Source organism: Struthio camelus, chromosome 1 (assembly GCF_040807025.1).
Source record: "Struthio camelus isolate bStrCam1 chromosome 1, bStrCam1.hap1, whole genome shotgun sequence".
In the NCBI taxonomy this organism is placed as follows: Eukaryota; Metazoa; Chordata; class Aves; order Struthioniformes; family Struthionidae; genus Struthio; species Struthio camelus.
In genome coordinates this window covers 164,837,932-165,381,759 of record NC_090942.1, presented here as the reverse complement: position 1 = coordinate 165,381,759, position 543,828 = coordinate 164,837,932, and the positions used below count along the sequence as shown (strand labels likewise).

The 543,828-nt window shown below is 40.7% G+C and overlaps 4 protein-coding genes and 3 long non-coding RNA genes across 15 annotated transcripts; 2 read left to right on the top strand and 5 right to left on the bottom strand.

The window, feature by feature from the left end:
* Positions 1-19,716: 19,716 nt before the first annotated feature.
* LOC138065812 (uncharacterized) lies at positions 19,717-21,861 on the bottom strand. Its single transcript, XR_011138880.1, has 3 exons — positions 21,421-21,861; positions 20,715-20,820; positions 19,717-19,944 (listed from the first exon to the last, which is right to left on the bottom strand). It is a non-coding gene; the product is annotated as an uncharacterized lncRNA (long non-coding RNA).
* A 104,113-nt stretch (positions 21,862-125,974) lies between these two features.
* Positions 125,975-169,959, top strand: IPO5 (importin 5). The gene is made up of 26 exons (XM_068928568.1): positions 125,975-126,412; positions 131,063-131,143; positions 137,174-137,366; positions 137,894-137,996; positions 138,241-138,337; positions 139,411-139,515; positions 142,436-142,558; positions 142,678-142,798; positions 146,709-146,796; positions 151,233-151,339; positions 152,452-152,576; positions 152,666-152,755; positions 152,849-153,022; positions 153,258-153,476; positions 154,801-154,884; positions 155,686-155,818; positions 155,908-156,029; positions 156,571-156,667; positions 157,157-157,329; positions 157,780-157,891; positions 158,497-158,552; positions 160,721-160,843; positions 161,478-161,697; positions 165,078-165,306; positions 166,866-167,007; positions 169,812-169,959. Exons 1-26 carry the CDS (start codon positions 126,317-126,319, stop codon positions 169,896-169,898), a joined length of 3,300 nt encoding a protein of 1,099 aa, XP_068784669.1. The 5' UTR covers positions 125,975-126,316; the 3' UTR covers positions 169,899-169,959.
* On the bottom strand, positions 163,155-187,661 carry LOC104153857 (uncharacterized). Its single transcript, XR_011138020.1, has 4 exons — positions 187,482-187,661; positions 181,875-181,925; positions 180,601-180,734; positions 163,155-166,522 (listed from the first exon to the last, which is right to left on the bottom strand). It is a non-coding gene; the product is annotated as an uncharacterized lncRNA (long non-coding RNA).
* FARP1 (FERM, ARH/RhoGEF and pleckstrin domain protein 1) lies at positions 186,477-402,591 on the top strand. 8 transcript variants are annotated; one of them, XM_009689920.2, is made up of 28 exons: positions 229,032-229,176; positions 229,263-229,337; positions 229,541-229,736; positions 329,978-330,082; positions 334,619-334,661; positions 335,870-335,948; positions 339,467-339,564; positions 344,329-344,443; positions 345,651-345,798; positions 348,649-348,744; positions 349,276-349,439; positions 351,340-351,408; positions 352,145-352,220; positions 354,494-354,734; positions 368,899-369,089; positions 370,866-370,955; positions 372,946-373,079; positions 384,622-384,703; positions 387,491-387,728; positions 389,575-389,705; positions 392,728-392,796; positions 394,675-394,764; positions 395,933-396,015; positions 396,381-396,493; positions 397,058-397,221; positions 399,812-399,919; positions 400,307-400,458; positions 401,594-402,591. In XM_009689920.2, the coding sequence occupies exons 3-28, from the start codon at positions 229,566-229,568 to the stop codon at positions 401,673-401,675; spliced, it is 3,132 nt and encodes a 1,043-aa protein (XP_009688215.1). In that variant the 5' UTR covers positions 229,032-229,176; positions 229,263-229,337; positions 229,541-229,565; the 3' UTR covers positions 401,676-402,591. The 8 variants fall into 8 exon arrangements, with proteins under 8 accessions (XP_068784700.1, XP_068784710.1, XP_068784703.1 ...); XM_068928599.1 differs by lacking the exons at positions 229,032-229,176; positions 229,263-229,337 and adding an exon at positions 186,477-186,882 and having other exon boundaries at positions 368,902-369,089; XM_068928609.1 differs by lacking the exons at positions 229,032-229,176; positions 229,263-229,337 and adding an exon at positions 186,484-186,882 and having other exon boundaries at positions 352,145-352,208; positions 368,902-369,089.
* LOC138064765 (uncharacterized) lies at positions 271,302-280,669 on the bottom strand. Its single transcript, XR_011138025.1, has 3 exons — positions 280,497-280,669; positions 274,495-274,627; positions 271,302-273,259 (listed from the first exon to the last, which is right to left on the bottom strand). It is a non-coding gene; the product is annotated as an uncharacterized lncRNA (long non-coding RNA).
* A 4,889-nt stretch (positions 402,592-407,480) lies between the features above and the next one.
* Positions 407,481-472,248, bottom strand: STK24 (serine/threonine kinase 24). Its single transcript, XM_068928634.1, has 11 exons — positions 471,915-472,248; positions 452,500-452,730; positions 428,215-428,271; positions 424,896-425,004; positions 424,621-424,778; positions 420,661-420,846; positions 419,417-419,562; positions 417,048-417,171; positions 416,321-416,389; positions 414,006-414,142; positions 407,481-410,367 (listed from the first exon to the last, which is right to left on the bottom strand). The coding sequence occupies exons 1-11, from the start codon at positions 471,954-471,956 to the stop codon at positions 410,331-410,333; spliced, it is 1,296 nt and encodes a 431-aa protein (XP_068784735.1). The 5' UTR covers positions 471,957-472,248; the 3' UTR covers positions 407,481-410,330.
* Positions 472,249-496,976: 24,728 nt separating this feature from the next.
* Positions 496,977-525,912, bottom strand: SLC15A1 (solute carrier family 15 member 1). Of its 2 annotated transcripts, none has more exons than XM_068928554.1 (23): positions 525,817-525,912; positions 521,155-521,183; positions 517,159-517,243; positions 516,922-517,063; positions 515,528-515,647; positions 514,771-514,870; positions 514,420-514,510; positions 512,778-512,861; positions 510,798-510,880; positions 509,490-509,576; positions 508,589-508,678; positions 507,162-507,206; positions 507,027-507,059; positions 506,765-506,853; positions 505,226-505,307; positions 503,686-503,811; positions 502,191-502,340; positions 501,743-501,792; positions 501,009-501,116; positions 500,777-500,870; positions 500,165-500,311; positions 499,174-499,281; positions 496,977-497,835 (listed from the first exon to the last, which is right to left on the bottom strand). In XM_068928554.1, the coding sequence occupies exons 1-23, from the start codon at positions 525,818-525,820 to the stop codon at positions 497,647-497,649; spliced, it is 2,136 nt and encodes a 711-aa protein (XP_068784655.1). In that variant the 5' UTR covers positions 525,821-525,912; the 3' UTR covers positions 496,977-497,646. The 2 variants fall into 2 exon arrangements, with proteins under 2 accessions (XP_068784655.1, XP_068784659.1); XM_068928558.1 differs by having other exon boundaries at positions 521,155-521,186; positions 525,817-525,854.
* Positions 525,913-543,828: the final 17,916 nt, after the last annotated feature.

The window sequence follows — 543,828 nt, the reverse complement described above, 5'->3', positions numbered from 1 at the left end:
CACTGAGAATTTTTTTTTTCCTCCCAAACTTTTCATGGTACAGTGACCACAGGCAAAGACAAGTGGATAGCATGCCCACCTGCTCTTGTAAGGAGTGTTTGCAAGGCCAGACAGCCACGCAGGAATCTCACTGAAGAATGGAAAAGTGAGGCAGTTAACAGGCAGGAGTGGAGAGGAAGGGAGACGGATCCAGGTAAAGGGGTGAAAATTTGAAATTGGAAGATTATTGAAGAAAAATATGGAGATATACTGGGAAAGTATTATGTAAATTGGGAGAAATGCAGCATTTATCATTGACCAAGGTTAATGGTATTCCTAAATCAAAGCACACCTTATCTCCAAATTAGTAGGTAAATCAGAGCACTTAAAAGTAGCCTTATACAGGAGAATCCTTTAGTCCAAAGGAAAGAAGTATAAAGATGCTTCTTGAAATGTTGAAGGGAAAAATTCTAAATATTGGTTTTTTTCTTCTTTCAGAATCCTTGTACAGTTTAATAACCACGTGTTACTAAACCAAATGTTTGAGGCATGACTCCTCATCTTTCCAGTTTTACAGCACAGTTTAGAAAAACAAAACATGCTTGCACCCTGCAATTGAGTTTATAGATTTGATTAGAGCCATTTTGCTTATTACATAAACTTATTTTTACTATTCACTATCCATTCTTGCAGGTAGAATAGATAATTGACCTGAATAAAGGTTATCTGATGCTTTCTATTGCAAGACAAGGCTTTCAGTTATTTATCGTTCTCCAAACTCTTAACAGAGCTCAGATTCTCAGTGGCGTGCATCTGTCCCACACTTGAGGGGTTACGTATGGAGGGGGTTGTTTGTTTGTTTTAATATTAAGTTAAATGGTTCAGCTAGGGTAAAACAAAGGAAGATGTATCATTTTGCAAGTATTAAACTCTTGAGAACATTCTCTTTAGATTTGGCACCTTTCTGGTTTGAACCATAGGGAAATTGCCCTAATAAACACCTTCTCAGAACACATGCCTAAACAGGGCCAAGTTGCAAGCCAGCGAAAAGGTGGTTTAGCCAGTCTGAAAAGAGCTAGAAGTTGGCATCCAAGTTCTTCAGTTGCCACTAGATATGCTTTTGGCCTTTTATATTTCGTCTGTAGTAACTCCTGAGTGCAAAGCACTGTCCTCACATGTGCATAGGAGCATTCATCCTGGAACGGTAACAGCTAAGATGAGCAACTTTTTCCTGTTCTCTTCCTTCAGGGCTTGAGGCAAGCAAAGTAGAAAGCCTCTCCTGTGGTCTCAGTGCTCCTGCTGCTGCCAGCAGGAAGCTGATTGACCTTGGAGAGGAAAAATGAGGGAAAGCGATTCAAGGTAGGGTACAGGAGGCCTTTTACTGGAGGTGAAGAATCTCTGCAGAGAAGCAGCTGGAGGGCAATATCTCTCTATACCTAGTAGGTAGGAGTTGAGAAATGGGGTGGGAAAGAGCAGGATGAGACTGCTCAGCAGGGAGGATTCCCAGTGGTAGATTTTAATGCATCTTGGTCAAGAAATGGAAATGGTTTGACTGAGAATCAGTCAGTCCTGTAGGAACTGTTTCAGGGGAAGATTTCGTCAACACCAGTGTTAGAGGACTGGTCTGAACACATGAGCATCATAACCTGCCTGATGGCTCATGACCAACATGGTGACACTTGAAAAGCTTTCAAAAAATGTTAGCATAATTTTACTTTGAAGTCTTGTCTTGCTCTCTAAGTAAAGAAATGATTAAGTTAAACCTTTACAATGTTTGCTGTGAGAGATTTTAATTACAGGAACACATGTAAATAATCCAAAGAAGATGGGCTTCTGCAAAGCAAAAGTAATGACACATCAATGTCCTATTGATAAAAAGTTGAGGATGAGAACTCTCAATGCGATGTGAATTAACACACTTCTCAAACTCTCCATAAAGCCTCAAGAAGAGTTGTCCCTGACACTGCTATAATGAAGTAGGATTCTGTGCAGACCTGTGTGCTTCTCTGATCAGTTTATAGCTAAAATTTACCGTTTCCCTGTATGCCTTTATTGTAAAATTGTTTTGGGGAAGGCAACCCACGAAGTGAGTGAGATGCAATTTTGAATTTGATTTGATGGTGAGTTTTGCCTTCTAAAACTCCCCTAGTTCTGCCTAATTTAGGGCAAAATGCTCTTGTGAAGATTCAAGGCCTCCTGGAAGTCCGTAAGAGGTAGTGCCTCTGAATAAGGTAGACTGGAGTACTCTTTCTCAGTGAAGGTGGTATACGTGGATATTCCTAAGAACTTGCTTGCACAAGCAGTTAGAGGCCATCAAATGTGGGTGTACGTTTACAACATGTCTGTTCACTCCGCTTTTGAACAGGGGAGTGCTATATGTGAACTGCGTGATAGTTTATTCAGATTATTCCGAATCTCTGCTTATGAAGTCTGTTAACCCTTTAGGTGGATATCCTTAATTCAGTAGAGCTAATGCCCTTCTGTTCTCACCTGAGTGGGCAACATCTGAACAACAAAATGTGTAATAAAACAGAGGGGGTTGTCACCTCTTCTTCAGGTCTAAAGCAAAATCCTCATTCTCTGAATCACTTTCCACGGCTATGTCATCACAAGAAATCTGAAGAGTGATATATATTGTTTTCTCCATCCTGGGAGACAGCAGTTCCAGTTTCAAAGAATGATTCACCCAGCGAAATATTTTGGCAAAAAACTTCATAGTATATTGTCAGTATGGAGAAGGGATAGTAACAGGGAAAATTTCTTTTACTATAACCAAGGCACACAGTTCTTCACCCTAGACGGGCTCTCTCTACCATTGGATGATCACCCTGTTCCCGTTTTTGGCTCTTTTCTGGACAGACAACTTATTTTCCTTAGTCTCTCTTGCCCTATCTTTTTTTTTTTAAATCATCTTGTTCTTGCTTTGCACTTAACAGCTGCTATTTGTGAAATTATGTTTTGGAATCAATAGTTCATGGTAGGAGTTGCTAATCCTGAACTGTACAGACCGCCTATCTACCACTAAGACTAAACCCAATTTGGTTGTTTATCTGGAAAACTTAGCCATTTATAATGAAGAAGACCACACATAGATAAGTTTGTAATGTTGCCTTCTCACTAAAGTTTTCCATTTGTTCCAAATTTGGGCACATTGATCTGAACTTTGGAAAAGCAACAGTAAAAACCAAGTAAACAAACAAACAAAAATCCAAGCCCTATTCAGGTTTCTTTACCTTAGTAACGTCAAAGGATAAAGTTTCAGCCACCATTTTGTCATCTATATGTATCAAGAAATCTATGCATGCAAATAAAAAGGAGGGAAAGGGGGAGACTTAAGGAAAAAACCTGAGCATGGATGGCATTATCTAAATGAACCATAACGATCTCTGATCAAGTACAAAAAGAGGATTATGGAAGCAGGTGATCTCTCTCTGGTCTCAGTCTTAATAATAATAAGGAAAAGAAAACAGCAGTTCACTGTTCTGCACACACAATTGTCCCTTTGGGGAGGCGCGTGAATGAACAATGCCTGCCCCACGCTGAGGGTGCGGGGTGCTGCCGAGCAGCGCGCACCCACGATGGTGCTGTGATGGCCGAGAGAGGTGTTGTGGCAGCTGCCGGTTTCACCTTTTTTAGAGCAGCTGCCCTGCAGGCCGCAGCAGTGACGTGGTGCGTTTGGGCATACGCAGCTACTGTAGTTGCTTATGGAATGGCTCTTAAACCTCCTTAAAGCTGTCTTGCAGGTGCTCTCCATCAGCAAGGAAGGAGGTGATGCAGCCTGCGCTCTTAAAGGTATTGATCAATAAATACCAAGGTGCCGCATGCTGAATGATCATTCTGCCTTGGGTGACGAGGACTGAGCATGTTTCCAGTCCAGACAGGTCTAATCGGGCTGCAGTGATTTCAGGGGTTACGGTGCTCCCACCCCTTGTGGGAGAGGCAGCAGGTCAAAGCCCCTGGCTACATCTGACTGGCTGCATCTCAGCATGGTCCTAAACTACTCCTGTGACCAGTTTTCTTCTGGAGGGAAGATCTGAACCAGTGCTGACTCTGTCATGCATGTTTTTTTGCACTTATGCATGTGCACAGTTTTATGCACATGTGCAGTTACTGCACATACATACTCTGAGTATGAATGTGCAGTAATTACATATACTCTGTCCAAGTATGCATGTGCAGTAATCGACTGTTTCAAAGATCACCCTCTTTTCACTCTGTGTAAAAAACAATCTTTGAGATCAGCTTTCTTAGACTAATTAAGCAGAGATTCCCACTAATCCCCTCAGAAGAGAGCTCCCGTTGCCCTGGCTTTTGCACAGACAGGCTCTTTAAAATTTCGATGTTTTACCCGATTGATGGAGCAAGCTCGTATGGGCTGAGATGAGCGCACTGCCAAAGGCATACCCATGCGATCACGCAGCATCCATCCTGCCAAATGTATTGGGATACTTGATGCATTAGTTTTGCTGAGTTGGCCTTATGTCGGGGTGGTATGCAGGAGGTTTTCCCCGTTCCCTGAATTTCCCTCTACCAGTGTATCTCAGGCTCTTCAAAGCATGGGGTATCTCCTACCCCTGCTCTCTGATGCTATTCCCATTTTATTGCCATCGCTTCCAGCATGCTCAATTTTGGCAATTCTAAGCCTGACTGAAGCCATGAGCTCAGAGGGCAGGGCAGGGAGTTCTTCTGCAGGTAACTGAGACAGAGGGTTTTCTGAGGCTCCTACAGAAGAGCCAAATTAAAATTGAGTGAAACTTGGCAAGGCTCCTCATCTAGTGATTGCAGAGCAACAGTGTTTAAAGTGTTCTGCCAGGACCAGTGAACTGCTGGTGGTTTAAAAAAAAAAAAAAAAAGGCTTGTGAAGGTCTGTATCAAAATTCTGTAAAAATAAAATACCCTAGTAATGTCTGATGAATGTTTTTTGGAAGGTAATATTTGAGCTTCAGTTAAAGAGAAGTTAGTTTCCAACTAGGAAGGCTGATTTTTCAGATTTCTTTCTTTTGTACAACTACTGTAAAAAGACTTTGAAAAAGACAAGCATTTCTTTCCTATCAACTGAGCAACTGAGTGCCTTGAAGGTAAGTCAGACTCAGGACCTGAAAACCGAAGTACCTCAAATGACTTCTCCTCTCAAGCTTTATTTCTGTTATGGCGGTACAACACCTTCGCAGGCTTGTCCTGCTCGAGTTTGGGAATCAGAAATGTTCTTTTGACTGATACTTTACAGACCGTTTATGGATCCATTGGTAACTTTTCTAGACATGCATGCACCCTTTATCCACCAGCCTTTTGTTTTAATAGCATAACAATATCTTTAAAATAAATTTATTTAAAAGGCCATAATTTTCACATGACTCTCTACTGAATTTATGTTCAATGTTTACATCATATTTTAGGTAATGATCCTCAACCTTCAATAGAATGGATGTGTTGTATCCGCATTTCACATTTATTGAAAGCAAGTCTTAGAGACAGTTATTTGCCCAAAGGAGCAGTCCACAGCACAGTGGATCTCCCAACTGCAATTTCTGAGTGAAATACCCTCTTGCGATGGGTAGAGATGCAGTAGAAGTAAAGAAAACAAAAATTAAATGCTAAAACTAAGGGAACTTAAAAAAACATTAGTTTTAGAACTACCCTGCTTCTAAGCCTATTAACATGTGGATATATGACAACAAGGGAGGAAATGAACTTTTTATTATTTTTATTTGTTATAAAAACTGGGAGCTTCAATCTTTCTTCTTCCCTTGTTCAAAAATCCTTATGAAATCAGAAGAATCTCTGCAGATCTTGTACTTACAAAAATAGTCTGGGAAATCAAACTATGTTCCAGTTTTTTTAGCGCTTTATGTGGAGAAGGACACAAAAAGCATTTTAAGTGGTCAGATGGGGAATCTCCTGGAAAGGGTCAGGCTGAGCACAGCCACCCATTATGATTCCTGGAAAAGCAGAGGTCAGGCTTAATAAATTGGCTAGAATTATTCAAAAAGGGCTACTGCAAACCGAGGAGGGTGTGTTTGTGTTTAACAGTACATTTCTGCTCACAACCATAATGGCTGGGTGGAAGATAAGACTCTTTCTTTTTATTATTTTCATGTACTGGCTTGGTGAGTTTGAAAAGAGAAAGCAAGGACGTTGAAGACGTTTCTTAACCCACATATATATTTTGGTTCTGCACACTGGGTGCATAAGATCCAGATGGCCTTTTCTGATCCTTAAGCGATGGGGAGAAATTAAGAATGGAGCAAAGCTCTGAGACCCTCATCTTTGAGGCTACATATGTAAAAGTCAGCCAGTCTGTTTGGCAGCTCGGTGCTGAGCAGAGACTCCCATTTGAGTACCTTCCAGTCCTTACACAGGGAGGCCTATCTTCCTCCCGGCAATTATTTAAGCTATAAGTATGAGGCCCTCTGGCTTAGGAGCGCACAAAACTCCTTGAATGTCATGGAAACCGAGGAAAGAGTAACTCTGAGGACAGTCATAGACTTTGTACGTCATTGGGAAAAACAGAGGAAACTTTCCTAGTAATAGTAACTACTTTATTGATGGAGAAATTAGCAATTGGAAAGGGAGCAATAGGAGAATTGCTACGAGGGGAGGTGCCAGTGTGTGAACTTTCCCTGCAGAAACAACAGCAACCAAAAAGTGCTCTAAAAAGGAAAAAAAAAGGCAATAGCCAAAATGTCTGTCCCCCCATCAAAATTTCCTGATATTGAGAGCTTCTATGAGGGGTCCTAAAGAGATGATTCAAGTAGGCAGTTTTTGCTGACATGTCTATATAGGGAAATGCTTCTTAGAGCTTCTAAAAACAAGTTTTGCAAAAAGAAAAAAGAAAAAAGAAAAAAAATCAGGCTGAGGCCAGCTGACACCTTCTAGTAAAATCATTTTTCCTGAAATGGCCTGCAAGAAAAAGCAAAATTCCCTCTCATCTCCATCCAGTGTGCCTTTGTGTGAGACGAGGCAGGACAGGTGGCTCAACACCCCGACCACTCTCTTCCTTGGCCACAAAAATGGGTTCCCAACGGGTAGCTGGGACGCTGGGGAGCCGTGCCTGGGGCGGCAGGGCCGGCCCTGTGGAGGAACAATTTGACTCCAATTTGAGGGCAAAAGATGGCAAGGAGCTGGGTTTTAAGTAGTATTTTTCCGTCACAGCTCACATGGAGTTAGCGGGGTGTGAGATGAAGAGAGGAAAAAAAATGAAGTGGCTGAAAATTGCAATTTGGCCATCAGCAACGAGCCCCACGGTGAGCCTGAATAAGTGGTTAAAAGAAAACCTTGCTGTAGCCTGCCTCGTACCCCAAAGCGTTGCTGGGGCTGCAGCTATTGCCTGCGGAGAAAGGGCTGTTTGAGATTAAATTTGGCAATTTAATAAAGCGGTTACTTTCTTAAAAAAAATGATGCCTTCTCTTGCTTTCAAAAAGAAAATATAGCAGCGGGTTATTCAAAGGGCTTTGTTATGAAAAAGGGGGAAGTTTTTGTTTGTGTCAGCTCTCTCAAGATGGCTCTCTGGGGATGTCCCACTGGTTAAGATTAGCTTGGAGGAATCCTCCGTCCGGACAATATCCTTCCAGCCATTTTACTCGGTTGCATTTTCCCACACTTTTGTGAGGAGTTCATCAGAAAAAAAAAAAGGAAACCCTAAAAGCTGGGAGCAGGAACGCCTTTCTGCTGCATGGTCACACAAGGTCCAGCAAGGGCTTTGGGTGGCCTCTGCTCGGCAGCACGTAGAGAGACAGAGCCATAGTGATGCCGCTCCCGGCACGGGACTGCTGATCTGCCGTGCAATAGCGAGGAGACCATTCCTTTCCGTTTGTGGAAGATCAGCAATCGTGCCCCTCATCCTCAGCATCTCTCACTGAGCCTTCTGGGCAAAAAATCTATTTTGTATCTTGACTTTTTAGGTGAGAGACTGTACACCAGATCCTCTGAGGCAATATGCAAAACCTGGTCTCACCATCCCGGCAATAATTATTAGAAATTGGAAGGAGCAAAACAAGGCCTCCCCGTTGACTGAATATTCCCTTCCAGTGGAGCCAACAGAGTCGTTCTTAAGTTGACAACAGGAGCTTGGCTTTGCACTTTACTGTGTTGTCTTTCTTGAAATATTTTCAAGTTGAAAGCAGCCTTTATAGAAGCCTGCATGGCTTCTGTCACTCTCTCCCCTTTGGACTCACAGTAAGTTGTAGTGACAGTGTGCTGTCTCCACGCTACCGGTTTTGTATGCATACTGTTGTATTTCAGCCTGTGCAACTTGTGTTTAACGTTTGCTGCGAGCGTTGCTGATGCTAATTGAGATTCACATCACTTAAGCTACATTGATGGGATGGAAGGTCATAGGGTGCAGCCAGTCCCTGCCTGAGCATTGCTTTTTGAAACAACTTTCTCATGCCAATCCTTGATCTGAATTTGCAATTCACTTTCCATGCATATACTGCAGTCATCTAAAATGTGCTCTTTTATGAGCTCTCCCGCTGGTTATCTTTCTGGACAGACAATGTTTCAGGTAGCAAATGCTCCATCTGCCTTCACAAACCGCCTTCATCTTGATGGGTCAGGAGCATCTTCCAGGGACGCAGGGAGGGAGGTGTCCAGCATCTGTCACCTACAGTTAGCCTTGAAATTTGTGACTGCACATAAAGCGATCACCAGATCCTCAAGGTTGGCGGTTGAATTATTTGCCCTGCTGTAAACATAGGAAATACTAGTGCTGAATGGGGAATATGTTCAAGTGCCTCCAGTAAGTGCCGTACTACTTCCATCACGGAAACCTACTGAGCGGGTTCTCTTCCTGCCAGCCCTGCTGTGCATCAGGGCAGGCTACGTGCCCTGCTGGGCCCTCCTCAGGCCCGACAACCTGGTGACTTAGTCAGCAAAATCCACCAGCCAGAAGAGCTAGCTGGCACCAGCAAAGCTATCGGTCCCTCTTGCTCAGTGAAGGTACTCCAAGCGCAGTAAATGCAAGAGCAGGGCAAAGATATTCCTGATTATCAACAAAAACAGGCAGGAGACAAAGGAGGAGAAATAACCGAATCATTTTCATGCCGCAAGAGGTGAAGAAAGGAGCACGCTTGGCTTCCAGACTGGCACCGCTGATTTAATAGAGTTGTTAATGATCTGCAATAGAGCAGTGCCAAGCAAAACTTGCTGATAACAAAATATATAGTTAGCTTAATAAGTCCTGAGGAAGTCTAAGGGGCTTTGGTGCTGAGTGGCAGGCTAGATAAATAGCACAACAACAGATGGAACTGCTTTGCGAAATGCACATTGAGAGGAATGATTGTAACATATGCATTGTATACAGACTTTATGTCCTAAACTAATTCAAGTCACTTTGATCCAGCTGTCATTGTGCTTCACTGTGTTCAATAATGTAGCCTCAGAAAGACTGCAAATCTGAAAACTGACAAACTGCTGAGCTTCGTTATAAGTATATTGCACCCCTTCACTTGCAATCTTATGTGAAATTATTTCGTAGCAGGTATCATCAGAAACAGTGAAGTGAGTCAGAAACAAGTGGAAAAGGATTGCAAGATGCAAAAACTTCAGTATGTCATGAGTGAAAAAATTAGTATTCAAGTTAGAGGTGAGTGATAAAATGAGATTAGTAAGTGAAGACATTGACAGGGGCGAGCTGCAGAGCAAAGGTAGCTCTAGCAGTCCATTCACCTTCTCATAGTAACACACAAGGCAAAAAACATTTGAAGACCACATAAATACAAGGAAGGATGGGCTACACATTTAACTTGTGGGGTTTCTTCCATATGGTAACTACAGTCAAGAAACTGGTAGCACTAAAATGGATATAACATTTGGATGGATAAAGAGAATGCACACTTTTGGTAAAATACATAATCTAGTGCTTCAGAGCATATTTCAATTCAGAAAGTCTGGGGGGGAAAAAAACCAGAGGCAGTCAAAGGCATTTTACTTGTTGGAGACAGGGTCTTGGGCAGCCAGGCACCCAGGCCTCTGCTTTCATGTCCTTCTTATGGCGCTTCCCTCTTGCCAATGAGTTTTCCTGGGCACCAACCCTCTTTTGCGCAAGGGGTCGGAGCCAGCTGACTACCTACCTTTGGTATTTTCGGAGGAGATTGGGACCCTGAAGCACATAGCAATGCAAAGGGAAGAAAGGCACAGAAAAATGGAGGCAAACTGTTGAATCACAGAAATGTTCGGGGTCCATGAGTCTGTCTTGCTGAACAAAACGTGCATTTTTCATGGTAAGAAACCACCATGTAGCATTCGCTGCATGAGTGGGAAAGGAGGGCAGCCGGCCACATAGCACGCTGGAAATCTGCTGGGCTTTTCTAGGGTGCACGTCCCTCATCTTGTACCATTAAAGTCAATGGGAAATTTGTGACTGGATTTGGCATGTAGCAACGAGCCTTAGAGCAACAAAAGTAAAATGAATATTTTAAAAACTCATCTAAAAATGTTAAAGCCTTTGCACACATCAGCCTGAAAGGCTCACTGCTGGCACATGCTGTAAACTAATATCTGACAAGAGCAGCGAAATGCATCTAAGCTTTAAAAACAGCCTCTTGGTGAAGAGACACTGTGCCTGGCTGGGACTTACTCTAATGTATGTTGCATGCAAAAGGCAACACCGGCCTTATGTGCCAAAAAAGGAGATTCATTTGAGCCTCACATTATGATACTGTGCTCACAGGCAAAAAAGAAATAATTTCACCGGCTTGTTACTATTTGCTTTACCAGCTGTCCCTCAGAGTGCTGTGGTAGATCATCTGAATAGTTTGAGAGCAATTGCGTTGCAAAAGTAATACTCCACCACCACGCAGGCAGCTGTGTTTAACAGCAAGCAAACATTGGTCTTGCTGGAGGTGAGCTGACCCAAATCTCCAGCCTTCCAGGTACCCCAGCCCAGGTGGGCTGTGCAAGGGCTCACGGCTGCTGCGGCCCCCGTGGCAGCTACAGCTCCACTTGCAGAAATGGGAGCTTCTTCCCCGACACTGCTAACTTAAGTGCCACCATCCTACATGATGCTGCATTTGGGGCTGCAGCCAATGTCAGCTGGCTCTGCCCTGCAGGGAGCAGAATTGCAAGGGTATGGCATGATGGTACCCCCATAAAGCAGCTTTGCTAATTATGTTTTCACTTGAGTTCCCACCAGGTTCCACTCAAGCCTGAAAGCGATGCTGGGTTAAAAAGGCCACCACATCCAGCCTACAACGAATGGGCGAAGCAGCAGGTTTAGCACATGTGACATGCCAATGGAGGGGCATCGGGGATTCTTTCTGGTTATGGGGCTAGTCGTGCTGAGCTCGAGAGATCATCATTTGACAAGTGTGAGAATTTATTAGAGTTAAGTGGTTCTATGCGTGTAATGGACACTGGACAGCACTAAACAGTTAACACCTGGCAATTTACAAGTAAAACAAAGCTAAAAAGTATAGTAAAGCTAGAACTATAACAGAACTAAAAATAGAATACACATATCAGTGGTCTGTGGCTAAGCCACGGATGCACAGTACAATGACCACTCTCGCCCTTGTCCTTGTGGGTCACCCCTCCGGTGTAGTTTTCCCCAGATTGTTCTCACCGCGCTCAAGCTGCGCTTGGATGATTCAGGATGATTCAGGTTCTCTCTGGTAGTTGGCATTAGGGTGTTCCCGCTGATGGATGCGTTGTCGGATCCGCAGGCCGGCTGACGGTGAGTTCGAGTCCACAGAGGTATACATAGGGCTTACCTTCTTTTATCCTTCCTGGGCTTAGTTTGTTATCCAGTCGAACAATGCCAGACCACAGTTCAACAATAGAACAAATGGCCTCAGCCAATAACAGTATGGTCAACAGGACGGTCAACAGATATCACTACAGATGTTCAGCAGATAACCCAGTGCAGAGTTCCACAGCACCTAGATGCCTACGACGTGAGCCTGCAGCGTCACTTCCCCTTTGCTGACTAGGTTTGCTCAGCACTCATGGGGTCATTTGAGGGCTGCAGCAACCCCATAGCATGGTGACTCCAGCCGTGGTGCACCCAGGGTTCCTTACCTCTTGGGGAGCCCCCAAAGCAAACACCTCTTCCATGAGCTGCACCATCCCGAGCCCCACGCTTGCCTTTTTGGTGCCTATCAGCAGAATACACTGCTTTTGCTCCTGCGAGGATAGAATCATTATATTCAGTAACTTGGTAAGAAAGTTGAGTTTGACAAACCACTTGAGCATCCTCCCTCTGGACCTGCTCTCTCTCCCCTCCCATTCTCATTTCCAAAATACTTTTAAAAGAAGTAATTTTTCAGGAACAGGAAATCAAGTCTGAATGAAAAATAAAAATAACACACTATCGCTTCTGCTATTCAAGCACAACAGGGTGACTTAACCAATGTTCTAGCAACTTATGTAACTAAAGCAAAACCTAATTATTTCCTTCCACCTCTAATTTCAGCTACATATCTTAGAGTTTAAATAGGCAAAATGAACCATTTTTAATAAGCGAACTTTGTACCACTGGAAGAAAGTGCCTGGCAGTCTCCCCAAAATCCTCATCATTTTTATTACAACATTCATGTTTGTTTTCACTTTCCCCTTTGTTAACATTTTAGGCAACTCAAATGAAGCCCTCACCATCAAACGAGCCTTTTAACAGTAATGACATAAATTACATTGTTCTCAAGAGCCTGCAACACCCAGCTATTAAATCTGACTATGGGAGCTTGGCAAATCTTTTCATAAGCAAGGCAGCTGGCTCCTTTCTCCTCTGCCTCCAGCCCACCCCCTTTTCGCCTTGCACGCATGTGATGTGCGCTCGGAGAGAGATAATGCACCCAAAACACCTCTGTCTGAGGCGCTCTGCACTGAGCCACGTTTTCTTAAAATTCCTAGCACCTACAGCAGCATGGCAGATTGGACCGCACCAGGGGTGCGGACCACATGCCCACATGCCCGCAACCTTGTGTTTGCTCTGTGCAGTTGCCTGCACTGGATGAGCTACCCTGGGCAAGCCATCACCTTGCAAACGACATCGTTGCGCATAACCTGCTCCAAAGGGCAATTTTCTTCTTTCTTAAATTGCCCTGCCATCGATAGCAATTTTCAGGCTGTGCACAGTTATTTAATGAAAATACTCTAATGCAGGCTGAACGATTGTTAATTTGCAATCAGTGCAGTTTAATGTACACATGAAAATGGGAACGTGCCAGTCATGTCCTTCCTCTCGGGCTGGATGTCTCCCAGAGGCACATGGTTCCCAGGCTGTACACAGACCAGCACAAAAATCTGGCCAGTTCATGGGCCACTCCTGGCCATCCTTATCTCAGTGCGGTCTCAGGGCCAAGTACGACCCACAGGATGTGGAAACGCTGCCAGGGGCTCGGACCTACTCCCCACTGCCAGCTGGCTGGGGAGGGGACAAGCTTGCACCCGCCAGGCATGGATGGGAGCAGAGAGTCTTTTTTCCCGATGAACTTATTTTTTCTGCAGCCATAGCTGAAATGAAAAGCACAGTACTTAAATGGGATTTGTTAGAAGGCAAACAAAGTTAAACGGGTTAAGGTGTGGAAGGAAAAGCTTCTGTGCTTGTATCTTCAAGCAAACAGATGTCTGAATGTCAGATTCAGGGAAAAATGTTCCTGTGAGACTTACTTCAGGGAGCCAGGAAAAAGAAAAACCCACGTGTTGACCCTCATGTCAGCAGGGCATGCACTTAATATTGCCAAAATTTTGCTGAAAGAATAGGCATTTCCAGGAATGGGACTCCTCTTGGCAGATGGCCTCCACCCAAATACCAGAGCTACTGCTCTGGGGATGAATGGGTGGGATAAATGCTGGCAGGCCTGGAAACACAAAAGTTTTCATAGAAATAGAAGAAGGTTAGGTGAGACTTAGGCAATTCACACGCCTAATTTTAACACACAAGAAGAGAAAAGTCTTCTAAATGAGGAGATATCAATGGACAAAGGAACATGAAAAGATAGGAATGAGAGGAGGAAGGACAGAGAAAATTCTGTTATTGAAAAAAACCTTAGTGTGGTCAACAACGCAGAAGGTGAAGATCTAGGCCCGCTACAGGTAGGGAGCTGGCCAGATTGGGGGAAATAACAGCAACGTTTGCACACTCATTCCGTGAGCCGTTCAGCAGGGCAACAGAAGGAAAAATATGAGGCTATCGTATAGATAACAGTGGAACAGCAACAATGGCCAGAAGAGATAGACAGACAGATAGATGGACAGATAGATATAAAGAACAAGTAAGCGACCTGTGAGATGTTTAGGAATCAGAGAAACCAAAGTAAGAAGAGGAGTGTGGTGCTATCTGCTAATTCTACAAGAGATTAACGAAATCGGGATTGTGAAAGAGGTTTGATGACTTGGTACTAGACCTCTGCCATGCACATCTAGTATTGGATTTAGATGTGGGCAAGAGGTCTGCAGCTTCACCGAAAGAGAAATTTTGGGGAATCATATTATCATAGAAGACTTTAAGTTCACAATTATAAACTGGAAAATAATCCTACTAATAACAAGCCACCCCAGGTACTGTCAGATGCAACAGCTCTGTGTTGTTGAGCCAGTCAAGGGTGGCGCTACTTTAACCTATTTTGCAAGCCATACAGCTGATGATAGAAAAGCTCATAGTAGAAGACAACCTTGGACCAAGTTGTCATGAGATGATTTGGTTCAAGCTAGTAGAAAGACACCAAGGTAAACTATGAGAAGATGGCTTATTTTAAAATAGAATACTTTCAAAAGTTTAGGGAACAATTTAATAAAGCAAACTGGATTGAAACCTCCACCACTGAAATGCATGAAATGGGGCTTTGACTGTCTGAGGTCATGGTTAGGCTGTGTTTTAACCTGTCCCGGTTCCTACTCCTGTCCCACACCACCACTGTCCTTGTATGGACCTTTGTGTCTGCACAGTCACACGGTGGCCCACGTCCAAGGGGCTGCATGGTGAATAAGAGCATCAAGCGGAAGGTAGGAAGTTAGTACTCCAGGAAGAGGGAAAATGGGCACGAAAAGCCTCCTCCAGTCTTAGCAGGAACATGACTGTCTCATAAAGGCTGTTGGGAGTAGAGAACAAGAAAAAAAAAAAGAGAAAAAGAAGGATTATAAACAAGTCACACGTTTGAGGTCAGCCTGTCTATAGATAATGTGAAAAATGATGAAAGTCAGGCCTGGTGAGACCTTGCAAAGAAACAAAAAGAAATAGCAGCACTCTCTACAGCTGTCCCATCCCAGTAGAAGTGTTAAACAATGCTAAAATGCTGCGCACAACTGGGGCAAGAAGAAGTGAGCGGCTCTGCAGCAAGGAAGGGTTCAGATGAAAGCTAAGGTTATAGGATTGCCAAAGCCAAGTTGAAACTAGGAGCTTAACTCTCACCTTTCATTTAAGGAGCTTGAAAGAGGATGCTCATAAGCACATTTCCTTAAAGACAAATTAAAAGTTGTGCAGAAGCCTGAGCTGGAGACGTTGTGGGTGGCTGTTGTTAGAGAAGGAGGTATGACTGAAGGACACATATGACTGGAAGGCCACCAAGATGGGAAAGGTGCAGCACATGGACTGAGCAGCAGTGGAGTGGGGTGGCTGGAGTGACAGCAGCTCCCAGCTCTGCAAGAAGCCGAGCCTGGGCCCATCAGGTCAGGTGCCAGCCATTCAAGGGCTGGACCATGAGCCAGGAACCTGCCAGAGCATTTCGTTCTGTTTTTTTGTACATTCCTGTAAGCAAGCAAGCAAGCAAAGTTGTACCAAAGCCACTTGATTCCTGCTGTTGATTTGCCCTCCCAAATGAAATTATCTATGAGATCCTAACATTCAGCTTCCTGCTCCGGTCAAAAGGAGGAACAATTTATTTAGGTCTCAAAAAAAAAGTGACTAGCTTGCCTCTGCAATTCAATAAGAACAATTATCTAGAATGTGCAGACAGAGCCAGGATGACTAATGGAAATGTGTAGATAAATGGAAATCACCCCATCACAGATTGAAGCAAAACTCAGAGTTTAATATATTTTGGTTAGAAGGTCCAGATAATCTCCTTCCCCAATGCTGTGAGAACTGGCCCATGAAATTACCAGTCTGATAGTAAGGCTTTCTGATCTATCAAATCAGAGGCAGATACCATAACACTGGAATCTAGCACTTGTCAGAAATGGGATGGAGAGTGATCCAAGCTGTTTACGTGCTCATTAATCCAACTGCAGCGGTTTACAACTCTGTAAAACAAATTCTGAGTGAATGAATAGTTGAAGACATGGCATAAAGTGGGGCTAAAATGTAGCATGTGCTAATCAAGAGCTGGCCAGATGACAATCTTACTGGCTGCAAAGCTCAGTGTCCGTAGATCTGCTGGATAACTAGAGGTTACTTGGAAATGTTGAAGCAAATATGTTGCCCATCCGGGACTTGCTGGCAGGGCAGAGGGGTAAAGGTGGCACACGCTTTCCTCCAGTGAGGCAGTCCAGCATTGCCAGAGGCCAGTAACTGAGGGACACGAGAGAGGCCAGTTCAATCACCTTTCGTGTGGTCCCATTGTGTCACCTTTGTACAAACGAATGGCATCCTTATTCTAGTAAATCTGGGCTTGGAGAAAATAGCATCCAAAAATGAAGCAACTCATTCAGAAAGCCCACAGGCATTTTAAGCTAGTGGGTCAGTACAAAGGCACTGTTGCAACCTTTCAAAAAAGGCCCAGCTCAAAGGAATTTTTTTCTGAAAGTGCAAAGATACTGAAACCTGGTCCTGCATTTATAATGAACAAGCAACCATATAATCTCAGGCTTATGGAGGAAGGGCCAAGCCCTGCTCTACAGTCAGAGACCTTTTTTTATTTTTGGTGCTCAGCAACTCAACTTTAAACAGCTTTGTTGACATGCACAGTCTTGGTGTTTGACTCAATAAAAATTTACTTCTCAATATAGAAATACAAATTTTGTATGTAAGCCTTGCATAGATATAAGCAACACTTTCCTTCCTTTACTGTAGCTTATAAAGAACCATGTTTCTTGTCTTTCATGTTAAGAGGCCATTGGCAAGGTTTATTGTTTGCAATATGGAAATTTTGCTTAGTGGGACTATTGTATCCTTATAAATGCTTCCCATGGTTAGTCTTCTGGTCTGAGAGATAAATGTCGCTGCACAGCCACATAAATATCTGTGCGGGCAGGTGGCAGGCAGGAGTGATAGGAAAAGGTGAGGTTGTGCAGTAGCATGACCTGCATTGGTCCTGCATCAGGCTGGTTGCCCCAGATCACGCAGCTCCGACAAGGTCACCAGGTGCTGTGCAGAGCCCTAAGTGGCATTTTCAGGTTTTTTGACCTTCTAATACTCGTCATCCAAGACGATCTGAACGGAAGATTGTTCAGGTGTGACAACTGCTCACCAAAAAGCCTCACCTAGAAATGGTAATTACAGCCTGATGTGGCTGCATAGAGACTATCTGCAGGTCATCGTGATTCCACAGGCTCATCGTCCAGGCAGTCACACGTCTCGCTGCACATTACTGCTGAAACACTTTGGCATTTTTCCAACAAAGAGCAGGCAAAAATGAACTCCAGGATCTTCTAGTGCTATGTTAGTCAATTATTTCTGAGCTCCCTCCTAGCCCTGCAGTAATTTCTCCATGGACAGCATTACTATAGCCTATAGGTATGTAAAGAATTAAGTTTTTAGTCTTGCATTAATTGTACTAATAAGGATGAGCTAATGTCAGATCAAGGAAAAAGCACTAGGAAAAAAAAAAGTTAGAAAGTATTGCTGTGGTTTCTCCAAAACCCCTTTTTTTCTGACCTGAGCTATGACCTCAGAACAAAAAAACGGTGCAGACCTCTCCAACTCTATCTCCATAAACACAAACAACAATTCCTTGCTTAGAGCTGAACAGCCGGAAAAAGGTTCTCTAAGGGACAGCTTTCCCATATACCCTCATTTCCTTTCCTAGCTCCAGATGTAGCATTCCTCAGAATCACTGCCCTTGTTCTTAAAGGCTTTTTGTACTTTTGCTACTTTAATTAAATAGCAGAACCTTTGTTGTCTCCAAGTGCAAGGAGCTCAAGGGAGCACGTGTGAGCACAGCGGAGTTGTGTGTCAAAGCAAGGGCACCATTCGTCAAGGTGACTGCAGCAAAAGAACATTTCTATTAGCTCATGACCTGGGAAAGTTGTCTCTCGGCTGCACACTGGGCCAGCCCCAGTATCTGAGAGAGGGTACTGCTTCCCAGCATTTATTTCCCTTGCAACTGCAAGAGCAGCTGGAGTTTGAGCTGGGACTTGGTTGAGAATCTGCTATTCCTTCTTCCTTGTGGATGCTTCTTCTGCCCAGAGCAGCACGAGAAAGCAGTGGTGGCTACTGTGGGACCGCCAGAGTGCTTCCGAAGGAGCAAGCCCCTAAGGAACCCCCTAGAAAGCAAAATCAGACAACGGTCATTCCATTCAGGTATTTTTCTCTCTCAAAGTGTTTTGATAAATATACAATGTCCTGTTGAAACACATTCATTTTTTTGGTAATTTTTTTTTTCGGGAAAAAATAAAACCTTTTGAGAAACTGGAAATGTTCCATCTTAACATACTTTCTTTTAGTATGGCGAAGCATACATTTTCTGATATGTGTTTGCAAAAGAACTGTTCCAAAATTATTTTCCTATGAAAAAGATGCTAGCTTAATGAATTCTTTTCTGACCCTAAAGAGATTTTTTTTTTTTTTAAACCGGGAACATGGTCTATGGAGAAATTTCAGGCTCGCTTCAATTTGAAGTGAAAACAATGTCAGAAATCTCAGAATCTCTCACAAGCTAGAAATTTGGGCTTGCTCTGAAGGAGTTCAGAGGCTTTTGTCCCATGTGAGCATGCTGGGTAAAGGATGGCTACTCCCACACTTCAGGAGGCAGAAACCAGCCCAAGCTCCTGTTTGGTGGGTGCTGTGCTGCACTTGCCAACATCTCCTGATAATGTGACCTGGGGGCATCAGATTTCCTTGGGATAGTTAGTCCCTAGCAAGCATTGGCCATGAGCCCGCCCTATCCTGCCTGATGTATTAATGAGAGATTGATGTCTGAGATTTCCAAGCCGGATGAGGTTTCCTGTAGTCCCCTCCCACCCCACTAAAGGCAATTTCAGCCTTGGACTTCACTGGAGAAGGCTCTCAGCTTCCTCTTGCCACCTCCAAAGTACAAAGGGAGATGAACAGGGCACAGATGAGGTTTCCCAGGGGCCTATCTGTCCTTCAGAAACAACATTTTCAGGTGCTGAAGTCTGAATTCAGCTGAGCCAGGCACCCTGGACACCAGGTCTCCTGCGCAAGCGTACTCAGGCGCTTAATGACCAGTGCCTACTGGTCATTAAGCAGCTCCAAACCATCTCCTGTGGTATTTGACACAAGTCATCAGAGCATCCCCCTAGCATGCATTTTTGACTTACCCTTTTAGTTAGACAAAGCAGGAATTTTCTTAATTCAGCAGCTATGTGCACGCACGAAAAGCTAACCAATAGCCAACCTACTTATAACACCAGCAGACAGCAACACATATCTTTCCTGGAGCGTTGTTCAGGCGGTCTGAGCCACTGCACAGGAACAAAACCAGACACGTGCTGAACAAGTGGAAAACATCCGGGTATGCAGATATCAGCACCATCAGCCATCGCAGAAAACACTTGAGCTCCCTTCACCTTTTCATCCCCGCCTGCACAGCACTGATCAGGCCGTGCCTCCGTGGCGGCAGTGCCCTCGCAGCGCTTTGCTGGGACCTCACTTACACAAACATTTAGGTGATTGCTCAGGCTCTCTTGAGCAGCAAGCCAGGCGTTTAATGGCACAATTATGCAGATGTTTAATATGCACATGAATGAGCCCGGGTCTGAACCTTGACATAAAATGGTGCTTTTAAAACACTTGTCTATCATCCGGAACGGCTTCTTCCTTCTCAAAGAGGGTAGCTGGCGCTCAGTGCGGCTTCAAAGCAGGACTGCCAAAGAGTCTTTCAGCGTTTCTTTCCCATTGTTGGATGATGGCTGAGGAGCAGGAAAACAATTTTGTGACTAAGTGACTGGCTCATGGAAAAGGAAGTCATTAAAATCCCGTGAATTTCCCCGAGTGAGGCTGACATGAGACTCTTACACACACTTACTTTCTTTTTGACCTTGAAGCAATATATGTGTAATGTACTTATCCCTAGTGAAGTGGGAGCTCCAAGCATGCCTGAGCATATATGGCTTCCTTTTACGCGTCACCAGGTTTGAGGAAGCAAGCAGGATGGGTTTATAGATAAACCCTAATAAAAATATTTCTTGATTTTTAATCCCTTCTTCTCTTTATGTTTACTTGATAGTCTAGTTTCTCTTCTGTGTACTTTTATGCCTATTTCTTGGTGCTCCAGAAAGGCCTTGAATATTTGTGTTTTCAAACTACTTTTGTTTCATTCTCTTTTACCGAAGGTTTATTTCTCCAACTGCAAAGCTTGAAAGACAACAAAGATCAAAGAAAAGTTCCTCAAGTTGTGAACTCACTAAATAGTTTCTATAAGTGATCTTTTGTCCAAAACACTCGGAGGAACTCAGCTGTTTTGGGTCCTGTGGTCAGCTGACAGCAAACACTGCCAAGCAGTGCAGAGCGAGGCAGCACAGGCCATTTTACATTGCATGATCCCATTTCAGACCAAGGGAAACTTGTTCTACCCTCTTCATTATATTAGTAGGGTGTAAGCTTATACCCATAAGCTATCAAAAGTTTTCAAATGTTGCCATATTTTTCTGCTCACAAGCCTGCAAATACTTACACTTACATTTAGCTGAACGCACGGAGAAATCCCCCTGGCTTCAGTGAAACTGCTCACGGTGCCAGCAGTTGAGTGCAGCAACAGGCAGGGTATCAAAGTGATTTGAGCCTCCCTTCGTGAAGAAAGGTGACAAAACACAACAGAAATAAAGCTTAAGCAACGACAATGCTACCAACAGAAAGATTTTTGTTTTCATAAACCCAGATTTGGGGCACTGGGAAGAGAAGTGATCTCACTTATTAAAAGTAGACCCTGAAAATAGCTCCAAGATGATGAACGAGGGACAAATAACTGCACAGGAGAAGAGATTTCCATAGCAGAAAGGATACAAATACTCTGTGAAAGACTGTGGGCATGATGCACAAAGGGAGGAGAGGAATAAAAGATAGGAAAGATGATCTGGGAAAACCATTAAAATATTGCAATGGGGATTTTAAAGCTGGTGTTAAACTGCAAGTTAGGCTGATGAAGCAAAAGAAAAATGTGAACTGCAAAGGAAAACAGGAACTCAAGTGGAACAGAAGAAGGGAGTTTCTGTAGGCCCAGCATAGACAGTTTTGCCGAGTCTAGCCAGAAAACAGAGCTGAATTTTTTAGTTGTCTTTCCCAAAAGCAATTTCAAGATTAACCAGGCTTGCCAGAAACTCCCTGCAGCTGGGCTGGTGCCTGCTCTCTGGAGGAGCCTGACCCTCGGGGAGGAGACGGCCACTTACCTTCAGCTCTTCAGTCACCCCCGGGCACCTGCAAACAGACCCGTCACCTCCTGACTTGTCAGAAAGCTCCCTGGCTTCCTGCCCTTCCCTCTGGGCAGGAGATCTTGGGAAAAATCTTCCTGCTCCTGCTGCAGGTATTAATGCATGGCCAAGTCTGGAAGACGCTTGGTTCAGCAGGGTGGGCAGGGGCTCCCGGGATGCTGCAGAGCCTGCGCACCCCAGGGACCCCGTAGGGCAGCCCAGAGAACCCCCCAGGGCCTGCACACTGCAGCACGGCACTGCCCCAGTGGCGACAGCGAAGCAATCTGAAGGATTTGAAGGATCCTTGATCTGAAGGATCATTGCACCAAGCAGAAGCAGAGAGAGGCTGGAGCAGGGCACGTGTGAGGGCAACGTCCGACCTGCGCAGTCAGCTCCAGCTCCCCTGCCTGGATCAGGAGTAAGGTCAGTTGGAGAGCTGTACACAGGAAGTAGCTGCAGGGTATGGGGGAAGGAGGGGAGAAGGAAGAGGGTGAAGGCTCGGGATTTATGCCAAGCAGCTATCTGGAGGGTACCAAAAGGTGCAGCCTCCCACAGCAAGGGAAAATAGCACCATCAGTGCAGGATCAGGAGATCCCTGCTGAAGCCGGCAGCACCCCCGGCCTGCAGCAGCCTGACACAGGGCGCTTCAGAGGTCCTGCGAAAAAATTGCCTCCTCTGCAGCAAAGTGCAGTATGCTTTGCTGGAAAATAAAGTGGCATGCCACATATTTAACAACAAAATGAAACTAGTGGACAGTGCAAGAGAAAGCGATCTCCTGGGTGCCCACCTGGATTTTAGTGTTGCTGCTTGACACATCGTGGACAGCAGCATGTGTGGAAATGAAATGAGGTGACTATGGGACTTGGCGTGTGGTAACTAGCCCCCACAGCTCCTGCAGAGACTGTGAACATGGCGCCAGCCGAGTGGAGAGGAAGTGCAAGGTTGGGGGTCTAGAGGGGACATGGGACTGAGGGCCTTGCCGCAGAGCTCAGGCAGGGCATGGGGGGGGAGGGAGGACAGTGACTACTCTTGTGACAGGTACATCAGAGAGAGTTTCTGCTGGGATGCTCTTCTCATCTCGGTGTATCTGCAAATGTCTATCAGCAAGGCCAGGGCCACAGGTGCCCCCAAGCAGTCTCCCATACTACCCTACCCAGGGTGCTCCTACCTTCACAGAAAGCCTTGGCCCAGGCAGCAGCACTGCCCCCACACTCGGTGCTTCAGCCCCGCTGCCTACTCTAAGAAAGCCCATTGCTCTGAGCATGGGTGCTCCTCACCCCGCACGCACACCTCCTTGTCCTGTCGCGCTCCCTGCCCACGGCCGCCGGTCACTGGTGTGACTTGCAGTCCACCTTGGTGGAAATTAATGCCAGAAAATAAGCTTCAAATTGAAATAAGATAGAGCTATAACTGGCAGGGTGTCTGTGAAAAGAACGCCCTTGAGGCATGCACAGCAAAGCTCTAGAAAGCATCTGGGCACCACAAACAGCCTTTTTGGTGCTGGGTCCTCAGAGTCCAGGCAAGGAAGAGTCGATGTGGAAGGGCCTTCCTTCCAAGGGGCTGGTGGCTTTGGCACGGGCTCTGGTGAAAAACATGAAATAAAACTTCCTGACCACCAGTGCTCACTCCGTCCTTTCCATCTTCACTGCCCAGTAAGTGGGTCCCTACCCTTGAGCCTCATAGCACAACTCATATGTTAAGTAGCTTCTGTGCTCTTTCGTTCCTTCTATTGAGACTGTGATGATAAGACATGAGAAAGAGAAGAAGGAGGCTGGACAGTGTGACTATGAAGAAAGAAACTCAGAAAAACCATTGGTAGTTGCTCTGGTAAGGAAAGAGTTTGGCTTTTTTGCAGTGGTTTCTGTCAGCAGTGAGGACAGGAAATGGTCTAAGCAGATAAGGAGCAAGCATCTAAGGCTGAGCGCAAGGAGGGACAGCAACACCAAGTTTACATCTGAAGAGGATTTCCAGACCTGCAGGTTTGCAGGCTGGGAGTCACAACTCATGCTGCTGCCCCGGCTGTGCTATGATGAGTCACAAGGACCAAGACATTGATACACCCACTCACATAAAACAAAGAATAGCCTAGTACTCTTCAACAAATATTGAGTGAAAGCAGCATTTCCTGGCAACAACAGATGCTTAAAGGTTGCAGAAATTAGAAAGTTTTCTAAATGCTTTAGTTCTTACCCAGATAAAAACTCCAAGCCTTAGTGTCATGTTTTGGGAAGAACAGGAGAGTAAAGGTCTGGTTTGTGTGGGCGCAATTTTTTGATACAAATTTGGAAGAGGATGTCAAGCCAGCTCTATTCTGGTAATGATCCACTCTTCTCACAGGTATGTTTTTTATTAAAATGCTGCCATTAGCAACTGGTAAAATAAGGAACTCAGCTAGTGAGTCCACTAGGTGAGCCAGCCTCTGTGCTAGCATCTTACACCATTGGTGAACCCCAGGTGCACCCTAGTTGAACTAAAAGAGCTGGTGGTTAGGAAACTCCTATTCTCCATCTGCTTCTGTTGGAGGGGAAGGGGACATCCATCACAAGAATGTTGCAAGCAGGCACCTCTGCTACAGACCTGGGAAACACTCGCTGAGCTTCCTGGCCTCCATGCAAATCCCTTGAAAGAAAGATCTCTCCTTCCAACAGATCTGTCAGACATTAATCGTGGGACTGTCAGTATTGACCTGCTCTCACCATGTGAGTTGAGGAAGTAGGTTCACAAGCTAACATTCACAAAGCCACTAACTTTTCTGCTATTAAAGCAGCTGTGAAAGAGGATAGCGACGCATGACACTAGGCACCAGAGCCAGGTGCATGTGAAAATGCTGGAGAGAGATTTTGTTTCAAACCATGTTGTTGAGGTGGCAACAGCTCACAGGGTTGAAGTTGCATGATATTTCTTCAGGATTTCTGTTTGGCTGAGACTAATTCAGGGAACACAGGAGCTATTTTGTCTTAACCAGTGCGTATTATCTTATATATAGCAACAAATCTCTTAGTCAGATAATTTCCTCCGTCTGAGCACCTACGCTGCTGATGGCAGCCTAGGAGTAAGCTCAGACCACAGGCTGTGATCACAATTGCTGCTTACGTGTTAAATCACAGCCTGGCTCTGTCTCAGACCCCTCCAACTAGCCCTCCTCCAAACGAAGCTTGGACTTAGTCCCAGGGACAATTCCCTCTCCCAAAAGATAGGATGGAGAAGGCTGCGAGAGGCTTAGGTCCTTCCACCTTACGTGAGTGTCCAGGAATTTCTCCCCTTCGCTTCTGCATGTCCTCAGGCACCCTGCAGTGTGTGCAACGCAGGTACCTGCAGTTTCAGGCTCCTCTCTGCTGGGCTGCCAGACCAGAGACTCTCAACTTAAAAAAAAAAAAAAACACAGACACACACATACAAAATAATTACTCCCTCGTCACTAGCTTAGTGGAGACCCATGGCCATGTAGCTTTGCTGTACAGGCAAGAACAGGTCTGTTCCAGTAGTCCTTGGGGTCAGGTGTCCCTCCTTCATTTAGCAGCTTAAACTGAGGTGGTATTTGTAAAGACAGAAAAAGATCCTTGAAAGGATCAGCCTCGCTGACTTTTGAAAACGGGAGTGGGAGAACCAGCGACTGCAGGGACTTGGCAGATGGAGGTAGTTTGGGTAAGTGGCCAGTGCTCCACAGACGCATGGAAAGAAGTTGTTTGTTTGCTTGTTTCTTTTTTCCTTGCTTGAACTTCAGAAATTTCCATGTTATCATTTTGCTCTGTGCTCACTGGGGCAACCATTTTATTCCAAGCAACTCTTTTATTCCAGAGGAGCAGAGCAAGCTGCGTGAGCCACTGTGCTAGGTTTTGCGGAGTTTAAGCATTTTTTTCCCATGGCTCTGTGACTAGGTTACAAATTCATTTAGGCTAAGAGGCACCAGGGCTGGGCAGGACAAATGTGGCCAGGCCTGCCCATTTCATGGTGTAAAGTGCTCACAGTAAAACTGTAAGGAAGAAGAGGAGGTTTTTGTAACCAAAATACCTCTGTGAACATGCCAACCTTATTTTTATGAGCTGAATGTTGCCGTAGCCTGCTGCACCTCTAAATTAACGCTTACAAATCATACAGAGACGCTCACAGGCAGCTGGATCCCTTTCTCTTGCACTGTCCACTAGTTTCATTTTGTTGTTAAATATGTGGCATGCCACTTTATTTTCCAGCAAAGCATACTGCACTTTGCTGCAGAGGAGGCAATTTTTTCGCAGGACCTCTGAAGCGCCCTGTGTCAGGCTGCTGCAGGCCGGGGGTGCTGCCGGCTGAGGCTGGTGCCCAGCGCGGGGCCGGGGGGCCGCAGGGGAGAGCTGCCTCACACCCCAGCTTTCTCTGCCGTCGGTGTCTTTGGGGCAGGAGGTTTCCCTTCCGTGCTTAGGTTCAATACCAAAAATAAATAAATAAATAACATCTCTGAACAGAGGTTGTAAGGGCTACAGACTGAGGATGGACTGTTCTGTCTTATGCGCCCTCACTTTTAATGCCATTTAAAAATATTTCCAGTGCTTTAATACTCTGGCTCCATTTCATTAGACAGAATATAAAGGTGTGTAAGTAGGAAAGGGGAAACGAGGCTTCTTTGTCCAGGACCTTGTACAACTGATGCTCAAAGAGAAGTGGTTTGGCATGAAAGGAATTGTGCTTTTTTTTCTTGTTTTTTTTTTCCCTGTGGCTAATATACTTGTTGCTCAAGGTTTATTTTTAGCTAAAAGAGGAATCATTGTTATGCCATGGCAACCAGAATGGGGAGGTAAGTTAGAGCAAGCTGGTTTAACTAAAATATATCTGAAACCATCCAAATTGATTAAATATCCTAAAAATAAAGATGATGGCTGTTAGCATAACATGGTGCTGTTGTTTGTGATTTAGAAACACAAACCATTTCCGTTACGGTATAATTTTTTCCCCTAGTTACTGGCTGTGAAGGGAGGCCTGGAAAAGCAGCGCTGATATTCATAAATGACTAATACCGCCAAAGGATTTGCAAAACTGGTGGGATGTTCTGTTGGAAACGCAAGGAAACCAGACTTTATCTGTTGAGACGCAATAAAAGCCTCCCCGTGACCCGTGCTTGAATAATCAGCAGTACCGAGCGAGAGGGCTTGTGGGCGGCCGTGGCCCTGACAGTCAGGGTGCGGGATGGGGTGAGCGGACAGGAGGCTTTGCCCCCTTCTCAGGGGGAACGGGGCTGCGTGGGGAGCAGAGCAGCACCCATGGGAACCGGCTATCCCAGCCCATCAGCCTCCCTGCTGGGACCTGCTAATTATTCCTCCCTCCCAGAGCAGGCAGAAGTGGAGCAGGGTCCACGCTGCGCTCCCAGCCTTGAAGAAAAGTTGTTGCGAGCTTATTTAACGCCTACCAAGCCAGGTCCTGACTGCAGCAATGTGGCAAGAGGTTCCGATTTGCACTTTCAGGGATCATGCAGGGACAGCCCTGATTAGCGCAGAGTCTTCCTCAGCGCAGCACGCTGCAGAGGAGGCAGGTGAAGAGGTCAACTTTCAGGTTGACAGGTGGCACAGGTCGCTGCAAAAGCAGTGAAAATGCAAATTAGTTTGTTGCTGCTCTGCACAGATGGCTCTGGGTGACGAGATCAATGGGGACATCATGCTTGTTCCTCTAGCTAGCCAGGGCATTGCAGCATCTCCAGATCCAGGCACCCAGCGGGTCTCCCAGGCTTTCATGTGTGGAGAAGGCCTCCCAGGTGTTCATGTGTGTAGAGGAGCATCAGAGTTGCTCTGGATCTGAACAGAGCCCATCCAGCCCCAAACCCTGTCTCCAGCTGTAGCTGAGGGATGTTCGGTGGAGAGAATCAAGGACAGAAGTATAATGTAGTACTTCCCCTGAGGCTCCTCCCAGTGACCGGGGCTTTCAGGCTGCAGGATATAAGGTAACCTCTACTCTTTCTGGCTCGTGTGATGGAGAGGAACGGGAATGAAACTCCATGAATGAAATTTTCCTGCTGTTGGTCTGAGCTGCAGGTGGCACTGGGATGACCAGGCTTGGCCAGCTCTCAGCTGGCATCAGTCGGGATTGGGGTTTTTCACACTGAGGCCACTTCCACTTTAGTTTGTGGTTGACCTATGGTAGATCACCAAATCACTCAGGTGGGAAGGGACCTCAGGAGGCCCCTAGTCCAAACCCTGCTCAGAGCAGGGTCACCACTGAATTCAGACTGGGTCACTTTGTGCAGTCAGCTGTTGGAAACCTCCTAGGATGGAGACTGCACAACCTCTCAGGACAACGCATTCCAGTGCTTAATTATCCTCAGAGTGATTTTTTTTTTCCTTATCCCCAGTCATCCTCTGTTTCAATCTAGCTTCAGACTCTTTCCCCCTCAAGATTCTCCAGTGACAAATGTATTTAAAGTCTTCCTCTTTATTCCCTCCTCTAATCCATTAATCGAGCTCTGAAAGTCCTCCCTCACTGGCCCTGATCCTAGAACTGAAAGCATTCAGCCAAAATTACAGTAAAGGCCCTCGAATTAGGCCTTCTTTCCCAGCAATTCAAAATTTGGCACTGCATAATTTTTACCACTCTGATCCTACTTGTTCGAAGCAAAAATACCTGCTGAATATCACCATGGTTCAGACAATAGTTTAAACCATACTCTTTTGGTTCTGCTTGCAGAAGACTATCTAGTCAAGAATAACTTTTTGACAACTGATGGCAGTATTCATGAATAATTTGCCATTTTTAAAAAGCGTCTGACATGCTCTAGTATGTTTTAAATGACATGCGTAACACAATCCTTACATTTTAAACTATGAAATCTTAGCATTTCATTAGTTGTAGTTAACACAAAAATTAATAAGCACCGTGGGTTTTTTTATTTAAAAATATAACCCCTAAATGATAAATGAATCTCTTTCAAAATAGGCCCTATAATTATGCTTCTCTTGACCTGTTCTTCAAAAAGGTATTGGTACACCTTTCATGCACATTAATTTGGTTGACCCTCTGTTCTGATGTGCATTTAGTTGTTGCCTTGCTTTGACACCAGCCAGGAAATACTCTTAATGAATATGTTAATAACTCTGCACTTAGAGAAGCTGCATCAGGCTGTTGAAATAGATGGAGAACATCATAACAGAGGCAACAGAGTTTTCACATGAAGATTTTAAAGCCAGAATTACTTACTCTGCCAACAACTACAAGCCTGTGAAGCGTTTTATGAAAGAAGACAAAGCCTTTGGCTCAAACAGGTCACAAAGAAAGGCCTTGTTCTTGCAAGTGGCTTTGAACAGATTTCTGCTGTAGTGTGGAGTCAATTGTGGCAGCACGAAGGAAGGGCCGAGCCATGACTTAGTGCCTTGAATTGCCCTAATTTGAAGGCTGTAAATTTAGATGTGAACCTGCATCTTCATGCCAGGAGAACCAACCTCTTCCTCGTTCCAGGTGGGTGTCTTAGCCTTTCCAGCCCCTCTGTACACACCGGTGTCCACGCAAAGGAAGCTGACAGTGCTGCTTAATGTTGCAGCTGATCAAATACTAGAGGGCACTGCTAGGGACAATCATGGTCCTCCTTGGCCCCAGCATCACATTTGCACCCTCAGCCATGCTGAGGGTGACCCCACTCCTATTGCACTCATGATAAGAGCCACAGCATGCACTGAACATGGCCTGGACTGGACATCCAGGGTCTGAGGGCACAGGTAGTCCTCTCAAAATATAGATATTGACCCAGCTAAGGATATCCTAAGCTTGGAGTGAAACTATACCTAGCGGGTTTTGCTGCCAAGCATCTCTCAGAGGGGTTTTTCCCAGGGTTACAGACATGTGTGTAGGGTAGCAGGTCCAGGGGGAGCATTTGTGGTGCCCCTTTCCCTCAGAGCTACTGGCTGCTAGGCCCAGCAGAGCACCCGTATCGGGGGCAGGTGACAAAACCCACAGCCTTTATCATCCCTATCCTACCAAACGTGATAAAAACCACACGGTCTTCATCATTGCCATCCCACTGTGTGCACAGCTCAGGTGCCTCCTCCCTCCGCATGTCCCCTCCTTGGCCGTGACAAGAGCCATCTCCTCCACGGACAAAAGTCCACTGGGATCGCAGTGACAAAGACCCCTCCCTTCACCCAGGTTCCCCACAGCGCTGCCTCACCGTCTGGCCCCAAACACGTTGGCACCGCAACACCTGACCTGGCATCAAGACTTAAATGATGTGTCCGGGGCTGAGTCTTTGCTCTCCACTTGCGGAGCTCCTGTTACTGCCTGAACTCGCAGATGCTGTGATAATGAAGATAAGATGTAACAGCGCTTGGTTCATTCGGTGAATTTCTACACTATAAAACTGATTTTTAATTTTTCGTAGGTTGACTCACCACTCGTGGGCTTTGCAGACAGTAGTTAAAAACTGTTTTGCACTGGAGTCATAAAATCAGAACTAATTAAAAAATATGTCCACAAAAGCCCTGCTAACAGACTAAGGGAAGACCTTAATTAGAAATTTGGGCAGTAGTAACCCTTCTGTTAATAATACTTAAACAACATTTGGGAGCAATGCAAAATAAGTAAACAGCTCCTCTATGCCTAACTATGGTCAAGGACAAGAAGACACTAAAAGAAAAATCTCAGTAGGGTCTGAATGCTGCCACTCCAGAGCTAAAACTAACCTCTCTTTAAAACAGTCTTCAGTTTTGTTCTCCACTTAGTACCAAACAGCACTGCAGCACTTAAAAAGAAATCTGTAGAGGAAGGCAGCAAGGTGACTTCAAGGACTACAAGGCATGAGCAATGGTATGCAGAAGCTAGGACACCTCAGCCCACAGAATATGACTTTACTCTGCTCTTAAAACAAAGATCCAAATGCATCTTTGGTTATCATCTGACATACATACACAGCCAGTCGAGACTCAGGAGAAACGTAACTGGAACAAACATTTTAAGCACGTAAATGATGATGCAATAAATAGGTAATGCTCGCTGCTGGAAGAATAACCATGATCGGCAAAATGCAGTGCTTCATGAAATTTCATTTCTATTCAGAAGAGAAATATTGCAACGTGTCCACCAACGCAAGGGCACAGCCTGAAACACTTGTACTAATACGTTAACAAACTTTGACAATACCGTAACTTAAAAGGTGCGCTCCTGCAGCCTGCCGTGATTGACACCAATGTGAATAGCTTGCTCCTCTAGATTACCTTCCTCACTTGTCGGCAAAACATATTGATCCCCCCACCCGCACGCAGCCAGCCAGTACGATAGCATCATCTTAGGGTGCAGAACCTGCTGTCGCAGCCTGTCAAAAGCTTCATTTCTCTCCCTGCTCCAACCCGTATACATGACTGCAGCGCTCGGGCTAATGCAGCGCCAGCATTGAGAAGTGCCGTGCACATGCTTGGGGCTCGCTCTGCCGTCTGTGCCCCGGCATCGGGGCTGCTCGGGGTGCTGAGCTCCCTGCCAGGTTAACCTTTTGACGAGCATTATGTCAGCCGAGACATTAAAAGTAACAATTGACATGTCGAGGAACCATATCTATTTTGTAAAATAAGTACTTTGAATTGCTCAGCACCTTTTGTGTTGTGACTGCCAGTACAGAAATCTACCTAAATTATCATACCGTTTGAACAAAAAACACTGTGTCATTTTAAATCGCAATAAAATAATTCAAATGAACGCTTTCACTTGGTTTTAGCACATTACTTGAGCAACTAGAGCTGTTCCCTTTCACTTCTCATCCATGGAGCAGCAGTAGTTTGAGGCCTGAGGTGCTCCATGGACTCTGGAGGGAGTGGGCTAGCTGAGTACAAAACGTTATTAAAACGCTGGTACATCTGGTCGTTGATGCCTGACAGTTTTATAGCGCCCTTTCCTAGGCACTCCTTGCTGCTAGGCATAAATATACTATATCAGATTTAAAAATGGAAAATTTTATCAAGGTCACAGTGCTCGCATTTCTCTGATTTTCATTAGCAAGTGAGTTTTATTTTAATTTCATGAAACTTTAAAATACTCATCTAAAAGCTACAAAGTATGGGTAATTACATGGCAGGGCATGCTAAGAAGTTTTCCATGCGTCTCCACCTGGAGCAATCTTACGTGCTTTGCAAATTCAGAAGCTGCTGCTTCCACTTCCCCAAAGCAGCGACGCCTGAAGGTGGACAGCAGCACCTGTGACAGCACCTGGCACACTTTAGGCAAAGGAAGGATGACCAGTGATCTCTAACCAAAACTCAGGCACTTGGACTGGGGCGTCTTCAGAAGAAAAGATGTTGTGCCACCATACCACGTGCCCTGCAAGATCTCTGCCGTCATCATGAGCCTCCAAGGTGGGCTATCTCCGGAGGTCGGAGTCCCCCTTTTGGCTGTGTTAGGGCCATGGAGCCCGGAGAGAGCCTGCAGTGTGCCTAGTTTTACCTTTATCTGAGGTAAATCGAAGGTCGGTTGGCTTTGAGATATGGATGGAGAGCAGCCCCAGCTGTCTGAGCACAGCACTGGGTTAAATCTCATACAGTTCAAATCCCTCTTTGTGAAGTCTTGTGTCAGCGAGCTAGCGAAGAAGAGCAGGTTGCATTTATCTAGCTTCCTCGGTCATGAAATGCTTCGTTGCGTATTTGTGCCTCCTTGTTATCTTTAAAAAAAAAGAAAAGAAAAGAAAAAAAGAAAGGATAACTCTAAGCACATGCCATTACTGCTACTCGACAGTGATGAAAAAACCCCAAGCTACAACTGTAAAGCAACTTTGCATCAGCATTCACCTTTTTTTAGCAAGGGGAGGCCTCTTGTCACTCTACATCTTTCAAAGAAGAGCTAATGTCGTAGTGTATCCATATGTGCTGCGTCACTGTCCCTGAATACTGAACAGTAGAAATGTTATCTAAATTACCGGCAGGGAATATGATTTTAAATTGCTGTCCAAAACAATTATTTGAAATCTACGTTACTGTAAAATACAACGTGTTTAATTTGTGTTAAAGCTCCTCTCTCATGCCCAAATGTCCCACAGCAAAAATAAGATAGAAATCAGCAGAGAACCTGGCATCTCATCATCAAGTAAAGGAGATAGCTGAGGATAATCTCCCATGCATGTGTCCTTGCTTCATTACACAAAGGCTTGCAAGAGAAGAAATGAAAGAAAATCCAGAAGGCTGGTATTAACCAGCCTCAGCCACTCAGATACTCAGCAGAATTGTCAACTTAGTCTGAAAAAGAGAAGAATCCAGCAACAGACCGTTGATGGTAATTAACAACTGCACTTCATGGGCTTTCAGTCTAATGAATACACAAAAGAAAAATCGATGGAGGTGGCTTCCAAAAAAGAACATGGCAACACTCTTAATATTAGAGCTGGCTAAAAGACAGCTCACAAACTCACAAACCAGCTCGAAGGCTGTATTCTTACTATGCATTTCTATTATTTCATTTTACAGCTTGCTTTCTGAGGAACTCATTAGTCCTTATATTGACAAAACAAATACAAATTTAATTTTCAAATTAAAAAAGCATTAAAATAATTACATCTCCAAAGCCTTAGTTCAAAAATGATAAAAAATTGAATCTGTCAAATGCAGAAAATGATTCCTAGTCTTCTGAGGGTCACTTGGTAAATTTGCTCAGAATGAAGCAGCCACGTTGAATAAAACTTTAAATGAGGAGAATTAAGCTCTGCAAACCACCAAACTCAGCTGAGGCTGCAATTCAACATTATAAATTGCCAGCTTCATCTCTTTTTAGTTGGAGAAATACAATATACATTTGTCTTTGTTACAAAGGGGTTCTGCAGTTTTGAGATGAATACACTATAGGATATAACAACGGCTAATCACATCCAGAGGGTGGGGGAAGTCATAAATAGCATTGCATGGTCTTTTCACCCTGTGGTCATTATACATGCTCTATTACCGCTTTATGGCACAATCTGGCAGAGTTCTGCTTTATATCGAGTATCGTTTCTGAATTATGTCTTGCCTGGAACAAGATTTTGGCAATGAAAAATTCAATTTCAGCCAGACTGAATTATCTGTGAATTCTGGGAAATACTCGCTGCTTGAGAGAAAATTCGAGATGTCTAACTGCCAGTCAGAAAACTGAGTAGGATGAGGAGGCACTCCCAGTGGTCAGGGCAGGCTACTGAGATGTGACGTGACTGAAATTTCCTTCTTTAATTCATTTCTGAGCCCAGATTAGAACCTCAGGCTATCTGCATCCTCCTATATTCTCCTCACTGCTGGAGACACACACGCTATACCAATGTTGCAAGCCCAGCCCGTTGTTCTAATTTAAAAAAATATATTAAAAGAATCATTGGGGGGTTGAATGTAATGTTTAATTTGAGTCAAGAAGTACTTTAAATTTCAGAATTCAGAAATATTTTGATGTGGGGTGTATTTAAAATGAAATTGTGCATTTGGTATAGTCACAATATTGTAAAAGCAGTGGTTCCCACAGCCTCTCCCCCTCTGACAGAAATTGAATCTGATCTTACATAGCACATTTTGTGCTGCTGCTGCCTTCACTGATTAAATTTTTCTGCAACCAAGAAGTTGCATCCGTATGCACATAAAAGGAAAACTTGGCATAATCTTTTTAGGTTCTTTGGGTCAAGTGATAACTTGGCTCCCAACAGCTCAGAGGCAAATACACCTGCCATTATCCACTCAGCAGCAGTTCATCTGCATCAGCTTTCCAGTCATAGACAAATTTTTGTAATTAGGAGGCCTTGGGAGAGAGATAAGTGATTGGATGCAGACTCAGACAGGCATTTTTCAATATATTGGTTGTTTATGCCAGTATGTGGTTCTTGGTTTCATCCCACTCAAAAGTGATGGAGAGCAGAGTAGCAGAGCTCCACCAACTCCAGCATGGATGCAAACAGCCATGTTTGGACAATTCCAGTTCTTTCTTGGCATTTTAAACCTGACTCAAACTCTTACTCTTAAGTTTATGCGATTTTATCACCACACAAACGTCATTTACGGTTGGTTAGTCGCTGCAGCAAGCTAAGGACTTCTTACGCATTGGTTGGTGTTCAGCATCAGTTTTTCACCTGGTGCAAGTGGTGCACTCAGGTGGTTTCTCCCAGTGCAGCCTGAGCAGGACCTGTGGCTCATCATCGAAATCAAGCTCAGCGCCTCCCCACATGTGAGGGCTGGACCACTATTTCAAAAGATTGTCTAAAAGTGGAAAATATAGGCCCACTGGAAAGCAAAGGCAGAAACTCTTCATGCCTGCTTTAAGCTATGGGGGAAATAAGGCAATTGTGTGAGCCTAGTAGCTCAGCAAAAGTTCAAGTTCCATGCTGTGGCATTTCAGTGAAGATACACGCATTAAAATCATTCTTTCTTTGTTTTAACTCCCGCTAATTCACAATGTCTTATTTCCATGACCGCTGAAAGAACTGAGCCTCAGAAAACAGTTACCGTGACCTTAGGTCCCAGTTTCTTCCAGCCAGCGCCAAGCTCAAAATCTCTTTTTGCCTAGGCTGCTTTTTCACCAGGATTCCTCTGTTTCTGTGCAACATGCTGATACCTCTCTTTTCACTTTTTTGGGTAAGCTATTTTTCCTTGTCTTCCAAAACACCTAACAGTAAAACGGTCCCCCCTCCCACTCAGGTAGCTCAGGTTTTGAGGGACTTGGCAAGGACGTGGCATTTTTGGGTTGTCACAAGCTCCTAAGACTTGGTTTGGAGCTTTCAGTCATTTAATAGCAGTGATCAACTGTTTCTTTACAACGGTCTTTTGTAAATTGTAACATAAATTGTGGTTGTTACCCATACTCTTTCAGTGATGTTTTGTCCTGACAGCCTCAATACAAGTACAGAATGAAGCCTTCTCATTTGCAATAGCCGGGTATTGCTGGGTTAGGCTTACAACTTTAACTGTATTTATTTCATTTCGGCTTAACTGCTCTGGATTCATTGTTCCCTGCCAATCCTGGAGGTACCAAAGAAGCAGGTTTCATTTATTGGGTCTGGTCTGAATCCACACGCTGGCTCACTGCACGCATGCCTGCCTTGCACATTTGAAGAAGCAAGAAAGAAGTATGGTCTGACTAAATGGGAAGCACACTTATCAAATGCTTGCATTACTCTTGGCCCTCATTGGAAATAGGTTGCTGAGACCAGCCATGTGAGAATAAATTAGAAATGGTCTGAAGCATACTAAAGCTGGAGAGTCTATGTGGGTACTTAGCCAGCGGGGAGAAGTTCTCGACTCTCAGTTCTATGAAGCAGAGAAGTATAGTTTATCCAGATAAAAGGACTCTCCTCTGAGAACATGAATTAACAAGCAAGTCATAACTGGTGCCTGACCTTGAGTCTGTTCTTCTAACATAATCATCTAGAATTGCCCTTCTTTTAGATTTCTGAAGCCATGAAAGCCACCACTCTGGTGAGCCCTGCATGCCAGCCGCAGCTGGAAAGTATTGCGCCCCCACAGCACCCACCTGTGCCCCAACAGTCTAATGTCTTTTCAGGTACAACGTAGAAAAAAACCCCACAGAATTGCAACCCCCTTCTGTGGGAAAGATGGGCGGAGAGCTATTATGGAAATACAAAAGTTCTGCATTATAATAAATCCTTGCTCTTGGAGACGCGAATAAAAGAGATTGCATGATTTTTTATTCCAGGAAGACCGTACAGTAATTAAAGCTTATTAGGCTCTCGATGTTTCAAAGTAGTTGTATGATGAGATCACCTTTCTTCAAACAGCCATGTTTGGGCATGGTTCAGTAGAAGATGCTGCTAGCACTGAGCTTTGCTCGGGTCCCACTGAGGTCACCGAGCCGTTGCTGTTAAGTGCACCAGGACTAGAGCAATCATATCTATTCACTGTTGACAGCGCTGTGCCTGGTGAAGGCAAAATAGTTTTTCTCTGTGTAACTTGCTGCTTGCAATGAGTAATAGTCTTATGGAAAGTAGCTGCTATCTAAGATCATTAGCCACTTTCAGACCTAATATTTCACCAACAGTTGCGTGGCGCACTCAGAAACTGAGTGTGCTCTTCACTTCCGCCACAAAGATGCACAGAATGGTTTGACAGGAGTGGGGCTCTGCTGCACACATCCTGTATGTGACCATTAAGAACTCATAATCTAAAAAGATAAGGGACACAAATGGTGAGAGGGAAGAAGAACAGCAGTCAGGCACAGGGAGATGAAGGCTGGGACTCTTTCCACCTTGTTTTAACTCTCTGAAAGTTGGGCATTTGTTCTAAAGCAGTCCCCTAGGCTCCTTCAGCATCAATGGGAAGAGATAGGCTGTCTTACAGGGCCTTAAAAGAGCAACTCATCCTGTCTTAGGTGTCCACTCCAGGGTGAAATAAATCCCCTCTTGGAAGAGGCTAGCTATCTCCACTAGCTTAGGAAGGTCCGACATGGCTAGCTTAGACTAGAAGACTAGTCTTAAGTCTAGAGGTAATGTGAAACAAAATATGTGCCAAGTGATTCACACAACAAAGTCTGCGGCAGAGCGTGGAACTGACCCCAGGTATTCTCAGACTCCATTTAGTGCCTTAATCATGCAATCAATATAGACAAACGATGCACTAGATTAGCTTTACTTGAAATAATATTTGAGTATCATAAAGCAAAATCAAGCATGGACTATTTCAGTAGTACCATTATATAATGACTTCAAATTGATCTATTCAACTCTTTTAGATGCTTCATTTGAAAGAACTCACTTCCCAACAGCTTGTTTTCCAGTAAAATACAACTGCAGCATAAATGTTTATGGTTGTTTTGCACATCTCCAAAAATAAGCTAATAAAGGAAAAATCTCACCCTATGTTTTTTACAGTTTGATGACCGACTTGGAAGGTGGTGCTAGACGCTAGGGTGGGCAATGCTGAGCTTTGCAGCACTGAGGCTGCCAGGTCAGCCTCAGCCAAGGTGAGTGCAAAGGAAAACTGTGGCCATCTGCCGCACAGTTGGATGACCCGTCTGGAATTAATCTGTTCTCAAGAGGGCTTGCAAAGGAAAGGTGTCAGTGCCCTCCAACCTACCACCACTAATTAACTGGCATCTTTGTTGATATTAATTGATACCCTTGCTATTGCCGGAGAGAAGCCAGGAGCTGAACACGAACGCATCTGACTTTTCTGTCCTCAAACAAGCTGCTTGCAGCATGGGCTGAGGCATGCTAGCAAAAAGGTGAGAAGAAGCCAGGCCCAGCCTCTGCCCAGATGCTGCCTGCTGCATGGCATGCACAGAAGATGCCAGCGCCGGAGCAGGTGCTCACCAGAAGCACTGAAGAGTCCGAAAATTAGTACCTCATGCTGATTTCATTAAAGCCCACTAAGGCAAGTCAGTAAATCTTTAGTGTTATTTCAAATCAAGGTAAATGAAGAGATTTGATCTATCTGACTTTACACCCACAGAGGAGAGCCAGGCATTGTTGCTGTGCATGTCTGTCTCTCAAAGACAAGTATCCAATTTTGTAGGAATCACAGCTTGGCTTTAGGAGTTAGTGATTCAGACACAACTTGTCCAAGCTGATTGAGAATTTCTGAGTAAAAAAAAAAGATTGTCTTTATCACTGATCAGCAGTTAAAGTAGTGATGATATTAAGAAAGCCTGGCATAGGAAACAGGTCATGCTCCCCTTTGGAAACCAAGTCCTGGCTGATGTTAAACTTTCTGAAACAACTGAGCAACTTTCCATGTAAAGAGATGTTGGAGAATGAGGCTGTGGATGAACGTTGTTGTGCAGATGTGGCTGAGCCAGCTGTGGTTGCCCACTTGGCACATGCTCCCTAGTCTGCCTCAGGTTACCCAGGCTGGGCTGGGCAACCAGTCAGGAGGAGGCGACTTGGGCTCGCAAGGAGCGCGTGAAGAAGGGTTTTTGCTGTCCTTTTGCTGGCAGAAGCAAGGGGGGGGAGGTGGTGGCTTCCCTTGGAGAAGTTGTGACATTCGGTGTGAGGCAGCGTGATTTTCAGCCAGCTCATCTGGTGGCAAAATGCATGCTTGTCTGTGGGCTAGGAGGAGCAGGCTGGTCAGGGTGAGAGAGGGGAGAAAGACGTCGAGAGGGACTGATCCATCCCACTGCCTTCCTGGTGCCGGTTTCCCTGCAGTCAGCCTTTCAGCACAGCCTCCTCCTGTCCTCTGGCTCCAAAAGCCTGCAGAAGTCCAGCCTACATTCACTGCATGCAGCACAAAAATGAATCAGTCATTAGGGGCTTTTAAAGATGACGCAAGCACGACTGACACATGCATCCAGTGCGTGGGATAGGTGAGTGGCAGAAAAACATGGTAGAAATGAGTGATGTGCCAAATTTGTTTTTACTTGCTGGAAAAAATAATTTTGTCCACTACAGAGGAGCAAGAGGCTTTTTTTTTTCTTTTGGGAGCTGCAATTCTGTAGAAATCTGTTCCACAAATGAGCCACACTGTGTTCTTACATAGGAAAGAGCAAGGATATTTTTATTTTTTGGAAAGATCAAGAGAAACTGGGCATGTTCAGCTACGCCATTGCATGCATTTGATTTTGCTGTCTTTCCTGAAAGTGGGCATTAGACGGGGTACTTCCTTCATTGCTCCCCTGAAATCTAGAAGAGGTTAGTCTTCTCTCCTGAAATTATTGCTCTGTGCCCTGATCAATAGCTGTCAGTCTTACAGCTGCGAAATTAAGATACGTGATCTCAGATAGTGATTTGGATGACAAAGAAAAGAGCTCCTTAAATTTCACCCGTCTATGTCTAGCTATTGAATTTTACATGCAATGCAGTTTGACTGCGTTTTGTACATTTGTTTTCAAGAAGTTTACAGTGCTTCCGTATTCTCCGTTCTCAGGGAAAATCTGTGAGTTTTTGTGTGTAAAAAGTCCGTGAATTTTTATGCTTCAAGGTAGGAATTGTTCTCAAAATTCACAGCTAGATCCTCCTGGACAGAGAGAGACACATTCATCCACATAAACAGTTTTAGAGTCACTGAGTTCATTCTCAGGCTAGGTTTATAGACCTGCAGGCTGCTTCCACTTATTAGTGTTTCCTCCCACAAAAATTTGCCTGTTTTAGCAAATAGAGCCTCAGACACAATATTTAAGGGCTGAAGAGTCTGTGAGAACCAGCTTTTCTTCATTTTTCCTCTTATCCCAGACTGCGGTTGAGGCTAAGCCAGCCATGCATTACAGGGTATCATCTGACAACACTAAGAAATCCCAGAGCAGCGCTGCAAAGGGACCTGTGCTGGAAGAGCTGGTGCCCCCCAAAGCGCCTCCCTCTGCCCCTGCCTGAGCTCTGCGTGGAAACTTCTGTCTTGGGTCCTGCCTGCTTCTCTCCTACCTCCAGTTCACGTCTTGTCATCTTTTACGCAGGGAGGTGGCACACAGAGCTGCTGATATGTTGCCTCAAACTGAAGGGAGGTTTTCTTTCTTAAAAAAAGGTGCCTGTTTCACCCACTGTACAGAGTTCTCTGCTGACTGAAAAACGATGCTCTCTGGAGCGCATCCTAGTTGTTTCCAAAGAGCAAAAAGTCCAGTGTTGGAATAGCTCAGAATACACAAAGTGTCCCATACTCTGAAAACAAAACCTCTTTGCAGAAAATATTTGGTAATTCTTCTCCCCCAAAACCTGTTTACTAGGGCACAAATTGAGATCTACGAAAAATCTCAGCCCATTTTCTAGGAGTAGACTATAACTGTTTTCATTACATCCGAAATGAGTTTCTCTGCCATGTGGTCCTTCTCTTGTATTGCGGGAAAGCATTTTAAGAAGTTAAAACAGATTAACAGATTCCATAGCCCTTTTCCTATCCTTTTTACAAACACAGCACCCCCATCAATTTAGATTTATCACACCAAGCTGGGAACATTTTATGGGACCTCTGACTTAAAATGTTGGCAACACATCACCAGAGAGGCCTGCCTTTCGATTTCAAAAGACCATGGAAATATTAAGCTGGAACAGGCTGAGATGACCAGCCAGCTGTCTGCTATTTGAATTCTATGAAAACTCAAATACAGCTGCAGATTCAACTTTGTTCTGGTCAAATACAGCAGTCCTGGAATGGGCCTTGAATAGTGTCAAAATTAATGCTGTTCTCTTAGCAGTATGGATTAAAAGCTGTTTGACTGTTCTCACAAAGATCAATTCTTGACTCTTTTTCTACCGAACATTTTAATCAGTGATTTGGAGAAAAACAGAAATCATGATCGAGAAACTTCAAGGTGGCACAAAATCATTCAGTAGCACGGACACAAGTGACCCGTGGGCGTTTGAACAAACCTGTGAATGTAGGACTTCAACATGTAGGCTGCATTTTCAGGGTCAGAACTTAATCCTGCAGGTATGCTGAGACTCTGAAAATGATGTGAAGATCCTAAAATACGTCAGTAACTGTTTGTCAGTAGCTGCTCATCGGCACCCGCTGCAACGAGCTGTGATCGGACGCTGTAGAGCCAAGATACTCTCCAGGAGGAGGAGAAGGGTGTTTCCATCACCTCTGAATCAAGCATGACCATCACCAAAATACATTGTGCATTAGCTGCATTCACTGGTTAGGAAGGACACCGAAAACATGAGAAGAATTAAAAAAAGAGCCACAAAATAATGAATATGATTGGAAAAACATGCTAACTGAAGTGAAAAGCTTCAGCAGCTCTTTCAGTTTTACTTAACCTGGAGGGAAAAATACAATCCCAGTCTATAACTTACTGACCCAGGGAACAGAAGTTTCAAGGCTCTTTGTTCTGCAAAGAAAAGCGTAATGACAGTTAGTGGCTTGGTGTTGAAAATAGAAAATTTCAGATGAAAAATAGGGCACAAATCATTAAGTGTGTGGGTTATCTGAGTCTGCTTAGCTGTTGGTTCTACAGTACTGGAAATTTTTAAATCAGTTGAATTTTTTCTAGAACAGATGTTCTTACCCCAATTAATTTGAAGAAAACTTATGGTCTGCAATATGCAGACAGTCAGATAGATGGTCATTAGTGGTTCTCCTTTTATAATTCATGAGAATAAAAACCCAGTTATTACACATGCTCGATATGCATTTGATGCAATACAGAACTGTCACCTACATGTGAGCTACTGATTTGTAGCTGCTACAGCAGGGGCTGGCCGGCTTGCCTGCTTAGAACGAGACACCTAAATTCTGCTTACAGCCTATTTTGGGCACTACTGATATGCTGGCAGCACTGTTTGCGGAGAGGCACGGGTCTTGTCCTTCCACTCCAGCTGTCTGGAGCTGGTGCAGGGTAAGGCTGGCTGAGGGCCTGTGTGCAGAGCTTCCTTGGGTCTGCTTGCCAGGAACTGTGGAGACACCCCAGATTTCATGTGATTTCTCACTAGGATTTGAGAACAACAGAGGTTTGCTTTGCAGTACATGGCCTTCATGTTCTCCCAAGTGCCAGAAATAATTCTAGCGACATGCATAAGGCATTGAACGGACAAAATAAAAAATCTGTGAAAAGCTCCTGAGCTAGCCTGCTGCAAAGAATGACAAGTAAAGATACAGGAAAGGATGAGGCAGTAAGATTTTTGTGGTTAAATCAGTTGGTAACGCTGACATCCTGGAAGCACTGCACTGTTTTTCTTTTAGTCTTTTTTTTTTTTGAGATTCCTGTGTCCTTGGTCGGAAGGAAATGCTACCCCGGAGTGAGACTATAGGAAGCATACAATGGATTTTATTCATACTGACAACCTCAAACCACTGCAATGCTAACAAATTGAAAAAAATGAAACGAGGAAGCCGATAGATGTGCAAGGCACATTGTGAATGACATACTGTTAATAAAACTAATTCCCTCTCTGAACAACTGCAGATCTCACAAAAGCGTCTTTCCTTTGAATAGAAGAGCCTGAATGAACTAAAAAAGTGCACCTCTCATATAACCTTTTTTGTGTGAATGAATCATAGCTCTGGACAGAAAGTTAAAAAAAAAGGTCTTTTAAATAAAAATTTACAGCAAGGTAATTGTAAAATTTCTATGTAAAGCATACAATGAGTTCTTTTATAAATCTTTATCTTGCAGATCGACCAGTATTATTCCCTCCCGTTTTGATCTCATTTTATTTCCTGTCTAAAGCCAAAAGGCTGCAATTCCAGGGATGCTTTAATGTATGCCCTGAGTGCTATGGTATTTGCATAACAGTGGCTTTCAGGGAGGCTCTTGTTGTTCACAAACTACACTGCTTGCTTGCGCTGTATGAAAATCTTGATTGGATTTATGGTCGATTGAGATTCTGTTCATTAGGCACCCGACCCTGCAGACGCCACAGCGTATCTTCAGTTTCATCAATAGCCCCACTGAAGTAAACACCACAAATAAAAGGTACACAGTTGGACACAAGCATGCCAAGCATCAGGTTTCTTGGATTGGAGTAGCCATTCAAAGCTGAGAGAGACAGCCGATGGAAAGATGGGGTGATGGGGATGCTGCTTGCACCAGCTCCCTGCAATGGCTCTCAGCCATTAACCTAGTCCCTGTTGGAGAAATATTGTGGGGACCTCAAGGCAGGTGATGATCTGCTCTGTGATTTGATCCTCAGGCAATGCAGACCCTGGCAATTGTCCAGCTAGACTGAAAACTAGCCTATAATGCTATATTTGACTAGCACATTTTTGAAAGTGGGTATACTTACTATGACAAGATGGTTTATTCCTAAACATTAATGTTCTTCACTAGTTATTTTTGACAATAGATTGAGATCTAGTAATGGATAATGACAAACTGTTACTGGGAATTGATACTGAGGAATTCCTATGCATTTCATATTGATTAAATTGTAGTACATTTAGAAATAACTAGTACTTCAATTATTAGCATATTCAACTGAAAAAATCTCTAAGTCATCATGACACTGTTATTATATGCCAAAAATAAAGATTTCATTGAACTCAATAGGAAAATTGTTTACCTGTATAGGAAAAACTACGAGTGAACATAGAGCGTGATTGATGAACCGTAAAGCAGTGGCTTCTATTAACTGAGGAATTCAAAGCAGATATTTTATTTCATAATTGACACATCAGGATATCTTTGTTAAGCCATTGTACAATATTAAAGCATTTTTGGTTTATAAACGTCTGTAGGAGAAATCCTTACTCTCCTGAAGCTGAGGGCAAAACTCACTGGAATGCCTGCAAACAAGGGACTGCCTTTCTGAAATCATTTTGCACTTTGGAATTCAAACCTCACCGTTTGCCTTTCACCTTCCCTTGATGTGGGAAAACCAACAGGCCCACTGCAGAGCCTTTTTTGCCTTTTTCCTTGAACGAGATAACTTGCCTTTGTCCCACTAGCAGCATGCAATGACTGTCAGCAACTTGTCAAGGGTGGTGTGCCAAGGCCCATTTCCCTTTTCCGTACCGAGGATGAAGTGTGCTGGCCATGCCTAGCAGATGCCACAGATGCTAACACTCCAGGTAGAAAGATACCCCATCACCTTGCTACCTGGAACTTGCCTCTCTGCGATGCACTGAGCATATACTGTAAGCTAGGCAAAATCTGCCTGCATGCCATCGTTGGCCATCTTTCACTAGTCCCTTGATTTATAATACACAGCACAAGATCTTGACTCTTTTATTGTGCCCATTCCCCATTAAGCAAACCACATATTATCATGACAAACAACCCCTCCAGCCATCATTGTTCCAGCTATTAAGACTTCTCCTTCAGCCTATTCATTATTCAGTCACACACGTTTGCCTTATGACTACATTTATTTCTCCTATTTTGACACGTAGACACGCAGTATGTGATGATGACTCATTCATCATTATCCCTAAAATGATTTTGTCTTTAAATATATGGAATTTTTCAGCATCCAATACAGTCCTCACTCTGTATTGTGCTTTTCTGCAACAATTTTTGCAAGCTGGTCTTTCCATTTCCTAAGTACACATTTCTTGTATTAAATGCAAGCAAAGTTAATAATCCTGAAAATGTTCTAAATTAAAAAAAATTACAGTTTTAGAGCAGTAAAAATGTTTTAAAAAACTTTTTTAAAAGTGTATATTAATCTCCGTTTGCATACCCGCTGAACTTCAGCACTTTCTTATGTTTCCATTAAGGCAAAATTAGCTGCTGATCGTAAAACTTGCAGTCAGTTGAATATATGTGGTACCTGAAGATTCTTGGCACTTAGACAAATTGGGCCACCACAGTCTTTTCTCACGGTTCTTGCTGGTCTTTGCCTGTGACTCTTGCTATCTTTTCTTACGTTGCTACAGCAGGTGCCCAAAGGAAAAGAGGAGGTGGATTGAAACGGGGGCCTGCTGGGCCACTCACCCTACTCAGACTCGGAGCCAGGGCACCTGCCCACAGCCTCGCAGGCCCAGGAGCAGCCACGTGTTCTTGGAGCTCTTGTTCTTTCTCTTCTTCATCTCTACTAAGAGCCAGCCTTCTCCCCTTACCTTTCTCCTCGCTTCTCCTTGCTGCTTGATTCTTCTTTCTATAATTCTGCAGAAACAAATTACTAGAAGCCATTTTCTTTTCAATTGCAGAACGGGCTTCCAAGCACACTTGGTATCAGCCTTTCCTACTAGGAAGCCATTCACGTTGTCTTGGTGTGAATTGTACCATGTTCCCAACAAGTGATGGTCCTGTTTTCATGCGATTCAGTGGTATCACGAATAGGTAACGTGCTGCAGTCGGATCACTTCTCTCAGCTGTGCATGCCCTTGATAAAGTGAGTTTCTCCTCGCAGCGCTGGTGTCCTGTGGCACTCACTCAGGACTCAGTAGACTCTTGTTTGTCTTTGGTTTTACAGCTGTGATTTCAGAAGGCCCCAGTCAGAAAGATATAGCCTAGCACCCTGGGCCAGCACAGCAGAACATTTAAGAGGGTATTTGGCAAAAGTCCCACTGAGCGAGGTTACTTGTATGTTCTGTTGTAGGTGGATGGGGAGCAGGCAGCTGCAGGTCTCCCAGGCTCAAACCGTCTCTCCTTCCCTATGTCTCCTGTATTAATGCTTCATACCTTCTTCTCCTTCACCACCTTCCTTCTGCATTGTCACACACTGACTGGGCTTATATATTTGTGTTCCAAGTTTGATTTTTAGGAGGATAAACTTTTTCTTCCTTTATGGCTTTGCAAAGTGTCCTGGTCACAGGTGTTTTTATATATAAAATAACCCAATTTAAATTAAGCAAATGATACTAGTAGGCTGTTCTTGCTTTTGTTCTTTCTAATTTTGGTTAGAAGTGTCTTTCAACGTAATATAGATACACTCTGACCAAATAAAAGAGTTCCACGAGACAGCGGGTGCTTACAACAGGAAAGAGAAAAATGGTAGCAAACATCTTTTTTTTTAGACAGATTTAGAAGCTGTCACAGGGATTTTCATGTGTGTATGGACTTGAAAAGGATTATTTTAAACTTAAACTTTGTGGTTTGAAGACAAAAGTTAAGTGTATTCTCTTAAGATGAATTATACAAGTGGAGAAGAGGCAGTAAGCATTTCACAGATTGTAGTCCTCAGCCCATTCTTCAATAGCAGAGCTCAGGGAATGGGCTACCAATGGATTGAAATCAAGCGTCCTTCCATAACGTATCTAAATGGGCATCAAAAGCATGGCCCATTCTTCACATTTGGTTTACCCAGCATTTTCACTGAATTTATGTACATAACAGAAAATATTGGTATAAAACCATTCATTCCACTTCAAGAAGCCCATAGTCCTTAAACCTCCATCGAAAAGAATTGCCTGGACAGGCAGCACATAGAAACAAAACTCTTTTCCCTTCTCTTTTTTCCTTGTATGGCCTCTTTCAGGTTCTCCACTCTTTTTGACTGGTCCTTTCCAGAAGCTTTTCTGAATCATATGCTATTTCATTTGACGTTTTGGGTCTTGCACTGCATCATCGCTCACATACAGAGGAATACAGTAGCCTAGTCTCCAGGCCTGGTCACTACCTGAGATATCACTGCAGATTGAAACAAGTGTATCTTTATTTTTATGTATTTGAACTGCGTAATTCCATCTCAAGCAAGTATGTAGAACGGAAGGTTTAACAATATACATCCAGCAATATCCTTCAGCATCCCAGTCGAATGTGTATTTTGGCCTCGAAGTTCACCCTTGATTTCTAAAGGCTTTCCAGAAATTCTTGTGTATTTCTGGGGATGCACAGGAGGGACTGTGGATTTATGTTTTTTCAGTAGGGTTTTCATGTATAATTATTGCTAAAAATAAATCCAAGAAGGTGTTGGCATTTCTACTGCGATATAAACTTGGGCTAGTTTTTCTCTGATGTGGACTGATTTACTTCTCTTTCCCTCTTTGAAATCCTGATTTACAGTTAAACTGGGGATCATGACAAAAGCTGGTTAGTAGGAAACACGCTTCCTGCTTTCAGGTAGACATTTATTTCCCTTTTTTCTTTAGTTCAGTGACAGCCACTGTTCTTTTTATGAACAACCTGGGTAGATTGTGCTTTAATATTCTGACAGCCCAGTGTAGATCTCAAGCAGCAAGGAAAATGTCATTTGTGGTTTTGGTTTTAATATTTATTTGGGGATATATCAATTAGAAAATCTATGGTTAAAGTCTGCAGAGATTTCTGGTGGTTTTACTTTGGAATGTCACCTTAGATTTCCTGAGAAATCTGTAGTAGTTATTTAGTGGCTTGCTGTTATTTATCTTGCAACCAATTTAGTACAAAGTGGCCTAAGGGGAAATACAGCTACTATTCTGTTTGGCTTAGTCTGAAGTTTGCAGTGTTTCAGTCTAGGAATGGTATATCTTCTATAATTTTCTCAAGAGCCTATTGAATTCAACAAGAATGCTTTTCCAACATAAGATCTTGGTACTGAGCTTTCAAGGAATGCATCAGCCTAATGTTACTCTTCAATGTATAATGGATATTGCAAATAACATCAATGTTAGAAGAATTGCTGCACTTACTTCAGCATGCTAACAGTTTGCATTTTTGCTAACTGCTAGAATTAGACCTTTGTTAGTGTTGTGCACCTACAGGTGCGAAGGATCCACAAAGAAGAGAGCATTGTCAGGCCAGTGAATCAAACTTGGTAACACAGAAGAACAATCTTTCAGTGTCACCATCAAACTCAGCTGTTCACTCTATGAAGCTGAAATCTATGACATAGTTCATTTTTCAGCTGCTGAGCACATTCACATAATGTAGCTCATTCACTATGTGTTGCCTACTTCACATACGAATGTGCATTCACTTGAAAAGCCCATGAATACCCTTAGGTTTACAACACAGATATTGTAGTGTGGTACATTCAGCTTATCTGCATAGCTCTAGGACTCACATGGCAGTATGAATTAATCAGAAGTAGAATGGTTTTGTACTTGAAAACATACCAAAATACTATTAAGAAGATTTAGTCAGTTTGTAAAATTCAGAAAAAAAGAATAGAGTTATTGTATGGAGTCTGGGTTGTTGTAAATTTCCTCCAAACTGAGGCTGAAGAAGAATCCCCTTTTTTCTACATCTAGAAAACACACACAAAATAAGTCCTCAAAAAATGTATAGTAATGTATGTTACTATTAGTATATTAGAATATTAGAGGAGGAGTTGCAGGTTCTGTATCTCTGTATGTCTGAGGATATAGGGAAGGCAAGGTTGGCAAGTAGAGTGAACAGTAATAGAAGTATGACATCTACCTACAAAGGTTACCTTGACACTATTTTCCGTTTTGCTTCATCATTGACTTCTAACACACATTTATATCGAGAGTAAAAAGGTGCCTGCCATCTGAAATGAAATCTTGCAACTTTGTGGGCAAAATGCAAGAACACTATAATCCTATCCATATTTTGTAACTAGATAGGCCTACTATTTTTTCAAATCTGTTCTCACGTTGTAATTATATTTAATCAATGTATTAAGTGCTGGGAGGGCAGACTTAGCACTTAACTGGTCTTCACAGAGGGCAAAGGGAAGGCCTTTTGCATTTTCCGTGACTGATACCTCTGCATTTAGCGTCAAGGTCCAGAGCTGATTGGTTTCAGATACGGAGAAGTCCCTCTGGTCTGTGCTCTGGCCAGGTCGGTAGCTGCTCTGAAGCCAAAAAAACTGAAATGCTCCCTATGGGACTCTGGACCTTACTTTCTCCACAACCCAGTATGATGTCTGCACTGACCAAACCCGCCTCTTCTGCCTCCATCTCTAACAGAGAATAACCAAGGCAAGAAAAACCAACCCTTGCCAGCAGGCTGCAAGAGTCTCCACTTTCTCTAGGAGGAGAATAGGATGCGCTACCACAATTTATTACCAGAGTCCTGGTAGAGCTGAGCTTCTTTTTGGAACCAGAATATATATTTGTGAAAACCTGAAGGCTGTTTAATCCATGGTATATCATTTTCCTTCTACAAATTTCTCTTATTCTGATGTGACCAAAGAATGATGCAGAAATCTGTATAAAAATCTAGGATAAAAACAAATTGTAAAAATCAAAAAATGAAGGGAATCATGAACTGTGGAACATAAGGAAAACACAGTTATGCTCTACTAGCTATATTTCAGGACCTCTCTTTATTTCATCATTCTGTGATGCCCTATGGGTGGGAGATGTAAGTGCAGATGAAGCAGGGATCCTAAGCATCTAAGTGGCCAGAAGTGTAGTGTCCTGGCAGGGGTTTCTTGGTAACAGAAGTAAATATATAAGCCTATTGTAACATGGCTGTGTGGAGGCATCATGAACCATTCATATTCCCTGAGACAGCCTGAAAAATCATGTGGGACCCGACCAGGTACAGGAATAATCACCTGCAGGCTTACAAAAAAAAAAAGATTGTGGAGAAGAAAGGTGGAAAGTTCATTTTATTTGTTAATATAAATTTTAATATTTTGGATACTTTCTCCATGTTTACTCCTTTCTCCTGCTGCTTTTCCTCTGAATTTTGCAGCATCTGTCATAGTTCAATAATATTTACTACTGAACTAGATCAGTAGTTTGGAGGCTGGGTGGGACACCCTGGGCATCTTAGAATGTCATTATCGACCAGCTCTCCACTGTTTTCCACAGGATGCAGACATCAGCGTTTTGCCACTTAAATTGAGCTGTCCAAAGATGGCCAAAATCAGTCTGTTGCTGAATCTGCAAGCTGGAATCAGGACAGCGGGGCTGTGTGAATCCACTCCTCTCACAACATGAAAAGGGGTCTGCTCTATTTAGGAATTGCTAAATAAAAGTATTAAACATGGGAAAACGCAAACGATTTATCTGGGAAGAGATAATATGTATTAAGAATAATGCCTGGGGCTATCTGACAGCCTCTGTGGAGAAATTTAACACTTTATCTGTGGGCTGGGGGAACCGCAGACAGCGCATGACTCAGTGCAAGATTACGAATGTATCCAAAGTATGAAAAAACCTCAAGAGTTAGTGTCCTCTCCAGTAATGTGGTCTTGAAATCCAGGAATCCAAGTCCCACAGGCAGCTTGAGCTGCCCATGGGTATTGATTGTTACTGTTCAGCTGGAGGAGGAGGGAATGGGCAGGAGTCTAAGATAATATCCGTACCTTGCACAACCTCAGGGACTGTTTTCCTTGTATTTTCAACAATGAGGAAGACATGAAACATAGAGGTAAAGGCCTCTGTGACCTTTTAAAATGACCTCTGCAGCCAGTTAAAATGAGAGTGTTGCAACAACGACAAGAAAAACAAAACTCAGAGAAAAGAAGGTGCTCAGGTCAAAAAGGACAGACAGACCCTAGCCCATCATTCACAAAGAACAAGCATGTGCAACTGGAGACACAAGGGTCTTCAGGACATTTTCAAGTTTGGAGGTGGTGCTATCTGAGTACAGAGTAGTATGTGGGGCCTTTTACTCCACATTTCCTGTGAAAATAGTAAAACAGTCTGTGCTTTGGTCTCAGGAGCTCTGGTGGATCATCCTTGTGGTCTCACTGGCACACAAGACTTCAGAACGGATTTTAAAGGTAAGAATAATGAAAATTATAGAGGAGAATGAAAAATGAGATAAAAATAACATGGATTTTCCAAAGATAGATTATACCTGCTGTCTTTCCTTGATAGGATTGATTTTTCGGACAAAGAAAATCTATTGTTCTATCTATTGTTCCATAAAGCCTTTGGTACTGTGTAGCATTGGAAGCGATCAGTAAAGATGGAATCTGGGTTTGAAATGTAAGATAGAAGAGAACAGATAAACAGAAGATGAGAGCAAACTATTGAAATGAGAACTGTTGGCAGGAGAGAGGTTATGAGTAGAGTTCTTCAGGGTTCAGTCTTGGGACCAATCTTATTTAATGTTTTCGCTAATAATCGTGACATAAAGTCAGACTGCCCTAATGAAATGTGCTAAAGACACTTAGGTGCCAGGTTTTAAATACCATACAGGAAAAAACTGAATGCTAAATGACTTTGCAGACTGCCATAATAGAAAGGGAATGAAACGTAAAGGCACAAAAGGCGGGAGTCAGGTACATCCACACTAATAACAGGAATTTCTGCTCTAAATGGGGGTGGAGAGGGAGGCTATCATGTAAAGAAGGCAAAGGAAGAAAAAGATCTGGTGTTATTAGTTGTCCTCTTGATTATGATGAGTTACGAATTTGATGAGCCTGTGAAAAAGGCAAATGCAATCCCAACCATTGGAATATCTAGCAGAAATTGAGAAGTATTAATGTTACAGTATTAGACACCAGTGAGACATTGTCTATACTACTGTGTACAGCAGGAGCTAATAAGTTCAAGAAAGACGAATGTGAGCTGAAAGAAAAGTTTTGGGGAAGATAAAAGAAATAAAGCATATATTATAAGAGGACCCTTTAAGACCACAGTTTGCTCAGCCTAAATAAGGGAAGGCTGAGAGGGGATACGCAGGAGCAGTAAACTGAGGCAGAGAGAGTACAAAAAATTATATTGATACAATAAAAAGTGTGGCTAAACTGGTAAGGAAAAAAATCAGGTTAGAAATCAGGAGGTGGTTTCTGACTCTCAAAAGCAGCAAATTTCTAGAGCAACCTTCCAATAGGAGATTTAAAGTGGACCTAGTAGGATTATGAGAGGGAACATAAAACAGGGACCTATGATAAGTGAAGACTGGACCTGATGATTTCGGAGTTCCTTTTGTGCTATGCACTGCAAATTGTATTTTATTTTGACCTACTGTGCCAGCTGCATATGTTCAGTGGAGTTGTGCTGCGTAATCTACCCTATAAAGGATTAAAACAGTTCTTCCAAACTCAGAGAAATCAGACATTGCAAAAACAATAAGAACAGCATTAGTGCACGTGGTTCACTAAGAAATCAATGGTGTTTTCAGGGGAAATACTGACAAACAGATATGCCTGCTATCCGCTGAGGAGGCTGGGAACAGGAGACTCTCTGTAGATGGGCTGGGGACTGAAAGAAATCTCATGAGAGAGATCCAGCATGAGATAACAGCCAAGAGATACTGAGCTGATTTCAAGGCATCTTGTGATCTCACCAGTGGTCCTACATAGCAATAAACAGACTTCTTCGCTTACAGAGCTGTGAAGAATCAATTTCAAAGGCCAGCGCCGCACTGGAGCTTATATGAGCGGTTGCTGCCAGCTGTCGAAAGGCAAGGCAAGGCAAGGTAAAGCAGGACAAGTCAGGAAAATCCAACTCTGCAGTGTGGTCCAGACCTTGAGGGATGATGTTTATAGGTGGTGTTTGCAATCAACTATGTTTGAGGCTGGGAATACATACACACCCACACATGCACACACACACACACACACGAATATATATGTGGGTATGTATATATGTGTACATACATATACAGCTCTTATTTGAAAGCATCAGAAGAAAAGTTCTTTTATCTTAGTACATGTGTTGGGTAACCACACAAATTGGCACTAATGTTATCGATCATCTTAATGTGAAAGCAGCTCAATATATGGAGAACTACCTGAATGAATTAGTCAAAAAAATTGGGGGCTGTTGAGGCTATTTGCAATCACTCTGAGCAGGGAGCTCTCAGCCCTGCTTCTTCCTCCCATCAGCACTTCCCTGCATGCTTGCTTGAATGCTATTTGCTGTATGGATATTTTCCTCCATCAGTACCCTGAGATACTAGTGACTCTGCAATATAGCAGGACATGCAAAGGGCTTGGCAAGGCTAGAAACCCTGGGACTATGCAGCCCTTGATGCTAGCCAAGCATGATAGCATCCAGCATCTGTGGAGCAAATCCAGTAAAATTGCCCCAAAGTTTCAACTCCCAGAGCTAAAGGGAGCCCAGAGCTCCCAAAGCTTGCTTGGGATCTCACGGCCACTGAAAGCTGCCACTGAGAACAACCAAAACGCTGTGTCTGACAGGCGTTAGGGAGCTCAATTCATGCTGAGCCCAAGGCAGTTCTTAACTATCGCCCCTCTTTGGGTCACATCCTGGCTGTATTTGCTTCTTTCTTTCATATTTATATGCTCTACACAGAATTGGTGGCTAGAGAACAGTCTGTCTTTGTGCTGTCTTTTCTACAGAATAGGACTGTATTGCTTCCTCCTGCAAGGAGCAGAAAAGATGTGAACTGCAGTGCAAAGGCATAAGGTGAAATATGGAGGGGACTACTTCGGGATGTTTATCCATTACTAGCCAATCAAAGAAATGGAGAAATAAAAGGCAAATCAAGTAGGTAGCCTGCTACCATATATATCCTAAAATTGTCTTGTTTTAGGAAACATGCAAAAAGAAAAAAAAATAAGTTGAGGTCCTAACAGAAGGAGTAATTTCTAGTTCTTTGATTGCATTTGTCAGTGCTACCCCACATTGCCTGGTTCTGCACTTTTATGACTGCTGGGAAAAATCCCGCTGACTTCACCAGAGCTTGTCCAACACCGAATACTGTTGAACGCTCAGACTCTGATTGCTCAACCTATTCTGATATATAACTGCTTCTCAGTGTATTATATTGCATACCACAGGCCTATAAGACAACTTCTGGTGTGCTGACAAAGACCAATCTGATAAGTAAGTAAAATAGTGAGTTTCTGAATATAAAATACGAGAACAAATCAAGTGGAGAAAAGTAAATTTGAGTGGGAACAAATGGCAGGAAAAGGCAGCTGGAGTGGATTTTAAATCCAGAACACTTTAATGTGTATAATCATGTCATGTAATCCACATGGGACAAATCTTGCAGTGATCATTCAGGGAAAATTCCCACTTACATCACATACTCTATGTCTATAAGGTCAAGGGTCCATTGCCTTCCCAGAGTTCCCAAGTTTCATATATATTTTCCCTCTCTCTTTCCACATACATACATATAAATATATATTTTTTTATAATGTGTATTTATGTATGTATAGGACGACGCTTCCCAGGGGATGGCACCTAGAGGTGATGGGAAAGCTTATATATTTCAGTGACCCTGAGAGCTCTGCAGGTGAGGGGGGTTTAACTCTTGACAGGGCTACCCAGGCCTGACCCGATTAAATAAAAGCTCCAGACAGGAAACTAATTTACAGAAATACAGGAAAGCAGCCACTCCTTTAAACTAAATAATAAGTAGGGAGGGCAAAGGCCTTGCTCGCGCAACAGGGCTCAGGTTATTGCATGTAATAACACATTGGAAAGAAACTTTCTGTTAGAACTAAAACAACAGGGAGAGAGATAATGTGTCCAAGCATCCCTTTTCTTGATAATGAGTGTCAGTACATTCAGCAAACTGGGACTGAATCCCACTTTCTTTTCCAGCCATAGTGTATGATGAAGTCTCTGGAACAGGGCATGGTTTCCTTTTTCTTTCTTTCTGGTGATGTCTAAAACTTTACTATATAGACTGGATCTGAAACTTCCACACACAAACACACACATCGGTATGAAGTTTGTATAAATTCCTCATTTGTTAATTACCTCTGGAGGCGTATTTTTATTTGACATATCATTGCATAGCTCTAGCTTTGCAACTTTTCTATTTCCCAACACAGCGCATCTGAGCATGTACAAAACTATGGAAGATTTTTGTCAGTGGAAAGTCATTATGAAAGCTTGATTGATGTCTCTTGAGGCTTTTCATAATCAAAAGCAAACAGCCGAGTGCACTGTGTCATCACACCACAGAGTCATTCAGGATGAGATCTGTGCCCTAAACTAAACTATGAAGTATTAAATCAGGAGAGGACTTTTGGGGTCCAAATTATTCTCCCTATATCCTAGAAGCACTTCCTGTGTTCTGTGTACCCTGTCTGTACTTATACATATACTCATATATATACATATACTCACGCATATACATATACTCATACATATAAATACAAACATGTATATGCTGTAGGGTTTATAAATAGCACAGTGGCATAGACAGGGTTACCAGACATTATGTTAACCCTTATGGCTGACTGTGAAGCCCATCAAATAGGTAACTGAGGCAATGGTACAGCTGTTAGATAAGTGAATGGCCAGAACACTACTTTGAGGCCAGTGGGCAAGAAGTCATTTAAGTAACTTTTGGCTTGTTTGGGAGTATTCTGCAGTCTTGCTGGGGAACTCCAGGGAGAAGCCTTACGGAAAGGAGCAAAACTGAAAAGTGAGCTGGTGTGGAGGAAAGCTCCACAGTGTCTGGGACATTCCTGCGGAAAGATAAGGATGCTGAAATCCAGGAAAATTGAGACAAAATGTGAGCTGACTATCAGGGTGAGCCTGCGAAGGGGTTGACCGCCAGAAGCGCTGCAGAGCAGTACTCTGCTGTGCCCCATGTGCAGCACCCCACGGGACGGAGCCCAGAGACAGGAAGAGTCCCTCAGCGTGTGATTACCCTGCGGGCCCAAGAAACTCTGAGTTCAAAACTGTTGCTGCAGTCAGCCATGGTCACGTCTTTTGGATTAAAATCTAGCCAATGTTCTCTTCCACCCACAGATCCAATTTGATGCAAGGGTTTGTAAAGGAAGCATCTATGGACTCGTTTTGGGCTCATGCCAGTTTGTTACACAGTAGTATGCTAGGGCTATCATTATCTCTCTTGCAGACCTCCCCCAGTAAAGGGGTGAACTGTCTCGGGAAGGTCTGCGGGATGTGGTTCACTGTCATCAAGACCATATCAGTATAAATTACTGTCATATCCTCAGAACAACATGACAAATCACATACACTGGCTGAGTCACTCTGAGACTCTCCAAGGATTCCAGCTTCATTTTCAGGGTTGAATATACAACGCTTATTATAACAGTGCTGCTCAAAAAATGCATGCAAGAGGTCTGCGTGTGTGTTGGTTTAGTTAACGACAAGTGAGAATTCCACCTTTGGGGGTGCATCGCTGCCTAACATCCTTGCACTTCTCTGTTTAGTAAGGAGGTTGTTGCAGCAGAGACAATTAACCTGAAGTGGGCATTCAATTAAGTTTGGTAGTCAGCTGGCTGAGCAGATAATCTCCTGATGTTCATAGTTCAGGGGAGATCCTCTGGTACTAAGGGTCTGACTGCAAAGCCCAGTACGGTCTCAAAATACCTGTGCAACCTCAGGCACATTCTGTGCAATCAGTCTGGCCACATTACCGCATGTTTCTTCTGCCCAGGCTAATTTATAAATCCTTCTGTACATTTTATGGTACTCTCCCACTCCAAGGAGTTATGGGAAACAGATCTTGCAGCAAAACAAAGGAAATTTTGAATCTGCCTTTTACAGGTGGAAAAATAAAGACAGTCTATGTCAAAAGTCGAGATTGCTACAGAGGCTCAAGATCAAATCACAGGCTATAATTTTATTCTCTGCCTTTAAAAACGCATCCAAATTTCTACAGGCATATAAAAGGGGGAGGGTAGTTTAGACTGAGTAGGGATCAAGTGCTATTTCAAAAGGTATATAGTCTGAGATGATTACTGCCACAGAAGCAAAAGAAGAGAGATGGAAAAAATAGCTTGCCAAAGTTTGCAATAAGCAGCAGAAAGAAATTCCCTGTCAGAAAGACGCGCAGTGCTTAAGCCTGGGTACGTGCACGTGTTGGATGTGCGTGTGTCTGTGGAGGTGCACGCAGCGTCTTAGCCCTTTACAAAACAGGAGCCTTCCGCTATACGTCTCGAAAGAAAAGAGCAGATTCCCCTCCCCCAAAAGCAGTGTAGCTGATGGAAGTGACCTGCTAGATCTTTTGAATAACGAACAATACTGACTAGGAGCTTGCTGGTTTTACTGTTTGTTTACCACAGCGAAGACAAGCTCTGTGGGTTCCTATATGATTTTGGACTCTTGGCTTTTGTACTCCCTCCATTGTGTATAATTGCGCCATTGTATAAAGCAGCCTCCTGCGGAGTAGAGAAAATGTATAAGGACAGTATTTACTTACAGATCCCACACAGACAATGAGCTAAGGGAAGAATTGAACTCAGTTTGCAAAGACAGAGGAACTACTGAGAGGCACTGTATGTGTACCAGGACACGTGTACTAGAGGGCTGATAACTTACGGGGCTCCCGAGCGCGGCCTGCCATTGCCAAATCCATATGCAGTCCCTTCCCAAAGGTCTGCAAAAGGTCCAAAGGTGTGTTAGGTCTATAAACAGGCCATGAACTCAAGTCAGCTCTCCATTTTGCAGGTGGGAAAATAAAGACAGTCTATGTCAAAAGTCGAGATTGCTACAGAGGCTCAAGATCCGATCACAGGCTATAATTTTATTCTCTGCCTTTAAAAACGCATCCAAATTTCTACAGGCGTATAAAAGGGGGAGGGTAGTTTAGACTGAGCAGTAAAATGCAGATTCAAAATTTCCTGTGCAAAATCTCCCATCAACCTGCCTCTTGCAGCCTCGAATAGACCTTACAGAAACTACCCAGCCCTTCACTCCCACTTCTAGATGAGTCTGGGGCCTCACTGTGCTCCTCATACAGACTCCATGAAGATTGTCCAACTGGCTTTCATTATCCCTTTAGGAAAGTTTATGGAGTAGATATCCATCCATGCAGTTATTTGGCAATGAGCACACGGCCAGTAAAACACTCATATACTTGTCCTGTTTACAACCCCTCTTTTTCACTTCCCTTCCTATTTAATGTTCCCAGCTGCCAAGCATTCCTGTTTTTTGGCCTCTCAGCTGTTTTTTAGGATTGTTGCCCATACTGCTGTTCTTCATAACACTGTGGCATCATATCCTGAAGCAATATTGGTGCAAGATAGTTTCCCATCTGAGTAAGTGTTTTGTTCAGCCAGGAAGGATGATTCCTTCCCACCAGCCCTCCAGGCTCTCATCCAGTGATAAACCTGGAATTTTATAGTATTTGTTATAATGATGAATTTTCAAGCAGAGCTCCTCAAGTAATGTAAATCAATATGTCTTTGCTGGCTTCAGAGGAGCCATGCTGATTTACTTCAACCAATGATGTATCCCTCACTGTCTCCCGTAACAGAACACTTCTCTCAGAAGTAAATTAAATACAATAGGATTTCAGATGGTTGGGTGACTCCTTGGATTACATCTTTTATTTCTCTATTATTTTTATCATTATCCCTACATTCTCTACAAGGTTTTTGCCTGATCGAGTGCAGTCATGATTCAGGCTTGGCAAAAACTGTTTTAACTTTGACACACAACACATGTCCTAGCTGTGACTTCTGCACTTCTATTAGTCAGGCAGGAAAATTAGCTTTAGAGTTGGTGGTTTCCCACTGACGCTCCCTGAGGAGTCTGGAGATGAGGCTTCCTCTCCCGTTCCACCCACTGGGAAATCATTAGTGCAGCTTCCTTACAGACATGAATTCCCTTTAACATGCTGTTCCCAGGCACTCATTCTCCTCCTGGATAGCCTCAGTATCGTGGAAATGTGACTTTTTTTTCCTCCATTAGTATTTCATTCTCAGATGAGCTTGTTGCGGTATACTAGAATAGCACATCCTAGTCCAAGACTCTGGAGACCACAGTGGACATACTTTAATCTGTATCAAGCCTGTGATTCTTTAATCCTTTCTCAACGGTTTAAATTGTGCATTACTACTGTGTCTCCCATCTGGTGAACATGGTCCTGAGAAACATTAGGGAGTTGGAAAACTTATTTGTCCTTAACCAGTTGTTTCCTTTTTGAACATTGGTGATAAAATTCCACATGTCAATGTTGGTCCATTTTTATTTTTCAGGTCAATTAAGTGCATGAGAAAAACTACCCAAAGTTGCTGCCCACCAGGCCCTTGTTGAAAGAATTGGCCACAGGAGCCATTCAGGTAAGCAAAGGGCAGAAGTTTCAGTCCCCTAAACGTTTTTCTTATTTTTCCTCCACAGTCCTGAGACACCTGTTGCTTGTTTTTTATTCTTAGAGTTGTTTCCTGGCTTCTGCTAACATTTTCAAATCCTCCCCTTCCCCAAGCCGAGGTTTCAATCATCACTCTGCGGGAAAGCCTTCCTCACCTTTCCCAACCTCCGCCTGCCTCCTCCTCAGCTGCTCTCCTGCTCACTGGGTCTCGCCACACACAGAGACCAACGCAGCCTAAATAGTTTATATCAGGTTAAGTATTCAGTGCTGGATTTAAAAACTGTGGGTCTTGGTGGAAGAGCGAAGGAGTTATTCCACATCTTGAGGTTTTAATTGTTTTAAATAGCTGCAAAATAAACGATTTGTGGCAGTGACCCACCAACTCCACAGCCTCGCACAAGCCAGGAGTCCGCCCCTGGCTTCGCAGCAAGGGTGATGATTTTCAAGGGTGCCAAGCATCTGATCTCCGCAGATCTACCTTAAAATGGAGCCAACCCAAATTTCCATGCTTAAACATGTTATTCACACCTACCTACAGCTCTAAACAGATTAATAATTAATTGGCAATAGACAGGCAGTAATGATCTGCAGAAAGCTTCGCAGGCATGTTTATTTAAAAAAAAAAAAAAAGGCATTTCTTCTCTTCCCTGAGGGGTCCTCCTGTCTGTAGACGCAGTGGAGAACAACTGTCCTATAAGGACGAACGAGGTCAGGAAACTGACCATAGGCACAAGAGGAGCAAGATGCAACAAAGAAGTGATTCCCAAAGGTAGGCTGTACATCTCCTGTGACATACCAGATATGTGACTGTAAACTCACCCTATACGTACCACACAGCGGTTCCTGCTATGCGACTTGTGCTTGCTACAGTGCAGTATCATGGTCTCTTGTCTGCAGCAGGACATGAATCCCTATGTCCTCTGGACAAACCCTATTGCTGAACAGTGACCCACATGACCATCCGAGAGGAAAAGTATATTCTGGAAACACTGGAACAAAAAAATAAGAGGTCAGTGAAAGGACAAAGGGACTTTCACACAGAGTAAACTGTTTGGAGATCTCATCTCCACTGTGCTACCGAATGTAAGGCTTAGTCATCTACTTTTCTTTTAAAGCAAACTTCCATATCTGGCATTCAGCTGTGGAAGTACAGACAATGAATTTACATGAGAAGAGCTCCTAGCAGCTTCTACAGTTCTCTGGCAGATTTGCACAAACTAGATGTGACATTACCAGCAGCCAGCCACAGCTTGCTCCAATGAACACCATTATTTATTGTTAAACCAAAGGAGAGTTGCTCAGCAAAGGCTAGAGCACTGAAGACTTTCAGCTAATGTGTGGAGCAAGCAAGGGCTCTCCAAGTGTGGAAGTTTTACTCAGATCTGGGCTATGACAATGGTAGGTCAAAGATAGAAAAAGACACAACAGGGAGATCTTCCTTCAGTTCAGCAAGCTGGATTTTGGGGAAACACTCCCAAAAGCATAATTACTCCCATCCTGCACCTTATACTTGAACAAACTCTACAAACGAGATTATGCTCTACAAGCCTCTTCCATGATGTTTCTATTTCCTCCCTCAGAAACTGAATGTCCACTGTGCTAACCTTCTTGCTTCTGTTTCCCAGTTTCCCAAAGCACACTTCAAGTTTGTTCCTAACTTCTGCTTCATGTTTCTAACTTTGAATTAGATAAGAAAAGGCCCAAACCTCAGTGTTAGCAAGTAGGTACGGGACTCTTCCATTCTGAAGAGGAGGGGTGGTCTGCTTGACTCAGACATCATGTCAGGAAACACCCTCCCAAAGTCCTTCCTGTAATACTACATGGCTTTTCCAGTTGCCTAACATTGGATTCGAGTTTCCAATATCCCCATTCAAGTTTCCTGCACCCCAGGGACTTCTTCAGAGTGGCCGTTTGGTTTCTGGGTAGAAACCCAGCACCTCTGTAGTTCTCCCGGAGGTGATGGGGATGAGGATCTGGCTATACCCAGGCCTGAGGAATGGAGAAGCTCTAGGGGGGTAGGAAGAGTATCCCAGGGAACGAGATCTCAAAGAAGCCAAGAAGATGAGCCATGAGGTTTCCAGACACATGATCCAAAGGGTGCTTCTTGAGGAGGGGTCAGATAGGGCCGAGTCCAACAGCTTAGGGCTTTGAGGTAGGGCTCAGCAAGGAGCACTCACAAGCAACAGGAAAGGTATCCTTGGAAAGTGACTGCAGGCTCACTTTTGGGCACGCAAGGTGCCAGGGACAGTCTGTCCTGTGGTGCTATACACTGTTACTGTGCCTCATTGAAGCCTACATTTCATGCCAGCCTTGCTGAAAGTGAAGCAAGGTCCAGAGAAATGGAGACTATGTGGGTTTTGGGGGCCTTATCATGAAACAAGGGACCACTCTGCACGTTCTCCTGGGTGCTGGGGACTGGAATAGGGCCACTGGGAAGGAGCCCACAGCACCAAGTGAGTGAAACAGCCATTTGGCTTCCCAGGGAGAAATTTGTGGGACTTATTCTCCAAGGCTACAGCTAAGTTGATTGCAGGTTGAGGTTTGAGAAAAGTCTCCAAGTGCAGCAGGGCACAGCAGTGGCAAGGTGACAGCAAGCCAATCTTGGACCATACGCATTGGGCTGCTGAGAGAGAGGATGGAATGTCATATCATGGGATACCAGGAAGTTGAGGGCAATCCAAAGGACTGCCTTGAGGTTACGAAGCAGATGCAATGGATGGTGGGCCATGTATCCCTGGAAAGCCGACCCCAGGGGAAGTTTAGCCTCATTAAATGAGGCAAGGTGCTCCCATGGGTCTCAGACGTCCATGCCTAAGCCTGGGATGGGGGCTCAGGCAACAAGGGGGTAGGGCGGCATTATCTGGCAGCAGCTAAGGCAGGACAGTTCCCACACCCTTGGAAAGAGGAGCCCAGCATATGGCCTTCACATAGCTTTACATTATCCCAAAGGTGCTTCTTTCTGAAAGGGAAAGTTCTGACAATATGCAGTAGTGCTATTATTCCCAATCTTTAACTTTCCGTATTAAAATCATAATCCTTTCCACAGTTTCACCCTTAGCTCCAACAAGCCATGTGAAAAGGTATTTTTAACTATGTCCCTATGAAATCTCAAGACTATTGTCCAAAAATTTACCTCACATCTGCTTTTCAGTGCAGTGGATATTGATGTGCCTGACAGGCAATGGTTTTATCACACAAGCAAGCTTACTATAAATAATATTTTCAGCAGCAGCAGGACAGAGCATTCTGAGGGGTGAGATGATAGCAAATTGGGTAGCTGTGACACGTGATTCTCAAGCTCATGCTGAATTTCATCATTCCATGTACAATTGGAGAGCAGATTTAAAGAAAAGCAGGTTAAGGAAGTAAAGAGGCGGACGGCGGGGGGAATTGGCAGAGGGGGATTGACTGGCTCACATGGACCACAGAGCTCCTCAAGTCATGCTTCCATCTGGGAGCCTGCTCTCCTCTACCACTCACGCCCCTGTAGAGCCATGTTCTGGCAAACCTGCTCTTATGCCATTGAAGCCTCCCTTTCTGACCTACTTTTCTGCCTACCAGTAACATCTCCTAGTTATCTCCTTCTCTGTTTCCCTGGGCAAGTCCCAGTGACTTAGCATAGATCTGCAGGGAACTTACCCTGCTCTGAGGGCTATCCACCCACAAACCCCACAAAGATGCTTTTCTTGAAAATGTTCTGCATGGAAGGTAGGAGGCTTGCACCACAGGCCAAGGGGAGGGAGACTAATGCTTTGATACTGTATGAGAGATATGTCAAGTGAGGATAGGCCTTGAAGGGCCTTAAAAAAAAGACGTTTTCTTCATTATGTGATACACTGAAAATAGGAAGCTAATGAAGAAACACATAGACTTCCAACATCAAAGCGTCAGACTAGGAAATTATCTTTTCAACACCAGACACAACTGATTTAGGCTCTCTGACAGCCCCTCCTAAAGAATATGGCTAAAAAAAATACAGATGTAGTAAGTCCTGGAAAAGAAACAATAAAAAGCCTATATCTATGCTATCCTATCTAGCCTATCTGAGTTCCTTGCAAAGAAAAAGAATAAGAGGGGAGTTAAAGCTGATCTGGAATTTCTTCCCAAAGAAAATGAGCACTGTCGAAATGCAAAGATTGAGAGTGTGAGCCTCTTCCATCCTCCTGGGAGCATGTGATCAAAAGCAATCAAGCACTATGTCCTTATGAGATACCAGCCGGCAACTTGTTGTTGATCTAAAGCAAATGACCATTCATATGCGCTTTAGCCCACACTAAATGCAAAGTAAAGCACATTCACTTAAACCATCAGGAAAGAAAGCTACTTATGATAGAGGTTTAAGTGATGTGTAGTTTGGCTGGCAACTGAGAGGTGGTAACTCCGCCACTAGTTTTGATTATGCGCCTACACCTTTTCCTCTCTCCCTGGCAAACACATTTCATTTAGAAAGCTTCTACGCCTCTAGAAACACTCAAAGCTTGCAAGTCACCTGCTTAGATTTTTACCGTCACTGTTCTTCTCTCTTACTTCTCTTTTCCTGCCTAAATATCCTCAGGCTCTTGAATGATTGAGACCCACAAAAAAGACAGATGGTCTTTTGATAATTTCTAATGGAATGTGTAATCTGGGATTCCCTCCCATGCTGAACTCTGTGACCCAGAATGAATATGTGCAGATTTCAGAATTCTAATTCAATAATTAAATAGAAATATAATAACCTAATTGAGTCATTCTATTGCAAGCTTGCCCAGATAGCTACTAGTGTTGGAGTAAAACTGAAGACTCTACATGGGCAACGACTTCTAGTACAGAATCACGTATAGAATGTATGAAAAATATATTCTAGGCTTTAACACAAAACTACATGTAAGGTAGTCTCCTTTCCAAAATAGTTAACTAATTGCATAGATTAGCAGGGTCATCAGGATACTCAAATGCATTATGGTCTATTCTTTCAAATGCAATTAAGAGCATTCAGTTTAAGAACCAGTCTAAATGGGCTCATTTTACTCCATTATTTCAATCTAGCTAAGAGTAAATCAGTGAATAAATCAACATTTCACTATTAGCTGATTGTTATGGGATTAACAGGAAGCTGATATTACCAAGCAGTTCTTTATAAGATCAGCACTCTACTGTAACAAGCCATGTTCTGATTATGCTGCTGGTATGCTTATACACTATTTTGTGTTTCCGTGTGTTCTTTATTTGCTTTTAAAAAGTGAAAGTGACTAAAGAGGATGTAGTATATAGTCCAGATAAACCCACTTATGCTTCTTGCTGTTCTGTGCAAGATGTTGGTTGGCTTCTTCAAGTTCCTCATTACAGTGTTTCTACTATGCATGACAAACAGGGCTTACTGGCTCTGTTTCCACATCTTACAGGTCTTGCAGTGCTCGATACCTGACTAGGAGGAGTTAAGCACAAAAAAAGCCTAAAACCCCAAACACTGACTTCCTGAGCTAGAAAAATCTGCTAAGAGTAATAACCCCTTTCCTTTTACGTAGATCGGCTCATGGAAGGAGACATGAAGCACTTACCCAGCACGTTCCACATGTGTAAGCATCTGACAGCACGCTGTGGGCAGGCTCCGACCTGTCACATACAATACCGGAAAGCAGCATTCAAGTACAGTCACAGGAATTCTTATGGAAGTCTTAATACCCACTTAATGCTTTCAAAGCATTTGAAACTTCAGCAAAGAGGACTCTCACACAGGGGCTGGCTGAATTAGCAAGAGTTCGAACAGCAGAGAGCATTATTTGCTCTTCTGGACTTTTTTTTATTATTATTATTATTTTGCCTCAACTTCCCCCCCAAAAGTTGCTGTGTACACATGAGGTGTATCTATACAAACAGGATCAGATTATGTAAAAAGTCAGGGGGAAATTGTTAGCAGAACCACAAGATGAGCTGCTCAAAATTATTTCAGTCCACAGCTGACGGGACAATTAAAAGTAATGAATAGACTACTAAACATTAACAGCTGTCTTAAGTTTCAGGAAGACATCACCACATTTACTCCCTAAACAAATCAGATGTCAGCTGAGACTTTACAGTAAGAATATGTTCTAGGTGTGCAACATTAATAGGGCAAAGGCAAATAGACAGAGTTTTCCTGGACAGAACAGGATTTGTTCAGAGCAGCAAATGTAAAACCTGCCAATGTGATTTCAGAATCACCAGTAAATAAATGTCCCTTACAACAGAGCCATCCCAATCCCAGGGCCACACACATCTCAGAATGTAAACATGTGCCATCTAATGCCCCTAGAAATATGTGAGTGAAGCCAAACAAACCCTGTAAAATAGGATGAATTCACACACACAAGAACAGGACTATCCAACCGCCAATAGCAATTTTTCAAAAAGCAGCCAACCCATCTTCAAATTCACAGTCTTCATCCTTAAGAAGCATCTACAAAATCCCTTCAAAAAACAGCCCTGGAAACCACCATTCATGACTCAGATGAGCGCTAGAAATTGTAGACTCAAGAAGGATATTGCTTTTACAACACTTCAAACTTTGGTTAATCTTTCCACAGAAGCTTGCTGACAGGATTATTTCTGTATTTTACACTGATGCGGATGGGCAGCTCACCACTACTACCAATCTGAAAAGTGAGCAACTGTTTCAATTGCATTTTCGGCAGACCCAGATTGTGGGGTGAGGGACTGGCCTGGGACTGGGACTACAGGAAGGAGAACACTATTACAGAGGTCAAACATTTGGGACTTACGTTAACAATAGTTAGCTGAAGTAAATGATACAGCGATTCAAATATACTGGGGAGAGATGTTCGAACTAAACTGACCAAGTGCACTGCCTTGCCTGCTCTGTTCTGCATAATTAACTATCTTATTAACTAGACAATTGATTCACTACCTTATTGATTGATTGTTGCATTCATTGTCTGCTTCTGCTTTTTGTTTTGCTGCCAAATTTATCAGTTTAATTGCACAACTTTTTTCCTAAGTGATTCATTCCCTAATCAACTCCCTAACTCACTGACAAGCCAGTTTTTCACCCGGTTCACTGCTCCGCTGAATCGTTAAGCCTTCACCTGCCTGATCTTGGCGTGTGTGACAAGCTGGGGGACCCCTTGGGGTTCAGCCTGCGGAGTCTGTTTGATGTTTTGGACATTAGGAGATCCTAGTCTAACGGACAATTGATTACTATCATCTGTCCAAGGTAAAACTGCTTTTTAAACCTTAATTCCAGAAGATAGGTAAATATGCTTATTGCAAGCACAGTGGAGGACACTTTGACTATCTGACCAGCCTGTCTAAGTGGCCACCTAACAAGGGCAGGGCAAGTTACTTCAAAGTTAAATCAAGTTGCTCATGGCCTTGACGCGTATGTTTAATATCTCCACAGAGTAAAGGTCCATGACCGCTCTGGGCACTGTTTCAGTACTTGACCATCCTCATTAGAACTTTTTTCTTGTCTCCAGGCATTATTTTTTTTGGTGCAGCTCATGACTGTTGCCTGCCGTCCTTTTGCTATGCACCTGTGCCATTTCAACCGAATTTGAGGTGACCAAGGATGGCTGAATTCTTGCAGGTTCCGAGGAATTCCACAGTCAAGTCAAAGAGATACCTAAATCTGTGCTCACTGGCAGAGAAGAAGGCCGAATTCACACATTATATATTGTTTGGAGCTCCTGGCAGGCACACAGCTCCAGACTGGCTACAGTGCCTGCTGATTCTTGCCTAGCAGGAGTATCATCGAGACATAGGGAGAGGTGGAATAATTGCAAAGAGACAGGTTAGATGAGAAGGAACACAAGTCTGCAGGAAATTCTGCTGCACAGAGAATGACTTGGCTCTTAAATCCTTGACATGCTGCAAAAAATGATTCAGTTACATGAAATATCCCAGTGTTAAAGCTATTTTCAGGGTTTTACAGATGTCAGATTGGAACTTTTACTTAAAATCAAACTTACGCTGTTTCAAACCCACAGTAGAGGGTTTTTTAAATTTAATTAAAAATGAACTTTAAAATCACTTAAAGCAATGCTATTGCTGATCATATGCCTTATCTGAATTTAAGAAAATAGCTACAGGCAAAAACACAACTTAGTAATGCATACATATCTTTACCCGGATAATATTCTCACTGAGGTCAGTGACATTATGTTTAGCGTTAAAGTGAAGCATGTAAAAATGAGTATGCATCAGCAAGGACTAATATTTTATCTTTATTTTAAAAACTCTTTTAGTGGTAAAAACTTAACAAGGATGCAGTTTTGCTTTGAAGTGACGAGAAACAAAAACTGCTCAGATTTCAATACACTAAATTAGTGCAGATTATTTTGTTTCAAAAAGGCTGCCAAGATCCAAATCGAGAACGAGTTTCCTACACTCATATCTAGGCACCCTAGGGAAGGCATCTCGAAGGCACCTGGATGACTCAAGTGCAGCAGCTAGGGCTCCTGGAGGAGCCTCTGCACTGCTGGGCTTCACTTCTCAGTCTTCCTGGTGGGAGGAAATGTGACACACTGGAAGTTGTCTTTGCAAAGACCTGCCTTCCTTTTTTTGTACAAACGTATGGCTTTTTTATAGAAAGGATGCTGGTGAAATCCTGGCACGGACCCAGGATCTCTCTTTTTACAGCATATGTGAGCATTTTCAGCTGGGGATTTCTGAAAGCAAAGTCATTTCTCTATGAAATGTGAAATTCTAGGAGAAAATAAACTGAAAACAGACCACAGGTCTTCAACCTTTGAAAGTTAAGATGACAGAGTGTGAACATTTATGTACATCTCAACTTCCAAAAAGCTAATCAATAAATCAAAATTACTTCTTTCACAAATGATTTTTTCTGCTCTCACTATGCACATCCCTTAACCTCCCAGCCTTTTCTGAGCTTTCTGCCTCCACCTCCTTCCTTACTCCCAGCAGAACTCCCCAGATCTCCTCCTCAAGCCTTTTCTGACCATGTAGCTTCTTCTCTAGCTCCCTCTACTGACTTTATCTTTCAGAAGACGTGGAATGAAAGCTTTTTGAATTAACTCAAAAAAAAAGATTATGCATCTGAAATAGCAACTTGGTCTATAAGACCAAAGCAGACCGTGACGCTTGCTGTGCAGCAGCCACCTCTATTCACTAGCTACCCATGGGTTTGCCTCCAGGCACAAATCGATAATTCCTTCCTGGTCCCATCAGAATCCCTGAAAATAGTATTCATTTCTCCCACCTGTGACCTGAGGACCTGGATTCATTAACGCGTCCGCAGATCCAGCACACCTAAGTGGCGTCAGACCCTTCCCAACGATGGCAGTCAACGCTCCTTAAAATGGGCTGCTGGAGGAGAGGAAGGAAAGGGGAATTTCTTTCACACAATGGCCTGCCTGTACCCAGTGTTTGCAGCTCAGGAACTGCAAGTGAAGACCTTCACAGGGCCAGGATTCTCAGGGCGTGTATTTTGGAGAGTGCGAGGGAAGGTGTTGGTGACTGAATGAATTATTTTGGCCTAAGCCAGGCCCAGCTATTGCAGGTAACCATGTCTTACAACCTTTTCTATCACAGAGCCGCCAGCTGCAGACATGGAAAATAACAGGGCCAGCATTTCTCCTCCAGCTCAAGGAAATCAGTGGGCTTTAAGAAAATGGATATTTTGTCTCTGTTAATTTATCATCCGCATTTTAAGCCTACGATTATATCTGCAGCCACATCTCCACATCTGTGTCTAAAAGCCTTACCATGAATATGATTTGCACAAATCGCAAGACGCCAGGAGCTCAGCATTGAAATCAAACAGCAAATGCCATGAAACTCATAATAAAAATAGGAGAAAGAGTACAACTGGTTTTGGCTTCTGCACAGAAATGATTATGCCACCCTCTTTTTTTTTAGTCTTCTTTGTTATATAAAATATATTTTCATGTCCTAGAGAAACACCTGAGATCCAGCCACTTCTGCACATTTTCCTTCCCGTGGGGATTTGCCTGCTTCCACCCCATGCAGGAGAAGACCTACCATGGGAAGGCCTTCCCAGGTCAGCACGTCTGTCCCCAGCAGGTTCCAGCCCTCCTGCCCCCCAATAACCACAGTCCCCAGCCTAGAGAGACATGGAAAATATAACGCAGCTCTGGATTTTGTTAATCCAGGGCAAAAAGGGGTAAGGAGCTAACCATTCAAAAGACTCTCTCTCTCTGGCGTATCTAATCCTTTTGTGAATACGTATCAGCCACTACTCAGAAGAGATGTTTAAAAGCTTTAGCACATTGCAATCCATGCAACTTTTGTGGAAAAACTGAGTACATACATATGTAACTAATTTTTCATGTTCCTTGGGACTAACTAACTACTGGAACAAATAATAATAAGAAAAAAGCATCATTTGGGAGCCAAGCAATTTTATTTGGTATATTTTGTTTTCCAAACAGAAAAAGTATTGTTTCTCTAAAATTAAGGACAGATTGAATGTTGTATGAGGTCTAAAGAGGATTGAATGTTAGATCAGCTGTGGTTAGCAACAGGGAGTAACAGGCCTTTCCTTTTCTGACTAAGGTATGTGGGACCTTTTTTTTTTTTTTAATCTCTAGCTCTTCACAGAATGTGTCTGCATTCAGGAAGAGATGTTTTCATAAGCAAGCTTTTGTGTACAGCAGTGCTTCAGCTGTATTTCAAAAATTAAGTGTCATCCGTCTGAGATCTGCTTTAATGACTAATTTCCCTACCATAGAGTTTAAAGTACAAAGAACGGCAACTAAATTGCAGAACCAAGCTTTCAGTTGCTACGCAACACCACTGTAGCATGTTTCCCTTCATCTTTCAGTGCTTTTACTCCCGGTCTGTTCTTCATGGATGAAAGTTATGCAATGCTTTCTAGATACTTAACAGCAGATGTATTAAATTTCTAATCTGATATAAACCAGACTGCAATTTTGTACTGAAAAAGTCACATCAATGAATTCAATAATGTTTTAAATTATAGTCTTTGATAGCAGAGTATCTAGTTTTCAAATTTACATTGTGCTGATTTTCCTAGAATATGAATCAGCGATACTCCCTTTTTGTCTATGTCTTCTTTTAAGTGCATGTGGGATTTTGCCAATATTTTGTGGGGGGAAAGAAAGGGAGGGAAAGATCTCCTCTGAGACTTTGTACACTGCCTGTTGATGCACTGCTTGGAGGTGATGGCAGGGCATTTGCTGGTGAGGAGGCAGAGATGAGCACAATGCCTTCTGCAATGATAAGTAGGTGCTGGTCCTCCTGTCCCTCTTCACTTGAGTCACCGTCCTGATTGGGAGCAATGGGTTTGGGTCACTATCAGCTTGGATTCAATTTGGAGCAGTGAGGTAGACATAAATGGCTTGACATTTTTCAACGAATCTCTGAGTCAGAGTTGTCTGTGCCGCTGCACAGAGACAGAATATTTTCCTATTTTGGAAAAGAGTAATTTCGCATTATTAGTGAAATGGAACCAAAACCTAGAGTAATCTAGATATACTAACACAGCTAGGCATTCACACATGCTCCAGAGCAGCTTTGAATCAGCATAGGCAGCCATTTCTAAGCACAACAGGCACCACTCAGCCATGAAAGCAGTGCTGTCACATACATAAAGATGATTTTCCTTTCTTTTCCCTATATGGACGGTTGCACAGTGTTCCTGAAATCTGTTTTGAAAGCATAAGAATCTAATTCTATAAATTAGCAGAATAGCTTAAATTTCACACAGAGTGAAACTGGTGCTAACTTTTGTCTCTTTATCATGACGATGAATATTCATAACTTTTATTCTGCTAGTTGGGTAATAGAATATTACCCATACTACACCATACTAGTGTTTTTATAACAAAATACATTTTAAAAAATTACCATTTACAATATTTAAATTATGTTCAGAAATAGCCTATATGTATGCTGCCTACTACTTATTTTCTTCAGTCACTGACCTGAAATCTATGACAAGTTTTAGTATGTGATGCATTTGCAAGGGATCAATGACTCTCTTACAAAACCTGCAAATGTTAGGCTTTGTAAGGCATAAAGCTTAATAGGCTAAGGCCTTTTTTAAGGGCAATAACACTTCAATAAGTTAGCATTTTATAAAGTGGGAATTGCTTTTCCCCACTGAAAGCTTCATTCTGCGGCAGAGGAAAGTGCAGATGAGTCAAGAAAACAGAATAATTTTCACCGCATCCAGAGTCTTTCAGTGAAAGCTAATGTGTTCCCTTGGTTCTTAAAAACAGCATGTAAATCTTCTCCTGAGCAAACTTTTGTATGAGCCCTTCTGGCTTCTTACAAGCAGTTTCTCATGCTTCTCCCTGTCGTTGGTTGGCTGAAGCTGGGTCAGCCCCATCCGTGGCGCTGGGAGCTCTAGTTGCCCAGCGATCCCGTGCGTTTACCCTCCTTGCCTTTGGGTTCCTATGGAAAATAAGTATATGTGGGTCCAAAAGGAGCCCTGCTCTGGCAAGCACCATGTACAGGGCAGAGTACACCTAGCCCTCACTTCAGACTCACCTCAGTTGACATCAGAAGCCAAGCAGACTACTTCTAAAGCAATCCAAATCAAGCTGGTCTTCCTAGTGTTTTGTATCCTTTTTTCTTCCTCACAATTGTTCCTATTCTTTGCATCTTTTTTTTTTTACATAGCAAAGCTTTGTAAAAAATTGTGGCCTTTATCCAGCACACAGTAAAGGTTTTCTTTTGTCGCTGTGTCGTTGTTGCTTTGCTGAGCGATAGTACTAACTCCGAGCATTATATATTCTTGATGTAAGTTTGGGGAAGTGCAATCTGTATTTACCTGATAAAGTCAGTAAGTCTGCATGTAAAAACTTCAGAGAACCTGACTGCAGTTTGGGCTGATAAAATATAGCAGTTAAACATATTTGACAAGACAGGCTGAGGACAATACCCAAGGGAGAGTATAATACATGGGCTTTTGTTAAGGAGTGTTCTAATTTAACAAAAACCACCCATTAGCAGATATTTTCTCTTGCTCTGCAGAAAATCTTTACCCTTACTCTTTTCTTAATGTTGTTTCATAAGCTTAGGATCTGCTCTTACAATAACTAGCCTGTTAGGTGGTTCTTAAGCTTTCCAGTGTCTGGAGGGCAGCACGGGATGTCTTAATTCACCATTTCACAAAACAGAGTTTTTCCCTGTTGCTGTTCTCCTTATTCATACAACCTGTGGCCTCCTAGGCTCTGACAGTAGTGGGACCTCTCCACACAAACAAGGTCTTCATTCTTCCTACACAGGAAAAGCAAGGTCAGATGTTCCCTGTGTAGCGTTCCCCTCATGTCACCGACCTGGCAGAGGGCCCCTATCATGAGCAGGGAGGTGATATATACATTACATTTGTGATTCCAGCTGGCCATCGCGGATGGGGGACAAGTAGCAAAGCACAGCCCCAGGGCCAGTTCCACTAGGCTCCCTCAGCAGGATGTACGTTAGCAATAAAGGGCAGTTCTGGGAGCAACAGAGGCTACGTTAACCCTTAAAGGAGAAATCCAGAGCATATTTTGCAGTGAGCAACCCACTTCCTTCAGCCTCGCCAAGCTACATTGCAGTGGGCCAAATTTGATAACTCTTGGCCCCAGTTTTCCTATGCTAGTAAAAAATTATGGTCAAGGCAGGGCTTCAGTACTGACTTTCAATCATCTGTACTGTTTGTTAGTGCGCTTTCCACCTCTGTTTTGGCCTGTGCCAACCAGCAGTTTCCCAGATGATACCCAGGTACAGGCACGGGCATGTCGTGGAGGGTTTCCATCAGTAGTACAGACATAAAGTGTGTCATGCCTCCTGGCCAGCATTTGGGCCCTGGTCTGCCTTGTTCATGGGTGCAAACAGAACCTGTGAGCCTACTGCCGGCTTTGCATGGAGCTACCGGATTCAGAAATATGCAGCTGCCAAGGTCTGCTGTTTCCAGGATGCTAATCTTAACTCACAAGCTGGCCACGTTCCAGCAATGCACAAAATCTGTCCTTTAAGTGTAACAATGCAATGAACTGCTGGGCTTTACTATGTAAAAGGTGCTATTGTATATGAGTGTGTCCCCCCCATCAGAAACAGCAGTAAGATAAAGCAAATCACTGAGAGCTGAACATGCAGAAAATATGTGCAGTAACCTAGCAGCTATAGTGTGCTTCGCATCTGTTAGTGATGAAGAAGCTGTACACAAAACAATGCATCGAGGATATTTGGCCATTAGTACGTATGTATGCGGAAATATGCACCTGCCTACATGCCCATGTGTTAAAGGAAAAGGACACAGTATTCTGATGGGTGTTGTTACACATAGTCTTGCAAGTCCTGCTATATTTTAGCAGCTGCTTTCCACTATTTCTTTCTGGGGGAACCTTAGCAAGAAGTGGAACCTCTTTCTCTCTGCTTAATGTCTACCTAGAGCTGGGAAACATGTATTAGGGTTTTTGGTGAAAATCCTGGAAAAGAGAATTGCCTATGCATCATTTTAAAATAGACATGTCCATTTAAACACTTATGGTAAGAAACCAAATCACAAATGTCTCTTCCAAAGATGAAACCAACAGCTAAGCTTGGTTAATCTGCTGTCGCTCAGGTGAGACTGATGCTGAATAGACAGGCAAGCCCATCTTTGCAGTCAATGAGATAAGTACATGAATGTAATAAAACGTGCAGTTTGTGAAGAGTTGTAGTGTATGTAGCCTATGATGAAGGATAGAATAAAGAAGATATGTAGGTACAACACAGAGAAATATAGGAATACAATACACAGAGAAATACAGGATAATTGACAGTTCAGAGTCACAGGCAATATTTATACTTTTGTAAATTAAGATGTGTAAGTTAGGAAATTATTTCCTGAGCACTTTCCAGAGAACTTACTGGGACACTGCCAAAAGTATCCCAAAACCCTGTGAGTTTGAACAGTATATTTGCTTGAAGTCTAGTTCAAAGCACCAGTTTTTAATTTTGTTCATATTAATAATAAAAAACAAGAAGAAATCAGGATTGATGTGACTAGAATTCCAATTTTATTTGCTTTAATATAGACAAGTGAAAATTTAGTTTCTACCTTGGGCACCAAATCAACGCTTCAGTTAAGCTATGGTAATTGTGGTGCTCCGTTTTGTAAGAATTTTAAAATTTTTGCAGGTGACATATATTTGGCAGCTTTCAATAGTGGCACTGTAACTGAGACAACATAAATATTTAATAATGTATTTAACACGGGCAATAAAAAGAAAGGGAAGAAATTCTGATTTTTCTAGAATGTCTAACAGCACGAAAAGTCCTGAGCAAAATAGATTTTCCTTAAAAAAAAAAAAAAATTTCTTTTTTGGTAATTCCTCTCATTTGTTTCAGCTATAAACACCAAGTTCCAGAATACACTGCATGTCAGTCAAACTATTGTTCATGTGAGTTATATAAATAAATGTTGCAATGTATTGCTTCAAACTGTGTATACATATATAACCTTATATGAAATATATTTAGAATGACAGCCATAATTTGACCCTTATCAGTGACAGAGCAGAACACAAACTGGACATGGGATTGTAGTGCGATGTTTTGATTTGCATATGCAGAAATGTGTCCTTTTTTGCAGAGGTGCTAATGCCTAGCACCCCAGGAATATTATACTTCACTGGGAAGGAAACAGTGCCTGGAACTGCCTGACAAACCACAGAAGTCTCATAAATTCCCAGATACGTGCTTTCCCTAGCATATTTTTTCTTCTACAAATAGATATATAGCTCTGGATGTATATGGCCTTCCGATATGGGCCTAAACGTACAAAACTTGCAGTTTGCAGAATCCTGACAGCAGACTCCTCCTGCCTTGCTGACTGCAGCACCCTTCTGTCCTGTTTGCCGATACATGTTTTGCCTGTCATGCTGAGCTTATTTCTAAGGTTCAAAGTAAGAAACTAATGTGCCATGGCTAGCTCTTCTCAGTTTATCCATATTATTTTGCAGTAGGAAGCCACAGCAGCTATTTATCATGAGTGACTTATTACTTAAAATGTACAAAAAGAAAAGTCTTGACTATTCCACAGCTTTGGTGCAGACTGAAATAGTCTTTTCCTGAAGCAGCATCAGAGCCTTCACTGCATTTAATCACTGTAGTACCCAGGCTGTCTTGTTCTGGGTCACAATTATTGTGTTCTCTTTTTGTCTGCTCTAAGGCCAAAGAGTTAAAAATAAACTCCTGCCTGACGTGGTCAAAAGGGAGAAATAGAAAGTGTCTCCTGACAGCATCAGCAAGATTTGTTCAACATTTGCCCTGTGCCCCTAATGCAGCCAAAGGACCAGTTTCTCCTGTTCCTGGAAAACGGCCACAAGGGTCTCAAAACTGCAGAAGTGGGTAGTGAGGGCTGCTCACGACGCTCCCCCTTTTCTGCAAAAGTGTACAAGTCCCATTGCGCACGTGCTGCCGGATATAGTCGGGGGAGCGGGAGGCAGAGACACTTTGGAGCAGCTGAGGGACAAGAGCAGAGCAGCCCTTCTGTGCAATATGACTATCTGGCACTGCTTCAGCAGACTCCTGTACGGCAACTGATGCTGCTTTTCAGCACAATGTGGGTGTCCTGCTAGATCCCAGGCTGTTCCTGCTGCAGAAGTAGCCAAGAACCTTCATCTCCCAGTAGATACTGGGGGCATTTTCAGAAAAAGATAATGCAAATCCAGCCCCTTTACCACGGGCCAGTATTGCAGTCTCCATAGGGATCACACTCATGCTGACGCTGTTGCAGAAATGTGCAAAAAGTCACTGTCTTCTCAATAAATAGCCCACCGGGCAGCAACCGTATCGTTCTGTTGTTAGGCAGCATGATACAAATGTCAGTTAATTCCCGGAATGAGTTAAGGATGTCAAGCTACCCATATAATCCTAAATAGTTTGGAATTTGTAATCTGCCCAGCTTCGTGTACATGGGAATGCCACTGGCAGGAAAAGAAACCCAGAGTGGGTCATCTCAGGAGATCAGCTGGCCATGGAGATTGGTTATCGACTTCGAAACATGCTGTCTCATCTTCTGTACCTCGACCTCCCTCTGCCCCTCCATGCCTTTTAAGCTCCCAAGCATTTTAACCTCCCTCCTGAGTATTTCATTTTTTGTTTTGTTTAATCAGCACTTCACGAGGGGAGTGAAACTTGGCTGCCTAAGAACAGCCAGTTGGATAAGTCTCTATGTTTATGTCACAAACACACTAATGTTTATCACTCCCTAAAGAGGGAAGGAAACAAGTGTTGGGCAAGTAGAAGGGAGCTGGAGGTGCTGGAGTTGTGGAGCCACCTTGTCTCTCTGAGGACATGAGAGGTATTGACTTTAAATTGAAGATGGTATTATTCTGCTTGGTAGATAGTCATGCTGCTAGGGCTATTGCAGGGCACCCCTAAATGAAATATGTTTCAAGCTGTCTTCATTTTCTAAAGCCCAACTTATGTTATAGCATAGCTCCCAGCCTGTGGGCTCCCTTGCTAAGTGGCTCACATAAGAAAGAACTTTGAGAGCCTCCAGTCTAGAGGCTGGGCCAAGAATCCCCTCTCTGCCACGCTGGTTTTGGGAAGCATTTTTCCTATCTGACCAAGAGCAAAGTCTGTTTTACCTTGCTCATAGCCTACAAATACTAGATAGAAGAACCTAAATGAGAATGCTTTGATTAGTACTCAGGGCTATGGTCTATGGCAAGTAAGCTCAAGGTTTCTTTGCAGTATAGTCCTGACTGATTTTTGCCCCCGAAATGCTGCTCCTGCTTTCAGTGTCTTCCCAAGCTCTCTAGGCTGCTCATTGTGTACATGCAAAGAAAAGGAAATGAGAGTTGTGATCTCAGCTGCCAGTAGGGGCAGCTTCTCCTCCCCTGGAGCATTCCCCCCTGGGGACCCCCTCCACCCCCCTTGCAGGTCTTGGTCTCCATGGCTTTGCAGCACCAAAGGGGGTAACCGAGCCACAGCTGCACCTTGCTGCCCTGCATAGTCTGCTGCCCCACCCAGCTTCTGGCTAAAGCTGGCTTTGAACGGATGCAATAGGCGGGCAATCGCAAGCTTTTCGGGCTGCTGCTGAGCTTTAAACACCTGAATCATCTGCTTTGAACCAAACATCTCTGAAGATGTTCTCCAGGCTAGAAATGATGCTTCGGCAGTTCACTCTACCCTGAACATCACTCAACCGTCCTACCCAGCAATGACTCCCCATCCTCCTGAAGTTCTTCTGAAGAGAAACTTGCTGCCTGTAAATGGGCCAATTTGTCCTCAGCTGCAAGCATGGCTTCAAAAAAACAAATGCAGTGACAGAGGAAGAGATGAATGCAGGCCTCAGCCCTTCTGAAAAGGGGTTTAAGTATGTCTGCCCAATCAAGCCACTTGATTCCAGTGCAAAAGCTGAGGAAACATTTCCCATCGCCCTATGTCTCCTCTCAGGGAATAGATAGCCTTGGGCTCTCAGCTTTTGTCACCAGCTGACGGCATTGGAAAAGTTGTAAGAATATCCTAATAAAATATTGGCAGCAGCTCATGGAGGACATGGACTAAGGCAATTATGCCAATTATTAGACCAATAGCCACAGTGGGCTCTGACAGGCGTTAAAAGCTGTCACTGACCCATTACTAGACTTTGCCCCCGCAAGGTGGAGGCATCTGATCCTCTATGTCCCACCTCCAGAACTGCTTCAGTTTTTAATCCAGAATTAAGTTAAATTGCTTCATTTTTTCTTATCATTTCTCCTAGATTTGTGATGTTCCCCTGTGGGTATGTTTCTTTTTCCTCATATTTGTAACTTGTAGTCTCTAAGGCTTTTGATGAAATCAAGGGACTTTTGATTGAGGACCAAGATTGTTGATCTCTGTCCTGCTCTGTCTAAATTGCTATCAGTCCTTGAGTTATCTAACTGAAAATTAGCTTTGATATTTCTATATTTGATATTTCTGTACGACATGAGTATAATGGTCATGTACCCTGAATAATGAGTTCAGGAGCACCTGACGTGAGTAAGCAGCTCAAGACTGAGTTTTGTGAATGGCGGTTCTCAGGTGGTTCTCCTCTTCCCAATACAACAAAATCTAACAGCATTTTGCTCCAAATGGCTGATTAGTCCTCTCCTATTAGGTGCCGTTGTTCCTATGTTGAGTACTTTGCTTGTTGTATTTGGTCTTATTTATAACAAATTTAAGGGGCTGCATCACATTATTCCTACATTCAAAAAAGTCAGCAGTACTAATTAGAGGATAGTTATCCCAGCTGGTAACCTTTTATCTTTGCTGGATACTTCCATTTACCAGCAAGGCAAAAAAATAGATTACTGCCGTCACTAACATTATGGCAATCAAATGTTGTAGGCTGCCAAATACAATTTTTTCCCCAGATAAAACTTATTTCTTTTAATGAGAATAAATCTTTCCAAAGCACATTTTCTTTCAGATGTGAATAAGTAGTTTGAAATAGAAGCACACACATGCCTATATGACGTCCTTTTAACATCAGACTTCTGGACTCCAAGGAAACCAAGCATGTACACAATACACAGAACTGCAGAGGACAAGGTGTTTTTTTTTTTTAATGTGCTACAGAGACACTCTTTTATCTACTCCGTGCTGTTGGATACCATTTTGAGGTACCCACTGGTGGCAATATCTTCAGACTGGCCTAATTTTAGTGAAAACCGTTTCACTGCTAGGAGATTTGGTTTGTGAGGTGTCTCAAGGGAGGAAAGCTTATGACGAGTGCTTCTTCCCATTTGTCATGCCATCAGAATAGGAGGAGGTTAAGAATGGGATCTGCTTGGGAAGTGTTGCAAATCGTGGAGCGCTGCAGCAATTCAGAGCACCCCTAGTCAACTCAGTGCTTCTGGTCCATTGCATTTCACAGAAAAATGGGCTGCTGCTTAAATCTTCAGGAAAAAAAGCTCATTCCTGATTCAGAAATGCTCCTCAGGCAGTTCTCTCTCAGGTGGGATGCCTGGGCCCTCGCCTCAGCAGGATCCCAGTGCACACCGCTACAGGGCTTCTGCCTCCCCCAGGACAAGGCAGCCCTATGCCTCCTCGCTCAGGGGGGCTGCCGACCCTGCAACACAAAACCTTGCCCTCCTCAAAGCCCCCAGTTGCTGCTATATTCAGCACCAGACTGCAGCACTCAGCTCGCGAGCGTTACATCAGTTTTCCTCAATAGCTGCACTGTGAATGTGTCTTCTCTGAGTAAGAATGATATGCTTGGTGTATCTAGATATAGACTAGCATGGGATTTCACGTCTCAGGAACTGGCAGGCTTTTGCTTTATTTTTTAGCTTTGTTTTCTGATCTGGGTGAAGAAAAATCCTGAACTCCTGAATATTCTTGTGGAGCCAAAATTGTTTTCCCTCTGGTTCCACCCATATGAAAATGGACGTTTTTAACCAAGCAACAGGCATAAGCAGGTCAGCCGCTCAGAAATGCCCCTTCCAGCAAGCAGCTGCCCAGGATTGAACAAAAGCTTTCTTGGAACTAAAATTCTTATTGATAGAGAAGAACTGAATGAGAATGTAAAACAGGGGGTTTTAAATGAATACTTGAACTTGGCCCTACAGCTCCCCTGCTAAAGGAGGACAGAGATTCGTTAATGTGCAATGCAGATAGCTGCCCAGAGGTTACCTTTAGCCATGAGTTTAAAGGAAAAAGCTGTAATAGAAATGAAGGGGGGAAAAAGCAACAAATCTAGAATGTGCAGAGTCAGTCATCAGTAAGCCAGGGAAAAGAGAGCTAGAAAATGCCAGATTACTTCTATCCAAAGGAGTGAAGGGAAACAGAAAGGGCATTTACAAGTATCAGGAGAAAGGGGTTTCTCAATAAATCGGCGGGGGAGACATTATGGGGATTATGAAATGCAGTAATATTAATTTGCATATTGGGCTTCTTTTCATCAAGAAAAATAGACATTGAATGCCTTGGCTTAAATGATTTATGAACAATAAATGAATACACAAATCATATATTCATTCTCTGACAATAAGGTCAGAGAAGAACAATCTCATCACAGCTCTCCAATCTGACTTCCCATTTAACACAGTCTGTTAATCCTTGCTGGAATTAGAGCAGATCTTTAGGTGCCCGGTTATGGATTTAGGTGTCCGATTCCTAGAGCTTTCTCAGTGTACATCTGGAAAAAAACTTTCCCTTTGCTGGAGCCCAGTGGCTGGTAACAGAATATGCAAACCATCCACATTTTCCCAAGAAACATGGTCCAGCAAGTGTTTGCTGTGTGAACCATACTCTTCTCTGCATCCACATTGCTGTTTGCAGGACCCCTGTAACTCAGTGCAGCTTGGCTCCAAAATGAGGTGGGGTCTTCTTGTCCCAAAAGCCTAAGAGAAACTCTCCCTGTAATGCTCCCTCACGTTCAAAGGGAGCATGGCGGGAGCTGGTCCCTCTGCAGCACATCCTTCTGAAAAGTAAATGTTTTCCTATAAAAATCCAAGTAAGAGTAAACATCACTCAAAGATTCTTCTTAGACTTTTCAAAACCCTGCGTGCATTGCTGTATGTTCAGTACGCTCACTTCTCCCCACCCCCTGCTTCCATGACTTGTCTGTAATCTCAAGAGTTCTGGGTAAACCGGCATTTTTTTGACAAGAAACATATTAGCAGCTACTACCTCATATTTGATCAGTCAGCTCATGTTACGTATTTGCAGCTGAAGCCTCTTCTTCTAACCCTTCTACATAAGTTCCTATTTTAATAAGAACAGAAAAGTCCCACTTTTTCCTGCAAGTCTTTGGCCTGAATCTCTGTTGACTGAAGTGGAATATGTTCCCTCACAATAACTCCAATATGGCAGGAAAATGAAGCCCTCTGGTTGGAGTGAAAATCTGTACAAAGTTCAAAAATAGCTAATACTTCTTCACCGACATAAGAGCAGCAGAGCAGGAAGGGGTGTCCTGCTAAGAGGAACCCAGCCACCAGCCAAGCCTGGTCCTGCCCCTACCTCCAGGAACCACTCCATACCCTGCTAGTAGCACACCTACTCTGAAATTTCTTTGTATTGCAACGGAGCCAAAATCACATAGCAGTTTTGTAAATCTAGGAAGGGAAGTAGAGGGGGACAAAATCAAAATTTTAGAAGTACTTGTATAGTTCCAAAGGAAAACAAATCTCCCTAAGGGAGTCCTTTAATACCAATCAATACCAACATAAATGTTGTATTCAGATATTGCTGGGGCATCTTGCTGTATTTTTCACATGTATTTCCTACTCTCTTTCTCCTCGATTTTGAGAACTTTCACACTAATAGAATTCAGAAAGACTGCCACATTGAAAAAAGACACATGCAGACTTATTTTCATAGCACAGTGAGGTACAAAGGAGGAACAGTAAATTATTTAACATGGACAGTAATGCCTGCCTGAGACTTACTTTTTTGAACTGCTTATTGTAGGGAAAATGTCAATTAATTGGGTGTTTCAAGGGAATAGGCAGGCCTCCAGGAAGCCCTCAGATTTGTCTGACACTAGCTCAGACTTTAGAAGCCAACGTTTGTTATCAGCAACAATCACAAATACATTTTTATAGTGGAGTTCCTTCTGTGCATTAAGTGGATTGTGTTTAATCCCCTGATGACATGCAAAATGACATTAATCACTATCACTCATATAATGAATCACAAACATATCAATACAGAGTCAGCCTCCATGAGCACAGACTCTGGCAATAAAGCACAACATGCCAGTCTAAATAAAGGGACATAAACTGCTGTGATAGAGAAGAGATGAGAGTTTCACCCTCTTTCTTACTGTTCTGTCTACAAAAGAGTTTTCTCAAGGCAACCAGCGTCCTTCAGGACCTTCTGCCCTTGAAATTCACTCCTAAAGTTTTTGTTTCAAGGCAGATTGTCCCTTTGACCTGTCACACGCATCATCTCCACCTTGCAAAGCCTGTGCTATAGACAGTCCATGGGAACGAGAGCGGCCATATATAACCTTCCAGACCTACACAAACCACCATGTTGATGTTGCCACTCTTACTGACACCAACAGGTTTGCTGGAATTAAGATGTTGGTTTGGGAAGGAGATTGGGAGGTCTTTTTCACGTTTCCAGGTGGCCCACAGGCATGCCAGCACAACTTTGTTCCTTACATGCCAGATGCTCTGGCTTTCAAGAGCTCTCATCTTAAAGCGTTCCTGCCTCAGTGTTCCTGAGTGACTTCATCCCAATGTATATGAAAGGCAGACTCCACCTTACTAAGATAAACATCAAAGAAATTAGCACTTCCATTAACTGTCTGGCTACTACCAGCACAACAGCTCCATCTCACAGATATATCAACAGCTATAAAATGAATGTAGACAGCTCCCATATTCTTCAAACCTACCCAGTGCTCAGTACTTTCCCAGCTCACCAGAACACCTCAGAAATAATTTAGTGATTCAATAAGTCCATGAACTACTTTCATTTACAATTTAGGATGCTATAATCTGGTCTTGCTGATTTGCAAAAATTAAGTCTTTCTGACTCATATGATACCTGTTTCTTTTAACCTAGGTCTTTACTTGGAAGGTGTACATTACTTCCTAATTGTACATACTTAATTTTTTTATTAAAGACAGGTTTTTCTTGAAATATTAGAGTAATTTTAAAGATATGCTTTCTTTTTCTCATTAATGGGCCAATGTCTTCCTTTTCCCTATTTCTAAGATATATTTTTAAAGGAGACTAAAAATTGTTTTCATTGCCTTTAATTAAAGCTATTGTTGCTGTTGCACTTGCACTGTTGTTCACTGCTAGCAGTTCTGTGCAAGGCACCTTCCATCAAATATGATCTCTGCTCTGAAAGGCTCAAACCTAAGGGCAGACAAAGAAATAAACTGAGGTTAAAATGAGGAAAACAAAAATACAGTCAACACAGGAAGCAATTTATTTTACTGTAGCCAGGAGGTTGCTTCTGACAAGGCATCAGTTCCAAAATTCCTTCGTATTCAACAAAGCTCTCAAGCACAGGATGTATCTTAGCACAGGGTGAGATTTTTATTAAATAGGAATGAACTTATGCTCATGCTTGCCTTATTTGCTGAGCTCAGGCTTGCCACTGTTCAGATGGAAGTCAGTGAGAGAACTTCTCCTTAAACAAAGCATGCAGGATACAGCACTTGGAGACTTCAGATACAGAGTTTCCAAATCACAGAATTGAAGATTTGAAGTCTTCACGCAGAAACAGGTGAATCCCCACCACCTTTAGAAAAATGGACAAAAGAAGTTTGTCATGATGATGAAAAAAAGCTAGAAAACTTAAGATACATATTAATTGAGAATATGTGTGCCGTGGGCTTACGTGCTCTGAGATCACAGTGTAGACCTTGACCATAACGCTTAAAGACCAAAAGTTAAATGCATTATTTTAAAGATTTGGGGATTTTTAAAGTGCTTTTGAGATTGGAAAAGCTTGAGTTAAGAAGATAGCTGATCTGTGATGGGCAGGGTGGTAGGACAAAGAGTGTATAGACGTGATGGATGAGCCTTGGAAGACTGAACCGTGTTTTATGGTTGCGCAAGAGCAGGTGAAGCTGGGACTGTGCAAGAAACCATACAGCCCACTGGGGAGACCCCTGAAAGCTGCAGGAGGAGGTGAGTGGCTAGAAGGGCTCACTGGGGCCCCCCTTGGGCCTGGCAATAGCAAAAACGAGGCCCTCTTTTCTCACTATCTTGGGCCATGCCATGACGTATACCTGCACATGGGAAGAAAAAAAGGCAATTCCCCTGAGGAAAGTAGGCTGTGGACTGCAGAGGCTTCTCCCTCAGCTTCTGTGGTTTTGGGGAGAGGATATGCTCCAAATGTGTCCTGAGCCATAAATCCCTCCTTCTTTGTGCAAGCCTTTTACAGAGCTGAAGTGTCCGTCATGTGCCCCCACTGCCTCTTCTGCTCTGGACTGGACGGCACCATTTCACATTTTCTGAAATCCCGATCATGCCTGTTCTTTGCCTCTTCTCCTCTGTCTCTGCTAGCTCCATATAAAACCATGATCCTTCCAGACCTACAATTCCCAGATATCCCATGTATCCCATAAGCTGGACATTTCTGAGGCTTTTCCCGTCCTGAGTAGAGAACTAGTTCACGTATCTTGCAGGCTATGCTCCTATTTAGACATTCTGGCAGGACATTCACCCTTTAGCAGCATTACATGGTTGCCTAATATTCAGCTTGCTATCTCCAGCCACCCCAAATCTTTTCCTGTGGGATCGTTAACCTCTGTTATCTCCTTGTTTAAATCTTTGTTACTGAAGTCCTGATGATAGGTAACGCTTGCAGCACCCTGCCTCATTTGCTTTTATTTCATCATTATATTAAAAATAAGCTTATATGCTTATATAATATTCAAGGCTTCAAGAAACAATTTCATATTTTCTAGAGCTCTTGTATGACCTTTCTTTTTAATTTCTCTCCACAATTTGAATTCAGAAGATTAAATTTGGTGTACAAAGAGCCTTTCTGTCATAAAGAACAAATGCAGTCCCCATGAAGGGTTTATTGTTTACTTTTCAGTTCAAGTTCTTTCTAAAATGCCAAAGAAACAGCAAATTAGCATAAGGGTGTGCTTGCTGATATAATGGACCCAAATAGCAAATCCACTTTGTGCTATAAGAACTATAGAGTGTGTTTTGTTTTTCTATCACCCTTTTTTATACTGAATTTCACTACCTTAGGGTGGAATCACATCATTAAATGGAGCCTTACATAAGAAGCATGTGGCAGAGCATGTTACCAGTTCCTGCAAGGACGCTAAAACGAGTGAATCCCTGTGTGAGTAAAGCAGTCTGACTGGAAGACCTAATACAGAGACAAAAGGTGAGCTTTCAGATGCCTCCTCCTGAGCATGTTGATAATATGTTCACTTTTTGAAACAAAGGTTACCGGCAGTGTCAGACACCCATAAAGACAAAGGACAGATAAGTTCCACTGGAGAAGAAGAGCATAGTTTTGCTGAAGCTAGTCAGAAATAAAATGAACAAGCAACATAAACTTGAAGTATGTCATGCATATATCTTTTGTACTCTCTAGCCCTAAAACAAATAATGAAAAGCAACTCTAGTTATGAGTCATGATATTTCTTTAACAATGAGAATGTATTCTTGATGTCTGCAATGACATTATTTAGTTAGGTACTGGGCAGTCTTTAATCTGTGAGACTTTCTGTGTCTTTTTTGTAAAAATGAAGTTACAGGAAAGCACTGAAGGGTATTTAAATCCCTTTAATTCGACATCCACCCGTAAGCCCACATAAGTTGTGCTGTATTAAAATATCTAAATATTTTAATAAAATAATTTGTCAGATGCAGTAGAGAGTCATCAGTGCAGTGTTGCTTTCTGTGCAGTTTTTTAGCTGGGCCAAGTGACGCTCAGTGAAGTTGAAGGACTTGCTGTTGACTGCATAGTGCCTTGAATGCATGACTCAGCTGTTTTTGATCTTTTTTCCAGCACTAGTTGCAATATCACGAAGCTACTTCAAGGTAGAACACGGAAACATTGGGCGGATCTAAATGGCATGACTGAAGAAGGATAAAACAGTAGGATGCCTACACATCTGACTGCTTTTAGGCAGCCCTCAGAGGATTTTGGTGAGCTTGTTCACGTCAGAAAAATACTGACACAGAATGGGTCTTGGCTGCGCAGCAGCAGATGGTGAGAAGAGTGGAAATAAGGTTACCAAGAAAATGGAAAAGTTTAGTTGGCGGTAAAGGAGGATTTAATTTTTGTGACATCTCGCAGTTCAACCCATAGATAATGCGTCTTCTCTACAGTACATAGCAATGGCTAACTGGTTAATTAGCCAGCTAGTTTATGTAGTTTATCAGAGACAGCTATGTAAGTCATTCACATGTGTGCCGTCTGCCTTCCCACCCTTTTTGGCCGCCTTAAAAGCTTAGCAAACATATATCACTCACTGCTTTGCTGCTTGTGGCAATAGCGATGAAGTCTGGACAGCAGTGCTACAGGCTTCTCCCTTCTGCCCTACCAGTGTGCCTCAAACCTGTCCAGATGAGAAAGCACGATTTAGTTTAGCTCCAGCGTTCAGTGTCTCCCCGTGGAAGCAATACCCTACCATGCTGTGCCACAGCCAGCCTAGATGAGCTATTTCAGGGTGCTGATGAGTTACCAAGTAGTAGGGACTTTGGGACACCAAGACCTTTCTACAAACGCGTGGCTGCATGTACTCTGCTATCGAATAACCTCCTCAGACATACCCCTGGATTACATCTTCCTGTGGTTTACAAGTCTTTCCCTGATTGGGAAAGAAAAAAGTTACATTATACCTTACAAGATTTATAGGCGCAAAGGCCTGAAGCTGTTGCACCACTGCGCAGTAGTTAACCCAAAAAGAGTTCCTGTGCGGCAGGATGAGGTTTTCCTTCCTGCTTTTATGTATGAGAGAGACACCCACAGCAGACGTGGCTGCCTGCAAGACAGGCTGGCCCTGAGCAGAGGTAAGCGGTCGCTTAGGATAGAACTGTGCCAGGAGTGCAAAAACAGCTAGATCCAGCTACCTGCATGGTATAGGAATAGCTGTACAGTGCCCTGGAAAGCCAGTTTCTGCTGTTGCTGGTCTCTGGGCCCACAGCATCCATTCCCTCCATCGCTGTGTGCCCACTGCCTCTGTCCCCTCCATCACCCCAAGCCCACAGCACCCATCCCCTCCATTGCCCTGGGCCACCATGAGTGGTGACTGCAGCAAGCTGACCTACCTGTTACAGCTCACCTTGTCCCCTCCTTCTGTCAGAAAATAATAAAGCCACAGCATGATTTCAGCCCCCTAATTTGGGAGAAGTAAAATTCCCTTGTTTCTACGCTGCTGAGAAGCCCTGAGCTGACAACGCTAAAGGTTTAGAAATAGTTTCCACAGGTTTCCCCTGAAATAGTGAGCCATTTGTGCCAGGGAGGTGACCTTCTCTGGACATAAAGCACAATGCACATTCACGGTATGGCATTTGAAAGAAGTCTGCTCAATATTTTTTATGACCTCCGCAAGCGATGAATCTTTTTCTGAACAGTCCGCAAAATGACTGTAAAAGGCACTATACACACATGGTTTGGGCCACCCTTCTCTCAGCTTTTGCCATCCAGAAGACTATGCTGGCCTATGACTATTCTGTGATCTGCAACTACTCCTGTCAAATGCTCTTATCACTTAACTGTACATTAATCAGTTGTCACCCAGTTATGTGCTTATGGCATACACATTATACCGTTTTAGAGATAAGAAATGATTACTGACACACACACCTTCATTAATTCACTGACAGGGGAGTATAGTGAGTACAACTGTCAAGGTAAAATGACAGAATATATCAGCATTAGGGTGATCAAACAATGCAGACAAATACAGTCTATAAACATAAACCTGTTACAACAGCAGTACTTTATGGCTTTTGGCAGCCACAAAGTCATCAATAAGATCCTAAAAGCTCCAGTGACATGTGAACTCACTCTCAATAGATATGTTGTCAGAGCAATTTAATTTGCTTTGTGGTGGTGTCACTCTTTGTTGGAGAAGGACCTTTCTCACCCTCAGAGTTCATTAATGGCAGTGTCAAAAACAGTCTTATTGCCATGACAACAATGAAGAAAGTTGAAGGGAGACTACTGGGTAGCAGAAAGCAGATATTTCACGTGGATGTACTTGGCAGACATGTTCATACCAAGCCAACTGCTACCACTTCCAAAAAATACCGAGGTGAGTTCGAATTAAATGTGCACAAACAGCTTCTGAATCTTTGCAATCTCTCTCTCTCTGTATATGAATTTTTACCAAACACTAGTTTTTTATAATCTTTGTATCAGAAAATTAGGAAAAACTATTTAAAGATTTAGGTCTAAAAACCTGCTCAGTTTCATCATTTGTAGATGAAAGTGTCACTAGGATCCTTTTAATCTATCTGATCCTTTCCTTCACAGCAATGATGACCTTGTTTATATTGTTGGGTAGTGATTACGACTCCTCTTTTACTTTGCCATGTAGTCACACAATCAACGTTTGATAGAGTATTAACAGTAAACACAACTCTGGTTTCATCATGTTTACAGTCTAATTATTCTGTGACAACAAGATTCCTTCCTATCACTTTGTAATTATTTTCTCTGCTGGACTCATTGACTGTCCCCCAGTAATGTAACACAAAATTAAAAAGTGGGTAAACACAGACATGTTGTGTCCCAGGTTGAGGAATGAAAGCTAGGAATGAAGCTGTATTACCCAAATTAGATGTGAGCTAATCCCAATTAGCTGCATTTGTCTTTATCTATACCACTGACTTTCTCATATTCTTGTGTTATAAGAAAGTTTAAGCAGAAGTTCCATAGCTCATTTCTCTAGATCATCTGCTGTTTTATATTTTGCCATCACACTCCCACCTCTCCTTTGTTTCAAAGGAAAATGATCTTGGTCTTTTAAAACATGATTTCCACTGAATATTTTTACATGCTCCTAATCATTCCCATCACCTAATGCTGCAGCTGACATAGTTCTGTGTTGTCATTAAGAGGCCGAGTAACCAGCCCTATATGTGGTCTTCCAGACAGGGCCACACCACTGACCAGATGCAAGCATTGCCACTTTTTTCTGTGCTATTCTCCACGTTATATCACTACAGGCCATAGCCTGTAGCATCTTACTTCCTTTTTGACTGTGACTATACATACACAGCTGTCCACTACCATATCAAGGTCCCTTTCCTCATTTGCTACTGCCAGAACTGGGTAAGGTTAAGCAGCAAATCATGTTTTCCTCTCCAATTAATATCATTTTGCATGTGTTGACACTCAGCTTAAGCTGTGATTTGGTTCACCTTTGTTCAGTGTGTGGAGTTCCAGACAACCTTCCCCACTCATGACGCACTCAAAGAATATTACTCAACAGATCAGTACATGAGTACTCTGCTCTTAATCTTTGGCTATGTTTGAAATGGATTAATTTGATTCTCCATTTCCTATTTCTTGGCTTTTGGCCCCAGACAATACACTGCTTCTCCAAACAGAAACAAGCTGCATCTTTACAGCTTCTTCTAGGGAACCATTTCAGTCACCTTTTAAGACTTAAAATAAGTTATTTTTACATTTTTTCACACTGCTTTACATCTTTACATTGCTTTACTGACAGATTCAAAGAATTCTGTCAGTATAAGTGAGACACAATTTCCCACTGCAGAAATGGATGGACTGCCTTTTCCCCTTAATACTTCCCTTTTAATGTGTTTTTTTAACACTTCCTTTTCTAGAGGTGTAAGATGTGGTTACAAAAGCTCTTATTGTAATTGTCAACAGGAGAAGCCTGAGAGTATCAAGAAAAAGAAGAGGCAATTCTAGGCCAGTCCTTGGCATCTCACTGAGATATTATTCTGGCTTTCTTCGCTGGATTCATCTGCTGACTGCAAGTTGATTAATCAAAGTCTTAAAATATTAAACTGCAAGGCAACCCAATTTTGCTAAGGTATCATCAATTCAAACTACAGATTTTAGTCCCGAAAAGTGCATAACACACATACGAAATATTTTGAACATAAAATGTGAAATAAAAAGCAAGGAGAAAAATAAGAAAGGAAAACATTGCTATTGAAAGTGGGGTCACAAGATTACTTCCTAGAAGCAGAAGGCGAGACTGAGCAGTGCAGATATATTTACATTCACCCTCTTCCACCTCAGGTGCAAATTCTCCAGTCATACTTCATCCTTTTTTCTTTTCTTTATCAAAAAAAAGGGAAACGGGTGTGCAAGGTACACAGCTCAGTATGGACCTCTGCCTGTCTCCTCAGAGGTTTTCCACCCATCCAGACTTTGCCATGGAAATGCCTCGCAGTATATCTTGGGGCCTGGTCCCTTGGGCTGGAAACCCACTGAAATATGCCGTAGGGGTCTGAACTTAAGTGTTTGTCTTTACTTCTACCAAAAGCAGCTCCCGATCCGTGAAAGCCCTGGGACGGACCAGCCTCCTTCTGCTCACTTGTTGGTCAAGCACCCGAAAGAAACCTGTGGTCCTCACTGACCACATTAGTTCATACTCTGTCAATATCCTGCCTTTCCAAGTCAGGAGTATGATTTTTCACTGAGCATTAATTGGCTTGGCTAGTGGGGGTCTAAAAATGCAATAAAGTATTCAGCTGGCTCTTCAGCCACATTTACTACTGAAGTGAGGATGCCAAACACTGCCATTCAAAAAATGGCAGAAGAATCGAGCGCTCACTCGCGGTGTATCTGCAGAGCAAGGCAGGTGTGTGGGTCTGTGGTAAAGGGATGTTTCTGCCTGATGTATTTGTATGGAATGAAAAATGAAATACTGCTATATTTGTTTTCCTTTAACAACAAATCACTAATAACAGCAAAAACTGTCTAATTAGCTTAATGAAACTTCTTTGCTATAGTTAGTTACTTATTTTATGTTACTGCTGATAGGAAATAATTAAGAACTTTCCTTATGCTCTGAAATGACTGTGTTCAAGCCACAAAACCATTGTGTTTCTTGCTTCACTGCAGCCAGTCGTTGTAACCATGCCCTGTTCAGGGGAAAATACTCTGGGTGATTTGCTTAGGTACAAATGAATATCTCAAAGAGAAATAAAAGACCAGTCACAAAAGACCTTGTGATTAATGCTAAGGCTTTGCCAGTGAAAGGTTTCAAGTTAAATAGATTAATAAAAAGAAATCAGCATAAACCCTCTATACAAGGATTGTGTCTCTTAAAATCGAGCTTCCACTATCAGCACAACTTGCACCCACATTCTGTTGCAGTAAGTGAAAGCTTTTATCACGGTTTCAGTGCTTGATTAAATTTGTCCCTCAGTGAATGACAGTGCACCCGTGGTTCGAGCATCGTGCAGCCTCTGTACGCCTATGAGGGGAAGGATGCCTCCCTGAGCACCCTAGTATTTAATTTACTTTAGGACAGTCCCAGAAGGCCACAATCAAGTTTGTCCAAGTAGTTAAGAGGGCTCTGTGCAGATGTGTGGGATCTAAATCGAGCTATTTCAGTTTTCCATTAGCAAAGGAGGCCCTATTTCCTATTTCCTATGTGTAGACCTACCTGCCCGCTACGGCCATCACTTACGCACGTTCCTGCACTGAGGCCACTTGTCAAGGTAGGCTATTTCTAGGCTGTGGAGGTGCATCCCATGAGTGTGGTCCTCCGTCTTCAACCTTTTTCCTCCAGCTGCAGAATGACAACAGCACCATAACTGGGGATGTCTGGGTCCATGAAGATGATAACTTTGCTTTTTTAACAGGTGTGTTGGAGTGACAAGAGCCCTGGTGCAAGCCCTCTGCATATTCAGTTCTCCATGCAGTGGCACATTTTGCTCCAAGTCTTCTGTTTGCATATACCAAAACAAAAGACATAAAGAGAGTAAGAAGCATGAAATGTGATAAATGGATGTATGAATGGAGATGCTTCAATAAGGCAAATGCATATCAGGCATTTCATTGGGCTTATTTTTAATAAATGCAAGTCATTTGGCTTGAAAAAGCCTACTGTCATCGTCATATTACAATGATACTCATGTAATCATTGACATGAGGTTCAAGCCTATAATAGATCGTGAATACAACTCTCTTTTTTCTGTCTTAAAAGAATGAACTTAATTCCAAAGAGTTATTAGAGATGGCACTATATACTACCTGTACTGAGGGAATGGCAAGGTAGGTTTCTCCCCTCTGCCTAGCCAACGCACCTACAAGTCACCACCTCTTATACCTGAGAAACTAAATAGGATTCACACTCTACGCCTCTTCAGGCTCTGATCCAGCAAATGCACACCACTTAACGTTGGTGTCTATGTGTAGACATCTACATGAGAGCTAGTTGTCTATGGTCCTGTTATAGTCAGTCAATATACTTAGGGGAACCTGGAGTTATTCAGCTAAGGAAATATAGGTGAATTTAGCATGAGCTGAATAGCTCTCTTTGTATTGACTAAGGGCTTGACTGAGTTGTCTAAAGAAAGGCATCTAGTGCCGTTGAAGGTTTCCTGAAGTATCCTGAATGACCTCCAAATGCTCGTCTGGAAGGGAACAGGTCCTATGTCACATCTATCATCCCAATTCAGATGTCTCAAAGGGCAAGGATGGCAAGATGTACCAAAGGGCATCCTAAATGGCACCAGAAGCCTATATGCGGGCAGCTGAATCTAGCTCTAGATCTTGACTGACTATAAGGGCACTTACACTCCTGATTCACATACAGACACACATACACAGTAAGCAACTAAATGGAGGTATCTTGAGCCCTCTCCTCATGATAAAAACCTGAGTAGTTTCATTATGTCTGTAGGCATTTAATTGTATTAGTTCAACATTTTTTTTTTTTGATAAAGTAACCAGTTTCTTAGGTAAAGGTAATGTACTAGATTTAACCTGTTTAGATTTAAGCAATGCATGTAAGATAGAGATGGTAGGGGAAAATATAGCAATTGCAAAGGCTCTAAAAGGAGATTACATGACTATTTGTTGAAAGGGTAAATTTGCATGCTTTTTACACTGTCTTTAATTAGATTGTTTCTTCAGGGTTTCTACTAGTCATTCACAATGGGCAGGAAGGTTGTTTTCGTCTTGATAATATGTACCTTGATTTCTTAGTTTTTTTCTCCTCACTTGAGAGCTGGAGACATCGGCTAGCTCTGGAAATGGGAGGATGAGCACACTGGCATTGAGAGCAGTATTGAAGATCTCTAGCAGAGTGGTTTATGCATCTTGATCACAGGCTCAGGATTGAACTGATGGCCAGATTTGGGGGTAGGAAGTAATTTCCTCCCCATGTCAAAGTGACAACACTGCTGGAGAAAAGGATCATTGCTTTTCTCTGCACAGTGGACACGATTCAGTTCGAGCACCTTTTGGTCCTTCATTCCTTTCAAATCACCTGCCACTGTAGCAGTCCAAGTCATTGGCTCTAGATCCTTCCTTGCTGTTTTCTGTGACACCTCATTGATTTTCCGGTGTTTCAGCTTTTGTACTAAAGTTATTAGGTTCCTCTGTGAGGAGCAAAAGAGATGTTTTGTTGCTTGTGGTATCTAATCTGCCTGGAACAGAGGCTCTGCAGACCCTCACAGGTTAAACATCTACTACAAAGTGTCTTCTGATGTCAAGATCCTGGACTGGTAATTTAGGCGGCCCCTCCTAGTCCTCTGTCCTAGTGAAGTCCTACAAAACAGCAAAGTCTCTGTGTCTACAGATGCTGAGAATGAGGATTTGTACCATGATAACCACAGAGCCGAGCTTCTCTTCCTAGTAGAAACTAGACAATTAGCTCAGGGTAGATATTTTCCAAAGCTATTCATTAAAATATTTTCTAAAAAGTATATCCCTGTAGAAGCATGTTAGGGGGAACAGTCAGAGATTTCTCGGCATTTTGACTGAAAAAAAAGTAGGTTTGCCCCACGCCAAATTTCCTTCCTGCAAAGGAGTCATTGCAGCGTTACATTTACGCTCATTCATGTGCCTGGCAAACCATGCTGGTGATCCCCAGCTTGTTCCTTGCGATCCCTCGTTGGCGTCACGGGGCCAGGGCATCGCATGCTCTCCACTCACAAAGTCTGTGTCACCAAATTACTGGAGTTTGAGACTAGCAGGAGAGAACTGCAGAGTGCACTTGTTCAGTATTTGTAGCCATCAAAATCGAGGTATCTACCTACGGGTGGGGTGCCTGATTAGCAGCAACCTCGGCAGCACAGTCAGTGGAGGGTGAAGGGAATTTGGGCTGACAGGCACCTGTGCTAGGGCAAGGTGTGCAGCTCCATTGCCTCTGTTGACCAGACTTCTGTTGCATGTGATGAGAGCACAGGTCTGTGCTCCACACAGTCCAGCACCACCCGAGATGCCCAGAGGTAGCCAGATGAGGCTGGGCAGATATAAACCCTGCCTGTCCGGAGCAGCTCATGGGCATGATGTGGGATCCCTTATGGCACCCCAAACGGCACCACGTGCCTATAATAAAGCAGTTGAACAGTGCGACAAACTCATCCGCCCACGTACGTTCTCAACGTAATATGTTATACCGTATTGGCCTAAATCCCACCCTAGCCACCTATGTCATGTTTGGCTTTCACCAAAGATATCACCTTAAATTGCTTCTTGAGTACAACCATTCTCAGCCTGTTCTTTAAATAAATGGGGTGCTTCAGTGCAGCTACAGTGCAGAGAAGATAGATATAAAGAGAAGGAATAAGGTAGTTAAAAGGTGCTCTGTCCTCCTTGTTTTCTAGACAGGGAGCGCTGGGATATTTTTGTCTCCTTCGTCAGCAAGGATCCATATGGATGCACCAGTTGCTTCAAAAATAATTGTCAGCTTTCACCAGCATTCAAATGGGCCCTATTTCAGGCCACGGGCACCCAGCAAACAAAAGGTGCCATCTAGTGTCTCTGAGCAGCATCCTAAACCAAAAAGGGAAATCATTCAAACAGTGGATTTAATGTCTGCATTTTCCTTGACAGGCACAAAACTGATCTTCAAAATGAAGAAACATTTCATTTCAGGGAAATTTAAGCAAGCCAGGATTCAATCCTCTCTCTGTGCCTCTCTGCACTGGCTTTCTCCAAGGTCTGTGCCTGAACTTGCTTAGTTCAAGATAGGGATGTCCAGGAGCTGGACCTATCAGTTCCTTTGCATTAAACAATTCAAAATTATTCTAAACAATAATGATTCTTTTCTTAAGAAGCCAGTGCTTGAAATAGAGTTCTGCATCCTACTAACAACTTTCTGTCCCAAGATGCTTAGTCTTAGGCTGAAACAAGGCCTGAGAGGATGGTTTCCCATCGGAACATCTGGGAACTCACATCAGCTCTCATCACAGCGGAGCCTGAGTACGACGACAACTGCAATAAAACAAAAGAAAATGAAAAAGCCTGCAACATATATATTTCTGCCTTCCCTCCAATATATTTCTGCTTTCCCTCCATGCAGGATTAACTCCCATTTAACATCTCTGTCTGTTCTATATTGTTTGTTGCATAGGCTATATTCTTAAAGCGAAGTAATCAAGCATTATTCTGTGAGAAACAAACGCTGTAAATTATACTGCATTTTTTTCAGAAAGCTTCATCTTTTAATTTAAACAAAATCTGAGCTACTGGGAGCACTTATGTGGTAGTTATAGCTCTTTTGCCAAAAGCAAATTATATATAAAGTATTTTACAACACATTTTACTCTGCAAATCTTTTCCTTGATTACTAAGCTATCTATATGTATAAATAGAAGCTGCTGTTTTGCGTGCCTGATTCATTCAGCAATGCCACCATCCAGTGTTCGTGATGCTTCATTGTCATTGCAATGATTATAAAACCCTAAATGTTGAACTGGAACATCCCCAATTTATTTCAGAAGAGGGCAGACGCTGATATAATAAAGGTTTGGGAAAGAATGCACAGGAAAGTGCATTAAGAGGAGGGAAGGGTGAGTTTGCACAGTATTGTCAGTCACATTTGCTTGTTTTATGCACAAGCCTAACCCCATAGCGGGACTCCTGCGGGCTTAGAGCATTCAGCTGTCTACTTTCAGGAACCAAAGGCGATACGCACGTAAGATTCCTAGAAGGGACTTTCCAGATCCTTGAGCTGAGTCCTCAGCATCACCAAAAAACAGGCAGCATATCTCCTTAAACTGATCATATTCCAGCTTAAAACTAGTCAGATTTCATTTCATATGGAACACTGTCCCCGAATGGTTAGAAACTTTCTTCTAATTTCTGGAGTAATTTGTGTAGAGCCTGAATTCACAGGCTCTTTTGTCAATGTTGTTCTTAACTAATTCACCTTTTCTATTCATTTATAGAGCACAAACATGGAGTCTTAGAATAATAAACCTGGAGGAAATTCAAAAGCCTTGTAAGCCGTTCCCTTGCACCAAGGTAGGATCAACTACATGTATTTATATCATTCTTGGCAAATGTTTGCCCTATCAGAAACTAAAAGCCTGCAGTAATGGTGAGTACAAAAACTACTTCGGCAGCCTATTCCAGACTCCACTAGGAGATTTTTTTTTCCAAATGTCTAATCTGCATCTTTCCTCATGAAAAATTAGGTCCATTTCTTCTTGTCCTATCCGCTATGGACATGGAAATATTCATGGAAAACTTCCTTTTACAAATAGCCTTTGAAAACTGTTAGCATGCTAGCCCTCTTTTCTCTAGAGCAAGTCATATCTTTCAGTCTTTTCTCATAAATCACACTTTCTAGACATCTACTCTTCCTGGGCTGTTTCTATTGGTCCGCACTATTATGAATTGGGGTGTCTAAGCGTGGATGAGGTATTATAACCAGGACCTCACCATGCTGAATAGCTTAAAAGACTGTATTCCTTCTTCTATAAATACTAATATGATGTTTGAATGTTTGAATCTTGATTACCTTGGGACTCATTTAGCTCCCGTATCGTTTTCTAGAGAGCTGCTACACAGCGACTCTTCTCTTTCTCACTTAGAGAGTTACAGTAAATTGAGCTGCATGCTGTTTTCCACCTGATTCCTAAGAAAACAAAACATATACATTCAGGCAGTTGCCTCATCCGTTTACTTGATACCTTTCCTCATTTCCTTCAATTTTCTTGGAATGCATTTGTCCCTCTGTCTGATTGAGTTGCAGAGCTGTAAAGCTGGTAAGTCCTTCCAAGTGCTATGAAAATAGATGGCTCAGCAGGGGAGAAAGGTCAAGATTACAGCCCCTATAGAGGGAAGGGCTGCAGTGCAAGTTCACTTATTTTATCTGGACTGTCAGCTGTCGGTGGTAGCTCAAGGCTAGCTGCATCATGGGCTGCCTCTTGCCCAGCTCAGAAGTAGGGACCATGAGGGAGATGTATCCATAAGGCAGCGTGGAGCTGTGAGAGGACACATGGGGAGGGGAAAAGGGATCCAGAGGGGAGGACATAGGGGACAAGGGAAAGGGTGGTTTTCTGTCCACCTAATGTGCAGGGCAGTACAGATATAGGAAATAAATCCATAGCTCCACAGATTGGCTTGTTTTCAGTCATCTCTCCAATTACCAACATGGCACTTTCACTCAGGTTTCGGTCATCTGCAAATGCAAGGAGCATATCCTATTTCACCAACCAAGTCATTAATAAAAACTTTGAGTCAAAAGGCACTAAGGACAGGCACCTGGTTAAGCTTCAGCACTGCTTTGAGCTTTGTTTGTGAGAAGCTGAGTAGCACCTACCTGCGTTCACCATCTTAACATTCTTTTCTTTCCACGACAAACAATGCAGAATAGAAATGCATTCTCTTATATGCTGTTTTGAAAATAACAGTTCTAAAAGCGGCTACAGGAAACCGGGAAGGACACATGCTGTTGCTGTTGTTCCCACCTTAGGGTAAATTATTACACCTCTTCACCTGCAGATAAATTCTGCCCTTTTGATAAAATAGAAGTTTCAGACCGAGGAAAAACAACATTCAGGTCTTCTTCCTAGGACTCCAGGAGAAGGTTTGGAGGTTTCTGACCAGGAGTGTGCCCCTGTGCCAAGGTGTTCAGCTGCCATGGTGCAGAGGGGTGATGGTGTTGTGTGGAGCTTGGATCTGAGACACAAACAAGAATGGATGGAAATGACCTTCCTATAGACCCGTCAGTAAATCTTCTCCTGAAAGCAGATCTTGAATCTGGAAACTACTGTTACGGCTGTGAAGCACAACAACCCCTGGTACAGCAGACTTTTCACAGAAAACCTTTGTGCTCTCAGACTCTCAAGCTTAGGAAAGGACATAGAGAAACAATTTGCCCCCTAAGGTGCTGCTGCATGAAATGAATTTCTAAGGGAGAACTCACAGCTTCTACAATTCACTTTCCTAAAGTGGACTGACTTGCCTTTTCTCTTTAAAGATCTACTGATACCCTATGAAAAAATTTCAGCCAATACTCAAGTGGAGATAGTCCTACTGACAGAATATAGTCAGTTTTTCCAAAAAGAATCTTTTTCTTTCTTTTTTTTAATCTTTTTTCTTATTTCTCTTTTACTTTGTCTGGTTAAGGATAATTGGATACTTGGACTCCAAAGTTCATCTGCTTTTCCTTCTTGTTCTTCTCTTAATGAAATAGATTGTAATCCTTCATAGGTGATATCAATGTTCACTATAGATAAGCATGATGTCAAGAAGAATATAACTTCATGGGAGGAATACTCTGTGGGAAGTGAAGGCTTTTTAAGCATTAAAGATCAGGCTTTCACATCTTCAGTAATTAGAAAAGCAGGAACATCAGTACACATCTAAATGATCAGAAGTATTTGTAAACAGAATATACAGGGCTTAACTCTCTCCATACGCTGCTGGAGGGAGTATAGATCTCCCTTCTGTTTACTGAACAGCTTGCCTATTAAAATACAAGAAAGGTAATGCCTCCAAGCAAAAACTTAGATGCTATCCTCAGTTGCACTGATTCTACATCTAGCTGCATACCCAAATGACTATTCAGGAATGCCTTGCCCTATCTTTTTTGAGAGCTGATATCTGAATTGAACTGAAGCTTTAAATATTATGAATAATTGAATTACCCAAGAAAACAAAAGATCATCATTTAAGGAAAGCTAAAAATTCCATCCACCCATCCAACATGGTAACTTTCCCTCTCACCTCACTACCCAAATATTTCAAAGTGAAATGTCAGTGTAATGTTTTAAAAAGGGAACTGAATATAATTTTTAAAGGTATCTTTGAAGATGTTGCTTGCTTGAGTGGTCCTGTCTGTAATGTGTTGCCAATGCGTATGTTGGGAACATAAGCTGGATAAAATAAACTATAACCAGTCTCTGTGTCCTCTGTGGCAAAATCACCTTAAGCTGTACATCAAAGCATCTGGACCCTCAGAAGTCTGGTGCAATAGATTTGAGATCCTTCTGCATTCAATGAACAGAGGAACAGATGATTTACTCCATAAAATACAGCTATGAATAGTGTTATTATGGTCCTCTCCATTTTATTTATCCTCGATATTACTTTCAATTAATGGCATGATGTCCTTAACATTTTGATCAATGTGCTGAAGAATCTTGGATAGAAAACTGAACTGTAGAATGTGGGAACTGGTAAAGCTACACTTTAAGTGCTTTAAAAACTATTGACTTGGCCTACCTGTAGTCTCATTCACACTTAGAGTGGTTCATCCTCACTAGTATGGCACGGTTATACCACGATATGCTTCCCACAAGTGAAGGAAAATAAGTATCACCAGTCAAAGGAACTGTCATATCACTGCAATTATCCCTGGTAATGGGATTGGCCGATATTATCATCCATGATTAGATTTACGGAATAATTCAGATGCTCAGATGCCTGAAATATTAAGTGTAGCTTTTTTAGAAAAAAGAGAGAAAGCATTGATTTGTGTATCACTCATGCTCATAGTCCAAACTGCTGAGGGAGAAAGACTCCTTCAAAACCATTAGTGACAAGCAATGGGATTTGGTGACAAGCAATGGGAAGAGGAATGTGATCTAATATTGTGAGTAAGGTGACTCTAAGTTAACAAAACTAGATGTAATTTTCTGTGAACAACTGCCAGTTACTTGCAACTTTTCAAGTCTCAGTGCTAGTGAAGGTGTTCAAATAACCAAAAATTGTTAGAAAAAGAATGTAGCAGCACAGAGCTCCTGAGAAATCTTGGGGGGGGGGGGGGTTGTTTTGTTTTGTTTATTAACAGAAGGTACAAGAAGCAGCTAGAGAAAGGGATTTTATCCAGACCAGAGGCAGCAAGTAGTTGAGAATGCAAGACTACGTGTGTAAAGACAATACTCACATTCCTTAAGGAAGGAAGTGGCAGAGTAGCATAATAAAACACTGGATTTCAAGAAGGCAAACTTCAATATACACAGAAAATTCACAGGTAAAATCTCACAGGTCACAAATAGAAAAAAAAAAAAAGCAGTTAAGGGTTCTTTGGAAACATTGTTAGGGTATAGATACTAGTTTGCAAGTGATAGTTTTCCCAAGGCAGAGGAAGGATAGAAAGTGTGATGAGAAACCAGTTTGGCTAACTTACGGGCTTCCTGATGATTTCAAATACAGGAAGTAAGCATACAGTAATGGAAACTAGGTCAGATGATTGCTTAGGGTGTATAAGAATAATAGCATAACAAATTAGGGGAAAAATCAAAAATGCCCAGGCAAAAAAAAAAAAAGAGGAGATTCAAGGAGATAAGGTAAGAAGAAGTCTTTCTGTGGGGATATTAAGTAACAAGATGACCAAGAACAATGTTAATCATCTGTTGCTTGATTGAAGAGAAAAGCTATTGACAGATTACACCAGGAAGAACCAAATCTCTTTCTGTATTTGTCTTTGCACACAAAAAGAGAACAGTCAGCTAATACAGCAAAAAGCAGTGACAGAGGGGTAAGATAACAGAATAGGGAACAGGGAAAACACATGTTTAGAACAGGGAAAAGACACGTTAGAAAGCACTTAAATAAGCTAAGTGTTCTTTTCAAATCAGCTAGGCCTTATGAATATCATCCTAGTAATTTTAAAAAAACTGGTAATAGCAATCTTTGAGAACACTTGGAAGACAGACAAGTTACTTTAAAACTTAAAAAGGGACACTGTGGTACTTAGCTTTAAAAGGAGACCAAAAAAAAGTAAATATGGAATGATAGATAGTTATCTTCAGTCCCCACCCCCCAAAATGCTGAAACAATTAATCAAATATATTTAAGCATCTATAAAACAAGGAGATAAGTAACAGCCAATGTGGATTTGTCAAGGGTAAATCATCTTAGGCTGACATAACTTCCTTCTGTGCATAGAGGAGAAACAGTCCATGTCACGTACCTAGACTTGGAAAATGCTGACATTGACACACACAGAATTCTCATAAGTAAACTACACACAATCGAGATGAAATCACAGAATCACAGAATGCCTACAGTTGGAAGGAATCTCTCTTGTCCTGCTGGCAATGCTCTTCTTAATGCACCCCAGGATACCATTGGCCTTCTTGGCCACAAGGACACGCTGCTGGCTCATGGTCAACTTGTTGTCCACCAGCACTCCCAGGACCTTCTCCGCAGAGCCGCTTTCCAGCAGGTCAACCCCAGCTGGAACCCCAACCCCTGTCCTTGGGGCATGGGGTTATTCCTCCCTAGGTGCAGGATTCTGCACTTGCCTTTGTTGAACTTCATGAGGTTCCTCCCTGCCCGTCTCTCCAGCCTGTCCAGGTCCCTCTGAAGGGCAGCACAGCCTTCTGGTGTGTCAGCTGCTCCTCCCAGCTTTAGATCATCAACAAACTTGATGAGAGTGCACTCTGTCCCTTCATCCAGGTCATTGACAAATAAGTGGGATGAGATTGGACCCCCTATTGATCCCTGGGGGACAACACTAGCTACAGGCCTTCAGCTAGACTTTGTGCCACTGATCTCCCCCTGAGCTCTGCCGCACAGCTAGTTTTCAGTCCACTTCAGTCTATTCATCTAGCCCATACTTCATCAGCAGGCCTATGAGGATGTGATGGGAGACAGTGTCAAAAACCTTACTAAAATCAAGGCAGATAACAGCCACCATTCTCCCTTCGTCTGTGCAGCCAGTCATTTGGTCATAGAAGTATAGAAGGCAATCAGGTTGGTTAAGCATGATTTCCCCTTTGTAACTCCATGCTGACTACTCCTGATCACCTTCTTACCCTTCATACGCTTGTAGATAGCATCCAGGATGAGCTGTTCCATTAGCTTTCCAGGGATGGAGGTAAGGCTGACTGGCTTGTAGTTCCCTGGGTCTTTCTTCTTGCCTTTTTTGAAATTACAATAGGATAAGAGCAAAAGTATCTGGAAAACTATTCAAAAAGGAACTATCATGGACTTATAGTGAAAGTGATTGGAAATATGTTTCTGCCGGGCTCTCCTGGACCTAGTACTGTCCAATACTGGGTGATGGAAAAGAGAATATTCCTACTAAACCTGCAAATAATGAAAAAAAGTAAGTAAGCTTTAGGACAGAGTTAGAGTTCAAAGTAATGGACAAACAGGAGAAATAGTTAGAAAAAGTAGCATAGGATTCAGCAAGGACAAATATCAGATTCTCACCTCGGTAGAAGCAATCAGTAGGATGAATAAGGGAATGAAAATAATGGACTAGGTTGCAGGTCTGCAGAAAAAGATCTGGAGTTTCAGTGGGTCATGAGCAGAACAGGAGTCAACAATATATTTTTATTGTCAAAAGTCAGGTATCCCAGTGGGTATAGCCCATAAAAACATTAAATGATCCATTTGGTCTACCCACCCTGGTTAGTTCTCAGCAGAGGTAGTGTTCTATTTTCAACTCTGCTTTTCAGGAAAAATATTGAAGAAAGTCCAGAGAGGGCAATCTGAATGAGTAAACGTCTAGAAAACATGACTATGAGGGAAGACTGAACAAATGGAGGTTGTTCAGTCTGGGGAGAAGAATGGGGAAGACCATGTGCACCCAGGAATATTCCAAGCTGATAACAGGGCTATCTACAAAGAATACAAGAAAAAAATGGCCTTTAGATGCAACAAATAAGACTGAGATCAGATATTAGGGGAAAAAAATCCAGCACTGAGGATACAGAAGCCTGGAAAGAGCTGTAGCAGGAATGTGGAAGATCAAACTTTTGTGATATTTAAGAACAGGCTGTATTAATGCTTGTCAAGGAATGTTGCTGACATAGGTCATGCTGCCTTTGGGCACAGAAATAAGCTACACGACCTTTTGGAGCCTCTCCCAGCCATGTAATTTTAGGATGATGTGCTTCCAAGATGATGTAGCTAATCAAACAAGCTAATTAACATGTCTTTATACTTCTTCATTCTGATCTCAGAGTTGCATCAGGCTCTTTCTAGAAAACCAGCTCCAGTAGATTTGCTTTGCAACCATAATAACCTTTAATGAAAGCTGATTCTGCAGCACTATTCTCTGCCAATTCTGCAGGCAAATGGCAAGATTATAGACTCCTACACCGAGGCATCTTAATCCTGAACTAAATCACATCCACAGCATCTTCAGGGCTGTGCCAACCCCATCCAAGCTGTGGTTGAATTTAGTCCCATGGTATCTGGCAAGCCCCAGAGACAGGGACCTGAACTGTACCCAACTGCTGAGCAAGGACCAGACAGCTACTGGCAGCTCTGGCCAGGTTGGGATCCTGCAAGGTGCTGCTAGTATGATACTCTCCACATGGGCGATTTTAAAGGCAGAAAAAAAGCCAGTGTACGGAAAGCTCACATTTTTTTGTGTACACGGCCTGTCATCTTACAGTCTGATCCTACTATTAGCTGCGTACATACAAAAATGAAAAATAAATCTAAGATGTAAAATCCTGGCCTAAATTTGTCTTAATTTTCTTTTCTTCAGTAAAAGTCTAGTTGTAGATACAGAAATATATATTTGTTTCTAGTCTTTAATGACTCAGATAGATTTACTTTAATTCAGAAGTTGTTTATATTTAATTTTTAAGCTCTTCAGAGCTGATCTCTCAGCAAGCACAGCATGAGTAAAACCAGTCCCTCTACATAGTCATTGTCTAAGAAAGGCAGCACAAATTCATCTAGTCCTAAAAAAAAATAAAATACTGTGTGATTATAGTGTGTATATTTTGTTGGCCACTAGGTGGGAGTGGAACATAATCTTTTAGTTAATCTTTATAGTAACAACAGAAAGTGAAAGTAAGAAAAACTGTAGTTTCTTAGTCGGTTACTTTAGAAAAATCTTTCTGTCAATAGAGAATTATTTAAGTCATGCTTAAGGAGTCTGTAGCTACAAGCAAGGTTGAACTCATCTTTAATCTTTTCATGATGAATTTGTAACTCAGAAGATAGCACTTTGCTTCCTGCTCAGAGTGCAACATTTTTGTTTCAATGTTTTTAAATCAGTTTAGCCAATGGGAAGACTTACTTCTTCTGAAAGTTTTAATGTATCCAGCTGATGCATTTTCCAGGAGGTGGCCTTGACTAATATAACATTGTTCAGCTCTATTACGCATTCTTTGCTCTTTTTGTCTGTGCTGAGAACACTGCATACCTATACAAACATCCTTCAGACGCATTTCAGGACTATTTTTATACATTTAGTGACCATGCATTTCTTTTTATCACACAAGGCCCACTCCTGTTTTCTCATGACCTATGACATTTAGGCTCAGTTTTGAAAGCCTCCACATTGTGAAAGGGGAAGAGAATCCAAGAAAGACAGAACGACAGATGGAAGAACAGGAAGAAAGGAAGAAAAAGAGAGTGAGAGAAAGAAAGAGAAAAAGAAAGAGAAAGAGAAAGAGAGAGAAAGAAAGAGAAAAGAAAGAAAGAAAGAGAAAAAGAGAAAGAATGAAAGAGAGAAAGAAAGAAAGAAAAGTAGCTAGTTGTTTAGTTTTGTTCCTTACAATAAAATATCTTGCCCAACAAACCTTCTACAAGTGTCTGCATCTGCATCTTGAAATTGGTTTCTCTTTCTTAAGTGCAATATCTTGGTTTCTCATTCGTAGCTACCAGTAGTTATCATATCAAACTACACATAGATCATCAAGAAAAGAAATAAGCAGAATCATGAGGTGATTCAGTCTTTCTTTCTTCTTTACAGAGTGTGATATTACAAAGATACAACTTTTATAAATTTTTACTACTACATGGAAAAATAAAGTTAAGGCACATGCTAGAAGGCCGACACTGGAGGGTTGTCATATCCTGAATGGAATAAAGGAGGTGAAGGCAGACAGTTTTTGCACTGCCTCCCTCAGTGCAAGAGTTGTGGAGTATTCCAGTGAAGTTATTGGGTAGCTGATTTAAACAAACCAGAGCAAGCACCTTCTCATGCCACCTGTCATTTAACGGTGGAACTCGGTGCTAAGGATTGTTACAAAGGCCAAAATAAAACGAATTCAAAAAGTGAGAAGGGATGTGACTACTGAAAACAAATTCCTGACGGAATACATCTCTCATTTTTGAGGGTTTGTGGATTTTTTAAATGTTCATCACTATTAAAAGTAATAGTCAAGATGGAAACAATGGCAGCCTATAAACCGGAACCGCTACAAGACAGAAGAGCATATTCGTTCATTTGTGACGCTCTTCTCCCTTGGCTTTAAGAGCATCTCAGTTCTTGTGCTCTTAACTGTGTCTTGAAAGTCCAGCTGTACTTTGGGGACAGTTCGCCCATGGCACGAAGAGCACTGTGCCGTTTTAGAAAATGTTGTCTGTGCTTTCCTCTGAGGCTAATCAAGTCCAAGGCTGCTGGAGAGGACAGGCTTGTATCTCACTCTGCATTAGCCTTCATGCTCACCTGAGAGCCTCAGGCATGCAAAAGTATTTCTGGTTTCACGTGTATTTGGGAATCTGTTTGTCATCTTTGGGGTACAACCATCTCTCCCTAGGTCATTTTATTCAGCCAGCATTTACCACACGCAAAGAGGCTCTGCAAGCAAGATACACACAGCTTGGCTGTGCATACATAAAGCAGACATTTCTTGGCTAAGACACACACAAAATAGCTGGGATTTAATGAGTTACCAGGCTAGGCATTAGTATACCCACCACCCTGATAAAGCACCTAAAGAGCCTTTGCTGTCAGGCACGTGGGGAAGGGTCAGCCTCTGCTGCTCCCTGAAATGAACCCCCCACTTTCTCCTTCTCTGGTTTTCCTTTAGGATTTCCTATCTTTCCACATCTGCCTTTTTCCTTTTGAACTGCTAACGAGCTCTGTCCCAACAATCCTACCTCCGCCTGCAATTCTGGCTTTCTTATCTCGCCCGCTTTTCCTCTGCAGACTTTCCCACAGCTCCTTCTCACAGCCTAGCAATTTCCTTGGATGCCCAAGCCAAGGTTATGTAGTTGGGCTGGATCAGGGCTGAGCCCCGGACGCCCGAACCCCCGGCGGGGGGAAGGCAAGGGGGCCCCTCAGCTAAATAAAACACCGTGGTGGTTGAACCGAACGCCATCTCCAGGTGGCTCTAACGTAAATTTAGCCACGCTGGGCCACCAGCAGTCCCTCTGTGGTAGGGATGACGCACACCCGGCTGCTCCTCACCTCCCTGATTGCATACCTGTGATAGCAGCCCTGTGACAGGGGAAGATAAAGTTGTTCTGCTCACTCCAAGTCAAAAGGAGGGTCTCTTTATGATATGGAAAACTCTCTTTATGATAAGGACATTCTTCTGTGACTGTTTCCTCCTAGTTTTGATTGCATTCTGCTGCAACGCCGCACAAAATGAGGTACAATAGAACTGTTCCAGGTATAAGTTTCATTTTTGACTGGGAGTCGCTAGCAGGATGCCATCGAAAGGGTTTGAGCCCTTAAAATCAGATAAAGACTCCACTTACATCCGAAAACCATTTATCCTGAGTTCAAGACAGGGCCTGCAGTGAAAATGCTAAAATACCTCCTTTCAACTCAGCTGACATCTAGTTCCCTGCATAATGTTTTGGCTACTAAATATTTGGGCCAAAAATATAGTTACCTATAATGAAATCAGAAGAGGAAGAGTTGTGAAGCGTACCCTTGAGTGATTCAGTGGATGCACTCGCTAGGTCATGCTTTTCCTGATGGCATCTGTTACCTCACCCATCACTCCTGAGTGATTAGGGACACTCAATCCCTATGCACCCTGCATGCAAGACCAAGCTGTGCAGGTAACCTGGGACCCTCAGCACTACTTCTTTTCTTCCTTTCAAGCGATGCAGGTCTTCCCTCATCTCCTTTCCTTTCCCTCTGGTATCATCAGGATCCAGCATCCCCTCCTCTGCTTTATATTTTAGCCTAATTTTTTGTGCTTTCTGCTTGCAGCTGTGAGCTAATGGGAAAAGGGATGCTTCCATAATTAGCAAGTTTTAAGAGCAGGAACGGCTGCTTCTGGGACATTGTGGCTTCTGTGCAACAGAGTTCAAAATTATAATCAGAGTGATTGACAGAGACACAGGTGTGTTTGGGGACTGTGGAGGACAGTTAGTAGGACAGAGACTGCAGCGTATACTGGTATCATCCCAGAGGAAGCCTGTTCACTGAGGATGTGTTTTACTAGGGAGGCAATGTTACTTTGGTAACAAAAAGTGCAGGTTTTGCCAGCATGGAACAGACATACGGAGCTTCACTGAGAAAAGGGAAAAGGCAATTTTCAGTACAAAAGTTGGAAATACTCTTGTCGGTTTATAAATTTTTTTTTCTGTTCCAGACCAAGAGACCTGTTTCAACCATCCTAAGGCTAATTCTCCATTGACCCACGTATTTTGTAGCCACTTACCCATACTTCTTATATCCATATTTACCCAAATATCAGCAACCTGATGTAACTTTGAAGTTAATCTTGCTTTGAGCAGGCTGTTGGACTAGGTGATCTTCAGAGATCCCTTCCAATCTCAGTTATTTCATCATTCTGTATTTTAAATAGTTAGAAAGTGCTATCATATCTGACCAGTTTGCTTCTAACATTCACTTTGCGCTCCTCATCTCTCTGTACAAATGACTCACATGTAACACAAAGCAGTCAAAAAGCATGCTTTGGGCATTTCATCAGTTTGTAGGCTTTGACATCTCGGATCACACCCCAGTGGTTATTCTGGCTGCGTCTGTCTAATCAGAGCAAAGGGCAGGGCTGGGGTCTAAGTCATCTCTATAGGGATGACGGCTGCCTCTCATTTGACCTGTCTTCCTTTTTTAACAACGGAGAGCAGCTGGAACCGTATTTCATCTCACAGATACTTGCTCTCAGCTACTTCAACTGAAAAGCAAACAAATGATCTTAACACCTAGCTAAAATACTCTGTTTATGGGTTTAATTTTTGTGCAGTGAGACATCATTCATTTGTAATATTCACTACTTTTTTTAAACTTTAACTGAGTTTGGTAAGTAATTCCATTTCAGCATTCAGAGGAAATGCCTCTGGTGATGATTCAACAACTATTAAATGAAGAAGGCAAAGGATTTTGAATATCATAACTCCAGCCAACGAAACGCTGATACACATTAGTTTGAAAATGATGTGGTCAATTGTACAATAATTCTCATGAAGAATAAGCAGAAATTCCAATTAAAAGGCAAAATGCAAAATACATCCAATCAAATGATCCAAATGACAGGAAAATATATGTTTTATCTCAGAGAGTCACTGCTATAGCTAAAGTGATAAAATACCTTTTCTCTTGATATTTGGAAATAGCTCTGGAGAGAAAAACTTCAAAGGCTTATTATTTAAAAAACTTTTCAGAAGAGAAGTGTTTCTAGTGACTAGTTGTGAGAATTTCAGTTACAGCAATAAGCAGAGATACGTTACAAAAAATATTTTAAATTTTATGCTTGCCCGTCAAATAGGTTTACTCAAAGACCAGATTAGGACAAAAAGAGCAAGAGGATATCAATGAATTTGGTGGATATGTACATTTCATTTTTATGTCAAAGAAGTGGTTTTTACAAGTACAATAAAACACAACAAGAGAAAATTTTCTTTTGTTATTGAACAGAATAATGGAAAACTTAGGGGAACTGGTTGATCTGAAAGTCTGTCGAAAGGACTTGCTAATTTCCACATAAGTTTGTACTACTTTTTAAGCGCTGTTGGAGGGTAACCCTTTATATTTACTTTTAGATTGCAAACAAAGTCTCTAATCCTGCAATAAGCTGCACCTCCGCATTCACAGGGGTCTGTGACTTCAGTGGCACTCATGACCTACAGGGTCAACACCAGCAAGGGGCATGGCACAGTAATCTGTAAATATCAGCTTACTTTCAGGAAAAAGACAATACTTTTGTAAACATAAAACTTCCTAATATTACCAGTAGGAATTCTTTAGAAAGTAGAATTCAGTATCAAAGTTTCTCACAGACTTTACTGATGTTGCACTTATACAACACGGCAATGTGAAACTAAAGAAAAAATATTTTATTTAGAATTTGATGTTTGAGAATAATTGTAAAACTATAATGAATATAATGGGATATAGCGTACACCATAGACAGGGTAATACCTCTTCCTCCTGCTATTTTCTGCATGAGCCAAAACAATCTTAATGGCAACATGGTTTGTAGGGTTGCCAACCAGAAGGTAGTCTTGAGGTAGGAATACTCTTCTCAATAGAAAAGAGAAACTCCCACAAATCAGAGACATGAAAAGATGGATCTACACACCTGTAAGGTTACAGAAGGAAGTAAGCAAAGACAAAAGAAAGAGAGAAATATAACTCTTTGTAAGCGCTCTTGGATCAGCTAAGACGACAATGATGCATTGGCAGAACAAGTTAGATTAGCCGTGCCAGTGTGTACAAAAGACATACCTTGCTGTCAGAAGTGACTGAAGTCTGGCCCTATTGATTCTTCTGTGAGACCTGCCTACTCAGAGGAAATGGCAAGGGACAACGGTGAGCACAGCCCACCTAGAATAAAGCCTTACCCTGCTGCTGAGAGTGCTCTTAGCCTGCTTACCTGCCGCTGATGCAGCCACGTGTTGGTACTTCATGGGATGTCCTCTGTGTTGTTGCCTCTTTCTCCCAGAATTTAATAAAACTTCGGGAGATGACAGTGTTTTTTCCATCACTGAAAAGGGATTTGCAATCCTTGATATCTGAGAAAGCATCTTTCTCCCCTTTTCATGCCTTACCTGCCTCTTGGTGAGGCCACATCTGGAGTACTGTGTCCAGTTCTGGGCTCCCCAGTACAAGAGAGACATGGCACTACTGCAGAGAGTCCAGCAGAGGGCTCCAAAGATGATGAGGGGACTGGAGCATCTCTCCTCTGAAGAAAGGCTGCGAGAGCTGGAACTGTTCAGCCTGGAGAAGAGAAGACTGAGAGGGGATCTCATCAACGTGTACAAGTATCTGGAGGGAGGGTGTCAAGAGGATGGGGCCAGACTCTTCTCTGTGGTGCCCAGTGACAGGACAAGGGGCAACAGGCACAAACCGAACCACAGGCAGCTCCATCTGAACGTGAGGAAAAACTTCTTTCCTGTGAGGGTGACAGAGCATTGGAACAGGCTGCCCAGAGAGGTAGTGGAGTCTCCTTCCCTGGAGATATTCAAAACCCACCTGGACATGATCCTGGGACACATGTTCTAGGTGACCCTGCTGGAGCAGGGGGGTTGGACTAGATGATCTCCAGAGGTCCCTGCCAAGCTTGGCTATTCTGTGATTCTGTGAGAAGGAAGTGTCTTTATGACTAAAATCCTTTCATCTCATGCAGATATACAGAAAGGGTAAGGACATAAAATGTGGATTTATTAATGACCGCTCTTCCTCTTGTCCTTTGCCCAGAGAAGCTCTAAATACTGAACCCGCTGGCTTCTATGATGATGCTTCTTCTAGGAGGCCTGCTTCTGGTGAAGAAAAAGGTACAGGAGATTTATGCAGAACGTTCTTGGTGTGCAACCATAATTACTGCATCTCAATCCACAGCGAATCCAGAAGAGCCTGTTCAGCAAGACATCTTTCTCCCATTCTAGGAAGTGACTCTGAAAACTGCTGTTGTGTAGGCAGAGTACTTGGCTTTTAATTTAGTTATTTCAATAGACCTAACTTTACCAGTTTACTTCTCAAACCAATGTCTGAACAGGCTCCGCTGCAGGATCTCAGAGACAGGCACCCATGATAGATCCGGCAAGCTATGCCTATGTGAAGTCTATGCATTGATTTCTGCAGCACTGACAGTAATCTCTTTACAAGATTTCTGTAGAGTAACTTCTAGCATAGAGACAATTGCATATGACTTCAGCATACTCCTTCTCCAGCTGCCTAGCCAGATTAAGGAGCTTCTCAAAACCTTAATGTTCAGTGTTTCCCAATCCACCAACTGTTCAAAATACAGAATAGCCAACAGTTCTCTGGGGGCTGGGTAGTGCTAGCAAGCATGAGGGGAAACAGTCTTCTTTCTCTTGGCTCCCATGGAATACGAGAAAGGATCATCTAGGTTCATCCCACCTAAATGACGTCCCTTATGTTGGAAACTTAGTCACTCTAGGCTTCATCTACAGAGGAAGAGAAAGAGGAACTCCAGGTGATGATGCCAGAGCCAGAATTGCCCTTGGCTGGTAGCCACTTCTCTTCTTTGAATGAACAGGGAGCCTACAGCAACTAAATACCAAATAGATGCCTCATAGGAAGATCTGTAGCAGTAAGTACAGAAAGAAATAAAAAAGGAAGGGAAATAAAATGGGCACTGCTTTGATAGTTTATACAGCTAATTTCCTTTTCCTTAACAACCAGCACGTTCCAGTTCATTACTAAATTAGTCTTAGTGCATATATGTGGGTTTAATGACACTCCGTTCATTTAACCACGTGCTGTTGTCCATTTAATTGCAAAGAAATAAGAAGTGGTGGTCATACCCAAGAGTTTACCTAAAGCATAATAAAGCAGCAAACAAGCCACACGAGCCAATAAAATCATGCCCAATACACTCAAACTGCCAACCAGAGAGAACTACATATTATATTTGGCAAATAAAACTGATATTTTGTTTGGCAAATAAATCAGCTATCAGTCAATGCAATACAAAAAGTGAATTTGGCACAATGTATTTATGTAGAATAACAGTCCGCACCCCAGGAGCTTTAAACACTTGGCACGCTGTCACTTCACCAGCACCACCACCGCCACAAGAGACCCACACATGTATTTCATGTTCGGTTAATCCCAAAGCAGCACATACATTGGTAATCAACTGCTCATTTGCTGGGACTGTTTAGCCTGGAAAAGAGAAGACTGAGGGGGGTCTCATCAATATGTGCAAGTATCTGAAGGGAGGGCGTTAAGAGGACAGGGCGAGACTCTTCTCAGTGGTGCCCAGTGACAGGACAAGAGGCTTTGGGCACAAACTGAAACACAGGAAGTTCTGTCTCAACATGAGGAAAAACTTCTTCGCTGTGAGGGTGACTGAACACCGGAACAGGTTGCCCAGAGAGGCTGTGGAGTCTCCTTCCTTGCAGATGTCCAAAAGCCGTCTGGACTCGATCCTGTGCAACGTGCTCTAGAGGACCCTGTTTGAGCAGAGGGGTTGGACTAGATGATCTTTAGAAGTCCCTTCCAACCTCAATTATTCTGTGATTTTCACATGTGGCATGGATATGTGCACAGGCTACAGCGTTTACTAGAAGTTTCTCCAGTTGTGCATAGACTTTCTCTAGGATTCGTTCCATAGCAAAATGTTTACCTCTGGCTTCAGAGAGGTTCCCTGGATAATTTGGCTAATCTGAAAAGCAGTTCTCGAGGTGAAAGCTCTTTTTCAACAAGCAACCATTACATGAGAAAAATCTTTAGTCAAACTTGTTCATAATGTAGAAATCCAACCCAAACCCCATCATCTGACTCAACTTTGCATTGTTTTGTAACACTCTTGCAAGAAAACCCTTTTTTTCTCCTTGTGCACACCTACCCGGGCTATTTTTCTCTCTGGGAGTACTCAGGCATTCCCCGAGTTAGGTGAAGAAGTGGATTTCGGCATTCCTGAGCACCACTGAGCCCCGGTCTCCTGGGTAATCTCCAGACACTGCCATTCTTGATGCCTCCACTCTGCTGCATGACTCCTCCAAGGCCACAAAGGCAAGAGGTCCAACCCAGTTGTTGCTCCATGTTTGTTCCGCGTCTCCTACAAGGACATGTCCCTTTTTTCCCAGAGCCTTGTTATTGCCCCTTTCTCTTAGTAGGAAAGTTTTGTGCTGTAGACCTAACTGTGCAAGGTATAGCATCCTCCAACAACATCATTAACCCTCAGCAGGCAGAGATGCTGGGAACTTCCAGGACGATGCAGAATTATTCTGTACGAGCTCCAAAAGCCTACTGTGAATGCTGAAGGCGGTCAGCTGCCATCAGTCCAGCCATGCACCACAGACAACTGGCTGGCAGATTGCTGCTAATCACATACACTTCAAGGAAGGTGGTGAAATTGCTGGAGGGAAGAGCGAGCCTGCCATATGGGTTCTGTGCAGCTTTGACACGGAAATAAATCTGCCTTAGCACAGATATCTAGAAGTGGAGATGAATCAAGCCAAATTATAGCGCCAAAGCTGTGACTGCTGTGTGCGCCACGTGGGTAAGAGAGGCAATACTGATGTCCTTCGGAGCCTGATCATCTGAATCCAGATGGGTGGCGGTTTTAGATGTTGTGAATGCTTCTTAAAAGTGGGCTAATCCTCAAGATGAATCACTGCCAAGCATTATGATGCCTAGATCAACAGGCATATACTTTTAGTCAAAGTAACCACAACTTGCCTGTCATGTCTTCAAAGCTGCTTGCTGCTATTAAAGGAATTAGACTGAGTTGTACCTGGGAAATCAAACTTTTATCTGTCACAAAAATCTTGGCAGTCCTAGATTTAGCAGAAAAATAATTTCCTCTTGCTGGCTCCTCACCCCTTCCTAGATCTAGCAATTTAAAAAGTTCTTGAAAAACATACTTCACAAATAGATGCTTTAATGGGACTTGCAGCACTTGCACCGCAGCATATGGAAATGACTTTTGGGAGATGTCAGAGCACCGCTCAGTATAACTAAGGCAGAGTTTCTCATTGCCTGGAGAATGTTACATGCTAAGCAGGACGTCTTTGTGTCAGCAGGATAGTTTCTTGCCCAACAAAACTGAGGATAAGCAGGTAAAAGTAAGCATAAAATCTAAACATACAAACACGGGTTAATGTTAACAATGTCTATTTGAATTCTTAACCTGTTGTGGGGAAAGAGTGTTTTTTTCTGGAAAATAACCTCAAGATGCCCTCTGGGTGATATTTTTTATAATTCAGAAACAATCAACTCATTATGCCAAATATTTCTGCTTCTGCCCTGAACACAGAAATTGTCATATTGGATTGGCTTAAAATCCTTCTAACCTGGTATCCTCTCCATAATGGGAAGCAACAGCAACTATCTCACAGCAAGCTCTAAGAGCTCCACAGGAGAAAGAAGCTCTTTCTCTTCCCCTTTTTAATAGTTGAAGAAAGGTTTGAGCCCTAATGCCTACAGTTTAATATCTCTTTTAAAATGCTTCGTCATCACTCCTTCATAGATATTCCAGAGAGGCAGGTGCTTGATATTCGAGGAGGATCTGCTCTGAGTAAGGAGGCATGTATTGCACACAGGAGCAAAGCATGCAGGAGAGAAGGCAGGAGTGAGTCTTTGGCCTCCAGAAGGAATCTTAATACAATTACAAGCTTTCATTCTCCATCCCTGCCACTGAATCTGCCCAGGAGTACCTTATTGTTGTTTTCTTCTGGATCTTTGTTTTTATCTGAATGCTCTAGGATTTTCAAGAACAGAATTTTGCCTGAGTATTCTCTCCCAAGGAAAGCACCTTTATTTATGGCCATGGCTCCAAAGGAAGCCCAATACAGCAAGAGTCTCGGAAATGACTCTGCTTCTGTCTCGCTTCCTGGTCAAACCACTCACTTTTCAAGCTGAACATGGATTGCCCAGAAAGACTTGTACCATAACAACGCATCCAGGACCGGCAACTTGGACAGTACCAGAAGAAAAAGGTGATTATAACATGCCCAGCATCCAAATAACCAAGCACACAAAGCACAGAGGTAAAAAATCACACATCCACGTTTTCCATAGATTTTCACTTTATATCACGTGATATGCCTAAGGGGTAAAGTCTGGGGCAGAGTTTTCCGCTGGTCTAGTGTGTTATTGATTGTCTTTGAGGATTTTTCATAAGAACAATAGGATGTGTCTGGGTTTATTTTTGGATTTGTCCTGATTTTCCTGTATTTATTAAGTATTTGTTTCATCCAGTTAGACAAAAAAATCTGAGGAAATTTTGAAGAAAAACAAGGAAAAGCTAGGAAAAACCCTGCAGATAGGAGGCTTTTCTGCAAACTTACTTTGCTGTACTGCATATAACTTTTATTCCATTTTCCTTCGTTAATCATAAGGAAAAAAACATACTCATTCAATTTTTCCCACCATTTTAATCCACCATTGCAAAGGTTGGATTTTAAGAACAACAGGAACGCAGGAAAACAATCTAATTTTCAACTTTATTCACTAAAATCAAAATTTAAATACTCTGTCCTATGAAAACTTTCATTAAATAAACACGAGCTTCCCAGAAAGACCTTTTTTTACCCCTAACGAGACTCTGTCAAAGGCAAGCAAGTATTGCTCTGTTAAGGTTAACCAAAACTGTGGTGATTTCTGAACCCTTGTGTTTAGGTGACCGTCACAGTTTGTCACTATTTATTACTTGCAATATAGCTTACCTGAAACAGATAAACTATCTATCAATAGGGCATGTAAGACCAGCTTTATCGACTGTTCTGAGCATCATTCTTCTTCATTAGCTGTTTCATCAAGCACCTGTCGTTCTTTCATCTTCTTATTATAAAAAAGCCACACATTAAACCACCACTGATATATCACCCCTTTACAAAGGATGTTATTGCGTAAGTTTTTTAGTTTGCTTTCTCCTTTTCAAAACTCCCTCACGAAAAGAAGGCAGGAAAAAGGTAAGACGTTTTACCAAACCATCTGAAAAAAATTCCAACAGCAGGCACTCAGCCCTTCAGCTCGTAGGTAAAAAAAATCTTTGTGCTGCCAGAGAGAAAAAATTAGCTGTATTGCTGGCTGTGTATATTCTCCTCCATTTTTATCAAAAAAAAAAGCTTAGCTAGGAAGCTATTTATAAATAAACATATGAAACTATACAGCATTATTTACATATTATATTAAAATAAACATTATTACCAATGGCTCACATAACAAGAGAAGACTATTAGAAACACACTCCTGTTGCTGTAGAAACTGAGCTAGATTTTTTTCTACTATTACTAGCAAGGAGCAATTGATACGCAAACTAAAATTTTGGCATCCTGATGTTGTAGGCTGATGACAGTGTAAGACAAAATTAAGAGATATTTGAAATGCTTTTTTCAAAAATATAGTCATGAATGCTTTCAGGCAGAGCTGGAGGAGGAGGAGTTGTTAGAAGCTATAAGGGACAGAAACAATTGTTAGCACAGAGAGAACAGATACTGTACATTTCTCCCCAAATAGCATGCTTGATCCAACAATACATTGCTCAGATTCTGATATTGTCTTTTCAGTTTGACTGAAAGGATAAATATTGTAAATATTTTTACCATAAAAAAACATAAACTCCGAACAAAGAAATTAAATGAGAGAAGAATATAGAGACCTAAGCTAGAGATGGCATACATGAGATTTATTTGATTAAAGTGAGCTAAAGAAATGTAATGACAAGAATCTAAAAGAGACATGAAGAAAAACAAAGTTCTAGACTTGCAAGATAAGTTTGGTATTCAGGGCAATTAAAACTAAATTAAATCTAAACTAGATTAAACTGAAACTCTTTGGAGCTCAATACGTCTTGCAGACTGTTCCAAGTTTCTATCCCTATTTAAAAAAAAAAAATCTTGTTTTAATTAAACAATTTGACCTTCATTCTTCTTTGGGAACAACTTTCAATTTCTAAGGGAAAATGAAAAATAAGTGACTGGAACCAGTGCTACTTCAAGTTCTATGTCTAAGAGACCCTAAGAAACACAGGCAAGAATGGAATTTAATCGGTGGAAGAGGACAGAATTATAAGATGACTGATATAACTATGTATCTTATAAATGAAAAGGTAATTAAAGCATGATACAAGCTGGTACTCCTACTTGATTTTTAATATTATTAGATTCTACAACTTGAACTGAAATTTTCTATATTTGCATCTACCTTTTTATTTTGATTTCATCCAGAAGCTTTTGGGCATTTCCAACAATGGGACAAAAAGGACAATATATTTTTTTGATCACATTAATAAATCTTTATGATTTTTTTTTTTTTGAGACATGTCCGTTTGGAATACTGTGAAATTTGAGCTGGAGGATGTCTTTATGCAGTGATATGACATAAACTGTCCCTGAGAAAAAAATTTAGTTTGCCACACTTTTAAGATATTGGTCAACCTTCAAAAAAAGTCACAATTCATACACGTTCAACAGGTATTTGTTATGAGTTTCTCAGATAAATTTCTCAAAGATGCTGATTACAGTGAGAATCCTGCAGCCTACTGTTGAACAGGATTTTTACTCTGCAATAACCGATCTGAGCTGCCTTTGACCAGACTAGTAGCTGGGACTAATCTGTAGCACCCAGAGAGTACAGAGGGACAGGTTCAAATTCACCCTCACTAGAAAGCCAAGCCAGAGAGAAGACCACACCTTTACGATGTTTGGTCTGAATGTCAACATAACATCGGAACATAGATTTGCTACATGTTCTTTTTTTAATAGGCTAGAAAAAGGTTGCAAAAGCAAGAACTGAGGAAAATACTAAAATAAAGGTTGCCTCTGCAACCTTTCATCAGACCTTTCATCCATCTGACTGCACAGTTCCTTACATACATGACCTCATATGAACGAGGAAGCTCAAGAGAGTTTTTCCAAAAATATAGCCAAAGTTCTTTTTTCTCTTTTAATGTAACCCATGTTTAAAGATATGTAACACTTAATAATTCTTAGCTGTATAGTTCTTGTTTGTTATGCTATTGAATATATTATAGTAATTAGTGATTATCTTTTTTAGCTTTTGCTTTTAAATGCATCCCTTCAGTCTACTAATTCTAGGTTAGAGTCTCTACTGTGATAAGCGCATGCAAATTTCATCAAAGGAAATGGAAATGCCGTATACAGAACTTGCAATCTGTGCTGAGCTTTGCTACTTTCCTCTGATCACACTAGATGATGCTTCTGTAGCAACTATCATCTCTCTACTCAGATGCCATGCTTCTGTTACAGCAATTCAAATTTACACTGGTGGTTTCACCACTGTTTCACATCAAAAAACACACCTAACTTGCTATCCATATTGTGTGAATACATCTTTCCACTTGCTTACCAAAGATTTTGACAAACTGATTGAATTTCAGGTCTTCTTTTTCCAGATAGTTTCCAGATAGATTTAATAGCTCCTACACAATGAATCATAATTTCTTGTTTTTCTTAATCCCTTATTAATATTGGCAGTTATGAACTTACAATTAATGTCTTCTTAAATCTAAAGATCTGCAAATATTCTTTCAGAGCTAGTTAAAACAGGTTAACAGTAGAGAAACTTTTATAAAGGTGTGACAAATGCAATAAATGATATATACAAAAAATTAGCAAGAGATTTAAGACCTAAATCATAGAGTAGATGAAATTTGACTTTCTGGTCATGTTTTTTAAATCTTAGTAATTTGGAAATGCACTGTGTAATAATTACGCACTTACAGAATATGCTTCCTGCCAATGGATTTCTCAATCCTAAGTCAATAGATCAGCCAAATCAATTAACTTTCTGCCTAATGCACAAGCAATTGCAAACTTGATCCCTGCTAGAAGGTTTATTTTTCTATCCGTATAGCAGAATGGGTTGAATTCCGACTGTGCAGCAATCTGTTTTTTCCAGGCATAGGGAAGCTGGAAAAGAGAAGAGTTACGCAACAGGAAGTCAGAATCAGCTTTGGGGGAGAAGGAACTACAACTGAATCTTGAATTCTGGCAAGTCAATTCAAATATAGTAGTAGTGCATTTTCACCATTTTCCATGATTTTTCCTGATTTCTGAAGAATACCTGACGAAACGTCAAACCTAAAGTACATTTGACAGCAAGAAGTTTGTTAAGCAGTCTTGATACAGTAGGCAGCTTTCAGCTTTTTCAGTAGGAAGAAGCTCAGCAGGTAATCTTATTCTACAATATTTTGTTAGTTATCTCAAAAAAAAATCTGTTTACTCTCTTTCTGTGTAATTATAGAATATGCAAGAGAATAACAAGAAAAGAATAGTGGGTAACTAATAGAAATGCACAAAAATGGCTGTGAATCTGTCTCTTCCTGTGCAACTTCACAAGATGCTTTAAGCACAGAGGTTTGCTAAAAAAATATGTAATCAGACCTGGCAACATTCACTCATTCAAAATGTTATTCTTCCACGCTGGATTACTGTTAAGGTTGTCAAGCTTTTCCTCCTAGGGGTAAAGGACATTTAAATGTGGGTATTGTGAAACATTGGCAAAATTCTCACTGTTACTCATTCCCTGGGGATCCTCAGTTTGAGACTGAGAAAATAACATTTCAGCTGTCTAATAACCCACCTAATAGCAATGTACTCCTTTTGGAGTACTTCTGCTCACGGTCTTTTCTTATTCCCTTTCCACGCCAGAAAAAGTATCAGCCGTAGAACGGCATCTGAAGCACTGGCATGTGGTTCCTGTATTTTACTGTAGTCTGGGCTAACACAGGCAGGGTCAGAAAGTTTCTTTAACCTGCTTAAAGCTTCTGTGACAAGGAGCTGTTCAGATTAACTTCTCAAGCTGGTATTTTCTGCCTGCTGCCCTAATAAGGGCAACAATACAACTGAAGTTATCTGTGGTCACTGAAGACCACAAGTCTTCAATGATAATCGAATTCTATGATATTTAATACAATTCTAAGAACTGAATTCTATGAATGACTGATTTTTTGTTTGTTTTTGGTACAAGGTCATCCCCAGAGTCTTTATCTTGACCTCTCGGAGAATAATTACTTCTCACCTTACCATCCCCTGCCATTACCCAGTAAAATTGGATGTTCCACTTCTATATTTACACTTTAATACCTAATCTAATTTTTTCAGTACAAACTCCACGTGTTTCGCGTTCTTCCCAACCCCTATGTTGTCAATACATCGAATCATGCAGCCCTATAAACGCTTGGCTCATAAGGCTTGGAAAGGTGACTCCTGAATTAATCAAATCAGATGACCTTCTCTTGAACTCAAAGGCCTACATTCATGCTTGAATATAACCTTCTACTTTTCCAGTGGGATTTGCAAATGAAGTTCAGCAGATTGTAGTAGTTGGTACTGCTCAAGTTGTTCAGTAAATTATCCATCTTGGTTATGATACACCAGGCACAACGTCAGTGTAGAATTTTCTGTAAACCACACAAAAACCTTATTTTCCCCTTCTTCCACTTTGTCGTTCTTAAGTACAATGATAATTAGGAAAAAACCCTGTTCCGCTAGTCACTTATCTCTGCTTATCTCCCAACCCAGTGTACTTCATTCCATACTGTCTGACACCTCTTCAGTAAAGTTAAGCTGAACCGTTTTATCAGTTATATCTGCTCTGTCATAAAATACTCCTTGACATTTACAGAAATCCGAATGAGTTCTGCTTTCTGGGTGGATCTGAATTCCCACTGACCGATTTTCTTTAAGGCAAATTTGACTTTCAGTGAGTAAATCTGGCAGGGAAGTCTGAGACACTTCTTCCCAGCTATATACAATGTTCAAAGTTTCCTTATGGATACAACAGCTTTTTAAAATTTTAACGTGTAGGGTCTGCAATATAACATGCTTATGAAGTTTCCTTATCTTGTCATTCAGCTCATTGACCATCCCAATGACCTCAGAAGGTTCCCACTCAATAATTTTGGATCTCACTAGTGATTGACAGCAATTCTCCAAACTCCCAAAACGCTCACCACCCTCATACTCCTCTGAGCTCTTGGGTAGGCCCTGTTTCATCATCTCCACCAAACTCAGTTCTGCCTTCCCACACAGAAAACCAGCAGGAGGCCACAGGTCAGGGCTGCTTGGAGCATCTTACAATAGTCAAAGAGTAAAAAGAGTCACATCTCTGTCAGCACCCTTTTTAGTACTATGTATCTGCAAGATAGCCTGAAGCATTACATTGAGCCTTTTCAGCAAGTCAGTTAGTGATAGGGGACAGAAGTCACATGCTTTACATTATCTCTGTAACTTTAAAAAAATGACACCATAAAAACAATGACTGGCACTGCCAGTTTAGCGCTCACAATAGCTCTTATAATAGTATATGCAGTGCCCAAAAGCCAAGTCAATTACCATGGATAGGAATTTGTCGCATACCCCATGCTTTGGGCATGGTAGCTGAGCAAGCTTGTCTTGAGCTCTGATTACAAGCAAGAGATGAATGAAGAATTTGTGAAATCTGTAGTCCACTACTGATGGGCATTACAGATAGGATTGTAGCCCCTTACTTTATCCTGCATGTTCACCAGAACAACTATGAGATATTGTGTCCTGTTTGCAGATAGCTTGTTCTGCCAAGATAGACTTTGGCCACCCCCCCCCACACTAGAACATGGCTTGCCACTGGCACCGACTTACTCCATTTCATGTCCTCCAGCTGGGAATCTGTCTGGATGCACTTTTCTAACTCCTCTTTGGCCCTTCAGGCTATCATGGCTGCATTTGTTGCAGAGGATTTTGGTCCATCCATATGGACCATCAACAAGGGCTTTAAATGTTTGGCAGATTGCTGCATATGGCAGAGCTAACTTGTTAAGGACTCTGGATACAGTTAGCCTACAACTATGCTTAGAAACTCGGTTTGGTTTTAGGGTTCAGTAAGGCTTATTTTCCTGTATCTTCTTCTCAGAAACATACCTACTTCCCCTTCAGTTTATTCTTTGCCTCTGAAGGCTGTAATATATACATGTCGAACCCTTCACAGGCAAGTCAGCATCAGCAAATATTATACGGGAGTCTGAGACACTTTTCATCAGATTGTCTGTTATCTCACACTCCCTATTACTCTGACACAAACTTCACAGCACTCTTCGGTTATAATAAAATCATTGACTGCATTGCCTCCCAGCTCCCCCTCCCATTAATTAGCAGAGTTGTGAAGTTTAACAGATAATTTCATAAAGCCTTTACTTTTTGAAGATTTGAATTTCTACCAGTCTGTCTCACGAGTTTTAAAAGGTCCATAAAGATGCATTGCGTAAAGTACTATTCAACGTACTTCTTTCGGTCTAGACTGCTAAAAGTGGTCAAGGTAGCCTCCATTCTGTAGAGAACAAAATGAGCGTTTTGTGATCTTCTGCTATTTAATGAATATCTTCCTATCTTTCAAAACATAATTGGGATCAATGAATGTAGCATATTGTTTACTCTTGTTCAGACATAACTTTGACCAAAACATCTCATGAAAATACATACAGGGGTGATACCTTTTTCCTCGTCTTTCAGGCATACTATGACTCATTTGAAACAGACCTACATGAGGACCTATATAGATGTAAAGAAAGCAGGCTAATATACTGGATCCTACATCTTTATGCCTGTGACTCATATTTGCATCTGCAGTTTGCAGTACTTTGTATTGTTGTCTTTGTAATCAAGACAGACTGCAAAAGTCGGGCATTGCCCAGCAGCACAAGTGCTGCTGCCAACTGTTTTGTTTCTGTATCTGTTTGAGCTCTCATCCCTCAGGTACTTGTTCAAACCACTTTTGGTGCTGACAGCTGCTTCTTTAGCACAGTTTCTGTCTGCTTCCCACCCTTCAGCCTTAAATATGTCCCAGGCGATAATGGAGCACCTGACTCAGCATACTCTCTGATTACATTGCATTAGTGACATTTTTCATTGAGACTTTTTCCTATAGTTTAACTACTTTTTGCCTAAGCAAAGTTTTCGGTATGCTTTCACCAGACTGTGTTAGTATTTTAAGTTGAGTTTCACTGATCTGCTGGGTTTACAGGCAGCCAGGTTCTCCTCAATCTCCTGTGAAGATGCCCCCTTCTACTCTTTGAATACAATGAAGTATTCAAATGCATTCCTACAGCATTCTACTACTTGGCTTTAATGATCATCACACACACTGGGATGGTCACACACACACACATGCGCACGCACAAACACACACAGAGCCAGATCGTCTCACTAGGCTTCCTCTCACAAATTGCAGAGTGGTTTCTACCTTCCCCTTCTAAGGGAGCTCTGACTCACTCTGACTTTCAACCCTGGCACTCCAAAGACGATCGAGCAAGCGGTGTTTAACTCTTAGGCAAAGTACCATTTTCACTTGCCTGTTTCTCAAAGACTTAGGCAGGTTTTAGGTACAATCAAGGCCCTACATCTACAGAGATGGAAAAAACAGAATAGACAAGACATAAGTGTCTTCCATGCTGTGCATTTTACATTCACTCCCCAATCCCTATCAGATACAGCTTTCTTTAGCTAAACATCCTATCACAGATATCTGCTGAAAAACCAATTAAGAAAACTTAAGATGAAAGCAAATGTGTTTATTTACATATGGAAAGAAGAAAGCAGGGTTACCAAAGTTTATAAAAAATACAGGTGACAGAGAGGCAGGAAAACCATACTTATTTCAAGATCAAATCCAAAAGGCCCTTCAGAATTTGTGACAAGCTGTGAACATCTAACACACATAGTTAGGATCTGAGGATATTTACAGAAGAGCTCTTCATATTAGAAACTAGGCGTGCTTTTATAATTCACTTTTTATAATTTTATAATCACTTTTGGTCCTTCTGAGCTTTCATTCAGCTTACCATTATTCTCTAGCTTTGCCCACAATTATTTCTTAATTCAGTCAAGAAGACATTTCTGTCTTTTTCCCACCAGATCGCTGGCTGCTTCCTTTTGCTTTGAAAGTCTTTGTATCCCTTGGGCATAACCCAGTTGCAACGCCTATCCAGATGGTACCAGATTCAGCTAGCAATTGCTTCATTGCTTGGCTAAGCCCTTTACTAGTAAATCAGGCAGTGTTCATATCTTCTAATGATACACATTATGAACTTACATTCCACACGAACATAGGGCTTGCTAATTATGTTTTAATCAATCACATAACTGGGATCAATGAATGTAGTATATTATTTACTCTTGTTCAGACATAACTTTGACCAAAACATCTCATGAAAATACATACAGGGGTGATACCTTTTTCCTCGTCTTTCAGGCATACTATGACTCATTTGAAACAGACCTACATGAGGACCTATATAGATGTATAGAAAGCAGGCTAATATACTGGATCCTACATCTTTATGCCTGTGACTCATATTTGCATCTGCAGTGCAAACTGCATCAGTATCAGTGAAAACTCTTAATGTATACATACTCTACAAGCGTGCAGTTGGTATAATGGTTTCTGTCATACTGTGTTCATGACCAAAAGAAATGTTGTTAACCCATCTTAGCAAATATGGTTCAGCAGCTAAGATCTGACTAAGTAATTTCTGCAATGCCTTCACCTAGCCTAATTACCTGATGGGATGTGCCCAAGAGCGCTGAGGGAGCTGGCCAATGTCATTGCAAGGCAGCTCTCGATTATCTTTGACAGGTTATGGTGCATGGGAGAGGTTCCTGAGGACTGGAAGAAAGAAAATGTCCTTCCAGGCTTCAAAAGGGGCAAGAAGGAATACCCAGAGAACTACAGACTGGTCAGCCTCACCTCAGTCCCTACAAAGGTGATGGAGCAACTAATCCTGGATACCATTTCCAAACACAAGAAAGACAAGAAGGTGATCGGGAGCAGTCAGCATGGATTTACAAAGAGATCATCACGCCTAACCAACCTGATTGCCTTCTGTGATGGAATGACTGGCTGGGTAGATGAGGGTGGAGCAGTGGATGTTGTCTGTGGTGACTTTAGTAGGGCTTTTCACACCATCTCCCATAACACCCTTATAGGCAAGCTGATGAAGTATGGGCTAGATGAACAGAGGCAGACTGAAAACTGGCTCAGCTGCCAGGCTCAGAGGGTTGTGATCAGTGGCATGAAGTCCAGCTGGAGGCCAGTCACTACCGGTGAACCCTGGCGATCAATAGCGGGTCCAGTACTGTTTAACCTCTTCATTAATAACCTGGATGGGACCACAGCCACTTTCAGCAAGATAACACACTGGGAGCGACTGATACACCAGAGGGTTGCATGGCCACTCAGGAGGACCTCAACAGGCTGAAATGGGCAGAGAGGAACCTCATGAAGCTCAGCAAAGGCAAGTGCAGAGTCCTGCCCCTGAGGAGGAATAACCCTCTGCACCAGTTCAGGCTGGGGGCTGACCTGCTGGAAAGCAGCTCTGCGGAGAAGGACCTGGGGGTCCCGGAGGGCAACAAGTTGACCACAAGCCAGTAATGTGCCCTTTTGGCCAAGAAGGCCAATGGGATCCTGGGGTGCATTAGGAACAGCGTTGCCAGCAGGTCGAGGGAGGTGATCCTCCCCCTCTACTCAGCCCAGCTAAGGCCACAGTTGGAGTGCTGGGTCCAGCACTGGGCTCCCTAGTAAAAGACCTACTGGAGTGAGTCCAGTGAAGGGCCACAGAGATTATTAAGGGATTGGAGCATCCATCACACAAGTAGAGGCTGAGAGAGCTGGGCCTGTTTAGCCTGGAGAAGAGAAGGCTCAGGAGGGATATTATCAGTGTGTATGAATGGAACAGAGTAAAGAAAGTGGAGCCCGGCTCTTCTCAGAGGTGTCCAGTGACAGGATGATGGGCAGCGGGCACAAATTAATTTAAACACAGGAAATTCCTTCTCACCATAAAAAAACCCACTTCATCATTGTGAGGGTGGTTGAACATTGGAATAGGTTGTCCACGTAGTGGAGTCTCCATCCTTGGAGATATTCAAAACCCAACTGCACATGGTCTTGGGCAGCAGGGCGGTTGAACCAGATGATCTGCAGAGGTCCCTTCCAACACAACTATTCTGTGATTCTGTAATTGTGATGTAAAATGCTCAACCTTAAATTCTGCAAAGAATGCCTGCAGAAGAACTTTCTCAAGTGAAATGTTTTTATTTTATTATTTTTGGGAAGTGGCTTTAATCAAATGATCTAATTGCCATTTCACTCAGAAATATAGGTCTGAATACATTGCTTTCTTACTTAGAACTAGGGAAAATGCAATGCTCTGTTTTGTTATGCCACTGATTCTAGCCATACTCATATCTACTCTTGCAATAGCACTTTAGTGATTTAGGAATTACCGCCCCTTAGCTATGAGTTTTGAGATGCCAAAAGTCGATGACAAAAGCACATGATGAGGCCCTGATTTTCAGAAGCAGACATACAGATAGACGACCTTGTACAGAGAAATACTCATTCTTTCAGTGTAATGTACAGCATGGTGGGATTGAGATGGACAGAAGGGTAACCCCTAACATGCCCTCAGCATCATACAGAGCAGAGATGCAGCAGACCCGTGTCACTTCTTGTCTGCTACAACCCAGACGGAGCAAAGCAGAAGGTCAGATCACAGATGCGGGCAGATGTCATGCTCCCCTTACTGCCACGAAGAGCAGGAAAGGGCATGAGATGAAAAGTTGCTTTCCCCTGCCTATTGCTGAAGAAAGGAGGCTGCATCTTCTCTTGCTTTTCACTGGAGGTAAGAACACAGCAGCAGGGCCGCTCGCCAAGGGAATGCACCGTGATTCCCCCCGTCAGCGGGTCAGACCGGGAAGGGCCTCGGACCGGCGAGGGCCAGCCCCCGGAGGCGAGCACACCGGGGCGCCCAGGCGGCACCCCCGTCCCCGCGCCGCGCCCGCCCCGTCCCGCCGCCCCGCGCCGCGCCACCTGCCTTCCCGCGCGCGCGCCCCGCGGGCCGGGGGCGGGGCCGCGGCGCGTCACTGAGCGCGGAGGGGGGGGGGCCGGGGCGCCGCGCGAGGAGGCGCCTTACAATCTCCCGCGCTTTCCCTGCCTCCCTCCCCTCCCCCACCCGCTCTCCAAGCTCGCTGTCCCGGCACGGCACGGCCCCGCTCCTGCCTCACCGCCCCACCGCCCCTCTGACCAATCCCGCGGAGACTGTCCGAGCTGCTCGGAGCCAATGAGAGCCTCGTTGGCCGCGTTTCCCCGCCTCCTCCTCCCACTTCCAGCCTGGAGGAGGACCAATGAGAAAAGAGGAGACAGGCTCCCATTCAGAGACGCTTTTTCAGTCTCTCTCTCCGCTCACCCCTCCACCCCCCGGCACTGAAACATCAGCACGTCATAATGAAAGCAGGCCAATGAGGGGCGAGGCCCCGCGCGTTTGAGCCAATGGGAGCCCCCGAAAGCGCAGCAGCCGCGGCCGGCCCCGGGGGGGGGGGGGAGCCGGGAGGAGAGCGCGGTGGCGCCGGCTCCGGCTCCGCCTCCTTTTTTCTCTCTCGCTCGCTGCCAGGCCGGCTTCCCCTCTCCCCTCCCCTCTCCTCCTCCGCCGCCCTTTCCCCGCCCGGCCGGCCTCGCTCTCTTTCCCTTTCGCAGCAATGGCGGCGGCGACGGCGGAGCAGGAGCAGCAGCAGTTCTACCTTCTCCTGGGCAACCTGCTCAGCCCAGACAATGCGGTCCGCAAGCAGGCCGAGGTAACGGGTCCGCCTCGCCCCGGCCCTCGGCGCCGGGCCGGCCTGTCAGCCCTCCCGCTCCTTGCCGGAGAGAGAGGGAGAGGGAGGGACGGGGAGGGGGGGGCAGGGAGGCATTGGGGCCGGCCAAGCCCCACGTGTGAAGCCGCGGCACCAGCTGCTGCCCAGCCGGCCCGGGCCTCGCCCCGGCGGGCGCTGTCCCTCCGCGGGGGAGCCGGGCGGTTGCGGCCGTTCCCCCCCCCCCCCCCGCCCCCAACCACACACACACACAGAGGGCCGTTTCGGCCGTTAGCTCGGGCGCCGGCCGCTCGCGCGCGCGTGTGAGAGCCGGGGGGGGGGGAGTGTTCCCTCCGCCCTCCCGCCCCCCGCCGCCCTGTGTGTCCGGCACCGCCTCGGGGCTCGGCCTGGCGGGGGCCGCTCTGCCCGTTGCCAGACGGGGGCCTGAACTGGCTCCGCCCGGGCCGGGCCGGCGTGACGGAGGGCGCCCCCGGCCCCGCCGTGCCGGCCGCGGCGCTTGCAGGGGCGGGATGGACGGTCCGTGAGGAGCGGCGGCGCGGCGGCGGAGGGTCTGGGCTGGGTCTCAGCCGAGGACTGCCTCAGCTACCGCCGAGCAGTTAGGTTTATCGCCTCGGCGTGTCCCGGGTGCTCGAGTAGTGGGTTTTTTTTTTTTTTTTTTTTGGTCAGCTAGGGAATATTTCGCTAAAGAGAAGCGTTTCCAATGCGTCGAGTTTCTCTCTTATCAGCAAAAACTTTCTGGATGTGTCATTTCAGCTAAAATTCTTTGTGATGGCTAAGCCACGTTAATGCTTCCTCTCTGTCATGCTTAAGACTCCATTGTCAAGCCTGGTGGGGAATCTCTTCCCATTGAATTAAATGCCAGCGTCTAGGTCTAGCATGAATTCCCACTGCATGGCTGCGTTGGGTCTTTTATCACTCGCATCACTTCAGCGGTCAGCAGAGTTCATCACGCTGTCTGACAAAGAATAAAAAGAATTGTGGTCCACAATGCTGTAGTGAAAAGTCTGAAAATATAATTTGGGAATGAGGAGGAGGGGCGAGGTGCGTTTTATGAAGCCAGTGGACTTCAGTATTGATTACTACAAACAGTTTCTTAGAGAAGCAGCACGTACTGATTTGATAATACTGGACGTGGGGATGAAGTGGAGGCCATTCCGTGGGATCTGAATTTCTTTTAAGTGCCTGTGGGTAACATTAAAAAAAAATTATCACAGGTTTTTGAACTTTATTTAAAAACATGACAACTGCTAGCATATGATTCATTAGATAAAGCAAAGCTGAAGTAGCAGAAAACTATGTCATAATGCCTGTGAAATGAAATATATTTTTAGCAAGTAAGTCTAAAACTTAGATTGGAAGGACTAGCATATTCTGTTTAAAAAATTTGCTTGGAACTAAGTTGGAAATTATTAAGTGTTCATAGATTCATGTGCTGTTTAGTCAACCAAAATAAGGAATCTTTGTTGTCTTGATAGAATACCAAGCTTTTCAAGTCCATTAGTCTTGTACACAAATACAATTTTTACTTAAATACCCTGAATCTGAGATTGGTTTCTGCATGTTCCTCAGGCATATTGGAAGTATTGTCATGGCTTAGGATCGTTCAGATTGGAAGGGACCACAGGAGGTCTCTAGTCCAATCTGTTGATGAAAGCAGAGTCAGCACTGAGGTCAAACCAGGTTGTTCAGGGCTTTATACAGTCTGGTCCTGAAAACCTCCAAAGATAGAGACTGCACAATCTCCCTGGGCAACCTGTTTCACTGCTTGACTGTCTGCTCTGTGAGAGAGTTTCTGCTTATATCCAGTCTGAACCTTCACTTTATGCTTGTTCTTTCATTCTCCCCCCGTGCACTGCTGTAAAGAGCCCAGCTTCATCTGATGTTCTTGTACCTAGAAACACAAATCTATCTCTCTACAGTGTAGGTAGATTGATTTTTTTTTTTTTAAACTACTTTAAAATTAGCCTGTTTCTCGAAATAGGACTTTCTTAGGACAAAAGGAAGTATCTTTACCCTTTAGAATATCTACTTACTAAAATCGTACAGGACTGTTCTTACAATGTTTGACCTTAAATGTCTCCATAGTTCAAGCTTTTTTTTTTTTTAAGTATGCTTATTGTTGGAAAGCAATATGTAATGCTTTAGGGATTCACATAACTGATGCAAAACTGAATAGCAAGTTTTCATTCTTGTCCAGTGAACAACAGCAAGAATGAGAAATAGATGGAATGGGAACTGAAGGAAATGGATTGTTTCTGATAGGTCCGTTCTTTGAATTTAGGATGAGGGGTGTGTGTGAGAGACTCGACTTGAGTTGGAGATGTGAAGTCACTTTTTTTTTTTTTTTTGAGAGGGGGTGGGCTAAAAAAGGTGGCAAATTGATCACCTCAAAAAAACTTATTTTTATTTAAATATTTATGTATATATATCCATGTATGTGCTAGTACTCTCATAACTGATTCTGACCAGCTTGCTGAAATCTGGTTTGTTCATTTCATCTCTTATTAACAATTACTGGAATGTTATCCATTGACTATAAACCAAACCCCATATCTCACTTATTTGTATCTTTGTCTTTAGATGGAAATAATTGCTTCTATTTGCTTTGTTTTTGTTGAATTTATGCTTCCTGTATGTATGTATGTATGTCCCTGCTTTTGGAGAGGGTGAGTACATGCATTCTGAAAGACAGTAATACCGTGTAATAAATTTGTGCCTACAAACATGGTAGCTGCTGTTGAGCAGCTTTAGTTTCTGATTTAGGAACCTGTCTAGAAGAGTGCCATGAGAACATTGCAGTATCCAGGATATGGGGTTAGGGTCTAGCCAAGGCTTATGGTAAGATGGGTGGAGCCAGCAGAGGAGTCCACCACCAGCACAAGGGGAAGGTTCTGCTTTTGGCCATGTGTTCTTCTAGCCCACCTTGCACCAGTGCCCTGGTGCTCTTCAGCCTCCTCTGAATCTAGTTTACTGAATCGACAGAATTATCCCATTGAAAAACTAGATAGCATGCTACCGTTTCTACTGGGTTAAAATAGCTCAGAAAGGATTTTGTGATTATTAGAATTCGCATGAGAGAAGCTACCTGCGACAGTGATTCAGCTGTCTGTGAAAGCACAGCTTCAGCTCTACACCGGACCTGTGTTCAGGGAATCTTCTTTTTTTCTGTACTTCTCTTTAGATTATACTTGTAAGTAATAATAACGCAATATAAATAAATAAATTCATTGAAACGGTTGATTTATGTAGACTCTTCGTTCTGAGCCTAAACCTCATTTAATTTTTCAAACTCTGCATTAAATACAAGCGTTCAGAGTCATTAATTGTGATGGTATATTAGCATCTAGAGAGAGTATGAAGTGAGAAGTGACTCCAGGAATGAAGCTTACTAGGAAATACATAAAGAAAGGGGAAGAACATGATGTCTATAAACATGTGTGATGAAGAAACTGTACTTCATACAAAAATAGCATCATGTCAGTGTGTCGTAAGGTTGACTGTAAGGAACTTGCTGGAGTGCTTAATAAGAGCTGGTCCAAAGCAAAGTAAGCAGACAGGGAACTGAAGGAAATGACCCTGGACAGTGTGTAGTAGGTTTACGCATTGAGTTCAGGATGGTGGAGTGAATGTTTGGAAAGGGTTGGGTAATTAATCTTAAGGATAAATTTGTCTATACAAAATAATTCTTTTAGAATTAATAGGTAGAGGATTCTTTCTGAATATTTGGGTGGTTGCTTTTTAGCATGTAATTCTCCTGCTCTTACCTACATAGACTGAGTATGTTCAAAATAATAATTTCTATTCTCTGAAATTATTTAAAGATACTCATGTATACTGTATTTCTGATGATAAAAGTTATCTTGTGGTGGGCTCAATCTAATTTCTAACTAGTGATCTAACTAAAAAAACTATAGTGTATACGAAGTGCATACCAGAAGCGCGTAAGACTATTTAACTACACTTTTCATGAAACCTTACTTTTTATTAGTAGGAGTTCCCAACAGGGGAGATGAAACGGTCTCTTTCTGACAAAGATACTTTAAGAAAAGTGTTAGAAAATCTGTGAAGTAAGAAGTAGGCAATAGAGTACGTAACTGAAACTTAAGTAGGAGTTTTAAAAGGAAAAGTACTTATTCAAAATATGTAATTAAGTTGTGTAAGTGCCTGCTGTATAGCATTGTAAAGGCCAAAAATATGAATTGGTTCAAAAAAAAAGACCTGAACAAATTTGTGGACTATAGATTTGTCAATTGTTATTACCTATTGGTCATAGTTCAGTCTCGGGCCTCGAAAGTTCTCAATACTTTGATGCACTAAAAGCTGGGTTGGATCCCCAGAGGAGTGTGTGTTCTGTATGTGTTGTATTAGTTAGCTCACCTCCTAAGAGGCTAATAGTAATATTGGAATAATCCACATATGGCAGGTCTTGCTATGTAACTAAGACTTTGTTCATGTTTTTAAAATGGGTTAGAAAATTTTATTTTGTTAGGTGTAAATGTTTTTGCAAATCTATTTTCTATTAACTGCATTGATACTGAGGTTAGGCTGTTTAAAAAGAAAAGGTACTTTATATTAATGCTTAAAACATGCTTTTTAGTAATTGTTTTCAATAACTTGCATCCTTTTTTTATGTAGGAGACATATGAAAATATTCCCGGTCAATCTAAGATCACGTTCCTCCTACAAGCAATCAGGAATACTGCTGCTGCTGAGGAGGTATGTCTCAGGCATCTTGTAATTCTGCAGACTTTCAAGGAAACTTGGAGGAAGGGGGAAGAAGTTAGTGCTCATCGTTTTGGGAGAAATGGATGAATTGGGCATTAAGTGTATCATCTTAATTTACTGTATGCTAGTAGAGGGGCCAGTTATCTACTTTTTTGCATATCAAGTTCACTTGAGCAGACTTTTTGTTGTGGGATATTTAGTTTCAAAAGCGATCTTTCATAAGTGACTGGTTAGACCTGCATGGTTTTCCAGTTGTATACTTTGTTTAATGAATGGATTCTTTCCTCAAAATGTGTAATTAGTGCATGAGTGTTATGTGATGTTCCTTGAAGTTACAGTTAGGAAATGCCTTCCATTTTGAGGTCCTGTGCCTAAATGTTTTAAACTTTGCTCATGTATTATCTGAAATGTCTTGTGATTTTTAAATCAGAAGTAAAGTTTTTGAAAGCTTGATACATTTTAATCTAATTACTTCCAGGGTGACTATAGGGACTGGGGAGACGTAGGCCTTGTTTTACGTGTTTTATTCAAATGTTTTTTATTTTGTCTTATTTGTGGGAGGGTACGTTCATCAGATCAGCTAGCGCTGTTGTAGATTGAATGGATAGCAGTCCCAGCACTATGTAGAAATTTTCTGTTGCAGTATGGAAACCATGCCTTTTAGGTGTTCCTCAATTGATGTAAAGGCTTGCATGCTTTAGTGATTCAAATTCAATATTGTTTTAGATTCACTTGGATTTTCAGGTTGAAGAACTCTAAAGTTTGTGATGTTTTGAAAGCTTAATAGTCAAAGGTTTTTACTTTTCAAATCTAGAGTATTACTGAGCAACAGAAGGATGTCACATTTAGAATTTTTGAAGAATATCATAAGGAGAGAATAACAGCATTACTTCTCTCTGGATAGATTGCGTTCACATTAGAGGTAGACACTATCTGTGCTTTTTAATGCTTAGTAAGTATCAGCTTAATATTTATGCTTATCTACCTACAGAACCATGTTCTTCTGACAGAATCCTTCAACACTATACTAGTAACTGGTTACATAAGAGCTGAGGGTTAGTCTTCCCTCCTACTGCTCTGGAATGTTTCTAATGATAAAAAGCTGTAGACAGTCTCTTAAATTTAAATTTAGCCCCCCAAAAAATCTTTTGGTGCCCCTTTTTCTTCAGAAGGTAATATTGTGCCCTTAGAAGTCATGCTTGCATGCATATGCTTCTGTTTTGTTTTGAACGCGTTTCATAAATCTGAGCTGACAATGACAAAGTCATCCTTATGTTCTCCATGCTTTTATTGTTTTTTTTTTTTTAACTGTCTTTACACCAGTAAGGCAAATAGCGCAGAATCTGAATTTTTTCAGAACCTTTCTGATGACTCGAACTGTGATTTGCTCAGTTGCACAGAAACTTCTCTCACCTGTACAAGTTAAGTTACTCTTTCAGAAGTTGTCGAAGATTAACATTTGTACAATGCTTTGCCAATTTAACTCCACCAGTAGGTGATTCAAAGAAAGGCTTAAATGGTAGCTGACAACTTAAGTAGATGTTAGGTGCTGAACTCCCCCTCCCCCCCCCCCAAAAAAAAAAGTCCTAATTAAAAAAGATCCGCAGACATCCTCTCTTTGCCAAAAATTCAGCAAATACCCAGTGGCCCAGTTGTGGAGACATTAGCAAGCTTGATCTAAACATTTCTTATAAATGTACAGGGAAGCATTCTGTGCGTGCTTAGAAGGATTCTGGTCTGAACAGCTAGGCACTTAATTTCTGAATATGTTTTGTATACATCCAAGAGTTGGGCAGAACGGTGCGTACATCACCAGTGGGCCTGGCTTTGGGCCTGGCATATGTCCTCTGAGCACATCTAATGCACTGCTACCACTGAATTCAGGCTGCAGGAAGAGGTCTTAGAGCTGCCTGCTACTTAAGGATCACTTGCCCAGGTTTTGGGAGAATGGGGTTCAAAGCCCTGTTCAGCCTGAAGCCTACGTATTCCTTTGAAGGAACTGCATTACAGACTAGGCTGAAGAAAATATTTCATCCTGTTTCCTGGAACTGTGCTGCTATATAGTAGAGAATACAAGATTTGTAGGACTAATTGGACAGCAGTTGAGAGGAATCCTGACTGCAGTGCAGGAATTTTAGCATTTAAATTGAGAAACAGGGATTCAAGTCCTGCTGCCAGGACTACTTGCGTTTGATGCTAAAGGGTCATCAAGTCAGAAAATAAATGACTCTCTCAAAAACTAGCTGTATAACTTAGGTTTTCTCATAACCACTTGACTAAACTGTCGAAATAATCACCTCTTCCCTCTATTTTGGCTTCATACTTTCCTGATAGAAGAGTGACACAGTTCCTAGAGAAGTGGAGGGAAGCGCCCATCTTAGCAGTTAGAACACTTCTCTGCCAGATGAGATGCGAGTTTGTACATCTCGGGCTAAGGAGGGATTTGAACCCAGGTCTCCCACCTTCTGAGCAAGTACTTTGTTACGTAATTAGGACTCTACGTCTTCCTCTGTAACTACATTTTAAAGAGTTAGACAGAAAGGTGATGCATATTCAAGGTTTATTTGATGGTGTTTATTTTCAGGATAGGTTTGGGGCTCAATCCTAATGGCTTAAAGGCTGTTCCTTTGCAGTTCTGCTTAACTGCCTAAATCTTAGAGAGGAACGGAAGTTCTGCATATTCTTCTCTTTTGTTTTTTTCTTTTTTCTTTTTTAATTTTGTTGTTGTTGTTTTGTTTTCTTGCTAGTTAACTTTAGAATGACAATTTTCCATTGTGCCCTAATTTACAGTTGAATAATTTCAAGCACTATGAAATATAACAAACTCTGGATCAAACTGGATTTCTGTCCTTGCAACCACTTAGAGTTCCTATGACCTTTCTCCTCTCCTTATCACACCACGTGGTTACATTTTTTTTTTTGTCTGAAAACTACTGCTCTGCTCTTACAGCTCCCCATTCAGTGTTTGGAGGGGAACTGATGCACCTCCCTTTGTGTTGTATGGTGGTGACCTTAGGCACTGTGTGCTTTGAATTCCATGTGGGTCTGGGTCCTCAAATGATGTTGGGCAGGTCCATCTTTAGACCAGGTCCTAAATATTGATCATTTCCATCCATGTGCGTTTTCCTTCTCAAGGGCTTAAAAGGAACAGTAAAATGAAAGTAAAAATCCCGGGGACAGTGCTGCACAAAATAGGATGTGGGTTTTTGTTTTTTAATAAAAAGTTTAGGTAATCCTTATGTTTCCCAACACTTTGAATGTCAATGTAGAACATAGGTATCCCAGATCTCTGTCCATAATTATTCTGCTTCCATGCTCAACAAGTTGCTTTGCTTCTTTTGCCTTCATTCTACAATTGGTTAAAATCTTAGAACATCTTTGTTAAAGTACTTTAAATTCTATTAATGGAAAGCAATGCATTTAAAAATTGAGTATTTTATGTTAATACCTTTGACATTCCCATTGTTATAATGTGCACAGCTTGGTAATTTAGATAAGCAGAAGAATCCAATTCCAGGAGAGAATTCTGCTCTTTCCTTCATTGGTAGATAGAGATTCTCCTTTTGAGGTGTGCAGTTTAGTATATTGTTTCTATTCTTATTGAAAACTATAGCTGATAAGTTGCTGGATTTTAAAATACTTGTCTGGGTTCATATCTTGTAATACTTTATATAAAAAGGAGCCTTTGGTGTACATGAAAAACACTTACTTCCTTAAATCAGAAGAAGCTGATTCCCAGAGTGGTCATTAACTCAGCCATATTCATCATAATTAATTTGACAATAGTAATTTTCATCTACAGATAGATATTTGCTGAGGCAAATCTGCCGTTTATGATCCAAAGTCAGTTGCTGCTTTGACTCCTTTGGATATTTGAATTTGCTTTAGGAGGTTTTGTAAATTTTTTCCAACCTAGCAATAATGACCAGGAACCAATTCATTTAGTCCAGATCTTGAGTTCTTCTGTATGTCCTGCTGCTTGTGTTTTACTTTGCAATCAGTCTATATTTGTCCGTTTTCTAATATTTTAAACTGAATTCTAGAGAGGTGGAAATTGTTATCTTTGAGAGTACATGTTTTACAAAAATGAGCTCTACTCCCTATCTAGCCACCTGTTAGTATTCCAGTAAAGGAACAAATATAATGTGAGCTCAGTAATTATCAGGAATCAGAGAATATGCTCAGAAATATTATGATGCCCTGAGTATGGAAAAACATTGAATTGGAGCTTGTGCCTTTTTTTTAATCCCAGCAGATTCACTCCTCAGCCCAGGCTTCCGCTATATAAATTCACCCTACTGATGTGTAGAATTTAATCTTTAACAGTTTTGGTGTTTCTAGGGAGGAGAAAAGCAGAAGTATTGTTATATTGTAGTAGTACTGTTAAATGATTTTGGATGAGCTGTTAGTGGGATTCCCAGCAGTAGCGGGAAATCAATCTTAACCGTGTTAACTCTTGTTCCCTAGTTGAACTATTGCTGGAGAACCCTGTCTTACGATGGGAGCTGCAGCATAGATAGATGCTGTGACCCTCTGTTCATCTTCTGACCATCTCAGTTCTTCTAAACCTATATGTGTGGTGGCTTCAGTCTGCACTGGAGCTGATGATGAGGAGAGGAGATGAGGAAGGATGTAGTGTAAAGTCCAAGTCTAATGCTAATGTAGAGACACTTTGTGTGCAGTACCCTTATAGCTATATTGAAGACAGATAGGTGGATTGGATAAAAGCACAATGAGTCTAGAGACTGCAGAACAGCAAGAATAGTATCTTGGATGATGTTTTACCAATGCCTAATTTTTACAGGGCACTTCTGAAGATGTGGCATCGCTGCAATGTCAGGATCTGTTGTCTTTAGGTTATACTGTAGTGGTATAGTTGAGGGAGGCCTTTTGGAAATCAGGTGGCATTTGTTCTGCTGCTCATTGAACAACCTATTTTCTCAAGTTATTCAGTGTGCTTGATGTCTCTTTGCATTCACTACAGAACTTGTTTGTATTCATTTTGAGTTACTGAGCTGCGCTTTTTGCTTCTAGGGCTTGTATAATTATAAATAAATAAAAATAAGTCATGTTCTCATAGAATTGCTGCATGCAAGCAGAGATTATAGAAGACTAGTATTTGAGGTTCCTATGCCCAACTTAAACTTAAAGGAAAAATGCTTCATCATATGTCTCCAGAAGGCTGAAAGTTGTGTGTGTGGTGGTGGTGTTGTCTTTATTTGTTTTCTAAATTCACAGTACAGTGTTTTTTTTTTTTTTCCCCCCTAAAATCTTAACTCTAGAATTTGGAACAGAGAGATTAAATCTGGTTGTCTGAGAACGGTTTACTGTTTAATTGTTTGGCAAAATTTTCTCATTAAGTCACTTGTTAATCCAAAAAAATTGTTTGGATTTTAGTTAACTTAGCAGGCCCTTCAAAATAGCCAAAAAGTGTGTTTTAAGCATCTTTCAATAATGTGGCTAAGTCCTTAACTACCCATAAAATATTGCATCCAAGGTTCAGCTCTAGAAAAAACATGATACCTCAGTGAATTTATGATTATTTCTTTGAATGTTTTAATAGGTGTGATATTAAAGAAACATCAACTTAAAATCATGTTTCTGACAGTGTTTTTACCTACTATCAAACTTGTCATCTATTACTTGATGTATTTATTCACTTACCGAAAAAGCCAACACAGTAAAAATTGAGCGTTTGGAAGCATGATGTCAGTCATCTATTGTGTTCATAAGAGCATGGTTATTCTTTTTCAATTGCAGTTTAGAGGCAGACATTACAGGATACAGAAAAAGATTTGAAGCAGAACATGCACAGGAACTCTCAAAGCAGAATAGGTAGCAAACACATGGTGCTTTTATTTAATGTGGTTGTTGAAGAGAACGCTATCTGAATGGCATTGTTCCTTTTTTAAAATCAAGTGGTCTGTAGATTTTTACAGTTACCCATAGAAATAGGAGTTATCTCTTGTTTCTTGCAGTTTTCCACCAAAACACTTTAACATATGATATCTTATTCAATAGGCTAGACAAATGGCAGCTGTCCTTCTACGACGTCTTTTGTCTTCTGCTTTTGAAGAAGTTTATCCAGCTCTTTCACCTGATGATCAGACCTCTATCAAAAGTGGACTGCTGTTGATTATTCAGTTGGAAACACAGTCCAGTATGAGGAAGAAAATCTGTGACATTGTTGCTGAGTTGGCCAGGAACTTAATAGGTACTTTATATATGCTGATATCATGGCACAAAGTTTATGTATTGATATAATTGTATTTTTATCTCTTGCTCTCTAGTCTTGCGTAGACTTTTTTCATATACATGACCTGATGTCAGCTATCAGGGTATAAAATGAAATTTTGTATTTGCTTACATTATCCTTGGTAAGATAAGATTCTTTAACGCTGATTTTTAAATTGTTTGACTTTAAGTGAGATTGTATTAAAGTTCTAGAAATCCAATTTTATTTAATTTCTAGTAAAAGTTATGCTGAACGTCTGTGTCAGTTACTACTTTGAGTGCTGTTACATGACAGTAAATAGTGGTCTTGTATTCATGATTAGTTCCTCAGTGCCTTTAGATTTACTCTTCTAAAATCTCAGGCGTATCTTACACTGTGACCTGGACCCATCTTCAGATTAGTTGCTTGGAAATTTAAGAAGTAGAGATGACTGGCTGCCCTGCATAATTAAGAACTAAACACCCTAAAGTCTGTTTATCCTAAAAACTTTGTTATATTTAATCTAGACGAAGATGGCAACAACCAGTGGCCAGAAGTTCTGAAATTCTTATTCGACTCCGTCAGCTCTCAGAATGTGGGACTACGTGAGGCAGCTCTACATATTTTCTGGTAAGCTTCCAGATTTTGCCATGTTTTCACAGGTTAGCCAAATCATATCTGTAAAAATGTAAGAAACACTGTCACAACTTACTTAGGTAATCATAATTTCATTTAATATGTTTTGTTGTGGTTTACTTGACTCCTACATGTGTGATTACTATCTCTAGCTAAAACAATGGATAAGTAAAAACTCATACCTTAACCTTAAGCTTATGTGAATTTATATTCATCTTTTGATCTTTCTTATCCTTAGGAATTTTCCTGGGATTTTTGGGAATCAGCAGCAACATTATTTGGAGGTCATTAAACGGATGTTGGTTCAGTGTATGCAAGATCAAGAGCATCCATCGGTAAGGCATTTATTTTCTTCTCTTTCTTTTCCCCTCTTGAGGAGAGGAACAGTGCAGTAGCCTCAAACATAAAGGTTGCACCATAAATACTAACCGGAGAATTGTCTGTTGCCTGGAACCTGAAACTGTTGTATAGCAGGGGGGGGGGGGGGGGGGTGGAAATTTGGACTATGCCTACTGCAAAATAAAAGGGTCAAACCTCTTTGTGGTCCCAAGGCTATTTCCTGGCTCAGATCTGCACTGCTTAGGCCCAGCCTTCTCCCAAGCAGTCCTACTAGGAGAAACCTAGTTGTAGTGGTTCAAAGCAGAGCCAGGGGTTTAGCCAGCAGTGTGGGAGGACAGGAACTCCATGCTTAAGCTCACTTTCTGGCCCTCTCGTTTAACAGTATAGATATGTTCTGTATGTCTCAAAAGTCTGAATCTATGACAGCCCCTTGAACTACTGTGCACGCATACTTTACTGTGTAGACATGTTGTAAGCCTTGCTTTTCTGAAGGGTTTCTGGATCATTGCCTTGTGCAGAGAATTGTACTTTGAAAGTGTGTGTCTTGTTCTGGAGAATGCTGACCAAGAATGGGAAACCTGCTCTGGTATATGGGGTTCAGTTTGCTGCTCCTCCAGGGATTACCTTTTTTGACCTTTGAAAGTCAACTGAGTAACACTTTCAAAAGTACTGCATAGTCATGCTTTTAAAGAAGCACATTTTAAATACTTAGATCACACTTTTTGAAAAATGAGACTTTGCTACTTGCATACACATTTGAAATTGAAATGGGAAGCTAAGGACACAATAGCTTTTCCTTTGTAAAACTACATAATAAGAAGAATAATATGATAAATTTTTTTTTGTATCGTGGAGGGCATAGATAGAGAGGGCCTTCATTTCCACTTAACCTTAGTTTGAAGGAAGATATAAAAGCCCATGTTAAAAACTCTCACTATATCTATTAGGGAAACGTAAAAGGAAAAATCATAATCCAAAATATAGTTTCATAGAGGTCCTAATGTGAAAACAAATGAATGTTTCACTAGCAATTCTGTATACTTCTTTTTCTGTCCTGCCTTTCTTGTAGATCAAGACACTCTCTGCTAGAGCTGCAGCTGCATTTGTACTTGCTAATGAACACAATATTCCCCTTCTTAAACATTTTGCAGACTTGCTACCTGGAATCTTACAGGTAAGAAACTGCACAGGTAAGCCTTTATGTGTTGTTGCCATCTGTATTGACTGTATCTGAGTTTACAGACCAGTAATTTATACTTCCATAGCATATGAATTTTTGCCAAGACCTGGGTTAACTATGTATTGGTTTGTCTAACCAGTCACCAGCAAGATATGGAAAGACTAATAAGGAATTTTGCAAACAAAAGCTAAGAATACATTGCTAATTGATAGGGTTTTCAGGAAGACAGTTCAGTGCTGATTAATTGCAGTGCAATTAAGTGCAGTGTTACGTAGATACATGAGTTAGGATTCTTTATAAGGTATTTAACTGAAAATCACATAGCTCTTAATTAACCACCACATTGAAATGTATTTTAAATATGGCCTAACCTGAGATTTTGTGCAGTTATCAGTAACTGGAAAAATCATTGGCCCATGCTATGCAGTATCTCTTTGGCTTCTTTAGAAGGAAGTGTAGATTTACTGTTTACAGAGATCCTCAGGGTGAGAACAACAGTCTGGACAAAATGATTTTGATTTCTTGATGAACTAGGTACTTTTTATGCTTTTATATGATCTCTGAGGCTGGATTAGATTCCTTTTAGGAGGGCTGGAGTGGGGAGGAAGTTGGAGTTTAATATAAGGTTGTTTACTTTCTTGGGAAGCCTATTGTAAACGAGACCAGAGGCAGAAATTACTTGAGTTCTGAAGGACTACTATTTCACAGTACAAGTTCTTTTTTCTATTAAGAAAAAGTGGAAACAGTTTGTTGAAGTACCTGTGAGAACAGCCGTAGTGAAATTTTTGGCAATTTTGAATTAGATAATATACTTTAGGTTAAAGACAAACTTCTTGCTTCAGTTCAGCAGGTTCTTGCTGATGGTGTAAGCTCTGAACCTTGTCTGTGTGTGCTTTGTGGCAAGCTGAAGAAAACCTGTGCCGAGTTTACTGGCTTCTGCAATTGATGGAAATCAGCTTGATCTTACTTAACAGAAATTGAGGGGAATTTTTCAATAGAATGAACTGGGTTTGAAAATGTGTACTCGTCTGTACAGGATATGTATTTTGGTATTTTATTTGGTGGTTAGTGTTTGTCTATGACTTTGGCAATGAAAATGGCATTGTTCAAAAAACTGTAACTTGTTGAGAGGACCTTGGCTACTGAATGCTGTATGAGTGGGAGCGAGGCAAGATTTGGGGTGGGCATGCCATTTGTTATGATACTCAGCAATTAAATAGTATGCTGTTTTTAGGCTTCAGACTTAACAGCCCACTCTGAATGTTTGATACAAGTCTCAAAGCTACTATTTTAGGCTGTAAAAACATATGATAAACACTGCATTATTGGTATTTTCAAGCTTCATTTTGCAGCTGTAGGGTACAGAATTATGCTATAAAATTTATCTCAAAAATATTTATTGCAGGAAGGACTAGATTATCTGGATGTGGTAACACAAGATGGATATGTAGATGTGAGTTTATAAATAGGAGATGGGATGTGTTAGAATAGTGAGTGACCTTTGGAGTCAGTTGGATATTTTTTGTTGTTGCTGTTGAAGTTCATTTTGTTGATGTATTGGAGAGGTAAAAAAGCTAAAGTTAAAATTCTGACGTAGCAATTCAGTCTTTTCAGTCAAATTTCTTTAACAGTTATGCTAGTAGTTCTACTTTCAGAATTCCTAGTAGAACACTTGCATCCAAGACATTTAACTTGCAGTGGAGGTAAAAGCACTTCAGCTGACTTTTGTTACTGTCTGTGTTCACTACAACTTAAAACTGCCACTGCCTCTTGAGGCTCACTGCTCATTCGGAATCTGTTGCTTCAGAAACGTAGACTAAAAATAGCAGTGTCTTGCTTTAATACACTGTCAAAGTTATAATCAGTATAAAATACGGAATTTTAAAGAAACTTCCAGTAAATATTACATTATGCTTTGCCAGGGTTAGAGCAAGAATGGTAACAATTAAGCAAGAAGAGAGTAACAAAAATACAAGAGAGAGTCAGAACAGTTCTGATATTAGAAGGTGCTTCTGTTCTAGAAGTGAAAGTGTGGGCCATTTGAGTGGCATTATCAAAAGTGCTGGATTCCAGAATAAAGTGTTAAAAGCAACTTGTTCACTTTTAAATTCACTTTTAAAATGATTCTACGTTAGGAGAATGTGAGATATTTTGCTAATAACATTTCCTTTTGAAACCCCAAAGGTGTTTTTTAAGGACTGTTTGGGGGGGGGGGGGGGAGTTCCTTTCTGGTTTTGGGTTTTCCTGTCCTACTTCTAGAAGAATTTTAATATCACTTGAATAACTTTGTAATATTTTAGTATTAGAGTATCAATCTGGTCAGTTAAAAATAAGTTTTAAATTACTTCTCAGAATGTGGCTATGGATTAGGAAAGATATTAACAAAAATATTGATTTCTTTTCTCTCCTGTGTCCTGTGACTGAAAGCTGAGAAATCTGCTTTAATTCAGTGGTTCTCCAGAGTTGTCTGGAAGAAATGAGAACGATTAAAACTTAATGTTCCTGGTGTTTTTAAGCTTAAGCCATTCAAAGCTGTTCTCGCATAACAGTGAGAAAGGAGTTAGGCTGATTTTTTTCTTTCTCTTTGGCAGATTTATTTTGAGTTGTTCTTTACTGAAAATAAAGTACAGCTTTTTTGAAGCTATACTTGTCAAAACATAGTGGTTTTTTTTTTTTTTTTTTTTGCGTGTTAATGCCTCTAATTTGTGACCTTAATTTTTACTGAGTGCTGGTCTACTGTGTTAGGTTTCAATTAATACTGACCAGAGTTAAAGCATGTAACAGTATGAGCATAAAACTTACTTCCAGAAAACTTAATTATGTTTTGGACCCTATGTATTATCTCTTTGTAGTTCCATTCATAGCATTATTTGCTTTTTTTATTTAATCTTATCTTCATCATATCTCTTTATAGGCTGTAAATGATTCCTGCTACCAAAATGATGACTCTGTCCTGAAGTCCCTTGTAGAAATTGCAGATTCTGTTCCCAAGTATTTACGACCACATTTAGAACCTACATTGCAACTAAGTCTGAAGGTAAACCTATGAACTTTAAAAAAAAATCACAGCATTTTTTTCTTTTCTCTTCTTTTTTTTTTTTTTTTCTCCCCCCGAAACTTCTATTCTAACCATTTTGCTCTAATCTTCTGGATTAGTTGTGTGCAGATGCCAGTCTCAGTAACATGCAGCGTCAATTGGCACTTGAAGTAATTGTGACCCTGTCAGAAACTGCTGCTGCTATGCTAAGGAGACACACAAACATTGTTGCACAAGCCAGTAAGTATTGTGCTCATTTTCTTTGTTTAAATATTTTGTTTTCCTTTACAGTGTTAAACTGATTTTGCAGGTGTTAAGTAGCAAAACCATGTCTAACTTTGAATCTGCTGTCGCTGATAACTTTTAGCAACATCCTGAATTGGGTTTTCTCATGGAGAAGGCCTTTTCTTATTATGACTCTTCATAAATTAATCTGTGCTTATGTAGCCACCAGCAATTTGCATAAAATTACAGTGGACTCTTCAGTAGGTGTTTCCAAGGAAAATACTAGTTTCATGCTTTTCTGCTGGCTTTGGAAATTTGGACTGTAAAGAAAAGTTGGTGCATTTAGTGCTGAAGTCCTACGTTTAAAGTTTGGTATGTAGGCCAGATATTCTGTGGTGCTGGCAACTCTGAAGACTGAAGGAATTCAGCACGCATGTTGAGCTTCAGTGTTGAGTTAAAGCTGTGAGTTTAAAAAATCAGACACTTACATAAATACTCAGACTAGTTAGTCTTATTTAAAATGTGGTCTGTAAATCCTTTGAAGAGCCTTCTTTTGTTTTAATCATGCGATATCCTTTAAGATACTAAAAATAGCTTTGTCTTCTGGACAGCCCCAGCAGCAGGGCTTTTTAAATGGCACATACACATCTATTTTTCTCTCGCGCTCTCTCACTCTTTTTTTAATCCCTTTTTTTAAGAGCAGATCAGGGCACTGACCCAGCAGTGTGGCCTGCCCTGTGGAAGGATTCCCTTCGCTTCGCTCTTGCTCCCTGGCCACGTTTGTGTTTGTTTATATATTTGCTTGTTTTCTGAAACGTGCGCAAAGGCAACCTTGTTTTGTGCTCCTGCAGTTTTGAAAACTTTAACTTAGCTGAATGTTTGAAAGCATACTGACCATTTTGTATATACGTTAAAAATCAATCAAAAGGCTGATTAATTTTACTTATATGTTTGGGTGGGAGAAAGTTGTAGATAGGCAGGTCTCTGATAAAGTAATTGTTAAAACTCCTGGAAACTGTTGTAAGTTTAAGCCATTCAAAGCCATTCTCACATAACAGTGAGAAAGGAGTTAGGCTGATTTTTCTTTCTTTCTGGCAGTGTTATTTTGAGTTGTTCTTTATTAAAAATGTCAGAATTGGCTCTTTGACTTGAATGTGTTTAAACTATTGATGAGACATTTTGTGTATGTGTAGAATACATGTTGCTTTTAAATAAGTTAGTTTACAATACTTTACATTCACCTGCAGTTTGTCATGAATATTAACACCTATTACTTGTTAACTGTCCCTCACATTCTTCATTACAAGCTTCTTATCTGGTCAGGCAGCATAGTAGAGAAGTACCTTACTGTCTGTTTAGACTGTATTACTTTTATATTGGGCTGCTAGTTGCTGTTTGGGAACGGAATATTTGTATTGAGATAACATATTAGGATAAGGCCCTGAGTGAGAATGAGATGCCTTCAGTTTGAAACCCGTCTTAAAATGACTCTTGATATTAAACAAACACTAAGGTAAAAGAAGCTTATTTTGCAGAGTTCTTAAAGCAGTTATGTTTGGAGAAAAATACAAAGGTAGCCAAAAAGGATGGCGCTTGTTTTGTTTTTGTGCTTATATTTGAAGGGTTTTCTGTTTTAAAAGCTGTTAGATCGCTTAATTTTCATGGTTAGAATCAGGTCTTAAGCAAAAATGTCATCTGAGGTTGTTTTTGCTAAACCTGATGCTGATCTAGGAGCCAGTCTGTATCTTGTGTATACCTGTTCTCTCCCCAGAAATTCTATTTGGGTTCAAACTTCCGTAGCCGTGAGCTCAGTATTTAAGATATCAAGGGTTTTTATTGTTCTGTCCCTAGAAGTCAGAATGGCAGCCCAGCTTTGGCTATTGTTTTGTTCTCTCTCCAGAAAATGGCTGGTCATGACATGTTCAGACAGTAAGCAAAGGTTAGTGGCCTTGTCCTTAACTTGGTTATAAACAAATCTATATGTTGTTACTAGTGAAATTGTTTCAGGAGGCCTTCACAATGTCAAAACTTTAACACACAACTCGTTTATAAACAAAACTTCTCTGAAAAACTGTAGTTATTGACAACTGTGTTAGTATTAAACATAAAGAAGAAACAAATGTTTAGAAGCTCTTGCAGGTTCTAGATGCAACAGTAGCCAAATAGCTTTGGATGACAGTGTGTTTCCAGCCTGACTTGTTGGCAGTAATGAATGCTATGACGTGAGGTTTTGGAATCTTGTAGCATTTGTGGCAGACTATGGTTGATTTGCTATCTCTTGTATGTGTGATAATATACTAGTATCACATGGGTGTTTGTAAGTTTACTGTGTTTGAAAAGAGCTTCTGGCTCTTTTTTTTTTTTTTTAAATTATTTTCAGTGACAATTATATGGTATTCAGACATCTGGGTATCACACTAAACACTTGATAGTATCCATAAAGTTATCTTGATATGTAAATAAAAGCACTTGGAGGTTGTTGCAGCCACGGTATAGTCTCTGGCTGAAAATACATAGCCATATCAAGCAATTCAATCCATAATTTGATTTTCTTTTCTTCATACTTATCACATAGTGCTGTCAGTGAGTAGTATTTTCTTCCATCATCAATTGATAAGGAGTTTCTCACCTGTCTAGAGGAATGGTGATGTTGAGTTTGCTTAAGGCTGTGCCTTTTTGTAGATTATAGTAGTGCAAGTGATCACTTGCACTACTCTCTAACCAGTTGCAGTAAATCTCAGCAGCAGCACAGACTACTGCATGCATACTGGTTTTTGAGGTAGGTTTCTGAACACTTAATTATAATGCCTGTTTTCAAGGTATGCTGTAGACTGTGTCCTAAACAATGCTTAAAGTTCAAAGATTGAATATTGGACCGAAAACTTTTCTTTGTAGGGTAAAGTGAACTTTTTGCATGAATGATGTTGACCTCAAGAGAATGCTCTGAGCAGCTAGTGTAATATGAAGTGTAATATGAAGTAAAGACGGCTTCACAACACCTCTACTCCACACTGAAAGTGCAAGGGATGCTTTTCACCTTTTGGCTTCTGAAATACACAGGAACGGGCACCTGCCTGTTCCTAAAGTAGACACCAGTACTAAATCACTGCAGTCGTTTTTACTAGGAACAAGTCAGAAAAATAGATGTTGCTTATTGCATGGTACTTGGATATTGTGATAGACGGTAAAAAGCCTATAGAAAGATTTATATAGAGAAGAGCAGACAGAGTCAATCTGCAGATGTAGAAGAATGATGGTTTGTGTGCAAGGTGGCTTGAGGGTTTTTTGTTTGTTTTGATTTTAGTTAATGAGAATATTACAGTATATGAAGTGAGCGGGGAAGTGTCTCAAGTTATAAGCTATTACCTTTTAAAGGTAAAACTTTATGCCAAGTGATCGCTGTACAGCCAGCAGTAAAGTTCATCATGTTAGGAAAACTGAGGGGCAAGTATTATTCCTTCATAGTGGATATGTTCTCTCTCATCAGTAAATGTTCAAAGGATGATGTCAGAGCCTCAGGGGAATAGATGAAGTAAATCTGAGTTGTTAAAGCATATATTACTTCTTTAATTTTCAGGTAACTTACAGACTTTATCAGTGGAATTCATTTCTCAAATCCTTACTTTAAAAAAGACTCTCAGGTTGCAATGAGTCTTAATAGGAATAACACTCACGATTTTTTGTTATTAGGTTGTTTGTTTTTAAGGGATTTGAATGTTCAGAAAATAATCTTCTGAATACCTATCCTGAATTATTGTATGATGTGATTTGACAGGTAAGTATCAGAAAGACTTAGCTATCTGCTATTGGAAGAAGTTTTTTTTTTCTTTTTTTTTTTTTTTGAAAAGGAGAAGAACTTGACATTTAGGCATGCTGTTTGAGAATCTAACTAACCTGATTTTTTTTTTTTTTTTTTTTTTTTTAGTTCCTCAAATGTTAGCAATGATGGTTGACTTAGAAGAAGATGAAGATTGGGCAAATGCAGATGAGCTTGAAGATGATGATTTTGACAGGTAATTGTGAAACTTTTGTTAGTTCAGAAGTCATTGCTCCTCACATTCTAAATACAGGGCATATCCTGAAGTAGCTGGAACCAAAGCTGAAGGATACTGACCTTTTCAGTCATCTCCAACCACTCTCTTCATATTTTTCTAGATATATGCCCTAAAAAGGGTGCCTACCTTTGAAAGAACATCAGAATGCAGAGTGGAATTGTTCGCTGGTTATCTAACTCATAAAATGGTTGATTTTGCTGTTATTTTAAATCCCTTTGTATGGCTACTGGTAGTTAATCTTGTTGCATCTTAGGTGAGAAACATCTATTAAAGATCTTTTTGCTTTGTTCATCCCTGCCTGCTTTGTAGCTTGCCCCAGGTTTTCATTAGCATGACAGTGGTTTGTCTGCAGCATCCTCTTATGTCTGCTTTTGTCCAAATAAAGATAGCATGAAACACGAAATAATGAGATAGTTATCCTGATGCTTTTGTAAAGACACTGATTGTCATTTCACAGAATCACAGAATGGTCGAGGTTGGAAGGGACCTCTGGAGATCATCTAGTCCAACCCCCCTGCTCCAGCAGGGTCACCTAGAACATGTGTCCCAGGATCACGTCCAGGCGGGTTTTGAATATCTCCAGGGAAGGAGACTCCACTACCTCTCTGGGCAACTTGTTCCAGTGCTCCATCACCCTCACAGTCAAAAAGTTTTCCCTTATGTTCAGACAGAACTTTGTGTTTCAGTTTGTGCCTGTTGCCTCTCGTGCTGTCACTGGGCACCAGTAAGAAGAGTCTGGCCCCCGTCCTCTTGACACCCTCCCTTCAGATACTTATACACATTGATCAGGTCCCCCCAAGCCTTCCCTTCTCCAAGCTGAACAGTCCCAGCTCCCTCAGCCTTTCCTCAGGTGAGAGATGTTTCAGTCCCTTAATCACCTTTGTAGCCCTCCACTGGACTCGCTCCAGTAGCTCCATGTCTTTCTCATACTGGGGAGCCCAGAACTGGACACAGTACTCCAGGCGAGGCCTCTCCAGGGCTGAGGAGAGTGGGAGGATCCCCTCCATCAACCTGCTGGCAACACTCTTCCTGATGCACCCCAGGATACCATTGGCCTTCTTGGGCATGCATTGCTGGCTCACGGTCAACGTATTGTCCGCCAGAACTCCCAGGTCCTTCTCCATAGAGTTACTTTCCAGCAGGTCAGCCCCCAACTTGTCCTGGGACATCGGGTTATTCCTCCCTAGGTGCAAGGCCCTGCACTTGCCTTTGAATTTCATGAGGTTCCTCCCTGCCTGCCTCTCCAGCTTGTTGAGGTCCCTCTGCAGTACAGCCTTCTGGTGTATCCCCCCAGTTTAGTATCATCAACAAACTTGCTGAGGAGGTGCTCTGTCCCTTCGTCCAGGTCACTGATGAAGTTAAACAATACTGGACCTAGTATTGATCTCTGGGGGACAATGCTAGCTACAGACCCCCAACTGCACTTTGTGCCACAGATCACAGCCCTCTGAGCTCTGCCGCGTGGCCAGTTTTCAATGCACCTCGCTGTCTGTTCATCCAGCCCATACTTTATCAGCATGCCTATGAGGATGTGATGGGAGACAGTGTCAAAAGCCTTACCAAAGTCCAGGTAGACAACATCCACTGCTCTCCCCTCATCTACCCAGCCAGTCATTCCATCATAGAAGGCAATCAGGTTGGTTAAGCATGATTTCCCCTTTGTGATTCCATGCTGACTACGCCTGATCACCTTCTTATGCTTCGTGTACTTGGAGATGGCCTCCAGGATGAGCTGTTCCATTAGTTTTCCAGGGATGGAGGTGAGGCTGACTGGCTTGTAGTTCGTTTACCAATCTGGATTTTTTGGGCACATTTGGGGTGTCCTTCAATACTCAGATTTAATTAGTATTTCAGAACAGCTTGTCACAGAGGGCACTAGAATTTTACCAAGTGAATGAAGGAGAAGAGAATACTGAAGGAAGAATATTGAGGGAAAAATAAACTTCTTACTGATGTTTTCTTAATAGTGAGTGATCAAAACAAGTATTAGTTGTGCAACTCTTCCTTCTCCGAAGCAGCTTCCCAAGCTTGTTCTTGCATGCTTTTATGTGTGTTTGTCTGGAAGCATCTCCTGCTCTGTCTTGCAAGTCCTTCCACCCTCTCATTACTTAAAAATTTCAAATCAGATTGCTAATTTATAGGAAGACAGGCTATGGAGAAGTTCTTAATTTACCACTGCCTGTATAGTAACTTTTATTAGATATCAGGCATGTATAGCCACATCGCATAGGAATTTATGGAAGAACATGTTTAATCTCTACTTTACATGGAATAAATTTTTTTATTCCTCTTGATTATGGAATTCAAAGAAAACTTTTTTCCCCTCTATCTCATCATAGACTGGAACCTTTCAACCTGTTTTCTTTTCTTAGCTTTGTTTTGTTGACATAGGTAGAACTGTTGGGCCACTGCATTCAGGTTTGTCAGGTGTTTGAATCTTTTCAGCTAAATGTCAAGGGGAAATAGCATATTTTTGAGTTAAGGGTAAAAGATGTTTAAATTTTTATCAGTCTTTCAGGGTGTGGAAGTTTATGCAGATGACCTGTTTTAGGCAGCTTAGTAAGTACTCCACGTCATCTCCATGATGCCAATTGCTCATTATTGTCAGCATAGTAACTTTGTTCCTCTAAACAGAAATTAGCTCCCTATGTTTTTCCCTATGAAGATTGTCTTTTTTTGTTACAAATTGCAAGTAGAGTGAGCAAAGACCAGAAAGCAGGTTGTGCTTAGCCGACTTAGCCTGAAGGAGAAACTTAACTTCTCTGACCCTATTAATAATTGGAGAGATTGAGGCTCAGACACAAATACTGTATACCAGCTAGTCTCTGCTGACTGTGCTTACGGTCTTTTATTCTTTCAGCAGATATACAGATGTTACTAGTTGTTTCTCACAACTGCAGATCATCTTTGTGGAGAGGTGTTGATTAGCTCATGTGCATGCTAACCTTTTCTTGTGCTTGCATCTTCGCAGCTATGGAAGAAGTTTTGAGGTTTTGTGCAGTCACAGAAACAGGCTAATGGTTATCAAACTGCAACCTAGTTAGGATGTTCTTGGTCTGAGCAAAGGGGATGTGAGTCAGCCTACACAAAAAAAACCCAGAAAGTTTTAGTGTTTCCAGTTTCTTGCTATTCTGACTTCATAGAGCAGTGAAATCCTAAAGCAGGAAGAGATTAATCCAACTTCCTCTTCCCCTGGCAAAGTCAAGAAAATGTTGCAGGGAGGTATGTGGTCACTCTCATAAGATCTTTATTTCCTCAAATTGAATGTGTGCGTTAATGATGAAAGGAAAGAGCTCAAGGAACGTCAGTGCAGATGAGAGCTGCTGTTATTTTTTGTAAGTTTGCTTCAGTGAAAGACTTCTGTGCACGTGCTCTGTTTTCTTGCTGGTGATGGTTCTGTTTGTTTGAACACGATTAATCTGTATCTCTGAAGAACAAATATAATATCGTGGATATATTTATGCAAACACCTTTGTACACAGCAAGTGAATTTCTAGACTGCGTATGGCTTGTAATGAGACTTGAGGACTCAGGCATGATAGTTTGAAGACCTCTGCATTTCTGACCGTGTTGACTGATGCTTGAAAGAAGAGGGAGAGTCATCCTTTTCTGAAACCAGTTACTTGTTTTTTCCATTAGCATGGGTATTCAGGATGTACTGTAACAACCTTAAGCTATTACACTGTTAATCATATCCAGACTGTAACAGTAGTTAGCTGTGTCCTGGAAACTTTTTTTTCCCCTTTTCTACAGGGAACAATTCTATTGGGTGGAGTAAATCACTTTACACAGATAATGTTTGGCTATTCTCAGTTCTGGAACTGGCTGCAAGTCACAGATTCCTTACCTAGATTGAATGTTTTTTATCTGAGTCACTGGCAAGGGGAACATGCTAGAGTACTGATAGTGCTGCCTCACAAAAAAAGTCTCTTAAATGCTAAAGCTTGAATCCTGCTGGTTCACTTGATTTATAGCAACTCTGAACTGAGTCTTTGTGTGTTCCCTCTTCTTGTACAGAAAGATGCTGGCCAGAATTATTGCTTAACTCACTGCAATTTTAATTTATTGCTTTCTTGTAATCATTGTAAAATTCTTTCTATACCTTCAGTGCTAGTTATGCCCAAGTTCCTCTGGTATTAGGCTTAAGCATTTATTTGTAGCCCATTGAATAAGTGGAGCCTTGAGTGCAAATAAATATTTTGTAACTGAAGCATTCCTGATATAAGTGTGTGTTTTAGATTTGGGCATGCTTTATTTACTTATGGAGGATCATATATATTCAGATATTAAAAGTTTGAAGGAGTAGAACTGCAGAAAAGGCACTTCGGTACTCTGCTGAATTGTTCGATTTATGTAGATATCACACCATTGACGTTTTTCTAACTAATATTTAGCAACGCAGTTGCTGGTGAGAGTGCATTGGACAGAATGGCATGTGGCCTTGGAGGAAAACTTGTTTTACCTATGATTAAAGAACATATTATGCAAATGCTTCAGAATCGTAAGTAATTGTAAATTTTTACAATTCTAGCCTTTCTAAAAATGTCGTTACCTCTTAAAGCTTTCCATTTAGTTAAGTAACGTTTTTTGATGCTTCATTGTTTGATTTCAGTAACAAAAACTGTAGATCCTGTAAACTTGGAAGTGTAGACCTTTTAGACAGAAATTTATCAAACTTATGTGCAGTGCATAAAACTTTTTTCTATACCGTGTTTTTTCTATGCTCTTTCTCCTTCTGATCAAACAGAAGCTCGAGTGTGAGGATTCTCATACTGTGAACTGTGGTGTTTTACGTTCTAGGGATATAATACATTACCAGCAAATAATGAAATCTTGCATTATTTTGGAGAAGTTCAGTTACCCGTTTTTCCCACAGGGTATTTGATAAGCCTGTTTTTTTTTCCCTTCTGTTTTCCTGTTCTGTAATCCCCATGGTTCTAGCACAGAGGAAGACTTTGTTACAAATCACAGGTATTCACATGCTTCCTTGGCCTAAAGAAAAGGAGAAAAAGGAGAAGGGCATGAAAGAATGTCAATAATACCGACTAGTCTGATTAGATTAGATTTAATAGGACTACAAAAACAAAAAAACCTTGCATCCCCTAAATGAGATATTATTGTTCCTAAATACATGACACTTCTGGAAAGCTTAGTCCTGATTAATTTAATGCTTTAAATTTATATATTGTTTCCTTACCTAGATTTCTCCCCTTGTCCCCCCTCAAAACAGGGAGGTTTGCTGTTCTGATTACCATTCTGCTGGTCTGATACCACTTTAAAAAAAAAAAAAAAAAGGAAAAAATAATTATCTTGATGTTCCCTGGTTAGTTCATTTAATTAAAATGCAATTCCCAGACGTTAGTACCAGATGCATATTTGTGTCAGCAGTGTAGAATTTCCATTTAGGTCTTGATTTGGCCTGGATTAGGTGACTAAATTTTTATGTGCACCACTGGAATTATGCATGAGGAAAAGCGAAAAGTATCTAACAAATCAAGTAGATCAATCAATTCTCCTTCTCTTCCCCACCCCCCACCCCAAAATAGGTGATTTGTGTGTATTGTGCTTTGTAGTTTCCAAAATTATTAATTTTTGCTATTTTATATTCTGTAGCTGACTGGAAGTACAGGCATGCTGGCTTGATGGCTCTCTCAGCCATTGGAGAAGGTTGCCACCAACAGATGGAAGGAATTTTGAATGAGATAGTTAATTTTGTTTTGCTATTCCTTCAGGATCCTGTGAGTCTAATTCAGTTAATTATATCAAAATGTTTTCACTTCTGCTATCTTAACTACTTGTTAACTATTTGAGGGAATTATTTTTTCAGCATCCGAGGGTAAGATATGCAGCTTGTAATGCTATTGGACAAATGGCAACAGACTTCGCACCTGGTTTCCAAAAGAAATTTCATGAGAAGGCAAGTTGTAGATCATAGGAAAAAGTGATAAAACTGTGTCCCATGCAGAGATTTGGGGTTTTTTTTATATGAAAATAAACTTTTGTATTGCAGGTAATAGCAGCTCTTCTGCAAACCATGGAAGACCAAGGCAACCAGCGTGTTCAAGCCCATGCAGCTGCAGCACTCATAAACTTCACTGAAGATTGTCCCAAGTCGCTGCTTATTCCATATTTGGATAATCTAGTGAAGCATCTTCATTCCACTATGGTGATAAAATTACAAGAGGTATAATATACTGAATGAGTCACTGTGGAGGGTGATCTGTCACATACAAAATCTCTGTAGCTGAACATAACATCTGATATAAACCAGTAGGCATATCTGCTGATACTGTTATAAACTGATAAGAATTAAGACACATACAAGAGCAGAATTTTAAGTGTGGTTTACTTTTGAGTAAGACTTGTGCTTTAGAAATATAATCTTTTTTTTCCCCCCCCCCCCCTTCCCTCTCTCCAAGTTGATACAGAAAGGTACTAAACTAGTTTTGGAGCAAGTTGTGACTTCAATTGCATCAGTTGCAGATACAGCAGAGGAGAAGTTTGTTCCCTACTATGACTTATTTATGCCCTCTTTAAAACACATTGTTGAGAATGCTGTTCAGAAGGAACTAAGACTTTTACGAGGAAAAACTATTGAATGCATTAGCCTAATTGGTCTTGCTGTTGGTAAAGAAAAGGTAAGCTGAGGTGTCATCTGACTGCATAAATATTTTTTTTAAAATAGCTTTGTTTTCTTCTGTGATCATGTTGAATTATTGTTGCATTCACCTGTTAAACATCTAGATGTGTTGTCACTGATTGCCACGTTTGTATTCCCCTTTTTTATTTTTGAGATAACTGTCTTATTTTTTAGATTCAAATTCAGAATAAAAGCCTGTTACTAAAACCAAACAAACAAACCAAAAAACAGTTTTAAGTTACTCTTGTCATATTGGACAGCTGTTGAAAGTGAGGCTGAACTTTTAACAAAAAAAAGAAATACTGAAGTGTCTCATTTAGACTGTCATGTCAGAATAGGGGGGCTAAAATATATGTAGCTAAAAAGAAGCTTAATATAGTTTCTAGAAGCAGATGCTTGAAAAAGTTTGAATGTGCTTTCGGTAGTATTGCCAGTTCTTGTTTGTCATGAGATTTGATATATTTGGTGTTTTCTTTTTTCCTGTTGATAGTATGTTTGTTAAAATGCATATCCATAAAGAAGCCAAGGAACAACTGTAATGGGCTATGTAGGAGCCTGAGTGGTGTTCTGATAACAAGTTGGAATCGTGGTTTGTAGACTTCAATTTTACTGAGTGATGAAGACAGAAAAATGACAGTTTTAAGTAAAATAGTATGACATAGATATTGGGAAGACGGTAACAGAGGAAGAAAACTTCTGCCTTTTCTTTTGATTTAGAATGTGGTCTGTCAGCAAACTTAGCCATTTATGTAGCTAAATTTAAAACATATTAAGCAGAAGTTACCTTCATAAATTCTTCCTGGAGGACTACTGGAAACCTTTCTAGTGTCAGATCTCAGAAGTGGACTCTAATATTTAGGATGAGGAAAGGAGTGAAAAGAGCGTAGGTACGTAACATTACTGGGGCATCCGACATGACCTAAAATATTACTAGCTCATGAGTAGTGCGCTCATGCTGTTGGCTTATCCCAATTCCACAGAGAAGTCAAAATAGTAGGGAGGATATCTGGGGAAGATAGAATTGTAAGATTCTTTTTTATGAACACTAATATTCATGTAGTGCCTTTTAAAATAGTTGCCCATTTGCTTTCATGTATGTGAATAGAAGTACAATGTAGTTAAGTCCACAATGACTTTATGGCACAGCCAAGGAAAGAACTTGTGTTTTCGCTTGTAACCTCATTTCAATTTATTTGCAACTTTAGCTTGTGTCTTGATAGTGTGTTGGACATTAATGCTCACTTAAATTGTTTGGTTCTGAGTCTCAGAAGAGTACCCTTCTAATTTGCCTTTGAAAACATATGGTTGTTTCCTATTTCTAGTTTATGCAGGATGCCTCAGATGTCATGCAGCTGCTGTTGAAGACACAGACAGACTTCAGTGATCTAGAAGACGATGATCCACAGGTATGTTAAAAAGTGTCTCTTACAGCACATCATTTGATTAGTATTTAAAGTGCGCTTTGTACATATGACGTTCTCCAAAAATGTAATTATACCATCAAAATAACCGTTCAGCCCATCTTACAAAAATTAAGACTCAGTGCCTTAATATGTCCTAGAACCTGGTTAGCAAACACCATAGTTCTCAAATGTTTTTTCAGAGAAGTGCATTTAACGGATCAGTCTTCCGGGATCTATATTTACTGAAGAAATTTTAGCATGTGGGCAATCGTTCCTTGTCTATTAGTAACTACTTCATTTGACATTGTATGATCTATTCACTTGCTGTCACCTTTTATAAATAGTTCCACTAGTTTCATTAGACAGCTGTTCTGATGAGCGGACAGCTATTTTGACACATGCATCTGAAAACACAGTAGCACAGTAGCCGTCTGATGTTTTCAGAACTGAGGCTCAGTATTATCATTTCAGGAAATTATTTTGTAAGGAACTTTTACTTTTGAAGACAGTCATGGCTGCATTACAAGTGCATCTTATACTATCACATTTTTACCTATAAAGCAACTTCTGTAAGAGATACTGTCAATGCGCTGTTACAAATAACAGTTTGGGAGATGTTTGGAAGATGCATTTTTATATAGCTTGCATGCAGAATTAGGTTTTTCTTCTCTTTGAAGTACGTTGTATGCACTGCTGACTGAAAAAAATAGTTCTGTTGTATAATGTTTTTCTTTACACTTTTCTTTGAAATATGCATTAAATTAAAATGCAGAACGTAAATTCTGACTGCACTCTCGTTTATAGATTTCTTACATGATCTCAGCATGGGCAAGAATGTGTAAAATTCTTGGAAAGGAATTTCAGCAGTATCTTCCTGTTGTCATGGGACCTTTAATGAAGACTGCATCCATTAAACCTGAAGTAGCTCTTTTAGACAGTAGGTTTAAGATAATGTTCTGCTAGAAAAATACTGAAATAAAACGTTGTGTAGCATTTTTAGAATTCTTCTTTTGCTTTGCATAACAGCACAAGATATGGAGAATATGAGTGATGATGATGGTTGGGAATTTGTAAACCTAGGAGATCAGCAAAGTTTTGGAATTAAAACTGCAGGCCTTGAAGAAAAAGCAACTGCATGCCAGATGCTGGTGAGTAATAGAACAGTGTTAGTGATCTACTTATTGCTGGACTAGCAAGTCTGAAGCCAGAATCTGTAATAAAAACATTCGTTATGGTATCCAATTAAGTCAGCCTGTGTTTCTTAGCATGATACTGTTGCACTCTAGATTTCAGATTCTTTACTAAGCTGTTTGAATTTTTGAATTTTTAAGATGAGCAGATTTTTTTTCTTTACTTCAGCAGAACTCTTAAAGAATTGGAGCAGACAAAGAATAAATAGTTTATTTTTACAAATATTGAGGTTTCTTAGTTTAAAAAAAAATGGATTAATAGTGAGAACTCATGTTGCTATCTGGGTATAGGTAAATGCATTACTGCATTTATTGCTCAATTATTATTGCTCAGTGCTGTTGAGGGGTAGGTAAATGCATTATTGCGTATTTGTTAAAAGGCTTCTGTTTTGTTTTTAAAGAAATCTCCTTGCTCAGCTTTCACTAATTGTTCCATAATTTAAAAATGTTAAGAACAGTATTTCCCCTTAATGCTGGCACTTCTGTGTTTTGGTTTCAGGTTTGCTATGCAAAAGAGCTAAAAGAAGGATTCGTGGAATACACAGAGCAAGTTGTAAAGCTGATGGTTCCCTTGTTGAAGTTCTATTTCCATGATGATATCCTTTTAATGAATTCTACTGTGAAATTGCAAATGTGGTTTGGAAGAAACAAAAAGTTGTGCATACTCCTCTCCTAAATGAATTGAAAGTGTAAGCTAACGCTGTTAGGTAGTATATTATATTCTTTCATAGCAGAATATTTGTTTCCAAGAACCTTATTTTACACACAGTATTTTAAGGAGTGAATCCTAGTCCCTCCAAATTTCTCTTAAAAATAAGCTTGCCTGTAGTGTTGAAAGCAAACAGTACAGAAAGTATTGCTTGAGTCAACAAAGTGAGACAGACCTTGAATAGCTTTTCTGTCATGGCCTGAAACGGTTTAAATTTGCTATGATCTTGACTGCATTTGGTTTCTGAATTAGATACACATCGAGTGTAATAAATCAGTTTCGGGTAGGAAACCAATAACTTCATAATAGTAATTGATGCTTAAATTCTAAGCACTTTGTGTTGACTTTGATCATTTTATTTCCTTAATAATAAAACGTGTTCGAGTGGCAGCAGCAGAGTCAATGCCCCTCCTTCTTGAATGTGCTAGAGTTCGTGGGCCAGAGTACCTCACACAGATGTGGCACTTCATGTGTGATGCACTCATCAAAGCCATCGGGACGGAACCAGATTCAGATGTTCTCTCAGAAATAATGCATTCTTTTGCAAAGGTATTGTACTTTTTCTTCTTATAAATAGTGATGATACTTTTGGTAGCTTTTTACAGTAAGAAAGAACATGCATTTGATGTTAATTTAAATGGCTAGCAGAAATGCCAAGCCACCTTTAGATGTATACTGGTTCTGATTTTGTGTGTATGTGTAGCTTGACTATAAACATTGTCAAAGCTGATCAAAAAACTTAGTGCTACACTCATATTTTTAAGCAGTGTAACCAGTTTAACCACAAACTACTTTAAGTCATATGGGTGAAATGGATAGTCGTTCTATGCCTTATTTCTGTAACTGGAGAATTGTTTGCAGTATAAATGTTCTATTCATGTTATTTCTGCTAATGATCACTTAAAGCAAAACTTGTATTAATATCCTCTGCATGTTTTGATTTCATTGTGGCTGCTCATTTAACGTAACACTGAAAAAGTAAAAATTTTATTTTGCTAGTGCATTGAGGTAATGGGAGATGGATGCCTTAACAACGAACACTTTGAAGAACTTGGGGGAATATTAAAAGGAAAATTAGAAGAGCACTTTAAAAATCAAGAATTAAGACAGGGTAAGTTATCATGAATTCATGTTAATGTATGATAGAGGCAGTTCTTAAAAGCAGAATTTGTAATCATTTCTGAACACAAAAAAGCTTACCTTCAGGTTTCTTTAGTTTGTGCATTTATGCAAGGTAGTTGGGCTTCGAAAAAGCGAAATACATGGCATCATTTTTATAAGCTCTGGAAGGATGAAGATGGCATCACTTGCTGAAATACCATAGCTTAATTAAAAGTTGATAAACAGATTACTTAGTGAAGACAGTACACGTGTATGGCATTGTGGCATTTTTTTAAATCTGAATTCTTTGCAAAGTTCTTAAGCAACAGGAGTATCCTATATTTATATGCACTTCCCTTGTCCTTGTGGTGTGTTTACTTCTATTGCTGGTTTCTCATGCTGTTTTATACGTTCTCAGTCTGAAATATGTCATTTTATTTTGTTTTTTTCTGTAAGAGCTCTTTAAAGCGTATTAAAGACAGCAAACCCAGTTGCATCTTCAGATACTAGGCGTCCTCTTTTCTAAATTTGTTTCAGCATCTTTTTTTCCTTTCACAGGCTTCTTGTATACTTGTAGCAATGTTGCAATGGTTTAATATTTGTTTTTTAATTCAGTGAAAAGACAAGATGAAGACTATGATGAACAAGTTGAAGAGTCATTACAAGATGAAGTAAGTTGATTTGGGGATTTTTTTTCCCCATCAGGATGGAAATAACACCTATGACATGCTACTCAAAGCACAGTGCATCTTCTCAGAGTTATTTTCAACAGGGAGAGTGCACTGTTGGTATATTACTTCAAAACTTCCAGTAAGAATTGTCCATTAGGGTCATACTCACATGTGTGAACTGGAACATGTAAAAGGAATCCTTGTCCGGTATGCTGAAAGAAAGTTCAGAATACAGCTTTTCATTTTCTTCCTTCCCTCAAACAATTCTTTTTAGGTAGCTTTTTTTTAAAAGCAATCTGCTGTCAAATTCTGTTTCAACAGCATTTCTAATGCTATTGGTCATCCAAGGCCCACACTGCAGACTTTTTTTCTGCGTTTTTATAGACCTGGGTTGCTTTTATACTTTGAGTGTACCTCTGATACCTGCGTCTGACATGTTAGGTCAGGAGCCTATCGCAAAAAAAAGATAGACCTAAAACAGCAACAGAGAAGGAGAGAAGGACAGCAGGATGAATGCCTGGTGCAGGTGCATAATGTTTTTCCTTGTGAGAGGCTCCCAAGTGACATGCCTGCTAAGATACTCAAGTGATCTCTTAATTTGAGGTAGAGCTGACTGAAGAGGAGATAGGATAGTTCTATTAAATCTTCACTGTTATGGTGAACTTGATAAAAAATGATAATTCACTGCTGCTTATAAGAAATGGAGGCTACACAGGAAAAATTTAGTAGGAAGAATTTTTGCTACATGATGCATAATAAAGTTGTGAAGCTTGTTTACATGAGTTTGACCTGTTCTCAGACTCCAGAATGCATCTTAACAGATCGTGCATCCATATGTAAATATTTTCCTAAAAATACAGTTCTTGTGTCCCTCTCCTTTAGGAATATTTGGCCAGCATTCAAAAGGGTAAAATTCTGGCATCTGCATACCGCTTGTGAGCAAGCGATAACAAAACTCAAGTCTTGAACAAGAGCCCCTCCTGATTTTCTGCCTCGTGAATGAATAAAACGAACAGCAGAAACTGTTCAATATTCTTGCAGAGAGTGAGTTAGGCAGTTTGTAAATAATCCTTTTTATGTACCACTCTGCACTGATAAGGAGTGAAAAAGCTAGCAAATAGAACAGTTCCACAGAAGCTGGATCTATGCTCTGCAAGAGTTTCAAGGCATTTCCTTAAATGCTTTAAGTTGTATTTGATCTCGCTGATTTCAATAAGTTACCAGACAGAGCCCTGGCTTAGGCAGATACTAAACTGTTGCTAATTGATGCAGGGTGGGAGAAGATATGTGCTGTGCAAGTGTTGTTCCCTCTCCCTAAGCACCTGTTACTGGCTATTAGTAGAAATTGCATACCAAGCCAGGAGGACCACCTTGTCTAATACAGCAGGGTAGGGTTCCCCCTCCCCCCCCCCCCCATTTTCATTTGTGTGTATGTTTCAGAGGTAGTTGCTTGAATTATGCCTTGGCAGTGCAGAATTTGTCTAAACAGCAAGGGTTTAAATCTCCTGTTGTGGTATACTGTCTTTTGCATGAGAAATACTTTCTAGTTTCTCAGCAGATACCAGAAACTAACTGCATTGGGTTTTCCCTGCCCATTAAAGTGTAAACTCATTAAAGAAATCATACCAAGTACAACAGAACTTGCTTTAAAACAAAGTCAGTTTTTTCCTGACACAAGCAGGTCTGGGGAACAAGTATAATGTGAGTTGGTAGCTGAATCTGAGCTAGAGATCTTTACTTCACCAACTTAATGCATCAATTGTGCAAGCTGAGGGAAAGAGGAGACAATATTTCTTATTTTTGCCACGATCTTCTATCACAAAGCAGTATCTACTTACTTTTCAATAAAAGCTTGTTATAGTATCTGTAAGCTCCAGGGAAGGGCCTTCTGTCTTCTGTCAAGGGGATCCATTGAAGCAGTGAACTTGCACAAGACAATGTCATAATAAAATGTGCCCCGCAAACAATTTTTTGAGGTTAACATGATTGAACATTCTAATAGCAATCAACTTGAACGTAATACCAAGAGTGAACTTAAGATTGTTTTTTATAAAACCAAATCAATAAATAGCTTTATTTCATTAGTTTAGAGACCTTAGCATTTCATGTGATTTCTGGTATTTTAAAGATTGTTAGTCTTAAAATGAGTTGCATTCTTTTCCCATCAGGATGATAGTGACGTTTATATTTTGACTAAAGTGTCAGACATTTTGCACTCAATATTCAGCAGTTATAAGGAGAAGGTGCTGCCATGGTTTGAAAGGCTACTACCACTAATTGTCAACCTAATTGTAAGTACTTTGGATTCTTTTAATCTGATTTGGATTTGTTCTGATATGTGATAGGGCTTCCATGCTTGCTTCTCAGAGAACTTGGTAGACAAAATGTAGCAATCATTGTTTTACAAAATAAGAGGTATTTCAAAGTTTATTCTGGATCCAGCATGAATCATGAAAGTCATTACCTGATGTTTTAAACAACTGCAGTGCTGTGCTAAGTATGAGTTTTGTGATGCAAAAAACTATTGACACAAACAATGATTCTGAGAAATGTAATTTGCCTAGGAGTATCTGGTCCTCTCTAGAAGGGATTTCAAGAAAAGGGCCCAAAAAAGTGGGACAGGTTAGTGGGAACAATTGCACATGAATTAGGTAACTGAGCATGAAGTGGAGGTAAGAGATCTAGCCTAAAATCATTACTCTTTTAATTAGCTCAGATATTCACCCTGATTTTATTTTGTTTATGATGGTACTGCTGCTAGTATCATTATAAAAACTGATGTGTCTGTAAGACTAAATTTAATCTGTGAAGAACTTGATAAAAATTCTAGACTACTGTTACAATGAATGCTTTTTTGACAGAATCATTGACTGTACAAAAATACCAAATTTAAGATGGTTTACATGTTGTTTGTTTTTGATGCAGTGTCCACATAGGCCATGGCCAGATAGGCAGTGGGGTTTATGCATTTTTGATGACATTGTAGAGCACTGCAGTCCCTCCTCATTCAAATATGCTGAATACTTCCTGAGGCCAATGCTACAGTCAATATGTGACAACAGCCCAGAGGTTAGGCAAGCAGCTGCTTATGGTGTTGGAGTTATGGCACAATTTGGTGGGGACAGCTATCGTCCTTTTTGCACAGGTACGTACGTTCACCTGGTAAGACTCTTTAAATGACTCTGCCGAAAAATGCTCGTTTCTGGTAAACGAGGTCACGGTCTCATCTCTTCTCTTCAGCAATGAAATAGATCCCCAATATGACTTTTGGGGCACACTGGTGATTATTATTAAAATACCTGAATTTCCTGGATGTTTAATAACCTGCTTGGGAGCATTTTTATTTGTTGCGCTTATTTCTTGGTAAACTAGGTTTACCTACTTCTTGAAAAACATGGTCTGAAGTGCAAATGTTCATTTCATGAAAATAGCTTACTTGTACATAGTAGCTGCCTCAGTAGTTGCTTTTTATTGATACTAACATATGGTTACATCTTAAAGCAAAATCCTTTGGTTTAGCTGTCTAGAAAAATTTTACAGATGCACTCTAGTAAGTAGGAGGCTAGAATACAATTAATCTGGCTCTGCTTTCCCTTTATGTAAAGGAGGCTTGACTTCTACGATTAAGACAAGCATTATTTTACTTGTTTCGGAACAAAGTCTACTTTCTTTCTGAATGGCTCTGATTTCTCTAAAACTTCAGATTCACCTTGAATTTAAATAAATTATCTGCTGGCGCTCTTCTCACTAGTCAGCAAAGTTGCTTCTGAACATGCCACACTGCATCCTTATTAGAGGGGATTTTTCCTTTTTTATATTTAGTCAACAGTTTCAAATATATATATTTTTTATATGAATCATGAAGGAAAGTTGAATTAAATTATTTTAGAGGGCGAGAACCATGTGATACGGATAAATTAGTACTTTAACACAAGTGTTACCTCAAATAGAGGTTGTAACTTTCACTGTTAATGTAAATATGACTGTGTCACAGGGTGACAATCAAGACCAAACATCTGTTTGGAGAAAAAAAAAAAAAAAGTGGGCAAGGGGGCTGGACAAGGTGGGGAAGGCCTTGAAGTGAAACATTAAGAACATTAAAATTGTCTAGAGAAATGTTTCATGAAAGTTTTTATGTAAATACCAGATCAAAATCTCTGTTCCAAGACTAGAGAAGTAGGGACTGACACAGTTTTCTGAGTTTGGAGTTGGTCTTCTGCAGTTGTTGAAGTGCAGTTTTGTGTCAGTCTTTAGGCTTTACCTTGGACTACTTAAACTTTGTAACAACTTTGATCCTTTTCCTTGTATTTGGATAAGTGATCCTTGACGCGGTAACCTTCCAGCTACTTAGTTTCTCCTTTAGTTTGATATTTAGGTAAAAATAACCTTTTTACTTTGCAGCATACAGCCTATTAGGAGGCCACCCATTAGCAGTGCTTTAAGTACTGTTGATAGATATATATATATATATATATATAGTAATCTATTTTAATAGATGATGTGCTGTAATTAGAAACAATCTAAATCCATGGCATGAGATGCTATCTACCTCATAGGTTTTACTACCTTCTCTGAAAACATCATACTTGTGAGCTTTTATTTGCAATTTAATTTCTTTATTGATTAATGTTTAGCCACAGCATATTGTTCTATTGTAGCTTTGTAGCAGTATGTAAAGACTTCAAGAGACTATTCAGAAGCAGCAGATGGTTTAACATGAGCAATTCTGAGGTCAGCTGAACAGAGATAAGAATATAGGGAGAACTTGTAAATGGCGTAGGAGCTACAGTACGGTGAAACAAAAAGAATTAAAGGTAGAATTAGGAAAAACAAATGAATTTGAAGGAAAAACTGCAACAAATTTATAAATGGGGAAAGAAGTTTTCAAGATTCCACAGTTATAGGACTGTCAACATTACATCTATTTTTTGTTCCGTTGGTTGGAGAATATAATCAGCTATTTTCTGTGAATAACATATTAATCAACCACATGTGTTTATTCCTAAATCTTACCAGTGGTAAGCTGGTATTGGAAGATGTTATACAGACACTAGTAGTAAGATGATCATCTTTTATAGTCAAAAGCTGTTTTTTCAAGGTCTGTCTACTGCAACATCTCTATAAGAATAGATCTGTTTTCCTCGGCAAGAAAAAACTCTAAACTGATTCATTCTGATGCGCTTCTAATTTCACAGCTGCCAGGACACGTGTACCTACACGCTTATTCATTAGTATTAAGCTGTATAAGGAAATGAAGGTGAGATTTAGCTTCGGTAATCATGGTGGCCTGAGCATAAAATGCAGACCCAACTTGGACGGACGTTGTGGTCTGCTCTGTGAAACAAACTGCTTTACAGAGAAGTTTAGCATTATTCAGTTTCCATTCAGAGTGCAGGCGAGTGGTTCTGATGACCCATGTTCATGCTGTTCTGTAATGCTTACCAGCCACATAAAACTATCCCCTCCCAGCTCAGGGTTAATCACATTTTTCCATAACTGCTAAATTCTCAAAAACCTAATTCAGTAAAGCTAATGTACTAAGCATTGATATGTACTGCTTAATTGCAAAGCTGCTGCTTACTCATCAAATGTAGTAGTGTGAGATCTCACACTTCCTCATTAACTAAAGTTTTGAAGTGTGCTTTCTTTATGACTTCACAACCTGTCCTCTGTGCTGCTCTACAAATTTTACAGCTTTAGGATCATATTTTAGCAAAATAATACAGGGGCCATTGTTTCCACATCTAGAGTGCTCCAGAACTCTCCATGGATGCTAGTAACGAAAAGCGTGATATTAATGTTCATTAAAAGTGTACGTGTGATTGCCTGCGTGACCTTAAAAATCGTTACTAATCTAGCAAGAAAATGGATACTTTTCCTAACTGTTTCTACTTTTGCCATCTAAACCATGCCAGGTGGAGTGATCAGATGAGATGACTCCTATGAGTTTTTCCTAGCACATCTAAATAGTGCGCGCTTGTGCATTTGTGTATTATATAGCGTGTGTGTGTACGCAAGTAATAGATATACAGCAGGCATACACACTATAGGCAAGCATTGCAGTCAGAATTTGTGAAAGTTGCTATATTCCTGCTTTTCATCGTCCATGTTTATAGATCTTATGAGATTACAAAGATAATGCTTTTTAATCTACATTTTTACTATAAATTACAATGCGTCTTCTATTTTATAGATTGCATAAGTCCAGTGGAGAGATACAGGAAGTTCCCCCCCACACACACACATTTATAAAGCAAACTCAGACTTCAGCAGTAGCCATTTTCTTGTGTTACTTTGTATAGCTGTTTACATCTGTGTGTCTTTCATATGATGACTGTTCACTGGGGAAAAACCTAACCCATCTGGGCCAGATGGATTACTGGATTTTGGTGCTCAGGTGACAGAGAAACCTAACTTGATTCTGTAACTATCTTTAATACAGGTAATATTCTCATGTAGAATTTGTGGTGCTAATATAATTTTGGTTGCACATTAAACTCTATTCCTGTCTTGTTTTCCAATTAGAGGCGCTTCCATTGCTGGTGAGAGTTATTCAGTCACCAGATGCCAAAACCAAAGAGAATGTCAACGCGACAGAGAACTGCATTTCTGCTGTAGGAAAGATAATGAAATTCAAGCCTGATTGTGTAAATGTTGAGGAAGTCCTGCCACACTGGTTATCCTGGCTTCCACTTCATGAAGATAAAGAAGAAGCTGTTCATACTTTCAATTATCTGTGTGATTTAATTGAGAGGTAAGGTAAAGTCTTGATATTAATGCAGAAAGTAAGCCTGTTTGCAGGCTGCTGGTTTTTTCCCTTGCATTCATTTTCCAAAATTGAGAAACTTTCAGGTTAATCTGCCTGTGCTTTGGAGAAGAAAATTCAGAGCACCAAAATTGAACCTTCAACAATGTTATTGCTGTCCTAAAATAGTCAGTATTCTTGTCCAAACTAATATCTGTATGACTTGAACAAATTCCTCGCAGCTTTTTATGTATATGATGGGAGAGGATCAGCCAGGAACTTCTAAAGAAAAATTTTCATACAGTGCTTACATCTCAGCATTGATAACTGATCAGGTATTTTATTTAAAAGCCACACACGTACACTTACAGCCTTGCTTTCATAACCTTTGCTCCTTGTTGCTTTCCAAAAGCCGGAATGTGAACAAAATGAAAGTATGAAGTAGAGTATTAAAAAATACAGATAATTTCATGGAATTTCCCTTAATAAGCTTGTAATAATAATTTCACTTATTGTTAACAACCTGCGGGACAAGATACTTTTCTTTAGATTCATACTCCCTCTCATAGGTCAATGGAAAAAATAATGCTGCTGGAGGTTGCACCTCTTAACTGAGAGAATGTCAGCTTCTTCTGAATCATTATGTAGCAGTCATACCCTAACTACTGGCCAATACCATGTATTAATGCTTAGTAGAAAAGTAGAAAGAAGAGAATGTAGTAGAAGAGACTGTAAAAAAGAAAAGACTGAAAGGACTATGAATACTTCGTATCTGCTGGTGTTTCGTTAAGGCAAGGATTTGAACTGAATGGTAGCAATTGAGGTCTCTATATTGGTAATATTCCAGTACAGTTGTATAGAGACACCATACTGGTAGTGACATGTATGCGTGCACACACATACAGAAATCCCGAATCATAGTAGCAGTAGTTTGTTTTTTGTACCCAGCTTTGTGCAGATAGCCCAGCCTTGCTGCGTACTTCTTTAGAGCTCTGTTGGTACTACAGTCACAGCCTCTGTGTTCCAGCAAGGGGAGATGGCAGGGCTAGAAGTAGATCATGTTTTCCATCCAGATCCCTGGTTGCCAGCACTCCTCTACTCCAACGCTTGGCTGGAAAGAGGAAGCCGAACTACTTACTTCTGGTGTCGATAAGAGTGCTGGCAGAGCGATGTAGTCATTAATGCTCTCTGAAGCTAGTAAGACAGCCTTCTTCCCCGTATAGCGCTGAAGGAGAGAGAAGTCAGTCATTTTAGGCAGGGCATTTCCATCACAATATTTACAGTTCCATCTGCATGGAACTTGGTAATTCTGCTAAGTACAGAACTTCCTTCTGATAAAGTACAGCCTGATGGAATAATTGGCTGGTTAAATATTAACGGGAAAGGGATGTTCTTCCAGCAGACAACAAAGCTATGGATACTTACGGGGCTAAATGGAACTTGAAGGTAAATAAACAACTTGAGAATAAGATACTTCAAAATCACTCAACCTACATGTAAAATACTTGTTTTTTTTTTTTTTTGGTTAAACAATTGTTTACTTGTAATATATATTTTGATTATGACAGCAACAACCCAGTTGTCCTTGGTCCCAACAACTCTAATCTTCCCAGAATATTCAGTATAATTGCGGATGGTGAAATTCATGAAGCTATTAAACATGAAGATCCATGTACCAAGCGGCTGGCTAATGTTGTTCGCCAAGTGCAGGTAAATACATGCTTACATAGCTGCAAAGGGAACAGTTAGAAGTAACTGAATTGTTAAAGCAATTTTGAGAACCTTGTCTCCATAAAGAAGAATGCTTCAGCCAGTGATGTATTTCCTAGAGATGTTGGGCGCACATCGAACTATCACTGATAAAACTTCGTAATGCTTACACTTGAATAAAGCCTGTCTCTTTTGATAAACTTCTCAAAGCTTATCAATCAAAAAATGCTTTAAGGTATATGCAGCTAAATGGTTAACATGCTAGCCAGTGTCAGTCTTTTTTTTTTTTTTTTTGAGTTTACCTTTGTGAAATGGTAAATTCTGACTTCTGAATTTTGGGCAGCAGTACTGCTTTGGCAAAACCATCAAATAAGGATGTCCTTCAGAAATTAAAATCTGGAGAAAAAGCTGCCTGCCTTTCCATCAGTGAACTCTACTGCAGGATTTGATCTAATATGAGGTTCCTATAATGGTCTCCAGCACCCACTGGTGACGTACTAATACAACAGAGGCTTGGGGCGCTTGCTAGAGGATGGGTCCAAACCCTGAGTAATTTTACTACTGCCATCTTTAATCCAGTGTAAACGGAGGTCGTTGCTCAAGGGAGCAGTGTTTTCCCTGTCTTTGGGGGAGATGCTGGAAGGTTCACTTCCTTTGTGGCATAATGAGGACTTGGGCTGGGTAATAAGGATACCCAAGAAGTACTAAAGCTGCACCTCTCCACAGTAACAAGAGGTCATGCTAATAGGAGAGATCTGATCCAAAATCCAGGGCCAGATGTCATAAGGCAGACTTGCTTGACAGTTGTAACACCTAATGATAGAACCTGCTTGCCTGGCAAGCATAGAACTTTTTAAAATATTTATATAGGATTTGGAGTTTGGTTTATAGGGTTGGGAGCAGCAGCTGTTCAATCATGGTCCATTCTATCTGGCATGCTTTCCCAAAACTCAAGTTCAAAAGTGTTAGAAATCCTCGATTTTTGGAAATGATTCACTGGATGAGAGTGTCAGCCTGCAAAATGTGTTGTCTTGTACAAAAATGACATTGTTATTATTAAAACTTTTAAAGCATAAAAGGAAATTGAATCAAGCAACATTTCTAAGTGAAACAGGAATCCTCTGCTGTTTGTTCCTACAGTTTAAAATCTAGGTATGAATCATATATTAGTCTGTGCTAATACCTTTGTATTAACACATCTTGAATGCTCAAAGGGAGTTGCTTTTGACCAGTACAATGGCACTATGTACGTCTATAGATCAGATGTGGATAGAGAAAAAGGTCTTGTTTTAGCCAGGGATGGTAGATACATTTAAGACTGAAGCAATACTGCTGCCTTGGTTAATTTTACTTTTCAGACTGTAGAAAAATCTTAAAGGTCTTTTTTTTTTTTTTTTTTTTTTTAAAGAGGAATTTTACATTACCTTTACTGATCTTAACTTTCTCCACACATAGTAATAATTTGACTTCAGTAAAGCATTTTAAGTGTACTGTGGAAGGAGCTCTGAAGGATCTGTAGTTGCTAAGAGTCTCCTGGAATCTGGGAAGAAGCAGTGAACAGAAGGAAAGACATTTTTTTGCAATGATCTGAGCTGTTCCACTGCCAGCATCTAGCATGAGTAACGCTATGGCCATAGTTGGAATTAAATATGAACTTTCTCTTTTCCTCATGCTTAACATGAGAGCAGAAACAGTATTCAGTGGCAATACCAGCTTAAACATGTTTCAGAAATACTGGAATTCTTTAATTCTGCAGTATTCCATTATCTATTGACAATCTAAAATGCCTAATCTTATTTTAAAAAATTTATCAAATTCTTGCTAATTTTGTGAATCTATTTTTCTTTGATGTAATTACTCTTAAAAATGTGTGAAAAGTGACAGGCATTACAATTGAGCTGAAGATAGAATATATCAACCTTAAATAAAGCTAAACAATATTTTAAAATGTACTTAAAGTACATACTCCTCACAAAGGCAAATCTAATGACTTAAAGCCAGTCATGTGTAATACTTTTCTATCACTGTCATTCTAAGGCAAGATGCCAACTGCTCCCTAATTTTATTGACAACCAAATAAATACTTTTTTCCCAATGTTTTTTAATTTTCAGAATATTTTGGTAGTATTAGAACCAGTGTATTCTGATGGTGAGTTTAAAAGTTAGCGTCTCGGCAGAGGACTCACAAATAAGGAATAGTGAGGCAAAGGAGAGTGTAGATTTTACGTTTCCCAAGATAAATGCTATATACATTTTCATCTCTTTGGGTGGTAATTTACCGTCTTCTCACTGAAGAATAATTGTACCTTGCATTTGCAGCAGAATTTCGCACATAAGACACTTTGTGTAGTTTGCATGCTATAATCACTGCTTGCTTCCTCTGAATGAATTGCTGGTCTACCAGTGCCCAGGAGATATTCCTGTATTTCAGTATTCTAGCAGAACAGAATCATACTTATCTTTTACCTTCAGTGCAAAAGAGTACACATGGTTGTGCTATGACTAATTTCAGAATGAAGATTACATTTATTCTCATTTGACTCATTTAGGTATAGAGAGTTCCCGGGAATTTCAAATCAATTATTTTAGTTCGGTCTAACCACAACTTGCTTGTATTTAGCGTTTCAGAGCATCTTTAACTGAACTTAAGCAGGGCTGTGTATAGCTGAAGACTTTTCTCTTCTGTATATATACTGCCGGAGTGTGCCTTGTGGATGCTGAGCTTTGAAAAACACGTGAAAATTTAGTATGTGCCTTAGAAGCTTGTCAGCCTATATAAACAAAACTTCTCATTTGTTTTCTAGACATCTGGAGGACTGTGGACAGAATGCATATCACAGCTCAATGCAGATCAACAGGCAGCCATACAGGAGCTTCTGAACTCTGCTTGAAGGGCCTTAATTATCATCTGCAAGAAAACTAACTCCAAATAAACGTTTACCCTATTGTTTAGGTTTCTTTGTTTCTTTCTTGAGTAAAACAGAACTGTAGCGCGTGTAGGCCGTTCTTCTGCAACCTACAGGCAGTGGCAGCAGGAAGAAGCATTCTCTGAGAATGGTGGTTAAATCTGTTTCTACCCCACAACACTGAAGAAGTTTCCTCTAAACCCTACAATAGCACTGAAGAATATTTTTCTAACGGTATAAGCCATCCATATGATGGTGAAAGGGAAACAAGTTGAATTTTCTCATTAGACATAATGAATTAAGAAACAGCTTTAAGACCTTGTATTCAGCAGTAGATGTATGTTATAACAGATTAAAAAAAAAATTTCTCTACATCTAGTGTTAATTGTATTAATTGGAGTGTGAGTCTTTGTAGGGTAGAAAGCGTCCTTCTGCCCAGCAAGTTAGTAGATCAAAAGATGAAAAACTGAAGACAAAAACATCAAGCATGAAGACCTCATTGATCGCACTTTGATTCCCAAAAACAACTTGTACAGTGACTCAATGAGGAAAGCTGTTCAGCTTCCAGCCCTTGAATGTGAAGTCTCTTTGGCATGTCTGACAGTATCTCATTCACTCCTCAATAAATGACATTGAAACACAAGAAGCTTGTGTAGAAGTTCAGTGATGTGTGGTTCTTTTAATTTCCTCTTGTGAAAAGATGCAAGTAACAAACTATACAAGTCATAATTTTATATTTGAAACTTTGTATATTGTTGCCTATTACAGATTTTATGCATTTTTGTTTCTTGATTTTTTTTTCTAACAAATTTTTCACCCAAGTGTGTACAATTGAAACTTAATGGCATTCCTCTTATGACAGTAAATTTACATATCTGACTTAAAACTGTTTTTCATATTCAGATGCAATTGCATTTCATAACGTATAAAATGTAGTGTTGCTCCAGCTGCAAGCATGCAATAGGTCTGGCAGCCAGTGATAACGTTATAGCAGTATGCATTTTATTTAAAACAATTGAATATAATGGATAGCTTGAGACGAAATAATCAAAAAAACTGTTTCAGGTTTTGGGGGTTTTTTGGTATTCCAAGAGCAATACACCATTTACCAGCTAACAAAGCTTTTCTAGTGTACCTGATTTCTAACAAAGTTCAATGTGAAGTTTTCACATTTATATTACTCTGAAGATGTTAATATAGGAACTGATGTTGAAAAATACTTTAGTAAAGAACTGAAGACTTAGTCTCTTGAAACACAGAAATCTTTTGAAAGTTTGAATTTTTCACTTTATAACAAGAAAAGATAGAACTTCACATGTAATAAATTCCTCACCTACTCGAAAGTAATCTTAATTTGGTTTTTAAAAAATGTTCAAATAAAACAATACAAAATGGGTTGTATCCAAGTAAAAACATTCCCCAACAACATAACCAAGTTTCCCTAACTTAAAAGGCCTTAATCATATGCAATAACAATGCAGTTTGTTTAGAAGCAGCTGAAACTGTCAGCGTAACAAAGCTTCTACTGCTCCAGCTCCCACTTTGTTAAATATTTTTTTAATCCTGTATTTGCACAAGTTTGAGCATTCATACTTGTGGAAAATGAATTTCTAAGGATTAGCTATCAGTACTGTGAGAGAATTAAAGTCAGGTCGGTTACGTAAAGCAGATACCTGCCTACAAAAATAGTTAGGTTATTTCATGTCCTTGGCCCTTCCTGTATTTTTGAAGTATTTACTTCTTATATTCCTTTATTTCCCCTCAGTTTATAACACACGTATGTCTCCTTGCAGCTTGCTTTTTGTACTTTTCCTGGAAACTCTGGGCCTGGATTTTTTTTTTATTTTCTGTTGGACTACTACTCTGTGGAGAAAATAATAGCACATTTGGTATTACCAGTTTCAGGGCAACTCGAATGCTGCTCTCTTGTGCTAAAGAGAGCCAAAGTCAATACAGTTTCAGTGGTAATACCAAATGTGCTACTATCTTCTCCACAGCGACCTTAGTCTTCTTCCCTCCAGTCCAGGTAAAGGAGACCAAACAGGACCAGGAGCCAGGATTGCTCTATGTACCAGAGCCAGTGAAGGGCAACTTTGGACAGTTGCTTCTGCCTTGTTAACTATCATTTTGTCAAGAAAAGGGCATTGAATTAGTCAATATGCCAGACAGAGGGGTCTGCTCCGCCGAGTACCTAGATTTCACATCTTGTCTGTCTTCTCTGAACTTGTTAGGGTTAATTCAAAAGTTTCTGTAGCATTCTTTTTAACTCGCACAAATTTTAAAAACTCTAGACTCCCTTTCCCTCTCTTTACAAAAGTTATCTGAATCACTAATTTTAGCTGTTCAAGATCCTTGTTTGATGTTTATGGGAGTAGAAAACTATTGAAGCCTTAAAACATTCTTGATCATTCGCAAGTACTGGAGTGCTATTGCCCAAAGAATCTTACAACTGAGTGGCTTTATCTTTTTATCAAATGCTACAAAGCCATCCTTGGAGAGGACTTGAAGGACTCTACCTATAGAGCAAAGGATTACAAATAGGGGAAGGGTGATGATAAATTTTTCCCAACTTTTCTTCAGTGTAGTGCTCTAAATCCTGTTTTATCAAAATATCTAGCCATTGCATTCAGTAAGAGAGCATAACATCTCTTAATGTAACATAAAGAGCATTGCAAATAATAGCAGAAATCTGCTTCAGCAGAGCCAGAGTGTTATCTACCTGTATTACCTAGCAAAAGTGCTCAAAGTCGTATTCAGTAGCAAAAAACTGGGAGCCCCATAAACTTTAGGTGTTATAACGTTCCCACATTCTAGTTTCATTAGCTTATAACCATGAAGTAGTAATGAGCCTTTGTTAGCGTCGTTTTCAAAACCAGATTATCTCCTGAAGCTTAGGTGTGCTCCCATTTAAACTCTCATCTGTGACTATGAAACTACAAACTCTGCATTTGCAGTTTGAGAATGTTTTCAAAAAAAACAACGCAGATAACTGTCTAGTTACCTTTGCCTGGCTTTGTTTAACAGAAATCTGAGAATCCTGTGCAAGCTCTATGTAAAAAAATGACTTGTAGACTTGACTTCATATTTTTATCACAGGGTTTGTGTACTGCAATGACATTCTGTCTTTACCTTTTCTCTGCACATACTTCAAAGTAATGCTGAGAGCGAGGGCTGGTATTCTCCAGTGTAGAACAGATATATTATTATGCCAAATATTGTCTATTATTCTCTACAAATCTAGATCTTTTAGTCTCATGTATGGAGTACCTGCATGAGAATAAGATGTGTTGCACAGCTGGAATTTTTGATGAAATAAAGAATGAAGGAAGGTGACTTTCCTAGTTACTGTGTGTATGCATGTATGTACTGGGTGTGCCTCTGCCTAGGCTCTTGAATCAGAATTTTATTTTTGCCTTAGTGGTATCCATAGGGGTGCGTCTTCCAAAACACAATGCTGGTGGTATTAAAAATAATAAAAAAGTCAAGTATTCCCCACACCATATTTTTTTAACTCTTGATTTGAAGCATTTTACTAAGCATCTTCATGCAGCAACCTTAGTCCTTCTTATTTTATCATTTAGTCCACTCTTAATTTTATTTATTTGCTACTTGACTAAAGTTTAGTGACTTGTTCTGGGCATGAAGATCCCTTATTCCAGGTAATGCATTTTTTGGCTTCAGGAAAGTAGTAAGCAGGAATTAAACTTTTATCTAGTAGAGATCCCGTTTCCTTCTTGTCATCATTGTTTTGTATTGCTTCTAGAAAGAACATATTTCAGGACAGTTGAGATCCAGTTTGACATCTGCTGAGATTTCAAAGGTCTGGATTCAATATTGGATAAGATGCATGGGATTCATTTATCTGATTTTTGTTATCTATAACAAGGTTTGTACACAAATAGTTGTCTGCAGCACTATTCAATGAAGGGAAGTAGGTGCATCTAAATTATGATGTATTTCATCATAAGGAAATGTTTGACACCAAAGGCGACTACCACCTTAGGGCTGTCTACTGCGGATTGACAAACAGTTGTTAGTATTTCAGGTGTTCCTTCAAATAGTGTTTATTATTACCTATACAATGGCTCACTGAATAGCCTCAGTAGTTATACTACAGTGCAGCTACTTGAAAAACACTTTAATTTCCTGGAATCTTTTTTCCCATTTCTAGAATCAAATAAATATAATACCTTTCTCCAGTAGTTGCACAGTCCCCCTGCTGCATCATCACAGAATTGCTGAGGGTGCACTCTGTCCCTTCATCCAGGTCATTGACAAATAAGTAAGTTGGACGGAACTGGACCCACTATTGGGACACTACTAGCTACAGGCCTCCAGCCAGACTTTGTGCCACTGATCATAGCCTGACAGCTGAGCCAGTTTTCAGTCCACCTCGCGATCTGTTCATCTAGCCCATACTTCATCAGCATGCCTATGAGGATGTGATGGGAGACAGTGTCCAAAGCCTTACCGAAGTCCAGGTAGACAACATCCACTGCTCTCCCCTCATCTACCCAGCCAGTCATTCCATCATAGAAGGCAATCAGGTTGGTTAAGCATGATTTCCCCTTTGTGACTCCATGCTGACTACGCCTGATCACCTTCTTATGCTTCGTGTACTTGGAGATGGCCTCCAGGATGAGCTGTTCCATTAGTTTTCCAGGGATGGAGATGAGGCTGACTGGCCTGTAGCTACCTGGGTCCCACCTTCTTGTCCTCTTGAAGACTGGAGTGACATTTGCTTTCTTCCAGTCCTCAGGAACCTCTCCCAATTGCCATGACCTTTCCAAGATGATTGTGAGTGGCTTTCCAACGACATTGGCCAGCTCCCTCAGCACTCCTGGGTGCATCCCATCAGGGCCCGTGCACTTGTATATGTCCGGTTTGCTTAAGCGATCCCTAACCGAGTGGTCCTCCGCCAAGGGAAAGTCTTCCTTTCTCCCTGATCTCTGTGGCCTGAGACTCTTGAGGCCTCAGTCTTACCAGAAGAGGCTGAGGGTAAGAAGGCATTCAGTATCGGAGCCTTTTCCGTGTCCTTTGTCACCAGGGCCGTGCCCCATTCAGCAGTGGACTCACGTTTCCCCTGGTCTTCCTTTTGCTACGGATGTGTTTAACAGAAGCCCTTCTTGCTGTCCTTGATATCCTTCGCCAGATTAAACTCCAAATGGGCTTCCAAACCTTATCCCACCATATTCAGACAATGTGTGAATATCATTTCAGCTCTCAACAAGATTTTGCATACTATTTAGGTGTTTCGTGTTGGGTCCATCAAAAACTGTCTACTGCCTAATCCTTATTCAACTGTGTGGTTTAGAAGATCTTCCTGTTTCCAGAGGGGTGTAATCTACCTCCACCTGTATCGCCCTTTGTCATTTGATTAGCGAGATTTCTCTCTGACCTCAGACTTTTGGATACTATTAACACGTACAATACTAAGTTTTTGCCTCTGCCACTACTGAATCCACTTTTCTGTCTCACAAGAGCTTTCATCATCAGACATTAAGTCTACTAGTAAGCCCTACGAAGCTCTACTAAGCCCTAGCATAAAGTCAGTTTGCTCTTATTACAGGAAGAGTTTTTTTACAGAATCTCTTTTTACCTCAAAAGAGGTATGGGGACTGGAAAATCATTAATGTCTGGAGAAAGCTGTGGGTTTTTTATATATATTTAAATACAAAATGCTAACCTCAGTAATAATATCATTATTCCAGTAAGAAAACTAGGTTTTGTCTCTTAAATTTTAAATCATTTTTCAGTATTCAGTTTTCACAGGTGATGTCTTGATTCTTCTTGAATCATGAGGCCTAAATGTTTGGTCTTTACCCTTGTTATGTGTTCCCAGAAGAGGTGGGAAAAGAGGAGTAATATTTTTTCTACTTATTATTTCTGTATTCAACATCAAAATATCACTGAAGTATAGTATTTCATGTAATATCTGCTACTAACCAAAAGTTGTTCTTTAATAGATGCATGATCCTATCTTGAGGTGATAGGATTGATGTAAATTAACAAAAATATTTAACATTCAGTTCATATACTATTTTAAAAACCAATAGTAATTTTCCTTCAGACCTGTGAAAATTTCCTTCAGACTTGTGAAAAATGTGACCGCAAAACAGTATCTTGAATTGGGGAAGCTAATTTTGCCTCAGTTACTCAATTCACTTTAATTAAAGTCACTATTATTGAATATCTATTGATAATAAAATATCAAGAGATGTTTTTAGTGCGGATTTTTGTAGTGATAATTATATTTGTATGTGAATTATCATGCAAAAATTGTCTGCTTAGGAGTTGATATTTCTGAAAAAGTCTAAAATGGGGCCAAATCAACAGTTAGCTTAAAGTGTATGGATATAACAGTTATACTTCACCAGTTCTATGCTTCAAGTAAAGCTGCTTCTGGCCAGTAGATGGAGTTGATACAATTGAACACTAGAATGCCATGTATTTGCATTAGAGAAGGCTGTTTATTTTATAGTCCACAGATTCTTTCCATTCAAAATGGTAACATCAAAAGCCTTAAGGAAGGATTTTTTCTTAGGCGTTTCTAAATAAGACCATTTTATAGTAAAGTTGTAAAACTGTAACTTCTGTTTACTGACAAAAGTGCATGTACGGGACAGCTAGTTTGTCTTAAGAACTGCTTACTGCAGCCATAGAGGATGAAAACAAAAGAGAGTGCTGTAATGTTTTAACCAGGTCTTCTCCCTATCCCTATTTCTCCCATCATCAGAAAGTCTGAATCAAATATTTTCTGGTCCATAAAAAAATGTCTCATCGTAGAATGAGACAGTTCTAACAATTTTCTTCTTGCCACTGAGAAGGCCAATACTGTCTCTGAAACCTGCTACCTTTCCTCATCTATAGGGGAAGGAGGAAATGAATTTCATTCTAGGTTGCTTGTCAATCTCTGGCAGCAAGTAATAAGGAACAGCAGCTATGTCGATGAGCTCCTGAGGCTCTAAATTAACAACAAAAAGTGTGGATTCCTGTCCTTAAAATGAACGAAAGCTTGATGAAGACATTGCTGGAGGTGGCAGAATGGAGATAAGAAAATACATTTAAAATGGAAAGATAAAAACGGGTAACTGGAAAGAAAATGGATACGAAATCTGAGAAGATGAAGTCCCTTGTTTGACCTCCCGGCTATTAAATAAAATCTTTTAACAGAATATTTTTAGCCTGAAAAAAAAAAAAAAACATAGAAAATGGCCCAGCCCAGATCCCTGGGAATCAGATTCATCCTCTCACCACTCTTATGCTTGAATATAAAATAGAACCCTAAGTAATTGCCCACTGTAACTGTTTTTTTCTAAGATAAACATTTAAGACAAATAAAGTTTTATAGGTCCCAATATAAAGGCAGTAGATAATTTTTATCCTGGCTCATTATTCAGTAATCTGGCTTGTAGTGTTTGGTCTGTGGAATCTGAGTCTCTTATTAGTCCTATGGAAAAGACAGTCTGTTTCCAGTTGTGTGTTCTGAGTTTGTTTTTCCCTTCTTCAACACAACTGCCAACTTTTTTCCTTATGAGAAGGGCACTAAAAATTCAAACAACTTAAAAATGAACTTCATAACAACAAATATCTGGGCTTCCTTTCTCAACTATGAAACTTGGACACTTAAAGATTTTCTCTTGTCGTTATTTTGAAATACCACCACTAACTTCCTAACACAACCAAGCTCTTGTCAGCTAAATCAGATCAGATCATCTAAAAAAGAGTTGTGATTAATCTTCCCCTAAATCCTAGACTACTCTGGTAATCCTGCAATTATGGTGGAAAAGAATGATTGCTTTGGATGGAAAAAGGGCAATGCTGAATGACTTCAGGCTGGTTTTACTTGTTAGAATTCCTGTTCCTATTCCTTTCTAAGGTGGGAGCTGAGTCTGCTGCTGCCTACTAAAGGGGGCACTGCAGTTGCGATCGCTACGGCTGTTCTGCTGAAAGACACGCACTTCTACCGCAGTTACTGTACACAGTCCTGATGTTGGTACCTGAAAAGGTGTAGCGCAGAACTAGGGAAGGCTGAGAAAGAGTTAAGAAGTTTAAGAAGTCATATGAGCCATATGAGGTAAAACAAAAAAGGCTAGGACTGTTCAGATTGGAAAAAGGTGACAACTCCAAGGAGATATAACAGGTATCTACACAATTATGAATGTAGGGGAGTAGGTGAATAGGGAACAGTTCGCTACTATTTCTCCTACCACAGGAGTAAATAGGTACCCAATAAAGTATTTCACAGGATGCGTAAAATCATCAGGAAGTACTTCTTCACACACTGCAGTTAAAGCAAGAAACTCATTTCTGATGGGCACTGTGGAAGCCAAAAAAGAATGAGACCAACTCCTTACAGATAGAGTTGTTAATGGTTATTGAGTACAGTGCTCCTGATGAAATTTCTTGCTCAAGAAGTCCACAAATCACTGGTTGTCAGAAGCTGGGAGACTACACTAGGAGAAGGATCGCAGTACATTTGTCCTGTTCCTTGCGTCCTTTCCCTCAAACTCCCTTTACCTATTTCCTGTTAGACACCCAATTCTGTGATCAGACTTAATATGGCTATTTGTACACATCCTTCATTATACCATTCCTGTTGTCACTTTTTTCCCACCATTTTGTTTATATAGATCAGAGTCTCTTTAGACATAGGTTATCTTTTTAATGTCTGTGCTGTGCTTCGTGAGATAGGAATACTTTTCCATTTAAGTTGCATAAGACCAACAAGAATACGAATCTTATTTATATAAAACATATCTCATTGCTAATATTCACGCAGGCACTAGCTCTGTGGCCACCAAAGGAAAAAATATATTCTTATCTTGACAGTGCTGAGCATCACATGGATTCTACTCAAAAGACAAAGGAGAAATATATAATCCAATAAAAATATAATAAAATGTTCTGTCCTTTTTGTCTGCACTGTTTTCAAGGAGCTAATGGATTTTCCAGGTATTCAAAGGTGGCAAATCTTAATGGTTACTTTTAGTAAATAACTTACTTTCTACCGCACTTTGATCTTTTGTGTAAGGCATGTAGTGAGGCACTCTGGCTTTCCCTAGTAGAAGATTAAACCATTTTAATATTACTGTAGTTTTATGAGAACTGCAGCTCCTTTGTTACTCGTCTGCCTCTTTAGGAGGAGATATTACAGCAGGAAATAGGGATTAAGATTTCCTCTCCAGTGCCAGAGGGAGATATGGCACAGTACAGATGTGCAAAATTCAGTGTTGTTAACAACTATAGAGAGATTGTGGACGGAACAAACTTAAACAGGCAGTGATGAAGCAATTAGAACTATCAAAGAATGCACTTCAGAATTTAAAAGCATGAGATGTTAGGCATCTTTATTATGAAGAACTGGATAAATTTAGTAACAACTATTATTAAAAATCCTGGCACATTAAAACATTTCCTGGGAACTATTCTGGCTAAGCCTGCTCTGTTTGAGCGCAGTGAATTAAATCCAGCTATCTATTAAGCTCATGTTCATTTTGAAACCTAATATTTAAAAAATGAGATTATTTTTCTTTCTATCTGCTTTTTTCTGCTTCCTGAAAACAGCAAAGGATCACCACAGAAAATTAAGAAATTTTTAGAGGATAAACATATCCTAAAGACTACTTGTAAACCAAAATGATTGCTTTCTGTGCTTCATTGCCAGAGCAAACAGTGGAAAACGTACAACTAATTAATTGAAAGGCTGTGGGACTGTTCCCTTCACATTAAAGGGAATAAGGAGATACATATGGTATGCAGCCCACTAGCTGAGGAAACAGAAAACAAGTGCTCGTAACAACAGACCAGGGATTTTTTTCTCTTAAATATAGAAGAAAGATTATCTAAGTGGAAGCAGTGATAATAAATTATGGAAATGTTTGTATGATTATATTAGGTGAAGAAGTTGGACATGGAAAAAATTCATATCATCTTCACCTATACCCTGCATTTCAGAAAACTGAAAGACTCATCTCATCTGTAAACAAATACTATTCCCTGTGCATCCTTCAGCATCAGAACCTAAAAAATCGGACAGCATTCATCATTCACATTTAAAAATAACAGGAAAAGCCCAAGTTGTTACAGGCAAACAACAGGTTAGATAGGATCTTTGGACAGACTAGCTAACATATTTATACAGGGAAGAACCGGATTAACAACTCTGTATGTGATCATCGGCAGGTTGATGAGAGCTGATGGGAGAAAAAGCATAGACAAAAGCTTCCTGATCCTTAATGAAACTTTTTCTTCCTAATTTGAAAGTAGACTACAGTAGAAAGTAGACTATGAAAATGATTTTTCTTCTCTGTAAAATGGCAATGATGTTTCCCATTATTTTTAATTCCACTTTATAGAAGTGTTCTTGTGTCTTCATCCATTGGAATTCTAATTCTGGAAAAAATGATTGCAGTAGGCAGAAGACAAAAAACAGGAAAATAAACACTCTTCAAGTCTCTAATTACTTGATTATTTGATTTATTAAAAATAAATTATGTGGTTCTTGCTAAGCTATCCACAGTGAAATATTATTTCGGTAAATTCTTGAATACCTTTCACTTTCTGAACAGAAAGTTTCACAGATCCCCTCTGAAGATGAATTTCATTAACTGTATAAAACCTAAACAGAAAATAGATGGCTTTGTTTCTCTGCACTCTGATAACATGTGAGAAACAAATAAATTACCTGGTCGCTGGTCTGACCTTTAGAAGAATTGGCTGATTTCAGAGACTGCACTCTGAGACACCAAGATCACAGCCTAAATTGATGTTTGTCTTGACAGCTTTTACAGTTGCTCCCTCCAGCCAGATTTAGACAGTCTAAAAATTAAAAAAAGAATATGACAATGGATAAGACTGTAATTAAGTCATCTGCTGTAACTACCCACTGCAAAAATAAACTATCATCCAATACGAAGTTAGAAAGAAGCCAGGAGAGATCCTGGGTGTGACAGAGCATTAGATAAGGTTGCCCCCACCACCACTTATAAATGACGATTATCCCAGAAGGATTTACACAGACACACCGATATGTTCCAGATGCCTTGCCAAAAGTAACAGCAAAAATATCGCTTCAGGGGAAGGGCAAGGGGGCTATTACTTTCACAGGAACCTTCTGTCTGATTATGCTAAAAGCCATATTTAACGTTCTATATTGTTCTGACTTTTGTAACTGCAAGAGAAGTCTATTTGGCTGTGTTTAGTCATGGCATAAATTCTGAGAGGCTGTAAAAACAGCATTTTTTCCTCTATTTTAGAACCATAGCTGCATTTTTTCTCTATTTTAGAACCATAGCTGCTTATGTCAGTTCAGGTACTTAAATGGTTCTTCTTCATTAACTACCTTAAATCACCTCTGAAAAACTTAATGAATTTTGTTGCACCACCCTTCTGGAAAGTATTGCCCTTCTTTTACAGACAATAGTTTGCTCTGTCCAAAATGACACAAGCACTGCAAGAAAATGAACTACGATGCTTGAAATTCTACGCTAAATTCTGAATTCTATGGACCTATTTCAAACAACAGATTTATTGAAACAGCAGTATTGAAAGATTAATGTGGTTGTTTGGTTGTTTCTTTTTAAAGCCACATTCAATGGGGAGATTCTAGGCTTTTATTCCTGTCAAACACATTGCATTATGCATGACGGGCTTAACAGTACTTGATGGCAGCTCTTCTTTAGCATTACTTTTATCTGCTCCTCAAAATGTGAAATCATTTCATATCTGCAAATATTTTCTCCATTGCCACTTCTTCTCTTCCCTCACCATGATGTAAGAGATGCATTGCTTCTAATGGGAATATTGGCATGGAAGGAAAAAATATTTTGTCCTCATATCCAGTGTTCTCTTTCCCTTCATTCAGGAGGAAAGGTGAAAATGGATTACAGGAGAGGAAACTTGAATAGCAGGGGGATGTTTGGTGGTTTTTTTTTTTTTTTTTTTTTTTTTTTTACAAACCTCCATATTTTTCCTTGATTTCAATTTTCTTGAAGTTTCAGATATCTGTAACTTGAAAAAAAAAGATAAATTATTCTATAGCTAATGCTAATAAATTATCTTGTTTTCTTACGTTTTTATTCACAATTCAATAACTGCGATTTTTGTCCATTAATGAATGCTTCAGAAACCTCAGCATAATTAAAAAAAAAGCCTGTCTTTTCTTCTTGGATGTGCAGAAGGGAAGAATAAAGTACAAAGCAAGTATAAGCTGATGCAATCCATGTAGTTTTGAGGAATCTAAATTGTTAATTAATTTCAAGTGAAAGCTTTAACTCTAAAGCTTCAGGGATAATTCATCTATTAACTATTAAACTGGAGATCATCTTAGCACAAATATACAGCTAACATAACTGTACTAATCTTGAAACAGACAAATATGTTCAAAAATACAATGCAAATATGACACAATGCAGGTAATGTTGTATTGTATTAATACTGGGGAGAGGGAGACAGTCTTGTCTAATAAGATATGCAAAAGCTCCATTTATATAAATTCTTCAGTACTATGGAAACTTTTGCATGTCCCATTATAAAGCCTCTCTTTCGATTTATAGTATTATACACTTTAAATAGTCAGTAAACAACAAAATCTGTTCATTAGCTAGCTGTGCTTAAATAGCTTCTTTTCAATGGTTATTTCTTTCAAATGAAATTCCTGAAAATTGAGAATGTAAATGTACTCACTTGCCAACTGGGTGACTTTTAATTTGCTTTTTTCTTTATTTTTCCCTCAAAAGATTAGACATGGTCTACACTTAGTATTATATAGTATAATGAAAATTGTTAATCACCACTGCTTCTAGCTATAATTTGATGTTACATACTGATTCAGAAACAAGAACAATCAATCCAACATTAGTAGCCTCAGCAAAAAACTAGTAGTATGATACCCTTAATACCTGATGACTGTAATATATTGGGCAGATATGGAAAAAAATAAATTGCAAGCCAAACTCTCTGAAGTGGGGCAAAGCATGTACGCTAGGAAACGTGTGCTAAAAATAACAGTGAAATGATCCTGAGAGAACTGGATGGAGAACTCGGTCACACTCTTGTAACTGAACTAGCAAAGACATATAGGAGTTAACACGAGTTAACATAAAGACGTATGAGAGAGAGAGAGAGACAGTCTAAAACCGACTAATCGAATGCCTTAGGTTTGCAAGATTGAGCCCCAAACCACATTTATGCAAGAATACACTGATAATTCCAGCACAAAAGTATTTGCTGAAAGGGTCTTTGAAACAAAATTTCAGGCTCCCAGGAAAACATCTGTGGAATGTTTTATGAAAAAGAATTACTAAACAAAAGTTGTAGCTGAAATCACAGATTACTCAGCTTCTCTCTTTGATAAAACAGAAAACATTTGAACTCAACACATTTTAATGTGATTTACAAAAGAGGCATAGATTTTAAGGCCAGAAGGACCATTTAAGAATCTAGTTTGACCTTAGTGTAAACCAGACCATAGAATTTAATCCACACACTTGGGCTTTGAGTGCAATCATTTAGTTTAACTAAGCACAGATGGAGAGACAAGCAGCTGAAAATGTAAATTTACCAGTACTCCGCCATAACGGCCTGTGTGCATCCACACCTTCTAGAACCTTACAATAAATATGAGGAAGCTTCAGTGAAAAAATAATCACAAATCATCACAGCATAACAGTGAGTTCTAAAAAGTGAAGGCTTTCCAAAGATTGGTACTTGCATCCACACTAGCTGTTGCTATTTCTTTTCCTAACAGGGAAAGAGGCAGAAGGGACAGAGAGGCAATCTCTCAAGACAGCAGAACCCTTTTACATGTCTTTCTCCTTTCCTTCCCTTCCATTCCCTTGGGTTCTCCCTTATCAGGAAAGGTAGAAGTGAACAATGGCGCCAGCTTGGTCTGAAACTCAGTTCCAGCTCTTCTCTTCTGTTAGCAGATGCAGACACAGCTTATTTTTTCTTCTTTCAGAAATATAAATTAATTAGAACTATTTTTCAAATTTCAGACACTTTTCAAAAACAACTACTGTCTCTCTCAAATTCTGATGTTTACTTGCTGTCCCAGCAAATTCTGCATGTCATTCAACAGGGAAAAAATGTGACCCTATGTACTACAGGAACCTAACAGCAACAGTGAATGCTCTTCTTAGCATTCACATCCAAAGAGTGCTGCCATGTGTAATTCACAAGAGAGAAATCCTTTCCAGAGAAAAATTGCTGCTTAGTACTGTAAAAAGAGTCAATGGGATGGATGAGGGAAAGAAGACTTTATGACTGACTGGATAAATGCCATGCAGGACAGATAGTAAAGTCTGTTTAGATGTCAGTTCCTGGTTGTGCTTGATACTTGCGAAAGATCTATAAGAAGCAAGGGTCAAATAAATAAAACACATACAAGCACATACAAACATATGGTTCCTAGAGAAATGAACAACATGTTGCCGTCTTTGATGTTTCAGTAAGGACACCATTCAGGACAATACTTCACTGTTGCTTTTCGCAGCACAGTAATAAACGTACAGTAGCTGCAGGGCAATCTGTTACTTCTGGTATTGAGAAAAGTTTCAAGGCACTCAGACTTGGAAGACACTGAAGATGATCTCACTCATTTGATGCAGATTACAACAACTCTTTGTTAGGTGTGAATGAAGCATTAGTGATTTGGAAGTGTACATAAAATGCACCAGGAAATTCCAAGCGCTACTGTTGACCCTTGCTGTGCTGCTCTTACCCTAACTGTACCTTAATCAACAGTAAAAGCTGTTGACAGAAGAGGCTGGAAAAAGGTAAACCTTTTATTACTTCACTGTTTCTTAATCACAGCTCATATTGTTAAAATGTGACTGTTAAGTGCTCTTTTTTACAGACAGACCATGGATTTTGCAGGGAACAGGTCTGGGGGAAATAACAATGGTTACTATCTTATCAAATAACGACACCTAAGGATGATTCCCAGCCTTTCAGTCAGTAATCTATGTACTTTGGTTAAGGTTTCAGAACTGACTGAAGAAATGAAGCTCTCCACTTGATCTCACAAAGTTGGCTGGCACATGCATCGAGGTATCTGTAGTGAGGCGTTTGTGCACAGAGGCATTACTGTCAACAGCAGAGGAATTTCTCTTTTGGGATTAAGCAAGTGCAAGGCTTAGAGAAGAAAATATTTATAGCATTCACACATCTTTTCTCTTTCCTCCAGGGATGGAAAACCAGAGATAGCTGGGCTCCTCAAATGGTCTATAAACACTAGGTGCTCAGAAGGGAAGCATGGGTCTCGACTGCTTTACAAAAATGGTCTATAAATGCTAGGTGCTTGAACGGGAAGCACAGGTCTCGACTACTTTACAAACACTCTCCTACTTCACTGCTTCCCTGCTGGGTCACTGAGAGAACTTCAGAGACTTCAAGTCTTTCCTCGGTATCACTCATACACGTGCACCGTTCAGTCATCTTCCAGATGAATTTTGGGTAGGATCTAGAGAAAGGCCTAAAGAGATACACATCCTAATGCTGAAGCTCTGTAAACAGGTAGGGTGTTGTCAGAGCAAATAGTCAGCCAAACCTAGCTGTGTCTGAGAGCCTTTTCATCATAGCGCCAGGTCTCCTCTGAGGGAACGTACAGCACCTCTGAAAAAGATGTACTCCCAGCCCCAGTTTTTGCCTGCTGTTCTCCTTTCAACTCGCAGGCTGGGGACTTTTATGAGAGAGCCCTTGAAGCGCAGACTGCTACTGCTTGTTTAGCTTTTCAGCGCTGTGGTCATTTAAAAAGGGAGAAAAAAACAGGTTACTGAGCAGTAATCAGAAAATGTGAATATGCTGCCTAGCCCTTAGGTTTCTCTAGTGGCTAAGAGTATGGAGCCTTGGGGCATGGCTGAAGGTGAAGGTCTGCCTCTCAGTAAACCAAGCCTTTATCTGTTCTCTGTTGATTCCTGAAACCACCTCCCAACACGGAAAAGCAGTGGCATAAATGGGTTCCTGGATGTGCGCAAACCCATTTAGGCAAAGTCTTTGCAGCACCCTCCTCCCTGCTGAATGAACTACCGAGTTTAGCAGCCTCGAAGATGTGCTGTGGAACCGGTGATCAAGCTTCCCCTCTAAGGACAGCAAGGCACAACCTTTCTGCCAGGCACCCTCACCCCCGCTTCGCACACTCCTACCAAAAGCACCTGCGTTAGATGACCCCGACTCTGGAAGCTACCCTTAAATCCACTAAAAAAGGCAGCACGACCCACACAGGCCACCTGCTGCCCCTTGCTCCGAGTGCGCACCGGCGGGCGGGAAGCCGGGCACCATGTGGCATGGCTGCCTTGCCCCCCACAGCCCCCTCAGCCCGCCCAAGGCGGCAGCTCATCCGGGCTGCACCCTTCCCTCCCGCCGCTGCCCACCCCTTCTGGAGCGGCAGGAGGAGGAGGAGGAAGAAGGGTACGTGCCCGCCGGCACCGCACCTGGCGCAGGGCGGTGGTCGTTCCTCGTCCTCCTCCTCCGCCGACGAGCTGCCCGCGTACCTGCGGCCGCCCCGCCGCCTGTGAACGCTGGAGGGGGCTCTCGGCCGCCTCCTGCCGCCGGCGGCTCCCCCCCTCCGGGAGGGGGCAGGGTTAGGGGAGGTGCAGAGCCGCGGCACAGCAGCGTCCAGTTCCCGCTCCCCGGGTCCGCCGCCGCCGCCGGCGGCAGCAGCAGCACCAGCAGCAGCCACCGCCTCCCGCCGCCCCCCCCCCTTCCCGCCGCCTCTCCCTCAGCGCCCAGCCCGGTGGACTCTCCCCGTTGCAGAACCGGACATGGCGATCCTGCTCCTGCGAGCCCCCCGCTGCCCTCCTTCTTCTCCTCCTCCTCCTCCCCCCGCCGCCGCCTTCTCCTCCTCCTCCTCCCCGCGGAGCTTTTAATGGCTCGGACCTCCAGCGGCCAAGCCCGACTGCCCGTGCACCAGCCGCAGCGAGGAGAGCCAGCGGGAGCCCGCGCAGCCCCAGCCCCAGCCCCGCGCACGGTAAGGGCGGCACGGCGAACAATGGGGCCGGGCGGGAGCGGCAGCGGGTGGTGGCGCCCACCCCGCCGGGCACGGCGGCCAGGGCTGCGGGGCGGCCGGGGCGTGAGGCGGCGGCGGCGGACGGCGGGGAGCGACGCCCTGCACCGCCACCGCCCCCCTTCCCCCCACCCCCCGGCACGGCCACCCCTCCGCAAGCGGGTGACAGCCGCGGGGCCGCGCTGCCCGGCGGACACCCCGCGGGCGCCGCTCAGCCCCGCTTAATCCCATTAGCGCGGGTAATCCGCGGGGAGGCACCGCGCCGAGCGGCACCCGCCCTCCTTCCCTCCCCCGCTTCCCCGGGGCCACCGCGGCTGGGCGCAGTCCGGACACCGGGCGGCGGCGGCGGCCGCCGCACAACTTGGTGCCTTTTGTTTCGCCGCCGGGGGCTGGGACGCCGCCCGGCCGCGGGGTGTCCCTGCCCGGCCGTTGCCCGGCGGGCGGGACGGGCCGGGAGCCTTGTGGTGACTCGCGGTCCCGCACAGAGCCGAGGGGCGCCCTTGCCCTGCCTGCGCCCCCCCCCCCCCCAGTTCCTTTTCCCTCCGCTTTTAGCCCCTTTTTACCTCAGTTGCGGCTCGGCTGAGCCGAGATCCTGGCCCACAAAGGGGCTGACACAGGCGAGGCATCTCCTCTCGCCTCGGTTTAGGCCAGCCCAGCAGCCCGCCCGGGCACGGCGCGAGGGCGAGGGCTCCCGGCTCGCCGCGGGGCCAGCGCCGCCCCCGGGCTCCGCCAGCCGTTGGGGCGGGGCCGCTCGCGGCGGCCGTTAACGGCCGTTCGCGCCCGCGCCCCTCTCCGCCTCGGCAGGAGGGGAAGCGCCGCGGTGGCCCCGGCCTCGTGTCCTCGACGCCTCTGCTGCGCTGGTACTTTAAAAAAAAAAAAAAAAGTTTGCCGCTTTGGAAACCGAGTGCTTTTTCGCTCATCAGTATGATCGGTGTCAGTAAGGCATTAACTGTAGGGGGAAGCTTTTGATTAAACAACTTTATTTTCAGAGGAGGAGTTTGTGTGTAGTAGGCCTTATCTGTCACAATTCTGTGTTCTGTGTGTGTGTGTGTGTGTGGTTTTTTTTTTTTTAGTACACGCAAACTCTTTGGATTTTTTTTTAAGTTGCTAGATTTGCTTGATTGTTGGCCCAAAATAAATGGACTATCTTTTTAGACACAGGCTTTGTACTGGGTTTCGTTCAAAGAGATTTGTCCCTGGAGAGTAGAAAGATGACTGCTCTACAGGAACAGTATCACTCGGCTGTTTTATTATTTGCATCGCCTAGATACTTTGACTCTTGCTCCTTGTATTGCTTCCAATATATATTTACAGTAAGCAGTTGATATTGGAGTCAAGCCAACAGAAATAAAATTCCTGAGGAATGCAGTTAAGAAAAGCCCCAAACATTCCTCTGAATTAACTACAGGAAAAAGATAGGTTAAAAGCATGTTCACTTCAGAATTTTGGTATCTTGCTAATTTGTGCGTTTGAGTCTTTTAGAAATGGTCCCACATACTGAGAAAGTACAAAATCCTCTTAGCTATGCCTCACGTGTCCAATCTGCCAGGATCTTGAAACTCTTAACTGATTGACATGAAGTGAACTGCATTTGCTGTGCCCACTGTGTTGCATGCTGGGACTTGTAGTTCATCTGACTTGCACTTCACTAAAAGTATTCGTGTTTAAGGACCAGGCTGCTAATGTGGCCAGGTGAAAGCTCGTCTTCCCATTTTACCCTAGCCATCCGTATCAGAAGTGTTCTGCCCTGAGTGAGTTGTAATTACTTTGGGACTTTGCTTTTTGATTCAGAACTTAGAGTAAAACTGTGTTGAAAACTAAGATCAGATAGGTTCTCTTTCTTTCTTTCTTTCTTTCCTTCATAAATAGTAAAGGTTAGGGAGTATGCATACTACACTACACTCAGTTATCACTGCTAAGGTATTTTTGAAAGCTGAGGCATTGATACCTACCCAGACACATCATAAGTCCTTTTTTCCCCTGATTTTAAAAATTTAAATTTGGAAGGGATTGCTATTGTTAGTCAGGCCAACTGTCATCACTGTGGGAAGAGGTTGGAAAACTAGATTTCTGCAGTGTCTTAGGTATGGCCAGTGAAATTTTTTTCCTTGTGCACTCTCTTTTCTTGAGGTTGAACAAGCCAAAGAAACAAGGAAAGCAGACAGAATGCTTAACACGTAGTAACGTATGACTTCAAAATGTCAAAAGCTGGTAAGAGGTTGAACATGTAATACCACAGCCTAGTTTTTTTTTTTTTTTATGCTTGAATTTCAATTTGGAAATCCCTTCTTTTCAAGTTGACAGAGTTCATTAGTCATTGTTTAATCAATATCTTAAAACAAGCTACTTGTAACCAAGGTTTTTGAAAGAAAATTGTGGATGATAAATGACCACAGGGGAAACACCATTTAAAGGCGATGATTAAGAAAAGAAAAGAAAAAGACTGACTTTAGGAGGTGGAATTCTCTGTCTGAATTTTGATGTTAACTTTTGGTTTGCTGCAGAAATATCAATTTATAGAACTATTCAATAAACTTTCCTGTTGATTTTAGATCAATTTGGCTTAAGAAAAGAATGAACTTCCACTTAAATTCATATATGATGAAAATTAGCATTTCATTTAAAAAAAATTTGAAAAGTCTTGACACTGATGAACGTGAGGCTATTAATGCTGGCAGCTTTTTAGATTGTGCATGTTTCATGGCAGAGGTGTGCAAAACAACTTACTACTCTCATTTGAAATATCTTCATGTTAAGTCGTTGGTTTTTCTCTAGGGCATAGATAGTTCAGATGGTGAAGAGTGTAATTAGTCACCTTTCCAAGAACTTGGATTTCTAAAACTTTTTGACTGCTGCAGTGATTCTGAAACTGGGACCAGTTAGTGCACGAGGCTGAGAAAGATGGTCCATGGGACTATATTGTTTTCACAGTGTTTTCAGTGAGCAGTTGGCTGGCAAACAGAGAGACTTCAGGGTTGACATTGGGCTAAAGACGTGTATGCAGGCTGCCAGCTGTTTTTATGTCTTCAGATTTTCCAGGAGGGAAAGAGTCCAGAGAATAAGGTTGCGTATTCTCTGGTTGTTAATGATCGTTTGTCCCTGCCTGCTATGATTGACAACATTGCTGTTTATTAAGACTGGAATTTGAAGTGCAACTTGGTGCGCTCTGACCTAATCCTCCCCTTTGCTTTTCATGGGGAAATTCAGATCTGTATCTTGCTGACTGTTGTGGAGATCCAGAACTTAACTTCAATGGCATTGACTCATCTCATATTTTTTAAGCTTATGTTAACAATAGGAAGTTTTTTTGCAACTCTAGGATTGGTTTCCAAAACATGATTATATACGTAGAGTTCGAGCTAATACTGGGATTTAACTGCAGAAAATATTACTAATCTTCTTGGTTACGTTCTAGTGTAGAATTGATATTTGCATTGTACTTTTCATACTATGCTGTGATGTTACTGATAGAGATTAAACTTACTGGTTTTTGTTTTGGCTTCTGGTTTGATTTTTTTGATTGTCTTTTTATGGTGCTTGTCTATGCACACACTCTCGCTCTCTCTCTCTCTTTCTTAAAAAAAAATAAAATAAAGCATGATAAAAATGTTGTTTATTGAGCTTGTATCTACCAACTTGTCTTGCTTGCTCTGTATCTTCTTTTAGAAATGGGCATGTTTATCTTAAAATGGCCTTTCCAAGCTTAATTTTGTGAGCCTGAAAGGTTGCAGTTTATAGCATGTGTGTGTGTGTGTGTGTACTTTTCTGGCTGGTAGGTGCTGAGTAGGCTGGAGTTTATAGTTTACAGATGGACTGCTGAATTAGTGGGAGTGAAGGGGCAACTTGCTTTTCTGGTTGTAAAGGCACAGATGACTAATTACAGAGGTATAAAAGGTCACCAGGCTCAGTCAGTTTTGAATTTGTATAAAATGTCAGTAAATTTGGCCTGCAGAAAAGTAGATGAATCAGACAATTAGGCCAGTCTATCAGATATCAGCACTACCTTGCTTGTAATCAGTTGTAGCAGAGGGGCTTTTTAACCTTGTCTGTGTTGATTAAATATTATGAGAAATGAAAATATGATATACCTGTTTGAGGCACAGGGAATTAGAAGTGGGGGAAGTTGTTCTAACTTCTGGATGCCAACAGGACTTAAAGAAGAAAGAACAATGGCTCTGTTAGTTGATATCCAAACAGAATGAAATCTTGGGATTTGCATTGCTCTGCAAGGGAATTTGCAATTTTGTAACATGCCTATGTGTGCTATTGAATGTTGCATACTGGATTCTGTGCAGTTAAATCAGTTTTGCACATGTGTTGGTGTATACCTAAGTATCCAAATTTCATGACAACAGAAGACTTCTATACAATACATATTTGCTACTAGTCCTGAGGAAAACTTGTGAGGTGTTGGATGCTATTTGAGTTTTTCCAGACTGTATTTTTCTTTTCCATTTTATAAACTGGGTGTAGTACTGAAGCCCTCTGAAAGGTAGGAGACCCCACGTCTGAGGCAGTGTTGCTGGTTCCCATATTGACAGTATCTTGCCTGTGCAGTACTCTGCTGCTTGCCATTAAAATCAGTCTTCCTTCTACCTTAACGTTTGTGCCGGTTTGCTGTCCCTTGGTACAAAGTTTCTAAAATACATAGTAGTAACATAAACCACCATTGCAATTCCAGGTTTCCTTCCAAATGTGCTGACTCTGTTTTGAGGCCAAAGTAACAATTTGGAGCTTGCGGGGTGACTGAATTTGGCCATAATGAAAGTACATTAAGAGACTGCTACTCTCAATTTGACAAATAATTCTGCTGTCTTCTAAGACTCTCTAAATTGCCCTCCCAAGCTCTCTTTCCCCCTCATTGAGTATGTTAACACAGAAGTGAAAGGGATATGTGGTGCAACCAAAAGGCACACCCTCCCCCACCCCCCACCAAGGTATAGCACTCCCCAAAGCATCTCTAGTGTAGGAATACACAAGGTATTATGGAAATTTTTGCAGCTGGAGACTTGGCCTATGTATGGGCAGTTTTGCCTGAGGAAAAGTTGTGATTTTTTGCACTGAGATATTAGTAGCAAGCCATCCCCACTTGAAACAACAGCTCAATTTACTGAGTGTGGGCGATGTGCTCTGTATGAACAGAGGAAACGTGATCGCTGCCTCTAGGACAGGCCGTTAGGGTACCTGGATTGTCTTGTACAAAATATTGCTAGGGGAAGAGGTAGATTAAAAGATGACTTACTTAAGAAACTGGAAAACCAATCAGTAATATGTGAGAGTTGGTATTGTTGGCTTCCCCCTTCCTTCTAGGGGCTGCTGCCTCTGCTTGGCCACTGTTGTGCCTTCTGCATCTTTCGCTCTTGATTATTGCAGGATCAGTTCTTTGATCACTGGTCACTAATAACACTGCCAACTGCATCTCCTTAATCAAGGACCTTTTCTTTCAGTCACCTCTACCACAGGCACAAGTCAAGAAGAGATTTGTCAATTTATTCAAGCAGCAGACATAGCACTAGGCTGGTGATCAAACAACCCTAAGAGGGTCTGGCTGTTCAGTAACCTGTGTACATTTAATTGGCTCTTTCTGCACTACATCACGCAATTTTCTGTTGGTTACTCTTTTCTCTCCGAAATATTTTTTTCGGTGCCTGGATTAAGCACTTGAACCACAGACGTTGCATGCTCATTTCTTCCATGCATCTCTGAATGTTATTTTTGAGTATCTCCCAGGCTCTGTCTCCTCACTGAACAATACCAAAGGTGTTCTGCAGGGACCTTTGTTAGTCCCGCGGTGAAGCGCAGGCAGGCTGCTCGTTAGTCTTTTATGTCTCTCCTTATCAGTTTTACCCTGAAACTCCCTATCGCTTCAGTTGCACATGTTAGAATAATTAGACTTCCTGTTTGCCAGGCTTATGTGGCATTGATTCTGGTGTAAAAGTTTGGGGGAGGGGAGAGTTACTATTCAGTTATTTGAAAGGGCAGGTATGTCATTTGGAGTTTCCTTTTTCCATTATGAGGTGGGCTGAAATCACAGGCCTGCACAAAGAGGGGCAGGAATGCTGGGCAAACTTATTTTAACTTATTAACGTAAGAGAGAACATCTGTATGTAGCATAAATGTTGACAATAAACATCTTCAGGAGGAAAAGAGAGGACATGGCGATACCACTATTCTGATGGAAGAGGGCTTCCCGTCGTTCAGAGGCTCTGGTAATGCAGCAGGTATCTGACAAACTTAGACTGGTTCCCCGGCCACCCTGTTCTTCCTATGATTAGGTAGAGGGGAGGAGAGATGCATCTTTGGGGAGAGAGGACTTCTTCTGTTCCTCCGTTCCCTTCTCTTGTTTCTCTTTCAGCCTCCCGTGAATTATCCTCTAGTTTGCTGATGCTTATGGCTTACCATCAAAGCAAAATGAATTTGATTTGTTTTTATTTGGTTAATTCTCTGCAGCCTTACAATCACAATAATAATGATTATGACTGAGAAAGTTCTGGCCAGCTCTAGCTGGATGGTAGTGGTGTCCTTTCCAGATTAACGGAAAGTATGATCTGTTTAGTTTGTCCTGTCTGAGGTTATTTTCTTGAACATCAAGGCTAGAAATCTTTTAGAAGGTAAAGGTCTTGTAAAAGTAAGAATCTGCAGAAATTGGTGCATTTTTTTCTCAGAAGGAGAGTTTCCTGTTTTCCAGGGAGTGATTACTATTCAGTAACAGTATTACAATTCAGTAACTTAACAATATGAAAAATACTGAAGGGAGAAAGTGTGAGGAAAAAGGAGAAAATTCAGTTGTTGTACATTATAGAGATTTAAGAATGTGCATAACTTGGTACAGCAAGTAATCTCAGTATGTTATAGAAGTTAAAATTTTTGAACCTATTTAAGATTAGGCTCCTAGGAGGCAATTTTTAGTCTCTTTATTTGAAGACCTCAGTTGCTATCTTATCTCCACTGAAATTCCTCCTGAAAAATCTGTTTGGTGTTGTATCTGTAAGACCTGAAGGCATTAATGTTTACCTGTAATATAATAAATGTTCAAAATTTTGTTGATTTCAGACAGAGATATCAGTATGTGCATTTAGTAAGATTGCAGCAGCACAATCTTACAGTGAACCTGTGTTGTTCATTAGCTATTTTTTTATAGCTTAGCTACATTAGCTGGAGTCATGTGTAAAATAAAATTCTTCAGTGTTTTGGTGCAGAGAGCCATTTTTCCCCGTGTCCACTGAAATATTGAGCATAACTTTCAATACTATGAAAAATAAAATGCCGGAAACTATGCAGAAAGCCCCATAAAACAAACACAAAAGACAGGAGGCCTGTAGAATGCAGTTACTAAATACTGAACCTGGAGCTAGCAGAAAATATTCTGAAAGTGTCTCAACAGAAAGAGACAAAGCAGATGGTGTGATAGTATTCCAGTGGAGAGAACAGGCAAGTGACTCTGCCATTTGAATATAAAAAAGGTTTTAAAAGGCAGTATAAGTGAGCGCTGCTCACTGTTTGGCATTTACTAGTAATATTTGAATTTGGGAACAAGTCACAAACTGAACAATTCCAAGGGTATTCAGTCAGTTTGCCTAAAATGAGTGAGTCAGAAGTGAACTTTGAAGAGAAGAATTTCTAAGCAGACTTGCAGGAGAAGAGAAGTTTCTGATGGTAATTTTTCAGGGCAGGTTTTCCTATCTCAAAGTTTTGTTTCAAATTATTTAAAATGAAGGCTTGAACAGGCATGCTGTCTCTTTGGTTCTGATTATTCTCCACCTTTATCTTTCTAAATATTTAGGTAACTTCAAGCATATTAGACAAAACTGTAAAGTTTCATTTAAAAAAAAAAAGGTAATGGAGGAGAGATGCAAATTACCGCTGTTGCTGGTGGTCACCTGCATTGCCTGTCAGCTGGCCAGTTTGCACATGTGTTGGCTGGGCAGTTGCATAAGTGCTGCTCAAAGCAGCAGCAGGAACGTCCAGTTGCCTAATTAGCAGTGAATAAATAGGACGTTGGGGGGGGGGGGGGGGGGAGAGATGGGGTGGGAAGGATGACAGAATAGGAGGAGTGTGGTAGAGCAAGCGCTGTACCAGCTGGCTTTTTACAGTAGAGAGGCTAGGAGCGAAGAATATCAGTTTGGAGGAAAGCAATCTTTTTTTGCTGTGTTGTTGCCCAAACGTGAGCATGTTTACATAGTGGCTCTTAGTGGGGAGGAACCAAACCTAGCAATAACGAAGCCTTTCCGGAAAGTGAAATCTCTGTCAGAAACCTTGGCCACACTGTACCAAGTGCAAGTTCCCACAGTTATCTGGAAGTGCTTCACATGATTGTGAAGGGCAGTTTTATCCAATGAAGTACCAAAGTGATGGTGCAAGAGCAGAATGTCAAGTGTAACTGCTGGTTGTCCAACGTTTGAAGTGTAAATCAAGGATGATTTGAGATCCTAAACTAAAAAAAAGTCAGTCAGGCAATACCTTAAGCATAAGCATTTCTCTCTTATTTTGTGGGCGGTAACTACCCAACTGGACACACTCTGGCAGAGCCTGCTGTAGCTGATCCTGCCCTGAGCAGGTGGGTTGAAGTAGATGATCTCCAGGGGTCCCGTCCAATCTCAAATATGTATTCTTTGATTCTATGTAACTACAAACTAAGGCACCAGATAAACCATTGAAGCGATTTCTAGTTACAATAACTAGAACCAACCTCAAATATGTATTCTTTGATTCTATGTAACTACAAACTAAGGCAACAGATAAACCATTGAGGCGATTTCTAGTTACAATAACTAGAACCAACCTCAAATATGTATTCTTCGATTCTATGTAACTACAAACTAAGGCACCAGATAAACCATTGAGGCGATTTCTAGTTACAATAACGCTTCAAAGATCATCTGAAGTAATGGATGAGCAAATGACGCTTGATGGTAGCTCTCTGTTTGAGAAAACCAAGCACAGAGGAGCCATTCCTGTCTTTCTGAATGAAGAGAAGGTACATGATGGAGGAGAGCTAGAGACTAATGGTGGCATGCTACAAGCATTTGACTGAAAAATTAGATCACCGTTGTGGTGGAGGGGTGTGTGCATTCATGTATACAATGAGAAAAGAGTTCAGAAGCTTCCTCCCACCCCCCAGAGGCAAGCTGTAAACTTTTCATTTTCTTCCGATTTAAAAAAAAAGTCCAATTTAAAAAAAAAACAAAATACATGTCTGTATAATCTAAAAGAACTCAGATGTTTGAAAGAATTAACACTGAATACAGTATTGTTCTTAATCATGTACTTGCTGGCTTGGCTCCCCTGGCTGTTTGTTGGTAAGATTTCATTAGACAGTTGAAGGAAAATTTTGTATTTTTTTTTAAAGTGAGAGTAATCTTTGAAAATACCTGTCTTCTGTTTCAAACACTGATTTAAAATAACATAAGGTATATAATAAGCAGAAAATAGTATGTGGACAAAGAATAACCCAATTAAAGCTAAAGTAGTTAGCTGTAGAGATGGTAAGCTGTTTGAGGATGTATCACAATGGATGGGATGTAAGTGACAGAACTAAATTTTTTCTTCCCGTTGTCACTTGGGGGGGGGGGGGGGGGAAGCCAGGGAGACCTAGGCATACCCCTTGATCTCTGGATTTGGATTCTCTGCAAACATCAGTGTCCTATTTAGGATATTTGTAGCTGCAGGATTAGGTGATATCTGTCCTTCAAGAAGACTTCAAGACTTCTCATTTTAGTGCAACCGTAATTCAATAGAAAAGATCTTAAGGAAGAGTATATGATCTACAACTCTGCCAAACAAAAAGGCTCACCCCCTAACTGAATCAGAGTACTTTCCCCTTAAAAACACCCCAAGTTTGGTACTGAAGCTTGCATGTATGCTGTGAAAGGTAAATGATAACTATAAATCTAAAAACTGTCTACAGGAAAATGTAAAATGCTTCTAGAAACTTTAAGCCTTGCATCTTTAACAGCTCTGGGTTAATCTCAGGATACAGTGAATTTTAGAAAATGTGACTTGAGTACAGTTCTAGCTTGGCGAGGACAATGTGATGTGGAGACGTGAAAGAGAAAATTAATCAGAATACTAGTTCTGGCCCTTGCAAGTAGATTGAACCTGACAAAATTAATACCTCAAAATTAATTATAAAACCAAAACGATAATATATAACATTTTTGAAAATCTACAAGTAACTCCAGGAGAGGATTCCCCAGAAGTGGGTTAAGGCTGTCTGCTTTTCTTTTCCTGTAAAATATTTGGATTGCAGCAAGCAACCCTACTACATTAGTGTGCATATGTTTCCTTTTGCAATCAAATGGCAGTTTGGCTCGACTTTGAAAGGGCAGAAATGCCTGAGAGGCAGATCATAAGGGAATTTTAACCCAACTGATAAATTAAGTCTTTTGGAAGTGTCTGACTTTTGTGAAAGAAAATATGCTGTAGCAATTTATAATTTGTATGTGTATATATTAACTAATGATCAAATTAATTCTAAGCATTAGCTTACTTGTTTAGGACAAATCCTGGCATAACTCTTTTTTTTTCACTGGACTTCCAAATTAAATTTAATTGGAATCTTGTCAGGAAGAAAAGCTCGTTTCGTTAGTTTTGAATGCATTTAAGGAAAATTTCACAACTGCTTTGGTATTCATGCTCCAGTAAGGCCTGGCCCTCCCCTCCCTCCCCACCCCCCCCAAGTTGTTTAAAGCTTGAGGGGACAATAAAGATTCAAATCAATTGGCAGTAATTGCAAGTAGATCATCAGCATGATTTTGTTTAATTTACAGTATTTATTTAGTGTTCTCCTGTTGAGAAAATTTAATCAAATTCCTCATGCTACAAGAGAGGAATAGCAATGATTTGGGCAATTGTTTTAAGGACTGTACTTCATGTAAATACATTCTATGTTTAGGAAAGAAAAAATTTTAATACTTACTGGATCAGGTGAAATATTTCCTCGCTAAGTGGACATATGTACCAGAGTTCCCTGTAAACTGAGTGCTTTCAGTATAGTAAAAATGGTTTTGCTTCAGTGCTCTTAAAGCATCAAGAGAAGGGAGTTCTGCTTTTATATTAAAGTCACATAACAAAATATGTGAAATGAGTCCTTTGAATGTTAATGCAATGAAACAGTTGTATTAATAACATGTCTGTGGTATTTTGGTATATACAGTCTACAGAAGCTCTTGGCTAGCTGGTTGTTGTTTGTGATGCTTGTATTCTTAAGTGTACGTTGTTACACAGCTAATCTTTGAGGGCTACGTTAATGGTGCCTGATGCAGTATTGCACTGTGCATGTCTGGACTCCTAAAGTCAAAGTTTGAGAGTGTGTGTGCTGTGGGACAGCTTCATACTCTTTCCTTCAGGGAAGAAGAATTGATGGGGACAGTTGAAAAGCAAAAGTCTTGACCTCGGAATATATGTAGCTGCATGGGGGATGACTCTTATGCAATGTATAGTAAGTTCATGTTTGAGGGAAGAGCAGTAATCCATTTCTTTGTGCTTGTTTCTTTTGTCTGCTCTTTATTCTGCCTTTCCTCCCCTCATATTCCTCTCCTCACAACTCTCATACGTATATACATTCTATGTTTTAGTAGTGTGTATCTTTTTTGGCAATTTACTGATAACGTTGAGGGTTTTTTTTTCAGGGTGAGACACAGGCATGATATAAGTCAAGGTTCTTTGCTTCTATTTCTGCACATCATGTGTGCTACTGCTGGCAGCCCTGGGAAGGGCCATTACTTTCTCTTAGTTTTAATGACAGTTTGTGAGTGAAAAATAAATCCAAAAATGCTATTGCCATTTCAAGGCTGAGACTAAGGAAATAGATTTAATTGCTAGATATTAGTGAAGATACGGGTTTTCATCATGAAATAGAGGGCAAAGAATTCTAAAGAACACAATGTACAATCTGAATAATTTCTTCAATGAATATAGGATTCCATTGATACTATTTTTGAGGTTGTCAGATAATATGAATTACTTAGTGTTCTCTAAACCTGATTATATTGATTATTTGTAGTATGTTTACTTTTTCCCTTCTTGAATTCTCTGTAGACTTTTTGTTTCTCAAGCTCACTTTTAATATACTTACTATCTGTGACAGCATCCCATAGTATTTATCCATAGTATCTGTATTAATCTTTTCCTCTTCCACTGATAACGTTAATGTAATGGAAAGAACATTCTATTTTATCTATGATTTATGAAATTTCAGTAAGCTTATAGCAAAAGCTATTGCTGGTATAAAGACCTGGGGCTTGTAATTTATTCATTTATATCTCATTGAAAACCGTGAGTATATAAGTTTTGAATAATATTCCTTTGCCATTGGTTCTCCAGCTTTTTAGCAGTAACTAGAGAGAGCAAATCTTTGGAGGCTTCTCTGAGGTTTTTTTTTTTTTTTTTTTTTTGCATGATGCCTTTAAAAGTTGCAGTAGATCTTGTACACAATTGCATATGATTTAGAAAGATCGAGAATGGCAAACTCAGTATTGAATAGTAATCCTTATGGATTTACTGGAAGCTTTTCCCCTTGTCCCTTGTAGCAGAATACAGTCAGCTAAAGAATTTCTTTGTGATCACGACAAAATTCAAATTTAAAATGGTCTTTAAAGTGACAGTATATAGAATTTAAGTTCTAAATATGCTTTTAAGTTTTGTACCATGGGATTGGATTGGGGGGGGGGGGGTGGAAAAACCTTTAAAAAAACATGTGCACTGGCTGCAAGGTAGTTATCAGATTATCCAGAGAATCTGGCTGTTGATGTTTCTGATTTTTTTTTTTTTTCCCCTCATATCAGTCATTTTTCCATTAAGAGAAATCCATCTAATTTAGTTTTTCCATGGATTTACAAGTCAGTGTGTTTTCTATCACTTAACTGATTAGATACTTTGAAGAATAAATATGAATCTTTTACTCTTTAGTGGACAGGACATTATATTGTAACTAATAATTACCTTTGATGTTACCTGTCCAAATTTGTGTTTAGTGATTTGTAGAATGAGCTTCCTGTTTCTTGCTCTCATTGCCTACCGAGCCAAATTTTGAATGATGGACTGAAGAACAAGTTTTAGGTAACTGCAGGCCTGAGCCAGTGTTTATAGGAGACTTGGCAATTGTCCAAAATTTTCTTTTGTGTATCCATAATCTAAGTCAAGGTTAAACCCTGTAAGGACTGATGTTTTTGTTAAGGCTTCTTTCAGATGTCATAAATACCACTGCTGCTATTTAAAAAAAAAAAAAAAAAGGGGGGGGGGGGGAAAGCTACCTTAGAGTTTAGGATTTTTTCCTGATGGTAAGCCTGTGCAAAACCATCCTAATTCTTCGTAAATCTTTAAAGTCAGCTCTCCTGCTTGGGAGTCGTTCCCTTGCGGCAGTGCTGCAGCCGTTCCATGGGTTCTCCTGGAAGCCGTTGTTCCGCTCCCGGTCACCCAGTCCTGGTACAGCACGCTAACTGCGGGAAGGAGGACTTACTGTACAACAGTTAGTCTTTCTGTTAATTGTCTTTTCGGGAATATCATGCGTAACCTAGTTGCTGGTCCATTAGCTCCATCAGTCTCTTTCTTTGCTTCTGAATTTCTTTTCTAACTACTGTTTTCTGTTATATAAAATATTCTCTGCATTTATTTTCTTGAAATGTAATTGCTCGTGTACTCATTACTTTTTATGCTGAGTTAAACTAGTTCCTGATTAATAACCTCAGGCTTCTTTTTTGTTACCAGATTCTTAGTCATTTTATCTGTGTTAGTAAGGTATCCATAATGACCTATTTTAGTTAGTATGTCTTTATTTTAGAGCTGAAGGATGATAACAAGTGTATTTTGTAATATTTTGCATATGCTAGAGATAAAAAAAGGGAAATAAAAAAAGTAGAACACACTAGTGGAGCATGGTTTCTGTTCCCTAAGATGCCTCTGTGCCTACACATATCCTTACTGACCCAAACAGTCAACTCTTTCCCCCCCCCCAAAAAAAAAAAAAAAGTAACTGCGAAGGCTGCTCACTGAACAAATCTTTTAAGAGAGCAGCCTAAATAATATCTTGTTTTTGCAGCACGTGCAAAAAGTTGGAGTCACTTTGCATGCTGGGGGTTGCAGTAACAAAATATTTATTTTCCCTTAAAGCAATATTGCCTTTGGCTGTTCTGCTGGTCTTTTATGCTTAAAGCTTATTAATTTGGTGAGGAAGCCTTTTAACGGAATGAATAATCATACCTATACATTTTTTTTATGATTACGTTGTCTTCCATCAAAAGAAAAATCTCAGTTCTTTTCCTTACCTTATGAGATGTAACAACTTCCTAAATGAGTAGTTTTTTATCCATTTCTCCATCTTAACAGCACTTCAAACAGATGAGCGCCAAGCCATAAGCCTCCCAAATTGCAGGCATAGTTATATTCGCTAACTATGACTACTAAGTGCTCGTTTTTAGTAGTCCTGTGTTGCAAGAAGGGTGAAAACGCCAGGCTCATGGCTGAGTGTCTGCTTTGTTTGTCAGTAACATGAATGGTCTTTATAGCAGTTGAAGTGTAAATCACTTGGGGGTTGAACTTTCTGAAGCAGTGCTAGAACAGTGTAGGCTTGGTAAATGGGGATAAAATGCAGAATCTGTCCAAGCAAAGCCAGGAGATACAGTTGATGGTAAAACTGTATAAGGTTTGGCCTTCAACATAGCTGAAAACTGAAGGCTGCGGACAGTTTACACTCTGTCCACAGGATGCTCCTGCTGACCTTGCTGCTTTGCACAAGTTGAGCACAGTGGCCGGTGTCTCTGGTATCCTTGTGATCCAGGGAAATCTCACTGAGGAGAAGGGGAGACATCAGGCACGTCGTGTTGTATATGTGAGCGTGGCATGGGGGTTGTCTTTATTTATTTTCTGTAGTCCCTCACTGCAAGCATTAAGTATGTTGGTAGCTTTTCAGTGTTGTGGCGAAATGAGTTCTATCTCTGTAATCTCTTAACAGCAAGCAGAGTTTGTTTAAAAAAAAAAAAATATATTGCCAGGCTAGGAAATGAATAGATTGGTTTATGTTTAGAATTCATTTTAGTGTAGATAGGACTTCGGATATTGTCTAGTGTGAACAATTTATTCTACATATGAGTGGCTGTGTAAAAATGGCCCACTTACGCATTTTTCAGGGCTTGCTTATGCCTCCCCTGAAGTGTTACCTTAGTTGATCAGTTAAAACTTGCAGTTGCTACCATTGGCATAGCTCCTCTTTGATACTATTTTGTAAGTACTTGAAAATTTGACATAAATTGCTCCTGTACAAGCTTTCCTTGATTTCTGCAGAAAAGTCACTTTCTTCAGGCAGAAATATTCCTTGTGGTATTTATTGGAGGGGCAGGAGGGAAGAGATGCGTCCATGCTCCTCTTTAGGTAAATAGGCTTTCTTCCAACGTATCTTTTCTGTGTTTTATTTCTGGATAAGTTATCTCTCTGGAAGAGTCCTTGTCTGCATATTGAACCAGAAAGGCTGGTGTTCTTCAGCTCTGTGTGACTTCAGATTCTGCCTCTGCCAGAAGGAAAAGAGAAATGGAGCTGTATTTTCACTTTTTTAACTTTCAAAAATGACCAGATGTAGAAACCTGGAAACCTTTACGATTTATTTCCACAGCGAGGGGAAACATCCCTCTTTCTGAAGTGTTCCAGCATTCTTATGGGCTTTTTTTTTTTTTTTCATAGGTGGCTTGGGAATCTCCTGTTTGTAAAGCAAAATGTTTGTTTACGTTCTTATCCCGTGGCGCGATTAGGCAGAGCACTGGCAAATTCACTGCTGCTGTAAGCTGCATTGCTGCACCCACTTCCTAGGAGCCCCAAGGAAGCTCTGCGGGCCCCACTGGGGTGGCCTGGGGCTCTGCAGTGTCACTGCAGCATCAGGAGATACTGAAGCCAGGTGTTAGAGCTGAGAAATTAGAAAAGAAAAAATGGAACAACTTTGGATGCATTTTCTTTAAATAGTCGTGAGGGGTCAGATCCCAAATGTTGGCAGCAGTCTCCTAATATTTCACCAGGATTTTCCATAAAATTGTTTCAGTATGGATGCAACAACTTGGAAGCATTAACTTAAAATCAGCAATGTGAGAGGACTGCAATATTAAACAGAGGGGTTGTGAAGTAGCAAAGCTGTGAACGGTAAGCAGAAAAAATAATTTAAAAATGTTTTCAAAAACTTCCTATTAGGAATAAAACTAGTAAACTAAATTTAAAGCATAATAACTACATCTTTTAAGGCCTTAGCTCTCTACCTGTTAGTATGATTTAAGTAAAACACTTTATATCAGTGGCTTCTGAAATTAATAGATCAAAAGATGCATCTTTTGTATTGTTGTGCACAGTCATTGAAAATATGTAACACAACTAGAAGGAGCTGCCCTTTAAAGTTTTTAGATCTCTATTTTACTGTCTTTACACTGGATAGAATTCTGCTTTTTACATTATTCCAAGAGTAATTATTTTCATATTCTGAGATGCAGGAAAGCTTTTGCCTTATTTATTAGGTTTCAATTTAGCTAGCAGATGCAGAGAGAACATTTTCTTTATGAATAAACTGAGGATTGAAAAGCCATTTGAGAGCTCAGAAAATAGGAACGCTTTTTTTCTTTTTTCATCCCCTTTTCATCTATGAACAAAATAGAGGGGAAAAATTAGGATTAGGTGCTTTAAAGTTTGAAGTATTCAAAGAACTCTAGGTCTCTAACTGAGGACATCATGCAAATTAGGCATGATCATCACTGGCTTAGTGCTTTTTAGACAGCTAATAGAATTTCTCAGAATTTTAATAAATCTAACTCTTAGGGAATCAAAAAATTAATTATGGTCACCAAATCTTAATCTTTCCTTTGCATAATAATTCACTGTTTTAAATAGTAATCATGTTTGTGATTAAACTTTTATCATAGTTGTCAGGTACATTTTTAAGGTTCCTTTTAAAGAAGACACCTTAATATTTTAAGTTTAGTTCCTTCCAAATGTTGTGTAGTGAAAGTCAGAACAAAATTATCACCTCGGTATGAAGTAGTGAATCAACTGCTGTTTTCTAACACAAAGAGTTTAAAACTAGTAAATGTAAATAAGGCTGTAGGACTACTTAGAAGGGTGTCTATATATATAAAGTGTAACCTGCTGGTTATGAAAAAGAGGTAACAAATTAAATGTAACGGCTATATTCAGTTAGCAAATGACTCTTTATGGGATGTATCAGCTGATAGAATTCAGCTTCTGGAGGAAAATAACAAAAGCAATGTTAGAGCAAGGTTTTGCGCTTACTAATGTATTTGCTTTTCAATCATGACTTAAATCAGCCATCTATGTTGTTGTGTGTGGTGGGTTTTTTGGTTGTTTTGTTTTTGGGGTTTTTTGACCAAAAAAATCTGTTAAAAGTATTTTAAAAATAGCCTTACACTTTGGCTTTCCTTTTTCTTCTCCTAAGTTTCACGTAGTAATAGAGCACGTGTTCAGCTATTGAGGTGAGTCTTTGGGCATGAGGTGTGTTTTATTATTACTCACGCTTTGCTGCAGAAAAATATCCAGTTCTTTCCAAACAAGGCTCGTGATACTATTGCTGCTAGTCCTAGTCTGAGCAGATCAACATCTCACAAGGTATGTGAGCTTCAGACTTGTTTCACATATATTTATCTGTGCCTGTGTTTGAGAGAACATGAATCCATTCTTACCTGCAGGCCACTTTGTGCATGGCTTATTGCCTATTCGGATGAGGTTTCTGTCCCCTACCCATGTGAACGTGAATTTCCTGCCATTTCACGTGTTGCAGGGAGAATAAAATAACCTACAAGCAGATCCTCCCAGGCTCAGTTCCTGGAAACTGTATGCTGCTGCGGGCATGTTTATTTTTTACTTGTCTCCTTGCTGTGATAACCTCTATCTTCTTGAGGAAGGGAGCAGACAGTTTATTTAAAAACCTGTTCCAGCAAAACCCCGTTTACCTAAGCAGCAGCAGATTCCTTCGTACTACTGAACTCTTATTTTCCTTTGCAGACACTAGGAAGGCTTTTTCTGTGAGTCTGACCAAGCGTTACCTGGAGTCTAGAGCTACACTACCCACTGTTTTAGTTTGTTTTGAGTCTTGCCTTGCTGAAGTCTCTCTAAAATTAATCTCCTCTATCCCCACAGAAATGGAAAAGAGCTATACTTGAACGTTCCTTATTAGTGTGGTTGGGAGCTGAATCTAGTCTTCAGTGGTGGTTTTTTCATTCTGTTTTGTTTTTCTATAGTGCAAGGCTGTTTTGCCTTTAGCTCTTAGTGAAGTCAGAGAATGAAGGAACGCTCTTGGTGATGTGATGGGGAGTCATATGGTTTTGCAGTGTTTTTTCATGCCCTTCCTCTCCGCCCTTCCTCCAGCTGCTCCCATTGTCATTTTGTACAGGCCTTAATTTTACCACAAGATTGAGGCTTTTAAGTTTTTGCTGTCTGGTTACTCCTTGATGGCAGAAATTGGGCTATTTTGCGTAGGTGTCTGCTGACCTCCTTTAATAGTATGAAATCTTCAGTGCTTCATCTTTCTGCGTTTGGATCTAGAAGGGTTTATCATACTAGGGGCAGTGGTTCCCAGAATATTCCTCTTTGATTTATGGGTAGCCACAGACCCTGGCAAAGGTAACTGAAATGACAGTAGCCTCTGTTTTGGTTAAATGAGGGAGCAGGTAAATACCCTTCTGTTCAGGTAAGAAAATAGTCTGGAAGAATCCCCTCCCCCCCCCCCCCCCCCCGCCCCTTAACACGAGTCTTGAGACCTAACACAAGCTTGTGCTGAACAGTTAGAGCATTGATGATCATTGGCTTCATTGTCTGACTCCTTGAGTCTGATTTCTGAACAACAAAAGGAAGCATATTAAAAATCACATCTGCTTATGACAGTTAAGTTTTCTATTACTGTTGCCAAAAGGGTTAGTAAACTCCCCTGGAGAACTTTCTTTGCAAGTCAAACTGCTGTAGCAAAGTGAACGTGAATACAGAAGAGGCTCGCTAATTGTGGACACCTTGCAGATATGCTCTCTGTAGCAGATAACAGTTCAGAGGAACGAAGTCCAGAGGCTGTTTTTTGGAAACAAATTGGGGTAGGGGGAGGCAAAAAAAAAAAAACAACTACCCAAAATAAACTCCCGAGCAGTGGCACGTTAAAAACACATCAATGATATGTCTGAAACTGGGCAAAGCGTGAACAATTACAGCAAGGTTTCTTGCTGATGGTCTTGCAGAAAGCTGTGAAGCTTGGTGCAGCATTGTTTCCATTCCTTCATAGGGTTTGTTTGAAAAACGTCAGGACTGTAAGCTGCTGAAATTGGAAACATGAAAGGAATTTCAGGGGCTGAAAAAAACCAGGGACAGCCAAATATATCTTAACATTAACTTCAAAGGGTCTATGACATAGGAAGTTATTAGGGCTGATCTTGACTGTATCTGTAGTACAAAAGGGGAAGAGTTAGTGTTGAAAGCACAGGAGTATGGAACAAGGTAGGTACTGACCTGTTTGCCGGCCCAGGAGAAGAAAAATGGGCTATTCTTCCTTTTGTAAGATAGTTTTCAAATATCTCATATTTTGGCTAAACATATGACCATACTGATGAAGTTGATTTTTCCTGAATTTGTTATACCTGCCATAAAGGTACCTGATGGTGGATCGCATGGCTGAATCAGCATGGTTCAAGGTATTTATGGGAGAGCATAGGTCAGAACTTGTAATGGCCAGTCTCAGTGGTTTCCAGTTGAATGGGTTGGTTAAAATGGACCCAGAATAATAAGTTACCAACTATTAAATGATCTGGAGTCAAATGTTCTGATCTGGATCTAGCAGTGTTAAGTTGCAGAATAGTACCAATGAAACATTCATGGACACATGCTTCATTTCTTTCTATTACAAAACAAGGCAACAGTGCTTAGAAATGGCCTCAGAATTAGTGGGAGCTTGGAGGCATGCAAAGAGAGAGAGAAGGTATCAAGAACAAGACTGGAACTCTAGTCCTAGGTGCGTCTACAGTTTTGCAGAAATTATAGGTGTCATGGGGACACAGTGCTCTTGCAACACGTGAGGCAGCAGTTATGTGGTGTTGATGTTCTGGATGGATTTTCACTTTGAGATAAGTGATGCTGTTTTGAAATCACAGCAGGGAAGTAAGTGTGAGTCACAGCATCAGTCATCTTAGTGCCTGTATTGAGATTTGTGGGATAACCACCGAGCTGAGACAACAAAGCCCAAGAACATGATAAAATAAGAACTGACAGACTTACTGCCATCTGACAAGTGATGCTAGTATCTCAGAGAAGAGTTGACCTCTTCACACAACAGCGTAAAGCAATTCAGAGCCTGAGGTTTGTTTTTAACAGGCTGCTCATATGTATTTCCAATCATGTTAAGAGTTATTGTTACTGTTACGCTTGGCTCAGGAAGGAAAATGTGGGTAACTGTTCCATTGTGAGCCTCTCGCAGGAGCCTGTGGAACTGGCTGCGGTTTTGTGCAGAGGTTGATGCACTGTGCAGCAGAGAGGTTGGATGGTGGATGAAGGTGATCTCCTCCGTCTCTGTGGCTTTCAGTGACTTGTGCGCAACAGGAAAGCCATGACCCATTCCAGAAATTGTGAGGAGACTTAAATAGCAGCTGAGCCCAATGTGGTGTTAGGACAGATTGGTTTATTGTTTTTGGTGAAGCTTTCTGTGTGCCCATGTGCAGAATATAATAGGAATGTGTAAGAAATGGTATGTGAAACCAGAGGGAGTGCATGAGGCAAGAGAGATCTCATTGAGCAGGCTGCTATCTGCAAAGGGTTGGAAGTGCAGAAGTTTCCTCATGACCGATTCTCACTGTGTTTCATGGGAAAGGATTAGCACTGTGTTTCCGTTCTGTTATCATTGTCACCTGAGAGAAACGACATATTTAAGATCTAAATCTTTTCTAGGCACTTGAGCTAAAAATGGCTGATGAAAAAGGCAAATTCATTTCTCACTCAAGGCTCACTTGGTATTTCTGAAGGAGAACCAAAGTTCATCTACTTTCTGTAAGGTGTTTCAAACATATTTTTAACAACAGATGAGAAATCCAATAGATTAGCTGCTAAGTACAAAGTGTGATTGTATTTATAATACATATATGTGTGGTGGTTAGGCTGTGCAAGTGGGCATATATCTCATCTTTATAAGTGGCTGCATAAATCTGTTATTGACTCACAAATCCCGTAAAGAGGCCATTTTCTTGACATCTTCCAGATTCATAGCTTGTCTGCTAGCCCTTTTAGGGGATCTTGGGAGGAGAGCTTCGTAAACCATAGGGGACACAAAGGCAAAACAAGCTTTAATGCTATCTGTAGTGCCTTCCCTTGCTGATAACTTCTGAATCCCCACAGGAATTTAGGCTACTGCTAAGAAGAGCCTCTTTCTTCTTTCTCTCTCTTCCTCATCTCCTTGGGCCACTGCCTTTTAGGCTGTGCCGCTTCTCATATGACTTTCAAATTCGTTAGCACAGCACCATAATTGAATTCAGCCACCTAAAATGGAGGGCAGGAGAGCATGTACAACTCAGCTCTAGTGAGCTTCTTAGTACTGGGACACAAAACAGTAGTAGGTAAATCTGATTGCTTAATGTAGACAAAGTTATGAGTTACCGACACCTAACTTGGTCTGAAAGTACACGTAGCATAGCTGTGTTCACTGAATAGGAAAACATTTAATCAAACGTAACTCTCCAATAGGAGGCACAATGTCTTGTGGCTTCAGCAGGTGCTGCTGATGGATGTTCCCTCACAATCTGGGGGGGAACCCACAAGAACAGAGTGGAAGAGGAAATGCTTTAGGAGATATGCAGCACCACAGAAAAAGCCAATCTGTTGATGTTCATCTCGCTGGAGATTCCTGAATTTGGAACACAAAACTTGCCCTGATGTTTAAGGCCAGAGATCTATTTTAGCCCACCATCCTGCCTCTAGGAATTGACCGGTAGTAATGCTTAGGAAGAAAACATTATAGTAAAAATAGCTCTCCATGCCAGCTTCTGGCAATCTGAAGTTTGAGGACCTTCAGTAAGAAAGTCATGTCCGCATCTCCTTTAATAACCCTTGTTGGACTTTCTTTTATTAAGTAGGTCTAGTCATGTCTGAATCTATTTTCAGTTTTTGCCTCCACAACATCCTGTGACATTGAGTTTTGCTATTAATTGTAGTATGGAAAAAGAACCTCCTTTTCCTTTTGTTTTTAAGCAAGCTGCCTGATACGTTCATTTTATAGGTATTAATTCAGGTATTTTGCAGAATAATGGTTTGCTACTTGCTTTCTCTGTAATACCATTCATGGTTTTACATCTGTCGTCTGTCCCCCACCTTGTAATCTGAAGAGCTCCTGCGTGTTTAGTTCTCCTTAGGTTAAAGCTGCTCCAGACCCCCTATTGTTGTCACCCTTCTTTGACCCTTTTCTTACTGTACTTCTCTGAGGAACATGGCTCAGGGTTGCATTCAGAGGCTGCACTGTGGATTTGTAGCAGCACAGTGGTGGTTTCTGTTGTGTCGGATATCCCTCACCTGCTCATCCCTGAGGTGCTGACTCACACTGAGCTTTGAAATCTGTGAGTGTTTCCATTTCCTACAATATCTGCAGCGACTCCAGGGTTTCTGGGATTATTGCTCACTGCATTGGCTGTTACTTTGTGTGTGTTGGGTACGTATAGATTTGTGACAAATTTCGTTTGCTGTCTCCTCGCTTGGTACTGAGATATCTGTCTGCAGCTCTTCAGTCAGTTCTTACTGCCCACATTCTGTATCACCAGCAAACTTGCTACTTGCTCCCCTTTCCAGATAAACAATGAATATATTCAGTGGCACAAATCCAAAACCAGGTTTGTTGTGAAAACTGGCCATTTATTCCTGTGCTTTGGTTCTTCTAATCTAACCCGTTGTTAATCCACAGGAGGACCTTCCATCTTATCCTGTGACAGTTTAATTTCTTTAAAAACCTGTGGCACACTGTCAAAAGTTTATTAGAGATTCAAGTACACTATGTCATACGTGCTACACTTACTCATATATGTCCCTGGAAGTTTGTGAGGCATGACTTCTTCTACAGCAGCCATGATGGCATTTCAATACCGGTATATCATATTTATTTCCATACCTACTAATTCTGTTCTTAAATTTCTGTCTTTTTTTTTCAGCATAAGGGGAAGCCCATAGCTGCTAGTCTCTAGTTTCCTAGAGCTCTTTCATAGAAACTGGCAGCATATCCTCTGCTTCTCATGTCTCTGTCATAAAGCTGGTCTTTGAGAGAAGCTAGACAACACGGTTAGTAGTTCAGTGCTTGTATATTCCTTTAAAGTTCTTGGATGAATAGCAGGTAATTCTGGCAGCTTGCTGTTTCTTCTAAAGCCTCATCTAATGATTCTGTGTGCTATAGACAGTCTTGTTGCTCCTGTACATACCTTGCATTTTTCTGGGTTTCATGAGGGTGGTGGCCACTTGGACCTGCTGAGTAGGTGGCAGATGCTCCTTCTCACCTGATGCCACCCCAGGTGGTTCTCAAGTGTGAAACAGGAGCTTGAAACAAGGATGCTGCTTGAAGACAGGAATATGTGGCCACGTGGGGAATGGGAGAGGTGACCACCTCTTTCAGACTCAGTGTTGGTTTATGCTGGTTTAAGCAGGTCAAGAAGCCATGGCAGTAATATGTGTATTTGGCTTTTGCAAGGATTACTCGCATGGAAGATGTAGTTGCAAGTAGATCTGCCCAATGCTTATTGCTCAGCGCAAGTCTCAATTTCAATGAAAATAAATATTTATAGATATGCTCTTTCAAGGTTTTACATCGCTAATAGATTTACATAGCATATTATTATATAACCTTCTATTTTGGATTATGCTTGTAACAAAAAAGACTTTAATGCAACTATTCAAATGTATAAATCATGAAATGTAGGATCAGCATGTAGGGAAGATGTATGTATTATTCTGGAGAGTTAATGTGTTTTTTGATTCTGAAACAATTCAAAATTTGGTATTTCTTATTCACTATTGCCATTAATCTTCAATATTTGTAACAAAAGTCTTCAATTGTTTGCAAGATCTATTTCGGTTATGGATCAGACTTATATTCTCATGTCTCTAATGGAATTTTGATTGTTTTTCTCTTTGTTTATGCTCTAGAAAGAAAGATTTAATACTTTCATTGTTATAGCTCTGAATAGATACTAGCCATGCTGTTTTTTTTTCTTTCTTAGCTGCTTTGTTTTCCCTTTCTACTTTTTTTTATGTATGTGGATACTTTTTATTCTGCTTCAGTTTATGCCTTCCCCCCTCCTTGTTTTCCGTAATTGCTTCTTGCTCTGACTATGTGGGAGCCTGGCTTTGGCTTCCATGTGCGAGATTTGCACATTTTTATCTAGCTTCTCCCTTTTCAATGGCTTCTGAATCAACTTCCCTCCCTCAAATCAATTGAGGTAATGCGGAGTGGTGTTGCTTAGCAATGCCTGGAAGCTGCTGTTGCCTGTGCTCTGTGTGTGCTGTAACTGTGCTGAGCAAAAGGGAGACTACCTGTCCTCTGTGGTCCATGCAGAGAAGAAATCCTGTGTTTTCTAATGCTTTCAGCATTCTTGCCTTCCTGACTTGAAGTATTTTTTCTCCTTTAATCTTGCTGAGTAAGCTCTTTTTTTTTTTTTTTTAGTAGACTTACAAACCTTACCGATGTTCCTGCCCCCTTTTTGATGATATATGCAAATGCAAAAATGTTTGTTGTATGCGGAGTCAAAATATACTTGGGATGTTGGTCTTTAAAGAGCTGGGTATCTAATTAACTGTCTTGAGATAGGTATGTTTTCAGTCTTCCTCTACGTAACAAGCAAAGCTGTTGTGAGAGCAGAGCTTAGCTTGACAGGATCTGTTTCAGTCTTCCAAAGCAACATAGACTGTCAGCCAAGCTAGTATGCATGGTGACAAATTAAAAACCAGGATGAATTTGATACCTCCAACCACGTGAGAATATTTCAGTACCAAATGTAGAGGTGTTAATGGAAGTTATTAGCTTTTAAATGTTTCTCCCAAATGAAATTGGTATTTTTCACTGAAATGTCTAAATCTTCAGCTGTGAATAGATTTTAGTCTTATTTTAAATGGCAAAAGAACTAAAGTGTGTTTTTTCTGTTTTATTGTGTTGCTTTTCCAAAGCCAAGGGAGTATGCATAGAAAAAATACTGTCAATTTTCTTCTCTCTCCCTTACCTGATTTATAGTAAGAAATCATGTTTTTAATTAAAAAAATCCTCTAGAAAAATTACATGTGAGTGGGTCATACATCTTTAAACTGAGTGACCGTTTTGCCAGATGACTTCTCTCACTCTTCACACAGTAAAGAACAGCATATTTAAATCTTTGGGTTGGATAGATGCAAAGATGGTATTTTCTCCGCTTAAATCATCCAGAATACAAACCAAGTTTTTACTTGTGATCCTAGGGGGGAGGAACTGAGAGGGTGCTTCTTTGTCACCCCTCATGAAGTTGTGGATTTTGACATCCTTTACTTTTTTTCATGGCTGGTAGAGTGTAGCTGTATATCAGATACAGCAAATTCATCAGACATTGAATTTCTTTATTTTGTTTCATTTAATGAGGTTCATGCTTCTCTAGTCATGCACAAGTCCACCGTTCTTTTACAGAAACTATTCATTGGTGTTGAAAGGCTTGCAAACTCCTTATGAACTTTGGATGCAATTAGCCAAGGCAACTAGTTAAATGATGACAGGCTGTAGGTACTTGGTATCCCTCTTTTTGGCACTGTCAGGCGGTCTGGTCGTCCAAGCCTGGCTCACGCTGCAGAGCTGCCGAGAGGGCAGCGAGGCCAAACGGCTCACCCTGTGGGACAGGGCAACAGGGGTGGTGAGCTGGGGCAGTTCCTCTGCTTCCAAGTCAACAGGACCTGCCAGAATGAACCCGAGTGCTGAGGATGTGTCCACTGATGTCAAAAGGCACCAGAAGTGGACAGTGGCGTTGTCCAGGTTGCGTTCTGGTGGCTGGTCCCTCTTCAGTGATGTATATTAAGGCTGTAAATGATTTCTCGTTCGATTTCAGGTTGTGAGCAGCTGATCTCTTTGATCAGCTATTCCCACCCTGTGTAACCAGTAGTGGTAGTTCTGCTGACTGACAGACACGTTTTCAGTAGCCTCTAGTTGATTCACTTCTGCCTTGGACTACTTAATCAGTAGTACCCACTCATTTATCCTTGTCTGTAAGGAAACAAAACATCGAGCTGCTGAGGGGATTTACAGCAGGTTCATTGCCATGGTTTCAGACAGCTTTACGTAGCCTAAAAATAGATGCAGGAAAGAATATTCTCTTCCCTTCTCTCCCTCCCCCCAGCTCTCTGTAACTAGTTGGAATTTCCTTTCTTGTTTGTGTATTTTTGTTGTTATGGATTTACTGACTGACAGGTCAAGTCAATTTGTTTAATGTTTTGTTTGAAGGAGGAAAGTTCATGGTAGTATCTAATACATTGGGGAGTGACTTCCACGGTTGTGTGCCAAGGCTGTTATCTCCTGCTTCTGTCTCTTCCATTTAAGTAGCGCAGTTTTAGTAGGCTGTAGTTTGTTAGAAGCTGGTGGAAAGGTGCCTTAACGCAACTTGGACTATCTTATAGATACCTTGGAAAATAATTTTGTTGCCCTGTATTCAACAGAGGAAACGCGTTGAGTATCTGTTGATGTGCCTTCAGCAGGCTGCGTTGCTGTCAAAGGAGGCTTTCCTATTCCAAGCTGCAATTCATGGGTAACTGTCCTGCAGTTATACCACTGGGACATTACAGACATTAACGATCATGGTTGTAACTGTAGCAGAACAGGTTTTAAACTATCACCTTGTGTGCAATGGCAGTCCGGCTGCTGAGGCATGGAGCTGAGGGGTGACTGCTGCTCCCTATCCATGCTGACACAGTATGACAGCTACACAGCCTTGGCTAGCTTGCTTAATGCTTGCTTGGACAGGGCTTCGCCACCTCCTGACCATGTTGTTATGTCTATGTATGTCACAAAAATTGAGCTCTTCTGGTATGTGCCGACTAAACTATTTTTCACTTTGGGCTGGATAGCTGTGGGTTTCTTTTGTTTTTGGCTCTCCCTGCCCTGCCTCAGTCTTCAACAGAGGTGTTGACCGTTTCTGTTAACGGGAGTCCCAGATGCTTTTAGATCTCTCTCCCTAGACAGGAAGGGCATGGGTTGGAATCGCACTGATGCATTGGATTTCCTGCATTGCTTCCTGTTGAACCAGTGGGCCAAAACTGAAGAGGGGAGATACTGTGTTACAGGGCCCGCATTCAATGTGTAATTCCTGAGTTTCAGTGGATACCTATTTACGTAGGAGGCCAAGTAAACAGCCTCACAGCAGACACATTAACTTCCTGTATCTTTTAGTGACAGGTTTTGGAGGAAAGGGAAAGAATTCTGGATCATACTGCAAAGTTAGAAAGTCCTGTGTGGTCTCTTAGCCGATTCAGTGGCAAACAATGCGTCTGTTCTGATGATCAGGTTTTCATGACCAAGGCTTTGACTTTGCCCAGGAGAAGCTCCAGTAAGTTTATTGATTTGTATGTGTTGCTGCTTGTGCTGGGCTTTTTCTTTCTTCCTGCTGCTGCCTTTGTGATCAGAGTGCCTTAAGCTTTTTCTTTGGGGACTAAATGGAGAGGGGCTACTCGGTGCCATAGTGCAAATATGTTAAGGAATGGCTGCAGAGTATTGCTATTTAATCCTTTACTTTTTGGCTTATTTTACTGGGTGTAAATACTTTGAATTTTCCCATGTTTCTGAACTGATCACCGCTGTGATCACATTGGATGAAACTGGTATTTGTTAGGAAGAAGGCAGTACAAGATAGTGATTCTTCCCTATATTGGATAGTATAAAAGTGGCTAAGACTTAAGGGAGGACTGCTATTCGGAAGACATCTTGTTAAACCTAATGCAGGATTGTGCATATATTTTGGGGTAAAAGGGTCAGACAGAGCCTGATACTGGAATTTTTTGTATTTTCCTATGAGGTCCTTCTCTTCCTTGCCTGCTCTTGGTAGCTGCAACAAGTTTCTGTGCTTTCCTGCACCTCTGTATGGTATTCTGCAGTATTTATATGCCTGACTTTTAACAGCTAGAGAGCAGGAGAAAAGCAGCTGCCAAGTATGGATGAGTAAAGGCTGCCATCTCAGCCTTGCACGGGGCGGTGTTTTGGGGCAGGGGTACTGGAGGGGCCGGATGGCTGGTTTGCTGCTCTAAAGAGCTGTTCTGCTCCTCTTGAAGCAGAGATGAGTTTTCTGTCCTTTGAAAGGACAAGACATTTAGATTTTCACAAAATACAGGGCTCCCTGGGTTCAGGGAATAGCCAGGGCTAGGGGTATAAGGGTAGGGATGTGCTCTTTTAGCATTCAATGATTTTCATCTTCCCAAACTGAACGGAGGCATTCCTACAACCCCCTAGCGGGTGGGAGGAGGACAACCTTCTGTGTTAAATGTGTGTTCCCTGTGGAGGAGTGCAGACTGCTTCACTGAGGCCAGCCTGGATTGCAGAGCCATTGGCCGTGTTAGTGACACTGGAAAAATATTTGAAAAACTTGCCTGACTCTAGAGGGAAAAGTTTGCATACCTGGTAGATGTTCTCTTATTTTTAAAGTGGATGCCCCTTCTTTTGCTGTAATGACTTAGACCCCTGGGAATAGTCTGTGCATGAATTTGCATAAAATAAACCTACCTGTATAATATTACATCAACACACAGTAGAAGATTACTTCTTTCCTCTCTGCCAGCTATACTTCTTTCCTCTCTGCCAGCTATACTTCTTTCCTCTCTGCCAGCTATACTTCTTTCCTCTCTGCCAGCTATACTGTGCTTGTGTTTCAAACACTAACGTTTTACTTGTGCTTGTGTTTCCTCTAACCACCTGCTTGATCCCAGGTGCAACTCGTTGCTTGCCTGTGCTTTCCACCTGTGAATACTTGCATGTGTGCATGCTCCTGCGGTATGCCCAGAGCATCGTCTGGATGCTTACCTCCATAGTCAAAAGACACGGACACTGGTGCGCGCGTGTGTGTGTTTAGGGGGCAGGGAACAGCTAGGAGAGGAGCTATCAGGTTGCCTGTGTACATCTGCAAGACTAGAGAAGTTGGAGGAGAGTGAGGGCAATGCTGATATCAATGACGGTTTTTTTTTTAATATTGATAATCAAATTGTATGTTGTTTGTTTCCTCTAGATGATGAGGGACAATTTAAAGGTAGATGCATCATCTGCACAGTCCTTGTATCAATCAGAGTATCAATCAAATCAGAGTATGTATATTAAGGGAGTATGAAAATTAAAGATACTGTTATCTGAACTCTCAAGGAAGCATTAGTCATATGTAATTCCTTCTCTTCTCACAATGGTATTGTGAAATTAAAGTAAGTGCAGTTTGAGAGAGTAAATCAGTCTGCTGTACATAAAGTGCAGAAGCGTTGTTATTAATTCTATCTTAACAGCAGAATATGAGTAGTGTGTAGTTAATAAGCCTTAATGATAGAAGAAGGAGGAAGAAATAAATATTGAATATTTTCCCCTTAATTATCTGTTCTGTCCTGTGCAGTACGAGGCAGAGTATCCTTTGGCAGGGCCAGGGAAGGGAAATCAGTGATGTGCAAGAACAGGAAGGGGTAACTTAAAGTTTGATGGTATGCTTTAATTCAAATAATTCCTAAATCTTAACTCTTCTTTTAAAGTGTGTGTTTTCCACTTTTATTAAAAAAATAAAAATCCATTTTGTTTAAAAATGAAACCTCCTATAGCAGCCGTTAACTTTTACAGCCTCACTCAAGATCTCTGGCACTCAAGAGACTAATGTAACTCAGCAAGAGTAGAGGTGCCTGTGGTGTGGTGCACATGCAGCTTGGGATCATAGACTTTAATTTGCAGCTTGGGAAGGAACTGGACTAAGACCTCTGTCCTAAGATCAACCATTTTATTTATTTGTTTTTGTCTTGCCCTTCCTGACCAGATCTTTTGCATCCTTTGGGGCCTGTCAGCAGTTACTGGGCTACCCTCAGCTTTTAGTTGCAGTTTCTCCTTCCAGACTCCTGTCAGAGGGGGCTGTCCTGACCCATCTTTCCCATTTTTGTCTGGGTTTTTCTCGAGTCTCTGACATGCTGCTGCCCGAGCAGTCCCATTTCCCTCTTTCCTGCCTTGTTTTGGACGCTGGCTCCTGCTTGCTGGCTCCCGTCCCCATCCGTTTCTTTCTCTGCCTCCTGTTTTGGGCTCCTGTCCCAACGTGCTCCTTTGCCTCCCAAGACCTGGCATTGGGCCACTGTGCGCTCTAGCCACGCCACTTCCCCTTCCTCGCTGCATGGGTGCCAGGGGCGGCACTGCAGGGTGCGCAGCAAAGACGGCTCCCTTCCCTCGCTTCCAGCACCTGGCCGTGTTTCAGGGCCCGGACGTGCTCCGGTTTGGGCAGCCATAAGACAGAAAGGAGTTCTGCACTTTTCTGGGGCAAGAGAAAGCTCATCCGCTCTGTCTGGAGACTTGAACTATTTGGTTGTCGGGGGAAAGCATGAGCAGTTTGAGCATGCTCAGTGAGGAGAGGCTCTTAGAAGATTGTGGTTATTTATGCTGTGGAGGTCTCTGCCTGCCACGTGTGTGCTGTATACTCTATTGGATATGGGCCATATTCAGCTTATCCAAAGTTTGACTTAAGAATCAGGAGCCAAGAAATGAATATGAATCGTCTTAAAGTGAAGAGCGATCTAATACCTGATCTTCCTGTTACCTTAGTACACCAGTACTATCTGCTATGCTGTTTTATAGTAGTTGTTCCCCGAGTGGTATTGGGTGCCTTTTTAAGGTAGCACTCACTTTAAAGTCCTGCATTATTTACTATGTCTGTCTTTCTGATTCATCTTTCATTGGCAACTTCTACAACTCTATATCTTAATTTAAACAAAGAATCTGAATTTTATACCTCTGAATTCTACCCAGATTGTAAAGGCTTTTTCTAAATGTTACTTCAGATGATATTTTAAAGGAGAGTGGTGCAGACTGATAAGCAGCTTTGGTCATATTTCTGCTTTCTTTTTCTTTCCAACCCTGCGAGGAAGGGAATAGAACAAACAAATTGATGCTTTTCATTGTCCCCCTTTGGTAGTCAAATGTACAGATCTGCAGATAACGTTTTTTTTCACACCTTTGAGTGAGTAATTAGTTTTGAAATGTAGCAGAATCCAGGAGGATGTAATCTTCAATCACACCACCATAGCTTTAAGCAACAAACCTGTTTCAGTGAACAGACAAGCCCTTTTACTCCAGATACAGCTTGTAAAACTAGCAATTGCTGGAGTAACTTATGCCAGTTTTCACTATGTAATAGGTTATAGTAGGAAAAGCAGTTTATTTTGCAGATGTGGCAGCAGCTAGTAGGGCTCTTCTGGTATAAAAAGTTGTACCAAAAAACCAACCCTAGATTGGGGGAAAATAGTGTCTGTCCTAAAGCAGCATATAAGATTCTCATATTTTAACCAGACATAAAATGAGGAGTTTCCCTGTGGCAGTAGTATATCTGTATCTCTGTCTCATAGTATCTCGGATAGCCATTCACAGATTTAACAGAATAAATGCAGTGCTGTCAATTATCTAAAGAGAGAGAGGTATTGTATCTTTAAAGATCAGGAGAGCCGTCCTCTGACAAAGGGAGGACAGTGTCTAGGCTGCACTGTTGAGCAGAGGCAGAGTTTCTCCATGGATCTCTGTGGTTCTACTTCCCCCCTGTGCTTTTATTGATTTAAAAACTATCTGATCGCACAAATAACAATGATAGTTTCAGTTAACGTGCCAAGCTGTGAATGGGTTTGCTAGTTAGAAAACCTGCATGTGTTCTTGTGTGTTTTTTTTTTTTCCATCCTTCCGTCTCTGGGACGTCATCTCCCATCCAGGGGTTGCTTGTAATGAAGATTGGTCATAATTTGTCAGGTCAAGTCCTTAAGTTAAAACAATTAAATTGGTCAATTGTTGTAGTTCAACAATTTGGTACTGTTTTTGGAAGGGTTTAATATTTTTAGATGCATAAGATCCATTTCCAAAAAGAGAAATGAGATTGGAACTTGAGGAAGTTTGAAAGCTTTTGTAGGTTTTGAAGGAAAGTAAAGGCATAATTTGAAAATGCTATGGAATATTTGAATCTAGATGTGATACCACCACAACTAGTTATATATCCACCAGCATGCCTCTGAATCTATGAAGTTGTTTTTTAAACAGCTGTACATACAGCAAATTTTTTTTTTTTTGCACAAAGGTATATAAGCAGTTCTTGTTGGGAACTGTGTCATCAAGTGTGGTATTTCGTTGGTCAGGCATACTCAAGGCTTCTGGTAAAAGCCTTAAGTTTAAAAAAATCATTCTGTGTTCAAATATATCCAATTTTATTGAGCAGTTTTACAAACTTACGTTTTGGGAACAGGTATTCGAATATTTAAAGCCTGCTGTTTGTTTTCTGTTTGTTTGTTTTTTAGTATTTTTATGGTCATGTGTAAACTGGGCATACAACTTTGACCATAAATGTTTTCCGTGGTAGAACACCATATGCTGTCTATACCTAATAATTTTGTGGGAGTCTGATCATAAGTTTTGAGCAAAGAGGAAACTAGTAGAGACAATTACAGCTTCAATTTTGCATGTTTTGATAGGCCCAAGTTGGATACATAATGGTGAACACTCATATCGTTGTCTTTTGCGGTTTCTAGACTGCTGTGGCATATGGGTGTTATAAATTTGCATACTGTTCCTTTTGTGCAGGGCTGTGTTGCAGCTCCCCAGCTTCTGCTCTCTGTACCCTTGCAGTATGCCATCAGCACAAATCCAGACTGATGCTTGGCAGTGGAGAGAACAGGAGGCAAGCCTTGCTAGGGGTCTGCTTAGGGAAGGGAGAAGTCCCTCTGAAGGTGTCTAGACACCTAAATTAGGCTCTGGTTCCGGATGCCCTTTGGAGGAGCCAGACTTATGTTTAGGCAGTATGAATACCCCACCTCTATATAGCCCCATCTGGTTCAGAGTAATAATATGCCCCTCGAGCTAGTTATTTCTCAAAAACAGCTGTATCGGTTTTCCCCCAACTGCTAAACAGTAGTATTAATGTAGTGGGTTATCTATTCTCTTGACATGTTTTTATTTCATGGAAAAATGTCTGCGTTATACTTGAGGCTGGGTACGAGTTGCTGGAACCCTTTCAGAATTCTGTTAAATCTGGAAGGAAATCAGATTACTTTCTTATACTATAAGCACGTTCTGCTTGGCTTTCGTATGAGTGTTGTATGGGTGAATGAGCCCAGAGCATTCCAGCTGGCGCAACAGCTTTATTTATGCAGAGTGATGGCATGAAAGGGTTTTGGAAAATGCTTTTAATGGCTTCAGGAGTGATTTATATTAATGTTGAACCACCAAACTGCTTCAAGTTCTTACCCACCTTTGCTTGTGTTTTCAAGTGCCAAGCCATGGGTTCTGGTGATGACCCAGTTGATCAAGAAACTCTGTTCTGACGGGAAACAGAAAAAAGTAGAGATTTTCTTAAGCTGTCTCTGGCTGGTCCTAGTGTTTATGGACCATGTGGCCATAAAGTTTCTACAGTCTTTCTGTCCATAATGTGAAATAACTTTTTGCACGTATGGTGATGCTTTTATATCTCAGCTTCAAAATGCTTTAGGTCTTCCTGAAATGATAACACATACTTTGTCATTCCTACAATTTATTTTACTGTCAGTAAAGGAATGACTGTGTGACTTTAGCGTGCATTTCATGAGCTCTTTATTCTTAATTTTTCCTTTTTTCCAGGGAAGTTTTTTAGTTGTGTTTTGTCTGTTGTGAAGCATGTTAAAATTTTACTTTTTTGTAGGTTTTTAATGACAGAATTGGTACAAAATGGGTTGTGCAAGAAGATAAGGGGTGTCAGTGAAATAGAATATAAATACGTGATACCGCTGGCTTACAACTTCTTCCGAAGCATAATTTCTTTTGCTGGCAGTTGAAATGTAGGTGGGAAGCAACCTGGTCACAGATTGGGAAGGAGGGGGAGGAAAAAAACAAACAAACAAAAAAACCTCAGAAGCAGCTTGTGAGCATCCTAATAAAATAAGAATTTCTTTCCCCCTGTGAAATAATGCAGAAATTCCACAGAAAAAAATGTGGTCTGTTTGACTGAGAAAATGAAGTAGTGGGAAAGTATTTTCAAAGGAGATGAGACACTGCTGATCTTTACATCCAAGTTATAAACACATACATGCTAATTAAGTGGTGATACAGTAAATACAAAGCAACGGGTCAATATTTAATTCAAATTTTTACATGTCTAGTAAACCAGGTATTTGTGCAGAAATATCCCTTTCTGGGCTATTAAAAGCTTCAGGGCTTCAGGAGCTTGATGGCAGCTCCCTGTTTTGCTCAGATTGTCCATGACCCCTAAGGGAAAACAAAGTTAACGTAACAGTTGTTGGGAGCAATAGGAGCTAAAAATTCCCTTTGGCCAGCAGGTAGGACACTACTTTCCCTTCTAGGAGTAACCAAAATTGCCTCTTTGTGCAGTGCTTTCTGTCTGGCTGCTTTAAAAACTAAAGAAAAACTTAAAATTGGCTGTGTCAGTTCGACTACAGTATTGGCATTCCTGGCTCGAGTAAATTGCATGGGACAGGCCACAAAAGAATATATTAAAGAATGAGTAACGAAGAAAAGTCCGTAGAGCTCAGGAAATTGTAACAGTTGGTCCCAAGAGTGAATTGAATAAAGAGCTTTCCAAGGAGTTCCTTTGAGGGGGGTGAGCGCATGAAGGTTTGTGATTATTCACTTACATGCATATATATATGTGTGTGTGTGTGTGTGTGTATATATATACACACACACACACACATATATATAATGGCTTTGCTTGCTTGTGTGAGATTCCAGGAATTAAAATAAATGTTTCTTGTCTGCAAGAGTTTCTAATGCGTGATTGTCTGGAAAACATAGCATGTAGGGAATCAATATGTTTACTGCCTTGTTTAATATCATTGACAGTCATCAAAAGTAATTTTAGTTTCGTGGGTTTAAAAAAAATACTCGATTTGCCTGATTTGCAGATCAGATGGTACTTATGCTTAAAGGATGAGATTTTTTTGTCATAGAGACAGTTGCAAAAACATGCAGAAAGCTGTTTATTACGGTACTTGCTGATGGATCTACTGTGTAAGTTGAGGATAAATTAGCGTGCGTCAGATTTGGGAAGGGTGGGACTGCTATCTGCTGACGTGGGAGATGATTTGGAATCGGGACAGCACCACAGAATTGCAAACAGCTTTGGGCCTTGTATGTAATGAAGATAAATGAGCTCAAGTTGGAAGCTGAATGACTCTAAAGGCAGAAGCAGTGATGGATGCTGGCTCTTTGCTATACAAACAGGCTTAGAAGAGGTGCTTTTAATGTTGTGTGTTGTACTGTACCTGCATACATGTTCATTATTCTGGATTTTGGATTAGATTATTAATGTACTGAATAGTTTGAATTTACTTGTAAAGGTCTATGTTTCTGCTTAGGTCCCTGAATTTGACGTTGGTTTCATATTCTTGACAGCACCTTAAAGGTGACTGTGGTATATTTGATACTATAATCAAGTATATACCAGATTGCTGTACAAATCTGAGCACTTAGTCCATCTACTCCACTGTGCCATAGAAACTGAGTCAAGCGACAAAACAGCATGATTTAGAGGTTTTCGGAATCTGACCAAGATGGGCAACTTTGTGAGCCAGCTCTATTTCACGGCAGGTGGTGAATTTTGTTCTACTGTGGATACTCTGTCTTACCAGAGGGCATCTCTTATTGCTGTAAACTTTATAGACTGCAGAGTGCTGGGGTATCCAATTCTGAGACTTGCAAAAAGTAGGGAGTCCTGGTGTTTCCTTGGGCAGGCAGATTTGAAGCGGATAATGATCTAGGACCCTTAGGGAGAGGAGTGAAAAAATTAAATCTATAGGCTAGAGGTTGTCCTTGAACACACTGATGGTACTCACCCCTTTTACTTGAGGAACCCAGTTTAGGAGCTCCCCCTGTACCCTAAAGCAGCTCCTGCTCTCCACTGGGGCCACATACGAGCCTCCAACATTGACCTGATAAACCATACCTTACTGAAAGCCTCAATACTTCTGAATTCACATCATGGTGTGTTTTTTTTCCCTAAAATATGGAAGGTGCTTTTTATAATCCCTCCTTCTCAAGCTGATACTGTGAATGTGAGCAGCAGTCTGAGCAGGAGTCCAGAAACCTCCTATTGCAGTGTTGTTGTTAGAGGTTGAACAACCAAACTTGAACTCTACTGTGAGTAAGCAGAGAAGCAGACGCCTTGCTCCTGTCTTCTGGAGTACTACCGTCCAAGCTTGAATTATTTCTCTCCTGAGAGCTTTTTGATTTCACATTTCTTTGCTTCCAGAAAAATACTGGTCCCCTAGTGTAATGAAAAGTTTCTGAATTTATGTCAGATTTCTAATGTATGTTTTCATTGTTAGGACCCTTGTGTAAAACTGTGTCCGATGTCTCGGAATAATGTGAAACATGAACATTTTGTTAGTGAGGCAGCTGTTTGTGGCTTTTCTTAGTACCTTAAAAAAATCAGACCTTGTAGATAAGATTTCCTGAGAAATTCTAAAAATTCTCCAATGAGGAACTGTGAAAGACTCATAATAAGACTCTAATTTCAAAGCTCTCGCTCAAAAAAAAAAAAAAAAGTTTTTCTGCTGTAGACTTCCTGTTCCTACAAAACATGTTTGCCTTTCATTTTCGGAAAGGGTAAATCTGTCTAGTCTTGGTATTCCAATGCAGATGTCCCACTTGATCAGTGGTGATTCCAGCTCAGAAAATGTTTTTGGTGTTTGCCTGGGATGTAGCTGATCCGTTCACTTCATTTGGCATGACTTGAAAATCTGCCATTTGTTGCTGTGACTGCTAGCCTTATGCATGGTATCTGTTACCTCATGGACCATCGTTCATTAGTGCTATACCTGAAGCACACAGATTCGCTACTGTGCTTCATTTCTGAGCAAGTATAGAGGATTGTGCAAGTGTTGAGTGTTTATCTTAATTCATCTTCAAAATTACAGTTTTAAAGCAGAAGTAGTATCAATATTATTTAGATGAATAGTTTTAATATTTTTAATCACTGTGGTTGCTTAGTACAATTCTGCCATGGAATTGCAGAAACTAACTGGGATAACATTTCACAAAATACAAAAGTCCGAGCTCTATTTGCCCTCCCTCCACCCCCAGTCATTTCAGGCTAAGTTCAGTGTTCCTGTTCCTTTCAACTTATTATTTTTATTTTAGGGGTTTTCTTTATTTTGCTCTATTTTTTTTAAGTATGGGTTCAAGAAACCTCTCTTATTTCATGGTTATGGTCATTCTGGTAAATTAATGAAAGCCCATCTTTACTGAGAATTTATCCTGAAGGTGTAGAATATTTCCTTGTTTGAAGGCACTGCAGTTCTGTTGCATGCTTTTATGCAACACATTTATACATATTCTGCTGTTATCTAAGGGGAGGGAAGAAGAAACATGAAGAATCAGCACATCGTATGAAATGTAGTCTCTGATAAACTGGACCCTGAAGTTGAGTGGCTGAGGTGCAGACACCTTCTGCTGCCTCACCTTTGGAGGCATTAATCCCTAGCGCAAGGGTGGATTGGGCATTTGAGGGTGGTGGTATCTTCAGCCTTGCAATTGAGTTCGCTCAAGCTGCTTTCAGATCCCTCAGGACTGTGCATATTACCCTGTCTTTCCTCACAACTAATTTATTCTGATTCTTTAAACTTATTCCAACTTGTTGAGTTTTATGGGCTTTTTGCAAATACGAAGGTGCTTCAAACTGAAGGTAAGTACTTTACAGGTGTGTTATCAAGCTCATATTCACTATAATCCTCTCAGCGGTTGAAGCTTTCCAAGAGCTTCACAAGAAGCTGCAAATTAAAAGTGCACGCTAGTAATTTGTCAGAATGGCCCCTCTTATTTTCTCTTTCCTGCTCCATGTTTAACCTTTGGAAGATCTGAATTGAATTTGTTTTTCTCTAGTCCTACAAGTCATTGAGTCAGGTTGAGTTTTCTCGTCTGGTGTTATATTGACTACGTTAATCTCTTTCAAATGTTTCCCTCCAGTATGAACTGGAGACAGTACAGGGCTAGCATCTGAGACGACTTGGCTTCAGCTTTAGCTCAGCTGCCGTTCTGCTGAGTGACTTTAAGGCCAGTCACATCCCATTGTACCTTAATTTTCCCCATCTGTCATTAGAGAAGAGTGGACACTGTACTTCCTTTTGCACAGTGCTCTGAAAAATGTGTAAAAGGCCTCGACACCAAATAACGTTCTCCCCAAACAGCACTTCTGGAATCTTTTGCATCAAATGTTCAAACCTACAGTGGCTTATTGTTCCTTCCCCACCCCCTCAGTATTTTATAATTTTTTGTAACCCTTTTCCCCCTCTTGCCTGCCTACCAAACAAAAGTTCTGCTTATACTCCCAGGTCCCTTAAGACTACTGTTAAGTCAGTTTGATTGGTTTTTCTTTCCGCCAAAGAAAAAGAAATGGAAACTTTTATTTACCTGAACATTTCTGATCCTATAAAATGCACCTGTTTAGTCGCAGTTTTGAACACTGAAGACTAAAGTGGCGTTACACTGAACCAGCTCTTGGCCTTTGTCCAGCTATTACATAAGTACATACAGAACTTTAAATTTAGAGCTAAGCATGTAGTATCTCTGTAAAAGATTGTTAACATCTGATTAGCAGAAAAGCACATTTACTGATCGACCTAATGACATTTGCAGCTTTCTTCGTTTGTGCCCTCCAGGTGTTTTAGGTAGAGTTACATGAGGTGGCTGGAGTTGATCTAAGGGCTTGCCACAGCTGCAAGAAATGCTGTCTCTGCCTTACTTCTTCTGGCCTTAGGTTTGTCAGCTTGCTAAGAGCCAATTTAATCTGCTAACCCAGCAAAGAACAAAACACTGAATTATTTTCTTTCAGGCTAGCAAGCTGAGTTGGCTCAGGGAAGGGTCTAGAGGTTGTCAGCATTGGCGCAAGGCAGAAGCAGAGCCGTACACCTGGAGGAGAAGCTCCCTGCAGCAGTCTCCCTCTCCTGTTTTGCAGATGCCGCGGCAGCTACTGCAAGGGGTGCCGATGTCCAGAGGACGCGCAGCGGAAACAACAGACAAAGTTTTGGCCCTGGGTTGTGTCAACTGTCCATATGAGCAGGCAGAAACTCTGAATTTTCAGAGCTTAGTTGAGTCCTTTATTTGCCATTGCCTGGACTCCCTTATGGACTGTTTACCTCCACTTTCTTTCTGCCTGGAACAGTGGTATTAAAGCCGTGCTGGATGCTGCTTTTTCTCCGTTACTACCCTCCCTAAATCCTCAATGTCTTATTTCCAGTAGGGTGGCTCTAAATTTCTCTGTCCTCTCTCCCACCTTCATGATCCTCCTCCTCGTTGAGATGGACACTAAGTACCTTAATCCCCCCAGTTTTGCTTAATATTGATTTTGTTGCATTCTATGACCTTACTTTTTGGTCTTCTAAATCAAAGTGGTTTAGAGAAGAGTATAAAGCTTGACTAATGCGATGCTTTATTTAGAGACCGTAATTGTAATAAATTTTCAGACCTCTTTTAGGTGAAGGCAAAATAAATATATTGTGCTGATTTTATGGAAGCACCATAGTGAGACTAGTGTTGTACAGAAAAAAAAAAATTAAATAATGTCCAATACAGCGTGCCAATACCTTGAGATATATAGATTAAAAAAGGAAAAGTCTGCTTTTAATTTAGAAAGTGGCAGATACATGTGATCACAGTAGCCAGTATTTCTTAAATCTCTGCTTCCAAAATGAAGTCTGCGTATGTAACTAATGGACTCAATACGTATATTACAAGAGTTTCTATACTACTAGCTGTTAATAAAAAGATCTCTTTAGCTCTCTCTATGTGGAGTAGTTTGGCTTGTACTTTCCCTCCATATTTTTTTTGGTTCCTAAATTTCGGCCTTTTTCCTTGTTTCACTAAGTTTATTCGCCTGTCCGTATGTGTGTATGGACCACTAGATCCTTTATTGAGAAGAACATTTACAGAAAGCTTTTCAATACTTCCTTATTGTAATGCTATCACTTGAACTGCATTGGATCGATTCCTACACTTAGGATTTGATAAATAGAACAAGACTTCATCCATTTTAAATGTGTGTACCTAGCCAAAAACTACTGTAATAATAAAGCTATTGTAGAAGTCCTTTCTTCATTTTTCGGGTGTATGCAGTACACCCGAATGGTGTACTGCATGGTATGGTGACTTTAGGAGAGCTCATAAAACTGCTTTTGAATTATCCTTGTTGTGCGGTGGTGATTCCATACCAAGAGCATGTGTTATCATTATTATTTTTTAATGTTCATATGCACTTCACATGCAAGAAAATCAGACTTATTTCTAAATAGGCCTGGAGTCTTGCTATAGCTTTTTCTCTTTTCTTCTTGGAATTCCTACCTCCAACTGCAGCTTTATTGCTGGCATTTCTTGTTTTGTAAAAGGCTTTAATTACATTGACTTTTACCCTTTAAAAACAATTAATTAAATTGATTCCTCTTACCTTTTGGATTACAATGCCAATTGATTAATAATTATGAAATGGATTTGCTGCTTGTTAATATTTGGCTTGCACTTGGGTAAGTTTCATCTGGTATCTTTTCAGCCCTGGTAGGTAGTATTGGATTGTTTCGTTGCAAAAATTACCAGCTTGAGTTTGCCTTTGTTAGCTGTGTCGACTTTGTTGTCCTGTAGGGAAGCTTCTAGGTTGCCTGAGGTTTTTTTCTGTTCTCCTTCCCTTGTGCCTTTTGAGTTGACGTTTGAGTGCCTTTAGAAGTGTGTGGTCCTTGATATATATATATATATTTTTTTCCCTCCATTCTCTTCCTCCTCAACTAACTTTTTTTTAAAGCAAAGTAGTGCTTTAAAAATTTTTTCTCCAAGCCACTTTCTGTGTTTAATAGTAAATCAGTGGGGACAAATTAGTCAGGAAGTGGAAGAGTCATGTGTAATAAGTAGTATGCTGAGTATACTCTGCTGAAAACAGGATTGTTTTCGTTCCGTCCTTGTGGAGAGAGTTGGTATCTTATTCCATGGTACTGTTCGTTATAGTATACTATAGAGCTGGTAATTCATTTTACTAATACGTGGGCTAGGTCGTCCTTTCCATTTTTCCCATAGGCTTCTGAATAATTTTAACCTCACAGTAAAAGCCAGACAGTGATTGGCACTATTCTTCTTGTACCTCTGTTCTGCTGTTAGTTACATTTCTGTTCTTTCTGTTTGTTACATGTTTTTTTTTTTTTAATGGTCATTGATCAGCCTATGAAAGTCATGGGCAATGGAAATGCAGTTACCAAGGAAGACAAATAGACAGTAGCAGCAGGCTTTATCAGAAATCCAGCTAGAATGTCAAAAGGTTGAGGGAGGAAAAAAAGTGAAATGAAATTCTGGTATGATGTGTAGCATTTGACAAGTGTAACTAGTGATCCTTGAATTCAGTAAGAAAATTCAAAACTATGCCTTATGAGAAATGACACTGAATCTCTGACGTAGCTCTGCTCCTTTTTTAGAGTAGAATTTTTCTTTAGCAGAAATGTGTTGTATAGCATGGTGCAAAAGCTGAACAGAAACAAAGCTAGCAAGCTAGTTTCTGGGGTTACTTTCCATGGATACAAACAAGACATCCATATTCAGAAAGCTGTGCAGGCGAGCTGGCACAGATGTCGTGTTCCCTTGGTGCAGTTAGGAGGGGCCGTTCCTTGGTGTTCCCCTCCCACTTCCCAGGCTATGTGAAAATCAGATTTTCTCATTTGAAAACTCAGAAAGAGAATTCAGATTTGTCTGTGCTGGGGAGCCTTGCTTTTCCCAACCAGTGCTGCTGCTGCTGGCTTTTTCTAGACTTCCCAGTAGTTGGTTCTCACAGCCCTTGATCCACTGGTGGAGTCAAGGATTTGTTTGCTTTAGGAAACAAATATTTAGGCCACATAATAGATTGCACAGGGTCATTTCGTTCCCCCTTGGCGTGCAGGCTTCACAGAACTTTAAACAAGGTAGTAGCTGCAAAAGGGGTAGAGAAGGCTGGAAGGGGCAAGAGAAAGTGCTAACATGACCAGGACAGGGGATGATGGTCAACAACTGGCGAGTTGTCTCAGCTGCACTCCTCCCCTTCCTCCCTTCTCTGGGAGGCCTGGATTTTGCTACTAACAGCCTGATTTGTAAGTACATCAAAATTAGTGTAATTCATTGAACTGTGAGTTCTTGTCATGTTCTGCCTCCAACGTGGTCTCGTTGCCTTTTCCAGGAGAAAAGGAAAATTATTCTTTTCCCATGGTGCAGTACTGCAGCCAGTCTATCAAAATCTTCCATACTCCAACAGGTGATTAGCCTCTCTATTTTGAAAAAAAGAGAGTTTGCATGGTATCCTGTCTTTACATGATTTATTTTTTATTTAAAAAAATTCATCCTATTACTTTGTGTTAACAGTTGTATCAATTGTAGGTATATGCACGCTAATGCTCATGTGCAACAATTCATATTTATAAGTGATATGGGTTTTTTTTGCCCTTATTCCTTTACTAGATATAAGAAACGTGTTTCTCTAAACATGGGTGAGACAGAGCAGAGACCAACAGCAGGATCCCGGTTGGGAGCGCAGGAAAATGCTGGGATCAGTACCTTGGAGCATGGACAGAAACCACCTATGACACCTCCAGGAAAACTCATCTCCATCAAAATCCAGATGCTGGATGATACACAAGAAACTTTTGACGTTCCGGTAAGGATGTGGAGGTTGGGATGGCTGAAGACTATTCAGGGTTTTCTGAAACTCAGTGTTTTCAAACCAATTCTGTTTTTATTCCAAATTTCTGATTCTTACTGGCCAATGAATTCATGTTGTGAAGAAAATGATTGTATCAATCAGCATTAAATATGTAATGGTGCAATAAAATAATGTTGAACAGTGTAGTGAATTATAAATTACAGTTATTATTTTGTTTCTGTTTGAATAGCTTCAAAAGTAGTCAAAGGGGGTTTTCTGTGTTTTGTTTTTTCTTCAAATATTATATCAGTGATTTTTTTTCCCCACATTCTAAACAATTTTTTTTTTCTTGGTGCTGTTTTGCCCTTGATCCAGTAAACCGTGGCTCTACAAGGAATTTTTTTTTTCCTTGGAAAGTCCTTAGAATGTTGACTTGAAATCATCAAAGTTTTTGCTAATTTATATCACTCTTACAGACACCAATCGCTTGCACACGCATTGAGTGCAAGGAAAGAATCAAAGCAATCCCATCTGAAGTTTCTTTATACACTCCGTTCCCATTGAAATTAATGTTGGTTTGTACTTGCCAAGTAAGGGAGTAGAATTACTGCTGCTTTTGTGTGTGTGATCAAAAGAATTAGTCTGAATTAGTTTTGGTTTGAAGACCAACTCTCTCTTATACTATCTAACAGCTAGTAACCACTAATGACTTTAACATGTCGTACTTAAGTAATTAACGTGTAAGGTTCTTAAACAGTGTTGCTGTTATGGAAGCATATTGGAACGTATGTTTTTCAAAGTTCTCAGGGTTCAGTGAATAGGAAACTGGAAACCTGAGTTCGCATTCATCCTTTGTTACTAGCATTTTAGGTAGCCATGGTAACTTCCATGCCTTCTTTGGCTCAATTTTTCCTTCTGTGACGCGGGGATTTACCAATGAGGTAAATAGATCTTCTGGGTATAGCACTCTATAAAAGTACTTATGGTCTGTGATAAAATGTTATCCATATATTAAAGATGAAGAAATTCTGATTAGGAAAATGGCTACCTTATCAAAACATGATTTTTTTTTTTTTAACCTGTCTGCAAGTTGTTTATGCTTTTTTGGTCTGCTCTCTGCTGCACTTTGTTACCCAACTAGTCCTATTTGTTCAGCTTCAGAATTTCTTGTATTAGAAAGTTCTCTAGACAGGTATTTGTAAACTGAATTGTCATGAAGAAAAATGCTCATGTGTATGCACCTTATATCTATGATACTTCATGGCCTTCAAAATGCCTATTAAACACCTATAGCAAGGCAAGCAGAATATAATTAAGAGTCCTCAGATATCCATAGATGTCCAAAAAAGTTATTCTAGTTTAAACTATTAGATGTTAATTAGACATGTACTGCTTATCATACGTAGTACAAATATCCCTGTTAACCCAGATATGACACTTTCTTTTCTTGGGTGCTGCTTCACTATCCTAAAACTCTTCAGAAATGACACAGTTTATACGAGTTCATAATCGTATTTAACAAACACTTATAACGAACTATTTTGAGATCAGGATCCTTTCATGAAGTTGTTTAGAAGTGAACATGAGTAACAGATGAATGCAATACACTGTTAAAACTCTGTCTTTGCTTCTGGCAGTTTGAGAAAAGAGCAGTTTAACCAGCTTCAGCATTAGAAGATATCCGTGTTGGTCTGTGTTCTGTAACCTTCAGTGACATTTGGAAAATACCTTGGTTTGAACAACTTTCTGTTCAGATCACTTCAATATGAATGTTTCCCGAGGCTTTAATTTCATAATTACATATATTCCAGCAGAGTCCACTTGGATTTAAAATCAGATCTTTTGGTGTAATTTGTAGGACCTTTTAGATTATCAGGTCTCTTAGAGCAGAAGGTTCATAAGCCCTTTTATCTTTAAATTAAATATACGTAGTCAAATGATGCTATACCCATCATTTTCTGTCTCCTTTAAGAGACATTCATTTTCAGTCCCATTTTACAAGACTGAAAAACTTTTATTACATCTAAATTGGGATGTTTATTCATGTTGGAAAACCCATGTTCCCATTTACAAGCTTGCTGTTTTTAGCCAGATTGGTGCAGTATACACAGAAAAAAGAAAGTGACACCATTTCAGCAAAATATTTTAGGCAGCAAGTGTGGTTGTGGACAGAGGATGTTAAAGATATATGCCTAAGCACATCTATGGACTTGCTTTTCAGTGGAGAATTAAGAGCATTTTCCATGAGTAAAGGTCTGAACTACTCTTTCCAAAATTTTAGCTGCTGCCATGATTATGAAAATAATATTCCAAATATGCTGTAAGTATAAACTGAGAAGGTGTTGTGTTTCTGACAGTTTCAGGAATTTTGCTGGACATCTTTTTCTTTGTTAGCACACGGGCCAGATTTTAAGTTGTTTTATCACTGCATATTCTGTCTCTTGTAGGAAGATAAGAAGTTTAAGTCATGTCCACTTATTTGCTCTGGAATTCTGTGTAAAAAATAGAAGAAGGTATTGGTGTTCTTCCTTCTGGAATTTTGGGAAAGAAGTGAAACAGCTGGGACTATCCATCTATCTAGTTCTCCTTTCTTGCTGTTCCTAGAATTTCTTTTGTTATAGATTCAGCCCACCAATCAGTTAAAACCGGAAAAGGATCTTACTCCGTGTGGTGTTTTCCTTGACTTTCCTCTCCTCTTCCAGGAGACAAGATTCAATGGCCTTGCATTTGGGCAACCCCCGTCTCCTCATCCTATGCAAATGGCCTGTTTTTATTAGAACACAATCCTTCAGATTTCTGTCTTCTCTGTACACAATAAAACAGCAGAAAAGTATGACCTACTTCCATCCCACCCCCAGTGCTTCTGTTCTTTGGGCTGCTATTTAAAAGTAAAATAACTTCAGTGTCATTGGTTCTTCTGAAAGAAACTTACTCTTTACTGACCAGCTCTTGGTACTAGTGTTCTGATGCTATATAAGCGTACCATTTCCAGCTCATTACATTAGCTTCTCACAAGCAAATTAAAAGAAGACGGGGGGCGGGGGAATCCACATAGCTTCACGTGGACCTGTAAATGACTTTTTTTTGCTAAAGAAAGCACTAGGTATATGGAGTCAGTTTCTGTAGGAGACTTGAAAAACAGAAGCCCACAATGAAAGCCTTTTCATCAATCTTTGCAGATGCAATATTGCAAAAGAAAGGGTGCATAAGAAAACTTTCATATTTTGCTTGCTGTTAACAGCTGATATTTCATTGCAGAATGTCCAAAAATTTCAACATTCTAGAAAGCCAATAAAAGCTTGAATACATAATCCTGGATCATTAATATGCATCTAGTGTGGATTGCCAGCCCAGTTAGCTAGCTGCATGACTTTTTCCAAGCAAATGCAGATGTTTGAGGGGAAGGTAGGTACTGCTTCTTTCAAAAAAAGATTAACAGATCATCACAGTAATATTTTAGTAAAGGTCAACATTTTAATTTTGTATTTAGTGTCCTTAACATGAAAGGAGAAATAAATTTTGTCAGTCATCTTTTCGAGCATGTTTTTGTACAGTCTCTATTGATAAAATAAATTATTTGGAATAGCATTCCCCCTTTAAAGTTATTCAGCTTTTTAGTACTGTATTTCTGTACTGAATTTAGTTTGATTCTGTCCTAAATCCTCAGAAAAGAATGGACTTAGGCGAAACTTACAGGTAGTCAGTGCCTGAAAACCAGGCCATGAGTTACAAGTTAATAATCAGTTGTTCAGGGCTTGAAGCTCTTGGCCATGTTGTTTGCTTTATGGATGGTTTTCACGCAAGTGTTGGAATATGTTTTTGTCTCTTGGTCTTTGCTTCTGAGTGTAATTTCTAGTTTGGCTATGTTTGATTGCTGCAAAAATTAGGTATGTTATCTGGAAGACTACAGAGGGGAAAAATATTCCACCATGTTTCAACCAGTGTTTAGCTGAATTATGATTATGTGGTAAAATGGGCAAATACAGTCCCTTTCCTCTAGGTGAGGGGACAACAGCTTTAGCTATAATGACTGATGTGAAGGAGGAAGAGCAATTTTTTGCATTTGTACACGTAACGATAATCATATATAGGCAGATCTTAAGCATTTTGAAAATTTGACACTTTTGCTATAAGATTTATGAAACGCAGCACTGCTAAATATGTTGTATATTACACAAGAGATGCTAGAGTGTACAGTTCTACTTGTATTTTGCTCATTTTTATTTTTACCAGTTACTCGCTTTCTTCTAGTCTAAACTAGTTTGAAGAGACTATGGTTCATTCCATAAAAACACAGTAAAATTTACATGTGTTCTTAGGTTTTAATCCAGTCACTCCTGAAGATCCAAACCAGTTTTACAGTTTTTAAGGAACAGTGGAAAATGGCTTATGATTGTGTCTACTAGAGATCACTCCGGTGCAAAAAACCTTAATGTTCACACTGTTACGCCTTTTATATTTATTCTTCTAACTGCTTCAGTTCCAGAAATAATCTGCTTTAAAACTACTATTAAGCAGAAAGAATCAGCAGAAAGAATACCTTTCTAGGTAATGCGGAAGACATGATTTAGTCTCATATTAGTCTGCTGTGATGACTGAGTGACTCAGACCAGGTTTAGCCATGACTGACATGATGCCTGTCACTGACCATATCCTACTCCCTGAGTTGCTGATGCTGATTTGAATGGAATGACATTACTGATGCTATATAAAACAACAGAGTTCTTTATTTGCTATTAGCATCTAAGATGAAATGAAATTATATTAAAGGAGGGGAGGATTCTCCTTTTGGTTAGGATCTGGTCTCTCTAATGAAAAACAACACAAAATTCTCTTTATTGTTTTTGGAAGAAAAGAGTTGCTGCCTTTTTGTGGCTGTTGTTCGGAGCGACCAGACATGCTTGCCTGTCAGATTACTCAAGTTTATTAAACATCTGTTTTCTGTCTTACATAAACTTTCTTTCTCTCTGAGTGCTTTCAAGCTTTGAAATATGCAGGGTTGGAAAATGTCATCCTCTTTGAGGGATTAACACCTGCTTTCTTAAGCAACAGGAGTCTCTTGATAGAAAACAGGGTGAGGGTATAATCCATAGTAAACATCAGTTGTAAACATCTCTTCTTACTTCTGTTTGCTTTCCTCTCAGAAGAGAAAGGCTTCCTCAACCTCATGTTTAGCTTATCTAAGTGTAAGGAACAAATGGTGTTAGTATACAAGTATTTTTATTCTCTGGGAGTTCAGATGCAGTGCATCTGCAGGGAATTTTGGTACCTGATGTCCAGAATTTTCAGAAAAAAGGGCCTTATAATCCTGCTTTGGCTATTTCTTAGGGCTGGGATTGGCGGGGGGGAGAGGTTTCGTTTGTTTTTTTTTTTTTTTTTTTTTTCCGGTTTGTTTATGTAGCTATACTGGTGGTTCATATTCCCTGTGGGGGTGAGTTGCCTGTTATTGAGAGTACTTATCCCCTGCAAACTTCAGGCCAATGGAAGTTTGCAAGAAAAAGCTTAATACTGAAAAGTCTTAATCCTTAAAAACAAAGGTCACATAGGCAGCGTGTGTATGCTGGCTTGGGGGTATGAAAGGAAATCTCATCCTTGACATTTATAACTATATTGACAGGGCTTTAAGTGTAGATCAGACCTTTGGCAAAGTCCCAGAAATAACTTCTTAGCTCTCCTAGATAAAATCACAAATAAGCCTCCTACTGCCAAATGGTGTAATTTCTTCTTTACACCAGTAAGATCAATGTTTCTGGACTTCTGTACTCAGGCCTAAGAGCTTCATTGTGTACTTGTGTACAGTAGATACCCTTAGGTCATGAGAATTTAAGCCCTATCAAATTCTTCTTGGGCAAGGTGCTGAAGAATAGATTCTTTGGAAGGGTATAAATTGGGGTTTCATCAAGGGCCAAGGTGAAACTTCTACACACTGGAGAAATACTGCCATAGCACTTTGCACTTTGAATGTCTTCCTTTTTCATCTAAGTTATGCAGAAAGGTGACACTGAAGGTCTCTCTATTTCTGCTTTTGATGAAGGTCAAACTCTTTATTATGAAGGCATGCAGAATTTTCAGAAAAATCTGTCTGCAGCTTTTTGCGCTGCCCCTGTTTTTATAACAGCTGCATGTGCTTTCTTATAAACTTCACAGAATCACAGAACGGTTAAGGTTGGCAGCGACCTTTAAAGATGATCTAGTTCAACGTCCCTGCCCCAGCAGGGTCACCTAGAACACGTTGCCTAGGACCCTGTCCAGATGGCTTTTGAACCTCTCCAAGGATTCTACCACCTCTCTGGGCAACCTATTCGATTTTTAACTCATGTTCAGACAGAACTTCCCATGTTTCAGTTTGTGCCCGTTGCCTCTTGTCCTGTCACTGGGGCACCAATGAAAAGAGTGTGGCCCTGTCCTCTTTACACCCTCCACTCAGATATTTACACACATTCATAAGATTCCCCCCTCAGACTTTCCTTCTCCAGGCTAAACAGTCCTAGCTTTCTCAGCCTTTCCTTATACAAGAGGTGCTCCGCTCCCTTCCTCATCTTAGTAGCCCTTCACTGGACTCTCTCCAGGAGCGCCATGTCTCTCTTGTACTGGGGAGCCCACAACTGCACCCAGTAATCCAGATGAGGCCTCCCCAGGGCTGAGGAGAGGGGCAGGATCACCTCCCTCCACCTGCTAGCAACACTCTGCCTCATGCACCCCAGGATACCACTGGCCTCCTTGGCCACAAGGCCACACTGCTGGCTCATGCTTAACTTGTTGTCCACCAGCACTCCCAGGTCCTTCTCGGCAGAGCTACTTTCCAGCAGGTCAACCCCCAGCCTGTCCTGCTGCATGGGATTATTCCTCCCTAGGTGCAGGACCCTGCACTTGCCTTTGAATTTCATGAGGTTCCTCTCCGCCCAGCTCTCCGGCCTGTCCAGGTCCCTCTGAAGGGCAGCACAGTCTTCTGGTGTGTCAGCCACTCCTCCCAGTTTCGTATCATCAGTAAACTTGCTGAGGGTGCACTCTGTCCCTTCATCCAGGTCATTGACAAATAAGTTGGACGGAATTGGACCTAGTATTGACCCCTGGGGGATGCTGCTAGCTACAGGCCTCCAGCCAGACTTTGTGCCACTGATCACAGCCTGACAGCTGAGCCAGTTTTCAGTCACTGTCTATTCATCTAGCCCATACTTCATCAGCATGCCTATGAGGATGTGATGGCAGACAGTGTCCAAAGCCTTGCTGAAGGCCAGGGAGACAACATCCACTGCTCTCCCCTCATCTACCCAGCCAGTCATTCCATCATAGAAGGCAATCAGGTTGGTTAAGCATGATTTCCCCTTTGTGACTCCATGCTGATCACCTTCTTATGCTTCGTGTACTTGGAGATGGCCTCCAGGATGAGCTGTTCCATCAGTTTTCCAGGGATGGAGATGAGGCTGACTGGCCTGTAGCTACCTGGGTCCCACCTTCTTGTCCTCTTGAAGCAGTCTTTGCTGCTGCTGAGTGACATTTGCTTTCTTCCAGTCCTCAGGAACCTCTCCCAATTGCCATGACCTTTCCAAGATGATTGTGAGTGGCTTTCCAACGACATCGGCCAGCTCCCTCAGCACTCCTGGGTGCATCCCATCAGGGCCCGTGCACTTGTATATGTCCGGTTTGCTTAAGCGATCCCTAACCGAGTGGTCCTCCGCCAAGGGAAAGTCTTCCTTTCTCCCTGATCTCTGTGGCCTGAGACTCTTGAGGCCTCAGTCTTACCAGAAGAGGCTGAGGGTAAGAAGGCATTCAGTATCGGAGCCTTTTCCGTGTCCTTTGTCACCAGGGCCGTGCCCCATTCAGCAGTGGACTCACGTTTCCCCTGGTCTTCCTTTTGCTACGGATGTGCTTAACAGAAGCCCTTCTTGCTGTCCTTGATATCCCTCACCGGGTTAAACTCCAGATGGGCTGCCTTCCTAGCCCCATCCCTGCATATTCAGATAACCTCCCTGTATTTCTCCTAGGTTACCTATCTCTGCTTCCACCTTGCACAGGCCTTGTTATTCTATCAAATACAAAATTTCTAGCCACAATTTTTTTAAAAAGTTACAGGGAAAACATTATTTTCTGTAAAACTTATGGGTTATGGTAATTGCTTTATCCTAGGTATTCACCCCTCTCATCAATACGCATATTATAACCATTGAAGTTTCAGTGGAGAAGACTTTTTTTGTTTAAGACATTAGACAATAAGGCAATACAGAAACATGAAACAGTGTTTTATAACAGCTGAAGCTGGCTAAGAAGGCATATGAGTTGCACTTGCTTCCAGCTTAGGAAATGAACAGCAGGTCAAATGTCAGTTATTCATTAGTCTGAGGCTTTCTTCTTTTCTCATGCCCTGAATTATTTGGCCATCACTGTCAGGATATTTCCAATGAATATCAAGCTTTTAAATATTCACTAATTGTCACAGCAACCCTGCTGGATCTTTTGAAATTACAAGAAGAAAAACATATAAGGTTTTTTTTTTTTCAATAGTTCTGAAACACAAGAGTTACAATTCCCAGCAGAAGATTCTCAGTAGATGCCCAATAAACTTGGATTTTTTTTGGAAAGATGATTAGAATATCCTTTTTGAAAGTGAGGGGATTTTAATTATTTGTGTTAATAAATTAATGTTTATGATTTCAAAATGGAAGGAAAGACAATCCACAAGCAGACCTTTGTAACCTGAGGCATCTGCCTGTTTACACTGCCTTTTTTTTTTTTTTAATTAGGATATTTTGTGAAGTGAACTTAAGAGGGAATGTATTTGTAAGTGCCAACAGATTCAGTCTGTTTTCAGACTGGACGGAATTATTTGAAGATAACTGAGAAATAAATGTAATTTTCTTGAATGAGTTAACCATGCCTTATAATGAGGGAAAACTTCTCAGATAATGCCTTTTTACCTCACTGATTCAGCTGACTAGCCAAGTGATGCACCGATGCTTGAGCCAGCACATAGTCAAGTACAGTGCTGGTCCAGGAAAAAGCAGCCTTGGATGAAGAGGCAATGTGGAAGCATATCTTGGCTCTGTTGAGCTAGCTTAATGGGCCAGTGAAAGTGTGGTCTTAATTTTAGTAACCATGTCTGTTCCTGGTAAGTTGGTGTTGCACGATCCTGGTGAGGATGAGGAGCTGGATTGATGCTCTATTGAGGGGAGCAGGGGCTCCCTCCCTACCTACAACGTGTTTCCCTTGGTACTGTGTGGGGAGGTGGCAGCTGTTCAGGGAGTAGTGGCACAGGTGTGTTACCCTTACTCTTTCTTCTCTTCAAAGTGTGTGCATGAGTGAGTAGGGAATTAGTTGAGAAAGTGGAGATTGATGGAGCAAAGGCTACTTTTTCTGTTGCAGGGAGAATGGGAGGGATGTTCTAACTCTGGTCAGAGGAAAGAGAGGAGCTGAACTGTCAGTTTTCAGCTTGCTTCCTTCCCCCCAAGAGTGAAATTCATCTCTTCTGGCTGTAAAGATTTTTAAAACTAGATGTCAGAGCCTTACTCAGTTTCCTTTATAGTAACTGGTAAAAGATGGTACCTTCAGCAGGCTGTTCATCACACCTGTCTTGAACATGTATTTTGGGATGAGATTAATTGCTCTTTAGAGATGCTTGTATAGCCCTGTAAAGGGAACATAGGGCAATAGCTTAGACTTCATATATCATCTAGGCACCTAACTTGTGGCGCAGGAATTCCTTTGTTTCCTTTTAGTTCCCAACCATAGGAAGTGGTATATGAATCTTTCCTGCACCCTGTAGCTGGCCAGCTATGCTGTCTAGCCCAGATGTGCTGGAGTGGGTAAATTGTACCTGCAGTAGTTGCTTCTTTTCTCTCCCCTAGTTGTAACAGGGGAGTTGTGAGAGAAAACGTGCTTTGGAGGAAGGAACAGTGCCTATTAGTGCTGTGCTGCAACAGTGCACGTGGTGCCATGCTTTGCTTAAGTCCATTCTTTGTCAACACAGAGTAGTCAAGCTTAAGTTTCTCTCCTTCAGCGCAGTATGAAAACAGTTGTGTCTGCGTCTCGCTGTATGATCTGGAAGGGCATAATGAATGAGTAAGATAAGCTTTTAGGAGAAAATAAGCTGCCTTCTTCCACCAGAGGTGCAGCTGAGTACGAGGTGCTTAACTAAGTGTGTGGTGTTTACAGCTAAAAGAACCACAGTGTAAGAGTGAAGATTTTCCAAGAGCACACACCTGAGGTCTGATATGAGCTTGTGAAAGCACACTCTACTTTGCTCAGGCTTTGGCGCAGGAGCACAAAGATCAGAAAACTTGGGCTCAGATGACAAGGACCATTGGTCTGATGATATCGCAGGGTGATGAATGGCCTTTTGGAGCACTGTGAATTTCGGTAACTTAAATTTCAAGTGAAAGCATATCTCCCTGTGTCTTGTTCTGTCATCTGTGTGAGAGATGAAGGAACCTTTATTGTGGAATCCCTTTGCAGTTGCTTCCCTCCATTATTTTGTGCAGAATAGAAAGCTGTCCATTTAAACAAAGGCTTAAGCAATATGGAATAAAACAGCAATACTTTATAAACTCTCCATTCATTTCGTGTTCAGTTCGTTCTGGGTGGAATATGGTCACGTGTTAGCAGTTTATGCCTGGTGATAACACAGTCTGTTAAAATGCCTGTCTCTTCAGGTGTCTTTATCTACTATTTGTTTCTTGCTTTGCCTTTTTGCTTGGGATGTTCACTTTCTCTTTTTACACTGGCATTCATTTTCCTCTCTGTGTCAGGGGTTATCATCTGTGCTCTCTCTTTCTTTCTTCAAACCTTGCGTTTTGCACAAACCCTCTCTTTCTCCCTGCTGCTGTGGGACACCTGGGTTGCTCAGCTGGTGGAGCCATAGCCTTAGCGGTTACTGGAGGTGGCATTCTCACCCCCTCTGCTGCTATGGCTTTGATGCCTGTCTCACCCCGTAGCAAGCCAGCTCACAGGGGCAACCCTGACTTAAAAAGCTTTCTTTTTTTCACCAGTGCAGCTACAACCAGCTAGCACAATATCAAGACACTGCACTACAAGTACTAATAAAGGCTATAACACCGCCAAAGTAGGGGCCCTTGCTGCAATAGGATAGTCAACTATCATGCATACCCAAACTCTGTGAGCAGGATGCTATCCAAAATTTACCTAAAGTAACTTATGCTTTCAAAGTGTAATCTGACCAATTTAAATGCCAAAAAATTGCAGCTAGGCTGAGGTTGTCAAGGCAGTATCCCTTTGTGCAGTCCTTTGTGGTGCAATCTGAAGGGGCTCCATCAGTTCCCAGGAAGACTTAGGAGTGGATGCTTACCTGTATGCATCTGTCTGCACTGCAGTGCCTTGACATGGCTGTGATTGCTGCACGCATGCACAGTTAACTGTTGCCTTTCATGTGATTTATGCAGTGGCATGTAAAACAGCTGAAAATGCCTGCCAAACTCTTCGTATGGATTTGAATAAGGCCAGTGTGTTAAAATCATTCTTGGATAAATATGTCAGTTTTGGAATAAAATGTCAGGCACACATCAAGCACCAGATAACTCAGTAAATACAAACAGCAACAGCAGAAGTGGATTACAGTATCTCCTGTTCTTACCCCCTCCCCCAAGAGGAGGCTCTGACTGATAGAAATTGCACAAACATAATGCTGCCAGAATATAAATAGCAAATGGTAAGTTATGACTTAGTGCCAATTTGTTTCTTGATGGCCTGTTGGCAGATGCAAATATTCATGCAGAGCAAAGCAGCAGACAGTTATTCTCCTTATTCCTTTCGGTGTTACCTTCTCATCTATTTTTTTGATTGATCCTGGCGTCCTTTCTTCTTCTCTCTTCAGTTTGCCTGGCTTTTGTAATTCTGGTCCTGTTCTCCTGCCATAAACATCTTCATATGGTTCTCACTGAATTCACTTTGTAATAATCTCAATTTAGAAGAAGGTGGATGGTATTTGTGTGCAGAGATTGCTTAGTATGCAGAGGCTAGTTCTTCATGCCTTGAGCGGGACATCTTTTGCTCTTAAAGACTCTTCACATTTCAGTGCTTCATTGCTTGGTGCAGATGCTCAGTTTAATTCCCTTCTGTTAGCTAACGTCCATCTTCTCAGTTCTTTCTTTTCTTAGAAAATATCCTTTTTTAGATCTTCTAAATGGACACATTATGTAGTTCTTCATAATACTTTGTTACAGAGATCTTTCTAGTCTCTTACAAGCAGGTTTTGACAAAAAAGCCTATATTGGTTCTCAAATAACTGTAAGTTAGGAGAACACCTTCCTTTTTCTCTTACTGACATGAATGAACTAGATCCTCAGACTATAAATTCTTAGGTGTGCTGGAGTTAGTGGAAGTAAGCTAGGTTACATATGATAACATATGAGACAGTATGATGCAGGGGTCTCCTCAGGGAGTGTTACCTATTGTAATTAATCTCAGATATCACAGTTTTAGTGAACAGCATTGAAACAGAAGGGATTTGACTTCTGTTTGGCAAAAATAAGAAAGCTTATTATTTTAATGCTGTATGAAAGAGAATGCTATGTCAAAACTTAGATAAAAAGAATTCTTACAGGAATTATCAAAGAAACTTTTCAAATAGTTTCTGTTCTGGTGTTGGATTCACAGTCCAACCAGAAATAAACATAGCAAAGTGTTTTATGCTCTTAAGTGTTCCGGAGTAATTCAGAAACACCGCTGCACCCAACAACAAACGCTGAGCCCTAGCAAAAGAAAATGCATTTACGAAACACTTGGACACTCACTCCCATGGACCCATAGAATGATATAGGTTGGAAGGGACCCCTGGAGGTAATCTGGCTCAACCATTCGCTCAAGGCAGGGCCAGCTAAGAGTAAGTTGCTCGAGGTCCGTAAGAAAATGTTTCAGAAATATTAACTGTAAGGATTCAGGACAAGAATGTTTTATGGTTTTTGTGGTTTGGGGTTTGGTTCATTGATGGTTTTTTCTTGAGAGGCTTAGTTGAAGTTCAGAGATATCAGTTGAAGATCCATCACTTTCAAGAAGTATGTGGCTGGCGACGCTTGAGGTAAAAGGTTTCAGGTTTCTGTTTGGCAAACAGGTGTTTACAGCCACATCTGTGTGCTGATAAAAGAGACTAGGTAGTAATCATTTTATAAATATGAGACGTCATAAGCTTGCTTGTGTTCTGCACCTAGAGGTTGTCAAACCTTCAGGTTTTCTTTTTAACTTTTTACTTCATGTCAAAGATTGACTTTATGTATGTGTGGTTTGAAAGACTATGGAAGCTTCTAAAAATAAAACTTAAGTGGGGGGGAAAATGACACCTAGTCAGAATTGCTGATTATGTCACAACATGTTTTACTTAATGATTTTGACAGTCTCAAAGAGCTAGGTAGGAACATCAAGATGCAGGAGAGCAGACTTTGTGAACAGTGGAGACTTCATAACTGCAGCTTCTTAAATAAATAAAATCACTGAAACTCCCATGAAAAACTTGTGGTTTCATACCAAATGCAGAAGAGCAAGGTTTTTCATCTTTTTATGTAAGCTCAGTCGGTTAGATTGACCTTATATAGGTCAATTATATTGTTTTTTATATATAGTTAGATTCTATTAAAGAAACAGAATTAGGAACGGTTAATCTTTTTCTTTCTCTAAAATAAGCAGAACCTAGCTATTGCCATTTCTTTTTATAGCTGTTCCATGAAATAAATATCTTTTGAACAGGTACATGCCTTTTGGTGGAAAGGTCACTTCTCTGCAGAGCACTTTGGATCTATACTGCTTACTTTTCATTACAGGGAAGAGCACATGTCTACAACTCGGCCAGATAGAATTTTGAAAGTAATGAAAACCGAGAAAATAAAAATGATCTTTAAAATGGTAATTTTGGTGTTCATATGCTATTTTGAATGTCATTGTAATTGGGCACTGACACTAAGGTCTCGTGAGTGGATTAAATAACTAAAATTAACACAAACTTGTAAATACTTTTGAATCTCTTGATAGACTATGTATTAACATTAAAATTTTTATTGCAAATGAGAGAGAGCTTTAACAGGAGATGCTCATTTTGGGAATATGTGGCCAGTCTGACTGAGAATTATGATTATTCCAGAAGATAAATAGCTTGTCCTTTTCCCCCTGCAAACATCTTAGGATCACTCCAGGGTAATTAACTTGTCCTTTGTAGCCATCAGATCCTCACATTGAGATTTCTCAGCTGAACAGACTTTGTTGCAAACTACTGTTTTTTTTCATTTGGGGGTATTTAGAAGGTCCCCAAAGGCTTCCCGGTGTGGTGCAGCTTTCTTTGGAAAGGTCCTGCACATGAAGGCTGCACCCTACTGATGAGGTAGGTATATGTACTGATGAGTGGTCCATGGGTTCCTGGGCATTTGTTGCTGTGGATTGGAAACCACTGCTTTAGAGACTAAAGGGCTTAGGTATGTATATGGCTCCAGTAATCGGCACAAAAAACGTTATATTCTTTTTGATTTTTGTCACAACAGCACACTATATTTGGGCCCTGAAGACTCAATCAGCAGCTGCCCTAATTAACACTGTAGTAACAGATGAAGCCTCCTCCGTAAAGGAAAGCCTTTGCCTTGGGTTTCAGGCTCCTGTCTCAGAGTAGGCTAAGAGGAGTGGGGAGTGGGCTCGAGTGCCTGATCTGTGATTTTTTTTTTTTTTTTCCCATGCTTAGTTGTTAGCTGGGTCTCTAGCTGTGTTTTAGGCTGTTCCAGTGAGGTCTCTTGAGGTGAATCTGGTTTAGTGAGGACTAGCCCTGAGTGCAAGTCAGTATATGCCTTTCTGGCCTTTGTGGTAGAGGCTGCTCCCTCATCCTCTTTTATTTACAACTGTAAGGATAGCCCTGGGATATGGCTGGAGATGTGGCAACTCTTTTAGCCTGGCAGATGGCAAACATGAACTTCATTTTCTTATGTTGTTTTGTATACCCTGTCCTTCCCTGATAATTTTATCTCGTAAGAACATGAATGCCCCACCAAGTCAGACTGGTGGTCCACCTGGCCCAGTATTTGTCTCGCACACTGGCAATGTGACTTTGTCCCTCTGCCATTCTGTCGTTATCCCCCAGCATCCAAAAATGCTGTATTAGGGATGTCAGTAGGTACCTCCCTGCCAGTTAGTATTCCTGTGCAGGCCTGTTGTCTGTGATTTTTCTCTAATCCCTTTTGAACCTGCTGATACTTTCTAGTTCCACAATCTTCTGTGGCAGCAGGTTCTAGCAGTTTGTTACCCATTGTGCATAGGAGCACCTTCTTTTACCTGCTCTAAGACTGATCTACTAATTTCATTAGTTGTTCCCTTTATTTTATAAGTTTTGAACTGCTCTATTGAAAGTCCATCACAAAAAAAGATGAAATTACTGTTATTGGGGATGATGATGTTTCAGTGAATGATAATCTCAGTGGTACGTGAAGAAGATGGGTCTGTTTATGGATGGGTAACTCTGCTTTAGTGACAGATAAAATGCAGGCCAAAGTGTGATGGAGAAAAAGGAGAGCTGGGAAAAAGGGGCATCTGAAGCTGCAGAGGTATAGGATGTGAATATATAAGCAAGCAAATTAAGAGGAAGAGGAAAGAATTGATCTGGACTTGCATAAAACCAAAACTTTGAGTTGTGGTTTTTGTTTTGTTTTTTTCAAACACTATGTTGGTGGTCTGAAGCATTAGTGCCTTAAGTATCGCAGCATGACATAGTCGCATAAAGGGACAGATCTATAAAATAGCTGTGACTGCTCAGAGCAGTCAGTGTCAGAGCTGGAGACAGAATCTCTCACCCATTCCCTGTGTTTAACTGCCTCCTGTAAGAGGCTTACACATAGTATAGAGCTGATGTAGCTCATAGAAATTACTGCAAATCTGTTAAATTAATATGATTGATTTGAACTAAAACTTTTTAATGCTAAAGCACAGTTGTGTATAGGATACACAATAAAATTGTATGTGCAGCCATAGCATAACATTCTGTTCCTTTTCCTTCATGTTCTATGTAATGGCAGAAAGGGACTGATCTCTTAATTTTATTTTTGGCAGTTTTAACATAGGCATCAAGAGAAACATCTTTTAAATAACCTACTGAATACAGATTGTAACATTGTATAATATATTAGAGTTTAGACTTCAATAAAAATACCTGAAATAACCAAATCAGCAGAAACAGTTACAGATGTCTCAAAACAATGGTCACTTGACTTTTGAAACTAAGCCTAAATGTTAAACCTAAAACTAAGCTGATGCAAATCACATTAAGCCAGCTCCACACATTTAAGCACTGCAAGCTCCAGATGTTTAAAAAAAAGAGAAAGAAAGAAAAAAGAAGAGTTAAAAAGAAAAGCAGATAAAGGCGCTTGAATGTTTTGAGTTCTCAGAGTAGAGAAAGATAGGAGAATTTTTTACAACTCTAGAGAACTGTGTGCCCTAGTTGATGGAGCAGATTTGTCTTGTGGCTTCGTTTCTGCCCATTGCCCCTCTGTGCTGCCCCAGTCTTCAAGCTTGTCCTCTCCCAGGCTCCTGCCCCAAGGAAGGCAGTAGAGAAGAGCCGCTGTGTAATGCGGAGCATTACTTGCACTGTGAGAATGCTGACCTTTGCAGAGGAGAGAAAGGAAGGCTCTGCCTGGCTCGGCTGCTTTCTCCAGAAGGCAAGTGAGGAAAGCAGTTGGAGTAAGTCTCCCAGCATCTGGCTGGGAAATTACCAAAACAGTAAGCTTCTTGCTGCTGTGGCAAGGGAAGTTGCAGTCCTGACTGAATTTGTGATACGTGGCAAAAATAAAATTAAGAATTGGCAATGCTGGTCCTGCTTCTGTGCTTTCATTTTCACTTTCTCGGCGATGTAGTATTTCAGATAGAGACTTTGCAAGGAAATGTTCTTGTTTAAAAACATAATGGATTTTTTTAATGCATTCTTTTAAAGAGTGGGAACATTTTCACCTTTGGTACAAAAAAGCTTTTATGGAGCCAACCTTGAGCTAAGCATGATGAGAAGTCAACAACATTTGTAATTAGCTTGAAGGTTTTTCAGGTTTTCATGAACTTCTGTCCCATGAGCCTTTGTCCTGATGGAAAATGCTTAGCTTGAAGGTTAGGATGAATTAGGTGACTTTTGATTATCCAGAGAATGAAGGCTATGTTGTTATCCTCATTCCTGTTCTTTTGCATATGGTTCTTGCATCCTTTTAGTCTATGCTAGTAAAGAGAGAGAACTGTTTGAAGGAGGCACTACAGAGTGCTCTGTCTCTCATCCAGCAACAGCTGAATAGTTTGTGGAAGTATATTAAGTCTTTGACAGGAGAAGGTAGCCAGCTGGCTGCTGCAGCAGGATGTTCTTATTCTCCCTCACAACCCGAAAGGAGAAGTTGGCAGGATGCCTGTTGAGCTCGCTGGGGAAGAGGGAAGACACAGACTCTTGCAATATTTTAATTAGGTGGGCTATTAACAAAAAAAAACCCCAACAACCAAACAAAACAGACACGCACACACAGAGCACACATTTTAAGTCTTCCCTGGCCACCGACTGGAAAGCCAAAGGCCTGGGTGGCTTGTGATAGCTTAAGAATATGCTTGCTCAGACATTGCAGACAAGTAAAATTGTTAACCCAGGATTTGTCTTGCTTGAAACAGCATGCAAAGTGGTGGTGTCTCACTATTTAAAATAGTGATATGACAGCTCTATAAAATCAAGAGTTTGGTGATGATTTTAATGTCCTTTTTTCTCCTAGCGAGCGCACTTCAGGCCAAGATGGCAGCGTGCGTTACGATGAAAAATAATTGAGAAAAAAAAATTCACATTATAATTGGCAAGCTCAGAAAAGAGAGAGTGCTAGAACTGTGCTCACCATTTCATTATGCCGAGTTTTAAAACAACGTGAGCTACTATCCAGTCAATCATCGATTTCAAAAAAGTAAGCTGGTGAAAACAGCTGTAAGGGATTTTCCCTCCTCAACCAATTAGCGCAGAAATAGGTATATATTTTGGGGGTGGGTGAACAAATGTGCTGAACTACAGGCACCTGAATGAAACCAAGCCTTAGCTCATTGTTTTACAGCCTGTTCTGCCCTATATGCCTTCACTGAATGAACTGGCCCGTGAACTGCTGTGTGGATGCTCCACTGAGAAGTAAATTGAAGCTCCTCATTTAGGCACTTAAGTTAGCACTCCAGGAAAAGATGTTCTCTGTAATGTAGGGAAGGAATCCTGCTGGCTTATAGACTCAAAGGACAGACCAAATCTGGGTTCTGTGTTTACAGATGCTGTTCAGTGACCTCTTCTTTATTTTAGAATAGACCTTCTCCCAGGTTTTTCAAAAGTGCTGAAGACAAAAGCATCAAAGACAAGGGCTTCAAAGATAAATTCACAGTCCCATATGGATTTTTGGTGACAGTTTTGTGTGCTCCAAAGGTATTTGAAACAAGTATTTCGTAGAGGTTCAAGCATTACAAATATTTTGTATTCCGATTATTTAGTAATCTGTATGAATACGTAATTGTACTAAACCTCCATGTCCAAGACCCAATGTGCCACTTATGAAGAAGACTGAATATCTGTGTGGTCTGGATTGAATCAATGTTTTCATCAGGGAGAAAATATTGCTGTGAATTGATTTCCTTCTGGCCCCTCCCCCCCCCCCGGCCTTGTTTTTTATGATCCCTTGTGGAGGTTTGGGAAGCAACTTGGTTGCTCCTATCAGTTTACTCCCCTCTCCTAAAGTGGCAAAATTAAAATAGGCTCTGATATTTGTGTGCTAAATCACAGTGAATCAAATGCACTGATTAAAAAAGCACTTTTGACCCCTAAATGAACTGGTTACGGCTGTGGTTTAGGATTACAAATTGTTGTAATAAGGGTTGTTTTTTAGCCCTATCTTAGTGTCTGCTTATCCACTTCACAAAATTGAAGTTTATTCTGGTACTGTTTGATGCAAATAACCAAATCTTCCCCAAAATAGCTGTTAGAATTATTCAGAGATGGGTGAGTTGTGCTGTCCATCCATCTGAAGGCTATTGTCCCTTAACTTTCATTAGCAGCAAGCGTAGTCACGCTGTCAACAACTAAGAATATGGGAATGCTTTATGTGAGTAACATAGATAGGACGATACAAACTGAGATAGTCAAAGTAACTCTGATTCTTTGTCGAGCGTACTGTATCTTCCTTGCCTGCAAACATATTTTGCAGCTTGCAGGCCTGCTTCAGCTCCCAGCTCTGTGGGCAAAGGGTGAAAGGGTTGAGGGGAGGGCTGGGAATTTACTGTGCTTTTTCAGTTGCTCAGAAGAGAGGGAGAGAATACATCTCAAGTTTCTCTTAGCAATTTGACGGAATTTCTGTGCTTGTTTTCAGACTCCCAACTGCTTGAGGCTTCAAAGCCATGTATGTGTGAAGGAGGGGAGGAAAAACACACCACAGTGCTAATCTTACGTTAACATAAACCTAAGGGTTGAAACCCCCAGCTGCAGGAAAACATTTGTGGTAGCAGAGGGGATATTCAAAACACATGCATTGTGTTCCCTCAGAAACAGGTAATGTCTCATAAAGACTCTGCTATCCTGTTAAGCAGGATATTGGTTGTGTATTCAGTCTTTTAATCTACAGTTGTTTTTCAGTTTTACTGCCAAGAAAACTAGCATTTCTTTTGTTACAAAATCTGTTGACAAGCTATTTTCTTACTGAGAAATCTGTATGTAATGTATGATGAGGAAACGTTGCAAAGACTCCATCACGAATTTGTGAATCAGATATTGGAGGGGGCTAACTCTTCTCTTTAATACCTCCAGTGTCACTTGGAGGAAGAGAAATAGAAAGCTTTAATAGCTTATTTTTGCTTCTGATCCGAGGGCTGAGAGCACCTAAATGTGTGTATCTCCTGTTTTTTACTGTGTGTGTTGTCAGACTTCAAATGTCTCCAGCCGTAAAAGGAAATTAAGCTAGAATCCCAATTCCGTCTGTTCTTTTGTATAGCAGCATTTTCTCACAACAGGGCAGCTACTTGAAACTGAGTAGGAATGCATTACCAGTTTGTCTCAAACTGGTGCTAGCCACATGGGAAAAGCTCAAAAGCAGAGATAAAATCTCGGCCTTAGTTTATTTTGTAAATTTTTTCCTTTTACATGTGGGAGGAAGAATTATCAGACCTCAAGAAATGCTTGATACTGGGTAGGGGAATTAAAATTATTATTTGTTTCTGAGAGGGAGATAGCCGTGCTGTAGACTTTTGCAGTAAATTCATATTTGTGAGTTTGTTTAAAAGAGTATATTTAATACGTAAAATAAACCTGGCTATTATTATGTCACATTTCTCTTGTACAATTTAATGTATTTCAAATTTCAGATCACTGAGCAATAAAAGCTTGGTTTTATATTAATCAAAGATTAACACTATTAATTCACTGTATAAAGAGCGAGTGAAAGAGTGTGTGTTAGCATTAGTATATAACATTATATTAATCTAAGCTTAGCCATTCCAAGGTTTCATTTTCATAGAGTTAGGATGATGTCTACAGATTAAACTCCATCATGGAAATGCTTGGAGAACAACAGAAAATATAGCTGTCTAGGAAGCAGCTCTTCTTCCTTATTCCCTCTGAAGACTTGTCTATATTTAACACCCATCCTTTATGTTGAAAGCGTATCCAGCTATGCTGTTCGGAGGAACTGGGAGAATGTCTTTCTCTTTGCATCTATAACTAGCAAAATAACATTATGAATGGTCCCCTTGGCATTGCCCCTGCTTTTAACCTGTGGGTAAATTAATTTACAGAATATTTTCCAATTTAATTACTTCCACTTACCCACTTTCTTTACATGTAGCCATTATAGCTATGTTTGACTGCACATGGCCAACCTGCTTTGTGAGGGTGCTTGCTGCCCTGTACCATCTCCTAAGATTTTTCCTACAGAGTGAGTGAATATTCTGTCATGGGAAGACCTGTTGTGACTTATATGGAAATAAGAAGAGAGGTAATGTTCTTAAGAGGGGAAACTGTGTGAAATAGGCATTCAGTTGGGTTAAGATACGCAGAAGCAAAGACTGGTGACTGCCTCTTTTCGTGGAGATGGAACAGCACACTTTTAGGAATTTACTGATTTCAGTTTCGTTGATTATGATGGTAATTGACCAGCTTTCAGTTTTCCGGCTATTATAAAAGATCAGTTTTTACAAAATATGTTTTAATGCTTATGAGTTAACATTGAAAATAATTCTTTTCATTGTGGCGTTATTAGTTATACACGCCCTAAAACACCTATAACACCCTGACAAGCAATGTTAGACATAGTAGCAACAGACGGGAATAGAAAGTTCCTGCTTAGTTTTCAGATTCATGATCTATGTTCTCTCTTTGCTTCTGTTCATCATTTTCAAGAGAAAAGAGATGAAGGGATGTAACTGCTGGGGTCACACAGAGTTTTGTACCAGGGCTGTGAAAAAGAAGTGGTTCCTAGGGGCTTACCTGAGTGCAGCAACCCCAAAATAACCATTTTCTCTAATCTGAGAAATTACAGAATTGTCCAGCACTGTTCCTTGCCAAAGATTAAGCATTGGCGTTCACTTCTAACAGTTAAAGTTATCTGGAAGCATTAGTGTAAACCCATGCAAGCAGGCCTCATAATCTGCAAAATCATCTGATAAAAACATATTTAGGCTTGGTTAGGACTTTGTTCCCTGGAATCCTACTAAGCTTGGGTTTATCTCACGTGCCCTTCGTTTGGGATGCTTTTATTCAATAAACAGTCTCTGATTAATCATAACATTTACTCAGACCCACTGTTTAATGTGCCTTTATGTTATTTTTTTCCCAGCTAGCAAGAACATAAGGCCATGTAAGTGCCCCTTTGCTGCAGAAGTTCTATTCCAAGAGCCCAAAGCAGCGCAGCTCAAAGATTTTTGTTGCAAACACTCTGAATAACTATTTTAGTAAGTCAGAAATGCTGGGTAACTAACTTCATTGATTATTTTTGTCCCGTTAACGTTGAACTACTAAAACAGTCAGTAGTTGCCTTTTTTAACGCAAGCAGAAACATAGCTGGCATCAGCAACTAATGGGCTATTTTGCATTCCCTGTCTCTTGTCGGATTCTTCTTTTCCACTTTGGTACCTGATGGCATTTACAGACCTAAATTCTTGAATGGCAGGTGCACTGTGACTGTCAAAAATATGTATGTACGGACTTATGAAATGGAGATCATACTTAAATGCCTTAGAAAGGGAACCAAAAATGCAAACCCAAGACAAATTATCCATATAATTTGATACTGTTAGCAGCTGTTGCCAACTTATGGCAGACAAGTTATTCAAAGTTGAATGTTAATAAACCATTCTGTATCCCTCTACCTGACTAGTTTACTCCTTATATTTGAATTTCCTTAATGTTTTAGTTCTTTTGAGATATCTGTTTACTAGTGTGATATCAAATACTCACATTGCTTCTGTGGTTCTTAAAAGTGCACAAAAATATTTGTGTTCTAAACACAGAGATATATACATCCTTTTTTCATAATACGGGGACATGCAAGTCTCTCTTTTGCCTTATACACAGCCCTTTTCTTGCAACTGGATCATCTGTTTTTGAAGCATTTCTATCTGGAAACATCCTGCTGATTAAGCTCCAAATGAAACAACATTTATTTCATTTTTAAGTGATAGGAAAATACAGCTGTAAACAGGACTCTTCAGCTTTGTGGTTCTTGTTCCCTGTTCCAGTGACTGCCAAACCATTGGTTTCCCACCATGTTTCTGCTTTTTGAATATCCATCAGTTACAATTTCATGAGTTCTCAGTGCTGGCAGTAACACATATGTTTTCATTTACTGCATTATGGGTATTCTCTAGACAACCAGTCTGTTGAAAAGAAATTAATCCCAGCAGTGAACTGAGATACTGAATTCTCAGCAGTTCATGAATTCATGTGTTCATGTTGAGTCTATTTATATCTGGATTGAATTAATTTGAATATGTAACCAGGTGGCTTTGGTTACATCTTTTACTATCTATTCTATGTGAAAAGCTAGCAGAATGCAACTGTAGGATGGGAAAACTCAGTGAATGCATTTGGGAAATATAATGTTATATGATTAAAAATTCAACTTCTGTTTCTCCTATTTGTGTTCATAATTTCAGGCGTGGCACGGCTCAAGGAATACAATATGTAATAACTAGAATATCCTAAGTAAAGTATAGCAGGTACAATTTTTAGATCTGACTCATTATAAAATTTCACTGAAGATAAAGCAAGTTAGGAGGGCAGTGGTGAAATCTAATAAATTGTGCTGTTTTTATCCTGTGATCCCATCTCACCAACAATTAGAAAGTTAGAAATTACCCTGGCAACATCTTAGACAACCTGTTTTGAAGGAGAGGAGAGACTTTGTAAGGTAACTTGCAAAACCTATATGTTCCTAAGCTGCAAATTCAAAGTCAGCAGGGTTGTGCTTTTTATCTATTTTTTCAATGCCATGAATATTCACAGTTGTTGGCTCAGGGAAGAGATGGGCTTAGTGCTGAACTACATTTTACACTGAGTGAAGAAAGTAAAAAGATTTAAGTTTGCTTCTGTTAGCTATCAAGCACTTCAAAACTACTCAATCCATTTTCTTCAGACTGGATTGCTCCTTTTAAGAGCAAACTAGCTTAAAATACAATTTCTGTCTGTAATGATCTCCTTTACTGGATTTCACTGAGACTGAAGATTAATTAAAGTGAAAAATTTAAGGAATTTTTATCTAAATGCTCTACTTGTTTTTGTGCAATTTGACAGAATTGCATAGCGAAAACTGGAGAAACCCACAAACTTTGACTATTGTAAAGGTAAGTAAAGGCTCCATTGGTAAACACTTCAGCATTATGTAAAGCCTCGGTTCTTCATGTTCCTGTGATGCTGGTCTTAGCTGTGGTATCTAGTCATTCTTGTTGGGGCACGGAAACTGAACAGCAGCTTTGCCCGCGTGGGGAGGGTAGGAGTGACTCCTGAAATATCCACCTCTGCACCGTAAGGAGTACCCGTCAGAGGTTGTCTTAGGAGGACACTACTGATGGGCTTTCTAACACTGAGCGGTATATTTGGCGGTTTCGGTTCTTTGGACAAGAAACACCGGTTGCTTTTTTCCAGAGTTTGTGCTGACACTAATTTTGCTTCCCTCTTGAAGAGAATTCATTATTTATGATGTATTACTTCTAGCTATAGTCTTTAAACTCGGCCCAAGATGACAAGCTGCCTAGAATCAAAAGTTTCTAAAGTGTTAGTAAATAGTTGTATAGTTTGTTTGCAAAGAACTGTGTGAGCATTGAATTTAAATAAATGCAGATAGTTCAGCTTTCTTAGTAATAAGAATGTGCATAGCTGGAGGACTTGAAGTCTGTTTTTCTTTAGAAAGAGTTCTGTTGGTTTCTTTTTCAGCCTATTGATTTTACAAATTCTTTTTCTCTAATGCCTAATATATGCATGAGGAATATCTTTCTAATCCCTTGTGTCTGAGGGCCAGCATCTCTTTTCATGTGTGTCTCCCAGATCAGTCTCAGTCAAAATATTCTCTCCTATCTTGAGTCAATATACAAAGAAGAGGAAAACTCATGCAGTTTTATTTTGAAGGTGGTAAAGTGAAAGGAAGCTATATGATTGTTTTGATATGGAAACACTAGGATGACTTCTTCTTCCTGCTATATAGGTACTAGGTACATGTTGGATAAAGCTGTACAAGGGAGTTTGAGAATACCCATTAGACTTTCTGTGATCTTGTAGAAAATCTGTGATTTTTATTTGATCTAGAGGACCTTATAATGTATTTTGGCTTTCCTTTTGCAAATTATTGTTTGGAATGCAATCAAACTCTTTGTTAGTCATTTACCTACTCCTGTTTATTCCTTTCTTGAATTAAGTAATTTCCACAGGAACAGTTGGGGAATGGTGGTGGTGCTTTCTTATGATATGGAGAATAACACCAAACAGAGAAGATCACTTCACTTGAAGTGATTCTTCAAATCACTTTTGAAGAAACTGATTTTATTAAGAATAACTCTGTTAAATTTTCAGTAAGTACCTCTCTACACATTGTGGCAATGGAGAGAAATAAAGCTGCCAAAGAAATCCATTGTGATATGGCTTGATTTGTACATGCTTCAGGGAGCAAGCAAATCCCTGTGACTCATTCCTGCGCTGAGGCTTGGCCTCCCTGAGTTTCCTCTTCCCTGAAGAGCAACTGCCTGCCCATGCTGAGGCTTAGCTCCTGCGGTGGTAGCGCAGGTGCAGAAGGTAGCTGCCAGCATACATTTAACCAGAAACAGAAAGCAGAAAATGCTAAATAGAGAGGTGCAAACTTTGGCATCCCTCAGCTCTCTTCCACCTGTGATACACACCTACTACTGGTGACCGCAGCTGCAAAAACTGAGCATAGTGAAGTTGTTCTCTGTATTTTCCTGGGGTCACATTGTGTGCGGGGAGGGTCACAGTTAGCCAGTAAAGCTATAGTAGGTATGGTGCTGAGACCAAAGCTGAGGACAGATGTAAGGCAGAATATTGTAAAGGGGATGGAGAAAGCCATAGGTCAAAAAGCTGATTTGGGGCTGGAAATGAGAGGACCGCAGCACGTTGTCTAACTGCAGGCTTCAGTCCCATCCCCCATCAAATCAGTGGTATCAAATGGCAAACGCGCTTCTGGTGTGCCCCTCCTGATTCAGTGCATTAGGAGCTCCTTACTTGTGTGTAGTTCATCTGTCCCTCTTCCCCTCGCAAAGCTGCAGAAGCATTCCTGGCTAAAATCTGAACAGCCGGTTCAGCAAAGTGTTACACTGTCTTAAAGGTTTCTGTAGCCATCTTTTCTTTCTGCTATAATATTTAACGCAGTGCCTTCTCAGTGTATGCAACAGTTTAAATAAATAAATAAATAAATTCTCAGTAATTCCTGAGGTTCTCTTTGACTTCTAGTCTCTGTAGGAATGCCAGTAGGATCTATCTTCAGATTTTCTGCATGAGAGAGTGTATGTAGGGCATACTAAACCACTGCCTGGAAATACAGTACAATATAGAACATATACAGAGCAAAATTAGGTTATTCAGTGTAGGCAGTCTTGGTTTTCTCTCAATTAATCAAATGTGTGCTCTCGAGTTGGGGGGGGGTGTCACATTATAGTTTTAGAGCCTTCAGTTGTAGATAGAATTCTGTAAATACAAAAAACAAATACAAATATTCTTTAATAGATAACTGTGAAAGCTTTCTTACTCTTTTTTGTTTTCTAGCTAATCCTTATGCTTTGGAACAGGAAAACTGACTGGGAAAAAATGCATGTTCATGAAACTGATGAATGACCCTGGGCAGCTCTGGGAAAAAAAAAAGCCATTAATTGTTTGCACACCAATTCAAAGATAAATGGCCTCCTTTTTGCTAGCTAAGTGTAATTTTGTTTCTTATCAGTAAATTAAATATCAAGATGGAAGGAGCTTTTCTTAATTTTTTCGGTGGCTATTACATAAACATTTCAATACACCTCTCTAGGAAACAACAGTTTAGTGGATGGAGCAGTTCTGAATCCTTTTGTTGTTGTTATTGGCATCAACCTTTTTTCCTGTGTTACCATTGTGATTTGGAAGAGCTTCTAACTTCTGAAAAATGTTTAGCAGATATACCATTTGAGTAAAAAAACATTCAGTGTAGTAGTAAGAAAAGCTCTGTTCTTTTCAGTACACTGCTGTGTTGTGTTTCTCTCTCAAAGTTAGTCTCACGCTGCTAGTGCTATCAGCAATGTCATTTTTTTCTGACAAATCAATCAAATCGTGTGTCCTTTAAAAAGAAAAATCAATTTGGCCTATTAATTAGCTGAACTCACTATAGTGCCTGAAGGCCAGTATGGTCATTTCCCATAAGATTTGCTTTAAAGGTGCAAACTCAAATGCAGCACTCGCATCTTGGCATCCGAAAGGGCTCTTAGTATTTCAAAATATATATGTAATCTTTATTCAGCCTGATACCAACCTATACTCTAATTAGAAATTATCGATAATTTTTGTTGTTTTTTCTGCCAAACATTAGATGCAGAATTTTCAGCCCGCCAGTGTAGCTAGTGTCTGGTCAAAATGTTAATACATCACGCCACCAAAACGTTGCACCTGATTATTCATTGTTTTCCCATCGTTACATGAATTTTTAGTTTCTCAGCCTTCAACACAGACATTATAAAGCTTAGATTACTAACTTATGTGTAAAATTAGACAAAATGAAAAGTTGTTATTAAATGAAAGTGGGTATGTTGTAACTGCATATTCTTAGTTACTGATGTTCATCCATGAGACTCTCTCAGAAGCTGCATGGAGGGCAATACTGTCTAGTGAAATTCTGCTTCTTTACCAGTGTATCTTCTTGGTGGCTGTAATAATGAAATGTATTGCAATGGACATTCAGAGAGATTTGTCTTTTGAACCCAGTAAATGGTATGTTTAGTGTGATTTGAATGGCCTTCAAGATTAGACACAGTAAATTCACCTTGGACTCAAAGCTCTCTACAGAAAATACCATCTAATACTAGTCAGTATCTTATCCTCCACGAAGCAGAAGGAATTCCATTACTGTTCAGAAGAACAATGTAAAGGCTTGCACATCTCTAGTTTCACCACAAGCAGAGCTCAAACTGTAAGGCAGCTCTTATACAGAGGCCTGCCAACCTTTCAGTGAGCTGTATCCATTAAACACCATATTGGTAACGTCAGCAACTCGATAGCGCATTGAATTTCCTGTTTACTGAGCCTGCCAACTAAATGCTGTAGGAAAGGAAACTTTTACATATTCAGCTCAGGGTATTACACTGCAACTGGAAGCGTACAGGGCACGGTTTTCGTATGTGCTTGTAACTGCTCACTAACTGGCAGCTTCTAAAACTCTGACATAAACTGAACTGTGTTAACCCAAGCCATGCAATGGGCGTAGTCTAGTAGAAGGATCCAATTAAAAAAAACACTTAATGATTAAAATCTTGTATCAGTCAAGCCACCATATTTTTCTTCTGACTCTGGTGTGAATTGTAGGCCATGTGTAGGATTCCCAGCTCTAAAGATTAACTTAGAAAAGTCATGATCGATCAAACTTAGTTTTTGATTATAAGGATTATATGATTAAAATAGTAGACTCTCGCTGTGGACACTCAACAGTATAGCTTTTCATCACTTTCCTTTGTCATACTGTTTGAAGGATTTAGTTCCCTTATTTGCTTTAGAATATGCCCGTACCGTGCAGCTGGGTTTTTTTGTTTGCTTGTTTTTTGGAGGTTCAGCTGGCTTGCCCTGCTTAAAGATAAGAAAGAAAATAGAAAACCTGAACAACTGTTTATCCGTTAACTGTGTGTTAATCACTTAGTAACTTTCCTCTGAGGAAATTCATCTTTGAGTATCGTTTAAGGAGACATCATACTCTGCAGCTGCTCTGGCCAAGCAGATGCCAGCAAGATTCTGCATAGCCACTCACAGAGCAGCCTGTGGGATTGGGACTTAAGATTCATTAAAACCATTCAAATATCAAAATCGCATGCAGGAGGGAGGAAACTGGCAAAGAAAAAATGGAAACCACAATAATTTAAAAAACGTGGGTTTTGTTGTTGCTTATTCAACTTACAAGTTAAAAAAAAAAAAAAAAAAGGATTTGCAGAAATATTCTCAGACTTGCCAAACTCGAGAGTTTAACATCCAGTTGGAAAGACGTAAAAATTGTGTTGGTAGTTCTTATGTTCATAAAAATCTTTTTTCTTCTTCAAGCTTTTAAACTTTCCCTGAGCTTCCTGGCAGTGCACATATGACAATTAGAAACTGAAGGATTCTACTTGCAATGCATACAGAATATTCCCGTGAAGATTTCTTCACCTTTCTCAAGTGCCTTCCCTACCTTTTCAAGAGTCTCAAAAGTAATAGCATCCTTTTATCTCTTGCCCGTGAAAGCAGTTGTTACTGAGATGACTTCTCCCCTCCCACATAGTGGGTGCCAACTTCTACCAAATTCAGAATTGCATCCACTGGAGAACTTGTTGACATGGGAAAGATTTAGTGGTTATACAGAAATAGTTTACGCTGGTATCTCTTAGATAAATAAAGCACAAACAATCCTGTTATGTTCTGACAGTTTTTTTTCCTTTCAGTCCCTTACTGGCAATGTAAGTTAGAGCAGAGATGGTACACTTCTACATCAAAGGAGTATCTGCACTGGCTGATGATCCGTGGTGGTGTAAATTAAAAGTTTGTACCACCTATTATTGAACTTCCGTGACATTTTCCCATGATGCTACTATTTTAATCTACTTTCCTCTGCATCAGGCTTTTTAAAATATGCGCAGTCCTTTTCATTAAGGGTGTTGGCCTGACCCTGAATCTGTTCCTGAATTTTTTCAGCAAAAGTAGTTCATCAAGTCAGATGTTCTTGTTCACCTTCCTAGTTTGCAACAAACACAGTGCAAATACTGAGGCTTCACTAAGGTTTAAGCTAGCACGTTTTACTTTGTTATGCTTTGGTAACTCAACTGTGTGTCTGAGTTGTGAGCTAGAAAAAATGTATTTTGTTTTGCCTGTTTTTTTTTTTACCTTCTACCTTCTCTTTGAAAGATCTTAATGTTACACTACTCTAGAGCAAAGGTCCTTGAAATTTCTGAATGGAGGGCACCCATTTTGGAAAAAGTTTGACTGTACTGTTTCATAAGCGCTAGTTAAAATATCTTTGTGTCACCTGAGTGGTATGAGGGATTGTTATTCTTGACTTTTTATGCATAGAGAACCACATGGGAGTATGTACCTGGAAGCATGAGCTCTCAGTTCAGCTCTTGACTCAGCTGATCAGACTTTACACTTAAAGCTCACTTTTCTCAGAACAATTGCTTTCAGTCCTGCTTTTCAGATGGATAGGGGCACTCTAGGAAGACTCTGTGCAGCATTTAAAACAAAAAGCAAAACACCCTCAAAATCCAAAGTAAGTAACTGAGAGAAGGGAATGTTCAGTTCTCAGTTCCTTTTCCTAGAACAGATTTTGCCTTAAACAGTCGTTGGATAAGGTCCCAAATGTGAATAAATACTTCTAAAATTCAGTTGTACAGGAGAAGGCAGCTATTGTGATTTTCATGTCTTTGGATTGCTAAGACCTTTGCCTGATTTGCTGCACATCGGGATGGACCGTTCTTGAGCTTGCAGGATGAGATCCCCATTGATTTTCTTTAGAAGAAAGCAGGATTTCCTTCTCCAAGCTCAAGAATGGTCCGTCCCAACAAGCAAGAAATTAAGCAAAGGTGACAGGAGGCCACATGGATGAACAAGGAGTTCCTGACTAAACTGATACATAAAAAGGAAATGTACAAGAGGTGGAAACAGGAACAGGTGACCCAGGAGAAACAGACGGAGATAGTCTGAGCGTGCAGGGATGGGGTTAGGATAGCTAAAGCCCATCTAGAGTTGAATTGGGTGAGGGCTGTGAAGGGCAACAAGAATGACTTCTACAAGTACGTAAGCAGCAAAAGTAAGGCTGGAGAAAGTATGGGTCTGCTGCTGAATGGGGCAGAGGTCCTGGTCACAGTGGACACAGAAAAGGCTGAGGTATTGAATGTCGTCTTCTCACCAGGCTTTACTGGTAAGACTTGACTTGAGGAATCCCGGGCCCTAGAGACCAGGGAGAAGCTCTGTAGCAAGAAAGACTTGTGCTCAGTGGAGGAGGATCAGCTTAGGGAATACTTAAAACAAATTGGACATACATAAGTCCATGAGACCATATAGGATGCACGCATGTGTGCTGAGGGAGCTGGCAGATGTCATTGCGAGGCCACTCACAATCACCTTTGAAAGGTCATAGCAATCAGGAGAGGTTCCTGAGGACTGGAAGAAAGAAAATGTCACTCCAGACTTCAAAAAGGGCAAAAAGGAGAACCCACGGAACTACAGGCTGGTCAGCTTCACCTCAGTTCCTGGAAAGGTGGTGGAGCAACTAATCCTGGAAACCATTTCCAGGCACGTGAAGAAGGTGATCAGCAGCAGTCAGCATAGATTTACAAAAGTCAAATCATGCTTAACCAACTTGATTGCCTTCTATGATGGAATTAGTGGCTGGGTAGAGGAGGGGAGAGCAGTGGATGTTGTCACCCTTGACTCGATAAGGCTTTTGAGACTGTCTCCCGTCACATCCTCATAGGCAAGCTGATGAAGCATGGGCTAGATGAGCAGACAGGGAGGTGGACTGGAAACTGGCTCAGCTGCCAGGCTTAGAAGGTTATGGTCAGAAACACAAAGTTCAGTCACTTAATGTCCCCCAGAAGTCAGTACTGGGTCCAATACTGTTTAACCTACTTATCAAAGACCTGGATGATGAGACCGAGGACACTCCCAGCAAGTTTGCTGATGGTACAAAACTGGGAGGAATAGCTGTTAAACCAGAAGGCTGCGTGGCCGTTCAGAGGGACCTCGACAGGCTGGAGAGATGGACAGAGAGGAACCTCATAAAGTTCAACAAAGGGAAATGTCCAGTCCTGCCCTTGGGGAGGAATAACTCTATGCCCCAGGACTGACCTGCTGGAAAGCAGCTCTGCAGAGAAGGACCTGGGGGTTCTGGTGGACAAGTCAATCATGAGCCACCAGTGCAGCATTTAAAGAAAATGCTTTTTTGCTGTGAGAGTAGTCAAACACTGAAGTAGGTTGCCCAGAGAGGTTGTGGAGTCTCTGTCCTTGGAGGAAATAGTCAGAGCTCTGTCTGAAGGCCTGAGGAACCTGGCCAAACTTTGAAATTGGATCTAACTTGGAAATTAGTCTTGCTTTGAGTGGGGGAGCAGTGAGGCCTGAACCAGGTGATCTTCAGAGCCTCCATCCAACCTAAGTTATTCTGTAATTCTCTGATTATAGCAGGAATGTTATGAACAGCACTCCTTTCACCAGAAAAGCCCTGTGGGAAAATGCTTGTGTGCTATAAGGTAAACTAAATCAAAACATCTTTCTGTGGCTTATAGTTCAATAAAAATTTTCCCACGTATTGAAGTTATTTAGGCTAAATGTTTACTACAGCATCATCTTCAATGTTACAAACTTTCTTTGCTGTATTCTATGTATTAGCTGTTGTAGATAGTGTTTCAGGTCACTTTATTTCTTTTTCCTGGAAAATATGTTCACTTTTCCCCTGTAAATTGTTCTCTTTGGAAGAATTCAGTTTTACAGTTCTCCAGGACACGATTTCTTGTATTATTATTATTGCAGTAATTTTTTATTATGTACAAAGGTACTGTAGTGCTTCGATGTCTCGAGGTTAATGAGTTGATCCTGCTTTCACCATCTGACTTTTGAAAATTATTTCTAGATAGTAAGTTGACATTCAGTTTACTTGAGTCTGCAAAAAATTAGAAAAAGGATATTTATTCTCAGGGAATTCTACTTTTAATACTTCATAGAAGTCCCTTTAGTCCCTCATAATGTTGTTTTCTGAATCCATCAAGTCTCAGATAATAATATTAGATCAAGTCTCAGATAATAATATTAGATATTGCTTGGGTGCAGTTGTCACTCTTGGTTATCTAGATATTGGAGTTTTACAAAGAAAAATTTCATTGGGAATGAAACACTGCATTTGTTGAGCAAGAAATCAGCTGTGGTATGTTTTAATCCAGAAAGTCGCAAATCTGACAAACTTTTAACCAGCCTAGGACAGGACACCTATGGGTATCTTGGCTTTATGTTCATCTGTCTGAGGGCTGGCTGTGAAGGACTCAGAAAAAAACATTTAAGGGTCTGATTTCCCATTGATCATGGTAGGAAGTCAGGTTTATTACTATTTCGTTGAACTTGCACCAATATGCCTATTATTTGCTTTTAAAGGGAAATATCAAAATTTCTGGTTTATTCTTGGGATAAAGGGAAGAAAAGGAGAGAAGAAAGTTTTGAAAAATGTGCATTATAGAATTACTTTTTCTGAAATGATCCTAGTACAGGAGATGAAAAGAATATGTTTCGGAAGTAAGAGGTACTAATTTGTCATGAGACATCACTATGAAGAATTATCAGTTCTCATAAAATATGTTTGGTATTAGGTATCCATAACTCAGAGATTAACTTTGTCTGTGAAAAGTTTTGGTTTTGTATAAAATCAACCTCGTACATAACTCTTTGAAGGATCTGCGCCAAAATTTGTCATGATTGAAGCCAATAGGTTCTACCATTTTGAGCTGAAAGAAATTTTAAAACCTTTTGCAAATCTAGGAAGTGGTGATAACAAAGAGCGTACCCACTTTTCTTTAGAGGGAATTGGAAGCTGTGTGTTTTCTGTACCCATCTTGACAAGCTAATGATCTATAGAATGAGCGGGAGATGTGCTAAATTTCCCTGCCCAGTCATGTCTTTTAATGCATCTTACCCATTCATCCACATGGATGTCACTCCAGACGGTAACCTCTTCTGGTCATAGACCTTGTCTGTAAGTCGCTGAGGGCTCTTCTGTTGCTACATAGATCGTTTTATTTTTGACCCTTTGAGACACCATTTTCTTTAGATATTATTTTAAGAGCCAACACCTTTTAACATTCCAGTTGGTATTTATGTTAATTTGAGTTCAATTTGTTCCCTGAGTTTCTGAGATCAGCTATATATAGCCTGGTTTCCTGAGGAACTGAGGCTTATGTGATGGCTGTATCTATCCATCTGTCCTCCGCTCAGATTTCTGAAGCTGATGATCAACTCTAACCAGATTTGATGGAGGGAGTGATGTCTCAATGATAGTAAGTTCAGATAAGTTTCATTTCATTTCATTGGTTTGGTCAAGGAGAGACAAATTATTACCTCATCTAAGCTCGGCAGTTACGTTTTGACTGTTTTGACAAGTAACCAGTTGAACCAGTCACAGATCAGTGCTTCTTCCCACTCAACAGGTAGTGAGACCTGAGGTTCCTGTGGTTTGGAGGGAATTGAAAGTATTTGGGGAGAAGGTTGTGAAACATGGGACTGTGGATAATCACAGTTTGGGGGATGTGTGGAGGTTATGGAGAAGTGTCCAGTTTTACTGTGATGAGAAAAATGTGTGAGGATGTAACAAGAAGTCTGTAGGAAATTAGTTTTATTGCTCAGAAAATCACTTGCCCTAAACAAGGGAAACTGTTACATGAACTTTAACAGATGAAATCTCTGTTTTTTGGGGAGGCTGCAGTATGAATTGCTTGTTCTTGATTTGGGAAGAGCGTTCTTGGACATAGCAGAGAATCTTTCATAGGGGGAATGTGCACCTACAAAACAAATGATCTCGAAGTCCTTGAGAAACAAACTGTCCTTTGCTTCATCTTCACCTCCATATGAATTATGTTAGGATATATTTCTCTTGGGGAAACTGAAAACAAGGGAAGAGCAGAGATCCAGAATTTTGGTTATGAATGTTAACATGATTGTGGAAAACATTTCTTAGCTGAGCTCTTAAAGTCAGCCCTGAAAGACACCATGCCTGGTGATGATTTAGAAAAAGAAAAAGAAAAAATCCCACTACTGTTTCCTAGCTAAGGTTGTACTGATAGAGTTTACTGTCAGAAGATAATTCTCTGATTTGAATGATTGGACTTGAAGTATTCATGTAGTGAAATAAAGCAGAGATTTTATTTTTTGAAAAGGATTTGGCTTACATAATTTTTTGGGGTGTTTAAACACTTCTTGAGAGGCTTAATATCCGGATAATTGATAGCTGTGATTCAAGTAGATTAGACTGTTTGCTCTTCAGGCCCCCAAAACTAACGCTGTGGTCCAAGGAGTTCAAAACTTTGTAAACATCCTAGACTATCTTTAGGCTTCTCCCTGGGTTCCAGGAACTAAGTGGAGCCTGTAAACCATAAGACCCAAATGGCAGAACTGAAACGCTTGTCACCATCAAACGTTCAAGATCTGCAGGTTAAGGAAAAGGAAGTTACAGCCTTGTGAAGATCATGGAAGGATGAAGAGGTACTGTTCACAGGTACTGTCAGCAGATTGTCATGCCCTGCCAGACGATGATATGCCAAAGTCATTTGTTGTCCATGTTATAGCTCTCAGAGATTTGATTTAATTATATTCATAATGAAGTTAGTAGTGCACTTAGATGGTTACCATCAGATATGTGTTTAAAGGAAGAACTTTACATAGCGTTTCACATGCTTTTAGAAAGGGAGGATTAACACTAAGAATCGTCGTATGGCCTCTGTAATTGCACTCATCAAAGACCATAGGACTTGAATTTTGTCAAAATGCCTGTCAGCTGCTGTAGTCTTTTTCATAAACTGTGTTTCCAGCAAGATCTCTTCTGCTTTAAATCTCCAAAAGCCTTTCTTGGGCTTTGCACTGACTACTAGTTATATAAATGCCTATAAACAAAAAAAAAACAGTAAGAGAATGTTGCAGTGCGTTCTCTGTCTCCTTCCCTTGTATAAAACATGTATGCATGTATCTGTCTCATTAGAAAAAAACTCACAGAGATTTCCACTACAGGTAGAGGCTCTGTGTTTCAGTGTGGTTTGTTGGTTTTCTTTTACTTTACAGAAGACATTACTCAAGGAGCAAAATTGAACAGACATTTTGGTTACAACAAACTAGAAAAGCAAGACAACACTATTCTTCAGTTTCTCTTCTTTAAAGCTGATTAACTCCTCAGTTTTCTGAATCCAAATTAAAACCCCTGCTTATAAGTTCTAAGTTGGCTTGCGTATCCATTAAACTTGAAGAAGGGCTGGATAATTTGTAACGGAAACTTAGAGATCATGCACTAGTCAGCTGGAATGCAGAAAATTAGGTCATGTTTTTTGACCTACAGCTGATTCTACATTGCCCTGTTGTATTACAGTAACTTTAGTAAAACTCATTGCATGTATAGTTTCCAGCTTTTAAAATTTTCCTAATTCTTCTATTTTACTGCTCATTTCTGCACTCATACTTGGTATATTTGTCCTAAATGACCTTTATGCATACCTCATGTGTGAACATATATTCTGTAAAATATTAACAAATTCATCTACAGTACAGATCTATCTACAGTAAAGATCTGTCATTTGTGAGCTTGTCTTGGAGAAAAGCTTTTCATTTTTGGTAGTGACAGTACAGCGGGAGCTATGTTTTGATGTGCTAAAGCCCGAAGTTGCTGCCTGTTCTCTTGTGCCAGCAAAGCTGTTTCTGCAGTGAAGTAGACTGATTTGATCCAGCCCAGTAAAAATCATATTTTTTGCCAGGCTGCTTTTTTAAAGCCAAATCAGTTCCCTGAGTTAGTTTGCTAGCCTGAGAATTTCTGCCACATATCTGAAGTCAGTGAGCCTAATCTGAAATACTGACACTAAGGAGTTTGTGACAGTGGGCTCCAAGAGTCTAGGACATCTGGGTTTGATTCCCGGTACTCTAGGTGCTGAGAGTCTGTTCTGCCGTTGCACACCCTGATTTGTTGAGCAAACTGTCACTGGAAGATAGACCCACTGGAAGGTCTCTCCTCCTTGTTTCCTTGTTGTCTTCTCCAGGGGAACATTTAACTGCCCTTCTGCTGGGTGTGCAAGTTGTTATTTAGCTTCTTGGGGGTGGAGAGCTGTGGGGCAAACAGCAAGAGATGGAAGGAGAGATGCGCGATTAAGCTAGGAGAGCTTTGTCGGCACCACTGTGGCCCACTAGCAAAATGTCTGCAGCTGTCGGTTTGTGCACACTGATGTCAGATGTACTTCTGCTCCACAAAAGTGACATTTTCAATGTAGAAGATACCTTATATTGAAGGGGGGGAGGCAGTTGCTTTTACTTTGTGCAATTTTCAGAATATTTTACTTCCTAACAATATAAAAAATGACATATTTTAGTAATAATAGAATTTCTCTAGTCATTTACTTGGGCAAACTCAATTAACTGAAACTTATATTTAACATGTGCATTGGAGAGTTCTATTTGTTAAATTTTCAAATTGCCAGTGAAGAAAATTTCTTGTTTAAAGGAAATTGAATGTGCTTAAAATATTAGTGTTTCTTCTGCTGCTTGCTTACATATACAACTTACAAAAAACATTTTTCACATTTTTTTCAGGTAAATATTACTACAAGAGGAAAAAAGCACTTGTGTGCAAATACATTGGCAGCTCCATGTAATAATAGATATGTACTGACTTGCAAGTGTACAGGCAGGAAATGATTTTTAAAGATACACTGAGAAGCAACTGGTATGTATTGATATTAGCAGTGCATTTGCCACAAAGCTTGATGTCATGTTAGATTTGTATGTAGGCTGTAAATACTAGCCATTAATACAGAAATGATCAAAAATAAGGATTACAAGAGTGAAAGCTTAACAGTCTTAGCCCAGCATTCCACTAATTAAATCTTTGAGCATGCCATCATTGCTTTTCTTCACAAGGTAAAAGGGCCTTGTGTGTTTCCACACTGGGTATGTGTCAAATCCATTGCACTTCATTTCTTTCGACATACTTACCTGAAATGTAACTTGGCCCAGAATTTGTATTGGAAGGCCACAGCTATTTTCAAATCTTCAAAAAATCCAAGATAAATTGTACTTCTTTATGAAATGCATCTTATGTGTCTCAGCAGTCCTTTTCAATTCTATCATCCTGGTTGGTTTCTGCTCTGCGGCTGGAGAGCTAGTTAGCAGAGCAGCACAATACAAAAAGTTTTGAAGCTATCAATAGCCACCAGTTGCATTTAAAGCCATTATTGCAAATCTTTACCATCCCAGTGCATTCTTGACTTAAGAAAAAGAAAAAGAAAAACTTCAGGTAGCTGAAAACTCAGCTGACAAAATTAATTGTATTTTTACCATTTCAATACTTGCTGCTACGGAAGGATAAGGAATCAAATATTTCTGCTAGTTTTTTTAAGAGCTAGGTAATTTCTGACCATATGAGCAGCTATGCATACTAAGATAATTTTAATCAAAATCAAAATTTAATCAGAATAAAGTAGTTGTGTTAAGGAAACTGAGAAGAAATCTGTGTTCTCGCAGACCCCGAGGTCAGCAATTGTAACTGGCTAGGAGGTGACTAAAGATTTTGCTATTCTCTGCAGGGTCACATCGGAGGCAAGACATTGAAATGGATTGACTGTTGATAGGATTTGCCATCCTGGATCATGCTTTCAACTGTGTGCTGCTTTTCTAGCCTGTTACAGGCAGGCAGTCTGGACACAAAGGCTGTATTGAAATATACGTTAGGTTATACATAGTACAGTGGTTAAGAATAGCCTCCATTTCATGAGAAGTACAGTCGGAAGGTATCACCTTTATTGTTATCTTTGCAACAAGGATCTCTTCACTTCAAATTTCATGTTGGGGTGTTTCACAAGGGATTTCCAAGTATTTGTGAAAATTGAAAGTAGCAGCAACATAAATACAAAGATTGTATACATACTTTTTAAGTGTTTGAAGTTGATCCCTTTGCATTGGAGACTAGAAGAGGCAGATGGAAGGGGGAAAATAATAGCACATTCAATTGTTAAAAAAAACTTGTGGTTCCTTAGTTCTTTCTGCTGCAGAGAATATAAATTGCTGGTTACAGCTTTAAAAGATAGAATGCGTTCAGAGTCTTTCAAATTGTTTTTGGATTTGCTTTCAAAAACATCCAGGACCTGGCACTTATTATAGAGAGTGTGGAGATTATGAAGATTTTTAACTACCTTAAGTTATTGGTCAGCTTCATCCAGTTTAATAATTTAAAAAATATCCGTATGGCAAAGCTGGAATTAGCAGAGCAGTGGGAGAATAGATTGATTTAGTAATTACCATGAGGTTTTGAACCAGGCTGTCTTATTGCTTCCCAACTATGCTGGCAGTGTTTCAGTGGTTGAGCTCGCTGGGATGGTAAGAAGTTCCTTACATATGACAACCCTTCCACATGTAGTGCTTTTCAGTTTTCTGTTCATGCGTGCAGGGACACCCCCACTGTGTGTTGGGTGCATTTTGCCTGTACCTTACAATTCTTCCGTGTCTTGATAGACAGTCAGCAACCAAATTTGAACGTACTTTTTCAAATAGCTAGTGTTCAAAAGTGATTTGATGCTGATCCTGATACATTCAGATCCTGGAGGCTCAGGGCAAGAAGCTATGTAATAGTGGAGGCTGGTGATATGATCTTAATGTTACCTGTGACCACTGACACCTGGAAGAGCTACTGGCCGTGTGTTGAGATACAGGGCTGCATCCTGGTCCCCCATCTGGAGGAAAGTCCTGACCCTACAGCTCTTCCTCAACAAGGAGCTACTTCTGGCTGAAAACAATTCAAGTGATGATAATGACAAAGGAAAGGTTTTCTCTTGGGATTCACTTGAACACCCGGCGTGTTTAGAGAACAAGAAGCGGTAGGTTTGGTGTGCTAGATAAGAAAGAGCCACTCAGAAGGCCAAAATGTGTGATCTGCTTATATGAGCGCTGCAGTGCTTGTAGGAGCTAACAAGATAATTAGATAATAGGCTTGTAGTCCTTGCTTCTGTTATCCCTAGTCACGAAAAGAGGAAGAGTTAGCCTGTAGCATCTCAAGAGGTGACACAGAGATAAAGAGAATATAGAGGTAAAATGGAAAGGAATAGACTATTATGGAAAGCAAAGAGTTGCAAGCAACAACCCCACACTCTTTGATTACTCAGCATTATGAGTGACTGATTTTACTGGAGACAGAGGGACAAAACTGAGCAAATTGCCCTCAGACAGGGGAATGTGTAAAGGCCAGATTTCCAAGGCCATTACAACTCATTCCTGAAAAGGGAAAAAAAATTCTTGTCCTAAATGCTTGTGTTAGTATGAGTTGGCGTTACTGTTCTTAGGAGAAACAAGTGTTAGAGGTACAGATGAGAAAGATCAAGTCAACAATAATTCCTTTCTGCACCCGCTGACTTTGCTTACATTTCCCTTAAGTTTTAGAGATTGAACAGAAAATAACTACGTTAAGCAGTTTCTGGTACCTGTTTACCACCCTTTTTTTGCCAGACCTCCTTGCAGGCTTTCTTTAGTCGCATTCTCACCGTTTTGCCTATTTCTGTCTGTTTACTAGCTTTTCCCCTGTTCCATTCAAAGCCCCCTGTGCATAATGCAGTCTCTCTGCAGGGTCCTTAGGCTGTCTATTTTTAAATCTCTCTTAACTCCGTTTGTTGAAAGGGAATCTTCACATGGCATATAAATTGCCAGTTTGTTCCATTTCCCTTAAATTCTTTCTACTTCTAGGGCAAGTTTTAAATTTTGAGTTATGCTAAAACAGTATATCCCATTGTGAAAAACTAGAAAGACCTTAGGATGTGGTGTTAGCATACGCAAACTGACAACTGAATACTGAAGCACTGCTGAGGCAAAGCAGGAGCATGGCTGAGTTGTTCCCTGTTGGAGCAAAGAGATGACAATGGTTCTCCAAGACAAAGCTGCTTGGGTTACCGTGATAATTCTTCTAGCAAGTGAAGTTGGTTGAATAGATCTGCCAGCTGCAAACACAGTCAATAAGGCACAGATCATGCCCACTGGGTTGGATGGTTTCAAGGAGAGGGGTGAAATTTGCTTTAACACTTTGGTGGTATGCATTAAAGGAAAGCTCCTTTCTGTAAAAAACTGAGGAATGTGCTCACAGCTTCTGCCCTGTGGTGAAGTGATATATAAATATAGGAAAATTACAATTGCCAAAATGTGTGGATTGTCCCAGATGTGTGATTGCAGATGTGTGTTTGCCTCAGATCATTAAAAATTTTTTTTCTTTTTAAATTGAAGTCATTTATTATTTCAGGGAACTGAGTTTTTGGATCCACTTGATAGTTGTGAGATGCTCTCTGTCCCTGGTGGCTCTGGCCAAGAGCTTCTTTTTCAAATCCTGGGTGGTATCTTGAAGTTTCTGACTCCTCTTAGTTCTCCATCTCCCAGCTCCCTCCAGCTACTGCCAGGAATGATCTTGGTTATTCTTTGGGTAGGTTCTCCTGCTGATGGGCCACTTTTTGTCCAGCTTTATCATGTAGCCTCAGGAAACCGTTTGTCCATGTCTGTTTGCACTATAAACATTCACAGTACTTTGATGGGCTGAGCACAAGGGTGAACTTGTGTGGTTTGTAGCTCATCCTTGAAAAATGCTAATTCAGAGTGGTCTGGCACTGCTCACCTGTTGCTTCCTGCTCAGATCTCAACCCTCGATTATTTAGATTCACTTCATGGCTGCCTGACTGCCTTGTGGCTTAGTCTTTCAGCTCGAGGATTCCTCGGAGAGCTCTGCTCAATATAAGTAAGATATATTGCGCACTTTGTAAGAGGCCTTTTTTCTTGTCTGCACATAGTATGCTACAGCTCTTCAGGGATTAAACTGCAATAGTTAAATATTTCAGCGATGACTTACAGCATCCTGATGTAGTGTATAAATCATTTAATTGTATTTGAATGCCAGATGTTTACAGGCCTAAGAGGTATTTCTCTTTGCAAAACCATCAGGTTCAAAGTATTTTCAAATTAAAGCCCCAGTTAGATTTTTTGAAGCTGTATAAGTGCATACCCACTGTTGGTTAAGCATCATTTGTTTCAAATGCAGATACTGAAGCTTTTCTGAAGAGCTGCATGAAAAGATGGTACTTTGTTCTGATCTGAAGTTGGAGCATTTAGAGAAACATTTTCTGCATGAAATGAAGGTTTATTGTGCATCAGCAAGGAGAAAAAAGAGCATTCTTTGTTAGTCCTTTAGGCAAGAAAGAACATTTATTTCAGTCTAAGAGTGTAAGATCTAGTCGGTAGATGATGCTAGTTTTGTTATTGTTTCTCCATGAAAAGACTTGAGGAAAAAAATATGATAGTGGGTGCTTGATAGTGAGATCCTTTTCTCATGGAGCAGAAGTGAGCCAGAGCCTAAAGGAAAAATATGTTATTGAAAATATGATTTTTTTTTGTTGGTCGGTAACAGCAATTTCTTTCTAAACAAGAAAGAATTTTGGTTAAACTTGTGAAAGCAGGTTGCAGTAGGCAGGAATGTGACTTCTAGTTCAAATGTACTGGCATGTTTAAAAAAACACACCCCAAAACCAGAGAGTTATTTTCTCTCAAGCACATCAAAATTAAATTTGCTAGTAACATGGGCAAAAATCTCAAAAGTCTTGCTAAAGCGAAACCTGGCATTGACCCTAGTGGGAATTTTGCCTATATGTAAAGATAAAACACATTTAAACTTGCTCCAGGTAGGATTAATTCCCGTTTAGTCAGAAGCAAATTTAAGGTTTGTGGAGGGGTTTAGAAAGACAGAGATATATAAATAATAGCCTCTGATCTGGAATTTCCGGTTGGTTTGTGGCCAGCTGGAGCAGTGAATGTCTTGAGGCAGGACAAGTCTCTCTCAGCATTAACTGTCAAGAAAGTTTGTCCTTAAAGTCATTGTTAACCAAGCAGAGGTCTTGAACAGTTAAAAATCGAGGTGTCCATGGGCATGGTCTGTTTATGCAGCATTTATTTTTAATTAGTCATTAAAAATGATTACCCTTGACAAGAAGGAAGTGTATGTCATCTACAGTGTTTCATTACATATATAAGACCTGCTTTAGTATATATTTAAATAGTTACTTAGTGCAATATAAACAGCACTGATTTTCTTAAATGCTGGCATGCTGCAAATCCGAATGCCTGTGAGTACATTTACTGGTGTGAGTAGCTCCAAACACTTCAGAGGCTTCTGAAGTGAAGCGCAGGCATGGCAGAATCAGGTCTCAGGAACAGGATGTCCATTAACTCTGAAACAAAATACGAATGATTTTTATTTTTAAAAAACTGGTGCTGTTTTCTTTCTGTACAAATCAGAGGTATATGGGGTTCAGCTTGCCGTGAGTTGCAGAGCCAGCTGTGTGCCTGATCGAAGCGAACCCAACAGACGTATCGAGCGTCTTCCATGTCCTTGATGCTGGGAAGGATCTCATAGGTCTTCCTCTCGACCCTTCCTGGCCCAGCCCTGCGGCGGTGTCTGACGCCCCCACACAGGGCTGGGGCTGCCCTGGCTGCCCCCAAGGCCCTGCGCCCTCCGGGCAGGGGGACAGGCCCTGGTGGCCCCCGACACCAGCCTTGGCCACAGCGAGACCCTGCCCCCTGCGATGCCATGACACTGTGAGACTAATCAGTCGTCCTAAAAATGACTACTTCTAGTGTTTATTGCAACTAGTAGAGTAAGAAAAAGGGTTTAATAAACAAAAAGTGGCACAACACAAAGTCTCGAGATACATCCTGTTCTTTTGCACAGCGTTCATGTGCCTCCTGTTCTGTTGCCCACAGCTCGGGGGGGACGACTGCACAGCTGGCTCCATTTTGGCTTGCCCTTTGCTCTGTTACCCCTTTGTTCTTTCTGGTGTTTGTCGCTTCCAGACCTCCGAAGCGCTGACAGAGGAGCCATCATCACTGTCCTTCTTTAATGCATGGTGGGAGTAGGAGGAATTGAGGTATTGAATGAAAATGAGGTTGTTTGCTGTAGTCAAACAGTGCTATCAGTGCTGGGAGCTCCACTCGGGTCTCCTCACATTGCTCTGCCTCCGAGTCAGTGTCTGATTTCCTCCTGCTCTGTTTCTGTTTACTCCTCCCTCTAACCTTCAGGAAAAAGTTGTATTTCTCCTCCGCTACTCACCTCCCCCACATCCTTTAAATGGGAACTCATTCACTGGCTTTCCATCTGCAGAAGAACACAAGAAATTTAAGAGACTTAATTACTGAAGATGTGCTGCAGTAAATACAGAGATCGTTGATACCAGAATTAAACCTTGGTGAGTGAAAAACTTGCACTTTATGTATGTGCAGAGAAATTAATGTTGTGTGAATCTCAGATAAAGATACAATTAAAAGGAGATTAGTGACTTCCATGAGCACTACTGTCTGCTGCTAATCAATGCTTTTATTTTAGAAAAACTGTGATTGTGCTTATTAGACAAGTTACTTCCTACATGACGAGACACTCGTATCACTTTCTTTTCAATAACCTACCCGTTAATGTTACTTATTCAATTATTTATTGCCAAAACCCCATGGATTTTGTGTAACAAAAAATAAAACATGCCACAATATTGTATTTAAATAGTCTAGTATAACATAAGCCAAAACAAGTAGTGAAAATGAGATGTGATGAGTAACCACCTCAGTGCGAACCTTTCTGTCTTCCCCATTGTTCAGTCTATGGGAATACGAATAATGAACATTTTGGCTGCAAATAACGTGCTTACCCAATAAATTGCCTTGAGAAAAGGCTTTCTGTCTGCCGTATGCCTCCTTTGTAGGGCATAATGCGTGCATAAGATCCCTAAATAAGGAACACACACTTGGTTGCATGTAAGTTTTATGTAGTAAATGCGATCTGCTGTTGCAGTCCTTCTGTTACGGGGATCCTCAGGATATGTGGGGCAGTAGCTCCCCTTCCCAGTGTCACTCATCCCCATCTTTGTATCCCCTAAGTAGCAACATCCCTTTAGCAGCAGGCTCAGGTTTCCAGGTTTCTTTAGCTTATCTTGTTCCTTCTGTCCCCTCTTTCGTCTCCCCTCCCCTTAGCAATCCCAGCCCTGCCCCTTCCAAGGCCCAGTGCTGGCTGTCAGCCTTGACATGGCACAACGCAGTTTTGCCAGTGTTGCAGAGAAACTTTGAGGTGCTTTTCAGTGGCATATTTTCTGTTGCCTCCAGATCCCAGCTATTGAAGCAGGGGATAAGTAGCAATTATTTTTCAGTTTATACTTGTGGATTCTTAAGCTTTGGAAAGTTGTTCTCAGATAAAGTTAGATTTGTTTCAGAGATACTGTATACTTTTTAAAGTGCAATTTAAAAACAGAGGGTCTCAAGTCATTTCCAGTGTTCTTCAAAGGCAAACTCACCAAAAGAAAGTTGTTTTTTCTGAAAGAGTACACATTGTGTGTTACAACTTACCTTGAGTACTCCAGACTCTTGATGATGGGTATGTGTCTATGAAAGTATCTAGAAGGATATTTGCCATTAGATAACATTTGTATGTGAGACAAGTGCCAAAGAAACTGCTTTCTGGAACCCACAGGAGAATCTACTGCAGAAAAAGAAAAAGACAATTGAGGAAGTGATTGGTCTCTTTGTGCGGGAAGAGCTAGCCAGTTTTCCTACCCCTCTGGTTTCTAACTGAGGAGAAAAATGGATAGTACTGTGAAAATCAGAGGACTAGCGGATAGTGGGCAGCATCGTCACTGATGCTCGTTTGCCTGTTTGAATAGGAGCTGAATGAAGGTGCTTCTTACAATGTTGTACTTGACATTAATAAACAAAATGCTCTTTTTTTGAGCATCAGAGGTTGTCAACAACCAGTGCTCCGTGAGCATAATCAAAAGCAGAAGTATTCAGCATTTCTTTCTCTCTCTCCGTCTCTCTCTCTCCTTGAAAGTCTGCTGCATGTTTGGAGTGGAAATGTGGCCGTTTCAGAAGCTGCCAAACTGGCTCCGTAAATGAGGCGGCCATTCCAATTTTAACTCTTCCTGTATCTTTGTCTCCTGGCCCCTTTTCTCAAAGCAAACCAGTACACCAGGGGATGTCGGTGCAGGCAGCGTCTCTTTGCAGTGGGACGCCGTGTCCTTTGGTGAAGCGTATCGCGAGACCGTGAGGTAATTTTAGATCGAACAATGGCCTCTTGCGTTGCCAATCTGATAGCAGCCATCCTGGTTTTCGGAGATTGCTATCTATTTTATGCTTCATGTGCTGTCAGTCTTCTGCACGTTCAAAATCAAATGCTGTTTATATAAAGAAACAAAGTGGGAAAAATGGTTTTGTTCCTGTTGAGAACTTGTCAACTTATGTTCCTGCATGTCATGTGTTTTTCCTGCAATCATTTTTGTTCTGCGAGCTTGCAGGGGACGTGCTGCACGGTGTCTTGTGAAGAGGAAGCTGCAAGTTCGCCACCCCGACCTCGGAGCGTCTCCGGGCAGCCCTTCCTCAGCCGACTTCCTATTGCTTTTCCCACTGCAGAGCCCTTCCTCTGGGGATCGCTCAGACCGAGCTGAGATGGCTTCTTTCTCAGGATGCACAAAATCTGCTTAGGCCTCTGCACAGCCTGAAGGGCTTTTAGGAGCTGTTTGCTGAATGGCATTGGTGGAGCTGCTTCTCCTTTGATGTAGAGAACTAAGGAAGATTTCCCAGCCACAGAGATGTAGTCCACAGCAGGCTTGCTGCCCACCTGCAGCTGTGTGTTTCGAGTTACGACAAGCGCTGAAAAGCGCTCTGGCTGCTGTGAGCTGGCTGGCCATCCTGCACACATCAGCTCCAGCCCAAGATGGAGAAACCCTGGTGGCCCGAGGCAAGGAGGAGCAGTGACAGTAATCCAGAGAGGTAGCAGAGTAGTCGGGAGTACCTGGATCCCTCGCATAGGTCCTAGCCTGCAGTCTTATCAAACTTCAGCTCTTGTAATCCTGTAGTCTTTGCTGCCCTGTCTCATTGGCATGCATTGCCTGCTCATGAGAATAAAAGTCTCAGAAATCCTGTTTGTACTATTAAAATCACTCTGACCCAGTAGCATGCAGATACTCTTGCTAAAGATGCATCTATCTGGAAGCGAGAGGTGTAGCCAGAGACCGTTTATGCTTGTACTGCAGAAACCACTGGCTTGCGAAAGACAAGCAGGATCTGTCTCATGTTTTTGCATCATCTTTTAGTTATTAAAGGCCAATCTTACAGCTGCTGTAAATAGCAAAATGGAAGCTAGCTCTGCAGTCTTTAGACTTGCCTTTCAAATTGCAGTAGTCATATGGCAGTGGAGCAGGCCCTGAAAATCCCCTTTGCAAATATGTTCTGTTCTGTTTGACTGCTTAATACATATTGCGTAGTCTTCCTGCATGGTTGATGCACTGACAGCTTCAGACTTTTGTATGATACATGGGAATATGTTGCCAATACAAAGCAGTGGTACCTGCCCAGTGTTACAGGTCCAATAATTTGGGGTCTCAAACATTCCTTCACTCCCTTAACAAAGAGGAAATTAAATCTGAAAGTCTTTACCTTTCTAATATTGAAGGATGGTAAAAGTCTACTGTGAATTGTCTCAAGAAAAAAAGGCATCCAGTCCTTTCTTTCATATACCTGAACTTTATTTAGACATCTAAAAACATTCCTTCTTTGACAAAAGACTACAGTATCGAGCTTTCCAGACCCTCATTTGAAACTCTGCTGCAGTATCAAGGTGTGATGTGATGAAATCAAGACAAAGAGCAGCTTTAGCTCACAATACCTTTTTTTTTTTCCTTTTCTTTGGGATTCTGTGTGGATCAAGCAGCACTTAATATTTGGTACAGTCTATTCCTCACCTGTCCACTCCAAGAATAAATTATAAAGGATTCCTCAACCTTCTAAATGCGATTGATCTCACAACAGTATGTGGTTTTTCATTATTTTGTTCAGTATAGTTAAGAAGGTTTGCAGGAGAGGTGGATTTACTATAATGGCGGCTAAGTAGTTTAACTTAATCCTGAATAAACAAACAGATGCTCTCACCGAGGACCTGGCATCTGGGGCTGTCAACATTTATTACTGCAAGGCTCAGAAGAGATAAAATTATCATTAGCCTTCACAGAAAGACCATGGGTACGTTTAGAAAAGAATGTAGTTCAGATCATAAACTAGCCCCTGAAAGAAACGAGTTTAGGTATTTAGATGCATGTACGAGTAATGGCACATACAAAATGCTGCTTTCTTCAGCTGATTTGTGCTTCCAAGCTTGTATTTTACGTGTTTGCGATTGTTCCCTGAGGGCTAATGCTGAAATATGTGCGTGTGTTTAGAACTGTATAGCATGTGTGTTCACAACTGTGCGCCTGTGCATAGTGCTGTGAGTGTATACTCCCAAGTTTGGGCTACAGCTTCTGCTGGTTTCCTGTGAGACGTCTCAGTTAAGGAAACTGAACGTCATCTAGTAATTACCTGCGGCTTGGTAGGGTGCAGCCAGCTGGCAGCGCTGGGCTGCCGGTAAGCAGACTGGGTGCAGCAGGCACGGATGGCTGGGTCCAGAGGACTATGCTGCGTTTCTTTATCGCATTTGGCTTTATCGCAGAATAGCTGGGTCTAGGATTATTCTAGCTTTCAGGCCATCAGTTTTAAGGCTGTTTCTGTCAAAAAGCCTACCTCCACAATTACGCGTTTAAAATAATGTTTCTGCTGGAGCCTTTTCATTTAGCGTAATAACGTGTGGGTTTTCTTTTCCCTGTGATCGTTGCTCCCTTCAGTGGTTTCAGTGTTCGGAGAGCTTCAAACCCAGATTTCATGCCAAAGAGGGGTATTTTAGCAAAATTTGTGTAAGCATTTGAAAATGAATTTGTAATAAAAATAATTGGTTTTAAATTGACTCTTAAGTATGTCTCTGAGGGGGAACACACACACCCACACACCCCAGCCCCCAGCAATACCTGGATTTCAGTCGGTGGACTAATATTCTGGACTTAAGAGTCACACTGCTATTCCTGTGAGAGAGAAGATGTTTTCTGAAATAGTTTCCTTTTCTCGAACCCGTGTGATGTTCCTTTTTTTTCCTAGTAAAACCAGTATTTTCAGGACTTTGCCAGGAACACTCAGGCAGAGGAACTGGCAACTGCTGCTATTTGTCCCATGCATACTGCAGTCTACATCAGAGGGCTACTATGTATGTATTACTGACGAATGCCAAATACTCAATGTGATCTTAATACCTTCCCAAAGTTTCATCATCTCCTATTTCTACCTGTTCTTCCCTAAAAAAGTAGAAATGCATGCATCTCAGAGGGGTACTGTCCTCCTGAAAGGTCAAACAGTTATGTTTCATATGTACAGATTATGACTTTCAGTAAAATTCCCCAATAGTGCATTAACTGAATGGGTTGTGGAAGGGTTAAGTTAGCCACAGGGACAGAAGGAGAACTTTATGGTCAAGTTTATCATGAACAAATGGAAACTATGTTTTAGTTTGAATTCTTCCACCAAGACTGGGCATTGTTTTTGAGAGAATATCCATAGCAGGAATCTGAGTATTCAAAAGTAGATTCATCTCAAAAATGTCTCACTGCATCAGTGAGTTTCATTCTTGATTTCCTATTAAATTTAACTAAAAATTTGTTTCTGAATTATTTCTTTCAAAGAATGACCCTATAGCACAGATTTTGGATTGAGCAGGGCAGAACAATTTGGATAAAACAAGATAAAATGCATTCGGAAACAGCAGATTTTCCTCCCAGCGTCTGCTGAGACCTCGCGAGTTTGCATTGCTTTTGTTTTCTTCTTGCTCACATTTGGCGGTACCTTATGTCAGAGGTAGTTGAATTAAAGTCAGTAGGCTAGATTATGTCTCGGGGACTTGATCCACAGTTATTGTAGTATGTTGCTGAGCAACCTCATAAGAGTCCCAGGGAATTAAGTGTGCTTAGGGAGCCACAATTGACCAGTTTTTTCAAGGGTTTTAGCAATTTGTTGCCAGTAAACTTCCTCTATTTAGCTTTCTCCAGGGCTTGCTCGGTTTTGAACTTCACCTGTTCTCCAGCTACCTGTCACCTTTCCTCCAGATGCTTGTCTTCCAGTAAGAAGTAGAAAGGGGCGACTTCCAGCTCTTGTCCAGAAGTCCACCATATCCAGATCAGTCTTGAAAGGACTGTGTTGCTCTTTAAATGTAAAAAAGGTACATTACAGTCTAGGTCCACCCTTTGATAAAAAAGATATATTTTTGTGGCTATCAAGGCAAACAACCTTTTAGTTTGAACAGCTTATTTGCATGAAGTTCATATTCTGTGGTTCTTTGTTTTTGTGCTGAAAAAAGAGTCAGTTCTTTCCAGGCCAGATTTACCGCTGAGCTTTGTGAGTGAAATAATTATTTTCAGAATAAAGTGACTTTTATTTCAGATTAGTCTGTCTGCAGGGAGAGTGGAGCTATTCCAAAATAGTTTATTTTGCAGTTCGTATTCCCATCAACTTCTCCATAGACTGAAGGACATCAGTTTTAGCATTTTTCAGGAACTGTGCCACAGCCATTTAAACTGTACTCTGGTTTGTCAAGGGAACAGTTTGTAGAACAAACCACCACCGTTATTAGACATATAGAGTTACGGGACAGAAGTTACAGGCGTTTGTCCACAGGGACAGATCTGTATTAAAAATAGCTTCCAGCAAAATCTTTTCATTTCCGCAAATAGTAAGCAAAGATTTTTTTAGGCTCTCTTCCTGGACTGCACTGTTAGGCAAAGAAACAGTTTGGCAGTAGGGTCTTAAAATTTTTTAAATAACGTTACAGCAAGCTATGATATAGCCTGTTAACATACAGGGGGAAAACCAAACCTCTTCGTAATGTTACTATTATGGCTCTTTAACATGAATTATATCAGTTAGCACCTGTAAGTAATGACTACTGTGAAGCTGGTTTTTTCATTCTGTTAATGCTCAGATTTTCATAGCTCTTGTCTCTGCATAAACTGTACAAGCTTGCAAGAGGTTTGTAGCTTGTGAGCGTAGGTTTTCGAAATAGCTGCTCTGATGACAGCTATGAAATTTGCACCTACAAATGGTGAAATATCTCCTTTGATATCTTTCCCATGAGAAGCAGTACCCTTAAACTGCTCCAGATGAGATTTTGTAGTGTGGGGCTCCATCCGCCAGCAAGTGACATTTACCCTGCAGCGCGTTTTGTGCAGGTATTAGGTGAGCCACCTGTTGGGAAGGTGTAGAAGCGACCTCACAAAGAGCCTTTCCCACAAGAAAGGTTTGGAATATGTAAGCAGGAGTTCAGTGGGCTTTTTGTTTACCGGTATTAGAATTAAATGAAGAAATTAGTGCTCAGTCTGTTTGCTTTTTCTTTGCAGCACCCTTTTGTATATCCAGACCTTGGTAAGAGAGAAGCTAATAGAAAATGGAAAAAAATTCTGGAAGAGATAGAAAAGGACATTTTAGGCTATCAGATTGGTTACCTTGACAGGAAAGGACTGTGAAAGTACAAAAAGTAGAATTCACTGTGATCAGCCAGCTCCATTGAGGGAGGACTTGAATTTTGTGTCTCTGCACAAGTTGCTAGAAGCTCAGCATGCAGTAACCGTTGTTCACTGCTCTGATCTCCCACTGAAGAAGCCCTGTGTTTTCTGTCCTTACAAACTAAGGGCTGCCGTGATTCTGTTCAGCAGCCAACTGTTAATCATTATGGACTCTTATCACATTTCGGTTTGGGAATCTGTAAATGATCAAACCAATTTTATCTTTAGCTTTGTCTACCAGCTGGTCAGTCATCCCAGCTGTTGCACAGAAAACACGGAGTAGTGGCCCAATGTTTCACAGCACCCTGCTACCTCATTCCTTGGATATCTGCTATAGGGCTTAAGCATGGAGACTACTATATGTCTTTTTAAATAGGTACAGTATGAAATTGTGCATATACCTGTGTAGTGAGAGGAGGGAAAGAAATGACAGTTCATTGCTCAACTTGAAAATCTGTTTACTTAGTCAATCCTAGTATTAGTACACTTCAGACAAATAGTTAAAGAAAAACCTGCTTGCAGGCTCTCTACAGGCTCTTTTTACTGCTTTGTTCCTTCTGTGCTAAGTTACCCTCACCATTATAGTCTTTAACAAACCAAAAACCAGTGTGACATCATGGAGAATCATGGCTGATAGTGAGATGAACAGAAGTTTTAAGTGTGATGCTTCCTTCACGACACCTAGTGCGCTCTGTGGCTATATCACCAGGAAAATGCCAGGCAGGTGTTCTACGACATGAAATACCGCTGGAATAGTGAAATACCATTGTAATATGGTGGCCTGTTTTGATGTGCAGCATTGAAGAAGGTGGTTGATAAATTTGGAGATAGTTCAGAAGAGAACTGCAGGAATGAAGAGAGGATAGAGAAAAAAATTCACTATGGAAAAGTGGAGGTTGTCCAGGAGATGAGGCTTGAAGTGATGTTTGGGTTGTGTCATTAGAGAAAACTCTGAACACAGGGTGAAGCATTTTACTACAGTGAAGGAGAGAAAGTTCTGACTTGCAGCTCAAATACAAGCAGCAGGTGGATCTATCCTAAAGGTGGCTACAGGGATTATTCTACAGCAAGGTCAGAGGTAAAAATGAGGATTTGAGAGACCTGCAGATAGAAGCTGGAATCTGATGTTAATCCAGCTATCTATCCCAATCCCTTATACTTATTAGAAACCTGTTCTCATCACTCCGAAACAAACCACATCTTTACCATCCAGTGTCAGTCTATCAGGAGTTCACAATTACATCTATAAATTCTCTCCCATCTCTGCTTGGCAGAACTCCCTTGGGTTGTCTGGCTTCTGCAAGCTTAAAATAATTGGTTTCTTGCTTCCAAAACTTCAGTCAAGCTGAAATTCAATGATTTCTGATACCATCAGATACTGAAGTGTGAATCCATCTGCTCACCATGTAGAGGAGAAATAAAGGAAAGTATTAAGGTAAAAGCTTGGCAGCTGAAGAGTACTGGCAGCTGAAGCTTCCTTGGTGGTATTTCTTCTCATGTTCATTCATTCTGTGTGGGTCCTTTCTACTGGCACTTCTTGGTCAGCCTTTGAACGTTTCAGAGAAAATAAACTGGAGCAGCAAACTAAGTCAAAATCCAGTACTTTTACTAGAATCAGAACGCTGTAAAAGTAACCAAATTTACACAGTTTGCAGAATGGAATAAATTAGTGTTAGCCATATTCGCGGGAAGCAGATGGTGATTGCCCCTCTGAAGCCTGCTTTTGGCTGTTGATTTTGGAGCCCTTTCTTGGTGGCCAATTTTTTTTTTTTTCCATGAACTTCCATTAGGAGGATCAGAAAATAATTTGGTATACTGCTGTTCCCTCCTCACTATACAGTGTGCATATCAGCATACTGTCAAATCACACCTTGCTGTGAATTTTGTAGTATTGTTGCAGTTTTTTAAGGCCAAAGGAACTTGTTAACCAAAGAAAAATTTGCATAAAGTAGTAAGGGCACTTAAATCTAAGTGGGAATGGAAGCATATGCCTTGCTACAGTCACTACAGATTTCTTTCTTTCGATTCAGGTCATTTTCCAATTTGCTTGACACTAAGTTGCGGATACCATTTTGTTTTGTTTAACTTTTTGTACGTTGCAAGGGAAGATAGGGAGAAGGTTGCATTTATTGGTGCTTACCCTGTGACTTTGCAACAGAAGCATTTTTATGAGTTAAACGTATTTTTCTTACACTATCTAAGATGTAAATGTGTTAGGATAGCTGTGCAAAGGTCCAAGTTAAAAACACCTCTGAAGCAGAATGTGATGCCGCTGCTCTGGTGCACTATTTTTAAAGCTGTGGTCAAGGAGGATTTCAAGGGCATGTTCTCTTTCATCGTGCATAAGCCTCTCTCAATCTGAAGATGTTAAATATAGCAGAAAACTTGTACTCTAATAAAATTACAGATATCTCTTAATTTTGCATTGCTTTTTCCACAGGTTATGCCCCTTAATCTGGCAGCATTTTAGGAATACTCTCAACTTTTGTACTCATTAGATTATTCTTCAGTAACTAATGTGTTTTTAACTGGTGCTCTATTTTAATGAAAATTAACTTGCAAGTATAGACAAGTCCTATCGTAAACTTTTTTAAGTTGCATGAAATTAAGACATGAATGACGCTATTACGCTCCACTACTGTATTACTAAATATGCAACTAAATACAGTAATTTAGTTATCTCTGATAATTCTTGGAAAATGATGTGACTTTTTAAGAATGGACAAAGTATGACCGACTTAATTCATTGTCTCCTATCATTGCAGTAATAATCACGAATAGCAGTTGTAGCTTATCTGTGATTCTGTTTGTTATGTACAGAATGCAAATGGCAGGTTTTTGTCGTTAGTCATTACTAGACTTTTACAGTATAATAGTGTATATATTAATGGAGTAAAGAGTAGAAAGTGTGAAATGGCTCCTGGGGTCTCCTGGAGAAGTCTCCTTCCTACTCTAGAAAAAGTTACATACCTCTAATAGGTTAGCATCTGGCATAGAGGAAACAACGGGAGAATAAATGCACCAGAAAACAATGCTATCTTATCTACGAATGCTCTGAAAGACATGGTCCACCAACAAAACACTAGTGGAAGTTAGATACTGCTGTACAAGCTCTGTACGGCATAATTAACATTGATGAACATCAATATACCAATAACTGGATGTAAGATGAAAAATCTTAGGAGTGCGTGCAATGCACCTAAGGATTGGGAAATGGCAACCTTTTCACCAGCTTTTTACGTACTGGAGAAGTGTAATCTTATAACCACTGAAAGGGCTTATTCAACCAGCTGTATAAGTGAACCAAGTCAGCAGGATGTGTCTTTCATGATGGCTCGTGTTTCAAGCTGAAAAAACGTGTAGAGCTCATTTGAAAACAAATTTGTGAGTGCTGCTTTAAGCCCCAAAAATGTAATGTGAGGCCCAGCCTTTCTATCCAGTAAAACTTTTCCACCTTGACAAAAATACTTGCAAAATTGACTGCTTTTCCATCCTCTTCCCTTTCTATTTTTGATAAAAACAGACAATCTCAACTCCAGCAAATGGACTCCATGGACATTACTAGTACTTTCACAGAATCACAGAATCACAGAATCACAGAATGGTTGAGGTTGGAAGGGACCTCTGGAGATCATCTAATCCAACCCCACTGCTCAAGCAGGGTCCTCTAGAGCCTATTTCCCAGGATCGCGTCCAGGCGGGTTTTGAATATCTCCAGGGAAGGAGACTCCACAGCCTCTCTGGACAACCTGTTCCAGTGCTCTGTCACTCTCACAGTCAAGAAGTTTTTCCTCAGGTCCAGATGGAACTTCCTGGGGTTCAGTTTGTGCCCGTTGCCTCTTGTCCTGTTGCTGGGCACCACAGAGAAGAGTCTGGCCCCAACCTTTAGACACCCTCCCTTCAGATGCTTGTAGACATTAATGAGACTTTATGGCAAGCAGGCTTTTTGATTTAGAAGGTAATCAAATATTATGAATTTGGATAAGAGTAAAGTCTGTAACTTTGGAAAAGAATAAATTTTAAAATTAATTATGGGCCACAGTTAGGATACACTGAGTGATACGTAAGATGTAGCCATAATTTTGCCGTGAATATTTGCTGATGTAGAAGTAGTGAAGCAGGCAAAAAGTGTGGTGTTTTTAAGTGTGTTCAGTTTTATCCTGCGATTCTCCCTTTACCTGTTCTACACACTGGAAATATTGCCATTATTTATGAATTTACTCATTGAACCCTTGGCCCTCAGTGCCAAAGATTAGCCATGGCTTAGGACAATGGAAAAACAGAGGAGACAGGAAACTAAAGAATCTGCTGTTTTCATTCTCCAAAGCATGAATTCCGATGAAGGTAGGATGTCTGTTATTGTTTAATTCTTCTTGTGTTACTGTGAGGATAATAATATTGATATGAACGTACGTGCAGTATGTCTGTGCTGCATACTGCAGGGTAGTATAGCCTAGTTAGGTATAAAAATGTCGGTAGCACTATGATTGTGGCAACAGTGAACTCTGTATGAAAGGATTTGTCATCTTCAGCAGACATCAGCCCACACTTCCGTGTTCCCAGTGGTACAGCTCTTCTGGTATCCTAGCTAGCTGGGGTATCATGTAGATGTAGCATTGACATATCTATATCTTGAACTTGCAATAACTAAAATCAGTATATCCCAACCATACAGGAAAAAAAAAGGCAATTAACTCCAGCTATGAGTTTACCAGTTCATTCCTATGGGGTCCCTAATCCTTAAAGAGTCAGTATAGTTCATTCAATAAGCTGTATTAACTTCTCTTAACCTTTTCTGTGAACAGGCCACCCTTAGGCTCAAATGTTTTATGTAATACCAGTAGCTCAGGCTAGGAAGCTCTTTTGGTACTAGCTTGATTTTGATGTTAGTATATCTAGATAGGGTGGCTTGTCCTCACAGAGATTTTGACTGTATGAACCAGTGTCCTGCTGTTTTGTCTCTCCAGCAGATATCTGGGTGGTTCAAGTCCCCTGGGAGCACCAGGGCCTGTGAACATGAGGCTTCTTCCATCTGTCTGAAGAAGGCCTCTTCTGCTCCTTCCTCCTGGTCACGTGGTCTGTAGCAGACACTCCCAACAGCCATTGCCCGTATTGGTCTGCCTGCTAACCCTGACCCATGAGCTCTCAACTGCCTCTCTCCCTAGACAGAGTTCCATGCATTCCTGCACCCTCTTAAATAAAGGGCAATCCGTTCCCTCCTTGCCTCCTCAGCCTGTCTTTCCTGAGGAGCCTGTATCCATTCATTGCAGTACTCCAGTCGTGTGAGCAATCCCCTCATGTCTTTCTGTGATCCCAATGAGATTGTAGCCCTGCAACTGCATGCACACCTCTAATTCCTCCTGTTTGTTCCCCATGCTGTGTGTATTAGTGCTCTGGCACCTGGTCATGGTGATTTCCCAGAAAGGGCATGGGAGCTTTCACTATAATGCGATCCCAAAGGAAGTTTCCTATTTTTGAACATACACGAGTGTGATTCCACTTTCTCCCTATTTTGTTGATTAAGAGGTCCCTTCTGTTTACATCACCCCAGACCCTTTGCTTGCCAGCCCTGTCCACCACTTCCTTACCTGACCATTGGTCACTCTCTCCTTCCCCTGTCATTTCCAATTTAAAGTTCTCCTTACCAGGTTGCCCAGCCTTTGGGCAAAGATACTTTTGACCATCTTTGTCAGGTGGATCCCATCTCTTCCTACCAGTTTTCGGTTCTCCATGAGGGTCTCATGGTCATTGAAACTGAAATCCTGTTGTTGATACTAGGTGCCCAATGAATTGTTGACCTGCGGGATCAGTCCAGTCCTCCTCAGGCCCTTCCCCCTCACCAGCAGGCCCACCTGGGCCCCCATGCCCTTGACCATTACCACAAGAGCCATGCAGTCACACTTGATACTTCCCAGGTCTCCCCTGGCGGTATCGTTGGTGCCCAAGTGGAAGAGCAGCAGGGGGTAGTAGTCAGAGGGCTGGACAAGCCTTGGCAAGGATCTGTACCTGCCATTGTCTTCACTGACAACTGATTCTCATATTGCTCCAATTGTCTGTGAATTCTGAATTCCAAATTAAGACGTCTTCTTCTGGAAATTTGCCTGAGTTGCTCTCATTTCACTGTGTCCTCTCTGCTTCACTTGCACCTTCTTTGTAGAAGGTGTTTTTCGCAGTACAGACAAGCTTTCCAGGCTGAAACTGAGACTTTTTTCCTCTCCTGATGTTGGAGTTTCCTTTTGCTCCTTGTTCTTTATCCCTGCAGTACTTGCGATGGAAGATAGAGGCACTATACTTCTCATTTTCACAACTGTCCACCAATGTCATTGCTTGGGAGCATGTTATGGAAAGCTTAGCACATCCTTTGGCAGGGCTTGGATTGTTGCATTGTTACCGCAGAGAGATGTTCACTCCGAGTGTAAACTTTGGCCTGGTGTTTAAATAGAGCACAAATATTCAGAAGGATTTTCCCTTCTCATGCCCTCCTACCCTCAAGCAATGCTCTTGAGTAGTGTCGCTTTCCAGATGTTCTTACAAGAAGCAGAGAGGAATCACTGAGGTTTGTGCAATGAGAGAGAACTTGTGAGGTTTTTCCATTAGCTCTGTCAGGAGACCTAAAGTGTGAGATCACAACACTAGTGCCAAGTTTGATTAGCTTGAACCTTGAGATGAAGGAGAGGGAACAAATACCTTGTCAAATAGAGAATTATTGATGTCACTGGCTTGTTCTGTAAGCTTTTTTATTATTGTTATTTTCCATGTGAACAATCACAGCTGGTATATAGGTAAAGACTGTAAGGTTGCAAAAGGAATGGGAAATCTGTAGGCTCTGGATAGGTCAACTTATATTCTGCTTTTGTTGCTGAATTTCAATTTGCAGCTGAATACAAATATGAAAATTCAGCTATGCCAGTCCTGAGCCTTTACAGCGTGAATCCAAACCTAGCAGTTCAGTGGGGGGCTGCAAGTGTAGCAAGTTGCTCTGCTGTCTCTGAGGTCTTTGAAGGAAGGGGTGGAATACTAACAATGGGAGCAAGACAAATCTGTTCATAGTCAAAGTGTTGTTGGGTTCCCTTTCTGGCAAATTATCTCTTTGAAAAGCTGGAGCCTTTTGTTTTTGAATAGATAGCACACCCTGATTTTCAGAAAAAGTCTTGTGAAATACAACTCCCACTGTCTGGTTTGTTCCTCCTTGTAGTTTGGAGTGGTGTAATGGAGAACCTGCTGACCTGCACCATGCTGGCTCTTTCCTTCTGCTGTCTCATGAACTTGCACAGAGACTGTATTGTTGCTTTGCTAGTCTGAGTTTCTCTCTGAGTGTACCTGCTTGCTAAGGTCATTGAAGAAGTGGTAATGCCACAATATTAGGATCTGCCTACGTACACAACAGACTCATACATTTTTTGCCATCTTTTATAGTGCAGAAAAGTATGCAAAGCACTTCTCAGTACAGATAAAGCCATGAAAAATTTTGTAGTCTAATTTTAACCATAGCGTTAAAGGCTGACCTGTTGTCAGAACAGGAAGGAATTTTTCAGACTTGCTGAAAAATGACTGTACACTTATTCATAGTGGCTTGTGTCTGGTACAGTATAACTTTTTAGCTTATTAGAAATTAAAAATATATCTTTGACCTATCTTAATATGGATATTATGTAAGGCTGGGCCTTCCAGAGACTTAGACAAGGAAGGCATTACCTACATGGGACGTTGCAGCTGGAATTAGTAATGGACCCATGTCATGTCGATAATGGCCCCATGTAAAAAGGTATGGAATTTATGTTTGACCCATAGGAATTTTAGCAGAGAATATTCATAGTTTCTAAAGAGCTTTCAAGATTTCACTTTGCAGAAGTGGAGAAGACCAGTTCAGTTTATATTCACAGAACACCTTTCCTGAAAACAAAGAGCTCTGCACGTGAATTCAGCATTGTTTTTCCTCATTTCTGAGGTTTCCGAGGTTTCAGTATTTTCCAAGTGAAGTGGCGACATAAGTCAGACGAATGTTTGCTCCTTTGGATCTGATCCTGATAGATGCTGTGCGCCATTCATATCTGTTGACTCCAAAGGGGAGCAGGGAGAACACAGGATCTTTCGCATTCTGGCCTTTTAATTGCAAATGAACGTAGTGCTTTTGATGTCGAACACTCAGAGATATCCTTTCTTTACAGAGTTGCTAATTACTTGATTCATTAAAAGTAGTACTGTGTTGCTGTGAATGCAAGTTAGGTCTTCGTTGCAAGCACATTGCTGAACTTCCCAAAGGTACAGTGTGCAGTATCAAACACCAGCTTATTTTACTCATATGTAGCATCAATCATATAACCTAGTGATCTGATGGTTTCAGGAAGGCTCCTTCACATACTGTAAAACAGGCATTCAGATTTATCTGATTTCTTTCTAGAATGTAATTGTTAGATATCAATAGATTTGGAAGATGATGATGAGATGCCATCTTCCCTCTCTTCCTGTAGGTTTCTGATAAATTTGAATCTCTACCCCCCTCTAGCTGCTGTTCTGTCCACGTTTCTGTGTTATTGCAAGAGGGGACCAGCAGGACTTCCAGTTTTCTTCTCACTTGCATGCCAGATCCTTCTCCCAATAAAAGTGTCTTGCCACCTACAGTGGCTGTTCTTACTTTAGTCATGCAGCCGTCAATGTTAAATTGATGTGACTCCCAAATGGCTCGTTTCTGACCATAGCAGCAGCTGCACTACTTGGTGTTTTGTTACCGCCATACTGCAGCTCCCTAGCAAAATTGCAATAAGCATCAGAGCACTGAATTTCTCTCACACTCTTGCATGCGTATGACATTGCATTGGTGTATGTTTGTCTGAATAGCCATAAAGGTATTTTTGCCACTATGACTTCTTACTGAAAATCCTAAGTTCTGTAGAAATGAGTATATTAGGTCCGCTCACACAGCAGGCAAAGCCTCCCGGTTGTCTCTGGTGAGTTGAATTCCATGCGCTTTAAGTGGTTATTAACAGGAATGGCAGCATGATCTGCAACAGTAAAAACTGATCATGCAAACATTGTTCAGCATTACATATTTGTGGTAGTACAGGTAATCTCACTTTGCTGGCATTTAGATCGTTTCTACTCTGCTGCACATTTACAAATGATTTTTACCATCCCTTGTGTTGTTTTAAGTAGAAGACAGAACTTTCATTTGAGTTCAGTCGCTGGATCAGCTCATGCAGTTGGTCTGTTGATTTATTTTCTGCTAGTTCAGTTGCTTACTTTGGTTTTAGTCACAAACAAAATGTGGTTAGAATAAATCTAATGCCCATTCTATAAAAGAATAATATGTGACTGTAGATTTATAACAGTGAAGTAGGCTACAGCTTAATACTACTGTGAAAGTTGCACTACAGTAAGTAAGCTGATCAGTTTGAAACAAAATCTATAGGGTTAGCTTCTGTATTCCTGCTACTAAAAATTGTCCAAAGAGCCAGTGAAGGCTTCAGAGGTTGATGATAATGTGCGAGTCCATTCATCACATGGTTATTAGCCAGAATATGGTTCATATTGCTACTGTCCACAAGTGTTGTAGTCTCTTGATGTGCTTAAAAAATACTGAACAAATTACTCTTTTTGATTTGCAGTCTTGATAGACGACTCAGGGCATGATATGTATGCGTGTACGTTTTAAGCATTGTCCAAATATTCTCTCTTCTTCTCACATAGTTGGTGCCTCTAGATTAACGATAATGCAGTATGAGAAAATCTATACTCTCTTTCATGTTGACATTTGACTCAAGATTTAACAAGGCCTTCCTCTGCTCTGTAGTTGTTTAAAGCATTCCAAAATGACTTTGGTGTTGTACAGCATCACAACCGCATGATTACCAGTTAGTCCCAGAGGTCAAACTGGCAAGTGCAGCTGATAAGCCTTTTCAGTTTAAAGGCATTTTCCTCACTGCTGGTATGCTGTTACGATTACATTTGCAAGAACGATTTTTTGACCTTTCAGAGATGCGTGTTTGGGAATACAGCCACACCAGTTAGCTACTGTACACAGGGGAGGTAAAGGAGCGTTAAACACCTTCTCTGCTGCAGACTGAATGGAGATTTGGGTGAATAGGTAAAATACCTGCTGTTCTAGGGAGTGGAAAAGCGAGCCCCACTGACTCGTGTAGATTCGGGCACGCATCCTCAGTCGAGTGTGCTGGCTGTGAGCTGGTGAGCGGAAAGGTTGCTGGAACGGACCCGTTCCTGCTCTGTCCTGGGAGACCAGGGGCACCAATGAACCTGGCTCCTTAAATTGCTGGTGAGTGAGTCACCCTTTGAGTAGCTGACATTATTAACAAAGTTGCAGCCCTGGGTTTTGGAAAGCTGCTAGGTTTACAGCCCGAGGCAGGGTTCTGCGGCTTTCAGTGGCTCTCAGCAGCATGTACAGGTAGGCTAAATGGTTAGGTTAAAACCGAAAGAGCGTGCCTGTGGTGGTCCTCGTCTGCCAAAAGACCGTGTAGGAAGGGTGTTTTCTGCTTGAGGTCTGAGGCCTAAACTTGAGGGAACATCAGATGTGCTGTGCTCGTGAAAACTGAGTCCGGCTCCGATTCCCCTGGTGTTTCTGCCCTTCTCTGGCTTCCTGGTGTGGCTGCTGCTCCCAGGCCCGTGCTGCAAGAACAACCCCACCGAGGTCACCCTTCACCCTCCCCAGCTGTATCTGTTGGGCTAATTAAGAAAAAAATCATACTCCTCTTCCTCCTCCAGGTCCTGCCTCCTAAAGGAAGTGTGTCATAAAGATCAGATTGGTATGTTCAGCAGGATGGTCAGGCCTCTCCGGTGTTAGGGAGACTTGGTGCTGGAGGGACTGTGGGCATTTGGTCACCAGTAAGAATGGATGTGTAACTACATACAGAGTGGGTTAGATCACATGCTTTTATATCCTTGGTGAAAGATTTCTTGTGTTGACCCCTAGTGTTAATCATCATAGAAAATGAACCCAGGGTAGCTCCACTGTTTTCATACTTCACTGGCTGTTGGTGCTGCTGGTCAAACCAAAAAGCAAATGAACACTTTGTCGGTTTTGTTTTCTATTTACCTGAAGTGAGCTTGCAGGTAAGTGTTTGCTGAACTGCTTGGAGCTTGTGAGAACAGGAATGGGCCATGGAAAACATTCCCCTCATAGCATAACTGCTTCACATGATTGCAGTGGAAGGAAAGAGCTGCCCTGCCCTTTGCAAAGTGCCCAACTTTAATAGGCAGGCATTTTTTTCCAACCTTTTCCCAGCATTATGTATCATGTTTTAATATTTTTCCTCCCTCATTCCAGCTGCTTTTATTTCTTCTGGAGGAAAGAGAAGAAGCTGGCCACCTCCTCCACTTTTATTTTATTTTGTTTCCCCTCCACTTGCTCACCTTCCAGCTCTCATAATTTGTAAGGGAGTTTGTGTGTAGAGTTACTATGAGACCCTTTTATGATGAGAGGCTCATGTTCTTTGTCTTCAAACTACGCAGATTTAGTAATTACTTAAATATTATACCTTTGTGACATGGCCTGCAAATTATGTTTTACACTGAGATACTTCCTTTTGATCTCTCTGATACCTTTGCTCTTGCATAGGAACCAAATTTTTTCTGTTTTTTTTTCATTGATGCTTTACTTACACCAGCGTTAGCATCTAGTCCTTGCTGGACTCCTCATTAGGAAATAAAGTTGAGAACTTTAGATAGGCTGTTATCTGACACTTGGAGCTTTATCTTCCTTTCTATTTGTGTAGCTTTGTATATTTAAAACCCAACTCTAATGCTGAGAAACGCTACCTTATATCAGTTCAGCAAACATTACTAAAAGATGCGAATTCATGTTCTGTTAAGTTCCTTGTTTTTCTTAGTCAGTATTGGCTCAGTGACTGAACTTTGTTCTTCAAGGGGCTAAGCCCTTCATAGGGTTTTTATGAATATTATATTTTTAATTATTATTATTACTGGCTATACTGGGCAGGAAAAAAAAGAATCGTAACTTAAAGGCAGCACTGTTTTTTTTCAGGATCAGCAGCCAAAACACCTTCTTAATTTGTACACAGGGTAGGTTGGAAAAGATGTAAAGGAAGCAGTATGTATGCAGTCCCAGACCACCTCTCCCAGGAATGCTTCCTAAGTATAACTGAACTGTACGCAAACAGCCATTTCAGATGAGGTGGTGGTCAAAATAACAGCCGTGTACAATCATGGTTTCTTATTTGCCTCAGATTTTTTTTTCTCTTCTGCCTGCGTTTCTGCCGGTATCACTGAACTTTCTGCTTTAATGAGACCTCCACATTTTCTCTTAGAAAAGTTCTGGGTTTTGGAGGTGGAAAGAAATCACAAGCTTTTGATTGAAAGGATAAGAAGAAATTTGACTGAGTCCCATATTCTCCTCCTTTCTCCCTTGGTACTAGGGAAGTTTACATATAGTAGACCGTTAAAGTCACCCACTCTGCTTTTACAGAAGTTTTTGTCACTTTTTGTCACTATTAGACAACAGGGCCCTGTGTATTGATATTTGTATTTATTTGTTTTTTAGCATGGTACTCAATTTGAATTGCTTCTTCAATTCAGGGTAAAGGTATTGTCAGCTTTCTGTTTTGGCTCTTTGCTTCTTTTTGTCTAAATCTGCGGGATATCAAATAAATGCACTTGAATTTCTGTTTCTGTACAGATCATCCTCAAATAGACACGTACTTTTCCAGTCAGTCTGGAGAAATCTGTATGACTCAGTGCTTGCCTAACGGGCTTTATAATTTCTTTTTTTCTTGCTGAGAGAAAAGACTTAAAAATACAACGATTTTGTCCTTTCTTGATAAATTTGCGGCATTATCCTTATCTCCTTTGAAAATACTAATACGTGGCCCAGTTGTTTCTCCTGTTTATCACTTCTCTTCTGAACTACTTTTCTCTCTTTCATTTAAACCTTTATTTTGCAGCTTATGCTGTGAAGTCAGAATATGTATCTTGGGACTGTGTAACTTATCATTTATTATTGAAATATGCTCTTGGTTGTAGCCTTTGGTTCCTTGGTCATTTATGAACTAATTACTAGTTATTTGCAGTTTCATTTAGAGGCTTGTTGGCTAGCTAAATGAGAAATAACAGCCTTTGGGGGGTTCCTGCTTGCAATAATATCGTTCCTCTAAACTTGGTGGAAGAGGGACATTTTGCTTCCTAAATTGCTGGCGTTTTTAGGGAACTGGTTTCCAGTGGAAATGATGAGCCAGGTGAGTCCCGATGATTAGCATCTCTCTGCTGTTTATCCAGTGGCTGATCTTGCCTCGGTGAATAGGCCAAGAAAGGGAGTCGCGCTCAGAGCGCAGCACTGAAGATACCTCTGGTTTTGTGAGCGCTGGTGCGCTCAGTAACGAAGGTCATCTTGATCTCGTCGTTCCCTGTTAGCATTTAAGGCTGTGGGGCGCCTTGTGCATGTATGTCTGGATCCAAATACATATCAAAATAGAGAAGGCCAGAAGTTTTGGATTGCTGCTGTTCTCCAGTTTCTGAACTCTTGAAAAATCCCTGATTCTGTCCTTAACTTGACAAATAAGGTCAAGTCTCTTTTTCTGTTTCCTTCCCCTACCATTTATGGGTGGATGATAGTAATTGCACGTTGGATTACTGATAGTAAAATTCACAACAGCTGAATAAAGTTGAAGAGAAATTGTTCCAATTTTCATTCCAAGGAAACATAAGCACCGCTTTGAAGTTGGCGTTAGGAATACAAGTCTGTATTTATTAACAGAATTACAAGTTGTCATCTGGATATATCCCCTACCCTGCCCCTATTAAGTACTAAGCAGAATGAGGGTTGTAAGATACCAAATCAGCTGTTACAGAGTGCTGCTAATCAGATACTGCCTTGGTTGAGTGTGTATAGACTGCTGTCATAAATCTCTCAGAAATCCGTTTAACTGGATGATGAGCCTTAATTTTGTTTTATGACATTTGTTCTGGCTAGTCTTTAACTATTTATGGATTTGCTGAAACTTTTGCCGTTGCAAGTGTTCTAACAGAAATAAGACAGTTTGCCTCGTTGTCCTGAGAAGCAGTGGGCATTTGACAGAGAGCCTAACCTGTTTCTTTTTTATGCAGTTTTAACAGAATCACTTTCTTTTGTGCCAGTTGTTCTTTCTCAAATACGGTGGTAGTGAGCATCCGGGTGGAGAGTAGCCAGCACGAACGTGTAAGCTGGGAGCAAATGAGTGTTTTAAATTCGGTAAATATTGTTATTTTACACTAAAATAAGATTTGAACCCTTTTTAAAAAGAGGTAACTCCAGAATATTTCTTACAAAATGTCATTACTGTTATTTCTTTTTATTATTATTATTATGGGAACACTTTCTGTAAATGATAGTCAACACTTAACGTCCCTTACGGAACTCTTACTGCAGAAAGTATCACACCTTAATCTCTCCTTACTTTGCAAGATGTTGAAGTACTTATGTGTGTTGAATAACTTATTTGGCATAATCTTTCATTCACCTGAGAGGATTAGATTTGCGAGGAAGGACTTTGGTGAGGTTTTTGTCCTGTCAGCAAGTTTTTCCCTTTTGGCATGCAAGTCATGGACCCTTCCTGATTAACTGTTGTAGTTCTGTTACTTGTACAGTGGTTTAAAACACACATAAAAATCTTCTGAATGTGTAGGTTTTTTCTCCTCTCCTTTCTTTATTTTGCAGTACAGAAACAGTCCTGGAAGTTCTGTCTTGTACAGCACTAAGATTGTCTGTATTACTCTGGGGGAAAAGCTTGCAGGAGCCCATTAGAGGCAGCTGCATTTCCTCTACAGCTATTTCAGCTACAGTGGTCTGAGATTTGAAGATCCTAGCAAACAAAGTCTTATGCATCTGCTGGAACTAATATAAACCGCTCTGTTGTACTGTTTTGTTTTCCATCATCTTTAAAAAATGGAAAAACATTGTTGTGCTTTATACGACCATAGGAGGTTACCAGGCAATACTGACCAAGACACTGAAAACCTCTGTGCCATCTTTTTAAAAAAAAAGTCTTCAAAATTAAAGCCTATATGTTTAATTGCAGGTAACTAATCATCTAGGGGTGGACGGGATATATGGAAATAAGACATTCTCTGAATGAGAACATAAACCATGTTTTTGAACTCGTATATGCCTCATTCAGGGTGCCAGACTAAAACAGGGTTGCCAAATGCCTTTCTGCCAGGACAGTTCATCCTGTGGCAGCTTGCTTTCCTCTGTCCTCTTTGCTAAGGCCTGCTAGGACATGGGTGGGGATGAAGCTGTGGCCCTGTGGAGTGCTGCAGCCCTCTCCCGGCACTTTTTCCACCAGAAGCCCTGCAATAGGACCCTACCTGCCAAGACAGGCACCTTGCGTGAGCTTGATGTTATGCGATAGGGCTGGCCCCATGCGGGTCAGGCAGCAAGCATCTTTCCAGGCAGGTCACAGAAAGGGACAGGAGCCACAGCAGCCCGCATGGCTCACCCCAAGAAATGCTTTCGACTCTTTGCTGTAGCTGTTGTGCCCGCTCTCGCTCTTTTCCTGGAAGAGAGTGACTGCCTTTCAAAGAGCATTTGACATTTTTAATTGCTGTTGCTGAGGTGAGCCCGGAGCTCCAGAGAGGATTTGAAAGCCCTGAATGGATCAATGGTGAACTTGGGACTGATTTATCTGATAAATTCTTATTTAGGTCAGGCCTCTTTGGGGCAACCTGGGGAGAGCAGACTGCTAGATCCTGTTGCGGCTATAACACAGTCCAGCTCCCTGAACAGAGCAAGGCCACCCTCTGTAATTGGCCTACTTTAAGATGTCTTCCTTTTTTTTAGTAGACGTGTCAGCAGACAGACAATTTTTTTTTTAAGTTTAGGTAGCTCTCATACTAAATCCATGCTTTGCTCTTAGCAAGATAAAAAGTGACTGTTGCACACAATTATCCTTGTGCTCATTTGTAGGCCCTGTAAGGATATTAAAAGAAAAGGCACGCTTTGAAATGCACCCTTATCTCTACCTGTGGTCCTACCTCTTTTGCGGGCTGAGTACTGCAGAAACTGAGCAAGACCACGGTAGGCAAATGTTGCTCCATGTGTCAGGCATGTAACTGTAGTGTCTGTCACTGACGACCCTACTATAGCAATACATCGTCCTGCTTTGGAGACTTTGACTTTTCAACAGCTTGACCCAGATTTCATGCACCCGAGCATCAGGGAGAAGTACATTTAGTGGAAAAGCCGAGGGCACCCTCTTCCCGCATGGAGCAGCTTGAGCTGGTTGCAAGCACAGAGCAGCTATTGTTCTGCCGGGCGAGATTGCGCTGAAAGCTTTCGAGCGGCGTTTGCATGTAGGTGTCAGTTTTCTAAGCAGTATTTTTTCTTTCTGTGTTTAAAAAAGAAAGAACGTTTTCCCCCCACTCACAGCCTTTACTTGGCAGTGACTCTCTGCCTTGGCAGTTGTTTATTTTATGATGTGTTATTTAGGCCTCCTAGTTTTTCTTTGTCCTGGCTCTTTAACTTCTTTTCCTCACCGGATCAAAATCACTGTATACTCAGGGAGTTAGTGCAGGAACTTTGTCGTTATAGATAATGGAGATTCTTAATGGTGTATTATGCAGTGTAATGTGTGGAGTACTGGTGATAAACTATTGTGCATGTCTGATAATTATATTTTAAAATTCCATTGTGAAATCAAGAGATTAATAAAATGGCTGCAGTTTGAAAGGTGGGCAGGAACTGAAGAACTGTAATGCACAATATTGCTATTGTATCGCAGTTGTGCTGTGCAGCTCCTGGATTGCCTGAGCCCAGTTTCCATGAGCAGGGGTTGTCAAATTTTGAATCTAGTAAAAAGGTATCATAGCTCTCTGTCTATGTGTGAATCTCAGTCGAGTGCTAGAGGAAACAATGATTTCCTTTTTTAATCTAGAGTCTCAATTCAAATTGAATTGTATTGTAAAGTTGCAAGGCTGGTGCAGTTAATGTAGTTCCCCCCATAATCCTAATCCCTGATTTCCTGTGTGGCTTTTCCCCGTCTGCTGACCTGCACCTGACTTGGGGAAGCCCAGTCTGGGGAGGTCTGAAAACGTTTAGATTCAGCTAGTGCTTGAGAAGGGTTAGAGAAGGAATTGTCTTCCGCCTCACCATGTGATGACTTCATGTTCCCTTTTTCAAAATACAAGATCCTACCCAAAGTGGAATAGAGAGGCATCTGTTTATAGATTAAGAGAGTGGAAACCAGTCTGAGGAGGATAGTGCAGGACACAGTATGCCACACGTTATTACTCTTGCACCCTTCAGAAGCCAGATTTAGAGCGGGTTACAGCAAACTTGGCAAGAAAGCCCTTTCTTTCGTCAGAGAGCCTGTGGGGAACGTGAGATAACTGAGCACTGGGGGAGAGACACTTCTGAGCAGGTATTTGCTAGTCATAGACCATGCAAGATAGAGCCCCTGTGCTCTATCAAGGGCTCAAGGGCATGGTATTGCCATACTCAAAAATCGGAAGATAAACTTTTAAAACCTTAAAAGTGGGAAAAGTCATTCTCCTTTTACCTCTGTTATTTGGAGATTTTTAGAATGCATGTGAATTGTGTTTTTAATCTTTCCCATGCAACTGGGAGAGCTAGAATCTGTACTTTTTTTCTTTTCTCTCTTTTTTTTTTTTTTTTGAATGAAATATCAGTACATTAAACACATGATTCCAGATTGTGGAGTTTTAAGCAAAACGCCAGAACATGTGTTTGAAATCATGAATTGGCAGAGTGGGACACAGCTCGCCAGAGGGGATCCCAGTAGGGATTCCTTTAAGTGAGAAGGAAAGACTTGACTTCTTTCCTCTTTCACTGCCTTGGATGATGGATAAATGTGAATTTATTACCTTGCTTTATTAGCTGTCCTAGTATTTTTCAAGCACTGCAACAACTGCATAAGGAGGAGACTGTATTGTGTTTCCATTTATCTGGGTGTGAGTGGGAAAAGTGAGGAGAGGATTGAATGTTTGACTTCACTGCCAGGTGCTGTGTGGCACCATTTGGTAGATTATGTTGCCCTCCATACAGCCCTCCTAACTTGAGCTGGCATCCTGCCCTTATTTCTTGCATCCCTTCAGAGACCTGGAGAAGGCATCTGAAGGGCTAGGGCAGTTTCGGATGAGTTGATGGGAGAGCATGGTAGAGCTGTCATGAGCTTGAAAGGAAGAAGGTCCACAAGGGCTATGGCAGAGGGTCTCAGATGGTCGAGGATTTGCAGAGTTTCCTGCTTTGCTTTTATGGCTTCTCTCCATTGCTGTATTATGTTTTTGTCCTTCAGAAGCTGCGGTCTGTTGGTTGGCCCAGTACTGCCTCGGGTACTCATGGGACCTTCAGCCCAAGTTTTTCCAAAAAGTTCTGCCCATGCATGCTGCTGCTGTACTTGCTGTGTTCCCCTTTCTTCTCCAGCCATCCATGCCATGCGGGAACACGTAAGGAGCTGCTTTTGCAAGAGGTAAACATCCTGCCTGGCAGCTGCCGCCTTAGTAGGAGTAGTGATTAGATTGCCTGCAGTATCTGCCCTTTTGATTCCCGGCCCATGTGAATGGTTGATATTTGTATATGCAGGCATGTGGGAGAGAGGAGAGAGCTGGAGAGTATCACCTGGTAGGTTGGCACTGGGAATGTGTGGAAAGGGGTAGAAAATGAGGTGTAGGTAGGTCTGTGTGGTGCATGGGAAGCGAGGTGGCAACAGAGGAGGAAAGGAGTGACAGAAAATATGAAACCATGCAGAAATATGGTACTGAGCTGGAAAGAAGGTGTAGTAAAAGCAGGAGGGAAAGAAGATGTGACAAAATCAAGGGATTTTCCTTTTAAAACATAAATAATATGGAGTTTAATGAATTGCAAGAGCTTCGGGATGGGAAAAGGAATGGCAATAGTGCTATGTATCTTTAATCCTTACTAGTAGGTATAATGCTCAGCTGAAAAGGGAAAATCTATGAAACCTTGTTTTATGGTTAATAGACACATTTCCTTGAGATGCTCATTAGGGGTATTGAATTAACAGCTGCTCACTACCTACAAGTATAAAGGGTTTTTTGGTTCTTGAATAAATAATTCAGTAACTTTTTATGAGCTTTACCAAGCAGGAGCTGGCATGACAAAGTTGAATTCTTTATCATCTCTTTTGATCTCGGCTTGCTCGCTGTTGTGAAAAGCGTAACTTGTCCTTGAGCCAGAGTCCCTGCACGCTGTTCATAGCATGCAAGTGTCGCTTGTTTATTTAACTGGGATTGCACGGCCTTTGCAAGACTCAACAGGGTGAGAAAGGGAAATCCTTCCCATCCGCTTTCCAAAAGGGGAACGCAAAGGTTTGGGCTGTTGCAGAAGACCTGGGGCTTTGTCTCTGGTGGTGTTGAGGGCTGAGGAAGATGCCGATTTACCTGTTTGGAAAGAATAGTGCCGAACCTGGCAGGAGGTCTGGCGCAGAAGTGCAGAGTACTTTCTAAGCACTGAAGTACTGAAAACAGGATTTGGGGTGCTTTTACAGCTTCACTGGGCAGCCTTTCAGGAAAAAAAAAGAGAAAAGCAGTGGGTGCAAAGCCAATGCATGTGTATATTGTTTTGCGTGTTTAGAGAGCAGATGTGCCCAGAGAAATGTGATCTGCTGAGCAGAAGTAGCTGCCCTAGATTGGGGAAGTGGAAGTGGGCTTGGCAGCTATCCCCGACTTAATTTAAAAAAAAAAAAAGGGGGGGGGGGGAGGGAGTAGTAGTTGCTAGGCTGCAAGGGAGGCCAATAGCACAGATCAGAGCACAGAGAGAGAAACTGTTTTCAGCAGATGTAAGACATTCACTTTTCTCTTTGTCCCTGGAGCTTACCTGAGAAAGTCTTGTCTGATTTAGCTTGTGAGAAGTATAAATCTAGATTTGCAAAAAATATTCACTTTAAATTACACTTTCATTCTTACTTTAATCTGATACGTTTCTTTTCTTATTGTGCAGGTTTCAAAACAGTCCCCCAAACAGTTCTAAGCTATAAAAGACAATTTCCTAATGTCTGTCTCTCTCTTCCCTGTGCCAGTCAAAGAGCGCGGATAATGCTGCTCTAGTGAGTTGTGATAAAACCAGGTGGTGAGATATAAGTGGGGGGAACCAGGGTGCTGGCAGCAGGGGGTTTTGGCAATGCACTCCTAAAATGAGGAAATTGGTGCATTTTGAGGTGTTTTTTTTTTTTCCCCCCAACTAGCACAGGGAAAAAAGTGGTTAATTTGGGTGTGCTTGAACTCTGAATTTTATATTTGGTGCATCAGTTAGAATCCTTTTGCTTTGAGGGGTAGAGTACAATGAAATAAGTTCATGTGACTTCATAGAACATTTAATTTCTTTTCCCATATAAAAAAGGAAGGCAAGATTTCAGTGTTCCTAATGTGCTAGTCACAAAATTGTTGTGAAATATTTATCCATGTTTTCGCTTGCCCTTCAGAATACTGAAAACTTTGAGGAGGAAGAAAAGTCTAACATACACTGGGAACACTCTGAGTTTGGAATATCTTCTGCATTTCTGCTTGTGTAACGTGTCTTTTCAACTTCTTTGCATCCTATGCGTGTGATCTTCATACATTTTAGTGAGGTATTTAACAGTAACTCTAATTTTTTTTTCTCTTGGCAGCTGAGGAATAAGAAGTTTATCTATCTCATTAATTATGTCAACTTTACCATTAGAAAGATTAATCTGATACTGATAAAGAGGTATTTCTTAAGGTGTCCAATTCAGTCCTTAGCATGGTGGGAATCTATGGATGCTTAAAAGGGAAAGAAAATGAGCCTGTCACGGTCACGTGTAAAGTACTTTCCCCACAGCAAATCAGTGGGGGCTCTTGCGAGGTCAGAGGAGCAAGAGCAGTACGGAGAAAAAACAATTGAGTTTGTTGCTTCATTGTTCACAGTCCTGAAAATCATAGAGCTTGCTAGTGCAAAGTTAAGGGCTCAGTGCCCAAACTGTTATAAAATGTGACTCTGTGCTGGTTTCTCTCCTCTCATAATTGTAGAATGGGGATGACAAAGCTGCTCCAACGCAGGAGTTCTGTTTCTCATGCGTTATAGTTTTAATCAAGAAATAATAAAAGTGCAAGCAAATATGACATTGCTTGTGGTAGGTATACAGTAGGAACAGAAGATGCAGTCCTTGGGTTCAGGAAGTTACATCCATACCTGCTGAGTCAGTATTGATGAAGATTATGCAGGGATTTTTTGTGGTTTTTTTTGTAACCCTTTTGGGAGGGGAAGGAGGAAGGATGACTTGTGAACCCTGTTAAGAGGAAACTTTATAGGAAACATATCTTTATAGGAAACATATCTGAAATTTTGTGAAGTTCCACATAATGCTGCAGAAATCTTACAAATTTTCATGATCGAATATGCAATTGTTTTTGAGTGATAAAAAGGCGTAGTGCTGAGCCTTGGAGTAATGGCTTCGCACACAACCACAGGATGAGTGAGTGCTTGTAATTATTTTTCTGGGCCCCTCAAAAACCTCTTTTCAGACAAATGAACTTACCAAAAACTCAACTGGTGGTTATCAGGGGCTGATGTTTGAGATGTATTTCAGCATATGAAAAGGCTTCAGCCTTCAGATTTGAACATCGTCCTGCCAAAGGGAAAGGAATGTTTTCCGCACAATAGGTTGTTTCTTTGTATTTTTTTCTTCGTATTTGAATGAGCACCAGGCAGTCACTAACTTGTTCAGTGCCCCTTTGAGTAAGGAGTAAATTTAACTCAGAGGTAAATGTACGGAGTAAGAGACTAGACTGCTTAATACTGCCCAGAGAGCATGAACATCCCTACGAGTTAATTGGGGGCAGGATATACTCAATCAGAAAAAGAATAGCCTAATTCCTATGCTTCTGAGGAGCAGAAGGAGAGGTGGAGATGTGAAAGAAGGTGAACCCTTGAGAAGGCTTATTCTGTAAAATGTACCATCCTGCAGGAAGGTGAGCACTGGGACTTCGGGCCAGTGTGGGAGCTAGTGTGGTGAGCAACATCTGAGCTGGGAAATGTGGTTGCAGGGAAAACCTCTCGGCTCTTATCTAAAGTACACCTAAAGTAGCTTTGGTCTTCTGTCCACTTGTTGCTAAAGAAATTCTTGTTACTCTGCCCTCTGTCTTCACCGCATAAGGAAGTTCGCAGCTCTAACTCTTTTCTAGTGTTAAGGGCAATTTGGGGGTGAGTGTCATGCAGAGATTGCGTTTCCGTAAGGGCCTTGCTGTTGAGGTGGCCGGCATCACAGCACAGCTCTCAGGGTAGTCGAGATAACACACCGACAAACTGCGGTCCCTTTGGGGAATTAATATACCGCAAGCTTCTCTATGATTGAGATGACTTTGGGATGCAGCAGTTGTGGGGAGAAGGAGAGTTTGAAATGTGGGGCTCTCCTAGGGGATTTTTAATGCTCCATTTGACTGGCATGATTACCTGGGTATATACAAATTAGAGCTTCAAAATAATTTCAGTATGTGCTCCTTTCTACTGCCAAAATATCTGATGCTGCAGTAGATTGCACAGTCGGAGAGCTAAGTCATACATCAGGTTCAGACTATAAGAATTTGAAATCCTTAAGTCCTTCCAGAAGACATTATAGAAGTCAAAGGGAAAATGATCATATGATAACCTTTTTTTTCTGTTTACTCTCTTAAGCTTTAAATCAATCTGTGGGATGTTCTCTTTCAGGCGGGGATGTACGCAAATTATGTAAAAATCTGGCATGGAACTTTCATGAAGGTGATTTTTTAAATAAATCTTTAATAGTTGCATAAAAATTTCCAAAAGAATGTTCCAGTTGTGAAATTGAACCTTCAAGCCTAAGCACATAAGATTAAGGCTGCAGCCTTATTCCAGGTTCTCATACAGATCTATTATGCCATAAATTAGATTTTCTTATTACATTATACTTATTGCTGGGATAGTTCTGACTTTAGGCTATTCCTCATCCTAACTTTAAATCCTTTCTCAGTAGCATGGTAGCAGCTGAACCTTTGCAATACAATACGTGCAAGACTTGTTAAGATGGGGAAGCAATCTATGTTTGCCCTTTTGCATTTTTTGTTTTTTGCCCAAACTGCTGTCATTGAAACTTTCCTAAAAACATCTACCTGGTGTGGAACATGACCTAGCAAATTTTTGAAACCAACCAAAACCAATGTTTAATAATGGCAAGTGCCAGAGAAACCTAACTCTAGGTGGCACTACCTACTGCTCCTGTAGCATTTAGCTTGTTTGCCAAGTACTGGCTACTTAAAATAAACTATCCAGATAAACCTAGGAGCATTTGTAGGCTTTATGGCCTGTATCATTGTACCTGCCAATTCTGCTTTTGCCTGCAAGTACCACTGCATCCAAATTGAATCCAAATTGAAATGCTAACACTTAATTCTTTCTATCTGTCTCCAACCTCCTTCAGAAGTAGCGATCTCCACATAGAGCAGATTCTGCCTGGAGTTGTCATCTCCAGATTTTGGTTGCAGAAGTCTTTTAAGGCCTAAAAAATATTCCCAATGCTGGTCAAACCTTGTGGGTTTTCCCCTTTTTGTTTTTTTTTTTTTTTAACCTGATGAGGCCGGTAGCAGATATTTCAAAGAGAAATGCTGCAACAATGTTAAAAGTTCTTCATCTATTAGAATATAGAGCTGTCCATTTGTGTGGCTTATCCCAGTGAGGAGTCCATATTTTACTGGGGTTTGGGTATCCCTCTCTATAGCAGAGCTTGAAATGTGGGCCCTCTTGTGACTGATGGCAAGAGAGTCCTTTCCTCAGTGACAGGACAATCTTGTCTGTGTTTCATGAGTCCTTCAAGCATCTGGAATAAATCTGAATGGCTTCATAAGAAGTATACAGATTTAAATGAGGGCAAAGAGGTTCTTTAATGGGAAGAACCTTTTTGGGTGGCTGCTTTCAGGGATTTTACATATAGGAAAACAGAGTTTGGGAGAAGGAGATAGAGTAAGTAGCAAAGTAACTACAAGTGACTGCTTCACGCACTGTAAAGGGTGAGATGCCAGTTACAGAAAGAGTGACCAATGGCAAGTTGAATATCTCTTGAAATGGACTTAAGCGGTTGCTTTTTAATTATGCTTGCATCTTTTTAAAATGAGTAGGCATGATTCAAAAAGTCATTGCATATATTTAAAAATTCACAGCACATCAACGCACTGCTCGATATTGGGTTTGATGGAGAAAAATTAATTCACAGTATTATCCAGTGCCCATGGTGGATTGAGAAACACTAACATAGTAGCTATTGCAATCACAGGTAAGGAAACAAAGTAAAATTAAAAGGTTAAGAATTGTAACTTTGTTAACAAACAATGCTTAACCCCTTTTTTTTTCATTTTAAAGGAAAAATGGTTTCCTAACCTATGAAAAAATGCTATTTATACTGCTATCCATTAAATGTAATGCTAGTTCATTAATTTTTAAACTGTTTCCATACACAGCGTAGCTCAAAACTACTGTACCCTTAAAATATGAATGTGAGATGCAAGAATTAGAGACTCTAAAGGTTGTTGACATTAATTATAGATTAAGAACTTCTTGAAGATGTTAGCAGATTTTTCTTCTTCTAGCTATACTGTAGCTTGCTTTTCAGATTGGAGAGAGAACAGATAGAACTATGCTTGCGTAATTTTTCTTCCACCCTTGCATTCAGAAACAATATTTAAAAAGAAATATGAAAAGGGATTTGAATTCTCATCTCCTGAACTGTGGGCATAACATGCTAATGCAGCTGTAGAGATGTGCTCAAGTGAGAGAGTTTATGTTACGGAAAAGTTATTTCTGAGTAATTTATAAACAAAATCGTGGCCCTTGGGATAATATAAAACTCTTACTCATAGAACAGTTGTTCTGTTACCACTAAAATATTTAACCTTTTCATGCAAATTCAAGGTCAGCAACTGTTTCCAAGGTACAAAGCAGCAAATCTGCTACAGCAGTGACAGTGCTCTAGGGAAACTGAGGGCTCACAGTGCTTCCATAATAGCCTCCTTTCACCTATCTCATAAATAAGCAGTAAACAGCCAGCATCAACTAACAAGAATTTTAAAAACAGTCTTGTTTTCTGTTTTTATAATTATCTTCTAAAAAACAGAGGGATGGTCAAAACAAAACCGTAAGTTTTCTACTGCTAGTTAGTTTAAGGCATCACTGTTTATTACTGATTCTTTAGGTGATGGCTTTGCATCACAGATTCATTGAGAAGCTCTGGCTTTGCTGTGCCAGGCATTGGGCACCTGGAAAGGGATTAGCAGTTCAGAGTTAGCCATCTGAACTGTTGACCAGGAATAAGTGTCCTTCATTGTGCTGAGTAGGGATCCCAAACCCAGCCCGCAGACAGAAGAGAGAGTTTTAGATGCTTATCTGTTGTTTTTGTTGCTTTTTTGGTGGTTCTTTGTGTGTGTGTGTGTGTGTGTGTGTGGCCTTGTGGAGAGCAGGCTAAGAGGAAGCTGACTTTGTACCATATAGCTAAAAGTGCTTCAGTTGGAATCATGAGCTCTCATCCCTGCTCCAGAGGTAACGGATGTATTTTTGCATTAAACCTGCGTTTAATAAGAAGTGTAGTTGGTATTGGGATGGAGAAGCAAAGACCAAAGCCCAGGCATATGCCTGGATGGAGTGTATTTGTGAATGGGTCTAGAGGTTGCTGTTGGCTGCCCCCTGACTCATACTGCCTATTAGCATGAGTTAAGGTGAAAAAGGTTGTTTATGACTTGGCATTTTTCAAAAAGAAAAGAGGAGTAAAGTAATTGCTTATTGTTTTGCTACTGACACAAACTGAAGTGTTATCTTATGTAGCCCAATTTTTAAAGATTTTTTTTTTAATGCCCTGTTTTTCAAGTTTGTCATAGCTGCCCAAAATATCTTCTACAAGCTTTCTTTTTTAGAGTATGTACAAATATGTTCCCATGCTGGGTGTCAGTATCTTACGTGCTCGCTATGTTTAGACAGGCATGCTCACTGGGCAGTAGAGGGATGTTGACCCACTGTAGTACGAGTCAGAGAGCCCTTCAAACTCATCAAATACAATTTGTGTGCAAATCCTACAGTGTGGCACCTGTGTTGCATGAAATTCAAAGCAAAAGGCAATTGTATGTCACTGTGGGCATGAGAGGGTGAAAGATTTGGAGGTCTGGTCATCCCCTGAAGCATGTATCACTTATTAAGGCAATTTCACTCTGTAAATAACACAGGGCTTAAAGTTGTCTCCGTAGCAGAGTGCTCCAGCAGAGGAGTGTGTGTGTGTATATGCGTGTATATATATGTATATGTGTGTGTATATATATGTATATATATAGATATATAGCTGCAGTTTGCTCATGCTGTCAAAGAAAGGTGGTGGAAAGTTCTTTCTGTGTTCCAGTGTTGTCCAAGTTATGAAGAAATTCATAGTTCCGTGATGTCCGTCATGTAGCAGATGGTATAAAGAGACAGTCGAAGCTGGAAAAATACCAGGGAAATGCAAAGGGGTGAGACCAGAGAGCCAAAGTAGCTGTGAAAGTACTGCAGGCAGGACAACAGGCTGGGGGGAAAAGAGCTCTTTAGCAACCTGCCAGCTGTGCTTGAAACTCTTGTCTGCCCACATCTCAAAAAACAAATGAGAAATCTGAAAAATACTCATTACCTAATACTTGTGTTTAATGCTGTCTTGAGGGTTGAACAATAGCTCTCGAGAATCTGTGGAGAGTAATACAAGTTAACTTTTAAATGGTAAAAATAATTATTTTTAATATTATTGCAGTACGTTGGTATCATCTGAGTCGGAATATGCAGAATGAATGTGAGTGGGTCACTTCTGACAGCTAAGTTGTCTATTTAAGACTGAAAAGAAGAAACAGTCCTGAACCTGCAAAGTGCACGAAATGAGCTGAAGAAGTTTTTCGAATCCGTTATCAGGGCTGGATCCATCGTCTGCGTCATATACGAATATAACTTTGCAGGGTTTTTCTTAATGCGTCTGTTGACTTTTGGCTCAGAAATGACCAACTTCAAGAGGAGGAACTGCAGCTGGCAAAACCAAGGGAGAAAGACCTCAAAACAGCTGAAAAACAAAAAACATTGTGGCCGGGGTAACCGGCTAAGAGTACTTGAGCAAGCTGAGGACTGTGGTTGAAGCTCCCGCCTGTTTGCTGCTCAAAACCAGCAGCAGCAACAAAGAAGTTCAAGAAGACTCATTTGAAAGTTGTGTGTTTAAATTAGGCATCTATGCTCTTCCATTTTTAGGCATGCTAATGCTTTTGTGTACTAAGTTTTGGGCTCCTTTACACTTTACTCTGCTTCTTTGAATTGTCAACCTAAGCGTTCAGAAATCATGAATCAGCCTCCCTCTCCCCCCAGTGGCTAAGACACCATAAGATCTTAAGAAATAACAGATGTTTTAAACTTTTTATTTGCCTTCTGGTTTTTGAGCTTGCAGAGTTCGTATTCTAAAGTGTTTCTCCTCGAACCTCGGGCTAACACTTTATTTATTCACTGTTTAAATTTAAAACAGATTCTCCCATCAGCCTCAGTCATGGGAGCTTTCAGAAGAAAAATTCCATGCTCTTTACAAAATCATGAGTTGGCGTTGCTTGGCTTGCCTGGTTTCTTTAAGCTGTCTTTGGGAATGTATGATAGACCTTGATTTTCTGGGTTATTGAGTACAATCTTCTCTTATTGCAAGCAGCCATGTTATATAATTCCATCAACTTATGTTTTCCAAACTTGTTTTGACTTTGTCTTAAATGTGCTTGTGTTTCTGCTCTATACAGAAAACTCTTCCAGAACCTCCCTAATCAACTAGTTATGAAATTTCTTCTAATTTCTAGCCTAAGCATATTCATAGCTAGGTTAATACCCACTTGTTACTATATTAGCTTCATACTTTAGCTGATCAGAGTATATTACTCTCCCTGAGCTTTATTTCTGCTTTTGCTGTCATTCCTGACCCCCTTGCTTTTGTTGAGATGTGGTCAATCTCATTTTCACCATTGCAGACTATGAGAAGAATTGTACTACAGAAATATAGCCTCCAGCTATCTTTAGCTTGTACACCCACAGTGGCGGGTTTTTTTTGTTCACCATCTACCTTTGCTGACTTTTGACCTTTCTCACTTGGCCTCTTAGATGCATTTTCACCTACAGTTCAGACTTTTTTTTTTCCTCCTTTCCTACATGGCTTTTGTTTATCTGCTTATCTACCCAGCTGCTTCTGAAACTTTCTTCATTTGGGGGATTTTGTACATTTGAACGTAGTGCTCAAATGTTGACTCATTCAGTTACAGTGAAAGTAATGTAGTCTGCAGGAGGTAATGTTGCACTCTCTCTAAGAAAAGGTCTATCGATCACAAGCGTATATGTGCTTTTGATTACCAGTTCATCCTAAAGATTAAGCAGAAGTTAATATGCAAGTGATTTAACAGCAGTATGAGAAAAATGTGGAGAAGATATGCTTCTTACCTTCCAGACTGTGCGTATTCTAGCCTAGTTTATAACTAGTTTAACTGGTGACGTTTGGGAAGTTATAGTGGAAACAGTATAGATGTTCTGGCAGAATGGACATTCTCTGGAGACTGTCACAGCTAGTCATTGCAGATTATTGTCACCTCGCATTTAAGTCTGCATTTTAGAACATACTTTTCAAACTTGAATACTAAAAATTAAGTTGATGTTTGGGGGCTTTCAGTGTCAATTTGAATACTATTTGAGCTAAAGATCTGCACCTCAGTTGCCTAAAAGATTTCACTTGAAATTTCTGTCAGGGTCCTAGGCTTGTTTGATGCACTTAAAGCAACGTCTGTGGACATATATGGCATCGTGTCATATCCTTTGCAGTTAGGTTTCTGAATGATGAGCTCTATCTATGTAAGCTTCTGCCTCCATCTCACACTTTTACCTATGTGCCTCAAATTCAGTTTTAGTGAAGAATGGTGGTATCTGAAAGTCGGATTCCTTTTCCATGACTTTGTTCTCTTTTAATAAGTTATGTTCTGATAATCTCATTCCCAAGAGCCATGATTGTTAGTATCTGCCAGATAAGATGTGCATAATGAAAGACTTTCTATGTTTCAAGACCCCGGTTTCATTTTGGAATGGCAGAATGAAGAAAGGTAGGCTGCGGCAGCTAGTTATGACCTTCCTGAATGACAGCTGCCTGGTCTTAATAAGTGGTCTCTTATGCAAATAATTCATCTCATAAATGAATGTTAGTCCGCGCTCACCAGTCAAGCGTGTTTTGACTGTAGATAAGTTAATTGCATGACAGTCTACAGTACCAGATTTTCTGGAATTGATTTGCTGAGTTTTACAAAAAGCTTGCCCTAGAATAAAAGTTATTTTTAGAAAGTCTGGATAATTTATCACTCTATGCAGGAACTGTAGTGTGCGATCAGAGGTGCTGGATTTCACCTACAGTTGTGGAAGAGTACTGCTGCCTTTATCAAAAACATGTTCATTTTGGGATATTTTGATCTTACTGGGTACCATATTTAGAAGTGTTACTCTAAGAATTTGTTTTACTTTTGAGGGGATTGCTTCTACTTTAGAATGCACATACAGCATGGCAATAGCAGTCTGAACATTTTTTTTTTATTAGGCAGCAATTCCTTTGGAAAAAAGACTTACTACTTTGAAAATAAAGTGGGAAGCTAAGAAATATTAAGAAGAAAATGCAGTGTACGTGCATGCTTTTATTTTGTTCTTTTTTCATCCCCTTCTGATTTTTTTTAGTTGGTTGGTTTTGGTGTTTCGCTCTGTGCTCTTATTTCATGGGATACCTATGTTAAATGTATTTATACTTTTCTTTCCTCCACCTTCAGGAAAGGAATACTGTTAATTTTACCTTACTTTGGCGTGTGTGTGAGGCACAAGACCTTGTAGGGAAAAGAGTTTCTGGTGCTTCTGCCGTTGAGGCTTGCCAGCCCGCGGTAGAAGGGATGGCAAGCAGCTCCCTGCCTTACCTATCCATCCCTGACCCAGCAATTCCTGCATCAGTGTATCCCCTACGCAGCTTCATGCACCTGGAGTTAGTTAGGCTTATTGTGACTGTTGTGGCAGGCTCTGCTTTTAGACTTCTCCTTTTTGTGAGATAAAAAAAAAAAAAACCTGCTCAGCAGCTGACCGTTGTAAATCAGCTTGTGTTGCTTGTCAGAGCTCCAAGTTGGACTTTGGTTCTCCTTTGGGGGAATCTGCACTAAGTTACTTTACTTCTGTTATTTCAGGCATTCAGACTTGAGGTGAAGATGCTAGGCAAACTCAGGTTCGGCTAAGATTAGTTGTTTCTTTAACCTTTTTCTGTCTTTGTTTGGGTACGTGGCTAAAGGTGGTGGTGGTGGTGGTTGGTTTTTTAAGCATTCAGAGAAATGTCAGTAGAGCAGAAAGACATGCTTCCAAGACCGAGGAGATGTAATGCTTATACTTTCAGTCCTGACATAACCGGAGATAAATTATTATTCCACTGGCTGTGGACTTTGAACTGAGAATATAGGGTTATGGAGTGGGAGAAGTTTCCTCTTCTCTTTATTTTTATTTATTTTGATATGTACCTAGATCTTGGTAGTATGTGTTTCTGTAATTACCCTGACTACAAGCAAATGTACATGCGCACACATTAGTAATGAGCTAGAACAACCATTTCCAATCCCGTTTTTGGCCCTTTCGCTCGTCTTGCAAGAGCGTTGGAAAAGACTTTCGAAGAAAGGGATGGTATCTTGGTCAATTATTTTTCGTTAAGGTATTTTAGAAACCTAGCTCTCTTTCCTCTCCCAAGTTCATTCTTAGTATAAGAAGACAAATCAGTTTTAAAATATCAATAAGTAACTTCTAAGCAGAGGTTTGATGGGAATACTCTACTGATGTAATACTATTGATGCCATCCAGGCAGGCTTTGCCCAACTTAACTTGCAGGCACAAGTGTGTACCACCTTGTTGACACTAGTGTGTTGGAAGGGCATTAGCTGATGTTTCAACAGGTGTTCTGACAAATGCCATGTATTAGCATTATAGTTAAGGACAAGATGACCTCTTGCCTGGGTGACCGTAAGCTGCCTGTTTAAAAACCAGCTATGCAGTCGGCAACACAATCATTGCAAGGCTTTAAAAAAATAGAGAAGAGGAGCAAAACAAACTGACTTGCAGCTTCTAAAAAGCATGTTATTAAGCGTGAGATGCCCACTGTTTGGTGGAAGCAGTACCCACAAAGTAGTTTAGACATAGTAATGCCCTTGACTAAGGAGATGTTTTGAAGATGTTAAGAGTTTCTGATTCAAGATGCCTGATTGTAAGGTACCAAAATCTGTAGTGCTGTGTTTTTAGATGGAAAGCAAGGCTCCTCAGATAAGTAGAGCAGAATAATAAGTACTGAAAGGTCACTTTGCGGGTAAAATTTTGTTCAACATTTTCTGTCAATCTTTGTATAAGTATTTGACACTTTGAAAATACTATATTAGTATTTAGTGTTGTAGCAGTGGTTCATGATTCCGAATGAATAGTCCCCCTTGTTTCCACGAAAAGGCATTGGAAATAATAGTATATCATAAATGCACAGAGCATTACACTGATTGAAACTGCAGGATCAAATCTGTGGTTTCTAATATATGTTGAAAACTGTAGAGTGATATTTTTCTTTCCAAATCATCGTTTGTGATATCCTAGATATCACATTATTAGGGAGCTATTTCTAAGAATATTGGAAGGTTAGAGGTACAACTTTGTTAAAGATATTGTAGAATTTGGCTATATTTGGCTATATAGCATATATATGCTATATTTGTTGTCAACATGGAGCATCTTCAGACACTCTCAACAAAGAAAGCAAAGCCTTGTCTGTTTAATTCCTTTTATTTATTTATTTATGCTTCATGGGCTTCTGTGATGGTAGGAACACTGGTTTACAGTAGCATTTAAAACCTATTGTGAATAATCGGAAACTCCCTCCCCCACATTGAATACTTGGCTAACAGTAACAACGCAAAACATCTTAAACATAATACGCAAAAACGGATTTCACAAACAACTTAGCATCAATTTGAAAGGTTTGTGTACGTTTTATGACTTTTTTTTCCTTTTTTACACAAGACTGGCTGTTTAGTAAAGTATATTATTGCTAGAAATAACAGTAAGCAGATTTTTGCCTTTGGCTAATACAGTCATTAAAACATGGCTATACATCGTCCCTTGTATAACTGCATGCATTGTATATGCGATGTGTGTTTTCCAGTCTGTAACTCTTAAGTGGTGAAGGAAAAAGCTATGCATATGTCTATTTTTAATATAATTATATACATATGTAGATATATAATGGTTCTTGGAAAGTATTTTTTCCAAATCACTTACTAATTTATCAGTGTGCTTATACTGGAACTGGAGAGTGACTATATCAGTCATTTAAGTGTTTCTTTTAATTCATAATACCAATTCTCATAACTAGAAAAGTATGGGTATTAGACATGCATGTTGTTTCATTATTTGGCATCAGTTTTAAGACCTTAAGCAGCAGCCTACACATAAAGCACCATTATTTGGATTTTTCACATTTGAGTTTCTTCATTGTTCTTGAAGAGCATTGCCAAGCAATTTTCTGCCAGCAAAAAAATTGCCTGTGGGGCCACTTGTGCTCTGTGAAATAGTGCGCACCATTCAAGCCGGCTGGCTTTGCAAGCTGCTGAGTTCGTGGAGAGCATTGCTACTGATCTGCAGTGACAGTGGGGGGCACTCAGCACCTTACAGGCTGGGTCTGCAGAGTCAAATTTTGGTCCATTTTCAGTAGGCTAGTATTGGGCTCCGAATCTCCTTAAAGCCATCATTTCAACCCTAAAAGAAGATAGAAGTCATTCATTTGATCAGTGTAGTCCTGCTGAGTCTTGTGGTGGTGATTCTTTGGTTTCCTTTTATGATCATTGTAGACCCTTGTTAGAAAACTCTTCAGTGTTACACTGTTTTGTGTGACAAACTTAGTGGAGCTTCTTTTTAATATAGGGCACAACAAGATATTGAAATGAATCTGTTATTTTTTACTATGCAGAAACATTGGTTTTGCATTTTGCTTATAGTTCTGATTTACAAGTGTTGTGCAATACATTTAGAAAACAGAGGGTTTTGCTGCTGCTAGCAGCCCATGCATCGCTTAGCTATGGGAACCTGTCCCCTTTGTTACAGTTATACATCCTCTATGCTGCCTTCTTTATTTCTGCCTCCTGTCCAGTGTGTCCTCTTAAGCCCTTTTGGGACCGTTATCTTGCTTAAAATAAATACACAGCTTTTTAAAAAATGTTTCTTCTATTCTTTCCTCTTCCCCGAAAAGAAAATGTGTGTCATCCTGTCTCAGGCACGTAGAAAAATATCAAGCGAAAAAGTGTGTCAGACCTTAAAAATGTTAGCTTGCTGAAGTTTTAGAGTAGGATTAATGTCGCCTTGTTTTAGCTGTTTGAAAGTTGGGCCTCTGAATCAAAGGGAGTGGGAGAGGCTCCGTCAATTGCCAGTGCAATGAGAGAGGTGCCCCTTTTGGGCAACTCATCCCACGGGTGTGACACATTTATCTTTGGATGGGGTGAATTGTTCTCTCACCATACTTTTCTCTTGTATGACTAAAGAGAGACAGCGTGGGTGTTTAGCTTAGACTAAACATGTAACTTCTAGGCAGCTTAAGGTAGATGAATTTAATTCCACTGTTTTAACGACTCATGTAGCCATGTGAGTGCACTGCATGAGCCGAGGCAGTCAGCCCACAGCTCAACCACGAGAAAAAGCTCTTGCTTTTAATGGACTTGTAGCAGTCAAAAATATATTTAGGAACATCTGGAGACATTATTACCAGCATTTATAGGGGGTGACGTGGATTTTAATAGTTTCTTATCTTCACTGTAATTATCAGGAGAGAAAGAGTGCCATGCTTTTGTTAAAGAAGTACAATCGATGGGGCAAGCTTAAGTCTCCACTTTTTTCAAGACGAATGGATTTTGTGCATCGGCAAAAATGTGGTCTGTGGAATTTTTATGTCCAGTATTGGATCCACATGTGATTTCAGAGAAGTGACCTCAATAGATCTTTCGATTTCTCAAACTTCTAAAATTACTCAGTGGAATGCTGGCCCTAATAATAAATCTCCAGCAAGGGCACATATCCAGATATATTCAGCATCACTCAAAAATAAGTGTAAGCCCTTACTTAAATATGTGATTCAACGTCAGGATCTCCTGAAATAGCTGGTGGTGAGAGCTGTTTAATGGATATGAACTACTTTTTTTTTTTTTTTTAACTGGGAAATGTTTATCTTTAGTAGTTCAGTGATTTGAATGCAGTCTTCAGGAGGCTATTTAAAATATTCTGATGATGTCAGCTGTGCATAATATCATTTGTGTAAGCACTTATCTGGTTCCTAACAGCGTAGTAGACAAAATAGCTCATGAATGTTAATGATAAAAAGAAGTAAGCATACCACCATGTTAAAGATAGCGTAAACCAGTGGGAAAACAGAAGCAGCAATGAGATGAAGGCTAAGTTCTTCTATTCAACTTTGGCTGGCCTGAGTTTTCCTCTGGAAGTACCCTTTCTTTCCATTTACTGTAAAGGAAGTCCAGGACAACTGAATGCTTAATTGCCTACAGTTAAAGAGGGAATGAATCTCAACCCAAGCAAGGCCCTGAGGGGAAAACATCAGTCCTACTAAATCACATGGAAACAGATCTGCATGTCTCCCGATTAGTGCATAGCTAAGGGTGAATAACACCATGTTTCAGTGCTGGGGAACGATGTTACTTTATATTCAAGAAGGAAGGGTGTATCATCTGAAAGAACGGTTTCTGACAGTGATGATCATAATTCTCCTTTTCCTGGCTTTAATTGATTGTAGTTACAGTTATGATACAGTGCTTGGAATAAATTACCTGGTGGGTATTGGTTTCCAGTCTTGGATCACGTGCTGATTTTCAGCCCCTTCTCGTCGCCCTGTAGGCTACAGAGAGGATGTGGTGGCAGCTTGTGGCTCTAAGCACGTGATGGCACTTGGGCGCAGTAGGAGGTATTTGGCTGCTGGCATTTGCACACTTTCTTGGTAGCAGTTCCTAATGCTCTCCAAGGCAAAGACTGTGTCCGAGTACAGTATTCCCACAGGCAGGATCCACCCAATAAGCCCATCGTTGGAGGTATCCATGCATCGATGCAGTTCCTATGTAATATTGCCACTGAGTAAACATTGCTTAGTTCTTAGAGCAGTCTTTGCTGTAAATACCTATAACACACCTATAACTTTTTTAGATTTGGTGCCAGGAAAGGTGAGGAGATGTAGATTCCAGTGATGACAGCCTCTGTGAATTCGCTAATCTTGGCACTTTCTCAGCCTGGTTTTAGACCTGTCTTACTACTACGGATATCAAGACTTTTTTTGCGCGAGCTCTGGATAGCTAGAAGCTGAAGTCCAAAATCTGTGCAAGTCCTGTCTGGCCACCAGGTGTTAGGCCTACCTGGGGCATGACAGCGAGCTTCCTCAGCACCCTGAATATTTTCTCTGCAGGAGTCTCCCCCAGGGATTCAGCAGTTGGTGCCTTTACTTGGTTTGTACGAAACTCTCGAGGAGTATTAATGGGCTAGTAAGAATTAAAAAGCCAGCAGTACGCCAGTGACACATGGCTCCATGAAGCTTTCTCATCTCACACGGCCTGTGCAGTTTTCCTGGCCAAGGCCTTGTTCACTGGGTGGGAGTAGACACAGTGTCTCAAGCTGTTCAGTACCAACTAATTTTATCCCTCAAATTACTAAATATTTATAGTCTAGAAAAGCAAGAGCTGATAGCAATGGCTCCTTAATGCCAAATCAGGGCAATCTCTGTTATGGAGTTCTTTGTCAAACATTAGGAGACATTGTGATTAAAGAGTAAAAAATAATCTTAACTGGCTTATCGTTAAAGGACACTAAAAGAAGCATGCAAGCAGTAATCATGGTTAAATGCCATTTTTGGTCTCTTCTGTGTGGAGAAATTTCTTCCCTATGGAGAGTTGCCCTGAGATGTGGTAGGCATGCTCTTTATGTATATTAGGATTAAGAAAACTAATTTGTGAAGTGGGTAAGAAAGTGGATGATGCAATTTATCAAAGGCAAAGATGAAGGATATTAATTAAGGGACAAAACAGGAGGGACAAAATGAATTGTATCAGCTTGGAAAAAAAAATCTTGTGTAATCTTCTGATGAGCTGGTTAGTAAAGATGATGAATATTAAATTCTAAGCATCATTCTGCTGGCTTTTATCTCCAGAAATATGTGGTCTTTTCAACAATTAGCATCCACCGGGGGTGGCTGCTGACACCTGAAGTTTATCATAAGGTTTCTGTATCCTGTTAAAACTGTTCCTAGAAAAAATTGATCTAATCTTTGTCACAGTGCTTTGGCAAACCTGATATCACCAAGGCAGTGGCAGAAACTGTGCTGAATATGCTGCTTCATAGGGGCCTGCTGCATTTTCTGCTTTCATGTCAAGCAGAAAACGTGTAGTTGCTCTCCAAGTAGCAATATGGGATGTTACTGAATGTGAGCTGTTGTTAGCTGCAGCCATCCTTGAGCTTGTTCAATCTTGCTTTGTATGCACCGTCAGCAAGCAAAGCTTTTCCTTTACATGGTGAGTTGCTCAGTTTTTTGCTTTCTGCTGGGGGATTTTCAGAGCCCATCTAAGAAAGGAGTGGGAACATTCTCCTCTTATTTAGGCCTTTTTCTGAAATTCAATCTTTTTTAGGTCTTTAGCTTCTTCAGTTGGAGCTGAAATTCTGTTTTATCTAAATCTGAACCTCTTTATGTTGTAAAGGTTTGTCCATTCTTAAATTTTCTTTTTAAACTTAAATATTGTGAAGGAGATATTTCCACATAAAATCGTCTTTCAGTAAGACATGGGCACGAATTTATTCTGCCTGTAGTTACTCTGGCTTCAGTTTTTGCTTTGACTGAATCATAGTCTGAAAGAGCTTATTTCCCCTCTATTGATTAGAAGGAAATTTAAGAAATTACCCTTCTGCCTTAGGCACCTCAATTAAGTGCTTAGATTTAGGTGGGATCTTAAAAAAACGGGGGGGGGAGCAGAGTATGGAGAATTTTGCTCCTGACAAATTAAACCCTGACAGATAACAATTCTGGGGCAATCTTTATTTATTTATCCAAATGACATCTCAGTAATAATCACTTGTAGCATCCAATTGTCTTGTGATGTTGTAAAGAAGATTCCCACTCTTTACATAGCCCAGGAATCCAGTAATTACCTGAATGTTAACACGGAATACCACAAATTTGTAATCGTCAATTTCAAATGAGATGTATGCCGTCTTTAAGCACATAAGCAATTGTTTTTTGTCACTAAGAAGAAACAGGAATTAGATATAATCAAAGCCTTTTCCAAGTATACACATTTTCCTTAAGGTTAAATGAATTTAAGCCTTATTTCTGGAGGAATTCAACCTAAAACTGCAAATGTGGTCAAAAAGGTTGATTATGCCAGCTTGATGTTTAACTTTTGATAACACATCCCTGAAGAGCTCTCTTTGACGTATCCTGAACAAGGAATGCTTGTTTCCCGTGACATCTGTTGCTGCTGCTAAAGCTCATCGATATCAAGTGGTATCTGATACTACGCTGCTGTATTCTGGCCTTAAGTAAAAACAGTTTAGTTGGTTGTTTGCCTTTGTAGATCTGCTATGCCTAAAGATTTATTTTAAATATTTTCTCCAAAGCCCAGATCACAATAACTAAGTCTGTGCAACACGTCTTTAAACAGAGCATACAAAAAGACTTGCTATGTTTTAACATAGCAAGTTAAAACAAAATAGGAACTATAAAAGTTGTGTCTCAGAGACTGTGATAATAACATAGTGTTACTTTCCTTTGATATTTGAGGCCTCTATCTGAGTGAGAGAAAGCAGATATCTTAGGAATCTCCTTAGCTTGAGGATTTTATTTGGATAAATGAGCAGTGATGCGGAGGTGTGTTAGCTATTTTCCTCTGAAGTATTGGATGTTAATTGGGGGTATTTTCCTAAAAAGCAGTTAAGGCACGGGAAATTCTGTAAAGTGCATGCAGACAAGCGCATGTGAGCGTACACACACACATGCGGACGAAGGGTTGGGAAATAGGATGAGAATGGAAGGTCTCAAGTTCAGCTTGGGTAAAACCTTGTTTATAGTCAAAGGGAAGCACTCTGACGATCTGTGAGGTGCCTTCTTCTCAACTCAGAGCATATGCTTTTAATAGGCAAAATCCAGCACAGCTTAGCAGTCTTACTGGCTTCCCTCCTGCCCCACCGTCCCGGAAGACAGGAAGAGACAAATCTCTTCTTTCTCTGCTCTGCCACAAACGCTTAAGCCATTCTCTGCTCTATCTGCTCCGTTTTGCTATTTAATGCTAGATTTCGATATATGGGTCAGTCCCAGCAGCTTTGGGTCATGAAGTGACAGGAGGCGAAGTCCCTGATCCCCTCGTGTGCACGGGCACTACCCCTCTATCCATGCTCCCTTGCGGTCACTACGGTTATTTGCTGTTTGCTAACATAGCTATCCAACAGACTTTTACAATCCAGAGGTAATTTCATCTTTCAGAGACCTGGGATGACTTACGTGTTGATTTTTCAAACGGTTTGCTGTGTAGCCGTATGAGCAGCCATATTAAAAACAAAGGAGGGTGGTTATTTTTTATCCTCCCTTGAAGAAGTGACTTATTAAGAGCTGCCACTGAAATCTCTAGGTAGGAGAAACCATTACTGTAACATCTGCTACACCACTTTCACTTACTATTCCTTCCTGTCTGCTTTATATTGCACCTAAGTGACACTGTATACACAGTTGTCACTTTTTCTCTTATGTCTGATGTATTATAAAGGTGCTTTCTCTGCATGTTTAAAAGACATTTCAGACTCCCAGAGTAGTCAGTCTTAAGGTCTTTTGAGGCTGCTTAAAGAAATATTGAACGTGTTTCCCGTACATCCGTGATACAAAGGCTACCAAGCGGTTTGAGTCTGTCAAGTTGGTGGCAGATCGGGCAAGACACTCTTGCGTATTGGGAACTTAACTGTCAAAAAGCAGCCCAAAACTTCTGCCTTTCAGATACTTGCAGATTAGATAGCTTTTGAGGTTTATGTTTTGCATTTAGAAGGTTTTGCTCCCATAAAAACATTTTGTGGGTATGAATTTTACTCTTTAGGAGTGAAGTTGGCACCACCTCTGTTTCGGGTTCACACATAAAATACAGATTACTCCACCTCTAATTTGGTGCAGTCGTAGGATGCTACAGCCAAGCCTTCCCTTTGCCAGACCGAGGCAGTTTCGTGGCACAGCTTAGTTCCAAGCTGATCCTACAGAAACTCTTAATTGTTTTAATTTCATGCAGGTAGCTCACCTGCCTTACTCTGGCTCGCACTGCGGCTGTAGGGTTGCTACATCCAGCTGGAGCAGTGGCTGAAGGCAAGAGCTTAGGTGGCACCGCTAAGTCCCCACCAAGGGTTTTGCCATCATGGCTGTGTTGGCTTTGGGTGACTTTATCCTTTCTTGCACCTCTCAGCAAGCCTGTGGTGTTAAGGTGCAATGCAAATACATTACAGACCGGTAGCAGCCGGAGTGTGAAGGCTTAATCTTAGGGTGTAGTTCCAAGTCAGGAACCCAGTGGTGAAAAGTTCTGTATCCTATTGATAAAATGCATTCTCCTTCCCCTATCACAGTAAAAAGGAAAATGCAGACAATTCTGAATGGTGGAGATCAACGCAGGACTGAACAGGAATCATCACAAGCTTTTGCAGTGTTGCGATTGCTTTTGCTTTAGCTTGCGGATTTGATGTTTTGCCCGAGCATTACTCATTTTTTTCATTTTTGTGGGCATAAGAGTTCTCACATTTATGTAATTTCTGTGGTTTAAATGGCTAAAATAACGGCTAAATAAAATACTAGCATAAATAAATAAAACGGCTAAATAAAAAACTAGTATAACGGCTAAAATAAAATACATCCAAATAAAAGTAAATAACCACTTAGCATTCCCAGTCTGGTTTTGTAGTTAGTAACTCTCACTATAGTTACAGCTGTGCATACGGGCATGTTTTCAATTGCGTATCAGGCTTCTATTTTCACACTTGATGACTTGAGGATTGTTTATTCCTTTATTCCAGTAAAGAGTTTGCTCATAACTAAAGAAAATGAGGAAAAATGAACAGGTGGAGAGAACAGACCAGAGACGAAAGTGGCCTGAATAACAGAAGGATTTTATTTTCTTCTCAAACACTAACTGATGTTAAAAAAAAGAAAAAAGAAAAAAAAAAGAAAACTCACGGAGGTGGTTAAAGGTTTTTTTCTTGAAACACAGAGGAGTGAAAAAGTGGGAGGTGGGGGGCAGTTCACAGAGATTTGGGTTTCCATCCTCAGTTACACGCTGGCTGCCGCGCTGCTGAGTTACACGGCAAGCGCTGAATGGTACCATTATATTCCTCTTCAGAAGTTGTGGGCTATGAAATTCAATCTGAGGTATTTTTAATGAGCGTTCTGAACCTCCATTCCAGCTCCTCGGAAGAAACAAGGAGCGCAGTGTGCCGCTAAATAGCGCTGGGGCCGGGGGTTAAACTCATTCAGCTTTTTGCTCACTGGGAGGGAAAACAGTATCAACATTTATTTGACAGATATGTATTTACTTCCAGAGTTGAGTAAAACAGCTTCCCGTATAGCAAACTTTGTGAAAAATGAGGTTGTATCAGCTTCACATCAAACTCTCATCTAGTTTCTGAAAACAAGTATTGTGGGGTGTTCTTTTCCCAAAGCTCGTGCACACCACGCTCACGGCGCGGTTGGGCCATGGGCGTCCCAGTGGCTGTGCCCATAGCCGGAGCATCCCTGCCAGGTGGAGAGCTCTGCCCAGGCCATCGCTCCTCCTGTCCGTCAGTTTAGCTTGGGTTATTCAGATGCGCTCTCTCGTGGAGGTGGCACCGCTAAGTCCCCACCAAGGGTTTTGCCATCATGGCTGTGTTGGCTTTGGGTGACTTTATCCCTTCTTGCACCCCCTCAGCCAGCCTGCTCTTACCTGCCATAGCTTTTCAGGCGAGCTTTCTTAGCGTGGACCTGGTCTTAGAAAAGCCACGGTGCACAAAACTGTTCATTGCCTTCCATTTTTCCTACTTGCCAATTTGCAAATCAACTTGTTTCAGGTTATAAGGACAGCACTGCCATGCAACTCACTCCGAGATCTGAAGTTCATGACAGGCTGGCTCTGGTTCTTGCAAGTCATCGCCATTCAGGGTCAAGGCTCTGCAGCTGGGACGCAGCACACTAATGGTGCTCTTTGCAGAGGAAGATAGTCTCTTCCCACAGGGGATGTTTGCCTTGCTAACAGGGTAAAGAACCACCACAAGCTGGTTTTTAGTTTTGCTAGTAAAATTAGGCAGGCGTGATTCAGTATTTGCAGGAGCTGATTTAAGGGAGAAAGAAAATATATTTTTAGTAACTTTTCTCATGGTTCTTTTAATGTCTCATTGTTTTAGTCCACACTGTGACTTCAAAATGCTGTTAAAGTACTTTTGCTTTAGAAATAGTGGCTCTGGGAAGAGTCTGCTGGAAGTCTCCAAGGATTGAATGGTTGGTGTGTGAAATTCTGCAGCTTTAAACAGTTGCTGAAGAACACTTGCTCAGCTACTACTGATTCCCCACAAATCTGTTACACTAGTCTTAAGAAAGCTAGCAGTAATGGTTGTACTACAAGCAACAAGGCTTAGGGCTTTTCAGGAGGTAAATTAGCCTGTGCAGAGACCTGTTGTTGCAGTTTGATTTGATTTTTTGTTTTTTGATACTGAAATCAGCATTCACATTTCAAGTGAAGATGTGCATTATCTCCATCAGGACCATTTCCCAGATTTAAGAGAGCCTCAGCCGCACAAAAATGACACCTTTCAGCTGCATTCATTAGCTGAGGGGATCGGAGCATCCCCTTGAAGCTGATAAGGTGATTTTGAGGAGCAAGTGTATCAAGTATATATATAATTTTTTTTTTGTTTAATCAGTACAAAGTCAAGACAAAGTTGGCTATATTTTTCCAACTGAGAGCTAGATGTCAGCTCGCTAAAATGCTGTAATGCAGTTAAAGGAATCAGGGAACCGTGAAACTAATCATGAAGTATTTTATTACTGCTTCTCACTTTGAATAGTGTTTTCTAATAAACAGATGTATATTTAGACCCGAGTGACTGAAGGATGAATATTTTTCTTCTACAGTGCTAGTGGATTAGAAGTATCAGATTTCCACTGACATTACTGACAATGGGATGAACCTGCAAAACAAATTGTTTTGTGGGATTTTGTCCCTTCAGCTCCTTGGTAAGGAAGTTCTCCAGGCTACAAAAAAATCTGCTCTCATTCTTCCTTAAGCTCTTCTTCCCAAAAGACTTCACTAGTTTTGTGGTGTTTTTTGCTGGCTCTGCACTAACACACTCCTCATCAGTTAGAAATGACAGTAACTTAAAGAGAGGAAAGTAAAATTGGTACTGATATCAGTTTGTACTTGTAAGAACTACGAAAAAAAAGATTGGATCATTATATCTGAAGATGAGAGCCCATCTCTTCTCTTTTTTTTTATTTCCTCGCTTGGACAGAGAAATGGCATACAATACTACGTGGGTTGTATTTGCCCATTAAGTTACAAAGCTGTGCTTTTTATGAGCCGAGGAAAAAGAGACCAAGCAGGGCCTCCAATTCCAATAGCTTCAGTGTGCTGTAATTATGTAGATCTACAGCTACTTGTGGAATTACTATAGCTGAATGATATACATCTGACTGCTGTAAGAAAAAGTTTAATCAAGTGCTACTGAAAATAGTTTCGTCATACAATCTTACATTAGATTTGCTAGATCATCTTTTTCTTTGTGGTTCCACACTATTTAAGTATTAAAGAGGATTATTTAGTAGCAGAAATAATCTTTTCATGGTAAGTATTCAGTTTTTCACCTGAATTTTATAGGTGGCTATTTCTGGTGAAGTTGATTTGGGGAATCAGAAGAGAGTTTAAAATCTAGTTGGAAAAATCATTCTGTTCTTGCCTTTTTTAGAAAGTATTTTGACAGAAGCCGGTTTATCATAATCAGAAACCCAGGAGCATGGCTACAGCAACAAATCTGTCTGTATTCAAAAGGAGAAAATTACATGTTTCTTTAGCAGCAGGTGCTAAAAAATGCAAGTGAATGAGATAGTTATTAAAACCCTTCCCTGTATATTTTTACTTTAGTAATTGTTTGTTGTGTTGACTTTTAGCTAATAATCGCAGAGCTTAAACTAATCATTTTTTAAGTCCTCTTGTTTGTCATGGCGGATAGATACAGGAAACAAGTGCAGTGTTGCTGCTGGTGTTTTTTTAAGGGCAGGTAGTTGATATGAAACTCACCTGAAGTAAAAAGCACTGTATCTTACAATCATGCTGTATTTAAACAACAACAGCAAAAAACCACCACCAACAAAAGTACTTCAGAGACTACAGATGGGAAGCACTGCTTGAAAAGGGAAAACAGCTTAAGTGGTGAGTGCAAGGTAAGAAAGCAATGTGCTAAAATCTAAAAAGAGAAAAACACTATAAATAGTCTTATTGTACACCAACAGCAGATGATCAATTGCCTTTTTTGATGCAGTATAAGAGACTTATTTTCTTACTGCCGTTGGCCTGAGTCCTGCCTTGGACAGTATGTGTGCAGTCTGTGCAAGAGCATGTGGGATCCATGCCAGGAGTGCAGCCTTCAACTGCAGTAAAACAATGTTCCTTAAAAGGAACGAAGTGCCTGGGTCAGATAGTAGGATATGGTGAAAATTTGCCCCTTGTGCAGCTCCCTGCCAAATGGGGATGATACCTTGCGGCTACAGGTACACCGTGAGTATGTGTCTCCCTAAAAGTAGCTGCAGGAGCGTGTCGCTGCTCTGTTAAGAGGTATGACTTCTCTTCGTTGCTTGTATTCCAGGCAGTGTGCGTCTTGAGGTCCTGAGGTACTAAGCTGCTGAGGTGAAAAACACTTGACTGCGGTGTTGTTTTTTTTTTTTACCCATTTTTTGTGTCCCTGCTGGAAGAGGCTGTCACTTTAACCTGGAATATAGAGAGTAGCAAACCACACTTCTTCCAGGACTTCCTAACTGTGCAGCCTAAGCTGAACAGTGAAGTGAAAACTAGTAAGCCCAGGTGCAAGAACGCTATCGTTAAAGTCTATTTTTATAGTTGTCTTATCCTTCCTATAGGATTAACAGCTGTAGTTGGAGAGAGAAGAGAGGAGAGAAAGGGTAGAGGATCTCTCAGTGCCTCGGTAGTGGTAGGTCTGAAATACAAGGGTTTCTTAGGAAGATTTCTAGGGAAAGAACAATTTTTTTAATTGCTTTGTATTTTAATATTTGTAAAATGTAATATTTAAATATTTTAAAAATATTTAGTTTGACCCCAATCGTGAGATTTCATGTTTGAGTACTTAAAACATGACAGAAATAGAGCATTAAGGAAAGAAATGTCTGCCTTTATATTATGGTAGGTGTGAATGATGAGTGTACCTTTGTCTTTTGGATGAAAATAAAGATGTTATTTTCTCTTTATCCGTTGTTACTAATGCACTAGGAGGTGGAATCAAAACAAAAAAACTTTTTTTCTGGTCCATTTGCAGCAGTTTTGAGAAAGGAGTAAGAGAACAGAGTACTCCATGCTTCCACTCCTGTACCTTGGCAAAGGCACTGATGGGACTTACATTTTGCAGATGTTCCAAAGAAAGTGTTTATTTTACTTCTGTGTAACCTGACATCACATTTCAGTAACATTAAAAAACAAACAAACAAACAAATAAACCCTTTCAATGAAAGATCTGTTCAATCTGAGATCATATTAGTTGGACAGAAAGATAAAAACTGGTAAAGTGGCTATTTGATCCTAAGCAGATACTTGCGGGGGGGGGGAGGGTGGGTGAAGGGAGAAGGTGGTTAGTGAAGTAATTGCTAAATGAATTTGAGAGGGGAGAAAAATGTGTCCAAACTCCCTTCTTATAAAGTCTTGGAAATTTTTCAGACACTGCTACATATTTTCTTTAAAAGTTTCCATGTTGCAGTCTGTGCCAAAGAATGATCTGAACAAGTATATAGAGGGAGATTTTTTTTAATATTTGGAGATCTCTTGAAAGTTAAAGAATTGTTAAATCTATTGAAGTATGCACTACTGGAAGATGCATAAATAACTTACTGCTTTGGATTTCGATGGGAGTAGAGGGAAAGTGAATTGAGTAATGTTGAAATAACGAGCAGTAATATTGAAATAATGTGTTGGTTGCACAATGCGTAATGCAGGCTGCTTTGACTTGGTACCTTCGTAGCTTGCAGCTAAATGTGGTTATGCACATTATTCATAATTTAGGATTTACCGGCCTGACATTCCCTGAAAATGTAAAGTGTCTTTTAAAATGTAATTTCCTAGAGCTAAATGAAAGGCCAGTTCAAAGTACATTAAGCAATAAGGATGTGTAGCTTGAAATCAGTAAGCTTGTTTTCACTGCAATAAAATTGTAATGTTATTTTGATGTAGCTAAAAACCACCTCAAGAGAGTAATAGGAATACCCTGCTGTCCATATGGCTGGGGCTCACCTCATCGAAAATGAACCCTGTAAAAGTGAGGTGTCTAGACTCCCCCTCACGTCAAGGGTAAAAGAGTAAAACTGTATCACTAAGGAAAAGTTCATTGCCAGCATGATCATGGATGGCTGTTTCAGGATGGGAAGAATTGCCCTCTGGGATTGCTAACGGTTTTTCATTGATTATAGCAGGATTGTTTTGTTGTCTAGCCAGCAATAAAAATAAGAGCAGGTGATTCCCACCTGCTGCAACTCCTTCCTAGCCCCTGAATTTTGCATGTGAACTTTGCACATTAGTATTTCACCAATATACCGTATGCTCCTATCTCCTTTCCCTGCCTCACTGCCTTCCAGCCCGGCATCCACGGCAGCTAATATGGAGGTCCTGGCCTTGCCACCAGCCTTCATCCTGGGCACTTCCTTTTGACTCAAGTGCCTCATCCTCCTCATCGGATCTTCTCCTGTGGGTGAGGTCTCGCAGTCTCTGATTGCTCTATGAGGCTTTAGCACAACACGAGAGAGGTGCCCTGCTGCCCTGCTCCCTTGCCCTCCGTGTTTGGCCCTATTGATGACCGTCTTGGCCTTCATCTGGCCCAGCCAAGTGCTGTCTGGTGCTTGGCATCTGAGATGTGACAACAAGGCCACACTTGATGGTTGGAAAACACCCTCCAGGTTCTAGGGAAAACTCGCTTTGTCCCATAGGCCCTGTAGCCATGGTCAAACCCGACCCCGCTGTTGGGTACAGATGAGGTCATGGCGTGGTGCGCTCATTCCTGAATGCGTCCTCTGTCCGCTCGTGTTTACTGTGACCTGAGTGATGGCTGGTTTGCTTCCATATTCAGTGAACTGAAAGTTTAATTTATTGTGTTTAAATTTTTTCGTAAGGATGTCATGGAACTGCACTGAATTAGCATCTCTGTAAGACTAGCCAGTTCCTGCATTTTTGAATGTTATACTTCTCCTTCTAGCCCTACGAGACTAGGAGTGTCATTAGGCTCTAAATCTCAGCAGTGTTTGTACGCGTAGTATTTCCTCTTGAATAAACTGTCAGGTTTTATTTTGTGTTAGACAGATCAAAGCTAAGATGAGTTTAGAATAATAATCTTATTTACAGATACTTGAGGAAGAAACATTTCATGTTACAGGGGCACACTCCAGAGAAAATGCCAAGTGACATAAATGCTATAACACTGCCGTACCGTTGTCTAAATGCATATTAGAAATGAACGTTATGAAAGCACTCAGCAGCTTTTAATCCGCTGCTTTTACTCCTGGTCTTAGCTCAGGCAGGCTTGCTCTCCTTAGGTAACCTCGTGCTGCGTGGTGGTGCGGGTGAGTTCTCTATCTTTCCCTGTTGGTCAAAAAATCTCCACATTCCCAGATACCTTGTTTCCTAGGAGGCGGTATGAAATTTGATCTCTATCGGGCTGGAGTCCATCAGATACTTTAGTAAGACGTATAAATATGCTTTAACTAAGTTGGTCTGAGAAGCTGCATTTCCATGTTTTCTGTTGCCCAGGTGAATGAAAGCAATGTCCTTTGACGCTTAGTATGACTGTGTCTGTTAAACAGGTCCTTCTGCTCCGTAGCAGCCTTGGCAGAATGTATGGCCCTGAAACTAGTCTGGGCACAGGAGCGTTTGACTGACATTTCTAAATCACTTCTACATATATTTTCAATGCAATAAATAGTGTAGTTATTACACTACATCTAACGTCTTTTTAATATCGTTCAATTGTCTCCAATAAAATACACTTACTGGGAAGTCGTTTCATTAAGAGATGATGGATATTTGGATACATCTGCAAACAGCAATGGATGGGCTGAGCAATGTCAGAAAAGCGCTGTTACAACTAGCAAAAGAGGTGTTACTACTAACATGGTCTGGGCGTTGGTCTGCACAAAGGTTTTCAGTTTAATGAAGCTGAGGAACATGAGATGAGAGTACTCAAATGTATTTGCACTTCAGATTTATTTTATGTACCATTGCATCAGATCAAAAGTGCTCTATCTAGAAAAAAAAAAAAAGTCCTTTTTTCCTTCCTCTCCCTATATCCTCTTATTTAGCTCTTTGGGATGAATTTTTTTTTTAGTTACTGTGAGGTAGTTCATGAGAAATGCTTAAAAAAAATCAGTACTCTATCTGCACTTGTTCTTGATCTGTTTTCTGATGGTATTTGTAAGACTATTGTTTGCTGTAGCTAATATTAACAAACAGTTAATAAAGTAATGTAAGTGAACTTTGCTTCCTGGCGACATAGGTCTGTGAGAGGCAACGTGAGTAAGTTTGGGCAAAAACCTGCTCAACAAGTTCCTACAGACGTGAACTTGGCTTTTCCCTTCTAACTTCATTTTCAAAACTAGCCACTGGTGAAAGGTTCGGTCGTTGTGCCCTGCATCCCCGAGGTGACTGAGCTCTGCGGTGGTGGGCACCTATACCCTGTGCCTCCCTTAGAAAAATGTCACACCTTCTTTATTTTCCTGGTATAAGCCTAGCTACTGGATATTTCTTTTTCCCTATCTGTATTACATAGTGCTGGATAAATTTGTTGTGGCTGAAAACCCAGGTTGCCCTGGGTGAAAAACTTGAGGACTTTTCATTTTTCTGTATCACAATGGTACAGAGACCAAACTCTGTCCTGACAAACTGGGGGGGGGGAGGCAGTTGGAGGCAAACTGAATTACTATCTGCTTGCAAGGGCGCTCACAGGAGATGCAGGGACATGGGCTCAGGTTTGTCCTTCCCTAATTCAGCTGACTGGCCTAACTGCCAGCTGCTAATGATTTTCTTTTGTTCTATTATTGCTCTTTCATTTTGCTCTAATAATTATTTACCGGGCAGAAAGGTAGGTTGAGTGCAAGGTCACTTGACTAGGCTGTGATCAGGAACTTGGACATGGGTTTCCCTGGGAGTTTAGGCTGTTTAATGGGTCATGATTTACTCTGAAGTGAGTGGAGATCTCTTTTTTTTTTTTTCCCCGGGAAGTTTGCTGAGTTAAAATAGGTGCATTTCTGCCAGAAACAAAAATGCTTGATTTAAGTGATTGGCATTTTACACTGAAAAAGTATTTCTGCCAAAGAATCGCTGGTGAGCCATAATTCACAGTATTTGCTGTCGGCATGGATTTAACTGATGTGCGGATCAGAAGAATCCTTACAATCAGCAGAACTGTGGGCTCAGAGAGCTAATATTGTGCAAAAACATCTGGTCTTTGTAGAGGAACGATTTCTACAGTAAGAAAGGAAATGCTTGCCCTTGACTCCTCTGAACTGCTGGGTAACTCTCAGAATAGCCTTCATCAGCCCCAGGGCCCCGTAGCAGTGGGCTCAACATAAGCCCATAAGAAATCAGGACCCAGGACTTGAGCCTGTCGCATATCCGTTGGTGCCCAGCAAACACGCACACGCATGCATCTTGTACGGCAAGTCTCTTTGTGAACGTCTTGGTTTTAGTGTGTTGTGCACACATGTACGAAGCACCACCTGACGATGGCTTGGAGGGCCCGTGGGTCCTGTCCTGTAAATTCACAGGTAGAATACAGCCTAGGGAGATTCACACCACATTTATCTACAAAGGTAACATGGCAGACATAAGAAAATGAATCCTAGCCCTCCCTTTTCTACCACCTCTGTTTTATGGTATTTTGCCCTCAAAAATGCACTAAAGGTTGATTCTGAGGTGCCGTCCAGAGAAGGATGGTTATTTTTCTTAGCTATAAAACTAGCATACTATTGTTGGCTGCCCTGTGGATAAGGCTGCAGTAACCACTGATTTTGTAAATGATATTGACAGTTTTGTTTGCTGGACAATTTTTAGCATAGTTAATTGTTCTGCCACTTATTATTATAAGCATTCTCGTTAATCTGCAGCATGTAACGTTAGGTTTTGATTTCTTCTTACAGCAAAGAGCTCCAGGGAAAGTTTTGCATGATGCCGTTTGCAACCACCTGAACCTTGTTGAAGGCGACTATTTTGGCCTTGAGTTTCCAGATCATAAAAAGATGATGGTATGTAAAAGGATTAATTTTCAACTGGTTTTCATTTACATGCACACTGTATTCTTTCCTCCTGCTCCTTACTTACAAAGCACGCTTAAGCCTGAATCCACCCCTCTTCCCCCCTGAAAAAACAACTTTCTTTTAAAAGTGTTCATCTGTGATGGAGTTGAAGAAATGGTTTTTGAAACCTGATTACTCCTTGCAGGTTTCGTCCTTGTTGAAAGTAGCAGGTAATTCAGACACAAGAGGGAAAACAATTTATCTCTAATCAGTGGTACCAGAGAAGTCAAAGGCTGAATTGGCGCAGATTTGATTTACGGTCTTTAACATCCTGCTGAATGTGGAGTATGAAAATAGTAGAATCTTTCTCCGTGGACAAGGCGAGTTACAATACTTGTGACACAGTTCCATGAAAATCATCTTGGGACAATAAGACAGATAAAATGCAATGAGAGTAATAATAAAGGGGGGAAGAAATGATGAAAATCTTGCCCGGAGAGCTGTGCGACCCACGCAGGTGTGCCAGTCCTGACACGCCGCGCTCTGAGAACAGGGGCCTGTAGCATTCACACACTAATACTTCAGGGGTAGAAACAGTGTCATGTAGGAGAGAAAGCCAAAGGCTAATGACTCCCTTTTTTTAAGTTTGTTTCACTTTAGGCTTGCTGTGTGACCTTCTGGCATACCTGAGTTGTTTGACCAGTGCATTCTAGTATATGCTGGATTTTTTACCTGTTCAGTGAGTTCTGCACCAGTAGGCTGGCTGCTCTAAAGGAGATGACTTTGAGCAACTTAGGCAAACATGTGTATCGTTTTTTTCTTTATGAAATTTATTTAAGGAACAACATTTCTTAACTGAAGACAAAAGAGGATTTATTCACTGCTGCAGTAATCTGTTGTCATGGCTTAGCACGTGCTTGTATAGGCACTAAACTTGAACAGTAGTGGTCACACAGTTTTAGGCCAACTATAATTAAAAAAGAGATTGTGAAAAATGGTCATTGATCTTTTAAAACTAATCCACTTTAGTTTGCTCCTGGATTTACATGAAACACAGAGAGTTTCCTCTTTTGCCATATATCCTCAGTTAATGCTTTACGTTACTAAGAGCTCAGCATAACACTTAAGCAGTGCAACTGTACTGTACTATCACCGCAGAGTCCACATTGCTGTGTTAACATTGACATGCTGACATTAAAAACTGATCCAAACGTCCTGTACATATACGGTTGCTTTTTAGTTCTGTAGAATATGAGGGGAGCAGGTCATTTCATCTGACCTTCTCCACTTCACAGGTCATTACGTTTCAGCAAGATGACCCTCTGTTTTGCTCAGTGACCTGAGGTAAACTAACAGTTTTCGGTCTTGTGAAAACAAAGTGGTTTATTTGCTTGAGGCAGAACGCAGGAGAGACTGAGGTGCTGCCAGTGCCTGAGGCCCTTGCAGTGGCCAGGAATCGACTGGCTGGAAATACGTCCAGATGATCCCAGTGGGGGAGCCAGGGCTCTCGGATAAAGAGGACGGTGAAAAATCCTAAGGCTGTTGCCAGTTTCACCTGAAGGAAAACTCTTCCACACATCGAACAGGTTAACCCGGCTGCCCCTACCAGGTTGAAACACCAGACAAGCATCTGGGCGCGCTGGTCTGCCTGTCCGCTGGTGGTCTCGTCTTTGCCTCTGGGAAAGAGGGAGATCCCCAAATCTGGCACACATCTGGCCAGCTGTGCCCCAAGAATGGTGCGAGTCAGTGGATATAATGCTTTCAGCTCCCTAAAAGCAGGTTGCAGGAACTCTAAAACACAAGATTTGCTTATGAATCATTGTTTCAGTGTGGAGTAGCATTCTGGGTGCGAGTAATATTTATGCTTAAACCGTAATACCAATTTGTATGATGCAGTGGAGATAAATGCTTCTGTGAGGTTTAAAACTTTTTAGCGTCTTCGTGGCCATAATGTAGAACTCAAGCACTGCGCGTAGTAAAGAATTTGCAGTTAATTGTGTGTCTAAGAAATAAAGCATACATTCATATTTTATACTTTTGTATGATTTGAGCAGCCTGAAGTGCTGCTCTTCCAACAGTGTGTAATGTAAAAGGAAAAATAAATATTTGGAGCATATTTGTTTGGAGGTTATCATACATGCATGAAGTCATGTATTCACAGTTCAGCTGTGTTTATTCCAACATGCAAGGCTCCGGACCTCATATTTGACATATTGACAGTAGTATGTCAAGATGCCTGGCTAGAGGGTATGTGCCTGGTACGTGCTAGAGGGTTGTGTTTGTAACAGAAGGCATGGAGGATGAACGTGGAGGGTCTGAGGGCTGCGCTTTCTGCCCGGACAAGGGGAAGTAAGGCACAGTTGCCGAGCTTGGGGTTTTACAAAGTTTCATCACACTTGATGGCTGCCTGAATTCTGCAGCTGCTGGAATCCAGTCATTATCAGAGAATGTCCAACTTTGTTTAAACAAATAAATAATCTAGCCTTTATAGTCCCAGAGAAAATGGAGATCATGAATCCTAAGTGAATCCTCACATTTTTTCTCATTTCCAATTTATAAACCGATCTCAGAATAGCTCTGTGTAGACAGTGTGTGGGAAGCTGCATGATGCTTAAGTTTCAGTTGCTTGAGTTCGGTGACACTGATGAAGTCTTGATTTTGCCCCATCTTCCTCCTTTCTCCCCACACACATTCAACACATGCATTACTAGTATCCAGCAGTCTGGTAAAGGATATTGTAACTTGCTTGCAGGATGACTGAGAGAGCGGAGAAAGGAGCAGCGCACAATGTGCTCATGCTGTATCATAAACTCCCTATGGAGAGAGAAAGGAGATTTTGTTCCATCAAGTAAAATGTATGACTCCCATATTATTGTAGACTGGCTATTTTATATTCAGGGTATTTTTTTCCCCTAAACTTGGCAAAGCCACTGATCATCATTGCAGATTATGTACATGCCAACTTTCTGAAACAAAACAGTTTGAAAATACTGAAGTGGCAGAATGTGTCAGAACCAGTTTAAACACCTTTTTCCTATTCTTGGGTAACAAAGCTTCTTTAGCTCTTCCAAAAAAATATCACTTTCAGAGGGTATGAAACATAAAGCAATTACATTGAGAAACATTTTCAAGTTTAAAAGCGCAGGAATGTAAGGTCTTTGCTAATTGGAAGCGCTATTAAGGTACCTCACTGGTATAGTAACTATGAAAACAGCGAACAGCACTAGAACAGTTATAAAAGAAAAACATGCCTGCTTCTGTCTGACTTCTCAGGTGATTTTGTAGAATGATTATTTTGAGTGTGTTTCAGTCTCTGCATAATCTAAAATTTTTAAGGTCAAAGGTGTATTCCTTTGGATGTATATTTTTCCCCCCAGAGGAAGATGTGGTTAGTTTGTTTTCTAATGGTTTATCCTTCATGAAGGTTGTGGGGTGTTCCTCCACAAATTCTAAATGTCTCCAAGGGAGGCTCCATGCAATTCAGTGAGATAACAAAATACAAATCTTGGGTGTAGTTGTAAGCTGAAGAGTGTGAGCTGTCACACTTCTCCAATCCCCATAAGTTGTTTGGCTTTTATCTTCTCTGTGATTTTCCCCTCAGCTTTCTGTAAGCTATGTGAGGAGGATAGACTATTTGTCGGGGCTCTTCTGGCTGAGACTACCGAGTGGGGCCGTAGGCTCTGGTCACAGTATTTCCATCCATTGCTCCTCTTCTGAAAACTGAATGAAAGACCCACACAATTTTCTTAAAAATGGCTTGTTAAAAAACAGAAAAATAAAGCTTTTACAGAAATTACACTGTGTGCAATTAGGAGAGCCTAGGCCTGGGCTTCCCAGATTTATAGAAAAGAGAGTAAGCTGCTGGAGAGTAAGCTTTCTCTCCCCCATGCTTTGAACTGGGTCATGCTCTTGACCTGCGAGAACATCCCTTCTCCAGGTATTGATGGCGAGAATCCTTTATCTCCCTGGGGCCAAGGCAGGGATCTCCATGTTCATGTCTGGGCCTCACTAGGGGACTGCTGTGGTGACCCCAAAACCAGGAGGCTGTTATGTTCTCCTAGTTTCTCTATTTGCTCAGCATTCCCAACTCAAAGGCTGATGTCTGTCCTTTCACTTGCATTTCTGTACGTTAATTCAGGTGATACTCTTTTATTTGCATTGCTGCTGTTTGGTTAGACTGGGGCTGGCTCAGGCCTGATGGAGGCATCAGCATATTACTCCCAAACACCACAATGGCAGCGCAGAGGGGTCTCTTTTGTTATTTCTTGTTTGAGTTTCCTTTCTGCAAAATGAATGCTTACTGGCCAAACTTGGTGTGATTGCTAGTATCTGAGACAAATAAGGGGAAAATCTCTTTCTTGGTGAATGCTATTTTCCCAGTTCTCTGAATTTTTACTGTTTCAAAAGCTGTGCCACAGTGATAGCTGATTAAGGATAATGACCATACTGGAGAAATTAAACAAGTAAATGAGTAACCAAGTGGTGCAATGAAAAACAAGTGTTAGTTTGCTCAGAGACGATAACACCACCTTCTTTTGTTTTTAGGTGTGGCTCGATCTTTTGAAGCCTGTAATGAAACAGATTAGAAGTAAGTACTTCCTTGCTGTCATTCTTTGTATCGGTCTGAGAATGGTTGAATAAATGAGGGCTCTGTCAATTGGTAGCATTATCCTCTCAATTTTCTTTAGTGAATTTTGCTTAGGTTTTTTTTTTTCTTGGTTCTGTCCTTAAAAGATGTACTGTGTGTGCTGTCAAATTATGTCTCAGCAACAGTTCTACAGAGCACATAGACATTGATCACATCTGGTTTTGCCTTCTATATTGAAGGGTTTGAACCAGTAGCAGATTTTGGAAGGTGTAGTCAGTCACTAGACGTGTGGAACTGAGGCAGTGGTACCAATGGAAGGAGCACTTTTGTAGAGAAAAAAGCATGCCACAAAAGCAGCATGCAGTGCTGAAAGGTGGCAGTAATCAGGATGGGAGGAAAAAAAGCTGAAAGAAATGATTAATGGGAAAAAGCTAGCTAATATGTTACAGCTGCCTGGGACATTGCCACAGAATCTGGAAGTGTCTTAGACCAAGAGGAGAAAATAGTTGGGTTAAAGAAGTCAGGGAATGTCAAGGAGGGTGGCTGGAGAGGAAAGGACGTTGTGAATACCTAGCAGCCTTGGGAGGAGGAGAAGTGGACAGGAAGGGTTTTGATGATTTTATTGCTTTATCAAATGTCAGCAAAGTACTTCGTTTATTGACATATGCCATGAAGTTTATGTTTCCATGGGCACCTCTCCAGAGCACATGACCAGATATTAACCAGTCATATTAGTATGAGTGGATTCTGTGGAAACTCTCCCTCTGACAAGAGAGAGGTACATTGCTCCTTTTGTCACGGGTCATGTTTGTAAGAGTTCTGAACAAATATGCCGCTATTAAAACGGAAATAATAATTTCCTAGTGGACTTGAAAAACAATGTATTTTAGTACTGTCCTGTTGAGAAACAAGGATGATAGACACAGGTAATGCATTTTAGTGGATCAGCTGGTGCAGTAACTAAAAACAGGCTTGGTTTTGGCAGAGTATCCCTCCACCAAGTTATTGTTCTCTTCTATTGTGCATAAATTTATCGTGTCATTTTTAAGTAACCTGAAGAACATCAAAAATACTAACCCAGGATGGAGGTTAGCCTATATCCATGCATTGCATATTCCACAAATCATCCATTGTGCATTATTCTGTATAACAAAATTCATCAAGCATTTTACAAATGTGTCACTATTTTTCTTTGACATTTCCCCTAGGACCAAAGCACGTTGTTGTAAAATTTGTGGTAAAATTCTTCCCACCTGACCATGCTCAGCTGCAGGAAGAACTGACAAGGTTAGTAGTTGTGTAACTGAATTTTTTTTTTTTTAATGTCTAGTGGACAGAACAAAGAACATAGGATTTGAGGTGACTGGGTGACAGTTGATGGCTCCTTCTCAGTACTACCTTGATGCTATTTGCACCACCTTTGAATGCACCTGAAAAATGGGAACATAAGACTGTGTTGCACGCTATGCTAAAAGGTTCTGCAGAGGGCAGGAGTCCTTTGCCTTCTTGGGTTTGGGGTCCTGGGAGAGCTTTTCTCTCCTCAAGAGAAGACAATTCAGAGTCCTCCAAGCCCCTTTGGCAATAGTGTTGGACGGGACCTGGACTGAGTCATGAGTTGGTGCCCTAGAGACCTCTCTGTGCAGAGGGACACTTGCAGCTCTGCACCCACCTTTGGGAGAGAATTGTTTTGCCTGAGTTGCCCCAGCTTCTGTTCACAGAGCCAACACAAATGCCAAAGGTTTGTGGGGTGGGAGAGTAGCTTCTGAGATGGAGAAATGGAAATGTTTGACTGAAAATTAAAAGTAAGAAAGAAGTAGAGAAGAGTGTACATGTATGCAGAAAGAGTACCTTAAAGGTGTGTTTATTTTCAGTGCTCTTTACAAACTTGATTTAAACTCTAAATTTCTCACTGCATAGGCACAGATAGAAGAGTCATATTTCCATATGAGTTAACATGTATATGACAGACCTGTTAAGATACGTGCTCACTAGCAGGTCCTTTTTCAATCCAAAACATTCGATTTCATTGCAGTATTTCTTTGCTGAAACTTTTCAACTCTTCTTCTGATCTACAGTCTTTATCTTTTGTAACGCAATTTTTTCTGTTCTGATTCAGTATTTTCACTATTAGTTTTTACTTTTAATCCTCCCACAGGATGCAGTCCTCTTTTGCAAAGAGCTCTTGTATCTATAGAATGTGCTTTACAAGGAACAAGTCAGCCTTCATGGTGTTCTGCAAAAATGTGTTCTGCATTTATCTCTGTCTTGTTTTATTTTGGTAATACAGCAATGGAATGGAAAAAAATGATTGATATCCCCTGCTGGCCTTGATGTAGGAAGAATGAATATTTACTTGAAAGGCTAAGGAAGAATAATAAAGGTCTGAATGAAAAGTTGTAATGTTATGCTACTAATGAAGATTTTCTATTTCTGAGTAGATATTCTGCATATCAGTTACTTAGTACAGGCACTGTAAATTGATTTTAGTGATCTCTTTTTACACCTGGAGACATCTCTTTAAATCTTAATGATCTTATCCTTTTCTGGTTAGCTTTTTAAATGTGTACACTAGGGACCTTGTATGTGTATGTACACAGCAGTCCGTGGGATATGAAAGCGTATCCACAGGGAACAGCTTCATCACTTGGAGAGAAAACGAAGACATCATTTTGGTGCTTTACTCTCCTGCTAGGGTGGATTCTGTATGACTAGGCAGAGATGTCTGTCTCTCTCTCTCTCAGCATATCTCCTCATTTCTAGAAAAGAGAGAGAAAGAGAAGACACTGTGCAAGTCTGAAAAGAATGTTTATTTAGATCTGCTATATTATTTCATGTGCAATGTGTGCTGGTTTTCAGACTCCTCAGCAGGGTTATCCACATAATTTGTAGAAGTCAAATCAAACTAACATGATTTGTGTGCTTGCTTTCATATCAGCATGATAAAGATCCAAGTTTCTGTACTTCTGGTAGAGGTATTAGTGTCTTTTCTTCTGAGAAGAGTATGCTATAGGTGAACTTTTCTCATGAGAAAATCCCATCTATGTTATTTAGAATAAACCTCTGATTGGGAATATCTTCATATTGAAATCAGATGAGAACAGCTGACTCAATAGAAAGAAGGCAGTTTTTATCTGGTAAATTCAATGATGGTGCTAGCGACTTCCAAGATGCGGCCATCCCCATTGTCACGTGGCTCACAGCTACAAGAGAAATTAAAAATTACAGTTGTTCACAGTGGTTTAGCTTTTGTAAAGGAGCGCTCTGCTAATAACATTAAGATGTGATATATAAACCCTGTGACTGCATAAAGGAAGCTCTTGTGGTGTGTACCTTTCCCATAGTATATGCTCCTATTACTCTCTTTTAAGTCCTTTACTCTGTCCTTTTTATATCATATGTAATATATGCAATGCCTTTTGTAATGCCTTTGGACCATCATTTTTAATATGAAGGAATGAGTTATTCTCTGAAATAATGGTCAGTTTGATATGATGTGCTGCTGTCCTACACAGCTATAAGTCTGTAATCCCTGAACACTGTAGCACCTCTTTCTGTTGCTGATAGACACAAATAGACAAAAACATGTCATACAAACGCAGCGTTAATGTTGCATGGTTAAAATCTCCCAAGGTGCAGTAATGAAGTATTTGCAGTTGGCCTGCTCACTGTATTTCAAAGACGTGAAAAACCTGTCAACCTTGCAGCTCTTCATGAACTACTGTGGTTCAGCTGTGTAACAGCAGTACCGCTGTGGAACATGTACCACTGAAACTGCCTTGTCCAAGGTATGTTGCACGCCAAGGACTGGGCAAATGTTTATAACCAGATCAAACCCAACATGCTCGACTTGATTTGCTCCGTGGATCCATTTCATGTGTCCAACCCATGGTGCTTCATTGTCTTTTGTAGTATAAAGCTGGAGATCCCAGAAGATGGGGTCTGATCAAGTTATGTGTTTACAGAAAACAGGCTTCCTCACAGAGGAACTGCAGTCATTGGAGGACTTGTTAATATGTCTAACCAATTCAGGTTACGTTTCTCCTACAGCTACATTTATTTCTAGGAAAGCTGCTCTTAAGAATTTAACGCTGAGTGGGACTAAGCAGTTTTGATTCCTGTTGAAGCTAGTAGAAACTTAGATGCCGAAATAATGTTGTGGACCTGTGGTGTCTCTGCACTTCTGTTTCTTGTCTATAAACTGTCTGTGTAGAACTGCCCTACATGACTGAGAAGGTTTGGAAATGAATATGTTAAAAACGGTTGATGCACCAGTGACATAGGTGGTGGGACCACAGAAGTATCAGAGCTAGCTTGAGATGTTCAGTCAGGATCTTCTTCCTCATTTCCAGGTGATTGCCAAGGTGGAAGTTTAAAGTTCTGCTTGCTTTCTACGAGGACCAAGTGATAACTCCTAATCACTGTTTTTTCTGGCATTTCTTCATAGTTACAACAAGCTCCATTATCTAGTGCTGCTTGTTGTGCGGTTGCTGAGTGCATAATCACTGTCACATTGCTTCCACTGTCATATCCCTTCCAGATCTCATTGCTCTGTTTAAAAGAGAGAGAAGGAGAGAGAAAAAAAGGGATATCTTGGTTTTGCAAAGCAGCTGCTATGTAAGACCCTAAAGGTTGTGATACAGTATCTATTATGTTTTATTTTGCCTCTGAGCTTACAAAAATCGGATCATTTCGCTAGATTCCAAAGAGTAAAAGGAACCTGTTGGCAAAAACTGAGTCAGTGTTGAAATACTTTCCCTTCCTTCCCTCGTGCTGTGTATAACTCTTTGTTCACTTTTATTTTGCAGGTACCTATTTGCATTGCAAGTGAAGCAGGATCTGGCACAGGGAAGGCTAACGTGTAATGATACCAGCACTGCCCTCTTAGTCTCACACATTGTACAGTGTAAGTTCCCTTTCTCCTTTTCAGGAGGAGAAACAGGATGATTGGCTGGACATGCTTCACTGGGTTATCTGTTAGTAGCTGCTGGAGAAAGAGGGTCAAGCCACATGAGCAATTTATTGCATTTCTTTTTAATGGCATTAAAGTACAGGTAACTTATTATTTCAGATAAAAAGCTCCTGGACACTGGATTTGCATTTTTAAAGCACTGCCTCTGACATTCTGACAAGGCTCCTTTAAAAAGCAAATTTTGCAGGCGGCTACAAACAGGTTGAATTCTTTTTCTGATTTTCTGTTTTATTATTTATATTTAACATTGTATCATGTCATCAGAGCGTTCAAATTCCTGGAGATCTGTATGCTGTCTAGAGAATGTAGTAAATAAACATGCTTAGAATGCCAGACTAAATCAAAGCCCTGAGAGGAAACTGGTAGGGAAGAAAGAAACAATAGATTTTAAGCTCGTTTTTTATCTGAAAGAATGCATGTTAAAACTGTTCAGTAGAACCATACATTAACTTTTTTCATCATATCGAAGCTTCTTTTATCTTCCGAATCACTTGAAAGGCAATATAGGCTTTCCATTTCAAGAGATTATGGTTACTTCTATTGAGAATAACAGTAGGAAGAAACACTTAGCAGTATGTATAAGCCTTGATGGAAATATCTGGTCATAATCGATCATTGTTTTGAATGGCCATTGTACAATGCATTATTGCATTTTTCCACTGAAGTGCTGTTTGGTGGAGATTGCTGTCAGCAAAGATGTTCAGAAATACCTTAGTGATCAATAGACAATTCTCATGATCCTTTGTGAGAGTCTCTTTAGGCGTTAGGATAGCTTCTTGTCAATCATTGTTGGAAAGGAAAGGCAGATATTGTATGGTTTTCTATTTGGCGGGGTCATCATTGACCAGTGTTACGGAGGAGCAATAAGAAGTTGTACAGCATCCTCTGTGAAATTCTGTATTCCTCATATCCTTCTAAAGCGGAATATTTTTGCAGCACAGACTAAAAAAAGAAAATCTTTGGCTAGTTTGCTTGTTGTGTCTTTTAGTTTTTTCCTGTTACTGTGTTCAGCACACCAACTATATGTCTCCTTTCTGACTTTTCATCTCCATGATAGTTTGGGGAAATCGAGTATCCTATGGCTTCCTACTAAGTGTCTGTGCAAAGAAATGTTGGGGAGAACATACCCTAATGCTTGTGTGTCTTCATTTGACATATTATTTCATGATCATTCTCTCTTGAGCTTTATAATTCTGTATGTAGTATTTTCCTTATCCCTTCTACTTAGATCCTAGTTCATGTCTTTCTTATCTCTTACTGATTACTCCATTAAATTCTTCATTGAGCCATCTACAGCCCTGGTGTCTGAACTGCTCTGTGGGCAACTACTAGCTCGTCTTCCTAAAGCAACAGCATAAGAGGATAAAATGCCAGGATGTCCATTCATCTTTATGAGCTTCCCCTTTTTTCTCCTTCCCTCCTTTTTCCCCCTTTTCCTCCTCACAGTCAAACTCAAATTTAACTCCGTGTTTTTCAAAATTCTTCCATTATACACCTGACCATTCCCCCTTGGACACCTGTGCAGGCAGGCTTTCTCTCCACATCTGGGCTACAGCATGTCTAATTTAATTTTAATGTCCAGAAAAACGGCAAATCACCACCTTATGTTCTGAGATATGTTACGCTGTGCATAAGTAATTGTCCTCAAATAAGGGAAATGATCGTGATGGTTTTGAACTGGTTTTAGTTTTTTGTCCCCTTTTGCCCATTTGTAGACTTGAGGTCCAGAGCGATTGGAGTAGTGATTTTAGGAATCAAATAGTATTCACCTTATGGAGGGTAAGGGAAGATGGTTCTGTACTGAAAAACTGAGTTTTTCCGTCTTAGCAGAAGGAGGGAGGTAAGAGATTAATCATTCAGACAGAAGACAGCATTCACAGAATCTAAACTGCAATTTTAGACAGAGCGTTTTGTACCTTGTTGTACACCTGCAGTGCTGCTTCCCTCATCCTCCCCTGACTGCAAGCTGCGCTTTTTGTGATGTTTATGATTTTGTCTCCTCCCCCTTTTTTGTGTAACTATGTTTGCTGGAAACCTCTGCTAGACCTTTGCAATTGTCTAATTTACGTATCCATCTTGTGTCTTGTAAAGATTTTTCTGTGAAAATTGGCTCTGATAGAAGTATATAGCTGTCTCTTACCCACATGGCTCTCTTCTGTATTTATTTTATCTTTGGCTTATTATTCAATAGCTAAAAATACTACACATCTGTCTGCAATAAAAATAAAACTTGACAGCTGGTAATAGTAATGATATCAAAGTGGAAAGACTGAGAAGGCAAGAGGTTAGGTATTGTGTCTTATCAGCACTGTGCCTACCAGCAGTTTCCAGGAGGAATATCTGATTCCAGAAGCCTTTATATTATGGATGCAAGCTTATGCTGATGTTATAGACTGTTATTTAAATAAAATTATAGTGTGACAGCAAATAAGTTTCTGTTAAATTAGCATGCATATGACCGAATGGATTGTATATATGAAGGAATCTACATCAAAATACCTTTTAAACATTGTGGAAAGTGTTAAAAGTGTGAGATTACTTTGATACACTGAATGATGTGGAAGGTGAATGTGTGAAGTAAGAAGATGGACTGATAAAATGAAAAAAAGCTGAAATATAAAGCATTAGACATACCAGAAGTACTAATGCAGACAGAATACAGAGAGTGGTATGAGGCACCTGCAGGACAGGAGAAAAGAGAGTATCAATGAAGTCAGTCTTTGGCTAAAACACATGAGAAGATTTTAAAGAAGAGTTATATGAGACTGTAACAGTATTCAAAATATAACTCCTCCTCTTTCTAGAGGGAGTGCTATTAGAAAGGAATTTAAGATGAAGAAGGAGGGTTAGAGAGGGAAGAAGGAAAAGCTGTTAAGTACAGGGGTCAGAGAGAACAAATTCAGAAGTAATTTAAAATCCAAGAGAACAATCTTGATAAAGGATTTGCAGTTGACAGATGCAGAGATCATTATAGAAATCATGTGGTGGGGAAGGAAGAGTCTTCTGTACTCTTGACTCTGAAAGAAGCCCTACAGAAGGGGATTTAAGTACATCTGTATACAGGGATATACAAGGCAGGATACACGTTTTAAAGAGTCGAGGCCCAACTTACGTCATTAGAGGCAGTGCAAACTTAGCAGGCTTCTGGCTTCATTAAGATGGAAAATAATCTTTTATTTGAGTTAAGATTAAAAATGGACCCCGAAGATTTGTGACACTAAGGGCAAGTAAGATTGGAATGATGGAGCTATTTCTGAGATGGGGACGAAAGGGACCTTTCTACCAAGGAGGGTTCTCAAATATTCCTTAACAAGAAAGTCTGTAGTCACATATCACAAGGAATGATTCAGAGCAGATGGGATGAGGAAGGGAGTGGGAATCAGACAATTTCGATTATCAACTCTTTTTCCGCCCGTGATCTCTCTGACCTCCTAAGTATTAAAAGTAGTCATGTGGCTGCAACCAATCTGGGTTGAAGGGTCTTTCATAGGTGCTCGTGTTCCTAATCTTCCTTGCCTATGCGAGGTTGTTGATCTCCTCTTCCTCGTTTGCAGATATATCTGCTCCCAGACAAAATTCTGTCAAAAATCACCTGCAGTGTCTTAAACATCAATTTAAACCTTTCTTTTTTCTAAATCAGCTCATGTTGGACAGAATTGGATTAAGGGACCATTTATATGTGCAGAGCTGGGGTGGTGGTTCCCTCAGGTGAGCATGAGGCCGGGATCTGAGCCTGGGTCCGTAACATCCTGGGTCAACTGCAAAGCAATGTGTCTGACTGTAGCCTAAATTTAATTTGAGGGAGCTACATTTTAGTTTCACTTAGGTTATTAGGGTAGCAGCCTTTGTTGTAGTATTGTTCCTGTTGTTCCAGCAGGTCTGCAGGTAGAGGATGGTATGTTGTTCTCTTTAATAACTAATAGTAAGATTTTCAGAGGCATTCTGAGAGAACTAGGCGAGAAGATAGTAATGTGGTACCCACACATAGATTGCCCAACCCCCCAAAAGGAAATCTCACTGAATGGGCTGGAAAATGGAAGGTGAGTGTCACATACTGTTGCACACATACTATTGAATAACTGCAGCAGATGGGAGCAACTTTGAGGAGGAGGGAGACAGAATGTGTCTCAAATTGCTGCAAAATTAGAGGAAGACAAATGTTTCGTAACCCCTTGAGGTGGAAGACAGGCGCATGTTGAAACAAACAAAACACAACCATCTCTCTTCCGATTTTCCCCAGGAGATTACAGTGTGGGGCTTGGGCCTGGGGAAGAAGCTTGTGCTTGTCTGTTTTGGAGAAAGTACAGCTGAGCACCACCATGGGTGTGAGAGAGATCAGTGGGTTCTGCTGAAGTAGTACCATCCTTCTCCCGGTCACCCCCCTTATGCCTGCACACAGGTCAAGCCAGCACTGTGATGGCTGCATTTGCTCAGCTGACATCTGACAGCTACTCATTTGGTTGTGGTGGACAGGAGGAATCCTTGGGCTGCTTTTCACATGTCAGATACTTGTATAGATGAGAAGGGAGGAATGTGTGGAAGATATAATAAGGGGAGTTTGAGTCACGAAACCATGGCACACCTTACAGCAAACCGTGTTTGCTTCTCTGCCCTCTTTCTGCACCTTTTGGGTTGCCTAAATAATGCAGATTTAATTCACTATTTTAATAGACTTTTTTTTTTTTTAATTCTCCATAGCTGAGATAGGGGATTTTGATGAAACCATAGATCGTGAACACTTAGCGAAGAACAAGTATATACCTCAACAAGAAGCACTAGAAGACAAAATCATGGAATTTCACCGTAATCACATGTAAGACTTTTTTTTCCTTATTATTAGTCCTGTTTTCCTTCAGTGTAGTTCTAACTGTGCATACATGCTGGATTATAAGTACAGAAGAGATTCAGGCCTCTGAGTTTCTCAAAGGTTACTACTTTAAAAAAAAAAAAAAAAAATTCAAGCCTATGAGTTTCCTGAAGGTTACTGCTGTCTTTCTCCCATCATCATAACAAGATGTTTAAAGAGCAATTGATTTCGATATTCATAAAGAGCAATTGATTTCGATATTCATTCAAGCGTGCAATTATTTTACAGTCTATTTCATACAAAATGTTTCACTGCTGATTTTGTGCATGCAGATATGATTGCAGATGATGACTCTGATCAGTCAGACCGTTGTGACAGTAGACTCTTTGATTTCAAAGACAGGGAATGATGCATTTTCACCTTTCCATACTGTATTTAGAGATAGGTGAAGAAGAGTTTTAATGATAGTTTTAGGGGAAGCATAGAATGCTTGCAGAATTAAGGATTTGGGGAATAGGATTCAAGATGATGTTGCAAATTGGTGACTTGGTGTCCTAAGTCCTGGAGAAGAGACTAGTAATAGAAGGTGGCTAAAAGAATTAAGGCATAGAAAGGTATATTTCTGCTTTTGAGAACACTTTAAGACCTGAACAGTTTCATTTTGAACTAACTGGAGTAGGAGATGAGTGATTGGGAGTTTTACAGCAGTAATAATCTGAACTTTTGCATAATTTAGTCAAGAGGAATTTAGTGCTTATGGATTCACAGCATTTGTATTAAGGCTGCCATGTCTTCTGTTTTATTTTTTTTAAATCATATTCATTTTTACAATGAACAACATTGTTATAAACTTTTATGAATTTGCTAAGCAATATTGTATGTTGTTCCAATGGTAAATATATATATAGAGTGAGTGACCTCTGTTAAAGTTAATGCTTCAAGATGTAATTGTTTAAGGTGTCTCAGAATTGGAATGATCAAAATTTCTAGTAGACTGTAAAATCTGTGGATTCTTTGGTATTGGTTTACACTAAGATGAAGATGTTTTTCTAGCTCATATAAATTTAGGGCTGTGGAACAACCATGCAAATATGGTACTACTGACAGGTTTTAGTCTCTGTGACTATTTGTCTCTTTGTTCTTTAGAGGATCTGTTGATCTCTGTTAAAAGGTCTGAAGAATTTGTGTCTTTTTCTCTGTTTTAATTTTCTAGGGGACAGACACCAGCAGAGTCTGACTTCCAGCTTTTGGAGATTGCCCGTCGGCTGGAGATGTATGGAATACGCTTGCATCCAGCCAAGGACAGGGAAGGGACAAAAATCAACCTGGCTGTTGCCAACACAGGCATTCTGGTGTTTCAGGTTAGAGCTACTCAGATAATGGCTGGCATAAAAATATCCACAACAGTAAGAATTTCAAGACCTCAACTATGTCTTTGAGAATTTAGCTGGGAAAATTCAGGAACTTCCAATTTTTTTCTAACAAGCCAACAGCGACCTTAAACCTTTTGTAGTTACATGAGACCGTTCACTTCCAGGGATGCTTACCTTATTTGCACACACAGGCTGGAGCTCCATCTCCAGCCACAATGTACTGTTGAAGATGCAAACTGATCCACAGCTCACAATCTGCAAGCTGGTCATGCTGCCACCCCCGACATATAGGGGCAGGCATGTCACTTACAGACACGGTGCTTCCTAAATGAGTGTGAAGCACAGAAGTTGGAGTACATGAAGAAAGATGCAAGACGTGAATGCAAACTCACCATAGTGTTACTTTGTCAAAGGTTTTACAATTTTGTTAGCCAGCCTTGAATATTATCTCCCAGCCAAGGGGCAAGTGGGAAACAAGGAGGGACTGCTAGCTGTCATTCAACCCTTGCTGAACCCATGAATCTTTGTTCCTTCCATAAAGAAACATAAAGAAATGCATAATCTCTGTTCCTTAGATCTCTTTCCTCTCTTTCCCCCACCACAATCAGCCTAATAAATGTCATGAAACATCATTAGCAAGTTCATTGAATTCTTGTTCTCTCATTCTCCATAGCTAAGTAACGAATTAGGCTCTTTAACAGTTGTAGAGATCCGGACAGTCAGCTGGTGTAAGCTTGTTTCTTTTCAGATGAACTTGTCTGCTAGCATCCAAAATGCCAGTTTCCTCACTATATTAAAAACAGTAAGCAAACTGTTCTGTATTACTTCTGTTGTTACCATTATCAAAAATAACTATTTAAATTGTTTAACTTCATTTAAAATATGATGATGAATGTTTCCAGCCTTAAAAACTACTTCCAATCCTTTATTAAAAAAAAACAACAATTAAAAAAGAAACTCAGAAATCCATCTCGCCTCAATGCTCTGAGGTATAAGTTAAAAAAAAAAAAAAAAGGAAAAAAGAAAAACCCCAAGCAGCCAAATGTCTTGTTAGTAAAACATTAAAAATGAAACACAACTTGAAGCATGAGAACATCAGTACATAGTTAGAAGTGCACGTCTCAAATAATTGTATGTGTAGACCCTTCCCGAGCTCCCCCCCACACTATTTTCATCAGCTGATTTAATAAGTATCAAAATTTATAAATTAAGACTTTGCCTTATAGCTGAAAGCAGATACCCACACAAAACAGCATGGGCCTCACTGAGTCCCAGCAGACAGCTGGGACGCCTCCAGAAAGATGTAGCTGCCAGTTGAGAGCCCAAGCCCCAGTTTGTAGAGCTTTAGCTCTACAACTCAGTCATCTCCTCTTGTTCACAGTCCTAATATATTTGCGCAGCTTTTTGGAGGACTTGCAAAAAAGCTTGGAAAAAAGCTTGCTGGCTCAAGCTCCAAGGCTAAACGCTGTGAAGGGATCCCTCTCATCTGGCTCTGACCTGCTGGTTTGACTCCAGCAATTGGAGTCTAGTAGTAGGCTTAGGGGTTTATTGTCATAGGACAGGAGCCGTAAGTTCATCTTTTTGTTGTGGGTATAACTGAGAGAAACTGAACTTTAAAAGTCTTGTAAGCATGACATCAAGGAAAATAAGTTTGCTCACAAGTAGCATAAGCATTACCCATACTGACTTTTTAAAAGCCTGCCATTTATTTAGAAACTGGTGGTGGTGCTGCTGAATATTCTAAGGGAAGTTAATTATGAAATTCTTAGACAGCAGGCTGACTTCACACTGTCACTACTCCTGCGTCTGTCTAGTGACGAAGCCCAAGTCAATATGCATTTGTGTGTTTAGCAATCCTGTAGTCACTGATCTTTGAAATGTCTGTGCTATGCTGTGGGCATGTATGTATTGAACTCTTTATTGAACAAACTGGTGTAACTAATCTTTTAGAAAAATTCCTCAAATTCCAACAGATTAAGAATTAGACTTCTGGGGGGCAGAGGGCTAAACGATGCAGTGGCTGGGAGTCACATGGCGTTTCTGAGAGAATTGCTCTCAGGCTTATTATTTGCTTCTAAATTTTATTGAAAAGAGGTTTTTGACTCTTCAAGTAAATATTATCAAGTAATTTATTTAGTTTCCTGTTCCTTCTGTTGCTCCTTGTGAAAGGTCAGTATTTCCGGTTGCAATTTTTTTCAGCTAAGTGATATTTAAAGGGGTGGTTTTTGCTCCGTAGACAGGTAGAGAGGAAAGTAATCTATCCCATCAAAGTGGGGTGACCATGTTGGTTGTCTGGATTCTCTGTGTTCACTGTAGGTGGTGGACAGAGAAGAAGGTACCTCTGGGAGGTGACTTAGACCACTGAAAATCTGAGTCCTCCTTTGGAGATACTGCTCTGTCTCTGTTGGCTGTATAGGAAGCCTGGGAGCTTAGCGTGCCCAGCTGCATGTCATGCTTCCTTGGAAGTTTCTGCACCATGTAAGGAAACTAAACTTTTTTGCCTGCATATTGGAACAAGGTAACATCATCTGGCAGAAGCTGGGCCTCCCTGTTCTGTGCAGTGGTACTGGGTTGGATACCTTCACATCAACTCAGTGCACCTAGTCCCATAAACATGAACAGTTTAGCTGTAAATACCTGCCTTTAGTTACACCTCCAGATGCTTGTGGTTAAGAATGTCCATCAGTATTTGCCATATCAGAGCGGAGAATCATAAGAAGTCTCATAATGGCAAGTGAAGGGAATAGATAGTTAACATATTGCTAGCTTTCTGTAATGGTTTAGATTTCTCCATTCAGATCTGCAATGCTTAAAGTCTTCTGGCTTTGTCCTCTGTAGGGTCACACCAAGATCAATGCCTTCAACTGGGCTAAGGTTCGAAAACTGAGCTTCAAGAGGAAACGTTTTCTTATCAAGCTACGGCCTGATGCGAATGTAAGTCCTTGTTAGAAATTGATGAATATTGAGAGGTTATTTGGTAAATTTCTACTCACAGATAAAATGTATATTTTTATCATCTCAAGAAGATTTTTTTTAATTTATTACTTAGGTTCACAGTTGATATGTTAATGTACATATCAAATTGGCAGCTCAGGTGAGCAATCCTAGTGACAGGGATGTAAACTGAACGTCACAGAGTCTTCTTTCTGCTGCTTTCCTGGTACTAAATCAGGGTTCTTAAGCTGTAGTGTGCGAACTACCTCAAAATGTTAAGCCTCTTTAATATGTTAATATCTCTGGTTTATCTCTGTCATGCTTGTCAGTGGAAGGAAGTTTGAGCCATAGCTCAAACATTGCCTGGCAGATCAGTGACATCTCAAAGGAGGAAGGGTAGGGTCTGCTCAGCCTGGAAGCCAATGAATCAGGAGAAAGCATTTTTTGTAGCATAGCATCTACTTTATCGGTGCATCTCTGTAATATGTGTTGCTTGCTTGTTCACGTTGCAAATGCTTTTTTAACTTTCAGAGTTCATTCCAGGACACCCTGGAGTTCCTTATGGCCAGTCGAGATTTTTGCAAATCTTTCTGGAAGATCTGTGTGGAACATCATGCCTTTTTTAGGCTTTTTGAGGAGCCTAAACCAAAGCCTAAGCCTGTTCTTTTTTCTAGAGGTTCATCATTTAGGTTCAGGTGAGATCTGCTTTCCTCTTTCCACCCTTGTTGCCTACCATTTCAAAGTCATATCTATAATGAGCTAGAATTAAAGCTGTTGCTTTCAGTTCCGCTCTTCAAAGCTGCAGTTTGCTCCTTTATGTTTTCCATTGCATCTTCTCAACCAGAATAGTGCAAAGAAGGTAGTGGGGGAAAAGCCTGCATTCATTTTGTGATAGCCACTGCAAAGTAGCTTTCTGGAGGTAGGATATGCGGTATATTGGTTCCAGCTGTTTTCGGATAACAAAATCCACCTGTGTGCTAAGCAGTGCTAGCTAGCAACTCTCTGGCACTCTCTGGCTCCCCTGTGTTTAGGGAGAGGTCTTTTCTCTGCGCCAGAGTAGAGATTTGCATTTTCATTGTGTGGCCCTGTGGTAAACCCATTCCTGTGCAACTAAAAGCAATGTCTTCTCTTTATGCTGAGACCTTCATGCCTGCAAAGGGATTTGTGTGAGATGACTGCGTATGCTTGAACCAAGTCTTCCTGTAAAATTATCGGAGCTGTAGCAAGGTTTTAATAGTTGGGTAGGGTTCTTTTTTGTTACCTTAACAGAAGCCCTATCTTAGATACCGTGTTGCATATGCCAGGAGGGAAAAAAAGTCCTTTTATTCATGCAGTTTATTTTGTTTGGGAAGCTGATATAAGCTGAACAGCCAGAAATGCTCTTTGCTGAAGTAATGTCTCTACTCCAAGTACAGTTCTTGATATACAAACGCAATTTAGTTTAGAGTAGGCCTTAATAAACACAGTAGTGCTGACATATCGCAGCATTCAGAGTTCAAGTGGTTTTACAGTGTGTATTGGTTCAGATTTTCCAAAGCCTGAATCTTCTTGGATTATATGCAAAATCAAAAGCTCTAGTAGTCTTATACAAGTACATAGTAGGTCTAGCCATCCTAAATGTCTTCTAGCTTTCTGTTTCCTGCCTGCAAAGTAATTTGGTTAATATGGAAGGACCTATGTTTTGGCTAAACTGTAGCATAAATTGTTAAGTTACTGCTAGAGTAAATAGAAAAATATAGTGCATTCAACTCATCTTCTGTTTTGGAGAGCGGGTTTTGACTCCATCCCATGTTCACTGTGATCTGTGTTGACTAATTTGGTAACTTTTTCCAGGCCTTGCAGTAATTGTTAGGCAAAAGCCTATAATGAGTGGGAAGGATTTTGTTTTCTGTTGAACATTCTTGACATGTGGGTTTGCTTTACTGCTCTCAGTTCCCTTTGGAGTTTATATATTTGCACAATAGGAAGTGATGGGCTTTCTGGCTACCTTTACATGGCCTATAGCAGGAGGGGAGAGAGTGATCTCCAGCCAAAATCTCTGCAGAAAAATGTATGTACCTTTAGTTGGTGTCTTGAATATTAGCAACTGAGTCATGAAATGCATTTTAGCTATTTTCCCCTTAGTTGCAGGGTTTAGTGAAACTGGGTAAGGCTGGTATTTGACTCTTAGAAGGATTCAGGAATGCTTTTTGTTCACGAGAGGAACATTTTACCCCCCAGTTTTTCCTTCTGTTATGGCATAGTCCCCTGTAAAGGGCTCACAGTTGAATTCAGATGGTTCTGAAATGGCATGAAAACGTACCTCCGTAGCAAGAAAGAGGCAAGCGACATGCAAAAAGACAAAAATCTGGGTTTCTGACAAGGTTCACTTCCTTTAGATGCTGCATGAGTTGCTGCTGATAGTGAGAAAGGTTTTTCTGGTTGCTGTGACTTCATAGGACATAGCCTATGAATGAAGCAAAGTTAGTCTACCCTGCAGGGACCCATAAAGAGTTGCAGACCACACACTGGTCTATGATGACCGGGTGGTATATTGTCTTAAATGTGACAGGTTCATGTTTTCAGATTGATGGCTTAACTGTGGTTTTGTTCTAGTGGCCGGACTCAGAAGCAAGTCCTTGACTATGTTAAAGAAGGAGGACACAAAAAAGTACAGTTTGAAAGGTGAGAGAAAGCTAAATGAGCTATTCTAATATGTTTTAATCAAAGAAGAGTGGTCTTTTCCCGTCTCAGTTATATTCTAAGAGCTTGGCCCAAGTCTAAGTAAAAATCCTGTTTTTGCTGGTTTGGCAGTTCATCACTAATATAATATCCCCTTTGTCCTGAATGTTTTGGCAGAAGTTGGTGTGACCTATATTTTACTTAAAATCAATAGTCTTCAATGTGTTTTTCAGCAGCGAGCACCCTATCGTTGCGGGTAACTTCCTCCCGTATTGACTTGCACCCTCTCCAGTTGGATGTGGTTAATCTCTGTGAACAGAAATGAATGTGAATCCTTTTTAAGTAAACATGTTCACCTGAGAGTAAAAGGGAAGTAACAGAAGTAGTCATAACCAACCTCAAGGGAGAGATCTCCAGGGAAGGCTTCCAGCTTGTCAAACTCATCTTGCTCGTGGTCAACGGAAAGTCATAGCCGAAATGTACAAAAGACCCTGACAACAGTTTATGCTTATGACTCACATACTGCTTCAGTGCCCTTCCCTTTTCTTACAACGGCATATTTGCAACGTGTAGTACATTTAGATTTTACAAAAATGGAGGAATGTTAATCTGTTTCAGGGAGAAACTTCTATGAAAGCTGCTGCTCAGAGCTTTGGTTTTTCAAGGAGACATTTCTCATGCTGCCTGTTGATGAAAAGCCTGAGATGGCTTCTTACTGTGATTTTCTTTTTTTCTTCAGGAAACACAGCAAGATTCATTCCATCAGGAGTCTGACTGCACAGCCTTCAGAACAGCATTCAGAGGTGCCAAAACAAGTCAGTGATGTGATGAAACCCTGGATGATGTCTTTTAAGCATTTCTTGTTAGATTACCCTCCACTGATTGGTGTTTTGAAAATCCAGGAGCACAGGTTTTTCTGCTCACTTTCCATTTAACTGGGAGCTCAGGAGCCCCAAATATAAGTTTTAGCTTCTGCAAGTGGAGCAGGTTCATTTCCGCTGCAGAAAAGAGTTGCTTCCAGATGACAAGACAAGCACAGACAGTGAGCTTGTCTGTGCCAAACTAATGACCATCCAAAAAATTGCAATCCACAGTCTTAATGTTGGGGTCCCAGGTTGTTGCTGATGATTGCATCTGAGAAAAAGTTTTCTTCTTTTCCTCAGCAGATGAGTCTCTGTTGCCCTGACAAGGTATTTTGTTGTGTTAACGAGAATGGAGGAATATTTCCTTAGAATAATTGCAGCTGTGAACTTTTAAGCCATTATCTTTGGTAGATGCCAAATGTAAAATGTTTTTGTCATATATTAATAGCCGTTAGCTGTTAGGATTTGCTGCATCCAGTAGCCTGATGCAGGCGAGGCTGCTGTGACTCCGTGTTCTCAGGTCAGCAAGTAGGAAGGCTGAGCACATATGCCCGGCAGGTGCATGCATGGGCACACACACATATACAATGCATATATGCATATACACATGGCTGGCCGCACAGATCAACACAGAAAACACAGCACCCATGCAAACTCAGACAGTACCAATGGCCTTATCCTGTTCCATTCTCTGGCTAATCAGGATGAAAATCCATTAGCAGAAAATATATATACATATGCACAATGTGGATCCCTCCAGTAGCTGGCTTAGACACTCAGGCTATCCAGTAGCTGGCCCCTGAATCTTCAGGTCCCTCAAGTTGCTGGAAGCTGGAGCCCAGTTGCTGGTACTCAGATCTACATCACACACACACACACACACGCACACACACACACACACACACACACACACACACACAGAGTGGATGCTTCCAGTAGCTAGTCTTAGATATCTAGTCTACCCAGTAACTGGTCCCTGGATTCCGTGGTTTCCTACTTGCCTTGCATATTGAGACATGCACATGCAAAGTGATCTGGCTAGTAGCTGGCTTGGACCTCCTGTCCACTCCAGTAGCCAAGTCTCAGACCCCTCTGGTGTTTCCAGTATCTGGCCTAGGCTTATGGCTGTTCCCATACTTGTCTCCTAAGCCAATCCTGCTCACCAATTAGTCTGGCTTGGTGTTCACTAGTGATTACACACTGACATACACACCCATACAATACACATGCGCTCCGGTCTCTCCAGTTGCTGACCTTTCCCGTTGACTCATCATTATGGGTTTCACACCATGGGCTGATGGCTTGACTGGAACAGCCCTGGGAGGAGCTGGGTCAGGGGCTCTGTTTTTCTGATTGGGTTATTGCGGGTTCCTCTGCCAGTCACCATTCCTCTGTCCTCCTTTATGTTTGTGGCGATGAGCCTTTAATCATGTAACCTTACACTATGTAGAGCTTAACTGGCAGGTGCAAGCTACCAAGATAATGTATTTGAGAACACTGCCAGCACTTTCACCTTCCCTGTATTGCTTCCTTTAGATGTTCTCCAGCTCTCTCATTCCTGCAAATCCAAGAAATTCAGAGAATTCTGCTACAAATTCAGCCCATTTCAGATAACTTTTAGCATTTTATAACTGCCAAGACAAGCTTAGGTAGATAGAATAAAGCTGCCAGGCAGTTGCTGGCATTCCTGTCTGCTGAAAGGCCAGCGAAGACTGAGAGGCAGGTGCACTCCAGTGGTTGAACGCTGGGCCGTTCTGAAGCCCATGCAGGGCCCTTGGGCTTTTTTAGTGTGTGCAAGTAGGCTGTGCAGAATTTATCTCATGTGTTTATCTTTCTTGTCCTTCCAGCTTCTCAAGAGTAATGCAAACAGGTTGATGTTCAGTGTTGAAGGCAGCCTTAGAGCATGGAACCATCTCAAATACCCCTTTTTATATATCACTGCATTCTGTCTCCCTTACCTTCCTTTTGCTTAGCTTACGTATTTTTGCCCATTTTCTGTTCTTCAAGATTAGAGACTTTTTTTTTTCTCTTAATTCATTTTGAAGCTTGGGTTACTACCTCTGGTTTCAATAGATTCCTATGTTGCTGCAAGATGCAGTGCAAAGTGCTGGTGCGTAATTACACATAGCCTTTTCCCTCTGGCTCCCTTCCCTTCCACCCTGCTCCTCTCTCACCCCTCCCTCCCCTTTTCTCTCCCCCTTGCCTTCCCTCCTTTATCTTTCCAGAGCTCTAGCTTTGCCTTTGGAGACGACAATGATGCTGCAGCAGTGCAGAGATGCCGACAAGAGAAGGAGTTGAAAGCTTCAACAGAAGACACTGGACAGCTCAGGAGCCCTTCCTTGAAGAAGAGTCCAAAGGAAAGCAGAAAGGTGGATGGAGCAGTGGTGTCAACAGCGGAGGAAGAAGAGGAGGCTGCTAAGGACAGGATGCAGCAGAACAGACCTCAGTCACAGCAACCAAGCACAGGTCCAGCTTCCAGGGCTGCTCATGGCAGCAGCACCTCCATTCCTTTCATTGACTGCAGTGATGTAGATAGCGAGTATGATCTGCTCAGAGGACAAATAACCCGGTCATATTCCCAAACAAATGACAATTATGAGGGTGATTTGACCAGTGGTGCCTATATTCACTGTAGAGATGAAAATCGTAATAGAACTAGATATAGGGATTCCTCAGCCTCCATAAAGTCTTCCCAGTATCTCTCTGAAGAGTACCTTGATGATAATGCAGCTAATCTCTCCTTCTACGTTGGAGGAAGCCCCAGGATGCCAAGGCACAGCTCACTGGTTGACGAACTGTTTAGAGAGCCAGGGAGCCGTAGTCCACTGGCCACTCCATTGCCTCCCAGTAGCAAAGGGTCAAGTCCTAACATGAGCCGGAGTAGAACTGGCTCTCAGGGTTATGTCTCAGAAAATGGGCATGACTGCAGGGCAAGGACTGGGGAGGAGGACAGCCATGCCAGTAGCTGCCATGATTATGGCAGATATTCTCCAGGTTCTCAACAGCCTCGTGTTCAGAAAATCCCAAATCTTTGCAATAAGTCAGGGACAGACCCGTTTATCCTGAGCCAGATATCCTCAACCCCTGGGCAGGAGTACAGGTCAGAGAGACACTGTAAAGGAGGTGGAATGGCTAAGATGGCTTCTCCAGAAGGCAAAACGATGGCCAACGGTATGCCAGTTGGGGGACAGTCAAAGCAGAGCCCAGTCATGCAGTCGTTGCATGCCAGTGGCACGATGGATCACATGGCTGCAATCCAAATGATGGAGGGCTCCACCAGCAGTGGGACAGAATCTAGCGATTCCGACTCGGAAATCATTAACCCTTTCACTCACCCTCTGGTGTTTGGAAATCCCATCGTGCTGAGTTCTTCTCCCATGCCTAGAAATAAGTACTCCTTTGGAAGCCTTCAGCTTGAGGAGGAGGTAGAGGAGGATGTGTCTGTTGGCCTCAGTGATGAAGATGGTGTGCAGGTCTTCAGCTGCTAGGGACCAGGGAGTGTGAGACCAGTGGATACTATGACTATTCATTAGAGCAATTGCATTTTCTGAGGCTGGTGAAAAGTGGCTGGTCTGTAAAAACTCAGAGCATGGGCTTTTTCAAATGTTATCATCCTACTGATCAGCCAGAAGAAAGGGGTGCTAGAATACAATAATCAGGATGAGTCTCAGTGAAGCTTAACAGTAATATATTTCCTCTGAAAGGCAGAAGGAAGGGAAAATCATTACTGATTTAGTTACATTTGTAGTACATTGTTGTTAGGTAGGACTTTATACACTCAACTGTTTTTTGTATTAAGTCGTATTTTAGGTAGGTACTGTAGCTTCTATGACACTTGACTGGTTATTTTGACAAAACGAAACAGAATGAACTAGGTACATTGTGCTCTTTTGTGTGAGTCTAGGACAATTTTTTTCTCTCCCGTACAAGGAGAGCCGCTCATGAGTGCCTCAACAAAGTTAGGGAAAAACTTAACAGCAAATGCAGGCAGCTTGATCAAGGCTTGCCGAAACCTTGAACAGTGGGCAAATCTTTTCATAGCAAGAATGTGTTTAATCTGCTCATCTTCATAATCCATTTTATAATCTAACTTGAGGATACAAATTAGGCATTTATACAGAAAAAATGATAGCATTGGCTTCTTATGCAGGTTCAGCAGACCAGTTTGGTACGGGAGATTTTGAAACTCCAAATTCCTGCTCAGCCAAGGAGGATGACAAGATGAAAGATACAATTCATGTAAAAAAAAAGAACTTAGATTGAAACCATTCTAATTAAGAGTGGTATGGGTATGATTTGCAAGGCAATCCTTTCTATCCTTTTTCAGTGTGCTATAGAGATTAAATGCAAGAGAGTTGGTTTGCCTTTTTTCTCCTCTTTTGTTCGGTGGTATTATTCACAGAGATATCAAAGTTCTGTTGTGGGTGATTTTTGGTGGGGGTTTTGGAGATAGTAGCTGATTTTTTTTCTCTCTTTTGTTCATGAAAAATCTTTATCTGTACAGGATCTAATTAGTCTGTCATAGGCTATTCTTTTTAATAGTGCCACCTCATACATTTTTCATCCCCAGATGGGGACAAAGAACTGTGTAGCTAACTCTCATCCAGGCTGATTGTCTTGAGTACTATACATTGAGTAACAGGATTTTGGCACGTGTACAGAAAGACAGAGAGAATAATTCTATGAAAATCTCATTTTCACAGTCTAAAAGTATTGGGAATTAAGGCTGTATCCTAATAAAATCTGATTCTAGTTTCTCCAAGTTGATTAAGAAAATCCAGAGGAAAGGTCTCCTGTATGGAAAATGTCCTGCAGTAATTACAGCTGGGAGACAAGATGTGCTCTTTACCACTGGCCTTACTTTTATATGTTTTTCTTGTGGGGAAAGAGAACTAAAATTGAGAATTTTAAGCAGTGAACAGCAGTGTTGACTGAACAGCAGGTCACTTGTGGTGACCTGAATCATGCAGTAATGAGGAATCCACCCACATGAATATTGATGAACCAGTTACAGGACTTTGTAAATCTAGACAATATAAAATTTTCAAGGTCATTTTTACAAAAATAAGAAGACAAGAAGTCTTTTTAGTTTTTCTAATGCCTTGGTCTATGCACATTTTAACAGAGTTTAATCTGAGTGAAGGATATTTAAAAAGATACCTATAGTAGTTTAGGCATGTTTTGTTATATACTTTACATTTTTGCAGTAAAATATTATCTTTGTGTAAATATAAGTTTTAATCTGATCACCTCCTTCAGTGTGTTGACTTTCCTTAAAGATTAGATACCTCATCATTAAACAGGAATCAAGGCATCTCTTTTGACAGTGATATTTTGGTGACAGGGAACACTATCCTATGTTCCTGTAGTTAAGAACATGAATCTAGAAACAGGGAGATGGATAATGAAGGAAAAGCTTGCTCATATATTATTCTAAAAGATGATGATTTGTGTTTTGGGTTTAGAATAGCTGTAAATTAATTGCCTTGAACTTCTGAATATTTAAGATGAAATATAGGTAGTTGAAGCCTGCATTAGCAGATACTGTGAGCATGGGGAATGTGTGCATGAGTCTCGTGGGGTTTTTTTGCTGACTGCCTAGCAAAAATACCAGTGGTTATATTATACAATAAAGTAATAGCAATCTGGACACTTGCATTAATTGCTTTGTTAGCTAGTAGAACTAGAGCTTAAGTAATGGATTTTCAACAAAAGGATTTACAATCTTGTTTCTGCTGCTTACGAAAAGTGATCAGATTTCATAATTTTTTGGTTTTAAGCGAATAGGAAATTTGTAAGTAGTGTTTACCATTTTGCATCCTTTCAATGCGAAGGTTTTCCTGGCCTGCTTTTCTTCTCTCACACACCTACAAAGATAATGAATTTATTATTTTACAAGAGCAGACCTGCTGGTAGTTGGAGTTAGCTTAGCTGTTAATAGTGTCTCAACAGCTTCTTTGTTTTCCTTTTGAATATTATCCTCAAAAAATGGAAAATGAGGATTTTTCTCCAACTATTCGCTGTCATCCTGCACTTTTCCAATTTTGAATATTAAGTGTTTGTAGTTTTAACACAGGTTGAATTCTTCCAGTTTGAAGAAATTATGTTTGTAAGTTACATAGGAAGTCATTTGATTTAGGATGAATCATTGTGCAGCACTCTTATGCCACTGAAGTTCAGCTTAATATCATTAGACTAGCATTTAATTAAAAGCTGTCTGTGGGCCATATTCCTCCACTAGACATGCAGTTCGTATCTGGGGGCTTGCTAGAAATGGTAGCGAGATCAGTTTTAAATTGACATTTTCACATAGGATCAGGTCCCTCAGAATTAATTTGTGAATTTTTTTATGTGGGAGAAATGCAGAAAGACCTTGGAGGGAAGGATGGAAACCTTTGGGGCAAGACTGCAGATGAGAAAGAGGGGTTCTTGTTATTCTAGCTCATTATTCTAGCTCACAAAACACACATGAGAAAAGGAGCCTGTCAGTTTAAGTTAATCATTGCAGACATTGATTAATCTGCATACCCCAGTTAATGGCCCTGGTCTAACCATACATATATGTCAACTCTAGCAGAGGTGTTACAGACCTGGTAAAAGATTTTGTTCTTCCCACCAATTTCAGTAGATTTTGGGTACTGATGGTTGTGTATGGTTTCTTTTTATTCACTAGAATTAACTTTTAAGTCCCATTCTCTTGAAATGCAAACATATCCTTAGGCAGTTGCTACAAATAAGGGAACTGAATCCCAGCAAGATTTAGCAGCTCTGTCTACTCTGAGTGAGTAGTCCTGGAGCAACCCACCTCCTGTCCTGCAGAGGACTTACGGGAAACCACTTCTGGACTGCCCAGACTGCTTATTACTGCGCTGAACCAATTGTATCCACATGCTTGGAGAAAATATAACGTACAGATGTAATTAGCAAAAATAATTACAGTTGCGATTAGGTGTAATTAGCCAAAACAATGTGCAGGTATAATTAGCAATTTCATCCATGGATGGAAGGCACTCCAGTTCCTTCTTTGCTGTTCCAAGTCCTTGAGCATGTTCAGTCATCTGCTACAGTGAGTGAATAAGAAAAGTCGTGTCAAACAGTTTTAAGCTTTCTCTAGCTAACCAGCAGCTCAAATATACTATGTACGATTGGGATTTTGTTCTGTAATTTCATATCGTATCAGCCATTCCTAGAATCTGGTTTTCCTGAGTGACCTGGGCTATAAAATTTTGGAATAAATTTGGCAAGATGAAGGAAACTGTAATGGTGAATTGACGCAGGAGGCCAGGATAGGATATTGCAGGCATGGAGTTTTGAATAACTGATAACTGAATAGCCTAGGCTGTACCATTTCAGGTTTAAACTAGTCCATGTCCTCTAGCAAATATGTATTCCTTGTGCATGACAGAGAGGGGTGTTCTCTCGAGATGATTTGTGCCTAATGTTGCTGTTGTCCCAGGGCGCCTGTTCTTAGGCAGCGCACCTGCCTAACATACACCATCCCATTAACCATTGTAGTGCACACTAAATATAAATTATATCAAAGAAAAACTGTAAGAGAAATTTCTATGTAGGAAAAATGTCAACGTGTAATTGAAAATATTTAGATTTGTAGTATTTGCATGTACCTTAGGTGAGCTATATGGACCTGGGATCAGTTATAAATAGAACCAGAATGAGAGCTGCGTGTTCATAAGCTGAAAAATTATATCAATCCACCAGTTTACTTCAATATCAAAGGGCATGCAAAATTAGACAGAGTTTTCTCATTGGAGCAGCATCATCAGTACTGAACATAATCATCAGAAACCAGTGAAGGGTGAAAAAAAGTGCTTTGTGAATTAGTTCACTATATGTGGCTAACATCATTAGACCAGACTGCTTCAGGACTCTTTTTTCCGTGAATGTTTGTGTGCCTGGTTTCTGTTTGTGCAAATGTTTGTGGAGCAGCTTTTATTAGTTGAAGCAGCTGTATTCATTCTGAAGCAGTAGGATTCATGCCAGATGTTCCTGTCTGGCATCTCTATCTGTGCATGCAATTACTTGGTGGTGACCAGAGAAAGTCAAGTGGAAAATGGGTAGACAGATGTAAAACCTGTTTATTGTTCCTCCTTTTCTTCACTAAGAAGAGGTGCTTTAAAATTTGTCCTCCTCTGCCCCTTGACAAACGCAGACAAATGCAAAGTCTCCTTAGTCAAAGAGGAATTTCTTTCTTGGAGTGTTCAGGGATGGGGAAACAAAGGAAGGAAGAATGGGAAGTATTTAAAAATGTCTAGCCTTATTTATTTTCATCTCCTTCACCATAGGATGCTTCCCAGACTTCCCCTGAGAGTTTAAAACCCTAGCGATTTCTTAGAATACTTGGAAAGCGGGAATTATATCAGTTAGTCAAATTGATGAAAGAGTCCTGATTTTGAATATTGAAAACCCGTGATTCAGATCTCATCCAAATGATTTATATGCAAGTAATGTGACTTGTGGCTGTTGCCGTGACAGTTCTTTGACAGAAGAAAAGATGTCTGACCTGTAAATTGATTCAAACACCATGTTTGTGTAACTCCAGTCTCATTTGTCATAATGGGGCGTTTGACTGTTATCAGAGGTGACATTAGAATGGAATTTTAATTGCTGCAATTTAACTTTAAATGATGAAAACAAATTAACATTCCAAGTATTTCCCGACTCCCACAGGCATGTGAAGTAGTTGCAGTTGAGTATCGCCTGCCTGTGTGCAGACAGTCAGCACGTGGGTAGGGACCCCCAGAGATCCTCCTCGCTCAGGATTGTGGTTGTTGCTGGCTGGGAAGGACAGCGAGCGGGATGGAAAGAGGTTCTGTGTTCAGGCATATATAAACTAAAGGCAGTCAACACCCCTTGTAGTCTTCCTTAATGCTTGTCTCTCAGTTTAATTTCTTAAAGCAGCTTCCATACATTTTAGTGCACCTCTTTCCCCCTCTTTTGGGCGATCCAGCCTGTTCTCCATACCAAATAGGAAAGACTCTAGATATCTATAGGAGAGAAATTGAATCTTTTAGAACATTTTTTGATACACGTATGCCTTTCTTTTGTTAGCAACTGTGAAAGACAAGTGGTAGAACAACAGGCCTTTTTGTGAGAAACCCAGCTGCTTGTTGGTGTCTCCTACTTGATCGTGATGGTCTTGGGGTTTCTGATTATAAGGGGCTGATACACAGCAGTTACCATCAGGAGGTCCCAAAGATGAAACTGATGTATAGCTTTTCTCAAATGTGAAAAACAGAGCTGACTTTGGCTTCAGTCAAGCTACAGTAGGAAAAATTGTTGCCTATGCTTTCAGGAAAGAAAAGGAAGGAATTTTAAATCCTAGGAAATTAAAATTAACCAAGTCTTTCCTGTTCGGTTTCAATAATTGCTATAGTTGCTGAAACATTTCTAGACAAGAGCACATACATTATTTACTTATTTATAAGGGAAACAACATGTGGACATGTGCAACATGTGGATCCTGAACAAAGGCATCTTCTGCATTCTTCCTTACAGTTAGGCCATGTGGTACCATTGATACTTGAAAATACAGAATTTCTGCTTAAAAATCAGAGGCATGATCTGAACAAAAAGCCTCATTTAGGTGACATATGTAGCAATCCTTTAAAGTATTTCTTTTTCTATTCTAATTCTGTGTTGTCTAAAGAGCATGTAGGATAAGCAAGGTGCTTGTCTCATGTTGTTTGTTATTAAAAGCAGTGAGCACTTTCTTTTAAATGATATAAAGTCTGGACAGCCCATGTGCCTAGCTGAGCTGGGTATCCACAGGCATGTTTTCCCCAAGTGTGATTGTAAATAGTGTTATTGTTATTACAGTGAAAGAAGTAAAGATATTAGGATCGTAAATCTGCATGACACTATCGTAAATAATTAGCTTACTCTAGAAAGGTTAGAGTTTCAAGGTGTAATTTGTTCTGATGCTATTTTTTCTGGCCCCTGAAAACCATAAAAAGAACACAGTTTCTACTGGTAAAACCTAACTCTAAAGCCAGTAATAATATAGTTGTCATTGACTGAACAAGGAAGGTACAAGGAAAATGAATGCTTTCTGAACTGAGAGCTTGCTGGCTTGTTAAAATTAGGCTAGATGCTTCCTCTTAAATACTGTAAATCTTGTCTTGAGAAGAAAACAGTTATCTTTTTGCCTTTGGTGGTTTACAGCAAGATCCAGAGGTAGGTCTTTCTCTTTAGTACAGTGAATGTCAGAGCTCATGCTTGTTGCTTTTCCGTGAGGCACTTGATATCTTTGATTAGCTGAATTCCTTGTTTTTCCCCTTTCCTGCTAAGAAATTCACCTGAACCCACTAACAGAAGCTCATAAGCTTGGCAGTGTTTCACCTATCCAGCCCTTTCCTGATTTCTGTGTGTGCACATGCGTAGATTTTTAAAATAAATCGCAGTAGTCAAAATTAATTTTTAAAATTGAAAATACTGGGGACTTCATTCTCATTTTTGTCATTTGTTTAATACTGTTCAAAGAGAAACATTTTTTGTTTCATTGTATGCACTGTTTTGTCAGCATGTACCTCTCTGGGAGAAAAAGCCTTTTCAATGTTCTGTCTTTATCCTCGAAGCATGGTGTATCTTCTGTTCCTTGCATTGTTTGGAGCGCTGTCTCAATGTCCTTTTACTGCAGAAATACCTATTTGTATTGGGAATAGCTAATTCCTCTTATTACAGTGATCCTGTCTCCGAGAGCACTGCTCACCTCTCAATTGGGGTAAACAAAATCCCCCCGGGTTGTGAGTTTCAAGTTGAGAAACCGCACCGTGCTGAGGAACCGAACAGCGAGGCGGTGGCGCGGGTTGTATTTTCCCGGGGCGTCTGGGCTCCATTGAGCGCGATTGCTTTGCCCTTCGTTGCTGCACTCAGCGCTGACCAAGTCCGTCTGCCGTAGCTTGCAAGCAGGATCACTGCAGTCTCGGGGAGATGTCTTGTTGAAACGGACAGTATCTGTGGCATAAGCTTACATGCGGGCTGAGTGCACCACAGTGTGTTTTCAAATCTGTTGTGGTGCTGTGTCACATCCTTTTAAAAACAACCAAACCAAACCAAAGCAACCCTAACCCTGTGTACGGTGGGGAATTTTTCTATAGGTTGTTCTATTCCTGTCCGGAAAGATCAAAGCTAGACAAAGGAATGATACCCAGTGACCCAGTATTCTTCTCGGTCTGTAATGTTCATTCTTTGTTCTTAAAATTTGAGTATACCCTGATGTAGGCCAACAGCAGTTACTGTCTGATTTCACACTCACCGCTGTCTAATACTGCAGTATACCAATAAAGCATGGACCTTTACCACCTGGAGAGGTTGCTGGCTACTAAACCAACACCAAGCTTGATGACGATATAAGCATGTCAAGCCATTTAACTGTGTATGCATGGAATTAATTTTTTTATTATTTTTAGTTTTACCTGTACTGAAGGCTTTTACTCATTCTAACTGGTATTTTGCTGTAAAACTGTCACTGATTTAATTGTTCTGTCCAATTACTGGCTGATGCTTTGTCCTGAGTATGAGGAAATTGGTTCATTGAGAAGGTGCACCATTCTCTCAAAACCCTTACTGCCACTGCTGCCATAGGCACACATTTTGAAGCCGTGACATCAAAGCAAACCTTTCTCCCTGTGATGGTGTTCTTCATGCAAGGCAGGGTCATTGGTTATGTATGGCATCAGATCTCTTACTGAGATGTTTTTCCTTCCCTTTCCTTATCAAATTCATTACTAATGCATTCAGGGATGTTTATACATGAATTTCTGATTGATGCATAACTACTTGTCAAGATCTTTTATTCTAACAAACTGTATGCAGCCCTCCAGCTTGCTTTGTTTAATGGGGAAGAGAAGGGCAGCCTGATGAGTTGGTCCCCCTCCAGCTTTCGTGGAACTCAGTGGGGGGTTGTTATTGTGTTCAAGGGAAGCAGAAAGGAATCTACATCCAATATCTTTGTTAGTTCAGCAGCACTACTGTGCCTGGTTCACAGCTGGGGAGGAGAAGAGATGGACACCCTTTTTAAACTCTTTTCCAATCTGAGATACTTCACTCATCAGAAAACTGCTTATGAAAACTGCTGACACTTCACCTGGTGTTATCTGTCCCCTGTGTCGTTCTGTGTTATGTCTCTGACCAAAACTTTTATGTAGGGTTTAGAGCTATGCAGCCAATGTAGCTATGGAAAATTGAGCCAGACTTTACTCCATGGCTACAACAGTGACAGCTCTGTCAAATACTTTTTTATTAGAAGATCCTTCACGAGTGGTGTACTTGCTAGTGCAAGGGACGCGGGGCAACAGCTTGGGTTTCACCTGCCAGACTGGAGTTTAGAAAACACTCATCTGCTCTTTAAGAAGAGTAAATGGGATCTGGATCTCTGCAGGGCTTGGCAAAACTTCCACTGACTTAAGTAGCTGTGGAGCAGGCCCGAGAGAGAGAAAGCCAAGAGTCCTGCGATGTTCCAGATATTCAGAAAGGCACTTTTCTGACTTTGACACATTTAATTTCTAATAATAAAACTGTAAACCTGGAGAACAAAATAACCTTTAACCGCTGAGTTTGTGTGAGGACTGCAGGTTTACATGAAGTTTCAGCCACTTTCAGTAGTGGTTGCTGTTTCTTTCCCAGGAGCATCTTAGCACTGCTGTACTCTTCCTTGCTATTTAACTCCAGTGTGTAGGGATGGGAACTCCAGTTCGTTGGGAGAAGATGAAGAACAGCCAGTGGCATGAGCTCGTTGCTCAGCAGTTTCAGGAGAAGGGGAAAAAAAGAGGAGTTTCTTCAAGATATGCTGGGCCCTGTTTACCTTCACAAAGAGGAAAGCTCTTCCATGCTAGGGTAAAGCCTCCAAGTAGGGATTTCAGGCCAGTAGACTGTCTACATAGTCAAAAAAAAAAAAAAGAGGCAGCATGTTATTTAGCACACCTATGATTTGAACTGACCTCTGGGAGGGACTTTCTTCATCAACTGAACAGTAGCAATTATGAACTTTTTTTTTTTATTCCCTGGTGCTGAATATATATTTAAAGCAGTGTAGCTCAGCCAGGCCAAGTTTGGTCCCTGTAGGCACCCAGCTCAGCACCAGTCACCTGCACCTTGCCATCACGCATGTGCATTCTCACCAGCAAATTACTCTCAAAGACAAGGAGCGGCAGCGGTATATGTTTTGACCTAAGTATATCTGTTAAGTATTTGGTTTTAAACACTGACTTCATGTTACTTAGCACGTCAAAAGCATAAGTTAATGTGGACTGATTTGAGACGCTTCTGAAGTTAGGACAATAACCCTTAGTTTCATGCTCTGTGACTGTTTAAAACCCTGTTGTTGTTTCTTAGATTTTTTTTTTTCAAGTTAACTCTTAAGCAGAATTTACTTTTGCTGTCACGTTCCCTACCACAGCAGCTTTTCCCGTTATCTTGAGGGCAAACTAGCTCAATGCAACTAAGATAAACTCCAGGTATTTTGGCACTGATGGGCTAATCCTACATCCTGTGAGAATTTATACGAAGGAAAGTGCAATCTCATTATTTGTCACTGTCATCAGTTATTTGCTTCTCAAGAAAACTCAACTTCAGAAAAGAATTTAAGCATATACTTAATTCCTGCTGCCTCCACCACAGATATAATTTTGGTATGTGCTTGAACGATTCTTAGGTAAGCATCTTTACCTGGTTTCTTGGTGTGCATATATATATATACCTATATATATAGTTAGCTCCATTATATTTAAAGATGGGCCCCCAGTCCAATTCTAAGTCGAAGTAGAAAGCAGCTGGAATATGAGCAGAGACCATTCCTTTTTACCAGCTGCAAACTTTTTCAGCCTCTAAAGTGCCGTGCAGCAGCACTTGACATCTGACAATGGACACACTAATAATTTGCTGTCAATCAAAGAATCCTTTAAAGTAAAATGTGAGCAATTTCAGTACCTTGTGAATAAGGTTGTTCTTCTCCCTTCTGCTCCTGTTTATATTATGCAGTAGGTAGTTGATGTGTAGAGCCTGTATGAATATACTCTTGTGTGGCAAGAGGTCAGGGAAAAGACCGTTTGGCTAATGTAGGTTATTTGTTCCTCACCACCGTGAAAAGGAGAAAGTCACATTGCAACACTCCTCATGGTCCATCAGCATGATGCATGTCGTGACTGATTGGTGATGGCAGAGAGGAGACCTCCAACTTTCATTTCTTTATGACCTATTGACTTTCTCACAGCAGAACAAGTTAGTTTTCCCACCTTAACCAGAGCAACATCCAATGTGTTGGTCTTTATGGCTGTGTTGGTTGTAATTAGGCCCCAAAATCTGCTAATGCAGCTGAAAGCATTTTGAGGCACTTTTGCAATATAGCCACTTCCTTATTCCTAGCTTTAATTTTCAGTCGTTTAGCACGTTGGGATTCCAGTAGTCTTAACTGAGCTCTTGTTTCTAGATGTGGTGGTTGGATTTGGTCGCTGCTCATGTCCATGCTGGTACCCAAATGTAGCATTTTAACTTGCTGCAGAATGACTTTGAGAATGTCAGTGATGTATTGGTGTGCAAGTCTTTAATTGATGGGTTGTATACTCAAAGCTGTGAGCAGCCAGGCACATTTTTTTCTTGGTGATACTTTTCCCAAGTCATGTCTTCCAGGTGTAGATTAGGAAGTTTTTTTAATTCATTGTCCATTTGATATTTTGTAGTTTGAAATACTCAAGTTGTACTGATAAAAAATCCAGTACTTCAGAAATTAGATCTAGGTTTATAAATAGGTAGATAGGTATGTCAACATATCTATATCTATCTATCACGGATAGGTGCTGTTTAACTTCTAGAATATAATGCCTGTGAACTTCTCACAGAGGTGCAAATCATTTATTCGCTGTCATATGACAGGCATAGTGCCAGAATTTCTTTGTTTCCACGTTTGAGGTGATACCACTTTTCTAATGTCTTTTGTAATGCAGAGTGTAGTACTTTTAACCTTACAACCTTGCTATTAATCTGTTTCACTATTTCTCAATGATGAATTACTTTTCTTTTGAAAATACTGTATACAGTTGTGTGCTAGTGTCAATAAAATTGACATTTGTGTAACAAGCTGTGGCATTTTCTCAAATTTCACTGAGCATTGATTTAGTGTGAAACTGTTGGTAAATCCTTTCTTGCTAGCTGTAATAATATAGAACTTCAAGACAAATACTGCTTTGACTTTGATTTATAACAGGCTACATAACTGTCATGACTGCGTAAACTAACAACTGTACTGTTTTTTCCTTCTCTTTTCAAAGCAATGATATATAAACATAAATTGATTTGGAATTGGAAAACATTCATGTTCTAGCAATAAATCTGAGTTCTTCCAGCAAATAAATAGGTTTTATTACTGGCCTAATTATATTTATTGGTGCCTTTGTTTACTGGAGTGTTGCAGTTGTGCTATAGTTACAGGAACGCTTAACTAACATAATCTAGGGAGGATATAAACACATCACAGTAATATGTATTTGACCTTACGTATATATGGCGAAATATGTGTTTTACATTTAGTCCTAGACAGCCTAGTAGCTGTGGTAATTGAGAGCTTGTCATGTTTTTTGTTGGATTAAGGTATGATGCCAAAACAATACTGACTGTCAATGTTTTTCCATATGGAGGATCCAACTTCTAGTTTAAAAGAGGCTTAAATTTTCATAGATTTGGAGGAGGGGACAATTGGGAGGACATTGGGTGTTTTTGACAAACTCTTTTCTTTATGCGGTTGGTAGTCTGGCTGCCTCCCAAGAGACAAAATGCTGGTTTCAGTATTATTTAATGTAGTGCATATGAATCCATGGAAGTATAATTAATTGTCTATTTTTTAAAAATCCAAAATTAAATAAGGCTTTATATCTGTGATAATCTAAAATTGTCATGCTTTCTGCATTAAAAATATTGCTTTTCTTGTGCTACTGTAATGCTAGCATTTCCATCCCAAACAATCAGAGGAGCATGGAAAGACCTACAAGGTATAATATGCATACTTCTGTTCTGTGTAGAAATTGGGGAGCCTGGTAGTTTTCTCCCTTCATGTTAGATACGACTTGTTACTTAGGAGCAACACTGCTATAGAAAGTCCTAGTTTCTTTTTCTCTAGACTTCCACTAGATACATTTGTTCTAACATGTATCCCGTAGCTCCCTATGAAGTACTTAAGCTGATTCAGTCTTTGGGGTTGTACTTTGCTAGAAAGAATGGCGCTCCTGGGGTGGCTCCCTTGTTATTGCATTTATTGTACTGTATACTGCTTATGAAACTGAGGAATCTATTCTCTTTGTTAGAATGAATTACAATGTTGAAAAATTTGGCATGAATTTGGTGTTTAGCAGTAAATCTTTGCAGCAGTCATTTATGCCTTCAGCCCTCATAGAAACACTAATTCCAGCCAGTTTCATCAGCTAAAAGACTGCTCCAGTCCCTTGGTTAAAGCAAGTGGATGCACCTCCTCTGATTTAAAGTCCGTTTGGATTAGTTTGACGACCCTGATGATCATATCTTGTAGTGTAATTTCCCGTGCTGCAACTGAAGATTGTAACTTTTTGGTACTTTCTGGAGAAAGCCTGTCCTAACTGGGATTTCTATTTTATCATTTCTTTAGCAGGCTCTCTGACTGGCAGCCCTCACCTTTCAGAGCTTTCCATCAATTCCCAAGGAGGACCATCAGTGGCAAATATGTCCTTATCTCCAAACTTGAGCCCTGATGCCAAGCAGTCATCTCCCCTGATCAGCCCTTTGCTTAATGACCCATCGTGCATCAGGACTGATGATGAGGAAGAGGTCAAAAGAAAGGTAAGACAGCTGACCTTGGCTCTATTCTCCACGTTGTGTTGTGATTACAACTATTTGTCAAGTGATTAATATCTAGACCCCTGCTGCTTCCTCGTCATAGGTCCACACAAATAACTTCAATGGGGTCACTTGGTATCCGCTGTCCTCTCTCATGGTGTGTCCAAGAGCATCTGTGTGCTCCCATGGCAGAACTCACACAGTTCAGCGTGGGTCAGGCCAGAAGCACAGATTTGCTGTAGTTGAGGACTCAGTGGCCTAGATTCATCCTGTTGAATGGAGATGCAGGAGCTAGGGACCCCAGCTCCTCTCTCTAAGCAGTAGAGAGAAGATGGGTAGCTGCATGTCTCTAAAGTTACTGTGGAATAAACCTCGGCCAGTCCTTTTGGCTGCAACCTTAAGAGCTTGTTTTGACAGGGTTTCTATTTATAAATCTAGAATATTTTTAAGGAGGGTTTTAGTAGTTTTTTTTTAACAAAACCCTCAACTCCGTTTTATTATTGGAGGGAGAATTTCCAAGGGACAAGAGGAGAAAATGACAGTTTGAGCCTTGTGCAGGAGTGTGCAACCTAGGCTGTCTCCGCTGAGAGCACCACTAGCATTTGGTTGTGGGTGGGGAAAATGCTCTCTATGAGCCACAGCTTTCAGCTGGAAGTATTTGGCTCAGCCTCTTCATTGCAGCAAAGCCACAAGGGAGCATCACATCCAAAACTGTTTCTCAAAGACAGAAGTGACTCTGCCGGAGCCAGGGAGTTCTGGGCATGGGCTGGCTCATTCCTGCTGCAGCAGCCTAGCAGCCTCCTTTACTGGCTTCCCGCTGTGCTACAGGGAAAGAGAGGCTTGCTCTTGTGCCTCTGGTGCCTGTTTTCTCTCCTGAGCTGCGAGCATGTGAGGAGGAAGAAGGTAGGAGAGGAAGGTGGAAAGTGCGAGAGTGTTTAAGGAATATCTCCTTCCCCACTATGCATAGTTAGCATGGTATGTGAGAGGAATTGTGGAAGAAGAAAAGCCAAGGGTCAGCTGTAGCTTATGCCAGCTGATGATGGCTCCCTTAGGGTAGCATACTGACTGAGAAATGCCCTCACAGTCTCTCTCCCCGCATCCCTTTCTAGTGCATCCTCTGCATTGATGACCTTCAGGGTGGAAATGCAGAAGCAAAAGATCTGTGAATGTTTTGCTCTTCTTTTGTGCTTTCTGAGTAACACAGACTAAGATAATTGGGATCCTTCAGCTCCTCAGAATTAAGAGGTCAAAACTGCTAATGGCTTTGCCTCTTGGATAACACAGGAGGGTTGTTATCCTAACCCACTGTTAGGTTGTCCAGCTGCACTGGGAAAAACTGGGTTTGACTTTTTTGAGACTATTTTGCTGTGGATCTTTACCCTGCCAGTGAAACTTTTAATAATCAAACACAAATTTTTGCAACATTTGTCAAGTTTGATTGAAATGGTTACTTAGGCTGCAAAGGATTTCTTTCTGAGCTTCAGAATATGTCCTGCTGCAGAAGCACCGAATAATCCAAAAGGAACATGAGCACCACAGAGCTGTGGAAATAACCTTGACATAAAGGAATCTCTCAAGAATCTGTAGAAAGTGTTTGCTGTCTTATGTTCGCAAGGAAAGATTGTTCTCGGGGCTTGGGAACATCAAAGCATGAGTCACAGTAACCACAAGCGAGGGTCACCAGCTTGTAACTGTCTTGGTGATTGTAGTCTGCAGTTTTTTCTGCAGAAGGCAGCTCCATAAAAGCAGATGAAAACCTAATATGTTTGCAATTTACAGAGATTCCCAACTGAGAAAGCTTACTTCATTGCTAAAGAAGTAGCAACCACAGAACGAACATACCTGAAGGACCTTGAAGTCATCACATCGGTATGTGTACCTGAGTGTTATTCAAGAAACATGTGAAGCTCTAGTCAGCAGTAGTATTTTATCTGCTCCATTTAACATCTTAGCTATTCCATGCTACTTTTGCATTCTGCACTGTAGGTATTCTCTGCAGTGCACAGGAGTACAACACTGGGGAAGGAATAACGCAAAAATCAGAAAGTAGAAATTTGCACTGTGGTTAGTAATGTGCAGTACAAAACTATTTCAGGTTGAGGAACTTGAAACACAGTTCAGTTACTCTTTCTTCTCTCTCATGCTTGCTGGTTGCAATTACTAAAAAGGCCTGTGGGTTTTCAATGATTTCTCTTAAAACTGGAGTAGCTCCCTGGAAGAACACATTAAATGTTTTCCCTGGCTTAAATGTTCTCCATTCAACATGAAATATTGTTGTAGCACCAATTTGAATGATTCTAATTATGCAGTAAGTTAAACAACTCTTAAACAATTCACTATCTTACCGTGTCTCACTACCTGGTCAGAGTATGACAACTGCTACAATCACCAGGACAAATCTGTGCTTTGTTTGTACACAGCAACAGCCCTGTTTAATTTTTAAGAGTGACCTGTGCAAGATTTGGTCTTAAATAATATTTGTCTGTAAAAGGGCACTGGATCGAAAACCTCTCATGGCATTTCAGCAGTGCTGCCAGTTGTAGATCTCCCAGCTGTTTAATTGTCCTGTGTGTGAAACATCATCAGGGTTGTGCATTTAGGGTGAGTTGCCACTACCTGCATTGAGTAGTGTGATAAGGAGGACATGACGCAGGGAAGAGCTTGTTGTGCCAGCCAGGAAGAGACACCTTCTCCTTTTCTTTTGTTCCAGCAAGCCACATGGCAGATGCAGTTGGTCTGGGCCAGTGTAGACATAGCCAGTGTAGGCTGGAGGAGCATGGTAGTTACAGGCAACAAGATAGCTGTGACTTCACTGTCTGCTCTCCGTGGCTTTCTAGGGAAGCCACAACATGAAAGAAGAGGACAGGTTGTGTGCGACAGTGGCCACTGCTGCAATCCCAGCAGCAAGTAGTCAGTGCCACTGGAGATGGTGGAAGGAGTGAGTCTCATGCATGAAATATGAGACTTGGCAGATCTTCACCTACCTTAGCTATGCTCAGTGCAGAAATAAAGTGGGGAAGAGGGAGGCTTGGGTTGAGTCTCTGTTTGTACTGGTCTGGATCAGCTTCAGCTGATGGGGTGTCAAGGCTGCTCTAGCATATACATGCTTCCAACAGCCTTCCAGGCACCTGTGAAAGTCAGCCATAGATAGCTGAAAGCATTCAGGACAATGAGGAGAGCGTAGTGTTATCATGTTGAAGATAATAGTCCATGCCACCTTGGCAAGCCCCATAGGCTGATGGTTTTGCATCACCCATGTGCCTACCAGGGTGAAATTAAGAGAATATGGAGCAAAACTGACTCCAGGCACTCTGAACAGTGTTGGTACTGACTCTCGTATTCTCTTGCTACTAGCGTCTTGACTTGAAAGTGCAATACACTGTGCTTCTGCCTGTTCACTTTGCAAAGTGCATGATGTTCTCTATCCACCCACAGCAACATGGGTTTGAGTATTTCCTGTACCAACTCCTATCAGTGTGATGTCAGATAGAACTAGTCAAAGAAAATGCAGAAAACGTTTTTTGTTTTGATTGAAACACTGTATTTTCTTCTGACACCTACAATATTTGCAAATTCAGTCTGAATTGACCAAACAGTTTGAGCTTGAAAAGAGTTTTCAGTGGCAGTGAGGGAGTTTCCTTTTTAGCCAAGCAGGATCTGACCATTGATAAGAGCACCAGTTCAGCACGTGGGAGTGTCAAGGGGAGCCTGGGTTATACTCGTAGTGCAAGCTAAATAGGTCCTTACTGGGCTAGATGTATATGTGTTAGGTGTATTTGTGTTGGAACATAAAGACAGGAAATGATCATACCTGCTGCATTCATCCCCTTGATAACTTTGCTTCTTTTTTTCTTTGTAGTGGTTTCAGAGTGCAGTGAGTAAAGAGGATTGCATGCCCGAAACACTGAAAAATCTAATTTTCTCCAACTTTGAACCTTTGCACAAATTTCACACTGGTTTTCTCAAGGAAATTGAGCAGAGACTTGCTCTATGGTAAGACTTATTTAGCAGTGTTATTTCTTGCAGTTCAGCATTTTCACATTCCCATTTTGCTAGCTCTTTGTATCATGTGATTTGACTGTTGTGATTCATTTGTACAAGTCACAGATGTTGGTTATTAACAGACTGCACATACTGAATCATGCCTTGTTCATGTTTACTCGATAAACTCTATTGTCCAGCTTTCTCAGTCAGATGCAGACGTATGAATGAGACCATAATACCAGATAAAGCTTCCTCTTGCCAAATGCAGTATTCCTATATAGCAGCTCTTCTGAAAGACATGCTGCAGGCAAGGCTTGTGAGTAATAAGGAGTGAAACAAAGGTCCAAATCCTGTTTCTGTCAAATAACGGTATGCTGGCAGGAATTTTAGAGAGCAATTGGCCATTCAACAGCAGCACAACTTTGACACACTCGGGATGCACAGTGCACTCTGCAAACTGACAGAGTGTTAGAAGAGCATGTTGGTCTTGAAAACGGTCTATCCACAGCTTAATAGTGACAACGAAACACGGCAGTTTTGTGAAGTAACTGCGAGATAAGTAATTCTTCTCTGGCAGGACTGTAAGTCAGTGCATTTGGCCGGTGATATCTGAGCCAAGGCAGTACATAGAAGCCCTCTCCTCCCTCTGACTTGACCCCTCTGGACTAGGTTGCCTTGCTGTGTGCAGGCATTTACTGGAGGTTTATCTTCAGTGGGGGCAGCCAACCTTTTCCTTCTCAATTAGAGAAGAGTGGCAATGGAAAATCACATGAAAGCAGTGGATGTGTACCCCTGCAGGCAAACCTGATGATTGCTAATCAGTTTAATGCCTGTTTAACCAATTAATCAAAACAAAAGCAAAACATAATCTAAGAGTGCATGAATTTAGCTGTTATGATGTGGTGAGCAAAGTCTTTGGATGAGAGCACAACACAGTGCAGACTACTGCTATCCAAAGCCACTCCACACAGCGCAGCAATACATTGGAGCCTTCATCTGCAGGATCCTTGCTATCTCTTAATCATGTCTGGGCATGGAGCTGCAGTTCATGTCCATCTGCGTGACGGTTTTCTGATGTGTGAAATATGTTTTGTACAGGAGTAGTGTAATCATGCCAAATGATTCACAGAGGCTAGCTTATATTTGATTATTCTGTTTAATGCTTTGAAGCCAGAAGTTTATATAGGATCCAGTAGTGATTTCCAGGGGTCCTTTAAGTATCAATTTCCCTTTCTGCATCCCATGACTGATGTCACAGCCTATCTTACATGGTATCTCTGAGCTATTCCATTTCTTGCTGCCTTGCCAGGTAAAAATGACTTCAGGGTTTAGGTCAGATATATGTAGGAAATAAGATATAGTAGCAGCTGATGATAGTTATCTAGATACCAGGTATTTTCTGAGGAGAGGGGAATGTGCTACTGCCTCTTAGAACTGGCATCCTCATCCATGGCTTTGTGGTTGACGCTTGACATAAGACTACTTCTAAGGTATGTGCTGCACAGCAACTCTGCCTGCATCTCTCTTTTCCCCTTTGGGCTGCTACTGTTTTAATGCAGGCTATGTTTTTACTTACTGGTGTTAATTGCTTTCCAGTAAGAAATATTTATGGCAGGTACTCCAAGAAAGCTCTTTCAAATCCTATAAAATAGTAATTACTTCTCCAACCAGGATCAGCAGTAGTTGGGTTGGGGGAGCATGATGAGAAAAGGAAGATTTGTACAGTTTGCAAAGGGCAGAGTTCTGCTCTGCACCAGAACAGTCTCATCCAGTGAGCTTGATGGGCTTATTTGGACTAATTGAAAGAGAGAACCCATTCTGCCAAACATTATGTATACACCTTTTTCTGGTGGGTGGTGCTTTTATCCTGATATATATCGAATTTGATAAGTTCTATCAAAAGAAAAACGTGTTTAATCAGATAACCAAGGGGATGGGGGGGGGGGGGGAAGATTAGAGCTGTGCATTTGGGTGCTGATTCCGTGGCCAAATGTTGAAACATGTAACGGTTCCCCTATATTCTTCTGGTTGCTGATGTTATTACAAGAGGATGTCAGCCTCCTATTCAGACGAGATGTTTTTCAAAACTTAGATTATGCAGCAGTGACCACCTGCCGCTGCTCCTTGTGAGAAGAGTGACACTGTAGTAAGTGGGGAGAGATATCCTGGTGGCAGAGAGTTGAGAACAAGTCTCAGCTTTAGGGAGCAGCTGACAAAACCAACCACAACTGACTTGAACTGAGTTTCCCATCAAAGAGCCTAATGCAAAGCATACATATGTAAGGAGAGGAACATGAAAAAGAGGTTGGCACCAAGTCAAACTGACCAGACTACTTACTCACGTTGATATCTTTGACACACGAGTCTGTAAGCAATGGGGGACTGTTTGGACCAGAAGTTGTCCCTGTGTTTTCACGTGTTGACAGTGTAGCATGTGATTTTTGAGACCTTCCAGGCTGATGCAGCTTTTGGCAATGGATGCTCTGATCCATATTCTTTCGAGACTCCAGTATCTTATCTTTCAATGAACTCCCACTTGCACTGGGACACGATCTATGGGCAAACACCAAAAGGAGAGGGGGAGTTAGTCAGCCTGGCAATAAATGCAGTTCTTGGATATGGGTTTATCCAGCATGCACCTGGCAACCTGTCCTCTGTCTCCTCTTCCTCCGAGCCGTGTATGTCTGGAGGTATACTGAAGGAGAAGTACAGAGCTGCTTTTACTCTTTCTATACCTGTGGCACAAAGCACAAGGGAGTTGCAGAACTCCTGGGTGCTTTTGGGGTAGCCAAAAACTCTCTGAGCTTGCAAGTGTGATGCCAAGTGAGCCCACAGTGGAACAAGTTGATGGATAGTGCCTTGTTACTCTGAGGCACACAACCCCACAGTTTAAGATACTTCTTTCCATGCTTCACATTGAAAGAAGGCTTTAAAAACTTTAAAAAGCAAAATCTTTTCATCTGACTTTGCAGTTGCCAATGGCACAGACAGCATGGGGCCATTCTCTAGTCACTTGAGAGATCTTGGTGGTATCCAGCATGGTGTGAGGAATTCAGATACAAAACAACAATAGCCCCCGTCAGTGAAGAGATGGAATGACGCTGAGAGGGAGCTGATGAATGATAAGGCCTGGCTAATGCTGTGTGAGTCTAGCACGTCTGTATTTCTTCAGAAGAGACTTTAGGAGGCAGATCTGGTGGCTTTTAGAAACAATTAGAGCATGCAGGAAAAGTTTTTCTTTTGAATGCCATAAAAGGTTCAGAAACAACAAATAAGACTTTATGTCTTCCAGGCTATGCGTTTAAAGGACAAAATGTTACAGCCTGTTGGGAGCCTCAGTTGCTGTGAGGTCCCCAAACACAAGCACTGACGTGACGGTGAGGTAGCTGGGGAATTCTGCTGGAGTCACTGGAGAAAGAAACTCGTAACAAATATTTAGCTGAGTTTTTATATTTTTCTTTTGTTTCTCCTTTTCAAGGAGCATCTTTTAGAGCTGAGTAAGCCTCTTGTTTTCCAGCTTTTCCTTGCATTCTAAGGCTATGATTTGACACAGCAGTAAACCTGACTTTAAAGCTCCTACTACCACGTTGAAACTGCAGTAGCTTTATGATACAAAGTGCTAATCTGCTAGGAAGTTACTCTGCAATCCAAACGTCTTCAAATTTGTTCAAAAATATGTTGACAGGGTAACTTTGTCCCCACTGGGCACGGCTGCACACCTCATTCTGACTTTGTCACATCAGCTATTACCTGCTCTCTCACAGTTAGTGTAAAGCCACTGTGAATTCTGTATCATTTGCTTTGTTTAATTGACAGAAATGCAGTCAGGTTCGTGCCCTGGATCTGGATCCAGTTTGCAACCCAGAGCATGGGTTTGTGATACAAATGCTGTATGTGGTGTTTGTTTTTAAAGCTCTGGCAGATTTGGATACGTAAATTAGGAAGGGAGGTGGATTAGTTGGCAGGTTTTTTCAAGGTGTTATTTTTGAGGTGTAGGTGTTTTTATCTTATGCCACAGATGCTGAGATAAATTGCAAGCAATAAACTGTATCCTGTAGAGATTACAGTTTAATTAAATGGTGAGTAGCAAAAATAAACAATCCCTCGATATACAGAAAAACAAACTAGTGGTAGAGTAGTAACGAATAATAGTTTTTCAGCAATGTGGTCAAGGTCACTTTGTTTGAAGTATGTCCAAACTGTCACACTTGTATCTATCTCTTTGGCCCTGGGTAATTTTAAGCCAGTGAGTTTTAGTTCTTTCTGCCACCCCAGCACAGAGCACTGGGAAGCCTGTAAAAGCAGCCTGGGAAGCCGTGTAGCTCCTCTGGAGACCGGCTGACACTGAGCTCAGTAGCACTGCTGCAGTCAGATGCTAGCAGAATTCAAGGCAGCTCATTTAAATGTGAGTTTTCTACATCAGCTCTTTTAATTTGCCAGGCAGGGCAGAAGGAAGGTGGAACACTTGTCCTGAGACACGAGCGTGCTCTGCCTTCCGCCGAGGGCTGCACGTCCTACGAAAAAAGGACCTTTGCACGAAGGGGTTGTGGGCTTTGTCAAGCTGCTGAAACCCCCTAATTACTCCGGTGTGCTGTGGAAGCTTGTTTGAGAGCAGAAACCCTCCACAGGGAATAATCTGCTTTTCCCTCGAGGGTAGGATGCTGAGTTTTATTAACTTACAGTGCAGTGCAGCCTCCTCGTGGTGCGTGGGGATCGGGTTGTGTGTCTTAAGGTTTGTTTCCGACCTTCGTGTTGTGTGCTGGAAGCTCTTGCGGGAAGCCGTTCCTGGCTCTCTCGGGACTTGAATGGGATTGAAGCTGATGCTCTGCAAAATTGCTGGGAAGAGAGCAAGCCCAGGGAAGATCACTCATAAAAATTGTTAGATATGTCTGCGCTTTTAATTTATTAAAACTGTAGTTGTTCTCCATTTGGCTCAAAGAAGCTCAGATTGTGCGCTGTATTAAAAGCATTTCTGGCTTGCTTGCATGTTTCTGAACTGTTTGAATCTAGCTTCAGAGGCAGGGTGTTTGCTACTGAATATCCGAAGGGCTGGTAGCCTTTTGACCCAATTTTATATTCTGACAGGTCCGATTTGTTTCTTTGCACTGTACACCCTTTTTTCTCTTTCCTATTGCATTTCCTCACAGCAGCAGCTCTCTTCGTCTAGCGTAGATTGAGAAATGTTTCTAACAAGACGTGAATTGATGCTGACACCGCTAGCCAACTGCAGAATATAGGAATTTGCTGCATTTTTCACAGCCACAGTTTCTTTCTGGCCAGAAAACAACAGATTCCCAGTGCTTTTACTGTGCAGGATCAGAAGGTTGGTCTTAGCCCGCTGTTCATGTCACTGGCCATGTTCCTGGGAGCGAATGGAAAATACCACACCTGAGGCCCCGTGGTTCAAGGGGAGGAAGGAACGACCTTCGGTGGACAGGGACAGATAGACATGGGGCTCTGCCCTCTTGCCCAGCAGGGCAGAAGGAGGGAAAAAGAGCAAAAGATGGGAGAGCGCACAGCTGGCTGTCCTGTTAGTGAGCGCCAGGAGAAGTCCGTCAGGCACCCATGGATACCAGGACTCATCCAGGTTGCTCCTCAGCAAGGCTTTGGGTGCTATGGGCCAGGAGTTTCCAACTTTTTTGCTATTCAGTGCACTACTCAACGCTGACTAGCAGAATATCTCAGTGACTTAAAATTGCCTTCTGTTTCCCAAAGGCTGAGAGATTTTACAGCAAGGAGGAAGAGGTGCTGGCAGTGCAGCCAGAGTACGACATGCTCCATTAGCATCTGGCCAGTTGAATTTGAAAAGCCATTTAGGTTTTGATCCTTTATTTAGGTAAGCTGTTTAACAGGCTACTCATTCAGCCCACAAGCACTATTTCCCAGCCAAAAAATTGAGCTCATCTTCCCACACCTCTTTAAGTGTTCGTATTGCAGATTTCCAACCTGGCTTCCGCAAATTCTGACAGGAGAAGGCAAATGGAGAGCCATAAATGTACCCCCCAGCTAGTGATCAGCTAGATCACTGAGTTGCAGAGAGCAATGGTAGGAAAAGCCGGAACAGCTATTTCTGCCCTAGGAAACCCTACTAGGAAGTGTGAATCTACGTTCTGGGCCTTATCCGTGTGCTAGAAATAAAAAACATTACGTGCTCTTAAGAAATGCAGGCAGATTTATCTTCTCACAGGGGAGCCAGTAATCTGACTCCTTGTTTGAAGGTGCTTCTGAGGAAAGCTGCTGCTCAGTGCTACCAGATGTGGCTGAGAAATGTGTTGCTGATAATTTGCAAAAAAGCTCTTAGATCTTAACATATGAAAGGAGAAGTCTTAACCAGGATTTGAAGAAGCCAGTTTAGAAACCTGTAATAAAAAACACAGAGAGAGGTGTAGGAAGATGAGCTAAATGTGAATTTACTAACCATTTTTTCTTTGGAAAATAGTACTTTTGATCAGATAGAAGAGCCTAATAAGCAGTTTACATAAATACAGTAGCAAAACTTCCTGCCTTATCAAACGCAAGAATATTAACCATTCAGCTGGTTCATGCTTGTTTGCGGGTTTGGGTTGATTTTTTTTTTTTTTTTGGAATGAAGACCATAGTTTCAAAGGTGTCTTTGTCTTATTTACAGAAATGAGATATGTATTTTGCAGCTACCTCACTTTTGAAAGGAAGATTTGCATTACTGCCATCACTCGTGGGTTCTTCTGGAGATTAGAGACGTGCTACACCCAAACGAGTCTGAAACAATGGCACAGAAATAGCTAGTCCAGGATACGTTAGGCAGACCCAGAGTCCCGTTACGTTCATCTGTCCGGCAGGATGAGCCTGGGATTCCCTGTGAGAAGGTGCCACTACAAAATAAATAACAGTGTCGTTGTGTTCTCAGGACGTTTCTATGACAAGGTATTACTTGCTCTGATCTCTTACTGTTTAAAAGCATTACCACCACAGGTTTGATGTGGATTGGGTTTCTTGCACAAGAGGCAGCCAGCCTAAGTACAAGTCTTGAAATATGTGTGCCCTCCCCTAAGGTTTCGTTGAATGCTAGGTGACTCTGGTGGCTTTAGCAATACTATTTTTTATGCTCTGAAAGGGATCTTGGGCACCACTTATTGCCTGAGAGGACAACAGTAGTGTTGGCTGGAATGGGCAGGGTGCTGAGCGGCGCCTTGTAATGGCAGTGTATCAGAGAGAAAGAGGGTGTTTTCCTTTTATCAACTCTCCTTTTCCAGTTACAAAATAATCATTTTTTAAAAGGTAGCTTTAATGGGGAATTTTAAGGCATTTCCTCATATTAGAACTTCAGTAAATAGCACTTTAAAAAAGTCAAAGCACTGTCAAAGTGCTTAAAGACAAGCTATAGTATCCGGGGGGAGATACTGTTCCTTAGTGTGTAACAGGTCACACAGTGCAAATACCATTCTTCCAAGGGCAGCAGTTGAGATTTTTTACTTTAAGCTGGAAAAAAAAATCTGTGCTGAGATGTTTTTCCTTCCTTCTCTGCCTCCCCACCAGCCCCATCGGATTTTTGTTCCTTCCACTAGTGTTTCTAGATGACTGAGGATAGTATGAGCTGACCTGGGATTTCCTTTCATTCATTCTCCACGACGTACACTGAGGAGCTTGCACAGTTCAAAAATCTGACATAGCTGCTTGCGTAGTCTCTATATGTCGAGCTGGTGGCCATTTTTAGGGTTATATGAGATAGTGGCAACCCTGAGTTCCTTATCAGGTATAAAAGTCAGCCTCCTCCTCTTTGCTTGCAAGTGCACACCTGCATCCTGCTGAAAAGGAGAGGATTATGTGAACAAAATGGGAAGTGAGCATATTTACAGAATAATATCTCTACCATCCAGCACCATTTTCAGTGGCGTTAGACCTCCCCACACTACGCTGGTTGAGTGAGGGCACTTTATGAGTATGGGCAAACCAGCTCATAGGTCTTCTATGGAGCTGGGGGTTATAAATCAGTTCCTCACGAAAATCTGTAAGAAGTTAGACCCTGAACTTACAGCTCTGTCCCTTGTCACTGGCAGATAGATACCATGTTCGAATGGTGACCCATGAAAACGAAGGAACAAGAAGAACAATTTAGCCATTGATGCACAACAAATGAGCAACTTCTTCCCCCTCAGGAGGCCAAGTGCTGTTAGGCAGAGTATAAACTGTGGGGAGAGCTCTCCCTTACGTGCCTCTGAGTTTCAGGCTGCTGGAGCCCTAAGACACCATGTGATGGGCTGGGGGTTGCTTTTGTATCTTCTGTCATTTGGGATGCCCTTTCCTTGGGGTTTCTTTTCTTTTTGTTTGCTTGGAATTTGCATGGTGAAGAACTGGGGAAGGGGGTCAGTGTAGTGCGGAAGTTACTGGGGAGTCCAGGGAGACAGCAGGGCTGGAGCAGAGGAAGGGTTGTAGGAAGTAGATGTGAAACTGTCCCGTTCTTCCCTTGCCGCCCCCATGCCTGGCTTCAGCTTCCCCTGCCGCTGTGGTCTGCGCCACGACCTATGTGCCTATGCACCATCCACAGTGAGAAAATCACTTCCGTTTTGAGGGGCAGCATTTGCATGGAAATAAAGGACCAAAGCAGGGAGAAGGGTTGGAATAAGGAATAATACTGGGCCCTCCCATTTCTATGTTTTTTCAAGCTTTCAGTTTTTGGAGCAGGACTCGCCTGCCTGCAGCAGAGGTTGTCCCCGTTGGCTCGGTCTGATGGCTCTGCTGTGATTCAGCTCATTGCTCTCCAGGCAGCGGCTGGAGAGACACTGTCGCTTTTGGGGAACTCAGTTCTCTCCCTCTCTGTCTCTTCCGGCAGGATGTAGGGCGAGACTTGAAAGCCCTCAAACCACTGAAACAAGCCTTGGGTCAGCTCATGGCTGAAGCTCCCAAGGGAGAATATCCATGGTGCCTTGCGTGTGGCTGAGGTGGTGCGGGGCTGTGCAAGCCATCTGTACTGCTGTGCTGAAAGGGGAGCAGGCTTATTTCTTTGGGGAAATGAGGACCTGACTGTTCAGTGAACAACTGCACCAAGTATTAGCTGAAGTTCACAAAGTTGGTGGGAGCGCTTGCTATGACTTCGGTAGTCTTGGGGTCAGACTTGAAGTAGCTAGCTAATGGATACGAGCTTGGCTTGGCAAAGAGTATTCCAGCCAAACTATGTGTAACCTTGAGATCAAAAAAGCAGTTTTTAAATTTAAAAGTAGCAGTCAGTAATGAAGTCCTTAATGTTTATCTTGGCAGTAAACCAGAAAGGTGCCGAACTGCTGAAGTCTGTTAGATTAAATCACATGTAGACACATAAAAAGGGATCCTGACAATGCCAGAGAGTTGGAGAATAACATACAAAGCAAGAATTCCCCTCGAGCTGGTTGCCGAATACCACGTTGTTACTGGCAGCGGTGCAGTTCATCTGGCTTTGACATTTCTGGGATTGTGTGCAACTGCACAGTGTAAACCATTTTGAGGGGGATGCCGTATGCTGGCCGCACAGGTGGAGGGTGACTTTCACTTGCTCGCTGCCACCGTGGCGCTCCTGCCTGGGCTTCAAGTGTTTGCAATTTTTAGTCGGGGGCACTTTGATATGCACCGCTCTGAGTAAAGCTTTAGTGGTGGAAAAGTTTCATTTACAGCTTTGGAGGAAATCTCGGTGGGGAGAGCTGCTGGAGGGAAAGGAGATGGGGAAGGAACAGGGAGGGAACAACACAGAGAGGGGGATGACAACTGGCAGAAACCTCCTGGAGAGAGAAACTGGACTTCTACCCTCAGATAATTTGGGAACCCTAGACTTGTAACGTCAGTATGTGCCTCTCTCGTTCCTTGCAATCTAGACCATTTCTTAGGCATGTTTTAACTGTGTGCAACAAATGGCAGTGTTTATCTAATGTAGTGCTTTTGCAAAACTGGTACTGCTAATTAAAGTTACCATTGACACAACCCAGCCTCCTACCCCAGTGTAACCTTTGGTTTCAGAAAAACGTAAGCAGCTTTGCTGAGACCTGTATTTTTCAAGCGTAAATAGACCTGTGAGTGCCTAAGAGAATTGACACAATAGGACCTAATTAAAGACAGCCTAGGAAACTGGATGTTGTTCAAGCGAATGGGGAGCAACCCCTTGTTTATCAGCTGAGTCCCTTTGTCTCTTGAAGGGGGATGTGACCGTGTGGTGCTCCTGAGCTGGGCCTGCCACATTTCCCAGGTAGAAAAGCAGGTAGAGAGATCATCCAGCATGAGCATGGCCACATTTATCTTTGCAAAACACAAATAAGCCTGAATATCCATCTATTCATGTAAGAATTGTATACATTAAAAAAAAAAAAAAAGAAAAAAGGCTTATATCTTACCGAAATAAAGTGTATTCCTAACAACAGCTGCATTTTCTGTGACTTGGTGAATGTGAAACCTTCCTGGCTTAAATTGCTGTTACTAAGGAATGCAGAGATTTACCATCTGGTCATCCATTGATTCCTTCACAGCACATCAAATTTTCTTAAAAGAGAAAGCTATGACAAACAAGTGAAAAACAATATATGCATTAGCGATAATGCAAAACAGAGGTCCTGTTATTCTTGGGTTTGTTCAGAACTGGATTGTATTTCTGCCCTCTTCCAAATCAGTACCTTTCTTCAGCTGAACTGCAATTACTCAAACCAGGACTGGATCTGTCTCCCCATGCTCAGATATGGGAATTGGTCTAAATTTTAAAAATTGAGGACAACACATAAAAAGCCGCAGTGCTGGAAATTTGGATATAATATTAGAAGCTGGAAGAGGGGGAGGGGAGGAACAGCAATACTCCCATCTTTCTCCCTAGTGATTTTCTTTTCAAAATCCAACTTGATTAGAGTAGATCTGTAACAGTTAGGATCTCAGATTCATAATTTTTTCCTTCTGTATTCCCTAAAAGACGTATTTGGATTCATTCAGCATATGGTAACATTTTCATCAGAATATCTTTTTCATCAGAAGTGAGGTTTCTCCCACATGGAGCACCCACCCAAGTGCAGCTGGCTGGATGGGAGGGTGCATTTTGTATTTCTAATACCAAAAGCGACATGCTGAAAGAAGGTTCCTTGCCAATATATAACACAAGTCAAATGCAGATGCTGGATAGATTTTTTTTTCTACTACCCCTGGCAAGAGCAGAAAGTTTTTCAGAGGGGGAACACCTGTGGGTCCTGCTCCAGGGTGCAATACTTGTTTCTTAACTGAATTGTCCGTGTACTGTGATGGCGTTTTAACATCTTGCTTTTGCTCCAGCCATTTCCAGCCTTCTCTGATGTCATTAAAAATGCTAGCAATTTTCTTTAAAAATCTAATCCTTCCCTTAAGTGCCTGCCCTCTCCATTGTGAGGAGTAAGAGCCAGGCTGGGTGAGGAGTGTACTACCATAAATGGGAACTGAGAATCCATCGGGAAGATTCCCCGCAAGCTCCTGAGCTAAGGAACACTGGGGCTCCGGATTTTGAAAGAAATGAGCTATTGAGTTCCTTTCTGTGCTTGCAAGTGATTACGCAGTTATATTGCATGACTGAAGTGTCTAATGTTTCTGTTGCTGACAGGGAAGGCCGCTCTAATGCTCACATTAAAGGAGATTACCAAAGAATCGGGGATGTTATGCTAAAGAACATTCAGAGTATGAAGGTAGGATGATCCTATAAATATTAAGCTTTGATATGGATTAGTATAAGTGTGCATGTTGTTTTCATATGGTGGTGCCTTTTATACTAGTTTTTGCCCATTGTTATCAAAGTTTATACTATAAAAGTTTCCTTTGATGAAATGTCAAGGGTTTGGTGAACACTGAGATTTGTGAATTGCTGATTTTAAACTGTCCAGCCCCTTTTCCTCAGTCCCCTCTCTGAGTATAGGAACAGTATGCACACAAGTTCAGGAGCATTTCACTTCTAATTCATTAATCTTTCAAATAAGAAAAGTTCCAAATTTGTGTGTCTGAAGGGATTATTCAGAAGCAGAGCATGCGTATGGGTGCCTGCAAATATAACTGTTAAGATAGTGCATGAGTAGTGACCATGACCTGGGTAGTGATTGGATCTAGAGAACTGTAATTTGTGCGCTACAGCACAGATCTGAATGAAAGATTTTTGAATAAGTGATGATCATTGCCTCTGATCCTTTTAAAACTAAAAGCAAAAATGCCTATGTGAGCTGTAAATCTAGCTGTAACATCCTGCAGACTTTGCATTTGTCCTTAGTCTGCCTGGAGTAGTAGTTTTGAAGTCACATGTTACCATTCATTGGAACAAGCAGCATGGAGCACAGGCACAAGAGCCTGTGCAAACCCTACAGACTTTTACAGTCTGGACTGATAACACACAGCTAACCTTATCTATGCATCCAGGCCTGTTAACTGTCGGACATTTTTTTCTTTAGCAATCTGTTTGGGATTTATCTAATAATCTTGGATGCCCACATGTATTCAGTATTTAGGGATATCACCTTCAGTATTTAGGTGTCTGACAAAAGACGACACTACACCTTAGGCGGGTGCATCTCAAAGTGCTTTTGCAAATCTCAGATAAATCTTTCCTTGGTGATTTGCCACTTCTGCATCCTGCAGTTAAGCAGCCTTGAATCTTTGGCTGGAGGGAATGGCAGCTTAGACTTTACAGCTCTCCAGAGATGGCTTAAGCTTACCTTTCAGAGAGGCAGATAGAGATGGAGAAAGGTTAAGTGACGTGCAAAGGATTATACAGCAAATTGGAAAAAGAGCATGTCGAAATCGTGATTTACACTTCCCAGCTATAACACGTAGAGAGCTTTGTCATCAACAGAGTGGCCTCACCCTTTCCGCAGTGCACTTAGCAGGAGCTGCTTTTTCCCCTCAAGACACGTTTCAGATGCATTGGAAGAAAGGCAGGGGGGAACTTTTCTACCTCCCTGCCTGTCCTCAAGAAATACACACCTTTTCACAAAAAGTTGTTGGAATCTCTGTAAACTTCTGGCAGTTTGTGCTTCTGCTCTTGGTACCCTGCAACATTAAGTTGTTTCTTCTTCGGTGTCTGCGGGCCCTTCTGTGGCACTACTCTACAGAAAGGGTATGGTCTTCACTTAACTTAGACATCTTTGCATGTTTCCACCTTTGCCTTTCTCTTTCCCATTAGAGGATTTTGTGCCATTTTCTTTGAGAAATGCCACTGCCATTAACCACAGAGATGTCGAGGAGAGAAGCAAAACCATTTGACTTAAGGAACTCCATAGGAAATAGAAAAGTTAGTTAAAACTTGACATGTCTATCATGGGACCTATTAAAAGACCTCTAAACTGATGCTCCTAGTTTAATTAACACAGGAAAGAAGTTAAGAGCAAGTAGGTAGTAGGCAGCCTCAGTAGTAGCCCAGAGGGTCTCCTTTGACTTTACTTCTTTGCCTGTCGTCAGAGTTACAGGCTTGCAGAATGAATATGTTGCGTACAGAGGAGGCAGCGTGGCTGTAGGGAAATTACATTTCTGGTAAGGAAAAAGTCACAAGTCACAAGAGAGGGGGAGCTGACTGGAAATGTGTCAAACAGCCCATGAGCTTTAGATTAAGCCAAACTGTCTTCTGAAGTCCATTCAATATAAACACTCAGTTTCTTTTTGTTGCTGATTAATATTCTACCAGGTGTTGGGACACTTCCCTGGGCTGCTCAGAGAAGCCCTGTGCATCCTGCAGGAGCAGTTCGCCTTGCACAAAACTCATGTGAAGCCCCTCTGTTAATTGTGCCAGAAAGATACTGCTGAGTTGTTTTGGAAGGGACCCAAGAATGCCTGTGATACAGGGACTGGAGTGAAGTTGCGCATTTCATGCAAACCTCACTCGCTTGCGGGCACATAACATCCCCAGTGCTAGTGAGGTCTTTGCAGAGACTGTGCTCGGTAGAAGAGGACGTAACCCAGGGACAGAGAACATCGACGTGGCCATTTCTATTGGACCACTCCTACATTTTTGCATTTGTTTGCTTTCCCAGGGAGATGCCACCTCTCTTTAATAACAGGGAAACAGCTCTCCAAAAGCACTGAAGGGAGTTCAGGCACCTAAATCCCTTCATCCTCCTAGAAAATCCCATTTGTTTCCAGCTCTGTATTTGTATAGTCTAGTCCTCCCTGTGGTGCCCGCTTGCCTGAGTTATGTTAACGTGATCTCCTTGACCTTGGTGTTCTTGCCTGATCCTAGACTGTTAGTTTTGTTTACTCACGTACCTTTGTTTTGGGGGAATACGGAGGGGGAGTGGGTGTATGCTTCAGACTAATGATTACATTTCTTCTTTTTAAGCAAACATCAGAGCCATTGTGTGGCACAGCGATTTTGTTTGCAAAATCCCAGCTCCTGTGACAGTATTGGAGTAGGTTTGGGACGAATGATTACGAGTCCTGTCTCACAGTGTTTGCTAATAGCTCTACCGTGCACTTTCTCCCTTTGTGTCTATAAGCAACTGGCAGTTCACCTGTGGAAGCACAATGAGGTTTTAATGGAGCTGGAAAATGGGATCAAGAACTCGCGCAAGCTGGAGACCTTTTGCAGGGACTTTGAGCTACAGAAAGTCTGCTACTTGCCCCTCAATACCTTCCTGCTCAGGCCCTTGCACAGGCTCATGCACTACAAGCAGATAATGGAGAGGCTCTGCAAACACTACCCGCCAAACCACATAGACTTCAGGGATTCGAGAGGTGAGAGAAAAGACATTAACTCCTGGAGCTGAGAAATGGCATCCAAATCTGTTATAGATATATAGCTATACGGGCAAAAAAAATTTTTTTAAGCTTACATTAAAAGAGGATTAAGTTGCGAAATGAAGCACTCACAAGTCCAGAAATGGTAGGATTAAGGTTGCTCTTGTATACACATTATGCCACAAGTACTTGGAAGAGAAATCTGTTGAGGGTTATTAAATACACAGAAATGACATCTAGTTCAGGAAGTCCCTTGAACTGAGAGCAGTTGAGAGGCTGAGAGGAAACACAGGGGGCATATCATATATGCTTTTCCTGTTCTTAGATTTCCCTGGGTATCCTCTAGGAATACCAGAATATTGGCCTGGGTGAACCCTCAATCTGACCCAGGATGGCTGCTGTTATATTATGTCTTTAAGAGGAGTATTATTTTTCCAGACATACAGCTTGTTCTACTACCATTTTCATGATTTGTTTTAGGAACTCAAAGCTGCCAACATGTCTTTCTCAAACACGAAGCAATTTTTCTCCCGAGGCCTGAGCTCACTGCTTGCTGTTTCTTTCTGATGTCTTGGTTTCCTCCTTTCTTACTCCTGCCCCCCGCCCCCATCATAAGCTCTCTACATTTAATGGTAACTGTGTTGTCTGTACAGTTACTGCTCAGCACAGACCCGCAGGGGAGCTTGGGCAGGGAGCAATCCCCAGCATTGCGTCTCTCAGCTGCAGGGCGTTAGCTCCTGCGGAGGATGCCAAAGACATGAGCTGGGTGGCTCCATTTGCTGTACAGTCAGGAGGGTTCGATGCTCTAGTACCAAAATCAGTCAGTCAGTGTGTTTGGCCCATTCAGAGCTTGCCTTTCCCATCAGAGGAATGTATTAAGGGCCTTAATTGAAGGGAGTCTGTAGACCCTAAAAACAGGCCTAGGCTTCCCAGTCCTGGCAAAGGGGCAGTAGCAGAGCCCTGGGCACCCGGCAAGATTTACTGGCAAAAGCTTGGCCCTGTGGCCACTGAGGCAATAGCAAGCTGAGGGCGGGGGGGTTGGTGGCCTGCTTATGTGGACCGAGGGGTCCCAGCTGCCTCCCTTGCACTACAATGAGTGCTCACCTACATGGAGGCACAGGGAGCTGGCCCATGTGCGGGAACTGAGGGCAAAACCCAACATTACTGGTTTTATAGCCTGAGAAGATACAAGAAATAATGGCTCTGCCATTTCCCTATGTTTTCAGTCCTGGAAGTGACCCAGGAAAGATGCGTTTTTTCAAGTGTGTAGAAGATCCCTAGATTAATCAGAGATCTAGGAAATTCCATCCTTTAGAAGAACCCATTTGTTGAGGCTGTGAATTGACTCTTGAGTATTCCCACAAAATTTCTATGGCTTAAATAAGAGCAAACTTCTCACTGAGCAAATCTTCCATCTGAACGTGAGAAAAAACTTCTTCACTGTGAGGGTGACAGAGCATTGGAGCAGGTTGCCCAGAGAGGTGGTGGAGTCTCCTTCGCTGGAGATATTCAAAACTCGTCTGGATGCGATCCTGGGCAATACGCTCTAGAGGACCCTGCTTGAGCAGGGGGGTTGGACTAGATGATCTCCAGAGGTCCCTTCCAACCTCAACCGTTCTGTGATTCTGTGAAATGGACTGTCTCTTCATTACAGGGCTCCATCCTCAATAAGATAATGGCCAGAGTTTGTGTGGTTTTTATTCTGGCCGAATAACTTTACACTGCGGAGGGAGAACATCAGGAGGACAATGTTTTTCAGCTGTGTACTGCAGACAAAAACCATCTTTCATTTTGAACATTCTTGTAAGTTTTTAATAAGCATTTTCTGGTTTTGTTTATCTAGCTGCTTTGGCTGAGATTTCTGAAATGGTGGCTCAGCTCCACGGCAATATGATAAAGATGGAGAACTTCCAGAAGCTGCATGAACTCAAGAAAGACCTGATAGGCATAGACAATCTGGTGATCTCAGGAAGGGTAAGAAACAGAATTGTATTTAAGGTCTGATATAATTTTAAAACATTAGGTATGGTTTAGAGATCTGTTTCTCAGGAACAGCTGTGAAATTGCCTTTCCTTATATGAGCTTTTCTCTTTCACTGAAAACTATCAAATGTGAACACAGTAATACCATAGAAAGCAGCTACACAGAAGACACAATCTATCTTTATTATCTTTTTACTGATTTTTTTAGGCTTATTTTATGTACAGATTTGGATGGTTGCAAGCAGTTTCAACCATCTATTAGAATAGAGGTAGTAAAAGTGTAACACTTCTCACAGCTTTCGGAGCTCGAGTAGTTGCACGTTTCCTCACTTCTTGCTGCCCTTAATTTTTTGTTTTTATCCTGAATGCTAGAGCATATCAGCTTTAAGTAAGACTTTTATGCTGGAGGACCTTCAGCCTTTTATGATGCCTAGCTTTGAAACACATGGCCTTGGGGACAAGCCATCTCTTCAGTCTACATGTAATGTTGTGCAATAATTTTTGAGACAATGTTGCCTTAAGTAAACACTTTTAATTGTGTTATAAAAAATGCAGACAGCTTCTTTTGCTTGTTGATATCTTTCTTTTTAAACTGAGTCTTATTTCAGAATAAATGAGCCTCAGTCTAGTATTTGTTGCCTTTTCTGCTTTCCTGCGTGCAAATTGGAGGGTTATCTGTTCATGAAGTCCCTTCCTGTCTCTCCTTCCTTTTGTACATAATATGAAAAAACAGTGCTCGTGGCAACTGAAATGCCATGGGAAATGCATTGCTAGACTGTTCCTGTGCCTTATGCATTTCAGGGAAACAGCTTGGAAAAGGAGATGAGTTTTGTTCTGGGCTGTGAACATGGCGGTGCCTGAACCCGCCCCGCAGCCCGGTCGTCCAGCCCTCCTGCGGGAAGGCTGAACCATTGCTCAGCGGGAGTCGCAGCCTGGCATCTTCTAATTAATTTAAGGATTTTAACATTCAGAAAGGGGATTTGAAGTTGGTGTGCCATGGGGCAGGTGGTGCAGAACGCTGGCGTGCCGAGCGCTTTGGGGATTTTCTTGCCGATAGGTCAGGCTATGGTATCTTTAGCCAGCTTGAAGGGTCTCTGTGACCTCCTAGCCAGGTATGGTGTGCTGCCGTAACGTGAATGACAAACGTATCTTAACACTGAAGGCAGAACCTCATCTGGTGTCCTCTTTTCTGTCATGCTTTTCTCCTTTATTCCTTTTTTATTCTTATTTCTCATTTTGTTACCGTTCCCTGCTCTCCTGCTTTGCCTCTTTCTGGTGACCGCAGTAGCTGCCGCTGCCTGCGCTTCCTGTCAGGGCTCTGTAGAGCCTTCACGTCCTTGGCAGGTCCCTCGGCCCATCTCGCAGCCTGCGCATCTCTCTCAAGTGAAACGAAACGCCGTCACGAGTTGCTTCTGCTGCCCCGTTCCATCTAGAGGCAGAACTGTCTTCCTCTCCTAGGAAGTTAAAGGAAAAGGCAGGCGGGGAGCCAAGGTTGTCTGCCTGCAGGGGCAAAAGGCTTTGGCTACTGCTCGCTGGCATGTGCCTGAGATGTTGCTGCTTCCCAGCCCTGCAGTCACTCAGGGGCTGGACTCCCTGCGCCGGCGCAACCACCAGCAAGCGTTGCTGTCTCCAATGGCTGGGTTTGCCCAAAGGTGGTTGAACTCCCTCCACGTTGCATACAAGTGCCCTGGAGGAGACTTGAGCTTGGGAGCAGCCTGGCACAGCTCAGAGGAAAAGCCTCATGTTATGGCTGTGATTCAGCTGCCTTACAGGTGGCTTTGGGTAACCGTCATCTTCACATTTCCCCAGTCTGGGACCTTTGTGGCCACTGAGCGGGTTCCTACTCACAGCCTCTTCTGCTCAGAGATTGCAATGAGCTGTAGCTGCTGCTCCAGGTGTTCATACAGCACTTCCCTTGGGGATGCTCATCCTGGTGGTGACTGTTGGGTGGTGCACTATAAATGATAATTGTGATTAATATTCTTTGCTGGCTGACAACAGCCTCCAGTGGCAGCTCCAGCAGTATGAGCTTACCGTGACACAGAGATAACCTTTTCAAGCTCCTATAAAGGAAGCCGTAGGAGCCCTTTTATAGCACAGACAGGGGGACTGGACACGTCCCAGCACCCCTACAGCAACTGGAGTGTTTCTCTGGCCAGATTAATCTTCAACAGGCAGCTTATTGCCAAGCTGCAGGTGATTCTGGTGGTTCATGTGCCTTTTCCATGCGCGATTATGAGTAGAATGACCTTTAAAATACTGTAATAAATATATACAGACCTCTTGGCAGGAGCTGCAGGGAGTGAGTGAAAATTGATGTTTTGATGGGTTTCAGATAAGTGGAAGGGTAAATTATTTTATAGCTCACAATAATCCCAGGAAATCCTAGCATTTTGAACGTTTCAGATGCACTACTCTTCCTATAATTCCATCCCTAGACATTTTTAAACAGTTTGATCTGAATTAATGCACCTTATTATATGACATGGACTGTGCTGGGATAACTCACACTGCCAAACAAATTTCCCTCTTTTTCTACTGCTGCTGTTTGTTTAGCCACTTTTATACCTCAGTTAAGAGCTAGGTATGCCGTACACACAACAGAAGCTGGCCAGCTGCTTACAAATAGCATAGGAGCAAGGTTGTTGTTAGTACTTTACATCATTTATAATATGAAAAATACCTGTTCGAAACTGACGGAAAAGGGAGGTGTCTGGAGGAATCAATATTAGGTAAAGAAAATTTTGCTTAGCTGAACTGTCCTAAAATGAATGACAGACTATCAAGCAGCTGATGCTGTACAAGATTTGTAAGTGAAAGACAGTTATGAATGGAAATAAATTATCCTATAAATAAGACTTTAGCATAAGTATTTAATAAAGAAAATAAAAAGAGTTTTAGTGACTGATTATCCAGTCATGCTATGGCCAAATAATCATGTTTATTTTTGTGTAATAGAAATGATAATCATTTTTGCAAAGGCTGTATATTTGTTTTGCATTTCTGTCCTACAGGAGTTCATTAGACTGGGCAGTCTTAGTAAGTTGTCTGGAAAAGGTTTACAGCAACGGATGTTCTTCCTGGTAAGCAAGAAGACAGTTTTTCTTTATGTAATGAAGTGTAAATGTGCACAAAACAGTTAATACCTATTTGACAGGCAAACTATTAGACCTGAACTGTGAATTGCAGTAAATATTTTTAAATAGTCTTATTTAAATTAACATAACACGTTGTCTGTGTTACTGGTTGTTAAGAATAACTTATGTTTCTGTCTCTTTGTGACTGCTTCTTACAAAAACCAAACTGTTTTTATATATGACGCTATGAATACTGTGATAAAATGATGCCCCCTAGCAACACTGTCTCAAATAAAAGTAGGATCAGTACATAACAAGAAGTGGCACCAGGGTTAGTAATCATGGCCATAAAAGAAGATAAATAGTAACTCGTGGTGATATCAAAGATAATCCGCCTAACGCTGTCAGAGCCCATTGCAGAAGCAAGTTTACCCGTGAGCCTCGCGGTTCCCTCTCCGTGGCTGCCTCACTCCCAGTCACCTCCCAGCCCTGCTGCTGCTCGGCCCTTGGGGTCGGGGCACTGGGACGCCCCACAGAGCGCACAGATGTTATAATCCTGTGTTATGGGACACAAACTTAAAAAGCCAGGGCAGTCTTACAGGAAAATATTTCCTTATCTTCTTGTAGGCAAAAAGTGAAGACGGTTCGTGGGTAGAAAAGCTTGCAAGTGTGCTAGATTTTATGGATGTTCAGCATTTAATCTTGCAAATGAGCCCAAGATATAACCACTATTTCTACCTGGGTAGAACTCTGTTCCAGCTTCAAAAACACTAAAGAGGGAGCCTCATAAATAGAGTGAATATTTTCTTGCATACCACAGTTCTTGTTATCAGATGATGCCTCACTATCATACTGTATAAAACATTTTTAAAAACTATGCTTTCAAAGCAGCAAGTAGCAATCTTAGTTTTTGTCAGTTGTACACAGTGTGAAAGAAGTCTTTTGTCTATCTTGAGCACCGTAGTCTTTCTGGAGATAAAGTCCTGTTTTCTGTGACTCTGAATAGATGCGTAATCATTGGCAAAATTAAATCCCCCTCTAGTGGCGAATCCACACAACTGCATGAATTACTGCTATTCAGTTGCAGAAGCCTACGGCACGAGTTCTATTTCACATCCTAGACTGATTTTCTTGTTGATGCAATTGTCTTGTTTGAGAAAAGTATCCTTTGATCCAGCTAGCCCAGCTAAAATGTGCCAGTTGTATTATGGCATGCAACAAAACGCAGGTGGTCATTTGACATGTTTCTGATGACTGCTGTTACACACGGGACGTTTTAAAAGGTTGAGATATCCAGGTCTCATCTCCTCAGTGATTCTAACCAAAGTGACCTACCTCAAAATAGCTCTCCCAGCTTCCTTCTGAATATGTGGAATAATAGGTAGCCACTTATTTTTTAAGGGCTAAGATGGACACATCTCTCTTGGGGCATACTCGCTTACCTTTCCACACAAATCAGAACAAAATACTGATGAAACAGAGCATCTTCCGTTGTTTCGAAGCGCCACAGAGTGTGAAATGCACTACCTGGTTTTCCTGCTGTGGCTTGTGAGTTTCTGGGGCAGAGACCCTCAGATCACAAAGAGGATATTAGAAGGCATGAGAAGATATTAAATAGAAAATTGGGGTAACATGCCTGGGACTAGCTAGAGGAAGATTGTGAGGAATGACAATAATACTAGGTACTGAAATATTGTGGAAGCTGATATTGTGCATTCATACTATATTCAAGGGTCCAGTTATCATCACTACTTGATTGAAACATTAGGACTGCTGTATAAATATTTAGCCAGTACTGCCTAGTCTTCGCATATTTAGCATTCTGATTTTTTTCTATACATACATGCCAGCATAATCCTAATAATGTTCATTCTTACTTTCTAGTTTAATGATATTTTGCTGTACACAAGTAGAGGCCTGACAGCATCAAATCAGTTCAAAGTCCATGGGCATCTGCCACTGTATGGCATGACAGTAAGTACAACAATGTTATGCAGACCTTGGGGATTCATACTTAACTGGCCATTTAAGGTCCCATCTTAGTTGCCTGATTAATTCCTGCTGGACTGCAAAGTACTAGAAAAGAGTTGATCCTAATGAGATTCCTGCCTGTCAGAGAAGCTGGGTCATGATCTGCAGTTTCAGCAGAGGCAAGGCACAAATACCGGATGGGTTTGTGCTGGGGGGTATGGCATCTCTTCTGGGAACCTTTCACACAAAGGTGATTATATAGCATAAAATAGCATTTTGGGGCAGCTTCTTCCCTAGTCCTCATAATGCAAACGCCTCCTGAGGTGAGATTTTTATTTTTAAACCACACATTTAACCGTGTTTCCTGCAAGAATTTTATAAATGTAACCATGATTCTTACAAGTAATTCATCACCAATTGCTTACAGAAACACTGTGCAAGGCAAATAATCAACAGTGACAATTTTATTTCTATAAAAAATGTTTCATAGTGTTTCCATCTATATAGCTTAAAGACAAAGTAGTGGAAAAGTGGCAGCAGTATGTCATTCTGAAACCCTGTTGCACTGCTGCTGGAAAATAGACAATTCAAGCCAATTTAGAAAATATTCTTGCTAGTTTCAAAACACTCACATATCTCCCATTATTTTTATTGCAACCTTTCATGTTTTTTATCTAATTGTACCATTTTCCCGAGACTGAGTTAGATAATGACTACTGAGTAACTGAATTTCGCTAAACACCTGTGAGGCTTCAAGTTCTATCTATTATTTCTAGGAATCTACTCAATTATTGTTGTCTGTTTGGCACAGACTTTTTTACAACAGTATATGTTATGCTGCCCTGTTTAGAGCACTCCTACTCGTTAACCTATCATTTTGTATTATGAATTACTCTTCTAATAAAACGTAGCAATAGTTTCCTCCTTTGACACAAAGCAGATAAAGCAGTGCTCGTGGTTTAAGAGGTTATTGCAGAACTTACAGGTTTTCCAACTCTCAGGCCACTTTTTTTTCCTCTTTAACTAGCTGTAAGCGTTATGTTTGCAAGCATGCCTTTTACTTTCCCTTTTCCCGATGCTAAGAGCTTGTGGATCTTGTTCCCTTCACTGTTTCGACCTTTGAAATACATGCTTCCCCCAATCTGACTGCATCTGGACTTTTATCTCTCAGATAGAAGAAAGTGAAGAGGAATGGGGGGTTCCTCACTGTCTAACACTACGAGGTCAACACCAGTCCATCATCGTGGCTGCAAGGTAACTCAATGGAAATGCATTATGCAGTTAATGTTGAATTGCAAACCATGTTTCTCTACGGCTTTTACAGTGGGACAGGCAGCAGAGCACAAAGATAACATTTTTCTTTTGATCAACTCCTAAAATCATTTCAAAGACATATTTTTCTGTGAAAGCCACTTGTAAACCAAGAAAAAAAGTGAATGAAAAAGAACAGAGCGGCAACTGTGCAAGTCATACCCAAAACTAAGTTATTAAAAAAAAACCCGAGCATTTCATGTGCATGTTTATTTAATTACATTAGAAAATAAGCTCAACTCTTGACTGTTTCTTAGTGTTTACTTTCCTCCTATGAAAGTGTATAACAGCTGGGTTTTTGTTGTTAGTACTCGTGCGGAAATGGACAAGTGGACTGAGGACATACAGATGGCCATTGACCTGGCAGAGAAAACTAGTGGCCCCACACCCGAGTTACTGGCCAGTAGCCCACCTGACAATAGTAAGTGAATGCTGGAAAGTAGGTTTCGACTCATTTACATCAGTATGACTGGTGATTGCTCCTAAGCAGTGTGGTGAAATATGCTGGCCACAAGTCCAAACTAATAGGTTTGAAGTTGATGTGTACGTGTGTGTGTGTGTGTGTGTGTGTGTGTGTGTGTGTGTGTGTGTGTGTGTGTGTGTGTGTGTGTGTGTGTGTACATATATATATATATTTTTTTTTTTTTCCCCATTTTAATGTTCTTGCTGATGTTAGCAGTGAATAGAGCAGTGACTTAAGCATAATGATTTCAGGAAGCATTTTACAAGATCATTTTGGGCAGTGCCTGTCCTTGGAAGATATTAAAAGCACCAGCACAGCATTGTAGTTGGTCTTTGATGCTAACACTTGCAGAAACACATACAAAAAAATTAATCATCTACTTTAACAGCTACTCAAAATTATTTCTAAGTGTGTTTTAAAACTAGTTCACAAGAGCGTGAACAGAATTGATTTGTTTAATTTTTCCAATTATATATGTTGTCGCATAGAGGAAGAAAGATGCTTTTTCCCTGCATTTCATAGAGTCTCCTGATGAAACTCCTGTAGACCAGGAATCTGAGGACGATCTCAGTGCATCCCGCACCTCACTCGAACGTCAGTCACCACACCGTGGCAACACTACGGTGCACGTCTGCTGGCACAGAAATACCAGTGTTTCAATGGTCGACTTTAGTATTGCTGTGGAGGTATCTGCCTCAGAACAATCGGAACTGCAGCTCTGGATTCTCTCTTGAATGACAATTTCCTTTTTGCTCCTCCTTAATAAGTACTATATCCCATTAGTTTCCTTTTGGGGAAGCATCAGGCACACCGATTCAGCCGACTCCTATATCCCCAAATGATGGCGTAAACCTTTTTGTTCCCTTAGTGTATCATTTTAAAATCAGTTTTAGCAGTAATTTTCGTGGGAGTAATTGTCTAAAATTTGCTGAGAGTCTTTACAACTTCAGGCAGGTCAAACTGTCTTAATGCCTTCTTTTACAGAGGCATTAAGTCTTTGCTAGAGCTGAAAGGATATTGTCTTTAGCTGCTGCAGCCTGAGCTGTGATGATGTGTATTACTAACTTCCTTTCTTTACCTAGCCATCTTTTTCTGGAACCTTGTCTCGTTGCTCAGTCTCATCTGCTTTTTATTTGCATTTTCCACATCAAAATAAAAATCCTTTTTTTCCCCTGATCACAGCTAAGCCAATTTCATACACATTTATTAATTTTGTGCATAACAGATACTGACTTTTCAAAGATTAAAATGAAAGAAAGATTCCTAGTTCAGTGTATGTTTTAAGATAAGGTGGCAAGTCTGCTTCAATGTGCTTCCTTCCCCCAAGAGAGACTACAGGGGAACTCTCAATACTTACCACAGTCCTCATAAGATGGGGGATTTACGCTCAAGGAAAACTTAAAAGTTCAGCTGACTTCCACTCATGAGGCAACCCTAAGACATCAGGTCTCTCTTAAATAAGATACACTGACTCTGAACTTAGCACTGCAAGGACAGATGGTATTTTAACCATTTAACCATTGGTTTTGACAAACAAAATTATTCTGTACTAGAAAACGCTAACAACTAGAGCACCTCATTTTGATCCCATGCAGGTAGATTTGCTGCTTATTTATACCCTTATAGCCTGCAAAGGAGGAATAGTTCAGCATGGAACAAGGTCTCATATTTCTCCCTAAAACATACAGCTTATTAAAAAATAGATATAAAAGTAATTTAAACTGGTGACTAATGCTAATGAATAAAATGTTTAGTTAGGCAGATCTTTTTGTTTGAGATAAATCTCGTTGCTCATTATTTTTGTTCCTCCCTATGACTCAAATGAGTGCAAACAGAGCAGTGAAGACCAGACAACCTGAAGGCATACATTAGTCTGTGAAAACATCTTCAGCTCCACTGCTATTCCATATGTGGCAGGTTGCATTCATGCTCACATCATTCTGTGTGTGGCTTTCACTTCAGCATTATTGTTTATTTTCTTTGTGTCTCTCCCTCCTTTCTGTCTCTCCTGTGGTAGAAGATCCTCTCTCTGTCAGTGACTGTACTTCCCTACCTGCTGGACTGATCAGTGATCAGCGGCCTGTTTCCATTTCATATGTCTGCTGGTACCGAATGCAAAGCCTGTCCTTTTATGATATCCTCCAGAGTAATGAGGTAACAGAAAATTAAGGAGCACACCTATAACTTAGGTCAAGCGATTGGCAGGCCAGATAGCGGAGAATGGGACTATTTAAAGCAAAGGCTTTAACGTACATCCAAGACTGCTGAAAACAGGACATTTTTCAAGAATATCTGATTTGTAGTAGATAAATCAGGACCACCGGACTTTGGGTATTCAGCATTACAGATGATTAGATAATGCAGAAACTAATCACTTAATGAGAAAATGATGAAAACAGCTATTCTGATATAGATAAGATATGGGAAGTTAATCTGTAATTCACTGAGAAGTTATTATTCCCTTCATTCGCAAGGCACAATGATGCTAGATGCTATGCTGGGGGGGCTATTATGTGAGGAGTCCTATCTTCAGCCAGCCTTTAAATACTACTTCTTGGTTACAGCTTCCTCCTCCATTTCATGATTTTTCCAAAATCCAGGTAAAAGACTAAGGTTAACAGTCCTTGCTTGTAAAATCTTTGAAAAGTTACCATGTTAACTCACTGGGTACTGAGAGCTCAATCTCTATCTGCAATTCAACAGTATATCATAATTTTCCTTTACCTCACAAATTCATGTCAAATTTTCTGTTTCCATTATTTTATGTAGGTATCATTTGATAAGAGCAAAGAAAGACTAGGATAATAACTCACTGATGTTTGATAATATTTTACACAACAATTCCTAGGATCTGATACATAATCAGATCAGAAAATTAAAACCACTTTAATTTAAAAAAAAAAGTGTAGTAGTTTGAAGTTTGTGGAAGTACCCAGCTATGAAGAGAAAATAATATATTAGAACATTACTTACTTAGTAAGCCTACTTAGTAACAGAAAACTGCAGAAGTGCACCCATTCACCAAAAGGTTTTCACATACAACAAGATAAAAGCTGATAATTTTTCTTACATGAATTAAACTGCAGACAAGCCTTACTAAAGAATGAGGTATTTCTGATTCTAAGCTTACTGCAAAATTAGTGGAATTAATATTAAATAATTTAATCAGAAATGTAAGCAATGCTTTATATGGGGCTTGGTTACTTTCGGCCTTTTTATATACCTTTACAATGTATGTTTCACTGTTTTATTTGGCTATTTTTTGATTTATTTCAGAATCAGCTATCTGGAAACCTCCTAAGAAAGTTCAAAAACAGCAACGGGTGGCAGAAGCTTTGGGTGGTGTTCACCAACTTCTGTATGTTCTTCTATAAATCGCATCAGGTAACATACTGCACAAGTTTATGTGGCAGGATAGGTCTTTTTTATTTTCAAAGTGGCAGTAGAGAAGAAAAACTGACCATGGATGCTATAGGCAAGCTAACGAGTGCACTGGTCTCTCCTAGGCAATATTTAATACTGTTGGAACATGGAATAGAGTCTGATTCTCGATCTGCTCCTTGTCAATGGAAGAAGCAATGTTTATTCCCTGAAACTTTTAAGTAGTCACAATATGTATTCCTAAAAGTACAACAGTTATCACTGCTAGAAGGGTTAAGTCAAACAAGAACAGTGACCAATGAGTACTTAATCTGGAGAAACAGTGCCCTGGTTATCTGCTGTCTGTACTTGAGAGCATTTGATCTCACAACATTCTTCATTTATTTTCAGGACAATCATCCTTTAGCCAGCCTTCCTTTATTGGGATATTCACTTACCATTCCTTCTGAATCTGAAAACATTCATAAAGATTATGTGTTCAAGCTACATTTCAAATCCCACGTGTACTATTTCAGGGCTGAAAGTGAATATACATTTGAAAGGTAAGTCAGTTTTCTGCAAGATGAAATTTTTTAAAATTCCCAGATTTTTTCAAACAAGGTTGGTAGATGCGAAGTTTAGTAAACTGTTTCAATAATATGGGCAAGTAGTTCAGCACAACTAGAGAAAGAATCCTTTAAATATTTTGAAGAAATTTTAAACTTTATAATGCTAGAAGCAAAAGGGTGTTTTGGGTAACATACAATAGCTATAATACAATCACTACAAAACCTGAGTTACATGCAGGAATTAGCCATTCAAAATTGATCAAGCTCGCTGTACAAGGGACTTTACACAACACTTCCTAGAATCTGATACATAATTAGATCAGAAGACTTTTCAGTAGCTTTATGGAATAAGCATATTCCCTCTAGTACAACTGGATGTAAAATCCACATCTGAAATAATATCCTCATTTTTCCAAAGCAGCTGCTGTTCTTACTATGTCTGTCTGCCACTTCAGTATTTTTACACAACCCCCTGAATTCCAGATACATTGACAGTCAAGAAATAGGCACTACTTCTTGTCCTAGACTGTAGTTTGAGCTTTTCTTAGCAGGAATTAATTGAACTTTTTTATATAAAGCATGAACATGACAAAAGTCTTAATGTCCTCTCATATTAAGAAAACTTTTATAAATTTTTAGTCAGTCTAAAACTATAAATAAAGGAAAATTGTGGGGGAGAAGTAATTGAGTAGAATTGGAAAAACACAAAAGTCCTTCCTCAGTTCTATAAAACCAAGAGGTAATCACAGCTAAATCACATTTTTGGAGTTAGAATTAAAGATTGGTTGTCAACTGCTCATCACTTACTTGGATTATCTCAGAAATGAGATTTGGTACTTGCAGAACAAGTAAAACCACCACTGAGTTCATGAATTTGAGGTTCCCAGTTTTTTTTCTCTAAACCTCCCTTCATATATGTAGTCAGTGGTCAGTTGGAGCTATAGCCTCTTGACTTCAGAGGGACTTGGGAGTAAAACGGTAAGGAAGATCATCTGGTAGGCAGTGAAAATAAAATTTTTGTACATCTAATAGCATTGACAATGACTATGCAGAGAACATCTTTCAAGAAAGCTTTCCCTAGCAATTTACCCCTACTTTTGTTTTTGTGTCTCCTCATATCCTCTCACAGATGGATGGAAGTGATCCGAAGTGCCACCAGCTCTGCCTCACGCACTCGTGCTTTGAGTCATAAAGAATCTCATGCCTATTGACAGCTAAACAAATTACCATGGTCATTGTCCAGCAGCTGCTGATTTTCTAGAGGACATTTTAAACACTTTTCTCCCTCTAAGTTTAGTAAAACTTAACGTTTGTTAAAAACAACAACAACAACAACAAAGTATGGTTTTGCAGAAACCTTCATGAGTCCCTCAGCAAAACTGTTTGTTTAAGTAAGTTTTCCATATGGTCAAAATAGGTTACCATCATCCCAGTGGCTGCAGCTAGTTTCATGTCTTGTATTTTGTCATTCTGTGCTGTTTTTAGCTTGTGCCAGTATTAAAATATTGTCCTTATTAGAGTGCCAAATGCCAAAAGACATTTTGTTGCCTCAGAGATTGCACCTAAAAACTCAACAAATTCACAATCTGAAAAACTTTCTCCTGTGAGGCAAACACTATTTCTTCTCTTTTCATAAAAGTATATTATTTTTTTTTACCATGTTAATCTGTAGACTGCTGGATTTTTCAATGTAGATGGACTTTCACAGTATAGAATATAATTATATATACAATAAGCAGTCTAACAGGAATGAGATAACTCAGATTTCATTTTTTCCAGTCTTTCTACGTTTAATCAATGAGGAATTACTAATTTTCTATCTTTAACAAAGAAACAGTTTACAGCTCAATCTCATTTCCCTTTAGGGTTACAAATCCATGTGGTATAAGTAAACGATAGGATTCTTATCTAACAATGTTCTTGGTGCAAGTTGACCAAATTGTTCATCTGTTGGCTTTGAAAAGTGAATACTACTTGCAAGATGAAACATTTTTTAAATGATCCAGTGCAATATTATTCGGGCTGTTAATGTACTGTGAATGGTATGTACAAGGAGAAATTAAAGGCTGTGGTGACATTCTGCTGTTTGTTTTACAAACTTGAAAGAAACCCTGTATGCTACAAGAACCGCAGCTATTTGTGATTAATTTGTAGAGTGTTTTGGTAACTAACATGGACTCAAGCACTATAAACCAATGGTACTACTTAACCCACAAGTTTTCATCATGCCTATACATCCTCATGAGACTTTCATTTTGTTCTTGGAACTTCAGTTTCTTTCTCTCCTGGTGCTCAGTATTCAGAGAGTGAGAGATGTAATCATCAGTGGAAATACCTATTTTGCGTATCTGTGATTTTGTGTAACATCGTTTTTTGGATAAGCTGCTGATGCAGCTTGTTGAAGATTGCCAACTGTAAGTCTACCATGATAAGACACTTTTCCTTACGTTTTAAGAAAGACTTCACCATGATGATGATATAAAACGTCCATTAACAAAAGCTCAATATGCTAGAAATGCATCTATCAATCACCATTAAGGGCCTTTGAGGAAACAGGGCTAGGTAGATGGGGGCCCTGAGTATCAAAATGGGAGACAAAGTTGAGACAATTCTACCCCCAACTTTTCTTTGTGTAGTATCTGATTTGTTGATTGCCTACCCTTATGCAATGTATAAAATGGCTTATAGCTTTGCTTACAACAAAAGGGAATAAAATACCTCACAATACTATCACACATATTGATGTTTCAAGACAGTAAAACTTTCTATCCCTTCCCCCGCCCTTCACCTCTCTCCTGAAAATCTCAGTAGAATTAGGGCTCCCGACAAGTAGCAGAATTTGAGCCATGAAAAGTTACTCAGGATCATGTGTGTGTGTGTGTGTGTGTGTGTGAGTGTGTGTGTGAGTGTGTGTGTGAGTGCGTGCGTGCACACTTAGACTGTTACTTCCAAGAATAGCAGGGGTTCTTTAGCCCTTCTGAGAAGCGTTCATCCCCATGGCCAAGTATCAGTCACTCTGGCCAAACAAAAAAACAAACAAAAAACAAACTTCCTTCAGCTTTGCATAAATCTACAAATCCCTGGGCAAGTAAATTGTTGCAGCTGCTCTTTTCCTTAGATAGTTCCCTTTAAAGAGAAAGAAGAGGTTTTGTTTTTAACATCAGTATGGCTATAATAATCGCATTATGCCTCTACACCTACAGCATTTCCTCTATCCAGTTATGAGATTTTTAAGGACATACCTAGACAACAGGTAGAAAAATCAGAAGCATTTTTACAGGACCAGTAATACTGGCATATCAATTCCAAGTCTATAACCCTTGTCTTACAATACCAAATGAAATGAGTTCAACAGTCTCAGTGAACCAATACTGCATGTGAACTATAACGCTCCAGAAATGTGAACAGTGATCTTTATAATGGTGAAAAAGGGAAATAACTCAGCATAGATTAATAGCAATTAAGCAACCACCTAAAGGCTTGGGAAAACAAAGCTAACGAAGCAGCAGCATGTAATGGTGCTATTAACAAGTTCAGTAATGAAAATATTTAATGTACGAGAAGAATCATTACTGATCTGTAAAATTATATGCACTAAAACTTACAGTCTCTATTTTTCCATATCAAAACAGTAAGGAAAACCAAAGCCACCATTAACTTAACATTATTGTGCATCCATGTTAAACACTGATGTGTTTTCCTAGGCGAACACCCTTCCCTCCAGCTTAGACCTTTTATCACAATTCATGCTAAGACTCTGTTGGTTTTTAAGGGATGGTAAGAGTAATGGGACAACTGCTGATTTCTGGATATACATTTTACACATAGGAAGTACAAGTCTCTCATAGGAATTCGGGAAAAAACAGACAATACATAAATGACTATTACAGCAACTGCAAAAGCCTGTGCTCCTTAAATCCACACATACAAACTACTGCTAGATCCTTACAGCTATAATTTACAATTTTATCTTTAACCATGATTTTTTTTTCTTTAAGGACTTTATATTGAGGACAATGTCCTTAATTCAGCTAAAAATTGAATGCATTTTAGCTCACTGGGACTTGTAGGATTCAGTCTTCAGTATTTGCTGCAGTGGTTTATTCTGAGCTCTCAAAACAAGTGCTTTTATTTGACTTTATGTTCCTCAGGTAACAGCTTTTCAGGGTACATTTCATTTTCACAAAAAGTGAGCTTGGAAAATAATTTTTCTGTAATTTCTATGACAAACATCAAGGTATAGTTCTTTTTATCATCACAGCACAGACCTAATTTAACAGTGGCTACAGCATCATACTATCCATCCGATTCTTTGGTCAGGTTTTTCTTTTCTTTTTTTTTTTTTTAAATGCGCTGAAAAGAAGCTTAAGATAAAAATTTTTCCTTCTTTACTAGTGTGAAACTTTTTAAAATTGTTTTTATTATTAAACAGAGCCAGTCATACTGCTGCCATTTAAACAGAAGTTTGTTAGTATTTCTATAGTTTTTTTTTATTACTAAGGTTAACCCAGAACTGAAATAATGGTAAGAGACTAAAAACAACTGTCTTGGCAGTCATATCTTACAATCCATAGAAGTCTAGGCATGTGAATAAAACTCATGATTTACTAGAATGCTGTAATATATAACTACTTTTTAAAGCCCTGAGTCACATCATAATATTGATCATCTAACTAGAGAGGCTTGGAGACATTTAATATGCCAAGCTTCATGGGTCAGTTTGCCAGAGAAGTACAAATATACTAACTCTCGTTTCAGCAATGGAAACCTGGTCACTTAAGAGATTTTTACTGTTCTTATTTGGTATTACTTGCCATGAATAATCTATTGCTGCTTCAAATAATGAACATGTAAAAGCAAAACAAAAACTATTGTAATATAAAGTTGCACCACAAGCAATGGGATCAACAAAGCCTGGACAAGGCTTTGTTCACAAGAGTAAGCTAGATTCTCTGTCGCTTACTTTGTTTCATTAGGAAATCCATCTCGTTAATTTACTCAGGCCTACTTTCACAAAATTTTAGTAATTACTGTAGAGCCCTTGATTCTTTTGTCAAATGGAACTGAAATCAACCTTAATTTGATTGAGACTGGAAGACAAGTACACAGGCAGGGAAGTATACACTACAGTTGCACAGATCTTGAGTCTTTTAAAGGTCATTGACTATAGAAGAGAGATCTCATAAGGAAAACTCTTTAGAAACAAAAACAAGGCAATATCCCACAGTTCTATCAACTGAGACCACAGCAAAGAAACCAGCAGAACCTGAAAAGCCTGACTTTGACCACTTTTCCTTTCACACAGGACCCATTATGTGGTCTTCTCCCCAAGCATAATTATGTACGTGCAGCCAGTTATACTATTATAATTCCTAGAGCACACGAACATCTCCCTGCAGGAAGCAAGAAAGACTTGGTTAAAAAAAAAAAAGTAGCAGCCATGTGGTACTTGTATGTGTTTTTTAAATAACAAAGTATGAATGAAATAACTATTGTGAGTGCAAATGTCACTGAAGTTTGGCACTCACAGTTACATGGGTAACTAAAGATGTGATGTTTGTGGGTAAGCTAACGCAACTTGATGAGCTTCATCAGTTGCCCTGGGCTGGCAGGATGGGCAATACAAAGCAGTTATTAAAAACTGTGATTTGTAAATCGATGCATTTTCTTACTATAGGGCAAACTGATGTACAACTGCACACAGTTAACCAAAACAGGAGAGTGTGTAATCAGTTGCATATGTGTAGATTAAAAAAAAAAAAAAAACACACACACACAAACATATACACTTGGCCAAGAAAAGAACTTCAAGTTTTCCAACAGTAGAAAATAACCTTAACATTATCTGCTCAGAAACTGTTGCTCCAGTTTAAACAAGAGTTTTTTATGAATGCTGAGATACTACAGTTAAAAACTGAACACCAATTTATAAACTTTCTGTTTACCCATTACTGACATGTGGCCAATAACAGATCCAGAACCCACAGGAGCAAACCCTGCTGGGAAGAGATCCCAGAATCTCCTTGTACTGACCACTCAGATGGCAACATTTCATTTAACTTCTCCGTCTTTATTTCTAGGCCATGTAGTTTACACGGAGTTTATTATGTTGGTGTAGAGTGACAAAAGTAAAATTTAAATACATGTTTATAAACAGGCAGCAATATTACAGAAAACAAGGTATACACTCTAATTGTCCTCTGTAATCATGCTTAAAAAGAAGGCAGAAACCCCATTGTATATGTCTATTGCATATGCTCAGTGCAATTACTAGCACATCTGCAAAACACAGTTAAAAAGAGCAAGCTTGCAGATTTGTGCTATACTTTTAAGCTCCTCCCCAGCAAATTACAAAAATAATTTATGATTGTTCTGATCCTTGCATTATACCTGTGCTTATTAACACTTCTGACAATTTTCCAATAGTGATATTTCTGAAGGCAAACATACGTTTCCTTAAACGTAAGGCTAATGTAAACCTGTTACAAAACAGTACCATATGTTTAAAAAAGAAAAAAAAAGCCACAGAAGAGAGTAAGACCAAACATTTCACAAGTACATTAAAAGCACAGCCAGATGAACAAGTTATAGTGGATAAACCAGGATGTGAACCTACAGCGTGCCAGCTACTGTGCAGTTAAGTGCCAATGTGCATATTCTCATCTTCCCCTTCCAGTCACCCTTCTCCCACAGTGAAAGTAGAGTTGCTTATCCCTCAGTTAAATCATTCCACAGTAATTGTTCATCTGTCCATACCCATACCGACAAAATTTTCAGAGCTGCAAAGAAACCGTGGCATTTCAGAGAAAGAACGGCTCTGTTATTTTACCAAAAGCATTCTGTGCTGTAATGATCATGCCTTCATACTTTACTAAACTGGTGATCAACTACAAAAGTGCAACTGCAAGGAAAATTAAGTTAAAAAAATAGAGTACACATCTGATACGTACAAAAACCAAGCTTTCAGTTCAAATGACTAGGGTTTTTTTTTTGTTTTTTTTTTGTTTTTTTTTTTAAACAGAGTGAGTTTATTCACTGCCTAATCTTGAAACCCCTGACAAGTACGCAGTTCCACTAATTCAAATGTTTGCATAAGTAGGGATAACATGTCATATTTAAGACTGAGTGAAGATGTATTACCTGCACAGAAAAATCATCAGTGCAACATTGTAACAGATACTCTAGCATGAGACAACCTCTTAAAAATATCAATACACTTATTTTTCCTTCAGAAATTGACACTGTTACCAATATAGATCTTATTTTTAAAGCATCAATACTTTTCCATAGCAAATGATTGTAATTTTACATTCAAGAAACAGCACACGTTTTTCAATGAATATTACTTTAAGATAGTCTATATTTAAATAATCTATATGTTACATACAAAAATACACATCTCTACCATAAATGAGGTTTTGTCTTTTTCTAAATGTCCTAAGCCTTTTAGCCTATTGGCCTTGCAGCAGGTTTTACTTGTTTTATGCTCCTAAATGAAGGGACACATCCACCAAGCAAATTCTGTTACCATCATCCACTCAAATGGAGAAATGCTTCCTCAACAGACAATCCTAGAATGCAACTAAAATCAAAAGAAAACATGAAAATATATTTTTATAATTTTTAAATGATTATTCAACAGTAATATACCTTAGAACTTCACATAATTTTGATCAAGAAATTCTTGAAACTCCAGGTTACAATTCTATGCATATTTTAAATGCAAATACATCTGCTTATTTTCATATGCTGTAACAGCACATCTTTATCATGTTGCTGAATGTTCTAATATTGAAAGGTAAATTTCCCATTGCACTGTATTCTGATGCACTTTTCACAATAGCAGAGTTGAATTTGTTTCCTCAAGGGCAAACCTATCCTTAACATTTCAAAAGCATATAAAACAATGCATACTTAAAGATATTAATCAAGAGTTATAGACCAATGCTTGAATTAATGCATTGTTCACTTTTTTTTTTTTTTTAATTCACTTAGCCATAAAGGAAGGCTGTTAAGTCATGAGGCTGGCAATGGCACGTGCCTAAGAACTGGGCTACAAGAACGAGTGCACATATACCCAGCCTTTTTCCACCATTGGTTCAACCCAGTCGAAAGTTTCATAACTCTGCTAGCATAACAGTGTCCTTTAGCACTGTTAAATTATTAAATTAATAATAGATAACTGTATTAATAATTATTAATTTAATAATTAAGGGCATTAATATGCATATATAAGGGTTAGCATGGTGCCATAAAGTACTGCAAGGAAACCTCACTTGCTTCAACAATGCTTAGAGAACTTGGGTCTTTTTGCACGAAACCAGGTAGATATGCCTGTACTTATTTTAACTCTTTCATTTCCAAATTCAGTTCCAAATTTTTATTCTTTAAAATTTAAACAGATAAAATACTTCACTGTCATCATTTGCTTCATTAAAACAAGGCAAAATGGTCTCTTTCGTGGCTACCACAAAAATAGGCACCTGACTATGGCCTTGGTGAAACAAACCAAAGCAAACTACAGAGTAACACTGTGAAAAACTACCACCTAACCAATTCTGCATATACAGATGTTACTATTTCCACGGAAATTTAAAACCTTAATCAGCTATCGAAAAGCAGTCAGAGGAACCCTGGAAATTTAGCTTCAGAATTTTCAAGAAGTAATTTTTCTCTGGGGAGACAAGTTACAGGACACAGCATATACCATGCAGGCTCAGATCTGCAATCATTCCGCCTAACTTCTATCACTTCCAATAAAGAGTTGCACAGATTTAGATGGCAGGACCAAACACCGAATATACAGATAATTTTTCTATTATTTTGCGAGTAGCTCATTTTAATGATAAAAATAGGCATAATGAAGAAACATTTACTACTCTCTCAAAGCCAACACCTTAAGGAGATATTTCAGAATAAATGCAGGTAGTAAAAATTTATTTGTATGAGCATTCAAACATGTTTAGATGGAAAAAAAGACTGTATCTGAATTTCACTACAAGTTTCACAAATATCTACTACTAAAACTGAACAATACATATGGTTCAGAATTTGCATTGGCACAACTTAAAACTGAAAATATGAAAGAGCTCATCTTTTGGAAAAACAATAATTTAAATTTAAAGCTTTGAGAGATAAGGTGTGTTAAATTTAAAACAACGAAAAGTAATACCATAATTAGAAAGTCACACTCAGAATATAGATTAAAAAAGAAGAAATATTGGAGAAACACAAGAAAATTGTATGTTTGCTGAGGTACAAACAGAGGGTTCCATAATACAGGATTATCTATCTTTCAATGGCAAATCCTTCACACACAAAAATCAAACCAAAATTCACTTATCACGTAATTCAAAATTTACATGTAGTAAAGGCAAGGCAATACTCAGTTATGGCCTGTCAAATATTTACCCCACTAACATTATCTACAGAAGCACTTTACCATTTTGTACACAGTGATTCCTTATGCACGTTGAAAGGCTTTCAGTTAAAAAAGACATTATATACATATCTGTACACAACTCCAACAGAACATACCCCATCTCCCAGTGGAATTCTTAAAGCAAGATACCTGAGGTTTCTCAACATCTTCAATTTACCTATCACAAACCTAAATATACATTTCAAATTTTACAAAAAGACACCTCCCTGGAATATGTGCACTATCATTTAAAAAACTACATCTTTAAAGAGCTGAAAAAGACTGCCTCCATCTGAGAGACTTCATTTTTGCTCTTGCACATTTGGGAATGTCCTTCCACCCAAGGACATTCCAGTGACTGAGGGGCAGAACAACACTAGGGTGCGCTTCTTCAGTGTAGACACCATGGGATCTCCGTTGTCTTAGAAAACTCAGAAATGCTAGTTCAGTAGGATGAAGTACCTCCTCCAGTTAGTGAGTATCTGGAGAGGAAATGAAATAGTTTTTTTGTCACCTTCAGAACACAAGTTCAAGCCTTTTTCCTTCCAGAATGACATCTACCACTACTTTACAACATGCAAAATAGGCCCTATTAGAACACAGCTACTTTTCTATCAAATGGTATTAGCCCATGTTCAAATGTGTTTCTAAGTAGTATTCAAGTATTTTTTTACGCTGTGGGCAAAATATAGTAATTTTAAACTTTCCTATCTGGCAAATCTATATCATAATCATTCCAAAATGTTACAGAAGCAGAAAAGTTCTTTTTCTTGGTCTGAACAGATTTTAAATCACCTAAAGAGACAGGTATACTTTTTAAACATATTAAACTTTCAATAGAGCTTTGTAAAATATCAGAGATCAGAATTGGTGGGGGAAGGTGAATGGATTCACTCAAGTTATTGAGCTAGATCTTTTGAGGGTCCCAAATTAACATATTCAAACAAACTGAGAGAATTCAGTTTCGACCAATTACAGGAGGAATAAAAATCTTGCTAGGAACATGTGGTGAAAAAGCCATTATCCATAGTTTGCCTATCAAATGGAGAGGCTATTGCAAGTGAATATAATAACTTAATGATATAACAGAGCACGTTTGTAAAAGTTGTCCTAAAAGACTGTAATTTTATATAGATTTGAGTAAATGTCAACAATTTAATATCAGAGGTATCTTGAAATATGATGAAACAGATATTTCAACTCCACTGTACTTGAGAGGAATGTCAATCTAAGAAAAATTTAAATTTAAATTTAACATACACAAAACGAAAAAGCCTTAAAAAAAAAAAAAAAAGAAAAAAACACATCCTTTCAGCAGCACTCAGGTTCATACTACCAGACAATATGATAATTGTTCATTCCAGAATGGGGTTTGCTTTTAAGGCATTAAAAATTGCTGATAGCAGGTACATACCCATTGTCAACTTTATTATTATCCAAATATAAGAAAGTAAAAATTCTAGATGAATTAGAAAGTTTTGCTAGTGGTTATTTACGCTAACAGACACTGCAATTAGTATTATTTAATGACATGAGTAAAGCTACGGATGGGGCAATTTAAAGAGCTGTAACAATACTTACTGGTCCCAAGAGTTTGCAATTACCATTAACGTCCCCACCTCCCACACAAATACTGAGTAATAAAGATGGATAGACAGTACTGATGAATGGGTTTTTCTGAGGGAGATGTTTATGTGAAAGGTGAGAATTCACCTAATATATAAATAATGCTTTTACTTATTTTTTCTGTAGATAAATTTACATGAGCGATTAGCTGAAATACTTGGGCAGTATGCCCCATGCAAAAGAATTATTAGGAGGAGTCTTCTGCTGCTGTAAGTAGCGATTAGAACTCTTTTTTTCCTGTGTTACCATAGCATTTTTGCATGGCAAATTTTTGTTTTCTCTTTAAGAAAAACATTGGTGTTTAAAAACTGTCAGTCAGTAAGCAAGCAGCCCTACATTTGTGGGGGAGCAGAAAGAAGTTCAACAGTCCCTTTTTATTTCTCCTCCACTCTGACTTTGTTTTTTTTAATTGAAATGATGATTACTTCTTAGACTAGACTCCAACATGCAAAATAGAAACTATTCACACAATCACAGCCAGGGGAAAACCATCTACAAGTACTTAAACTGGCTAGTAAGAGTCAATGAGGTCTTCAGCATTCCAAATTGCCCTGTGAAGAAAATGACCTCTTTTCATATGTACAGCCCTCACAAAGTAGCTGCATAGTCAAATCTTTTCTTCCTCCCTCGAAGTACACAATAAATGAAGAGCAATATGTTAACTTTAGTGCCACCTGTCACAACCATGCAATCAAAAGTTACGGATACGCAATCAAGGGAATCACACCTTCAGACCTACAATTTTCTCCCTGAAAATTAGGACAGGATACATTTTATGTGCATGCACAACTTTCATCAGAAGACAAACACGTAACAGAATGAGGACAATCATCTTAAAACTGTGAAGAATCGTGATGAAAATAGAAACATTACCACAAATAATAGAAAATGCTGGCTGTGTTTACCTTAGAAAATTTAAAGCTTGGCAAAATGCACAATACTTGTGGGAAAATCATTTTGAAATATTAAAAGACAGTCAAGCACCTTTAAATAGCGAAAAGCACATTTTTTTCTGTAATCTGCTATTTAAACCATAAGATTTTACTCAAATTTTTCTAAACTATTGCAGGATTGCATGAGAAATACAGTCCAAGGAAGGCAGAATCAGAAGAAAAACAAAATGCTAACTGAGCATACAAAGGGTTCCGAAATCTACTTCCTAGAACAAAAATGATGACTGCCGTTGCTGTTTTGACAGGTACAGGTAAAGATTATCTCCAGCACCCACCAAAGAAGTGCCCAGTGGAAAGCCTGCCTCCACACAAAGTCATTTTCAGCTTTGATTGCAGAATAAAATGCCTCTGAAATTCCCAATTCCAGGCAGGCCTTGCACCAGATTGATAGAAACTTTGACAGTAAAACCAGGAGCTGATGAAAGACGGTCAGTTTTGGATCCCCTAATGAAAACAGAAGCTCAGACAGAAGTTCTAGAAACTCTTTTGAGCCTGTCAGAATCAAATATAAGGAGAACCAGGATATCTGGCATCAAGGAGTCTCCCTTCAGCACGAGAGATGCTGACTGGGCTTCATTCTTAACAATCCAGAAAGCAAGAAAGACTATTTCGGCTTGCAGATTTTTCAACATTGGTTTTTACTGAAAGAGTCTCAGCCTGGCAATTCTCTACCTTAACTTCAGTGATATGAGTTCTTAAACTTTACAAGGCTGCAGTTAGAGACAGTATAAGTGAGATACCTGCCCAGGGCAAACCTTTCTAAGGCAGCAGTACATGGTAAATTACTGACATGAACATTTTATGTTACCAAGCAATTCAACCCAGATGGTGTAGATTCACAATAGGTGTGGGTTCCTGGATTCAAGGAAGCATTTACAGGCTCTTCAAGCAGTAATTCTGAAATTTATCCTGATCTTATTCTTGTGCAGTATTTAAAAGAAGAGCAAATTGAGCATTAAGTATATGTTCCTAATCTAGGTAGTAAGTAAATCTCTTACGAAATCTGACCTTCCGAAGCAGTTCAAAAAGCTGTTTTTGGAGGAACAGCTGAAAGGCCATACGGACTATCCTTAATGAACAAGGAACTGCTTTATATGCAACTGAAAGAAATACAAACAAACAGAACACTCAATTTTATCAAAGCAGGTAAAAGAAATTAAGAATAATGTAGGGCATCCTCTGCAATATACATACATAGATACATACATATATATATATATATATATATGGATATATATATCTCCAAACAGTGAGAGAGGTGTCAATGTCCCCTATGGGTAATGCAAAGGGAAAAGTCTCAAGTGACACAAAATACTTACACCAATAGGAATGCACATATGAGCTATCACTTGAAGCTAGTAATCAGAACTGCTGATATTAGGGTTTTTTTCCACCAAGGAAACACTTCTAATTGTGCATACTGTAAGCACAAAACCTTTTTCCTCTAAGTAGAAACTAATCCTTTCAATTTAACACTAGTTAAGTAAATGAAAAACAAGATCTGCAATTTTCTGTAAGCCTCAGTGAAATAGTTTTATTACCTCTGAAGCCTCTGCACAAGCTGTGACACCATGTTATCTGCAATGCCTGGACAAGCCTCTTCAGCTAAATAAATAGCCTTTCTCAGTTCTTCTATGGAATCTATGTTGCCACCACACACCTCAATTTTCTCTTTCAACTGAAAGAAAAAAGTCAGAGATACATTACTATGATATTCATAAATATTTTCATAAACAATATAATGCAAAAGCTAGCTAGGGAGCAACTGCCGGTGTTCACAATGTCAGAATTTGACTTCCATTATACACCCTCACATCCTGAAGACTTTTTCACCCTTAAGTCAGTCTTTGCAGCAGTTATCAGTATGTCCTTCACCTTTACAAGATTCCAGTCATTTAAACATTCTTTTCAGTGTGCTAACATTCAAAAACATTCATGACAAAGCATCCTGAGAAAGATGTCCTATTTACTATTTTAGTATTTGCTGCTAGATTTCAAGACGTATTCCTTACACATGCTCCCTTCAGTATACTTACCTATACACCTAGAGCTTACACATACATGCTGCAGGTGCATTTGTGAGAGCTCTGTTAGAAAATGTTTTCACCCTATCAGCATCTGTAACAGACTATCCATAAGAAAATACATGCCCATAAGAAAGGAAACACTGCGATGAAATTTTGGAACAGTTTGGGAAAGTTGTAGCCATCCACCAGAAGCTACATAGAAGAGGAGTCCAAAGAACGAACCAAACAGCAGACATCAGTCTAAGACTCCCCTGCCATAGTGTGAAAGCATACAACAAGGAAGTGTTTGAGGAAAAATTTTCTACAGCCTCTGCTGCTAGCTGCACACTATAAGGATGGAAGTAAATGCCAATATTCATAAGGACTGCAATGAAAAATATTTATGTTGCTGCAGCAGTGCTAGGGGAACCATTCACTCACGGGGGACAGCAAGTAACAATAAGAAAATAAGAAAATAAGAAAATAAGAAAATAAGAAAATAAGAAAATAAGAAAATAAGAAAATAAGAAAATAAGAAAATAAGAAAATAAGAAAATAAGAAAATAAGAAAATAAGAAAATAAGAAAATAAGAAAATAAGAAAATAAGAAAATAAGAAAATAAGAAAATAAGAAAAGGAAGCAAGCAAGGCAAAGCATAAGACAGTCACTAGTGAGTGATGCCATGAGAAGGAAGAACACAGAGCAGATATTTCTAAAAGACATGTAATAAAGGATACGGAGGAAAAGACAATGGAAAATAAAGAAAGGATGAAAATGGAGGACAGATTGTAGAAGACAGTGGGTACACAACCAACATCACTCATGATATGAGGGAGAAGGGAAATCTGAAGGAGATGCAGAGCAACCAGAAACTTTTGGGAGATGGGAAGGCAGGGAATTGAAAGGAATTTTGAAAAGAAGCAAGTCAGTCATAATACATTAAGATCTGCAATGGAAAATGCCAAAATCCCTATTTCAAATATTTTTCCATTTTACATAGAATAACAGGCCCATTTAATATCGAGTGTGAATAACCTAAGACAGAGCTCTTCCCTTTTAAATAAGTTTAACTGCTTTACTACACTCAATACCTTTACCGAACAGCAGGCAAAATTTGATGATAATCCTCCGAGGCAGGGCTTCATTCATTACAATAAAATTAGGATAACATCCTTTTACTAGAACAAAATTATCTCTACCTTTATTTCTGTAACAATTACAAGGATTGAAAACATTTAAATAAAAATCTTTCACATCAAAGATAGAGTGGAAGTGGAGTTTTTGTTTCTTAAATAGACTTCTATCAGCATTTTTAAATAATCACATCTTCATAAACATCTGGCTTCCTCTTCATACGATTTTTTTTCATGAGACTTCAATAAAGTATTTGGAAGAATAAGCAAAAACTAGTATAAAATTCAGAATGGGAATACAACATAGTTTTCAAAATTGAAATTCAAAAGTTCCATTCTTGCTGGCCTAATCTGCAGCCGCATGGTTGTAAAGAATTGAAGTATAACAGATAAAATGACAGATAAAAAGGAGTATAAATGTTTGAATTGCAGTATTCCTTTTTTTAATGCCATTTTATCTGTTTATTTTTCATATGCATTGCTTTAGGCTAGCATGGTTAATGCATGTCACTACCATGCATAAGTATTGTTAGAAGCAAAAGTCAAACTTCAAAAGATTACATGCATGAAAGCAAAGGCTACAACTAGAGCTATAAGGAGGACTAACACATCAATTTCCAAATGGGATGTAGAAACCTTGAGTTTTTCTATAATACTATTCCATTTTTCAGAGACATAAATCCTAGAATTAATTAAATTTTAACGCAATAATTTACCTCTGCAAACAAAGGGGATATAACTGTAGACAGGCACTGGGATAGAGGCCTCTTTGGGATATCCTTTTCCTTTAAAGAAAAAAAAATCTAATCAATTTTATTTCTGAAAAAGTGTCTTCGTTGCTTTCTGTTTCTAATTACAGAAAAAAATAGTTCCAACAAACTATATGAAAAATGTGTTGCTATATACATACAAATATGTAAAACATTTGCACCAGGCTGATCTATAACAGTATGGGGAAGGGAGGGTGGATTAAAGTTTGAGGCTTTAGCATCTCAGATACACGCAAGTTCAAAATTAACCCCCATCCCACCAAAATCCTCCTCACCATGCACCCAGTCATGCAGATGCTGAAATTTATTAAGCAAAGACCTTTATGTGCCTCCAGTTCAGATAAGAGCAAACATCAAGAATTTTCCCAGCTAGGATACCTCCACCAGTCCCAGACACACAGGCTGCAGAAAGTAAGGTGGTGCAGCAACTAAATACCACCCCCCTCCCTTTTTTTTTTTTGGACTCGAAGAACATTCTTTGCTACATTGTAGTCTTTTGTCTAAAAGAAGAGTAAAGCATGCTTTCCCTAAAAACCCTGTCTAGCTTTGTACTGTACTGGCTTAAAATCCCTTGAAAGAAAGAAAATACATGGTAAAGTTAACTCAAAATAAAACAGGACACAGCCTTCTCCTCACTGTCCCGGCAATAGCATGTGTGCATATGTGCAAGTACCTTATTTCTTTGCAATTCCAAAGGCTGGGCTGCTCCATTCTCTAGACTCTTGGGATCTTTTTCTCTGATTGTGAAGATCCAGTCTCCTGAATCACTCCCTCCAGAAGCCTGACCGTCTGGCTCACTTAGGAGTTTAAAAAAAAAAAAAAAAAAGTTTTAGTACTCACATCTCATTGTCAATATTCTTCAGTATGTAGACTGAGCATAAAGCTTTCTTTCAAGACTAAAATCAGGATACTATACTGCAGGACAAGGAATATCGAGACAAGTGGGAAAAATAATGTAATTTATCTTTTTGCAAAATTAAAGGCATTTATTAAAAAAAACTAAAAAACTAAGGTACTTTACTAAATGTTAAATTAACTTTAAGAAGAAAGATAAGCATTGCAGATCAGAAACAATTTCCCAAGTTTCACAAACAAGGAGCATCAGCTATTTTATTGCTTTCTGAAAACTGGCTTCAGCAGAGGATCTCAAACTACTAGGCAAGGGAAGGGAAAATACTTAAGAGTTCTTCCACTTCTCTGCCTAGAAAAATAGCTAAGACACTAGCTTAGAATACCTTTGAGGAAGTTGGTTCATCCCCTGCCTCAATTTGCAAGGTAAATGATTTCTTCCTGACTCAAAAAACTTGGCTAAAGTAGTACTGATACAGCATGGATTTAACAAACTACACCACCACAAATGCATCTTTTGTCTCCTATTTTGTGAACAGCTTAGTGAAGAAAAGCAGCCTTTTAACTCTTCCGAAGTTAAAAACACACATATACTTATGCTGACACTAACAGTCACAGCATGATGTTTCTCTTCTCACCAGCATAAATTTCTTTCCAAATCATGAATTAGGACTAATCTTCAAGAACGCCATCAATTAAAAGGGCATCAAGTGGCCATTGTGCAAAAAGTATTCATAGTGACCTAGCAAGCCAAGAAGCAGGAGATAAGTGTAATAAAATTCTCCAATATTTATGTTTGAAGTAATATCTAAATTCTGGCTGTCTTTGAAAGAGATAGGTCTACTTCCCATGTATACGTTAGCTTTAGCAAGTTGATCCTACTACAGAAAAATATTTATCATTGATTTGGAAAATTAGTATTCCATTGTATTAGCATGCCAAATCAACACTCCCTCTGATCACATTTAACACAAAGGCTGCTAGGCAAACAGAGGACGGGAAAGCAGTATTAGATGTAATGTTAAATCATCTCATAAGCACTCAAAAACCGTTCTAGTTCCAGTACTCTCCTATGCCATGCCGTTAAAACTGGTCTCATTATTCCACAGGAACAATGAACTGCAATCTCAGACCGAAATGAGATCAGTTTAGGACCAATACTTTAACTTCCAAATCAGATCTGGTTTTTGGAACCTAGGAATTGAGCCATCAATAAGGTAGGACAAACCTACAGTTGTCACAGTGGCCAGAAAATCATAACCAGTCTGAGGCTTGCCATTAGCACACAGACTGGAATCACAGAGAACAATTGTGTTTTCCTTATTGCAATGAGAAATTTAATCAACTCATGAGGAAAACGTGACACTCCCTTCACTTTTTTTTTTTCAAAAGTCACATTGTTTAAACTGCAAACTGACAATACCTATTCTCAAAATTAGACTACCAGAGTAAACTTCATAACTCAGTCTTCACTATTTTAATATGCTTTTCTCTTGAAACTACTGAGCAGTTCCATCTAAATTTGATGGAGAACTAAAAATTGGAAAGGAAAGAAATCTGAAAATATTTACAGCATTCCTCCTTTTTCTACAAGTAATTTGGTATTTTATGACTACCATGCTGCAGCGGCATAACCTTCCTGGAAGGGTGGGCCAAAAAATCTATCATAAAGAAATCCATGGAATGCGCTTTTGCCCCCAAGCCCCATTATCATGCAGCCATTATTCCAATAGCCATATCTTATATGCAAGGATATTCTTCTGCCCATTTACTCAGATGGCCAAAATGAAGGCCAACCTGCCAGCGAGTGGATACAACTCTCCTCCTTAGGTGGTCACACGCACATACAGAGCAGTACATGTGCACACCTGCTACCTGGCCGTGCAGGGTGAGGCCTACCTTCTGCTCCGGTGACAGAAGCACAGCTGGCCTTATGTGGATAAGGGTCCCTAGACCTCACCTCACAGAGGATACCAGAGAATGGGCCAGATGAATTGTTCTCAGTGACTTAAAGTTTTACATGAAATCCCTTGCAACACTGAAATTAAGATTTCCTTAGTTTAACCAAGGCTACTAACATGAGAAGCTGTAAATAAATAACAGAATATAAGTAGGTAAAACAACATATGTGGCAGAAGAAACCACTCAGCTTCTATATTTACAAAGGATGTTTTACAAATTCATCAAACTTACGTATCTGAGTCATCAGAGCTGGAGTCATCGTGACTTTGTTCAGACTTCCACCTCTTGTGCCTATCAATAAGCTCAGTCAGGTAGGAGGTTTTCTTTGCATTTCGTAAAATAAATTTGTGTTTTAACAGTTCCTTTGCAGTCGGTCTCTTAAAAGAAATGAATTTTTTAATTGCATTTGACAGTGTTGAAATGACTCATAGTTATATCACTATAAAGAGATTATTAAGCAAACTAAGCAATACTGTCACAGGCTTTGTGTTGATACTGTGCATCTTAAAATATTGCCATTTGTATTTACAAAAAAAGTAAGATGCTAGTGAGTATGTTGCCCCATACTAGGAAAGCTGAAAGCACTTTTTGCTACACAGAGACTAAAGGATAAACTTTTCAAAAGTGCCAAAACTACATATTAACTTCCTTTGATGTTCAACTGAATGAACTGCAGCCTCTGGCATCACTTGGGACAGAATTTTCAAACATCCATATGGCTATATTAGAACAATATGAGAACTGCTGCCTCTTTCTTAAAGCTTTCTGCCAGGAATTTTATTTTTTGTACAAGTGCTTTACTGATCCAGCTATTAAAATTGATAGCCCCCCCCCCCCCCCCCCAAAAAAAAAATTTACAAGGAAATCTATCTCCCATTTAGACCAATTTCTGTACTGAAGTCCCGCACAGCAGAAACCTTTTCAAGTAAAAAAGAACTAAAGAGAATAGGTTAAAAAAAAAATTTTGAACCCACAAGTTTGCACACGTTAAAAAAAAGGCACCAAAAAACCTACGACCTGAACTCCTAAATGTATATTTTTTTAATTAAACAGTTGATTTTTCAAACTGCTTTAAAAAAAGCATACACATATATTGACTCTCTTGAGAGGAGCCATAATACATTGAAGTGGTTTTGTTAAATCTCTTGATAAGATATCTCTAAGTTGTACGACATACATCTGATCAAGTTTATCTACTGGTGGGCTATTTCCTTACCTATTTCACTCTGCCTATGTATCTTAAAATGCTTTGTCCACTTTATTTTTGAAAACTAGAATGCTAACTGAATAGTACTGTTATCAATACAGGGAAAAGCATTTCAACCTTAAAATAGCAAGTTTTAACTTCCATTAATCTCTCGAAATACATTACTGATATATTTCCCTCTAAACCCCCTGCAAAGGAGTTTTTCATAGAGAATTCGTGTAAAATGGGCAAGTTTTTTACTAGAAGATGACAAACAGCTGAAACTCACAAAGCTTGGGTCCTTGTTCAAGCAGGCTTCAACAAATTCTTTGAGAGATTTACTGAAATTTCCTTCCAGCGTTGGTGGATTGTTCTTAGGGATGAGGAACAACACCTTCATCGGATGCAATTCTGAATGAGGTGGCTCTCCTTTTGCAAGTTCTATGGCTGTTATGCCTAACGACCAGATATCTGCCTGTAACAAACAACACTTCAAAGGTTAGGCTGCAAAAGAAAAGGAAACAATGTTGCTGGTAAAGGTAGATGTTAACCTTTACTGTAAATCATTTTCATATGCAAATTGCTCTTGTTAATATCCCCCACCTATCTGCTCCCTTTTTTCTGTGTCTCCTAGAGCACATTGTTTTAAACCTCTATATCTGGTCTACAGCTTATTTTATTGAATTAAAATTAGCCTCGTTAAAGTGTAGTTCATAAACGCTCAGCCATTATTCTCTACACAGCATATAATCACACATACTGGAGTGCATAAAGTTCAGCACTTGTTTTTATTCTACTTCAAAAAGCAGATCTGCATATTAGAGTTTTAAATCTTTCTGAAATCAATACCATTTCACTCACAGTTAGAATCGATTTTGAAACAATTTTTTAAGAGTAATGCTGTACAACAGTTCCAGAAGCCTCTTCTAAAGCAATGATTAGTAAAGTTGTTATAAAACAGCATTTTATCTACCACATCCAAGTACATCCAAACAACCTTATACCATCCGTAAATTTTACCACGTTAAGATTTGTACAGTTTCAAGTCTTGAACAACAGTTATTCCCACAGGATCAGGTAGGAGTTGGCAAATCATTGCTAACTACAATTTAGTGCAGTATTGCCATAAGCCTTTCCTCTCTCATTCAAAGGAGTAAAAATCAGTTCAACTTTGATGCTCGTATAGCCAAAGAACAGCCAGGTACAGTAGGAAGAGAGATTTTTAAAACTATATTTATGTTGCTATTAGAAGCTATACAGCAGAAAGGTGCAGAACTAGATATAGGCAAATTAAAACAGGTAAGAGAAGATATTGACTTTCAGATAAAGAAAGAAAACAAAAGAACACAGGAGGAAGGAATAAGAATTACTGACAGAGTAACAGCAGCTAGAAAGAAGGGAAGGCTACTATGAGGACATTACATCAGAGAACAAACGGCTTAGAGAAAAGGAAATAAATGATGAGGGGAAAGATAAATAAAAAATGGGGAAAGAAAAAAGCAGGTGGTAACTTTAATGTCATGTAACTATTTTAGTCATATCTTGTTATTTTAGAATTTTTTTTCCCTATGATTGAGACTGATTTTTGGCAGCTAAAAGATTTTCTCTACTATTATCCCAATGGATTACTGTGACTTTAAAAATGAATTACAAGAGAAAATGAAAAATAAAGTCCAAATTTTTGCTACAAAGTACTCCTCGCAGATTAGCTATTTATCACATTAACATGTGAATGTTGTTACAGCTAACTTTCTACTCTCACACAAGCCACCTGGAAATACTAAGTTCCAAAATGCATGGCTCTGAATCATTATTTACATACCTCTGATACAAGTTGGTGAAATTTTAGCACCCATGTCAAATGTTACATTTCTTGTTTATTTTTAAGCAATAAACACAAATATTACAGTACCTTGTAAATACTACACATGGTCAGAGAAGGAATGATAGGAGTATCTTAGAGAAACAAACAGTTTGGGAATGGGACTGAATAAAACATCTAAGGAATGAGTAGATTTTGTATAGCAGGTAAGGAACAGGAATGCATAGCTCACTTACATCTGAGCAGTCCTGAAATATGATGTACTATTGAGAACATAATATTAGGAACATAAATTTGGACTTGGTTTGATATTGTTTAATTTCACCAATTTTCAAAGAAAAATACACAAAATGTATGCACTTATCAAATCCTGAATTGAAACTTCATTTTTCAAAAACACATAAAGTATGTCCATTTGACATTTTTGATCTATTCAACCAATTGCTTCTCTACCTTAACAAAAGATACTCTGTATTTATGTTTCCAAAATTTACATTTGGCAAGAAATAAGACTATACTCAAAATCACCACCTTATATTTAAGCCTTCATTATTTTTATACAAGCTTGCGAGACAATAACAGGAATGTTAAAAACATTGTAAAGTAACGTAAAGACAATAAAGATATATTGTTTCAACCAAAAGCTTTAAATTTCAAGTACTTCATGTAAGGAAATTCTTCAAAAGTCTCTCTTCAATTCTGAAATCTGTGTTTGAAAGGATGAAAGGATTCAGAAGCACACCTGAATTCAGATGAAGTTTGGTTATACTGTAATATCTAAAAATGTTTAGAGTAGAAATCAACATATTGGAAAAATAGTTCTTGCAGAACTAATACATGAGTTGACAATACAGTGTAGATTATGATCAGGAAGACCATCAGCTACCAGTAATGTTAAGAAGCACTTCTGTATTAACAAAAGAGCTTAAGCTTTGTAATAATTATTAGCGGTATTAGATCTCAAGCTGCATCTACCTTCTTTTAGCCACATTAGTGGCTTTCTGTCGTAACTCAGGTTTTGCTTACCCTTGCACAATTGTACAGTTTCAGCAGTCAGCATGAGCAAAGATATCAACCCAAAGAGAGAAGGAACAATAAGCAATTTAATAGTTGGCATGAGGCACGAACAGCAACACAATAAGGGAGGAAAGGAGCAGATGAGCATAGCATATCATTAGCAGAGCACTTTCAGGCCCTTTGAGAAATCCCATTAGCATGAGGGTAAGTAACAGGATTGGAGAGGGGAAGGAACAAAACTGGGTAACAGCAACTACTTGCCCCTCACTGGATGTACACTATAAAAAGGACACTCCTCAAATATGATCAGCTCATGGAAAGAAAATTAGGTTAGCACTGAATGTCTGCTTTCTCACTCATGTATAAGATAAAATAAAATAAAGAGGCCTTACAAAGTGGTTGTTGCCCAACACTAGTAAAGCTGTCTGTAGAGACAGCTTAGTCTGCTTTCAAAATGTCAAAAGGCTCCCAGACACAAATATGTATCTCTACCTCATTCAGATCTTGAGCTCTAGCTTTGCAGGGCACTGATCAAGCTTTTAAGAACTTTTTATGTACCCGGGACATTGTGGAATGAAGCAGCCAGAATTTAATACCTGAGATGTGTTTAAGTGAATCACGGTGCGTTCAAGAAAAAGTCATTCCCAAAAGCCAAACCTAAAAAAGCCCCCAAACGAACAAAAAAACCTGCTTTACTCAACATTATGAATTTGAGGTCTTTGAAGCTTCTAGAGGCTCGATAGAGCCCCGCTAGCTCTTTTCAAATGACCTCTACACATTAAGATATCAAAGGGAAGGAAGTAATATCACAGATGATGTAAACCACTGTGTCAGTATTGGCCAGTTCCTTGCTTGGATGATGGTGGAAAGAAACAGGTCATCCTTTCTCATTGAGTTGTGGAACATGGGACTATGCAGCCCATTCTCCCACAGATCATGAACAACAGCACTTTCAAATAGCATGTTTGCACAACAGTCAAATCCATACCCTTAACAGTGCTGCTTTTTTTTTCCCCTTTCAAAAAAAAAAAGAACTCAAAACAGTGGAGATTAACTTTTTCTATATATTTGCTCTCTTTCACTTTTAAACAGCCAGCAAAAACACTCATTAATAGAATAGGACAAAAGGTATGGGGAAATACTTGTCAATAGCATAATACTTGCTGCCATCTGGGTGGGCTTAGCACGCAAAAATTTGGAGGTTTGGATACAAATTAGGAAAGCTTCGTTCCACGCCAACAGCTTTAGTGGCTAGTCATCATAAAAATGTGCACCTGTCTAGACCCAGCCAAAGATGATTTGCTACATTCTGAAGACCAGCTTGTATAATTCAAGTTTGAACAAAAACATTTATAAATGAAGTAAAGGAAGGGACTTTGGCTAATGCTTTGAAATACCAAAGTCTCTTACCTTTGAATCATATGCTGATTGCTTTATTACTTCAGGTGCCATCCAAAATGGGGTTCCCACAAAGGTATTTCTCTTTATTTGTGTATCTGTTAGTTGTCCTGCTACTCCAAAATCTGCTAGTTTTACTTCTCCTTGCTCAGATAGCAATACATTAGCAGCTAGAATAAAGGAAAATGAAACAGCTGAAATTAATAGCTTTGGTACTTCAAGGTTATTCATTTCTACTGCATGAGCTAGTCTAAAAACAGTTACAACACACATAAAAAACAATTTACCTTTAATATCTCTGTGGATTTTCTTTTCTGAATGCAAGTAATCAAGTCCTTTGAGTATCTCCCTTAATATTGTTGCAATCTGGATTTCATCAAGTGAGCCAGGTTCTAACTAGGAGACACAAAAATATTTACACATGTGCGTACAACTACACACACACACACACAAATAAAACTTAAAGCTTACGAGATGGCAAAGAAATAAGAAAATAACAAGTCAAGTATTTGTGATCAAATACATGAAATAAAATGAAAAAAAATTATATTCCACTTCAATCGTCTTTAGTCAAAGCCTGTCTTGCTAAGCGGTGAATCTTATGAAATTATAGTGTATGTCCTATCCGTCAGACTTACCTAATAACGTCTGAGCCTGCCAGTCAATTGTAATAAATCGATCGGACAAAATTCACAAGTTCCTAAAAACTTACTTAAGACTGCTGGCTGCGTAGAAGAAGGATATCCAAAATTACCATGCAGTTTGTTCCCCTCTCTCCAAGTCTTTCACATACAAACTTTCCTATTTTTATAGAGCAGTGTGAGAGCGTGTGAGAGAGAGAATTAAATTCAATAGTTCAGTATTGTAATTATTTTCCTCCAATCTACTTAGCAGGGAAGGGGTCAGTTTATTTGTCTTACTATGCCTTGTCTTTTCTTCAGCCTAAGGAGAGAGACCTACCTTAAAATGTTGCTGTTGTCTTAGTTCCTATTTATTTCAGGAACTAATTTCTCTCGCTCTGCCACATCTCAAAACTTCCAGTTTGCTTACTTCATAACATGAGATACAGCCCAAAATACTTTAAAGAAAATACATGGCTCTATATCAAGCGTCTGACAAACAAGAAGCAAAAAATACTATATTTATCTAAAATATCTTTAAAAAGTTTGGTAAAACCTCCATAAAGACACAGTGTCAAGTTACAGCTTTGCAGCCATGTCTGCACAACCTTTGAAAAGTGTCTGTCTTGTAATCTTCTTATTTATATTGTATTGAACTGAGATGTGCAAGTCTACCGGCTGTATATAGACCCAAATCTCAAAATCTGAAGAGGAAACTAAAGCACTTCAGGCAGCACTTCAATCACACATGCTATTACTGCATGGGATTTTGTGAACCTCCTTGAAACACAACTCAAACTGTTAGCCTAACAAAAGCACTGCATACTGTAAAAGTTATTTTTTTTCACAAAAAAACCCAAAACAGGGAACCTATAAATCTTCAAATTGCTAGAATAAATGGTTCTGAGCGATGTAATTCTTGTAAGAAGAGACAGTAGGGATAGAAGAACTCAGAGCTCTCTCCATCTGAGGTAAATTCCAGAAAGTGAGTATGCCACTAACTCTAAAGAGATAAAGATAAGACCACTACCTGAAGAGGCTTCCTTAATATTCTAGTTTATTCCACAGTAGCAGCCACTGAAGTACAACCAAAGCAAGAACTTATACCTCTGAAGCTTCATTCAGTGAGGAATAACACTTATCAGATTAAAATTTCAGGGATGAGTAACATTAGAAAATCCTCAGGACTGAAATCCTCAGCTAATAGGCAGGAACAGATGTAAGGTTTCAGGTAACGTAGATAATATATTTTACCTTTGTAGCCTTACTAAAAAACATTTCTTTGCTTTTCTTTAGCTTTGAGAGAATCAATATTATCAGAACAAAATTAAGAAATTAATAATTTTTCCTCAGTAAAACTGACAAGTAGAGAGCAACATTCTGTTTTATAAGCACAACAAACAGGCGGGCACGTGATACTGCCAGTTCCTGAAATCCACCGAGAGATTCTCAAGGCTTTGCTTCTTATAGGCTGCAAAAGCTAGTTCAAGAACTGGCAACATGAGACAGCATATCTAACAGAAGAAAACGTCTTTTGCCAGATGTTAGCCAGCACCACATTAGTAAGCAGCAAGTCAGCAAAAACATACTATGACCGAGAATATCAGTATTTTCACATTGGCCAAAAACCTAAATTACAGCTCAAAACTGAAAAAGAATTTATGTAATCATATTAAATGTACTTTCTTCTGCGAGATGTGACTTTCAAAAGAAGCCAATGCATATTCAGGCACAGGTAACATCAGACCAACATATCATGAATACATGCAGAGCATGGAATTCCAGGTCTGTTGTTCATGATAAAAGCATTCACTAGCCTCCTGTCTTGTGGATGCCACCTGAAGAATCCCTCCATAAAGGCCTTTTTAATTTCACTCTTTCCTCAGATATTTATTAGTTGCCCCAACTGCAAACAGCAGACTATGCTACAAAGACTTCCACTCTCAGCCAGTATAATTCTCACTAACTTAAAATATGCATTTCTATTCCTAAAATAGTATTAAAAAACAAAACAAAACACAATAAATACTAGATGGCTTGTGGTTTTAAAATTTTCCTTTTCTTTTTTTTAAATGGCCAAAATGAATGGCCAGCACCCAGTTGAGGAAAACGTGACCTGCTCTGGTAATTATCCTTTCGAATTACAATTCAAAAGGCAATAATTTATTTTGTTAATTCATCTAGTGTAGTTATTTTTCAATCTAGTCTTTCAAATATTCTGAAATATGCCTCTAAGCTTTATTAAGCAGATCTCCTTGCAGAATTAGACACTAAAATTTTTGATGGAAGAGAAGCAGAATGGATATGGTTCACTAAATATATAAGGTTCTGATTTGATTTTATTTTTTTTAAACACATGGTATGCAAACACAAAAAAACACATCTTTCAAAGAAAGGTGTTTTAATGTCAGCTAAGATCGTGTCTCTATCTCCATTTAAACTTTAGTGAGAATTCAAATAGGGAAACTTCTGGCTTGTGTTTTGGGGGAGAAATGGAGGGGACTAGGGATGGAGGGTGTTGTTTTAAAATGTATACACCAGACTTAATTACATTAGTAGAAATAAGAGACAGAAAATACTAATTATTTTCAGCTTCTAGTGTTCTCTGGTTGACCGAAGTTCAGTATTCTAAGATGAAAGTGTTTATATCTTGCTTCCAATATTATGTTGCTTACTTCACTTCCATCTGGACAAATAATCCGTCTTGGTTCACAGAAAAATAACATTTTTGTGGCATTGACAAACACTTTTTCTCTTTTCCTGGGAATATCCAAATTAAAACAAAAGCTTTTGTTTCTTAAGGCATCTAGTTACATTACTTTCCCACTTAAAGTAATAATCTTACACTTGTAAAACCATAACATTTTATATTAGAATATACAGCATCATAAGCAAATGACATATGCTTTCCAGAATTATATAACAGAGTAAGAGAAGAAAGTAATTATTTGGCCTAAAGTTAAAAAATCATAAATAATTTACTTACAAGATCAAGGGCAGAGCCTCCGCCAAGATATTCCATTATTATCCATAGCTTTGTATCCTGTAAAACAAAACAACAAAAAAAGAATATTACAGGGAAAAAAAGATCAGTTCTTTATCGTTAAGTTTTAAGACTTGTTTCATCCTTTTTGGTGAAGAAAGGATCTACAGCTCTGAAACACCACCAATGTTTAGCTGTATCTCCAAGATACCTCTGGATTTAAGATGTGATATTCTTTTTGGTCCCATCTGATGAGGAATTCACAAGCTATTTACACAACTGTGTGTTCTCAAGAAAGTTTAATTCTGTTCTTTTAATTGAACAAGTGGAAAGCTACCCCACATTCATCAGAAGGTAACAGCACAGACATTAGAAGTTAATTACTTCAAATAACTGATACACACTCATGGTACTTCTTCTGTGTATTGATACTAATACTGCTAGAATACAGATAGCATCCAGAATACAGATAGCAGAATACAAATAGCATCCAGAAATCCAGAACATTCTCTTCAATACCAGCCAAACAGTAATGTAGCAGAAGGAAACTTCACCTTTAAACCGAAAACATAAAGAACATAAACATCTAATCCAATGGTCAAAGCCTTGGAATTGGAAACAAGAATGACTAGAACCAGAAACGCACAAGTATTCTGAGGCCCTGACTTCAGCATATTAACTCCCAAAAGCCACCCACCTAACCGTCTTGTTCTTATGACAGTCATTAGTACGTTTTGGTAAAACTATCTGGTGAGACAGGAAACAAGACGGACAGGGGTCAGGCAGTGCAAGCAGAGAATAAACATTTACATTTAAAAACTCTAATACAGACATTCAGAATACCAAATATTATTTACATTACATAAAATATATTTCCTTTCATTACTATAAAATGTCTTCATTTTATTATCTTCATTAGTATAGATACTCAAAATATTTTCCTTAATAAGCTTAACTCCTGTGTAAGTTGAATTTCATTTAAAATGTATTGTTCAAATCACTGAATTGTTTCATTCTCTTGAAAGATGGATCTAAAACAGGTAAGTTATGAGTTAAGGAAGAATACTGGAAAATTTTCTCTTCTAATGTTTATTCATCTGATATACGGTATAGAATTCTGGACAACTATGTTCAAGAAAGATGAAAGCAATGAGAAAGATAGAGAATAAAGTTTATTGTAGATGGCTACAGCAATTTGTTAGTTTTACCAAGTAACAAAGTTTGGGAGGAGTTACAATTACCCTGAAATACCTCACAGGATTTAAGCAACCACACCCCATACACATACAAAAGCTAAAAGAAATTAAGCTCGTATAAAAGCTCGTTTTCCCTTTTCCAAGGGAAAGCTTGATGTATTTCAGAAACGTATAATACAATATATACTATTGTATATACTACAGTAAGAAAGAGACTGGCCTCAGGAATTTGTTTCTGCTGTTTGCAGTGTCTTATTCCTAAATACGCTAGGAGAAGCAGTAAGTCCACCTTTCCCTTGCAGTAGAACCCTTGAGACATGAATTAAAGCAAAGCCATAAATCCACTAGATAAATATTCAAGTGAAATTGCTGCATGAACCATACATTTTGTTATGATTATCAAGTTATATTACGGTTTATTAGTTTTAACGCCATGTACCAAATACTCACAAGAATTCAAGCATAAAACCTAAGTATCTTTTATAAAGCAAGGAGCAGATAAATAGCAATAAGATTAATTCACTTTAATCTGCAAAATAAAAATTAATGTGAACACAGTAACTGACAGCCAGAACACGTGAGACACTCTGAATATTCATCTATAAAGACGGTTATAAAGAGAGTGTGTGAGTGCAAGAGAAGGCAAGTGAGAGTGTGAAACAGAGAGCATTCGAACAACTGCATAATGTAACTTTTTAAAAATTATGTGAAGAATTTGAAAATTCTAGCTCTTAGTAATCACTTAGGCCCTTTAGTCATTGTTACAGCTGTAACTACATCTGCATCTGTCCTCTGTCTGACCTCAGAATGCACCTTTTGTAAGTAAAAGCACACAGCCCTCCACCTATCTCAATTTTCACAAGTTGTACCATTTTCAGGTAAGATCCTAGTCTAGAGTTCCTTCACCATCCACTATCTTTAATTTACAGATAAAAGTATTTCTATACTTGTTCTTCGGGAGTCAACTACTGGTATTTGACAAACACAATCTTGTTAAAAATATTTTAAGAGAAGCAGATCATAGCTCTTATAAAAAAAATAATTTTAAAACTTAAAGAAGTCTACATTACAATCTTTGTAAAGCGGTTTCATAATGTTTACTTCCTGCAGACACCAGAGATGCTGAAAGAATTATTGCATGTCTTAAGAGAATCCCTTATAATCCTGAAATAGTTATTTTTTTGTGGCTAAGTTTCCCAGATTTTACCTTCCCAGAGGCCCAAAGGCTCCAATCCCAATAGTTTCAGAACAAGCATGCTTTTGAGAGGCGACTTATTCTGAGTCATTTCATCTTCAGAAATCTTCCTGAGGTCAGTCAACACAATCAGTATATCAAAAAGGAAAAAAAAAAAAGGCATTGAAAACCTGTCTTGAAAACCTGTCTTTTAAAGTAGCATGAAATAGCTTGCATACTCCAGTTTTGTGTACATACAAAATTTAACGATGAATTAAGTACAAACATGTCAACTATATCACTACCACTTATTTCAGCAGAAATGCCTAGTTAGGAAAGAACATGGTAAGGCAGATTGAACCCCTTAATCTTACTGAAAATTAAAAAAAAATTCACATACACAACAAAAAAAAACATAAGAAATCAAGAGAAAATACATCTTCCATTTTCTAACATCTCAAGTATCTCATAGATTTAAAGAAATAACAACTTCAATTAGGATACAACAATTTCCCAAAAGATAAAAATTCTTCCCAAAACTAGCTACCAAATTCTTATACTTTTGATAATACTCAAAACAAGTTGAATATAAAAGTTTGGAAGTAGCATAAAATAACTTTAAAAGATATAAGAACGTCATGTTTTGAATATGATCATAATTCAGTCTTTTTATCATGATTCATACTTTTTTTTTTTTTAAAGTTTGCCTAATCTTTCCTCCTGAAGCTTTCATGAACAATTGCTTGGGGTCACATTTCTCAGTTTATAATATAATAGCTATGAATCCAGTAAACTCAGTAATATTACATTTTAAAATAAATCTAAAATTCAGTAAGGTGTGGAAATGCACTTAGGACACTTACACAACTGCACTTGTATCCCTGTGTGAAGTAAAACAATAGCCATATGTTATGATTATGGTATCTTTATCTACATTGCCCTAGAGTCAACTAAAATTGATCTTAAATGTGCCTCTACCATCCTCCCCAATATACTGCTCCTCCAATTAAGTTCTCATCATACATGTGAAAAATCTGAACAGAAATAAATTCCATTGTAGTGAATCTTACTATCACTGTAACTAATCCTTGCTGGAATTGATTTTCTTGGTTTTCTTATTTAAAATCTGCATAAATTGCTTAACAAGAAAATACAAAGGAATGTTTTTGGTGAGATTTTATCAAGCAATTCACCAAAACGTATTTCACTTTTAGAATCAGTTAACCCATATACACTTACTTTATGCCACTTGGCAACAGTGCAAGGCAACTAGAGCACTACTGTCAACTATCTTTGGCATCACCAGAAAAATGCACCTCTTTCTTTCATTACTTTGCCAATATCTCTCGCACTCTTGACATTCCCTAACACCTATTATTGCTTTTGCTTTTTAGGCAGCTGAAGATTCTGTCTCCCCTTGTACTTCTCCCTCTTTTTTGTATGCATCCCCCATTTTTCCTTTCGGATGAAACACCAAAAGCACTAAATTATCTTCAGTAGATTAATCAGAAAAAGCACTTACATACTATACTTTCAACAAAAAACTACATTTGTATACTGAGACTACCACCATCAGGCGCTCTGTTTTAAGATCTGAAATAAGATCAGTTTTCTTCTTTCAAACATCAGTCACAACAGAGCACTGAGGTTTCTTCCAAATACAGTGGCGCCATGGTGAGCTACTAATCCAAATTTAGCATCACTACTCCTCTATAAATATAAATGAGCACATTAATGAAGGCATATGGAATGTTTATTTTTTCATAGTAGGAACATGGGTTTTTTCTTTGATGCCATGAAGCTTGAAAAAGGAACAGCTTTGAAATCTAAGAGAAGCTCTGTTACTGAAGGGCAGAGTTTCTATAAAGACTTTCCTTTCCTAGTTCGCTCTTCTTGCAGTTTGACTTCTATTTTAACTCTGCAACCACACAGGACAAAAAAGAAAACTGGCAAAAGCAACCTTATCTCTAATAATGTGTTCTCAATTAATTCACTATTATATCATGAAAGTAGTTATAAATAAAACGCAGTTACAGTGGGGAAAGAACTTCCCCTAACATGCAAAAATCAAGGACCATCCACCAAAAGACTCTTCTGGAGCCTCAGAATTCCGTTTTAATAGAAATTTGAGCTGTACAAAAGAAGTATACAAACATGAGAAAGATTAAACATTTCTTTATAAATCATTATGAAGCTAATAAAATATGTGAGTAAATATGGAGACGTCCATCTTTAGAGATGTCTTGTTTTACTTTTTTTAAAATGGAGAACACATTTCTTGGCTGTGTGATATTAAACAGGCAGGATTCACCAGAAGCAATCAAGCCAAAGTATATTTGAACAATCAAAATGTACCTAAATCTTTCTTGGGAGATTCAGGGTTTGCAGAGAACCATAAAGGAGAAAGACTACAAGCACTCAAAAGTAGTAACACCAAGTGATCTTCAGAGCATTTCAAAATTTAGATAAAAGTACCAAATCAAGGAAGTCAGCTAATGCAATTTGAAAACAGCAGCACAACTGTAAACACGACTTGAATGATGCCTGAAGTGAAACAAAGTTCCCATCTATTATGAGAAAGAGTATTTCCCACCTCAAATTCATGGTACACAATAGGCAGCAGAATAAAAAGTATTTCTAGAAGTGCATTAAAAAAATCTGTTACTCAAAGCTTTTCATTTTTCTAGAGACAAATCATCTCCAAACTCTACTGGAAACCTGTATTTACAAACACTTGTAACTTACATCAAAGACAACAGATCAAAAGGAATTACAAACTATAACTTAGATATTCAAAATAATACAACAGATTTGTTAATCAAAATAAGAACTAGTTTAAATTGATCTACAAAGTAGGAGGAAAACCTACAGCATTGCAAAACATACCTGAATCGACAAAACATACTTCAACAGAACTTTAATCTGAAAAAACAAACTGGCCCAAAGCTGAGATACATTGTGCAGTATGTGGTATGTGACTATGAGTAGAATTCAATAGCGATTTTGTTTAATAAACATTTCAGTTTAACTGATATATATGCTGAACTGATACAGATAAAAAAAAAAAAAAGAGAGATTCCTATTTCAATACTGGTACACATTTATTATCAATTTTCATACTGATTATCCGGCACAGAACTCACATTAAAAGAACCCTGAGATATGCAATGTACACAACCAAATAAACTCTCTAAACTGCATTCCTGCCTGCTACAGTTTGTTGCCGCACTGAGATTCCTGTTTTGCTACAGTTTGTTGCCGCACCTCACTGAGATTCCTATTTTGCTAACTTCATATATGAAAACATCAGGAAAGTCCAACAACAGTACCAAACTAGAACCTTCTCAAATATTTGCACACTGATTCTTAGATGCCCAATTTCAAAAATATGATACAGAGATAAAGATTTTCTCCTCTTCGACTTTAAACAAACTTGTCCACTGAGTCCTTGTTTCCAAATGAAAGATTTTAGAGGCAGCTGTATTTCACACTTGTGTTTCTTATTATGCTGCTGAAGTCCATGCTGCTTTATAAAGCCACCAGGTGGCAGAATGACCTAATGCCAAAGATGCTCTCTCACCTTTCCCCTCTGAAGAAGGTCCAGCCCTAGAACAACAAGCTGTGCAATCTGCTCAACTCAGAAGCAAAAAACCACCCTTCCAAAACGAAGCTGAAAACATTTGACATTCCAGTACCCTTCATAAAAAGTGGAAGAAAGGGTTAGTCAAACAGAAATACATCCTAAGGAATATGATCGCTCGTATATCTGAATTCTTCAATAAGCTTTCCTTTTTTCAAAATCATCAAGTTCAATTTCAGTCAACTATTCTTTACTCATCAGCAATCTCCTCTAAACACGCAATTGCATTAGTAGAGGTTCTCTTGTTCTGCAGCATGAAAGATAAGGATACTGCTAGCATTTGAGTCCTTATTATCTGTTAACTCATATGGACACATGTGAGCTTACATGCAGATAAAAGATACAGTGATCGATCAGAAAAAAATATACATTTTGTAGGATGCCATAAACGATGCATTGAGACAGTGCCAGGAAACGACACTTGCCATTGTGGCTATTTGTGGTATTTGGGTCTCTTAGACAAGCCTAAACCATGGGAGGCCTGTAGCTAGCGGTGTCCCGCAGGGGTCAGTCCTGGGTCCAGTCTTGTTCAATATATTCATCAATGACCTGGAGGAAGGGACAGAGTGCACCCTCAGCAAGTTTGCTGATGATACTAAACTGGGGGGAGTGGCTGACACACCAGAAGACTGTGCTGCCCTTCAGAGGGACCTGGACAGGCCGGAGAGCTGGGCGGAGAGGAACCTCCTGAAGGTCAACAAAGGCAAGGGCAAGGTCCTGCACCTAGGGAGGAATAATCCCATGCAGCAGGACAGGCTGGGGGTTGACCTGCTCTGCCGAGAAGGACCTGGGAGTGCTGGTAGACAACAAGTTAAGCATGAGCCAGCAGTGTGGCCTTGTGGCCAAGAAGGCCAACGGTCTCCTGGGGTGCATGAGGCAGAGTGTTGCCAGCAGGTGGAGGGAGGTGATCCTGCCCCTCTCCTCAGCCCTGGGGAGCCTGCATTTGGAGTACTGTGTCCAATTCTGGGCTCCCCAGGACAAGAGAGACATGGCACTCCTGGAGAGAGTCCAGCAGAGGGCTACCAAGATGATGAGGGGACTGGAGCATCTCTCCTCTGAAGAAAGGCTGCGAGAGCTGGGCCTGTTCAGCCTGGAGAAGAGAAGGTTGAGAGGCGATCTCATCAACGTGTATAAGTATCTGAAGGGGGAGTGTCAAGAGGATGAGGCCAGCCTCTTCTCCGTGGTGCCCAGCAACAGGACAAGAGGCAGTGGGCACAAACTGAACCACAGGAAGTTCCACCTGAACCTGAGAAAAAACTTCTTCCCTGTGAGGGTGACAGAGCACTGGAACAGGTTGCCCAGAGAGGTAGTGGAGTCTCCTTCGCTGGAGATATTCAAAACCCGTCTGGATGCGATCCTGGGCAATATGCTCTAGAGGACCCTGCTTGAGCCAGGGGGGTTGGACTAGATAATCTCCAGAGGTCCCTTCCAACCTAAACCGTTCTGTGATTCTGTGATTTCAGAACGACACTAAATGAACAACACCAGCCTTCTCAAACCTGAAAACAAGTATCAAGATCTCCAGAAGTACACTGATATTTTAAAAGTCTTTCCTCAAGAGCTTATCATTTTATAAAAAATATTTGAAGTACTCTGACACGTACAAGAAAATTATTGTTTTAGGCTATTAGAGAGAAGCCACCCTTGACTTGACACACTGACATTAGGTCCTTGAAACTCACAGGATTTGCAGACTTTCGAGTTGTTAGTGGACTTTTATTCAACTTCTATTCAACTTTTAGATCCATAGATTAGTATGAGAGCAGATACCATTTGATAAAAGAAAGTTTACTGATTATCAGTATACGATGGATATTAATATATTCAGTAAATACATAGTTTCATCAGTGAATGCATCCTGCTGTATTTCATGACCTTAATTCTTGTCACTTCTTATCTAATTGTAAATATTACACATATAAATATATTACTGGTTCAATTTAAAATTGAATCAGAGCTAAACCCAGTGTTGCCGTATGTTGAAAGTGCAAAATGAATAGCATACCACCATCTGCTTTCATGCCATTCTTTCCAGTACACAATCCTTGGATAGAGAAGGTAAGCAATGTCCCATGAACTTCAAACACCCTATCGAGATGCCAGTTAGATTGCTCAATGTCAATTAATAACTCTTTTGACAGATGAAAGGAATGTAACAGGATAAAATTACTGATCACAAAATAAGTTATTTACATTGCAGTTTCTCCCAAATTCGAACACCAATTCTGTTAGCATGGGTACTAAATAATCAAGTTCTTCCCATTACAAACGGACAAACCGAATCTACCACTCTATATCTAGCTCCTATGGTATCTGTCAATTATTAAAGAATGGATAAAATGTTTTCATAAGCTTTTAGATTGCTCTTCACAGAAGATAAACCACACAAAATTTTTCCGTGCTAATTCAGGCTACCTTTCTAAGACAGTGTAGTTTTCTGCCTCTAAAATGATAAAGTAGCATTTTGTTTTTAAAGACAATCTCAGTAAGTACTACTATTTTTTCTTGCATATCTGACCAACAAAAAGTTCTTTAGCCTCATTACAAAAAATAAAGAAAGCTGCTGTCATTCCAGCTCTTCTTAGGAGATACATTAAGCTCCATCATTCAGTTCATCCTTCACTGCAATTTTTTTTTTTTGACAAGCTATTCATCTGTTAATACGCTTTCACTTACTTCCACCTACTACTACAATATCAACTTGTATAGACTGGTGTATCAGTTTATAAAGACGGAAGCTATAATGTCATTATAGATTTCATTAAAAATCAAATCTATATTATTTCCTAAAGATGGAGTTTTTGTGAAGGTCAGATAGCATGGAAAGGAAACTGCTGACTTCGAAGAACAAGAGAAACTATTTACAAGGCTAGAGCCACCCAGGTTGCCTTAGCCACCAAAGATAAGCCCTTCCTCCTCCTTCCTGTTGCAACTGATGGTCCATGTTTTAGAGCAGGATCTTCAAGCTCGAGGCTCTTAGAAAGGTAAGGAATAACTGAAACATCAACAGCTGTAACAAACTAGCTAACTTTAACCTTGGAAATTAATATTCTTTTTTGGAGGTCTGGAGTATAAAAAGAGCAAAAACAGATCTTAAGAAACACAAATTCAGATAATCTATTCATCAAGAAAGTATGAGCAAAAATTTAGCCATGTTGAAGCAGAGTATCTGGCAGACGATTGAAGACTGCAGTTCAGGCCGATTTGTTTCTTAAACCAAGAAGATGAATTTTTCTATCAATTTGAAAGGCTTCAAAGAGAAAGAATATTACTTTGAATAGTTCCCTCCAGGAAAAAATTACAAAGCAATAACCAGATTTACCATCAGAAGGAATTCTCCAAGCATTTCATGAATTCCTGAGCCTCCGAGTAACACTTCCCACATATAGCTAGCTCTCCCATAATCAAAATGTATGTCCATCACAGATATTTCATTAGACACTAGTAAGCAGACTTTAAATTCTCAGCCCTATTTCTACTCTTTTCTGAATTCCTAAAAAAGTATGCATAAAATACGATATTTAAAAAGCCTTTCACTGATATTAGAAAGCTGCTCAAATGAAGTAAATAAATAAAAAGTGCCTTGATTTCCTTCTCACCTGCTCACAGAAGAGGGCAACTCATGAATAAAAATAAAACATGCCTGTAATTCTCTTTAGCTTGTCTTACAGGAACAAAATGAACTTGACAAGATTACATCAGCTTCAGTGTGCTCCTGCTTGTTTTGGCACATTCGGTAATACATTGTAGAGATAAGAAGGAGTACTAGAACAACTCCCTGAAAGAGATTCGCAGTTTTGTGAACATTTCCTTCTTTGAATTTAAATATTTGTTTTGCTTTTTTGAAAGCTAGAAGAAGGGGCATGGACGGACATAAAGTATCTCTTGGAAAGATTATGTATTAAGAAAAACGATCCAAAATCTTACACTTGAACAATATACATACACATGAAATTTAGAAGATTAAAAAAAAATTTCCAATGAAATCATGAAAGCTGACTACCGTAACAGAAGTCTCAGCATTCAAAAAAAAAAAAAACCCCAACTATTGAAAACAGACAAGCAAAAAACAAGCTAACTGAATCTATCAACATAGTATGGACCGTTAAGCATTTTTTAAAATGAAATCTGGAGGATCTGTAAGTTTTTGAAAACACCCACAGGTAAATCTACGGTCACATAGCTTTGGAAAAGAATTAGGTTGCATGCTTATGGGACAACCCTCCTCCTTACTACCTTAATATATTCAGGTTTCAATCTATAGGTTCTTCATATTTATATGGTAGAGTTGAATAAGAAAGTTAGCTAGACAGCCATTATTAAAAGTACTTGACATAGTTGGAAAGCTCTTTTTTAGGTTAGAAAAAAGTCAAACCAATAAATAATATACTCATGTCACAAAGGGAAAAACAAGGCAAAAGTTGTTAATAAGGTACCTGCAATCACACAGGAGTTAGTAACAGAGATAGCTTAAACGGTCTCAGTGCCAAGTATGCTCTTCAAATCCACACCCTTAGAAGAAATCTCTTCAGCAAACATAACTCCTATTCACTAATAAGTCTGCTCTATGCCCAAATATTCTCACCAAAAAAAAAAAAACTGCAAAAAAAAATCTTCCTCTTGTTTCTGGTGCTGCTCTTAGTGTGTTTTGCAAAATGCTTACCGGAAGAAGAACAAGAAAAGTAAGATCTAGAGCTGAGCATTGCTACGAATCACCTGCATGCAAGGAAAAAAAAAGCTAATGTGAGATCTCTGTGTTTGAATTCCTGACATCATGGTTCACTTCTGTTTCTTTTAAATTGAGCTTTCCACTAAAAAACTATTCCATAGGCATTTAAAAGATATAAACAGCTGTGCTGCATCGAGATGGCATCTGACAAGAAAAAACAATTCCTGAAGGACATATTTCCCTCCAGCAGAATGAAATGCAATATTTCGTAGGATAATGCTCTGTAGAAATCTAAACACACACAAAGAATTAGGTGGAAAACATCTACGTATTAATGAATCATTCAGAGATCCATAAAAAAGAGTCTTTTAAGACTGTGGAGAGCAAACAGAGGTTTTTCCCTAATTTTAATTTTATCCTTAAGGATCATGAACTCAGAAAAGTTCAAGTTTTGAATCTGATCCAAAACATGAAAAATAAAATAAGGAAAGGAGAGGAACGTTTGTCTGAGTATGAACCCAGGAAGAATAAAGCGTCTTCTTCCCTTATGCTGAGGGCACATTGTTAGGCAAATGGACAAGGACTACTGGTAGCAATGCATATGTCCATGAATATTAATGGTGCTGCAAACAGCTGATAAGGCCTCAGGGAGTTCTCCAAAGATTTTCATGAAGGAGCTAAGAACAGAAACCTTTAGGAGATGGTAATGGTCTGCTGAAGAATATTACCACGTTGGGGTGCAGGACTGATGAGAAGTATTTTGTCTGGGGAGCATTTCTGAGGCGCTTACCTCCTTTGAAGTCTCTTGGCGTCAGGATGAATGCTAGCTGTCCTCGGGCTGCCATCCCTTTGAGGGGAGGGAGATACAGATGAGCCCAAAGGTTCTCTTCTAAACACAAGTCCTTACTGCAAGCTGGCCAAAAGGTCCCTGCAATCAAAGAAATCATTGTGGTTTTGCATGTGGCGCATTTACTTCCTTTAATTAAGGTTTGTCAGCCATCTAACATGTTCAACCACAGAGAAAAAAAAAAATCATCTGCTGGGCAGCCAACGCAGAACAGACTAAAGAAAGAGAAGAAGTGCTCATTCCATTTTGGACACTATGTAGTCAATGAAAAAGATGGGCAGCATGATTTTTCAGACTAAGCAGGATATCCTCAGTGTACAGTATTGTGTGTGTGTGTATACGTGTGTGTATGTATATGTGTATATTTGGGTGTGCATGTGTATGTATATAAAGCTATTTGCCTTTTGAATCATTTTCATTCATTTTCCAGCACTATGAAATTCCCACCTTCTTCAGATCAAGAAAAAAAAAAAGTTTTGTCTTTTCTAGACATACATACTAGTCGGTGTATTCTACAGTCTAATGTAGTAGGTCACTGTTCAACAATTACCTCTTGCAATTATCACGGCAGTACACAACTAATCCTTAAATGTATTCTTTTAGCAGTAAACTACTTGTAACATAACTTACAGAGCCATTTGCCAAGATAAACAAAATTCTGTCACAGTACTGATAAAGACTCCTTTTGCAGGACATCTAGCAGACTTCCGTGTTTGGATGCCACCATGCCAGAGCCACAAGCTCCATGTTTTCCTTGGTCTGAGTCAGCTGTAACACTGTCCACATTCTCAGCCTCTTTGGCACATTTGCTAGGCACATGCACTTCCATCACAGAAATGAATCTTTACAGTCCAGCTGTCACAAGCCTAGGCATGTCATGTTAAACACATGATTTCCTAGAGCTCCAAACTAATGGGCAATCTTGATTTATAACTCCTCTTCTGAAGTATGTGATAGTGGAAGCACACAGACACATATTTCTCGTATTGGCTGCAAAACCAGTTCTTAGCTAGCAAACACAAGAAACTTATATAACAATTACAGAACTGCACACATTTCACTTCCTGAAGGGCTGGGTAACCACTTCTTTGGAACACTCTAGGTGTGCACGAGTTCACACTCTTCCTCCTCCCACCTCTCTATAGCTAGTTTACCACCTTTTCTCTCCGGAAAAAAAAAAGGAGTGGGGGGAAGGGGTGAAAAGCCCTGTCTCTTATAACCATTATTCTTTTACAATGCAAGTTTTTTATTGCCTAAAGGTTGACAATATTCATTCCCATCTTCCCTGCCTACCAGATAAGTAACTACTTAGTAACCAAGCCTAGGTAGTCCCTGTTTCATGGGGAAAAAAAACCCCTGCAATCTGTGGCAAATCTTCTCCCAGAAAATGTATTTAAAGGGACGTTCAAAGATTAACAAGTGATTTACATAGCTCTATGCCAATCTCAACATTTTTTCTATTCACCAAGAAGGCAGTAACACAGAACATAACCCATAATCAAAGCTTTACACGGAAGTGAATTTTAGTGAGACACATCAAGCAGTTATTAATAAACTGTACAAAGTCCCAAAATAAGAAATGAGAAGCAAAGTAAATTAGCATGATTATACAGAATTCATTCTTCCAGATGAATTGCATTACAACAAAAGTAGCAAGTAAACTTTAAAAGATAGTTTCTTATAAACTTTGGCTTTACTAGATGAATAAACTTTCTACCTGGGAAAATGCCATCCAATAAATACTAAGATTAGTAAACTTTTTTCCACCAAAATGCCATCCTATATGCACCTAAAGATCTTAAACTTATTTCACTGGAGCAGCTTATATTAACAGTCAAAGGTTTTATGAATTACTCCTCTCTAGACCAGAAACCAAACTTCCAATATAAAAGACACAAGAACCCCTTCCCCTCACTGTCCAGAAAACGAGTGCTGTGATGCTTACATCTGTTCCTGTTTATCACTACATCAAGTTAAATTAAAATGAAAGGTGAAACTCAAATTTACTTATCCTTTGCACAAATATCAATCTACCCATTAGTTTAATCCCTTTTACCATTTGCGTATACAACTCCAAGACCTTGTTGCCTTCTCACTCTGTGGTTTGCAAGTCTTCACTCCTCTTTTCCCTGTACCTTTCTCAGTCACAGTTATTATATCCCACCATCCCTTTAGAGAATATCCATACACCAGTCCTCCTTCTCTAAAATCCTTACTACTAACACAGTAGAATGTATAAGCCCTAGAACCAACCAAGCCCTTCAGCACAGACTTCTGCCAAGCTCATCATTCCAATCCCTGCAAACGCATCATTCTTCCATGAATCCTTTTAATATTTTCCACTTTTTTTCCACTTTCCACCACACAATTCTTGTCTTGATATCTAATAACCGCTATAAACACCTTCTATTCCTGACCATTCATTCACGTCCATTTTGTTTCCTTTCCTTCTAAAATTGCTCTTTCAAGAAACTGCTGAAGAAAAAAGGGGAGAGGGAAAAAAACCTCAGCATCGCCAAATAATCATTTCTATCTCAACTGTTATACAACAGCTTAAAAATTTAGCAGTAAATGATAAAAGCAGATCTAAAGAGAAACAGAATCACTGAATGGTTTAGGTTGGAAGGGACCTCTGGAGATCATCTAGTCCAACCCCCCTGGCTCAAGCAGGGTCCTCTAGAGCATATTGCCCAGGATCACATCCAGACGGGTTTTGAATATCTCCAGCGAAGGAGACTCCACTACCTCTCTGGGCAACCTGTTCCAATGCTCTGTCACCCTCACAGGGAAGAAGTTTTTCCTCACGTTCAGGTGGAACTTCCTGTGGTTCAGTTTGTGCCCACTGCCTCTTGTCCTGTTGCTGGGCACCACGGAGAAGAGGCTGGCCTCATCCTCTTGACACTCCCCCTTCAGATACTTATACACGTTGATGAGATCGCCTCTCAGTCTTCTCTTCTCCAGGCTGAACAGGCCCAGCTCTCGCAGCCTTTCTTCAGAGGAGAGATGCTCCAGTCCCCTCATCATCTTTGGAGCCCTCCGCTGGACTCTCTCCAGGAGTGCCATGTCTCTCTTGTCCTGGGGAGCCCAGAACTGGACACAGTACTCCAAATGCAGGCTCCCCAGGGCTGAGGAGAGGGGCAGGATCACCTCCCTCCACCTGCTGGCAACACTCTGCCTCATGCACCCCAGGAGACCGTTGGCCTTCTTGGCCACCAGGACACACTGCTGGCTCATGCTTAACTTGTTGTCTACCAGCACTCCCAGGTCCTTCTCGGTAGAGCTACTTTCCAGCAGGTCAACCCCCAGCCTGTCCTGCTGCATGGGATTATTCCTCCCTAGGTGCAGGACCTTGCCCTTGCCTTTGTTGACCTTCAGGAGGTTCCTCTCCGCCCAGCTCTCCGGCCTGTCCAGGTCCCTCTGAAGGGCAGCACAGTCTTCTGGTGTGTCAGCCACTCCCCCCAGTTTAGGATCATCAGCAAACTTGCTGAGGGTGCACTCTGTCCCTTCCTCCAGGTCACTGATGAATGCATTGAACAAGACTGGACCCAGGACTGACCCCTGCGGGACACCACTAGCTTCAGGCCTCCAACTTGACTCTGCGCCATTCACCACAACCCTCTGAGCTCGGCCGTCCAGCCAGTTCTCAGTCCACCTCACCGTCCACTCATCTAGCCCACACTTCCTGAGTTTACCTACGAGGATGTGATGGCAGACAGTGTCCAAAGCCTTGCTGAAGGCCAGGGAGACAACATCCACTGCTCTGCCCTCATCCACCCAGCCAGTCATTCCATCACGGAAGGCTATCAGATTGGTCAAGCATGATTTCCCTTTGGTGAATCCATGCTGACTACTCCTGATCACCTTCTTGTCCTCCAGATGCTTAGTGAGGACCTCCAGGAGGAGCTGTTCCATCACTTTTCCAGGCATGGAGGGGAGGCTGACAGGCCTATAGTTCCCTGGCTCCTCCTTCTTGCCCTTTTTGAAGACTGGGGTGACAAACAAACCTTAAGAACATCATTGAAAACATTGGTTCCCGAACACAAAAAAACACAACGTTTTATAACTAATACAGTAGATATGCCTACTCACAGTGAAACTCTTCTTCTGAAGTTTAGTAGTTTTGAGTCTCTAAACAGCTTTTAAAGTAACAGTTTCTAACAGTTGTATATTCAGCTATTTTAATACGCTTATTGGTTATCTATAGCTTGCCATCAGATATACTCCTTTGTGTGCATAAAGCATGTGACTTTTCTCTACTTAAACAGCTATCTCCATACAGATCATATGAAGAACTAGTAGAATTTATCTGACAAAGAACTGCATAAATGCCTTGATACTTTGAAATCATAAAAGAATATTAACTGAGAAGTACAAACTATCTAATGATATCATTAAAGATACGACACTCACATAACAACCTCATAAGGTATACAGCAAGATTACGGTGGAGAGGTATAAAGAGTGTCATTTTCAATCAAAGCAGCAAATGTTTTAGAGGTTCCTAAGAACAGCAGATCAGTAAATTAACAGCCATCTACTAGTGCTGTAGGTTGCATTCCTATTAGCTGAAAAACCTTTACCTCCCCTCCTTGTGCCAGAAGACCTCTTTGTACAACGATATGGGAAACCGGACCATGGAACTGATCCTCCTGAAGCAGGACACAAATACATATACACACACTTCAGCAGCACTGTTTGCTAATTTAAGAAGTTTCATAAACAGTGAATTGGCTGTGTGCTCCCATAAAACCTTATGCCTACCTGAACGATCTGATTCCATGCTCCCTTTTCACTCCTCCCCACCACATGCTTAATGAACAAAAGTAATTAATCTCCTGCCAGTTCAAGGAGCTGAACCACCTCCCTGAAAGTTTAAATAGCCCCTACTGCTAGGGCAGGGAAGTGAAGGAAACAGCCAGGTGCACAGCAGAGCTGGACTTCCTCTTTCAGCAGCAGATGAAAAACCTTGCACCTGGATGTACTTCCTTTTCAAGTATCTCAAAGACTAGCAGCAAGCTAGTAGTTAGCATGCAAAATACAGAAGGATATTTGACTTAAACAATATTACATACTTCTAGAAAGCAATGCTATGCCATTTGGATCTGTATGGCAAGAACAAATACCCTTGTATCTCATGTTACAGCTAATCCAGCAGCAAGCTGTTACCAAGAAGGGTTGTCCTGCTCTCCTCTACCTCCCAATCATTGGACCATCTCCTTCCACCTCTCTTTTTGCACTGGATCTAGCAATCTTGAAGCTACAGATTTGAACTAGCTAATCCATATGGGTTTGGGTTCTGTCTTTCAGAGGGTGGGGTTTTTTTGGAAGGAAGGAGGAAAGGTGTTGATGGACTAGTTTCCCAGATGAACCAAGTCATGCTGCAGTCTGTGGAACAAGTGCAAGAGAAGTAGTAGAAACACAAAGTAGGATGTGGAACAAGATTGCCTGTTTCAGCAGCAGCTAGCTGTCAGATCAGCCTAAAGGCAGTTACCAAGATATGTGAAATTATGCACAGGAATATATTTCATAGCATACAGAAGCCAGCAATTGGAGGAGCACAGAGGTAGCTTTTAAGGGCATTACAATAAGCACAAAACTGCAAACATATTTCTTCTAAAAAAAAAAATGGATGTTTTACATTGTTTAGATCAAAATTTAGAAAGCTCAAGATCTGAATGACATGGCAAGGTTAACTACCTAAGCGCTAGGTAATACGAAATACAGTTATCACAAACTCTCCACTTTCTCTGAGATACATTACTGACACCCCCCCAAAAATCAATATGCTCATACAGTAAGAATTATTTACCAAGAGCAACAGTTCAGAACTGATTACACTGATAAATAGGAAAATTCTTGAACTCATCACCTTTCACTACACAGATTCAGACAGAAAGATAATATGATGCAGATTCTAGAAGCAAAAGCTTACAGAGTCACAATGCAAAACAGTATCTCTGAATGAAGATAAGGCAAACAAGGGACTCCTTATTCACTAAAGGCCACAGCTACAGACAAACATACAAGTTGTAAACCGTATGAGCAAAAGTTCAGAGATGCAAGGTAACCATCCCTGAAATGAGGAGAGACCAATCCTTTTTAAATACGAAAACAGCGCCTCACAGGAAAAACACCTGTGCTAGAGAGCTCATGTGTTCTTTCATATGCTCTTGCCTTGGTCTTATTTATGACCATTTCGGACTGCTATCAACTAAGCTTTCAACTTGTTCTTTAAATTAAATAGATCCAGTCTCAATAGTCCAACTGGATCTGAGAGCCTAAAAGAACCATTACAGTAACTCTTTCACTACCTCCTTCAGGGTAGTCCGCCCAGATGTCAGTTTCACATATGGCCATATGAAGGCAGGCATCATTCTGCTCCTCTGCTGCTAGGGCCACTGAGGGAAGCAAGCCTGCCAGTACTGGAACTGTCTCCCAGGGAGCAGTGCCTCATTTCGTTCTAAAACGCTTGTAGTAAGAGAGGCCGGGATCTGAAATGCCAGTTCCCTTCACATTTCAGCTGCAGGCACTCCTACAGGATAAGACAATTCCATCTGGCTTTCGTCAAGAGACTAGAGAAGGCACTCCACGTCCTCAACTTCTCGCTCAGTGCAGTAACAGCAATGGTGCCTGCACCTGTAACAGGAGAAATGTCAGACAGTCGTAGCTCTTTTCCATTTATGTGTCCCTAACCCCACCCTGAAGTTCAATAATAGCAGTTTGCAAAAGTCAAGTCCGAAAAGGCATTACCTGCTGCTGTGGGGCAGAGCATATAACACAGATGACTGAACATCAAGAAACTACTAACATGCTTCCCTTCTGCTACTGCTGAGGTAGCAGCCCCTGTTGCAGTGAATTCTGCAGTCCTAATGTTAGGCGGGAAAACCCCACCTCTGCTCTTCCATTCTGACAAGCATGATGTAACCAGCCACAGGCTGCCTGCTAGATCAAATGACAGAACGCACTAAGTCCATTAACTTCTGGGTGATCTACAGCACACATGCTGGGTCATATCAGCTCACAGATGCTCAGAAAAGTTAAAGTAAACCAATTAAAGGCACAAAGCAAAAAGACATTGACTTAAAACACATTGAAGCCACATGTAAATGCCTGCATTCAAAATTAAATAACTTATATCACTTTAGCAAGGATATTCAACATATCTACCTTAACATCCTTGAGTTTAAGCATGGAAGCTTCAGCTTCTTTAAATTCAGCAAGTATTGAATTAATACAGGATAATACAGGATTTATTTTTGCTGAGCCACAACATTATTTAAAGACCTCATGCTCAGGTGATTATCTAAAATAAACTACAAATTATTTTCCGAATCACTGCTTTTCAAAAGAAATCATGATTTCTAGACTCTGTTTGCCTGAACTTACTCTACAGAGCCCATTTAATCAAGCTTCATAGAAGTAGCACATATTATTTCATGAGGGCATATCGTGTCATTCATAAAAATTTGATTAGAAGCCATTTTCTATTCTCTTGCAGTATATAGAAACACCAGCCTGGCTTACAGCAATGGATGTATTATGTCCTAAAGCCAGAAATAACCGATAGATGTGTAAAGACCAAAAGGAAAATGAGCATAATCTATCCTTTATGCACCTAGCTTGAGTCAGCTCTTTTCAAAGATTTTTTTTTTTTTTAAGAATTCTTAAAATACTTTTACAGAACAGGAAATTGTTTGTTTGGGGGAAAGGAGGTGTGAAATGACACCCAAAGTCTGGTCCTCATTGAGTTAAGATGTTCCAAAGAAGATATCTCAAAAGCTGAAAAGCGTGCTAGAAAAATACATCTCAAGAATGAAGCACCATGAGCTGAAAGATTATAGTTGGGGGTTTTATGCATGTTACAAAACTAGTTCAATACTGGTGCAGTATCACTAGTACCTGGTTATACTGGATGCTGAGAATACTTCGTGATCATTTGCCCTATCACTACTCATCTGTATATTTAGATGTCTAAGACAGAAGCATTTTTTTAATCCTTTTTAAAAATATACATATCTATATATACATATATACATTAATTTCAGCTTTTTTAATATAAAGCTCAGCTGTTATTTATACATATTATAGACATATGCATATATATAAAAAGCCCGAGATTAACTAAAACTTTATTCTTCAACTATTTAAAGATAAAATAAGACAACAAATAAATTGTCTCCTATATATTTCTAAAAATAATTCAAGACCAAAGAAATATGAAAATATTATAAGGCAGTGATGAAAGTTATTAACCAAAACTGGAGAAAAAGTATCAGAGAGCCATCTCAATTCAGGAATTAAAACAGATTCCAAACAACTTAGCCAAGAAAGAGCAAGAGAAGCAACTTTAGAAGCAAATTAAACTAATCTCTGGAAAAATCAGTAAAGCAGAGTAAGATGCATAAAACAGAGCGGACAGACTCCTAGACAGAAAATTGTTATAATAAAAACATTTTGTAGCAATACTTTTAAAGAGGTATAGTAGGGCAAAACTCAGAAGAGAGGGCAGATAATTTTAAACAATTTTATAAAAAATAAATCTGAAAAGAAATACAAAGAGTTCCTATTCCATTACAGAGGCGGCAGTGAATGCTGCTACCTAAAATCTGAAGAAGGCAATAGACCCAGAGAGGTTTCATAAATGAATTTTATAAGGATTTAAAAAGAGATTTAATTCTTCTATCTGTGGAACATTTAATCACATCATGGCAGGGGAGATCATCACACACGCCAATTTCATTAGGAAACACTGATACAGGTTTTTGACACACCATGGCAGATAAAGAGAAGTATGCCCTTTAGAGATATGTATCCACATAAATCATGTCACTGTGATACACTTTAAGAGTAACACGCTACTTACTTACTTAAGTCCTACCATAGACAGAAACCCTTTGTCCTTACAGAATGGGAACATGAAGACATCATATTTTAAAAATGTGACTTTAGAAAGAAGTTGAGTACTTGTATTTCTGTTTTGTATAAAGAATTTGGGGTTTCTAGCAAAAAGAACTTCCTCAAATTAATTTATATTCATAGTGACAATCTAAACTAGTACCCACTTCACTACTGCTTATTGCTCTGCTCGATCAAACTCTGACTACAGCAATTACACATAAACCTCCAATAACAGACAAAGTCTAGAGGGAACAGATTTGCTCTGTGCAGGCAATAAGCTGCTTCTCATATAAGACTCACTTTCCATGTTAAAGTAGTAATACTTCCCGCATGGCTTAGTCCCTGAATTTAAAAATAATTGGGGCAAAGCAAATGTATTTCTGACAAGAGGTAGCTGCGATATTAAACAATTTTTAGAGTAAGAAAATTCAGCATGGCAAATTTGGATATATTACCCTGCACTAACACGTAGCTAAAATGAGTTAAAAATGTAAATTTCTAGGACAAAATAATTATCATTAAAATTATATACTCATTTTAAGTTGTACTTCCATGTATACTAGGCAGTAGATACCAAAAGCTTGACAAGCTATTCTCACAAACATCATCCGAAGATAGTAGGAGGCTTCAGGAAAGTACAGTAGTATCATATAAGCCTTACAAAATTTCACACAGCAGATCCCTCTACACACTGGGCATGTACTGTCAAGTAGCTCAGCTGAAGCAAGCGTGGAACGAGAGAGAATGAGACCAATACAAGGATTTCTCAGAGACAGATGATTCATTTAAAAAACAAAAAAACACCACCTAAATATTCAGGCTACCTAAAGAATCTTCAAAAATATATGAGGTCACACACTTTTTGGCACTGCTCATTAACCACATTTGAAAATACCAAATGCATCTTAAAATCTGTCAGATATTTTAAAAGATATCAGGAGAGGTCTTCTGCAATTACATAAACTTTTTCTGGAAGAGGACATCATATATTAAAGTCTGCAGCGTCCCAGACGGGGTACAAATTCTTCTTTTCCAGTGTCTTGGAACTTGTTATAGCAACATAAAAATCAAAAGTTCTCATAAACCTACTCCTTCCTACTTAATAATTGATATGGGAATACTCGGGAGAAAAGTGTAATCATATAACAAAGTACACACATTTAGCTCACAAAAGTGTATGTAAGAAACCTAAGGAAACAAAACTGATCTGAAGCAAGAAGAAGGGAAAAAAGAGAGAGAGATAGAGAGAGATGGAAATTGTTTTTTTGTCTGCCATACATAATTTACAGAAAATCAGTTTAAGAATTCTCTATCAATGCTACCTCTTTCTATCCAAGATCCACCAGACACATGGTCAGCATACATCCCGCTGCACAGCTTTTGGAGAAAGAGAATCCTTTTTCTGAACGGTGGTGGTTGTATACAGAAATCCAAATCTTCCAAACAGAAGCGATCACAACTGCTGTGGTGGCTGGTAATATACCCTAAGATCTTACAGTTTGTCTACTTGTTCACTTCACAGAAGTTCACTCTGTGAGAAAAAATCAGTATTCCTCTTGTGACAAGTGCTAAACTATCCAACATGGAAGAAAAAATGTCTCCTAATCACTCAAAATGTGGAATGTTAACATACAGAACGTTCCTGGAGATGGAGAAAGAGTGAGAAAATGATCAGACCCTTAGAACTACATACGCCAGTCCTGGCTTGCAAAGACAATAAAATTCTACAGCAAATAAATTTAGATTCCTAGCCAAGAATATTAACCAATTCATTTAAACATTAACATATTCCTTCTTAAATATACATATAAATTATTCCACAGCATTACTACCCAATAATAGATCTGATCCTAACTTTAAAAAGCTATTACAACTGCATAATGTTTCCTTTACAAAGTTTTGGTGCTTCAGCATCACCTAATTCCTGCACATTAATTTTTAACTGCATAAATAAAAAACTATGGGTTTTTCAGAAGACCAAAACTTCTGTAGTACCACATAAAGTGTCTTGAAAAGGAATCTACATATCTACAGAGCCCTGGAGTAATGAATAAACATGACTAGCTGTACATTTAGAAAGAGCTAAATGTTCCTCCTGTAGCTATCAGACGTAACTGAGTCTTATGTAGCCACTGTTAGTGCAGTCTGTTAAGAAAAAAAAAAACAAAAAACACACACATCAACCTGGAAAATTCACAGACTGCTACAACAGACAGGAGGGATGCTGAAGGAACAAGTATTATCAGAGGGCCCTCCTCAAAGCAGTAAGCACCAACATTACCTATGACACTTCTGGTGTTTAAACCAAACCCATTGCAGCCACTGAGCCCTACAGTCTCCTCTCTCTTTCACTTAGCGAAAGTAAGAGTTGCCAGTACTGCCTTCACAAACTTTTGACATTCGTTCAGCTCCGGTTTGGACAGTAAATTTTCTTTTTCAGGCACACTGCTATTATGTACTTTAAAAACTATTAGGCAGCATTTCCGTCAAACTCCTAACTATTCTTCCTGTGTTCTAGTTCACTTCTTCTGTAATATTTCATTATCTTGTATTATCTTCACTCACCAAAGTTCTCCTGTAAAATGAGAAGATTTGAAGCAGGGAGAAAGCCCACAAGGAAAGAAATTCTGCTTTTGCTTTCTCTATGTGCCATGCTTCACACAACTACCAAACCTAGATCAAGAAATTTCAAAAGAAGAAATAAAGAGATCATTACAAGTTTATCAATTATGCACCTCCTGATGCTTTATAGATCTATGCTACACCTAGGTTTTAAGTACAGTACAGGTAACAGGATATCAGGTCTGAAACAATTCACAGTGCCCTCAATGATAAGCTGTCCAAGTAGACTGGTTCAGAGCATAAAGAGGAAAGGACAAACTGGCCCTTCAGTTATGCATCTCCCGGATTCAGGGAAAAAGTCCTTTTTCTTGGCAATCAACTGGAAATCTCAGAAATCCAGAGACAAAAAAGGGTCTCCCTTCCAGAACCTTCATGTCTTTGCTGACAAAGCAGATTATTTCTAGACAGGCAAAAGCAGCCTGAAAATCAACTTAAAAGTCTATTCTGCTTACTTATAACTTCAAGTCCTTTCAAGCGAACAATCTCTTCTCTCCAGCTTGCCATCTCACTGTCATAAAAGAAAGCTATCCACATGGGCATCGAGTCTGACCAAATAAAGAAAGTAGTACCAAAAGTTCCAGGTGGTTTCACTACCTTCTAGAAACAATAAATCTCTATATCCAGCCAATTAAAAAAAACCTTTCCTTGGCACCTTTAAAACTGAACTCTGAAATTAATATGGGGGGAGGAGAAGGGCCTGGTGGAACAGATCCAAGAGGTAGTTACTGGAAACCCCTTCCATTAGCTTACACTTATGGCTAATGTACTGTCTTCTACAAATAAATTAACTTTTTCATTTTAATGTTTAAACTACTCAGAGCAAGACTAGGTTCAGTCTCCTTAAAAAAGAACTTAAAATTTGCTACTAATTCAAACCTTGACAAAAATTTTCAAACTTAGGAAAACAGCTGATATTGCATAGTTTTTAATATTTTGACAGATTTAGGATTATGTTTTCTGAAAGTAAACAACGATTAAAGAGTTACATTCTTTTAACATCCAGAGAATGTAGATCATTACTTAGAAAGAACTTTGCAAATTGATGTTACTCAAATGAATTTCTTTTTGTACAGAAATGCTGTAGGCACTCTTGAGTTTTCTTCCATTAAGTTCAGTCACATACTTCATTTTTCTTCAAATGAATTCTGAATCATAACCTTGCCCATGAAAACAGTTATAACTGGATGACAGAAAAAAATTACTTAAAAAAAATCACATCACCATCATCTATGAGCGTCTTACCTTTAAATAGGATCCATAATATTTTGTTACATATGGGCTGTCACACTGACTCAGCACAGTGATTTCTTGTTGGATGTCTTCTATTTCATCTTCTGCTTCTTCTAGATCGATAATTTTTATAGCAACCACTTTCTGAGTCCGATTGTCAATTCCTTTAAAAACTTCACCAAAAGAGCCCTTACCAATTTTCTCTAGTTTTGTAAATAGTTCTTCTGGATCTGCTTTCAGAGTCTGTTAAAAATATAAGAGAAAAATTACTCAGTATTTGTAACATTAAAACGAAACTAACATTTTTAAAGGCAGCAAATACTTCAGATTATATACCATCCTATCTATCCAGCTATTCTTTTTCCACCCCCATAATGAATGTGTTCTTCCTGCATACCTTATATGCATGTACTGCAACATTTATCCTTCCCGATATTTTAAAGTGCAAATTTATCATGGTCTCTGTGACAGGGATTTATGCTATCTGGCATCAGACAGTGCTGCTACCTCAATTTTTCCTTCTTGGCCAAAAAGCTGCAACTAAGCATTGAGAATGAAAGATCCTTAATAAAAATTTGTTTCTATTAAAACCAAAACAGGTCAAATAGCATCAATAAAAGTAAGCCTTTTTCCACCCTCTTCTCCTGAAAATGATTCCTCCCCAAAGCAAAGGTCCTATTCCTTGGCATTTTCCTTATGCCTCTTCCACTTAAGGATTTTGTTCCTGCTCTTCAGTGCACAGACTACTATTTCCTTTCGCTTGATATGGCGAGCAATCCTCCTCAATTTTCTCCTACTAAGGATCATCTGAATGAACTGCCATGCTTCCTCCAGATTCCCGACCCCAAGTTTTTCTGGAACAAGACTTTTCTTTTATTCTTCTTTTTCTTCTCCTAGTTGGTAAACTCATTCACTCCTTTCAATAAATAAATAAATCCCATTCCTACCTATCTTCATGTGAACTGAATAACGTGAAAATTATGAGCACTTGCCTAAATGTGCCATCTCAAACAACAATGCAAGACCTGTGAACTTTACCCCATCTACTTTACCACAGCAGTTCTTTCCTCCACTGTCAAATCAGTTGGCTACCGTTGCTCTTAGACTTCTTACTTTTAGTACATAGATGGTGAGTTGCACTGTGCACCTTTTTAGTCTAACAGCAAGGAGCCTTTATGGCTAATTTTTAAAAAGTATATAAATTACACTCTTACACTCTTTACCTTCAGAAAGAGAACAAACACCCTAAAAAACTTTTTTTACTTAGCAGAATGAGCTCCATGTTAATGACCATGAAAATACATTGCTTATAGAGAAGAAAGCTCACACACGGAAAAAAAAACCCAGTAATGCCCAAATAAGCATAAATCCAAGCAGTTTATACCACTTAGCCAAACTGTGTAGGAACATAAATGGGGGAAAGAGAACTTGCAAGTTACCACAGATGAGCATCAATCCAACGTTTTCTCTTTCATAACTAAATTTAGCTTATAAAGCATCTCTCACCTATACTTATGTCTATTTCTGCTCGTACATCTCAAAGGTTACATAATTAATCATCACAGCCCCAAGAGGCAGATATTTTAGAAGAGACTTTAAATAGTTTGTCTAAAGCTATGAAGCACAGGTGAATTAGAACTTTTGCCATATAATGACAGAATCAAGACTACTCCATAAAGGAGTAAAGGCCTGAAGAAGTCAGTGGATTTATCTCTGGACTCAGTCAGTCACAAGCTATCTGGCCTTCAAAATATCTGAGTAAACTGCCGCTTCGCCACTTGTAATACTTTAAAGTGAGCTGCAAGAAATCACAGTCTTCAGATGTCATTCCAAGAACAGACCTCTAGTGAGATCAATTCTAAGAAAATTCGCTCATCTAAGTATACTGTAAGATTCCACAGCCCCAAGAAGTTCTCCCTGATTTAAGTCCTACTGATCATCTTCTATCCAAAGTCAATTCCAAGAAACAAAATGACATAAGGTTTCATCACCCTTTTGGCATTACAGAGAACAGCCAAGCTGTCCATCAGAACAAATTTGTCCCTCCTCTAATTGTAATGTAAGCAGAATTACATAGTATAACAAGCTAATTTATCTCCCACTTGCAAACCAAGCCAGGGAACTTCATTTGCTGGAAAGAGTGAAGTGATCCATAGCCACATAGCGACCCCTCGGGCACTTCCAGGAGCGTCATGTATAACAGAATAAGTGTACAAAAATAGGCTCTAAAGCCAGCAGTGTTGTAGTGGTTTGTCCTCATGTCCCACAGAATGCTCCTTTATCGATATTCAAAATATAGACATGTCTCAGAATTCTTGATCAATAAAAAAAACAAAAACCTAATAACGACATCAGATTTCTTCCCCTGAGGAAGACAACTACGGATCTATGCATTCACATACACTGTGTTAGAATTTGAGATGACATGGCTGCAAAGATCTGTGGATGCCTAATCCCTAATCCATCCACACAGGCCTTCTAGTCCCATCCACTAGCCACAGGAATCTAAGCATTACATCATTACAAAGGTATCTGGGTAAGTCACAAACTGATCCCAGCCACAGCTGCCTGAAAAATTCTGTGTTCCACCTCCAGAAAGACTAAAAATGACAGCACTGCTTAGAATCACAGTGTACCACAAATGTTCATATGAACAAAAATTAGAAGAGGGCTACTTGCCAGCAGCTCTTCAAGATCTGTTGGCCATATGTATTCATTCCCTAGTCTCCTTTTGCCCTCAATCTCTGCAACAGCTATTACGGTCATATAATAAGGCCCATGACAGCACAATCTTCAAAGATTTGCAGAACTCTCATAGTTTTGGTTTTTTTTTAAACAAAGTATCAAGCACTCCAGATGCTAGCATTAGACTGATGCTTTTATAAACAACTGCAGCAGACTTTTTTCCCAGTCATTTTGTATTAATAATTCCAAAAAAGCAGAGAAGACTGTTCCTGGAAGTCCTGGGAAGTAGGAAAGAACTGTTCCTACTCGATTTTTGAATCAAAATTTTGTAGCAGTTTTGCAAAATGAATGGTTCAATAATAACTGGTTTAATATTGTTCTTTTCCTTCCCAAATCAGAATAAAAATCATTTCTTAATTCTAAAATGTTAAAGTTATCATTCCTGAACTTTCTTTGAGCAATAGGACATAGTAGCTGTTTACAAGAGAGCTCTACTGCCCTGAGAGAAGGGCCAAATTCTCTTCCCAGGAAAGGAGATGTTTGAAGCGAGAGCCTTAAACTTCTGGCAAGCTGTGTTTCTGGAAAACTTCCAGAAAACTACTAATTATCTGCCCTATTTCAGAAATGGACAGTTCAGGCCGCCAGATTCATAATACACTACTTGTATTCATAGTTGCATGAGTGACCAATTCCCATTTATTTTTCCAAGATAATAAACAAAAAGGATCCTCCCCATTTTTTGTTTTGTTTTTGTAAAGACTTCCCACAGAGCCAAAACAAATAGCTTCATAAATATTCTCTCTATATGGCTGTATAGAACACAAGAAAATTTTTTTCCATAGATTCTCTCACTACTGTTTTGCTGACTCTTTGCAAGTTCTTATTAAGCATATAGCATTTTCCTGCTAATACTAGAATTAAGAGAACTGATAAAAAGGCATTCCTGTAACTAAGCAGTCTGAATACAGACTGCAGAACAGAATAGCAGTATGTGCTGCAAAAGGATAATGCTAATCATCTTGTTCTATAAGGCGCTAGATACTCTACCACTAAAATATTTCCTTCAAAGCATGTCACAAAATACATACTTCGGCAAAACAGAAACAAATTCCAGAATCTACCTTTTCCTAATTCTCTGCATTGCCAATTAATGAACTCACAGCCTACTGCAAAGGTTCTTTGCAAGAATTCCTCTTTCTGACAGCTTGCACTAGGTGCTATTTCTGGTGATTCAAATTTTCAGGGTCACCTAGTTCTTCAGTAATGGCCTAATATGCTTGAGTATGTGCTTTTACATTTTGCGTCATCAGCAAATTTTAACAGCGTGCATTGACTCTTCTTGTGCTAAGGTCGCTTTACAATCATCAACAGTCACGAACAATCCTGGAGAAAACAGCAGTGCCCTCCACTCTGTCATCAACTGTCAGTACTCACCTATATAGCCAGTACTATACATGACTTATTTATTTTTGTGAATCCCTAATTCTCATCTGAATTAGCTTCCCCTTTAGCTCTGCAGAAAATGATACTGAAATCCAAACTAGGCAGATTAAATAAGCACTTCTAACTTTATTCAAAACCATTCTGACTTAAGACATGGCTTTAACTAAATGAGTCTTTTTCTCCATCTCTTTCCATGAACAGAGATTTATAATGAACAGAGATTTATAATCTCTGTTCATAAAGGATTATTCATCTAGTTAGCTTTTTAACCCTTTTCTACAATTTTTTTCTCTTGAACTTACAGGAATCACAGGCCATCTCCATGTTCAAGTCCTTGGCCTTATTAGCGCAACTGTTTCACTCAGAGATCTTTAAATTCTTTGTCTGTTCTTTTGAAACAGGCAATCGTCATTCAAGATCTCCTTTTGTACACCCTTCCATTTTACCAAATCAGGTTCCAATTAGTCAGCCCAAAAATATTATCAGCAGTTCTTTTACCAAAACCTTACTTTCTATCCAGATCAAGCCCAAAATACCATCATTTCCAACAGACTTAGAGATTCCTGGTGAATATAAAATACCACATGGTGAACTGGCTTGTGGTTTTTCATGATTACTGCTGTCTGCTACCACTCTCAGGAGCTAACACAAAGAGGTTCAAAACACACTCTTCTTCACACTTATGCACGTAAAGCTGGACACACTCTGCCACAGGATGCTGCAGATGTTGAACACTATGAACTCCTTAAGGACTAGAGAAACTAATGGAAAAATAAAATAAAATTAAAAAAAAAATCAAGGTAATCACTTTTGACTCTGGAAATCCCTAAAATTTATCAGAAGCTGTGGAAGTATGCAACGGAAGTATCACAACTGCCAATTCTTACACTTTTTCCTAGAGATCCAGCAATAACCACCATCACCGACAAAACACTGGACTAGATGGGCCTATGATCTAACCTCATCAGTTATGTTTTAAATTATTTGTATCCAAGGCAGAACTTTAAAGTTAAACTAAATACCTTCCTTTTATTTCATTACTATGTTGTGCTTAATCCTTCTTCTCTAAACACAATTATAAATCATATTAGGATGGCTAACCAGCAGCCTACTAATTTACATTACGTATAATAGCAGAGTCAATGTGTTTTATAGCACAATATTAAAAACTCTTGAAATTAGAGAGGAAGATTAAGGCCACCGCAACTAGAGGAACTGTTTTCCTCCTGTCTCCCTTTGCCCCATAACTGCAAGTCACCACACTTTCACATTCTAAATAAGAAACTGAGACTTCTTTCAACTGATAGAAACAAAAGATTAAAAAAAAAAAAGGCACAACATTGCTTCCGAGGACACCATTACAGGTCTTTTCCCTGTTTACATGTATGATGATTATCATCACATCTGTGAATTGTAACACATTCACAAAACAAACATCAACTTCATACTAAAATGAGCTTCAGATGATCATAATAGAAACGCTGACTAATTCACATATATCCATCAGAAGTTACTGGTCAAATTTGGACTTATTTTTTAAGTTATCTAGGTAACCTACCATATAAGGGAGTAAAACAATTTTTATGTTCTACAGAAAGATATATCAACCTCTCACGAAAATTTTGTACTACTTGTACCATGTAACAAAAGATAACACAAATACAACTATTTAAAATAGAAAGAGGGTACACATCTGTTTTATGACAGCATCAGGAGGAAGTGGTGAGTGATAGCCGCGGAAGACTCCCTCCTGCAGGGGATGGAGACCCCTATCTGCCACCCTGATCTGCTGTCTAGGGCAGTTCGGTGCTTGCCATGGACTCAGATCCAGGATGTTTTGGAAAGACTGCTGAGGCTTGTCCAGCCCTTGGACAAATACTCCTTCTACTCTTCCACATGGGCACCAACAACAAAGCCAGGGGAGGCTTGGAGAGTATCAAGCATGACTATGTGGCGCTGGGGGTGAAGGGTAAGGGCATGTGGGCCCAGCTGATTTTCTCCTCGATCCTACTGGTGGAGGGGGAAGGGTTCGAGGAGCAGTGGGTGGATCCCGTGTATCAACAATTGTTTGCGTAGCTGGTGTCAACAACAGGGATTTGATTTTTATGACTGTGAAACTCTCTTTCAAGATCGAGGACTGCTAGGAAGAGCAAGGGGGCAAAAGCATCTCTGCCAACACACTGGCCAACCTGGTGAAAATAACTTTAAACTAGGAACAACAGGGGAGGGAGATGATGACCCACAATCAAATAAGGAAGTGGTAGACCAGGCTAGCAAGCAAAGGGAGCAGGAAGATGGGGACAAGACAGACCTTGTCAACAGCAAAACAGAGCTGAAGGGGTCCCAGTTCAAGCTTATACAAACAAATAAGGAAGCACTAAGACGACAGCAAACTCTAGGGGTGAAGCCCTCTTACCTTTTCTGGGAAATTAGCATGACTAAGTGTCTGTCAAGTCCCTGAGTACTAACGCATGCAGCATGGGGAATAAACAGGAGGAATTAGAGGTGTGCATGCAGTTGCAGGGCTACAATCTCATTGGGATCACAGAAAGACATGAGGGGATTGCTCACACGACTGGAGTACTGCAATGAATGGATACAGGCTCCTCAGGAAGGACAGGCCGAGAAGGCAAGCGGGGGGGGGGGGGGTTGCCCTCTATTTAAGAGGGTGCAGGAATGCACAGAGCTCTGCCTAGGGAGAGAGGCAGTTGAGAGCTCATGGGTCAGGGTTAGCAGGCAGACCAATACGGGCAATGGCTGTTGGAAGTGTCTGCTACAGACCACGTGACCAGGAAGGAGCAGAAGAGGCCTTCTTCAGACAGATGGAAGAAGCCTCATGTTCGCTGGTCCTGGTGCTCCCAGGGGACTTGAACCACCCTAACATCTGCTGGAAGGACAAAACAGCAGGGCACAAGCAATCCAGAAGGTTTCTGCAGTGCATTGATGACAACTTCTTAACACAAGTGATCATGGAGCTGAAAAGGGGAGACCCTCTGCCTGGATCTCCTTCTTACAAATAAGGAAGGATTGGTTGGGGATGCGAAAGCTGGGGGCAGCCTGGTTGTAGCGACCATGAGATGGTGGAGTTCAGAATCCAGTGAGGAGGGAACAAGGCAAATAGCAGGATCATAACCGTGGACTCCAGAAAAGCAGACTTTGGCTTGTTCAGGGACCCGCTTGGAAGAATCCTAGGGGAGACAATCCTGGAGAGAAGAGGCCTTCACGAGAGCTAGTTCATTTTCCAGGATCACCTCCTCCAATCTCAAGAATAGTCCATCCAATGTGCAACAAAGCAAGCAAAGCTGGCAGGAGGCCTACATGGATGACAAAAAACATGGGAAAAGGCTGAGGTACTGAATACCTTTTTCACCTTGGTTTTTACTGGTAAGACTTGCCTTCAGGAATCCCAGGCCCCTGAGACCAGTGGGAAAGTCTAGAGCAAGTAAGACTCAGCTCTTAGTGGAAGAGAATCAAGTTAGGGAACATTTAAACAAACTGAACATACAAGTCCATGCAATCTGAAGGCATGCACCGTGAGTGCTGAAGGAGCTGGTAAATGTAACTGTGAGGCCACTCTTGGTTATCCTTAAAGGTGATGGCGATTAGGGGAGGTTCCTGAGGACTGGAAGAGAGTAAATGTCATTCCTACCTTCAAGAAGGAGGTTCTGGGAAACTGCAGGTCAGTCAGCCTCACCTTGATCCTTGGGAAGGTGATGGAGCAACTATCTTGGAAACCATTTCCAGACACATGAAGGAAAAGAAGGTGATCGGGAGTAGTTAGCAAGGAATTATGAAGGGGATGTCATGCCTGACCAACCTGATAGCCTTCTACAATGAGATGATTGGCTTGGTGAATGAAGGCAGAGCAGTGGATGTTGTTTATCTTGACTTTAGTAGGACTTTTGAGATCGTCTCCCATCACGTCCTCATAGATAAACCGAAGAAGTACAGGCTATATAAGCGGACATTGAGGTGGACTGAAACCTGGCTGAACTGCTAGGCTCAAAGGGTTACGTTCAGCAGCACCAAGTCCAGCTGGAGGCCAGTGACTCCTGGTATGTCCCCAAGGGTCGGTACTGGGGCCAGTCCTGTTAAATGCCTTCTTTCAAAACCTGGATGATGGAGCAGAAAGTATCCTCCACAAGTGTGCAGACGATACAAAACTGAGAGGAGTGGCTGATACACCAAATGGTTGTGCTGACATTCAGAGGGACCTCAACAGGGTGGAAAAATGGGCCAACGGGAATCTCACAAAGTTCAAATGGAAATGCTAAGTCCTGCCCCTGGGGAGGAATAACCCAATGCACCAAGACAGGCTGGGGACTGATCTGCTGGGAAATGGTTTTTGCAGAAAAGGTCCTGGGGGGTCCTGGTGGACAACAAATTGAACATGAGCCAGCAATGCACCTTTGTGGCAAAGAAGGCCAGCAGCCTCCTGGTCTGTATTAGGAAGAGTGTCGTCAGAACATCAAGGGGCCTTCAAGGGTTCAGGGTCAATCCTTTCTCTCTAGTTAGCACTGGTGAGACCACATCTGGAGTGGTGTCCAGTTCTGGGCTTCTCCATAGAAGACATGAGTATACTAAAGTGAGTTCAGCAAAGGGCCACAAAAAAGATTAACAGACTGGAGCATCTAATACACGATGAGAGGCTAAGAGAGCTGAGACTGTTGAGCCTGGAGGAAGCTCAGCAAAGGGAGGGGACGGAGAATGTTATGAACATGTATAAATAATTCTGATGTGAGGGAGTAAAGACAACAGAGACAGACTCTTCTTAGTGTTACTCAGTGAAAGGACAAGAGGCTGTGAGCCCACACTGAAAAACAGCAAATTCTGTTTAAATGCAAGAAAAAAAACTGTTTAACTGTAGTAATGGTCAAATAGTAAAACAGGCAGGTTGTAGAGAGTCTCTATCCTTGGAGATTCTTAAAACAAGACTGGACACAGTCCTGAGCAACCTGCTCTAGTTGACTCTGCTCTCAGTAGGGCAGCTGGGCTAGATGCTCTCCATGGGTTCCTTCCAACCTCAACTATTCTGTGATACACTATTTCTACCAAGTCTATCTAGCAAGAACTATTTTTGTTGCCAAAGATTCAAACAAAACAAGAAAGGGAATAAAAATCAACCTTGTGTTACAATACGAAAATAGAGACGAAACAAGTTCCTAGAAAGGCAAAATGTTCCTCACAGTATTTATTCAGACTGAGGTACAATGAGAATTTAATTCATAAGATTCCTTTAACTCAAAGTAATACTATAGACTGAAATTGTAAATACAGTTAACTGGAAATACACACAACAAATACAGTGCACAAACACATGAATCTTTTCAAAACAGGAACTCTTGGTGTACATTATTCCTTTATTTTAGATTAACTTATACAAAGACCAGCCAATAGGCAAGTTGATACAAGCCATTTTCTCAAGTACTAGGAGGTATTCAAGCCTAAAAACCAGTCAAATGTAAACAGCTAGCATGTTTGCTGTCACCATCCTTCACATAGCATTCTATTTTAGGAGCAGCACTATGAAGGTTTTCCTATATCATCATTAACAATCTTTCAGAAATGATTTTTAACCCATTCACCTTGACATAGGCAAATATTAAGCAGCTTTAATTTTTACTTTTACCCCCACAGAGCTGGTTGCACAAGCAGTAGCATTAGCAATATATTTTAAATCAGTTAAAATGCACAAAATCCATTTATTTAGACCTCTCAGAGCCTGGACTATCAAAGTAAAATAACAAAGGAAAGAAAAAAAAAAAATACACCCACCACACATATGCTTAAATAAGAGAGTTTCACAACATCAGGAACAACTACTTCTAGGAAAGGGAAGTCCCAATTCTTGCTCCCCAGCACTTTCCCTTCTTCTGAAGTCAGCAACAGTTTTCCTTTCAGAGGTGTGTGTGGGTGTGGGTGTGGGTGTGCGTGTGTGTGTGGGTGTGCACGCGTGCGCGTGTATATATGAATGATACAATACACAGGACAACTTCCTGCAGTTGGTGAGAAACTGAAACATGACAAGAGGCAGAATGCAGAATTGCTCAGTTTTACTCAATTGTATCAAATTCTACCTACATTTTCTAAGAGCTTGCAATTAACCCAAAAAGGACAAAACATATTAAGTACCTGGATCTATAGCCTGGAATTCTTTATATAAACAAGAAAAAAGAAATGAGTAACATATAAATGGAAGCAGCCCAACCACAAGGAAATGCTGTATAATTAGCAGAATGAAGATATTTAACACAGTGGCTGTTCTTCAAGTACTAATCAGTTTTAGATTTAAAAAGTTTTAACATTTGAATCAAATGGAACTAACTTCCACTTTTATGTATACATAACAATATAAATCCAGCTTAGCTAGGATAGCTACCCTATAGTTATGATAAACAGCAACAACCAATTTTCTTTAGATTAATCAAGAAAACATTTAATGAAGGGTGCCTAGACTAGTGTGAAAGACTGTCTGTGCTATCAAAGCATAAAATTAATATCTAGTTAATTCACTGATAATTCATCAAAGATCAAAAAAGCCAACAGTGATTGTAACCTTTTTGTCTTCTTAAAACATACATATTCCACACTCCTCATTTTCTATCTTTGATACTATAATTACTCAATTAGGACATATACTACTGTATCCAAATTGTTTTTTCTGGGGAAGAAATGCAACTAGTGGAAAAAGTTGGCAATGAATTAACTATCATAAAAAGGAACTGTTAGTTTGCCATAAATTTTCCCATAAAACTCCAGTGGGGCATAACTAAAGGAAAAAAAAAAAGCTGTTAAAAGCTGCATCTCTCAAACACTTCAGATGTTGCATATAGATGTATATAAACATATACAGCATGTAGCATAGTGGCTTTATTAATACATTTGTCACACAGTTCGACTCCCTTGCTCAGTGTTCTAATTAGACTGGAACAGTTTTTATCCATGTTTCCCCCTCAAAAAAAATTGCCTAAAGTTACCTATCATAAAAGCATTCCTCTTCCATTATATGAACCTCTTTCTATCTACTTTCAAGGAAGATACACTTACCTGAGATCCAGAATACAAAACACACAGTTCTTTATTGATGACATGGATCTCCAAAACATGTTTCCAAATTGCCAGTGAACTGATATCATTTCCTGGGCCTAAAGTCCCCCCGCAAAAGTCACTCCTTAAAGCTATAATATTTTTGATTCAGAAAGCTAATTAATGTACAATGTTAAGAGTTTAATGCCAAAATGAACAGTTCACCAACCAAGGCCTGCTTTTTATGAGTCTTCAGAAAGAAAATATCCCAATTACATAAGCTGAATTTCTAAATAGCTTCTGAAGGTCTTCATTATTTTTTTAAACACAATGTAGCTCTAAACTTTCATAACCTGTAACCAACTTCTCCTTCCTTCCATCCGTCATACTTTTAAAACGTAAATCACTGCAATTGAAAAATCTATCCATGCCTTGAGCACAGAACTAAAAGCAATGAAAACTACCATCAGACTACGCAGCAGCAATACCAAAATTATATTCTAGACATCAAGAAGAGAAAAACAACTAAGGAAAAGAATATCAAACAGCACTTCTTGGAAAAACGTCTCTCACTCATTCCCACTTGCTAAAAAGATCAATAACCTACAAATACCGTAAAAGTCACCTTTAACATGCTAAGTTATTCTTTATTTCCAGAAAGTAGTGACTCTTTGTGCAACTTCCCACCACTAGGATGAATGGCCAAATAAATAACAGTAATAAGAAATATTTAGAAATTCATGTTCCATTAGCACTAATTGAGGAAAAGAGGGAAAAAAAGAATGAGTTTTAGGATCTACAGCACTCCCAGGATTAGAGCGGAGATCCTTCTTGTACCCATATTTTCATTTGACAAGAAAATCCAAATGTTTGTTTCTTAAGAAACTGCCTAACAGCACTGCTAAAGATAGAATAAAAGAGTAGCATAGCAGCATTCCCAGAATTTTCCTGTTTTAAGCCTCACTTTCTGCACAATTACACTGCAGAAGGCTACTAATTTTATACTAATATACAAACAACACATAGAACAGCGTGATGCCTGTGTAACATAAACATTTAATTATTCTCAGATCTGTTCTTGTTCTCTAAGAGGGAATGGTTCCATGCACAGATACTTCCAGTAAACAAAGTGCCTGTTAGAAGATGAAAGCCATTCCACTACAAAAAGACTGTCTATTCAATAAACTCTTCAAAAATAAGCTACATTTATCTGATTTTAGGCCTAAACATCCTAATCACGAGTTTCATTTCAGATAATATACCAAAGCTTAAAATACGCTTTAAGAAGAAAATACAGATTTTACTGGGAACAACTAACTTGGGAATGCTGTCATCACCTTGTACTGATGATGGCACAAAGCTCAATTAGGCATACAACCCAAATGCCTCAACTTAAGAGAGCTTGCAACTTTGTCAAAATAGAATTGCTACAATCACACTCAATTTTCTCTGTGTCAAAAAAATTGAACATGGAATCTGAAAATCATGATAAAAATAGTCTTTCCCTATAGACAAAAGGAGAGCATTTTAATGATAGCTTAGGAAATCCCAGCATAACATTGTTCAAGGATTGTTCTCATGGAGCACAAAGTCATTTTATTATGTATTTTTTCTTTTTATGAGAAGAAGAAATAAAAATATTTTATTTATCGACATCTTCCTTTCACATCTCAAATTCAGTACATTCAAGTGATGCTTCCCAATGTATCATCTCTGTTATTAACCATCAAGTCCATATATATGCATGCAATAATTAACAGATCTCCTAATTAACAGATGTACACAGATGAACTCAAAGTCCTCAATTTAAAGAGTTTACAAGTAAAATAGGTCTTGATTATACAGGTGCATCCATACCAATGATGACTTTTATCCACACACAACTACAGTTAATTAAATAGGGCTCCACCAATGCAGGTAGGAACAAAAGTAATCACTGGATAAAATCACTACAGGACGCAGCATTTGACATTAGATGCCATGTTGACTTTATTCATCAGTATTTGGACTTTGCCCCCAAGACAGTGAGCATGAAAAGGGTTTAAATAAAATTTAAAATGTAGCCAAGATAGAAATACCAATTTCCTATCTCAGAAACACAGAAAACATCATTGTGTAAAAGTCACTGTCAAAGCCTTATACATCACTCATAACAGAGGCTCCAATATTTAAACACATGTACCTCATCAGTATTTCTTTTTTTTTTTTTTTTTTTGTCTCTACAGGAACAATGATGAGAGTTGATTAAAAGGGCATCTACTCAAAAATAAAACTGGTACATTGTCATGACATTTGACTAGCCTGACTGGTCTGTGAAAATACCTAAAAGATACACTTGCCACAAGCCATATCTGTTTACCTGCTGAGAACGTTACCCGAGAGAAAGGCTTTTTTCCTGTTCAGAGGCTGTCGACACTACCAGTGAGACAACAGTAAGACAGAATGGTGAAAACTGACATTTCTTATGTGGTAAGTGACAACAACAACAATCAATCTTAGATATGACTGATACCAGAGCAGAGATCCAAAACTGGATTTTATAAGCTCATCCTTCCAAAACAAGAGTAACTTTTATTACCTCCTAGGTCACTAGAAAAACTTTATATAAAATTAAACATCAGCTTGGAAAGCATATTTAAAACAGCTCCAAAACCACAGAAGAGCTGAAAGAATCAAAACCAGACAATAAGGTTAATCTAAAGAAGTGACAGACCGAATATCTCAAAGTGCTCCCCAAAGATAGATATTCTCATCATAACGGAAAAGATCCTACAAAGGCCACAGAAAGAAAAGAACAAAGAAGCCTAAAGATCAAGAAAGCAGAAGCACTACTGCTGTCAGTTTAACTGTACATTCTCTGAATTAACACCACTAAGATTTAATAGCATCCAGATTGAAGTCTCAGCCTGCAACGAGGACTTCCTTGGAAGTTAGGCAAATCACACCACCAAGCAACCATTCACAGAAGCATGTCCAAAGGAAACCAACTCTAACACATCCACAGATGCTTAATAGCAAGACTTGGGGGGTGTAAGAGAAGAGAAGTTCAGTATTCACATATTTCATAGAAGTTGCTATAGCTGACTTACCAGCTTAATTACCAGTAAGAGCAGTGCTGGCAAGAGTTGATTTCTGCAGAACAACTCCAGACTTCTATTGCATAGTCCTGACATAGCATTTTACCTGCAGAGCCAGAATATGCCAACTCTGTTTTCAGAGATGAAAACTCTTCTGCCCTTGTACCCAAAGACTAAGCTTGTAATACACCACAGAATCTTGACACCTCCCCTATCATCCTGGATATTTCAGAACAGATCAGTCATGATCTCAGCAGTCCAAGGAACTTCCAAAAAATTAAGCGCTCAAAGTTATTGCACAAAATGTATTAAACTATAACTTAAACAGTAAGCACAAACTTTCAAAAAAATAGAATCAGGGAGAAGTAATATACACACATGCTGCAGATGGGACAAATGAAAGGCAGTAAAGGCTACGTGACCTTTTTTAGTATCTTTGAATGAACCACTCAATGTTTGCAACCAAAGAATAGCACATGGAGCTCACGCATAATATAACAGTTACAACTGTTTCTTGTAAAAGGAGAATACGTTATAATAAGGAAGCCAGTAATATACATAATGTGCAAGGAAAAAAAGCCAGCTACGCTAGATCAGAACAAAGGTCCAGCTAGGCCCGTACACTGTCTCCTACAGTGGTCAAAAGCAAACAACTTGAGTATAAGAACAGGTAAGTCAATAGCAGTATTTCCCAAAATACTCTTCTAGCAAGTTTACAGTTCAGATACTTCCTGAGCCAGAAGTGGTGCCTTTTTACTTAACAGCCCTCAGTGGATTTATTTTTCATGAATTTGTCAAGTTGCCACTTAAATATAGTCAAACTATTAACATTTCTTGCAGCAAGATGGTATGAATTTCAATTCTTTTTTTACATTCTGGATGGAGAACCACTCCTTCTACCTGGTAGCTTCATTTGATGCTTCTTAGCTCTTGTACTGGAAAAGATGATGAAGAATGGATAAGCTGCCAAACAACACTATTTTTTGGTAACAACAATAAGAAGGGAAGAAGATGAGAAAACAAAAAGAAAAAAGAAAGTTTATCACATATAAGACAAGAGAATTTAAAATGCACCTTAGGAATTTTATGAAGCTTACATAGGGGCACACCTGAAGACATAAGTAAACCTTTCCAGAAAATATTTTTTCTGGAAAGAGCAGGGTTCAGGGCATTTGGGGATTTGGCTTTTTTCTCTTTAGAGGAAGAAAACAGGAAAAAGAAAAGAACACAAAGGAATCATTTCTAGTCTGTAGTTCTGCAGTCCATCAGCATCAGTGTTCATTATGCCATGCAACTGCATTTGAAAACTCTTTCACCTGTACTTACAGAAGCACTTAGAAGCATCAGTCATAACGAGACCCTGTCTAACTGTGGCACCTTACTGCCCAAACACAACTACTAAAATGGCAAACCTCCTGTGGGCTTTTCTCAGTTCTCTGGTATCTAAAGTTGGTGGAACCATTTACCTTTTCTCAAAGGCAATTTAAACGATTATTCTTATTATTACCATATATATGGCTCATGTTTAAAGTAAGCTAATAAAATCTATTCCACACAGTTGGGTAGAAATACCCCACTGCTTTTCTAGTTCTTCTCAGGCAAAGAAAGGTGCAAAAAAAAAAAAAATCAAATCAAACGTGGCTTAACCTCAAAATTTTTTTAAGTTGGGGAAAAGGAGGGGAAAGACATTTACTCATTACTAATTTTAACATTTTATTGTTGAAGATTATATTGAAACTGGCTGCTGCCACATACGTGACAGCTTGAGGTACTACGGTACCATGTTCTGCAGCTTCATTCTTTAAGCTTTCCTCTGCCAGCCTATGTTTTCCAGGCTTTCTGGTCCAATACGCTCCTCAAACTTCAAAATAGATTACAGTTCACTTAGTACCCTAACCATAAACTTAGATAATATTTTGTTATTTAGAATGGTTCCATACAGAAGCTATAGAAGCCTACCTCGGCCTTGAACTGCAGGCCAGTCCAGAAAAACACTTTTGTAGGTCATATACACTTTCTCCTGAGCCAGTCCCACAAAAATCTCAGGCATTTCAGATGAGCAAGCATTTTTCATAGGTCAGTGGTGAAGCATAAAGACTGAAGACAACACATGTTCAGTTTAGTAATGGCACACCTTCATGCCACACGCTCAACCTCCTTTCTACACATACAAAGCCATTAAAATAAGGACAATATATGCTTTGAGTGCAAACTTATTTGCATGGATAAAAATTTACATCAAAACCGAACTCCATTTCAGTTCAGGTTGAAACATGCCCACTTCACAGCAGACAGTGAATCTTAGGTTTTGACAATCTCCCAGCACCATCCTACATTTCTTCCATAGTTTTTCATTCCTTTGGCTTACTCTATACCTACTCACTTTTTATGCATTGCCCTTTAAGCACCGATATGTTATTCAGAGAGAAATAGATTAACCCTTAATTCCTCTGTTCTATTTATGCACTACTCTGCCCAGATCAAACAGCATAACAAGGCACTGTCCCAACATGGGATTTTGGGGTGTCAAGAACTGACTCTTGTTTACACTTGATTGCCCTCTTATGTAAGGACAGTAATAAACACCAGAAAAAGCTGTATAACTTCTCACTGACATTACTTCCAAGATTTGTTGCAAAATCTGCTGGTGGGGAGAAGGGATCACAGTACAGGAAGAAAATACAGTCCCGTCATTTAGGCAACTTAAGCACGCTCCAGAGAACTGAGTTCTGTTCCTTTCTCTGTTACATAATGAAAAGTCACAAACCATAAACTTTGCTTTATTTAAGTAGCTGTGACAAATTATATGTACTTAACGGTACACAGTTTGAGCACTCATCTGCAGATAAAGTCAAAGAGAATCATGTACTGAAAACCAAACACTATAAAATTGCTATACACTCTGGCAAAGTGGGAACAAATCTAGACATCTTTTACTGGGCAAGAAAATTAGCAAGTAATTTTCACACTACCGACCTTGAACTTTATGCACCTACTTATCTGTAGGTTTTGGGTTTATTTTTTTTTTTTACATAGTTGTTAATGTTCAAAAACACTCAAGAAACTCACTCATAAGAATACAATAAAAATTTGTGTGAAAAATAATACTGTATTGAATAAAAAAATCTGAAGTAAACTCCCAAATTATATGGACTAACAACAAAAAAAAGGAATATCTATCCGGTTAGTACAGCTAACAGTACTACAAATTAAACAATAAATCAAATAATAAGCCAAGAAAACCTAGGTCTTTTGAGAGATCATGCAATCACATATATAAGCACTGCATGCAAACTGCAGGAATAAACTTTGCTCTCTTTATTTCCCAGCATCTCCAGATCCAACTTTTTAAATTCAAAAATACTATGACTCTTTTTGAAAAAAAAAAAGTAAATAGCGTTATTGGTTCTAAAATATTTCAAAGTATTAAAAAAAATGCAACATTAATCTAGCCCTACCGTTAGCAACAAACTGTTACCTCTCTGTCTTTGGAGATGAGCACACTGCTTGCATTTGGAAGGTGAACTTGAACACTCAACAGAGTGACAAATATACACACTTAGAGTGAGGGCCTATGTACTCATTTGGCATCTAGTACTATATGCCTGAGCATTGACATAACCATTCATTCAACATGCTACTGAAGTTTCTTAAGAAACACATTTTTTTCTCATGACTTCTATGATTCAAACTTTAGGACATTTAAATAGTTTATTTTCCATTTAATTTCTCCTTTAAAAAAATGTCCATATCTTTCAAGCAATACATAAGGGGTGATTTTAAAGATATTTGCAGATGAATAGCTTTGCAGGGTACAAAGAAGCTGAGAACTCTCCAGGGTAGAAGGAAAGCAAAGCCAGAGTACAAAGAATGTGAATAGGAAAAATACATTATGCAGGTGGCAACATACACAATTTCAAGCTGACTCTTAACTATTAGTTGTCCATTTTCCCCTCAGTTTGTGGGAAGTAGAGTAGTTATTTTGATTTACGCACAAATATAACATTTTAAATTCAAATCCTCAGGCTATGCAAGGATGTAAGATTCATGAACTAGAATCTGATTCATGGGAAAATGATCCAAAGTAAATCAATACTGAAACCAAATGAAGCACAAAAACTTTTAACCTTGAAGATAATTTCAGAAAAACTCTATGTCCCAGTCACAAGTATTTCTTTTGGGGGCTGCGGGAGGGGTGCACAGGGAAGTGTCTAATAATACACAGAAAATATTACAATAACACACAAACACCAAAGACCTTAAGGTTCTTCTGGCAGTACTTTGTTATTGAATTTGGACTAAAAAAAAAAAGAAAACAAGGAAAAAGCCAGTTTAGTCACCAGAAAACCACATCAGTTATTTAAAAAATACAGTTACAACACAAAAACAGCAAATCCCACTGTATAACAGCTACAGCTAACCAACTCCTACAGCCAAACACAGAAGCCAAATATAATCTCCAAACATCCACCTCAAACAGCACCCCCACTAGCCAGTTCTACCGAGATGGGCACTGCAGCACACGTTGAAGGTCAACGTTTTCAGGCCCTGTTTTTACGTATGGAGAGCATATTTTTCCTAGCCACGTCAAAATAACGGGACTGAAAATCGTCTCTAAAGACAAGTTTCATTTCATGAATCAAAACAGCCCGGCAGAACTACTGGACGGTGGGGGGGTTACCAAGCACACTTCCATCAAAACAGCGGCTATTAAGCAATGAGAAAGGGAGGGATTCACTAAGCAGAGAGACCTTGCTATGCATTATGTGAAGTGCTGACAGCACATTTTGTTTCCAGGGGTTACGAGATCCGGCTCCTCCCCGCCAACCCCCCCTCGCCACCTTCTTCAAGACCGAGTCAGAGTGAAGAGGCATTTTTTTCCCCCTCGCCCTGTCCCTCTAGCCTGAGGGCATCCCCTTACCGCCAGGCACCACACCCGCCCGCCCTTCACCCCAGACCCCGCACCCCTTTCACACTATTCCTCCCCTCCTTTCCCACCCCACCGAGCCCCGCCGGTTCCGGGCAGACAATACAGGGAAGGGATACAAGGACCAAGCCCTGGCTCCCCTCCCCCACCGCTCGCCGTGGGTGCGTGTCCGTGCCTGCCCTTGGGGTGGGCGGGGGGGGGAAGGAGGGGACCCGCCCATCCCCCATCCAACGTCCGCGGCAGCAGAGGGGACGGCGGTTGGTGCTCACCTGCATCCCCGGCAGGCCCGTCTGCACGGGGGAGTGAGCCATGGCGGCGGCGACAGAGAGTGGGGCGGGGGGTGGGGGGAGTCAGGTCCCCTCAGGCGCCTCCAGGGGACGGGGCTGAGCTCATCATACACACACACATACAAACTGCTGCTGCTCTTCTTCCTCCTCCTCCTCCTCCTTCTTCTTCTCTCCCTTCCCCCGTGCGAGCGGCGCCTGTGCGCGGGCGGGCTAGGCGGTGGGAAAGGGGCTGTCCCAAGCCTGGGCTCTTCTGGCCCCGTCACGGATGCAACGGCGGCGACGGCGGCCTCCGCCTCCTCCCCCCCCCCCAACCGCCCCCTGCCGCGCGCGCAGAGCGGCCGTTACTGGTGCGACGGCGCGCGGAGCCCCGCCGCCACACGACGACAAACCTGGGGGAGGGGCGGGGAATGCTCGCCCGCCCGCCCCGCCTCTCCTACCCGGCTACCTGCACGCGCTGCCCCGCCCCCACCAGCCCGCGGGCGGGCGGGCGCGCGCGCGAGCTCGGAGGCCAACGGCCGGCGGCGGGAAGGGGAGCGGGGAAATAACGGAACGAGAACGGCCGCCCGCCCGCGCCCCCGCCGCGGGGAGGGGGTTGGCGAAGGGACAAAACGCCCGGAGGTTTGGCGCACGTAGCGCGGTGTGACGAGACCCGCCGCCCCGGGCCTGAGCGCCGTCAGCACCTCCGGCGCTCCCGGCCCTGCGGCGGGAGTACGAGCCGGCAGCCCCAGGCAGCTCGCTGGGCTGGCGTCGTCTTCGAGGCTAAAAGCACCGGCTGCCCGGCCCCTGTGCTACGGCCTTTGGGGGTTTGGGTTTTCTTTCTTTTTTTTTTTTTCTTCTTTTCTTTTCTTTTTCCACACACACACACACACACACACACACACAACCCGAAGACCTGCTTCTCCTTTCCCACAGTCGAAATCAAGAGCAACTTCCTGGCTGTCAGTGAAACAGAGCAGGTGAAACGAGATGAGCGTCAGGCGGAGAGGCTGCACGCTTAAAATAAAGAAACCGGAGTGAGATGATAGATCAAGATGGCAGAAACGCTAGACATTTTCTGGTATGTCCTTTTCCTGCCTCCCCTTCACTTGGACGCTTTAAGAAAGGTCACAGTAATGCTATAGCCCTACTGAGGTTTATGGTTTCAGGAAGCACTTGACTTCCTGTCAGAAGTTGCAAAAGAGCTAAGCCAAAATAATAGTCATGATGTTGTTACAGTACTTCTTAAATGGGAAGAAGAGAGGGCCAGCAGTCCACGTCTCCCCTCCTCGTGAGAAACCCTGGAAACCCATTTAACACCCTTAAGAACATGTTAATATTGTATTTCCCGTGTTTGGCCAGTTTAAACTGAGATTCAAGAGTTACATCATAAATTTAGCAATATGCTAATTATGCCATGAGATTCTCTCCCTTTCTCCCCCCCACCCCAAATGAATAGGTAGTTTCATGAACGGTGAAATTAATGAAGCCTAGCTTCTAGTGGGTTTGGGAGCTACAGAAAAGGGGTGAGCTTCCACTGTAGCGTAAATTGCCTTTCAGTAGGTAGCCCACTAGAGAGAGTTTGTACAAATCTCGTAACTGCTGGAAAGCTTTAAAGTATAACATGGTCTCTTGGACATTTGGTTAGACACAGGCTCTCCCACTGAAGTTTTTTTCCGTAGTTACGGTATTTTTTTTGTGTATGTCTAATATGGACTGAGCCAATGCTGCACACTTGTCTTCCTGAAACTTGTAGAAACTTAACTGTCTTCAAGATTTTTACCCTTCAGTGAAATGTGAATGAAATTAGCCAGCAGCCTCATACAGGCACATACAGGCGTGCGCGCGCGCACACACACACACACACACACACACACACACACACACACAATCCCATAAATCTTGTTTTCCTTAGAAATTAGACTAGACTTATCAGTGCCTGAGTACAGTGAAACATGGAACGGATGATGGATAGAAGTTGTATAGAAACTTGAACTACTGGAATTCTTTTATTAGTTATTTATGAATGAGTTGCTAGTTTACTTAATGCTGGAATACATTTTAAATTCTGTAAACTTTCAAAAACATGAAAATGCCTCACCTCTTTATTAATATATAATTTCCTAAGAAATGTAAAAGCTTTCATTTAGATGAGTTCTACTTCAATCAAAAATCAGATTAAATAACAGACTTATAAAAAGAATTGGCATCAAACCTTCTATTTAGATTGTTTTCCATCTTAAAATATTTTTGCAATCTTTATTTAAAAAAAAAATCTTTGATGTCTCCATGGTTTACTCCACTGTTTGTAGTATGTTTTTAAATTGCTAGTGAGAAAGGCAGTGGGCTGTAGATGAGCCTTTTTCTTTGTCCTATTAATACCATTTAGCTTTAGCTACATCACAAAATACTAAAAATCCCCAAGGAGACAGTGTCAGGTTTGCTGTTACCTATGCAGCTTTAACTCTGCTCCATTCTATGTTGTCATTACAATCCACATTTTACCAGCTGCCTTACTTTTTCTGCACTTGCACATTCAGTGCAGAGTGAAAAATACAAAGGGTATAGAACTAAGCTTCATCTTTTGTATTAAGAAAAGGTATAAAGCGATTATGTTTTATCCATTAGTATACACAGAAAAAGTTACCATCTTCTAGCTGATCTGAAGCAACTTTCCCCATGTAAGGTCCTAGCCCAGGGCCAATGTGAAATCATTTGAACTATTTTAACCATCTTTTGCTTATATTCCTTCACTGAGTAAAGATGATGGATTTTTTTCACCTCAAAGTTTCGAGGTTCCGAAGTTTATGGCTCTGCATTACATACTCAACAAGACACTATGCCTAACAAATGACTGAGCCAGTGGAATAAGCTCTATGAGCAGATTTACTTGTTAGGGAAACAAAGGAAACATGGGAACAAAGGAGCAGATCCAAAATGCAAAGCAGATATCAGTCTAAATTAAGTTCTAATGAACTAAGAACAGTGTATTAGAATTCCTAATTTCTGTCAACTTCTGTATTCTATACTGTATCTTATGTTCTGGTACAATTCCAACTTCTCTTCTGAACGTAGAGAAATTTTAACCAAACTAGTTTTAAATGTAATCTTAAAATAATGATTTTTTTTTCTGTATGTTGTTGTTGTTTTTGTAAATGCTAATTTTTTAGCCTAACCTTCAGTTTCTTCCTCATAGACTAAATAACAGAAGCCTTGCAATTTTTTCTCTGTTTCTCAGCCCTTGTATATTATATTCCAAAGAAAGGCTATTCTTGCAGAAATCTTCATTTAAAATAGAATGTTTGCACATTAGGACAGCCTGCTATTCTAGTACAATGATAAGGACTTTGAAAATAAACAATTCTTATTAGTAAGCTGGCTCCCTGTTATTGTATCTTTTTGAAGCCAGATGTTTCCAACATGCAAAAATTCAGTCAACTTAAGTTATTTTATGTGCTGGCTCACAACACCTGATTCACTTTCAACTTAAAACAGTACTTCACATATTCAGAGATGTTGTGCTTTGCTGGTTGTACAAGAAAAAAAGTTAGGAAAGAAGAGTATTATTCATTGTAACAGCAATGACTATGAATTTCCTTTCATAAATTACCTTTTTCCTTACTGACCAAGACTAAAATTTCTTCTCAAATGAGTAATGTCAGACTATTGATGTTTTCCAACAAGAAAGATGTACCAAAAGCTTCTCTCTTTTGAACTTTGTAATATATAATATAGCATAAATAAATCAGTATTCATATTTTGAAAACATTATGGATTGTAACAGATGGGGCATTTGTCTAAAAACATAATGCGTGAAAAATGTAATGGTGATTAAGGAATCTTTATGCAGATAAATAGCACAAGGCGCAAATTTACATAGTGAACAGAAAAGAATGAGAGGGCTGAATATGCGATCCCATTGCTTGCAGTAGAGTCATGGCTATGGTATTATGGAGCCTCCCCAGCAGACAGGATGGAGTTGGTCCATCTTGTATGGCAGCAGTTGCATCCTGTCACCATAATCATCAAGCATCCTTGATTTGAAGGTTGTGGAACAATTAATCAAATGATACTACCAGATTATTCATCGCTAAACTTGTTGCTGGATTTTTTTTTTCATTTCTTTATTGTCTTTATCCGTGCTCTTCAGGCTTTCCTGTTTTCTTTCTTCTACTGATCAGTTTCTGTACTTAGTAAACCTTTTTAGCAACCTGTATAAAAATATATAATTTTTTAATAGATTAGTGTACTTTGTACACATAATAAAATTTTCACTATTTTGTCTTTAGAGCTTCATTTTGAATGCTTTTATTTTAAATGTATTGCATTTGCAGATAATGCAAAACAGCTTTAACAAGGTTCTTCACAAATGATCCCTAAAGAATCTAAACAGTCAAGTGATAAAAGTGTAAGTCCATACACGGATCTAGGCAAGATGGGGGAAGGGGAGTGGTATAGTGGCAGGAGAGTCTGTAATACACTGCTCAAGTCAGGATGCCTCCAGCGGGTGCATACAGCCAGGGGAGACAGCATAGGACATGGCTATGGAGGATCCTCTTGCACCTCTCCTGGGAAGCTTGCATGCTTGACTGGCTCTCTGAAATGCCTGTACACCAATGCACGCAGCATGGAGAATAAACAGGAAGAGTTAGAGATCTGTGTGCGGTCGCAGGGCCATGATCTCATTGCAGTGACAGAGACATGGTGGGATAGTTCACATGACTGGGATGCTGTCATGGATGGCTATGTGCTTTTTAGGAAAGACAGGCCAGGAAGGCGAGGTGGTGGAGTTGCCCTTTATGTGAGGGAGCAGCTAGAATGTATGGAGCTCTGCCTCGGGGTGGATGAAGAGCAAGTTGAGAGCCTATGGATAAAGGATTAAAGGGCAGGCTAACATGGGTGACACTGTTGTGGGGGTTTACTGCAGGCCACCTGACCAGGAGGAAGTCATCGATGAGGCCTTCTACAGACAGCTGGAAGTAGCCTCACGATCACAGGCCCTGGTTCTCCTGGGAGACTTCAACCACCCTGACATCTGCTGGGAAGACAGCACAGCTAGGCACAGTCAAAGAGGTTCCTGCAGAGCACTGATGATAACTTCTTGACCCAGGTGGTGGAGACGCCAACGAGGAGAGGTGCAATGCTAGACCTTGTACTAACGAACACAGAAGGTCTAGTTGGAGAGGCGAAGGTTGGGGGCAGCCTCGGCTGCAGTGACCATGAGATGGTGGAGTTCAGGATCCTACGAGGAGGGAGCAGGGCAATGAGTAGGATCGCAACGCTGGACTTGAGGAGAGCTGACTTTGGCCTCTTCGGGGAGCTACTTAGGGGAATCTCATGGGGTAGGGCCCTAGAAGAAAGAGGGGTCCAAGAAAGCTGGTTAATATTCAAGCATCACCTCCTCCAGGCTCAAGATGGGTGCATCCCTCTGAGCAAGAAATCCAGCAAAACAGGCAGGAGAGCTGCATGGATGAGCAAGGAACTCCTGGCAAAACTCCAACAGAAGAAGGAAGTACACAGAATGTGGAAAAGGGGACAGGCCACTTGGGAGGAATACAGGGATGTTGTCAGAGCGTGCAGGGATGCGACAAGGAAGCCTAAGGCCCAGTTGGAACTAAATCTGGCAAGGGATGTCAAGGACAACAAGAAGGGGTTCTTCAAATACATCAATAGCGAAAGGAAGACTAGGGAAGACGTCGGCCCGCTGCTGAATGGGGCGGGTGCCCTGATAACAAAGGATATAGAGAAGGCAGAGTTATTGAATGCCGCCTTTGCTTCAGTCTTCACTGCTAAGGCCAGCCCTGGGGAATTCCAGACCTTGGAGACAAGAGAGGAAGTCTGGAGAAAGGAAGACTCTCCCTTGGTGGAGGAGGATCAGGTTAGAGATCTTTTGTCCAAACTTGACATCCATAAATCCATGGGCCCCGACAGGATGCACCCGCGAGTGCTGAGGAAGCTGGCGGATGTTATTGCTAGGCCACTGTCCATCATCTTGGAAAGGTCCTGGAGATCAGGAGAGGTGCCTGAGGCCTGGAAGAAAGCCAATGTCACGCCAGTCTTCAAAAAGGGCAAGAAGGAGGAGCCAGGGAACTACAGGCCTGTCAGCCTCCCCTCCATGCCTGGCAAGGTGATGGAACAGCTCCTCCTGGAGGTCCTCACTAAGCATCTGGAGGACAAGAAGGTGATCGGGAGTAGTCAGCATGGATTCACCAAAGGGAAATCATGCTTGACCAATCTGATAGCCTTCCGTGATGGAGTGACTGGCTGGGTGGATGAGGGCAGAGCAGTGGATGTTGTCTCCCTGGCCTTCAGCAAGGCTTTGGACACTGTCTGCCATCACATCCTCGTAGGTATACTCAGGAAGTGTGGGTGGGATGAGTGGACGGTGAGGTGGATTGAGAACTGGCTGGACGGCCGAGCTCAGAGGGTTGTGGTGAATGGCACAGAGTCAAGTTGGAGGCCTGAAGCTAGCGGTGTCCCGCAGGGGTCAGTCCTGGCTCCAGTCTTGTTCAATATATTCATCAGTGACCTGGAGGAAGGGACAGAGTGCACCCTCAGCAAGTTTGCTGATGATACTAGACTGGGGGGAGTGGCTGACACACCAGAAGACTGTGCTGCCCTTCAGAGGGACCTGGACAGGCCGGAGAGCTGGGCGGAGAGGAACCTCCTGAAGGTCAACAAAGGCAAGGGCAGGGTCCTGCACCTAGGGAGGAATAATCCCATGCAGCAGGACAGGCTGGGGGTTGACCTGCTGGAAAGTAGCTCTGCCGAGAAGTAGCTGGCAGTCCTGGTGGACAACAAGTTAAGCATGAACCAGCAGTGTGGCCTTGTGGCCAAGAAGGCCAACGGTCTCCTGGGGTGCATGAGGCAGAGTGTTGCCAGCAGGTGGAGGGAGGTGATCCTGCCCCTCTCCTCAGCCCTGGGGAGCCTGCATTTGGAGTACTGTGTCCAATTCTGGGCTCCCCAGGACAAGAGAGACATGGCACTCCTGGAGAGAGTCCAGCAGAGGGCTACCAAGATGATGAGGGGACTGGAGCATCTCTCGTCTGAAGAAAGGCAGAGAGAGCTGGGCCTGTTCAGCCTGGAGAAGAGAAGGTTGAGAGGCGATCTCATCAACGTGTATAAGTATCTGAAGGGGGAGTGTCAAGAGGATGAGGCCAGCCTCTTCTCCGTGGTGCCCAGTGACAGGACAAGAGGCAATGGGCAGAAACTGAACCACAGGAAGTTCCACCTGAACGTGAGGAAAAACTTCTTCCCTGTGAGGGTGACAGAGCACTGGAACAGGTTGCCCAGAGAGGTAGTGGAGTCTCCTTCGCTGGAGATATTCAAAACCCATCTGGATGTGATCCTGGGCAATATGCTCTAGAGGACCCTGCTTGAGCCAGGGGGGTTGGACTAGATGATCTCCAGAGGTCCCTTCCAACCTAAACCGTTCTGTGATTCTGTGATCTATAACTGATGACAGAGAGGAAAGAAAAAATAAAAATGTTTTACACTGGAAGGGCTGTTACCAGTAGACTGTCAAAGGAATCCAGCTTGGCCCAATCCTGTTCAATGTATCCACAAATGATCTAAAAAAGAGGCTAGACAGAAATGAAAAAATAATCTCCCATTGCCAAGTATCATGAGCTAAAAACTAAAATGAAGTTGCAGAAGAATCTCAGAGTGACTGACTGCTGAGTGATGTGCTAGCGGATGGGAGTTCTGTGTTGAAAACTGTAAAGAGGGAAAGTATTGGGAAAACAATTTAACTATACATACTGTAGTTTGTACCAGTCAGGAATGAAATCTGGGCTGTCATTGATTTCAAAAGAGTCAAAAGAGGAAGCTATTAGGCATTATTAGGAAAGGAATAAAGAGTAAGGAAAACAACATTGTTATGTTACTCTCTAAATCCATGCTGCTCCTATGAACTGTTCTATTTCTTCCATTTCCAAAATGATATAGTAGCATAGAAAAAGGTATCAGAAAGGGAAGAAAAGCATGATCAAAGATTCAGAATGCTCTAGAGGGAGAAATTAAATACAGTATCACTCTTCAGCTTAGAAAAGAGACTTCATGAGGGGAGTTGAGTTCTGTAACCTCATGAGTAACCTGAAGAAGATGGACTAGAGCACAACTATATGCTTTTTGTCATAACAAGAGCTATCAGTCAGAAGTTTTAAGATAGAGAAAAGCAAGCAACAATACAAATACAGTGGAATTCACTACCAGAAGCTGTAGAGGAGGTCAAAAATAAAAATAGTTTCATAAGAAATTAGACAAATTCATGAGAAATTGTTCCTACAGCAGCAACATATTAGCATTAACTTGCTCCTAGCTTATCAATGTCGGTCTATATTCCTTGCTAAGATAAGTTAAATAAAGTATTAAATTCATCACATTTCCCTGCTAGTAGAGAAAAACAGGAAGACTCTAGAGAGTCGATTAGGGACTAGAGAAAAGAAAAAGAGAAAGAGGCTTTGCTATGGTTTGCTTTGGACTGTAAGCTTTGCCTACAGTGTCTGAACAGCCAAATTGTCAAAAAGGCTACCCGCACAGCCAGATGGGCCCCTTCTCTTCTCATATAAGTTTTATAATGACCTCAGCAGCAGAATTTCTCTGAATAAGAAGAAAATAAGCTATCAGAATCTGGTCTTTTGACTTAGTTGAGAACAGGATCAGACCCTTATATTTTTGAAATGATAGACTAATTACAGCTGAATTGGAACATTACCTTTTAGAAACTTTTTAAAAGGTTAAATAAAAAGTATTCATTTGCAAGCTAAAGGTTTATTTATTTGCAATTCAGAGACAAAACTGTTCAGCTATTTCTGAATTAGAGCAGGGGTAGAAACGTTGTGTCAGACATTGAAGATGTTTATTCAGGTTCTTACTTGCATTTGGTTAATTAGGACATGGATGAAAGAATTTTGTTCAGTGATAAAGTATTGGTAGGGACTATTTCACAGCAAGGCTGGATATCAGGCCTGCTAGTGAGCTATGCAAAAGTGGAAACTGCAGTTGGTTCATATTTCATCCTTGTCTTTAGTTCTTGCTGTAGAGTGGGTTTTCTTTGCCTAGAAGGACAGTTTATCATAATTGAAAGATGCTCCATTACAGTGTACACAGTAATAATAATATTCAAACTAAGACTTCAAGAATTTGTATTCAGTTGTATTCCAAGATTTCACATCTTCCCCTCTCCAATGTGTTTGTCAAAATGGAAAGAGAAATTACTAATCCTTCACGGTAAATAAAGATAAGAGAGCCTTGGAGCATATTACAAATGACCTCAAAATGCAGAAATTTGAAAACACTGAAATCCTCTGTACCGAGCACCAACATAATCACAGACGATCCTTTCATAACCCTCCGCTCAGTAGTTACTGGCAGGACTGCATTGGACTTCTTTTCCTTTTGATTTTTTTTAGTTTTTAAACTAACACAGATGAGGTAGAAAGACAACAGTCAGCCAGCTAGAAACGTTTTTGGCAAGGAGTAAATGCATGGGGTGCAAACATCAGTTCTATGCTGAGAAGTCCGCAGCCTCCTCGCCACCTCGGGGCTGGGCTGCCCGGGCTCGAGGCCAGCTTGGCTGCAGTTGCTGGGCCAGAGCAGACTGAGGAAGGGCTGTGACGAGGCGCATGGGGGCTGCCCGGCCTTGGCTCGGGAGCTGCTGCTCAGGCATCGCCCACGGTCCCGGCTGGAGCTGCGCTGCTGTCATACGGGAGGCCCAGTGACAAAAAGACACAGAAGCAGCACGGTCCTGGGAAGCCACTTTCTGTGCCAACAGCAATCAGAGGCCAGCTAGTGATAACTCCAAGCAGCCGTAAGCCTCGTGGGAGACAGACTAAATAACAGAGTCCTCGTATCAGGCTCCTCCTCATCCTTCCCCTGCAGCTCAACAAGGTATAGAGCAGAAGCTTAATCCCCAGAATCTGCTCCCAGTGGCTTTCTTTTGTTTCATATATGAAGCACTGGCTCTCCAGCCATCTCCATTAAGGATTTTGCAGTCCAGATTTAGAATGGTCTGCCTAACCGTTTACAGCTTGAGACTACTTATGAGGTCCTGAACCAAAACTGCCTGGGAGAGACAGGAATTTGACCCCTCAAGCAATATTCTGGAAACGTCTTTTAGCGCTAAATATATTTACAAAAAATGAATGACTCCCTATCCTTGTCCAGTTCCTTGGCTCGCTCCTGGAAGATTTTAGTCCCTGTTTGCACGGACGTCTCAGAAGGGAGAGCAGAAAGGGCTGGGCATCGTTCTGAAATGAGAACTGATAGTAAGGATGACTCAGTGCACAGAACCGATTTTGCTATTTTATTTTTAATCAAGTGTGCCCAGAAAGCCTCATTTTCGTAAACCCTTGTTAAGGATATTTACAACACCTGTTTTCTGACATTTTTCTACTATTTGAAATCAAATTGCGCATATCCCAGTTAATAACAAAAAATGTCCTTGTGTTGTCCAGAGTTGACACTTTCCCTACCTTTAGTTGTGTTTGTCCTACTAGATCAGTTTCTAGTGCGTTTTCACCGAGATTATTCCCCTACAAAATGTTGGGTGAATTTTTCTGCATTTCAGTTCTCCTTTTTGGTGAAAAGAGGATCCGCTTCATAAGGCTCACGTTGGAACCTTTCTTCCTCTCTGACTAGATACCATGGGTAACCCTGTAGCCATGTTTTTATGCCAAGGTGTCCATAGCAGGGGAAGCTTACACAGCTCCAAAAGCACACAGATTGCCTTATACAAATATACTGCAATGTTCATTTAAGTTTTGATATAACAATCCATCTTGTTGGAAAAGGAGTTTGTCTACTACAGAAGCACAGCTGGCAGTTAAAACAATCACATTTTTAAGTCTCTTAAATGCTGATTGAAAAAAAAATTGGTTATTAAGTTTTCATTTTCCTCAGAAAAGTGCAATATTTTGATTTGTTTGTATAAAACATGCTATTCTACATATATTTCACTCCCTGTAGTGGTGTACTTTCATATAAAATTGCAGGTTTTTGAGATTCTTATTAATAGGAGAAAATTCACTTTCTCGTAGTATTGAGAATCATAACAGATGAGCAGGGATGAAACAGGAAGTGGAAGAAACAACGTGCATATTGTGTGCCCTTCATTAATAATGAGCAGAATATAAGTGCCTGAAAGTGTTTTCATATTCCAGGCAGATAATTGAAATTAGATGGTGACCTAGAGCTCATTAAGAAACATGAGATAGATTGATTATACTGTACTGTGCCTCTTCCCCCAAAGAGCATTATTTCATTAAAACTTGTTTCTTGCAAACCTTTTCTGTATCCTTTTATCACACAAACAAAACATAGTCAAACAGAAGAAAATATACCTTCTGTATCTTCTTCTCATGTTTCACATTTTATAATGAAGACATCAGTTCTTATCTCAGGTTAATATCGATGTGCACAACAGACTAGCAAAGTCTCCAGACTAAATGGATCCATTAAGGGTGACCCTGTAATCATGATGAGTTGCTCTAACCTATAACTATGTCCCTAGACAACACATTTCATCGCAGATCTGAAATGTTTGCTTGCAGGCTACAGCTGTCCCTGAAGAACAAGTTGCACTTTATCTCATTGGTAACAGGGAAGCAGTGATCATTTCAAAGTTAATTTTAACCGCACTCTTTTCATTCAAGAATTGTCATGTTTTAGCCCTTTATTATTATTGTGATATACCAGAAGCTATATGTAAAATGCTGTGTTAACAGAAGTTTGTTGTGTTCATCCATTGCACACGGAAATGCATGGATGCTTATAAGATGCAATTCTTAGTTCGGTGTGTTGGTAACAAATGAAAGTCATTACAATGTGCTGGACTTTTTAGGGTACAGGTTCATGTTATGCTTAATTCAACTTAACTGCCAAAGTGTTGATCCTGCTCTCCCTTTTTCCCTGTCCCAGCTGCTTCCCTTGCATTCGCAATCACGTGCCAACATGGTTATTTGTATCAGTTCACGGATTTGCCCCAGGAAATGCATCCACCCTCTGCTGGACTGGTCTCCTGTGCTGGCACCGACTGGACATAAGGTTCTGGGCCATCACGCAGCCTCTAAACTGCAGCAGCAGGACCACAGGCAGCTGGCACAACCCTGTCGCTTCAGCCTGCTGTTAGCTCAGTTGAGCCATAAAGCATAACTCCATCCAGGATGTCCTGAGTGAAGTGGACTGGTGGCTCCATCTCTTTGATGCCACAAAATACACCTTCTCAGCTTACACCAATGAATGGTCCGATCAGTGGTTTAAGCCAAGAGGTGTGTATCTGAAGCCATCGGTCTTGACAGAAGTGCAGTACAAAAGCAGGCAGTGAAGGGATCTGTCACAGCTAATATTAAACCTCCTTGTTAGATGACCAGAGACCCTTGGTGTTTAGGAACAGCACCCTTGGAAGAAAGCCAATGTCACGCCAGTCTTCAAAAAGGGCAAGAAGGAGGAGCCAGGAAACTACAGGCCTGTCAGCCTCCCCTCCATGCCTGGCAAGGTGATGGAACAGCTCCTCCTGGAGGTCCTCACTAAGCATCTGGAGGACAAGAAGGTGACTGGGAGTAGTCAGCATGGATTCACCAAAGGGAAATCATGCTTGACCAATCTGATAGCCTTCCGTGATGGAGTGACTGGCTGGGTAGATGAGGGCAGAGCAGTGGATGTTGTCTCCCTGGCCTTCAGCAAGGCTTTGGACACTGTCTGCCATCACATCCTCGTAGGTATACTCAGGAAGTGTGGGTGGGATGAGTGGACGGTGAGGTGGATTGAGAACTGGCTGGACGGCCGAGCTCAGAGGGTTGTGGTGAATGGCGCAGAGTCAAGTTGGAGGCCTGAAGCTAGTGGTGTCCCGCAGGGGTCAGTCCTGGGTCCAGTCTTGTTCAATATATTCATCAGTGACCTGGAGGAAGGGACAGAGTGCACCCTCAGCAAGTTTGCTGATGATACTAAACTGGGGGGAGTGGCTGACACACCAGAAGACTGTGCTGCCCTTCAGAGGGACCTGGACAGGCCGGAGAGCTGGGCGGAGAGGAACCTCCTGAAGGTCAACAAAGGCAAGGGCAGGGTCCTGCACCTAGGGAGGAATAATCCCATGCAGCAGGACAGGCTGGGGGTTGACCTGCTGGAAAGTAGCTCTGCCGAGAAGGACCTGGGAGTGCTGGTAGACAACAAGTTAAACATGAGCCAGCAGTGTGGCCTTGTGGCCAAGAAGGCCAACGGTCTCCTGGGGTGCATGAGGCAGAGTGTTGCCAGCAGGTGGAGGGAGGTGATCCTGCCCCTCTCCTCAGCCCTGGGGAGCCTGCATTTGGAGTACTGTGTCCAATTCTGGGCTCCCCAGGACAAGAGAGACATGGCACTCCTGGAGAGAGTCCAGCGGAGGGCTACCAAGATGATGAGGGGACTGGAGCATCTCTCCTCTGAAGAAAGGCAGAGAGAGCTGGGCCTGTTCAGCCTGGAGAAGAGAAGACTGAGAGGTGATCTCATCAACGTGTATAAGTATCTGAAGGGGGAGTGTCGAGAGGATGAGGCCAGCCTCTTCTCCATGGTGCCCAGCAACAGGACAAGAGGCAGTGGGCAGAAACTGAACCACAGGAAGTTCCACCTGAACGTGAGGAAAAACTTCTTCCCTGTGAGGGTGACAGAGCACTGGAACAGGTTGCCCAGAGAGGTAGTGGAGTCTCCTTCGCTGGAGATATTCAAAACCCGTCTGGATGTGATCCTGGGCAATATGCTCTAGAGGACCCTGCTTGAGCCAGGGGGGTTGGACTAGATGATCTCCAGAGGTCCCTTCCAACCTAAACGATTCTGTGATTCCCAGGCCCAGGAATTTGAAGCTCAGGAGTGAAAACCCAGAAATCAGAAATTGTCCCCAAACTGAGAGCTTGTTGTTTCAAGAGGGGTTCTTTTGAGAAAATAAATTGTGGTTTTTAAGCAGTTTCCCAACATTTGAACCTACCACCCTCCCACTAGAGTATGTGCGTGAGACAGTTACCAGCTGTAATAACTGTCCCCACACAAAAATGCAGGTCCTGTGCGTCAGCCCTGAGCCCCCACTGTTGTTTCCATCCCTTCTGTTCCCTTCTAGAAGGGTATGGACCCTTCTAGAAGTAGTTACCTAGCAAGTTCCTGTAGTGCTCTGCCATGCTCCAGCAATCTTCCACCTCCTCTTGCTGACCTCCTTTCAGTCACAAACATCTGCTGCAACCTGCTACTTTCCCCAGAGCTTTGGCAAGGTCCCAAAGCTGCATTGTGCTCCTTTGCCTTTCTGCAGTTGCCACATTGGATCCCCTCAACCTCTTTCCGGAGAGCGGGCTTCCCAGGGACTTTAGACTTAACCCATTTCTTTTTCCTGCACCCATAGTGTGTACCTGAAGTGGATGCTTAACGTGTGAAGAAGTGCAGGTTTTGCTGTTCCACATCAGCACCACTGTTTTTCCCTGCTCAGAAGTAAATTTGTAGGAGAAGGTAAGGGCTGCATGCCCACATTAATGCTGCCTGCTCACGCAACGGAGTTGCAGAGCTGCACAGACTTCGCATCCCCCTGGTACCTGCAGGATTTGCCTCAGCACTGCAACTACTTGTAGAAATGGCCAGAGGGAAGGCCCAAACAAAACATCTAAACAGACCTACATTTACTTTCTGATGAGGCCTATGTGAGAAACACATAGATTAGGTCCAGAACCTGCCAGCAAGAATTATCAGTACTGACTCTGTATCTTCTAAAGACATCAAGAAATATGGAGATGACCCTACTAAATGCTTCATATACCGACTGACTTGGGCTAAATGCAAATTTCTATTGCGTGTAGTGTGCAGAACTCACCTAGATGGTCTGTTGTTCCCGGATCAGGTTCTAGTTTCTTATCTTAATACTGCTCTTGTATTACTCATCTCCTCTCAGTTCTGCTCATTCTGCCTCTTACACCTAGAATATATTGTAACCCCAATGACGCCCTCCTCCTGAACTCCCTTGGTCCAAGTCATGGCTTTCCCTTCACTTCTCTTGAGAAGTCCAGTGTTTGAAGCTCCACCTGCCCAAATTGATCACTGAAAAGCTACTGGCAATATGTGTGCTCAGATTCTCATCAACTTTACTGAAATTTTGATCTGTTTTTTCTGTCTGATTTCTGCTGCTTCTAGAGAGTAGGTCTTCTTTTCTTCACTTATATCGAGGCAGGCACTATAGCTAGTAACTTATTTCCATGACCAATTGTCTCAAAGAGCAAGCTTGGCTTGCAGTGTAATGCAGCTTGCGTTTATTTGTATTTGTGAAAGTAAAATAAAAATTTCTAACCTATTCCTTATTAGAGCTCAAGGTTTTACCATGTTTTTCTTAAGTCATTCTTCCAGCAGAAACACAAAACCATGTGTTCATGTTCTGGCTCTTAAATAAAGGAAGAGGTGCTTTCAAAATATGTGTAGCTGTGATTTTTATACACATAAAGTATTTGTATTTAATGATTTGGGTGTTTAAGCAACTTCTGTAGGGCATGATTTTAAAGCATTTCAGTTCACCTTTAAAATTAAATTCCATGCTTCCAGGAAATCCATTTCCCTTTCTTCATCAGTGGCATCGTTTTACATATTCTGAGCTGGAAACCACACCTTCAGCCTACAGCGAGCCCTAGCTGAAGTTTCTTCTGCTTTCCATACAGCAGACAATGGCAGAGAAAGCAAGGAAGAGTAGCTCTGGGGAGTTGGATCAGATGTGGCAGTCCTTGCCTCCTTGGCCCCAACCCAAGGATCTGGTTGGAGTTGCCTTGGGAGCTGCCCTCCAATTATTTCCCCCAACCCCTCCACCCCACAGCTTTAGCACCCCAAAGCCTTTGCACCCCAGTATCCCAAAGTCCCCCACATCAGCCCTTCCCAAACTATTTAGTCCCCCATGATACAGGTACCCAAATCTCTCTTCCCAGCACTCCTGCCTCCCAAAGCTCTGCCTTCCGAGTTGCCAGCTCCCTGCAAATCCCTTCTGCTTGGAGGACCTCCAGAAATGGCTGGTTGCCTCAGGACCCCTCCAGACCCTGCTTCCAATCCTCCCAGCCCTGGCAGCACCATCGCAGTCCCACAAAGCTACCAGCTACCTCCCAAAGGTTGTCAGCCAAACTTTCCTCAGCTACAGCTTCTCTGAGGGACTTTCAGGCCTGGGCAACTGGAGTAGTCACCAAAGGTTTGGTTGGCTGACAGCTCACCACAGAAAAGGTGGCCATGCCCCCAGGAGCAACACGCTGGTGGTAGCCTTGCCCTCAAAGCACTTTCCTGAGCAGGCCTGGGTTTGACCCTGAAGTTTGCTAGCTAACTCAGGATCTGGTTCTGTGTATGCTTGAGGTGAGCTCCGTGTGAAAAGATCAGTGTTTAGGAGAGGTCTAAAACTAGTCTCACTCAGGAACAAGGTGCTCTTCCAGCAGACTCCCTTGATGGGCTGTATATAGCTGACATGGCCAGCCAGACCATGACCAGCTGCCATCTAACAGTGCTGAGTCCCCCTACAAAACGTAGCTATGGTGGCTTTCTTTAAAAAAGGGGGGGGGCTGGGTTGGGTGCCACTGGTTGTACAAAAGAGTAACAGTTTCAGAAGTCACCTAGGAGGAAGGAATCAGAAATCAATGCATGCTTAATCTGTCAGGACTGTCTGGACTGAACATCAATTTTGTATCCATTTAAAAATAATCTATAATCTTGTCTTGGAGAGTCTACACACATCTGTATTTTAACAGTCGTATTTTCTCTAGGGATGAGTCTACTGTGTCTGCAGGAGCAAACTGTGATTTGTCTGACTGATATTTTGCTCAGTTTTGTTCATCCCACTGCACCTCCCCAAAACCTGCCTGGGGCTTTCCTTCTTAGGGCAGGGTTACATGCCCAGTGGTTTATCATCATTTAAAATAGGGGTTTGGGGTGTTGCAGCATGGTCAGCTTTATTCTTTGTTCTTTACCATCCTTCAACATCAAAGACCCTTTATATAATACTGCATAGGATTTGAGCCGTTTTAAGAAATTTTAAGATGTTTTAAGAAGTAAATGACAGAGATTACTTCCAGCAGTGCTGGCCATCCCTCGACTGAATCAGTTAGCATATTTTTATTTTCCTGGACATACAGCTAGCCTATAGTCTTCAAAAGCAATAGTGATTTATGCATTAGCTAGTTTTCAAGAATAACATAGAGCTTGTGATAATTTCGAGCAAAAAAAAAATCATTATGAAACGATCTAAGAGGGTTTTCTTTGCTGGATTAGTCCCAGCCACGCCTCACCTTTTTCAGCGTCTCTTGTGTATTTTTCTGCCATCTGGTGGTTGAAAATGATACTCACATTCATGCCTGAAGAGATCTGGTTGGGAACATTGGATGCCTGGCAGACTGATACACAGTACCAGCTCTCGGTTTAATGGGCAAAAAAACTTAGGAAAGCTTTGCTCGGGCAAGGAGCCCGGAGTTTGTGAAAAATGTTACATAAAGGTAGGTAAATGTCATATATTTTATTCCTATTAGTATCACCTAGACTCCCTAGTTACAACTTGCAGCTCCATTGCACAAGTGCTGAGCAACAAGGCCAATCTGAACAAAGCAAATAAATCTCTCCTATTCCAAGAGCTGCCTCAAGGCAGGTCAGAGATGGCTCGGGGCTTGTCTGATTTCTGCTAGTCAGGCTGGGCTCTCTGAGCTGGAAATAGCTGGCATGCAGCAGCACCTTAGGGCTGTCTCCCACAAGTGAGTTAGGATCTAGAGCAAATCCATCAGCTTTGTACCGCGTATGGAGTCATTTGGTGGTGGGGCAGCCATCTGCTCTGAATCTGTTTAACGGTGAAATGGTGAATCACACGTACAACAAATGCATGCAACTAAAGAGCCAAAACAGCAATTAAAAAAAAAAAAAGCACAGCGTGGGCTCCTGTAGCTCACACAGTAATGTCATCACAAGCGGCCGCAGTCTGGTCCCAAACAGAGAGAAGAGATGGTCTATTCCAGTAACTTCTGGCCTGCTACAGGGTAGGAGAGCATAATCATTAATCTCACATTCCTGCTTCCCATATCACAGCAGATGTACGAGATGCCAATGTAGAGGTGCGTTATGCTCTCTCTCCCCTTCCACTTCCATGCTCGGTTTCTCAAGTGTCCCCCTGCTTCTCCATTCAGCACTCATCCAGACTTTGCCAACATGGGACGTTGACAGCTCTAACCTTGGTAGACTCATGCAGCTGTGCTGTCCCCTGCCCTTCCATGTTTGCCAGCAGATTTCAGTACAAATGCAGTCAATATCATCAATTCAGTTTTCTAGTTACAGACTTGACCTAAGGCAACCTGGTGAAGTAAAGTACCAGCCTGAAGGAGTTGAACCAATTTAATTAACCTTTATTTGAAACATCTCTGTAAGATAAGACCTTTAGGAAATAGGACTTCCATCAAAGTAGAAGACATTTGCAATTTTTACTACCAAGGAAGCACAACATGGCTTCAGGAGCACTGATTTGAAAAATACAAGTTCATCAGAATTGAATAAAATATTTTTCCCAACTGTAAGGCATGGATATTCAATTTGGGGTAAAAAAGCCCTATATGGGCTATGATGGAAAGAAACTCTGACAAGAACGTAAATTGCAGTCAGCTGAATCTGACAGGAGGAGAACAAGCACAGATTCCACGAGCAGACAGCTGAAATTTCGTCTTAATCCCATGAGGGTTTTGTTTGCCACTAAGAGCAGAAGCAGGTCAAATGAGAGGTTGCAACAGCAGATAAACAGTGACTGCTGTAAGTGTATGGGCCTCTGCTGTTTCTTTCCTAGCTCCTGCCCCATTTTCGTTCACTTTTTTGTTTAGCTATGCAGGCTTCCTCAGCTTCAATATTTATTTCCCCCTCACCTCCAAAATACAGTGACGTTGCTACCCAAAACAGAGCCTCTCTCGCCACAGAAGCCTCCTGTGACTGCTTCAGAAGCTCTCAGAGCCATTTCGGCATTTCATTGCATACCAGCTTTTTCCTTTCAGTATTTCTGCTGTCAAAAGCAAGATTATTTGATTAGGTTCTGCATTAATTAGGATTCCTTTGAGAGGCATCCAGTGGCAGCTGTAGCACTGCATAAGGAATTCAAATTGATGTTTGATATATCAGTACAAAGCAAATAGTAACAGCTAGCTTCTACGAGTTGTGCAAGTTGCCAAAAAGCTTTGCTTCTGCAGCTCATTGAAAACGAGCTTTTGTGGAGGTCACCGGTGTTTTGGCTATGCCTAGTTGAGCTGCTACCCAAGACAGCAGTTACGAAGGTTACAAAATTAAGAGCAGTGCCTGTTTGCGCAGTGGCTTCGCCCAGCGGCAGTGCTTTGCCCACGACCTGCCTCTCTTCCCAGCGCGCTGAGGCCCTCCTGCACGAGACTTTCCCCAGCTCTTCCCTGAGCTCCCTAAACTCTTGAAGGAGATCCCCCTCTCTGACAAGACGACAAGGCGATTCCCACACCCTGCCCGTTTTCTTCCCTCAAAGCTCGCTCCTGAAGAGTTGATCCTACCAGGATGCTGCTGCTGGGAGGTGCCAACGGAGGCCACTGACCTTCACATCGGCCTCTTAAAACGCACGTGTGACTTGAGCTGATGAAGATAAGCACACAGCTCCTCTCTGAAAAATACAGGTTTTTGTTTGCTCATCTTCCTCACCTATGTGCAGTTGGATCAGTTGTTGAACTCCCCAGGGCATGGACTATGCCTTGTTATCCACCTGTGGACATCAGACATTTATGCTGGGCATTAGATATTTGCCTAGAGTAAGTATGGGCATGGGAAAGTAATAAAATTAATTTGACAGCAATAATGGAGAGCCCATTGAACTGTGAACTCTTGCATTACCTTTGTCCTGTGCTGAACTCGACCAAATCCAGTCCTGCAGTGGTGTCTCCTAGGCACTTCTGCAGTGCAGCTGAGGAACGGCAATGACTGAATTGGACCGGAAATGGGGCATCCTTGATTGTTCTGAACCACCTTGTCAAGGAGGATGGTTTCAGAAGTTGTTGCCTTTGACAATTTATCCCTTTTTTATCCTTTAAAGCTGAGATTCAGTTCTTTATTTTATTATCAGTATTCTAATCTATGCAGGATGGTCAGTGATAATGTGCTAAAGCAGTGAGTCAAGGTATGAATGAAAAATGTAAAATTGATTCATAGAGTAGCAGTATTTAACAGTGGCCTGCAATTACTACCAGAACAGTAATAACAGAAATTAAAAAAAAAAAAAAAAGAAGCTTTGTACAGAGGTTAGTCCTATTTTTTCCAAAACTGTAAGGAAGGCTACAGTTGAATTCTTTGAAAGTATTACACTACTTTTAGGCATATTTTCAAGAACACCAAACAGCATGGACTTGTCTCATGTAGTTCATAAAATCTGCCAGTGAATAGTTTTAAGTCCCCCAGCCAAGAATCATTAGACTGAGCTACCAAGTATTTGGAAAAATCATGACATTGTACAGTATATTTGTAATATTAACAAGCATAAAGAGATATACATTCCTGTATCTACCTAGTCAGACATGAGTGCAAATTTGACTGTTAGAACAGGCTTTCCTAATTCACCACTCTTGCATTTTTTTCAGAAGCCTTTTTTTTTTTAAGACTCATATTTCCATCCAACTACAAAGACTGAAGTTAGAATGATTAGCCTTTAATTTGATTGATTTCAGTCTATCATCTTCTCTGTAAAATAAAAATATAGGAAAGTCTCACCTACTAGTCTGGTAGTCTAGACAGCAGCATGCAAAACTAAGCACTGACAAATTTAGAGGTTAACCTTACCTCTTTAATCCTAAAAACTAAGGGACTGAAAACACTTGATTCCAGTCCAAAGACCAATTCCCTTCACATGGCTTCTAGACCCATAGCGGCACCAGTGTTGACAAGAGCTGCCCAGGCTCATATATAAGGTTATCTGATTTTTTAACATAAAATTTTGGATGGGAAGGTGCATGGACATCAATCCCTGCAATAAAATCTGGTCACATATGGCACTGTCTCCACACTGCCTTGGAGATCCGAAGAGCTGGTGGAGCAGTTTATTTTCTCCTTGTCAGAAAGCATTTCCTGCTGTTTTTACAGCATTGCTGGCTTTCTACCCATAAAACACATCAATCTATGCAGCAGATAAGGTAGTGGGTTCACTGAAGTGATCACCTAAAGAACTTATGATATAAATAATAGACATGTGCCCTGCATATCAATGGAAAAAAATGTTCAGATGGTAAATAAACATTTCACCTGTTATGACCAAAATAATAGATAGAAGATGCCCTTCTGTAGGGATACAGTTAAGAGACAACTTCTTTTCCTTAATTTATGCAGCAAATAAAAGGCTGGCTGAGGACCTCCTCCACAGACATCTGTGCAAGAGACGTCTTGCTGCTTCATCTCCTTAGGTTACATGATAAAACGCTCATATCTGCACACACAAAGGAGCACAGGGGCACAACAGCGGGCAGGGGCACCCCAATAATCCACTCAGAGACATGATCCCTGGTCCCGGCACCGGCACCCCAGGCCTAACCTGGGGGAGCATCACCCCACAGGCTGGGGGGACACCAGCACTGCAAGTCAGCAGGAGAGGCACCCTGCACCTAGCACCTCACAGACCGAGGGGGATCACTGCCAGGGGTGTACACAGCTCATATGGAGTGCAGGGAAGAGCACTGGAGGAGCGTACAAGACTTTTTATGGGATGTTTGGAGAACGAACCAAAAGCAAGGACTGGGAGTGATCACAGTGGCTTGAGGAGGAATAAATGTGGGAAAAATAGAAAGATAAGGGGATAAAAGGGAGCATTTGTGTATAAACAGGCTGCTGGTCAGCATCCTTGTCTGGCCGTGCCTCACAGTCTGTCCTGTCTCATTAAACTCCATTTCTAACTATTTTCCTAGGTGAGGGAACTCTCTATTCTGCATACACATACATGTGTGTACATAGAGGTCTAAGTAACAGCCACCGGAGTGGGATTCAAAAGTCAGAGGACCCCATAGGCACCTGCAACTGGAGAGGCTGGAACAAGTCCATATCGTTTGGGCGTGTATGCCCACATGACCACTTGCGAGTATAAAGCTGGCATCAGAGGCTTAGGAGCTGCTATGTCTGGGCCACAGACTGGGAAGACCTGAGGGTCTAAGACTTCATTAGTGGGGAGACCGTGGGGTCCAAGGGGCAATTACGAGACCTGTTTGTACGTGCATAAGGCAATCAGAGATATAAGGATCCAGTACCAGTTACTGGAAGAACCAGGTGCCCACCAGCAACTGGAGCAACTGGAGCAGGGCCGCAGGCCTTGGGGGCTCATATGTCCAGGTGCGAGCAACTTGAGAGATGTAGGATCCAGGGGCCAGCTACCGGATTGACTGAGTGACTAAGACCAAGTACTGGAAGCATCCACATCATACCAATATGACACATCCTGCCAACAGGCAGCTTTCACTCTCATCAGCCAGAGAGAGCAAGAGGATGAGCCTGTTAGTGCAAGTGCTGTGATTTCTGCATTGGTCTGCATGGCTGGCCCTGTCTGTGTATCGTACACGTTTGTGCCTAGGAGGAATACACACTGAACCTTGCTACAGGTTGGACCTGGGAACAAGGAGCTGTGGCAGCCTCACCTCTATTAGGCTACTAGGTTCAGAAACCCCTGCACATCTAATAGACTCCCCAGATAGCACCCCGGAGTGGTCCACACCTCTATAGAACCTTCCTTATTGAAAGACTTGATAGGTGCAGCAAGTACCTTAACATACTGAAGACTGACACTGGTCATTTAGTCCCAAGTTTTACAGAATCACAGAACGGTTTAGGTTGGAAGGGACCTCTGGAGATCATCTAGTCCAACCCCCCTGGCTCAAGCAGGGTCCTCTAGAGCATATTGCCCAGGATCACATCCAGATGGGTTTTGAATATCTCCAGCGAAGGAGACTCCACTACCTCTCTGGGCAACCTGTTCCAGTGCTCTGTCACCCTCACAGGGAAGAAGTTTTTCCTCACGTTCAGGTGGAACTTCCTGTGGTTCAGTTTCTGCCCACTGCCTCTTGTCCTGTTGCTGGGCACCACGGAGAAGAGGCTGGCCTCATCCTCTTGACACTCCCCCTTCAGATACTTATACACGTTGATGAGATCGCCTCTCAGTCTTCTCTTCTCCAGGCTGAACAGGCCCAGCTCTTGCAGCCTTTCTTCAGAGAAGAGATGCTCCAGTCCCCTCATCATCTTTGGAGCCCTCCGCTGGACTCTCTCCAGGAGTGCCATGTCTCTCTTGTCCTGGGGAGCCCAGAATTGGACACAGTACTCCAGGTGAGGCCTCCCCAGGGCTGAGGAGAGGGGCAGGATCACCTCCCTCCACCTGCTGGCAACACTCTGCCTCATGCACCCCAGGAGACCGTTGGCCTTCTTGGCCACAAGGCCACACTGCTGGCTCATGTTTAACTTGTTGTCCACCAGGACTGCCAGCTACTTCTCGGCAGAGCTACTTTCCAGCAGGTCAACCCCCAGCCTGTCCTGCTGCATGGGATTATTCCTCCCTAGGTGCAGGACCCTGCACTTGCCTTTGTTGACCTTCAGGAGGTTCCTCTCCGCCCAGCTCTCCGGCCTGTCCAGGTCCCTCTGAAGGGCAGCACAGTCTTCTGGTGTATCAGCCACTCCCCCCAGTTTAGTATCATCAGCAAACTTGCTGAGGGTGCACTCTGTCCCTTCCTCCAGGTCACTGATGAATACATTGAACAAGACTGGACCCAGGACTGACCCCTGCGGGACACCACTAGCTTCAGGCCTCCAACTTGACTCTGCGCCATTCACCACAACCCTCTGAGCTCGGCCGTCCAGCCAGTTCTCAATCCACCTCACCGTCCACTCATCCCACCCACACTTCTTGAGCTTACCTAGGAGGATGTGATGGCAGACAGTGTCCAAAGCCTTGCTGAAGGCCAGGGAGACAACATCCACTGCTCTGCCCTCATCTACCCAGCCAGTCATTCCATCACGGAAGGCTATCAGATTGGTCAAGCATGATTTCCCTTTGGTGAATCCATGCTGACTACTCCCAGTCACCTTCTTGTCCTCCAGATGCTTAGTGAGGACCTCCAGGAGGAGCTGTTCCATCACCTTGCCAGGCATGGAGGGGAGGCTGACAGGCCTGTAGTTCCCTGGCTCCTCCTTCTTGCCCTTTTTGAAGACTGGCGTGACATTGGCTTTCTTCCAGGCCTCAGGCACCTCTCCTGATCTCCAGGACCTTTCCAAGATGATGGACAGTGGCCTAGCAGTAACATCCGCCAGCTTCCTCAGCACTCGCGGGTGCATCCTGTCGGGGCCCATGGATTTATGGATGTCAAGTTTGGACAAAAGATCTCTAACCTGATCCTCCTCCACCAAGGGAGAGTCTTCCTTTCTCCAGACTTCCTCTCTTGTCTCCAAGGTCTGGAATTCCCCAGGGCTGGCCTTAGCAGTGAAGACTGAAGCAAAGAAGGCATTTAATAACTCTGCCTTCTCTGTATCCTTTGTTATCAGGGCACCTGCCCCATTCAGCAGCGGGCCCACGTTTTCCCTAGTCTTCCTTTCGCTATTGATGTATTTGAAGAAGGCCTTCTTGTTGTCCTTGACATCCCTTGCCAGATTTAATTCCAACTGGGCCTTAGCCTTCCTTGTCGCATCCCTGCACGCTCTGACAACATCCCTGTATTCCTCCCAAGTGGCCTGTCCCCTTTTCCACAATCTGTAGACTTCCTTCTTCTGCTGGAGTTTTGCAAGGAGTTCCTTGCTCTTTGACTGTTTGTGCCTAGCTGTGCTGTCTTCCCAACAGATGTCAGGGTGGTTGAAGTCTCCCAGGAGAACCAGGGCCTGTGATCGTGAGGCTACTTCCAGCAGTCTGTAGAAGGCCTCATCAACGACTTCCTCCTGGTCAGGTGGCCTGCAGTAAACCCCCACAACAGTGTCACCCATGTTAGCCTGTTAGTTTCGTGGCCACTCATCTGGCATATATGGAGAAGGTAGGAACGAGTTATTCAGAAGTCCCCTTGAAGGCAAGAAGTGATCTAAACTTATTGTTAACATGCAACAGTACGTCATACTCTTTCTTCTCTCAAATAAAACCATCTCTTTATTTTGTTACAGTGAGTTTTATTGCTGTTGCTACGGCACTTATTCATATTAATGGGCACATACACTATTATATTATACTCTGCATGTCCTGATTATTGCCATGAGGAACATAGACAACATTTTAAGGAGTTTTGCTCCTGTTACTCAGAAGGAAGCATAAACAAATTTTCAAAGCACGTGACTTGCTCCTTTCAAGTAACAGTGGGGCTACGGGGGTCATACAGACAGCTTGGCTTCAATTACTATTTTCTGGCAATATCTGCCTCTTTCATGATAAAAAAATTGAAATATAGTATAAAAATACACCTTTTCACAGGGTCTCTTTAACAGTGCTGAGTGCAATTTCAGTTTTTAAATGCTTTGGTATTTAAGCTTGAGGTCCATTTTAAGAGTGCAAATTCTGCTGGAGTTTCTTCAGGGTACCATGTTCTGTACAAGACAGACTAATCTTCTCCTCTTGCTTCCCAAGAGAGGCTGCATTTTAAGTTAGAAAATTAGAACAGTTTCTCTTAACCTCTCCCATGAGGTTAAGAGATAATTTCTCCCATGAGAGAAATTATCCAGAAATCGTTGCTGATACCCCAATTCCTCTTCCTGAAAAGCCAGTTAATGGGATACCATAGTTTACAACACTCCTTGAATACACCTTTTACATCTGAGAGACAGCTTCAGCTTCCTTTTCAAGAAGGTCTTTATCCTTTTTGGCTTGTTTCTTCTCATCCTCATCAAGTTGGGCTTCAATCTCATTTGGATCAACATAGGTATAAAAATAAGCCATGACAGCAAAAATAATGCAAACCACCAACAGCAAGGCAGCAAACAGCACATATTCTGCCCACTGCAAAACAAACAAACAAACGCATAGTTTAGCCATCACAAACCTTTCCTCCAAGAAATTACATCATTTCATTGTTCATAAGAAATTAATTAAATGTGGAACTGTGAGCACACACAGATACTCTGTGTGTGTGACCTAAAAAAGGACTAAGTATGAGATGCATATAATACCTATTAAAGTAACTTGCAGAACTGAGGCCCTTTCAGCTGTTCTGTCTTTGCTGAAAAACAAGAAAAGTCCTATGAATGCTGAAGAGTTCTACAGCACTCTTTTCCTGGAAGTGTGTGAGTGGTACTGAAAGACTCAAGGGCAAACTCAACCCCTCCTTTTGGAGCAAGATAATCTTATTTTAAAGCAGACAAGCAGTGATCCTGCTTCCACTAATGCAGCGGCAAAGGCTTTTACTGACAGCAAATCTGGGCAGAGTAAGACTAGAAACTCTAGTTTCAAAGTGTTCTGTCTATCTGAAAAGGTTTAACAGCTGTGCTGTATGCTCTTACTGATTAATCTAGCGGATATCAGGAATACCAGACCTATTCCAAAAATGGGCTCTTTCCTCTCTCAAGTAGCATCCCTTTTGATTCACTCAGGAGTGTCACAAATAGTCTGAGGAAATCCTGTCCGAGTCATCTTGACAAGGAGAACTACAGTTCTCATACACTGAGGTGTGAGGTTTGAAATCAGTGGAGTCAGCAGAAAGAAGGGACTGGCAAGGCTGAGGTACAGAGGTGAAGGTTCATTAGTGGGAAAAGTTTTGATAGGTTTTAATCCCATTTGTCCAGGCTGAAGTTCTGAACTCTGAGCCTTTCCACACCATAGGAAGCAGTTTATTGTAGAGATGCCATAAACTACTGCTTGCAACAGAAGGTGCCAGACAGAGCAAGAGTTAGGACTGATAAGCAACAGGTGAAGGGCTAGAAACTCCTGTTGAAGATGTATTTGTTAATGTTGTTTCAAGTTTTTTGAGGGGAGGGGGAGAAATGAGGGGAAGAAGTCCAGCAGATTCTTCAGAAGAGGCTCCAAATGACAAGTTACCACTCTGTTGTCACAACCTTCAACACTAGTTTTCATCCAAATAGGTTATACAGATTCATAACTCAATTATTCACATGCTCTAATGGAGCTGTTCAGTCAAATACTAACTGTACAACTGACCGACACCCTGTTCTAGCTAACACTTTAATCTCATGTATGCCAACTATAAATACAAATCCCACTGTAGCAGCAGCTGCTCAAAAGTTAAAGTTTTGACGTTTATCTGTGACAACTCTCCTATGTACTAGAACAGTTTTCTAATAATGCAATAGAGCAGCATGCTGATTGCCTGGGTGCGCTTACCTGCTCACTGAGTTTGGATGCTCCAGCCACAATTAGGACAATTATGTTACCAACAGCCACTGTTAGCAGCCATCCTGCCTGTAGCACTGCCTTCATATTGGATGGGGCCTATGGAAATAAGGCACTTAGTGTTAGTCAAACACTGCATTCAAAATAAATAAATAACTCGGGCTTTATCGTTTATTCCGAGGTTTGCAACATTCTTAGTATTGTAACAAACACTGCTGGGCAGGGCAGGTTTTTTTTTTTTTTATTGTTAGAGAACTATGTAAGCCAAGGCTTTGAAGAGCAAGAGATTTCCAGTGCTGGCTATAACATTGTCTACACTGTACTTGCTGACATCCGCAATGAACTAACATGCACATTTTACATCCGACTCAGTCTCATGGGACGCACTAAATGAAGAAATTTGACTGCATCATAGTTGGGCAAGCTGCATCTTATAATGTTGCCACCATTCTAGCATATAAACTCAGGAATTAAAGAAAGAGACACACGCATCTAATAAGACAAACTGAAAAGTGAGAAGACAAAGATATTTTAAGTGTATAATTCAACTGCTGCAAAAGACTGCATGGGAAATAAACTAGGTTAAACCAGTGCAACCTTGCTGTGGAGATAAAATGAACAAGTACTAGCACCTTGCATATAATGGTTCTCCAATTTGGTTTTACAGCAGAAGTATGCTTCCACTTATTTTCAATGGAAAGTCATTTGTGTGAGAAGGTGACTTGGGGACTGGTGGTCAAAGCCTTCAAATGCTTCAGTGTAATTCAGCATAGCTCCATGGAAAATACCATGAATACCAGTGAACAAGACCAATTTGTACCAGCGTACAGTCCTGCTAGGGGGCTCTAAAGAGCACCATGGTTCAAGGCAGCAACATGGAATCACCACTTAAAAGAGAAAGAAATCAGAGAAGATAGCCTCATTTGTACAAGACTAACTCAGGATTCTTAATGCAATGAGAGCTCTGAAGAGCAAAGCCTACCTGCGAGTATGAAAACTCCAGTCCAGTGACAGAGAAGACTACTTCAGCGCATGTAATAATAAAGTACTGAGGAATCTGCCAAGCCATGTGGACTGTATTGGGTGGGATATCTTCAACATATGTTGCCTCTAATGAGCTTCCAGAACACTGCAGCAGTGATCATTAAAATGGCACATTAGAAAGTGATAAAAATTCTCTACTCTACAGGTATTCTAAACAGTTGTATATAGCTTATATAATCATATACACACACATACAACAGTTCGAGCAGAGTCAAAAATAATCAATGTTGCGTGTGAACATGACATACTCAGCTATAAAGTACTGCCGACTCAGTAGCAGAATTCATGCAAATCCTTAGTGCATAGAAGGGCTAAAGATTTAAGGCCATTAGTCATGAAGTCTTACACTATATCATTAGCATATCCATCATTATTTGTATAGGTAATGAAGTTTTTGTCTTCAGATAGTTTTACATATATGATAGAATTTTCATATATTTTATTAAGGGCAAGAGGGATAGCTGTACAACAGTCAAGTTTTTTTTTATTAATCAAAGATAATATTAACATGAAAGCAATTCTGTACTGACCAATAGCACTGACAACTCACCTTGTTGATTATAATTGTATAGGCACTGCCAAATCCAAATGTCTTTGAGAAATTTCCACAAGAAGATGAATTTGTATTCCCCAAAATACTTTTACTGAAGAAAAAAAAAGTTCAGTCCATAGGTAAAGAATACGTGCCTGTATTATATAAAACTAAAACTTCAGTGTCTTTTTCCCAAGGTTAAGTATGTCTATTTCTTTAAGTATTTAGATTAAAGTAAGGAAATGCTCACCTTCCTCTTGAAAAGACTTCATAATTACTGGCAGAAAGAGATGTCAGTGGTCCAAAGTGAGTGCTATCCATACTGATGTTGACTGTCTGAGCCATATTGTTTACAAATCTTCAAAATACAACAGTAATACAGATTTGGTTCAGTATTTCATAAAACATAAGAAGTAAAAGCTGTATTCTTTGTATTACATACTTGCAGCGCAACAGGTATTAAATCTTTCCCTTCTATCAACTGACATTTTTAAAGATCTCTCTAATTCTGTTAAAGCATGTGCAGCTAGCTTCGCTTTTTGCGTTAGCCACATCATCCCACTGCTTGCTTAGGAGAATGTCAGAAGCAAGCTGTTACTTCAGCAGTAACAAACATCTCCAAGTGGAAGATGCAACCTTCCCCTAGAAAAGCAGTGGAATACTTCTTACCCAATATTAAACATGAGCTATAGACACATATATTTGTGCTCGTTGTCTACAGAAAAAGTCTAGACAATGCAGTGAAACACGCACTTCCAAGGTTTAGCTAATTTATACCAAAAGTAGATATACTTGATAGGCCAGATGAATCACGCCCTGGAAGTTCCTACTCCCCTACACATCTGAATGATGTGTCCAGCAACTGGACATTTCCTACCAAAGAAAATTAGGTTAAACAAGAAGAGTCCACCCAAGAGGCAGATTGAAGAGACAGTCATACCACTGTAAGATTTAGGAGGGAAAAAAAAACCCACAAAACACTACCTGATGAGATTATTTCCTTCTTCTGGTTTTGATGTGACATTGTCAAGCAGCTGGTAGAAGAGACAATTATACAGATATTTTGTTGGCATGAGTGAACAGCTTAAGCGTGCAATATTATATATAATGAGAAAAACAGAGGCTTTAGAACAAGACTGCAGACCTCACTTTTAGTTTCCTGCTAGGACACATAGTTGCTAGAAAACGCTGTAATAAGAAACCTTGCTGAAGTCACTGTGGTTAAGTTAAATACTAAGGTGGGCAATTTTTCACAACATCCTGCTTTGTTCTCTACGGCTCTCAAGTCTCACCGGTATGGTTTTCCTCAGGTAAAAAAAGAAAAACAAACAAAGGAAAATCTAGAGCTACTCCTCTCAGCTTCTCACAGTCTCTGTTTGGGCAAGATAGTTGATAGGAGATTGAAGTATTCCTAGAATTTAAACAGACTTACCAATTCAGCTACAACAGTTGTTCCAATATTTTTAACTGCAAGAGTATGACGGTTTTTCTCTAGCGAACTGATGGAATGATTTACAGTTTGATTTCCAAAGGTTACAGTTAATAAATTTATCTCAGAAGTCTCAAATGTCATGTACCCAGTCTACAAAGACAAAAAAAGTAGAATTGCTGTGAATTTCCATGCAACTGCAGGTTTGCCTATACCTTTGAGGGAACCTTACAGACTCAATGGGTCAGAAGTTTACTAGAATGTTATTTCTGATCTGTTTCCATTGTTGCTATGATTTCAACATCAAACACTAATTTTTTATATCAGTGTTTGATTATTTTCTTCCTTTACACAAACTTCAAAATAGCGTGAGCTTCCTACAAGCGTTATGGGAAGACCTACTACTTTATCCTATGTGCACGTGAATTTCGTGCTCCATATATACCAGATTTACCACCACTGCAGAGTAAAGTTATGTTTAACAGCAGAGATAGCACTAGCACAAATTAGGAGGCAGCATTTTACAAATGGCAACATCTCCCAAGAGACGCAAATCCAAACTGCAGCTTTGTTGGTTTCAGCATAAGAGAAATGACTGTTACTAGGATATCTTAAATATTCTAAATACATTTCATCAGCACAAACTACTTAAAATATTACTAAGCATGTTAATGAAGTATTAAAAGAATCCTTGTATGTTGTACAGGTGCACAGAAAATTCAGAACATCCGGATTATAAGATGTCTATAATAAGGAGCAGAGCATTTTAAATTCTTCATTTTCACGTGTGCACCATGATTATATCCACATTAGGATACACGTTGGGCACCCTTATCGTCTCCCCACACCTTATGTTCCATGTGAGGTAAATCTTGAGGATGGGCTGGAAGAGAACCTCTCTCCACATGTGGAAGTACAAGATTAGGACTGAAAATTGCCAGACAACACACTGAAGTTGCTGGGCTCCCTTGCACTCATTTTTAATACTGTCCATCAGCTCCACTGCATTTTGCTGCCAATAGGGCTAGCAATCAAGATTGTGGGTAACAGAATCTGAGCCTTAATGTTATATAACCACAGAAAAACCTCCCTGTTCAAGTAAGTGATTACTTACAGTAACAACAGTGATTTACTAGAGCTGAAAGTAATTTTCTTTGCCTGAAAGGGTGTTCTTGCTGTTAAAACAACTGCACCTTTTTTGCAAGTGAGATTTTTTTCACTTAGTTGAAAATCGTTTGTTCAAAGTTGTTCAAGAAGCTTCTTTGAAAAAACATAACTCTTCCCTAAGACATATTAGTATTATTCAGAATATTGAAATAGTTGCTATTTCTTCATTCACTGTGCATTTTCATAACAATTCACTCCACAGCAGAACAAAAAATATTTTTAAAACAAAAGGGGAAACTAGGAAAGAACCAATCCTGAACTATTAGTTAAGAACAGCTTTGACTTGCTCCACTGAAATTTTTTTACTTTTCCCCCCCGCTACATTACTTACTGCCATCTCAGGTGCTACAGACACACTCTGAAGTCCAGGTTCAAATTTAACTGTTGCATCAACAGAACCTAGATTTACTACTTTGATTTGGGATTGCCCAGCTGCAGGGAAAACAGGAAGTGTTTTCTGTAGGATGGAAAAAGAGTGAAATCAGTGCTCTATTCTAAGTCACAAGGAAAAGGAAGATTAGCACTTGCCTGATGATCTGCAATTATCAGTCATACGGATGCAACAGTTTTAGTCGCTAGTACCACAAGTTGCCTTACTGCTTATTCACAACACCATGTCCGTGGCCAGATATGATTCCAATTTGATCACCTCTTGTGACACGCTGTCGCTATCAGAGCCACTCTGGAATTCAGGGTATGGGCTTTTCCCCACAGCCTACAGCAGTCTGGGTTTCTGAATTTTTGTCCCATGTTTGGCTCACATTTCCCGAGCACTGGTGCTGCTGAATGGGGCACAAGCATGTAGGGGCACCTCCCAGTGCAAAAAGGAACTCTGCATATCAGTCAAAGCAAAACTGAATTTAATCTGGAGACCCCACTTGCTACGTGATCTAACAGTAAATAGCTCCTACTTTTGCAAAGCATCAAAAGCTGCATTTTAATTCTGCCTCAACTTTATTTCACATCCTGTGCTTTTGTCCTTTTCATTGTCTTTAGGTATATCACATCACAGAGAGAGGTCCATATTTTTCTTTCTGCAGAAGATTCCTGCACCGCTATCTGGGAATTTATCAGCACAACGTTTGCCTTCAGAATTGGGCATTCAGGAAGATGGCCTGGATGTGTCCACAGCAGCTGAAGGCCAGACCCTTTACTTTCAACCTCAAGAGGCAGAGTTGAATATAAAGTTTGTTCTACTGCTGACTCACATTAAGGGGAGAATTCCTCATTCTTAGCCCAAGCTATTTAAGAGTTAAGCATCTTGTGTCAATAGTGCGTGAAGACAGACGCACCTCTGCATGGCGATTCAGATCTTGGGATGCAATGGATCACACCGTAGAGGTGCCTCTGAGTCCCCAGCTATATGAGAAACCTAGATCTAGTTCAGGCATTATACTTCCCTTTGAGGCAAGAATAATTAGGTGTGAGGAATCCTGCCTTAAACAGGTATTTTCTTTGCTCGTGATGTGTAACAATCCCCTGACTGTGGCCTGACACATTCCACACATTCTAGTCTAAACATCAGAACAGATCAGAGATGCAAAGCTGGCAGACCAGTCAAGTTTCTGGTTTTCAGCTTTAAACCTCAGTTAAAAATCTGAGTCTGCCTTTAGGCATAGATTTTATACTAATGACATGATTTTCAGGATAGTGTTCATAGCTCATAATTTTATTAATTACGCTGATCACATTGCATTGTAATATACCTTAATATTCTCCCTCCCTCTACTTGCCTGCATTCACATGCTTAGTTTGTAATTTACAAGTCTTTCATACATGTTGTTTGGCTCATTTCCACCTTAAACAGAATCTGTTCTGTACTAACAACTCAATACTAATATCACTATTTACTTGCATGTGGCTGAACTTACATCTATTTGTACTTGCACAAGGGCAGCAGCAACAAAAGCCAAAGATGCAAGGAACATACCAACAGTGATCTTCCTCAGGGGCCTAGTACAGCAACAAAACACATAAATAACTTTTAGGACAAACAGTAATCCAAAGCTTCAGCTGTTAGTTTTTCTCTCCATTGTGAGGAACATTAACATGACCACAGCTAATACTTTATCATCATCTGAAGATCGGATGTTGTTACAGAAAGCATTCTGCAAAGCTAAGTAGCCCTCAGTGTTAGTTCTTAGTTACACTCTTGGGAAAAATAAATTGCCTGCAACATCATGACCTGTAACTCCACATCTGTTGGCCTCCTTTCTAAGGTTAACCATTGTCTAAACAAAATTGTTATTAGGTTTGTGTATTTGCAAGCAATCCAGTATGGTTGTTAACTTCAAAACAACGAAGGGACAAAAAGTTACGCCCTCTACAAAAGGGTAACAACTCTTTATGTCTGTATCAATATGTTTAAATCAAAATAATACTGAACTGAAAAAAAGAATCAGGGAAATGTGTTGATTTGAGAGACATCTACTGACAGCTGTAGGGGTAAACTTAAGGCAGATATTTTACTTATGGCAGCAACTGACAGATGTAGAACGCTCACGAATGAAGGACATTATTTGTTTCCAGCACGGCACGCACCAGCATGCACTACCCCAAACTCTTCATAACTAGATAGAAAAAGAATATTGCACCCTACCCCTATAAAAATTGTTCCAAGAAACATGTTCTGCACATTTTTCTTTGTAAATTTGTTACAGGAGCAAAGGAAGTTGGGGATAACCCAGATAATGAGAAAGCTAGTATTTTAGGAACACTGAGGAAAAAACTGGGGAGCCAGCTTCTGGAGACCTGAGTCAGCTTTGTAACAGATCTGCCCAAGCCCAGAGCTTACCCAAGCCAAGTCCAAAAAATCCTTTGTTTGTGTTAATGCAAGTCTAGACGAAGCCAATAGTTTCTCTTGTTAAATCTGGTAAGGCTTTTCTGCCCCTCCAACTTGCATATGCTAGCCCTTCATTCCAACATTAAGAGCTGGAGTGACGTCCTCTAAAACTTCACACAGAAGTATTTAGCAGGCCAAACTTCTTGCCAGGATTGAAGAAGAAATATATCTGCTCTCAGGTAGTTATAAGCCAAACAGAGATATTACGTGGTAAAGCATGTTAAAAATGGGTATTTCTACTTTTTATAATACTTTGGGGGGCATGGGGAGAGGGCAGCAGACTAACAGTAAATAGTATCTCTTCTATAGAAAAAAATATTTTTGCCCTTAACTTGAAAGCAAGTGACACGCATACTTTGTTATCAGATTCTCCTCCTCTAGCCTGTGGTACCTGTATGTACCACTTCAAGGGCTCTAAAACAAACACAACAAAGTGTTTTTAATATAGTTACATGTCTGCTTTCTTCTTTGCTACACTCTTGCTCTTGTTACATTAAGACCAGAAGAGTAGTTTAGAGAAACCACTAATGCAAGCCTCTGTTGAAATCAGGTAAGTCCATCAACTTACGTAAAATCGATCCTGCATTTTTTAATTAAAGGATAAATCACAGCATCTACAACTGGGACCATGATGATAATCAGGATTGGATTCACAGTCTGTGAATGGAACATAAGAATAAAAAAATTAACTATTTTTCAAAGTCCTTTTTTATGAAGGACAATTAAAAAAAGAACATACATATGCATATACACACACACACACACACACACGCACACATATATATAGTATCTCTGGGGAGTACTTAGCGTCAGATAGAAGGCTACTATACCTGCATTTGGTCTGGCTGAATCTGAATAGCTCCCTGGTGAAAAGTGAAGATAAACAGGTTTTAGTATTATGACAACAAATCAAATTGATATGAAAAGTAAGTGTTAACTAAGAGAAACAATAAAAAGTAACCTACAAAATTCCCATCCATTGTTGTGGCTTGCAGTGTCCATCTTGACCCCTTAACAAAAGAAAGTAAGTTAAATGCCACAGTAAAACAGTCTTATGAAAACAATTCAAGAGGAACCTCAGCAGTAAAGGGTTGGGAAAGACAAGCAATATAATAAAAAAGAAACTGAAAGGAGTATTCTCTTACTCTGCCAAGTAAACATTTAAACAAAACAATTTTTATGGCACATTTTATTTACTAACGTTATGAAATAAGAGTGAAAGATAATACTTGGGAAAGGAGTAGCAAAGAAATGTTACGCTCAGAGCCTAATCGTGATTCCCAGCATTTAGCTATTACTATAGGAAGCTAGCTACAGAGACTGCACAGAGACATCCTGCACAGAGTACTGGAAGCTGATGTTGCACAGAGGTCACCACAGTGTCTTGGTGCCACCTGGCCAAGCCTGGGCAGCCCACAGCTATGGTGCACCCGTCCTTTTTGCAGATGGCTCAGCAAGGAGCTGCTGAGCCAGGATGGGACCCCAATGGCCTCTAACCCATCCTTCTCAGAAAACCTGTCAATAGTCGAGTCAAGTGTGGGGGACTTTCACCTCGAGCCCAGACTGAGATGGGAGCTCACATTCTTGCATTTGTGGTGAGAGCCTTTAATCACCATACTGCTGCACCACTTCCTGTAAGTCCCTGTGATATACCATTATTAGGGATATGATAATTTGCAAGGACTATTTCATTCAGAATTTCTTAACAGGAGTGCTCAGGTGTAACAGGTTACATTCACAGTTACTGCGAAAGAGAAGCATGATCCAGGGAATCTGTATGTTACAACAAACTTAACATACCCTTTGTCATAGCTAAAGCTTTCAAATACCGGTTCTGTAGGATACTCTCCTAAGTTCACACTTCAGTACTTAACTATAAAAGCCTGCTTGCATGAATGCCGAGCACTTTTCAGGCCAAAAGAGGTCAACGGGAACTATAGACTTGTGTGTGAAGATGTGAGGTATTCAAAACAAATCTGAGCGGTTAGGCAGACTGGCACCGAGCTCATTTCATCCCAGATTCTCCAAAACACTTACACTCTGCACGGCCAGCAAAGGAAGAGTGGGAGCTAAGAAAGCTTTCAAATACTCTTTCATCCTATGCCTCTTTTTACCCACAAAGAACAAGAAAGGGATACAGGGCAGGGTTTCCCCCTTAATCTTTTTCATGCACTGTATAACCTATCTGATGAAAGTTTGTTTGTTTGTTTGTTTTTTTAACAAGCATGCTAAAGAAATTACAAGTGTGCTAAAGAAAAATCTATATTTTAACCTTCAAAAACTGTGTTTAGCACCCAGGAGGAAAGACAAATTTGTTTAATAGCTACATTCTGTATTAACATTGACTCAGAATAAGTACCTATTTGCATTATAAGCAGTTTAAAGAACTAACCTGCTGGTCAAAGAGCGCCCAGAACATGGGGAGAGGAATGTAAAGGAAAAGCACCTTCAATACCATCTTAGTCTGAGCAATAAGTCGTTTCTGTAATGAGTAAGAATTATAAAAAGGAATCAGCCAATCAGACAGTGTTACAGCCTGCTATTCACAGCACAGCAACAGGTGAAGACATCAGACTTGATCATGAATTATTTATCCATGTCCTGAACTTTGTATGTTGTGGGTACTTTTGCTGTTTTCTGTTAAAAAGCTCAAGGTCTGCTTGTGGGTGTGGGAAGGGCTGCTGGTGAAAGGTGACATTTATAACAGGTGACCTGTGTTTCTTGGCATATATACTCTGATGGCAGCATGAGATTTAGTTCTATACTTAAGCTAAGCTTCTTGAGCATAATTCTGCAGTTTGACCAGGAGATAAATGTTATGACTCTAGGCACTAACCATGACCTTTAGCATCATGCCTGTTGCTCACTTCTGCCGTCATATTAAAACAGCACGTTTTTGTTTGAAGTTTGTTTTGACACTGGTTTACTGAGATAAAGACCATAAAAATCTAGATATAATAGTTGCTATTTTACTAACCCTAAAATTAATAGGTGCCTGTACTTGTTCCACAAAGGAAATAAACATTTTTGTATCCAGCTCCCTAGAATTTCCCCTTGCAGCCTGTGATCACAGTATTGACTCCTACCTAGCTCTACTTTCTCCCACTGGAGTTAATGATAGTAACCTGCAACCCAGGGGAGCAGTTATATTCGGTCAGACCATTAACTGCTAAATAGTTGAGAAAGGCACGTAACGATTTATCTAGAGCTTGAGGGAATGGACCAAAGCTGACCAAACAGAAGCCGGGGTTTAAAAAATGTCAGGGTGCAGGAGTGTTCAAGATACTACTTACATCATACTTCTCACTTGCCCAGTCCAGCCAATGCTCTCTCTTGGGGTACTCCTTGCTGCGATGCCGAAACCTGTTTTTGATGGCAAACTGAGGATAGACGATTAGAACGTTGTTTGATGATGTTACAAATATTTGTAACGCTATAAGCCATTTTACCATTACAGAGATAACACTCTTGCTTCCAGTCTTTGGATGGTGCTCAGGGTGGCTTACTTCCGTAACCGCTCTAACCATCTAAAGGAACATTGCCTTTCCGGCCTCATACTGCAGATCCAGTGAAGTATGCACCTGGGATTAGGCTAGAACAAACAGCTCAGAAAGAGTCAGTCTCTCTCAATATGAGCTGCTGTTAGGAACTTGCTGAAGACGTGTTCACTTAAGACTAGCTTCTATGTATAGCAATAAATAGAAGAATGTCATATGCACAACTTTTCAGAGCTGAATGGGTGTAAAATATACATTTCATTATATGGCAAGCTGCATTTTGTAGAAGTTCCTCATTTCTTGAAACTGAATATATACAAATATCCTCCTGAAGACAAATATCCTCCTCCCTCTGCATGGGATAACATGCAAGTCTGATGTTTCAGGATGAGCTGAGCTGAACTGGGCTCTCGGGGTAGCGCGCTTTAAGTGATGGCCAAAACCACATTTAGAGATTTGTTTTTGAATGGTCTGGATTACAATACGCTGGTAGATCTGCATAGAGAATGGATAAGTGCATTAATGAAAAAAATCCCCTGATCTCAGAGCTGAGACACACTATTGGGGAAATGCAGCACTTCTCATGCAGCTGTAGCTCCTTTCCTTGCAAACTTACAGCACCACCATGTAACGTCAGTAGCTTCCCTGATATGGCGGTTTTCAGTGTATCTCTGCATTGTAAATAACCTATTCTCTATTAAGCAATGAATTTTTGCTGATAAGAGATACTAGTAGCTCTGTTCTTAAAACTTAGATAACCTAAACTGACGTCAACACAGGATTCTCTCTCTCTCTCTCTATAGGGCTGTATTAAGGTTCACACATGAGGAAGGAATGATTCCCAGAAGTTGTGATAAACTTTTACACATCACTGCCACATCTTGCTTTGTTTTCCTTGTGTATAAATTCAGATATATGCAAAAAGATAGATAAATACAAGGGCAATCTATAAATCTGGAGGTGTCAGTGAGAAGCCTTCTGTAGGAAAAAGTCAAAAAGCTTCAGCAGAAATTCTGATAGTACGATAGACTTCTGGTCCAAGTAAGTATACTAAACAGTTTGAAAATTCTGGCCAGGCTTTTCAGAAAAACAAATATTACTTACTCCAATGCATTTGGAAACTTGAACCATTATATTGCCTTGAGGTTGAACTTTCTTGTACATTCGGCTTCCAATTACGAACACAACTACAATGAGTAAAAGTAAACAGGATTACTTTTTGAGGTAAATTCAGGATTAATTGAAAATGTGGCAAAAGTTAGTGTATGCAAATCATAACAATAAAGGCGTTACACCAGGATGGAAATAAACTTTCTAAGGAGCAATGAATGTGCTTAATGGCATGTTATCATACAATAAAAGAAATCAAATTAATATTACCAGACTACTACTATTTTTTCAAGACAAAGGACTAAATCTGGAGAGGCGTATGCAAATGGCCACTGTTCTTGGCAAGCAAGGTGGTTCAGCTGAATTATGGTCAAAACAAGCCCCACTTTGGACCTTAGGTATGGCCTTTCTGCACTGTATTAGAGCAACTTTAAAGATTCCTTTTCCAGAGCGCAGGACAATGCAACTCTTATCATGCAGGGGCACGCAAGGCTTTGAACTGTAGGACTTGGGAAAGTTTCTGCAACTCCCATGTCCAAACACGTTCCCTGGCCTCACCCTTCCGCATGTGGAGCGTGACACAGGCGAACACCTATGGCAGTTGTCTGCCTTGTTGGGTGCACAGACAAGACGGGGTCTGGGCGGACTCCCAGTTAGGACCACGAGGGATACTGCGGTGCATACCAGCCACACTGTGTAAGAAGAGCCCTAAAGGCTGCTTCTAACAGCAACACAGTTTCTTGATCTTTGTACTGCAGCTGAAAAGCTCAGTGAGGAATCTGTAGTGCAACTACTAACATGCAGGAGTTTCATAGATAAATACTGATATACTATTATAGTATACGAAATACCTTTCACCAGCGCAAGGGCAATTACTTCATATAGTTCGTTCCCTCCTAGACTACGGGATAGTTTCAAAAAACACTCTTTCACAGTATTCTTATACTACCTTCAAAAGATCTTTAATTTACACAGACCAATAGGCCAGGCAACACAGACACTATACGACAATAGTCACGCTAAAGCAAATTACACAACATATGGGAAGTTCATTTATACCGCACCGCCCAAATTCAAGCGTGAGTTTACCAAGAGGCTAAAGAGGCTCAATGTGCTGACTTTCAACTCTTTCTTCCAGATCACACTGCTTTCCAGTTCTGAGGAAGACTGAATCTTCCGACAGACTATCCCATCAACAAAGGTTAGGCATGCACTTACAGAGATCTACACAGACCTGACGAGGTCTCATAGGCAGGGGATAAACTTTGAGGTTGAGCCTTTGAGGTTCTTTCAGGTAGAAAATGAATTCTAGGATTTATTTTCTACAACAACATTTCCAAAATAGTTGGAAGAAAGACAGCTATGCGAAAACTTAGGACATCCTAAGCAGAGTAAATAAGTATACGTTAGCTTTCTCAAGCACAACGGCAAACCCAAGCAAAACTCACGCATGGGTATTTCTCTGTAGGTATTTATTCCACAGCACATCCAAATGCTACCTGAGGAGGCCTCACTGTCAGGTTCCATGTTTCTAAGCGAATGTTGTATTTTACTATTATAGGCTGGAAGAAGTGGGTCTGAGTGGTTTTCTTGCCCCTGGCTTACGCTTTCCTCTTCCCCCAATTGTGCCATCTTACACAAAACTCATTAAGAGAACTGCCACCAACTGAGAAAATTACAGAACGGAAAATGCTGTATGCAGCTCTTTTTCCAGGGATACAGTTATGACCTGTGACACCAAGTAATTCAGATATCAGTCAAAAAAAAAAAAATCTCTCCCTATAAAAGCATGAGAATTTTAGGTTAAACCTAAAAGAAAATAAAAATTTCTCAAGTCAAAAACTGCAGAAAATAAGTCAGGTATTGGTAGAGTTGGATACCTGAGAGATTTCCACTATTTTCTCATTCTCAAATCATTATCTTCTAATCACTTCTGTATCCATGAAGCAGTAAGATGGAAACAGTTCAACTTACTCAGTGCAACAGCCATGAGGGCAGCAGGAACTCCAAAGGCGAGTGGATAACATCGTTGTTTGCTATGAATGCCACATTCTTCACCTGAAGAAAATAAAGTAGCCTTAGATAAAAGTCCAAGTGAACGCTGCCAGTATTTTACATACTTCACATGTATTGCATTCATTGTTGATACAAGAAAAAAGAAAATCTCTGCAGACATTATGAAGAGAAAGGATCAAACTATCAATAGCATCAAACACTTATTTATATTATTAAGAAGGGGAATTATGTGGATTTGCAGGTTCACACTGAGGAAAAAGAATTCTGCCAGAAGGCTCAAATGCAACTTCTTGGAAAAAACGGATCTAGACTATAAAGGTTTCTGGGACAAGTTACGTAACTTACATCTCTGTCTGTAAACAAGTGTAACTTGCTTAAAAGCTCTCGACCCCCGCCCAGTGGTCAGTGATGTGTCTTTATAAACTTCACACAGATCCTGAAATGATGCTCAAAGTATGGATGTGGTGACTAAAAGGGAGAAGCTACAAAATTCCAAATAAAACGTATTACCTCTTTTCACAATACCTCTTGTAAGAGTTAACTTGATTAGACTAAAATATTAGCTTGCACCTAATTAATCTATCTTGATTCCAATTATATTAGCCTTTGAGTCAAGCCATTATAGAAAGTAATTTTATCACTTTCCTCAGCTGAATTTGTCAGTACAAGTTATTTTTCCAAGCTAGTTTCCATCCTGTATCAGCATGGAAGTAAACTACACGTTGCTCCATACGCTTATCTTCTTCCATTTCAGGAAAAGATAGAATATGTATGAAGTAAACATCTAAAATACATCGATATAGCCTGTTCCATCCAGCTGCTGTCAAAAAACCCTAAAGCCATAATTTTAGTCTAGTGCTTTAGGATTATTTCAGAACTCTCCTGTAGTTTTCTTACTTTCAAGAAGAACAGCCTTCCCCAAACTCATGCCAGGCACATGCATATAACACTATCTGTACAAGCCTGCAAATGAATGTGTATCAGTGAACTAGTTTGCTTTTTGCTTGGTAGGCTACTGCTTTCATTTGTTGAAAGTCACACTATGCATTATAAGCAGAACAAATTAACCTCCAACTTTGATGGCATAAAAGACATATTTACTCTGTCACATGTGTTTGCATGTACATAGGTGTTCCTATACCTTGTACGGACATACTTTAAAATAGCCTCCACTTTCACAGTAAAGCACTCTTTCACCTCTCCCTCCTCACCAAACAAGACAACTCTAAAGACAAATTTTTCTCTTTCTCATGTAACGATTTTAAAGTCATTGGAACAAGTGCCATGTTTATACCAAAAGGAGGTTTAATTCCACAGAGGTATAAGAGATGTCATGGCTCCAGCATATCTCCTCAGGAGTGGAAGTACTAGATCCCTAAGGCAATTCAGATCTCAAACTGGCTTTTTTGATAGTATCTCACTCCCGAGAAGCTGGATGACGCAAAAAGCTTGAAGACTAACTTGCCATATAACTGCATGAACTGTCGAAGAAAAACAGCTAGCAGAGGGAGCCAAACTGTTCGTTTATACTTAAAGGACTGTAACCCAACACCCAACCTTCATTGCTGTTTAACCTTTCATAGGCAAGTTGTAGACTTACCTCTGAGAATTGGCGTGAGTATAGTGGATATAAGACTTCCAGCATTAATGGACAAATAAAAGATGGAGAAGAACCTAGTTCTTTGTTTTTCCTAGAGCAAAAACAAAATGGCTGTTTAGAAAGCCTTAATCTGAGCCATGTTGATCAGCCTAGATCAAACCATCAGCAATTCAGTTTGTATAGTTCAAGACGCAAGTAGTTATCTAACTCCTTTTTTTAGCTACTCAGAAAGCACTACATTAATGTACATGTCGAGATAGGTATATCATTAGAGTATAACAACAGTCAAACATTAGTAAAAATATATGCACAATTAAAAAATGACCACTTAAATCAGAAAAACACTGTTACCTGGTGATCTTCAAATTGATCGCCACCAAATGCTGCCACACAAGGTTTGATGCCACCAGTACCAAGTGCAATGAGGATCAGACCAACAATGGACAGGGCACTGGGACAAAGAAGGAAAAAAAAAAAATAATTCTACTTCTTCAGATGAATACAAGGCCCGGAGAACTGCCCAAGCTAATAACAGAAGCATTGAACAAGAGACATGTCCTAACATTAATCGGTCCCATCAGTCCGGCTTCCTATAAGAGAAAGCCAAGAAAAGATCTGCCTCTTTAAGAACCATATTTAGTTAATCAGCCTTTATTAATCACAGCTCACAGGTATTGGGATGGGAGAATTGAGGCCAGAGATGCATGGAAGTGTCTGTGGCCTGGCAGACTGTATGATCATAACTCAGTGATTCATTGGGAGCAGATGAAAGAAATCGGTGCTTAACATTTGCTTCACACAGGTGAAGTCAGCATGGCTTAAGTTCTTCACATGCTACCTGAGATATCTCAGGCAAATACTAGGAAAGCAAGAATCCATTTAGAAATAAGTAGTGAAGAATATGTATGAACAAGATTAAACATCTCTTGAACTACCATTCAGGAACAATGATTGTATAAATTAAAGTTGGCCTAAGGCAGATTTTCTATTAGTGCATAAGCATGAGGGATGACAACTTTCTTAAAGACAGCCATAACCCAGGCAGCAATAATTTAAGTTTCAAGTTGTCCCACCCTTCATCAGCTTGTAAAACACATGTAAAACTCACACGTGCACTGGAATATGATCAGGAGTGCCATCCCGGTTGTAATCAGTCAGGTCATTTATGGAGCTTATAGATATGATTGCCTGTCCAATTGTATAGACAACAGACAGGGAAATAATGGTCCTGTTATAAAGGAGACACAAAACATTAACACACATTTATGTTTAAAAAAGGAGGGTATATAGCACAGACATTAGATCTGGACTCATAACTTTCACAAGCTACTGTAAAAATCTGTCCGCATACCCCTGTTACAATACTACTCCTGTTTATTTTGTTTAAGAAAAATTTTGAGAGCCTTGTTTAATTAAGCAAGGCAAACATGACAAAAGGTTTATCTCTAGACAACCCTGTGTTGTGGGAGATATTTAAATCTCTGGTGTAAAAGTGTATTTTAACTTTTACTTTTTTTTAAAGCATGCCATCCAAACAAGTGAACAAACATGTATCCAGGCATGCTCATACATAACAGGACAATCTGCACGATATCAAAATATTCACAATGAGCTTACACTGATCAGACCAGCTGCACAGAGCGTACTTGACAGTGACTGCATATCTGGTCTTCCAGAGGCTATCAACACAGCAGGAGATCATGCAGTCTGCAGCCAACCTCAACTCCAGAGTCAGCTTCATCTCTAAGCTCTGAGAGACCTTTGACAAGTCAGCTAACATTCCTGATTCATATCCTTCAATAAAAATCTTTTTATAGTGCTTTTTCTGGCAAAGTAAATACTATTAGAAGCACAGCATCAGTAAAGGAGAATGAGATCAGGCTGTTGGAAATAATTTGTTACGTTTGAAAGCACTTCATTTAGCATTACTTTTCTGAGCAACTAGCACACACAAAAGAAATTCAGAATTCATCATTTAAAACAAACAGTTGCAACCCAGTAAAACTTTCCACTGAGCTGTCAAATCAATACTGAAATTAATTACAGAATGTTTTAGAATATATTCTAAAAGCCCCTCTTAATACCACATAAAACAGTATTTCACCAATTAATTTACCACCTGCAACAGGTAAAGATGCAATCAAATGTAATTATAACCTCCAGTTTCTATTCATTTTCACAGCTCCTCCTGTCCTTACAGTTCAGCCTACATTTTGTCCAGACAAAAAGAAAACATGCACGTGTCTGGAAAGCAGACTAATGCAATTCACTGATTAACAGAATTGTAATATTTGTTAACTTGTAGTGAAGTCTCAGCTCTGAGCTAAATCAATTAACATCTCAAACTTTGCAGGGTCGGGGGGGAATGCAAATGATTCTGAAATAGCCAATACCGGCTCTGAGGTAGTTGTTCAAAATCCTTTCCTACAGCAACAGTTCAAATACCATTGAGGTCAACCGAACTTTCATGTTTTTTGGTTTGTTTTTTAAGTAAGCACTCACTTAAACTTTCCCAGCCAAGAATCTGCAATGAGCGCTCCAAGGATGGGTGTCAAGTAGCACAGAGCAACAAACGTGTGGTAGATGGCTGTAGACACATTGTCATCCCAACGCAGGAAGTATTTGAAATACAGAACGAGCACAGCTGTAGGATGGAAGACAAAACAACAGGTTAGAAAGCAGATTTGGGGCTGGGTAAGCAACAGTAGGCAAGAGGAGAGGTAAGACGTGGGACATTACCTCGCATGCCATAGTAGGAGAACCGCTCGCAGAACTCATTGATGACGATGAAGAAGATACTGATGGGGTAGCCAAAGCAGCTTGGCTGGAGGCAAATGTGACAGTGTGAGTTCAGACAGAGCCATGCAACACACAGGTAAACCAACACTGCTATATGTGACCCACAACTTGAGCAAGCTCAGTATGAATGTTACACGGGGTGTGCAGATACTCAGCGGCTAGGAAACTGCATGGGCTGCTGTGGAACCAGGCTGCTCTGCCGCAGTTGACTGAGGCAATCAATGAATCAATTTTCACTTTCCCCTTGTGGTCTCCAGAGCTCTACAGACTTCTCATCTGCCCTTTGCAAGAGATCTTTAGCAACACTATGTTTGACCTTTAAGTCGTCTGAAGTTTTAGGTCCCTAACAATAGTACCCCTTCACTGGTACCCAAAAATATGCAAAAAGCCAACATTACTGAACAACAACAGAACAACAAACTAACAAAAAAAGTTAGACCCCCAGTAGGTACCAGAATTAAAAGTCCTGGGCTAATGTTAGATACCTCTGGTCAGGATAGGTAAGCATTTTATTAAAACAGGTCCCTCAGGAAAGTTCCCCATCCTAACAAATACTCTATTTAGATGGAGAATCTTCCATTTCTTCAGACTCACTGATAAAACTGACTTCGTACACTCCTAACCTGAAGTTTCCTGACTTTAACTGCTAGATTTACTGTGCCTTCTCCTGCTGTGATAAGCATCCAAATGGTCCTCATAACACAGCTCGTGGCAAGGCTCTTGCCATTGTAATAAAGTAAGGAAACGACTCACCAGTTAAAAGCTTGGCATAATTAGTGAAATAGGAAGTTTAATTTCTTACCACCTATTTTTCTAAATGGATGAAAATATAATATTTCTATCAAAATTATTAGCAATGCAAATTGAATTTATCTTCCATAGTTTACCTTAATGGGTTTAACTTTGCAAGTTGCAAAATCAAATTTTTAAATAAGCCTCAGAAGCTATGCTGGTTCACATCCCCTTCAGTGACTCACCTAGACTGTTAAGATTAGTTATTCTCATAACACTTAAAAAAAAAAAAGCACAAAATATTTAATTGTGTAAAAGAAGCAAACTTACAGACATAAATGGTTTTAGTTAAGTTCTAAGAAAAATCTAGGTAACTATGGCTTTATTTGGATATCAGAGTGCAAACTATTTCAACTGGAAGCTACATAGTCTTACAAGGACTTGAGAGATCAGAAGTCATCATGATATGGTGTCAAAAAGCCAAGTAAAGTAGATCTTTAAATGTCTATTGCTTTTGTGCTTCAGGTTAAATAAAAGTGTGTGTGTCAGCTGTATAAAAATGAAAGGTAACAAAAAAGCCATGCGCACTTTAAGGATTAGGCTGGGAGGGTTTAAAACATTTCAGAGGTAAAATAGTTTTGAAAATTAAAAGAAGTGTGAACAAGAAAAAAATATGGCATTGTTTGCCTTCATGTTGTGAGGGTTCAGGAATTGGATCAATCTGTATTTCGGATGAAATTGAATACAAAGAAAATTTCACAGGTCCAAGGAAAAGAAGCCCTATATGGGAAACCCGGCCTGACCTGAGTAAACCAGAAAGCTCACATCACCATCAAAGACTCTGGACAGAGCCTTAATGAACCACATTTCCACCAGCTCACCTGAGGATTTAGAGGGCTTCTAGGAGGTCTTGCCTATGATTAAAATGACAACATTTGAATCCAGGGTATTCACAAAAACAGGGTCTTTGGCACAGGTCAATCACTGAAGCATATCTACTACAGCAAGCATGCAAGTGCACACAAGCTGAGGGATATCTGGGTTTCTTTGCTGCATGCAATCACGCATTAGCAAGACATCCTACCACAGGACACCAAGGAAAGATGACCTGGAAGAAGTCTAGGTGTATGCAAGCTTGTGTGCTACAGCAAGCTTTTTGTGAATACCACAAGAGAAATGAAAATAAGACAGTGGTAAGAGCATTGCTGACTTAATGTGACTCAGCCAAGAGGAGGATCAAGCAGCCTGAAGAGCGCTAATCATGGTTATTAGCTGCACCAAATATATAGCACGCGTCTCATTTGTGCTTTGATAGATGAGCTCCACTGAAAGAATCTCACTTTGGCCAAGGAGGAGTCCCAGGTGGGATTCATCTAGCTTTAGAGCAATAAAAGTTAGAGGCCTAAATAAGATTTTGTCACCCTTGATTTCTCATGTCCTCCATGAGCAGCAAGAGGCATCTCCAAAGAAAGCCCAACGACATGTATCCCAAAACTAGATAATCACTTGCTGAAGGTGCCTGTTCCTTCAGCTGAAGATACCAGGAGCTCTAGATGACTAGCCCAGACTTGGGCTTGACTTTTGGTGGATTGGAGTTCGTAAAGATAAATGCCACACAGCCCTGTCTGTACACCATCACTATGTCATGAAAATGTTTGTGCAACCACACTGCAAATTAGACAAGGAAAGAGGTCATGTTTGGGAACAGGAGGAAGAAGTGCTCAGAGCTCTCTTTTCCTAGCAGGGAAAGGTCAAAAGAGGGATCTAAGCATTATTCCTGAGGAGGTGGACCATGGTGCACCATGAAGGGTTTGGCTCAGCACCCATTAGAAATAATCAAAAGGTTTTGATTTCAGCAGTTAATGGGCCAGGCCCTGAAACAGTAACCCACACTGCACAGCTGGTTTCTGCCACTGTAAATGGGTGTAACTCAGCCGGGAAGGAGAGGCTGCCCCCATCTGAAGCAGGAGAAAGCCTGCCCCACATCCGTCCACCTGTGCAGCAAAAGGGACAGGGCAGTACTGGCCTAGGGATGGCGGGACCCATCCCCACCAAAATTTAACAAGGCCTCCCTAAAACCTTTTTGTCCTTCTTGGTGATCTCAAACCTCCCTGGTTTTATGCTGCCACAACAAAACAGCATGTTGAGTAACAGGGTGCTAGCTGTTGTAACCAGTGATGTAACAAGCTTCCACAGAGGCTGGGCTTTTGTTTTAAGCCATTAGTGCTTACATGCATTCCAGAGATCTCCTGCATTCACGCAGCAGCACAGTGGCCCTTGGTGGATTTTTACCTGCTGCCCCAAGCTTGCAGAGATTTGTGTGTAACAGCTGGGGCTGAGCACACACAAACAGGGGCATGTAGGAGAAAGCCACAAGGCGTTCTACAAAGTAATGGACATTTTCTATTATTTTTTCAAGATAATACTAATATGAAGAGAATACAGTCGTATCTTGATAATGTATAACCTATACCGTTCTTGTTTTGTACTATATTGTTCTCTTAATCCTCTGTTGCATTATACCTGTGCACGTGCATACATCTACTACAACATTTTCTGCTGAGATCCATATTGGCCACAAAGCACTAGAGCCACCACTAAAGAGGTAACCTGAAAGTAACATTTTTCATCCTCTCTGTAACCTTCCCCCACCCTGAGGATCCCAGGCACAGGTCTGATACAGCCCAGCTGTGCAACCTTGACTTAGGCTGCCAAGGAAACTGCTAAGCTGCGAGAAAGCGATGGGAAAGTCCACAGAATAAAACCTCACAAGATAAGAAAGGCAAAACGGCAAACAGAGATAGTATTGCTGAGCGATCATTACTAGTTCAAAGACTGAAGAGGAATAACACTAACACAGAGAGATTTAAAAAAAATAAAAAATAAAAAAAATCCGGAAGGAGAGTCAGTGGATGATGGCAACTCAGCAACACAAGGACCTGCTCCAGGGATCGTTCTCCTGCTGACTGACACCTGCCTGTCCAGCCAAGGCTCTTCAGGCATCTTATTGGGATGGCTGGTGTACTAATGCTTAGTTGAGATTTAGATGAGCTACCAAACTATCTTTTGTGTGGTCACTACTTTATACTTTTAAGCAGTGTATTTTTTTTTTTTTTGCGCTGTTAAGGATACCTAAAGTGAATGACAATAGCTTTTTAGAATAGGAAAAAAAAACAAACAAATCAACAGCAAAACAAAACTTACCGCTGATCTGCCATTACTCTTGCTTTTTGCTACTGAGGGAGAAAAAAAAAAAGACAAGTTAATGGAAACTAAGTAACATTTCTTTAACACCACTGGAAAAAATTAAAAATAACTCAACTCGAAATGCAAATCATGAAATACAAATGTGATATTGTTCAGTAAACCAAATATATGCTCAGTATGAGTTTTCGGTCTTAAGGGGGCACTTCTTATGGTACAAGAAAATTAGAAAAACTTCACTTGATTTCATTTTGTTTTTCAGGCTATATGTAGACTTGCCAATGCTGCCAAGGAAAAGCAAAAAGGATTATTATGAGACAAAGCATTACATCCTGTTAAGATAGTTCCAAACGCATCACTCAGGGCGGGCGTAGACCACCCTACCGCCTGCAAGAGACACATCCTGTTTCAACTCCATCTTGGGGATGTTGCTTTGGAAACAAGTCAAGAGCAAGGAGTGCGGTCAAGATGCCCTGCAAGGGGTGGATGCCAGGTTCTCAAAAGGGACAAGCTATCCACCGCTCAGATTTAAAAAGGACTGAATACATGGTTCAATTAAGTGATCCATATCAGCATGCATCTACTTAACATGGAGAAAGTCCTGGAAGCACAGGAAGGGTCACAAGTACAGAGAGAGCAGACAGCTGCTTTCAGCTATGAACCCACTGCTGGCTGCTCCGGGCTGTTTCTCTACTGCTGACGCCCATCCAAGCACTATCCTTCAGGGCAAGCTCTGGTCGGGGACAGCCTAGAGTTTGCCTTCTGGCTGAGTTTGCACCCTTTCAGATAAAGGCCTTGTGCCCATATAACGGATGTCAGCATTTCTTATAAAACCACATGAGTAAGTTCATTATCTTTAAGATAAGGCCAATTACAAAATGTGAACTTTGAAATCCCCTGCTTTACAATGAAATGTGCCCATAACAGATTATTACAAGAAAAATAATTTGCTAACATCAGCATTATTTAGTCCATAGTTCACAATAGATAGAAATAGCTGACAACAACACTGTATGGTAGTTCAGCAAGACACTGAATAAAGTCCCTTTTAATAATTTAAAGTGAATTAATCTAATTTATTCCTTTACAGAAGCAGACACTTGTATCTTTACAATAAATAGAGAGAAGTAACATGCTCAAAACTCAAGAACATGATTTCTTAAAAAACAAAACAAAAAAACCCACCAAATAATTTAGAAAAAGCTGGGACTCCAGCTTCAGGCTGCATACTCATAACTGAATTGTTAACGTTATTGGAAATGTTCCTTATCCAACCCATGTCACCAGACATACTGGAGGATATCAAGGTATTAGCGATAGGGACTATTTTCATAACAGCGCCTTGATTATTTCCAGTCTTTGGCATTTCCAGAACACATGCATCACACTACCATTTTTTCATAGCATCAGCCATAAGAACTACTTTTGATACCAGTTTATGCTATTTTTCCATACATCAGAAATTGAAGAGTAGTAAAGCTGCTTTGAAGCTGTGAATTCAGTCACCATAAGGACCCCTAACTTCCATCATTCAAAAAAATCTAACAGTGCAGGTATTACGCATCCAGCTACGCGTGCAGAAGGGAAAAGCACGGTGCAGTCACTGCCGTAGTTACCTCTGCCTGCAGCCCTTCCCCTCTATGCTGCTAGCAGGGCAGTCCCTCTCCCCAGCCCCACACGGGACCCAGTTACGTCCCCTGGCACCTGCCATGGGACCATGCTGGAGCTCCTTCCCAGGGTGGGGGTGGGGGGTGGATTTGGGGCACACACCCATGGCACCGTACCTCTGACCTCAACAGCAGCACCCTGCATGTTCCCGTTTGAGAAGGCTTGAGAAAACTACCTGCTGCCCCAGACCATACTCATCCATCATACGGATGAAATTCTATATTCTGGGCCAGGATCCTGCTGGCCACTACCACTTGGTACCGTACATCAACCAGCACATACAGGGAACGTCACATTGAGCATCTCACTCCTGACTGTCAGCTAAGCCTTGGAAAACTGAAGGACCCAGAGTTGACTGTTTTTTCTTGCTAGAGGGTGAAAGTACCACCTCCACAAGAAACCTTGTGGAGACAATGCTGGAGTCATTTTTTTTTCAAATGGAGAACATTCAGTGTTGACTTCAATGTTTTTAAAGGACAAATATTTATTTCTAGACCATTTTGAGTTCATAACACTATTCTCCCTTTTCAGCAAGGGTTAGGAAATTCCTGATGGTATGAAACCTAACACTTCAACATGGGAACCTAAGCCATCCAATCAGCTCCACTGTTAGGCAGCTTTAGGGTTAGGTGGTGCAAAATGGACTTCCAAAGCACAAAGCACCAAGCACTTTGCATCAATTTCAGGGTGAAAAAAAGCAACACTTTAAATAATGGCTTTTGTTTGTAGCACGTCAGAGTAAGTCCCTCTTCTGGGCAATCCTCAGTACCTTTCATCCCTCCTTCACAACTCCCCCCTCTTCCCCCCAAGAATGAACTGCAAAATCGATTCATTTTCACTGCAAAATACTAAAGAGCTTCACATTCTTCAAAATAAAACCCTAAGCAGTTACGCACTCTGTATTTCCTTAAGAAATGTTAATATTTTTTAACTGTGCAAAACCAGAAGCCACTTAGTCTTCCCTTCTCGGGCAGTTCTCATCAGCACAGCTTATTACAGATCCAGAGCTGCCTGGGGAGACTGCCACTATTACAGCTTGTGGTCACTTCACAAGACAGAGGAGCACCTACCTTGCTCTGCACAATCACCGCAGTAACTTTACCTGTTTAAAATACTTCGTGCCTGTGGCCAGGCTAAATCTGTACACAACTAAACATTCACCTAGGGATGTTCCTGCTCCAGAGTGAGCCTGCTCTCTATTCGTGTGACTTGCAGCACAGCAAAGCCCGTTGCCTCCTCTCCCCGGAGCAGCCTTACGTTGCCTACACAAGGATGCTGCAGCAGTCAGGACAAGTGACTCCAGGAGTCCCTGCTTCAGGTCTCGCTCTTCCAGAAAGCCACCGACATGGCAAGCCTCAAAGTAAATCTATAATGCAGCAAAACTGATGTTACATGAGCAGACACAGCTGCATCAGGTTTTTCTCTCTCCCCAGAGTCACCACCGACATTCCTGCTGGCTGCCCAAGCCAGCCAGGACCCTGCCACCCGCTCTGGGCAGCAGCGCTGCTGAGCTCTGCACGCTCACGGCTATCGCTGCCTGCTCCAGCAGGGTGGGCTTGCTTGTTTCTGTGCCCCTCCTGTTCTTCCCACGCGTGAAATGAGGATAAGGTTTCTCTGTCTCCGCAACTGATGGTGAGAAAAGGTACACCAACGTGCTCTGACACTGCAGGACTGAGGAGCCAGCTAAGCCCAACAGGGAAAGCTAAATGACAGAAAAAATTGTTTGTGCTATTACTAAATGTTCTGATTGAGACAGGAACAAAGTATTGAAGATTAATTAGCTAAATGCGCTCTGCCCTTATCTAAGCCTTTCAGTTGTTTCTATGCATTAAAAACACTGCAGCTAGTTCAACCCTAGGCAAACTCTCTGGTCACGCCAGCTTTAGGAAGCAGGCTTATTTAAGAGCTACGAAGAACACCACCCTCAACCTGTGCTACGATTTTAAACTACGGCTCCTCACAAGCTTAAGGTCAACCTTCCCGTCGTAGGAGTCAGCGCACACACGGGCTGAGGCAACGTCCCTTGGCTTCCACTGGCATTTTGATGCGTGTTAAGAGAGTTCAGCTACAGCATTACCGACTGCCCCTTCCCTCCGGGGCGTGGAGGGCAAGGAAGCAACGGGGACAACAGCCACGACGCCAGGAGGGTGGTGGGCACCAGCAGGGTGGTGAGCACCAGGAGGGTGATGGCCACCAGCAGGGTGGTGAGTGCCAGGAGGCTGGTGGCTGCCAACAGGGTGGTGAGCGCCAGGAGGGTGGTGGCTGCCAGGAGGGTGGTGGGCGCCAGGAGGGTGGTGGGCGCCAGGAGGCTGGTGAGCGCCAGGAGGCTGGTGGCTGCCAGGAGGGTGGTGGGCACCAGGAGGGTGGTGGGCGCCAGGAGGGTGGTGGGCGCCAGGAGGCTGGTGGCTGCCAGGAGGGTGGTGGGCGCCAGGAGGGTGGTGGGCGCCAGGAGGGTGGTGGCCGCCAGGAGGGTGGTGGGCGCCAGGAGGCTGGTGGCCGCCAGGAGGGTGGTGGGCACCAGGAGGGTGGTGGGCACCAGGAGGGTGGTGGGCGCCAGGAGGCTGGTGGCCGCCAGGAGGGTGGTCCCCTGCTCTGCTCTCCCCCAAGGCAACGGGGCACAGGCTCAGCCGCTGCCGAAGGGGAGGACGAGCTGCCCCAAGGACAGGCAGCCCGGGCTGACCCTGAGGGAGCACGCGACGCCCGAAGGGACCCTCAGACCCGCGGCGAGCGTCACGGGCGAGCTGAGGAGCCGGGCTTCGCGGCTGGTCGACGGCCGGCGGGCGCGCAAACCCCAGGCGCCAGGGCGTCGACGGCGGCCAACCCGCCCACCCACCCAACGCCCCTCCGTCCCCACCGCCTCTCCGGGAGGGTCCTGCGGGCGGTTTTGGGACAGGCGGCAGCCCGGGAGCGGTGCGGCCTCGGGAGGGGGGGGACCCTGCCAACCCTCCGCTCCCCCACACCACCCCCGACCCCCCCCCCCTGCCCTGCACGTACCCATGGGGCCGGCACGGTCCTGGGGGCCGGAGGAGGGGAGGGGAAGAGAGAGAGGAGAGAGAGAGGGAGATGGCGAGCGGGCAGCAAGGAAGACGAAGGCCCGGGGCGGGGGGTGGCCCGGCTTTAAGGGTGGCCCGGCGGGGCCACCGCCGCCACCGCCCGCCCAGTACCGCCCCCGGGGGCCGGGACGGGCCGGGCCAGAAACGGGGCGGGGAGGAAGAAATGGAGGGTGAAAGAAATAAAGAGAAGTGAGGGAAGGGAGAAGCCCCGGCGCTGCTTGAGGGAAAAGGGGCCGAAGGTTGGCAGCGATGGGGGTGGAGGAGGGGGGGAAAAAGGGGCCCGTCCTCGGCCCCGGGGTGGGGGGCGCCCAGCCGCCCACAGCGGCCTCGACGGGGCGCGACACGAGGCCTGGGCGGGAGAGCGGGGGGCGCGGGCGCCACACCGGCCGCCCCTGCCGCCGCGGCAGCTCCCCTGCTCAAGTTTTGGGAGGGGGTTGGTCCTATTTACTTTTTTAATTTTATTTGTTTTAGTTGGTTGGTTTGGTTTCCCCCCAGCTGCCGCCACGCTAACCCTGCAAACGGTCCCTCCGACGGCGGCCTCCTTCCCCACCCCGCGTTGCTGCCCCCACGACGGAAAAGGCCCACGCGAGGCGCGCGGGCCGCCCGTTGCGTAGGCGGGCAGCTTGGCGTCTCTTTTCCCCCCTTCCCCAGCGAGGGGGGTTTCTTCTGCCTTCCTGCTGCTGCCAGACGGTGGAGAAAACACGGGTTTGGCTGCCGGCACCGGGTTTGGGCAGCGGGCTGGCCCGAGGCGGCCCGGGGGGAAGTGACGCAGCCCTCGCCCGGTTCGCCCAACGGGGAGATTTCCGGCGTCCTCGCAGCGCTGCCGGGCGGTTGCGGGGATGCCGACGCGCCTCCCGATGCGCCTGGCGCGCCGCCTGGGCCTGGCTCTTGCCCACGGGCGAGGGGTTTGGCGTGAGGAGGGCCGCGGAGGAGCGAGGCCGGCGCGAGGGAAGCCGCGCAACTTGCCGCATGCTGCTGCTCGAATCTGCTTAATAAAAGGCGGGGAAATACAGAGAAATATTAACAGGCCGGGCCAAAAAAGAAAGGCACGAAGGAGGCGTGAAGTCCTCCTTTCAGCCCTGCTGCTGTTGTGTTACGCTGGCCTGCGGTTTATGCAATCCATCCGATGGCCTCTCCTACCGCGCGCACTTAGTAATTATCTGGCTGCTGAACAGGTTGACCTCATACTAGGAACAAAATGAAACAAGCATTGCAGTTTATTGTCCTCCGTAGTATATACAGTCAGCCCTTCAAATATTACAGAAGGCTGCTCCGACCTGTGACGAAGAGCTGCAGCTGAACCGGGATGTCTTCTGACTGTGTTTATACGGGGCTAATCTGCTCAAAGGAGCTCGACCCTTATGTTAATGACCCGTACTCTTGACTCTTAAAATTAATGAACAAATTCTTAAGGTAAAGAATAAGTGCGTGGTTATAGCTATAGTTACAGTGTGCACTCCTGTCAGAGACACAAATCATGCTTTATAGCTCACCTTCAGAGCGTAAATACTTCTGCTGCCCCATCCGATGCAAGCGAAAAATCCATGACTGCTGCCATACATATTCACGCAGCTCAGTGGGCATTGCACTTCTCTGTTACGATTAGTCCCACAAAGCGAGCAGCTGCTACTGCAGAGAATAATGCTGAAGTCACTGATAACTTATTCATGGACAGAAATAATTGAAATTCTACTAGCATTTTTAAGGTGTTGATGCATGAAATGGAAGGTGTTACTTTTTTCTAAGAACATTAGATTTGGCTTCTACTTCTTGCCTGTGAACAATAGTGGTGAACAGTACTTTTGGTTTGTCACCGAGCTCGGAGCACACCTTATATACTCACATACAATTTGTGGAAAAACAAAAACAAACAATAGGTCTTCGATGTTTGTTCCTGAAAAAAGAGACATACGAGTATAAAGTGGAAATGACAGAGATCACCTGTTTTTTCTAGTGATTTCAGTTAAATGGACTACTTGGATCACCATGGCTTGTGCTCATGTTATCTTTCAATATTCAAGGTCTCACTTAAACTAAAAAAGAAGAAAAGCATTACACAAATCTTCTAACAACAAGAAGTACAATACTTTAATTTAGCTCAAAGAGAGAAAGAGATAAAGATCCTCACAATTGTGTCACAGGTGCTTATGAAGTGGATTGGATTCTGTTTTCACTTAGGCTGGTGCAACTAGGTTGACCTCTGCGCAACTATTTTGTGGTGTTACCAGTTAGAGGAGTAGACTTTGGTCTCATAGGATTTTAGTTTTTTAACTAGGCTTATTTAGTAAGAAGTCTAAGAGTACAGTAGTACTATTATAAACAAATTTTCAAGAAACGAAGAACAAGATGCAATTTCACTTCCTTCTACAAAGCTCTGAACTTAGAGAAAGCACATTGCATCGTCAAGATCTGATAAAACAATTCGGGCAAGATAATTCAAATAATTAAGGTTGAACTACACTCGGTGATTAGGAAGTACAGTATGTGTCTTCTGTCAACTGTATAGGTTAAAACTACAAATCATTCTCTTTAAGATCCTATCCTAGCACAAACTGTTTGGCTGTATGGGTGGAAATTTTAATTGATGGGTATCTTCCTCTGTCATTAGTTAAATGCCATAAAATATTGCTCAGTTAAAATGTTTAGAGAAGTTGGTAAGATTGTTTTCACATGTCTCATCAGTAGGAAGAACACTAACATTTTGGAGAAGCTAGTGAGCTGAATTCCATAAAACGTTGATAACAACTATCAAATATTTAAGGATTGGCAACCTGAATTAACGCTGAAGTACATGAAAGAAAATGAAGACAGATTAATATTTCTATTTAGAACACTTACATTTAAAAAATCTTGGTAGATATTTATGACTCAGTGTTTTAAATTGAAAACATAATAAGAAGCATAAAGAAGCTGCAAGTGCACAGCCCATCATGGGATAGCTAATACTGTACTGTAAGACTGAAAATTGATGTAGGTAGTGCATTAATTCCCTTATAAGCAAAGATGAATGGATTTCATTCTCTATCTCTGGTTTCTATGACTTTCATGATAGTAGTAACCAAACTTGTGAATACATCCTCCCAAGAAAGTTTATGCCCACCTTCCAGTTGGGGAGTCTGAGGAATGGAGTGACAGGTGAATTACGTGGTGCATACAAAAGCCTGTCGCAGAGGACATGCCCTTTCTAATGTATCTAAGGCATCCTACTAAAACAACGCGTGTTCAAATAGCAAAGAAAATACAATTTGTGACCCTTCTCATAACACTGCATCTCATTTTGTTTCTTGAAGGTGTGCTTCTCAAACACATGCTTTGCCAGTAGAGCAACTAATTGGTTGGACTGTACTGCAATTGGTTGGATCAGTACTGCAGCAAACACGGGCACGATGGAGTCTCCCAAAATCGGTCTGCAGCAATTTGGTTGTGTTTTACTAAATACAGTATCAACTAGCCACAGCTGTCATAGTTGGTGCACTTCTGTAAGTGATGCTAGGTTCAGCATTTAAGATGCTCCATTAGAGTTAACTTGCATACAGTGATAAACTTTGGCCCCAAAATGTATGGACTTAATACTTCAGAAATTTGGAAAATCAAGCAAGGGACACATGCATGGCAATAGAAATTATCTACCACATCATCTTGCCAGCCCAGCTCAGCAGTATTTGACAAGTATTTCCCCTTGGAAAATGGAAAGCAGCTCATCCTCTATTGCCCAGAAAGGATCTGGCTCCTCTGGCAGGTCTGCCTATATACACAATGAATGTGTGGGTACGAGGTGGAGAGGAAAGCAGGGAAGCGGGAACTAGAGCTGACATTATATAGATAAAGTAACTAAAGTAAACTTAAATATTTACCTGGAGTTGCCCCGGACTGATACTGAAAACCTTTAGCTCCTTAGCACTGCCCAGTGGCAACATGCAAAGTCAACATAACAAATGTTGACTTAATAAGTTAATGGTATATGATCCATTTTAAAGTCACTTCTGCCAAAACCGGTTTTGTTATTTCTGCTGAAAACATAACTTGAGGTTAATAAGCCAGAGTTTATAGAGTTTTATTTCCAGTTTATTTATTCTGTTCCATAACAGTCTTTATTGTCTCCTCTGTACAGCCAGTTATATTCACTTGTATTTTTGTTGATGAGGAAAATACAAAATGGATTGCCAGTAAGTGAAAGAAGGCATCTGTCGAAAGTAGATGCAATCTGCCTTGAACAAGGTGTCCCTACTGAGCTGGCATTTACCCCTTTCCCAGTTCTTTATATCCATCTTTTATGCAGGGACAGCTCCATCTATATCATGATGACACCTTTACTGTTTTTTTCTTCCATAGTGAGGCACAGCTTTTCCCTCTGGGAATCAGATGGAAAGGTGTTTTGCGCACAGCCTGGGTTTGTTAGGGCACTTCAGTTCTGGAAGTGCAGATGTTTACAGAAACTGGTATTAGGTGACAATTGCAAGAAGGCATTGAAAATCTAGATTTTGGACTTGAAGGTGTGACTGTCCCTTCCAGCCTTGAAATGCCTTTGTGATTCTGGCCTTCAGCGTTAACCTTTGTACTGCGCACTGTGATCAACAAATGCAGGGAGCAAACACAGAGTTATGCCTGTATGATACATCAGGCATGAGGCTGGGAGAACAGAAACATGCATAGTAATCCCAGTTTTGCTGTTAAACCTTATGTAATCAATCTCTGAGGCCAGGAGTTTCCTTATGCAAAATCAGGGCACTCCTGACAGCTATGTGGGGTAGACAGATACGAGTGTTAGCCTAAGTATTAAGGCCAGCTGGTGAGGGAAGTAGGGCAGAGCAAAGGAGTTCCTGGTTCAAAGCCTTTACATATTCCTTTCTTCTACAGAGAAACAAGTATATTTGAAGCATATTATCGTATTTAAGAAAAAAGACACAACAAATGAATGAGCACCCTGCAGCCAGCCAGAATTCAAGCCTTTTGTTGTGTGTTGAAAACTTTTTTTATTCTGAATTGCATACCTCTTTCTTTCCTCATTGTTGGTTTGAACTTGCCTAATGCACAGTGTCATCCTCTCCCACCTAATACAATGCAAGTTTGCTGAATGTTGTTTGAAGAATGCTAAAACCACTAAACCAGCTTGTCAATGCTGAGTTTTTTTTTTCTTGTACTTCCACACTGATATTTTTCTTTTGAAACTTTGGATTCATGTTGTGAGACCCGACATTTTCAAGCGAACTTCTAAGTATTTCATTGCATTCTGCCTTCTGAAGTTTCATCTTCAGTATGTTTTTAAACAAACTACTTTTAGCTTTTCTCTTTAGGACAGCACACTCAGCAGTGCAGTAGCTGCTAGAGCTGGCTGAAATTATCTTTTAAACTTATGCAACCAGTCTTACAAAATGAATCATGCTGTTGACTGGAAACACAAGTTCAAGTGTCACCTCTTGACCAACCTGTGTTTTGACTTGAGCACATGTAAAAGATTCGTGTTAAACTGACCCAGTATTTAGGAACTGAAGGGTGATTTGTTTTAGATTTGTGGAGCTATTTAAATTCTTGTTTAGAAGTGACATAAAACATCCTATCCTATCAGATTGGATGTTCACATTTTCCAGGAAAAATGTGCTGTGACATTGAACATGATTTTTAGGACAGGAGGAGACAGTGCTGCTATACAAAACATACATGATTTAAGATGACATCAACAGCTGAAGCAGAAATAACATATTTTGGTAGTGTGACGAGATCATGTCATTTTCTAGAGATGCATTTTCTGGTGTTGAAAATCTGCAATTAGAGATTAAAAACTGATACCATCTAATTGTTGCTGCTCTGCTGAAAGTTTGCAGAGGGGTTCTTTCCTCCTGAAATGGATCTTCACATATTAATTATGCAGGCACTCGTATTTTCACCATAGGATAACAAGCTTGCTTCTTTCCATTACCTATAGCTCTACTGTATCTCCCTCAGATGTATATGAAAACTTTAGCAGTAGTATAACAGAAATTAATAGCTAATTTAATTTCAGTGGATTCATTTATCTGACTGCTCATGTGTTAAGTTGCTATAAAGTTGATTTTTGCATTTCATTTTAGAAATTTTGGTCAGCTTTGTTGCTACGCAAAGATCCAAGAATCCAGGGATCAATTGGATTAATTCCCTCCATTTCCAGTTACTTTTTTTGGAGGGGCTTGGGGAAGGAGGAGCTTAGGGGAGTAGGACAGTGCAGTGGAGGAAAGGGGACTACAAGTGCTTGAAGAGATAAGTTTCATGGTGGGAGTCCTGTACGGAAGGGGAGTGGGGCCTGAGGAGAGAGGCAGGAGCGTGCCCTGCTAACAGTTACCTGGATGGGTGGTTAATGAGCAGAAAAAGAGACAAGTCCTTGGTGCTACTCACAGCCTCAGTGAAATTCATCTGAATTCATTCAAAGGTCCTTCGTCAGCTGTGAACGCCTCCACAAACCCTCCTGGTTGTCTCCCCTCTACAGATCCCTTGGGAAGCTTCTCCAAGCCTCTTCTGACCCATCCACTTCTCCCTTTTGCACTCTCAGGTTCTCACTTGGACCCACACTCCACTCACTCAAGTACCATTGCAAAACCGAGTTCAGTCTACAGCAGCAAGAAATAATAGATGGTGCTGGACTATGTGGCTTTAGCCATAAAGCAACAAGAGCATTACCTGCACGCTGTGGTATCTCTGAGGGCTTCATCTCTTTACTTCTCTTTGGTCTCTTCCAGTAGCCCCTCTAACCTTCTCTAGCTGGTGTCCTTATTTTTTAAATACTTGTCAAATTTTAAAAAAAAATACATTGATATTGGCCTATATAGTTATATTCTTATTTTCTTTGCATTTGATGTTCCCTTGAGCAACTGATTTCCAGTAGGCTTTACAACTCAATTTAATTACTTTGTTCTTTCAGCTTCTAAAATAGGGATGTCTCCTTACTCTCTTGTCTTTGGAAAGCCTAGGATTTGCCATTACTTGGATTTGTTTACTATTTTTGCCAACAGCTTAATCCATTTTCTCCTTAAGAGAGGGAGTAATTTTGAAAAAAACCCACCAGCAATAGTTCTTTGTATATTTTAAAGGCTGCTGAGTAAAATATTTTTAATAAGAAAATAAGATTACGATATAACAGTACATAAGCCACCTAAAATTATGTAATATATTTATATGTGATATTTCATAAAGTTGAACTCCAGTGCATAAATAAGCTAATCCTGCATATCAGCATAATGTGTTGCTAGGTTACTCGCTGCTTCGCTTAGCTTAATTGAGTCTTCCAAGAAATAGGTGGTAAGTCATTTGAGGGGAACTACAGAGATAATTTTAAAATAAGCAGCATATTTCCATTGAAAAATTACATTATACAGAATTACATAAAGCCTATATGATGACAAGTAAAATAGCTTAGTAGGAAATTAGTAAGAACTTTATCAGAAAGGTTAATACGTCCTCTAAGGATGAAGCAAATTGCGTTTATTTTAGTGAAAATGCATTTTCCTTAGCTTTTTTTTTTTTTCTTGAGGACACAATTGTCAGGACCTAGCATGCAGCTCTGCAGCCTCTTCCCCAGCCCTCACCCTAGGTCCAGCTGCCCGGGCTCACTGCTACCACCCAACTTCAACCCCCCGAGACTGGGCTGTGAGAAGGAGCACAGGGGCCTCACTGCCTTGGCCCTGCAGCTGCCGCTCAAGCCCTGCATGGTCCTGGCTGCCCGCGGTCCCAACCAGAGCAGCGCTACAGGAAGGGCTGTTGCCTAGACTTTTGCAATTCCGTGATTTAGGTGACAGGAATACCTAACCGATGAGTGCATTGTGTCCCAAGGGGAAGGAAAAGCAGACGTTTGTTAGTACAAAAGCACTCAACTGGGGCTCAAGTCCAGACTTAATTCCTAGTTACGCCACAGATGTCTTGCGTGCTCCTTGGGTATATTCTCATTGTTGTGCCCCTTTACCCTTCAATACAATGAGGATAACATACCTTCCTGGAACACTGAGAACCAACTTTCACCCACGCTTGTTAAATATTCAGATGTCAGTCAACTGGGGGGGAAGTCATGGCAAAAGCTCACAGGTGTATATCATTTGGACAAATAAGAGGTATGAAAGACAGGAAATTTTCTAGCTACGAATAACTTTATAGTGAGATTCAATTGTTTCTTAACCAAAGCTTGCAGGAAACTTTGAAACATGAGAATCCAGGAGAAAAAACACAGATTCTCAAATATGTCAGATAGGAATATAGGTCTTCTAAGAATATTTTCAGGTCAGGCCAAAAGTAAAGCCTCGGGGTTTAACAAATGCTGCTGAAAATGGTAGGACTGTTTTTCTGCTGTGGATACATTCCTTTTTCAGGATACCCTTTTTTAAATTTTTTTTTAAAAAGTAGGTATTATTCATATATGTTAAGATATACTACATTTGTCGGAAGTAATTCCTGGAGACCTCAAAATCTGAATGAAACAAAATTGACAAGCTACTTAAAAAGAAGGTTGCATATGGACTTTTGGTGCTGTTCTCTCCAAAGAACTAGTGTTAGTCATATAGAGACTTTAATTCTGCCTGATGGTGGAAGACAGCCAGCTGCCTGCAATTTTGGCACTGAAAACTATCCTGCAAAGAGTGAGTGACAGACCCACCTTTTAGCAGTTGCAATGGAAACATCTTTGAGATCTACATCTGAACTTCTTTAGAGAACAGTAATGCAGGGAGATAGGTCCTTTTCTTCCAAAGGGATGTTTCACCATCTGCTTTGTCTTTCCAATCTTTGCTCCCTCCACTCATAAGACTGGGAATCAAATTGCTCATTCAACATGCTGCCTGAAATCCTGTTGTTGAGGGAAGTTTGCAATGGGAAGCAAAATTAAGGGAATAATGTATAATCCAGTTCTTCCAGTCTCCAATTCTTCTGGTATGCCTGGCTGTTAGATACAGAAAAGGTAATGACCACAAACACTTAAGCCTTATGTTTATAACTGTATTTATTTAAAAAAATCAGTAAATATGACACTGGAAAGTAAAAGAGAGATACCTTGGCTATATGGCTAAGTTCTGTCACTAATAATCTGTCACTAATCATTCCCTTACTATCCTTTGGTGGAAGAAGATGGAATAAAAGGTAGCAAAAACAGGCCATAATGTCCAGTTAAAATGAATGTAAACACCAAATATAACCATGGAAGCATATTAGAGATGTCACATTTTGAAAATTCTGACTATTCAGTGCTAAAAAAAATGCATTTAAAGATATAACTGAAGTTCTAAGAGACTTTGAATATTACTTGAACATCTGCAATTAGCTATAGTAAAAATGAACTAGCTTAAAAATAATACGGTGTCTCCCCAAAGGTTATTCTTGCCCAATGTACTTGTTGATTAAACTTAATTTTCACTGCTGTTTAACCATCACTGTTTATGAAGTCTGTCATTATTTTTCCACTGCATTTTTCTTTTATCAAGGAATAAGGTTTTACAGAAAGAACTACTATTAATCAAAGGGTAACATGGGCTAATAGGTTGAAAACAGCAATTGAAAGTTCACAGTGCTAATTCTTGCTCTGCTAATGACCCACTGACACCTTCAGTGAATAATCTAAACCTCCTGCATGTTTTCCATCTATAAAATATAACAGTTGTGAACCTTCATAGATATTAATGAGATTTTCACATGGAAGATTTTCTACTTCTTTACACCTAAAATTCTATATAATATGTTCATACCTTGCATTTAAAATTGTCTAAGTTTTCTTACAATGAGATCATGTAGTTAGCATAAATCATGTGATCTCTCACACATGCTATGTAAAAATCTTCCTCTTAAAGGATTTCAAATTGTGGTAAATATACCACAGACGCAGTATATACAGAAGAATCATTTTTTATAATGGAAACAATCACTCATGATACAAAACCAATGCAGAGCAATGTTTCCCAACGATTTATCTTGAAAAGCAAAGAAAAACTGGGAAAAAGGCATGCAAGCAGAATAAATTGCTCTATTTTTTTGTTTGTTTGGAAACAAACTAATATAATGTGATTAGCCTACCATGTAGTATTTTCTTACACAAACGAACAATTATATCTGGTCATAAGCAAAGCTGTAAGAATTGAGGCTATTACACAGAGAGCTACCAGATATTAAATTATTTTCTTCAGTCTTTAAAACAATTCTAGGTAGTTATTGATAAAAGCTCTAAAAATAACTAGCCTAAAATTCAAATAGCTTAAAATATCTGCGTGCTTTAGTAATAGTAGACTAATAAAATCATTTTCCAAAGAACAAATGTAGCATAAGCTACACAAATCACTTGAACAGAAATGGCTGAGAATCAGTCTGTGTAATCAGAAGTTAACTCAGGCTTATCTTCCCAAAATTACAGAAGCTTCAGATATAACGAGAACTAATATATGGCCCACTTTCTTCTGATTCAGTAACAAAGCTAAATTTATATACTACTGCTAGAAAGCAGTTCTTTTTTACTATAGGTGGTTTTTACAATATTACCTTCCTTTTTACAGGTATAATAATGATCAGAACTGCTTTCTTTGCAAAGTTTTATTGCTTCTCCAGTAATACCTGTATTCTTTTGCTTAAGGTAAAAAATCAAGTTTGTCAAAGCAGGAAATATCTAGCTGTATCCTCTTCTTGAGAAACAGGAATGCTAGCTTCACTATGGTGTATACATAGAACAGGGTTGTACTTTGTGACCTCCTTTCTTATAAAATCAGGTTGCCTATATATTCTTGTCTTCCCCAAGTACAAACTCTGTCTAATACTATTGGTGCCGCCCAATTAGTGGCACACAGTTTAGTTCACTCTCCTTTGAAAAAGATTAATCTTTTTCTTATTTTTGACGATATTTTCTAAAAATGAATCAGAAAACGTGGTCAAAGGACAAGGTATCATCTTCTTACTCCCACATCCATTCACTTACAATTCCTGGAGACAATTACCAATTCCTGTTTGTTTTGGGTCCTACCAATACTCCTTCCTTTTCCTTTTATTATCAGATGACACTTACTCCTAATCAGGCTTTTTGGTTGTGCTGGTTTTGCTAATATTCCCACTGACTTTTCATTTACACTTCACCTGGGAACAGCTGACGCTGGATGTATGTTTGAGACTTGAAATGCTCAATCCGGTAACCCTTGACTGTCTTCTCCGGAGCCTTGCAAAACCTTCAAGAAAAAGAGGTCTAATTGCACTGAGCTGAGACCGTCGACTTTTCATAGGACAAATAGCGCCTGCTAAAAAAAAATAAATCCAGTATCTTCTGACAGCTTATACAGAGACATATGCTGCCGCACCAAAGATCCCAAATGACACCCCACCTTGCCGTGGGGTCATTAATGGAGAGGAAGGCAGATCTCTGGGGCAGGTTCTAGCAAACCCCAGCTGCAGTATGACCTTGATAAGGGAGAACTGAGAACATGCTTAGGAGACCACAAAGTCTGTAGTATGTATGCGCAGATATGTACTGGCTCACCTTAAACATTCCCCACATCACAGGAACAATGGTCAAGAATATGCTGTATCTGACGCTATTTTCTAAGCTTGAATGGTGACATGTTAGGAAAGAGGAGCTGAACACAGTGAAGACTTTGGCTAAATGTTTTATGCAGGGAAGAAAACTATTTTTTGGCCAGTAGACCTGAAGAGAATGGGGAACTGTGAAGGAGGAATAGTCATGACTGGGTATTGCAAATGGACCAGTGAGGAGAAAGACCAGTAAATACGTAGCCTAGCCAAAGAAAGACTTTATCTAAAGGCAGCTATGGAAAAGACAGAAGAGGGAATGAACCAAGCATCAATTAGTATCTCAGAAGATAAACAGCTGAAAACTAATCAGCACAAAAGGAATGCAAGGTTGAAAGGTTAGTCCTGGCAGAAGAGATATAGTCCACTTGAAGTATCGTTTTCCTTCTCACCGTCCCACAGGCATTCTTCACGTCCGTGGTTGTGTAACGCAGATGTACATTATGAAACTATTGCCACATTCTGCTTACAGGCATTTCTGCATTTTGTATCAGGGTGAAGTCGGAGTCATAGGAATTGTTTTTAAAATCATGTGGGATATAGAGGCACTACTTAACCTGCCACAATGTTTACTAGTCTTGCTTTTATGGTAGTAACTGGATTTTTTTTTTTACAGCAGCCTAGCATATTTTTTAAGTAGGACAGACAGATGGAATAGAAATGATAACATGCTGTCATTTTGTTTTTAATGTGGGGGTCACTTCTTGCTAACTAAGAGCTTCTCAAGAATCAACATTTCAATAAGGGAAAAGATAGGCCTGGGGCAATGTCAGGAGGCTGGCTGACACTGAGTAAAACCAAGCTTTTTTTCTATCCTTTTCTATCATTGGTGAATAATATTTTAAATAAAAAATATACACACACACTCAAGCATTTTAATATGCTGATGTTGCAAGGTACATCAGTTACTGCTAAATACAAGAAACGAAAAACAGTTCTGGTGAAAACTGTACATAAAAATTGCAAACATTGCATATAAAAAGGGAAAGGAAAATTCAGTGCCATTTCTGGGCAAGACTTTGTAAGCTTCAATGGCAGAACAGCACATCCTGATATGAAAAGAGGGAGATCTGTTCATATCTTAATTTACATGTGGTGATATAGTTAGCTAAGGAAAACATTTGGTCCAGCAGATGTGTATTAATGTCTTAATTAAAAGGAATTAAAATAATTAGAATACCTATGCGAAGGAGAAAAGTAGATTGAGGAAAGGGGCTGAAAGAGAGGTTTAAGTAAAATGCATTATATCAGATATTTAACTTTTTGATCAATAACTCCAGTGTAATTTAACCATATATGGGTGAATTACAATTTAGTTAAAATAAAATTAAAATTGAAAGATTTTGTGCTCCAGCAGGACCATAGCTAAAGAAGCAACTCTTATACTTAAAGAGCACAACTAAGTAGTTGGAGGAATTTTTAAATATGTTTATTCATTTAAACGCGACGTTTCAGTTTTCAGTAGGGCCCTAGTCAAGTTATCTGCCACCTGAGCAAGGACAGCTGTGAGCCAAGAAGCATGAATATTAGTGAAAGAAGGTACCTGGACTAAACCCGTAGCTGTTCTCGGTACATCATAAAACGACTATATGAAGTTATACCAGCTAAAAAAATGACAAAGCTGGCCACAGCACAAGATACCCGGCGTGTGAAACTGGATTTGGGAATTCCAGGTTTTCAGAATTTAAAGCCTGGGCCTTCTTTTCTTTTAACAAGATTAGACAGAATCCACCTCTCATGCTGTGTGGGAACGAATGGCTCACTTCCTTGTAGAGGCTGATACGTGCCAATCAAAACTGAGATTAAAGCAACTTTCTCAGTGCTGCCTGAAAGCTGAAGACAGGCCAAAGGGCCAAGACTGAAGTTCCAAGTCATTCATGCAAGACACTATTCCCTTAAACACGCATCCCAGCCATTTCTTCAATTACAAGCATTTAGGGTAATCTCTTCAAACACTAAAAATGTTAATGCATGCTTGCTTATTAATTGCTTCACTACTGCTTGCCACGACCCATAATTGGCTAAACCATGAGCTCGGAGCTAATGCGCACAGCCTGCCTTTGTACAACAGGCTACTGTATCTGAAATAGAGGAGTAAAGTAAGTAAATAACATCTCCTTACTGTAAAGGATATCTGACAAAAGATGTCAAGACTATAAGAATTCACCACCATCAAGGTAGTTCAAGGTAGTAGATAAAGGGGATTAAGAATCCGATCTGAATTTCCAATCATAAATTGCCTGGCTTTAGCTTCCGATCACTGTTGTGTCTTCCTTGGCCAGACTAAAAAAGCCTTGTAACATCCAGTTTGCTCTTTCGCAAGAGGTACTTTTGTATTTTTAGTCCTTTCTCAATTTTCTACTTGGCAAATTGAAACACTCTCCCACAGATCTCACAGAATGGTTGAGGCTGGAAGGCACCTCTGGAGATCATCAGGTCTCCCCAGATAATCTGGTTATCAACCCCCCTGCTCAAGACAGGTCACCTTTTCAGTATTTCCAAGGACGGGAACTCCACAACCGCTCTGGGCAACCTGTTCCAGTGCTGTCACCCTCACAGTAAAACAGCTGTTTCTTATGGGCCTTCCCATGTTTCAGTTGCACCCGTTGCCTCTCATCCTGTCACTGGGCACCACTAAGAAGAGTCTGGCTTAGTCTTCTTTATACCTTCTTCAGATATTTACACACATTGATAAGATGCCCCGAAACCTCTTCTGCAGGCTGAACAGGCTCAGCCCTCTCAGCTGCTCCTTGTATGACAGACGCTCCAGTGCCTTAATCATCTTGGTGGTCCTTTGCTGGACTTGTTCCAGTAGCTCCCTATCTCTCTTGCACTGCAGAGCCCAGGACTGGATCCAGCACTACAGATGTGTCTCACCAGTGCTGAGTAGAGGGGAAGGATCACTTCCCTCAACCTGCTGGTGACCCTCCTCCTAACATAGCCCAGGATACCATTGGCCTTCTGGGCCACAAAGGCACATTGCTGGCTCATGGTCAACTTGCTGCCACCAGCACCCCCAGAGCCTTCTCTGCGGAGCTGCTTTCTAGCAGGTCAGCCCCCAGCCTGTACTGTTGCCTGGGGTTATTCCTCACCACATGCAGGGCTCCGCACTTCCTTTTGTTGAACTTCATGAGGCTCCTCTCTGCTCGTTTCTCCAGTCTGTCACAGAATCACAGAATGGTTGAGGTGGAAAGGGACCTCTGGAGATCTAGTCTAACCCCGCTACTCAAGCAGGGTCCTCTACAGCATATTTCCCAGGATCGCGTCCAGGTGGGTTTTGGCTGTCTCCAAGGATGGAGACCCCACAACCTCTCTGGGCAACCTGGTCCAGTGCTCAGTGACCTTCACAGGAAAGAAGTTTTTCCTTATGTTCAGACAGAACTGCCTGTGTTTCAGTTTGTGCCCGCTGCCTCTCGTCCTATTGCTGGGCACCTCTGAGAAGCATTTGGCCCCATCCTGTCGACACCCTCCCTTCAGATACTTACACATATTGGTAAGATCCCCCCTCAAGTCTTCTCTTCTCCAGGCTGAACAGTCCCAGCTTGCTCAGAGAAGCTTCAGTCTCTTAACCATCTTTAAGTAGCCCTTTGCTGGACTCGCTCTAGTTGCTGTCTCTCATCTTCTCTTTCGAGGTCCCTCTGAATGGCAGCACAGCCCTCGGGTGTATCAGCCACTCCTCCCAGTTTTGTATTATCAGCAAACTTGCTGAGGAGGCACTCTGTCCCTTCATTCAGGTCACTGATGAAGTTAAACAATACTGGACCCAGAATGGACCCCTGGGGAACACCCCTAGCTACTGGCCTCCGACTAGACTTTGCACCACTCACTGATCACAGCCCTCTGAAATCTGCTCTTCAGCCAGCTCTCAATCCACCTCATTGTCTGGTCATCTCACACCATAAACGATTTTCTCTATCCCTCAAAACCATTTTTGTGACTCCTGTATAAATTCTGCAGTTCTTTTTAAAACCTTAGCCCCAGAACTGTACAGCATTTTCACAGTGGTTTCACAAGTGCTGTATGGCAGGAGGTAAACTCACCATAATACGTTCCATTTACATCCATTGTTGCATTACTCTCTTTACCTCAAAATTATTTTAGGAGTTTGCTTATGGCAAGCTGTATGTTCAGAACAATCCTTAAACCCTTTTTAATGTTACTGTTTTCCAAGAGACAACTCGTATGTACATTTAGCCTTCACGTCTTGTTCCCAGAGGCGACTTAGTACACTAGTATGGTCATCTACAATGTTTACAGGTCCTACTTCAGAGCAGGTCAAATCTCAGAGACTGATGTTTGTTTTCATATATTTTTAAATAGGCAGTTGTTTTTATTTGCTTCTATACTACCAATGAAATTGTTTCATAGTATCATTATTATACTAGTACCTTGTGAAATTCTAATTCATCTAGAAAGTATCTCCATTTGATTTTCCATTAATGGCGTCTAAAAGCACTTGCCAGACTGTATTTTAACACCTGGATAATGCTCTATTATAATAGTACACTTGGACTATCCTGTAGTACCGTAGGGAGCTGTTACAGAAACATTAGGACTGGTTGGAATGAAGTATGAATGGAAATAATTGTGTGAAAGCACAAGAAAAATCACAGGTTAAAAGAACAGCATATATTGAGAATCACAGATATAATTAACAGCAATCAAACTGGTAAACACTGAGGAGTGCGTTGTTCACATCAAGACCAGAAGGCCTGACCTCTGATAAGGCCACAGCGTGATGACTTGTCAGCACAAGACCTGCACCCTGATAACAGGAGGATGTCAGCCAGGTTACAGAGCACACTGCGTGTGTCATTCTGGTCCCTTTATGCCAACAGGAAGACAAAGACTGCAGTCATAAAGATACCCACATGAGAAAACACAGACAACCTAAGGTTTATGGAGGATGAAGTAAGCAAGATTAAGGGAAAAGATCACATAGCAATAACGAGGATATAAATACCTGTCTGAAAAAGTTTGTCACTGCTAATGAAGAAGAACTCAAATGACATGACAATTACTTGGCTTCCATGTGAAACCCAAGGCAAACCCAAGCTAACCTGGCCAGGCCACTTGGACACACGCATCTTGGTGCTCGTGAGCACGTGGGCGTTAAGTGAAGTCTATGAGAGAGTAAGTGTGAGTGACTGAGATCAGTTTTGTTTAAAACAAGTATCACCTTCCCTTTCCTTGTGGTCTTAGACTGAGCTTTGTTACATTAATTTCCTACTGCACATCATCAATGAACTAAAAAACATCCTCCACGTTTATAGTGCAGTCCTATTCTGCAAAGAATAAGGATTACCTGTTTGACCACACCTGTTTTCAACATAAGCCTATCTTTAGTTCTTTTTTATTTGAATCCTGTATTAGATCTTCCAAGTATGTTATTTCACACCAGTACCATGGAAAAAAAAAAAAAAAAGAACATGTTTTTTCTGAAACTTGTCACAACATGAACATTCTTCTGAAACTTCTGTATTCTGAGATCTACTTTAAAGGAACATTAGCAGACCAGAATCTTTCTTACTACGCTTGTTTCCAAATTTTAGGCCAATACCTACTAGAAATAAACTTCCTTTGGGATTACAGGAGAGTTATGAAATATTTCATTGTTTTCACGTGAAAAGTATGCTTTCCTGACAGCTTCTAAAAACAGAACAAAAACATTTTGAACGTATGTCCAGTTAATAATTTGACCTTTGACCATCTGCCTAGTAATGGGCCTATATAGTAGTTAGTATTTCAGTCAAATGCCTTTGTACTGTCAGCTGTTAAAAATACAGATTTTTCTGCTCAATGTTTTAGAAATTTAAGAATAGAAAATTGCTAAGGAACTTTTTTCTCTTCTTTCCACTTAAATATATTTTTAAATCAGTATTTTACCATTATCCTCAGTTTGTTAGTGAACTGCAAAAGTGTGTCCTGCCTTTATATCATAGCATTGTGCCCACTCAGTCAACTTTTTTCTTTTTTTTTTTTTTTTTAAAACCTCTTAGTTGTTACCACTTTATTTTAATTAACAAGCTATAGAGGTTTACTCCTTTTTCGAAACTCATTTTTTTGAAAGTATACGTTTCACTTCAGGATTATCTCTGTTGGTATGTAACAAATATAGCTAAGTTCTGATCGCTGGTTTCTAGACATGCACCAAAATCAAGTACAGTAATTATTTAATTGCAGTAATCTCTAATCCAAAATAGATGTGTATGTTCAGAAAGCACAGTTTCCTAAAAGCCATTGAAAAATCATGCTTCATTAGTAGCTGTGCGTTACTTCAAGCATATGTCTCAAAATGAGTCAACTTTCTTCCCCCTCCTACCCCATAGGTGTCCCATACTAAGCTCTAACAGGTTGTTGCCAATGTATTGCCACCTCACACTTTATCAGTTAGCACATTGCTTCATTTCTAGTCGAGATCCCATGATTCTGAGTTATCAGT

Coding starts and splice junctions, on each gene's coding strand:
- STK24 (XM_068928634.1), bottom strand. CDS start 471,956: ATGGCTCACTCCCCCGTGCAGACGGGCCTGCCGGGGATGCAG. Junction 452,731..471,914: donor CGGGCCTGCCGGGGATGCAG/GTGAGCACCAAC, acceptor TATTTTTAACAG/ACTCTGAAAGCAGATCCAGA. Junction 420,847..424,620: donor AATCAGCATATGATTCAAAG/GTAAGAGACTTT, acceptor TGTTTGTTACAG/GCAGATATCTGGTCGTTAGG.
- SLC15A1 (XM_068928558.1), bottom strand. Junction 505,308..506,764: donor AAATGCAGGATCGATTTTAC/GTAAGTTGATGG, acceptor TTGCTGTACTAG/GCCCCTGAGGAAGATCACTG. Junction 499,282..500,164: donor TGGAGTTTTCATACTCGCAG/GTAGGCTTTGCT, acceptor TTATTTCCATAG/GCCCCATCCAATATGAAGGC.
- IPO5 (XM_068928568.1), top strand. CDS start 126,317: ATGGCGGCGGCGACGGCGGAGCAGGAGCAGCAGCAGTTCTACCTTCTC. Junction 152,756..152,848: donor AAAAGAAATTTCATGAGAAG/GCAAGTTGTAGA, acceptor TTTGTATTGCAG/GTAATAGCAGCTCTTCTGCA. Junction 156,030..156,570: donor CAACTGCATGCCAGATGCTG/GTGAGTAATAGA, acceptor TTTTGGTTTCAG/GTTTGCTATGCAAAAGAGCT.
- FARP1 (XM_068928581.1), top strand. CDS start 229,566: ATGGGTGAGACAGAGCAGAGACCAACAGCAGGATCCCGGTTGGGAGCG. Junction 229,737..329,977: donor AAGAAACTTTTGACGTTCCG/GTAAGGATGTGG, acceptor TTCTTCTTACAG/CAAAGAGCTCCAGGGAAAGT. Junction 334,662..335,869: donor TGTAATGAAACAGATTAGAA/GTAAGTACTTCC, acceptor CATTTCCCCTAG/GACCAAAGCACGTTGTTGTA.